The 515086-nt window shown below is 32.3% G+C and overlaps 47 protein-coding genes, 14 long non-coding RNA genes, 3 other non-coding genes and 1 pseudogene across 101 annotated transcripts; 26 read left to right on the top strand and 39 right to left on the bottom strand.

Annotated features, from left to right (window-relative positions):
- Positions 1-1674: 1674 nt before the first annotated feature.
- On the bottom strand, positions 1675-2312 carry LOC149093600 (uncharacterized). Its single transcript, XR_016199878.1, has 2 exons — positions 2130-2312; positions 1675-2073 (listed from the first exon to the last, which is right to left on the bottom strand). It is a non-coding gene; the product is annotated as an uncharacterized LOC149093600 (long non-coding RNA).
- Positions 2313-2481: 169 nt separating this feature from the next.
- LOC107364868 (uncharacterized) lies at positions 2482-13622 on the top strand. Of its 2 annotated transcripts, none has more exons than XM_015932314.3 (2): positions 2482-2854; positions 11951-13622. In XM_015932314.3, the coding sequence occupies exon 2, from the start codon at positions 11954-11956 to the stop codon at positions 12986-12988; it is 1035 nt and encodes a 344-aa protein (XP_015787800.1). In that variant the 5' UTR covers positions 2482-2854; positions 11951-11953; the 3' UTR covers positions 12989-13622. The 2 variants fall into 2 exon arrangements, with proteins under 2 accessions (XP_015787800.1, XP_015787799.1); XM_015932313.3 differs by lacking the exon at positions 2482-2854 and adding an exon at positions 11300-11700.
- Positions 5346-7711, bottom strand: LOC107364873 (uncharacterized). The gene is made up of 2 exons (XR_001569283.3): positions 6293-7711; positions 5346-6221 (listed from the first exon to the last, which is right to left on the bottom strand). It is a non-coding gene; the product is annotated as an uncharacterized LOC107364873 (long non-coding RNA).
- A 1840-nt stretch (positions 13623-15462) lies between the features above and the next one.
- On the bottom strand, positions 15463-17422 carry LOC107364871 (uncharacterized). The gene is made up of 2 exons (XR_003082803.2): positions 17190-17422; positions 15463-16911 (listed from the first exon to the last, which is right to left on the bottom strand). It is a non-coding gene; the product is annotated as an uncharacterized LOC107364871 (long non-coding RNA).
- Positions 17423-18716: 1294 nt separating this feature from the next.
- On the bottom strand, positions 18717-22240 carry LOC107364870 (uncharacterized). 2 transcript variants are annotated; one of them, XM_089269626.1, is made up of 3 exons: positions 21759-22238; positions 20957-21193; positions 18717-20006 (listed from the first exon to the last, which is right to left on the bottom strand). In XM_089269626.1, exon 3 carries the CDS (start codon positions 19731-19733, stop codon positions 18969-18971), a length of 765 nt encoding a protein of 254 aa, XP_089125752.1. In that variant the 5' UTR covers positions 19734-20006; positions 20957-21193; positions 21759-22238; the 3' UTR covers positions 18717-18968. The 2 variants fall into 2 exon arrangements, with proteins under 2 accessions (XP_089125752.1, XP_015787803.1); XM_015932317.3 differs by having other exon boundaries at positions 18717-21193; positions 21759-22240.
- Positions 22241-24363: 2123 nt separating this feature from the next.
- Positions 24364-28495, top strand: LOC149093599 (uncharacterized). Of its 3 annotated transcripts, XM_089269625.1 has the most exons (5): positions 24366-24573; positions 25295-25678; positions 25736-25845; positions 25925-26090; positions 26453-28495. In XM_089269625.1, exon 5 carries the CDS (start codon positions 27579-27581, stop codon positions 28350-28352), a length of 774 nt encoding a protein of 257 aa, XP_089125751.1. In that variant the 5' UTR covers positions 24366-24573; positions 25295-25678; positions 25736-25845; positions 25925-26090; positions 26453-27578; the 3' UTR covers positions 28353-28495. The 3 variants fall into 3 exon arrangements, with proteins under 3 accessions (XP_089125749.1, XP_089125751.1, XP_089125750.1); XM_089269623.1 differs by lacking the exon at positions 25925-26090 and having other exon boundaries at positions 24364-24983; XM_089269624.1 differs by lacking the exon at positions 25925-26090 and having other exon boundaries at positions 24368-24573.
- A 400-nt stretch (positions 28496-28895) lies between these two features.
- Positions 28896-34553, bottom strand: LOC149093598 (uncharacterized). 4 transcript variants are annotated; one of them, XR_016200144.1, is made up of 5 exons: positions 33359-34553; positions 32807-33192; positions 29516-31513; positions 29186-29436; positions 28896-29078 (listed from the first exon to the last, which is right to left on the bottom strand). It is a non-coding gene; the product is annotated as an uncharacterized LOC149093598 (long non-coding RNA). The 4 variants fall into 4 exon arrangements; XR_016200145.1 differs by having other exon boundaries at positions 28896-29436; positions 33359-33735; positions 33867-34316; XR_016200143.1 differs by having other exon boundaries at positions 28896-29436.
- Positions 34554-35181: 628 nt separating this feature from the next.
- LOC149093597 (uncharacterized) lies at positions 35182-36486 on the top strand. The gene is made up of 3 exons (XR_016200148.1): positions 35182-35477; positions 36077-36207; positions 36353-36486. It is a non-coding gene; the product is annotated as an uncharacterized LOC149093597 (long non-coding RNA).
- On the bottom strand, positions 35964-36741 carry LOC149093596 (uncharacterized). Its single transcript, XR_016200147.1, has 3 exons — positions 36598-36741; positions 36365-36454; positions 35964-36210 (listed from the first exon to the last, which is right to left on the bottom strand). It is a non-coding gene; the product is annotated as an uncharacterized LOC149093596 (long non-coding RNA).
- A 2097-nt stretch (positions 36742-38838) lies between these two features.
- On the bottom strand, positions 38839-39636 carry LOC112539157 (uncharacterized). Its single transcript, XR_003082804.2, has 2 exons — positions 39419-39636; positions 38839-39357 (listed from the first exon to the last, which is right to left on the bottom strand). It is a non-coding gene; the product is annotated as an uncharacterized LOC112539157 (long non-coding RNA).
- Positions 39637-44860: 5224 nt separating this feature from the next.
- Positions 44861-47847, bottom strand: LOC112539131 (uncharacterized). The gene is made up of 4 exons (XM_089269622.1): positions 46702-47847; positions 46525-46596; positions 45861-45950; positions 44861-45799 (listed from the first exon to the last, which is right to left on the bottom strand). Exons 1-4 carry the CDS (start codon positions 47845-47847, stop codon positions 45665-45667), a joined length of 1443 nt encoding a protein of 480 aa, XP_089125748.1. The 3' UTR covers positions 44861-45664.
- Positions 47848-52699: 4852 nt separating this feature from the next.
- On the top strand, positions 52700-54351 carry LOC112539148 (uncharacterized). Its single transcript, XR_003082791.2, has 2 exons — positions 52700-53051; positions 53130-54351. It is a non-coding gene; the product is annotated as an uncharacterized LOC112539148 (long non-coding RNA).
- A 990-nt stretch (positions 54352-55341) lies between these two features.
- On the bottom strand, positions 55342-57447 carry LOC107365028 (uncharacterized). Its single transcript, XM_015932493.3, has 5 exons — positions 57137-57447; positions 56883-56997; positions 56523-56794; positions 56079-56449; positions 55342-55885 (listed from the first exon to the last, which is right to left on the bottom strand). Exons 2-5 carry the CDS (start codon positions 56962-56964, stop codon positions 55654-55656), a joined length of 957 nt encoding a protein of 318 aa, XP_015787979.2. The 5' UTR covers positions 56965-56997; positions 57137-57447; the 3' UTR covers positions 55342-55653.
- Positions 57448-58383: 936 nt separating this feature from the next.
- On the top strand, positions 58384-62562 carry Msh6 (DNA mismatch repair protein Msh6). The gene is made up of 3 exons (XM_015932398.3): positions 58384-58528; positions 58683-61930; positions 62029-62562. The coding sequence occupies exons 2-3, from the start codon at positions 58703-58705 to the stop codon at positions 62314-62316; spliced, it is 3516 nt and encodes a 1171-aa protein (XP_015787884.2). The 5' UTR covers positions 58384-58528; positions 58683-58702; the 3' UTR covers positions 62317-62562.
- A 1611-nt stretch (positions 62563-64173) lies between these two features.
- Positions 64174-66837, bottom strand: LOC107364944 (uncharacterized). Of its 2 annotated transcripts, none has more exons than XR_001569305.3 (6): positions 66163-66837; positions 65739-66079; positions 65456-65566; positions 65043-65334; positions 64768-64814; positions 64174-64595 (listed from the first exon to the last, which is right to left on the bottom strand). It is a non-coding gene; the product is annotated as an uncharacterized LOC107364944 (long non-coding RNA). The 2 variants fall into 2 exon arrangements; XR_016199877.1 differs by having other exon boundaries at positions 65157-65334.
- A 505-nt stretch (positions 66838-67342) lies between these two features.
- LOC107365035 (uncharacterized) lies at positions 67343-69043 on the top strand. The gene is made up of 2 exons (XM_015932502.3): positions 67343-67616; positions 67684-69043. The coding sequence occupies exon 2, from the start codon at positions 67684-67686 to the stop codon at positions 68947-68949; it is 1266 nt and encodes a 421-aa protein (XP_015787988.2). The 5' UTR covers positions 67343-67616; the 3' UTR covers positions 68950-69043.
- Positions 69044-82035: 12992 nt separating this feature from the next.
- Positions 82036-85643, bottom strand: LOC107365031 (uncharacterized). Of its 5 annotated transcripts, none has more exons than XR_016199874.1 (7): positions 85506-85630; positions 85399-85443; positions 85111-85227; positions 84819-85015; positions 84625-84728; positions 82627-83325; positions 82036-82145 (listed from the first exon to the last, which is right to left on the bottom strand). It is a non-coding gene; the product is annotated as an uncharacterized LOC107365031 (long non-coding RNA). The 5 variants fall into 5 exon arrangements; XR_016199875.1 differs by having other exon boundaries at positions 85399-85438; positions 85506-85619; XR_016199876.1 differs by lacking the exon at positions 85399-85443 and having other exon boundaries at positions 85506-85643.
- Positions 85331-94506, top strand: LOC107364961 (uncharacterized). 5 transcript variants are annotated; one of them, XM_089269248.1, is made up of 5 exons: positions 85331-85369; positions 85497-85597; positions 86006-86286; positions 86389-87354; positions 92812-94506. In XM_089269248.1, the coding sequence occupies exons 3-5, from the start codon at positions 86010-86012 to the stop codon at positions 94167-94169; spliced, it is 2601 nt and encodes an 866-aa protein (XP_089125374.1). In that variant the 5' UTR covers positions 85331-85369; positions 85497-85597; positions 86006-86009; the 3' UTR covers positions 94170-94506. The 5 variants fall into 5 exon arrangements, with proteins under 5 accessions (XP_089125374.1, XP_089125373.1, XP_089125372.1 ...); XM_089269247.1 differs by having other exon boundaries at positions 86006-87354; XM_089269246.1 differs by lacking the exons at positions 85331-85369; positions 85497-85597 and adding an exon at positions 85793-85885 and having other exon boundaries at positions 86006-87354.
- Positions 94507-146039: 51533 nt separating this feature from the next.
- On the bottom strand, positions 146040-190605 carry Fife (regulating synaptic membrane exocytosis protein fife). The gene is made up of 13 exons (XM_015932448.3): positions 189572-190605; positions 187105-187315; positions 174736-174876; positions 166077-167154; positions 163835-163983; positions 153320-153461; positions 152290-152602; positions 149471-149764; positions 149024-149108; positions 148756-148933; positions 148120-148674; positions 146891-147007; positions 146040-146751 (listed from the first exon to the last, which is right to left on the bottom strand). Exons 1-13 carry the CDS (start codon positions 190153-190155, stop codon positions 146471-146473), a joined length of 4128 nt encoding a protein of 1375 aa, XP_015787934.2. The 5' UTR covers positions 190156-190605; the 3' UTR covers positions 146040-146470.
- Positions 190606-191070: 465 nt separating this feature from the next.
- On the top strand, positions 191071-234653 carry LOC107365030 (uncharacterized). Its single transcript, XM_015932499.3, has 6 exons — positions 191071-191845; positions 212375-212510; positions 221661-221820; positions 224906-225120; positions 226402-228134; positions 233262-234653. Exons 1-6 carry the CDS (start codon positions 191571-191573, stop codon positions 234340-234342), a joined length of 3600 nt encoding a protein of 1199 aa, XP_015787985.1. The 5' UTR covers positions 191071-191570; the 3' UTR covers positions 234343-234653.
- A 3448-nt stretch (positions 234654-238101) lies between these two features.
- On the bottom strand, positions 238102-292137 carry LOC107365040 (protein turtle-like). 2 transcript variants are annotated; one of them, XM_015932510.3, is made up of 14 exons: positions 291116-292137; positions 274172-274279; positions 265577-265789; positions 265370-265514; positions 264817-264974; positions 263654-263815; positions 263458-263586; positions 247285-247578; positions 245608-245907; positions 243030-243192; positions 242170-242234; positions 239823-240175; positions 239360-239464; positions 238102-238395 (listed from the first exon to the last, which is right to left on the bottom strand). In XM_015932510.3, the coding sequence occupies exons 1-14, from the start codon at positions 291651-291653 to the stop codon at positions 238336-238338; spliced, it is 2793 nt and encodes a 930-aa protein (XP_015787996.1). In that variant the 5' UTR covers positions 291654-292137; the 3' UTR covers positions 238102-238335. The 2 variants fall into 2 exon arrangements, with proteins under 2 accessions (XP_015787996.1, XP_015787995.1); XM_015932509.3 differs by lacking the exon at positions 238102-238395 and having other exon boundaries at positions 239173-239464.
- Positions 292138-293479: 1342 nt separating this feature from the next.
- LOC107364908 (uncharacterized) lies at positions 293480-296333 on the top strand. 2 transcript variants are annotated; one of them, XM_015932354.3, is made up of 5 exons: positions 293480-295162; positions 295574-295660; positions 295735-295803; positions 295871-295916; positions 295982-296333. In XM_015932354.3, the coding sequence occupies exons 1-5, from the start codon at positions 294251-294253 to the stop codon at positions 296050-296052; spliced, it is 1185 nt and encodes a 394-aa protein (XP_015787840.1). In that variant the 5' UTR covers positions 293480-294250; the 3' UTR covers positions 296053-296333. The 2 variants fall into 2 exon arrangements, with proteins under 2 accessions (XP_015787840.1, XP_089125535.1); XM_089269409.1 differs by having other exon boundaries at positions 293483-295162; positions 295871-296333.
- On the bottom strand, positions 295911-297695 carry LOC107364909 (U8 snoRNA-decapping enzyme). Its single transcript, XM_015932355.3, has 2 exons — positions 296968-297695; positions 295911-296885 (listed from the first exon to the last, which is right to left on the bottom strand). Exons 1-2 carry the CDS (start codon positions 297656-297658, stop codon positions 296785-296787), a joined length of 792 nt encoding a protein of 263 aa, XP_015787841.1. The 5' UTR covers positions 297659-297695; the 3' UTR covers positions 295911-296784.
- A 125-nt stretch (positions 297696-297820) lies between these two features.
- Positions 297821-302843, top strand: LOC107364905 (putative cytochrome P450 49a1). Its single transcript, XM_089269408.1, has 3 exons — positions 297821-298083; positions 298283-298645; positions 298735-302843. The coding sequence occupies exon 3, from the start codon at positions 298742-298744 to the stop codon at positions 300308-300310; it is 1569 nt and encodes a 522-aa protein (XP_089125534.1). The 5' UTR covers positions 297821-298083; positions 298283-298645; positions 298735-298741; the 3' UTR covers positions 300311-302843.
- LOC107364906 (putative cytochrome P450 49a1) lies at positions 301135-302843 on the top strand. The gene has a single exon (XM_015932351.3). It carries the CDS (start codon positions 301135-301137, stop codon positions 302701-302703), a length of 1569 nt encoding a protein of 522 aa, XP_015787837.1. The 3' UTR covers positions 302704-302843.
- Positions 302844-303026: 183 nt separating this feature from the next.
- Positions 303027-305250, top strand: LOC107364907 (cytosolic Fe-S cluster assembly factor narfl). The gene is made up of 3 exons (XM_015932353.3): positions 303027-303380; positions 303726-303899; positions 303973-305250. The coding sequence occupies exons 1-3, from the start codon at positions 303309-303311 to the stop codon at positions 305107-305109; spliced, it is 1383 nt and encodes a 460-aa protein (XP_015787839.1). The 5' UTR covers positions 303027-303308; the 3' UTR covers positions 305110-305250.
- Positions 305251-305724: 474 nt separating this feature from the next.
- Positions 305725-306513, top strand: LOC107365057 (U8 snoRNA-decapping enzyme-like). The gene is made up of 2 exons (XM_015932521.3): positions 305725-306346; positions 306422-306513. Exons 1-2 carry the CDS (start codon positions 305725-305727, stop codon positions 306511-306513), a joined length of 714 nt encoding a protein of 237 aa, XP_015788007.1.
- A 1506-nt stretch (positions 306514-308019) lies between these two features.
- On the top strand, positions 308020-309686 carry LOC107365012 (beta-1,3-galactosyltransferase 1). Its single transcript, XM_015932473.3, has one exon. It carries the CDS (start codon positions 308278-308280, stop codon positions 309247-309249), a length of 972 nt encoding a protein of 323 aa, XP_015787959.1. The 5' UTR covers positions 308020-308277; the 3' UTR covers positions 309250-309686.
- Positions 309687-311797: 2111 nt separating this feature from the next.
- LOC107364986 (ras-related and estrogen-regulated growth inhibitor-like protein A) lies at positions 311798-318321 on the bottom strand. The gene is made up of 5 exons (XM_015932446.3): positions 318187-318321; positions 316246-316302; positions 314024-314103; positions 313375-313620; positions 311798-312774 (listed from the first exon to the last, which is right to left on the bottom strand). Exons 1-5 carry the CDS (start codon positions 318245-318247, stop codon positions 312382-312384), a joined length of 837 nt encoding a protein of 278 aa, XP_015787932.1. The 5' UTR covers positions 318248-318321; the 3' UTR covers positions 311798-312381.
- On the top strand, positions 314277-322476 carry LOC107364988 (uncharacterized). 13 transcript variants are annotated; one of them, XR_016199961.1, is made up of 12 exons: positions 314286-314574; positions 315963-316651; positions 316822-316919; positions 317055-317543; positions 317724-318361; positions 318814-318937; positions 319036-319333; positions 319765-320227; positions 320297-320400; positions 320549-320971; positions 321024-321364; positions 321561-322476. It is a non-coding gene; the product is annotated as an uncharacterized LOC107364988 (long non-coding RNA). The 13 variants fall into 13 exon arrangements; XR_016199956.1 differs by lacking the exon at positions 316822-316919 and having other exon boundaries at positions 314291-314574; positions 317055-317278; positions 317355-317543; XR_016199964.1 differs by having other exon boundaries at positions 314294-314574; positions 317055-317113.
- Positions 322477-322706: 230 nt separating this feature from the next.
- Positions 322707-323750, bottom strand: ND-B22 (NADH dehydrogenase (ubiquinone) B22 subunit). Its single transcript, XM_015932447.3, has 3 exons — positions 323545-323750; positions 323331-323473; positions 322707-323189 (listed from the first exon to the last, which is right to left on the bottom strand). The coding sequence occupies exons 1-3, from the start codon at positions 323670-323672 to the stop codon at positions 322924-322926; spliced, it is 537 nt and encodes a 178-aa protein (XP_015787933.1). The 5' UTR covers positions 323673-323750; the 3' UTR covers positions 322707-322923.
- Positions 323751-325290: 1540 nt separating this feature from the next.
- Positions 325291-326717, top strand: LOC107364757 (activating signal cointegrator 1 complex subunit 1). The gene is made up of 2 exons (XM_015932189.3): positions 325291-325606; positions 325766-326717. Exons 1-2 carry the CDS (start codon positions 325351-325353, stop codon positions 326614-326616), a joined length of 1107 nt encoding a protein of 368 aa, XP_015787675.1. The 5' UTR covers positions 325291-325350; the 3' UTR covers positions 326617-326717.
- Positions 326718-329758: 3041 nt separating this feature from the next.
- Positions 329759-332333, bottom strand: LOC149093595 (uncharacterized). Its single transcript, XM_089268726.1, has one exon. It carries the CDS (start codon positions 331526-331528, stop codon positions 329987-329989), a length of 1542 nt encoding a protein of 513 aa, XP_089124852.1. The 5' UTR covers positions 331529-332333; the 3' UTR covers positions 329759-329986.
- Positions 332334-335115: 2782 nt separating this feature from the next.
- On the top strand, positions 335116-338525 carry LOC107364688 (uncharacterized). Its single transcript, XM_015932112.3, has 4 exons — positions 335116-335674; positions 336493-336905; positions 336978-337004; positions 337999-338525. Exons 1-4 carry the CDS (start codon positions 335293-335295, stop codon positions 338146-338148), a joined length of 972 nt encoding a protein of 323 aa, XP_015787598.1. The 5' UTR covers positions 335116-335292; the 3' UTR covers positions 338149-338525.
- Positions 338526-338982: 457 nt separating this feature from the next.
- Positions 338983-346392, bottom strand: LOC107364876 (uncharacterized; the record flags this gene model as incomplete). The annotated part of the gene is given in 4 exon segments (XM_089269376.1): positions 338983-340921; positions 342636-342748; positions 342929-342948; positions 346281-346392. Coding segments are annotated over 4 exon segments (939 nt in total), but the record flags the coding sequence as incomplete, so codon positions are not given.
- On the top strand, positions 342159-345693 carry Tlk (Tousled-like kinase). The gene is made up of 3 exons (XM_015932319.3): positions 342159-344163; positions 344697-344947; positions 345099-345693. The coding sequence occupies exons 1-3, from the start codon at positions 342264-342266 to the stop codon at positions 345339-345341; spliced, it is 2394 nt and encodes a 797-aa protein (XP_015787805.1). The 5' UTR covers positions 342159-342263; the 3' UTR covers positions 345342-345693.
- Positions 346393-347152: 760 nt separating the features above from the next.
- On the bottom strand, positions 347153-348169 carry LOC112539155 (uncharacterized). Its single transcript, XR_003082799.2, has 2 exons — positions 347845-348169; positions 347153-347673 (listed from the first exon to the last, which is right to left on the bottom strand). It is a non-coding gene; the product is annotated as an uncharacterized LOC112539155 (long non-coding RNA).
- Positions 348170-348586: 417 nt separating this feature from the next.
- On the bottom strand, positions 348587-377698 carry LOC107364875 (PI-PLC X domain-containing protein 1). Of its 2 annotated transcripts, XM_015932320.3 has the most exons (4): positions 377498-377698; positions 373270-373495; positions 356097-356408; positions 348587-349454 (listed from the first exon to the last, which is right to left on the bottom strand). In XM_015932320.3, exons 1-4 carry the CDS (start codon positions 377583-377585, stop codon positions 348779-348781), a joined length of 1302 nt encoding a protein of 433 aa, XP_015787806.1. In that variant the 5' UTR covers positions 377586-377698; the 3' UTR covers positions 348587-348778. The 2 variants fall into 2 exon arrangements, with proteins under 2 accessions (XP_015787806.1, XP_089125540.1); XM_089269414.1 differs by lacking the exon at positions 356097-356408.
- Positions 377699-381078: 3380 nt separating this feature from the next.
- Positions 381079-383867, bottom strand: LOC107364759 (adipokinetic hormone/corazonin-related peptide receptor variant I-like). Its single transcript, XM_015932191.3, has 3 exons — positions 382963-383867; positions 382290-382500; positions 381079-381602 (listed from the first exon to the last, which is right to left on the bottom strand). Exons 1-3 carry the CDS (start codon positions 383473-383475, stop codon positions 381100-381102), a joined length of 1227 nt encoding a protein of 408 aa, XP_015787677.1. The 5' UTR covers positions 383476-383867; the 3' UTR covers positions 381079-381099.
- A 1175-nt stretch (positions 383868-385042) lies between these two features.
- Positions 385043-426712, bottom strand: LOC107364777 (NT-3 growth factor receptor-like). The gene is made up of 9 exons (XM_015932210.3): positions 426380-426712; positions 415540-415668; positions 396493-396626; positions 395683-395924; positions 394075-394184; positions 393207-393541; positions 388757-388930; positions 387994-388152; positions 385043-385660 (listed from the first exon to the last, which is right to left on the bottom strand). The coding sequence occupies exons 1-9, from the start codon at positions 426474-426476 to the stop codon at positions 385382-385384; spliced, it is 1659 nt and encodes a 552-aa protein (XP_015787696.1). The 5' UTR covers positions 426477-426712; the 3' UTR covers positions 385043-385381.
- Positions 405496-405614, bottom strand: LOC112539160 (5S ribosomal RNA). Its single transcript, XR_003082807.1, has one exon. It is a non-coding gene; the product is annotated as a 5S ribosomal RNA (ribosomal RNA).
- TRNAV-AAC (transfer RNA valine (anticodon AAC)) lies at positions 412980-413052 on the top strand. Its single transcript has one exon. It is a non-coding gene; the product is annotated as a tRNA-Val (tRNA).
- A 2753-nt stretch (positions 426713-429465) lies between the features above and the next one.
- On the top strand, positions 429466-429866 carry mRpL52 (mitochondrial ribosomal protein L52). The gene has a single exon (XM_015932225.3). The coding sequence runs from the start codon at positions 429466-429468 to the stop codon at positions 429808-429810; it is 345 nt and encodes a 114-aa protein (XP_015787711.1). The 3' UTR covers positions 429811-429866.
- Positions 429862-434795, bottom strand: Rrp5 (Ribosomal RNA Processing 5). The gene is made up of 3 exons (XM_015932198.3): positions 433983-434795; positions 430470-433912; positions 429862-430391 (listed from the first exon to the last, which is right to left on the bottom strand). The coding sequence occupies exons 1-3, from the start codon at positions 434680-434682 to the stop codon at positions 429918-429920; spliced, it is 4617 nt and encodes a 1538-aa protein (XP_015787684.1). The 5' UTR covers positions 434683-434795; the 3' UTR covers positions 429862-429917.
- Positions 434796-434857: 62 nt separating this feature from the next.
- LOC107364781 (solute carrier family 60 member 2-like) lies at positions 434858-440198 on the bottom strand. The gene is made up of 4 exons (XM_015932214.3): positions 439948-440198; positions 439720-439878; positions 435654-436064; positions 434858-435582 (listed from the first exon to the last, which is right to left on the bottom strand). Exons 1-4 carry the CDS (start codon positions 440153-440155, stop codon positions 435032-435034), a joined length of 1329 nt encoding a protein of 442 aa, XP_015787700.1. The 5' UTR covers positions 440156-440198; the 3' UTR covers positions 434858-435031.
- A 1814-nt stretch (positions 440199-442012) lies between these two features.
- On the bottom strand, positions 442013-442131 carry LOC112539159 (5S ribosomal RNA). Its single transcript, XR_003082806.1, has one exon. It is a non-coding gene; the product is annotated as a 5S ribosomal RNA (ribosomal RNA).
- A 398-nt stretch (positions 442132-442529) lies between these two features.
- Positions 442530-444498, bottom strand: LOC107364782 (sodium-dependent glucose transporter 1B-like). The gene is made up of 4 exons (XM_015932216.3): positions 444244-444498; positions 444030-444188; positions 443405-443815; positions 442530-443320 (listed from the first exon to the last, which is right to left on the bottom strand). Exons 1-4 carry the CDS (start codon positions 444449-444451, stop codon positions 442770-442772), a joined length of 1329 nt encoding a protein of 442 aa, XP_015787702.1. The 5' UTR covers positions 444452-444498; the 3' UTR covers positions 442530-442769.
- Positions 444499-445754: 1256 nt separating this feature from the next.
- Positions 445755-447575, bottom strand: LOC107364780 (solute carrier family 60 member 2-like). Its single transcript, XM_015932213.3, has 4 exons — positions 447300-447575; positions 447068-447226; positions 446481-446891; positions 445755-446406 (listed from the first exon to the last, which is right to left on the bottom strand). Exons 1-4 carry the CDS (start codon positions 447505-447507, stop codon positions 445856-445858), a joined length of 1329 nt encoding a protein of 442 aa, XP_015787699.1. The 5' UTR covers positions 447508-447575; the 3' UTR covers positions 445755-445855.
- A 2363-nt stretch (positions 447576-449938) lies between these two features.
- On the top strand, positions 449939-451488 carry LOC107364786 (uncharacterized). The gene is made up of 5 exons (XM_015932221.3): positions 449939-450045; positions 450142-450280; positions 450387-450529; positions 450744-450991; positions 451075-451488. The coding sequence occupies exons 1-5, from the start codon at positions 450006-450008 to the stop codon at positions 451288-451290; spliced, it is 786 nt and encodes a 261-aa protein (XP_015787707.1). The 5' UTR covers positions 449939-450005; the 3' UTR covers positions 451291-451488.
- LOC107364790 (uncharacterized) lies at positions 451460-453660 on the top strand. Its single transcript, XM_015932224.3, has 3 exons — positions 451460-452344; positions 452415-452582; positions 452934-453660. Exons 1-3 carry the CDS (start codon positions 452278-452280, stop codon positions 453161-453163), a joined length of 465 nt encoding a protein of 154 aa, XP_015787710.1. The 5' UTR covers positions 451460-452277; the 3' UTR covers positions 453164-453660.
- A 2877-nt stretch (positions 453661-456537) lies between these two features.
- Positions 456538-460213, bottom strand: LOC107364775 (uncharacterized). The gene is made up of 4 exons (XM_015932207.3): positions 459878-460213; positions 457877-459615; positions 457549-457710; positions 456538-457416 (listed from the first exon to the last, which is right to left on the bottom strand). The coding sequence occupies exons 2-4, from the start codon at positions 459188-459190 to the stop codon at positions 457048-457050; spliced, it is 1845 nt and encodes a 614-aa protein (XP_015787693.1). The 5' UTR covers positions 459191-459615; positions 459878-460213; the 3' UTR covers positions 456538-457047.
- A 1728-nt stretch (positions 460214-461941) lies between these two features.
- On the bottom strand, positions 461942-471290 carry LOC107364773 (putative ATP-dependent RNA helicase DHX34). 3 transcript variants are annotated; one of them, XM_089269503.1, is made up of 8 exons: positions 470647-471149; positions 470481-470562; positions 467426-469236; positions 467058-467204; positions 464777-465021; positions 464438-464559; positions 463816-464188; positions 461942-463293 (listed from the first exon to the last, which is right to left on the bottom strand). In XM_089269503.1, exons 1-8 carry the CDS (start codon positions 470995-470997, stop codon positions 462981-462983), a joined length of 3444 nt encoding a protein of 1147 aa, XP_089125629.1. In that variant the 5' UTR covers positions 470998-471149; the 3' UTR covers positions 461942-462980. The 3 variants fall into 3 exon arrangements, 2 of the variants coding, with proteins under 2 accessions (XP_089125629.1, XP_015787689.3); XR_016200011.1 differs by having other exon boundaries at positions 462704-463293; positions 464438-464479; positions 464535-464559; positions 470481-471149; XM_015932203.3 differs by having other exon boundaries at positions 470481-471290.
- Positions 471291-471461: 171 nt separating this feature from the next.
- On the bottom strand, positions 471462-473356 carry LOC107364783 (dnaJ homolog l(2)tid, mitochondrial). Its single transcript, XM_015932217.3, has 3 exons — positions 472485-473356; positions 471846-472365; positions 471462-471728 (listed from the first exon to the last, which is right to left on the bottom strand). The coding sequence occupies exons 1-3, from the start codon at positions 473092-473094 to the stop codon at positions 471638-471640; spliced, it is 1221 nt and encodes a 406-aa protein (XP_015787703.1). The 5' UTR covers positions 473095-473356; the 3' UTR covers positions 471462-471637.
- Positions 473357-473508: 152 nt separating this feature from the next.
- Positions 473509-480552, bottom strand: LOC149093593 (uncharacterized). 3 transcript variants are annotated; one of them, XM_089269499.1, is made up of 3 exons: positions 480193-480552; positions 476042-479211; positions 473509-475969 (listed from the first exon to the last, which is right to left on the bottom strand). In XM_089269499.1, the coding sequence occupies exons 2-3, from the start codon at positions 479169-479171 to the stop codon at positions 474489-474491; spliced, it is 4611 nt and encodes a 1536-aa protein (XP_089125625.1). In that variant the 5' UTR covers positions 479172-479211; positions 480193-480552; the 3' UTR covers positions 473509-474488. The 3 variants fall into 3 exon arrangements, with proteins under 3 accessions (XP_089125625.1, XP_089125627.1, XP_089125626.1); XM_089269501.1 differs by lacking the exon at positions 480193-480552 and adding an exon at positions 479553-480060; XM_089269500.1 differs by lacking the exon at positions 480193-480552 and adding an exon at positions 479284-479424.
- Positions 479194-479670, bottom strand: LOC107364686 (U6 snRNA-associated Sm-like protein LSm2). Its single transcript, XM_015932111.1, has 2 exons — positions 479284-479670; positions 479194-479211 (listed from the first exon to the last, which is right to left on the bottom strand). The coding sequence occupies exons 1-2, from the start codon at positions 479668-479670 to the stop codon at positions 479194-479196; spliced, it is 405 nt and encodes a 134-aa protein (XP_015787597.1).
- A 390-nt stretch (positions 480553-480942) lies between the features above and the next one.
- Positions 480943-482432, bottom strand: LOC107364789 (uncharacterized). Its single transcript, XM_089269505.1, has 3 exons — positions 482297-482432; positions 482093-482221; positions 480943-482033 (listed from the first exon to the last, which is right to left on the bottom strand). Exons 2-3 carry the CDS (start codon positions 482201-482203, stop codon positions 481170-481172), a joined length of 975 nt encoding a protein of 324 aa, XP_089125631.1. The 5' UTR covers positions 482204-482221; positions 482297-482432; the 3' UTR covers positions 480943-481169.
- Positions 482433-482445: 13 nt separating this feature from the next.
- LOC107364776 (digestive cysteine proteinase 2 pseudogene) lies at positions 482446-484791 on the bottom strand (annotated as a pseudogene). Its single transcript, XR_016200012.1, has 2 exons — positions 484652-484791; positions 482446-484339 (listed from the first exon to the last, which is right to left on the bottom strand). The product of XR_016200012.1 is annotated as a digestive cysteine proteinase 2 pseudogene (transcript).
- Positions 484792-485883: 1092 nt separating this feature from the next.
- On the top strand, positions 485884-488157 carry cpb (F-actin-capping protein subunit beta). Of its 2 annotated transcripts, XM_015932220.3 has the most exons (7): positions 485884-485934; positions 486032-486298; positions 486707-486793; positions 486890-487011; positions 487166-487430; positions 487541-487723; positions 487828-488157. In XM_015932220.3, the coding sequence occupies exons 2-7, from the start codon at positions 486287-486289 to the stop codon at positions 488005-488007; spliced, it is 849 nt and encodes a 282-aa protein (XP_015787706.1). In that variant the 5' UTR covers positions 485884-485934; positions 486032-486286; the 3' UTR covers positions 488008-488157. The 2 variants fall into 2 exon arrangements, with proteins under 2 accessions (XP_015787706.1, XP_015787705.1); XM_015932219.3 differs by having other exon boundaries at positions 485884-486298.
- Positions 488158-489151: 994 nt separating this feature from the next.
- On the bottom strand, positions 489152-493918 carry LOC107364774 (gamma-aminobutyric acid type B receptor subunit 1-like). The gene is made up of 11 exons (XM_015932205.3): positions 493574-493918; positions 493200-493505; positions 492677-493106; positions 491978-492181; positions 491636-491906; positions 491433-491565; positions 491246-491359; positions 491013-491165; positions 490748-490921; positions 490357-490626; positions 489152-490278 (listed from the first exon to the last, which is right to left on the bottom strand). The coding sequence occupies exons 1-11, from the start codon at positions 493916-493918 to the stop codon at positions 490045-490047; spliced, it is 2634 nt and encodes an 877-aa protein (XP_015787691.1). The 3' UTR covers positions 489152-490044.
- On the top strand, positions 490238-494279 carry LOC112539139 (uncharacterized). The gene is made up of 5 exons (XR_003082765.2): positions 490238-490378; positions 490448-491579; positions 491663-492021; positions 492079-492197; positions 492461-494279. It is a non-coding gene; the product is annotated as an uncharacterized LOC112539139 (long non-coding RNA).
- A 500-nt stretch (positions 494280-494779) lies between these two features.
- On the bottom strand, positions 494780-497313 carry LOC107364779 (uncharacterized). The gene is made up of 6 exons (XM_015932212.3): positions 497068-497313; positions 496905-497006; positions 496455-496838; positions 496286-496381; positions 496073-496224; positions 494780-495972 (listed from the first exon to the last, which is right to left on the bottom strand). Exons 1-6 carry the CDS (start codon positions 497128-497130, stop codon positions 495261-495263), a joined length of 1509 nt encoding a protein of 502 aa, XP_015787698.1. The 5' UTR covers positions 497131-497313; the 3' UTR covers positions 494780-495260.
- Positions 497314-498239: 926 nt separating this feature from the next.
- Positions 498240-499765, bottom strand: EMC10 (ER membrane protein complex subunit 10). The gene is made up of 7 exons (XM_025161395.1): positions 499610-499765; positions 499473-499545; positions 499300-499409; positions 499133-499231; positions 498874-499064; positions 498691-498787; positions 498240-498622 (listed from the first exon to the last, which is right to left on the bottom strand). Exons 1-7 carry the CDS (start codon positions 499655-499657, stop codon positions 498536-498538), a joined length of 705 nt encoding a protein of 234 aa, XP_025017163.1. The 5' UTR covers positions 499658-499765; the 3' UTR covers positions 498240-498535.
- A 128-nt stretch (positions 499766-499893) lies between these two features.
- Positions 499894-500505, top strand: LOC149093592 (uncharacterized). Its single transcript, XR_016200013.1, has 2 exons — positions 499894-500054; positions 500126-500505. It is a non-coding gene; the product is annotated as an uncharacterized LOC149093592 (long non-coding RNA).
- A 21-nt stretch (positions 500506-500526) lies between these two features.
- Positions 500527-506478, top strand: LOC107364769 (uncharacterized). Its single transcript, XM_015932197.3, has 6 exons — positions 500527-500766; positions 501234-501377; positions 501442-501577; positions 501663-502068; positions 502132-505428; positions 505532-506478. The coding sequence occupies exons 2-6, from the start codon at positions 501345-501347 to the stop codon at positions 506334-506336; spliced, it is 4677 nt and encodes a 1558-aa protein (XP_015787683.1). The 5' UTR covers positions 500527-500766; positions 501234-501344; the 3' UTR covers positions 506337-506478.
- Positions 506479-507403: 925 nt separating this feature from the next.
- Positions 507404-508859, bottom strand: LOC107364784 (uncharacterized). The gene is made up of 3 exons (XM_015932218.3): positions 508766-508859; positions 508542-508664; positions 507404-508438 (listed from the first exon to the last, which is right to left on the bottom strand). The coding sequence occupies exons 2-3, from the start codon at positions 508590-508592 to the stop codon at positions 507554-507556; spliced, it is 936 nt and encodes a 311-aa protein (XP_015787704.1). The 5' UTR covers positions 508593-508664; positions 508766-508859; the 3' UTR covers positions 507404-507553.
- Positions 508860-515086: the final 6227 nt, after the last annotated feature.

Here is a 515086-nt window from a genome sequence, read left to right as displayed (position 1 = left end):
TAAAAACGGAAATATTCTTGCATATTCATCATATTATTTTTTCATATTTTGTGCCTTTCTCTGTTATTAATAATTAATAATAATTGAGTATAAACGATAAGATAAGATTAGAAGCTTTATAATGTTCACAATTGCTGTGACTCTAACAAATGAAAGTAAACCTGATAACCAGAATTAGAAACGAATGGTAATGTTGATTCTCTGATAAAATTTTCACAGTATTTCCGGTACAAAGTAATAAACCCTGATTGATGATGGCATTTGGTGATTATTAAATTGTCTTGAAATTGTTATAGTTGCCAATATATATTGGAGAGATTATTGAATACATTGTATCAAGGATTCTAATTAAACATTTTAACCGTTACTTATTCACAAATCCTTTAGATCCTCTGTTCCACTGATGGCATCTAAAAGAGGTTTCGTTAAAAAAGGTTATGGAAAAAGGTCACCGACACGAAACGCCAGTTGGGTTTTAAAGCGAATCGATTCTTGGCAGCGTTTTCATTCATCAATTCCAATAAAGTACAAAGTCCCGATTGTCTTGATTAGTGGTTATGTGTTAACATTGATTATTGCCCTAATCTTTATTGGAGTAATCCTCAACCTGTTTATAGACCAGTTTGAAGCAGAGCTTGAAAACAAAGGATTTGGTGGATTTGCTAAGCTTTATACAATCAACAAAACAACTTTCGAGATTCTCTTGACCAGGCTGGCCAAAATTGATTTGGATCCATTAGCAAGTGGCCAAAAGGAGGCCATTGAGCAATTACCATCAAAATTGGCGAATTTCTCAGAAGACATTAAACAATCAGACCAATTGTATCAAAATGTAATCTCCCAATTAAATACATTGTCAAGCCAAATAACGACAAAGTCAAATCCAACCAATTTCGCCGATTATAGTGATGCATTAAAGAAATTAGCTGAAACGATAAAGGCCACTGAATTGTCATTTAGTGCGATTGACCAGCTTCTTACAAATAAAACACGAATGGAGGAACTGATATTCAACTTGGTTCTACCGGTCAACTCTTATCAATTACAGTGTGGAGATCAAAATACCCAACAAACTAACTGGAACAAATTCAATTCCAAATGGCAACTGATGAAATCTGGACAAGCAAAATACCTTTATTTGGCACCGTTGACAAACACTACAAACGTTACAACCCCAACTGATATATACGACTATATAACCCAACTGAAGATTACACTCTCTGATAGTGGTCCGTCTCATTTTCAACTTTCACAGCAGTCCCTAACCCAATTCTCGGACGGTTATCAAGTCAAGTTGAAAGTAAAAGAAAAGTTGCCCTACGCTCCTCCGTCCATGGTTTGTGGCCTTTGGTTGCGAACTTCATGACTGTCCAATCAACCCTCAATCGGCTCATAATCTTATGCCTCATTTACTATGCATCTCAATAATTGTAAATCTCAATGAATTATCAAGCTTATATTTTTATCTTGAAAAAATAATTTCATTCTCAAATTTCTTACACCTAATCGGATCACCATCTAACCCTGTGTTTTAGTTTGTTTTTATTTTTGACCCTCTTTATCTGATTACAGATTTTACTTATTTAATTGCTAACAGTTGATTTACCCATAATTTGATAGAATCTCGGTAAATTCAAAGTCGATTATTCAATCGTTTGCAACTATTATGATGGATGAAAGGGGAAATCTAATTTATTGCGAAAATCTGGTTAATCGAAATGCTACCAAATTATGGTTATCACTGTCATTACAATTAAAGTTTAACTGTTTCTCATTTCAATGGAAACATCTTTCTATTTTTGTTTATTATCGTTGATATGTTTGTTATAACATTTTTCATCTTTCCTGTTGTAATCCTTGAAACCTGGCCTTATCCACCATAGGAATTGTTTATGTGATTGGAATCTACATTTTATGTATTTACTTTTCTTGAATAGTGTTGGTTTCCTGTGTTATCGGCTAATTGCGGATCTTTTCAATTATATTTGGTGTTAATTGCTTTTAACGTTGTTATTCAGGTTTCCTTTTCCACCTTTTATGTATAACAAAGAGAGAAACAAAGTAAAACAATGCCTGAGCAACCATATGATGTTCATCCGAAGTATAACAATAACATTAAACTTTCTTACCTCAACCGTTGGCAATTTTGACTCCAATTTTTATCGAAATTAACCCAATTTAGATGAAAATCTACTGATTTGATCAACCAAATTGTTTCTAGAAGATGAAATGAGGTTAAAAAATTAGGTTAATAAGGTCTTTGGCCAGGCAAATGTAGAGTACAACCAGCGAATGAATTTACTCTGACGGTTTAGCCAAACACTGAGGCATTGGAGGGAATAAACAAAGGTATAAAATAATGTCACACTTAACCACTTGAAGAAACTGTTATCAACTGATGATTACAGGTGTCGCTGGTTGGATCATGTGATTAAACTAATTGCGAATGATGTTGATCGTAATCTTTTGGCGAACTAATGTTTCAGGCAAAATAGAAGTCTCATTGAACAAAAGCAAAACAAAGAAGAAAACCTTTTAATCTCTTCTTTTTTTACATTATTCATCTCCTAATGTATCTTTTATGAAACCAAACAATTTATCTTTAAATTAGACAATTAAATTTTACTTACATTCCAAGTGCTATTAAAATATCACCATTTAACGTCTTTTCCCAGTGTCCATGGTAAATGTGTTTAACCAGTAAACCTAGACTGTGACAACTATTCAACATCAAGTCATATTTAATTATAAACTGTGATTCACGGCAATCAACCTTATGGTGGATAATTTTAATCCCAATCAACGTTCTGGTGTTGATAAAGACACGAACATCTTTTGGTAAACCAAATTTCAGGTAAGAGTTCAATAGTCATTGTAATTTGCTCAGCAAACATTTGTTTACATTTCAACTTCTGGTTCACTTTACTCTCTGGTAAAACTGTTATTTTGACTGATTTGTCATGATTAGTCAGATCTGATTAGTAATGAAACTGAAGACAGGTTAATCATGAAAAATACCATCATTAGTAAATTACAAAATGGCCTTTGATTTTTACTAATTACAACAGTGAATGTTGAAATGTTGCAAAATATTAACACTTGTTTTAATAACATTGGGTTTTATAACCAACTTTTCATCATCATTTAACAATAATTATCAATTAATTCATACATTAATAGACTCTTTTAATCAATCAATTTGTTGTTATTGTTGATCAGTTAGTTTGTATTGATTGAAATATGAGAAAGTTTGTTTCAGTGGTAATTTGAAATACAAATTATCCATTACCTGTTACCATCTTAATCGTTCACAATGCAAAGTAACTGCATTTCAAACAGATATAAAAAGGTTCATGATTACATATCAATGTTACTCAATAGATTATACAATAATGAATAAACCTGAAACAATGAAAGGGTTAGACAAATCTCTACAATTATCCGAAAGATTGGGTAAACCAGAAAATAAAAACCAAAGCCAACTGAATGGGTAAAAAACCTAAATCTCTAGGCTTGACTTTTCATTTACCCAAAAAGCTAATACAGTTAACATAGCTAATTATAATAAATTTAAAGCACTTTTCTTAGCCAATTATCGTCAATTTAACGCCCCTGACTAAATAACAACAATAATTGTTTAAAATTAACGATCAATCACCTCAAAAAATTGATTCGTTACTCTTTGATTACTAACCAACAAGGTAACTAAAAAAAGCAAACTTAACCAAATATTTCCACTGACAATTTAAATATGGTAACCCAAGAAAATTAAATTTCTAGTTGAAATTGACTCAATAATTGATTAAACTTGACGATTACAATTTAAATTGATTATAACCACCAAAGAGTTGAAAAAATTACAAACAAAATCAACTGTTAGCTAAAACAAGCTGTAGGCCTAACAAAAAAACTGGTTTACTAGACACGAAAAGATTGCACCAGAAAACCAGAAATACAATTGTTGGCTAATGTTTAATGATTGGAAATTGAAATCGATCCTTGAATTAAATTTGTTTATCACAATTAAGTAAATTAATGTTTAGCCTGTCCTGATCATCATCATCATTCCTAATAATATAAGGTGTGTTTGAATTTGATGTTTGGCTATTGAAAAATGGTAAAAAAAGTTTAGTATTATAGTGTATATTAAATTGTGTTGATATGCGCTTATGTTTTTTGTTTGTTAATAATAGTTATAATAATCTGTTTATAATTTAGTTGCTGCCTTCAAATTGTTGATGACATAATCAAGTTTCATGGTTAACCAGGAACAAATTGAAAACTAGTTTCTCCATGAAAATACATTTTCTCAATGAGATTTTTCTTGTGTTGCAATTTGTTTCTAACACATTAACTTGATTCACTTAATTTACTTTCTCATTAACAGTTGTTTATCTTCATCAGGATCGCCTATCATCTGAATCAACAACAATTCATGAATCATTCAACTGACCAAATTGATTGAAACACTTCCGATTGTAACATGGTCTCAACCTTCATTAGAGTACAATTGTAATTTATTAATTAACCAAAGGTTAAAGCTCAATCAATCAAGGCTGTTGAATGATCATTAGTTGCTAACCAGAAATATCAGTAAAATCATTATTAGCGGTAAATTTCAAACAATTGAACTTTGTAATTATTTTCAAAATTTAAGTTCATTAAAGGTTTGCAATTTAAATGATTCACTGTCGATTACATTCAATTATGGTTTAATAATCATAAAAATTTGGAGTTATTATCATGGGAAAATTTAATTATCAGGTGAAAATGAAAGGTTGAAATTGAGCTTTTAGCTAAATTGTGTGATTCAACATTGATCGGTATTTAACATTCAACTCTATATATGATTGTCAAATGGTTAAAATGATTAACATAGTTAAGGTCAAAGAATGAGCAAAAATCCTTTTAGGGTTAATTGTTGACCATTTAGTTATTCAATCTTTTGGGTTGATCCAGTTAAGCAAGAGCAAGAAACGTTTGAAGAAGAGCAAGTTAATTATTTCAATTGTTGGGTGTTGATTAAATGTTGACTTGATGGTGATTATGATGAAGATGATGGTAATGATGATAATATTGATTGTACGAAGAAGAGTTACAATTAATACAATTAAATAGGTTGAGTTAATACCTACGCTTACATTGGTTTTAACCCAAGTCTTGGATTTTTTTTGGGAGAAACAATTTCAATTTTTTTTTTCTTTTTCTTCTTCAATTTCCTATTTGTTTACAGCAATTAAACATTGATTATTATGAAACAAACATTGACAATGACAATTGATGATCTGATTTTCATGTAAATCACGATCAACAATTAACAATTATTTTTGATAGTAAACAGTTGATTCAGTTGGAAATCGGGTAAAAAAGACTTTTGTTTATCCCATATTTTACTTTCACTATTTGCTTATTGTACTTCAACTCACGGTTAAATCATCATCATCGTTCATTTGACCCATTTAAATCAACAATCCCAATCATCATCAATTTGGACCTTTAATCATTATTATGATTGACGTAAAGTACATTCACTATTGATCATTACAAATTAATATAATCAATGTTTTTCTTTCCTTACCATTTTGCATATTCGGTTAACTTTCACTTTCACCTTAAAAAACCTTTTAAACATTGAGATTATGATTAACTTTATCAACCATTTTGCTTTCAATCATCTTGCCTTATTATTTATACGATTGCTGTTGTTGTTATTATTATTATTTACTGTGAATATTAATTTCAACCACTTAATAGTTGAAATTTAATCAAGTTCAAGAACAAATTGATGATAAATAATAATAACCATCAACAATAGTATTAAGCCTCCTCCTTGCCATACAAATTGCTTGTTTAACCAAAATTACAATCATCCTTTAAACCATCCTTAATCCGTTTAGCTTTTAACCGTTATTGATTAATGACTGGAAAAGCAATCATAATTGAATTAATCCAATTGTCATTAGCAACCTTTGGGTCAAACATTTGTATCTTTATCCAAATCAAATGAAAATCACTTTTCTTTGTTACCAATTTTTATCAATCAACTTGACTTTCGAGGGATCCTTTGATTCTGATTGCTTTAAAATCTTCATCAGCTTCTCAGTAACTTGGTTACCTCCGGTGAATGGATGAATGATGACGCTCATGGTAAAATCCTTGATTCACATGCCAAAGAAATCTGTCAAACTGTTAAATTAGTTTCAATCAATCGTGAGATCAATCTGTAAGATGAAAAAAAAGGTTAACATTTTGGCTTCAGTTTTTCAAATTTTACTGCTTTAAGGTAACTTACTGATTGTTAGTAAATTGTGGTGATTATGTACCAATGGAACAGCCCTTTGGTTATAACCTTCGAGTTAAATTAGTTATAGTTAATTTAATCAACTCACAGAGAGGTTAACCTGTCAATGTGATACTTTTTTGTCTCAAAAAATAAAACACCAATCTGATGTTCCTCTGAAGATTGGTAAAATTTTTAGTTAAAAAAGTGGTAAAATTAACGATATTTTGTCTCCTTTTTTTACATCATCTTAATCACCATTTTCATCATCTTCATCTCCATTGATCAAAGTGTCTACAATTTTTGGCATCATTTGCTCCAGTTTCTTGGCTTAACCAGTTTTTTGTTTTAGTCTTTTGGTTCTGGTGTTAAATTGATATTAATCTTGAAGATTGTGACAAACCAGAAATCCTTAAACTTGAACAGTTTCAATGTTGATTTGAAAACAGTTGACAATCAGGAGTTGAGTTATTCCAAGTAAAATGAAGCAATTTTGGGTTTCTTTTCAAGTGATAACCAAGGACTGATGTTTTAGCTTAAATTAGCCTGTTGATGTTGTTATTAATAATACCTTTTGGGTTGCAGCAGATATCAGCTCATGAGTTACTTTGTTTTAATGCGTTCACTTAATAAGTAACAGTAAATAAACTTGATTATAATATCTTGAGTTTGATACTTTGTAATAAAATGGGCAACTTGTTTCCTTGTCATCCATTAATCAACCAAAAAATGAACAATAATACAAAAAATTTTGACGTTAAAATTGTTACAAGAATGGTGTTTCCCGGTTTTTTTTGTTGCATTTTGTTGAGATGAACTCATCTACTTTCATCAATGGATCAATGTTCATCTTCCTAAAGATGAACAGTTTAGTCTTTCTGGTTAATCACTTGTTCCCTGTGATTATTATTATATTTAATTGCGATCACTTTTGAAGCTGGTAGTTGATGTTTTGAAATCTTGGACGTTCATATTGTAATGATACGCCTAATATCCTTTACTGACCTACACTTTTACTTTTGCATTAATTGTTCACAGCATTAATTTTTGTTAATGATGATAATAATGATAATAATGGTGGTGATGATGATGATGATACTCCGACGCTTAAATATTCACAATTGTAATAATTGTTGAATAGGGAGAACATTAGTTGGACTGAATTTAAATTGTGAATTAAAATTGTACTCATGTAGGTGTTGACTAAATAACTCCTTAAGTTAGCCTACACAGAGTTGGTGTTTCAAGTTAAATGTTGGCCACCAAATTAGCCTCACAATAGATTAATATTTTAAATTTCATCGAAACATTACATGCACAATTTTCAACAATTTACAGAATGATAAACATTTACTTAAAATCACAATTAACATCAAAAAGTAAACAGTTGGTCATCTATGGAGACTTAATAAAATCACAGATTTAGGTAATGGATACCGATAGATACTTTTGCATAAGATTGGACTTAAAGAATTGATACAATCAATTAATCGATTATTGAATGATAAATTATGACAACAAAAAATTTTACTTGAAATGTATTTTTAGCTTTTGTAATAATCAAAAACAAGGTTAATGAATTGATTAATTGTGAAACTAGTACTTCAAAGATTTGTTAATTATAATTCAGTGCTGATGATGCTATTTCTGATTTCATGTCATTCTGTTCAATTGGTTGATCTTTACCTTTTCAAGATATCCCATAACAAGTTATCATCATGTTTGTTATTAATCACCATCGGTAGCATCATTACCAGGATGACGACAGTTCAACAGTAGTTATTACTAGATTAGTTGATTAGGTGATTACAGAGTTGAAAGTGTAAATTGAATACAAGTAAGCAACCAAAAATAAAAACTGACTTCACAGTATGTTGAACTGCAATTGCTTTGTGATATGTTTGCCTCATAATACAATAAACTGTATAAGAGGATCAACAACATTTGATCCATAAAATGACGAAATCAATATTTTTGAATGAAAAATAAAAACATCAGATGATTAATAATATTGAATTAGGCCAGAAACAGTCTTCATTACGTTGAACCTGTGAATATTATTCAATTATATTATGATAACCAGGTATGAGTACTGAATCTCTTAGAAAGGAAAGGAAATGTCGATTAAGGAAATGATAAGTATTAATAGTAGTAAAGGATTTTTCCAGCCTTTAAATTTTCTGAACAAATCTCATGATAACTGCAAAAATACTGACTTTATGCTTCACATCTGACTTTAGGTGTAAATTAGTGAAACCAGAATCTACCAGAACAGACTATCTATCCTTAAGACAATAACAGCTGTGCGAAAACAACCAACAATTGCGATTTGCGACAAAAAATAAACAATGTTGATTTAAACGGTATATTCCCAGTTCAGGATAACACTTATGGATGAAAGACGCTTAAGTCGATGTTTATAAAGATTTTTATTGGAGTCTATTGGATCAGGATATTTTCAGCTTCAGTTTGTTCATTTGATCAGCATTTATATTTAATTTACCACTTTGATAACGTTAATGTTAACATTTGATAGACCAGAATTAATTAATCCCTCATAATTCCTGTTGAGTTTGATGACAAATCATTGATTTAGTTGAAGATCGAGCCAAGTTATCACATCGTGTGGTTCGGATGATACAATTGCTGTTTACTTTCTATTTCTTTCGACTTTCACACATAGGAGTAACCGTGAAATGGTAATGAAACCAATTTAAACCTCTTTTCGTCCACGAGAAGAAAATTAGTATTTATCGAATAATTCAAAGTCCAAAATTGATTTAAAGATAAAAAGAGTTAATGTTTACAATTTGAATGAAATATGAATATGAGGCATGCACTAGACACCCATAGTTAGCCATATCAAGTCAGTCAGTCAGTCAAAGCAGGTTTGTTCTGGCTAAGCAGCTGAGTCGATTCGAGTCACTCATTCAGTCGTATGACTCTGACTTATTCAAATGAAATATTTTCAATTTTCAAGTTTAGTTATAACTTAAAATGAACCATAACAGAAGATTGTACGGCAAAAAGGCGATCAAACATGATGAGGAAATATGTCTATGAATTTCGTGGTTAGTCAGATTAATCAGTTAAACCTTATATTAGATAATACAAAAAACTATTGAATTTCAGAGCTAAAAAATAGTGAAATCACTTCATTTTTGTAGTAACATGAAAGGTGTTCATAAGTTTTAAACCAAATATGAGCATTAATTGTGTATTGTCAACTGTGTTAGTAAACTTTCTGCCATTGCTTACTCATTCTGGAAAAAGGCTTCAATTTTCCCCAGAAAAGCTCCAAAAGATGTTATTCAGACATTAAAATAATCCTTTTGCTATTGAATTTTGTTTATTTTCATTGTCTACGGTAATATTAACAATTAATTGCTGGCTAGCCATCTATGTTTAGTCTGGTTTAAAGTCCACTTCAAGCTGATTAATTTCAAATATAATTATGGATAATGTATGATGATTTCAATAAAAGATTTCCATAAACTGTGATTTATATGAATTCATTATTAGTTTAATAAAAAGCTCCTAAATCAAATCATTTTAAGACCATTTTTCAAAGTCCATTTCTATTTCCAGAGTTGATGCTTTGGAAATAGTTTCTATCCCATTCTAGACTTCTTACAATGTTAGTGCTGATTCATTTCAATTGTACTCACCATGGACTTGTTGAATGAAATTCAATAGTCACATGTTACATTAATTGGTGAAAAATCAGCTTTAAAGTTTATTAGACTCATCACTATCTGAAGTCACCAATGTAACTTTTATCACAATATTCAATCAAATATTTTAAATTTTAAATCATTTTTTTAAAAATGTTATTAACATTAAATTTAACATGTTAATAGACTTGATTGAACCTTTTCATGGTATTCTGATGATAAAACCTCAACAGTTCGACTCTAACCTTTCGCTTATCAAATTGTGAAAAAATGAAATCAATATTCTGGTTAATTTGCATAAATTAATGGTTAACCATCAATTGAACCAGAAACCAATATCTTATCAAATCAAACACCTTTTAATTACGAGATTATTGAGTAACTGTGATTAGTAAACACGTACTGTTGAAGGTAGAGCTGCACGGATTATATAAACTTACATAATTAAACTGAGAACAATGAAACCCAGGATTGGAAACGATAAGATATTTTTATAAACGCAAAGTATGCAAATCAAAGATCAATAAAATTGAAGGCCAATAAATGGTCTAAGGTCATATTGAGTGGTTAGCCATACATGTTAATCAGTTGGACAATTAGCAGAAGAGAAACTGAAACTGAAACAAATATAAATTTAGTTTAACGCCAATTTAAAATTAAGCCACAAGAGTTAATGGTAATAACGAGCATTATAATAATGAAAGAAATTGTTCCCTGTGAAGTGATTGAATAATCATGAAATTAAAATGAAAAGATAACCAAATTTCCTTTTTGACAAGTTAACCATGATTTTATCTTTCATTCCAACTGATTGATCCTACTTTTTTTCCACTATCTTTGAGTCAGATTCTTTGCCAGCCATGATAACCGCTCAGTAACCTTGATTAAATGTAAATTTTTTGCTTCTCTCCATACGAACAGGTAGAATAGCAGGAGAAGATTCAGCGATGAGAAGAAGAAAAAATGTTTACATTAAAGTACATGATGCACTTGATTAGTGGAAACAACAAATCTGAAAGAAAAATGAAAAAAGAATCAAAAATTAGTATTGGACAGAAAAGGAAAAGCAAATTTTGTATCAACTTGTTGGAAGGGTTTAGTAAGGCCTTTCAATGGTCAAAGTGAATCAATTGAAGCACAAACAAATTGTGATTTGGATAGTAAAAGTTGCCGCATAATTTGTTCATTGATTTAGTACAAAGAGAGGTTCAGAGGAGGTACGATTGGGCGTTAAAAAGGGTTTTCTTATCCTATTTTTAGTGAGACTGGCGCATAATCATTTTAGGCGTTGATGAAAACTCTCCAAAAAACCTCGTTGTATGCGTTTTTTTTGTTATTAGTTTGAAAGTAGTCAGTGAGTGTTGATTGTTTTTCACTGAAGTTTTATATTACACTTGTACTTGAGTTGTACAAGTTTAAAGGGAAAGTAAGAAATTTTGCATTTAGTGTCTCTTTGGAAACCAAAGTGAAATGATGAAACTATTGCTATTTATTAATTAGTGCCAATTGTTTATGGATCAATTGATGATAATTGTTTCTTCAGATGGCTGAAGTAAGTGGTGGTTAATTGTTATCTGTTAATCTGTTTAAAATACAATTCACAGATTGTGAACCAAAAAAGAGTTTCAATCAACACTTACAGAAAACTTTCCATCTTTAAACTTGTATTCAACTACTTAATTTGGGTTGTGTTTTGTGTTTTGTGCCTCGGATAAGTACAATTTGATAAAACTGGAATAATCCAAGGTTCGAACTTTGACTTTTCTCTTTTGTTTTGTAATTTGACTCAACTTGGAATCCAAATTTTTCAAGTTCATGGTTATACACTCTCCTCCCCTGTGTTATCTGCAATTGAAATAATAATGAAAATTGTTGCTTCATTGCAATGAAATTATCTGCTGTAAAGTGAATGAGAATCCTATTGATGTTTGTTTCTCTTGAGTAAATATTGACTAATTTCCATGTTTAATCTTATTTCTTTTTGTATTTCCAACAGAAAATGATTCAAAACGATATTTTGGATTCCTCGGAAATCAGCAAAATGAATACACCAGCTTTAGAAAGGTTGTTTATAGAAATGTCAAACGCATCCTCTATAGTCAACACCTATGGATACGACATGTCCAATGGAGGTGTTACGAATCTTGATTTAAATAGCACCAATCAAATGTCAAATGGCACTAGTAATGGTAATTCAAGAGTCAACTGTTCATATGGAAACTTGAATTCGTTAAGTTATCCTAATCATGAAACAACCAGTGATAATATTCAACAGCAAATCAATTCAACATCTCATACCAATGTTAATCAACACATGACCAATTCTGTGTTCCACAATGATTCCATGTTGGCTGAATCACTACCCGGAAATATTCACAGGTCATCACGAGTATCATCAGAATATACCAACAATAGTAATATCAATAATAGTCACAATAGCAACAATAGCAGCAACAATCAGTTAAATGGTAACACTGATTTATCAAATGGAGTTTACCAAGTGCCAGACCATTTAAACAGCCATTCATTAGCTCAACCAATTGCCAGTAATACGCCAATACCAATGACATCCTCACCGATAACCTTAACAACCCTATCCTCGGCGTCAGCACCGATAGTTTCCAATGTTGGTTTAATGCAGCAACAAGTAAATATCAAACATGAGCCAGACTCGATCAACAGTTCAAATTGCAGTTCAAATGGTAGTCTGAAAAATATGTCCCGATCACAGCCCCAACCACCGCCAAGTTTAATCATTTCACCGCCAGTTTCACCAATTGACATGGAGGAACAAGAGAAAGTTAAATTGGAACGAAAGAGACAGCGGAATCGAATAGCAGCATCCAAATGTCGTAAAAGGAAACTGGAAAAGATCCATTTATTAGAGAAAAGAGTTAATGAACTGAAAGATGAGAATGAACAATTAAGCACCAAAGTAAATAAATTACGTGATCATGTTTGTAGTCTCAAGCGAGAGGTAATCCAACACATCAACAGTGGCTGTCCCATTGCATCACCTGATCATCCAATATAATCTCTTCCATTTTTTAATGGACACCTGTTTTTAGCTAAAGGAACAGAAAAAGGCCATCAATGTACCGTAAATAATTTAGCTGCACCAAGCTAACGAGTTTGTTCAGTAAAACAGTTTATCATGAAACAAGCCAATATACAGTTTTAAGGGAACACTGTTAATCAATCTACTTATCACTGATGGGAAAAAAATCTCTAACCATAGTTAAATTCAAGTTAATTTTTTGTTATGTTGCGTTTTGATTTGATGATCTATAGCAATACGAATACATAAACACACAAAATCTCATGCTTTCTCTCTCAGCTGTTACCCAAATGTCTCAAACCCAAACCAACTCTAAATTGTATATTGGATTTATTCTTGGATTATATATACATACCTGAAGATATATAAATTCATAGAGAAAATCACTTTTATATAAAAACATCACAATTGATTAATTATAAAACAAAGTAATCAAATTTTGCAATCTCCATGTTATTATTACATCATGTTGTTATCGTTGTCTCTCACTCTTTTGTTGTCTCGCCTCTTGAAAATCTTGTACAATATAACTTTATCCGGGTCATCCTTTCTTTTTAATGTAATAACCTTTAACCTATTGAAAAAAGAAATGAAAGAACTAAAGATTAAATTTACTAATAACAATCAATTTATTAAATAACCTCTTGATCAAAAAAGAGATACAAACATTGTGATTCACTCAAAGAGCCTTAATCCATTGCTCGTGAAGGTTAAAACGATTGGATGAGCAATTCAAAGGAATTACGATTACTGATAGGAAAAACGAGATAAACTTACTTTTAACTGTTAAATTCATGAATTGATCAGAATGCAGATTTTATAACGCGTCTATCGAGATATAAAAAGCAATAATAATTATAATAACTGAACCAACAAGAATGAAGATCAAAAGGTGCCATTCATGGTGATGCCAATGGAGATTAGATTTCAATTTCACACATATTTTGATCACCCTTCAAGAAAATTTTAAAACGCTTTTATAAATTTTCATTAACCAAATTAAGCTGATAAATTGATTTAGATTTAAATTAGACAATAAAGATAACTAGAAATAAGCAGAGTTACGAGGTTGGTGTAAAATTATCAATTTTGAATTAAAATCGTTTTATTATCAGTAGCGAGAGATCTCTACAGATGGCGTTCGAGTATCACAATTAAATAAATTTTTTACTCAATTGAAAAAATTAATAAATGCGACTTTAATCCTTTCAGTATTAATATACTGTTTACAGTTGATTTGAAATCAAATCTAGTTCCACATTTTGATCATAATCCAAGGAAAGATAAGAGATGAAGTCAGAATAAGGACCAAATTAATTCATTGGATTACGTTATTGTAAAATATTTTCAAATTATTATCATAGGAATGATAATTTGAAGCTTTTGTTAGAAACCTGATTAAATCGGAAGCAAAATTGTAAGCTTTTGTCATTTCCAATGATAATCATTCTCGATAATTACTTGATTACCAAAAAGTAAGGCAAAACAGTCAATCTTTTCAACCTTCTAATATGTTCAAGATAATGATAACTCTGAATGAATTTGAATATTTAAACAATCAATAATATAGTGAAAGCTAATAAAGTGACTAATATTAGTCCATGAAACAGTTAACATTTGATGAGGAAACTCTCAGCCTTTTTAAAATTCATTACCAGATGATGTTTGTTTATTGGAATTTGTAACAATCACAATTGTTCTTAATTAGAAATAAAATGATTTCTTTAGCTCTTTGGTTGTATTATCATGACCAGATGATGGAGATTCGGTTGCATGTAGAGTCAAGAACAATAAGAAGTGAGATTTTTCAACGGCTACACCAACAAAATGCAGATAAATTCATTTTTCATCAAGTGTTTCAGGTAGGATGTTGATCTTTTGATACAAATTACTTATCAAATAATCGCGTTCTAACTGTGAGCAGGAGTAAGCTTGAATAAGAGATGATGAACCTTTTCACCAACCAGAAAATTCATATTGTAATACTGCACTACTTGAAGTGATGTATTCCTTGTTGGGATCAAATATTGAAATCTTAAACCAACCACGAAGAGAAGCACAATAAAGAAGCATTTATTTAATGACAATTAGATTACATGACAATGATATTATATGTCACAATGATAAACCCAATGAGTACTGAGAAGCAGACAGTTAGTAACAAACCGATTTGATGATTTAAGTAAAAAGTGTTAACAATCCATGAACATAAAACTTGTACTTGCAGTCGATTAACCATAAAAAATTCGCATAATCTGACTAATTAAAACTTAATATTAGAAGGTAATTGTTCTGCCATAAATTAAAGTTCAGTAATAATTTTATAATCACATAATTAAATTGAAAAAACGAGAAAATTCACTTTTCTTGAAACAAAAAACGCGTTGTTTTGTATATTACTTGTGCTCATTAATACAAGATGGCAGTACCTAATGAAACCTGAAATTGAATTTTGAAATTTAAAATTTACATTTATTAAGCTAATTTGTTGTCAATGATTAGTTTATCACTTAACTAATTTTATTAACGACAGAAAACAAATTGCCGTTTAAAAAAGAGTCGCTAGTTTACAATAGTATTTTCATTCATCATGAAATGATTCAAACAGTTTTACGATTAACTATATTTTACCTTTCAATTGCCATTGTTTCTTTTACTGTTTTGGTAGTTAAGTGGTAATTTAGATTAATTATTTGTTTCGCTTTCTCAATACTTAGCTTCAAGCTATTATTAAAAATGATATAACCTGTCACTTGAGGTCAAAGGTGTTGTTAGTTTTTTTATAGTTGGCCTTTTACTGCTACAAAACAGTTGAAACTTAAAAACAAGCAGCTTTAATCGAGAAAAAAAGGTTAACTGCGATTCCGGGTTTTGATCGTATTTGCTGATTAATTTTGACCTTTCCAATATTTTGATAATGATTAACAAATTATTATTATTATTATTATTATGGTTATCATTATTGGTGCTGTTGCTGTGATAGAATGAAGAAAGAGAATGAAGAAGATAAAATCGCTTCCAGGTTTTCACTTTTTTCTCCTTCTATTACTTTTCATGATCATGACTACTTTTTCAATGTTTACCTTCTCCATCTCGCTTATTTTAGAGGAGAGAAAGAGAAAGCGTATAATGATGAGGATTATAAGGATTATGATGATTATGATGGTTTAAATTTTTACCCTAAAGACATGCAAATATCACTTATTCATTGATTCCGCTTATTGAAAGTTGACCTAGACGCGATCCAGCTCCAACTAACATACACAAAGCAAAACACATTTCAACTAAAAATGAGATGAAGGCCACTTTCTTCGATTTAATCTAATTAATCACTGTTCAGCTAATTGAAATGTTTCGTCTTCACCATCTTTTAGTTTACAGACTGTTGAAGAAACAAGCATTCTTCACCAGTAATCGGGTGAAAATGTAGATGAAAGTAACCTAAGGTTAAGCCTTCCATTGCTAAGTTCACCCTTTGTAGTTGATGGTTTATCTGGTTTGCTGGTTTGTTGGTTTATTGGACACCAAAACTTCCTTTGAACAAGGTTGACTGTCTCCGAGCAGCATTGATTGAAGGGCAATCATTTAATAAAACTGGACAACTTATGATGCTGATGTCGACTGATAACTCAATAGGAGCCTCCAAGTTGCCTATTAACCATTTCCAACCAGTTCACCTTTTATCCCTTTGAGGCTTATCGGAAACCTTGCCATTCCTAGACTTCACTGGAAGAAGTGACAGTTAAACCCATATGTGACATTGAAATACAAGAATATCATTACTAGATCCATTTAAATGGTATTTCAAGTTGATGATTTCATATCTTGTAGTTCGAGAATCTTCGGCAATCAAGCATGTGGAATGGGATGAGACATTCATGAGATATTACCATTATTGGCTATGGAAAGGAAAATAACAGAAATTATTGGTTAGCTGAAAACAATTAGGCTCCTAGTTACGGTGAATGTGGCAACACACGTTACCACATTGAATGAAATCATAATAATCAATGTGAAATTGTCAATATTGCTAATTATACAACTTTGATGAGCAATGTGAAATGTTCAAACCTAAGTAATCGCTGTTTGTAACAAACCAAGCTTGTAAAATCTGAAACAAGGAATGGATAAAAATTTCACCGTCAACTCGTAAGATAAACAATATTGATTAAAGTACCATTAAATATTGAGTAACCAATCCACAATCACCGTTTCCACCAAAAAAAAGCAATTGAAACCACTCAACATAGAAGGTCTGGTGTGATTGTTCCAACTTTTTACCATTGACCTTACCATTGTTTGAATAAATAGGACCCAACTACAGTTTATTATAATAAGAGTAGGAAAACAATTAAAAATAAGACTTATTAAAAGTGGAAATGATTTCTTGTCCAACTGTGATTATGTTAAATTTTAAAGTTGACAAAAAAAGACAAAGGATATTTCTTTGTGGTAAAAATCAACCAATTGGATTGCTCTCTTTTTGCAAAAGTTAATTACGCGCGATTATCAAATTCTCTTGCATTTATTATACCATTCATTGATTAAGCAATGATAATGTTAATAATAATTGTATTAATAAAAGTAACATTAACGACAGTGATAGTAATAATAATAATAATAATAGCAATAATAGTATAATCGTTTGGTGTTGCTTTTTTTTCAAATCAAACAATCTTAACCAAGAGCATAAAAATGAAAAACACTCTGAACAGCACTTCTACTAACTACTACCACCACTAATCAAAAGTAATCATTTAATTTCAAAAAACCCACACAAAGTCAAGGAGTTTGTCAAGGTCGTAATTAATTAGACTTTAACTGTTCGAAGTAAAAGTATTATTAATTTAATCGAACACATTTCAATCAACTAAATACAGTTTGCTGGTTCACCGATAATCTGGAGAGGCAAAAGTGGGTTCTTGGTGAGGCTGGCATTTGATTGCTTCAAAGTTGAAGACAATTTAACAGTGTAAGACAACTAGATTTGTAGAGATTAATTATTCACATATTGTTGAAATCTGTATGTTAATCAATGAAAGTTAACCCAATTTTAATGGAAAGTCAATAATTAATGCAATTCCCGCACACGTTCCCAATCAATAAATGTATAATGTATGTTAGTTAGCCGAAAAAAAACGTTGCGCTGTAAAACTCAATCAACTCTTACGGTTTGTTAACTACTCAACCAACTAATCAACTTTGAACAGACACACAACAAAATAATTTAATAATTGTTGGTGAACAAAAACTAAAATTTAAAATACTAAAGTCAGGTTTAATTCAACCTGAAAATATAACCTGATCATGGATTGTAAAGAAGTGAAAAGGGAAGAGATGATGATGATGATGATTATGATGATTGTGATAGTGATGGTGGTGATAATGATTAGGAAGATAAATTGATTAAATTGATTCTTTCATTTTTAATAAGCTTTTGTTTGAGTGAAAAATGTAATGTTGAAGCAAAAAATTACGAGTAAATAAATGGAAGTGAAGCCAACAAAATGGTTAAAGCAAAAAGGGAAAAGAGTTGATTATATTGTGAATCAGAGCAAATAATTAGCCTACTTAGTATATCTTATTGGTGTCTTAATTCTTGTATTCAATTTGAAATATGATAAATTTTTGTTAATTTTGTTGAAATTTATTGAGTGTAAAATGAAGGCAAAAAAGGTGCTCACGAATAAAAAAAGACTTTCTGTTTTGAATTTTTGTGTCTCCTTTTTTTAATAAATTCAAACGAAACAAACAGTTGATACAATTCAAAGGTAAAAATAAGAAGCATTTGTTTAAATTTAAACATATAAATTGATTGTTTGTAGGTAAGAATAGTGAGGCAAACAAAAAATAGTTGAATTTGATGACAAAATGGATCGGCAAAATGTTTATGAATATCGTATTCAGGTTTGACCAATTTTGCCGCCATTGGGTTTGGATGTGAGTCTATGGACAGCTAATTGATTGAATTAATGTATGATTCTGATATTTGATCAGCACTTTTAGAGAAACGAGTTAAAATTGATTGAATTCCTTGTATGTGAAGTCGAAGTAGATTAACAATATATTCGGGTGAAGATTCGGCAATTGATGGCTCATTTTCACGGGATTGATTTGGAGTTGATGATGATGTTGAAGATGATGATGAACAGCATTCAGAGTCTGAATCAGAAGAGGGAGAAGAACCGGTCGATTCATCGTCAGAGTTTCTACTGTAGCTGTTTAATGAAGAGAAACCATCATCTGAATCTGAACATTTGCATGAAGAGGACAATTTCTTGCTCAATCCGCTAAGATCACCTTCAGCTATCCTTAATGGTGTTCCTCCTGTTGTTGATACATTTGAATTTACATTAATCTGGTTGTTGTTTCTATTGTTGTTGGTGTTGTTGTTAATATTATTATTACAGTTATTGATAGATAAAATATTATTGGCAGAGGTAAAGTTGCAAGATTTACTTTGATCATCTTCAAATCGAGCTATTGTTAATTCATCTTTTAGACGATTAAGTAATTGATGAAGTGTTTGTAGATCGAAACATTCAGGCAAATCGGTTGATGGTTGTGTAGATGAATTGTTATTTAAATCAGTCAATAGAGATGGAATCATGACAGTCTCATTCATTTCATCAACATCTCGGACAAATTTACAAATTGTATTGACGAAACTTGATCGACTTGAACCAAGAATCACTGAGGTTAAATCATTTGTTCTTGGCATTTTTGTTTTTGGATAAAGTGTTTGTTATTTGACTGGAGTTGAGTTGGTAATTGGTAAAGTTGATTGATTTAAATGAATAGATGACTTGGGAACAGTTGAATAAAATATTAGAAGCAATCAATGTTTAAAAGATGGTTTTGTCTTGTCTTAGTTGATGGCGAGAAACAAACTGGTAATCCAATAGAGATGGTGATCACTAGTAGTGTTGACTTGATGTTAATATCACAGAAGACTGAATCAAAGTTATTAATAAATTGAGTTTCTTGTTGAACGCTAATAATAAGGGGTGAATAAAGGATGAAATGAAACAAAACAACCAAACAAAAGACACAAACTAATGGTAAATGAAAAATATCAATCCCTTTTTGATTGTTCAAATTGCGTCTCTTTCAACATTTAAACAATCATCCAGCTTCCTTGATTCATCCAATACAGAGAAGAAGACAACTAAGAAGGTTAGATGAAGATAAAGATGATGAAGAAGATGAAGGAGTCAAATGAAGGAGCTGAATGAAGGTTTAAGATTTTTCATTAAAGTTAAACATTATCATTATTTATTGGGACTCACGTTTTTCATGTTCACTTTCTACTCACTAACTTATCTTGATTAATAAACACAAACCCTCTCACACTCACTATCTCACTCACTTTACTTGCTCCTTAGCTTTCCCTTCTTCATTCTACTCACTCAGCTGATGATAGTAATTTAAAATTAATAATCAAATCAAAATATATTAAAATTATTTAACTTTTCACTTCGCGATTCAGGTCATTTGACTTGGTATCTCCCCGTATTTGTGTTTTATATACATTTTGGTTTTTTGTACATAAAACGAACAGAAAAAACTGCTACAACAACAACAGCAAACTGTACGACTACTGTTGTTAACTTGATGTTAACTTAATTATTTACTTTACAGCAATTTCGCATCTTTAACAATCTGTTAGGTTTTCCGATCATCATTGTTGCTGCTTGAGCCATTATTAACCAATAATATTATTATCATCATCATTTAGCAGCTAAAGGCTAAATTATAATTTAATAATATAATAACGTTAATATTTAGTTGTTGTTTTTTTCAATGCCATTGTCTTTTGTGTGTTTTGTGTTTGGGTTGTTTCGTTCAAATCCTTTCGATAATTGCACTTTTTGAGCAACTATTTTAGAGGACTAGGCCATTTTTCGTCCAAGTTGACCTTTAACTCGACTGTGTTTTTCTCACTGATAAGGAAGAACAGTTGTTGATAAGCTTCATGTTAATGGCTATGAAGGTGGTTGTAAAATTATGCTCTTGATTGCCAGTCTTTCCAATTCTCCTCACTGGCCACTTTATTGTTCAACTTGATAATTTTTGCCATTTTAAATTAAGTTTTTTCAGGTATATTTTGCTGTTTTCTGGCTTTCCATGGTTTGCTGATTTGTTCACAGTTTAAAATCCAAAACGGATGGACTCAAGGACCTGTCAAACAAAAAAAAATACAAATCTTGATTAATAATAAACAAAAAAAAGTTGATCTATTGATCAGCGTTTCAAGATGGCAATTGTGTTGTTAACATGGCCAATCTGCATGTAAATATGATGAAATAAGATTTGATATATCTCAACAAAAAGTTAGAGCCCCTCAATTAGTTTCAAGCGGATTCAAGGATAAAAAATAACACACAAATTATCATGATAATTTCATGAAAATTTTATCAGTGTTTATTTTTATTGAAATGAGTGGTTCAGCCAAAGATTCTTGACTATACGATATGATCATGATTGGAGAAAAGTTTTAAAATTAAAAGTCACTTGGACGATGGTAAACAGTGATCAATAGTCAGCTTGTATGTTGAGGAAAGAATCCTTCAAAGATTTATGGACACAAATCGTAGCGAATAAGCATTCGCTCTTCTGTGCTTATGATTTTTTGTTTTCACTCAATCTTCACTGAACCATTTACTTTTGACAACATTTTTGGTATCAACCAACAATCATTAGTCTGCTTATGATTACAAGCTTTTCTTCCTCAACTGAAACTTACTTAAAATCTTAATTCCTTATCTAGAGTAGCTCAACAAAACCAGCTAACGGCCAATCTTAGTAAACCTTTTTTTTCTTTCACATTTTTTCCACTATCCGAATTGCTGAATATTGGACGTGATAGACTGCAAAGCCAAAGTCGAAGTGGAAAAGTAATTATCAATAGTCAATAATTTCCAGGCATTATCATAATCAACAATAAACAAAAACACAGCAGCTCTCTTTTCACGTGTTAAAAATTCACCAATGTACAGAGAGTCACTTTGAAAGATGATGATGGCATTTAATGCTCCAACACAATATTTGCAGAATCAAAGTCTGATGATTAGTACATATCAACAGTAGACGCCGAACATGATCATAATTAAAACACGAGAACAATGAACGAAAAAATTAAAGAGCAAAAAAAACCAGGAAAACTGAAATAAAAGCCAACAATAAATAAAGAAATAAAATCTGGCGGTAAAACAGTTAATAAAACATATGATAAGCTTAAAATATGGAAGCCATTGGTTAACCAGAAAGGCACAATTTTTGCCTGTAAAATAACTCAACAGTCTTATTTAACCAGCAATTACCCAAAAGAGATAATAAATTAATTTAAACAATTAATTAAAGTACTATTTATAAAGCAAGATACGAAAATAAATACAGAGCATTGTTACAAAAATTGAAATGGTAAGGACATAATTAGTTAATTATCTCTTCCGTCTTCCTACTCGACGTTCCTCATTTTTTTTTACCTAAAAAGCAAAACTTAAATTATGCTGTTTGCTATCAAAAAAGCACAAAAGCATAACCAGGCCAAGAACATTTTACTAACGTGACCTTAGAGGCGTCCTCATCAGGTAAAGGTACAATTTTCATTATCATTATTTACCTAAATGTTAACTTTCACTTTTTATCATCTTATAAACAAATTTATCTTCCAATCTGTCATCATCATTCTCCTATCGTTGTGTATCATTTTCAACAAAAATCACCATCACACCATTTTCCTGTTGGCACTTTTTTACTTTCTTTTTTGTAAACTCTCTCTTTTTTCTTTCTCTTTTTTTTCTTCATTCCCTCTTCTTCTTCTTCTTCGTCTTCTCCCTCATTCACATTTGACCTGAATCAAGAAACAGATGATCAAGAAGATAAGATTTAGTGCTCGGAAGGTTCCATCATCATTATAACCAACATTTATATTTTATCAATTGATAGATCTTATCAGGAATCGACCTTGAAATATTTACCTTTTTTACATTTTCAAATATCTACATCTATATTTTATTGGTCATATTACCTTTGCTACAATTAGATCAATGGTGAGTACCACATTTATAGTTGAACAAATTGCTACTGGTCAACCTAATTATTGATGTTATTTTCTTTCCTTGTCCACACATGTTGATTAGCTACACTTTTGGTAACACTATTTAGGGCTCATCTTGGCTTCTTTTAGTCTACACATTTTTCTGGTTCCCGGTATTTTTTTCTGGCTCATGATTCGTTAAAATCAAGCAAAGAATCCATCATTAAGATGGAATCAAGTCAAATATTATCATAAATTTATCTTTGACAAACTTAAACTCCTTAAACTTTTCCTGATAGTTTTCCGGTAAATATCTTTGTTCATGGACCTTCAGCTCAATTCCCACCTTCCAACTGTTTAATATTTCTGTTAAATGACCTGAAACGATAACATGAAAGATCACATCGTAAGTCCAATCTCACCACCAATAGCACTCGTTATTTGGTTGTTCATTCACTCAACTCTAAACCCTGTTGATGGCAGAAAAGTCCGCGCTGACATAGGAATTTGTCGATCTCATGATAATTTTGGTATAAAAACTAAAATATCTTGTATGAATTATCCCAAAGTATTTTGTTGTCCCATCCTGTCTGGACCTAAACCCATCAAAATCTGCTGTACATGGGACGATTTTTCAAAACATTACTCTTCTGTGATTTTTCAGGTCTCCTTCATGTTCATTTTGAATGTGATATTATTGGTGATCGTCATATGTTTAAGCATCTATGGTTACTATTTGTTTACTGTCCTTCCTGAAATAAAGGTTGAGTAAATTCAATTGCGATTTCTTTACCTGGTTTACACTGAAATTGGTTTTCCAACAAACCATAATTTTACCAACTTGTTCAACTGATCGATTGTCTGAAAACCAACAATAAATGTTTACAACCGTTCGGCTTGTGATCACTTGATTTAGCATTTTAAATTAATTGTATTAAATACTAAAATTTTGGTTCCACTATTTGTGGAAATATATGATAAGCTTAAAATATGGAAGCCATTGGTTAACCAGAAAGGCACAATTTTTGCCTGTAAAATAACTCAACAGTCTTATTTAACCAGCAATTACCCAAAAAGATAATAAATTAATTTAAACAATTAATTAAAGTACTATTTATAAAGCAAGATACGAAAATAAATACAGAGCATTGTTACAAAAATTGACGAAAATTGCTACTGGTCAACCTAATTATGTTATTTTCTTTCCTTGTCCACACATGTTGATTAGCTACACTTTTGGTAACACTATTTAGGGCTCATCTTGGCTTCTTTTAGTTTACATATTTTTCTGGTTCCCGGTATTTTTTTTCTGGTTCATGATTCGTTAAAATCAAGCAAAGAATCCATCATTAAGATGGAATCAAGTCAAATATTATCATATATACTTATCTCTTTATTTCTTATTTTTCTGATTGTGCTTTTTATTTTGCGTTATATTCAGCCTTTCGGCATTTCCGGGTGGTAATGATTATTCAATTGTTTCAAGTGTCTCACCCAGGAATCGAGATCAATGTCATCCGTTTGTGTTTCTTTCTATTTTTTTTAATAGACTTTATAAACTAATTGTTAGGGATTTTGTAGATTCTATTCATTTCAATATATATATATATTCACTAATTATTAGTGACTTATACTTCAGTATTTAGTTGAAGGCTGAGTTTTTGCTATTATCATTAGTAAGCATTGGAAAAATATAATGAACAATTAACAGGAAACAATAACATTAAATTAAATCTACCTAGATCGATGACAATTAAAACTAAATTGTCAGTTGAAAGACAATATATCTACAACAAAATGTTCAAAGCTCACAATCCAAGGTTTCATTTTTTCAGAATGAAATTTTCATTTTTGGCCAAAATTGAGCTCAATATTGTCCAATATTAAACAAACAAGATGAACCAGTGATTCCAACTGCCACCTTATAATGTAATTAATATTCCAGTTGATAATAATTACAGGTTAAATCAGGTTATACCTTTTTATCATCAATCACACTCCATCAGTCTGACTAACGTATGAAAATCTAAACTTATCACCATTTTTATATAATCAATGATCATTGATAATTTGGTAATCAAAGAGAGATTAAGTTGATTATATAAGATTTGTTGATAAAAAATTTAGAAAAGATCAAAGAAAAAAAACGGAAAAACCAAGATTAACTGACCTCTCATTATCCTTCAAATCTTTAGATTTATTTCGTTTAATCTATTTTATACCTTTTTTCATCCTTTTAGGTTGGTGATTCCAATATTACAATCGAGGCTATTTGCATGGTTCATGGTCAAGAAAGTGTAATCTATAAAGTAACGTGTCTAGCAACCAGTTGACCAATTTTCAAGCCAATGATTGAACAATCCACAGATTGAAGCATTTTAAAGTCAATATAATTTAACAATGGCAAAGACATGTACGTGCGAAAAGGCATCAATACATGAATCGTCCTTTAATTATCCTTTGGTTGTCCTTTGATTGACTATTGATTGCTGATAAATTGTCCAGTGTATCAATATTCGAGGTTTTCCACCGAGGTTACCCAACAAGGATTCAGAAGCCCAAACTAATCATGGCTACTCACAGCCCTTGTGAACCAAGGCTTTTGTAAAATATATAAAGCATTGGTAATATCCTTTTTTAAATGTTAATTTACGGTCACTATTAATCAATTGTCCTTACAGATTACAATCTGGTTACAAAGCATGCAGCAAAAAATTAGCTTGACCAAGAAGGTGAAGATGTAGCAGAAACACACACACACATTAGAGTAAGGACACAGCCCAAGAAAAAGGTAAATAACTGTTGAGCAAAACTCTCATGGAAAACTCAAGGAAATTTCATTGGAGAGTCTCCCTGTAAAATTGCAACAGATTTGGTGTTGACTGTGAAAATATTATATAAAGACATTTAACTAGCAATTAATTGCCCTGGATAAACAGCTTCATGGGCTTTTCAGGTTATCACTTAAGGACACAAAACGCGTGCTTAGAAGGCAAGAAAAATAACTCTAACGAAAAATATTAAGCATGAATAAAGGTAAAAAAATCTGAATACAAGATAAGAAATAATGAAATGTAAGGATTGAGAAAAGTATTAACCCTCCTTGAAGCGTTGAATAACCATGAAGTAACCTTCTGTTTGCTCAGGGCAATGATATTTTATGTCTCATCCGCCGTAAGCATTACATCGTGTTTAAGGTTAAATGCATCACAATCAAACCAATACCACCATAATGTTAACCACTAACCACCACCACCACCACCTCCACCATCAACCTCTGCCTCCTCCTCTCCTCAATGATACCAATGTATGAATGACAAGGTTCTCGGCAAACCAGGGTTTTCCTAATCATCACCTGTTAACATGTATTATATATCATTTCATTTTTTTTTATTTAGTGCTATTATTTATTATCATTGGTTGTCTGGGAATTAATTTGCTGACATTTACTATATTATCTGATTTTGGTAATGAAATGGTATCCCAATGAGGAAATATAAAGCTAATCAAACCCAGGAAAAAAAAGGGCAACATGTTTAACAAGGTCCAATCTGCACTTAATTTCAATCACATGTTAGGAAATGTTCAATGTTAACCAGAGTTAACACGATTAAATCCAAGCCAATCAACCTGCTAATTGACTTATCCGCTGATGAATGATGGCTTTAGTCATGATCGGCTTAAACAAACCTTGTGCTTTGCTGTCTCTAGGATTAACTTTAACTGCTAATTGAGTTTCCATGCTTAATGGGTTTCTTTGGAGACATTTTTTCCACTTCAAAATACTCTATGTTGGCCAATTTTGAATTTAGCTTTATTTGGTAAACTGATCGATTTCACATTGAACCAACTATTGGAAGAAAAATTGCATCAATCAAGTTGATAGTTGATTAAATGGTACTTTGCACCTTTCAATTACCCCTTTTGTTTGGTTGCGCAGATCAAGACCAAACCATCAAGACCATCAAGACCATCAAACCTGTTTAAATTCTGGAAAATCCAAAATCCAAGTTCCATACTATTCAGAAAAAAAACCCAAACAAACGAGCCTTCAGGTAATGAGCAGCAAGAGAGTCTTGAAAAAAAAGAGAGTCACTTTAAGAGCGTTAAAAAAGGTTGGTTAGTGAGTAAACTGACAAGTAAGAAGATTACAAAAGACGTTGATAGTTGATATTGCCAGTTTGAATCAGACAATCTGATTTCATTTGTCCTGATTGGTTAAGCTAATAACATTCAATTTTTACCATAGCTTGTGAAAACATATTTTTACAACTTCAACTCATTGCAAGTTTTACTCCTGTGATATTAACATCAAGTCAACACTACTAGTGATCACCATCTCTATTGGATTACCAGTTTGTTTCTCGCCATCAACTAAGACAAGACAAAACCATCTTTTAAACATTGATTGCTTCTAATATTTTATTCAACTGTTCCCAAGTCATCTATTCATTTAAATCAATCAACTTTACCAATTACCAACTCAACTCAAGTCAAATAACAAACACTTTATCCAAAAACAAAATGCCAAGAACAAATGATTTAACCTCAGTGATTCTTGGTTCAAGTCGATCAAGTTTCGTCAATACAATTTGTAAATTTGTCCGAGATGTTGATGAAATGAATGAGACTGTCATGATTCCATCTCTATTGACTGATTTAAATAACAATTCATCTACACAACCATCAACCGATTTGCCTGAATGTTTCGATCTACAAACACTTCATCAATTACTTAATCGTCTAAAAGATGAATTAACAATAGCTCGATTTGAAGATGATCAAAGTAAATCTTGCAACTTTACCTCTGCCAATAATATTTTATCTATCAATAACTGTAATAATAATATTAACAACAACTGCAACAACACCAACAACAATAGAAACAACAACCAGATTAATGTAAATTCAAATGTATCAACAACAGGAGGAACACCATTAAGGATAGCTGAAGGTGATCTTAGCGGATTGAGCAAGAAATTGTCCTCTTCATGCAAATGTTCAGATTCAGATGATGGTTTCTCTTCATTAAACAGCTACAGTAGAAACTCTGACGATGAATCGACCAGTTCTTCTCCCTCTTCTGATTCAGACTCTGAATGCTGTTCATCATCATCTTCAACATCATCATCAACTCCAAATCAATCCCGTGAAAATGAGCCTTCAATTGCTGAATCTTCACCCGAATATATTGTTAATCTACTTCGACTTCACATACAAGGAATTCAATCAATTTTAACTCGTTTCTCTAAAAGTGCTGATCAAATATCAGAATCTTACATTAATTCAATCAATTAACCAAATAGATGGACATTTATGCCAAAACCTAAATGATCAAAGATGATTATCAATATCAAAACCCTTACCAAGATTGTAAAACAACTAACAACTAATACCACAAACAACAAAAAATAAAGGGAGAAAGCTTTTTTAAAAATGAACCTAAATTGTCCCAATTTTTTTCCTTAATTTCACGGTTTTTCAAACAATCAATGTTAATAATATATTTAAAAAAAGAACAAATTAAAACAAAATTTAAAAACCAGAGACATTAAACTGAATATTGAATGTAAGCATGTAATGACCTTAGAGGAAAACAAAACGAAACAATGAGAAGACAATTATTCGCTTAAGTACCATTGAAAATCACAATCTAAGGTATTACAATGACAACCTACGTCATTAACAATGGTCAGCTTAATTTGATTAACTTTCTAATGACAATGATTAAGAGGAAAGACGAAGCTAAATAGACAATGAAAATGGGCAACAGGCAAAGTGCGTAAAGTAAGCACGCGAGACAATCCAAAGACATCAATCAAAATGATTAAAAATGGGAAAAAAATTGCAAGATTGGGGTTTATTTTTGTTTACACAGGTACAGAAGCATCAAATTGTAACTTGCCAATGTAAAGGGCTAATGGTATTATCATTATCATCTTGATTGTCGTCATCAACAGCAACATGAGGTTAAAATTTTAGGTGTTTGTACCCAAAACGGGAAAAGGATGCCGTAAAGATTTCCTAAATGATTACATTATGAGGAAAATTGAGATTTATTAATTTACAAAGGCTTTACTGTAATCATTATTGATTTGTTAAATTTAGATTCTTCTTTTTTTTTGCTTTGCCTCAACATTAGATTGAAACGTTGAATGATAAAAGCCTCCGGGTACATTTAGATATTTTTATACATCAAAGATACTGGAAATGGCAGATTCAATGTACACAACGGGATTTCCCAGCCATAGTTTTTAAATTGTTTTCTTCTTTTCATATTATAAAATGGAAAGCTATTGGCTTTTAATTACAGCATTTTTGATGGTTTCATCTTGAAATAGCAACAGCATCATCAACCAGTGTCCATTTAACTTATCGTCATCTGTTAAATAATCAAGAAATGTAAAAAAAAGGTAAATTAATGTTGTTGTTTATCCTTCCTTGTGTTTTGCCCAATTTACTTGAGATTGGAGTTTTCCGTTGATTATTCCCAGTTTTTTTTATAACTTGCACAGTCAACAATTTAATGGATTGGATTACCTTTGGTTGGAAAATTTTCATCTCTGATTTAACTTTACATCTTTTTCCCTCTTCTCCGTACGTAATAATGAAAATGGTTAAATAATGAATAATTAAAAATTTTCTTAAGGTCAAAGACGTTTGGCAACGTCAATTGAAATCTTATTTTGATTGTGAAAACACCTTTTCACATGCAATCAAGTCAATGTACAATACAACACTTTGCTTCCTCCTTTGGCCATTTTTGATTTTGATTGGAAATATTGAATTACCCAGTGATTGATAACCAACCATTGATTGACGTAAATGTAGATTAATCTTGTTTCAACGGCCATTTTTCAATGTGTCCAGGAAAAAATTGTTGTAATTTAGAGTCTCTTTTGTTTTGGTTATAATCAACAGATTGATGTCAATAGATGAAAGTTGTTTGAATGTGTGTTCAAATGGGTTGACAATTTAACTTGCTGCCAACTGACGGTTTGGTGTAGTTATTGTTAGATTTGTTTGATTGATCCTTTTCACAAGTTGGTAAGTGAAGGTAAAAATTTAATATGCATAAGTAATTGGAAACTGCCTCAACTGTTGGTGATCATCATCATTTGTTGATTATTGCCACACAATTAGCAGAAAAGCGTGTAAATAGAAAGCAAAAAATTGTACGTCTTCAATTACTGAGATTCTTGGTCTCTTCCAAAAAAAGACATTTTGCTTCTTTTCCAATTCAACGCCATGAATCTTTTTTCGCTCATCCTCACCAAATCACTGTTGCAATAAAAGATCTATCACAATTATCTATGCTGATTGTGATACATTAATATATATGAGCGTTGAAAAAAAGGTGTGAATAGTGAAATAAAAAGGTGCTATCGATGGATTGACAAAAGTACGGTTAAAGTGGGTAAGCAGAAAAAAAAACAGCAACACAAATCATTAACATTCAATTTTTAAGATGCAAGATTATTCAATTCAAAAAGGTCGATCCTTTTGATGATCACCGTCATCATCATCATCATCACCAACATTATCATGTTATAAAGCCTTTCATTTCACGGTTTAACCAGAAGAAATTGAAATGAAAGGTAAAAAATTAGCCTTTCAAACTGGTGATCATCAAGCTGTTGACGGTATTTAGTAAGAACAAGATCGGCGCTTGTCTTTCATACAATTGATGAAAATTCAGACTCATTTGTAATCATGGTTATCAGGTTCTTTTGGAAGCAACATATTTCGATAAACATTTGACTCGAATCCTTTGTTCCTAATTTGGTTGTTTCATCTGCCATTTAAAAGTCCGCTTTTTTTGCCTTCTTTCCAACATAATCGTTCCCTTCCAATTTGACTAACATTTTACACGAAAAGCTCGCAAGAGTGTTTTTTTGCTGTTGACTTTAAGGGATGTAAACCAGTTTACACATTCAACAACAGACAGCAGTTTAACTTGTAAACCCCAAACTTGAAAAAATCAGCTCAAAAAATCAACAATTTAATGTGCTACTGTCTTTTTAGCTCAATCGTTTTTTGTTGTTTTTTTCTTCTTCTTTTTCATCATTTCTTTACTCATTTTTTGCCTGCTCCATGATGGTGATGTTGTTTCATTTAGCACGTACTTTGCTTACACGGCCTCCTCCTTAATTAAATTGTCAGCAATAATCAAAATAATCGATAGAAGCCCCAATCAGACTAAGTGGTATTACGATTATTCACTGTCTTTCCTATGACCCATCATCAGGTTATATTTCTTGATGTCAATCCTTGATATTGTCCATTTACATGGTCACCATTTAATCCTGAATCCCTTAATCAGTGCCACCTTTCATGTTAATATCAATCATCCGACAATTTAAAAGGTTACTCAGTTAACTTCCGCACTTGATGGTAAGACTTGATTGATTTAATATCTTCATTTGTTTAGTTTGAAACCATTTTAGCTCAATTGTTACCTGTAAAGAGAATGGAAATAAAAATGAATAAATTAATAATTGTTCAGATACAAATAGGCCAATTTGGACAGGTTGGTTAATCAATTGAGGCTTCAATGAATTTAACGTGAAATTGGTTAATCTGTGAAAGCTACTTTAAACTCGTGAATAGATGATTTAATAATTGCCGTAGACTGACAAGGTTAGCTTTGAAAAGATGGTAAATTGAAAAATTTGATCAGGTTAAGGTTAATTGTTTGATGTACCAGTGATAACTGGTTAGTTATTTTTACCTGTAAAATACAAGATTGAAAATAGACGCTAAATTGGCTAAATAATTGTAAGATTAACATATTACGGTGTCCCGATCAAAGAGGGAGGGACTAAAAGTGGAATATTTTTCGATCTAGATCGGTACCAATTATGAATCTAAGTTCATTTTAGAGATGATTTTGTCCTCTACAGGATGATATAATTCATAACTCTTCAGGGTAGTTCTGGTCGGATAGAAAATTCATTATCCAATCAAAGGGAAAATCTTAATAGGGAAATTTAACATGGGAAAATTGAAAAAAATGAAAATTTTACAAGAAAACGAAGGGTAATTTTAACTTTTAATTCGCTTTACGGTTAATTTGATGAAAATTCTGAACTTTGAATATTAAAAAATTATTAATTAGGCTTTATTCAGATTAAATTATCTATCTTCTGACCTGAAATCGAAAGTATAAAAAGAATATTACAGAATCAATAGGCCACTTTTTCGACCCGGCCCTTTTGTTCTTTTTTACATTTTTCTGACGATTCGAATTCTATCTGAAAATAATAAACTGTGATTTCGATTTAAGAATCGATGACGCTTCTAATGAGCGGAAAATCATGACCATGTGACATGTAGGTCGAAAGCTATGTCACTTTTAGTATCTCCCGCTTTGATCGGGACAACCTAATAGAAAAATTGGCTATTATAATCACTTTTGAAATGAATATGGCAAGCTTTGAAATATTACTTCAACATTTACAACAAAATTGACCCAAATTACGAAGAAAGTAAAAACAATTTCAACGTCACAGGGTCAATTGTTACTGGGTCATTACTAATAGATTGAGAATTGTGTTCACTACTTTAAAGTAATTAAATATATTTTAAATTTGATCGTAATAATTTGATAATCAGAGTAATGTTTTCAGATACATAAGAAAGTAAAGCGAAACTGCCATTCACTCAAAAAGTAAACTAATCAAATGACAGTAGCTAGAAACAAAGCTCAATTGGATCGATATATCAATGAAAATTTATTGTGATCTCTATACCTGCAGGTTATGCCTATTCGGGCCGTTCTTTATGCCGTGAATGGTTAACAGGAGCATATTTCCGAAGTCCAAATAGATATGAACTTGACCTATCCTGATCTGGTACATTGTGAGTTACGCCAAATACTGTGGTACCAATCTATAGCCAATCATGTGAGATAATCCAGTTTAAAAGTTTAAACCACCTTCAATCATTTTGATTGATAAATAGCAATCCAGATCAATACCAATGTCACAGTTACGGTGATCCAAAGTGTATCCAAAGATAGAGTTGAGTGGTTTCGTTAATTTGAAAATGATTTAATTTTGGTTGTCTTTGATGCCAAATTCCAATTCGCCAAATAATTATTAATATCTGACACTCTTGAGACAAGCTTTTACACCTGCTGAAAATTGAAATTTTAAGGGTTACAATTTTATCCACTAAAGGTGAACGACTTGTCTGATTTGCAAGTGATGATCACTAAGAAATCAAATTACTACCAGAATTTTCCATGTTTTCCAGAGAAATTACCAGAGGTTAGTTGATTTCTTCAAAAATATCATCTTTACCTGTTATTTTCAACCTGATTTAGAGCTTATTATTCTGGACTTTACTGAAGTGGCGATGGCAATGGCTTTCCCCAAGTTTGCTTTGAAAATTTGAGGCAAATACCTCTAACAGGACTTCACATATGCTTATATATCATACAATTGATTGCAGTTTGATAGGGTTAATGAAACAACCGCGGAATCAATTGAAGCTTTAATAGTTCAACAACCTTGACTGGTTTCAAGCTGAGTAACGGTCCATATCATGAAACATCAGCATCAATCAAGTATCTACGAAATTTTCAGCCTCCATTCGAGTAAACAACTTTTGGTCATCACTTTATCGTCATAACTGGTTCGAAACATTTCTAAAATGAATTTTTCAGGCCAATCCAAGACTATAGACACATCAATTACAAGAGTTAATTCATAATAATAATTGTAACGTAATAACATCTTTGGGATTAAACGGTTTTTAGAGACTTCAATGCTTTTTATCTGAAGAAATCACTTCTTTAAAATTACATACGATTGTATACGATTACATAGAAGAAATACGGACCAAAGCGGTTCTTAGATAATCCAAGCTGGTGTCTAAGCCCAGGTGCGGCCCAGTCGAATATAATTTAAATTATTAAAATGAATACAATTAGTAAAGAAATAAATTTATAAATATTATTAAATTTGCTTCTGTACACAATTTTCCAATGTAAACAATTAACGGTCATCTTTTATTTTCACAGCAAGAAAAGCAAAGCTGTGAAAATAAGTGAATGGTTGTTTCAAGGGAAACAGCCTTTAAAATAAAAAAGTGTTAAAAAAAAGATTGCTTATCAAATTAATTTAAATTAACTAACCAAAATAGGATAAAAAATATTATAAATTCACAGTCATTATCAAATTTTCAATTCATATGAATAAATAGCTAAAGGCATGAAGTGCAAAAAAAAGAAATACTTGTGACTAGTACTTCTCGAAAGTTCTGAGCAAAGAAATGAGAAAAAAGAAAGTGAAGTTGATTGAAAGGGAAGAAAAATGAATGATGATAAAGAGAAAGGTAATGAAGGAAGAGAAAGAAGCTGAACTTCATGATAATGGAATGGTGGAATGAAGAAAAATAAAGGGGAAAAGAGAGTTTTGATGAAAATTAAGCGCAAATTAAATGAAATGTAATAGGTTTATAAAAGTGAATGTTTATATGGATGTTGTCATTGTTGACAATAAATAATGTAAGACAATTTATGGTTGATTTTTAAACAATTTAAACTTTCGAAATGGTAAATTAACAAATCACGCGGAAGTCAATTCCATACATTTCATTTGTTCTCCATCAAAACCATCAACCAACCATCATAATTATCATGTTCATCATGGTATTATTATCTTTTGTTGAGAGTTAAACAAAAAATGAAAAAAATGACACTTTTTCCCATTTTACTCATTTTCGTTTTACGCGCCATCCTTATGTAACGTCTTTTGTCTCTCCTTATCTGCTGATTCTTTCACAATAGACTTGGTTTCTTCTTGCGTTGCTGCCATAATTAACATTAATTTTTTTTTCCTGATAATGTCTGTTAAACTTGCAATAAATCGTTTCCCTGTTGCTTTGTGTTCCTTTTACCATCACCATCACCTCGTCTCCAGGAAAGTAAACTCGTCACAATTGCGTTAAAAATTTTGCTAAAAATTATATTTCTCTTTTATGTGATCAGCTTCTTTCTCGTCTTATTTGCTTGTTTATTTATTTATTTTCATCACCATCATGTTCTTCTTGTGATTGCTGTCTTTTAGATTAATTTTAAGTTACCGTCATCATCATCATCATCATCCTCTTCGTCGCCTACTTCATCATCATCTGAACCATCAATTGAATGGTCCTTTCTTTTCAACTGTCTTTTCTTCCTTCTCTAAATTTCGATTGTTATTATTGCTGCTGGTTTATACTCTTTCTATTGATAAAGCAATTGGTTGCTTTTGTGTTGAGTAAAATTCAAGAAAAGCAAAAATCAACCTGATAACTCAGACAAGGCGGATATAATAGCAAATAAAGCGATAGTTGGTGAAGGAGGAGAGAGAAAGAAAAGTAAAATTGTATCATGATTCATGAAACAAACAAAAAAAATTACTTTTTCTTTATCATGTAAGTTGACTTTGGTCCCGATTTTTCTTACCTTTCTTTCTTCTTCAAGGTAGTGAAACACCTTTACCCATTTATATATTTTTATGTTTTTGTGTTGCTGGATGTTGCAAATTTCGAACCTGATGAAACCTTTTAATCAAATTACTTTTACTTCAAACGATTTGAGCAATTAATCTCTCAACAATACAAACAGTTTTATTGTAAACAGAGATTTTTAACTGAATAATTGATGATAATGATTAGCATATAAACTCTACAATTTAGAGTTGTTCAACACCGGAAAATGGAAAGTTGTACACATCATCCTCATAATGATGCTAGGTCATCCAATCTAATCCTGGCCTTGACCTGGCTGTATATATAATAACAGGACTCGACATCCTTTACTTTTATCCTCAATATAAGATTTGTAAAGGGAAAAATAAAGAAAGTGAAACTAAAACGGCAAAAAAAAACAGTTTGAGTTAAGTGAAAAGAGCATTCTTAGATCAATTTCAAGTTTATTTTTTCCGCTTTCGTTTATTTTGATGGTCAAAATTAACTCGCTCTACATACAATGTATGGTGTTTGAACGATAAATTTGTAACATTTTTCAACAGAGACCCATAGCTTCTTGACTTGTCCCGTTTAGGCCACAATTTGGTATAGTGTTGTTGCTTGGTTGTTGATTAGAGCTTGATTTATTAAAATTTGTTATGAACATTAGCATTAAACTGGCATTTTCCATCAGGTACTGTATTCAAAGTAAAGTACAATAAAAAATCACATAATTCATCGATTAGACTCATCAATATTTTATGATGTTTAGTCAGTCTACCTACTTAAAGATTTATATTTGCTACAAAACTTTAACAAAAATTTACAATTTAAATTAGATAAAATCATACCAAAAGAAAGTGTTCGGAGTCCAAGGTGAAAATTCCTCCAAGGTTGAATCCAACTTCGGTTAAATTCAACCGTTCACAGGTCATCAATAACTTGAGAATTATGAAAGTAAAATTAACAATATTTGTTCATTATTTGTAAGTTGTATTTTATCATATTAACAGTCAACGTCTGAATACTGCTGAAACTGTACAATACCGATTCAGATTGAACAGTTTCATAAGCAAAATTTTACCTTGAGAGATAAGTGTCGGTTGAATTTGCATCGTCTTGCGATCTTATAGTTTAGCAATCTGTTCAATGAAATCTTGATAAAAAGGATTAGAAAAGTTATATTTAAAATTAATCTTTACTTTTTTCCATTTTGATTTATTATTTCTAGGTGATCACATTTCTTGCAATCGGAACTACTAACTTTACTGGCAGCGAAAGCAGCAAGTATATTCATTACGCCTATGGAATTGAAAGCCAATGCTCCAACGCCAACCAGAGCATAATCGAAAAGATCACTTCCCGTTCCAATGAAAATAGCAGAAAAGAGGATGAAATTGCCTGTACAAGACACGACCAGGCAACCGTAAAAAAACAGCATACCCAAGTCAACGGTATGTTGGTAGATAAAATTGTAAATGCGATTCTGTTGAGCCAAGAATTTGTAAATAGCTTTCTTTTTAATTTTACAGGTTTCATTTATAAGTGACTGGCCATAGTAATTACAAGATTTGAGGGAAAATATGGCAAAAGTGATGATCATTGCATTGTGGGCAAACATCCAGACTGTTGGATATGTAGCAGTGATATAAATGAAGTCGGCTAAAATAGTCCAGAAAGCTGTTGTTATTGAAGTCAACCAATTGGTGTGATTTAATGGATTGCTAAAGTAGGCATAGGCTAACCATCCAGTGATGGCACAGCTTAACGATGGATTGCTCGTTTTGTAAAAGAAGCCAAGTAGGTAAAAAACTTGCCTTAGGAGGGAACAATCAACTGGTGTTAACATGAATGTGCCGCAATCGAAGCGTTTTTCTCTCAACAGATGGAATTGTCTCAGTATGACAACATTACCAATGCGTTCGGACAGAAAACTGAAATATCTCAATCCTACCGTAAGCACCAAAAGCATGGTTAAAACCATATTTTGTATTCCATGAGAGGGTGAACCAATGAATATATCACCTAATAGTAAACGAGTGTATTCGTCTTGTAAAAAGACGACACAAGAGCACTTTATAAGCAGTATAATTCCTATGATGTCGGCAGCTGCTCCAATATAATAATATTTTCGTTGGATTTCTTTTTCCTGGCGATAGCCTCTTATAGTCGTTAACCAGGCATAACCAGAACGCTCTAGATAATTAAGCAAATCAACAGATTTTTGTACTGTTGAATGGCGGGCCAGTTGACGGAGCAAAATGGAATCATGAGGCTGGTTATCCAAGACGGATTCAGAATATCTGATATAATTCATGTCTTGACGATGGTAAAACTTGTGAATTAACAATCACCAACAAGCTTTTTATTGAAGTGTATTTTTCGAGCGACTGGGCTTTCATCGTTTTATTTCAATATTTTAATCATTATCAGGTACGTTGCGTGGCCCTATTCATTTACTTATCCAATAATTCAATCAAAATCTCACTTTCCTTGTAATCAAAGTACATCTAAGTACTTGTATCATCGCAGAAGTGATTTTGATGAGTTGGAATGAAAAAAGAACCAAATTTTCTCCATCAGAAGTTTAACTCAATAACAATATCAATGAATTAAGAGTAATGCTCACTTTTTGGTTTAATTATATTTTGAGCAAATTTCTTTGATCTCTCTCCTTCTATCTCATTGTTCATTACCTTTTTTTCATTTTATTTATCAAGAAATCGATCTCAATTGAATAAGTCATCATGCACGAGATGCATTAATGATTTGGGTTAATCATAGTTTATGTTTGAGTTGAAAAGGATCTGATTGATTATTATGGCTAGGAATATGCACTCAAATTACTCCCTAATAGTATTTTGAGTTAGCTTGATAATGAGCAATAATTATAAATAGGTTTTATGTTTATTGGAAAATTTGGTTAAAAAAATTAACACAATCGGAAACCCACGTCAAAACAATTCAATAGTAAATATCTTCCCATTGTCTAACTGTCCGAATCATTTGAAATACACAAATCTTATTTAAAAACAAATCAATAATAACTTCTCTTGATCTAATTTCAGGCATCTAAAGAAATTAAAAGTCAATCTTTGCTCGTGATTCAAAGTTGAATTGTAATATCATAGCATTGTAACATATGATATTAGTCCGAAAGACAAGATAAACTGATTTAACTTGAATTTAATAGTTGAAATTGAATCTAAATGTTCAACAAACGTTTCATTTCAAAAGTTTAGACGGCAGTTTGGTTCATTTCTAATAATAAATTGATACAATGTATTTAATGACAACAGCTGACATTTAATTAATAGTCGAGATAATACAATTAATAATTTTTATTGATCTATGACATATCAGTTATAAGTCATAATTATTCATATTAATTTTAAAAATAATGAGATATTTCATAATCATTTATCAAAAATTTAATTTGGTTTAATAAGCTTTACCCATTGTTTTAGCATGAATGCTAATAAGTTTATGAACTTTACCACGCAAAGATGTCTTTAAATTAACTACACTTTCATATCTCATCAGTTTGAACTTAGGCATTACAGTATAGTACCAGATAATGAGATTACGATGAAATGCTTACATGTTAGTAGCTCATTTACACTATTCGCTGGTCAGCGTATTTTTATAATTTTCAGTCTCGCTGAAACTGATTTCTTCAGTTTTTGGTTGATACTTTACGCAAGAAAAATGAATTAGCAATGAATTAATTTTCTTGATTTGTCACATTTTGTGTTTGAAGAGGGACACTTGGCTGTTGATTAGAGCTTGATTTATTAAAATTTGTTATGAACATCAACATCAATCCAGCGTTTTCCAGTAAATACTGTAATGAAATGTTTAATCAATCAGAAAAACATTACAATGTAAATTAATTAGTACCTTACCAAAAGATAGTGTTCAGAGTCCAAAGGGAAAATTCCAGCAAGATTGAAGCCAACCTCATTTAAATTTAATCGTTCACAGGTCATCAATAACTTGAAAATTATAAAAAACAAGATATCACAAGATTGTTTGTCTTTAAAATTTCATTTCACCAAAATATTTAATACAATAATAAAACTCGATTTTACGTTAAATACACGCATCTATAAAGCCATCTATCGGTTTTACTTGTTACTGTGCATATAATTTGTTTTCAAAAAGTTTGGAAAGTTACCTGTTGATTATTTTAAATACTGACTTGATAAATTTGAAAGACTGATTATTATTGTTGCAATTATTTTCAATTTAAATAAGATAAAATCATACCAAAAGAAAGTGTTCGAAGTCCAAGGTGAAAATTCCTCGTAGGTTGAAGCCAACTTCGGTTAAATTCAACCGTTCACAGGTCATCAATAACTTGAGAGATAAGTGTCGATTGAATTTGCATCATCTTGCGATATTATAGTTAAGCAATCTGATCAATGAAATCTTGTTGAAACGATTTGAAAAGTTATATTTAAAATTAATCTTTACTTTTTCTCATTTTTATTTTACTATTTCTAGATGATCACATTTCTTGCAATCGGAACTACTAACTTTATTGACAGCGAAAGCAGCTAGTATATTCATTACGCCTATGGAATTGAAAGCCAATGCTCCAACACCAACAAGAGCATAATCGAAAAGATCCCTTCTCGTTCCAATAAAAATAGCAGCAAAGAAGATGAAATTACCTGCACAAGACACGATCAGGAAACCGTAAGAAAACAGCATAGCCAAGTCAACGCTTTCTTTTCAATTTATCGGTTTCTTCTAGAAGTGACTGGCCATAGAAATTACAAGATTCGAGGCGAAATATGGCGAAAATGACGACCATTGCATTGTGGACAAACATCCAGACGGTTGGATATGCACCAGTGATATAAATGAAGTCGGCTAAAATAGTCCAGAAAGCTGTTGTTATTGATGTCAACCAATTGGTGTGATTTAATGGATTGCTAAAGTAGGCATAAGTTAACCATCCAGTGATAGCATAACTTAACGGTGGAAGGCTCGTTTTGTAAAAGAAGCCCAATAGGTAAAAAACTTGCCTCAGGAGGGAACAATCAACTGGTGTTAATAGTAAACAAATGTATTCATCTTGTAAAAAGACGATACAATGACACTTTTAAGCAATATAATTCCTGTGATGTCGAGAACTGCTCCAATATAATATTTTACTTTTCTCGCGATAGCCTCGGATAGTTGTTAACCAGGCATAATCAGAACGTTCTAGATAATTAAGCAAATCGACAGATTGTTGTACTGTAGATCGACGGCCCAGTTGACGGAGCAAAATGGAGTTATGAGGCTGGGCATCCAAGACGGATTCCAAATATTTGATATAATTCATATCTTGACGATGGTAAAACTTCTTTGGTTTAATTATGGTTTCAGCAAATGTCGTTGATCTCTCTCCCTCTATCTCATTGTGCATTATTTTTTCCATTTGATTTATCGAGAAATCGATTTCAATTGAATAAGTCATCATGCACGAGATGCATCAATGATTTGGAATAGTCATAGTAGTGTTTGTGTAGAAAAGGATCTGACTGGTTATTATAGTTAGCTTGATAATGAGAAATAATTATAAATAGCTGAAACTGATTTCTTCAGTTTTTTGCTTTATATTCTACGCAATAATCATAAATCAGAAATGAAATGAAGCTCGATGAAATCCAAATAAGCTAAAGTTGCTGAAATTAAATTTCATTATCTGGTACTTCACTGTAACACTAAAAACTGAATTTTGTGTGCTTAACAAACTATTGAAAGTCAAACAAGTCTCGTGAATTACACAGAAAAATTGATATTTAGATACAGATTTTTTAAGAACACATTTAAAATAATTTTTAATAACAAAAAATTCAGCACAATTGGAAACCCGCGTCAAAACACAGACATCTGAACGATTTGAAAGTCAATCTTTGCTCTTGTGAAAGACAAGACAACCTGAATTAACTAGAGCTGAATGGGTGAAATACATTTCTAATGATAACCTGTAACATTGATACATTGTATTTAATGGCAACTACTGATCTATTGGTTTAGACATTACAATTAATAATTTTTATTGATTTATGACTTATAATTGTATAAATCTTCTTTACATTGATAACATTATTCAAAGAAATATTTTATAATAAATGAAATCATTTATCGAATATTTGATTTGATAAGCTTTCACCATTGTTTTATGATGAGAGCTCATGAGTTTATGAACTTTACCACGCAAATTTAGCTAGAGTTTGATTGTTTTCTTATGCATAAATGCATAGCCTTTAAATTAAATCCACTTTCATATCTCATTAGTTTGAACTTATGTATCAATATCTACATCTATACAATATATAAAGTCAATGTATCAAATTTTTGCGTCAAGGTTGTGACCAATCTGAGCGGGTTCTAGGAAAAGCGTAAAGTGTCTTTCAACTAAAAGGAAAAAAATAGGAAACCTAACCTCAGGATTCAGATCTATAAGAAATTCGTGAAAATAGAGGCTGGGGAAAAAATGTAGAATCCGTATCCAATAACATTGAGAGAGTGGGGAAAACTTTTGTTATTCAGGTTGATGGTTGATTGTAAGACCAGGATTTTATGTAAAACTTTGTCATTTGACCGAGTAAAGGGTAAAGACTAAAGAGTAAAGAGGACACCGGTTTAGCACCACCAATTTCTTACCATCTTTTCACAGTCTTTTCACCGAATTGTCCACCAAATCAAACATCGTCACTTTTTAAAGATTGTCTCAACAGAATTGTCCACTAAATTGTCCATCACTTTTTTCCACCACTTTTTTCCGCCACATTTTCAAAGAAATTTTTATAAGATTATCCCCCATTTGGAATTCAGATTCTTGCGAAAATTATTTTCAGGGTGGAAGGAAAAATAATCCGTATTCAAAAGCATTTTAGAGTGAAGCAAATTGTTTTTTAGTTTAAAGACGATATGGTTTATAATAATTTATAAGCTGATTCCTGACGCTTTTTGATGCTTCAATAAATTGAAATATTTGGATCATGAAATGACATGAGATTCCAAGAACACTGCATATGTTCATAGTCCTTTCATCTCGTTCTCATTTTGATTCTTGTGCAATATTATTCCATTATTTTCTAGGTCTTGGAGTTTCATGTGAAACTTCATGACACCAAAGAAAATAAGCGTGATCACCATTTAAATAGCAGGATATCCATGATGAATAGCGACATTTAAAATTTTCACCAGGATGTCGAAGTATTTTCCTGATTTGTCACATGAGATTTAAGTATTTTGTACTTGAACACTTGACTGTTGATTAGAGCTTGATTTATTAAAATTTGTTATGAACATCAGCATTAAACTGGCATTTTCCGTCAGGTACTGAACTCAAAGTAAAGTGCACAAAAAAATCACATAATTCATCGATTAGACTCATCAATATTTTATGATGTTTAGTCAGTCTATTGTTAAAGATTTATATAATATTTGCTACAAAACTTTGACAAACAACAAATTTACAATTTAAATTAGATAAATTCATACCAAAAGAAAGTGTTCAAAGTCCAAGGTGAAAATTCCTCGTAGGTTGAATCCAACTTCGGTTAAATTCAACCGTTCACAGGTCATCAATAACTTGAGAGATAAGTTTCGATTGAATTTGCATCGTCTTGCGATCTTATAGTTAAGCAATCTGATCAATGAAATCTTGTTGAAAAGGATTTGAAGAAATATATTTAAAATTAATCTTTACTTTTTTCATTTTTATTTTACTATTTCTAGCAATCAAAACTACTAACTTTATTGGCAGCAAAAGCAGCAAGTATATTCATTACAGCTATGGAATTGAAAGCCAATGCTCCAACACCAACAAGAGCATAATCGAAAAGATCACTTCCCGTTCCAATGAAAATAGCAGCAAAGAGGATGAAATTACCTGCACAAGACACGATCAGGAAACCGTAAGAAAACAACATACCCAAATCAACATTATGTTGATAGATAAAATTGTAAATGCGATTTTGTTGAGCCAATAATTTGTAAATAGCTTTCTCTTCAATTTTACAAGTTTCATTTATAAGTGACTGGCCATAGAAATTACAAGATTCGAGGCGAAATATGGCGCAAGTGACGACCATTGCATTGTGGACAAACATCCAGACTGTTGGATATGCACCAGTGATATAAATGAAGTCAGCTAAAATAGTCCAGAAAGCTGTTGTTATTGATGTCAACCAATTGGTGTGATTTAATGGATTGCTAAAGTAGGCATAAGTTAACCATCCAGTGATAGCATAACTTAACGGTGGAAGGCTCGTTTTGTAAAAGAAGCCCAATAGATAAAAAACTTGCCTCAGGAGGGAACAATCAACTGGTGTTAACATGAATGTGCCGCAATCGAAGCGTTTTTTTCTCAGCAGATGAAATTGTCTCAGTATGATAACATTACCAAGGCGTTCGACCAGAAAACTGAAATATCTCAATCCTACCGTAAGCACCAAAAGTATGGCTAAAACCATATTTTGTATTCCATGAGATGGTGAACCAATGAATATATCACCCAATAGTAAACGAGTGTATTCATCTTGTAAAAAGACGATAAAAAAGCACTTTATAAGCAATATAATTCCTATGATGTCGAGAGCTGCTCCAATATAATAATATCTTCGTTGGATTTTTTTCTTCTGGCGATAGCCTCGGATAGTTGTTAACCAGGCATAACCAGAACGCTCTAGATAATTAAGCAAATCGACAGATTTTTGTACTGTTGACCGACGGGCCAGTTGACGGAGCAAAATGGAGTTATGAGGCTGGTTATCCAAGACGGATTCCGTATATTTGATATAATTCATATCTCGACGATGGTAAAACTTCTTTGGTTTAATTATATTTTGAATTTATACATTTATACATTTAAATATATATTGTTTTAAATTAAAGCCCTCTATCTCACTTTTCATTAACTATTCTCATTTGATTTATCAAGAAATCGATTTCAATTGAATAAGTCATCATGCACGAGATGCATCAATGATTTTAATGATTTAGTATCGTTTATGTTTGAAAAGGATCTGATTGATAATTATGGCTATGAATTTGCATTCTTATTACCTAATAGTATTTCAAGTTAAATATTTTTGAATAATTGTTTGAACCAAAGTTGAATTGTATCCATGTGAGTATATGACATTAGTCCGAAAGACAAGATAAACTGATTTAACATGAATTTAATATTTGAAATTGAATCTAAACCGCGCAAAAGTTTCATTTCAAATTTTGGTCCGTAATAATAAATTGATACATTGTATTTAATGACAACAACTGACATTTCATTAATAGTCGATGAGATACTACAAACTACTATTATGACAATACTCAATGAAATATTTCATAATCATTTATCAAAAATTCAACTTGCTTTAATAAGCTTTAACCATTATTTTAGCATGAATGCTAATAAGTTTATGAACTTTACCACGCAAAGATGTCTTTAAATTAACTACACTTTCATATCTCATCAGTTTGAACTTAGGCATCACAGTAAAGTACCAGATAATGAGAATATGATGAAATAGTGACATGTTAGTAGCTCATTTACACTATTCGCTGGTCAGCGTATTTTTATAATTTTCAATCTCGCTGAAACTGATTTCTTCAGTTTTTGGTTGATATTTTACGCAAGAAAAATGAATTAGCAAATGAATAATTAAAGAAATGAAATGAAGCTGACGTCCAGATGAGTCCAGAAGTTCAGAAATTAAATTTCATTATCTGGTACTTTACTGTAACCCTAAAAACTGAATTCTGTGTGCTTAACAAACTATTAAAAGTCAAACAAGTCTCGTGAATTACACAAAAAAATGATATTTGGATACAGATTTTTTAAAAACACATTTAGCTAGAATTATTGAGTGAATTTATAATTCATAATAATTCATAAGCTTATTCCTGACGCTTTTAATTGCTTCAATAAATTCATATATTTGGATCATGAAATGACATGAGATTCCAGGAACTCTGTATATGTTTATAGTCCTTTCATCTCGTTCTCCTTTTCATCATTGTGCAATATTATTCCATTATTTTCTAGGTCCTGGAATTTCTTGTGAAACTTCTTGGCACTAAAGAAAAAAGCGTGATAAACATGTAAATAGCAGGATATCCATAATGGATAGCGACATATAAAATTTTCACCAGGATGTCGAAGGATTTTCTTGATTTGTCACATTTTGTGTTTGAAGAGGGATACTTGGCTGTTGATTAGAGCTTGATTTATTAAAATTTGTTATGAACATCAACATCAACCCAGCGTTTTCCAGTAAATACTGTAATGAAATGTTTAATCAATCAGAAAAACATTACAATGTAAATTAAGTAAGACCTTACCAAAAGATAGTGTTCAGAGTCCAAAGGGAAAATTCCAGCAAGATTGAAGCCAACCTCATTTAAATTTAATCGTTCACAGGTCATCAATAACTTGAAAATTATAAAAAACAAGATATCACAAGATTGATTGTCTTTAAAATTTCATTTCATCAAAATATTTAATACAATAATAAAACTCGATTTTACGTTAAATACACGCATCTATAAAGCCATCTATCGGTTTTACTAGTTACTTTGGATATGTATTAATAATCTGTTTTCAAAAAGTTTTAAAAGTTACCTGTTGATTGATATATTAATAAAATACTGATTTGATCGATTCGAAAGACTCTTCAACCCAATTAATTTACGTATAAAATAGTACTGTACCGAATTCTAGATTGAACAAAAGAAAAAAACTGAACGGGAGGTTTTTATTGTTTATTTCTCGCTATTGACTGACAAATATCGAACCCATAAACTTTTCTCGGGTGATTATAAACTCATAGTGCTGTATGCAGATGATTACTATTTTTGAAGATGAAAGTGAACGAAATTTAATTAAAATTAAATCTTGGACCGAAGTCTCTTATGAATCGATAGAAGGGTTAATCAACGATAGATGGCTCAACAAATCGATAGGTTAGGCTTGTGTTTTAAATCTCAATGAATAAGCATATTTTACCTTAAGAGACAAGCGGAGATTGAATTTGCAGCGTCTAGCAATTTTATAATTGCACAGTCTGTTCAATGTAATCTTAAAAATAAAATAATTACTTAATTAATTAATCTTCGTTCTTTTCTATTCTATTATTTTCTAGGGAATCGCTATGGTATGGCAAAGGAAATTACAGCTACTCACTTTATTGGAGGCGATAGCAGCAAGCACATTTATTATACCAATGGAGTTGAATGTAACAGATCCATGGACCAGTAAAGCATAATCGAAAAGATCACTTCCAGTTCCAATGAAGATAGCAGCAAAGAGGATGAAATTGCCTGTAGCAGAGACAATGAGGATGCCATAAAAAAACAGCTTACCCCAATCCACGGTATGTTGATAAATATAATTGTAAATGCGATTTTGTTGAGTCAAAAACCTATAAATAGCTTTCTTTTTAACCCTACAGTTTGCCTTTACAATGGACTGTCCATAGTTATGACATGAATCCAGTGAGAAAAATGTAAATGTGATGATCATGGTATTGTGAACGTAAATCCAAACTGTTGGAAATGCACCGGCGGTGTAAGCGGCAGCGGTTAATATTGTCCAAAAACCAGTTGTTATAGAGATTAACAAACTTGTATGATTTATTGGATTGCTAAGATAAACATAAGTTAACCATGCAGTTACACAAGTGCAGACTAGTGCGTTAGTCATTTTGTAAAATATACCAAAGAGATAAAAAAATTGCCGCATGTAAGAATTGGCTCGAGGTGTTAACATGAATGTGGCGGAATCAAATCGTTTCTCTCGTAATTGATGGAATTGTCGGAGAATAATAACCTTACGAGTTCGTTCAGTCAAGAAACCAAAAAATCGCAATCCTATCGCCAACATCAAAAGCATGAACAAAACCATATTTTGTATACCATGAGAGGACGAACCAATGAAAATATCACCGAGTAGCAAACGCGTATAATCATCCGAGATGTTTGCGTTTAAAACAGTCTTTGCTATCAATATTGCTCCTACAGTATCGGCGAATCCCGCTATTATATAATATTTCCGCTCAATTTCTTTTTCCTGAGGATAACCTCTGACAGTTGTTAACCAATAATAACCAGAGTGTTCCAGATAATTGAGCAAATCAATTGACTTCTGTACAGTAGATCGACGGGCCAGCCAACGGAGCAAATAGGAATCATGGAGTTGGCCATCCAAGACGGGCTCTTCATATTTGGTGTAGCTCATATTTGGACGATGGCAAAACTTGTGAATTAATTTTATCACCAACAAGCTTTTTATTGAAGTTGATATTTTGCGAAAATATATCTGCGTCTTCATTGTTTTATTTCCATATTTTATTCATTATCAGGTTCTTTGCGTGGTCCTATTCATTTACTTTTCCATTAATTCAATCAAAATCTCACTTTCAATGTAATCAAAGTACTTGTGTAATCTAAAAAGTGATTTTGATGAGAGGAAATGGAAAAGGATCCAAATTTGATTGATCTTATTGATTGAAAAAGATCTGATTGTTTATTATGAACAGGGAAGTGCATCCAAATTACTCCCTAATAGTATTTCAACTTGATAATGAGTTATAAATATAAATAGTCCAATGTCGAATGGATAATTGGGACAAAGATTCAGCACAATTGGAAACCCGCGTCAAAACACAGACATCTGAACGATTTGAAAGTCAGTCTTTGCTCTTGTGAAAGACAAGACAACCTGAATTAACTAGAGCTGAATGGGTGAAATACATTTCTAATGATACCTGTAACATTGATACATTGTATTTAATGGCAACTACTGATCTATTGGTTTAGACATTACAATTAATAATTTTTATTGATTTATGACTTATAATTGTATAAATCTTCTTTACATTGAAAACATAACATTATTCAAAGAAATATTTTATAATAAATAAAATCATTTATCAAAAATTTGATTTGCTTTGATGAGCTTTAACCATTGTTTTAGGATGAGAGCTCATGAGTTTATGAACTTTACCACGCAAATTTAGCTAGAGTTTGATTGTTTTCTTGTGCATAAAATGCACAGTCGTTAAATTAAATCCACTTTCATATCTCATTAGTTTGAACTTATGTATTAAAACTAAAAATTGATTCCTGTGTGCTTAATAGATTATTGAACAAGTCTAGTGAAATAATCAACAAACTGGGAATCATTGAAATTAGGTTTATAATTTATAATAATTTATAAGCTGATTCCTGGCGCGTTTTGCTGCTTCGATAAATTGATATACATGTATTCTGATCATTAGATGACATGAGAAGTCGTTAACAATTCATATGTTTACAGTCCTTTCATCTCGTTCTTCTGTTGATCATGTGAAATATTTTCCATTATTTTCCAGGTCCTCGAGTTTCTTATGAAGCTTCCTTGGGACCAATGAAGATAAGCGTGATCAAAATGATACTTGGTGTAACAGTAAATAGTCAGTTTTGAAGCTTTAATAATTTTGTTTGATGCGATTCTGAACTTAATGAATATTACATTTGCTTTTCAAATCCAAAAAGTGATTAAGGATTCAAAATTATGACATGGTATAGCAGAGAGCGAGAGATGGATGGAAATTTTCACCAGGATATCGAAGTATCTTGATTTGTCACATTTAGGTCACTCCTCTGTATTTGATTAGGGACATTTAGCTGTTGATTAGAGCTTGCTTTATTAAAATTTGTTATGAACATCAACATCAACCCAGCATTTTCCATTAAATACTGCAATGAAATTTAAATAAATGTAATCAATGAAAAAAGTCCACAATGTGAATCAAGCGAAAGAAACATACCAAAAGAAAGTGTTCAGAATCCAAGGTGCAAATTCCTCCAAGATTGAAGCCAACCTTATTTAAATTCAATCGTTCACAGGTTGTCAATAACTTGAAAATTATAAGGGATAAGATATGAAATGATATTTTATTAGTTTCATAAAATATGAACCAAAGTAAAACAGATTTTTACAAGAAATAAACGCATCTATAAAGCCATCTATTCGGAAAGTTACCTGTTGCTTGACTTAAATATTGATTATACTGATGATTTACCTAAAATTTATTTCTCGACTGAATGATAATTTCAAAAATTATCAAATCAAATGGACAAGAGACGAGGGTAACAGAACAAATAAAAACCGGTAGAACAATAATTTGATTGTTACTAACAAGAACACCATTCTAAGAAGACACAATTAACACAGTTATCACATTAATGCAAAGGCTGACAAAGCAATTCAAACAAATGGGCAAAAACGGGTGAAAATTAGTTCATAACAAATTAGGACTCTTGTGGCGTAAAGGGAAATAAGAACTGGATCCATTCAGGTGATTTAATTGTCTCTCTGATCAATAGTTTTCGAGAAAATCGAGGGCAAAGTTGAAACTTCGATCGCTTTTTGTACAATTAGGGAAGCAGATTTTTACACGAAACTTCATTCTACTGATGTAAATTTTGATGATCAATCATATAGTGTAATAATTTCAAGGAATAGAACTTTTATTTTTCTGTAAAACGGATTAGTTCGATTTGAATTTAAACCGATCAAATTAGTTGACCATAAAAGTTAGGAAGCTGAAACATACTATTTGCTCATGAAAATGTTTGCTCTACATCATGCTTTAAATATTTTTAACAATTTAACAATAGTTCTCTTAATTTTGGCCATTGGTCTTAAAACTTTTAACCTCAATAGTTCGAGAATGGCATCACCTACAATTATAATTCTTTCACCAATTTAATTCTCAACTAATTAATAATTGAATTCAATTTGATAACTTTCCATTAGCCCGTTTGGACTATGATTTTTGAACTTTAAATGTATGAATAACAACTTATTTAACAAACTAAACTCATCTCAACCCATATCTTGGTTTTTAAACCAATTTTCTGGTTAAACTTGCAAATGAAATGCAAAAGTAACGCCAAAGGCCCGATCATTCTGGTTGAGAGTTGAGACTTGGTGGGTTTGTTGGGACAAAAAAACTGAATCGATTGGTGCTATTAAATTATTCTTCCGATGAACAGTTTTTGAGTAAATCGAGATCAAAGTATAAACTTCGATCGCCTTTTGTCCCACTATGGAACCAGATTTTTTGTATAGAATGCATTTACTCGGTGTATTTTTTGATGATTAATCATAAAATGTACTAAAATTGAGAAATATAACTTTTATTTTTCTGTAAAACAGGTTAGTTCGATTTGAAGTTAAACCGATCACCTTATGTGACCATAAGAGTTAGCGAGCTTAGACTTATTATTTGTTCATAAAAATTGTTTGTTCAAACCATGGATTAAATACTTTTTTCAATTTATTAACAGTTTGCTTGATTTTGGCCATTGGCCTTAAAACTTTGAGCCTCGATCTTTCGATAATGGCATCACTTACAATCATGATTCTTTCACGAAACATTAGATTTCATTATGGGCTATAACAGTATATGAATCAATACCGAATAAAATCTTCGCTGATTCATTTAATAATCAAGATCCTTCAAATGCATAAGATTTGTGTTTAGCTTTAAAATTCAAGTTTCAAATCTGACAACATAAGTAATACAATGCTATAGCTTTTTTTCGTAGAATCTTGAATGATTTAATATTTCAATATATTATAACCCATGATGTAATCTAATGTTTAGTGAAAGAATCATGGTTGTTGATGATACTATTCCTGATATATCGAGCTTCAAAGTTTTAAGACCAAAGGCCAAAATCAAGAGAAATTTTGATGGATTGAAAAAAGTGTTTAAACCATTATGAAAAACAACAATTTTTATGGACAACCAATGTGTTTCAGTTTGTTTACTATTACGGATACAAAAACAGATCGGTTTGACTGAAAATCGAACTTGATCTGTTTTACAGAAAAAGAAAATGTTATTTCTCAAAATAATTACATTTTCTGAATGGCTATCAAAAGTTGACTCAGCAAAATGAGTTTCATGAAGAAATCTACTTCCATAGTGGAACAAAAGGTGATCGAAGTTTATACTTTGATCTCGATTTACTCAAAAACTGTTCATCGGACGAATTATTTAATAGCACCAATCGATTCAGTTTTTTTGTCCCAACAAATCCACCAAGTCTCAACTCTCAACCAGAATGATCGAGCCTTTGGCGTTACTTTATGCATTTCATTTGCAAGTTTAACCAGAAAATTGGTTTAAAAACCAAGATATGGGTTGAGATGAGTTTAGTTTGTTAAATAAGTTGTTATTCATACATTTAAAGTCCAAAAATCATAGTACAAACGGGTTAATGGAAAGTTTTTAAAATGAATTGAATTATTGTTTAGTTAAGAATTAAATTGGCGAAAGAATTATGATTGTTAGTGATGCCATTCTCGAACTATTGAGGTTAAAAGTTTTAAGACCAATGGCCAAAATTAAGAGAACTATTATTAGATTGTTAAAAATATTTAAAGCATGATGTAGAGCAAACATTTTCATGAGCAAATAGTATGTTTCAGCTTCCTAACTTTTATGGTCAACTAATGTGATCGGTTTAAATTCGATTCGAACTAATCCGTTTTACAGAAAAATAAAAGTTCTATTGTTTGAAATTATTACACTATATGATTGATCATCAAAGTTTACAGCAGAAGAATGAAGTTTCACGCAAAAATCTGCTTCCCTAACAGTACAAAAAGCGATCGAAGTTTCAACTTTGCCCTCGATTTTCTCGAAAACTATTGATCAGAGAGACATTTAAATTACATGAATGGATTCAGTTCTTATATCCTTATATACCAACAGAGTCTAAACTTGAAAGAAATTCATTTTTACACGTTTTCGCCCATTTGTGTCAATTGCCTTGTCAGTTTGTGCATAAATGTGATAATTGTGTCTTTTTATTGTTAATAATAACAGCCTATTAGTAACAACCTAATAGTTTCAATACCTATTTATGCATTCTAAACCCACAAAGCTCGACGCCATGTACTTTTGTTATCCAGACGAAAATAAAATTTCTCATATCTAAATTATTACTATTGCTAAATATGAAAGCGTATGAGAACGAGATTATCAATTGGAATAAAGTATTGATTCGAAGTCTCTTATGAATGCATAGAAGGGTTAGTCAACGATAGATGGCTCAACAAATCGAGAGGTTAGGCTTGTGTTTTGAAACTCAATGTATAAGCATATTTTACCTTAAGAGACAAGCGGAGATTGAACTTGCAGCGTCTAGCAATTTTATAATTGCACAGTCTGTTCAATGTAATCTTAAAAACAAAAATAATTAATTAATTTTCGCTCTTTTCTTTTAATTCTATTAATTTCTAGAGAATCACTATGATTATGGCAAAGGAAATTACAACAACTAACTTTGTTGGCCGCGAAAGCAGCAAGTACATTCATTATGCTTATGGAGTTGAATGTTACAAATCCGAGAACCAGTAGAGCATAATCCAAAAGATCACTTCCAGTTCCAATGAAGATAGCAGCAAAGAGGATGAAATTGCCTGTACCGGAGACAACGAGGATACCATAAAAAAACAGCTTACCCCAGTCCACGGTATGTTGATAAATATAATTGTAAATGCGATTTTGTTGAGTCAAGAATTTGTAAATAGCTTTCTTTGTAACTTTACAGTTTACATTTGCCATGGCCTGACCATAGTTATGACATGAATCCAGTGAGAAGATGGCAAATGTAATGATCATGGTATTGTGAACGTAAAACCAAATTGTTGGAAATGCACCGGCGGCATAAACGAAAGCTGTTAATATTGACCATAAACCAGTTGTTATAGAGGTTAACCAACTGGTATGATTTATTGGATTGCTGAGGTAGTTATAGGATAACCATCCACTTACACAAGTGCATACAAATGCGTTGGTCATTTTGTAAAATATACCAAAGAGATAAAAATAAAGCCTCATGTAAGAATTGGCTCGAGGTGTTAACATGAACGTGGTGCAATCAAATCGTTTTTCCCGTAATTGATGGAGTTTTCTCAGTATAACAACCTTTTTAAGTCGCTCAGTTAGGAAACCAAAATATCGCAATCCTATCACCAAAGTCAAGACCATCATTAAAACCGTATTTTGTATTCCATGAGAAAATGAACCAATGAATATATCACCAAGTAGTAACCGAGTATAGTCATCCTTGAGACATATGGTTAAAGCAGTCTTCGCTATCAAAATGGCTCCTACAGTATTAGCAAATGCCGCAATCCTGTAATATTTCCGTTCAATTTCTTTTTCCTGAGGATAACCTCTGATAATAGTTAACCAATAATAACCAGAGTGTTCTAGATAGTTGAGCAAATCAATGGATTTTTGTACTGTGGATCGACGGGCAAGCCAACGGAATGCAAATGAATCGGGCAGCTGATTATCAAAGATGGACATTCGATATTTAATATAACGCATCTTGAAAACTGTCAGGTCATGAAGTGTGTAAACAAAATGTAGCAAAAACAGAATGTGAGTGAAGTTTATAATTGCTACGAGATTACTTTTCATTATAATACAATCTCAATATCTTCATTATCAGGCCTGTTGCGTGGTCCTGTTCATTTACTTTCTCAGACATCCAACCACAGTTTTAGTTTTTATGTAAAAATCAAAAGCAATCCTAAGTCTAGCAATTCTCAGGAGTTGAAATAAAAAATTTTCCAGCCAAAAACAATATTACAGAGTAAATAAAGCTCACCTTAATTTTAATTTTTTTAGCAAATTTAATTTCATTCTCTCTCTTTCTCACCTAGCTCATTAACTTTATATTCATTATTATCTGCTAAGAAATCAATGCTATGCATAATTAAAAGTTTCAGTTTCAATCGTAGAATCTGATTGATTATTAAAGATTTTGGTGAAATCCATTTTTTATATTGCATTTGATTAATAATGAAGTAAAGCTATAATAAACTCAATATACACTAAGGATTTATTAATTAAGTTCGTGATTGTCAACTCTGTTATACTTCGTGATTGGTAGCATTGCTTTATGGACCAACAAAGGTAACGTTCGTGAAATAAATTTGATCAAAATATTGCCCAATTTAGTACAATTAGAAAAGCTAATCCACAAATGAATAGAAAATCTGAAGATTCGAAAATCGCCTGATGAAATATTATCATGAAATAAATCTTTTTAAATGTAATTTTAAATGCTGATTCTGAATATCTAATTCATTTTTAATACAACCTCGTGTTCATGATTAAGTTAGACTTTTGTTGCTGAAGGTCAGCATATCAAGTCCGAATAATTAGATGGCGACTATGATTGTGAATTATGATTGACCGATTTGTTGCGTTAAGTGCAACTACCAGTGTAGGAACAAAGTGCAAACGTATAATAAACTCTTGCCAGTTCGATTATTCAGTTTTGATTCTTGAATCATTCAAATCTAATTTTATCTCATTAAGCCAAGTACATTAAAAAATAAAAACTAATTACATTTCTAATAATGGTACTATCACATTGAAACATAGTACTTACAGACACTATTAACTGACAACATTAACTGATGAAGAAATGAGATTGAACAATCGATAATTTACTCTTCTACTCATTAATGAATCTTTAACGAGTAATTGAATTGTGGAAAGCAAACTAACAACCAAAACCAAGGTTATATTTTGTATTGAAATGAAATTTCGGGTTAATTAGCTGATGAACTTTGCCACGCAAACATGAGTTAATGATCGGGTAAACATAATTTTAACAAGAAGTTGGTTTGGATAGTAAAATAAAAACTACAATCTTTAAAATAAATACATTTTCATATCGCACTTATAGCAAACTTCTTGATTATTGAAGAGTTGGGTAAACTCGTGAATGATGAATCAAGAAATGAGTAAATAGATTTTTTTATATAAATATTAAAGTCCGTTTTCAGCAATTACAATTGAATACTCTATTAAGCAGAATACAATACATGTCAATGTAAAAAGAGCGAACATTAACGAAAGTTATTTGAATGGCTTTATGAATATATGTCAGTTCTATTTAAGTAAAATTGATAGCTTAACATCTCAAAATTGAAAACATTGATAAAGGTGAATTATTTGGAAATGATAATAAAGTATGATAAAGGATGAAAATGGAAGAAATACAAATATAAGTGCATTAATGTGCATCACTGGGGATATTCGTAACAAATAAACTAATCCCAATCTATGTTCAACGGTTGGGTTGGTTGTTGGCTGAAGGGGACGGAATCTTTGTTACCACTATCGACATCACCGGAACCTCCCCAGTCTGCTTTTGGCGTTGCTGTAGATGTGGATGATTTACCGGCAACTATGTCGTCCCATGCTGGAAGAGCTGATTTTTCTCCATAGTCATCGCTTTTATCGTAAGGTTGGAAGCGACCACCGCCACCACCACCGCCACGACTGTATAAAAGAAAAGCAATTAATCATATGCAGCAATAAAAAGTTGAAAAGCAGAGTAATATTGCCCAGAGTAACTCAGATGGCCCCATGCGTTTCGTGTCATTGAGACGCAAGTCTCAGTCTAAAATTCAAAGTTAGCATGTGTTATCATCATGTTAAAAGTGCGGAAATTAAAATCAAAATTTGAACTAACCCTCTTCCACCTCCTCTTCCACCACGATCTCGCCCTCCTCGACCGCCGCCTCTACCTCTAGAGGATCGACGATCTTCGTTATCGAAACTAGAATCAAAACCTGAATTGTTATCAGTTGTAGAAGTAGAAGCACCCCAATCTGCAGATGCCCAATCACCAGAAGTAGCTGTAGTATCACTGGAAGTTGCTAAGCCACTGCTGCTAGTATCACCTCGAGATTCACCTCGATCTCCTTTTGGTCCACGTGAAATATTACCCCACGCATCTTTTTTAGGTCCTCGACTTCCTCCGAAGCCACCTTCACCAGAAGAACTTTTTTGAACAACTATCGTATTCCTTTCCATTTTACGGCCATTTTCACGAACCGCATTCTATACATATAATAATCGAACGAAGATTAAGCAGGAGTTTAAAAAAGATTATAGCTGCCAATTGTTGAATTACCTCGCAAGATTTTTCGTCTTCATAATCTAACCAAACATTTAAACGTTCTTCTGCAATTCTATAGTCACAAACAACCCGAGCAACTCGTCCATAGCGTCCAAAGATGTTTCTAATTGTTTCAATTGATGTTTCGAAAGGTAATCTTTCAATACTTAGCTGTGCTTTAACATTAAGACCGCGAGTGTATCCTCCACCAGAGCCACTTGCACCAGCGTAACCCCCAGAAGACGATGGAGTTGCAGTTTCACCACCGGTTGCTGCACTAGTAAAGCCTACCGAGTGGAAGATTTCGAATCAATGAAGAAACAGAAAAAATGAATGTAAATAAAGCACAAAAACTATACCAATGTAATATATTACCAAAACCAAGATCAGATCCAGCAGCAGCACCTCCAGACCAAGCATCAGGAGCAGCAGCACCGGTATCCCAACCAGCATCCATAATTTATTCTTTAAGATCTTTTAAACTTGATTACTGCAATAAAGAAAAGTGAACATTAAAACAATGCCAGCGAATAACAAGGAAAGGGAAAAATAACCGCGTAAAGGTAACCGGTAGGAAACTATCTGGAAGGTTCCCGGCAAAACGATGATACAAAGTGAAATTAACTTACCAGAAAAAAACGAAGAAACAAAGAGATGGAAGTATATCTTTACAAAATTAAAAGCACATCATGTCAAAGTAGGGTGCAAGTTAATGATGATTTATACGTAGAAAAGCGAAGACCAAAAAGGAAGATTACGAATAAAATTGACTTGTCGAGGTGAAGTTACAGACAACCTCAAGAGTAATTCCCCAAACGCCAATGACAATCAAAATAAACTAGACTAAACAGTTGCTTGTAAATGTGAATTGGTCTTGATTAAGATAATTAAGCTATTTTGTTAAGCATAACATTTTTGAGTCAATTTAATTTCTGACAAACAAAGAAAAATTTTTTTAAAGGCACAGCAAAACCGATTCCTAGGAAAAAAGATTTACTGCTCTACAAAAATCTGTCTCTTATATTTTAAAAAGAGAGACTTGAAATTCAACTCTTACAATAAAATCCATTGTAAGAACATACTTTTGTACAGAGTCCTCTATTGGTTTGAACACCCGTTTAAGGAAATTCAAGTAAAGATAATGTTACTTGATATTTGAGGGCTGATTGACTAATTTAAAATTGTACAAAAGCGCGTTAATTTAATATTCCGTTACAGTCACCATTGTGAAACTGCACTTAATTTTTTCAATGGTCCCTATTAAGGAGGAGTTTTATCTACTTTTGAATTTCGTCGATTTTTGATTCGATTTCTTTAATTATCAATTGACTTAATTCAATTTTCTTTCGTGAAATTTTAATCCAAAAACTCGCCAAATCAGATTAAAACAAAGTTTGAGACTAAATTCGATCTAATAAGGAAGATTGAAAATCTTGAATTTCGATGCCCGATAAATAGTGTAAATAAGCTATTTCTAGCGAGGTGCAGTTTCTCAATGGTGACTGTATCGCTTATTCAGAAGTTACTTATTAATTACAACCGAATAATTAATCGATTGAAATCTTGACAAGAAATGATGAATAAAACTGTGTAATAATGAATACAACGAGATTTAGAAATCATATTTAAACTTTAATTGCTAAATATCGTTTCTTAAGAACAACAATAAATGATCAACATTCAAATTGAGATCGAGTTTAATCAATACATTGATTGAACGATTAATTTTTCACATTTTATTTGTTTTATTAATGAATGCATTAATTATGCTGATCTTGACATACATTTTTAAATTGATTTAATTTATGATTAAGTTGATGCCACCAGATGGAGAAACTTTAAACCCGCCAAGACACAAAAATGTGTTTTTGTTTTCTTTAAAAAATGTATTGTTCATGATAAAATACTCTTTAAGGATTGAGCTGATTGATTTGTTTTTGTTTCTTGTTAATTTAGTAATTTTAATGTTTCGATTAACATCTTTAACTTAACTAGTTTGCATCTTTTGAAATAATTTAAAGGTAAGTGTTGAGAAAATTGTCCTTTTCATTTTTCTATGTGGGTATTTGGATCCTTCGATGTTGTTTTGGAAGTTCTTGTCAATTTTAATTGTAATAGGCTTTTTTATTTTTAAACTATAAATTGAATTTCTTTCTCTTCTGCTATGTATTTCAGCCTAGATTGTGCCTTGAGAGATGTCTCAAAAATCTCAACCAACACTTCTTCGTTGGTTCACTAAATCGCCAGCTACTAATAAAACTACAACTGAGCCTGATACCAAAAATCAAACCAAAGAAAATGTCAATAAAAATGTTACACCGGTTAAATGTAAAGAAAGTCCCAAAGCGAAGGAAGGAGACAATAATAACAGAATTGTTCCCAAAAGGCTTCTGGAAAGCCCTGGTCCGAGTTCAGCTAGCGAAGAGACAAGTCCTGAGCTTAAAACACCATCTAGAAAAAGACCAAATACTAGAAATCATACTCCAGCCAAGCGAAGACGGGTTCGCATAGAAGATGATAGCGAAGATGAATATAAACCTGATGTAATTGATGAATCAAGTGATGCGTCTGCTGATGCAGTTTCTGATGAATCTCCTATCGTCTCGGAGTCTGAGTATGATGAAGAGGATGATGATATTGTTGAAAGTAAACCAAAGAAAGCCAAAAAGGCAGCACCTTCAAAAGGAGCAGTAACACCTCGAACCAAAAATAAATCTAGTCTAAGTGATAAAACAGTTGCCCGTTTATCTGCATTTTCAGCAGCTAAAACAGATGAATCTGTCGGAGTATTGGAGAATGATGGTGCACGTGAATGGCCTCATTTGAAATTCGATTTTCTCCAACCTGATAAAATAATGGATAAACAACGTCGACGTCCTGATCATCCCGAATATGATCCAACCACTCTTTATATTCCAGAATCTTTCATCAAAAAACAAACTCCAGCTCATGCCCAATGGTGGGAATTTAAAGCTTCCCATTACGATACTGTTTTCTTCTTCAAGATGGGTAAATTTTATGAGCTTTTCCATATGGATGCCGTAATTGCAGTCTCAGAATTGAACTTACTCTTTATGAGAGGTGAATATGCTCACGCTGGTTTTCCCGAAAAGTCTTATCGTCGATTCAGTGATGTTTTGCTCCAGAAAGGTTACAAAATTGCTCGTGTTGAGCAAACTGAAACTCCCGAACAACGTGATGAACGCTGTAAAAACCAGAAAAAGAAAGATGCAGTTGTTTCTAGAGAACTTTGCAGAATAACAACTGTTGGAACTCGAACATCTTCCTTTTTAGATGCTGAACCATCGTCACCACATTCCACTTATCTATTAGCCATTTCAGAGCTTTCAGATGCAGAGAAATCACTCGAGGAGCCGAAATTTGGTGTTTGCTTCATCGAAACATCAATTGGAAAATTTTACCTGAGTCAATTTACAGATGATCGATATTGTTCTAAGCTGCGTACGTTATTTACATGTTTTCCACCGGCTGAATTGCTCCTTGAGCGAAACAAAGCATCACCAAAGTTGTTACAAATCATATCCAACTGTTTACCTTCAGTGAATAAAGTTATGCTCAAACCTAAAGAATTTTGGGATCCTGAAAAGACTTTGAAAACCCTTAACCAAGAGTATTACAATAATGATTTACCAGCTTTGTTGGTGAATATGACCGATCCTTCCGATGCATTGCGCCAAAAACCTCTAGATGAATTTAAATTGTGCCTTCGTTCACTCGGTGCTGTTATTTTCTACCTCAAATCTTGTCTTATTGACGAGGAACTATTATCATTAAAACTTTACGAAAAATATGTTCCACCTTGTGGAGATAAAAATAATATTGGTGCCAAAGGAAATATGGTTATTGACAGTGTTTCACTTAAGAATCTGGAGATATTTGAAAATAGTGCTGGTGGAACTGAAGGTACGTTATTTAATACCATGGACTATTGCGGCTCTAAATTTGGAAAAAGATTGCTCCGTTCTTGGTTATGTGCTCCACTGTGTGATGTCAATTTGATCAATGACCGACTAGATGCTATTGATGATCTCAAAAAGTCTGATTTACAGAGTACCGTACAAGAGCTATCTGATCTGATCTCAAAATTACCTGACTTAGAAAGGTTACTCAGTAAAATACATACTCAGGGCTGTGCACGGAGAAGCCGTGAACATCCAGATGCGCGTGCTGTTCTATTTGATAACGCCATTTATTCAAAAAGAAAAATTCTTGATTTTCTAGCTGCCTTGGAAGGATTTAAGATAACTCTACAAATCCGTCAATTACTTTACAATGTTCGAGATCAATTGAAATCCAAGTTGTTACTTAAATGTGCCTCTTACCCCTCGGAAGGTTATTTTCCTGATATTACAGGAATCTTAACACATTTTGATGAAGCATTTGACCATAATTTGGCCAAGAAAGAAGGTAAAATAATTCCCCGGTCCAAAGTTGATGAAGATTATGATCTTGCTGTTCGTGATGAAAAAGACGTACAAGATCTTTTGGAACAGGTTCGTCGTGATGTATCTTCCAAGTTGGGAGCTAAAGTCACTTTTGCTAATTCTGGTAAGACTCGATACATGTTAGAGGTTCCTGATGCCATTTCTAAAAAATTGAGCGATGATTACGAATGGAAAGGATCTCGAAAAGGATTTCGTCGGTTTCACACTGCAAAGATAACCACTCTGTTAACTGAGCTGGCTGGAGCTGAAGAAAGAAAAGAAAATATTCTTAAAGATATTATGAGACGAATCTTTGAATCTTTTTCCAAATATTATAATGATTGGATCGCTGTGGTCAAGTGTGTTGCTCTTGTCGATTGTTTGATTAGTTTAACTAAATGCTCTACAAATATGGTTAAGTGGGGAGCAACCATAAGTCGACCAATTATTGAGGTTGATCCAGAAAAGAAGCCTTTCATTTCCATTGAACAAGGTCGTCATCCTTCTCTTCTTAAATATAAAAGTAACTTTGTTCCCAATGATATTAGTCTAGGAGATCAACTTCTTCTTCTTACTGGACCCAATATGGGAGGTAAATCAACTCTCATGAGACAAACTGGATTGATTGCAATTATGGCTCAAATTGGTTGTTATGTTCCTGCATCAAAATGCCATTTAAGTTTACTTGATGCCATCTTTACTCGTCTTGGTGCTTACGATCGTATTACCGAGGGTCAATCAACATTTTACGTTGAACTGAGCGAAACCTCGTTGATTTTGAAAAATGCTTCCAAACATTCACTTGTTCTATTAGATGAGCTTGGCAGAGGAACCTCAACTTATGATGGAACCGCTATTGCTTCAGCTGTAATTAATGAGCTAATTAAGCACATTCAATGTCGCACACTTTTCTCCACTCATTATCATTCCTTGGTTGAACAATTCTGCAAAGATGATCGAGTTAAACTTGGTCATATGGTAAGTTGCCTTTTTAATTGTGTTACAATCATTATTATTTTTATTTACCAATGCTAATCTATTGAATTTCATCTGTTAAACTTTCACTATTTATTCAGGCTTGTATGGTTGAAAATGAGAATGAAGAAGATCCATCGGATGAATCCATCACTTTTCTCTATCAATTGACTGATGGGCCTTGTCCTAAAAGTTATGGTTTCAATGCTGCAAAGCTTGCCGGAATACCAATTGATATTATTCGTAAAGCTCATGAAACAGCCAAAGCTTTTGAAACATTTGGTAAAGCAAACAGATTAATGCGATCACTAATCAACGATGAAGACAAACCAATCAATGAGCTGCGTAACATAATCAAAACTTTACAGTCCATTCAAGTCAAGTTTTAAAGTTGATCTCATCAAAAAACTGTTTCACAATTAATGTTTGCAACAAAAAAGCAAGGAAAGGAAAAAATTCATATATTTTTCATATAAAAACTGGAAACGCAAAATTATTCTAAATTTAATCTCATGCCATTATTACCTGCCAATTATTACAGTTACTTATTTGTTCATTATTTTCAATAGATGTTGTTTGGTTAATTTTTACGAGTTATAATAAAGCAACTGCAACAATTAAAGTTACCATTGAAAGACTTGAGACATCAACCATTTAAAACTTTATGGATATCTGTCGGGACAATCTAATTGTGACAACAAAAAAGAGAAAGACTTCAATTTACAAATAAGTCAAGCAAATTAAAATGAACATCTTTTGAGGGTAAAAAAGATGAAAGTAAACTGGAAATTTGGTTTGCTTTGCTTTGCAACGATACGCAATAATTTATCCTCAAGGTCAATAAATATTAGGTGAATAGCCGATGGACAAGCTAAATATCATTACTAATTACACAGATTTAAAGAAGAGAAAACTTTCTCTTTTTTCATTCATTTTTACTCTCTTTATAAATACTTGTATTACAATTTATCTTTCTCCTTCAGAGAGGAAAGAAGAGGGAGAGAGAGAGAGAGAGAAAAAAGTATCAAGAAGCTCAGGAGAGGCCAAGCAAGTCCATCCAAGTTATGCATTCAGATGACCATCCCTTTCCAAATTTACCTTTGCTACTCTGTTACTCTTTAAATATCTTTACTTTAATCATCCGAAATGATTTTATCAACTCTAAACCACTCCCCACTCTCAGTGTGCCCCTGGCTTCATCCATGTTCTGGTTATGTGTTTCACTGGGCTACTTTCTTGTTTTCACCATCACCATCATTACTTTCTTATTACTGTCTTGGCCTCTTCTCTTTTTTTTTAATTGTTACTTGATCGATAAATTTACTGGCAACAAAAACAACAGCAAACCAGAGTCCAGTCCAGTTTAATAATTTATCGAGGTTAACTTGAATAACTATTAACCATCTTCCCTTATTAACTATCCACCGTGTTGATTCACACACACACACCAAATTATATTGCATCAAATGGCCATGGATGATGATGATGATGATGATGATGATGATGAGTAAAGAGAGATAGAAGACTGAATTTATGTACCAATCATTAGGTAAAGGGAGAAATTGATACACAGCAATTATCTTAATCCACAAAAAATGAACTAGTCACGTTTAACTTTTGCTTTCCCTTTGGTATTTTGATTGTTAATAGCCAATGATCATTTTGATTGACATTTTAAAATAAAGTGACCCTTTCCAAATTGTCTTGTTAATTAAGTCTCAAACGATGTTATTATACAGACAGTTGTTTAGCTAAGTGCCTTCAAAGTGACCCTCCAATTGAGCAATCCTTTTCCAGTTTATTTATAAGGTTTGATTAATCAAGAATGTATAAATATTTGGATAAAAAATTGTTATCTTGACGTTCGGCAACTAATTAAAGGTCACTTATTTCAATAGATTCCACCATTTTTTCACCATTTTTCGTGTAAATAATTGAATTCATCTTTTATATTTACAAATCCAACTAGTAAGCCACATTTGGTTATTTGAGTAACATTGATACGTTATCTAATCTTTTCCCCCAATTTATTCAGGTTGAGCTTCATGTTTACCGGAGAATCGTTTGAGCAGCCTTATGATGAACATGATGATGGCGATCATCTTCACAATTTAATGTTTTAACCCGTATTAAATGGTTATTATGATGTCCTTGTGAATAATGGTGAATGATAATAACCATAATAGTAATGCTAATGATAATTATTAACGTCGTTATTAACCTAAAATGATTCTTGAGCCAATATGTTTTCAAATGGCGTTCACCAATTTTCACCAATTGTTTTAATCAAATAACGCCTACAAAAGCCAAGCCAATTTATCTGACAAGTTAATTACTGATTATTGTGAATAATGTCCGAGATTATCAAGTAGTAAATGGTTAAATGAAACTTTGTTTGGCTATCAACTTTGCAAGATCTGTTTCCATCCTTTATGTATCATATGGCTTTAAGTTTATCAGAAGTGGTGGATTTTTTCCCTCACTAACAGCCAACATCATTAATATTAAACCACAGATTGCATCGTGTGTGTGTGTATGTATATATGGACTTTGATTTTTCCTGGATCAATTGATGTGGACTGCATAAACAAATTTACAAATTCAATTATAAATTTCCATCATAAAAGGTTAAATAATGGGAGTCATTCAAGACGAATGATGCTGAAATCTATTGATAAAAAAGGAGAAAGAAGAGAGCAAAGAAGAAAAGAGATGAGAAAACATTAAATTCGCAAAGTCTTGGGATGACCTTGTAAGTCCCGTTACATTTGACCAAAGGTCCTTTTGATATATTTTGATTTTAACAAATGCTGTTATGTAAAGTGAAAAAACGAGCTTACCTTTGAGATTTTTGATTACCTTCAATATCAACTAACCACTCAAAGGACTGGAAGAGAGGTGAAAGAGAGGAGAAAAATAAAAAACGGTAAAGCGAATATTATACTTGAGTTTTTTATTTTCTTGCAAGAAAATACTAAGACTTTGGGGAAGAAAGAAAAGAAAGAGAAGAGCGAGTGATAGAAAGAGAGACAGAGAGAAAGGAAAGAGAGGGAAGAGAGGGAAAGAGGAAGAAAGTCCTGAGAAAATAATCTTAGAAAGAAGAAAAGAGGAAAACCTTAAAATAGTGTTACAAAGAAATGGTCCTAAGCCAAAGGGCAGTTCAAGGTCTTTGGTCTTTACTTCAACAAATAATATTATATAAGATGTAAGAGTAAGATACTCAAGTTACTTAGACTTTTCCCTCCTCGCCATCATCATTTCTTCTTCTTCTTCTTCTTCTTCTTCTTCTTCTTCTCCTTCTTTTTGGTTCAAGTCTCAAGGCTATTTAAACTTAAATGATTGACCACAGAAACAAAGAATAATTTCTGGACTTTCCTTTGGTCGGCCTCATGGTAGCTAATGTTGATCTAAGAGGAAAGAGAAAGATAATGGGTGAAAAATGTGATTAGGACAATGATTAGGTTAAAAGGTGGACCATAAGGTTTAATGAATATGAATGGTCATCGATCTTATGTCAAATATGCTTACTTTTCTTAACGGACTTTGTAATGACCCATAGCTCTGAATATTTTAGGTTGGTTGACCTACTCTTGTCCATGTAACTTGACCTAATGATTACGAGTCAACCTAAAGGGACAGCTAAAAAAGAGAGAAGTGCAGAAAAATATGCTTAAAAAAAGAGACAAAAATGTATGTGTGTAAAAAAAGGAAGTTGCTTGAAGCATGGACATGATGGTAATGAAGATGATTATCTAAACAAAAGGAAAGGAAATGAAATCACAGAGACAATATGCGTTTCCATGTAACTGACCATGACAGGGTTTTCCACCAGTAGAGTAGACAAAAAAAAAGTTTTGTTAGCCAAGTCATTCCACAAGTTATTAGATAACATTACAACCAATTAGTAATAAACCAGCGCACCAAAGCATTAACCAAAAGATAAGGACACATTGAAATCCTCACATTGTCTGCCTGGCTTGACCAAAAGCAATCAATAAAAGTCCAACTAGCCAGCGCAACCAAAACAGAAACGTTAGACAGAAATGGTTAAAACCAAGCTTCATTTCCATTGTCTATCTATCACCTGATTAACCTCGCTAACCACCAATGTTTTATCCTTTCAACAGTCAATCATCATTAGTCCATTAATCACTATAATAATAAAGGCAAAAAAAATAGTAAATTAAATTAGCCCAATTGACCGTGAAACATACAATGAAAATAAAAAACATTACCTTTTTGTTTAACCGTTAATTAAACTAGTAAAAATATGTTTCAAATCTATTCACTAAATAATACATCAATAGATGGCACTTAAGTAATTCAGAACAGGAAAAAAAAGGTAAAAACAATGAGAATTACAATTTTAATTGTAAGTCAATGGCATTAATCTAAATTAATCAAGAGCAAAATGATATCAGAATAATGTCAGATAAACTGAATAAACCATCAAAAGTTGTAGCAGCAAAATAAATAACAACAATAAATCAATTGAAAGACAAAAGCAGCAACAAAAATAAAGGTAAAATTAATGTTGCCGTTGTTTTGTTAACACATAATCAAATTGATTGTTACTGGACAGTTAACAATTAAAAGGTGAAAGATGTTTTACATAGTTATGATGTAAAAGCAACGTCTGTTAAAGCACAAGGAAAAAGGCTAAATCGCTGATTCCAAATTCAAGTACTGATAACAATCATTGAATATGATTTACAATGAAACAAATCAGGTTAAAGATTAATAAAAAATACCAACAAGATGCTGTTAAAGGAAAAGGAAAATTAACAGTTTAATTAGGGCAATCTAATTGTCTTCCTAATCACTGAAAGGAGTGTAACCAAGAGCAACATAATTCACACAATTATTACAAAAAAACACACACAACAAGTGTTCAAATGATTGTCTAATTGTCGTGTAAACAATTGATATTGGCAACTGATTTCACTGAATGATTACAATGAATAATGTCCAATGTCAAAGCGATAACTAAATATATTTTTATAATATATTATCATGAAAATATAATATTATATAAAAGAAGATAAAATTGAATTTTTTGTGCTTCAATCGAATCGCATTCAACCCATGCAACCACCAAAGTGGTTAACTGATTAATACGATTGATTAGCTGAACAAACGTATTCATATTCATTGAGAATAGATTAGATTAGCGGTTTTAATTTGATACAATTACAGATGAACAAGGATTTTTTTTCCTCTGCTTTCCTCACTAAATCCATCCAATGTGTGTGTATTAATGAACACATTAGATTAATACAGCTTAAATTGTTGTTAATATCAAGATATTTTTATACATTCAACATGATAGATATCGCAATCAATTTGTACATATAATGATAATCTTTTGCCAGGTAAGATAAATTGGATAAACTGAAAGGTTTACTCAGTTACAACTGTGCCAGTTGATACCTTTGATTGTGAACTGAAATTCAATTAAGTTCACAATGTAAAGGCAAACAAAAGTCAAGCCAAAGTCTTGAAAAGGCTCAACCGAGAGATCCAATCAACTGCCGATAAAACAAAGTCAACCAACAGGCCTGTTACGAGTGCAACCAGTCAACCTCCTGTGTCAACCTTTTGACTCAACCTAACCAAGTCAACCTCCTAAGTCAAGCTTACAAGTCATCTTAGCCAAGTCAACCTACAAGTCGACCTACCAACTGGTCATGTAAGTAATTTGATTGATGAAAGTAAATTGATCTTTAATTGTTTCTAATGTCTTTCTTTCAATTTAGATGGATCAAGGTAATCTTCATGATATGGATAAACCAACTGAATCAACTGGTAAAAGAAATGAATTACCAGCTGAAACAGTTTGTAATTTTGATTCAATTGAATTAACATTTCCCTATTATGATATGTACAGTGTTACATGCAATTACATCAATTCACAATATACATCATCTTCACCATCCTTTGCACCTTCACCATCAATGAATCAACCTGAACAACAACAATCACAACAACAACACCAACCATTAACATCTCCACCCAATGAGACATCATTTAATGAAAGTGACTTGATTAATGGTAATTCAGATTTCATTGGAGAATCCAATTTTCCATTAAATCAAATTGAACCCATACTAATAAGACCAACAACGTCTAACTCTTACCCAAACCAAGTGTACAGCCAACAATTTACCCAGCAACACCACCATCAACAGATGAGTTTACCAACAACAAGTGATTACAGAGAAACAGGATCACATGAATTAACATATACAACTAATGGTAACCATGTTAATTACAATAATACAGTAAATGAAACATTATGGTCATTAAATACAGAAAATTGTTCCTCATCATCATCTTCACCACAAACAGAACAACTAAATGAACATCGTTCTAGATCATATTCATTTTCCCATTATGAATCATCATCATCATCTAACCTAAATAATCATCATAACCATCATAATCATTATCCCTACATTTGCCCATACTCATCAATGGAAACACCAACAACTGAACCAACAACAGGATCAACCTTACCAATCGGTTCATTCAATCAGATTCAACATTCAAATGTTTACTCAACACCAACTCTAACCTCAAACCCAAGTACAAACAATTGGAACTTTAACCGTCCATTTGCCAGCCTATCATCCAACTCGTCCTGTTCAACATCAATATCCTCATTAGCCTCATCAGCTTCATCCACAGCCGATCAAGACTATCTATTTACCATAGACGATGGTGACCTATCATCATGCTCATCCTCAGCCTCTTCCAATTATTCCTCTTCTTCCTCCTCAAACCTAACCCGAGCACACCGTAAACGAATCAACCTAGACGACCAGTCACGTTCCCATCGAGGTCACCATCGAGGTAAACTGACCAAAAAGGAAAAGCTGGACAAAATGATGTCGGAAGATAAACGCCTTGAATCGGAAAATAGCATTCTCAGGGAACAGATTCGAGTAATGGAACATCAGTTTAAAATTTTACAAACCAAAATAACCAACATTTTGATTGATGCAGCCAAAAAAGAGGGTTAACCCAAGTTGGCCCAATTGCAATGGGAGCCAAAAAAAGTGGCCAAAAAGCGCAGTTTACCTAAAAATGAAACAATAAAAATATGTCTTTAAATGATTCTTTATTTTCCTCTTCTTCTTCATTGAAAAGTTGCCAACTCATGGTCAAGAGTCTGAGCCATGATCAAACATTATTGAAGGCGAAAAATGATTCATTTGAAACAATCATTAAACTGATCCAATGATTAAAGTTGACTTCACCTTTTACCTTTGCAGACCTTTTCCAATCAAATAGTAATCATTATGTAAATATGGCAAATTAACCAGGAAAGACTTGTCGACTTGATGATGGCCATTAATTAACAATGAAGGTTAATTGATATTCAATTTAATTGCAGGTCATTTTGCGCATAAATAGTAAAAGTAAAAATTGTTTTTTTAGGTTAACAAGAGAATCGCAAGTTTTACTTTTTCTTGTGTCTCGCACTTTCATGTGCTATGGTTAATGGTGCTTATTGTAATGGTTAATCATTGGATTTTTTTCTTCTTGATTAAATGACTTAATTGTAGGCGTTAAATGTAAGGAGGAAAATTAATTCTAAATGATGATGTATTAATGGTTCAATTTGTTGTTTGTTTGTAAACGCCATTTGAAAACAATAAACGCAAAAATTGTTTAGCTTTTTTGGTTTGGTGCAAGATGATCACATTTTAGGTTAAATTGTTAATTTAATCTTGATTGGTGTCATTATGCATTCACAAGGACATTGACACTTAATACGGGTTTACATAAACTAACATGAAAAGGGCAACAAATGATCGACCATCATATTAATCACAATATTAATCAAATGTGCAATCACTTCAACAGCCAACATAATGAAAGTGTAACGCTTTGGTACTGTTAATCAATTAGATGAGTGTGTGGCTCATGTAAATTAAATGATTATGATGGTCAGAGTGAAAATGGTCAGAATGAAGATCAAGAGGAATCACAGTTTGAGAGTGAAACTCAACCACGTAAAATGGCTAAACAATATGCTACTTTTGATGGGTAAAGAGTCACTTTGTTGGGTTGAAATTGAGCTAATGTGATAAGGCCTAAACAACAAGCCTTATATGATGATAGATAAGATGATCAAAGATGAAGGTGATCAATATGATGACTAAAATGGAGATTGAAGTGAAGGTCAACATGAAGGTTGAAATGGAGGTATAAATGATGGCCAAAGCGATGGCCAAAATAATGACCAAAATGAAGATTAAAAGTTGTTGCCCACGTAAAATACCTTGACTTGATACCACATTTGATGCAGAAAGGAAGAGAAAGAAAGAGAGTGTCTTTTTAGGCTAAAAACAAAATCTTAAGGCCCAATCAACCAGAATCGTTTAATTATAATAAAGACGATGATAAAAATCAAGATGAAAATGAAATTAAAATTCAAATGAAAACTCAAATCCTGATCGCAATCCCTCTCCATGATTATACCTCAACATGAAGCAAAACTTAATGCAGAGAGAGTGACTTTCTTAGGTTGAAAATTTATCGACTTTAGGCTTAACCAGACTTGGTTAAAATGAGAGTTAAGATGCAAATAATGACGACGAGAAGATAAATAATGAAGATGAAAAATGAAAATGATCATGATAATTATGAATTATTACAAAAAAAAGTAGGCCAGGAAGATGATGATAAATGAAGATGAAATGAAAATGTAAACTCAAATCCAAATGATTATCCAACGATTATACCTCAAGATGAAGCAACATTTGATCCAGAGAGAGTGACTCTGTTAGGTTGAAAAGTTAATGTCTTTAGACCTAACCAGACTTGCTTTAAACGAGAAATAAGAAGATGAAAAAAAATGAAAATGATGATTATGGATTTATACAAAAAGTAGACCAAGAAGATGAAGATGATGCATATTAAATATTGATCAATATTTACACTTACGGCATTTTGTGATTGTTTAACTGTAAAGTTTGACCCTTGGATATGATTATTTGACATATTCAAAGTCATTGATTGGCCATTTTTGGTTAGTTGATTATAATTAGATATTACCTTGATAAAGTATATTACCGTAACAATATTGAGACGAGATCAGTAAATATTTACCTTGAAAAAAAGTAAGACTGGACTTGAAAAAATGGAGTGAAAATAGCCTCTCAAGATAGCTTATAATAATTAATCGGGAATCCATGTGTTTACAGTCTCTTCAAGTTTAATCAAGACATTTGCAATTCAAGACATCAAACAACATGATCAACAATAACGACAACCTGAACATTTTTTTTCTCAAAAAAAAATCTCAACGTCAACATTGGATTAATTAAAAGTAAACTGAAACTCTGACCAAACGTTGATTAACTCAATCACAGTCAATTAGCATTTCAATATTGTTCAATATTAAATTTCATCTTTTTCATGTTTAATACTCGGTTAACTTATGAAGCCAAACAAAAAGTCAACACACAAGACTGATTTGTTGATTGTAATAATAGCAAACAACATTTAAAGTGATTTGTAACTTACAAGATTACCATTTTAACGATAATAATTGAGTTTCTCTTATCAGTAACTTTTGCCTTGTAACACATTTGTTATCACCATAAACAAGAGACTGGCCAACAAGAGATGAGCAAAGATGAGAAGGAAGGAAAAGACTGAAACAAGGCAAAAGTGATACAATTTTTGCTTCTTATCCATCGGGCAATCTTGTCCACTGACCAACAGCGAGACATTTTTTTTTCTTTCCTTCAAATGAACAAAAACAATTGAGAAAGATTGACCTAAATAGATTCGCCTTCACAACTTGTTTCGACCATTTTCATTTTTTTCCACTTCTTTATTTTCCTTGACCATCATGACCATGCTTCAATTTAAACTGCAAACTTTTACCATTTCTCTTTTACTTTTTTTTACAAAAATTTTCTTCTTCTCTGGTTTTAAAGATTGAAACGTAATGATTAGGTTACATGGACAAGAGTAGGTCAAGCAACCTAAAATATTCCGAGGGTCAGCACAAAGTCCGTTGAGTAACCATGTTTGACACAAGATCGATGACCATTCATTAAACCTTATGGTTTCCGAGTTGATCCATCATCCAACCAAATGCTCATCAAATTTTCATCTTCCTCCATTTCATCAAATTAACTTTGAACAAAAAAAGGCAAAAGTCAAGGAAAAGTCCTTCTTGTTTCTATGTGGTCAAACATGGTTGAAAATAGCCTTGAGACTAAACCCGCAACCCAACTCTGAGTAACTTGAGTATCTTACATCTTCTTACATAATAAAGACCAAAGACCTTGAACTGCCCTTTGGCTTAGGACCATTTCTTTGTAACACTATTTTAAGGTTTTCCTCTTTTCTTCTCTTTCTTTTTTTCTATTTGCATCTTAAGATTATTTTCTCAGGACTTTCTTCCTCTTTCCTCTTCTCTCTTTCTCTCTCCATCATCATCCTTCTCATCCCAAAGTTATCATCATTTTTGCCAAAACACTAAAAAAACTCGCATAACATTTACTTTACCGTTTACTTTTCTTACCTTTTCATCTTCCCTTTCATCCTCATCTTCATTATCATCATCATCAGTTTGGTCCTTTTTTTCTTTCTCTTGAGTGGTCCTTTTTTCGCTCGCCCTAAGCTTTACCTTTACCTTGCTTTTTTTACCTAACATTTGTTCAACTTTTTTTTTCTCTTTCAATAACTTTTTCTCATCGAGCAAAATAACCTTTGGTCAAAATATAACGGGACTCAATGCGTAATCGCTATGATCCACTTTTTTCTCTCTCTCTTCACTCCTCTTCACCTTCATTTTATTTCACCTTTGTTTCTTACCCTGTTACTTACCTGGCTTTATTCAAATCTTTGTTCCCATTTCTCCCTCTGTTTTCATTTCACCTTATCAAGTCCAAGTCTGTGAGAAAAAAAAGTCCAAAAACTGTAAAAATACCGTTACAATGGACACGACTTGTCCTGTTGCTTTTTTTGGTCTCACATTTTTTCCCTTGACATTTTGTCCATTTGTGACATTTGCATCCAAGGCTACCAAATTTGGCCAACAACAAAAAAAACAACATCAAGCTGTTCAAGGTAATTTTCATTGTAAATTCATTGTATCATCATGTTTATCATGCTTCTCATGATGACACCATAAATGACGATGTAAAGGCGTGAGTAATGGTCACACTGAATGTCTTCAATTGAGTTTCAGGTGCAAAGGAAGAGCAAGTCTCTCAATGAGGAAGAAATGATCAATTTTTTAGCTTCTTTTTCTCATCTTTTTTGATTCGCTTGTTTTTTCGCCTTCTTCATTACCATGAAAAAAAATACAATTAGCCAATTAGTCGTGAAAAGAAAGATGATGAAGATAAGGTAAATTAATGAGAACGATGAGAAAGAAGTGAAAACGAAAAGTGAAAAGTGATAATTTGAGTGGAAAAAGCTAGTTAATTTGAAAAGTCATCATCGTCAATGATATTACATATCAATTGAAGCTTCTGGTGTAACCAACAGAAGTCAAACTTTTACAGCTGGTAACAGTTTAGCCAAGTAAATCATCAATCATCCCAAGGACATTTTCAATCATCATTAACAACAAAAAAAACGTGGATACATTGGTCAATGTGAGTGATCAAAACAAGCAACAATCATGATGATGATAAAAAATAGAGAAAAGACAATTAACGAACAAAATGAGGGCAAAACGAGCAACATTTCAATTTGATCTCAATTGTCTCAACCTTCAGATAGTCGCTCAAAAGCTTGGACAAGTTTACAATTTTGACCATTTTGCGCACTAAATGTCAGATTCCACTTCAAAGTTGATCAGCTCGTAAGGTGCAACAAGTTGGTTCAGACAAGGAAAGGCTTGAAATAAGTTGCAATAAAAATTTTCAGATCACAATCACATTCGGAGTCTGAAACATTTTGCAAAGCTTAAAATCTTTACACGAACTACATCGACTTTAAAAACTAAGAATATCTTTTTTCGTTTTTATTTCATTATCTTGTGTTTCGAAGCATAGTTTTTGACTCTAAAACTGAAAATTTTTAACTTGGAATTTTATTTTTTTCTAAAATTTTTGACATAGATTTTTCAATTCATCGAAATTTGTTTGAGAAACTTTCGATTTGCAAAATTGCCAAAATTTGAAAAGAAACGAAAATTGACCGAAAAAAATATTCGAATCGATGCCATTATGAATGATTCAACATGGACGTGGAAATGATTCAATATTGAAACGAAAACTTGTGTTGAAAATGTTCATAAAATCACTCAAATTCCTGAAAAAACGAAAATTCGAACCATTCGATGAAATAAAATCAAAGTTTCGCATTTAAATCAGCAAATATTGAATTTTGAAAATGAAAACTTTTTAAAGAGCGAACGAGAAAAAAGCCAAAAATAAATGAATCCTGAAAATTAAAAGGTTGAAAAAGTATCAGTTTATACCGCCGATAGACAGGTAACAAGACTTGAATTGATGCGAATCGTTAGTAACGTGCAAACACGAATTGAAAGATGATGAGACGGAAACAAATTTTGAGCAAGAAAACAAAGTACAAGATAAAGAAAGGTCAAAAAATGAGTAGCAATAAATACGGAATAAAGAAGAAGAAAAGGTGAAAAAGAGAAAAGAAAAAAAAATGTTTTTTAAGAGAAAAGTATTCAAGTATATTAACCTTACAAGATGTTCATGGTGATGATGATGATGATGATGATGAGACAGTGAATAGTGTTTGGAAAATGAATGATGTTTATCTGTCCGTCAATGAAGTTACCTGTTAATAAAGTTGAATAAATTGGCGTCACTTTTCACTACTGGTAAGTCGATAGTCGCTCATCCATACCGATCTGAAAGATCATCAAGCATCCAATGACTATTTAACCATCGCCATCAACCGTCACAATCACTGTAAACGCAATCAGTATTACCCTTTTTATGTGTGCCATACCTGGTTATAGCTATTAACTTTGCCCCTTACCTTTACCTTATGATTATTGTCATTATGATTATTATTTATTTTACTGACAATATAATGGCCAATAACGTTGAGAAGAAGAAGAAGAAAAATTTAGAAAAAAAAGTTCTATTTGGTCCATTGATTAGTTACTGATCCCTTTGGATGTTTCAACGTGCTATCACAGGGAGTTCGGGTTGAGCATTTTATGAGCCCTTTTGTGTTGGCAAAAGCGCTGCTAACTCAATTATAAAAGGTGATTATGGTTTCTTCATGTTGAGCAGTTGATCATGATAATGCTCTTGATCATAATGTTGATGATCTTTATTGTTAACTCAACCTTTACAAATTATGATTCAACTTTTCTTCATTTTTTTCGCTCTTTAAATGAAAACCAAAAGAGACGAAAAAAAATGTTCTGAAGGTCAAATATTCGATTAGCGATATTTTACAGGAAGAAAAAAAAAAATCTTTTTCTCTTCTTCTTTAGCCAATATTTGGTTCATTCAATAAATCATCTGAAAATTAATGTACATTTAGCAAGTGCGAAGAGTAAAAAAAAAGTCAACTCAACGGAAACGCTCATTGAGTTGGTTCCGAAATCAATTTTGCGCTTCACATTTTATTGCTTCTTGTTGCTGGAACTGTTGCCCGAACGATGTGAACATTGTCCAAGGTAGGTTCAAGGTAATGGAAAGACAAACGTATAATAACTTCCTAAGGTATTTAACTTTACCTTAGCGTCAATAGACATTAACGTGATCGCAAATGCGTATCACACAACAAATGAAAACAAAAACTAACGTGAAAAAAATGAACAGGTAAACGAGATATTAATGGTAATGATATAAATTGTTCTCACTCACCTTTTTTTGCTTCTTCTTCTTCTGTGAGGTTACAGGTAAGCTCATTTTTACACTAAAATATCATCGATTCTGTCAACCTTAAATGACTATCTGATGATTCGTCCACTTTTTTTGTCACCTTTTCCATCAATTTGCACACAATTTCATCAACTTTTAATATCCTTCATTCAAAGTGAGTCTCGCTTTTTTTGTTGTTCAGATGATTTGTGACGAGTTTTTTTCCTCAATAGACAGGTAAGTTGAAGATTGAAATCAAAGTTGCAAAATGATTATCCAATAAATGAGACATCATTGGATGATCATCATGATAGTCGAGATTAACTTGCACCTCGAGTTGAGCAAGTAAATGTTTGGATCGTGAAAAGTCCGTTTAATGGTTTGTGTTTGAAAACGGCTTTTTTGGAAGGAAAAAGGTTTCGAGAAATTTGAGAAATTTTTTCATATTTGTTCTAAAAATGTTCAGAATTTGTTTCAATTTTGTCAAACAGAAAATGAGAATTTAAAGATTTGATTCATGATAAAATTATGATGATTAAGAGCCAGGATCACCATGATTAAGAGCTTTATTCATGTCGAAAATTTTCGAGAAATATTGCACACTTTTCCAAGCGTAACTTGACTCGAAAAATCTAAGAACTATTTTCTCTATAAACTAACATCAAAATTGTCAAGTTATCGATATTGGTTTATAAAGAAAAGAATTTTTAGATTTTTCGAGATTCGATTTCCAATTACAGATTTATAAATTCTGATCTCGATGGAGCATCTTGCGTTCAATGAGTATACAAGAATTGAATTATCCATTTCTTTTAAACAGCTTTTTATTGAAATGACTTGAAATGTGTGATTATCTTGAAACAAAACCTAATTACATTTAGCAATAAATTGGCAAAGATAAATAACGATTTCAAATTTAGCTTTAATGAAGAAAAGCATAATGACCATTTCCCACAGCAAACCAATAGTCGACCTTTTGGTTTTTTGCCAAAACTTTGAATAAATGATTTCAAGTTTTGAAACGGATTACAATGGCTTTGCTTCTGAATTTGCAACAAAATTCCTTTGGATTTGAAACATTCATTTCGCAAGCAAAATTCACGAAAATGGATCTTTCTCAAACAAAGCGTCCATTAGTCTCAAAATACCCAAGTCGTTCAAAGCAAAGACCAACTTAAAACAAAATCTCCAAACTGTCGATTATTTTGAAATCTTCAAATTTGCTCAAAAGTCGAAAACTCACAATCGAAGTGCAACAAAAGGTAAAACTCACAAAGTCAATAAGTGACACACGTAATCATTGCACCGAAACCAGGCCGACAATATTACAGAAGGACATCGGAAGACTAGTTTCCTGATCTGATCTGGAGATGCATCTTAAAGACAAAAACCATTTAAAATGAACAGCTTTAACTTTCACTGATTATCAAGTGATCAAGATAAAGTGTAATCACTGTAATCAAGTGTTCATCAATGTTAATTGTTCAATGTTAAATGAGTATGTTAAATACATTAAAAATGGTACAATATTTATCATTACCTTTCGGACTAATTGTTGATTCATTTTACGCTTTCTTTCATCACTGATTTTACTAGTTGCTTCCAATGTTCAAGCTGTTGTTGAACACCAACCAAAAAATGATACAAACAAAGCGTCGAGTTATTATAATAAAAAATGCAATATAATAATATATTTATTTTTCATAACAATTTTCAGTTGTTCATCCTTCTTATGGTTCAAGTCATTTAACATCAATTAGTTGTGACTGGTGGTCACCATCCATAGCCTTAGCCTTTATCCTCCTCTCAACCCAACTCTCTTCCTCATCGCCCATCAAACCTCTCATCCTCTCTTGCCATGTCTCACCCAATATCCAATTGAACAGGTATTTAATATTAGAAGCAACAAAAAAGCTCCATTTTTAGCGCAAAAGCAAAATGGCCAAAAACAGTGTGAGGGACAACTTTATCATCCTCATCATCATCTCTTCTTTCACCTTCTTTCTCTCTCTCCCAGCACCTAACAGAGGTATTTGCTTGGGTCAGTTCCGGTCTTGCCAAAATCCGCTTTGAAACATTCAAATCATAGAACCATTAAAAGCCGCCGGATATCAAAATGTCTTTCTCTCTTCTCTCTTTTTTTCTCTGTCTATCACTGTCTTTCTCTTGTTTTCTCTCCTCATCATCATCATCATCGACTGTATTCCAATGATTCCTCTTTTTCTTCACTTTTCACTGTTTGACATTTGATTAGATTATCGGTAGATTGATGATACTTTTAATACATTTTCTTGTTGTATGTCAAATCGGATCGCTCTTTGAGTCTTTTTCACTTCACACAAAATAATCATTTATTTTAATTGACAACACAGACCAACAACCGATAGGTTGTTACCGAAAACCGGCCAGAAAAAAGGACGAAAAACTGGAGAAGAAGAAGCAAAAAAATTGATTTTCAACTTATCAGAGAAACAATTTGTTCATTGTTCAACATTGCCTCAAACACTGTTCAAAGAAACTCAAAAGTAAAATTTTAAAACTTGGTAAAAGTAGAAGTAAAAAAAGCAAGACTCTTCAACCATTTTCACCATTTTCATGTTTACACTTCAATCTTGACATTTCAATTTTCCAGTCAACTAAACTTGACCAACTGACCAACCAGAAAGGCGAAAATACTTTGGGCCCAGTCACTTTTCCGTGACAAACATTTTTTCTCTTCTTTTTTCTTCGAAAATTTGGACAAAAATATTGAGCAGAAAAAAAGACAATTTTTAATGAACTTTATCGGAAAACTTTATTGGAAAAGCATTTTCAACTTTTTCAATAATCGCTTCAAGTGATCAAATTGCTGTGACTAATAATTTTGTATTATTAATGATTATTGAAAATTGAAAGGCAATGAAAACAAATGTCAATCAATCAAGAATACAATTGACAAAAAGTCAACATTTGTTTAATCGAGTTTCCACCTTGCCTTTAATCTGTCGCTGAATAATCCAAGAGCATCAGGAGAACCAGAAGCACCATCAGAATCCTAATCAATAATGTTAAGTTGATTGAACCGGAAAACGGAAAACACTGCAAGGACGAAGTCGAACAAACCCGAGTCGGCAAACCTTGCAAATTGCGATTTTCCCTTTTACTCTTAACAGTAAACGAAACAAAATGTTGGCAGAAAATTTCATTTCCTTGAAAATAGTCGCCAATGGTGTGCATGATATTTTTGGGTTCATTTGGCGTAAAAGTAAACCAACAATTTTTTCAACGCATTCATAATTAATTTGCCCATTAAAAAGGCCAAAAATGCAAAGGAAAAGGCAAAGTTATTACAACTTTTTCTGTTTCACACAAAATCGCAAAATTTTATATCAAAAAAGGCAAACTTTTCATGTTTATTGTGTGTGTAAATGTTTACAAACAAACATTGTTAACCATCATTTAACGTTCAGGTTGCAAGATTAGCTAGACAAGGTACATTCAGAGGTTTAATATGCTGTAAAAAGGTTATCACTGGACGACAGGAAATGACCACAAAAGGGAAACTTTTCTTTTCGCCACTTTTCTCTCGCTTTTTTCCCGTTTCACTTTCACTGTTGCCAGTGAAATAATATACAAGGTAATAAAGGTAATAATGATGATGATATTGTATAACATAACTGTTCAGAGAAAATTTAATATTCATTAATTAGCATGAGAATGGAAATGTTAATTGTTAATGGTCAAATGTGCCGTAACCAAATAATAACCTTTCTTATTTGCCGTTTTTTTTTCTTTCCCTTTTTTTCACATGAAATTGAGACTTGAGTTCAGTTTCAAGTTGTTTCTGTTTTTACCTTTCAGATTGGCTCAATGGTTATGGTGAGCAAATGATGCCACATGACCATGAAGTATTAATTAATTTAGTCTACTTGTTAGTACTTTGTCGTTGCCCGACACACAATTGTTAACAATTAATGGGTCAATTGAGATGGAAATTTCAATTTACATTTAATATCTTTTTTCATTAATTTAATCAACTTTATTCTGAACAAAGATCTCGTTACTTTTAATCAAACCAAAGGTCAATTGCTTTTCAAATGTTTTAATTTAACCAAATGGTTAATTAATTATAGGATTTTCAAGCTTAAAATACACGGAAATTTTGGTCACAAAAACTGACAATTTTCTTGAAATTTTCAACAAAAATCAACCTTCGATTCAGTCGATTGCATTTCTTTATTCTTTCTTTATTTTGTTTCTTGAAAATAAACAACAAATAACGAGTTCAATCTTCAAGATCGAGAGTGCAAAGATAAAGAGAAAAGATTATTTTCTTCAAAAAAATATCGAAATATCGAAGCATTTCAGATGCATGATCAAAATTTGATCTCAGTCTCATTTAGTCAACCCTCAAAGTAAACGCAAAAAATTTTGCCGGTTATGACTTTTAACATTAGATTAGGCATACAAGAAAAAATGGCACCAACTTTAAACTCTTTTAATCAAAGTGTATCAGAATTATCGAAATTGATTTTTGAAATCAGCAGAAAATTTTATATCCAAAGACTTGCATCGAATCTAATTTTCAGTAAGATTTAGTGATTATCCTTTTCAATTTCGTAACAAATTCTGATCAAGATTCTCACAATTTTGTCAGTAATAAAGATTGTCAAATTTGTTTGAAAATTTCAATATTTATCGAGCAAATTTTTGAGTAAATTTTTGGCTCAAAAGTTGAGTAGTTTTGAATGAGCGACAATTTTAAGTTTGCACATGACAGGACATCCAAATGAGCCTAAATTGGGCAATGTATCGCCTCGGAACTGTTTGCATGAAGAAGAAGGTTGAAATCATTTGAGTAAAACTTTTCTGGTCAAAAGTGTGCATCAGAATTGTTGGATTGCCGATAATTACAGTAAATTGTTTTATGGGCAACTGATTATCGACAGATTGAAGACAGCCAATGTGTACCCAAAATGCTAAACTTGTTCAATGACTTGATCTTTGAAAGAAGAAATGAAACGAGTCTGAAAAATAAAAGGAGACAACAAAAGCAACGCACAACTTGGTAATGTGCAAAACGGACTGAAAAAAAAGAGAGAGAGGAGAGAGAGAATCACATTAATACTTCTTTGTAAGTTTAACCTGTTGCTACTTGTTTCTGGTTTCTTTCATTGATTTCATTATTATTATGACTATTATTATTATCAATGGCTTGACTATTCTGAATGTGTTCACCATCATCATGTGAACCATGAAATTGGTGACCAGAAAAATTGCCAACCCGATACAATCCAATAGTCACTAGTAAAGGCATACAACACACACACACAAATAACAAGCAACTCTCACTTGAGAGTCACTTATCATTCACTCTAATTACAGTGTTCAATGGCACTGTGCAATATGGTGAGTTGAACAATTTTTTACTCCTATCATGTTATCATAACCATTTTACCTTGAAGACGATCATCATCATCATCATGAGGAAAAAAAAGGTAAAATGTAAAACAAGAGGAATAATAATATCTATCAATACATAGTCCAACGAGCAATCTAATAACCTGTCAACAGGTAGAAAATATAATTTTTGTCTTGAAAAAGCAAGGTGAAGATGAACAAAGCAAACCATTTCCATTCACCTATTCTGTATTCACAATAAGGTTTGACCTTATTCAGCTGTAAATACCTCCTTCACTCCACCTTGTCTCCTCCCATTCATCATCAACTCTTTAACTTTTCCTTCACACCCACAATCTACATTATCATCTGACCCTGTCCAGTAAGCACAGTGAATTAAAAAGCAAAGCTTATTCAAAGGGAAGTAAGCTTTGAAAAAGCAAAGTTTCGTTTCACATTTTCATCTAACATTTGTTTATTTTTAATGTTTCCAGTTCACTTCAATCATCACTAGAAAAAATGAGTTTTAATTCAATTATTAATCAATCCTTAGGAATCAATAATTACCTAAAGATTCATTTTTACATTTAAACCTCTTTTTATCAAATTTAAAAAAAGTTTAGAGAATCTGAAAAACTCATTTTTTCTAGTTTTGATCATTTCATGATTACTTCATTTAAAGTAAACAAATTGATGAAATGTTGAACTTAATCAAGGAGTTGAAACATCGGTGAAATGGTCCATTTTTGCTTCTGAAATGATCATTGGACAGCAAACTGAACCAGTGGAAAAGAATCGATCTGCAAAATTAAATTCATTTTTTAAAGCACTTTCATGACCGAAGGTGGCTTTGAATGAAAAAACTGCGAATCCATGATAAATAATTGAAGGCGCTTTCAATTGCTGAGCATTATTCAAATGTAATTGATCCTATTCCGTCAATTCTGGTCCAAAAGAGTGTCACAGGAAAAGTTAATGGCGACAACTTTGTTGAATAATTCCAAGCTAATCTATTGAAAGAGAAAAAATTAAAGGTTAAATTGGATTTGTGATTAAATAAAAATTGTTGAGTTAAATCATGAGATTGACCGCAACAATATGATTAAACATTTTATCTGTTCACATAATCATGATAAGTTGATAATTATTTTCTCTCTCTTTTCTTTCATGATGGTTATGAAAATAAAAGTTGCGGGTGAAATGATAATTGAAGGTAAACATAGTGTTTGCTTAATGATAACTGATATTGATATAAATTACTGACATCAAACCAGAATAGAGGTTTGAAATTTATCACAACTATGCTAATTGATCTTTTAATCAGTGGTTTCCATCGAGTCAAGAGCTGGTTCAACATTGACCAATTATGGTCAGTATAACAATTAGAAGCATTTTCATCTTTTCAACTCGTTAACAGGTAAACACGACGCTTCAAGACCAAACAGAGGTAAGCAGTTTGTTTACTGTAATAGTGTAACAATCAACACTCACCTAATAGTTGACAAATGTTACATTTTAATTAATTTGCTGCAACTTTTTTTTTCTCCTGCCAAGTCTTGTCTCATCAAAAGGTCGTAAGGACATTTATATATATGTGTGTGTGTTTGTATGTGTGTTATTATATGCTGATGGTGATCAAATTGACTCTTTATTTGGTTGGTTTCCGTTTTAACTGCACTTTATTTACTTGATGTTAATTGCTAGAACAATCAATATGATTGTTAAGCTGTTGACTCTCTCCCTCTGTCTCTGTGTGTTTCTCTGTCTATTCAATTTCAGCCTCTCTTTAGATTGCTGCCAAGTCTATGGACCTGACTTTCAATGGAGATGATGATAGCAACAGCAAAATGATCATGTTGAAACAGATAAGTGTTATTGATGAAAATGTTGATACCATGGCAAAAAAAAAGGATGATGAGGTTGATGACGACATTTGAAAACAATCAACTCTTGCCCACCAAGTATTATAATATAAACACCAATGGAAAGTGAACTGTTGTTTTTATCTGTAAATTCATAGGAAACAGACTGTTGATCAACTGTTGTTATTGGGCTTGGTAAGTTTGTTTTATCTGGTGAAAACCAAAATAGGAATCAGCATCATTATCTCCTGGCTCTGGTTTGTTAGGATCAATTCAGGGTAATGTGAATAAATAACCAACAGGAAAGGGAAACGGAAGAAGAACAAGACTGAAAAAGAAGAAAAAAAATAGTCAGAGAGACGAAGATGAAGGAGAAGAGATACATGGAATAGACAGAAAAGGAATGAAGAGAAGAAAGAGAAGAAATAACAAGGGAAAGGACAGATTAGATGAAGTAAATAAGCTTCATGGGACTCTTGAGAGAGTGATAATCAAATGATGACGAATGAGAGATTGATGAATAATCATGGAGTTATCTAATTGTTATAATGGTTTGTCAATCTTTGGACGTTACCATAATTAAAATGGGAAGGAAATTAACAGAGGAAATCCTAAGCTTAACCAGAATCAACCTCAAAATGAACAAATGAAACAAGTTGCCATCAACAGAAAACTCATGAATCTGTTTCCATCAATGGACTTTTCTCGTTCTTCCTCTTTTTTCTTCTTCACCAACTCGAACCTCTTCTCTCTTTGACCTCTTTCTTTTCCCTCTTTCTTGTCATCTTCTTCTTCTCTCTTCTTGATCTTTCTTTTTGCTCTTTAATTGTCTTTATAACTCTCCCAATAAACTGCAACTTATCCTGTGCAAGATTTTGCTTTATTCATTTGACTTTGTCCATTGACATTGAGCTAAGTTAATCTCATCTAATCTTTACAATAACTTTATTATTAGGTTTGTTGTTGTAATGTTATATTAAATTGTTTTTGGACAGTAAAAATGACAAATGAGTGAACATGAAAAAAAACAACAAACTCTAGATGACCAGTACTTTGAATAAAGACAAAAAAACTTGTAAGTCTATGTTAATATATTTAAAACGGTTAGTTTGAAGCTTACTAGCATTTGAATATTGTATATTGTATAAATACAAAGTTGGCAACTTTAATTGACTTTTTTTTATCATCATATTATGGCTTCTATTAATAGTAAATGCTATCAACGACCTCTTAATGACAACAAACTTGGAGAAAAGAAGATGAAGAAGAGAAACTGTAAACATGAAGTGATGATGAAGTAAAATGAGGGAAAAAACAGTGCGAAGAGAGACTGGAAGATGATGAGAATGAAGAGTGGATGAAATTTACTCAGAAAATAGCCATTGGAATATGAGATGTTCAACTTATTTTCTGTCTCATTTGGTGTAATTTAACTTTTCAACTTGATCCAATTTCCGGATATTAAACTAGCTTAACAGTTAAACAAAACGTTTTTTCTTCTCTCATCTCACAATACACATCAAAACTCAATAAAAAAATAAAAATATGATGATTATGGATGTAAAGTAGCATTAAAAAAAACAAGAGAAGAAAAGAAAGAGAAAAGAGAAAGAGAAAGAAAGCTTACTATGGCTTTGAATTCACTTAAGTTAACTCCAGCTTCAAGGTTGAACTTGGTGTAAATGGTTAAATATGGTTAAAGATGTGGTTCACAATCAACACAGACGATCACTTTGATTAAAATATACATGAATCTAGTTTGTTTTTTTTTCAGAAAAAAAAGATCCTGAATATGGCTATCATGGATAGCTGAATACATACGATAAGTGGAAAAAAACCAAATGAAAATCAGCAGATCCAAAGATTGAAGAGAGAAAGAAGCGCAAGAGGGAAAACAACAAAATCCATCAAAACAATTGTAAAAAGGGGTAAAAGAGTATCCATACATCTTATCCAATAGTTAATCCTTAGTTAGCTGGATTATTAAACGGCTAAAAGCGGGTTGCATCTTGAATAAACTGGAAAAAGAAGAGAAATAAAAAAGTTAGATAATGAAAGGATTTTATAAAAATGAAAAGGCTTTGAAGTGGACAAGAGAAACGGTTAAACTTGCCTTTAATAAATAAAGAAGCTTCACATGTCTAGTCAATATGGCGACGAAAGGAAATCTCATTTTCACCTTTCAATCACCACCATTGCCATTTTTAACCGCTAACTTATTCCCCTCTCCCTAAAAAACCAAAAAAAACCAACAGTAAAATTTCCGGTGATCTTTAGGTTATCTCTTGAATTTACGTAATTCATGAATAGAAATGTTCAAATATGGTTTGATCTGTTAGTAATTAGACAAACAATTAGCAATCTAAAAAAAGGTAATGACCAAAGAAAGATATTTACTTACATTTAATACCATAACGTGATACTTTAACTGTCAGCTTTACCTGATCTTTCCAAAAAATTGAAGCAAACACTTTGTAAAAAACATTAATTTACTTACAGATTTTTTACCTTTGATCCTTTCCTTTTCCATGGTGGCCATGTCTTGACCTTTCAACTTTTACCAATTAAAACTATCCAGTGAAATTAACCAACAGTAAAAAGTAAGTCCACTTGAACACACATTTTTGTTCTTACTCAACTTGCGTTTAAACATTGCAACCAATAGATGGAGTTACATTAGGAAGCCGTGTTAACAAATGAAGAGTGAGTTTCAATGTGAGTGTGAGACTGAAAGAGAGAGACAGAGAGTGAGACTCTGGGTTAACAGTAACTTGTAAATGTTTAGCAGTTTGATCGCTGCTTTCAACCCGGGCGCGTGCATCATCATTATTATTCATTTATTAGTAAATATAAATATATATTATATTATATATAATTTAAATTGTGAAGTAAATATTATTCCATTGTATTATTGTATTATTAATTAATTAATCTTGATTTCTTTTTAAAATTTTTCTTCTTCTATCTAATCTCTATCTTTATTATTACCAACACCAAAACCATTTAAGTGGGATGCCTCGACAGAAACAATATCGACCTAAACGGACTAAATGTGAATTTTGTTCTTCAAGTTGTTTAAATCTTCACAAGACATGCAAAAATGGTGATGTTGACGATGATATCTACAATAGCGGTGTTGGTGAAGATATCGGTGATGATGAGGATATTGAGCTTCCAAGGAAAAGTGAACCCCTGACATCTAAATATTCACCAAATATAAATTCTCTGATGATGATGAGAAATACAGAGAGACCAGATGTTGATAGGAAAAGTGAACCCACCAATCTAAGTAATAATAATAATAATAATAATGTTATTAATAATAATAATAATAATAATAGTAGCAGCAAATATTTAACCAGCTCATCATCATCACCACCAACAAATACAGGAAACTCTTTGATGAATCTGATGAGAACATCAGAGAGACCAGAAAGTCCCATGATTACCTGTCCATCCACTGGTTACCTTCAGGATACATTAAAGTGTGGTTTATGTTCATTGGAATTATCTTTATCTGATATAATTAAATTTATTGACCATAAAGGAATTTGTAAATTAAAAGAACCTCGTTCCTGTCGTCGAGTCTCATCTTCTTCTGGTAACAATAATGGGACTGGAGGTGAAAGATCAACATTAACAAATACAAATCATAATCATCTTCATTCTTCTTCTTCTTCTTCTCATTTACACAATTCTACTCATCATCATCATTCTAATCAACATAATCTTGTTCAAAATCTTCACTCTTCATCTCGTTCTCTGGATGAAGACTTGGAAGATGATGATGTTGCCGAAGATGAACTGGACATGCCAAGAGCCTGGGATCTGGCATTAGTATCAGCAGAAGGTCAACCCAATTCACCAATCATATCAGGATCATCACCATTTTCATCTTCAAATGGAGAGTGTAAACCCTCGGTGAAACGGAATTTATCTTCCTCAGCAACAACAACAAATCTCTCATTAACCTCATCTTCACATAGGCATAAATTAAGACAACACCTTTTACCCAGTAAAAATCATCATCAACAACGTTCATCACCATCATCACTTTATCATTCTCCACTTTCTTCACCCCATTTCCATCATAATTCAAAATTCAGTAGTAATAATAATATTAATAATCTTAGTAATCTTAATGATAACAGTGGCCAAAGTGACATTTGTTCATCTAAAAAAAGCTGTTTTAACCTTGATCATCTTTCAACCAAAGATGCTAATGGCTCAATAACATACTCTTCATCTTCACCATCATCTTATTATCATCATCGTTCTCAACATCGTCTACGTAGTCCCTCCTTGACCGGTGAAAAAAAGCAACTTGTTGATGCTTATACCAATACATTAATACAAGGTTAGCAAAAAGTCATTTCTTTTTCTCTTTCGCCTTTTTTTTTCTCTCCAATTTTTTCTTCTCTTCTCTTTCTTTTCTGTCTTATTTCTATTACGTTTTACTTTTTTTTCTTCTTCCCATTCTCTTCTTCAATGGCATTTCTCTCGAATCTCCATCTCTCTTCTCTTTCCCTTTCACCATTCGCTTCTCTATTTGCTTAAAACAATTTAATGTCAACATTCTGTTTAAATAACACAGTTACTGTTCTATTTAAATCGTTCCTCATCTCTCATCATCATCTCATTTGCTCGTTCAACATTCGTAGTTGAAATAATAGATGACGCTGTGAGTTATCTAATGAGTCCATTGGAAACTATCCAGAGAGTGTAAAGCCGACAGTAACCACGGTTAGTAAAACGTAGTTACTGGTTACAATATACCATGAAAAATGAGCTTTATACCCATAAACATTTCTCTCTCTCTTTACTTTCTTTTTTCGCCTCATCATTCCTATCATCATCCTTCTCATCATCATCATCCGGTAACCTTATTAGGAGAAAGAATGAAAACCAAACATAACTTTAAATGGTCAATTTTTACTTTAAAAAAAGACTCTATTCGCCTTCAACATGACAATTATCATTAACATGATAACTTTTCCTCTCTCACTCTCATGGCTCTCTTTCAAGTTTTTTGGTATTTTGTTAAATTGAATGGACAATGCAATAACACAATAACTAATAAAGGTAAAAATGAGCAAGTTTATTATGATATGATGGCGATGAAAGTATCAAAAAAAACTAATCATTGCCATAAACAATCAACTGGCATCGTTTAGATCATCGTAAAAATGGGAAAAATGGTCCACCCAATTGAAAATGTTTGATGTGTGTTCCCCTGACGATGATGATGATGTTTAGGACAATGATTAAGAATGAAAATGATGGAAAGCAAAAAAAAAGTTTATGATTAAGTAATAAGAGTCATCTAATGGCCAAGTAGGAGTTTTTATTTTGACTTTCATTATTTACAATTTTTTTTGGTTTTGTTGTACTTTTTTGCCTGTTGCCGTTGTTGTGTGTTTATTTGTTTTACACACTCACACACATATAAAAATGAGAAACATGAACTTGTCTTTTCACTTGCACTTGTATTATTGTGTTTTGTGTGGGGCGATTTTTTTTTCACTCAAAAACTATCCAGTCTTTTGCATTCATCATCATCGCCACTCATCATCATGTTCATCTCGTTCACCTTAATAGGTGATGATGAGGGAGTTTTGTTGGCTCAACCAAACCGATTGCTCATTGAACATGAGGTGACGATGATGACGAAAAGAGAATAAGAAAGGAAAGGAAAAAGATGAAGATGGAAAAAAAGAACCAACAGAAAGAAAGGAAAAGACTGCCTGGCCTTGCTGTCCTGAATGGTGTTATCCAACATCTGAAAACAGCAGTTTCATTGTGCGAATGATAATTCTGATCTCATTTTTTGGCGAAGAGAAGAGAGAAGAGGAAGGAAGATGAAAAAGTGGAAAAAAACGTTCATATTTATCATCTAAAAAAAGTAAAAAAGCTTTGCCTAACAACCTACTTTACTGATTCACAGAGAGTCTTCGTTATCACAACCCGTTTCCTCATCATCAAGAATGGTTTAGTTTAAGCTATCCTCAAGGATATTTTTTACTCTCTCTCTTCTTGCCTCTCAATGTGCACTAATTCCTCTCTCTCACTTTCCCCACTTTCTCTTCTCTTTCTTTTCCATTCTCTCTCTCTTCATTTCTCTTCCCCATGAAACCATAAGGGAAAGCAAGAGGGACTTAAATACATATAAGGCCAGTATAATCTGTATACATATTTATGTTGAATGACGTATGATCATTTGAACTAGGGGACTCCCCCAAATAAATCTGGGAGAGAGTGAGAGGAAGATGTGCAAGATGATGATGAAGAAGAAAAAGTAAAGCATCTTCGCTATTGGTTTCTAAGTGCAAAAAAAGAAAGAAAAGATATCCGGTTCGAGGAATCGGGATGTTTCTTGGCTAAGGCCCATTTATGGTTAGGTTACCGCAAGCCTCTTTCTCATCCTCATCACCAGCATCACCATCTTCATCTTTACATCTTTTTTTACTCTCTTTCTCTTGGAAACCAATGGTGAAGCAAACTTTACTTCAAGCAAAAATGCTCTTCTCCAAATCTTGAAATCTTCCTCTTCTCCTTTCAGATTTCAAAAGTCCTGAGTCAATGTTTAGACGATTGGAGCATCTCCAATATCATCACAGGACTGAACATTTACAAGAACAATTTTTCCCTTCTTTATATCAATTATTTACCTTTTGTTGGTGCTTTTTCCTCTCTTTCATGTTTGAAATATTGGACAGAAAAAAAAAGTTTCGCTTGAAAGTTGCTGTGAAACAATATGAAAAAAAGTATCAATAAAAAAGGTGAAAAATTGAAATTGAAGATTACATTGAACTTTGGTTATTCACATTGTATTTTCAATTTTCAACTTTTTCCCTCATTTTGTTTCATTTTGTCCAATTTACTTTAACCTTCAATCGGCTAATTTATTCATTGCTTTGGTCACTTGAAAGTTACCAGATTACCTTGAGTTTAAAAGTTAATATTGTTGACAATTAATCAAGCTTAAATGCTTTACTGTTTACTTCCACCCTTGGTTTAGAGTCAAATTCAAAGTTTATTTTCAATCTTTTCCGCCCACCTTTGGTCAAGCTGACCTTTATTCTGTGTTTTATATTTATTATTTCAATTGACAAAATGTCAATCATTAAAAGACAAGACAATGTTTCAATCAATTTCATTGTTTCATTTTTACATTCCTCATCATTTTGATCACAATTGATTTTTAATTGCATTTAATAGTGAACGAGTAAAACAGTTTGAGTAAATAAAAAATTGTTACACTTACAGTTAACTTTGCCAAAATTTTTCATCTTAAAAAAGATGCCAAAGTTGACTTTTTTTGTAAGATGAAAAAGATACAAAAAAAAACGATGATAATTGGCAAAATGTCCAAGTCCGCTTGACCTGACCCAAAGATCCAAAGATTTTTGTCAATTGCCAAGTCTCTTTTGATCCCTTCCCTTGACTGGTTAAAAGTAGGCCAATGATGCCAATAACAAGAGAGAGTGAAAGAGTAAGTTGACCAATAAAGCAGGAAACAGAGTAACAGTAAACTGACCATCAATGGGCCTCTTTATTCCCTTCACCTTTCAACTCTTTGTATAACCTCTTTCATTGTGTGCCCTTTACTGGCAAAAGGAGGAGGTGAAGGGTTTAAACAAATGCAACAATACAAAGCTGGACGCGTGTGTGTGTGTGCCACAAGAGCAATAGTGCAAAGGTCAGTCCAGTACAAAACAAACACACACACAAAAAACTGACCCTTTCTTGTCCTCTTGTACTGTTATCACTGGCTTGTTAGGCATTAAAAAACACAAACCCTTCTCAACCCGGTCACTCAATCATCTGAATGACCTAATTTACTTTTCACGGGTTGCCGCTCTTTACGCCAACAAAAAGATGACAGTAAAAAAAAGCTTGAATTAGGAGAGAGGAAAGAGCGAGATGAAAATGGACCAATACTGAATCGATCAAGAACAGATTGAAATGTCGATTATCTTTTTTATCACATTTTCTACTTTCATTATAAATCAGTGTTCACCTATTTTTTCCTTTACCCTGATCATCATCATTATCATTTTTACTCTCCATTACAATAACCTTTTACCGATGTTTTACTCGAACTTGCTCGTGATGTTGTACTTTTTTTGCATAAAAAGGCCAATAATGATTTGTTTTTTACTCTTTTTATGCCCTTTGGTTAAAAACTATCAACCTTTTTTTTCTGTACATTTGTTGGTTAGGCAAACAATTTATTTTGCTACTCTTTGTCCTCTCTTTAGTTTCAATTTTTCATCTTTTTCCATTCACTTTCTTGCATTATGGTAATAGGTATTTTTGGCAACAAAACATGAACATGGAACACACAGAAACTCTGAGAAAATAAGAATTGCAAATTGAAAATGCTTTTGTCATCAATGATGATCATTTTAATGTTGATAAAGTCAAAGTAAACATTCAACTCGCTCTGAGCGTCCACTGTATTTTGCATGATTAAAGGTAATTTAGTAATGGAGTCAAACTCATTTTTTGTTTGTTTCATGTTCTTGATTCAGTCCCTGTTATAGATTCAGACTTTGTTCAACCTTTCTTGTCCAACTTGCTATTTGCATTATCAACTTAACAATATTTTCATGTTACACTTTGTCAACCTTTGCCTTTCATTATAAACTGATAATCTTGCCAATTTGCTTTGCGATATTTTTCAAGTTTCATGACTATCTATTGAATTACTTTTACCCATGATGTTCAGGTGTATTATATATTCAATCGTTTCCAATAAAACTTGTCATTTTAACTTTTTGTTTGTCAGTTTTTTTCAAAAAGAGTGCAAAGAAGAAAAATGATGAAAACAAGAAAAAAAGATAAAATGATCATTTCTATCAAACTTGTTCACTTAAAGTTACCTTTTTTTGTTCAACCTTTTGTTCCAACTGAATCTTTTAGTCAATTGAAAAAAAAGATGAATATGGACTGAAGGACGCAGAGGATTTAAACTCGAGATTTACACCTTACATCTTTTTTCCTCTGAATTATCATCAATCTTGCAGTTTTATTTCTTTTCACTATCACTCTCATCATTATCATCTTCATCCTTTTCCCGTTGAATGATGAAAATTTTTTCATTTTCACTTTCATCTTTTCGCCTCTTGTTTCCATTATATTACAGTAAATGTAATCGATTGATGTTTAAATTTTCTCGCTTTAAAATCTTCTTTCAAACATATTGAACTTTACTACTTCTTGCTTTATAAATGTCATCTTGTATGAAGATCATCATCACTCTCATCATGATTTGTTTAATGGACATGATGAGAATCCATTGACTCACCATTTTGCTTCTCCTTTCCTTTATTCATTTTTTGCTCTCGCTTCTTGTCAATAGTATTAACCAGTGACAAAACCTCAGTCACAATCATTTTGTATTATTACTTTTGAGGGATGAAAAATTGAAAAACATGATGTTTGGAAACAAATTTCAGGATATGCTCAAGAATCCATCATCTGATTGTAAAAAATTTACAACCAATGACTTTGGACACTTTTTTGTTACTTTTTTTCCTCACTTTATGGAGAAAAAAAAGTAAATCTTTTTGGTCAATCTTTTCTTGGAAACCCTTTTCCATGCTGATGAAACTTTCAACCCTTTTTTTGATTCCAGCAACTCTGAAAATTTTTTATGTTTCTTCTCTTTTTCATCAATTATGAACTTATCTCGCTTTTATTTGATGCCTTGAACAGTGAATTGCCATTGAATTTTCAATCAACTTTTTAATTTTTTTCCAAGTTGAATGTTATGTTAATGTTTCTCCTTTTTTTCATTGTTCATCTTCAGAACCAATATCAGTCACCTGTTATACCTGTAAACAAATATTCAACTCATCGTGGAGCTTGGTGCAACATGTTCAAAATCTTCATGGAATAAAGATTTATGTTGATAAAAATGAAAACTCACTTTCTTCCCTTTTCCCTTCTCTCGACGGACGAGCTATCACTTCTGTGGCCTCAGCTGGAACCACTGGACACAACAGTATCAACAGCAGTGGTCACCACCAGCAATCATCATCTTCCTCTTCCTCCGGATCTTCATCAACATCTCCCTCTGCTGCTGCCGTAGCCGCAGCAGTAGCCGCAGCCGCAGCAGCCAACGGAGATCGCAACAACGGCAGTGGCGGTGGCGGAGGCAATGGTGGCCACTTGCCAAGTCACTTTAATTCATTTTCCTCCTCATCGCCCTCTTCACTCAACCTGCTTCCCTCTTCCTCACCCTCACCTCTCAACCTTTTACCTCCCTCTTCACCGTCATCCCTCAACCTTTTACCCTCATCTCAACTGAATGCAGTGGTTGCTGCCGCTGGCTTTTCGTCACCCTTTCTCTCTGGGTCCTATGGTGGACCCACTCATCCTCTCCTACGAATGCCCTTGAATCACAGTTCCCTGCTTGCTGCCATTGCCCAAGCCTCGGTGAGAGCCTCAGCATCGGGAGGTTCACAGGTTAATCTTAACTCTACTAGTCAGTCAGATATTTTCAGTGCAAATGCAAATGAACGCTCCTCGACCGGTCCTGGTGGAGGAGGTTCCAGTGAGGGTAGAAACAGTGAGGGCAGACTGAGTGAGGGTCGAGTTAGTGATGGACGAAACAGTGAGGCCAGTGGCAATAATGCAAGTAGAAATAGTGATGTTAAAGCCATCACTGATGGTCGCAGCAGCGGTGGCGGCGGCGGTGGTGGCGGAGGAGGTGCTAGTAGTGGCCGGGGAAGCAAAGAGGGTCATACTCGAGCTCGCAATGATACCTGTGAATTTTGTGGTAAAGTTTTCAAAAACTGTTCCAACCTGACGGTCCATAGGAGATCGCATACAGGGGAGAAACCTTACAAATGTGAATTATGTTCTTATGCTTGTGCTCAATCTTCCAAGTTAACACGTCACATGAAAACCCATGGAAGGTTAGGTAAAGATGTTTATCGATGTCGTTTTTGTAACATGCCTTTCTCGGTGCCCTCAACACTGGAGAAGCACATGAGACGTTGTGGTGTCAGTCCAATCAATTCAAACAGTCAAACAGCTACAGCCAATGATTCTGCATTATCATTAATATCAACCTCAAATTCACCTTCAATGTCATCAAATTTACCATTATCATTAACTTATAATGATACAAGCAACAGTAATGATCCAAGTTCAGATGCATGATGACCACCATCACCATCTATACCAACACTACCATCATGATGGTAATCATTGAATGATTGCAACAACACCACAACACTTATCAAAACTCAAAAAAAACACATCAATAAATATGCATGCATCAATCACCAAAACGACAACATTAACAACAACAACAAACCAAAGCTGCATATTTAATGAAAAAAAAAACAAGACACAAAAGGACAACCAAAAAGCAACCAAGCAAACAAAAAACACGCAAAGATGAAAAACAACAACAAGAAAGACAAAAGTTAATATGATAAATAATATTAAATTAATACTAAAAATAAATGCGTTTTATCAATGATTATTGATTCAATCCATTTTTGCAAAATTCATTGTTGCGCGTTTTCAACCTTTTTTCCCATTTTTACCTTGAGATCAAGTCTCTTGTGTGGTTGCCCAAACTTGTGATTCTTATCGGTTGATACACAACGTTCAACTTTCTGTTGGCTATTTCATGATGAAAAAAGCCTGTTAACTCCACACCTACTTGAATTGCGTGGTCTACTTAGCCTATAACATCTTGCTCACTCACTCACCATGATCATCTTCATTATCATCATGACAACAAAGTTGCTTATCTTCTCCTGTTTTCCCTTTCTTTTACTCTTTCCTCACAACAGGTCCTATAACTATTTTATTGACCATCCAATAAACATAAACAAGAATAGCGTCAGCAAGAAGAAGAAGAAAGAAGAATGAAGATGAAGAAGAAGAAGGAAAAGAATAAGAAAAATGAAGGAGTTGAAAGAGAGTAGAAGCGGTAAGGAGGAGAATCCAAGAGGAAAAGAAGGAGGAGAAGAAGAAAAAGGAGGAGATTTGGGAGGATGAAAAGGAGGAGGAAGGAAGAGAAAGAAAGAGAAAAATATTTTTCCTCTTTTTCTTCTCTTGTGCATGTTTCCATTTCTCAATGATAATGGTAATAATAATAATATTATTATCAACTGCTGCAAGTTAAGATGATAGCCAATGAGACCGGAAACAAGGTAAAAAGCTTTGTAACAAATGTGCTAGTCCAAGTTGAACGCAAAAAGCCGCCAAGTGAATCCAAAATGTGAATCGCTGAGAAACGATAAAAGGTTAAGAGAATGTCAATTTTTCAAATTTTACCAATCAACGATTTTCTCATCATTATCATGGGACAATTTAGGGAATCAATAACCATTCATGATTCAGAGAAAAGAAAAGGATTTCATGACAAAAATCTTAACCTAACCTTACCTAACCTAACCAAACCTAACCTGACTCAATGAATCAATGGATAAGTTGAAAGTTGAGACAAAAGTTGACTTTCAAAAGCAACTGTTGAAAAGTCAAACCTAATGGGTCAACTTGACTAAAAGGTTTCTTCATCATCGGCTTTTATTGCAACAAGATTCAACCCATGACAATCATGAGTGTTGATTAAAAGTTGTTTATAACTTGACCTTTATCTTATCTGGAATCACCTCAATATCTGAAAGTCACATCGTCTTTTCGCCAATTCAAGGTAATGTAAACTAAAAGACCGTCAAATAATGCTGTTCAATTTTTGATTTGTTTAACAAAAGCTAGACCTTCACTCATAATTGGTATACATTTTCAATGTGAAGTAGTTGATAAAATTTTTATTGACCCAAACCAGGGCCAATTAAGACTCGACTCTGATTCAATTTTTACATCAATTGATTATCTGATTGGATAATGAATGTCAACAGTTAACCTTTTTTCTTGCAGGCTTTTTAATCATTATTCATTTTTGCAAAGTTTCACACTTTAACCATTCAAAGTGTAACCTGCAAACAAAAGTTGCCTCAATTTTGCACACTCGAAACGCATATTTTTTCCCATTGAATACAAAAGGTATTACCAATAATCAATCCTTACCTGGTCATCGACCTCTTTATCTCACCATCCATTACTCCAAGTTTTATACATTTTTATTAGTTCTATCATCATCATCATCATCATCATCATTAGTTTTATTACGTTTATGTTTGAATTCAGCCAAAAAGCACACCTTTTTTCACTCAATCATCGCCATCTTTCCTCCTCCTCCTTATCTCTCCACTATTAGCCTTTATCATCATTTTCAATATTGCTCATTATTTGTCCTTTTCTTCATCCTCATCATCATCTAACGTGATGAAGGAAGGAGAGAAAATTTTTGCTTGGGCAAAAATTTTCTCCATTTTCCCTCCCACTATCAGTCTCCAGTGTTGAGGTTCAAAATTGATTGTTTTTTATCTCAATCCAAACAACTTGTTTCTTCATCAACATCCAGCAACCCAAACTGTGTCGACTTAGTACCAGCACGGACACAGTTATTTAGTTAATCATCATCATTATCTGGTCATTATTGTTCAACTTTTACTCTCTCTTCATTAACCTCTTGTCAACAACCTAAACTTTCTCCCTTTCCTCAATTAAATCAACCTCAATCAATGAATGTCAATCAAGCCAATCAAACAAACAAACACAAACTCAAAACGATCCATTAAAAAAAGGCTAAAACAAAAAGCGCAACTCGAACGCAAAAAAGTTGGTCAAAAGAGTCTTTTCCCAAAACTAAACAAAGCAGAGCAAAAATGCAATGAAACAATCGATTAAAATTTAATCATTGATTCCATAGGCAAAAATTGACTAAACATAATCAATATAGATCATTAAATGTCTAATTTGTTTACTTTTGCGCTTCTTCGCATCTTTACCTTTCTGTTGACAATAATCATTGTCGTTCATTTGTATCCCTCTGTCAATCTTATCATTACCTTTTCATCATTATTTCTCAGTCTTTTTTTATATTCATCATTATTAACGTTCATTATCATTATTGAGTGATGGTCACGATTGTCAATTGTCTGGTGATTGTTGTTGAAGGAAAGCCAATCAATGAATGAGTTGATGCATGCAATGCTCATTAACACGGTCATAAATATTTTTTACCATTCAAAAGCCGAACCTCAAATTGACCCTCAACACGACTCTTTAATCACATCTTTCCACTTGTTGTTTTTTCCAACTATTCACTAATCAATTCACATGATCAACGATAATGGTTGATGCCCATGTTTACCTTGCAATTGTTATCGACCAATGAATGAACACACAAAAAAACCTCCTTTTTTGCATTACATTAAGTCTAATCTAATTTTCACTTTTCAACCTTTATGAACATCAACCAAAACTACCATGAAAACGTTATCATGTTATCAATGTATCACTTGAAGCCAATTGACTAATTTATAACCTTTTTCATCTTCAATTTCATTGTCTTGCCGTTAGTTAAATTAGCCTGGTAATGAAGCCTTCAACACCTTTGTTTCAATCGAGTTCAATTGTCTTTTTTTTTTGGTGAAAAAAAAACATGAATTGAATTGAATTGCCTTTTTTCACTTTTTTATGCTTTTTGTTTTTCGACACTTTTTTGTTCATTTTTAATTCATTACAAGTTGGACAATCAGTTGATATCATTTTCATGATAATTTTACATTTTTATGGTTAAGGTTTCAGGGCGTTTTACTTGTGCAATTTTAGCCTCTTTTTGATTCGTCCTTTTCTCGATTCCTTTTTGCTTCGTAATTGGTGAATAGCTTTTTTGTGATTAGTCGACTTTGAGTTGGGTTCGTTAAAAGGTCACTTGTTTCATGTGAGCTTTAAAGGCGTAATTTTCGCCTTTCATTGAATCATGAAATTCTTTTCCTTTTTTCTCTCTCTTTCTCTACCTTCTATCATGATTATCAATCTCATGATTACTGGACGAGGAGAGAGAGAGAGAGGAAAACAATTGAACTTTGAGTGGTTTCTTCTGGTGAAATGAAGTCTACTTATCAATCATGATTAGAATAGGATTAATCTGGATCAAATTGAAATGGCAAATGAGGAATGATTACGGATAACGGCTAATACCAACGTTTGATATCAACTTGTTGCAAGAGGTTTTTGTGTTTGGCATCATTAAGATGATGATGAAAGGTAAACAATGAGAAGATGGAAAATTCATTTTTTGCATGAGAAGAAGAAGAGAAGAGATTCTTTTTACTGTCCTTTTTGTCGGTGATTACGATTCTCTGTGAATTGTTGATTGGATGAGAGAAGGTAAGAGAAAGGAAGAAGAAGCAAAAAAAAGTTTCAATCATTTCTCTCGTTGCTCAGTGGCTTGGGTGAGAGACAGATGACGATAATGAATGACAAAAGGCCATTTTAAGATGAAGACAAGAAGAGATGAAAAATTACGATTAACTTGCAGAACCGTAACGATCGGTTCCAGTTCTGTCTTTTTTACCTTTTCAGTCTTGTTCTTCTGTTAATCTTGTTTTTCCTGAAAAGCTCATAACCATTGGCTATTGGTTACCATTGGCATGGTTAACTTTCATTGACTTTCATTGCCTCTCTCATCATTATCTTCATCATGAACACCATGAACAGCACATTGTCAAGATAATAGAGATGATTCAGTGAAATGAAAAACAAGAAGTAACAAAAAAAAACGACAATAACAATACAAAAGGTGCTTTTTTACTTCTTTTGATAAAATGAAACTTGAATTGTGAGCGAAGAGAAGAAAGAAGATTGAACAATGAAAATGAAGAAGAAAAGTGGCAAAAATGATGAGAAAAAAAGAGAGAGAGAAACGAAGAGGATGGACAGTCTTGTAAAACAAGGCAATGGATGAGAGAAAATGAATGAGCAAGATGATGGAAGATGGAAAAAGGTAAATTCAGTCTTTACCTAACGGAACAATCGTTTTGATGAGTTTATACACATCTTTCCATTCATGTCAATGCATTGTTATGTAACTTGACAAAGCATAGTTTGACCTTTAACTAGCCAGAGTGAAACTTTTTTTTTTCTTGCCAAAGCAAAAAGTGATTCTACTTTTAGCCTTGATTACATCCATAGTTGGGGCCAAGAGTCCGAGAAGTGAGTGTTCATTAAATGAGCATTCATTTGAATCAAACGTTGCTCGGATGTACCGACCATTATCATTTAATGCTGTCCAATCCACTTCCCTAGGTTGAGTTACACTTGGTTGACTGCCTTATGGTTGTACAAGTCAATACATGTTAATGGCAACAACTTGCAACCTTAAGGTTAAATGTGTTTCAATTAACCTTCAAGAGTTGGACACATTTTGTGAAACATTGAAAATTCAAGTTTCATACCAAAGGTGGTCAATGGAATGAGCGACAATTTTTGCCTCTTGCAAAATGTTCGTTTGTTTTGTTGTCACAAACCCTTGACAATTAATGATCATTTAACGACTCGATCTGATTTGATAGATTAAACAATTGTAATTACACTTTCATTGTGCCATGACCAAAGTCTAATTACGATAATATTGAGGCTTAAAACTGTCATCCAACTGATGGACATTATCATTTCTATTGCAACTTGTTTATCCTTTTTTCGTTGTTACCCAATCCAATTGAAAAGCTGTTCAGTATTTTGAAGTTTTGTTATCAAGAAAATGATTAAACAAGTGTTGGTACAAGTGGACTTGTAAAGATGCACAATGGCGATGCAAGAAGAGCATCAAATTAAAGGTTGAGTTGGTCAAGTTACGATGTAATTGTTACTCGACCAAATCAGGAAAGTTTATGGAAAAATTGTCTTTTTATTGCTTCACTTGAATAGTGTTTCAGTGTTTCAACAGTGAAACCCTGTAATTCTCATTGAATCAGTAATCTTATCAGAATTAATTACTTTCCATGGAACTGTTTGCCTCTATGAAAAACAGTTTCCCATTGACTTTTCTTTACCTTTTTGCTTTCCCTTCTTGGTCTTTCTGGACTTTTGTCAATATCATATGAGGCAAGTTATAATAAATGCTATTAACGTCTCTTGTTTTTTTGTGTTGCTTTGTTATCAACAGCTTATCTTGGTATTGCCTGTGTATCATATCAAAGAGGGTGAAGAAGAAGAAGAAAGGTGGAAGTAAAGTGGAAAAACTGAGATTATCTTTCAGGTAAACTTTGGTGTTATCAGTGATGAATGATTATTTTTTTGTATTTTCCTCTTTTTTATGTGTCGCTGATAACGAGCACATTTTTTGGCTCATATTGACCAGCAAGCTTACAAAGGGCACATAGACTCTTGCAATCTTACAAAAACACGAATATTGGACTGAACAGACTTGCAATAAACCATTGACATAACAAGATAAAACAGATGCGATTCAGCTTTACCATGTTGTCACTTCTAGAGACATTTCTATCAAGTAATTTCAAACTCGCTAAGTGAGTTTCATAGTCCCAGAGAACCCATGAGATATCATCATTCAATTGTTCAGTAAAATACATGAAAATTGACAAAACCTTTTCTGCAAAGTATCGTGACCAGTTCGAGTTTGGAATAATAGTCAATCTATAAAAATTCACTTTCGATGCTATAATTTTTTTGTCAATTCCGTTAGTTACTATTTGAGATGAATCTATATATCGAAAGAAGAAGGGAACTGAAAGCCACTCTAGACAAATTTAGGTCATTTTACGGCGTTTTCGAAGTTTTTTGCGATTTCCATGAAAACTCATAGCGATTGGGGTAATTTGTATCAATTGATAGAGCACTAAAAACTGCATCTAAAAAAGTCTAAGAATGTTTTCCGACAAGTCAGGCTAAGGTTGACGTTTGGTCGCTTTGGTCAAGGAAAAAGTATCGAAATGAAAATCAAATGCGTAGTTGAACCGCAAAATGAGTTTGAAGATTTTTATTGTCGTCGATATCTGCCGATCAAGATGTCTAATCAAGAAATTGAAATACCATTGAAAAGGACTTGACAAAGTCGCTAAAGTTTCCACAAAAATGGGAGATTCGACTAGCAAAAGGTGAAAGTGGTTGCAATGGACGTCACTTTGAGTGAAGTCTAACCTATTCTCACCTGGAATATTGAACAGTCCTTTAATGGAGACCATTTTGAATGGGAAAAGGTTAAGGTTTGTTTTCATTGTTAAGTGTATTTGATTAATGCAAAAATTCAATTATTGAGATTAATTTGAATTGGAAAAGGCACTCTGGTAATTGATAATGTTGCTCTGGTTCTTGTTTGAGGTGTTAACAATCTACTTTAATGAATCAACATGAGAAACAAAAATGAACATTAATGCTGTTAAGGCGACATCTAGCCGATTCAGTTTGAGTAAAAGTGAGATGAAAGTGATTAAGTGATGAGCAAATACAGAAGCAAGAAACATTATCATACTTGTACACAGAAAGGGTCAGTCAAGACCTGTAGAGATAAAGAGCTGCACATGACCATTGCAGTCAACTTGCCAAGTAAAACTGTCTCAACTGGTCAACTTGGCTGCTCCAAAGTTGACATGACAGGAAAAAGGATAAAATGTTAATCACAACGAAAACGGTTATTTCAAAACTCTTTGACAAAACGGGAAAAGGCAAGAAATGAGACTTGAAGCAACAACAAAACTTTACTATTCCTCTTGATTCTCGAATTTTTCAGATTACTTTTTATTCTTTTATCGATTACAAGAAAATATCAGGCTTATACAATGTAACGGACATTTAGTAATCTATTTCCATCGCTCTAAACTCGCGAATCAGTCATCGTTCTGGTCAACAGCGATTCAAAAACGTCAAGATTCTTAGGACAGTCTAACTTGGTTAAATCGAAGTTGATTTAAATTTAATTTCCTAAACATTTACACTGTAATCACGAATAAGAGGACAACTGACCTTGATATGAATTTACATTTTAGTCAACTATTTGACCTCTTTAGTTGAAATTGTATTTTTCATCTTTTCTTTCAGCCTTTCATTTCTCGACTGTTTTTTGATTCAAGACCTCCAAATGTTCAACTAACAGATTACCTCTAAAAAAATTTGGACGCTTTGTTTGATGTAAAAACACGTCACTATGGAAATCTATTTTTAATCAAACTTATCTTTTGAATCTTGTATGAAAACTCGAGTGATTGAAGGGTCATATGGTCTTGTTTATGTTAGCAATAGTTGAGCCAAATTGAGTTGAAAATTTTTACGGTCAGTTAACATGGAAAGGTCAAAGGCTTATGTGGTTACCCAATGGCTTTGAGTCTTTTTTACCCTCTTTACACAGTCAAATAAACCTTTAAAAAAAGTCGACTTTAAAAGATTCGTAAATTAAACGGAGCAAAATTTTCAACCAACGGAAAGTGTTCACTGGAAACTTGAAGAAGCAAAAAGTTAGCCAAGAAAAAAGTTTACGTTACGTCACTTGGCAGTCAGTTGGTGTTCAAAAATAAACTTGAGTTAATTTTAAATCAATTTTGCAAAAACGATTAAACTGAATCCTTTAGTCACAAGATTTGTCTCCTTTGATAAACTTGCAACTTTAAAAAACGGACAAAGTTCGACTAAACTGTTCGAGAAAATATTGATTGGCAAAAAAGTGTTTACTCATAAACGAAAGCATTTGCAAAGAACCAGGAAAAGACTGGAAATGCCTGTAAATTAGAGGCTGACTGAGATAAGTTACATGACCGTTGGACTGTTTATCTTTAGGTTGTGCTTTACAATCAAACCAATCAAACCATTATTCAATTTAGGTTAAACAAATGAATGATAATGATCATCAAGGGGTGCTTTACTTTCACCAGTATTATCACAACCAGCATCATCATCACCAGTGAAACCTGGTGAGGTAAAAGTAGTGAAGGAAAATGAGTGAAAATGAGAAAAAAAATTCTTCAAACAAGCTGGCCCAGGGTTATAAATGCTAAGTGTCAAGGCTAGTCGAGCCTTATCAATGAACTTGTAGATAGCGAACCCAAAACAGCAGCAACCGTCAACGGCAAACAAAGGTTATCACCTTGTGTAACACTGAATAACCTTTCAGAATCAGATAATAAAATCAATTAATAAACGCGTTATTTGTCAACTGATAATGTTCATGTTGTTCACACACACACATCCATTGTTGACCCAACTTTGTCCCTAACACAATGTTGTACCGAAAATTTGTATATCAATTTGCGGTCACAATCGCTTTATTGGTTTCACCCGAAAGAGAGAGAGAAAAAAGAAACTCAAAGTTGCTGAAAATAAAGTTTACCCAATGAGTTTGATTGTCTTTTAACCAATTCTTGTCAATTCAATTGTCCATTTTGGTCCACTTTTGTAGACTAAATTTGGCCGAATGTAAAGAAAAGGTCAAAAAACAATTACAACTTGAATTAGTTTCAGTGAAAAGTGTGCAATTTGTATTGCGCTATTCTATTGCAGTTTCTTTTTTTTCTCTTTTTTCTCTCTTCCAACATTCATTTGCAAGTCCAATTGGCTACCTTGACTCTTGTCCTTTCTTTAAATCAGCCGATAACCAACCTTAACTGATTAACTGACCCTTGAATGAACTGGAAATTCTTGGAAGAAAGGATAAAGTACAAAACTCTTTATTGTTTCCAGCAAGTACAATATACTTTCTGCATTCTTCTCCATTCCTCTTTACCTTTTTTTAGTAAATTAATTTTTTTCAATTTTCTTCTCTTTTCTCTTTCTGTTTACAGTTAAAGTGTCAAGAAAATGTCGAGTTATGAGCATAATCGGTTGGTATGAAAAAGTAGCGGTATAAAGACCAAGGTAAGGAAAGGTTTGCATTGGATTCGATTGAAAGTTTTGGTTGACTCGAAATTGAAACACTTTAAAAGTTGAAATTACGCTTCTTTAACCAGTGAAACAAAAGTACTTGAAATTGTGGTAAAACTTTGGTAAAACTTAACATTTTGTTACCTTGACCAATCGGTAAACGTCACCTTCATCATCAACACCATCAACAAACTGTTGGACTCGTCATGTTTCTCATTTGGACTCTCTTTTGTTGCAACTTGTTTACATTTATATCACCGCTTTCCCTTCTCCTCTATCCACATCATCCAACCCGTTATCCTCATCATCATCTTTTCTCTTTACCTTTTTCCTTTTTACCTTTTTTGTGGGTCAATTACTTTTCTTTTAAGCACAACATTTAGCTCTGTTAACCTTTTCCTCTTTACCTTATCACAAAAGATGATGTTAACAAGACCCATTAATCACTCCTTTGTAAACATTCAAGGGTCACTTCTAGGTAAAATGAGTCAACCTTGCTTGACCACTGGTCAACCACAGGTAGATGGGTTAGTAGGTATAAGTCAAGGAAAAGTGTGTAAAGGGCTTTTGGATGTTTAATTTAGCACAGATTTAGACGAGGCAACAGCTAGGTTACAGTGAAAACTTTTTTTTTCTTACCTTTTCTTGTGTTGCTGGTCTTGTGTTACATAATGTTGATGAGTTTTTCATGTTAGGTTATGCGATTCACCAAGCGAAACAAATAATAATATTAGAGTGTGTGCACAGTGAATAATCACTGGTGGGTCAACATTTATTATTGGACAGCAACATTTGGCTAGGTAGAAAAAAAGTTTAATCGAGAAAAACGGAAGTTAATAATGGCAACGTTTCAGCCCTAAAACTTATTCTAATCATGATTATTTTGATGATGCTTGGTGATGATATGGATGATACTAATGATCAAGTCAAGTCAACTTTGATTCTGCAATCAAATGTTCTGTGACAATTTATATTCAAAGTCCATGCTGACGCTAATTGACCGGACCATTTTTTGATTTCTCATTCTAATTGTCTTTTAATTGGAAACTTTTCACCCACTATTGGGACTTAGTTTAACCCTTGATTGACCTTTTTGTGTGCATCAATGTTGAGCCGCTTTGCGTCATTTTTGCACAGTTTCATTTTTTCAACCCTTTTCTTTCAAACAAGTGTCGAGTTGCTATTACAATCATTCTCGTTTGTTTAGAACCAACTTTCATATGAACACAACCAACATTCAAAAGAGTAAAACCGGCTGACTGTAAAGTCACAGAGTTTTCATAACAACAAAACCGCGTTCAAATGACCAAAACTCATTTTCATAAGACAAAAACTCTCGAGTTAAAGAAGCATCTTTATTCAGGGTGTAGACTGTTTCGTCAATTGTTAATTGCTTCTTTTCTGAGGCATCTTGGAATATAAGTTAACATTTTGATAAATTTTGACTTATTAATTGTGATTTACCATCTTCAATGGAAGTTCATTGGAAAAATCAGTGATAATCGTCTTTGCATACCCTGAATAAAGTAACTCTTTAACTCGAGAGTTTTTGTCTTATGAAAATGAGTTTTGGTCATTTGAAAGCTGGTTTTGTTGTTTTGAAAGCTCTGTGTCTTTACAGTCAGTCGGTTTTACTCTTTTGAATGTTGGTTGTGTTCATGTGAAAGTTGGTTCTAAACAAACGAGAATGATTGTATTGTTACAATTAACTTGATTTGGCTCATTTTGTTTTCATTTGCTGTTGGTGTTATTGTTTGAACTTTTAAATCTTAATCCATACTCTTTTGGTTCAAGTATTGTTGTTTGATAAGTAAAATGGGATTAAACTTGAGATTCAAATTGGGAATCAAAATTTGATTCAACAATCGTGTACAAAGAAAAGGGTTTTCAAAATGAATTTCAATATGAATAAAGATTTTTCTTGTTCTAGGTAAAAAGAGTCAACCTTGCTTGACCACTGGTCAACCACAGGTAAATGGGTTAGTAGGTATAAGTCAAAGAAAAGTGTGTACCTTGAAAATTGTTGGCCAATAGAGAAGACGAAAGAAGCAAAAATTTCCGATGAAAGAAGAAGAAAAAAAAAGTTTTATTTCTACCTTGAAAAGTATCCAAATCATGGAATCAGTTGAATGATGATGATGATGAGAAAGAAAAGATTCAAAGGAATTGTATTGATCCATGAAAAGAAGGAAAAAAAACTTTTCTCATCTCACTTTTCAGATTGATAGATAAATGGACATCCTTTTCTTTCCACCTTGCTCTTCTTCCGATTCATCATCATCATCTATCCCGATAGAATAGAAAAGAGAATTTTTTTCATCTTTTCTCTTTGCTTTTCTTCCAAAAATTTCAATGTTCCTCTTTTTTCACTTTGTTTTTTTCGCCTTCTTCATCAAATCAATATTCAACTTTTTTTTTCTTTGTCCTTTTTTTCCATCATGAAATTGAAATGGTAAGAAGGAAACTGAAACAAGACGAAAATTTCAAAGGAAAAGTCAAATGCCTTTGGGCTTTTACTGTCCATCTTTTTGCTTTCCCTTCACTTCTCTACCTAATGGTTTACCCATTCAATTGGTGTAATGAATATTTCAACTGTCACCCTGTTTACCATGTAAAGTTTACTCATTTCCTGTTGTGGCTTTTCAATTTTCAAAGAAAACTAAAAACATTTTCTGTAAACTTTACATTTTAACCAAACTTCCATTTAGCTGATCAACAAGAAGATAAAAAATTCATTCATGTAAATGTTTTGGCCAACATTTTCTGACAATCAATTGCATGATAGACTACGGATTTTTAAAAAGCTTTCTGGACCTATTCTTTTCGCTTGAAAAAAAGTGTTCTGTTTACAGGTAAACCTGTGACTGAGCGAAACTTTGCACATTTAAATTTAGATCACCGTCATCGGGTTATTTTGCATTATTATCGTCATAAAAGTCGTGAAAATCAGAATAAAATGCATTGATTCCCAAAGAGTTATGTTGCTTGCTTGCCCAAAACAATGTTACACATTAAATCAACTTAATCAATATTTTTGATCTCAGATTAGGTAAGGTCACCTTTCAATTTAAGCATATAATGCAACAGAGGAAAAGAAATCAAATGTGATTCCCTGAGTTACGACAAGTGCGAAGAGATGAGTCTTTGGGTCAAACCATTATCAAGATGTTTGTCGATTTGTGTTTTGACTCAACTCGCTTGAACATTTCAAAACAATGATTGAACAGTTTTCAACATTACGGTAATGCAAGGTTTAATTTTGTTGATCACTCAAGGTTCAACTGATTGTTTCGTCTGACTAAAAGGTTATTTTTGCATATTACTCTGTGCATGAAAAGGTAATGTGAGCCAATCAAAAGCTTAATCTGATGAAGCAAGTTTATTTGATTTCCAATAAACACCAATTTTGATTGAATAAAATGGACAATTTATCATTAAAATGTTACCAAGCTTAAGCCTCATCTTTGCCCATCAAAACTTGAAGCTTTTACTGAAGTGAATCACGGCAACAAGTGATATTTTTTTCAAATTAGATTGATTGATGAAGGTCAAAAGAAGAGTCAATCTTGAAAATCAATGGATGATGCAAAGGTTTGGTCAACCGATGTTGTCTTCCCATTGAGGTTATGCACACAGAGACAGACAACTGGAAAACTGGCTAACACCAAATTTCATCGACCATGAACACAGGGAAAACCAGAATCAGTTGAATGAAGCGGACACAAAACACAAGCACACACACACACACACAAAGTTTCAAAATGAATCACAACGGCAAGAATGTACAAATGGGCAGCAAGCATAAAAGAGCAAAAAAGAAAATAGAAACAAAAGAAGAAAAAGAAGAAAAAAAAATTATCCCAAAAACTGAGTTGCATCTTGAGCCAGAATGAAAATTTAACCAATAGCCAGTCATTAATACCCAAAAGCTAACACAACAGTCGTGCAATTAGCTTAATCAAATTACATATTCCCATGTTAATGGTAGACAAACGTTTCACCAACAACCAACTTCCTGAGGCCTTTATGTTGTAAACTTGACCGGAAGTGGTTTACATTGAATAATAATGATAATGATATTCAACCTTGTTAATTGTTAATTAGCCGATTTTCCCATTTAAAGATGTATATAAATAATAAAAAAAAAGAAGGTAAAAAGAGGAAGAAGGTAAAAGACGAAGATAAAAAAATATGACAACAAAGAAGTTAAGATAATAATATTATTATTGTAGATAAAACATGGAATCATATCAAGTATATTATTATTATATAATGAATATCGGATGCTTGTGGGTGTCAATAGTTATTGTTACAGATGACGGTCCAAATGAAGGAGGAGGTGGGAGGAGAAGGGGAAAATGGATCTTTCTTTTTTTTGTTGTGATTTCTTTTCTTCTTCTTCTTCTTCTTCTTAATTCATCCTCTTCTTAAGGTGGTATTGAGACAACCAATGAGACCGGAAACAAGGTAACTTGAAGCTTGGTTGGAATCTTATCAGTATTAGTATCAAAAGAAATGCTGCCAAGTGAATCGAATCTAGTTCTTTATGAGAACAAAAAAAAGGAGCACAGTGAAAAGGTCGCAATGAAGGTGAAAAATAAAGTGAAGAAGAAGATCAAAATTACTTTCTTTGATATTATTGTCATTGTTTAACGATGTTGATGATCATGATGATGATGTTCAGATGACATTGGTATTAATGCATTGTTTCGCCAATGGAAATGAGCAGCGAAAGAAGGAAAGAAGAGTAAAAAATTATTATTAATGAACATGTAGGAAGCGTGGTCTATGGAGTTGCAAAGTGAGCCTTAAAGGGCTTTTGGATGTTTAATTTAGCACAGATTTAGACGAGGCAACAGCTAGGTTACAGTGAAAACTTTTTTTTCTTACCTTTTCTTAGGTTGCTGGTCTTGTGTTACATAATGTTGATGAGTTTTTCATGTTAGGTGATGCGATTCACCAAGCGAAACAAATAATAATATTAGAGTGTGTGCACAGTGAATAATCACTGGTGGGTCAACATTTATTATTGGACAGCAACATTTGGCTAAGGTAGAAAAAAAGTTTAATCGAGAAAAACGGAAGTTAATAATGGCATCGTTTCAGGCCAAAACTTATTCTAATCATGATTATGTTGATGATGCTTGGTGATGATATGGATGATACTAATGATCAAGTCAAGTCAACTTTGATTCTGCAATCAAATGTTCTGTGACCATTTATATTCAAAGTCCATGCTGACGCTAATTGACCGGAATTTGTTTTTTTCGGATTTGTTGATTTCTGTTGATTTTAATTGTCTTTTAATTGGAAAAATTTTCACCCACTATTGGGACTTGGTTTAACCCTTGATTGACCTTTTTGTGTGCATCAATGTTGAGCCGCTTTGCGTCATTTTTGCAAAGTTTCATTTTTTCAACCCTTTTCTTTCAAACAAGTGTCGAGTTGCTATTATTGTTACAATTAACTTGATTTGGCTCATTTTGTTTTCATTTGCTGTTGGTGTTATTGTTTGAACTTTTAAATCTTAATCCATACTCTTTTGGTTCAAGTATTGTTGTTTGATAAGTAAAATGGGATTAAACTTGAGATTCAAATTGGGAATCAAAATTTGATTCAACAATCGTGTACAATGAAAAGGGTTTTCAAAATGAATTTCAATATGAATAAAGATTTTTCTTGTTCTTAAGTTTTTTATTGAATTCGTGTTCCAATAGTCCACTGGGATTGTTGCGATTACAATTATGTTTACAGTTAAAGTGTCAAGAAAATGTCGAGTTATGAGCATAATCGGTTGGTATGAAAAAGTAGCGGTATAAAGACCAAGGTAAGGAAAGGTTTGCATTGGATTCGACTGAAAGTTTTGGTTGACTCGAAACACTTTAAAAGTTGAAATTATTACGCTTCTTTAACCAGTGAAACAAAAGTACTTGAAATTGTTTTTAAAACTTTGGTAAAACTTAACATTTTGTTACCTTGACCAATCGGTAAACGTCACCTTCATCATCAACACCATCAACAAACTGTTGGACTCGTCATGTTTCTCATTTGGACTCTCTTTTGTTGCAACTTGTTGACATTTATATCACCCGCTTTCCCTTCTCCTCTATCCACATCATCCAACCCGTTATCCTCATCATCATCATCTTCAATCTCATCTCAACCCTCATCTTCTAAATCCAACTACCTGACCAATGGCCATTACTTGTCCAGCCGTTCCGATTCAAGTTTTGACGGACTAGCAGCAGCCTCACGGATTACACCTCGAGACCATGTAAGCCATTTCATAACCTACGGATGGGGACCAGGAGGCCGAGCAATGCCAATCTTTATTCAAAACTTTGAAAAATGTATAAAACAAAACAAAGATCCCAACAAGTGTTCCAAATACGTAATGTCCAATGTATCACAAAAACGATCCCGAATCACTGTTCCCTCAACCTCTTACCTAACCTCAGGTTTACCCTTTCCTTCAGCCCTTGCATCAACAGGTCCAATGGACTCGTCTGATTCCTACCTACAAGGATCACTCTCTGGCATCAACTTACCATCAACCTATGACCCCTTACCGTCACCATCAAAATCACTTGAAGACTTGACTAGTTATCTTGTGGCTCCCGAGTCTTACGATGTTGACCGCTATAACCGTTGAACCACTGAAGCGCATCAGCACGTTGGCACGTAACGGACATTAAAAATGAAAAATAAGCATAACCTGTCAATCAATCCCTTAGATTAACCATTAAATTAGATTTTAATGTCATGAGAGTCGAAACAAATAATGAATAAAATTGTTGAAATTTAAATGTACCTTTATTGAAAAGAGAGAGAGCAAGAGAGAGAGAGAAGGCCTAAAAAAGTGGAAGAAGAGGAAAGAAGATGAAGAGGAAGTAGACGAATGAACCAAAAATAAAACCATATTTTCTTGCTCTTCACTTGGCTTTTTTATGCAATAACAGTAATAATGATGATAATAATAACTGCAAATAAGGTAGCAATCCCAGAAAAGATCGATGAGGTAAGAATGGTAAAAAATAAGTTGAAAAGATATAAAAAGAAATGATAATAATAATATAATAAGAAACTTTCAACAATAGACTTGGCCCTAAAAAAAGGACCAACATGACCTTATGGACCGATCACTTCCTTTGTAAGTTAATGATAAAAAACGAGTGAAGCTAAAAAAAGCACAGACACAAAAAGCATACGAACAGGAATACGAGCATAAAAAACCGTTCGGACAATAGAGGGGCTTGAGAACTGGGAGTGGGAATGAAAGGTAGAAGAAGATGAAGAAGAAGAAGATGATGCTGATGACGAAGAAGAAGAGAAGAAACACTTCCTATACAGATGAAAATGCCGACAGCTTTTCATAACTCATCTTATTGAAATCGTTTTCAGGCCTCTCATTTACTTCCCTTGTCAGTCGATATTTACAGTTTGATCTGAAATGGCAAGACTCGAGTCCGTTATTTGAAAAAAAAGTGTGAACTTTTAAAAGATATTCAAATGATGAGAAAAAAGCAAAAATGGACTTGGCTCAACTTGGCTAAAACTGTCCAAATGTTCAATGGTTTTTTGCGTGTCCAAGTCAGTCTTCATGGGCAGGTTAACACACTGGTGATGGGAATACATTTTTTGTGTGTTCAAAGTCAAATTGCGCAGTCAACCTTTTGTTTCGCTGATATAATTGTACAATCAAAAGTACGTTATATCAAAAAAGGTAAAAACACAAATGTAAATAAACATTTAATAATTACCTTTTCATAGTAAACATATTTTTTTGCTTTTGATATTTCATTCTGTTACTTTTGCGCACTCTTTTATTTTCATCTGCACCTAATAAGAAACCTTTTCAAAACCGTTTTTTTTACTTTCAACCTCAAGATGTTCACACAGTTAGGTCATCTAAAATTATATCTTCTAGTATTCACTTCATGTTATTAGCGGTTCAATCATATAAAAACCATTGACTTGAACCAAAATTAAAACCTATCATTTTCAATCTTTTTTCAGCTATTTCTTATTCATCAGGTAAAGCTTAACAGTCGAGATGAAAATTAAATATTTTTCTCAATGAAACCTTGGAAAGAAGAAGAAACGAATTAAAATGTTCATTTTCATGCCAATTTGCACTTTCCTTTTGGTAACGGCACAAGACAAGATAATTTTGATACTTTGATCCAAAATTGAAGTAAACTAATCAACTAACAAAAAAGACGGTCAAACTGTATAAAAGCCAACAGATGCCTTGAAAACACTTACACGGGAAGTACTAGGAATGTTTCCATTTTAAGATCGATCTGATCGATTTTTCTGACACATAAGTTGATCCATTCTAATCCAGAGAAGATCGATCTCCGAAAAAAACATTTGCTTAGAAAATTGAAGATAGCATTTGCTTGATTAATTAATATCAAAAGTAGTTTTAATTTCGTGAATCAAACATGCGAGATACGGTTAAACGAGATGCAATCCAAAAAATTCATTTCACCCTCTGGGAAAAAAGTGCATTAATTAAAGCTAATTATTACTTTTTTACTGGAAAATAGCCTCGAATTTGTTAACAAAGACGAAAACTGTCCGAATTCGCGACAAGCTCGTTCTATTGAGAGGTCTTGAGTATGCTGAATAAGTCGAGGAAAAATCTAGTTTCGAATATCTCATATCCTAGAGAAAATTGAATGAAGTTATCGAAGAAAGTAGCTAGTCGTTCTGGACTTAATCTGATGAAAAGTATTCTATAGTAATTTTGAAAATTTATATCAATCTTATGCAATGTCTTATAAAGTTTGATAAAAATATTACTTCAGCTAAGCAATCAGTTTTTCTAGAAAAAATCATTTTATGTCCAGTTCCACTATTAGATGCCCTGTAATTGTGTTTAGCAAAAATCGCAAATCGATAGATTTCCTAAGAAAATCGATTGGAAAAATAAATCGATTCCAGTAAAATCGGAAATCGCCTATCTCTAGTAAGTATTCCAGGTTGTTTTGGCCTTTCTTGTTAAGACACAGCACAATCGATGGAGCAAGTTTATTTAATGTAAAGTATTTCATCTGCATGGTAATGGTTTCTGAGATTTTTGGGTTTAAAATTTGTCATTCCATTCAAAGATTGTTAAATTATCTAATAAAATGTGACCTAGTAGGTAAAGGAGTAGACGAAAGTATGGAGATTTTGGGTTCAAATGCTGGTGACATTTTATTGAGTTGAATGATTTAAATGCCGATGTGTTTGTATTATATTTTAAAGAATGACATTTTAAGCGAAAAAATTTCCAGCGAAACATGCACTTCTTTTCATTGGCATTTCAATAAAATCCAAATGTCACTAATCTGGAAATATTTTCATGAATTGCATCGAGTTCGATGAAAGTTTTTTTTTGTTTTTTCGTTTTACCTTTTACACTCAAGTATGCATATCAACATATTGTCAGTCTTAATTAAATATCATTTATCTTGTAATATCTTTTTCTGTCTAATGCTTTAGCTTACCATGCTTAAGCCTACCCTGAATTGAAGTTGAAAGCAAACAAGTAACAAAACAAGAAAAAAATGACAATCTAAATATTAACAAAGTAACTCTTCTTTCTGGATTCATTTTTAGACATGAAGTTCGACTTTGAGCTTGAAATGAGTGAATTTTACTCTCAAGAGCAATCCTCATTTGGAACATTCACTCATCATCTTGATAATCACTTTGCTAGTCATCTTCAGCCAAGCCAGAATCTTCATTGTTATTATCTTTTAAAGATGAATATTGAACTCTTTCCTTTCAACTTGAAAGTTTACTCTTTGGCTAATATTAAACATTAGCCTATTCAATTAACAGCATCAGTTGCAAAAGCAAACTTGATCAATAATACTTGAATTTTCTTCTTCTCAATCCATAAACATTCTGCATTTCATGCGAGTTCATTTCTACTTGAACATTTTTTCTCGCTGCTCGAGTTGGTTCAACTTGAGAGGGAAAAGTGTTTTAACCAACGAACAAGCAAAGAGACGGAAATTTAAATCAACAACTTTCATTTTCAATCGTCATGACCAACAATGAACAATATGAACAATAGAACAAGAAATTCTTCTTTTTGTCAAATGGAAAAGAAGCAAAAAAATTCTCATTGAAATTTTGAACTTTTACTTATTCTTTTTCAACGAATAAAACACATTTTCTTGCTTTACCATTATCTGTCTGTTGCCATTGACAGGAACCTCTATGGTATTATCATGTATGAATTCAATTGAATATAATTACATTTTAAAGATGAAAGAGAAGAGGAAAAAAAGTTGAGAGAAAATGTTGGAATGAGAGAAAAAATTGCAATCGAATTATCTGAAAGTTTCAAGTGAAGAGATACTGAGAAGGAAAATTGAAAAGCAAAAAGTTTATGAAAATGAGAAGAGAAGAAGAAGGAAGAAAAAAAATCGAAAAAATGGAATGGCAAAGATTCGTAAAAGGATGCGATTTTTAAGGTAAAGAAAGGGTCACCAGGGTGCTGCAGGGTGAGTTGGAATGATTTGTAGGCAAATGCAATTGGTAAAGAGGTGAAGATGGTGAAGATGAAGGGAAGAGGGAAAAGTAAGAAAAGAGATTGAGAATAATAATAATTGAGAAAAGAAGACTAAATGGAATTGAATATGCGTTTGTGTTCATCTCAAGGGAGCACTCAATATGAACAGGATAAAGGTGCATCGAATGTTGACTGAGCAAGAAAAAGATTCTGAACCCATTTGGGTTGGCGAAGGAAAAAGATGAAGAAGAAGAAGAAAAGATTAAGAGGACATTTTAAACTGTTATAGATGCATATGATGAGAGAGTGATGAAGAATGAGGAAGAAAGAACAGAAAAGATTGAATAAGCAAATCAACAACAACAAGACTAGAGTTGGAGGAAAATGTTGATCCATTGAAACTCTTTATCAGAATGGGAATGAAGTGAATGAAGAAGAAAAAAATTGACAGAAATTCAACATTTTTTTTTCTTTCTTCTTTTTGCTTCAGGTTTTCTGTGCTTTTAATGTGCAGTTTGTGTCATTCAAAATGTAAAAGGTAATGAACATTAAATAGTCACTTTATTTTGACTTTTCAATGCAACAAAATGTACACTTTAATATGTAGATTAGATTTGCGTTTTTCGAGCTTCCCCTCAACTCTTTGCTTGGTTCAACGTAAGTGCATGTTGGCCACAATAAAATTTAAAATTGAGTGAATTTCGTCACTATTGATTCCATCAATTTTCCATGAACTTGTTCAATATCTTTTTTTTCTCATGGTAAATGGCTTTCAAAGTTTTCGCACCTTTTCTTTTCTGCTCTTGCTTTTTTTCCTTCTTTCACAGTCTTTAATAATTCATTCGCAATTTTTATTTCAATATTATGTTACTCTTTGGATATTAGTACAACTCTATTTTGCTTTATCATGAAGAGAAATGCATTTTTGTTCTTCTAAGCGAAATATTTCAATGATTGGAAGATATCATTCCAGTTGTGTTTGCCTTTTCATTGTAATAAGAAATTGATGAAAATTTAAATAAACTGTTTCAATTGATGAAAAGAGAATGACTTCATTTTCATCTGATTTGATTGGTGCAAAAAGTGGATAAAAAGTTATAATGAAGGAAAAGTTGTTGCCGATAATGAACTTTTATTGAACTTTTAATTTTCTTAGCCTTTTGTCCTTACATGCCACATCTAGAGTTATCAAAATCGATTTTAATGAAGTATTGCCATTCGATGAGTATGTGCACATTATAGTGTATACAGGTGAAAACAATATTGACTTGATTCGAATGACTTTGTTGAAACATTTCAACTTCGTTTCTCGACAAAGTCCAACAGTCAGGTTCATAAGCGTTATAAGAGTTGGCAGAAAAAGATCATCGCATCTTTTAGAGCAAGCAGAGCTAAAATCGAGCTATTCAACTTTCGATCTGATTGCGATCGGTTTTTTGAAATTTTGAGTACTCTAGAAAGATCGGCCAGCCTGAAAAGTACGAAATAATTTATAAATTTATAGATTTTTGATTATCTTGGTCTTCGCTCAATCATTTGAGACAACAGTTGCACAGAAAATCTAAACATCGGAGGATCCATCTTAGCTCCAGTCGATATTGTGCTCAATCTTTTGATTTCCTTCGATCCAAAGATCGAGCTGGATGCCGATCCTGCCATCTCTAATTGTTAGACACATTAAACTTGTTGAAACATAAAGTAGAGTGAGTCAAAAGTGGCGTAGTTTTAAATTGCGAAAGTGGCGCTATCTTTCGGTTTTTTCGTCTCTTTCGTCCAAGGATAGAGCCATTTTAAGTCAATTTTTGCCCCAAAAACACTTTCAATACGAATCCTTGAGAGCGGGATTATCAGTTTTTTCTACCGCGCAAATGTGTGCAAAAGATTAACCATTGTACTGAATTTAGTCTTAATGTATTCCTACTTCACGATATATGGCCAAAAAACATTTCTACTTTCGGACAAGATTGTGGCCAAATGGAGACCTTTTCAGAGCCCATTTGTTAAGTTGAACCTCTTTTTTCGATATCCTCTTTCGAAGAAATAAAATTTGACGAAGGTGGCACATAACCCTTGACTTGGATTTCATTAAAATTTTTGGAATCAAAGTTGACCTGAAAAGATAGCTGTTGTTTAGGACCGATTCAAGGATCGGATCGTTAAGGCAAAACTTTGATTCAGGATCTAGCTTTGATCGATCCAAACCGCTCTTTTTGTTAATTTTGGTAGGTTGAAATTTTAATCAAAAATTTAAATTGATCAACTTCACACCAATTTTATTGGGACGAGCATAAATTATGATTAAAGATAATTTTTTGCGATTCAAGAAAATCAAATGCATGAGATAGCTGATAGTCTAGAGTACATGTGTATGCAATTTCAAGTTTTCAGATAAACTAATAAATTAATTCTGTTATCGTATATTCAAGCAGAAAAAATTGGCGCTAAAAATGACATAAAAATGATCGATTCATGCATTGATTAATCGTTTCGCAAAAAGATCGGATTGCTAGATGAAGGATCGATCCGGGTGCTTCACAGGTCTTGTAAGTCAAAGTTTTCATCAGCCTTCAAGAGTCAAACCAGCCAAAGCTGCAGCAATATTTTGCATCATGGGCGAACCAAGTTACTCTGAAACTGAACATGAAAAAATAAATGATCTTGATATGCTTGATTGTGATACTTTCAAAAATATTGAATGAACTTAAAGACACAAGCTTATCAACCAAACCTGAAACGAAAAAAAGTTTCCCAAAAATATGCCTGACTATCGAGATGTACTCGCATCAACTCCACTCCTAACATAAGCTTGGTCTCGTACTCGTCCCTTTGATCACATGATGAAACTGATGTCGATCCTCTCATCATAGCCTCATTAGTGCCTAACAACTAATCAAGTTAGAAAAGTCCATCTGAAAAGTCTTCTGAAACAAAAGTAAATTACTTTACATACGAAAATTGAAATTTGATGGCAAACATGTTCAAGTCCATATTGAATTCCAGCCATTACACAACATGATAGCTATTAGCACGATTAAAATGATGAAACATGAAACATGAGCCTTTTGAATAGCAAACCATTTTTTGCTTTAAACATAAAAACAAAAAGGTTTCCCTCTACAGATGCGTAAAGATTACCCATCACAGACTTCACCATATTTTCGTTGCTACTTTACAAACGAAAATTCAACCATGAAATCTCATGCAATTCTGTATTCTGTTGTGGACAAAAGTTTCACCCAAACTTTCCCATCCTATAAACTAAACCTGAAACTTTTCCTCTTTCTCCAGTAAAGAGCGATTCGTCTCAATCATTCCACATTCACTGTTTACCTTCAATCCAAATCAAAGAAATAATAGCAATAATAATAATATCATTGCACTGGAATTTACAAGTTGCACAGTTACTTTTCCTCAAGCCTTTTCTTGCATTCGTTTTTTCTCTCTTCCACCTTTTCCACTCATTTTTTTGCTCCTCATCTTACCAGTTTTGCCATCCTCTTCATCATCATTATCTTCCTCACAGGAGCATCATTCAAGTAATGATATTTATCATTCAAAGTTCTTTGTTCATCCCTTATGGCTCATTCCATCAGATTCAACAGATAAAACCAATATCCCTTTTCAACTCAAGAGTAAACTCTCTCTTCTCATTTCCTAACTCTATCATTCCCTGTGTATCCTTTTATCTCCTCCTCTTCTTCCTCTTTTTTCCCTTTTTTTCATCAAATAATTTCTCATCAGCTTACCCTTTCCTCTTCAAATAACAGTCCATTCCTTCAACTCTTTTTTATTTCCTCAGCGCATCTGAACTTTACATTCCCTTACAAACTCAGTCTCATTATAATCATCATCTCTCTGACCCTTTAATTCCTTTTCTCTCATCAGTCTTTTCTCTTCATCTTATTCCATTTCATCATGAGCTTACCTCATCATCATCTCATCATCCAAACGGAACCAAATTGTCAATTTCTATTCTTTTTCTTCGACATGGAGATTCTTTTCTTTCCTCTGTATAAATGATGAAAAAAGGCAAGAAAAAAGGATTGTCGAGAGAGAAGAGAGAAGATGAAAATTGGAAGATGAAATTCAAGTGGCAAAGCCAATTGTGATATAATTACAGTGACATCGACAAACGGGTTTTTGCTGATTCCAAGAAAAAATGCAAGCAAGAGAATAAAATTGATATGGAAAAATGCAAATCGTCTCTTGCCTTTGCCCTTCCAATCAAAATGCTCTTCACCTGAATATCTCAAGATTTTCTTCTTACCTCTAAATCTTCAATCATCAGGGACACGGAAAAGTAGAAAAAAAGGAACCAGGAAAAGAGAGAAACAAACAAAATCGAAAGATTTATTGTTTAAATAGGCTTTTATCCTTTTCCATCTTCACCCTATTTACTTCTCAATGGTTTTATCTCAATTTTATTACTATTATTATTATCATTTACTTTGCTTTTTATAGATATTTTATTGAACAAATCAAATTGTTATCAATTTTGTTTCCACTAAAAAAAAGGTTTAAACTATAAACTCGTGGAAAGGCGAACACAAAAAAATGAAAACAACAAAAATCGTAAAAACAAAGTTGATGAAAACACGACGAAAAGCGCATGAAAATGAATGAAACAAATGGCAATGAATAAAAGGCAATTCTGAGCAATTCAATTACAATGATAATTGATAATATTATTCACATTTATTAGGCAAGACCTGGACCAAGAAAAGAGAGAAGAAATTTTTTCTTTCTTCTGGTAATTTCCTTTCATGTTTACTTTTCTTCATCATTATTTTTTCTCCATTCTTCATCTTCTTCTTCTTCTTTTTTTCATCATCACTCTCATCCTTTCAAGCTTAACCAATAAGCAAATGAAGTCGATGCAAGAAAATGGATGATGAAGAGGCTAAAAAAATGCAAGACATGAAAATGGATAAAAGAGAGAAGAGAAAGAGAGCAAAAAAATTGCATTAAAATGGCGTTCTTTTAGTCCTTTGAACCCAACACTGTTTTTTGGTTACACCGAGCATACACCAATCCTTTCACTCGAGACTTTCTTCATCCTCATCTCCATCCTCATCATCTTCATCAACATTTTTAGTTTTTTTTCTTCTTCATTTTTTCTTCCTCTTCTCTTCCTTTCCTGCTTTACCTTCATCATCACCATAGTTACATGAAGCATCCATGTTACACGATGAAATGAGATGCAAGAAGAAGAAGAAAAAATGAAAGATAAAAGTTTCTTTTTTCATCTTCTTTCCTTTATCAGCCATATGCATAAAACTCCCAGTCCTTGATAATCACAATTATAATAAATGTTAACCAATGTTCAATTCTTTGCTCATTAATAATCTTTTTTTTGTGTTTCATTCTTTTTTCATGGAGAACACTTAATCACAACCTTGAACTCATCAATTGAATTTCAATATTATCTCATCAATTTACTGGGAATGGAAACTGGGAAGGTTGGAGTTGAAAGGTTTCCTTTGGAAAAGTTTATCGCTATCCTTTTGACTGGGAGTGTTTGAAGGGAATGAAAAATGTCGACTAATTAAGAATCTGGAAACTTTGTTTCATGTTGAACATGTTATGGATTCAAATTGAAACAAGGTAAACAAGGTGAAAGTTTATTAGCAAATAAAGTGGATAAATAATGGCAGATTTAATCTGCATAATGAACATTCAGGTGAAAGAGAAACTGGGAGGGAAAAAGAGAGAAAATCAAAATTTTGATGTTCCATCAAAATAACAGGTAAAAAAAAGCCATTATCATTGTTAGTTTTTTTGTTATTCTTGTTGCAATTTTTCTTTTCTTTTTTTCTTTGCATTCTCTTAACTGGTATAAATAATAACGCTAGTAAACAAGTTGATAACTTGGAATAAATGTTGTCTTGGAGTTTGCTAATTTTACAATAAGATGATAATGATGATAATGAATCAGAATAAAGATGAATAAGTGTTGGGATAATAAGGGAAAACAAAGTGGCATGAAAAGACGCAAGGAAAAGGCAAAGGAAAATGAACTCAATTTTTCATCTGTAAATCTTATTCTTGCCATTTTAAACATGTTTATTAGCTTAATCATTATCATTATTGTAGTCATTATCAACATGAGCAACTTGAATAATGTCAATAACAACATGCTCATAATTATCAGCTTCAACAGTAGAAGAAGAAAAAAAAGTGAGCAAAAAAAAACACTTTTGTCTTTGTATCCTTTCCTCAATGCTCTTTGCACTTTTCACTATATTAAGCAACTTTAACCCTTTTTTTGCACCATAAACATAATCAGTCATGGTTACAGCTGAAAGCATTGATTCAACAATAGAAAAGGAAAAAGCAAACATTTTCATTCAATTATCTTGGCAACATCTTAAAACACTAATCAAGATAAAATGAACAGAAACCTGAAAAACCTCCCAAGACTCACTCCAAGTAATGTTATCAATAATTTTATTATCATTGTTGTTGCTATTACTATCGCTTTCACTGTTATTATAGCCTTGACTGTTATCAGGTCTGCTATCACTATCATTATTGCTGTTCTGTTATTGTTATAGTTATCATTCCCTGTCAATTTTAAAATTTTTGTTCAATATCTACTAATGAATATCCCTTGACAGGGAGGAAGGAGAGGGTGAGGAGAGTGTCAAGTTGGATGATTAAGAAGATGAGGTTATGCAAAGGAAAATTCACCTCCAGGCTGCAGGGAGTTAAAACTCCCGTTTGTTTTTTATCTTATTTTGCTTTGTTCAATCCTTCCCTGGGAAGTGGGCAGAGATAAGGGAAGGGGAAGCGAAATTTTAAACCTTTTGTACAAACCATCGAAGCTGTTTCCATTGCGTTACTTTTTTTTCATTAATTTTATTTTGCATAGTAAAAAAATTAGCTGCAAGCCTCAAGGCCAGTTGATTGAAGCTTTCCTTTTTTATCCTGCTTTCAGTTTGCACATTTTAAACCATCACATTACTTGGGATTACTCATAGTTGGCCTCGTATTTTGTTTTCCCATTAAAATGTAATGAAATGGCGACTTTCAAAGGCAAGGGTTTCCTATTCAATTTTTTCTGTCTTGTTCTGTTCATTTAGTTTTTTCTTTGTTTTCAGAATATTTTGGCAGATTTAGATCAAATTAATAAATGCTCATTTCTGGTTTTTTTTTGGAGTCTAAATTTTGGATTGTTCACACTTGGTTAAGATTTTTTTTGTAATTTTTTTCTACTCTTGCCTTTTTTTGGTTTTGAAATGATAATAAATGAATAGTAGTGTTGACATGCTACAAGCTGTGATAATGGTGAGAGCCAAAATTCAATATCAGTTGATAATGGAAACTCTGTTAGTTGCAAATTCAAAGTTGCCTTAACATTATAGCAATTTAGACCTAATGACCAAATTCAAAGTTATTGGAAAAGTTGGTCCATTGAAAGTGGTAAGTCAAATTAATTGGTAAATCAATCGATAAATTTTCATGTCTTCGCTCACATTTCACCATTTCCCTTATTCCAAGCATACAAATAGTTGAATAAAATTTCACCATTGAATCGTTGAATAATAAAAATTGACTTGAATTTCAATAAAATCAAAGTAAAGAAAAGTCTAAAATTTTATAAAACCGAGTCTCAAATGCCCAAACTGCACCCAAATAAAATTGATATTACCTCGAAAAATAAAAAGTTAAACATCGTCATCAAAAAACTTATACAACTGTTCCAATCGAAATCGAACAAAACTATGACTGATTTCAACAAATTTTCAGATCTTAATCGTTGAGTTTCAAATTCGAACGGAAACTTTTCTTTAACCTTCAAAAACAATTTTGTTGAATTTCAAAGAAATCAAGACTCGAAGACTTGATAATTTTACTATACAAGAACAAAGAATGAATCATCAAAGGAAACGATAGAAAATTTTGTCGAAGATTCAAAAATTTTCGCTGAAATTTTCTTAAAATCTTTGCATAAAAAGTTCAATCGAACAAAATTTATACTTGAACAAAGCTAAACTTATTTCTGCTTAAAAGTTGCCAAAACCTCAAAAATCTCGTTTTATTATGAAAACACGAACTTGCTAAACATCAAGTTAAGTGCGCAAAAATACTCAAAGTAAATTATTGTTTCCACTCTTTTGCACAGTAATGATAAACACTCAATTGATTACAAAATTAACCACCAAAAATGTGTTTTATTTCACACTTGATTGATTTAGGCGCAACAAAAATGATGAACCCAAACCTAATAAAAACAACAATATTGAAAACAATAATAAAAACCGATAATAACAGTAAATAGCTGCAAGATGAACAAGTATTTGAAAGGGGAAAGAAAAAAGAGTTTTATTGAAAATTGCAATTTAAAAAAAGTAAACCCAAAACACAAGGAAAAAAAGCCAGCGATGGCAAAAAAGAGCAGAGAGAAAGTATAAAAAAACGAATCACTAAATAATGTGTATTAATACAATTTACGTAAATAGGAAGCTGATATTTGTTGCCCTGTTTCTTCGTTGCTGTTATCATATTATTTAAACTTATCAATTGACAACAGTATTCCTTTAACCTCCTCCTCCTCCGCCCAAACCTCCTCCTCTTACTGTGACCACATCAACAACCAAACAAATAAATAACATCAACATTATCCAACAGTGAAAAGTGTTGCTAGTATCAGAGCTAGCACAAAGTGTATAAAAATTGAGAGAAAACCAAAAAAAGGAAAAGAAAAAAAATGAGTAAAAATAATACGGAAAACCACTTTTTTTAAAGGCAAAAGCAAAGAAAAGAAGAGAAAAAAATGCTAAATTTATTTACAATTTTACCAATTTTATTACTTCTTTTCTTCCTTTGCACATTATTTGTTTTACATGTATAAACACTATCCGTTGAACAAGATTAGATTTAAAAGGTCACAGGTCGAGAGAGGATTAGATTGTGTATAGTAATGTGTCTCAATTGAGTTCAATTGAAAGGAAGACCAGAAAAGATAAAAGAATGAGGCAAAAAAATCGAAAAAAAGACAAAAATAATATTCACTCCCAGCATCATCATCATCATCATTATCAAGTGTGCAAAAGGCAAAACTAACCAATTTGTGAAACTGTCAAGTGAAATGTTGAAAGTTGAAAATAGTTTTGCAAGCTCATTTCCGGAGGCCGTTAGAACAAAATTCATGATGAAAATTCTGCAAAAGTTGAAGCAAAATGTCGAGAAAAGAATATCTTTTTTTTCGAGAAAAAACAACTTTTTTTATTCTCACTTTCACACTCCTCCACTTGATACCCGCCCTGGTAATCTAACACTCTCCATTATCTGTTCTTATCCTGTCAATGAGCCAATCCCAGTCATTATCAGCCTTCTTATGTTAACATTATTCACATTTCCTATCACAGATAACCTTTTCTTGCCCATTTATCCATTTGCTACTTTACCATCATTATGCCAGGGATTATCGTTTACACATCTAAGGTACTTTTGCTCATGTTTGGCTTCAGTTACATCCAATCGACACTTATGTTCATATTTTTTTATTACTTTTCTTTCTCTTCCTATTAGTGCTTTTTTTGATACCTTTTTTCATATTTATTTATGTATTTACAAGAGTTAACTTTTGACTTTTCATGGTATTTGGTTCATTGAACATTAACTTGCCTTTACTACCTTTTGAACCAGGCTTCAACCCTGTGTTACAACTGTTAATAATTCAACATTCAATTGGATTATCATTCTTATTGGAAAATAATTTTTGTTCAACTTTTCTCTCTTTTTGTGGCTTTGCCTCATGTTAAGTGAATAAAATTTCTTGTCCATTTTTGCTGTTCGATATTCATTTTAACATTTGTTTTTTTTGTTCAACCTTTTTTCTTCATTATCGAAGATTGCATGATGATTATCATTTGCTTTTTTTACTACTCTTTTATTTGGTCCAATATTTATCTACTTGATGTGATCAGTGAATTTCAATTTTGCCATCCTTTTTCAGCCTTGAATGAAGCTCAGGAGGAAACAAAAGAAGGAAGTACAAGAAGCAAGAAACAAATGGTTAAGGTTGATGAACAGGGAGGGGAAAAGAATGATGAGTTTGAATAAAAAAAAAGTGATGAGGAACAAAGAAGTTGATGAGAATGGAAGAGCAAAAAAGTGAACAAAAATGAGAACACCATTGGCTAATAAGAGACTAAAGAATAATGATGATGATGATGATGATGAAAAAAGAAGAGAAAAAAAGGGTGAGAAGAAAAAATGGCGAATTCAGTGAATCAGTAGAGCGGTACATTCACAGTGAGAGGGTATTCATTGAAGAATACCATTGGTTACTAGGAACATGAACAATTTGAAAAAGGAGTAAAAAAAGAAGAAGAAGAAGAAGAAGAAAGGTCGAATGAAAAGAAATGAGATTTGAAAGAAGATGAAGAGAAAGAGTTTAAAGCAATTGGATGTTTAACAAGAGTGAGCACAGGGATGGAGGAGAGTGGGAGAGATAAAGAGATGAGTTGAAGATGAGGATGAAAAAGGGTTTTCTTGCATAAAAAAAGTAGTTTAAATGAAGAAACGGATCGATTGCAGTTTGATCCAATAATTTAGAGTAAGTGATGTTAGACAGAAGATGGAGAGAGAGAGACGAAGGATGATGCTAAGGGGATTCTCCCTCCCAGCTTGAAGCATCCACAGTGGAAGAGGTAAACTAATGAAACCAGGGAATTAATAAGATGATCAGAGAATGTCGCCAACAAGAAAAGTAGAAAAGGCTAGTTGAAAGTAAAGAAGAAGAAAAAAAGAAACAAGAACTGATGATCATGTGGGAGTGGTGGTGTTTTGATGCAAAGGAGGAGTACATTCATGATTCTGATGATGATGATCAAAATGAAACGCAATGTCTTTGTTAGGAGGAAAAAAAAGAGAAGAAAAAAAAGTGAATAGAAAATGAAATTTAAATTTTATATTCTTTAATAGCATCAGGTCATCTGGTCCTAAAGATGATCCTCTAATTTAATCACGCTCGCTTTTTGTGTCCCCATCCACTCACCCACCCCTTGCATCTCCACCCCTTTACCCTCCCATTTCAAGTCCACCTTTGTCTTGGCTTCAAGTTTTGTTTTTTAAGAAATCATTTTTTTCTTTAGTCTTTTCTCTCTCAAAGATCATCATTACCATCATCATCATCATTTATGATCATCAAGAATAAACTTATCACACAAAATTCACTCCCAGTTCCCAATCCCCTTCCCTGTCCTGTACTTTTTCCACTATTCATTTTAATAGTAATAATACTTTTTTCTGCTTTCATTTCCCAGTTTGCGTTTTTCTTCAAATTTTTTTTTCTTCTTCTTCTTGCTTCGCCATATTTATTATTACCATCATATTGCTTCATTAGAAGTGATAGTTTACTGTTATTGTTTGTTGTTGTTATTGCTTTTCAAAATGTTGAAACTGTTTCCTGACCCATTCATTTAAATTTTACTCTGAAAAACTTTTCTCTCTCGCTCAGTTTTTATTCTTCTTTTCCCTTTAATCATTTTTGATAAGATAATCACGCAACAAGGAATGAAAGTAAAAAAGAAATTATTTTCTCTCTTTTATTATTCCTAATTTACCTAAACTCACCTTGAATATGTAAATGTCCATTGAACACAACCTAAACAATAGAGTTGATTAGTAGATTAGGCAAGCTAATGAGCTTTAAAAGGTAAAGTACCTTTAATGGAAAGATGAATTCTCGTGAGCAAATGTCTGCCCATTTTCACAGGCAAAGGCACAATCTCGCAAATCGAATGTCAAAAAGCAATAATTGAAAACATTGCAAGTTTCATTCTAAACAGAATCAAAGAAAATAAAAAAGATGAAATTCGATTCAATTCAATTTCATTATTGAAATTATTCGTCTTCAAAGCGGCAAGACTTATGAGTTTGTGGTTCTTTCCAAGCAACTAATTATTTAGATTAAGAATATGATGAAAAATTTCGAAAACCAGTTGCGAAACATCAATAAAATCAATTCAGTCTTGTGGTATAGCTTACGCTTTATCAGGGAAAAGCGTTCACCCTCAGCTATCCGTTAATACCAAAATGTCTTCATTTGTCCAGTAAATAAATTGTTTGATAGAATTGTCAAATAAATTAAGTTTATGCTAGGTCAAGTTGATAGTAATTCTTGACCAAAACAAGGACTATGGACAAAAACTTTGACTTTCAAGTTACGAGGTGAGACTTGATAACAGTACGAAACTGAGCCCATTAGTGTTACAGAAAATTTCTCAGATCAACAGTTTTCGAGAAAATCGAGTTTAAATTTGAAAATTCCATCGCCTTTTGTTCAATTATGGAAGTAAATTTTTCCATGAAACTCAGTTTACTGTTGTAAATTTTGAACATTAACCAGAAAATGCACTTATTTTGAGTAATAAAATTTTCTGTTTCTGCAAAACAATTCAGTTTGATTTTCAGTTAAAGGCACCACTTTCTGTGACCGAACTGACTGAGCTGAAACTTACTATTCGTTGGTACTTACCATTGATCGACCACATTTCTCTTGATTTTGGTCATTGACTCAAAAGCTTTGAGCCTCAATATTTCGAGAAATCACCTACACTCATCATTTTTGACCAATTATTTTACACGAGCTAAATTTGATAATTCTTGAGCAAAAAAGTAAAAGGTATTTGTTAGAAAAAATATCTAAAAACTTGATTGGTCCATTCAATGACTTTTTAAAATTGCTAAAACGAACGACAAAACAAAAACAAAAACTCATCAAAAAATGGACTGAAACTTTAAAAGCTGACAAAACAAGTGCGATTTACATTTAAAATGTAATTTCATTTTCAAAAATCGAAAACTCAAGTCGATGACCAAAATCTTGACCAAACAAGAGAAAGCGATTGATGAGAAGAAAAATATCGAAAGTTCATTTTTTTCAACCAGTGTGCAACTCTATAAATTCAGTAAAAACAGATACATGAACAAACACACGTTTCAATTTAGATTATTACAATTAAACCTGATTACTGATGAACGTTGAAAAGAGAGAAAAGGAGCAAAAAAAATGTTGAACCGAACAAAAAACCAACTTCTGTAATGTTCAATAATGAGATAATTATTTTGTAAGGTTTTCCAAATTATATGACTTGGAAGGATTCCAAAGGTTTGTTGCCTTTCCCTCCTCACTTTTACCTCCCTTCTTCAAACCTTTAGTCCCTTCCATAATCATTTCACCTCCCACTTGTACTTTTTCCTCTAATTTTTTCTTCCTCTTCATCCCTTTACTTTGCTCTCCAATGACAACTTTTTACCTCGCTTACTCTTCATCTTCCTTATCCTTTCGTTTTTTTCCATCTTGTTCATCTTCTCTTTCACTTGCCTGTGAGAATCTTTCTCTATTGATATTCAACCAGAGATGCTACAAACTAACTCATCACAATCATCTATTATTGTTATTATTATTACTATTATTTGCTCTCATCTTCATCCTTCTCTTTGATCCTCATCATTCCCTTTTGCTCCTCATCTTTTTTTTCTTGCTGTAGCAGTGTTGTGCTCATTATCCAAGCAAACTCTTTATAACTCTTTTTTTTGCATGCATAAGATTCCATTACTTTGCCTATCAAAATGTCTCCCTGTTCATCATCGTGCCACTAAACTACCCTTTACTCTCACTCTTGAAACTCTTTTTCTCCCCTTTTCTTCTTCTTCTTCTTCCTGGTAAACTTTTTGCTTGGAGAAATTTTTTTTTCTCTTTTTACTCTCATTGGGTTTTCACTTGTCTCACTATATTGATCGTCATGGTCGTCAAACCTTTTCTCACTCATTCCAGTGTAGCCATGTTATACGGATAAAACTTTCCTGAGCATCAAAAGCATCAGCAACAGTGAAAAAAAGCAGAGTAAAATAAAAAAACTTATCAAGCTCCAAATGAAGCAAAACCAGTGTAATCTAAATATCGATCCATGGTGAATATGTAAATGGCTAGAAAGGCTCTGGCAGAAAAGGAAGAGAGAGAAAAAAAGAAACTCTTTTTTCACCCTTTACATCAAACACTAATAAGCTTACAGAATCAAATTCAACCATTTCAAGGTTCCAATCAGTTGAGAAAGACTGTCACAATTTTACTCCAAATGAATGAAAACTTCAAAACTTGAATCTTTTGATCGTCAAGAGAAAAGGTATTTTTTCAGAAATCAATTTCGAAGATCGAAATGTTTTAGAGCACGACTGAGCAATCAAGATGAAGGGTCAATTTGGAGTCGAGTACTTTTCGGAATGAATGGAATCTTCTTCAAAATGTTTCCGACAGTTTTAGTGCTATTGGACTCAGGGTTTTATTGATCAAATTATCTGAAAAAAGTTCGAGTAAAAATAAAAAACGTTCTTACCAAGATACTTTTCTGTTGAAAAAGGATTTTATTGGATTCTTTATCATGACTGAAATAGAAAAATATTTGAAATTCGATGCGATTTGTTGAAAATTTAATGAGCGAACTCATTTTTGATTCGAAAAAATCTTTTTCAAAATCTCTGAAACATTTTGAAAACGGATTAGTGTAAGCCAACAAGATTAGGAACTGGCCAATTTATTCTGAAAACTGTTCTGATTTCATCGGCTTTCACTGTTAATAAACTTGTAAGCCTAAAGAAAGCAAAATATAAAATCGGCAAAAATGTCCGAAAAATTCACCGAAAAAGGTCAATATAAAAGAAAAGTTGGAAAAATTTTGGAAATTCCGATAATCAGGAGTTTCAGAAGATGACGAAAAATTTTGGAGTCAATTGCCACATTTTCTGAGAAAGTCGTTCCGTACTCTAGAAGCATTAGAACCTTGAAAATGGCAAACTTGGAAAAAGTTTCATCGAAATCTTGTCTTGAGGAGAAAAAAAAACTTTGGACTAATCTTTTTTATAGGAATAGATAGTCGAAATGTTCAACTGAAAAGATGCAAATAATCCTTTACTTGATCATTAGGTAACCATGGCAACCATGAACCAATTCTGTCCGTCAATCCTCGAAATGGAATAATAATAATCATATTGGAATGAATTTCTTCTTCACATTCTTCAACACTTTACTTTTTTAAACTTTTTTTTTCTTCAGTCAAACATTTCTCGTCATCTTTATCCATTCTTTGGCTTTTCATTTCCATTGAAAGAAAAGGGTAAAAAATTTTTTTCTTTTCTTTTTTTCTCTTCATTTCAATTTCTTTTTGATTTGATAGAATTTTACATTTCTATCTTTTCCATTCTTTCATCTTTTTTCCTGGCTCCCTCATCACCATCATCATTTCAAACATGAGCATCCCTTTATCAATTGCATGCACGAAATGGTTGACAGAGAGAAGAAAAAAAATGTTCAATTCCAAACCATTTTACCAAAGCCCAGTTCAGTCATTTTTTTATCTTCTTTTTTCACTTTGCGCTTGTAACTAAATTATAATATACATCAAGATATTTGCATTTGACTCAACATTATCTTTCAATTTTACCCCTTTTTTCATTCCTCTTTTTTTCCCTCTCTTCTTCCCTGTTTATCTTTTCACTCAAATTTCAATTTATTTTTTTTTTCTTTGGTCCTCTCACTCTTTTCCATCACTTCGTTATTCATCATGAATCGAGAAAAATTTTAAATTCATTTTCACCTTCAATATTCACTTCATGTTTTGCTTCCCTGTAAACTTGCCTTTCAATATTGATTCAAAAGTCACCTTTTTGAATATGAATCGAGTTATAACTAAATTATCATTTGAAATGTAAAACAATCAGACAATCCTTTCACAACCAATGTTATCCACAAAAAAAAGAAACTAAAGTTTTTCGAAAAAAACTTCAAATTAATTGCGAAAAAGCATTGAAACATTTCGAGTAAAAATACATGAGAATCGTAATTAGCTGAAATGATTTTTTTGCTGGTAAAAAAGTTGCTTTTACCTGAACCATTTTTGGAAAAATACGGAAAAATGAAGAAAAAAATTGATTAATAAGCTTGAGAATGAAAGTAGATAAACAAGATTAAAAGTGTACTTTGGCAAAAGTTCAGTGTGGAGATGCAGAGTGGGAGGAAGCAAGTGGGTGGTTAAAGAGGAATAGATGCAAAATTGGAAAAAAGATAAAAGAAGATGAAGAAGAGGAGAAAAAAAAAGAGTTTCGATGTTGAAGAATTAGAAGCTTATGAAGAGTTACACATGGGTAGATGAGCCTGGCGAGACCCAAAAGGATAAATTAAACAAAGACAGGGAGAGATGATGATGGTGGGAGAGGGTTGAAGAAGAGGGTTCAATATACACAAAAAAAAGGATGCTGCGTGATGAAGCAATGATTCGTTAAAAAATTGATCTTAATGATGGAAAGTTGATGCAAAGGAAAGAGAGTGAGAGAGAGCAAAATGAGGTAAAGGATGAAGAGCAAAATAATGAGTAGAGAAGAGTGAAAGGATTTTTGCGTATTTGAAGGGTCATGATGTAAAGGGTATCAAAAGTGATATTACAGTAATGAGGAGCATTTATTTGAAAATAATATGATGATGAGTTGGAAGAAGAAGCAGAAAAAAAAGTAAACCTGAATATCCTCAGTAGATCATGAGCAAGATGAGAAGGCGGAGAATGGATTGATGTTGGATGAAGGAAGACGAAAAAAAGAAGCAAAAAAAAAGGGATGAAAGAGTTTGACCTATACAAGCATCTTCTTCATGAGTAACATGGAAATGATAAATTTTGCGTCCAAACTGGAAGATGCAACACAAGAGAGAAATGTAACAGAAGATATGCAAAAATTATGTGACATGAATGCTGTTTGAAGAAGATGAAGCAAGATGAGAGAGAGAGAGAAAGAAAAGATGAAAAAAGGCTAATTAACATGAATGGATAGGGAAGACAAAAAGTGTCACCATATGAGGAAAAAAAGATGATGAACAGAAAAGGGATGGAAAAAAAGTAAATTGATAAAAATGATGTCGTTTTAATACATTTTTACACTTTTCATAAGTCACTTTTTGGGATGAAAAAAAAGTTGCTGTCCTTTGATACGTAGTTTCCTCTCGAAATCTTTACCTTAATCGATCTGATGCATCATCATTCAAATGATGAAAGAGACTCTCTTGCACCTTGTTCCACCATCTTTACCATCTTCATCACCTTCTCAGTGACAACCTGAGACGTCACATTATCACGGCTAAACACCGTATCAAGGGATCAGGAATGTTGTACTCTCAACCCAGGGATTGACTTGACTCGGATCAATTTCCCTTCCTACTTGCCTCTACATCTCGTGAGATTTGCAGAAGAAACAAAAAAGTTGAAAATTTTTTTTCCTTTTTTTCGATATTCTATTTTTTTCTTGCTCCTCTCTCTGTTGTAGTCATTGATGAATGAACTTGTGTCTTATTGTCGAATGTTAAGGTGAGAATGAGTGATCATCCTCTTCATCCTTCTCATCTTCCTCTTTCTCTTCTCTCCTTGTAAGGGTCCTTTAGAGAAGCGTCAAAATGAGCAGAGAAAAAAATGAAAACTTGAAAATGACTAGCATTTTAATCATTTTAAAATGTCTTCAAGTCTTTCAATTTTTTGACTCTCACCGCTCTTCCTTGTTGAATAATGTTGATACAAGATCATTCATGATCACAAGGTAACACAGTTTTATCATTATTATTATTTTATATCAGTCAAGAGAAGCGAAAAAAGGAAGAAAAATATTTTTCTCTCCAAATCATCAAATGTAATAATGATACAAGTTGATGGAGACAAATATTATTATTTATCAAATAAAACTAATGATTATCAACATGTTGATGTTAATGTTTTGATCATGTTGATGTGAACATTTCAGGATTGATGAACTTGCAATTGATGATTCTTTTCATCATCAGTTTTCACTTTTCAGTTTTTGATCAACATTATTTATTTACAAACTTTTACCTCTAAAAATTATTGACAATTTTACATTTACTTTTGCTTCATAATTCATCAACAATCGCTGAGCAACTTTCATGTCCAAAGCTGAACAAAATTACTCCAAGTAAAAGGAAAGCCAATTTTTCAATCGATCAAGACTCATCATTGTCATTATTTTACTCTTGAAACTCGACTTTTCTCCCCTCTTTTCCTACTCATTTGTGGCCACAAATAAAAGAGTTGAATTTGGGGCAAAAAAGATCAACAAAAAACTTCGTCAAATCAATATATTAATAGAGCAGTTTTTGATCGATATTTGTTTAACTCTATAGTTTATTCAACATGTCAACCCACAATCCATTTGCTTATTCCTAACATTTAATCCAATCAATGATCAATGACAAGAAATTGTTAAACTTTGTAATCCTTTTATTTCAACGGTTAAGAATGGTTTAAATATGAAAAGGTAAAATGATGAAAATTTAGTTTTGTCAATCTTCGTAATTGGTAAACACGGGAATCCGATTTTTGGGGAAAAATCAATTTCTTTTATTGATTGAGTTGATTGAAAAATTATTATGAAATGAAATGAAAAGGATTTCATTTTTTCGAGTTTAATCATCGTATCAATAATTTGAACAATCAACTTTGATTGCTTTTGCCTACCAGAAGAGATAATTAAAGATAAAATCTTACATCTCCACCTACCAGCCTTGCTACTTGTCTTGATTTATATGCTGATTGAATGCGCATTTTATCCACAAATATTCAGTTAATTTCAAAAGTACATTAGTACTTGGAAGTAGATTAACCTTGAAAACTCGAAAGCTGACTTATCAGGTTAAACCAAACAGTAAGTTGAATCTCTTTTTGTGTTTTTGTTTTCCAAGTAAAAGAGATCGGCCTGGAATTTCAGTTTATCGAACTGCGAATTTTCGACTTAAAATGTTGTTAGTGATGTTGAAATGTTGTAAAAGGTCAGAAGGACAATTTTTGCTCTCGATGTAATGCTGCTATTTTATTTCGGAATCGTCTCTTGAAATTTTCGAAATCAAAGTAATTTTTATCACAAATATCCATGAAACTCAGTTTTGATGTGAAACTCAGCCTTTCAATCGACCTTTGTTGAGTTCAGGGAAAATTTCCTCTTGTATAAAAACTTTGAGGCCGAATTTTCCATTTTAAGATTTTTCAAAACCTCGGTGTTAAGTTGAAAATTTATGGTTTTTGACGAAAGGCAAAATCAGATTTTGAAGCTTTCGTCTATCAATGGTCATAATTTTTCAATTTTTCATTCAAAATTTACTTATTTTTAGGCGAAATACTTTTGCAAAGTGAACCTTTATTTTAACGGTTAAATGATGCATGTAAGTCCAACTGTGGTAATTCAATTTTGAAAAATTAGTCCAAAACCTTAAACTTTGATTTTTTGTCGAAATTTCATTTAAATAGATAAAACGTTCACCTTCAGCGAGTTTTGAAAAACGCCGATTTCTCGTTTGTGCAGCTCTTTTTCCCTGTGTTTAGAATCTGTAACTTTTTTTTCTCAGAAAACACTGATTTTATGGAAATTCAATCGAATGGTTAAGCATAAAAGTTGATACGGAAAAAGTGATGAATATTTTGTGTTCAATTCTCTGGAGAAAGTTTGAAAATTCAAACATTTTCTGGCCAAAATTGGAAAGCATTTGCACACAGAAAGCGAGAGAATGAAAAATTTCACTCAACATGAAACCTTTGAATAAAGAAACAGATTTGAGCAAATTATTCTGATCCATTTGCACCATTTGACCAGTAACCATGAACCTGAATGGATAAATCTGTAAAGCTAAATGGAAGTGAATAATTTGTTGAAAACAAACGGTTTGAACACAAGAAGCAAATTGATTGATAAAGAAAAAGAAAAGTGAAAAAAGTAAAAAAAAAATTGCAAATTAAAGGCAAACCAAAACATTAATAACTGTCAATATTGGGAGAAGGAAAACAGAAGAAAGCGAATAAAGAAAAAGATAAATTATCTGAAATGACAGGGAAAAGCTGGAATCGAAAACAGAAATTAAATTTTTCTGGTCAAACTTGTCAATTCTCATTTCTCCATTGATTAATGTAAAAAATTGTAAAATATTTTCCAATATCAATACAAATAGAAAAAACGGAAAATTCTTAACAATGGATTTAGATGACAATTATCATGATAAGTAAACTTTTTAATTTGACCCAGATTTTGCCTCTTTTATATTCATTAATAGTTTGCCAAAAACCTAAATGGTTAAAGAGTGTAAAAGCAAAGGGAGAAAAAATTTTATCCAAAAAAACGGAAGCAAAAAGAAGTCCAAGAAGGAGTGCAAGATGAAGGGGTGGACATGAATAGAATGGCGAAAAAATTGGAAAATATCGAAATAATTTCTTCTCTTCTCTTTCCTTTTTTCTCTTTCCTATCGACTCGATCAAAATGTCTTTTCCCCCCACAAATTTAGGTCAAATTCAAATCAATCTTTACTCTTTATGTCTACTTATATATTTATATCTTTAAAACTGCCTCTCAAAGTGAGTCTCGAACCCGATGTTCACTGTTGCTGGAGTGAGTCTGCAACTGATGATAACTTGACTGTTTTTGACGATAAACCCACAAAACACGAGCAGAGGTTCAACAACAGGAAAAAAAACGTAAACTCATTCAAGGACATTTTACTTGAAATGGATCGTTTTTTATACTCATTTGTTTGCCAGGGAGTGAAAGAGTAAAGGGAGTTAAGTTTTCATTTTTTTCATCTTCTTCTTCCAATACAAGCTTCAAATGTTTATCAGATTATGAATTTGATTTGCTATTTTCAATTTTCTCTTTCTTTTCTCTCTTCTTTGGACAATTTTGTCTCTCTTGAAATACTTGTTGTTATCATAATTTACCCTTCAATAGTGTTTTTATGTTGACTAATGTTTTATTGATAACAAAATGTACATGGAATATGGTTCAATGAAGGTAACAAAATGAAAGTGAAAAAAGAAAGAGAGGAAAAAGAGAAAACTGTTTTTTTTCTTTTCATTCCATATTAAGGTCAAAATGTGCTGGAAGGGAAGGAAAAGGATAAAGAGTGGATAAGATGAGGTAATGATGAGGATGTGGGTTACATCAGCTGCTTGCCCTTGTCTTGTGACCAGTTTGGACCTTTTTGCTCGCGTAATTGACTTGAATGGTTGCAAGAAGTTTCAAGTCTAATGATCATTTGGCGATGCATTATTTTATCATGATTATTATTGATGGTTAAAATGTTTTCGGACAGAATTTGGTTCAAGAATTTTCTTCATCTTCTTGCGCCTTTTCTTTGTTTTCCTACTTTTTTTTGCTTTCCAATGTTTTTCCTTGGTTGAGGCGATGGGAATGATAAAAGATGAAGGATGAAGTTTATGAGTTTGACATAAAGAGGTTGGTAGATTGATGGGTAAAAATTGGATGATGAAAATGATGATATTGATGATGATGATGATGCTGATGATAAAAGTTGAATCAGTTTGGAAATTTTAAATCAGGAAAAAATTTTCTTCTCTTGACTCTTTTTTTGCTTCGATTTTACTCTTCTTTTTTTTTGATAAATGTTGTGGGTCAACTTGATGGTGATAAAGAGGCAATAGTTAATCTTGTTTGAGACTAAATCTCTCATCCAGCGCATCCATCAAACTCTTTTGATTTAATCAAAGGTGCAAATCTTTAACGCAGTTTAAAAACTTTTCAATCATCAAATGCTTAAACAGATTCATTTCTCACACTTGAACCAGGTATCACTGAGCTCTACAAGAGATGCATCATGACTTACATGATGTACAAAAAGTTTCGATTCTATTTACAGCTTAAGATTAGGCTACATTTATTGTAATGAGGGTAATTTGGTTGGGCAAGTAAACAAAAAAGTTTAAGAGGAAAAGCGATTCAAAAATGGCTTCTTGTACCATTGGCTTAGAGTTGTTGACTTAAAGTTGAAAGACATCATCGGGTTATTTTGCTGCGTAAATGTTGAGATAAGAAATTTATTTCAAGGCAACTGTATTGATCAACACGAATGACTAAAGTTTATTTAATCTTAAATTTCATAAATTTCGAGTTGAGTCAAAAGTTTATGCTTTTGTCGAGCTTAAAGATGAGCTAAAATTGCATATTTAACCAACAGACTAACAGTTTGAATAAAGAGTCATCAGATTACTTTGCGTTATTGGGACAAAAATTTGAGTAATCAAAACATGCAATGAAGTCGTGACTTGAAAGGTTACTTAACTGACTAATAGTTTAAACGGTCAACCCAGTTAAATGCCAAATGACATTGGAAACAAAACCTATTGAGTCAAAAGTTGATGTTTCATCTCAACTAGTGATTTGATGACTAAATGTTTCAATATTAATCATTGGGTTATTTTGCATTATTGTAAAATATAAATGATTAGGTCAGGTTTGGTTAGGTTAGGAATAATCGATTTGTTGATCGATTTGATGATTAAAGTTGATTTGTTTTCAATAAACATTTCAATTCAACCTTGGACAAGATTTACTGTATTGATCAATACAGTTCAGTCAATGCATGTTGGGTCAGACTGGAAATGTGATTGGACCTAGAGTCTCGAAAGTCTCTGAGCAGAGCAGAGGTTGTGTCCCTTTGAATCTGTAGGCCTATTGAAGTGGTCATCATTGGATACTCTAGTTGCAGCCTTTACGCATGAACTCGGAGAAAAGGAAAAGAGAGCAGGAAAAAAGGAAAAAGAAAGAGAGGAAAAAAGAGTCACTTTTCTATCTCATTTTACCCCAAAAGCGAGCATTTTCCATCTATTGTCCAAACAGCCTTTACCATTGGTCAATTTACAATGATTAACTCTATAGTCATTAATTTATCTTTTCATCAAGTACAAACTTTTTCCTTCTCCTCCAACTCGCCCTCACATTACTCTCAACCATTGGTTAGATGCATTTCCATTCACTCGACAACATTATTAACATCGTCAATTCATACTCTATTGATGATAATATTATTACAACATTTATTATTATTACAAGATTGGCTCAAGTATTTTTATGCGATAAAAATGATTCAATAAATGACCATATAACATGAGGTCTTTTATGAGTCTCTTTTTTGTTGCCAATACAGCCTCTTGCCAGTGCCTCATATTTGTGGGGTAATTTGATAACTTTGTCATTGTCCATTGTGCATGGTTGACTTATGCTTATCCGCCTCGAATGAACACGAAAAATGTGTCTTCATGTGTCAAAAAGTCATTGACATGGTTTTCACATTCATGGAAACCAAAATTTCTATTCATTTTTTTCTGTAAAAAATATGAACAAAAAAAGGGGCAACAAAAAATGATGGAAGAAAAAAAGTTCAAGTTCATGCAATTGAAATGGAAAATGAAAAAATGTTGAAATTTTCAAAATGACAAGTTGAACAGCGAATCGAAATGAAAAAACGTAAAATGCAAAGGTACACCTTTGGCCAAAAGTGACAATTTAAATGAATCACTAAATGGAAATCACTGAATTGAAAGTGTGCAAATGTGTAACTTTGAATTTATTAAAATGTCAATCATTTTCATTCACCAGTCGAACTGAAATTTGCTCAGAGAGCGCATCAATTAGAGATTTACCTTTAACTTTAAAGTCGACTGACCATTTTGGAGACTTTACGGACACTTCGAACTTTTCTCTCGATTCCTTCTCCATGCATTTTACAATTTTCCATGCTCAACTTGAAATGTTGCAAAAAAGCAAAACTCGAAATCAAATGGATAAGTTTCCATTTTTTTGACATTGACGCTCATCTTAATAGATCCAAATCCAATGTTGATTAAAGTGCAAAAAGTAAAGAAAACTTTTCTTTTCCTTCTTTCTTCTTCTTCTTTTTCATGAAACTCAAGGAAATATCAAGTAATAATGATAACAACATCACATCAGTCTCATCATATTTCTTGGCTTCCATGGTGCATTATGAAGATAAACTTTCTCATCTTCCTCATCATTTAGTTGCTTCAAGGCTCCAGTCAACTTTAAATACATTAAAAAAGGAAATTTTCTTTTTTCTATCAATTCATTGGTCCATCATCATCATCATCCTTTTTTTATCTTATATTTTTTTCGACTTTTCTTTTCTTTAAAATCTCTTTCTCTCTCTCGCTCTCTCTCTCTCTCTCTTGCTTTACCCCGTTGTCTTTCAATGACAACTAAACAGTAGCGAAAATGATGCATAAAAAAAGATGAAATTGAGGGAAGGGAAAGAGAAAGAGATATTGAGTGAGAGGATTTTGAATGATGATGATAAAAAGATGAGTGAAGGACGCTGAAGGAATGAAAGGATGTAACAGTGAGAAGACTTATTGGATAGAGAGGAAGAGGAAAAGATGACGGGATGAAAGAGTAAGCGAAGCTTGAATATTGTCACCAATATTATTTATCTGGAGAAGAAGAAATATACATTTTTAGTCACTTTTCGTTTTCACCACTTTTTTGTCTTCACTTGTTCATCTATCTCTAAGCTATACTTTCTTCATCTTCTTCTTTTTTTGGAAAACACTATTTAGCTCTTTTCCATTTTACTCTTTTCTTCTTCTCTCTCATCTTCATTTTCATGTCTCAATCTTTTATCATCTTTGGATTTTTCCCTTTTGCTTACTTTTTTCTTATTTTGGATCAGCTTTTCAATTTCAACTGAAAATTTAAATACTCGCAAGAAATTGGTTGAGATGTGAGAGTAAAGGAAAAGGGAAAAATCTGAAGAGAAAATGACAGTTGAGAAAATGATTTTTGGAATGAACAAGATGAAGAGTATGCACATTCATGGACTGATATTATCTGGGATTGAGGAATGACAGGCAATTGGATAAAACTGGGAGTGAAATGTGCAAAAGATCCAATGATCCAATGAAGGGTTTTTTTCCGAGAAAAGAAAATTTTCTTGAGCAAAAATTGTTGGCGAGTTGAAACTGTTAACATGAGTTATGAGTTGCGGACAAAGCTGGATAATTAGCAAGACAGGATGAACAAAGAAGAGTAAAAAATATCAACTTTGTGTTGAAAATGTCTAATTGTTAAGGCGCCTTGTTAATGAAAATGATGAGCATGAAGAGTTTGCAAAAAAGTGAAAAAAAGCAAAGAATAAAAATGATAAATTCTCGTTTGAATAGAAGGCAGTTTCATATGAACAAAACCAGCATTCAAGAGCAAAACCGGCTAACTGTAAAGACACAGTTTCCAAAACAATAGACTCAGCTTTCAACTGACCAAAACTTACTTTCACAAGACAAAAACTCTCGAGTTGAGTTGCTTTATTCAGTCCTTGGATTATTTAGTTAATTACTTCCTTTCTGGTGCATCGAGGAATATGAGTTAACATTTCATCAAAATGGGACTCACAATCTTCTGGACTTATAAAATGTGATGCACGACCACAATGTATTAAATGCTTCATTAACTGTTTTTGGTCCGAAACGTTTTACATGCAATTTCAATTGATCAAACATTTTCTCAATGTGATCATGGGCTTCTTTCAGGTCAAATGAAGTCTCCGATGTGAGTTGACAATCTTGATCAATCCAAGCTCTGAGTTGATCAATTTGATCCCGATTCGATTTCTTTGATTAATGTCCTCTCGACGATTGAAATGCACCGTTTATTGATGTTATAATGGATCGTTTTATAGCTGTTGATGTTTATTTTGAATGTAGTTGAAATTCCTGACGATTAGACGATTAACCTTTTGATGCAAACTTTAATATCTTTTTTACTTTCAGACATTATTAATTACCAATATTTCGAACACAATACTCGAAAATTATCATGGAAAAACTCGAACAAACTGGCTTGGATTTTAATAAAATTCAAGTTTTTATTTCAACCAAAATCATGTATTTCTCCAATTCTAGACCAAATCAGCTAATTGATTTAAATCAGTCCGATTTCTCGAGAAATTCAATTATAGCTCATTGAAATTTGATAATCCTTTTCGCATACTCTGCATAGAGTCACTCTTCAACTCGAGTTTTTATCTCATAAAAGTTTTGGTCATTTGATGGAAGCTCTGTGTCTTTAGTCAGCCGGTTTCGCTCTTTTGAATGTTGATTTTGTTCATTTGAAAGTTGGTTCTTTTCAAACGAGAATGATTTCAAGAAAAAAATGAAAGTAAAAAAATTGAGAATTAAGGGTTTTCTATCTTGCTCGATTCTACTCTTGCTGAATAATGGCAATGAGAGTTACTTTGGCAGCAGTCAGTATCAGTAGTGATATTAGTAGTAAAAGGTAGTGATTAAGTAGCAACAGCAGAAGAGCAGAAACAAAAAGCAAAAAAAGTCTTGATTGAAGGTGGCAATGAAAGAAGAGAGAGAAAAAAAATTAAATTTCGAGTGGCTAAAAGTAAAAGTTTAAAAGTGTAGAAGAGAAAAAAACAGAAGATATTGAAATCACCATCAAGATGATGATGATGCTAATGGTGATTAAGGATGAACAGCAACAGCAGTATCGCCATCACAAAGTAGTTAGTAATGTGCAAGTGAGTGACAGTTAATCAATAAGCACGGAGAAGCAAAAAAAGGAGTCTCAACTTTTTTTACGCTCAAAAACTCGAGACTCTTTGTTTTGTTGTGCAAGCTTTACCCTTGTTCATCTTCATCCCATCAACCAGTTAAAGAGTGAATCTGCAACATTAAAAAAAGGCCAATGCCTAACCCATGCCTCGCAGTGTTGGAAGGAGAGAAAAAAAAGTAAAAGAAAAAAACTTTTCTCTCTCTCTCCAAGATTCTCACTCAACTTTTTTCTTTGCATACTTTAAACTCCATCTCTCCCTCTATCCTTTCCTCCTCCTTTTCTTCCTCCCCATCATCAGCATCATCATCCTCTTCCATAGCGTTTAATTTTTTCCTGGTCACCCTCAATAAGCAAACCCTCGATAACATTGATTGCGTTTTCATCATTATCATCATCATCATCATCTTCTTCTTCTTCTTCTTTTTAAACATCAATCCAACTCTGTTTTTACCTCCTTCCTAGTTATTACATTATAGCCTGTTTTCAAACTCCCAGCATCTACATCTTAGCATTTATATCTTTGGCTCGCTTTAAAAAAAGGGGAAAAATTTTTTCCATTTTGTTCCATCTTCTCAATCATCAGTCAATTTTCTTTGCCTCCTCATCTTCTGTGGCTTCTTTCTTCTTCTCTCACTCTTTCTAAAGAAGATGAAGTAAAAAAAAGTTTAGGAAGAGTAAGGGTAAAAACTGATCCAAGGGGTGAGATGATTTTTTATTTTCATGTAACAGCAACAAGAGTGTGTAAAATGATGAATGCTTTCAGTGTGAATGGACGTTGAGAAGTGGGAGTTGAAAGGAGGAAAAGAGAGAAAAGCTTTTCTCCAATTGATAGTAAATTTTTTGTTGACATGGTTTTTGCATGTTATTTTTTCACAGCATTTCGCATCATCATCTTGCATTTCATTTTATACTCTTTACCATTTGTTTTCATTGAATAAAAAACACACAAGACTAAATATTGATGAGAAAAGATGAAAATGCTTTTTACTGTTTCTCTCCTTTTGGCTCCATCTTTATTTTCATGTTCATTTTCATTTCTTGATTTAAACATTTTTCTTATTTCTTTCTTTTTGCCCACAAACAAAACACTGAAACTCGCAATTTTTCATTATAATTGATGTTCAGTTTTTGCTCAGAACTGAAAAGTTGATGCAAAAAAGAAAGGAAAATAAACATTTCCATCAAGAATTCCCATGGAAATCATGTTCATCATTTTTACTCATTTTCTGGCCGATATTGTTTTCCAGTCTTCTTTGGACTCTTTGCTGACGGGCTTGAAATTTTATTCTTGCTGATCAAATTATATCATGAGGAGAAGATGAAAAGGATGAAATGAAATAATATCAATACCAGTGTCTATCAAATTGAATAGACTTTTTCATCTTTTTTTTCAATTCTTTCCTTTTTCATCATAAATATATTTATACTTTGTTTCTGTGCTTGTTGTTGTTCAACATCAAATGAAAATTGATGTTTCTGAATAAATCTAGACAAATACAATTTCGATTCTCGATTTATGCATTCTTTCCCTTCATCATGTCATGAATGAACAATGCTTTTTTCATTGTTTTATGCTTCATATTTCATTTCTTTAGATTTTTCGTGACAATTTCAGTGAATTTTCCACCAACCTATAGAAACTTCATGGACAAAAAAAAAGTTTTACTCAAAAAGCATTAATACAGTTTGGTAAAGTTTGTCAAGAAGATCTTGACCATTGTCTTTGATAAAGTATTTGGTCATTCATTTTAGTTATAATGATTGACTAGCAAATATGAATTTAATTTCGTTTTCATTTTTATTTTCAATTCAATTTTTTCGTTGAATTGGATCTGAATTTGAAAACAGTAAATCTAATGATGAATTTGAAAATAATATCTGAGTTTCAACCGTTATTTTACTGAGCAGCTAGGGACATCTATGAGACTTTTTTGTCTTTTGTTGAACCTTTTTATTGCAAGGTAGCTGCTGCCATCTGGTAAAACTAACTTGAAACTCTTTTCTATTCGGTTTTATGCTGATTCTTTTTTGGCGCAGATGTTCAGCAGGATAACTCGTTAATTGTTAGAACTTCATTTTAGTGTCATCTGTTGAATCAATTTAGTTGACTTCTTGATTGAATTTACCCCAAAAGCTAAAATAGTGTGATAAGTGAAAGAAGCTTATGATACTTTTAGAGTCTGCGAAAAAGTTGATTACTGAGTCAATAGCAACAGAGCGAACCCTTGTGTAGCACTCGTGAGGATGGCATTTTCATAAGCAAGTGATTCAATATACCATAAATTACAATTTCTCTTAATGTTAAAAGTTTGCACTATTTTCTGGAAATTAATAAGCTGTTTGCTAAAGGTGATGAAGATGAAGGAAAAATATTTCAACTAATTTATATCTACAGGGAGATTACTTAATCCATCACCTCTGTTTGCATTCATAATTGAAAAACGATTAGTTACTAACAAGTTGTAAGATATTTATGTACAATTGTTCTGCAGATAATGATCTTGTTTTTGAAAAAAATAATTTGGACATCATGCTCTTCTGATATCAGGAAACGGAAACAGTGGTAAGTTTCAGTCACTAAGTTAGTGCTACTAACACCCAGAATGACTAACCATTTTAGTACTAACATCAGTCTTGCATAGAAAGCATTAACTGAAACTAGTACTAATACCAGTTTACTTAACGTTATCATAACTGTCAAAGGACAGTGACAGATTATGATTATGAACTGAATCCTATTCATACTGATACTAGCATCAATCCCGGAATGATAGTAGTATAAAATGGCTGGCTCCAGCACACTTTTTCTTAAATTTTTAACTCTATTTTTCAGACTCATAACAGAATTTTTATTCTCCACCATTCATAAAAAATATAAGACAAAATATTTAGAGAATATTATGTGAATTGAGAATTTGTTTTGAAAATTGTGCCTGTCAACATTGTAGTGAAATTAATATTGGTGCTTCTTCATCATCTTCATCACAATCACCGTCATTATCGACATCAAATATCAATAAAAGTCATTACTAAGATGATTGTGAGTAGTATAAAATTGCTGGTTCCAGCACAAAGTGCTGGAACCAGCAATCAAATGTTTTGAAAATAGCGATTTAGATCTAATTAAAACAAGAAATCTTTATTGGTTTATCACAATACACTATTCGTGTTCCATCACATATTCAATTGCTGTGGTAACTATAAATTCAATTAAAATTTGAGGATTGGTATTCCGATGGAGGCGAACAGCGAGAAAACTAAGTAGATCAAAAACTTTTTGGAATGGGATATATCCTTTTATTTTGACTTCACTTCCATACAAAAACTGATCAATAGTTGATGTTAGTTCATCAAATGCTCTTTTATTTTTTTGATTTCCAGTACACTATTGTTTTGAATGTTCACTGTTTGCACTCGAATCACCATATAAATATATTTCTTCACCGATTTGATCACAATATTCAATTTTTACAGAACTTTTCGTTGATACCATATTGACCATGAATGTTTGTAACTGTAACTTTTTCACTTATTGAAATCGTTCGAATGATTGATAAAATTAAACTGAATTCATATTGATTTTAAATTTGAGTGAATTCAGCTAAACTAGATTAATTTTGATAAACTTATGAAATGTAGACAGGATGCAGGAACTTGACTGGATGAACTTCTTTTGTTTTTTTTGCGTTTCAAACTGATTTTATCTTGCAGATATTTCCTCATTTGCTTCTATTTTGTGAAACATGACTTTTTCAATTGTCAATCAGGGAAATGGACAATTTAGCTTCTAGCTATCCTGATTTTATCTATATTGTTCAAAATTCATAGTTAATTTGATGTCTTTTTTAATGAATTTCGAATTTTTATTCTTATGTTTTCAAATGTCTTTGAATATTAATATTTTGGAAGACTTATTTCATAATAGGTACGTGCGACATATCGTCCTTCCTCATTTTTTGTCCTGAATACGATTAATACAATCATCATATCGAATAGTAATTAACATAATTATATGGTTTTTTTCTCTGATTTTGTATAAATACTCAGTTTAGGATCGACTAAATCATCAGTTCATGTTCAACTTTCATTCATAATTGTGAATCAACGTTCTTTTATTGAAAGTTTCAAAGTCAACTTTAACCGTTAATTTGCTTTACTGCGTCCAGTCGTCTTTTGACTTAAAGTTAAGTTGCTGTACTGTAGAATCATCTTTTCAAAGAGATCATCCTCGTCAATAAAAAACACTACGATTGAAACCACGACTTTCTTACATTGATTTACTTAATTAAAATTCATCAGACTTGACCATTCTTCAATTAATTTGCGGATTTTCCCCCTCGCGCCGCCCCTTCATTTGCATATTAAAAAGTGGCTTGAAAGACGCCCTTTTTATACTTCTCTCAGGAAACAATTAAAAAGTTGCGTCATTAATGGAACCAAGGAAGTTTCCAATTACCAACCGTAAGCCGCTCTTTTTGTCATGATAATGCCGCCCTCATGTCGCACAAAAAACCAAGCAAATTATCAAGGAATTATGAAGACTCATCATGTATCCACCGTATTCACCAGACCTAGCCTCAAGTGACTATTTTCTGTTCAAAAATCTCAAAGAATATCTCATAGTACGACGTTTTAGCTCCAATTCTGCTCTTATAGCCGAAGCCGAAGCATGTTTTAAAAATCAGCCAGAATCTTGGTACAAGGCCGGAATCTCAGAATTACCGACCAAACAAAAATGAATATTCTCAAAGTGACAAAAGCTAAAGATTACAACTTTCGGAGTTCTTATTCTGAAGATAGTTTTTTCATTAAAAATTCAGGTCTATGTTGATTGATTATATCTTACTCATTTAAAATAAATGAAACTTGTAGCCAAAATTCGGCCGTAAACAAAGAGTAACTCTCAGTAACCTTAGCTTATGTGAAATATTGGCTATCTCCAGCCCACTTCATTGTCTTGCCTCTTGTCTCAACTCTATTTGTATGGCTCACAAATTTGACAAAGTGAAAGCAATTAAAATTAAGCTACTAAATTAGCATAAACATGCACATAAAAACAGTTACATTTTTGACTGTTGGCTGTTTCAAATCATGGATAAACCTATTCTTGATTTATCTGTTACCTGGTATCTTTCAATCCAAACAAAAGATGTCGCTACGTTCTCAAGTTTGCAGCATCCAATGCTGAGCATCGGGATCGAACTTTTCAACCAAAAGTATTGAAGTTCAATTTGTATCGAAAAGTTTAACTGCCTCTTAGTCGGAAGATCTTTCGGAATTAAAATTTTCTTTATTCTATCTTGGATGACCCATAAGAGCCCAAAGAGTGATCGTCTTTCCAAATACAGTAAATAAACAATTTTGATAATAAAATAGTAATAATAATATTTAATAATAGTTTGGTAATAATCTTATTTTGATCAAAAATCAGTGCCGTAATAAAGCCAATAGTAAGACGATAGTTAATATTATTTACGTGTACACTTGATTGTAAATTATCCTAGCACTATGCTAGGGCTAGAGCTCCGATGAAATAGATTAATCAAAATAAGTGTCAATTTGCTGTGCTACCAAGTGCCATTTAATGTCATCTAAATGCTGACCCATGTAAATTTGACCTGAATCACCGGTTGAGTTACTTTGCAAACGGAATGATTCAAAAATTTCCACGTTTTTTGTGGCTTTATAACTTATAACGAATAGCCAACGCTTTTATATTTTTATTTCTATACACTTTAAAAGTTTTATTTTTACACTTGATTCAATGTGGATCGAAACAATTTAATACAAAATATGCCACTTATGGAGAATGATTTAGTGCGTAAAGTTTAAACCAACTAATGGTCAGTTTATGCAGCTCGAGGGAATTCACTTTAACATCAACTGCCCCTAATGGAGTATTGTGTTCAAATCCTTTATGCTTTTGCCAGACCATCACAAGTAATGATCGACCGTAAATCAGGGCAGCATCATACTTTAAAGTCTGTCGATATTGAGGATCACAAGAACCATAGACAACTCGAGTTTTCTTTTTATTTGTGTGACGATTACTTTCCTTGAGATAAGTTTTAACATATGTATCTGAACAAACAGAAAATGAGAAAATAGATTAGATCAAATCATCACTCAGAATGCTCAAAATACTTTTTGACTTCTAAGTCAACAACTAAAAGAAAATGTTGAAAAATGCTTCTTGAAAATCGAGTCAAGTCGAGGTTACCTGGAGGTTGCTTTGAATGAGTTGTAGGAAGGCCACGAGCAGCGATAACTTCAATCTCTAGTAAACCTTTGGTCATGACAAAGCCAAGTTTAATTTCACCAACAATTAGATTGGAACCTGTGAAGAAGCCAAAAAGCAAAATTAAAACTCGAAAATTTTCATCACCTCAACTCAAAGTCAAAATAAATCTTAACACCATTCCCATTAATCAGTCAACAAAAGACTCGATATAAAAAGTAGTTGACAAACTGAGCAAAACTTCAACCATAAAAGGTCACAAACTCTTGGCTTAATCAACCATCAAGTTGATCAGTTGAAAAGTGATAAATTATCGTTAAAATGCACATTCATTTGATGGTGAAAAGAAGAGAAAGGGAAAAATGAAAATTCCATTTATCAGTTAATTGACTTTGCTGCAAAAAAGGGTTCATGATTAGCACAAGAATTGACTTGAAGGGAATGTTTTCATCATAATAATAATCCAAAAACAAGAAGAGCAACAAGAATAGAAGAGTGAACAGGAAAAATGTTCAACTAGTTTGAATTGCCTTTCATCCAACATTATCATAACTTGCTATAAATGTATGCAAATGGATGAACTTACAACAAAACAAAGTACAAAGTTAGTGGAAAGAGAAACGATGGGAAAAAAACAAAAACAAATTGCTATTAATAAATGGTACTTTGACTGTGCTAATATTATTATACAAAACCCATTATTATCAAATTTGATAGTCTTTAGTCTGGCTTAGCCTTTCATACCTTTACTTTTTTTCCTCCCTTTTCATCCTCATCTTGATTCCATTTTTTCTCGTGCTTCTTTGTTTACCCTCTTTTTATCCTCTGTATTGAGAAGTGAATTGATTATTGCATTATATTCCTGAAAACTTTGAAATTAGTTGCTCAGTTTTCAGAATATAATGAGAATCATTTTTCAGGGAAAAAAGAAGAAAATTATTTCTTCTCATTATCTTTTTCTTTCCCCATTTGTTGTTGTTTCAACATTATTGATGAGTCAAATTACTATCAACTGCAACATTTTTACCTCTTTTCCAGTTCATGTAAATTCATTAAAATACTCAGGAGTTGGATGGGAAAAGAAGGAAAACAAAAGGCTTTTTTATTGTGACTTTGGTTGACAATTGAAATATTGAGGTTCAAAGTAAAGGAAAAGTTAATGAATTTTGATTGTGTTTGGGATAATTTTTTTTCTTCGTTAGTTTCATTACCTAAATCACAGCCCATTTGGGAAATTGTTGATGTATTGACTGAATCACTTTCCGAGGTAATACCTTCTGAATCGGAATCTGAATTTGTAGTCACTGATTGATGGTAGTTGGATGAAGCCGAGGAATCTACGCGAATGTTTTCACCTCCGGTTGTATCTGGGTTTGACTTTAGGCTAAAGGAACGATTCATTTTACTCGATGCTATGCATGAAGCACTTTTACGTCTTGGACTCAACGGTGGAGGTTCAACTGTTAGGCTTGGTGGCGGTGTGCCCATACCACCTGATCCAGCAACTAATTGGTTGGCACTTGTTTGACCCGGGATTGGGCCGTGATGGACTAAGGTTTCACTTGAAGGTCGAGCTATTCGTAGGCTCATTGTTCGGCTTGGTGAGATATTTGATGCAGATGAATGAAGATGAGATGCTGATGTGTTTAAATTGTTGATAACTCGAAGGGGATCAATGATGTCTGATCGACCCGAATTACGGCGACTTGATGGCACTGACTTAGACTCGGAAAGGCAAGAGAAACCGTCTGTCAATGCTTTAACGGCTGGTAAAAGAAGTAAAGTTAAAGTGTTAAGAAAATGTAATTTTTAGTTTCAACTCTTGAAAAGTAAAAGACTTTTGTTACCTAAAGTGTCGAGAGAAGAGCTTCGAGCAAGGTTGCACAGATATTGAGGCAACAAGAGAGGCCACCAATCAGTATTATGAGCAATGGCACTTTCCATTGGTATCACAGTTTCGCCAAGAAGCTCAGGTTTATCTCCCATTGTTTCCCAAATCCCAATTTCAAGAGCCATTTCAGTAATCTAAATGCAAGTAAAGTAAAGTTGATCAAAGTTATAATACATTTCAATTCGTAATTTTTCTTGTAATAAAAGATCTAACGAAGTTGATACCTTTTCAATTGGAAATTTTTGAATAATAACAGTTTCGTTCCATTCAAGTCCATTACTCAGTTCAGTTTGACAGCTTTTGAAGCCCCTGTAATCACAAGAAAAGCATTTAGTTTCAATTTCCATCTAACTTGAAAAGAGAACACAAATTTCGATAATTTTTCATCCAAATTGTCGCATTCGAATAACTCAGAGACATTTCGAGCTTTGAAAAAAAACAATTGAAGCTATTCGCGACGAAATAGTTTTAATCTAAGAATTGAATCTTTTCCAAATGCAATTTTCGTTCAAAACTTTTTGACCAAAAATTTGATATCAAGTAAATAAATATATTGGATTTCAAGTTGAAAATCAAAATGTATCCAATGCAGTAGACTGGTTGGATAGAGGATAAAAAACTGACGATGGCAAGACAAAACTTGAGCAGAAAATAAATCGAAAATTACTTACATTTCAGGAATGATTCGAACCCGAGCAAAGCAAGGCCTCTTGTTGTTTAAACCTTTGGCACATATAATTGTTATCACCAACTCACTTCGCTCCAAATCGACCCAAGTTTGTATAAGTATCTCCCCTTGACCCACCGGTTGAACCGATTCAGGAGTTCTAGGTAACTTGCGACCTGATCGATTACCACCTTGATAGGAAGGTGATATTGGCGGACTTGAATAAATGTCACTTCCACTTTGGCTAAAAGCTTGGCTCAGTCGTCGACGTTGGTGAATCAGAGCGCCTCTTCGTTCACTGCAAAACCAATCAAAAAGAAAAAGAAAATTGAAAGCAAAAATGAATTTAAAAACTTGCAAAATTTGACTCAATTTGAGTTTCCTTTCAAAATCGTTATCAGTTGAAAACATGAAATGCCAGACAATTGATGAGTTCACCATAATGGAATGAAGAAAGAAAAGGTTATTATTCTCATTATCCTATTAATTTCATTTCATGTTTTCCATAATTTCATGGATTAATTAGCAAGTTTAGTCTTTAGTTACATGGAAAGAATGAAATTCTGAAAGTTTTTCAAATTTTCCTTCACTTTTCACTCATTTCCTCAACTGATTATAATGTAAAGGGAAAAGTTAAGAGCATTAGAGTTTAGTTGAAAAAAGTAAATTGAATCTGGTTGGAACTTTTTGGGTTAAAAAAGGTGAATCCAATATCGATATACTTTTCGTAAACATGAAGAAAGAGAGAAAAGTGATACTTTAGAATCTGGATAAAAGGTGGAATTGATGAAAATAGAAAATCATGAATAGCCTTGAGGGTTTATTGATTGATGAACAAAAAGGAGGTAAAATTAATCCATACTATTGAATGAATGGGAAACCTGGAGAACAATATTTACTTTGATTTGGTAAAGAAGAAGCAAAAGTTTTTATTCCGTTTTTTGTTTCTTCATGATATTCACATTCATATGGCAATAATGTGAAAAGCAAATATTAATATTTTTGCTTTCATGGTTGCAGCAAGAATAGAAGAAAAAAAGTTCATGATAAACTGAATTTAAAACCACCAGTTTTCCTAGGTAAATACATTTACTGAATAAACATTTACTGTTCATTTTTTAAGACTTTTTTTCGAGCAGAAAAAATGCAACGAATTTGCCAAATAGAACGGAAATTTATCCAAAATATGAATTTCCAATTTTTGGCTTTTTTCGTTTTCCAAAGCTCATTGCCTTTAGCATCGACTTTGAGAATGTTTTCATGTTATCGAACAAGATTTCACAAGAAAATGATCGATTTTTCATCGAACTATTGCTTCTGTATTTCAACTCGAAAAGAATTTATTTTTTAGAGATCGATCTTCTTTAAATATTTTTAGACATCGGATCGAAACACGACTGCAAAGGAAAGTGATGCTATAAGGTATTGGAAGCGAGAATCGAACCAAGTAAAAGGAAATTTTTCGAAACTCGACTTTGAATGGAACCTGAAAATGGATGGAAAAGGTTACAACAGATGGCACTACACTTTACTTGCATTCATTTTTGTCGATTCCAAACATCTGTTGACAAACGATAAAATAATGAAAGTTTGAAATCAATGAGTTGATGAAGTTTGTGAAATAAAAATAGCTTTGGATTTAATTATAACTCAAGATTTTGCAATGAGTTACTGTAAAACATGAAAACAATTGAATCAAAAATAAATCATAACATGACATTGGAAGGTTTCGTAGTTCTTTGTGAATCAACTTTAAAAAAATTACGAATTTTCTTGTGAAATTCCGTCTTGAAACATTATTAAATTTCTTGTGCAACTGCAAAAGATGATATTAACGATTAATTGGAATTTTTCCATTAAATGTAACTCGGAAAACACTGATCTTTAAATAAGCTACCGATTTTGTCTTTACTGAAAACTCCGAGCTTCCTGAATGCTAATTTTTTGTAAGAAAAGCTTCAATGAAGAGACAAGTAGAGAATGAAACTCAGGAAATCAATCAATCAGTTTGTCTGAGAATATTATCTCTGTCATGTACAACTTGTTATCACATTTCAATTTGAAACTAATGAATCTTTCAATGTTGATCCCTCTTGTTTCCTTGTAAAATAATATCAATATTTACTCAACATTTTTCTCATCAAAATCATCTCCAGTCTTGAATAACTCAAAAAGCACAGAATTAGTGAGCAGGAAAACTGTCAACTTACCAGTTGACCCATGCACATGATCGTCGAATAAAAGAGTCAAATATTGCACAAAAGTTACGTTCAATATGTTTTATGCGTGTTACACACTCAATTGAATTTCCAGTAACAAAAAGATTCCCTAAACTGCTGGATTCAGATATCATCCAAACCCGATTCAACATCCATTCTCAAATGGTTCAGTGATATTTAGCCATGAGTTCTGGGAGACGACTAAACATATCACAACACCATTTCAGTACCGATCTCAGTATTAATGAACAGCTCTAAGTCAATCCCTTCGTGCAATACCAAGCTAAGCTTAGCTTGGTCTACACCATCGAAGATATAGAGGTTCCAACCCGTGGCCTCTGAGAGAAAGCCAGACATCTGAGCCACAGAGCCTAGACTCGTTCCCTCGTCAGGCTAGATCTTTTCACTATTTTATCCAACACTTTAAACACTGAGCTTTCAATTAATCATAAAATAATTTGTATAGTTTACTCAAGACTATTAAGCAAACATAGATACTTTCACTTAAATGGGTTTGGGTTTACTGGGTTTTCAATATGTTCAAGATTTGACAAGTTTCTCCCCGTCGATATTAAAATAGTTGATTTGAAGAAAAGTTACTTACGTTCGGTTATAAGGTTCAATGAGCAGTTCGGCCGTGTTTTGTGAGGACTCAATAATCGAGCAAACTTGTTCAAATGTACAATTGACTAAACTCTTTCTATCCCATTCCAATATCTTGTCTCCTGCTTTGAGAGACATTTTATCGGCTGAACCTCCAGGTACAACGTAGGCAACGTAGGCATATAATTTACCATCAGTTTCACTTATTTTACCACCCATCACGACAAGACCAAACCCATGAGTTCTTGGGTTGACATCATTTTCATCTCGATGTAAAATGATTCGTTCAATTTGCGAGTTTGACTTTCGAACTCCTAAAAAACAAAAGAACGAGAGAACAAAAAAAAACATGAACGAAAAGGAAAATTAAATCCAAATCAACAATTAAATGTCTGGAAAAGACTAATTCTAGACTCGAAAAAAGTTGTAATTTAAAGATTGAGATAGAAATGTTTTCCACTAAACTTGATGTCATTATTTGTAGTTGATTTGATTGTGCTTTTTAGGTAATTGACTTTTCTTCTTCTTATTCAACTTGTTGATTCACTTGACTCATGGTGTTCAGTTGAAATAAAGATTTGTATAACATCTTATTGTTTGTCTTTGCCTATTCAATTAGTTGATTGGATTGGTTTCGAGTTTAACTCGATTTTGCTTCTCAATTTTCATCATTTTTCATCTCAAAGTTAATCAAAGTGATTAAATGAAATGTAAATACTAAATCAATAAACGAACGTAAATTGAATCGAAATCAAAGTTCGCAGTAAATATTTAAAGAATATGCTGACAGCTTTTCAACCCTTAAAAGTCACTCTAAGAGATGTTCAATTTTTCACGTAAACAATCATTTTAAATGAAAAACTTTCATCGAATCGTAATTTCTACTTGAATTATTTAGATTTAATGAAATGAATTCAATTTTGGAAATGATTACTTATTTAATGAACAGCAAATTAAAGTTTCTTTGATTGAATGACTTGAGAAAATTGTAAACATGAAAAAAACGAAAAAAGATAAAATTCAAAGCTTACCTGCCGAGTCAACATCGTCAATAACAATCGTTATATTTTCACCTTCGGGAGCTGAAGCTCTTCTAGGTTGATCAGGGTTGGGCAAGTCGAGTGAATGCGTGCTCTGAGTTCGACCCTGTGGTAGTTCCAGTAAACTTCGAGACTGAAAACGAAAAGAAAATGAATAAGTAAAACAGTTCAGTTGAACAATTGAACAAGTTGAGTGAAGAAAAAGTTTTCGAAAAAAAGTTTCTACAAAAAAAGCAATTTCATATCAAACATCAATTTCGCCGTCAGAAAAGTTTGTCTTTACTCAAAAGAAAATTTTCCCAGAAAAGTTGCAATTCCCTCTCAAGTCGATAAACACAAATCATTGATTCCAATTCACCAAAAACTGTTGATTTTCTTTGAACCAATTTCATCGACTAATTTAATCTTTCCTCTTCTTTATTCAAATTTATCCAGGGATCAAGTTAATGGTTGAATCACACCCAATGTGCCAGGAAAATTCGAACAATTATTGAACTTTTCATGTCATTTTCCAAGTTGAATTTTTCCATTTCCACCTTGATTCGATTTTGAATATTGCCTTTTCCAAATGTTGAATGTCGCTGGATAATGATCAACATTTTGATTAACAATGTGTGTTTCAGTTAATGGTTTAGAGGATAAGTTGAGGTAAAACAAGTATAATGATGATGACTGTGAATCATGTAACAAACTCATTTCAAAACATGATTTATTCGAGCAACATTATTCTCTGTTCACTTTTTCCCCTGTAAATTGAAACAAACTTTGTAACACTTTACTGTTTACAAATGTTGAGAGAATAAAAAATGTGTCAAACTCGAGACGTTCAATTATTAGTACAAGCTAATTGGGTAAAGAACAAGAAAAGTGATTCCAAAAGAAAAGAGCATCGAACAAAATTATCATATAAATTGAGCCTTTTCACTCTTTATTCATTGCCTTCACCTTTCGGTTGATAATGATGATGAATTAGTCAAGCAAACCATGTTAACCATTCTTGAATATTATCTGGTCTCCATCAATGTTTCGTGAGAAAATTCAATGAAACAATTTTTAGAAAAAGAAATTTATTGAAATTTCTTTTTTCGTTTCTCCAATTATCGCGATTGTCATTTTTAACGAGATTTACCTTGCAATCTGAAACGTTGAACATTCCATGTTTACATGGAGTAAACAACAACTGAAACAAGTTATCAATTTTAAATATCTTTATGCTTTTGATGGAATAAACTTGAAAATGTTTTTCTTTCCATTCCATTTTTGCATTCCATTTGTTATCATGTAAACAGTATAAAAGGTAAATATGATTTGGAATGAAAAGAAATGGATAAATAATATTGAGTAAAGACACAAAATGAATGATAAAAGATAATAAGTGAATACTCAGGATAAGAGGTGAAATTTGATGAAATTTTGTGCTTCGTTTTTGTTGACGTAAATAAGATGAGAAAAGGTTTCAAGTGGAAAGAATGTAAAGAGTCGCTGGAAACATACAATAGGATAAAGGATAAAGAGTGAGTAAATGAAGAGAATGAACTGAATAAAGAAAAGGCTTACATTTAAAAAGGGTTTACAAATTTGTTTAACCAATCATTTACAGAACAATAAGAGGTAAATCAGATTTAAATTTAGGTGAAAGGCAACAATAATGGAAAGGAAGAGAAGCAAAAAAAAAGACAACAAATGGCAACAAAACATTAGTTGACATTGCCAGTGGGAAGAGAGTTACGTTTGTTCACGTTGAAAGGTTGCAAGTTGAGAGGAGATCAGGGAAGAGTATAAGGTGAAAATTGAGCATTTATTGGGAGATGGAAAAGGGTGGAATCAAGTTGAAGGTAAAGTTTTAAATTAAAAACAATTGAATGGGTTTAAGGGAAAGCTGGATAAAGTTGAAAAGCAAGGAAAAAGAAAAAGTTGTTTAAACATTTGTCTAACCAAATGTGAACGCAGATGGAAAAGGATTCAAGTCAACAAAATACTCGATAAGCAACAGGCTATATTTAGAAAAGAATTTGGAAATTTTCAATTTGCTGAAAATTTCATCGAATATCAAAGGAAACTGAAAGAAAATCAGTACAGTTTTGTGGGGTTCTCCAGTGAAATTGACTTTTCGAGTTCCAGTGTTACGGACTCGTGTAAACATAAAAGTGTTTAATGTTTCAAGGTGCAAGTGAATTCATTAAAATGATAATCTCGATAATTGGGGAAACGAAAAAAGAGATTTTTCAATAGAAAATTTCTTTTGTAAAGTTGAACTCTTTCATGGAATTTTCTCACAAAAATTGAAATAGAAAATGACAATAACTTCAAGACTTTTGAGAAAGAGATTTTCGCACATTTCATTCGACTAATCGCGGTTGAATTCCGATAATATTTTTGGTTCAGAAAACTATTAGAACTTTGATTTTTAATGTTTGTTCAAAATTTACTGAAAGAATATTTGTCGATGAATAAATTGTAATTGTTCGCATTTCGATTGACAAGATATGCACTTGTTTGAACACTGGTTTTATGGTGTTGATAAGCAATTTATTTTTCCACGATTTGAACCACAAATGAAAAGATTGAAAAGCTCTTTTAATTGGTTTCTGTCAGTTTAATGAGAACTTGGAATGAACCGAAAAATTTCACCCTGTAATGATTCCATGTTACACATTTGGAGTAAACTCTTGTCTAGAATGGCCTGCAGGCTTGTGATTAGTGAAAAGTTAATACTTTCTGTTTGATTCTGTTTTTTTTCCTTTCTCTTCGCTTGATATCTGTCTGTTTCCATCTGGAACGATTGTAAATAAGGAATGTTATTTTCTAGAAAAAGAAATTTCTTCCAATGACACATGAAACAGGAAAAAATGTCATTGCATCGTTGCCCAAGTCTCGACAGGTGAACAACTCGACAAGGTGATGAAAATGATAATATAACTGTTGATGCCGGATCGATTGAAGGAAGAAAATGTTGACAAAAGAAAGGCATTTGAAAGGAAATTCCCTTCGGATGCTTTCAGAACTCTTCTCATTATTTTCCCTTGTTTTACCGAATGCTGTTCATCAGTTCCAATGTTATAATGTATCAACTTGTCAACATGCCCATGCGTCTCAACTTATTGGTAAAGGTAAGGATAAGTGCTTATCGATCCACTTAGAGTCACATTTGATTCTCATTCACATGCATTCGCCAGTTTTACCTCTTTACTTGTCCAAACTCTTTTCAGCTTGCTTCAAGTTCAAGTCATCTTCTTTAACCCTTTTCGCACTCAACCCATCAACCATTAAATGCAATATTTGCCATTATAAACACATCATTGCAATGTAAAAATCATGAGTCTCTTGAGAGAAATTTTCATTTTCTCTTTTCGTTTTCATCTTTTCATAATTTCCATTTTCCTCGTTTCACTTGCCTTTTCCTCATCATTCAATTATTGGTTCAACTCAGATTAATTGCGCTGTTTTCCCATTGTCAACCAATTAATTATCTTGTTAACATGAATATGATTCAACCTTTTCTTTCTTTTTTCTCCTTTCGACTTTATTTACTCTCACTGATGGACACAAACTTTTGTTCATTTAATCTGCTCCTAAAATTGTAATAGACAGTTGAATGATTTTCCCTGTTTTCCCTCTTGCAGTACACTTACTTTGATTAATTATTAGTCTAATTATTTGCTACAATTATGATGATGATGAAGTGACCAGAAAAATATGATTGATGAAATAATTACTCTAGTTTCATCTTGTTGGTGTCGTTCATTTGTACAGTCATTTAACTTGTTCACTAATGAATTTGGGGTAAATTTACTTCCGATCTTGGGCTGATCCACTATTGAACACATCATGATTAATGAACAATAATGGAGCTTACATGATGAAGCCATTGTTGCTCTAATTGAAGTATTGAAAGTTTAAAACTAATCAAGTCAAAACATGTCAAAATGTTGTCACAAGGTTGAACTGGTAAAACTCATTGACCAAAATAGACTTTGTTTTTGTGTGTAAATTGACTCGTTTAACTTCATTGAAAACAATGTCAAACTTGGACAAGTTGCTCGTAATGATGAGCCAGGAATAAAGCGATCTTTTGATGAGTTGAGGGTCAAGTAAATATTCGAGATAATTTCGAATGACACTGTTGAGCCAAAGTTGTTGCAGCAAATAACAGTTGTCCGATCAATTGAGCTTGATTGCTATAAATAATGGATCAATTTAATGTAACGAGTAGCTTTAGACATCAACAGTTTTCATGTTAGAACGGAATGAAAATAGCTTATTTAAGTATTAATAGAAATATTCACAATCCATTTCATGAAGTAAAGATGAGAAAAACTTTTTCCAAAGGATCGCGCTCTCATTGGGTGTCGTGTCGACTTTGAAACGATTGATTTCTGCGATTTTTCAGAAGTTTGTAAGATTCACAGAATTTTCTGTCTCAATCATTCACTGTTTCAATTATGAGCCAAAAATAATTAAATCACATCTCAACTAGTAAAGTCTCTTTGGAAGAAAATAAATTTTTCAATCAACCTTGTTCAACAAGCTAAACATGAGTTTGGAGTATTTTTTGTTGCTCTCTTCATTTACTCCTTCCAAGCGACTAACATTTTTCATCTGTAAACCTTGAATCTGATAAAGAAGCAAAATTACTCGACATGAATTTCGATAAGCATCATAATAATTGGAAACAGTCTAACAAGCTGTTACACTGAATATGTGACCAGAAAGTGTCATGTAAAATCTGTTGCAAAGTACCAGTTGTACATGAATAAAAGCCATTGAGCTGGGAGGGATAAAAAAAGAGTGTAATAATCGTTGTAACAACTAATCACACGAAACGAAAGGAGAAGCAGAAAAAAAAGTTTAACCAGAAATGCAATAAAATGCAAGTGAAAGGAAAGAAGAGAAGAGAAGAAAAAAAGTTTCAAAATTACATGAGAAACTTGAGATTCTGAAAGAAAGAAAAGATAAAAATGTTGATAAAGATGATAAAGGTGATGATGATGGATAAAGTCAACAATGGCGAATCACAACAATAATTGCAAGCTTGTTGACAGTTGATGATGAGAAGAACTGAATCAAATGAAACTGAATAAACTGTTGATTGTTCATTCTTCATTGTTCCCATGAGAAGGTGGAAAAAGCAGGTAAAAATAGTGAAACAAGGAATGAAGTTGAGGGAGTGAAAAACAAGGTGATAATGTTACAAGTAAATTGATTGCTGTTCATCATTGCAGCAAGAAGAGAAAAGTTTTACTTCCGATATTTTGTCATGACTATTATAATGATATTTTGTTTTTTTCCTTCTTCTTCTTCTTCCTTCTCTTGATTCACTTTATTCAATCAAATGGAAAGTAGCAAAAAAAAGATTGAAACGGAAAGTTCGAGTTTTACAAGTCAAGTTATTAATATATTGTTGCATGATAATGATATTAAAAGGGTTTGTTATTCATGCTCAAACTGAATTATGATTAAATTGCAAGGAATGGGATTTCATTCTGCCTTTTACCATGTAATACATTATCGATAAACTTTACAAATATATACTTTCATTTCCATGAATGACTTTCTCTACCTGAGATTTTAGTCTTTCTCTTGTTATCAAGTGCGTAACTTGGAGGGTAAAGTTATCACTCCCTGTACAGAGAATGCGTAATCGTAACGATTTATCGATTTTTTTGCATTTTCCAATTTAATATCAACATTCATTTTCCACATCAATTTATTAATTTTAAAAGAAACTCTTTTTTTTGGAGAAAATGGTTTTCTCTTGAAACCTGAAGATTCTTTCAATCATCTAATTGGGAACGAATTTTTTCTTCTTTTGCAAAATTTTCTTTTCTCACTCAAAAGTTGATAAACCTAATTAAAGGTTGATCATTAGCTCATCAAGACTTAACATGTTTTCCGCTTTTCCTGAGCTTGTAAAGGTTTGGAAAATGGTTGAATAATGTTTTTAGAAAAAAGTTGTTTTCGTTTCATGTTTACTTGGAATTGAGTGAAACTTGATTTTCTGTAAATTTTTCTTCTATTCCTATTCCCATCCTTTTCCATAATGAATCAAATCATCAATTATTTATTTTTACAAGTTTTGCTCGGAATGAATATGGAAATGTTGAAAAGTTGTTTTGATTAATATTTTATTAAAGTAAAGGAATCAAAGTTCAAGACTGGGAGTGAAGAGGCGAAATGAAGGGAATGATGGTAAACACGATGACCTAGTTTTTCTGATAATGTTGGTGGAGAAGATAAAGTTACATTTCAATGAATGTTTCGATTGGAATGAAGGTTAAAGCAACAGACTAAGAGTAACAGGTAACAAGAGATAAAAGCGACTCCAACTTTTCCAGGTTTGCCTTTTTACTTTTTGCTACTTGTGTTCATTTTTCATCTTGACACACAGCAAAACATTATCTCCATCATAACCAACCATCATCATGATCAGTAAAAGTAGAGACCAAGTCTCACGCATTTACCTAAAGAAAACTTCTTCCAAAGCATTCCATCATGATATTCAAGTTTACATTCTTCTCTGTTTAATCAACAGCTTCAAAGGTTTATCCAAACATATTAGTCTGAACCTGAAACTTCATTATGAAACATTTGCTATCGATATTATGATAACATTGATATTCACTATTTATTTATCTAATCATCATCTTGATCGGAAAATTGATTTTTTAGCTTTGCTCATTCGTTCCAACGAAAAATCAATGCAACAAAAATTTCAAATTTTGATTATTTCGATGTTTCATAATCTTTCTTGTAACTGTGAGTTTCGTAATTATATTTAACATTGAATAGAACATTGATTTTGGAGAGAAAAAAATTTTGAGAAAAACTTATTGGATCAGATTTTGCTTTGTGTTTTGACTCAATTTGTAGAGAATCTTGTTTTTCATTCACTGGGAGGAAAAGTTATCAAAAGATGAAAATATTCATTAGTAAAGGTAATCAAGAAAGGGAAATTTGATGCTCGAACTCGATTTTTTCGTGTTTTTTGGTGTATTCAACTTGAGGCTGTTGAAGTGGTTGAATAATGATAAGAATGTTGATTGAGGAAATGTTATAAGAAAAGTTGAACTTTTTAGAAACGAATGTTAATGACGAAAAAAACAACTTTGAATATCATGTGTTGAATTTGTGTTCAAGATCAACTGTTGAATATTATGTGATTTTTATTCTTGTGGTTTTGAAAGCTTTTACAAGGTTGGATAACAGGCAAAAGAAAATGTCTTTTCATTCAAACTTTACTGTAAATCAATTCTGTATCATGAAGGCTTTTCTCAACGTGTGATGGCATCAGGAAGGGAAGAGGAAAAAAAGTATAAATAAAGTGCAAAAAAGAGATGAAAAATTGTTAAGGAAAATGTTGTTGGATTATTGCGAGAAAATAATTCAACAATTGGATTACAAGACGAAAATAATAAGATAATGGGAGTAAAGAAGAAGGAGAGAAAAAGCAATGATCATGATTGGATGATGGCGAAGATGGTAAAGAGAAGGAGAAAATGTTTGAATCGAACAGAGAAAAATGGCTGAAATGATGGACAGAAAATGTATGGAAAAGGAAATGATAGATGGATGAGAAACATGAGAGTGCCAGAGATAGTTGATAGAATTGATGAAAAGAGAAGAAAAAAATCCAAGAATAGAATTTCGTTTCTGTTTTCTTTTCTCTTTTCATGAAACCAACAGCAACAGGTAAACATTGTCTTTCCATTCAATCTGTAGATGGCGTTTATCCAATGCTCACTCAAAGTCAAATTGAAAATTGTTGGAAATTCATTGAGCTTGGAAAGTAACCTTGAATCAATCTCAAAGAATCTTAATGAATTTAATTTCGAGTTTTGAGTTTCAATCGAACAAAAAGGAAAATAGAAAAAAATGAACTTTTCAAGCTCGTGGTTAAATGTTGAGATATGACTGCCTACGCAGCTAAAGAGCCACAGAAGTAAAGAGTAAGTTGTAATATGATAAAGGTTGGAGTAAAGTAGAGGAAAGAAAGGGATTAAAGTGAAGTGAATATCACAAAGAAGTAAAATTGGAAAGAAATTGCAATGTGACTTGCAATCTCGTTGGACTCGGTTTTTCCTTTTTTTTCCTTGCTGTTCTCCTGATGAAACTGATGAACAAGAAAATGGTGAAGCAGGAAGAATTCCCAAGATCGATAATATTAACTTTTCAACATCAAGTCAAGTCAACATTGGTTTGCAACTGAGAGCGAAGAGAGAAAGGCAACTTTTTCTCTAACAACTTTTATAACTTATTTTCTACCTTTTTCTGCTTATCTTTTACTCGATATTTTTCTCTCTATCTTGTTCTTCATTTTATCATCATTTTTTTTCCTTGGACATTACCTTTATGATATCCATAGACGAACAGAGCATTTTCTTATCCTTAACCTTTTACTCTGTTTTGTTCATCAATTTTTATTCCCTTTTCTTTTCTTGTGCCTTTTATTCCAATCAACCTTGCCATTTTCATTGATCCACTTGATATCCGATTCTCATATTGAATGAATCTTAATTAACCTTGTAAATCCTCTTCATGCACTTGCCAATCTGACCAACCTAGCTTTGGTTCACCTTTCAAATGGAAGAAGAGAAAAAGACTTTTCTCTCTCTCCTGGTTACCAAAGTAAATTAAACTCCCAGTCAAAAAACTCCCTGAATATGAATAATTGATAAACCTGAAAGTTCGATATTGAACACGAAGAAAAGATAAATTGAAAGAATGAAGACTTAAGCTTAGACATAATACTTTTCTCGATTAAAAGACTTTTTTTAATATAAAAGTTTGAAAAAGAATTTAAATTCTTAAGCTTTTCAAAATGCTTTTTCGCTCATAAAGACCAAAATCCAAGAGAACAAGTTTTTTTTCTAAATTTTCAAGTTTCATTGATTCGAAATCGATATTTACAATATTTATTTCTTTGCCAATCGAAACGAAAATGTGAGAAATGATGAGATGAACATTGATACAAATAGAGTTCAAACTCGAGCATATTGCCAGGCAATCGATCATTCGAGTGCTTCAACATTAAAACAGTATTCGAGTGGAGACTTTTTTTCCTTCCAAAATCGATTGCTATTATGGTTAACCTTTTGACGTAGTTCGAGCAAGTTCATTATCAGTTGACCAGAGTTGAGTTGATGATTTTTCTCTCTTCATTTGTTTCCTATTAATGCATTTTAATTAAACTATAATTTGACCTGTTTTCTGGGGTTGCAAGTGTCAAAGGAAATGAATCTTTTAATGGCTCTTCTTCTGTCTTCTCAGCTTGAACACAACGATAATTAAGGTAATGGTAACCATAATGATAATCATCATCATTAGGGTAAACATTTTCAATGGTTACCATCATGAAGGGTTAATTTGTCTAGAATTCATGGTTTTATTATTCGGAATGAAATGAACGAGAAAGAAAAGGAAAATCGAGAAAACTAGAGTTGGTCAAAGAATGTAAATTTTTGTTTGCAAAAGGAAAGGTAATGATGATTGGCAAGTCTAACGAAAAGGTCAAATAAATGGAATCAAATTTTTTCTCTTTTTTGCTCAATGGCTCAGAGTATGATTCATGTAAACAAGTAAACATTTGAAAGCAAGCAACGAAAAACGAAATTCATTGAAAGGTGAAAAATGAAAGGAAAGCAAAAGAACGAAAAATTTGGCGTAAAATTGTTTAAATGGCTTTTCTTGTACTTGAACGATTCCCTCAATGTGAACCAATTCAAGTTGACTAATCAATGGAAATGAATCATTTTGTGATTGAAGAAGAACAAAAATTGATGAGTTCGATGAAATTGGCATTACATTTTAATCAATTTAATGATAAATTTATTCCAACATGAAACATCTTTTTGTCTCATGTTTACTTTGAATCACAATGCATTTGTTTATTGTATTGCACAAAAAGCCAACAAAATGCTGACTCGAAAAGTTTGTTATTAATAATGTGTCAATATCATTGTTTGAACTTTTCTGATGAGAAACAAAGAAAGAGAAAATGTTTCAATGTTTTCTTTTTTTTCTCAACAGAATTTGAATCTTTTTTTCTTCTTTTCCAGTTCAGATGAACAAAGATGAATATTGATGATAATCACGTAAATGTAATGGATTGTTTATGTACAGAGAAGAAAATTGTCTTTTGATTTCATCATGAATTTCATTCGTGTTTCGAGTAAAGTTTATCTTTTCCGTATCAACATAGAGAAAAAGGGTTGAGAAAAAAGCAGTTGGAATTTTTCAATTTTTTTCTCATTCAATTTTATTGAACAAAAATTCCTTTATAATTTTGATGGAAAAAGTTTTTTCCCATTATTGGATAGCAACTTGCATAGTGATGATTATTATTTCAAGCTAATTCCAACCTTTACCTCCAAGCAAAATTGAATTCAATTAGAGGCAATATTTACATTCCTAAGCATCTGGTTAGCATAATTGAAAACTTTTTTTTCACTTCAAATTGTTGATCGCTTTCGATGAGAGAAAAAAGATTTGCATAAAAAATGATCTTACCTGTTCAGAAGGTATTCGAGGTAGAGCTCGACCTGTGCTGGAACGACGAGGGAAACAGTCTTTAAGGGTAAGATGATGAGTATCCACTGCATTGTCAACCAGTACCGAAGGGATGGATCGACGTTGCGTGGGCAAAGGTCCAATTGTTGCTGCAATTGTAAAACGATAAATGATATTCTTTTAGATAAACATGGCAATCATGAAATCAATTGAAACAATGTAAAGAAAAGTGAAATACAATAAAACGATGAAAGATAAAAGCTGCAAATATAATAATCCCATAATAATTGTTATCATATTTGCTGGGAGTAAATACTGGGAGGGAAGGCTGGGAGTGAATGCTGGGAGTGAATATTGATATGATATAAGAATGCCTCGAGAGTAATCTTATTGTGTTGATTATTGATCTGGAATGTTATTTGCAAACTGAAATTATCTGTTAAGTTTCATTTGCTTTGGGAAGGCAACTTGTGATGTGGAGTGATTATTTTTCAATAGAATGCTAACTGATTGGGAGTGATAAATATGTTTATTCAATGCAATATTATATCATGGAGTAGAAAAGTTTATATATGCGAATAAAATGTAATTTGTTTACTCTGGGCTTCTTTTTCTCTCTTCACCAAGCCAATATTATCACATCAATTATCAATAAGTGGTAAAACTGTTAACTGATTGCTGGCCTGTAATGGATAAAAGAAGAATCTGTAAATGAAATTCTGAACCAACAATACATGAAGGTTAAATAATATAAAAGGTTTGTGAGTTGCTGAAAGAGAGAAGAAGAAGAAAGGCAAGATGAAAATTGTTGGCCATCGTTGACTTGAAAGAATAAGAAATATTGGAAGTTGAACATTCTTGTTGATGAAAATAATTATTTAAGTGAACAGTTTGCTTTTGTTGAGTTTATTGTTGTTGCTGGTTGTGCCTGATGAAATGAAGTTATGTGAAAAGGTAAAAGGCAAAAATGCTGATGTTAAAAGATAATATTGATATTAATGAGTTATCATTTGGAAATGATAATGATGATAATACACTGGGAGTGAAACAGTGATAAATGTTACAAGTTGCCTTAAATTGAGAAGTGAAGAGGAGTAAAGAGGTTGCAATGAAGAGCAAGCATGATGAGATGGAGTAAGAAGAAGGCTGAAATAAACTCGTAACTTCTCAGGGAAAACATTAATACTACTACACCTTGTACTTATTATTATACTCAGGTTGACCTGAAAATGAATAAAAGTAAAGGTAAAAAGGCTGAAAAGTCTTTCTCTCGGGAGTGATTGATGTGTAATGGTAAAGCTTGGTAAACATTCGTGTTCTTTATTCTTTATTTTTTTCTCTTCTTCTTTCTTCTCTCATCTTCTTTTCTTCTTATTTTTACGTCTTTTCCCTTTCATCCTTTCTTTTTCTTGTGCTGATATTATTTTACTCTTCATCGTCATCTTGAATGCTCTGATGAAATGTGTTAAGAGGAGGGAAAAAAAGAAAAGAGGTAAAATGAAGAAAAAGATGGACGGATAAAGATTGTGAATGATGAGAGTGATAAAGAGATAGTAAAAAGATGAAGTAGGAAAGAAAAAGGTAAAGACTCGAATAAAAAGGAAATGGTTCAAGATAGTTTATGCTCTTGGAATGATGATGATGATGAGGGTGGGAAAGAAGAGGATGACAAGATGATGGGAAATGATGAGGTTACTAGTGAAAGCAAATTGCCTTTTCTTTTTTTCTTCTTCTCTTTGGTTACAATGATAAAGATGGAAAATAAATTGCTGTCCAATTGATCAAGTGGCTGTTAATAATTTTTCATGGAGTGTTTTCATTGCGTTAGAGTGATAATTGATGCTATCGATGGTAATAGTTGTGGGAGAATTGGAAAGTCATCATTTCGAGAATAACTCTTGTTCGAGTATTGTTTGTTGATACAGAGATTTCATTCACAAGTAGAGAGAAAATTTCTAATTTTGGAATCGTAATTCTTTTCATGACTAGAAAATTCTTGAAAATTACAGAAAATTCGAAAAGAAAAATTAATTTAAAGTAATCAAAAGTTTGATTTGAAAATTTCGAAATTCTCTGAGCAATACTTTCTGAGGTTGAAATTTGGGAAATTGCAATCTACCCTAGTTTCAATTTTCTGGAGAAAATTCTTCGTCTAAAAATGAATTTTTTGGAAACTCGAAAAGTCTAAGACTCTTGGATTTTTGATCGTTAGTCGTTTGTATAAAAAGTTTCAGAAACTCACGTAATCCAAGCATATCTGAATCGGCAGACTCTCTTGGTGACCTGGAGTAGTCGGGAGATGAGGGTGACATTGACTCTTGAGGTGGACTGGGAATGCGAATATCACTGTACTCTGATGACTGGGAATCACTTTTACGTCTATTATCATTTTGCGGTGAATAAAGGGCAACGTCTGAGGCAATATGTCGTAAATTGTTAGTCATGTTACTATTTATCATGTTATTCACATTGACATTATTTTCATTATAAACAATGGGCAAATTGAAAGCATTGGCACTCCCATTGGTGGCATTTTTGTTGATACGTTTAGCTCCTTTACAGGCTTCACTTGAATCCCAAAACTCGGGTCCATTGAGAGCTCCGTAAGAGGTCCTCAGTATGGGATTTGTTGTACCCAGAGTGGAAGCATTACCGGTCAACTTTTGGGTCTGTTGTGGGTGAGCGTGATGAGTGCTTAAATGGTTACTGCTGCTGCCATGTAAACTGGTACTTTGGATGGAATTATCATAGACATCATCAGAACCCATAAGACGATTACTTTGATGGACTGACCGCGATCTCTGAGATCGACGTCGTTTTAGCACACTAAGCTCACCCCCCTCTAGTGTCGACCCATGAGTTGACTTTGAAGTAGAATCCATTGGATAATCTTCCAATGAACTATCAGAGGCGGAAAATGATTTACCCAAAACTCGATGATTATCATGGGTTATCGAGACTCCGGGCGGAGTCGACCTTCCAATCATATTCGCTTCATTGGCACTCATTGATATAAGTTCATCTCTCGATCTATACATAATTGTCTCTTTATGCATCAAACTCTCACCCAATGTTGAGCTCTTCAACTCATCAGAAGTGCGCCTTTCATTCAACCCTTCATTCGATGAATACCGTTCTTTAGTTACAACAATAGACGAGTATCGACGACTCGGCAAATTTCCTGGAATGGCCAAATTTCGACCTTCATACCTGGCTCCCAAGTTTGGAGTTTGCAACCTAGCCAGAGCTTCACCTCTGTTCGGCAACTCGGAAGGCGTTGAACGTCCCACTGCATCAATACTGGACGGTCTTCGTTGTTGCTGTGCAAAAAGAAGAGAATTTTTTTCAGAAATTTCATTATTAATATTCGAGCCATTTGAAGAAGAAATGTTTTAAGATAATGATCGAAATACTCATGAATATTTTGGTAAGGAAAACTCTGAAAATCTTGATATTCTTTGAACAATGAGGGAAGATAGAAAAAACTATTTTCTCTATTTATCTCTTGTCAACAATATTATCCCTAACATTATCTCTATTATTAACAAAAAAATGATGTTTTTGCTCTTGTTTGAAAAGTAAACCCAAAACTATTCACATTATTGATTTTATTTTCTCGACAAAAATGACAAACAAAGTGTATTTTCACTCGTTTAATGACACTCAATGTTAACAATATCAATCTAATAAGTTGATTTCATCTTTTGCATTCTACCTTCATCAACATTTATCACAATAGTGAGATAAACATGAACTTCTTTAATGGACATTTTCAATGGTTTAACCAAGGACAAAAGCATCATCAACGACAATGAAAAAGCCATGTGAATATAAGAGTCAATTTTGTTTTACTTTGCCCAATATGAATAAGTTGATAAACTACTTTTCATAAGTACTGTATTTATGCACAAATATTGGCTCAATAATATTACTTTTTATTACAACATTTTCAGATAATTTTCTTGAAAAGAAAATGACATTTTTTTAAAATGTTCATAAAACTTTTCTACTTTCATTCAAAGTTCGACATCTAAAACAAACGAACATTTTGTAAACTAAAAGCTCTTCAACTCGGATCAGTATCGATTCAAGTTTATAGCGATTTTGCATAGAAAAAGAAATGGAAATTCTTTGAAAAAATCTTTTCGAAGTAATTAACGAATCGAATAATTTTCTTTTCAAATAGAATTTTCTTTTTCTCCAAACTCGACTTTTCCAATTTTTCGCAATTCTCAAGCTTCAATAGAATACTCGAAATTTCGAAAGAAAATTTTTTCTTTTCTCTTTGCAATTGGCTCGAAACTTTTCGGACATTTCTTTTCGAGCAATTCCAACGAAATGTTTGAAATGTTTAATTCTTTTTTTTGTTGATGAATCGAAATGACAGAATTGTTCTTTGTTTTTGATTACCGTTTTCATGGACAAAAGTATCATGAATGTTGAAAGACCAAAAACTGTTTATTCTATTATTACTCAGCAATGACTTGCTCGAAATGTTTTGATAAAGAAAAATATTTTCTTTTCTTTATTCCATTTTTTCGCTTTATTGTTACAACAATCTTGAATATAAAACATTTCATTATAACTCTTTTTTAAGCGAGAAAATTCGTTCAATCAAAGAATTTTCTTGCGAATCTTTTCTTTTGCTGAATGTTGATTTCTCGTCTTTTCACTTTTAGAGCATATTTATCATTTCCACTAATCAATTGTTCATTTTCATACTTTTTCTTTCCTTTCAGGTTCAACATTTTTTTCCTTTCCAATTCATTATTTCTTCATTTGAATTTTCAACTTTTGTTTCACTCTTTTTTTGCCTTTCCTTGACTCAAAATTGTACAAACACAAACTTTGATATTTATAGATATCATGTGAAACTAATTTCCTTTCGTCAACACATTTTCCATTTTTATTCAGCAAAGTTTATCAACTTTTCAAGATTCATTATTTTGTTCATTCCAATCAATGAGCAGTTCATCATTGTTCATTAATTTTCACCCTTTTGGGGTGAATCAAAAGTTATCAAACTCAACTTTCCAACACTTTTTTCAATCAACTTTTCCTCGACAAAATTGAAAACTTTATTCAAAGGTAAACAAGCTCAAAGTTTGACAATCTTTTCATACAGAAAGCATTTGACAAATTTGAATTTAAAACCAGAAGACAACCTTGAAAAGTCAAAAAACTTTAAAGTTGAGCTTGACTCTTTCATTGCACAATATTTTAATAAATTCAATTGTAAATTCAAAATCTAATCTGAAAAGACTTTTCTCAATATCACCATCGAATTGCGCAAAAAGCAAATCTAAATTAATCTTAGAGCACAATTGAATGTTTCAAGTTGAATCGTGAAAATCAATTGCTTGAGTTATCGAACATGAAAACCTGCAAAACTCATGAATCAAAGCTTTTGACAAATGAAACTTTGTGTGAATTATTTTCATGGCTCAATATCGCCAAATTATTTCCACTCAACCTCTAAAGCGCATAAATGAATTTTCCGAAAAACGACCTTGAACCACCTTGAGCTTAGTATCAAAAAAATTTTAAAATTTTCTAGATTAAGGGTTGCTGAGTCATTTTAGAAAGAAAACTGTTTTTCAGAGCCAACGTTTTGTGTATTTAAATGTTCTTTCAAATTAATTCTGTTGATGGAAATCTTAACCAGAGTCGAAATTTTGAGTTTTGAGGTTTCGAAGTTTCTTTCAAACCTTCTTTTAATTACATTATTGAAGCCACATGAACAATTTTTACTGTTGATTTACCTTCTTTGAATCATCTTTAAAGTCTGAATTTGCTTAATTGCTGCAAATCTATTCAAGTTTGACAAAGGAAAAGAACTGTAAAAAAGATAAATTTAGAAATTCTTTTTTTCCTGTTTACTTAATTTGATGCATAATGACAAAATTTGAAGCAAATTGATTAACCAGTTTTTTTTGTTTCTATTGAAACTTTGCCTTCAAGGAATGGCAAAAGTGCTTGCCAAGTAAAACCATAAATATCATGTAATGACGAAAGATGCTGTGAAAAATGAAAAAAAAGAGTAAAATTATCTTATGCTTTTGGACTATTGCTGTGAACTAACGAGATGAGAAAAAAAATGGAGTAATTTATTTAACTTGATGATTCCATAATGAGTTTATGAACTGTAATCAGAGAGAAGATGAAAGAGAAGATACAAAAGTTGGAAAGGTTCAATTAAATAGTTTTAAAATTCTTGCATCGAATCCCTTTTTTCACTCTTCTTCCCACTCACACAGTGAACAGAAAATTTGATAACATGATTAGTGCAATAAATTATCGAGTTTACAGCAATGTTCATTGATATTCTGAACATAATCTAGAAAACATTAAAAACTCGAAACTTTCTCTTGAAACTCAATTTCTCCAGCATTTCCATTCTTTAACGCGTGAACAGTTTACAAACATTTTTGCATTTCCCATTCCATTGGATATCAAATTTAACATCTTTTTCTAGACACAAAAATCTCTCAACAAATGCATCTCATGAACCAACCATTTGACGATATTAATCCATTATCGATACTCGAACAATGAAACCAATTTTATCGCTCCAAATTGGCTCAATTTATCAGTCAATTGAATTCCGTTAACATTGAGTCTCAAGCATTTGCTAATCTTGTTAGTTTTTCAAGACAAAAAGATAACTTTCTATCTGAGAGAAAGTTAAAATTAATAAAACTCTTTTTGTTTCGTGTTGAAAAGTAACAAGAAAAGATGGAAAAATACCCAATTTCGAACTGTCAACTTGGAGTGAAGAGAGAAAAAAAAGAAATTCTTGACATGAAGATATTGAATTACAAGAAAAGGAAAAAGAGTGAAAATTAATGTTCCATTTTTGACTTGGACTTAGCAATAAGTTTTTGACATTTGGATTTGCTTTTCACTGTTTTTTTCCTTTCGAGCTTCAACTTTGTATAGATATTCAAAGATTGATTATTTTGTGCACAAATCTTGACAATCTCAAGTTGATTGTTTTCCGTGCAACAGTGTTTACCTTTTACTTTTTACTTCTCTTTTACTTTTTCGTGTTACACTTTTACTGACGATTCGAGTTGTTTTATTGTCAAAACTAGAGCATAAAAGAAGAGTAAAAAGAAGGCGAGAAAAACTTCTTTTCATTAATATTTACAATCATAAAGATGAGCAACGAACGAACCTTGTTTGATTTTTTCTCGTTTCTTTCTTATTCTTTTTTCCTTCTTTTTCCTCTGTTTTTTTCATACCTCATGGTGAAGTTGAGCTTGCAGAAAACGTAATGAAACATCAAAAGACAAGATAAATAGAAAAGGTGAAATTTTTCCTTTTTTCTCATTCCTTCTTTTTTTGTCTCTTCTAAAATGTTGAGGGAAAAAAAGAGTTGAGAAATTATATTTCGAAAGTTTCGAAACTTGAACCTTTTCAGCTTTTTTGCCTCGTCTCTTCAATAGACTCGGATTGAGCAAGATTAATTTATCCTTTTGGATTAATGAATGGCAGGTTATTTGAACAGCAATAATTCAATGTCAAGGAATGAAACTAAAATTGAAAGATAAATTGTTTAATAAAGTTGTGCGCAAATTGATGTTCAATGTTGATTCATTTTTACTTGTTGAGCGCAACTGAGAAAAAATGTTTTTCGCTCTTCGATTGACCATGAATTTCTTTGGAAAAGGCACAGTTAATGAACATTCAATTTGGTCTACATGATGATATCTTTACCTGAAACAGTTTTGGATATTTGGTTGGAATAAAGAGAAGAAGCAAAAAATGAAGAAAAACTAAAGTGAATATTTTTTTTTCTCTCTGCTCTTTGATCTACTCTTGTAACCAGCAACCTTATAAAATTAATATTGATTGATTTGATCCAGTTTATTTATTATTGAATCAACCGTTTTTTCTCTCTCTCTCTCTTTCCTTTCTTCTCTTTTCCTTTCATGATATTCGTTGCAAATTGAATTTGGCTTGTGATCTGAGCAATAAATTGAATATGTAAATTGTGATATTTATATACATGCATATGAGTTGGGTAACAAGAGAATGGGAAAACAAAAAAAAACTCTGCATCTCATTTAGATTAAGATTTTGATCAGGTGAAAAGGTAAAGGTAATGAAGCATAATGTTCTCAATACAAGAGGAAAAATGTTCAATCGAGGGCAAAAATTGGAAACTCAACTATGATTAATTACATTTGATTAATTTAAACTGTTTCTTGCAATTTTAACATTCTATCGAAGGTAAACTTTTGTAAATTTGTTACTTTTTCTGGAAAATGTGAGGTAATCGATTAATCACCGATGGTTATAAAATTCCCTCTCCTCAATCAACTTTGTATTCGTGCTACGCCATCTGCCTCTAGGCTTAAACGAAACATCAGATTGAGATAGATATTAAAGGTACATTGGAATAGGAAAGAGTGGCTTTTTTATACTTGACGCTCGTCTGTGCTAATAAATTGAAAGTCAAAAATCATATCTTGATGATATTCGGTTAGTAGAATCCTCCAAATTGAGGAACCATAAATCCAAAATGGGAAAGATACGAGTTCAGTTAATTGATTTTTTTTGAAAATTCGTTCAACTTTCCTCTGGAATGAGTTATAAACACGTGACAGACATGATTCAATCGAAAAAAGTTGGAGCTCTCAGAATATGACCTTCTGAGGTCAAATAGCTGAGTGACCTTGGATGACCTTGAGTGTTCGAATTCATGTTTATGCGATTTGGGAAGCTCTGTTGACTGAATATCATCAAGATCTGGCTATTAGTTCTCAAGTCATTAGCACACACGAGCGTCAAGGATAAATGCGCCCAGTACATCAATTTTTAGAAATTTGGTTAAGAAAAGTGTTTACAGTTCAGATAAGGTTTGATCCAGACGGTCCTGATGGTTTCAAATCTTACCGATGAAATGCAAATCATGAGAAGTAAAATTTTAAAACCGATAATTTGGAGGTTGGGAGTCATAATTTGAGCAGAAATATAATAACTATGCAAACAAGGCGAATCTGCCCATTATCAAAGTCAAAAATGTTGTATTTAATCATGTGGTCATAATGCTATTGAACAATTTTTTATAAAAAAATTCAGAATCAAAATATTCGATTATTCTTAGGTGGTTTCTGCTATTTTTTCAAAATAAACTTTACATTATCAGATTAAAAAAAGACGACTTTAGACTACTTCAGTTTCTTTTTATCCAACTTATATCATATTTTAGTTTTTCACATTTTTTGCTAGTTACAAGAGTGACTCTAAAAGTATCTAAATTCAACATGAAAGGTCCTATTGGTATAAAAGTATAATTGAAGATGTAGCTGTAAACGATTAGAAATGTTTTTTCATGGAATAAGCTTTCAACAATTTAGAAATCCATGTTTCTCGCTTCGTTTATCATGGTTCAACTAACAGCCAATCACAATCATAAGTGTTTCCATGAGAATTTCCATGCCTAGGAGACTCAGCAAGTCAATAATTGAAATCTTTAGTTTTCATTTTGTCGCCATGATTTTCATTGCAAAGCATTCTTTACAAGAAAATACCTTTTTTCCCTCATTTAATAACACACAAAATAATACTCTTTCATTAAGGAATTGCCATTTGTATTTAATGCAGTCGTTTATTTATCACTATTGAAGCTTGGCACTAATAGTTTCTCATGAAACAAGCACTTCTCTTTACAATTACACTTTTCATTGGTTGCCTCCTTCGGGCAAAGGAAAAAACTAAATGTGATATATTGACTTGAAATATCATCTATAAAATTAGGGAAAGGTTAATTATATTTAGCGTTTTCTTTTCACCCAATTTTGTGATACACAGTTGAAGCCTTAATCTATGCTTGAAGCAAATTATGAAAAATGAAACTTCAAACACACCATTTATCCTTCATGTTTCACACAGGTTTTCACTTTTACATGATGTTCTTCATGATTCAAGTAAATATAATAAGCAACAATAATCAAACCTGGCAACCATTGACACTCTTCCAAAAATGTACAATTCAATTTAAAAGCTAACCACAATTGTGCCAAATTGATGAAACAATTTTTCGACTCAATTTTAATTTAAAAGCAATAACATGAAAGACATAAAGGGCACAAAACTGGAACAAAATTTTATTGTCAATTGGAAAATTTCAAGTGCAAAATTATTCCCAAAATTAGATGAAGCACAAGGACAACATCAGTTGATCCAAAAAGTAGAAAATTGTTTGAGCTTTCAACTATTCGAATCCTTTTTGTACTATCTTTAATCTTTTATCTGTTTTAAATGGTTATTTTCAAATGAGAAACATGATGATGAATGATACAATTTTCAATTCAAAGAATACATTTCAACATTGTTTCACTTTTCTTCCATTTCAACTTTTCCACCTTTACTGGGAGCAAAAGACATTATTAAAACAATCATTTGGAAAGGTTGAAGCAAAGATTCGACTAACAAGTTGCAAGAGTTGAATTTACATTCAACCAAGTGTTGCCACTGCACACACTAAAAATATAAATAATGGCTTTTCAGTATCAATCGATATACCAAACATGTAAAGTTACAACTTGAAGTTACGAAAACAGAAGGTAAAATGGAAAACCACAAAATGGCTTTTTTTTCTTTTCTCGTTTTTCATCTTTTTTCGTTTACTTTTTGACGGAAAAAAACTCTTCTTTACTCATTTCTCATTCTGATCAACTGATAACCACTGACTTCAAAAGTAAATGTAATGCTTTGATGGAGCAAATTACATAATATTTAGGTGAATATTGTAATGAAATGGTGAATCGAAAAAAACATTTTTTTCATTGTTCGAACTGAAAACTGTAAATATGTGCATAAATAAACAAAATAGAGTAGACTCAAGTTTTACTGTCGAAAATTCTGTCCACAAAAAGAGAAGCAATATTTACCTGAAACGAGTCTTTCATGTTGACAATGGTTGACCTTCTTCTTCCTGTAACCAACGACGAAGGAATCATTAGACCAAGTTCGGTAAGAGCAGCTACTGCAGGTTGAGTTCCCCGTCGACGACAAAATGAGCACATCCAAAGCTGTAAAAAAAGAAACGAAAAAAGTGATAAAAATTTACTTCTACATGAGCTCTGAATTTAGATTGTTGTAATTGTAAACTCATGAAAATACAATTTGTTTAAAGGTAAAGAGCAAATAAATGTAGAACAAAAAGTTGAAATTTTTTTGTTTCGCTTTCTTTTCTTTCCTTCTTTTCCCTTGATCCAAGTTTTCACTTTTATTCAGTTTATTCATTTTCCCCTGTAATTGCAAGTCTATTAGTTTTTATTGTGTAAAAAGAAGAACTGAGAGAGAGAAAAAGAAACGAATAAATTGAAGTGAAATTTTTGAAAAAGTTTACTCAACCGTTGAGTTGAATTGTAAAATTGTCAGTTAAATGTGCAAAATGTTCAATTCGAGGCTTTGTTGGAAGCATCAGAGTTGATTGTAAATGTGCATTAATCAAAAGCTATTTTGTACATTTTTGTTTCTCTTTTTTTCCTTTTACACTTTTATTCAATTTTCATTATTTAACCATTTTAATTGCAAATTCATTAGACTGTCGACTCTTGGAAATATGGAATAAATTTTTTCTTGCAAAAAAAGCGAAAAAGAACGGAAAAACTTTGAAAGCAAATGATTGTAGTTGACATGAAAAGCGTTCAATTGATTCTGGTCAGTTGAAGGTTGTTTCATTGGATAAGCATCAAACTGAGTAGTCAAGTTATTTACGGTTAACCGGTGGAAATTCAAATTGAAAACGATGTTCGAAACTAGAATGCAATAGACTTTATTTTACATTATTAAAGTTGAACAAAACCACAAAGTCAAAAGAAAAGAGTGAAGAGAGAAGAAGAAATTTCAATGGAAATGTTCAACAACAATGACACAATGATACAAATGGTTCAATTGGAAATTTGTGTTATCATTTAACTATTTTTTCTTCTTCTTCTCTCTTTCTCCGGTAAAAGTTTTCTTGTTGATTCGAATTATTGCTAAGAATGAACTTTTTCTTTCTTTTATCTCTCTTTTCTTGCCCATCATCTGCTACCTTTCAAAACATTATTGTACTCTTAACCTTGCTGTTTGAGTGCTTTTTTATCATCATGCTGAGAAAACTATTCAATGTCCATTGCTTTTTTGCATCTTTTTCCTTTCGTAAAATAATCCTTTTACTCTTACATTTTTATCATACTTTTTCGTCTGATAAAGTTCAACATTTCAAGTGGAAAAGAGAGGAAAAAGGAAAATGTTCGAGTTTAATGATTATGCTGAATGTTTTGATTTCAAAGGTTTTCTGCTTTCTAAGGGTTTATCTCGTTATTTTGGTTTTTTTATTTTTACTTTTTTGATGAATTTTCTGTTGATTGTGAGTTTTTTTCAATGCATTGGAGTTGAATCAAAGTGAATCATATTGATGAGCGATGGAAGCTGGTTTGGTTTCAAGCGTTTTTTACTGTTGATTGGTGACAGTTTTAGATGTGACTTTGTGAGTATTCTTATTGTTTTCAAGTGAATTGAGCGGAATTTAATGTTGCCATTTGAGGGAATAAAATTTCATTTGTGAATCATTTCATGAAAGATGTTTCAGTTTATCATCTTGAATTTAGCTTTGAGCTAAAAGAGGTTAATCTTTACCATTAAAGGTAACAATTTTCTCATTTGTTGAATTCTGTCCAAAACTCTTATTGCAATTGACTTTTTATCTTTAGATTAAAAAGACTCCAAAGTAGAATTTGGTTGATAAAAAGGCTCAGAGATCACAAAAATTTCATTTTCCAATTGAAGCTGATCACAAAAAATGGAAAACCGTTCTCCAAAACGCATTTCGTTCATATGAAAGGTTTCATCATTAATAGGTCGGAATCTTGATGGCTCACAACTAAGCAACTTTGTACAAGTGCATTGCCAGTCCCTTTCTGGCGTTCAAAAAAGACTAAAATGGTTTCAAATGGCTGTAAAGTTGTTCAGATCTCATTAAATGTCACTACTTTCAATAACTTTGCACTCGAATCCAGCTCGATTTGTTAGGAGTCATTGAGATTAAAAAATAAGAATATATGCAATATAAGAATTAAACCATCAATGAATTCGAAGGATTACATTATTTTAAAAAGTAATTTACGCCTGTTCACTTCTCTCAGAACTTCATCCTCAACCATTGTTAACATCATAGAATCGTTGTTATAAGATTATTAAATCTCCCCTTATGTTCGACCACTTCTTTCTATCCTTTCCTTTAAATACATCGACATTGCATTCAATCTAAAGTGTTCTGCAATAAACACGTTTCGATTGCTACCTATTTCGAATCATATTTACTGCGCAAAAACACGATAGCTTTCGCAACCTTTGACTGCGTTAATATCTGTGTTTTGATTTTATATTAATATTTTCGTATTTCTTTGTTAAATCTTTGATCAACAGTCTTTAGCCTTGGGATCAGTGAATTTAATACAACTTTTAAAAACATTTCTGTTTAGTTCCTAATCAAGCAGTAAAAGTCGTTATTATCATAAAATTGAGTGCACCAGTTAACACGTTTCGCAGTCTTCTGCAATGGGTGTTTCAACAAGTATGTTGCTGTTTTCAATGCTGACTGGGCCAATTGTCCGCAATGTCCAAAAATTTTTGATCGGTCCATGACTAATGAGAATGAATTTCCCGAATTTAAAAGACTCGCCAAGAAAAACTAAGCGTCCTAAACAATCTTTTAGTGCATCTACTCATGAGAATCTTCGAAAAGACCTTCAAAAGTCTTTCAGAGGTCTTTTCAATAAACCAATGACCTTGAACGACCTTCAAACTTTGACGAATGCCACCATATATGGCAAAATAAAAAATATTGATTACTCCTCATATGTGGAGTATGTCGTACCAGGAATGCATATGAGGAGTATGGGACATATGCGAAGGATGTACATTTTTCGCGTTTGTGCAGCATTGCACAATGCTCGCCATAAAAGTTTCGTTTCTAATTAAGGCCATCAACAAGAGATTATTGCTAGAATCCGTTCTTTCTTTGGCAACGAGAACAAACTGATTCATCTTTTAGAATAAGAAAAATTGAACTTAAAAACGCGTCAAAACATCGCAGAAGAAATTTTCTTATAATCTGATTGACTTGACTCAAAAGCCAGATAATTGAGCATTGTTGCAGTTGCAATTCAGGCTTGAGAACGCTTGGCACATGTTCCCACGTTTTCACTGCTGTTGGCTCGCAACAAATTGCAGTCAATCTAATTCAAAGATTCCAGCCGAAAGATTGTCTAGGTTCTTGATAAGAATTGGTGAGAACTAAGGCATTTATGATGCAGATGAGCCTGACAATATTTGATTGTAAATAAATGTAAATATTTGTATATTACCCATTTGTTCACTTTTTAATTAAATACGTTTCGAATCCGATTTACTTCGATATACAAAAATAAATTCAATTTTCGGGCCCTTTGCACTATATTATCATTCTAATAAATTCTTGCATACTATCAATAAGTGCTTTCATATCATTTGCAACGATTGTTGGGCACATGAAAAAAGCATTGGAATAACTTTATCAAAGTTTCTTGTTGAACAGAATAAACAAATTTAAATGATTAAATTGAATTGTGAGCAATCGAAGGACTAAAAAATATCATAAATTCACAATGAAAGACGAAACTAAGTTGAACAGAAAAGAGTAATGGAAGAGGGAAAAATCAAGATTTATTATACGCAAACTTTATTCATTCCCAGTTTTGTTGGAAAGGAAACGTTTTACCCTTTCAGTTGAATACACTTTCCAAGTTGACAGTTTCCCATGAAATGGCAAAACTTAAATAATTTGCTTCTCTTTCAATCTACTCATCTCAATGTACCAAATCAATTTTACTTGATTACATTTCATCTCATTTCTCGTCTTTTCTCGCCATCAACGTTCATCCAAATCAATCCAATTCTCTGTTCATGATATAAATTTTGTGTTTACATCTGAAAAGTAGATTCAGAATGAAATTAAATTTTGTCAATTTTTCGCTTCTTCATCTCACAAAAGTTGATTTCCAAGGAAAGGCAAGAAAAAGAAAATAAGAAACGAGAAAATAAAGTTTTTCTCTCTCACTTGAAATGATATTGATTTAAAATGATTCCCTGAAGCGAAAACGATAAAGATATATTTACGGTGGAAAGCATCGAATGTTCGGAAAGTAAGAAAGAAAAAAGTCGAGAAATGAATTTTCCTTCTGTTTAATATTGACGAAAAAGAATAGATTTAAAAGTTTGATTCACTTTAAATTGATGGATACATCATTTTGTTCGCTGTGGTTACCTTCAAGCTGTTCAACTTGTTGAGTTGAATGATGAAATTTCATGTCAACTTTGACTCTAGTTTAAACTTTTATGCCATTCCTGTTTGATACGCTTTGCTCTCGATGAGACTAAAAATATACTCGAATTTAACTTTTACCCATTTTGATTGATTCAACCTGTCAAGTTGAAGAAGAAAAGTGTGAAAAAATGAACATTTAATGACAAACTTTGCATTAAACTTTCACTTTTCTTCTCATTTCACAAGTCAACCTTTTCGTTCATTCATTAAACCATTTTTACTCGTTTACTCATCAAAAACCTTAACCTTGACAACCTGATTATGATTACGTTAATAAGCTCATATTTTTGTTTATATTCAAGTTGCTATTTGGATGAACATTTGAGAAATCTTGAAACTTTTTTTTTCTTCGTTCATTTTTATGATTTTTTAGTTTGCAAACTTTTTGCAAAGTGTTGCATAGACGGCGATAGACGCTGAAAAGGGTTGGCCAATGAAATATTGTTGTCATAAATTATCAAATGTAATTAGAAAGGATAAATTTTCTTTCCATGTTCATGACCATGTAATATGATGGATTTTCATGTAATGATAAAAATTATAATAGAACCAAACTTGAAATGCTTTTTCAATATTCAAATAATTCGACTGTTAATTAGATCAAAATTATTCTGTTTCGTGCAGTTTAGTTTTCAGTCAGTGAAGAGTTGCATTTGCTGAAAAGTTGCGATCTTTTGGAACGGAAAGTTTTGGACAAAGACCTTTAATTTTCACTTTTCGAAAATGGAGGTTTCTCGGAAATTTAGCTTTAATTATCGTTCAAGTTTAGATGTGATACAAGTTGATGAAACTCTTTACAGTGTAAACATGTCAAGTCCAAGGTTCACTGGAGCAAGTTTAACTCCGTCAAGTGCACAAGTCTGTAAATTGGGTGACTGTTAATATCTGTTTGAGTGATGACTTGAAGTGCGTATTAGAAGTAAATTAGGTTAGACTTGGTTAGATTAGGTTAAACCTTTTAGTGATTGATTTAGATGAACAAATGAGTAGCCAGTTGGATGAATAATGAGGTTACAATGAATCATAGGTTAACAGTATTTGAGTCAAGGTTTCTTAAACAAAGGATGGAAAGGCTATAATGATTGTTACAATAAGAGTTAAAGTTGAGGCAACCAAGCCTGGTGAATAGACAAACCCTTCAAATCGATAGCCAACATTTTCCCGTCCAATACGATCAAGAAACAAGTTTATCTATCAAAAGATGAAAAGTTTAACTTTTAAAGCTTTCACTTAACGACTGACTTTGAGCCTAATTTTTAAAACCGACAACTCTTACCTCACTAAGATAGTTGACATTTTTAGAGTAAAAAGTCTTCTCATAGACAATGTCATAAATTGAAGAAGCTTCAGTGTTGATTCCAATAATGTAATGATTCAAGTAAAATATCAATAAAAATATCGAACCAGCTATTTGAGCAAAAATAAAGTAACGGTAAATATTTATTGGTCCACTTATGATGTAGTACACAAATATGATTGCCATAAGGTTTATTGAAGGATAAAAAAATGCCAAATATTGAGACCAGATATTGTTGGCTTCATTGGCCAACTCAATGGCCAAAGCATATTGTTGCCGGTAATGAGACAGTTTAGCAGCAGACCAAGTCGACTTAGTGTGAGACTTGATTTGCTTACCGATCTGAGTAAAGAGTGACTTGACTGTGACTGTCGACGCAAACAGTAGGTAAAGTTGATGGGTAAATAGCAAGGGCATCAGGAAGTGGGAAGCCATATGAATGACTGCCAAAGTTACGTTAAAACCGTGTTCGTCTCGATTTGTTTGAGTTATGATTAGATAAATAACGTTAGCCACGGCCGAGCATGAAGAGAACATGATGAAAATTAATAACAGATTCAGTGACTTATTGAGACGGGACAATGTTTTGAGGGGTGAAAATTTTGGAGTAATTAAATGTGATTGCGACCATTTGAGAGAAAACTGGGTAAAATCAATTTTGTACCAAAATGCTAGACAAAAGCCAAATCCTAGACAAGCATCTCCAACCAAGAAAATGTAAATTGTTTGATTGGCTCCAACTACCAGGGGCGAAACGTCGGGAATAAACTGAACCGATTTAAACATTAAAAAATCATGAGCTCCATTGATGAAAAATGCACAAATCGCAAGAACCATCAGAATGCCACGTCTTTTACCATGTAAAAGGTTGAATCGATTGTTCTGAAAATGATCGACAATAGAAATAGTTTCGCCTCCATTTTTCACAGCAAATCCCGTGCACGAGTCGACATTTTGATCAAATATTACTTGACTAATTGTAGACATTTTAAACTCTTTTCAACATGAAAAAGATGAGTGAAAATGGTAAAGCGATTTGCATAAAGTGAACTAATTTTTAGTATCGATAGCTGAAGTTTCATTCATAGAGCAACTCATGATTATCAAATTGTCTTTTTTTGCGAAATTATTTACCTATAAAATTTTCAGTTCTCATGATTAAATTTGAAAAAGAAATTGAAAAGTTTCGTTTCAAGATACTTTTAATGGATCATTCATTTCAATTTTTCATCATCAAACAACTTTCCATGACTTTTACAGAACCAATTGGCATTGCGAAATGAAGACTGTTGATTCAAAGCATTCATGATCAATGAAATTTTCATTTCTTTTTGAGTGAAAACGAAAAGAAAAGAAAAAACAAAAAAATTGAATCGCAGTGTCAGTTGTTGTAGAGAAAAGGACAAATGTCTCGACGATTAGTTTATGGACTGTGATAATAAACCTTTCCAGTTTCTTTGGTTTTCCCTGGAAATGACAAATTTGTTGCTGTTAAACGAGGCAACAAAAGCAATATTATTTATTCAACAGAGCACAAGGTAAAAACAACAGAATGGGAAAAGGAAAAAATCATGAGCTCAAGGGAATCATTTTTGATTGGTTTCGTCTAGTAAAGTCCAACAGCTTTTGGTCAACTCTAATCAATCTTGCAAGTTTAAAGATGAACAGAAAAAATTGGTTTACTTTTTTTCCTTCTTTTTTTGCCTTTTCTCAAGACAAAGCATTCATGAGATATTGATGAGTGTCTATCTAGATGATTCGAGTTTCGAGAAGAAAAAAAGTTCTGCACCAAAAAGAATATGATATTTCAATATTGAAACAGAACCAAAGATTGCATCAAGAAACGAGAATATTTATTCTCTTTCATGCTCTACTTATTCAAATCTTGTAGCCAATACAAGCCAATAATATGTCATTGCAGGTTCACCTGAATATAATTACAACTAAATGGCGAAAATGTTTTCATGAAAAGAAAAGGAAAAAAATGCATTTTCCATAATTACATTCAATAATGGATTACAATGAACATCAACAATTGTTGCCACTTCAATAGATAAACATGATTTAAATCAATATCCATGAGTCACCATCGATTGGACTCTTTTGGTTGACTGTCCAGTTGAAAGGTCAACTTATTGTTTCTCATCATGTTTCGAGTGGAATTCAAAATAATCAATTTATCTGGTGAAATTGGGCAAAAATGATCAACATTTACTGATCTCTCTGTGAATTGCATTTACCAATGAAACTGTTGGACTTGAATTTCTCATGAATTTTTTTTTCTTCTTCTTTTTCCTTTTTCCTGTTGAACTTGCTTCAACAATTTAATGGTTCATCTTTTAACATGATTGCCAGCATTTTAAATTGCCTTGATTATACTGACAAGGTAAACATGAATGTTGAAAAGTACAATCCAATTGTTCACATTATGAGTTTAAACAAAAAGAAGAAGAAGAGGAAAAGAAGGCGAACAAAAGCAAAATTAATTCACTGATTAGCAACCAAATAATGTTGACATTTTAACACAAATGTAATACTAAAGGTTTGGTAATCAATGAGAAAAGATTAACTCTAAATCTCTTGATAATCTCACAGAGTTATCATTAGTATTTCTTTTATTCTCTCTTTTTATTTAGTTGCAGTTTTCTCATGTGTAAATTTGATAATCCAATTTTCATGTATTTCTTCTCAACATTATTCCATGATACAATGATGATGATGATGATGATGATAATGATGATCAGGATCAAGTGAATTCTGTCACAACAATGGCAGTCTCATTACCACACCTAGATTTCATTTCAATTCAATTCTGATTAGAGTTACCCATCTTGTTATCAATTGTTGCTCAATTGTTTGATCATTTTGCAACTGAGATGAATAAAAGTGTCGAGTTTTCTGACTCAAAGACGTAGTAATGAAATGCTGAAAAATGTTGATTGGTATGATAACAAATTTATCTGGGCGTTGACATGTTCTCCTTTACCAATAATGTTGATATTAGTCGATGCAAACACTTACTTGAATAAAAAACAATATAAATGTTGAACTAATAGGAATGTTCAATTTGGTGAAACAGCTAATTCGGTTAATCACTTCTTTTTCCTGTTGCTAATGGACGAGTTGATAATTCTGATAGCAAAGCGAAGCGAAGATTTTTACCCAGCTGCAATTTTGAAAATTCACTTTATTCTTGCTGAAAAATCGGAATCTGCTCAAGCTTGGTATAAAATGTTTTTAAAAGCAAAACTTGGCGCTTCAAATTTCAAAGGCGATCAGAGGTCGTTTTTCGAGAATTCGATTTTTGGCTTTGTAGCTCATCTGAAGATTATTCAAATTATTCCAGCTCTTTTTGTTACTCTTGATTGTAAACTCATCATTATACAGGGTTATTCAGCAACTCAGTATGATGTGGAACGCCAGCAACTTTGATACTAGACACGTTATTGGACTGGAAATCGAACAGTGAGTTTGCTAGACATTCTTTTTTTGTTTCAAGGACAAGGTCATTCAAGGTCATTTTTCGGAAAGCGTTTCTGTTTATGTTAGAGGTCAATCCGAGGTCATAACATAATTTAGTGAAGGCAGAAACTAGTCCAGTCAAATTAATCTTTGCAAAGGTTCAACTTTAAAGAGATTCAGTCACTTTTTTGGCTGACTTAAAATTTGTGTCGGATTATTTTGCATTATCATTGTGACAAGAAAGTTGAAACATTGAGTCAACAAGAACAGTTTTATCTTGCAATTACTGTTACGAGCAGAGATAAGGTTGAAAATGACACCATCAATCATGAAGTTTGTTTAATTGAATGAAAATTGAAGCAAACATTGCATTGTGTATACAATCACGAACAACCTTTGCCACAAATCAAAAGAGTGATAACAAAAAAAACTGATGAAACTTGCAACTTGCAATATCGATCCATCCTTTTGATTAATATTGCATATTGAATTTTGAAAAATGTAATCATTTGCATTTCAGTTTTTCTTTGCTCTTCTTTTGCATAAAAAATAAATGATTTGACTATGAAAGACTGCCACAACTCTGGAACAAGATTAATGTTCACTGAAAAGTTAAAGGTAAACGAATATAACTGGATAAAGATAACAATATTATAAACTGTTTTCCTTTCCAGTTGTACCTCAGTTGTCTCACAATTTTGATTATATTGACTCGAGTGAACAATACTGGTGCAAAATTTCATCTTGCAAGGTGGAATCTGTTCATTTCTCTGATTCTTCACCTTTTTTTTCATTTCAATCTTTTGCCTCTTCTTTTACATTATTTTTCCTCTTTTCTTTCCAACTGATTCCGCTTTATTTGCCTTTCTTTTCACAACCTTTGCATTATGATTTATTCAAATGTTGATTCAAGATGACATTTTTGGGCACAGCAAATAAACAAATTACGATTATTATATTTTCACCAAATGTAAGCAAAAGTAGAGGCAACAAAAAAAGGCAAAATCAATGAGAAAATTAAAAGTGCAAAAAGAGCAAAACTCGAAATGCACTTTTCCAACATTCACAATCAATCAATTACCAAAAGTAAAATTACCTTTCAAACTCGATTCCATTTTCACCTCGAAATTAACAAACGAAGTATTATCAACTCGAAAAAATGAATAAAGTAAATTAATGTTATTAATTTTTTGTGCTCACGAAAACTTGTAATGCAATGAATCTTGTTTAACAGTTATTTTACAAAACCTTTAATGTTGAATCTTATTAGCAAATTTTCATCAAACCAAATTCACTAAACGAAAATGGAAATTTTCTCATTTATCAATTTTATCAATTCGAAACTCTATTAATTCGATAGCGAGTTTGGCTTTGAAAATGTTAGTAAAATTTCGAATCGATTGCACTGGCAATAAGTAAATGATTAATTGGCTTCAGTGATATTACTTTCAATCTTTCAAGTCAACTTTTTCTTCTCTTTACCTTTTCACTTTTCTCACCTGCTTCCCACATTGTCTTAGTCAATAGTTAATCAACTGGCTAACTGGTTATATCACAATTCATCAACATCACTCCCTGTCAAGCAAATGTGGAACTTGGAGGAAAACAGAAACAAAGAAAACTTTTTTTTCTCGAAATCGTTTTTGAAACAATGAAATCTTTAATCTATCAGTCTGTAAGATCTAGGGTCTGAGATTTATCCAAGAATTTCAATTCTTTTTCAAAATGATGATTTCGTTTGTTGAACCAATCTGAATGTGACGGAGAATTGCATTGAATTTTGTTCCTTGTTTGCTTTGGGCTTGTAATTAGTTTTGTTTGCCGTTAATTACCAAATGAGTTTCGAGTCGAGTTTTGTGTTCACTTGTTGTTGGTGAAGACAATTGTTTAAATAAAAGATTCAATTTCGTTTCTCATTTTCAATTGAGTTGATTCTTTTTCTTTCCTTTTTTTCCACTTTACCTGAATCTTTTATTGTGATGAATAGAAAGGTACTTTTAGTCTGAAACTTGTTGGGGAGAAGAGGTAAAGAGTAAAGTGTAGGAAGAAGAAGAAGAGGAAGAAAAAAATATAATAACAGTAATATAATGAGTTCACTTATCTTAAGCCATTTTATCTCTAAAGGCTTTTAGTATTATTTTATTTCTTTTTGGATTCCTTTTGTTCGCTCTCTCTCCTTTACCGCTAGACATTAAGATTATCAATCAATTAAATGGCAATTGACTTGTACAATGTGAACATTTACCTTTTTTTCCGTCTCAAACTTTGACTAAACTGTTAACCTAAATAAGCGTAAACTTGAATTACAAGTTACATGTTAATCAATTGATTTACTTTTCGTGTTAATACAAAGAAAATTGCAGTTCAATGCAATCCAAATGTGCATCAAACTCGACAAAAATGTAACCAATGGAAGGTGAAATCGCACTAAAAGTAACAGTGGACAGCACTTCGAACTGACCTAAAAATTGTAGCCAATTGATGTCCATTAAATTTACGTTAAAAAAGTCTAGATGACAATATGTCTAGACTGCAAGTCAATCAGTAAAGACAAAGATTTAATTTCCATTCTTTAACCTTCATAACTTGAGCGACTTGTACTTTAACTGGACAAAAATGTAATGTTTTATCCATGTGAAGGGATAGAGTCAGACTCTTTAAGATTTACTTGATGATTATCATGACAGGACATTATTAATCTCAAATGCTATTGAACATAAAGCCGTTTCAATGAAAACCTTTTTGATTCTAAAAGCATTTATCGATTGAAAGATGACTAAAGATGAACAAAGTTAAAGTCGAGATTTACGAGTTTGATTAAAGGGAAAAGAGAAATATAAAGCTCTTTCATGATATTAATCAATAAAGAAACTTTAATAATTAATATTTTCCGTAAGATACGAAAAAAAAGTGTTTTGACTTGTTTAGCCTTTAATGCACAAGTAAATGATAATCGATAAAGAGACTCGAAATTTTGGTGATTTGGTAAACATTTTTGTCTTCATTGAAATTTACATACTTTTAAACAATTTGCTGAGCTGTTGGATGTAAAAAGGTGAAAATCGAAATGAAACAGAAACAAGCAAATAGTATTTCCATGAATTTGTTTTTGCACGAAAAGAAAATGTTTCATTCCAAACTCACCTTTTCCTTGGATTTATCTGAATATGATGAACAATCTTCACAAATGGGCTCGGAACAGGTATCGCAATAGTTGCACGGTTCATTGGTCAATATTTTCTTTCTACAAGTTCGACAATTGCCAACAAGTTTTGAACCAGATGAAGGCGATTGAGTCGGTGAACTACTCAGTGTGGGTCCATCTTTTTTATCAACAGTTGAAGTTTTAAATTGCCTTGAGTTTTGATGAAAGAATTGAGTAGAGAAAAGAAAATGGAAAAATGAATGAAGAAAAAAGGTCAATTCAGGTTACATGTTCATTATTCAGTTGAACAAAGTTTCGAAAGATAAACAACAATAATCAGTGGGAAAAGGAGAAGGAAAAGGAAAAGAAGAAGAAATGAATTAAATTGATTTCGGTTCATTTTCTTTTGGGCATTTTTCATGTTCACCCATCAAGAGTTGTACATTTATCCATTTTCATTGGTCAAATGTTTGACGTTTCATTGATCATGGAATGAACCAGAAGAAGTAAAAAAATGTGAAAATGAAATACAGAAAAGCAAAGCAAGCGAGAGAAGAGCAATTGTCACTTAAATTGTCGAGTTTCGAGTTTTTCAAAAAATTGGAAATTACAATTTTCTCATTGATCCGATGAGCTGACAAATTTGCATTCGAGAAGCAAAACTTTTCGACTTGGAAAAGTTTAGAAAAAAAATTCTATTTATTCTCTTCTCTTCAATTAAAAGTGTTTACTGTTGAACAACAAGTGAAATAAACTCAACTTAACCTTTAATTTGAAACAAATTAATTGCAAAGCATTCAAAGTTGAAATGAAAAGATTGACAGAAAAGTGGTTTAATCAAAGTATTGATTAATCGGTTAATTATAAAAACTCTTTTTTTTATTTCCATTTCAAGTTGAAATGAGTTTCCATCAATTTTACCTTTTTGTGCCTTTTTTGTCAAATGCAAATTTTTTGGGAAAATGAGAGAAGATTGAAAAAAGGAAAATTTCGATTTTCTCGAAACTCGCAACAAGTGAAATCGTAGTGATTGGTATTCATCGTTTCTTGTTAGTTTCGTCACATTTGTTTTCTTTTGGAAAAGAAAATGAATTTTTCTTCCGAGAAAATATTCTTTTTTCCAAAAAATTAGCTCAATTTTGTTTGCTGATCAAATGTGACCCTTGCTTTTGCTTATTCACTGTGTTCATTATTCTTGTTTCTCTGGTTTTTTCTTATGAAACAAGATGACAGAAAGAAAATGTTGCTCGACAATTATGAGAACTTGTTACCGCTAATGATGACAATCTGATAACTTGATGATAAAGATGATGTAAAAGAGAGAGAGAAAAGGATGAAAGAAAAGAAATGAAAATTTTCTTCCAAACAGGTGAACCAAGTTACCTTACCTCAATTATGTAACCAAGGCTCAACATTTTCTCATCTTTTTTCGAACATTTTTATCTCTTTTTCTCTCACCTCATCATCCATTTCCAACACTTGCCAATATCTTATGCAACATGTTTTATCCTTTTTATCCTCATCATTTACCCTTTGATTCGTTTTTTGTCTCGAAAATTTTTTTCTTTTCTCTTTCACATTTTCATATTTTAAAACTTTAATTGCTTTGATTGGGCTTTTAGCACTTGAAACCTTTCAGACATTCATCATTCCAGCTGAATTCAGTGGTTATCGATAAACAGCTAGAGATGAACTTTTTAATTTTCATTCTTTTCTTTGCTCTTTCGTTGATCCTTTCAACGGTTATTATCTTGGTATTTATAATGACATGACGATGACAATTTGAGAATAAAAAATGATCGAAATTTTGGGTCCAAAGGAAAATGCTCAATCGAGAAAAGAGACGATTCAATCTGATTAAACCGAATTTGCAAACTATTCTTCTGTTGAACTTTCAAAGGTATTAAAAAATCTCCTTTTTTCACTCTTCTTTTTACGCCTTTTGAAGCTCTCTTACATCAATGTAATCAACAAACTCGACGAACAGATTTGAACCTTTCCAATGACCTTTTGGTTTATTACCTTTTAATTTGACTCTTTTGGCTGCCATTGTAAAGCAAAGTTAGAAAAGTACAATCTTGTTACCTGAAAATGATAATCAAACTAAACTCAATTATAGACCAATAATCAACTGGTAAAGGAAAGAATGCAGAGACGAGAAGAGAAAAAAAAGTTTCCCTTTTTTTACTCTCGTTCATACTTTCGATTGCAACAAATCTGATTAGTATTTATTGTTACTGTTAATCTAATAAATTAATTGATACAATTCTACTGAGAATGGATTGAAACAAATGGAAAGAGAAGAGATGAAGAGTTGGCAGAGAGGGAAGAGGAAAAAAACAAAAGATGAGGAATGAGAGGAAAAAGGAAAAGGAAAGATGAAGAGAAGAGAAGAGAAGAGAAGAAAAAAATCAAACAAACTAATGGTAAAGGTAAAGGTAAAGATCCAAATTAAATTTGGGTTACCTTTTGGATAGAGCTTCTCGGTGAAACTCTTCTTCCTTTTGAAACACTTTTTGTAAAATTAGTCTTTCCTCTTCCGTAAGATGAGCAGTAAGCTGATCATTGGTTAATGAAGATTGAGACTTTAACTTGGGAAACATTGGGTCACCACCAGATGCATCACCAGTTGAACCACTGTTGATCTCACTTGAACCATGTAAACCAGTTCCATTGGTTATACCATTACCGTTGGAGTTGGTTAAGGAGCCAGGACCACTTGTAGAGTGACGATGGCCTGTGTTTGGGTGGCACGACATTGAATCATAATCACTTGGACCTTGGTTGGAAGCATTTTTAAATCCCATCATTCGAGAGGCAACTTTAGCACGAAGCTTGTTGATCAAGGGTGAAGCATCACCCGATCCGTGTAACTTGTTGAGGGTTGACAGAGGATAAGAGTCGTTGGAAAGGGACGATGAGGAACGACCCCGGTCAGACCTGTAACGTGAAGAGCTACGTAGGGAGGAAGCACTTGAAGGACGTTGTATCCGTGATGGACTAGAGTTGAATGAAGAGACACCCGATGTGGAAGCATTACGATTTCCCATTTTTCTTTTTTCTTTTTCTCTTCTTTTCTCCTCGCGTTTAACAAAATTTCGTGTCTCACTTGTCAATTGCGTGAAAATATGTCATGAATCACCATGAAATTAATCACACCAAAACAAATATTCACAGAAAAATCAACTCAATATTTTTCACTCCCAGTGTTTCTTTTTCTTTTTTTCGCACTTCACAAATATTTTACTTGAAATTTTCACAGAGTTTTCGATACAAAAAATGAACTTTCGAGTTTAAATTTTTCTTTTCAATACTTAACTTTGGTAATAAAAATTTAATTACAATAATCGAGACTAGGTGAAAGAGTAAAAGGTTTTGAAGGATATTTAATCACAGTTGAAACAAGAGTCAATAAGGATACAAAAAAATATTCAATTTCGAGTTCTTCAGGTAACAAACCATTTCGCTTCCATCTATACCTGTTTTGTTTAACTTATAACAATCTTTGTTCAATTTTGCCTCGTTCTTTTTTCTCCTCATCATTTGACTCTTTTCCCACTTCTCACCTTTGCTCACTCAACTTGGCTCTTTACCATTCTCTCTGCATCTTCTCCCACCAAACCGCTACCAAAATCATCACGAATCAAATCAAGGATCAGGCGCAATGAGGAACCATCATCATCAGCAAACAACAACAAATGACTTGAGAAAATTTTCTCCATCTGATCATATTCGATCAATAAAATGCTGACCAAAATGCACAACAGGTAACACTGTGCAACACTCGATTCTACAAAAGTCCCTCCCAGTTGAACGAGAATCCAAATAACTTTCACTCCCAGTTGAGTGGCGCCACCTATGATAACATTTCTCAACTTTTGTATCGATTTTTTTTCTCACCATTTTTTGGCGACTCTCGACGCTCACTCATTTTCATCATCGTAATCCTGCTCATCTGCTCACTGTCAACAGTTGCTTTTTGCTATAAATATTTTCATTCAATTAAATCACTTGAAACTCGCTAGTCTATAAAGAGTTGCCAATGTTGCAATGTTCATTCACATAGAAGCGAATGCAGTTCAAGATGAAATTCAAGTTTATTTACTAAAAAGTTTATCCACTTTTACCATGTTTACTTCCTGCTCTTTAACTTGTCGTGCTGTAAATAATTGTATCAATTTGTAAAACTTTCTGTTCACTCAAACAACAAACTTCAAAGAAAATTTTCTTTCTCTTCATCGGAATAATCATTCTATTTGCGCATCAATTTTATCACCAACTTTAACTCGTGTTTTTTTGTGTAATCATTTCTCTGAGTGTCAACGGTGTCTAAGTGTTTCTTCATTGCTTTTGTCTATTCTCACCTTTAATATTTGGTCCAATTTTGCATTCTGCAAACTTCCATGGTCAGCACTATCCATCCCTGCCAATCCAATCATAATAGCAACTTAGTCAATTACAAATCATGGTCGTCTTGTTTACCTCGGAATCACATTTTGCTTTCCTCTTTTGCCAACTTTTGGCTACTCTTGTGCACACAATTTATACTCTTGAAATTGACTGTAATCGCACTTATACCGGTACAGTCGGCATCAAGTACCCATTGTACCTAAAGGAACCTCTACAAAAGTTTGCCGCCTTCAACTGTCAAGTAACATTTTCAGCTCTTGGACAAAATCATGGAGATATAGTTGAGCTTACAATATTGTCTTTTCAAGTTGGATACTTTCCAATAACAAAGTAAGTCGAACAAAAATTTGAGTTTCGAAACTCGACGATTAAAACAAAATTCCCTGTAAATCAACTTTTAGCAAAAACTCTTCAAACCAAAACCGAGATTCTTCAATAAAACATTGTGAATATTACCGGTTCAGAAAAACTCGAAAACTCTCAATCCCAAAACACTATTCGACTCTTTACACAAAAAAATTTGTACAAAGAAAACCTTCAGCTTTTGTAATCGATAAAAATTTAATTGAAAAATGCGGCAAAAAAGAAACGAAATTTTTCGATCCGAAAACTTGGAAATTCGTGTTATTTTTCATTTTTTCAAATTTCTTGATTCTGACTTTGAATAATTCAGATCTTATTTAATTCCATTTTTGAAAGCTTCTTGAAACTCTGATGGCTGCTAATAAAGCTACCAGTTGATATTCATGAGTTTGAAAGGTAAAAGGCGATAAAAATGATTAATTGACCAAAAGACTAGAGTAAATCTGATTGCATGGTGGAATCGCGAATAATGAAATTCATGAATCTTGAAAAGAATGAAATGAGCGAATCACCTTTTTCTTCATGACATCATTATTATTCTCTTCTTTTCCTTTTCTCTCTCTTATTAATTATTCTAATAATTAAACCATGAACACTTTTTGTCTGCTCACCTAATGAATAGAGAATCAATCTCTATTCAGGGTTTAAAGCAAAGAAGCAAATTACACGATAATTCATGATAAACTCAATTGCATAGCTGATTAATGAATTAAACTCACTTTCAATTATCCAAACACAATCATGACTAGAATTTTGCAACAAATTCAAAAGCATTATTCGTAACAAAAAAGGCTGTGAAGCAACTGCGAAAAATGATGTAAAATGATAAAATTCTTGTCATGGTCAGAATGGATCAATAAATTAAGCCATCATCATGTCAACTGAAATGAGCGAAGAAAAAAAGTTTTTCTCTTTTCTTGCAACCTTTCTTTTCTCTAGCAAATATTTCATGAGCTTATGGAAACGTAACAGACGAAAAGTTTGTAGCAATATTAGCAGATGATGAAGTAAATGGTTCAACATTATCAGCTTCACTCCATGGTATATTAGAGTAACCATGGGAATAGAAATGATAAAATAGACGAATTTTTTCTTCTTCTCTTGGCTTCATTTTCTGTTAAGATTTTTGTTTCACGAATTTCAACTCATTTGTTCTTGTTCTCATTAATCTGCCTTTACAAATTCGCTATTAGCCAATTTCAACTTTTGGTTCTTCTGCATTTTCTCTGGTTAATGAAAGTTGAAAAGGATCAAGTTAATCATTGCAAGTGAAAATTAAATTTCAAAACCAGAATAGCCTTTAAAGCAAATAACAATTAATATTTGCTCAACATTTTTATTCATTTGTTAGTGAACCTTGTTTGCTGTTAAACATTTTCATCATTTTCCAAGTTGATGAGTAACTGTTAATGTAAAGGTAAATAACAGGGAAATTGAAATGTATAAGAGTGAAGAGAGAAGATATTGTCATCATTTTGTTTTCACTTTTTTTCTCTTCTCAGTGAATAGATTGCTGTATCATGAATGCAGTTGGAATTGCATTAAATTGGTAAAAAGATTGAAAGGAAAAACTTGACAGAATTAATAACAATTGAATGGAATGGCAAGGAAAAGAGGAAAAAAAGTTGAATGGTTGAAAACTGTCAATTCAATTGTATATTAAAGTAACTGAATAATGTCAAGCTTAATCACGTTTATAGCCTCAAGATTATTGCAATGTGATATCAGTGTGTTTTGATAATCATCATGAAAGGAAAATGCTGACAGATGAATATTGAACAATCATTGGGAATCATTATAATGGTCATTAAAGTGGCAAATCAAATGCAACAAATTGCACTTCAAAGTCGAATCAACATCAATCAGTATTTCTTGTTTTACATGCTTCATGTGAGCATCGGAAAACAAAGTTAAACTAATCTTCTGAAGTCAAAATTTCGATGGAATTTTCTTCTCCTCTAAATTAAATTTTTAACCAAAAGAGCATAAAATCTGTGGGAACATTAATTACAGGGAACATTCAACACGAACTGAGCTCTGCCAAAGATCATACTCGAGTTTTGATCGATTTTCATTTTGAATTTGATTCATCAAACGGAAATTTCTGATTAGAGATAAATTGATTTCAAGTTTTTGGAATTTCAAAATTTTTCATTTTCTGAGGATTTTTTTCTGAACAAAAATTCTTTGAAATGAAATTAGCTCTTGCTAACTGGCTTAATAACAATCGTCGTTCCTTCTTTTTTTACATGCGTCCTTAGCAGCAACGAAGAACGAAGGAAAAATTTATCTTGAAAATTCGAAATTATGCTGAAATTTTCTCAATTCTGAAATAAACTTTTTCGAATGGAACAAAAACTTTTTGTCGAGACTCGAAATAGCATTGCCACATTGTAATGTATCGAAATGATGGAGACCAGAGTTGAGTTTCGATGAATTTTTGTGTTGGTATTGATCGAGCAAAAATAGTTTCTCGATTAAAAGCCAATTGAAATCAAGATTCTGGCATTTCTGAGTTTTCCATTTTTGGTAGAAAAAAATTTTACAAAGTTTTCGCGAACCAACAATCTGGAATTGATAATGAAATTATTGCAGCAAAAGATTGAAAGATTATCATTTTTGAGTGAAAAAATTTTGATCACAAAAGCAAACAGTTTTTCGTCTTTAGCCATTTTATTCAATTTCAGAGTCATTTTACTTATTCTTACTTTTCACTTTGACATCAACAAATGATTGTAATTTAATGATGATTCCCACCATTTTATTGGATTATAAAGATGAAAAAGAAAGAAAGAAAAGAGCGAAAAAAGAACGGAACAATCAAAGTCTTGATATCTTTTTATCACAATTTTTAACTCCCAATTCTCACTCCCTTTACTTCCATATTTTTTCTCATCCCTTTACCAAAAAGGCTTTCTTTCAGTTTCCTCTTTCCATGGGCTTCTTTAATGATATTTTTACGCTCAGTGGGAAACAATTTTGGGAAATCTTGGTTTGCTTCTTGTTGTTTAAACTGGCAAGATATCATCTTTTATTATCATCATTTACATTTGATATTTATATGAGGCTGGATAACAGGGAGTGAGAAAAGTTGATAGCAAGAAGGAGAAGTAAAAAAACATGGCTTTTGTTGCATTTTTACTTCCATCAAAAGACAATTTCAACAGAACATAAAAAATCTGAAAATCCCAATGGGACATCTTTTGCTCGAACCATTCAAAGTTCGAGTCTACCAGTGAACCTTTGGAAAATTTTGACGAACTGATTTTTCGAGTGAAAAAAAGAGTTAAATTTTTTTCTCTCTTTTCCTTTCGCTAACAGAATAACCATATTTAACCTTTTCTTCTCGCCTTACTTTTCATTGTTATTATCATTATTATCATCGTAATCATCATTATTATCGTGATTATCATTTCGTATTTCATTTTTCACTGCTTCTATTTTTGTCTATCGAAACGTTGTTCCATGCTGAAAATGAAATGCTTTTGTAATGAACTTTTGTTTGAACAAAGAAAATCATTTCCACTTTTCTTTTTCTTTTTCTAAAAATGAACTCGAATCGTTGATGAAACTTTTTTCCCTCTTTTCTTGTTTAGTCTTTCATTTCAACATTTTCACATTTTCATTCCATGATAAATCTTGAAATTGAATTTGGCTAAATTTTCATTTCTTTTTCTTCCGTTTGCTCTTGATTTTCTCTTTATTTCCATTATCGTATTCATTTCGAGTATTTTTCACCTTTAATAAATTGTCCCTTGTTTTACTTTGCTCGAACTCATAAATCACTTAGAATGTGGAAAAAATGGAGAAAAAATTGATTAATGAATTGAGATTATTGCTTTTTCTTCACCAACCACTTTTCAATATTTCAAGATTAACAATTTTCACTTGAAACTGAGCAAAGTAAAAAAGTGTGTTCAATCATGATAACGTGAAAATTAAAGCTTAACCATGTCAACCTATCGAACAACATTCTAATAAATGTGGATTCTCTTCAACTTATTAACTTCAATATTGAAACATCCCAATTGATCGCTAATTTGACAGGTTTCAATGGATTTCCAGGTTAAGAATTAAATTTTGTATCTTATTGGTTTGACTTTTTCCCTTTCAACCTTGATAAAGGTTTAAAGGCAAAAAAAATAGAAACAAAAAAAGTTAAAAAAGTGACAACTTTTTGGTTTCCAGTAAAAAAGGTTCACAATTTTGGGTCATTTTTTCATGTGCCACTTAAAGTTATCAAAGTGAATGAAAAAAGATGAAACAAAAAAGCTGTACAAAAATTAAGATAAAGCGATTGGTAAAAGTATCTAGGAATCAGCTTGGCACAAGTTTTTTTAAAAATAGAAATGAAAAGGTAAAGATGATGAAAAGAAAAGATGAAATGAATGTGAGAAGGAAAAAGAGATGAGAATTTTTGATCCCTTCAAAAGTTTGAAATCGGATTAAGCATCACATCCTTCAACTTGATCCATCTTGTCTTACCCTGAGCAAAGCTTATCAACTTCACTTGCAGACTTGCTCGAGCCAGGTTTACTTGAGTGTAAAGCCTTGCTTCTCGCAACCAGCAATTTTAAATAATTTGTACTCTCTTCTCTTGCCTGCTTCTCTCAACCTTTTTTGTTGCTTCTCATCCCTTCATCTTCCCTCATCACATTATTGTTCAATGTTTCATGTTACTCTGAAGAGTAAATTGCAATAATTATTTTAAAAGTGTGTTTACTTTTCCTCTTCTCTGTTTCCCTTTTATCTTCTTTCATTAGCCATCGACATTAATCTTGAAACGAATAGCCTTGCTTTTCTTGATCAATGCTACCATCCATGACCAGGTAGTTTAATCTTGTTTAAATCGGATCATCTTTCATTTATCCTTTTCTTCCTTCTTCATCTTTTTCCTTCATTATTTTCTTTACCTCATTCCATGTGAAAAGATTTTCACTTAAACCTTTTTTTTGTCAAATTCATGCAATTGCATTCAACTCTGACAATCTTTCATTTACAAACTTGCAACATTTTAGACTTTTTTAAATCTCGTGTTTTTGAAAGCAAAGACAAAATTCATTAAAAGATTAATAACACATAACTGAACTAATTGAACTTTTCAACTTTTTTTTTCGTAAACTTGCATTCTGTGTAATCATTTGGTGCATCACGATGAATAAATAATGTTGCAATTTAATCATGATAATTGATTCAATTTACTAAACATTCACCTTATTAATAACATTTTTTTCTCTACCTTCTTTGGATTACATTTTGCCCAAATCAAATTTCATTCACAATTATTTAATCATCCTTCTATGAATACATTTAAGAAATGCCTTGAGGTTTTTACTCAAGTTTTATGTCAAAACCAGGCTTCTGGAAATGTTGCCTTCTCAATATTTTCAACATTCTATTCATATTCCAAAAATTGGAATCGAAATAATTTCCAAGTAAACATCAAGATTGGAAAATTGGTTAACTTCTGGATAGTTTGAACTCTGCTTCATAGAATGAAAAAAGTTGCAGTAAAACATAAAACATGCTTTAAGAAAACACTTTTCATTCATTTAATAAATTGAAAAGACGAGTAAAAGTTGAATCAAATTTACTGATAAATTGAACAACCTTCACCGTTCACTTTTCACAACTTAGCTCACATTAGATTGCGATTGTGAACCTTTCTATTTTTTGTGCTGTTCATGACAAAATAAAATCATTGTGTTCATTAACATGAGCAAATCAGATTTTGCATTGTCCACAACTTTCGATAGTTCCAAAGGATTCACGAAAAATCAATTGCAAATCTATAACTCGTTTTGCATGATTCTTGATCACTTTACTGCCTGATACTGTTGGGTTTGTTATTTACTTCAGCGCCCTTTTCTTCCCTCGAACCCATAACATGGTGCAATTTTACCACAAATGAGAAATTAGATGATTGCATCAAATGCAGAATTGATTGCCAATCAAATTGATAGTTAATCAACGGAATCAAATCTTGTTCTCCTCTTCCAATTCAAGTCACCAGATTTTCCCTCTTTCACAGCTTTGCAAACACCCAGACAATAACAAAAAGTGTTAATCACTGATGACAGAATTGCTTTTTTTCTATTTTCATTCCTTGAATTTATCATTGCCAACTTTCATCCTCTCAGGCAATGTTTCAACAAGAATAAAAGTCCAATGAATGGTAAATTATATGGCAACATTGGGTGACAATTAAGGTTCAACGTAATGATGGTTCTTGTTATTGTCGCTTATTTTTTTCTGTTCAACAAAATGAACAAGTAATTGAAAGAGCAAGGGAAAAAAGTAAAGGGAAGAAGAAGAAAAAAGTCATAAGATAAATGTTGAGAAGGTAACACAAATAAATAACAGTAAACAAACTTATTGTCAATCAAGGCACATAAAGAATCAAGATGAAGAAGAAGAGGAAAATCGAGGAAAAAAGTGATGAAAAAACAGAGGAAAGAGTTGAATGGGAATCGATTGTAGACTTGCTCTTCTGTATAAAGTGTAAAAAGGATGTTAAGAAATGTGATGAAAACGGAAGAAAAGTAAGACGATGAAGAATGTAAGAAAAGAGAGAATTGAGAACAAGAGAAACGATAATTTCTGAAATCACTTTTACCGTTTGTTGGCCGATTGTTTGCTCTTGATATTCAATTTTACTCGACACTCTTTCCTTACTGTTATGACCATTGAATGGGTAAACAAGCGAATTGGTTTAGTTTATCTTCAACTTGTTTTATTATCATTATTATCATTTATATTTGGACAACCTAAAACATTCAATAGACTATTTATTTCAATTTGTCCAATCTCATTTATCTTGACCATACAAGAGAAGAAGAGGAAAAAAACGTTAAACCAAAAATCGTGTTGCCTTTATCTTCATTTACTTTTCTTCTTTTTGTCATCTTCTTGCTCTTCTCCTTCCATCTTCTTACCTCTTCTTTTTTTGCCTTTTTTCCCTTCTTTTTTTATTCTCTTGTATTCGCGTAAGAAATGATAATGATAATAAGAATGTTTGTTTCAATTATCTTCAATCCAACACTTATTCAGTATCTGTTTATTTCATCCGCAAATACCTTTTACACCTTCATTAGTTTCACTTGCCAACTTGTCGTGATACAATAGTAATAAGATACAACTTTCTCATCTTGTAAGAGCACACAATCAATCACTTATTTAAACCCTAATCCTGAACCATTTGTATCATCACATTAATTTCATCAAAATTGTTCATTAATTCACATGGAATGAGAAAATTTTTTAATCAAAATCGAATCTAGTTTATTGATATTTTGGTCAAGATTACAGGTTTAGTTATTGATACAGTTGTGAAAAATTGTGAGTGTAAAAGATTGCCAGGTTTTCAAACTTGATCAAGTTTAAGAAATGGAATTTTTATCAGAAGCCAATCAAGTTTGAAGTACACTATTCAAGTAACCACTACTCTGTATCTTTGATTTTATGAACAGACAATTTGGAAATTGATCAAGTCAATTGAGCTTTGACTTTCAAACCAAAATGTGATTTCAGAATATTAACGTTGCATTCAAAACCACCGCCATTGTTATTTATTTATTGTATTTATTCACGCGAATCATGATATGCCCTTATGATGATAACTCCTTATGTACTCTTAATTTTGATCTAATCTAGTTCTGTGTAGATAATCAGAGAAGATCTAATCTTCATCTGATTGAATTAAAGCTCACATTTGACGAGTTTGACCTTGAAAATGACCTTTGTGGCCTTAAAAAATCAAAAGATCATTTCAAATTGCAAAGTTATAATATTATAAAAGAAGTATACAACTATCTTGCACCGGAAAATATGTGACTGAGATATATGAGAAAGAGGCACTAGGGACCTGAATAGTGCTAAAAAGCTTAACGCAACGAACAAATCTCAAAAATGCGTAAAACAGTTCGAATTTACGTGACGTATAAAAAGTTAACTCAGCTGTTCTCTTAAAATCAGTAATCTTTTAACTTTCAATATTGAAAATTCAGACTGACAGTTTTCACCAATACTGTACTCGTCATTGTGAGTTGCTTCACCAAACACTATTTTTCATTGGTATTGCTGGCCTTGTATCACAATATCCAATCAATGGAGATAAATTCTAGAAATGAACAAACGAAATTCTTTTCTAAATGTCGTAAGTCTGTCTCAATGGTTATTCAAAGGTTTACAATAAGTTTGGGTTATAATAAAGTCTATTGATTGTTTTTATTTTACCCAAGTTAATTTGAAATGGCTTTGGCCAAAGATCAATCAGTGTCTAACAATAATCATTAAGATAGCAAGGAAATGATAACAATGATTATGAGACACAAGTGAGAGGTAGACTTGAAGGCACAGGGAATCATTATCAACACTGAATTAGCTTTCTTACCTTTCCTTTTATACCTTACAATGTGCATGTAGACACATATAAATATAACTGTTCAATCTCCATCTTTATCCTGTTCATCCTTTAACATGAGCCAAAAAGTGCAAGAGACTAAACTCGACTCTTCTCTTTGTCATCCTTTTGTTTCATTTTTAGAGTAAAAATGGTTAAATCAATACTCAACAATCAACAAGAGCTCATCAATCACAACCTTGTTATCTAGATAATTGCATAGGAATCTAAAGAAATGAAAACGAAAAGGAGAAGAAGAAAAAAAGTGCAACAAAAAAGAGTAGATTGATCAAAGCGAAAATGATGACGATGATGAAGTGGAATAAAAAGTTTTTTCTATTCTAACCATTTTCTAAATGATACTTTTCGATGAATTTCAACCTTAATGATAACGATGGGAATGATGGAAAAACATTAGAATATGCTTTTGATAATCACACTTGTTTCAACTCTTTACAACTCTTGAGGAATCTTGAACATCTTTAAGTCTTTAACAATTATTTATCGACAAAAGTAAATTGCAAATTATGAATAAAAGAGCATTTCGCTCAATTGATTGCTCGAAAAACATTAGCAGTTTGGACTTTTTTTTCATTCGATTAGTGGAAACAAAGTGAATGTGACAGTTGCAACTGATGAGCTCGATCTGTGAAAAGAAGAGAAAAGAGTAAAATTGAAAATATTAGTTGAAAAAGAAATGAAAAAAGGGCAAAATGAGAAAAGAAGAAAATGATAAATTCATTTCAATATTGAAAATGAATTTCATTTCCTCATTATCTGTTTGCAGAATAACCTTTTAGAGTTTCATTCATAAACTCTTTTTGATGAGATAATTATTTGCAACTAGTAAAGAATCGAGTTCATCATTAGCTAAAATGTGATTAAAAGAAAAGTTGCGTTTTTTATATTCGTGGATAAAGATGATCACACTTTTATCTGCAACAATTTCAACTTCTTCTTCACCAATGAGGAAAAAAAGTTCAACGTTGAGCAAGTTGCGTATTGAGAGACAATGAAAGTGCAAATGGGTTGAAAGAAAATGGTAAAATTATTTTTCCATTATTTTGTTCAACAAGCCAAGTAAAATGAACAATCTGATTTACTCTCTCTATTCATAGTCTATTGGTAAACTTAGCAAGCTAATTTCTAATTAGCAGAGAATTTCTTTAGTTTCAGAATTCCCATGGAAATTGGTAAATCTCTTTTCTCTTTTCCCTAATTTCTATCCTCATTTTCCTTCTCTCATAATGAGCCTTATCAGAGTGAAAAAAAGATTCCCAGTTAAACATTGACTCTTCATCAGTGAAAAAGAGTTAACTTGCAACTTGAAAATTTGACGGAAGAAAAAGATTTTTCATTCTCGATGTAAAAGTTCAAGGTTTAAATGTTGAATTTTTTATTTTGCTGTTTACATTTCAAGGCGATTTATGCTCTCTCCATGTCCATTAATATTGTCTTCAACCAGTTCAACTGTTTGTCCTGTGCTTATTCAATTTTTTATCGACTTTTTATTCATTTACTGTTAGTCTGTAAACAAGCTTCTGTGAGAAGTAAAGGAAATGATTTGCATAGAAAACTGTTTTTCTTCACTTTACCCTTTAACCAGTCCAAGAATTATTAGCATAGTTTACATTATCAAACCATAATTTAATGAAAATGATGTCAATTTATAAATGATTTAATGGTACAATAATGTTTAAACAGGATAAAGTTTGAAAACCTCGACTATTATCAAAGTCAAACTTATTGTCGTTACGTTTTTCTTTGCCATTTTTTAATAACTTTTCATTTTGTATTCTTTCCATTGCACTTTCATTGATATTTAACTTAATCATTTTTTTGTTTCTCATTAAACGCTTATTTTACTCTTTGCCTTTATTTTGAATTTTTGTGTTTCTTTTAAAATAAATTAATGACTCAATTAAAATAATAATGAGAGCAGTAACGGTGAATCACATGTAAATTGGGCAAACAATCTAATCTAAACAATTAACCAAGTTAAATGGTTTTGTCTTCTTATTAAAATTGCAAATTGTTCATTATAAATATAATCTTTTGAGCAGCAATTTATGCTTGTTTTAATTGGAATATTTTCGTTTCATTATTTGCTATTTTAGTTTTTTGCATTTCGATTCTTTCCAATTTCAATTTCTAATCAAAAGTGAAATTAATATGCGAAATAAATCTTTAAATGTAAGTCGATACATCTGTAAAATGTGACTAAATAGCAACCTGGATCTGAAGAATAGGTTTCCCAACTGTGATCTAATTTATGTTGAGACAACTAGTGCAATTAGTTCCTTCTTGTTAAAGAGTAAGTATGCCCAGCTAAGTAACACTCGTGATTTCTTTCTTATATTTCTTAAAACAATGAGATTATTGCAAATACCTACCGCTGCAATTATAACGCACGAACGGTTGATTCTGCAGATTCGAAAAATGCACTATCGCAGATTGAAGCTGTAAGGTCATTCAAGGTCACTCAATTATTTGACCTCTAACTGACATTTTTAGGTCATTTTCAGAAATTTTTGAAATTTAGCATGCCAGTTAATTTTGGGGCATATTCATAACTCATGTTGTCCAAATGATAGAGATGTTTTCATGGCTTTCAGTTAATTCATTGGTTTTGATTAAAATCCGACGGCAATGTTTTCAATTGGTTGAGATTTGCACTCGCAACATTTTTTCAGTGCATGGCACTTAATTAGCTCCATGAATTAGCAACATGAAAAAAATTGAGTCATCGAAGACGATTTTTAAAGTTGAAAATTGAATAACTGAACACATTAATGAATTAGATGAATTCGTCCAAAAAAGACTTGAAAAAAATTATATGTTGCGTCTTTTGACCGGTAACAGGTATACTGATCTCGATTGAAAACTGAAGATGAAGGGGTTGAACTATTCGACGCGTTCGTTGTTTTGTTTGCGGCTAAATTGCGGGCACTGAACACATAAATGAATTAGATCAACTTGAGATTCTAAGCAATAACAAAACTAAAGTGAACTCGGTAATGACAATGGAAATGATTCAATGTGCTCGATGATTGATGTGTATACAGTCGTGTGGTATTCTACCAAAACGACCAGTTCTGACTACAAATGTATCAGAAAGATTTCGTTTAAAATAATTCACGAGATAAAAGTAATTTATTCTTCGGTTGTGCAATATAAAAACAGGAAAAACAACATCATTCCTAGGACAAACTTCACGTACTCTACTCAAAAACAAACACGTGGAAAAGGATGTTCAACGTTACGAGTTTCTCCAGTCTCAAGATTAGTAACTCTTATAAATACATTGGACATGATGGATCAAATTTGAATTAAACATTGAACAGCAACTGCAATTTGATTTTACCTAGCAGTTGGCCGTTAATAGCCACTATTTGAAAAGTGCCTCCAATTTTCGTTAATAAGTTTATGTTCTCTCAGATACCAAAGTCTAATATTTACGTGAAGTTGCAAGCTTTACCTTTTTAGAAATTCCTTCACCTGTTCAACTCTTCCAGCCCTTCACAGTGCTATTAACATTTCAGCCATAGGTGAGAACTCTATGATATACAGTCAGCAGAATATCCTAAATTGAATTATAAATCCAGATTCTCAAGTAAATTCAAGGTCTTTCAGTTATTTGACCTCTGATAAGTTATCAACCTATCGAACAACTCACTCGATGCGAAAAAGTTTGAATTTTCAGAAAAAGATATTCAAAAGTCAATACGAGGTCAAATAACTGAATGACCTTTCATTTCCTTGAGACGCTGGATTTATGGTTCTTCAATTTTGGGAACTCTGCTGACTAAATACTATACAGATCTGTTACAAATTTTATCAGCATAAATGACCAAAAAAGATAAAAAACAAACAGTACAATTCAAATATGAGTATGAGACATGGTTCATGAGATATTGAATCAAACATAACGCTCATATGACTGAACAGTGAAGATTATTATAAAGTGTAATAAAAACAGTGTACGCTGATAGTTTTACGTGAATTCATACTTTTAGTAAAGATTTAAGTGCCTTCATGACGAGTGTCTTCATTATTTCCTTTCCAAATCAGTGTTTATAATTCGCATCAAACTAAATTTCGGAAACTTCCAATAAATGAGTATAAAAGCTCGTCACTCGATTTTATCAATTAGAATGAATTGGAAAAAACATTTAGAATATACAAATAGCTTCTAAATCTGTTTCACTGGTTAACTCAATAACCTGGAAAAAGAGTTCAATTTCATGCAAATTGGTGAACAATGAGCATTACAAATGGAAAAATATTGATTTCTGTTTTTTTTCTTTCATCAAAACTCTTTTCTATTTTCTCATTGGCATGATATTCTTTCTATTCTCGTCTGCCAGAATAAATACAGAATACAATAAAGTAAAATGAAATATTATACAATAAACAGTTGAAATATAAACCATGAATGAGAATGCAAAATCGTTCAAGAGATGAAGCAAGCAAATTCAATTCAATTAATTAAAATCAATCAATTTGTTGAAAAATGTTGATTCAAAATGAATGTTTGAATCAAATTTCACCAATTTAATTGAAATGAATGCAGTTTCATCTTACAGGTCAACTTGAATTGAAAAGAACGAAGTCCCAGAAAAAAAAGGTGAAACTTTTCAACTTTCCAAATTCACTCTTTCATGTTCATTTTCTGGTGTCATATTTAATCAGTTCAATTGGCTAATCTATTTCTGTCCAGAACAGCCTTTATCAGTCCAATCTGATTGTTTCCATTTTGTTCCCTCAATATCACAATGTTATTATTTTTATCATAATGATAATAATTTATTTGTTATTGTATGGTAATGTTAATGTTATTACGTTCCAAAAGAATAATCTTTGTCTTGATGATAAAAGCTTGTTCCATGCCCATGGTTCACTTGGTTTGCTTGCTAAATGAATAATAATCATAATAATAGTGTCGTTCATTTTGTTGTTGTTGATGATGGTGATGAGAATGATGATGATTTGAGTGAGGATAAAGATGATATCCAAAGTATTACAAAGACTGTAACGAATACGTTGGAGTAAAAGTTTGTCTTTGGTTGATTCAAAGAACAGTTTGTGTGACCAGAAAAGAGTGAAATGTCAATCTTGATCAACAGTCTCGATGGACAGACAATCAGAAATGCAAGATTCTCTAGTTGTTTACCAATCTTCACCTAACTCTCTCTTTCTATTTTTACTCTTCCTACTCATCATCATCTTCATCTTTTTTCTTCATGCTTCGTTTTCTTTGGTCATCTTGTTATTTTTCTGTTTCTTTATTTTTTCTCTCTCTCTCTCTGTCTCTTCTCCTTTCAACTGACTTTGTTTTTGCTCACTTTCTTGTTCTGACTGTTATGCTCATTGATTAAGGATAATTGTCATAAGAATCCTTTAAATGCATTATTTTAACTTGGAAAAACTCATTTCCTTCAACAATGATTTGATGATATTGTCCAACAAAGTAATGAGATTTATCATAATCATCATCATCATTGACTCAAGTCCAGTTGTAATGGCTCATAAATGGCAATGGATTGTTGACATTTTCAGTCTTCTTTAATATTGTAACTCTAACCAACTTGGTTTATTAGTTCAATGTCCGTCACAAGTTGTCTGCTGCATTAAGTTGCTAAAGATGAGAGTTGTGATTAAAAATACTTATTTGGGTAACACAAGGCAACAATAAATGACCCTTCAGGTGTTGCAATCATAATCATTCTCTTTTCTGTCCAAGTATTTTCCAAGTTAAAATAATCCAATTAAATTGAACTCGAAACGAAACGAATTTGCAACGAAATTGAAAAATATTTTTATTCTCCAGTTCGATCGCTGTGTATTATCCTGAAAACTGTCACCTTTATCAACTCATTTAAAGCTTGTTAACTTGATTAGTTTATCTTGACCATTTCTAAACATTTCAATCATTTTTGTTTTTCCTCTTCAATTGCAATCACTTTACAAAACGGTAATCAAATTGATTTGCCAATATGTCAACTCGTTTTTATTCATTGTGTCCAGTTGGTTTGAATCAACAAAAGAAAATGAAATTCAGAAGCGCAACAGAAAATAAAAGGCAAAAACATACTGAGATTGAATGTTGAATTGATTTACCTTGAGGCTTTACCTTGTCTCTTTCAAATCTCTTCAGGTCCATCAGACTTGAAGACCAAAGACCTTGAAGCCTTTCCAGAGTTGATATAACTGAATCACAGTTTTTCCCTTCTTTTAACCTTCCAAGTTATTCTTTCACTTATTTTCTTGCCTCCCTTGAGCATCATCCTTTTACATTTAATATCATCCATCTGACCCTTAACAACACTAAAACTCATTCTTTACCCTTCCAAGGCAACCTTACTTGCAGCATTACTTTTTGTTTTACCATGCATTATTCACATAAAATCTGACATTATTTTCCATATTGAGAGACAAGAAAATGATCTTGCATTTTCCAGTCTTCTTTTACCTAAAAAACTCAACAAAGAGCTTCTTCTTTTCCTTTTGCAAATCAAATCAAAATTTCTTGAATTATGTTAATTGAGTTAGAAAGTTCTTGAAATCAAGTGAACATTTCGACTAAAGTTTCAAAGAGAAAAAAGTCAAACATGAAAAATGAATTGATAAAAGTTGATTGAACAACATGTTTTTTTAGAAATGAATTTTCTTGTTATTCAACCAAATTGAAGCATCAAATTTCATTTCCATCTTCTTGCAGTCTTCCGTTCAATTATTATCATTAAGAAGATTATCAAATGAGGTCAAAAAGTCAAGTGCAGTAAAGAGATCAAATTGGCTCCATTGATGAGCAAAGTTGAACACGTTTTGCACTCAGTCAAAGTAAACGAAATAAACAGCTCAAATATAAGTAAATAAAGGAAAAGGGTAAAAATGGCGAACAAGAATAAAAAGCAAAGTAGAAAAAAGCATATCGAGAAAGTAAAAGAGAAAGAGAATAGAGTCGAAAAAAGAGAAGAAAAAAGTCGAGAATGGTTTCAATTGGTGTCAAGAGACGATCAATCCAATTTACCTGATTCATTATAATGATGATAATGATGGAAGAGAAAGTGGAAGGTAAAAAAAACATGGACGAAGGAAGAGGTAAATGAATAAAAGAAAGTAAATCAAATGGATAGCATTTCATTGATATCATTATTGATGAAAGATTCATGAAGAACAGGAAAATATTTCAACATTGAGATGAGTTTCAATGTTGAAGAGTTTTGTAAATATCTTCCCTTTCAGTTCAACTCATTTCTCATTCATTTAAAACATTGAAAACTCAACATTCGCATGTTGCACTGAACACAATTTTTTTCGTTTTTCCACAAGCTTAACATTACCAGTAGTTGAACCTCTAAAGCCCAAGAAATTTATCAAGTGGCAGTAGCATAGTGCAGATGCAATCATCTCATCATTTTTAATCATCGTCGAGTTGACATCGAACAATATCAATTTTGGTTTCAAAGAAAAGCATCAGAAGCTTATTAATATTATTTAAAACGTTGTTCCAGAAATCTATTACAGAAGCAACAGATGATAAGTTGACAAACATTGGTTGATTTATTCGCAAAAATAGTCTTGAAAAGGAAAATACGTTTGTGATGGAATTTAAATTTTAGGACAATTTTTCGACTTTTATCTTTGCTTCTGTAAATTTTATCAAATCAAAAACTGATTCAATTTATTCTTGTCCACTGTCCAAAACTGGAACTGGTATAGTTTAAATTTCATTTGGCAATGCGCTTCGAACAATTATCACTTCTGAAACCATCGAAAAAACTTAGGCTCAAAATGCAAGAAATAAATTGATGGTAAAACTTTTGACCCTTAATGTACATCAAGATGCGAAAAGTGGAAAAAAGTAAACATGGAATACAGTCCATTAAGTAGTTTACCTTTTGTATTCAGATGATGATGATGGTGATGCTGATGAAGATGATGATGAAAAGTTGCTCCAATTTTCTCATTGGACTCTTGAGGAAATGATGCGTGTACTTTTTTTACCAAAGCAATTAATTTGCTCAACAAATTACATTCTCTACTCTTGGCTATATTCACATACTTGTTTCCATGCAACCTGCCAATGCCTTTAATCAACTTGCCATTGTAATGTGTTATACTTGATTGGCAAGATTCATGGGTTTCCATATGCAAATGATAATGGCTTTTATTAGTAAACTGAGAAACACACAGTTCAAGCAAAGCAAATGTTGGAGTGCATCGTGGGTGTGAAAATTCGAATTTTTTCTTTTCTCTGGTCAAATTTCGATCGTTACGATTCTCCATTTTTCTCATGGTTGTCTGGACGATCAAGTTCAATTTAGAATTGCCTTTTCCATCCTATGCTCCACGCTCTTTCCGATCAAGATAATGACGAGAAAACGGTTTAATAGACTATTAATAGTTTCATGTTTCATGTTTCATAATTGAATGATAATAATTACATTGACAGGTTCACTTATCCTACACAATTTACACATTATAAGGTTCACCAAGTTTAACTCTTCTCGAAGCTCTATGTTTACAACCTTTTCATAATCAATTGACTCATTTACTTTAATCTCAACAAGCAGCTGTGCAAATGTACAAATTTGCTCGAAAATAATGACTAAACGAAATCATTTGCAAGACTTTTGTTCAATGAATAATGTTCATCAAATCAACTTCATTGGAAGCGAAAAGAATTTCTTGAAAAATCATTTTTCCAACAGAAAGTTCGAACATAAGTTTAGTTTCTCCAAAATTTGAGCAAATTCTTGTTGTCTTTTGTACTAGAAATGTTTCAAAGTAAATCCATGAGAAAAGTGCATTGGAGCGAGTTCAATGTCGAATCTGTTGAAAGAGGAAAAATTACTGTCAACTTGTTCCATCAGTTTGCTCTAGATTGAGTCATCTTTGATGATGCATTATTGTACAAGTCAAAGTTTCAAGTGATAACAAAAACATTAACATTGTTTGCTAGAGCAATGATTTAACCTTTGGAAACTTGTCGAAGTGATGACAACAATAAAGGTGAAAATTGTTTTCATCCGCATTGTTGATTCAATTGTTAAAGTACTTATTTTGTGTCAAAGATTTGAATGAAATGCAAGAAGCAGGCAAGAGAGAGAAATAAGAACGTTAAAGGTTTAGCAAAATAGAAAATTCCCAAGTGAACTTTATTCTGCTCAGAAATGGAGAGAAAATGTTAAGGTTCAATTTCAATTCATACCTGGTTGATTAAACTCTTGTGTTTGTGTAAACTTGCATTGAAAATTCATCTTTTTTTTCTCTTCGCTTTAAACTTTTCTCTCTCTTCCTTCCTTTTGATTTATTTAGTTTATCCTGAGCGATGATATTACAACTCAAATTGATGTTTTGCATGTCAACCAACATGGATAATGCAATATTAAAGTACCTCGGAATTGAGAAAAAATTGTAAACTTGGAAAAGAAGAGAAGAAAAAAGGAAGAAAAAAAAAGTTCATTTTCTTTCAGTCAAACGAACTTGAATAAGTTTACAGATTTCAGAGTATCTTGTTTATTCAATAACGATATTTATGCGTTTACACAAATTCATATTTTGGTTCAACTTTGGAATGAAAAAAAGTTCTGTAATCTCAATTGATTAATTTCGTGACAATTTTTTTCTCAACTTGAAACTCTTTTTATACCTTGACCAGCCTACTTTCAGTCAATCATTTCGAGTTCAACAGTTTACATTCCAAGCGAGAAAAACATTAACCATTATTAACATGAAATTTGAAGCATTTAAATTGATATTTCTTTTTGCTCTTTTCATGTTTAGTGATGGAAAATGTTTGAAAGTTTATTCGCTAAATTCATTGTTCATCCACTTATTTCTTTTGTTTCTGTCCTTGACTGTCTTTTCATGTTCACTGAACCTTTATTCAACTGATTGATTCACATTATAAATTCTGTTCTGTTCAACTATTGAAGATGCCAAGTAAAAATGATGAACAAAAAAGGAAAGGTTGAAAGGTAAACACTTGAAAGAATCAAGGAAAACACTCATATATCGCTCCATTTATCTTTTCATGGATAAAGAAATAGACACAAAAATATCACCTTTTAAAGTTTTCATCTTGTTTCATCACATTCATTCTTATTACTCTGCCCATTATCTTGAAATGTAACATGTTATATAAGACTATCTCATGTTTATCCTCTTATTTTTGGTTAAATATTTTCATCTTCTTTTCCTTTTACCTTTTCTTTTTTTTCATTCAATGATGACATTTACAGCGAGTCCATAAGTCCATGATAGTCAATGAACTTTAGCTAAGCAACCAGAAGCTCCAAGAATTTAGGCTCGAAATGAAGAGGTTAAAAACAAGTAATAATGGAAAAGAAGAAAAAAAAGTTTAATGAAAAAAAAGACTTTTCTTTTTGATGATAAACAATTCCAACATCGTAAAAACGTCAAGCAGGCTCAGGTAGAGTAATGAGTTTGTATTTGTTTCAAAGGTGTAATTTCATTATTTCAATCCACATGAACTTTCAACAAACTAAATGCTTCAACGAAAAGTGCAAAGTTTAAACGAACAAATTCATTCCCATTATTATGCATATTTTTTGTGTCTAATTTAAAATTTTACTAAAGGTTAATTGTGTTCAAATTTTGTTCTGCTGATTACGATAAATTCAATCGAAATCGAAAAGAATCTTAATCTCAAGACTATCTTCAAGCAAAAAATTAAAAATATCAGCTTTCACTTTCATCGCTTTCATTTCTTGCCAAAACCATTTGCACTCCCTGGACCTCTTTCCCTGTTAATAAAGGGTGACAAATATTTTTCCGATATCAATATTGCGATATGGCAAAAATATCGATAGTTATCAAGATTCATCGCTACTTTACCGAAAAGTAAAATTTGTTTCGATGGACAAGCTAAATATCGATGAATATCTCTAGTCCCAGTCCTTCACTCCCTGTACCAACAAAGTGGGAAGTTGCAAGTCACATTAATCAAATACCTGTAAATATGGGAACAAGTTTAACACAAATATGATTCAAATAAACCAACCTGATAAATATCACAATCATGATACCTTGGTAGGAATCTGAGATTGAATCAAAGACAAACCCCGATTTTATCAGGGAGTTGCAGCTAGCAAAAGTGCTCGGAGTGTGATTTACGTGAATACTAAGTCGATGACTCTGATCGATTTAATAATAAAGAAAGAAAAGTGCTCTTTTTAATCCTCATCCTCTGAAGTTCAGTTGGTTTCTGATAAAATTTTCAGCAAAGCAAAAATTTGAACACAGAAGGTATTCATTTTGTCCGAATTCAATTGCTTGTCTACAAATAAAATTGTATGGGAGGTGAAGTCGTAACATGGGAAAATCCATTCAGCTGTGTTAAATGTTTCAATAGAATATGTGATGGATTCAATCCTTTTTATGATGTTTCTATTTTTTAGATTCTTTTATCTGTTTTATGATGCGAAATGTTTAACCAGTAAAGAGCAATGAATGTTCCAACTGAGAAACAGCTTTTCTGTCTGACTTCATCATGCATGTTTGATAGCAAGCCAAAATGTCTGCATGGAGTTGAGGTTATCACAATAACTGGGAGTGAAATGATATCCAAGATAAATTCAAGTTGAATGGGGCGCCATGAACTCTGGGAGTAAATTTTTTCTCTACACCAAAATATTGTTTCTCCATTCTAGCCTTTTACCTTTTAACCTTTCATGCTCAATTAAATGACCAACGACATTCCTAATGCACAGCAGTTTCAAAGTAAAATGTCATTTTGTGAAATAATTTCAAACTAAATTGAACTTTAGCTGCACATTATACTCGTTATGTGCTACAATTCCAGGTAAACAACTGAATACATTTTCCCAGTCAAAAAAGTTGTTTATGATCCATTTAGCATTCCCGCAGAGTTGAACCAATATTCACACTGTTTATCATGATTATTCTCATTACTTTCAACCTTTAACTTTCATTGTTATTACAATTGTCACATTGGCTTTTATTAATACATTTATCGCAAGAAGAAAAAAAGTTGATTTACTTATTGTTATAAAAAAATTCCAACAATTTTCTCACTTTATACTCATTCATTTTGTCACATCTAGAGAGCATCCAGCCTGTGAGTATGGTTATGTCAGAATCCATGAAAAACAAACCAGGAAACCTGCCAATGCATCAACTCTTCCTGTTGCAACAACACAAGATACTTCAAATTTTGGTAAATTTTGTGGACAACTTATGGTAAGAAGTCGCTGCAAAAAAAGGAAAAGAAAAAAATTTACTTTTTTCGAATCTTTTTTTCTCATAAAATCATCATTTTCCATTTCGAACCAAGTTTATTGGTTCAACAGGAAACTTTTGCTTTACCAGTTTCCTGTTCAACTTTTACTTGGAAATGTGAATTTCTGTCAATTGCCAATATAAGACGAGTTTGAATGTTGTTTTATCATTAACATAATAGTGCAACATTTTCATTACTTCAGGTGATGCAGAAAATTGAGTTTATATAAGAAGATTGAATAAATGAGAATAAGCATGATGTGATGATGATGATGATGGTTGGTATTATTAAAGTGATGGTAATCGAAATGGTCACTACATTGATTACAATTCTGTAACCTTAAAAGTGTATTATTTGATTATCATTTACTTTATCCTCTTCAATTGACCATATCAATCAAGGTGAATAAGGACAAGACTCTTTTCACACAATTTCACCTTTAATTTACCTTCTTCTCTTATACTCTCATCTCTTCAACTTGCTCATCTTTTCCCCTTCAATTGTCATTTATTCAATTTTATCGTTACTATTTTATCCTTAAACAACAACATTATCATGGAAAAGTTGAACAAAATCATCAAAATCATTGATACAAACACTTATCTAATTTTGTTTTTCCTTCACTTGTTTCACTCTTCTTGACCAATCAAAGCCATCGTAAAGAGCATAAAGTTTAAAAGTGATTTTCTTCATCTTCTATTTATACTCATTCCCTGCCAACAGAATTTTCAAAAGGCTCAAATTTTTCACAATTTATTATTCGAATTTGGATTTTGAAAAAATGTCAATTTTTATCATTCCCTGTCAAGTTGAGAAAAGTGATTTTGTGAAAAGAAAATTTCGAAATAGATTTCTAAAGAGATTCAAATTTTCCAAGTTTGATGCGGTAATAATTGACCGCAATCGTTTATTAATGAATTATGATTTTAATCAAAATAAATTGTTCCATCATTTATTTTCATCTTTCACTTTTGTGTGCATAATAAGAGCTCGAGTATCAGTTTTTAGCATTTAAACTTGTATCATCATTTAATCATTACTAACGCTTCTTTCCATCATTGCCTGATGCTTCTTGAAAATGCTTCATCCTTCATCATCATTATCATCATCATTTATCCATCCAAGTGGTTCATAGTTATGTCCTGTTGTAAGCAATGGAAGGCAGTGAAATATAAAAAAAGATTATTTGATAAATGATGATGCTGATAATGATGATTCGTGATGAAGATTATTTTGTGATACTTGAATGGATGAGTGTTGAGAAAAGAATGTTTCACCGAAATCAATGTTGTCTGGTGAAACAAGTCCAAGTAGCACATTTGTTTCTTTGCCTTTCCTCAGCAAGAAGTTCAACATTTTTCCTCTGTTGATGAACCTAAAGTGAGTAAAGTGAACAGTCGAGACACTGAAACATGAATGCGTAAGAAGCACACTTGAAGACAAAGCATCGAGAAAAAAGTCTTGAAACCTTTTTCCTTCTTCATTGGAATTTTGCATTCCCAGTTTACATGCTATCAATCAAGTTCAACCTCTAGCTGGACTAGAATGCCAGGATAACAGATGAATGCTCAAAAATGTAACAATATTTCCATTACATTGACAGGAAAATGTATCTGGTTAAAGAGAAGAAAACTTTTTTTTTCTTCTTTCAACAAAATTCCGCAATAAGTATTGAAGAGTAATGAAAGCATCGACCGAGAGAAATGTTGCTTTTGAGCGCAAAGGCCAAACAAAATGTAATCAAGTTGACAAGAAAACTGGATTGATTGTCGAACCAAGAATTTGACAAATTCCAAGAGAAAAGTCGATAAAACTCTAATCGCATTCTTGAAGGGAGTAAAAGTGTCCAGAAAATGTTCAACTCGAACAATGAAAGTTGCAAAAACTAACAGAAAAGGTTGCAACTTTCATTGTTCCAAAGCATAATTATCATCATTATTATCATACCTTACAGCATATTAGCCAGTTAATGTGATAAATATTACTCCCAGTCATTGATTTTCGAGTTTCTCTTTTCTCTCTTTTTTTTGCTTCCATTCAAAGTTGGCCAAATTTTTCCCTTTTTCCCCTTCATTCTGTTTTACCACAGTAAACACTTTACTCATCTCTTTTCAATAATTGATGAACTATTTTTTGTCTCATAGAATCAATTCAACAATTCATTTATCACTATTATTAAACAATTAGAGGTTTTTCATTCTTCACTTTTCAGTCAGTTGGCGGCTGAGTAGAAATGGGTTGAGAGAGGAGAGGAAAGAAAAAGAAAGAAGACTGAAAATGGAATGAAACTTTTCACCAGATAATAAATGAATATTATTCTCATTCATCATCAGCTTACTTTTGATGATGATTTTTGCATTTATCAAACCTTCTGTTTCATTTCAACCTTTTTTTTCCTTCACAAGATTTCAGTTTAATGTTGTTAAGCTTTTGCTTCATTAAAAGGAAAGAGTAAAATTGGTGAAAAAAAGTTATTGAAATTTATTGCGATTCCATTTGTTTTTCTGGTTTTCCATTTTTCTGTTTGTTCTCATTATCATTTACCATGAAAGATTGGTTTACTTTTTGCTCGGCCAAGCTGTAACCTTAAAGGTGGTAAAGTGAAACTGGTGGAAATTGGTTAATCCAATAATCTGTGACAGTCCCAATTGAGGAAACTCTGATGGAATTTTAATTTTCGATTTTTTTTCTCTTTGCTTTGTCAGTCAACTTGAAAGAGTTGAGAGTGAAATTAGTACATGGAACAAATGCTAGTGCAAAGGGAAGAGAAGAATAATTTAACTTTTTTTCTCTTCTGCAGATTCTTTCTATTGTTTCTTTATCGTCGCAATTGAATCTTCATTTCAATTGATCTATCATGTTTAACTGTTTAAATTCAATCCGAGTTTCTTCCTTTTCCACTGAAAACTATTTCTCACAAGTGTGTGTTGTCTGTGGTTAGACAATTGAATTGAATTATCTGATCGGGCAAAGTTGGATGAGAAACGAGTGATAAATAGATTTATGATAACATAATTATGATAAATGTCTTGAAGTTGCATCATGGTAAATTCAATGAAATAATTGAATTTTCATTTTGAAACAATGAAACTTGGACTGAGGAAAAGAAAACACTTTTCCATTAATCGTCATAGTTTGTATGTCAACGAAATCATTAATCAATCAACTGTTTAAAATGGATTTATATTTTATATTTTGATCATTCACAAGTTCCCATGATTTTACCAATAAACTGAATTTCGAAAGTTCAAAGTTTAAAATATTTCTCAAAAGCATCAATCGGAAATGTTCATTTTTAGCAATTTTTCTATTCAAAGAGAATCAATCGATTTCGGAATCAATTTCTTTAATAAAATCTCTTATTACGAGTTTAGTCAAATTTTCTCGAGATTGGTTTTCTCATAATTGCAAAGTGATACATTCATTGAGAAATTTTCAGGATCAAAGTATTGAAGTGGAATCGGAATAAAAGACAAACAAGGTGCTCATTTGCTTGCTAAATGAATTCTCATAGGTTTGTTCATGAACGAGTTCATTCGAAAGTAACAAGGCAAACCTTTAAATTCAATTTGATCTTATTTGTTACTAACAAAGCAAAATAACAAACTCAGTTTGATAATTGGATAACTAAGATTCAACTATGATTATGAATACAAAGTAAGAATAACTTTTTAATTTCACAGCTAATCTCATAAACAGAATAGGCTTATGAATGTCGTTAACAGATTGAATTTTCTCAGAAATTAGTATTCAAGTTGCTGTATTCTCTTTGAACCTTCATTCAACTTCACTATTTGCACGATTTCAAAAAGTCATAGACTTAGCACTTTGAAAGGTATTCTTTCACTAAAAAAAGAGTCCAAAAATGAGAAAAACTTAATTTTCTATTCTTTAATTAGAAAGTCGCGGAAAATGGAAAATGACTAAAATGAAGTCTTTCAATGGATCATCCATTTTCACTTTCGCATAAAACCAAGCTTCCAAAAGTATTTGATGATCAAAAATAAGAATAATTGAGTTTTGTCTGACCAAGCTGGCATCTAAGACTCGAAACTCGAAATATTGTTTATTCAAAGTTATTTCTAGACATTTCTAGTATGAGATTTGAGCATATGAACGATCCTTATCGTCATCAAGAGCGTATAAATGATAATGACAACAAAATAATTGAACTAAATAACTTGCAGCTCAAGATGTTGTTCAAGTATTAGTTCAAGAAGGAAAGTCTGATCGAAGTGAGAGTAAGAAAATAGATAGAAACTGTAGTGTCAAGAATATTTTGAGAGAAGAGAAAAAAGGAGAGAAAATGTGAAGAGAAGAAAAAAGTTGCAATAATATTGATGATTCAATGTTGTCCAGAGTTTCTATTACCTTGAACAATTTCTTTTCCACTCTTTACACGCTCTTCCAATTTTGTCTCAATTCATTTTCTCACTTTGATATATTAACCAACTTTTTCTTTCCTCCTCTTCTCAGCAACAATTTGTCCATCAACATTTTCCCTCATTTTTCTTGCTTCTTCTTTCATTCCTCAACACTTCACCTCATTTAGGAAAAGAAATGTTGAAGCATTGAAAAGGAGGGCGAACACTGTGTTGAAGTAAATCAACAACTTTTAACATGAGAAATTTGTTGAGAGAGAGAGAATGGAAAATATTGGATGAAAAGGAAAACTAAAAGGAAATGATCATGATCATGATAAAAGGTGTATGATACTATTGAATAATATTGACTTTGCAATAAAAGGCAAACAAAAAAAGGCAAAGCAAATGGTGATCTATTTTCACTGTAAACATGAATATACTCTGACTGTTGTTTCAACTTTTATCATGCAAATAGCTGGATATTTTAGCTGAATTACTACTTTGCAATGGATGTTTCCATTCATTCCATTCTTGCCATTCTTTTCATACTTTCCATTTTTACTTTATCATTCCGCTTTCCCTGCTTGTTCAATGTTTACTTATTCAGACTTTCGATTCTAATCTGCTCATTGGACTGAACAAAGTTGAAACATTAAAACTCGTGGATTTTCAACTTTCAAATTCTAAACAGATTCATCAATCTTGCAATTTCAATTTTTTATCCTTGTATGTCTATGAAATGAAAAGCAAAAATTGAAATGCTTGCTGCAGTATGAACAATTGCTTTCATATTTTCGTACAGTCACAGAATCAAACAATGAAATTACCAATGAGAAATTTTCGCAAGAAAAGTCACTAAAATCTTTACATTCGTTTCTGTTAGTTTAAGAGCTTAGTGAGTTTTTGATAATCGGTTAATTGAAACTAAATAAATATGGTTAACTTTTGTATTAAGGCCTCAACAAGTCTGCGACTTAAACAGATTCAGCTTACTGATCGATTTTCTTCATTGACGTTGAATCTCTGGGTCTGTATAGTCTTTTTAACGGTTTGATGAAGAGGTTGAACTGGCGGCATCAACTGAAAAAATTCACTGACAGTGGACTTTATGTGATTTGAGATTTTAGGTTTTAGTTTTTGCAAAAGATTCTGCACATAATGGCTTTGTTAGAGAAGCTGAACTGGAAATGTTTCCCTCAATACATAAAGTCCACAAGCCACAAGATAGTCCATCTTTGATGCTCTCTTTACATCGAAGTCGCCAGCTTGACATGAGTCAGACCAACATTGCCATTAAAATGTAGAAACCTAGATGTCAAATATCTATGAAAAAAATTTAATTTCGATCATTTGAAATAGATTTCGATCAATTGCCTTGTTTTTCTGATGCATTTTGAAATATTTTCCTCTGAATTTACTAGCAGACATTCGATAGACAATTTACCCCATCTCTTCACTAGAAACTTTCTTGCAGCATTGAATGAACATTGAAAAACACTGGGAATGAAAGGTTGTGAAGTTTCATCTTGAATAATTATTTTCATCGTGATTGATGTTTTGTACAGTTTATGTTTATTTATTCAGAAAAGATAACATTTTCTGGTTCACTTTTGAAACTTCTAATTGTAGAAAGAAAAAAATCGAAAATATCGATCAAAATTTCACTCTTTCCATTAGACGAATCCCTGAATCTGAAAGCAAGAATTTTTGACAAGTTGATTGTTGAGAAGTTTTCGGAAACACGAAAAGTTGATGCAAGACTGGAAAAATATTCTCGGCGAAAAAATAAAGAGCAAAAAAATGAAGAATAAAAATAAATTTGTAAAAATAACTTTTTTCCCTCCCAGTTGATAACTTGTCTTTTCATCATTTTTTGTGTTCTCTTCACATTTTGTTGTGATTTCTCTCGAGACAATCTTGACTCAACATTATGAGTGAGACACGAAAAAAGAACTTAAAAGAGAAAAAAATTCTCAACATTTTCCAGAAAGAAAAATGAAGAAGAAAACAAAAATGCTAAATTAAAGTACAACTTGATATTAATGAAGCAACTCAATAGCTATGAATTTGGTCACTTGGAGTTGAACAAGTTTCTGTTACAAGATGAAAATGCTTCGATTGTCATCATGTTTGCAGTAAAGAGAAAAAGTTGTTGAGAGAAGAAACTCAGAGAATCAAAACAAAGACAATAATGAGAATCAAATTGATGACAATTGAGTGGCGGAAAACGGAAGTTGCCCAAGTGTAGACAAGAGTGGAAAACTGAGAATTTTATTCTCACTGGTAAAAGTCAAAAGGTAAACTGTTGAGGAATGATGGCGAAGCTCAAGAGATGAACAAATAAAGAGATGAAAGAGCAAAAATGGAAAGTGAAATGATAAAAGGAATGAAGGATGAAAACAAGTATTACATTGAGAATGTCATGTTCATGAATTATTAGACAACAAAGAGTGGTAAATAACATGTTTATATACTTTTGCTACGATACAACAAGAAGTAGACAAAAGGAAGAAAAAAAAGCAAAGCAAAGAAAAAAAAGTAAAATATAAATGAGAAGAAGAAAAAATGTGAGAAAAATGAAAATAAAACTATTTTCTTTTTTCGTTTTGTTCGTTGATCTCTTTATGCCGCTCACCCAACTCACCTATTAATAATTCAATATTCAACTTATTGCTTTTGTTGTTGAACCTAAGCTTTACATTTTTTTCATCAACAATAGTTGCTTGTATCAATGTAATCTTTAATATTGCAATAAATTGTCAACTCAAGAGTTGCAACTGTTTTGATGGTTTCAAGTAAAATGATTGGAAACTCAATTTTTCACTTGAAATTGTTATTCATTTCATCTCGACTCATCATTTACTTGACTTCAACTTGCCAACAACTTCATGTTTCTTCCAGTTCAAGAATAAACTCTAACAAAAACACTTTTCTCAGTTGACCGAAGATGAACATTTATCAAACAATTGGATGACAATTTTTGCTCCTTTTGCGCTTCTCATTCTCTTCTCTTTCCCTTTTCAATTGCAAGTTTCACCATAAATAAATGGACATTTTTCTGGTCATTTTTATTCGCGACGCAAACTTGGCTCAGCAAGATGCTGGATAAAGTCAAAGAATCACAAGAAAATGTCTTTTTCTCTGTCAATATTTCAATCTGATTCTTTCAAATTCTTTATTCCATATTTCATCTTCTGTTGTTCAGCTGATTAATCACTAGTTATTAATGGTCAACTTTTTTCTACTTTCATAATGTTCGATATTCATCATGAAATTGCTGAATTCGACTTTTCGTTTTTTCTTTTTCGCATTGAAATTTCATGTCTAATGAATCGACTTATTAACAATCATTTTCCCTTTTTCCCTGTTCAACTGAGCAAATTGTTTTGATTAAACCTTTTTTTGTGCAAAAAATCTCATTATGAACAGTATACAGTTTAATGCCTTTTAATGGTCAGTTTGATGTTGGTAATTATCATAATCATTATCGCCAAATGAGAGAAAAAAGTTAACGAAATTTTCGTGTTTACAAATTTTCTGTTTAAATGACGTTAAACTTTAATGAACAATTAATGGGCAGCTCATTAGTCCAGAGTGAATCATATCAGATTGAATTTTCAAATCTTTCAACAGAATTGAACAGAAGAGAAATTCATTTACATAATTCAAAGATAATCTTTAAAATAATGAGTTCACTAAATGCTGACAATGGTTGGTTTGGAAAATAAATTTGATTGAAAAAAATTAATTTCATGAAAGAAAATGGAATCTCAGCAAAATCTGTTTTTTGATAATCATGTAAACGACAGGAAAAGGATAAAATTTGCATTTTAACATTTTGATAGAGTTTCACTTTGGATCGATCAACGAGTTTGGCCTTTACTTTACTATTGATCAATTACAGATTCCATTTTTGTTCTTTCAATTTCAGCATTCATGATGCAATTTTTGTTGACGTATCGAAAATGATTGCTATTGTAAAAAGTGTATTTACTTAAACTGATAACAAGAGAAAACAAATGTTATCTCAATTATTAGTTGATTATTACATCTTTTACTCTCTCTCATCTGATGAATGAGCTCAAGTTTGTTGGGAGGCAAAAGTAGGGACAAATAATGAACAAGAAAAGGGATGAAACAAGAAGAAAAACAAAAAAACAAGTTGGGATGAAAATGTTTTCCAATAGAATAATTTGTTATTAACAGCAAGAAATGTATTCTGTATAACCATTCCTATCATCATAACCATCACCATGTTTCTCAGTTGAAAAGATTTATACCTTTACGCTTTTATATTGGTAATTGACGTATACTTTTTTGTTCTCATTCTTAATATACTTCACCTTTTTGCCATCCAACATTACCAACCATTACTTAATTTATCTTTTTGTTTCTCTCTTTTCACTCCCTGTTCTCCTTCCCTGTTCTCCCTCCCTGTTCTCACTCCATGTCGCATTCACTGTTCTCCTTTCCTGTTCTCACTCCCTGTTCAAACTTCATGTTCACATCTTCTGTTCTTTCAACATCATAATTTATCACCTGTATTGGCCATTGGGAATGACCGCTGCTACCACCAACATCAACTTTGAAATAAATTTCAAATCTTGTCTGTCTGCCTGTATATCATTCCATCTCTCTATTGAATCAACTCGCAACTGTCAACGAATTTCCTTGCTCTCTTGTAACAAAACGCTGCATCACTGGAACTGACTTTTGAATCAAATTTTCTTGCATTATAATGGACAGAGCCGAAGAGCCATTTTGTACAGCCAAGGAAATATTTTAACATTATCAATTATACTTCAAGATGGTCGAGCTTTTTTCAGTCAATATTTACCACTTAATATTTATTTAACATACAGATTCCTATCAGCCTCAGCTTTACCTAAGCAACCAACACATTCAGGTGAGTACCGAATTCTTGGATTGAGTTGAAGAAACTTCATTTCAATATTCATTTTCATCGCTAAAGACAATTGAATGTAAAAAGTTTTTCACACAATATTTCAAAATTAGAGTCTTTATCAAGTCAGATTTTGTGTAGCATTTAAAAGATATTGAAAAACTGCTTTGATTATAGCTTTACTTGAAATGTTGGAATTAAATTTGCTCTTTTACTTTTCCATTTTTTCAGTTATTTTATATTTAAAGGTTTATATTAAAAATTTATTCTGATTCATGAGATAATAAGATAGTAGAAAATTGTTATTAGTTTCTTGGTTTTCTTGAGATTCTTCATTCTTTTCTACTTGAAACTCGGAAATCCAACAATTCATCTTGTTGATTTGTTGCAAGACAAAGGAAGAAATGGAAATATGAAAATAAATCTTCTTTAAATTATACAACATTTATTCATAATCTTTACTCCCAGCAGATTATTATTAAATAATTACTTTCCATTTCAATTTTACTTGACTGAATTAAGAATAACTCTTATCAGAGAAAATTTGATTATCAAAGAAAATCGCCTTTAATTTTTAAACATGGTTCATCACTTTTGTCACAATTTCCAATGCAATTTGATTAAATTGAGTGCGAGAAAAGTTTAAGCTCTAAATCTGACTTGAATTTTCGTTAATCAACAGATAATTCAGTTAAGACTTTAGCTCTTTTACTGATCAAGAGTTGAGTATAAAACAATTGAGTGACAAAAGGTTCCCTGCGACTAAATTAAAGAGTCTTTCAGAATGTTTTTTCGTTTTTTCTTTCAATATTCTGCTTTTTTGCTCAAACAAATTGCACACCAAAATAGCGCCTTAAAAATAGTTTCATAAAAAAGTCAATGAATGATGACTAGAAACGCCTCTCAGATTGTTGTCTCTTTTGATTCATGGTTTGTAAGACAATGAGAAATGAATTTATATCTTACGACTTCCCATTCTACTCCCAGTCTATTCTCGAGTGCATTCTTCTCTCATGAATTCTTTTCACCATTCTTCTGTTTTGCAACTCTTTTATTCGAAGTTCATTTTTTTCTACAAAAAATTCAACTGAACCAAACTTAAATGAAACTCTGGATCTTCACCATCTAGTTATTCAACAGTTCAACAATTGATAGCGATACAACTTTTCGTTCGTTTCCAAATTTAATTGCTATCAAAATAAACTCCAATTTTTTTCTCTTCTACAGAACAAAGTTAATTCAGAAAAAAAAGTTATTCAAAACAAAACATGAAGCTTGAGCTCATCTTGGAAATGTTGATATTGTCTTTCTTTTTTCCCATTCTCTCATCAGTTACAGTGAGTTTGTGTTGGCAGTTATAATGAGTTTAGATCGGCTGATCAAGTCTATTAGGTCAAGGGTAAAGATGCATGTTCAAGATCAATTAACTGTTAATGATTGAATGAGTAAAATTGATTAATAACCTTGACCAGCAGGGAAAGTAATAAACATGAGGTCATTCTCATGTCAAAATAATCTGCCTCAATCCAATTGGTGATCGATAAACATGTAATCATGAAGCTCATTATACTAGAAAAGAGAAAAGAGAGAAAAATGCATTTCCAACTTGTATTGATAAACTCTTAATCCATAATGTTGACAATAATCTGTTTTACCTGTTAATACCTTTAATCTTGAATGATTAATAAAGCAAGTTGTAGCATAAAGTATCACCAGCAAATGTAATAATGTAAAGATAATCACGATAATCTGATAAACTTTGTTTATTCATTACAATTTATTCATCCAAGTAAATTGAAAAGTTTGCAAAGTTTTTTTTCTCTCAACATGAAGAAAACAAAAAGAGTTGAAAATTGAATGAATAACATTAAATTGAAAATTATCATTGCAAATTCCTCCTTCAATTTGACGAAAAAAAAGATGAAAAAATCAATTGAATGATAATTTAATAAGCAAAAGCATAGGGACGCGAATTGGTTTAAAGACAAATATTGTTGGAAAATTTTACAATTTTTTCTTTACTTAAACTTTGGTTTGTCTTTTGCTTTACTGTTGGAGATTTGGTGAGTTTCAAGATTGATTTTCATTTCAAAAGCAAATGACATGAATGTGCATCTGTATGATTGTGAGCGTGTACATGTCAAGTTAAATTAACGAGTAGAGATACTGATCACATGGTTCAAGAAATTTTGTCCTTTTCCTCTCTTCTACTCTTGGCCTTGTAAACTTGCAATTGATTGCAATTTGAAATGAGCTTACAGTTGAGAAACATTAGTTTCTTTGTAAATGACAACGAGATGAGAGATAAAGATGAGATACAGATGTGATATTGCGTGAAGCCGCACATAAAGATGTCAACAATTTTTGCTTTCTTTTCGCCTTTTCCTTCTCTTACTTTTCATCTTTACCTTTGCTTTGTTATGGATGAATATCATTTTGCTGAGAGTAAATTTACAAAAGCAAACAAGAATAGTTTATTGCTATCGACTGAACATATTTATTTTTCCAGATTTAAAGGCAACACTTTTTATGAAAAATTTAATTCTGTAACCAATTGGACCAGTATTGGATATTTTCATTCCAAAACTCATTTTTTCGAGATTTTGGAAAATTTTCATTTCGATTCTAATATTTAATTCCAACTTGAAACTTTTCGGTTTTGTTTTGAAATTTATCGCAATCGATTTAATCGATTTTTGAATGGATAACGAAGTGAAATATATTTTTTAAAAATTTTTGTTCTCTAACTGGTTGACTTGTTATTCGATATTTCCGTTCCGTTTTTTTCGAAATCTTTCTGGTTAGTTCTGACAATTCGAACCTTTTTGGGGAATTTTTAGTTTTTTTCTACACTTGGAATTTGTTGCTTCTTTTTGATTGATTTTGTTGTTTACGAATTTTCTTTCGAGTTGGCGTCTGAATGGAAATTTTTTGCATTTTTTTTTTGATTCTCTGATTTTCGTGTTTCATCAGAATTACAATTTGCCATTTAAATTTTATTTTGCTATTGAATGAAATTCAATTCCAATAGAGTGTTGCAATGAAAAATGATTTTTATTGATTTATTCTTTTTCTTTTTCTTTTACAGAATCAATACACAACACTGAGATTGGAATGAAATTACCTGAAAATTTGTGTAACCAAATATTCGATGATTGCCTGGAACCCAATAAATGTCGCCTTTTATCTCCAAATTATCCTGGATTTTATCCTCGAAATAAAACTTGCCATTATCTGATTCGACAGAAAGTTGACTCATCTCAGATAGGAAGCGGACTTGGACCTAGAATAACTATTAATCAAGTAAGAAATAATGGTAAAAGAAGAAGAAATAATATCGATAATAATCTGTATTTTATTTATTTCTTTCTTCTTCATCTTTTCACTCTTCCTTTTCATCATCATGATCTATGCTGTTCATCATTTCTGTTCAACTTCTCAGTTTCCCACTTCTTTTCCTCTTGTTACAGATAAAATTTGATAGCTTTGTATTCATATTCAAATGTTGAACTCCAAATGAACCAAATAAGTGCAAACAAACGAGCAAAAGTAAAAAAAGCAAATAATAATGAAGATTCATTTTCTGGTGAAACTCAAGAATAGAATCTTTTCCTATTTGCCTTTCAATGAACAAAACAAATTTCATGTTTCATTAGCATTCTTCAATTCTCCATGATAACTTTTTCCGAACAAAAAAAACTCATGAATATTACTGACTTTGACCCTTCATTGTTTTCCATGAAAAAAAGAGTTAACAAGTTTTCCAGTTTAAATGAAGCAAAACTCATCCAAAAGAAAATTTTCTTAATCATTTTGCATGAAAAACTCATTTATCGAGTGAAAAAATTTCAAGGAAAAGTAAACATTTTTTGTTCTATTCCAACTCATGTTCAATGTTCAACTGTGAATCAATTAGAAGCGAAAATTTCGTTTTCTTTGTCATTCTTTTTTCGCCACTGAAAACTTGTTGACTTTCATGATAATCACCCATGAGAATGTCCATTAGCTTTTAGACTCTTTTTTCACTCTCATCAGCTTTCTAATCCCTCCTTCATCATCATCTTGAAAGAGTTACAACTTGTTCAATTAGAGGCTATTCAATTGATTCCTGGATTCACTTGCAATCTTAACTGAATTAAACATTTTTTTCTTTTAGCTTTTTCTTCTTCTTCCTTCACTTCTGCTTTTGCTTTGCTTTTCTCATTTTCATCTCTTTTCATTCAATAACTATTATCAATAATAATATCAATAAAGCTCCTTTCATAATGATCGTCATCAAATATATCATTTCACTTTTTGCTCAAATAAAAACTAGAGATGGAAGAAAAAAGTTTGTCAAAAGACATTTTATAACCAACTTGATGGTATTAATCGGTTCAAATGAAGAAAGATGAAATTGTAAACATGAAATTAATTTGTCAATAGGCTGGATAATGATATAAATTATAGCTTCAGTTTTCCTAGTGAAATGGATAAAAAATAGTCTTTTCATCTTGAACTAATAGAAATTTTGACATGTTTGATTTGATGACTTTATTGTCGAATTATTTCATTTTAAATTTTTTTTTCCTTTTTTCTCTCCAGTCGAATGAGTATAAAATTTCCATTTTTTCGGGATCATCGTCGACCAACAATGGTAAACAAACTCGAACTGGTCTCATATCTGATTGTCCATTGGATAGAGTAACAGTTTACGATGGGCCGAGCACTAGCTCACCCAGACTACTTCAGTTTTGTGGGACTGGAGCACTACCCACATTGACATCCAGCAAGGGTGAAATGTTGCTAGTGTTGACAAGTGTCCAAGATAATGCACTTTCCGATTCTCGGTTTGAGATCAACATTCAAGTCAACATGGTTAAGAAGGAGGTTAACCGTGAAGTGAGCAAGACAGGCCAAGGTGGAGGTCGAGTTGATGCTAGAGAAGGCATTGGTTTAGGTTCAACTAGACGTGTGGAGAGTGACTTGAATCCATTGGGTTATCCTAAGTGTGAATACATTTACGATGGCTCAGTGTCACGGTCTGGTCGGATTGAGGCTACGGTGGCACCTTCAACTGCTCACAATACAAGTTGTTTGTATCGTTTTACATCACCTTATAGTTTTGATAAAATTTGGTTACGCTTTATATCATATTTTACCGAAGACTCTCATCCCTGGTCAACAGAGGAAAAATGTGATTCAGGTGAAATGAAAATCAGTGAAATTGTTAGTGAAGATGAAATAACAGGGAAACCATTTCATTCATCAAAATCATCATCATCATATCCAATTTCACCAAAGAGACAACAGCAAAAACTGATTGGACATTTTTGTGAGAAAATTTCACCCAAAATTTGCGGTCGAGCTTTCACTGGATACAACTCAATGGTTCCTTGCTCATATCCAAAAGAGTCTTACCTCTCCAAAGGACCCAATCTATTGATTAGCCAATTTCAACGCCGTCTTCCTGGTTTAACCTATTTACCAACCAAATTTACTGCTCAATACGAGTTTATTGACACGGCCGAGTCGGGTGAACCAATCATTGGTACACTTTGTGATCGTCGCTTTACTTCAACCCAATCATTATCGGGTCACATATGGTCGAGTCGTAATGTCTTTTATTATGGTCGAGGAGGTAATTCAGATGTTTCCTGTTCATATTATTTCAATGGTAGAGTTGGTGAGAAACTGGTTTTACGGTTAACCTCATTGAAACTATCCACATCTACCTGCCAGCAAGCCACTAATGGGCCTGTTCAAACGTACTCTTGTTACCCGGGCTCATCCTCACCGAGTCAGTCTACAACAAGAGGTAAAGCAGCTTACAAAAGAGTAAAAGAGAGAAACAAATTTTCACCATTATTGCCTTCTTCACCGCCTCACCCAACATCATCCACATCCCCATCTTCATCAAGCTTACAATCAAACCTGATAACATCATCAACGTTACGGGTCTATGATAGTGTCACCAATGAGCTTCTCAGTGTCGCCTGTTTCTGTGATTCGGCCAACTTGACGGCCACCATTTCATCGCCAATCATTCTTAATCTAATTGGACCACATTCAGTACTCAATTTCACTATAACTGGAATGAGTTCATTACATGATTTCACTGATTTCCATTTTGAGGGAAAATATGAATTTGTTGCCAACAATTATTGTACAACCAATGCAATTGATTTAATTAAATCAGATGGAGAGGGTGAAATCAGCTATACAGTGCCTTCAGATCATAATTTTAGTAACAATAATCAATTTAAATGTCGATGGATTTTCGTTTGGTATCCAAATAAATTCGTTTCACTTCATATCAATGGATATCGACCCAGAAGGTAAGGCAACAAGTATACAAAAATACCGATCGGCAAATGTACAAAAATATCCATAGATTCAAATATTATAATAATTAATAGAATAATTAATACCACAATAGAAAACCAATCTGACGAACAATAAGTATTGCATACCATGAGAGACTAGAAGAGACCATAAGATTGCAGTGTCCATAGACATACTCTGCACTGAGTCGGATACAATTGAGTGTCCTCTCTGACAGCTAAGCTTCGTTGAGAAAGTCTCAAAATTTACTAGAACTATCATCTGCCAAAATATTCAAATAAATAAAAAAGGAAATGTTCCGAGGAGGGTTATTATAAAAAAGAAGTGCTTCTAGACAACTTGCACCTTTGAAAAAGTCTTCACTCTACTTTTCTCTTATTCGTCCTTCATTTCTTGTTTCATCAATTTTCTCACCTCTCAGTGATGATAGAAAAATCTGGTTTCAGCATTTAGCTTCTGAGAAAAAACGAGAAAAAATATGTTTTAAATTCATGAAAGGATAAGTTTTTTTTCTCTTTTATCTTAAAAACAATTTTTTCACACTGAATAGTCAATTAGAGTTGATAATTACTAGTTACAAACTTATATGGAGAAAAGTTTAACTTTAAGCTAAAAAATTGCCTAAACCTTTGTTTTTCTATTCATCACTTTACACGAGTAATTATCTGTTACAACAATTGTTGTTTAAAGTTAATCAAAATCAACTGAAGCATTCAGTATTCAGGTTCAATAAACGGTTAAGCAAAGCATTATTAAGTCGTGTTTTCTTCTATTCATCGATATCATCTTATCCAATCTACTCTCTACCTTCCAGTGTTTATCAATTTTCCTCTTTTATTCTCACAGCCATTTAGTTGCACTTAAGTTTGATCAGCTTTACAATTCGTGATAAACTCAATTTTGCAATGGATACTTGTACATGATCTGATACAGTAATATTTATAATAAGACTAACAATTTGTGAAATAAAATCTCATTGAAAAGTGAGTTTACTTTTAGTTTAGCAAACAAGCTCAACCTTGGATCGCTATTGAAAGAAGAGATGAAAAGAAAGTGAATGTTGAGCTTCCCTACAAATTACTTGAACACGTGCAATATGCGACTCTATGCTGATTAAGAATCGCAATTGATTTTCTCTCTTTCATGTGCTCTTCTCTTTACTGTTCTCAATCTATTAAATTGATACTAGTTTCATTCAAAAAGCTTTACATTTCAAGACTCTTAATGATTTCACTTCAAAACAATCTGCAAGATGAATTTATATGTCATCAGAATAGGTTCAAAAAATGAGTGGAAAATGAAGTGGAATTTAAAGAAAAGAATACACTGTAATAATAATTTTCATTTTTTCCATTTAAATATTGATGCATAAAGAAAATCTGTTGATCTGAAATTTTCCTCAGTTGCTCTCTTCGATGGAAACTTGATTCTCTAAACATTTGAATCTTACATGAGTCACAAGATCCAATTGTTGAGTGTGGAAAGAGTATAAAGAAGCAAATGGAAAAAAACTTGGTTATGATAAAAAAGATGAAGAGCGACGAGAAGAGGAATGAATATTACATGTGAATGAAGATGAAGTTTACCCTTGGGAGTTTTTTCCTATTTGGCTGCTATTGAAATATCAAGACTCTGATGCACCCAAAAAAGGCTGATAAAATTTTTTTCATTTCATTGGTTTATATTGAGCATGGTGAAAGCGTGCTGGCTAATCTGGTTTAGATGCAAAGTGAAAACATTCATGTAAGCTGCAACAGTCTGGCAAAAAGAAAGCATTTATCCAATCTTTTCATATTTATCATGAATAAGTAAAACCTTTGAACATCAGTTGAGTGAAAAAATCATCTTCCTTTACATACATTTATACACTGATCTTATTAACTTATCAAGGTAACTGTACAAAATCATCTCAAACTCATTTTTTTGGCTCTAAATATTTTTTTCTACATTATCATTCCAATTCTTATTTATTTCCCCCACAGCATTTCCATCTCGATACTCACTCCCAGTCCAACTCCAAGTTATTACTCCCAGTAAGATTTGATAATACTCACTCACAGTACTCATTCCCAGTTCGACTCCCAGAACTTACTCCCAGTTTCAACTCCCTGTAATCACTCCCAGTTGAACTCCCAGATTCAACTCCCAGCACTGTGCTCTTTGAGTTCAAAAGTGTTCTCAACTTCCACCTACTTGTTTATTTCCACAACCGAACTCTTATTTTTTCGTCTATTCATCCATAGAATGAAAAAGTTTTGCTTTTTGCTTTCTTTTTCTATTCAACTTGATTTTCAATGGAAATTTTGCAACAGTTGAATAAATTCATGTTCATTGGGTTCAAAGTTCTTTCTTAATTCTTTCCTTTTTTCCCTTTTTCTTTCTTCTTCCAACTTTCACATTTGTCAACACTTTTTCTGCCTCTTGCAACAAGTGATGATTTCAAATGTAACCTCCTTCTTCTGTTAACAACTCGTTTCAATTCATTCCCAATGTCAACTAGAAAGAGAGTCGAGAATAACAAGACTCAGCAACAGTCAACAACAATAAAAACTAAACGAGTCAAATTGATAATGAGCAACACAAGAGTCAACACACAATCAACTTGAAATTGCTCACTCCTCCGGAACTGTCTCAATGAATATGTGCATCCTGACTTCTTTTTTTCCAATGCAGTAAGAAAAAAAGCTCAGAAGGAAAAAAATATTTCTTTTTTTCTACTTCAACTTATTCGCCTCTTTTGTAGTAGAAATGCTCGAAAAATAATGCTTGGAAAAATTTTACTCATAAAAAGTTTCCATTGTTCACCTAAGTGCCTACTAAACTTATAGCACTACAAAATGAGCTCAAACAAAATGAGATGAAGAAAAGAATAGAAAAGTAACCTTTTTTCATGATACGATTCTCGAGGGAAATGAGTTTTACTTTTCATCTCTACATCAACCATCTTTACCATCATTGAAACATATCACATTCAAGTTCAATTTCTTCACCTTCAATTGCAAGCAAAAAGACTAGAAAAAATGTTGCAGAAAAATGATAAATTAAAATTTCAAAAGAAAACAAAAAATTCTTGAAATGAAAGTTCATGTTGACAAAGATGTGAATCGAAAAGTGAAATTTTGTTAATTTCGCAAATCAAATTCAAGTATCATTCATCATTTCATTATTACATCAAGAGTAATATCGAGCTTGTTTAAACAATATTTGTCAGTAACTGTTTGACGCTTGAAGGAAAAGGAAAATTTGACGACAGAAAAAAACGAAGAATCGCATTGAATTGAAAAAGCTAAACTTGTAACGAAAATGAAATTGAAAGTTCTTTTTTCCAAACAATTGGCCTTGAGGGTTATTCAACTGTTTACTTAATCACAGTTGTAATGATACTGATGCTGTTATTTTATCAGATTTTCGTTATTTACCTTCATCATCACCAGCATCAAGGTTGAAGCAAACTGTTGTTTTAACATGAAACCCATCAGCATGTCAATGGTGATACAATTTAATCTCACTTGACATTTACCTTATCAGCCCTTGTTTACCTTTCTATTAGTATCGATTGAAAACGAAAGTCGAAATTCTCACTCTTTTGTCTGCTCATTTATTCATGGCAACATCACACTGATTTGTTTGCTTCACTGTTCCAACAAAACTTTTTCATTTACTAAAAAGGTTTGAAATTCATTTGCAAATTGAACTTGACCAAAGGTCAACATAGGTAAAGTTGATAACAAATTCAATGTCACCTTTGCACAGATTTTCGCATATTCTAAATGTTCAATTATCTCTTCTTTTCCAGCCTCATTAATCATTAAAGATGCACAAGTATCAATGCTGCTCTTATTCAGTTTACTTTCGACTTCATCAATCACTGGTTTTATAAACATTTTTGTCTAATGATACAATTAAAAGAATGAGGGAAAAAAATGTTCGAGTTCAATATTGAAGCTGACATTGGTTATTGAGTTTAACGTTAATAATGATGGATCAACTCGAGTCGACTTTTTTGTCTCCATAAATTAATGTTGCCAGTTTAACCAAATTTAGTTTTTCCTTTTCACTCTTCATGATTTTACTCCCAGCCAAGCAGGCGAAAGTGCAATAAAAATTGTTGACTCTAAATGATGATATTAACCAACGATTACTTTGCAAATTGATTGCTCTTCGTTTCTCTTTTGAGTCTTTCTTTTATTCCAATCTTCTTTTTGCTCACTGCATTTGATTACAAGCAGTTTAGACGAGAGTAAAAAAAGGGTTGAATTCTGATGAAGGAACAACTTTACTCCAAGTCGATTCTTGCAGTTTTAATTTCATAATAAATCTCTTTTTTTCTCAAGACGAAATTTTGCAGCAACTTTTTTTTTCTTCATCATCTTTTTTTCCATCCTTGCTTTCCAGCTCAATTAACTCGCTATTCACATGGGAACTTTACAGGGTAAAGATGGGCAAAAAAGAGCAGATTTAATCTTGTATTAAAAAAGAAGAGGAAATAATCGATGGAAAAATATTTATAAGCAAACATGAATCTTGATGTGATCAAGACGACGAACTGTTCAACTTTTTTTGTTCACTTAAAATGTTAATCTTTTACTCTCCATCAAATGCATTATCAAATGAGTTTTAAATTATTAGCAAAATGTATAATGTGATCTTTAGTTCAATTTGGTGAGAATAGGGAAAAAAGATTACATTAAAAGTGTCTATAAATGGTGAACAGAAGAAAAAGATTTCAAAGATTATTCATTTTCGTCTGATGCATCAGGGATTATTTCAGGTGATAGGTGAGATTAAAGAATGGAGAGAACTTTTTTTCTCGATAATCTTCATGGAAATTTTCAGTAAAAAATGTTTTTATTTTTATCAAACTGTTGGATTTCACAATTTTGAAACTGATCTTTTCGAACGTAAAATTGTGAAAAAAAGAAAAGCTTTTCGAGAAAAAGTTCATTTTGTAAATAACTCAACAAGTAAAATCTATCGAGACAATGTTTCGTCATGTTGGGTTGAATAATACTTTTCGATTGTTGCTCAACATTAATGAGGAATTATTTTTTGTACAAATAAGCTTTGTTAGAATGGATTTGATATGAATGGAAAAACTAATTTTTTTATTCTTTTCGCAGAGGTCAAAAGTGCGAGTCGAAAAATCGATTCATCATTTATTGGGATTCACCTTGGAGGCCGATGGCAACCATTTGTGCTCGAAGCAACTCGACTGGACTTGATGGAGTCGGAAATGATCATGTAGAGACCATCAATCTATCTTTATCTTTGATGCAAGAAAGATCTTCTTCCTGGTCTTCAATGACTTCACCGGTATCACCTCGGTCTACTTTGGTTCCGCCAAATGAGCACAACAACTTTGCCTCTTCATCAACACCTAATCAAGATCAACACTATTACCAATCGAGACCTCAAGATTCAATGTATCCTTCTTCACCCATTTCATTCTTCAACTCTTCCTCTCTTAGGTTCATCATTGAGATAATTGCTGAAACTCCTTCGGCTACATTCAACTTTCGCTGGGTTACTCAAAAGACTCCTGTAAATGCTCGGAAAACGGAAACGAGTGAAACCCTGAGAAACACTGATTGCCTTTACAAGTGTCCGGAATTCAATTTTTGTCTCAGTCCTGATTTACTTTGTGATGGTGTTAAACACTGTCCTTCGGGTTACGATGAATCAAACGTTTTCTGTTCATCTTCCTTTCTTTTGGTATACTGTTTCCTGGCACTGGTTACCATGGTTGCCATAGTGGCTGGTATACTTTACAGTATTGTACGAACCTTGAAACGTCGATCAAACCAATTGTCATCCATCCATGATAACCACTCGTGTCAACCTCCAGCCACCATTTGCTCTCTATTTGATGGGCAAGGGTCAACCTCAACCGGTTCACTTTGCTCATCAACACTTCACAATCGCAACTCAACTTCATCACCTTCAGCTTATTTGACATCAAGCACCACTCAAGGGCCTGCAACTTTGTCCACTTTGAATGAATTCGAGTTTCATCCAACTCTTCAGTCTCACCATTACTATCATCATGCACATCACCATGACAATAAAAATAATCTTCATAATAACCATTCAAACCATCAGCAACATCAGCTTCAACCACTTATCAACCAATCAACCATGTGGACTTTCAAAAGGTCCGAGTTGATGGGAGTTTATTCCGACAATTGTGATAGAAACGTGTGACAATCTCATTTATATTGAAACATGAAAAAGTCCTTATCAATAAAAGTTTAATTAACAATTAAATTCTCACATAAATAATGAAAATTGACAAACTTTTACCCCCTTTGCTGTATATTGCTATAATTTTCCATAATCTATTGAAAATTCGAGTTTTAATTGTTGAACAAAATGATGCGTAAAAAGTCCAATTCATATTGCATTTTTGTACATTTCATGCTGACTCACGTGTTGACAAAATGACAACAATTGTAACAAACTTACAATCTTTTAAAAACTTGTCCGAAATGATTAAAACACAATTTGCATCTTAATTCAAGAGCATCAAGTTTCATAATACATAATCGATTTTTAATATCAGTTGCATCTCGTTTTGATCTGAAATTGTCTTTCGAGTTTTTCATTACAAGCGATTCTTTTAAACTATTCAAATGCAGTTCAGCTTTCATGTGCAGGACTAACTTTCAGCTGTGTTTTGCAGGTAGTGACATCTATCAATTACTAACGAGACTATTTGAAAACAAAAAAAGCTAACTTGGAGCAGAACTCTAATGATTTTACTAATACTTAATTATCTTAATCCTGGAAAACCAATGATGGGTTGATTCTCATAGCTCCAAAATAAAATCAGTACACTCGAACTGCATGTTTGATTCTCAATGACTCATCAAAAATGTCAAATATAAAAAGTTATGTCCAGATTTTCATATTCTACATACAGGTTATTGAACCTTATTCACTTCGCGTTGAGAAGTAATTCTAAGTCCTCTTCTTGATCAACTTTCAATGATTAATTAAGAAATAGATGAAAGTGAAAAAGAGTTTTTTTGCGTGGAAAAGCGTGAGAAACTTTTGTTAAACAAATTAAACCTTTATTTTTCAATTACAAAATGATTTTTGACTGCTTTTTGTACAATTTGTACCTATTTTTTTTAAGTAATGAAATAGAATAACATTACAAACCACTGCATCTTTCTGCAATAAATTCCTCCGCAACTTTATTTATCTTTCTAATTCTTTTATTGCATATTCTGCTTATGTTAAATCAGCATCATTTTTAATTTACAGCACAATTCACAATATTTCACTAAGGAACTACAAAGATTAAAGTTGAAGGTAACTCATAAACCGCAAAAAATGAAATTCAAAATCATAAAATTGACGCGAACTTCAGTTACAGAAAATTATTTTACTTATTTTAGTATGAAAAATGTCTGTTTCCTTGAAAAATATAAAATCTAGATCAGTTATTTACTTCTAACTTGTGTGGTTTTTGGAAAAGCCGATAGACTATCTTATCTGCCCCTATAAGTCTGTCAAGTCGTGAGAAATGATAGAGCCAAAGCGTTGAGTCAAAAAAAGAGGATTTCATTCATCGGTATTACTCCGCAAGACTGTGATCGTAAGTTTAAAATGATAAATGACACTGCACTTGCAATCAAAAATATCAATGCCAATTATTAAAGAATTTACTTTGGATTTATCCGAAAAACCTATACAAGTTGATGGCTTGTGCACAGGCAATCCAAAAGTTCATTATAAAGATAAATTTTCATACCCAACGCAGTCAAATGGAATACCTGGGTTTTTTTCGTTTTAAGCCTTCATGCACTCAAAACTCCCGAAAGGTTAGTGTTACAGACCTGAGACTTAAGTATGAGCTTATAAAGCTTGCGCAAATATAAGTGCGAATACTCAATATCATTCAAAGTCAATTCTTCATTTGACCTCTAATTGGCAGCGGAAGGTCATTTTCTGAAGTCGAATGCGATTTTAGAAAATGACCTTCCAATGTCAATTAGAGTCAAATGAAGAATTGACCTTGAATGAGCTTGAGTATTCGAAATTATGGTGGTGCAATCTGTAAAAGCTCATACTTCAAGTCTTGAGTCTGTAGCACTAAACGTTCATGAGTTATGCCTCATGAATGCGTAAAATGACAAAAAAACGCTCGGTATATGTGATTCAAAAATTGTCAAAGGATGTGAAGTCAAAGATCGTCGTTGGTTTATTGTTAATCTTTGAAAAACTAACCGAGGATGCTGTAAAACGTTTCATATCAAGTTTAATCTAGTTTAGCGAAGATAAAGAGGCTAGTATTGGACAACCGGAATACTAGAATGGCGGTCGTTTTGAGATTTAAAGTGTGGAATCTTGGAATCCATCCATCAAAAGCAGTATAACAAAGAGATTCGTCGTCCAAAATTGATACTGTTCATCATTACTCGTGTAAAGGATGATAGCAATTATCATGAAGTTATAAGATTTGGTGATATTGAATATGGTTTCATTCGCAATGTGTAGTTGACTATAAGACAAAAAGTGCCATAGACGAAAAAGGTTTGATCAAATTAGCAAAAATTTTCCCAAAAATGAATGCCAAACTGATAGGAATAAATAATGTGATCGGTGCCTTGAAAGAGATTCTTGGCAAACAAGCAACTATCATCATGGGAACTGATGTGAGAATTTCGGTTGTAACAATCCACGCGATGAAAAATCTTTAAATCGTTGTGCTATTCCAAAAAAAATGTTAATAAAAAAGTCGAGACCCATAAGTCAGATCTCGATATTGTCCATAAACTCAAACGCTCAAGGTCATTGAGGGTCTCCGCGTTATTTGACCTGTAAATGTCATTTACAGAAGTGACCTTTAAACACTAGGAACGTACGAACTTATTGCTTTTCAATCTGACGAAGCACATGATTTGATCATGAGTTCTGTAGTCTCAGCATTACAAGAGATATGCGGCTATTAGACGTGAAATGAAAAAAACGCGCGGTATCACCACAACCTAATTCGAATTACGAATGTCGAGTAAGAATCGATAGTAAAGATTCTGGATACAAGTTTTAGCTGGATTTACCTAGAACTTGAACAACTGAATTTGAATCAGCAAATGAACACCGCAATAATACTCTGAAATACGACTTACTAAACCTGCAACCTTTCTTTTTCTGAAAATTGGCTGATTAATAAAAGAATTGAATGTCCTCTGTCGATCGAATGGCTTATCGGTTTGAAACTTCAGTTTTAATGACTTTAATTATTAATGAGACCGGAGAACAGGATCAGCGAGAACTGGAGCTGATTTGGTGGGGTGGCACTCTGGGGTTCAGTCAGGTTGGACTGATTCCTCCAGAGGTAACTTAGTAAGCAAGAGAGCTTGTTAAAGGTGAAGAACTAAGTGATTTATTCTCTCAAAAGTTATGATTTATATACAAATGAATGAGGGAGCAAAGAGAATGCTATTGGACCCTTAGACGGTCAGAAAAACACTTGTTATCATGTTTTCCCCCTTTGGGGGTCAAGGTAAGCGCAAAATCGAGTTTTGGAGAAGGAGTGAAAATGGATGAGAATGAGTGTGTGCAAAGGCGAATCAGCTGGTTTTGACATTTCGTCACAATTAATATCAATGATTTCCAGTCATTGCTTGGATAACACCATTTTCCTAATGATGAATTTAACAATCTTTCGGTGTAGAACTAACTGAATTATTACTGTGCTTCTATTGCATCTGTGTTATATTTTTTAAATAACTGAATATAAATCTGTTGAAGGACTCTTTCTTTAATCAATTGTTCTTTCTTACTGAGAAATGGTGACTACAAGACCTACTTACAACGATCAATCTATTAACTGTTTATAAAGTACTTCTGAGGACGGAAACATGTTTGATGCACCCAAAGTGTCAATTCATCAAAGGCTGAATTGTTTGTGTTGCAGATGTGCACAAACTAGTTGAATGAAAGACAAGATTGTTTTGGTAAACAGTTTCAGTTTAATAGTTTCACTGTAAGATAACAGATGGAGCCGGATGACTCGTAAACATTTAATGTGAAAAGTAAAGTTGCGTAAAAAAATTGATAGAAAACAAGATTTTTTTATATTTAAATGAACAATCATTATAGTTGTCCAGTTTATTTAGAAAGTGTTTCATCAGTTTCCTTGTAAATTTGGCTAGACAGGGTAATCCATTGATCCAATGAAAAGTGTCAAACTGGAGTTGAATAAGTGTATTCACCGTCATTACCATCAAATAGATGTCCAATACTCTGTAAGTCAGTATGATAATGAAAAGTGAAATGAATAAATAATAAAAATTAGTCTGGATTGTTGCTCGATGAATAAAAGAGCAACGAATAAAACGGAAATTTATCATTGCAACTGCTCAAGTGGAAATGCACATCAATTGGTAATGTAAGATAATGGTTTTCTTTCAGAATCCAATGAATGCAATTTAAATTGAAATTTAAATGTTTTCCAAAACATAAAAAATCAGTCTTTTTCTTTCGAATTGATTTCGTTTTCTCAAAGAAACTTGTTTACGAAAAAAAAGTAAAAACATTCAATTTTCAAATCTCAAAGGACAACTCTTTCTCAATAATCAGAGTTTCTGCTCGAATCGACAGCAATTTTACATTTTTAGGCAATTAATAGTTGCACTGTTCAGACAGACTGACAAACTTGTCCAGAAAGTATGAAAACACTGAAAATGATTCAATGAGTTGACTCATGATAAAAGTCTAAATATATGCAAAGAATCTTGAAAATACTAGGAATAGTAAGAGTTGAGCTCCATGAAATAATGCCAATTATTCAAAGTAAGTTTTCGAAGCTGAAAGAGCTCTGTCCAAAAAGATTTCCAAAGAATGCAAAAAATATAGACGAAATGATTGATTCCTCATTGCATCTGAAAGTATTGCTCGATAACTCGATGACAGTTTGTTGACTCAAAGAAATTTTTTTTTCGTAAAACTTGTTATTCCAGATTAATGAAAGAATCAAGTTTCAATGTTAATCTGTAAATTCCTTTGCAAAGAATGATTTTCTCTTGTACAAAACGAGATCAATTGAATAGAAAAAAAAGACAAGAAAATAATGAGGAAAATCGTCATGAATCATTTTTTATTTGCTAATCAATTCAATCATTTCGGATTATTCTTGTCTAGACTCTATTTTTAGGCAGAAAAAAAGTAATTGATTAACTAGAATATAACGTTTCATCAAACAACAAACCGTTTGTTTAATTGAATTTGGATCCAAGTTGGGCTTGGTCAGTCGATCCATTGTTCCACTCAAGGTGCAGGCTTTATCATCAAAAGGCATATATTGAGCAATGCACTGTAAAAAAGAGCGAAAAGAATCAAAAATTGAAGTTACTCAGAATAGAGAGACAATAAGAAACTTTTTCCCATCAATTGTCTCAAAACCCAACACATGAAGCAATCGACAAAAAAATATCAATAACTGATTCAAACGAAAAGAATACAAATTTTCTCATTTCAACTCGAACAACTTGAACAAGTAAATTGAACAAATTGCTTTATCTTGCAATTCTCAAGTCAATTTGATTTATCGGATTTAAATTGATATCTTTTTGTTGTCTGTATTTGCGTCAAGTTTTGACGTTGAAAGATTTTAACTGAATCAATGTTTGACAAATGAAACTAAATATTGTCACTCATTTTGAATCCTTTACCTTGCCAAAGTCGTCAATGGATGTTATCTGAGTGAAGCCATAATCGCCATCAAACGATGATCCATCAGACATGTTTTTCTTAATGACGGTAAAATTGGTAAAGTTGATTCCATTTGATAAACTTGTATCACAATGTTGCTTTTTATTCAAACAATTGTTTAAATTGTTGACATTGTTGGTGTTGTTGTTGCTGTTAATGTTGTTGACGTTATTGTTGTTGTTGGTGTTGTCATTATTGCTGGTATCAATTGATGTATCGACATCATTATTGGTCACTTCAATGTTGAAATTGTTTCCATTCAAGTTTTCTTGGCCCAACTGAGAGTTATCTTGTAAAAACATATTGAACGTTGCTAAATGTTCATTTGTTTTTTGTACCATGAAATAGAGTTGAAGATGCAAAGAATGGGAAAAGTGAGAAAAATAGAAATGGAGAAAAAGTGAGAATTTTTTTTTCTGTACAAAAGGTAAGATGATGATGAGATGAGAAATGTGTTTTTTCATCTTTTCCCTGCTTTTACTTTTGTTCATTTCTTTTTTTTCTCTTCTTCTTCTTCTCTTTTTGGTTCATTTTCTTTAGCACCGAGAATTGATAATGTTAACTCATCCGAGTCTCTTGCTCCGAGTGGCAACAAAAAGAGATGAACATTAAAGTTGAACAGAGTCAATGGCAGTCAACATTAAGCAAGTCACAAGATAAAGTGTCTTCTCGTCTTTTAATGATGATCATCCGAGAAACAAAAAAAAGATCAAACTAAAGAATAACGAGAAAATGGAATCAACTTTTATTCCGTTTTATCAACAATTTGATTCTAACCAGAGAGTAAGCATCATTAATAGGATCAGGGAATTGGATGGATAACAGATTAACCATTTAATGGTACAATTTCAATTAGCTGATACTTGATGATGCTTATGGGCTGAGCCTTTCAACATTTATTTTACTGTCAAGATTGAAAATAAATTCAAGGTCAATCGAGGATCAAAAATATCAAAGCATTTCTTGTCTTTCAAATGTAATAGTCTTTGTCTCTTGCATGATCAAGTTGTAGTTAACAAGAGTCTTCCTAATAGGTTGAAGGCAATCCAACCCTTCGGAATGTAAGTACGTAAGTATTGTATGTCTCTCAACGGATAGGTAAAAAAGTCCACTCCATTTGGAATAATTTGAGGAAGATTTATTTTCTGATGGAAAACATGGGTTTGAAAATTTGTTTGAAAACTTCTAACTGCTTGAAAGTTACTAACTTTTTATTTTATTGCAGTGGCCCTATTTTAAGGTGAAATGCTCAAAATAGCCGAACCAAAATAAGACTCTAACTAGTTCTAGTTTTGGTAATCAATGATATGGCTATTTCATTTGCAAATATTAAGTTACAAGATTGATTTCGTTTGTATTCAATATAATAAAGATTATCTTTTGATTAGACAAAATAATTATTTGGTTCGCCAAAAAGTCAACATAGAAAATATCTTATATCTAATAGGCCATTTTGAGATAAATTGCAGAGCTCGTGGAAAGAGGGATAATGAAGTTTTTCGGTTCCTTTTTGGTGACACTTATCACTTTACATTGAGTAAATTGCTATCATCATTCATGGCCTACTCATGCTAAAGCGTAAGAATTTTTATCACTGATCTCGATTCAAACTGACGAATCAGAACTTTTCATCTCATTTTAACCATATCTGAATGTAAACAAGAAAAGTGCCTAGATTACTGCCTACACATTTCACAATTTCGGACATTGGTCAACATTTTCTGATTGCTAATGATAAAACGATATTCTTCTCAAGTCTTATTCAGTCTTTCCTTTTTTTGAACATTTTTTCAGGTAATATTTTTGTCGATGACTTATTCAAATCTGGCTCAATGCTCTCCAGTAAAGTCTGTACAATTCATGTTATGTTTGAAAATTTGAAGGTTCTAATCATCGATAGCGAAAATAAACCTATCAGTTTGAGATTAACTCTGAAAACTAATTTGAGTTGAATTATCAGACACGGAGTTTTTTTCAATGTAAACACTTGATTTTTAAAAGATTAAAGAAGATTCATGGAACAAGAATTTAGAATGGTTATTTTCGAAAAAGGTTCAATTTCACTCTGAAAGCGTCTTGACTGATTAACTTGCTTTTGGTTTTCTTTTCAACACTGCAAATTAATTGAGTTGCTTTTCACTCAACATGATTTATCGATTAAAAAGTTGTTTCTTTTCTCCTCGAAAATTAACAAGTTAGATTGTTGCAAATTGTTTCAACTCATCTCTTGCTTCTCCTATTACAAGGCAACTTTTATGATGCTCCTGATAATGCCAACAATTTATCATAAAGTCTTTTGATACTCACCAACATTGGATCTGGTTGATGAAGGAACAACATCAGGCCCTTGGCTTTCTGGTTCATCAACACTTCTAACAAACAAAATGAAAGTAAAACAGTGAATTAGACTTTTTTTTATCCAACCTTTTCCGACTATTTACATGCAAGTCAAAATTGAATGTTGAATGAGCAAAAGGCAAATGAAGAGTAAAATTTAATTAAACTTAATAAACTTGACACAAAGACTCGAAACTAATTTTGATGAAAAATGTTGTACAAATGGGTAAAAATTGAAACAGAAAAGCAAACTTTGAAAAAAAAGGAATTTTCATGTTCAATATTTTCATTTACACCAAACTTCACCTTCAACTGACAATCTCAAGTTCAATTAATCTTTAAATCAATAGTGAAACCAGAAAGATGGTAATTAACTTGAACAGAAGGTAAAGTGAGCTGAAATTTGTTTACTTTGATTCACTCGTAAGATTCATTGGGTTGATCAAACAAGGTTCAAGTCAAGGTAAACCAAGACAAGGTTTATCCAGACAAGTCAAAGGAAATGAATGCAACCACAAACACAGGGAGTGAAAAGTTATCACTCTTTGGGTAGAGAAAGTAAAAAGTGAAAAGTGTAAAGTTCGAGAATTGGTCAGCTTAATTGAGAGAGAAAAGTCGGTGAAATCGAAGTGGGAGGAAAAGTGAAGAAAAATGAAAAACAAAGTTATCCAATTTACTGGGAGTGATAACAGGATAATGAGATAATGTGAAATTGTATTGAACATGACTAAAGGCAAAATGTAATAAGGAAAAAGGAAATTTGGAAAAAAATGAAATTCGAAAGAAAACAAAATTCCATTTTCAAGGGCATTTTATTGCATTCAACTTACTCGATTGGTTTAACCGTTTTCCTGGAATCACATTTATCTTCACGATTACGAATGGTAATGATGAGGATGATTATAATGGCCACAAGGACAAGAGTAAAGATAAGTGCTGAAAGGACAGCAAGATATGGATCGAATTTTATTTCAGCCAAGTTTTCTCCTAAACCTGAAAAAAAGGAGATAAAGAAACAATCATGATATTGATGATGATAGTTCTGTCAATGATGATAATTTCGAACTTTTTTTTCTGTCGAGAGAATTGAAAGTTGAAAATGTATAAAATGATAAGTGAATAAAGTAAATTTTGTCTCTTTTTCTTCCTTTTTCTTTGGATTCGATCAAGTTGTAAGGTAAAAGTAATCAGAATAAGATGAGGATTATGTTCTGATTACCTGAACAAAATCTGTGTGTTTGTTCATCATGAAACATTTTTCTCCTTTTCTTTTCTTTACTTTGTCTCCATAAAAACCATTTTCTGGCTTTTCTTTTTTTTCACACTTTTTTACTTTACTATCTGCTTTTATCCAGATATCTTTTAGCGATTGGATTGCAGCAGCAAAAGTTCAATATCAAAATAAATTTTTAAACCATTTTTCATGATATACTCCATGACTTGTGATTATAATGTAAATGGTGTTGAATTTGCGCTTCTCTCTGTTCAACAAAGAAAATATTGTTTCTCCATCTTTTTGTTTACTCGCTTTGTTTTCATCTTTTCTCATCTTCTTCTTCTTTTCTCCAATATCAACAATAATATTAATGTCAACAATTTTTTTATATTAGAATGAATGAGTTTTTTCGCAACCTTTTCCACTCAATAATTTTACACTTTTTTAGATTATCCAAGTTGAACCATTTTTTAAGGTTATTAAGACCAAAATGGGCTCATTTTATTGACAATGACCAGTTTACACTCTTCAATTATTGCTTGTTTTATGGCTAATCTTGGAATTGAACAGAATAATAGATTTGTCTTGCTTAAGTTGTAATGCCATGTTCAACTAAACTTATTGTTCAACAAAAATCGAGAAAATTTTCACTCCAAAAAGGAAGCTTCATATCGAATCAAAAGAATTTTTAATCAGATTCTAGCGAAAAATTCTGATTTCGATATTCACAAGTGGCATCTAAAACACGTAATTTTCATACTTTTTCTTGGATTGAAAAAGTTTTTCCTCAAATTCGATTCCTTTCTTTTTCAGAAGAAGTTGAAATTTTTTGTGAAAATCGTTTATCGGACAATCGAAATTTTGGAAAATTTTTCATGGAGAAAGTCTCTTGAAAATAAACTGTTGAGTGTTCGTTGATCTCATTATGAAAATACAACAATAAAGAACATGAGACGAAATTTCTAAAAAAGGAACAAGTTTTCAGTGAAAGGTTATCAGCTTTTGTATAAATAGTTTTGTCTATTTTGTTCATTTTGAGATTGTTTGACTTCTTTAAAACTAACAAACTTACTTTTCTAGTCTTTCCTTTGCTCGTTACTTCAAACTTTTAATCGCTATTGAAATATTTTGTCTCAACTTTACATCTTTGTTACATTTTTTAACCTCTTCTCCAGTTGTTTCGCATATTCTCATTATTTCAACACAATATCATGACGAGCCTAATATTAATAGTAATAGATGGTTATAAAACTCATTATTTTTTACGAAAGAAAAGATTCTCCATCATGATGATTAAAATTTTTCCTCTCAGCATCATAGGTGAATCGAGTTATTCAAGACTTGTTAAAATGTATTATGTGCAAGATGAAAATGATTACAATGTTTCAGGGTTTAAAGACTTTACAATCGAAAGCTTTCTTTGAAAATAATTTACTCGTTGAGAAGGTTTAGAAGCGGAAATTGATCCAATTTTGATGCAAGCTGATTAACCTTGTTGCATCAAGTTGAACAGCCACTTGGGCTTGGTTTTCATTTAAACTGAAAATGTTGATTGAATGATGTGATTCTCAAGCTGAAATTGTTTCAAGATGAACTTGCATGTACATGGAAATGTGTATGTTATTCAAGAGAAAAGAGTAATTTACTTTACATGATCAATCAATTGACAAGACAATGTAAATGGTAATGATAATGAGTGAGTGAGAGAAGAGAGCATTTTCACTGAGAAGCAAAAACGTTGAAAAGTTGCAGAAGGAATGAATGATGGAACAAAAAAAGGTAAGAATGATATACGTTTCGTGTTTTTGCTGAGCTAAAAGAACACACAAGTCTTGGTAGAGATTAAGATAGTAATTTGATTAACTTGGTTGTTATTGTATCTGGTTGTATTGCCTGGTTCTGGGTTGACTTGGGTTGATGAGAAAAAAATGTTAATACATAATTGCACTCTACTTGAGCATCAGACGAAAAACTCCAACTCTTGAGAAAATTTTGTTTACTCTTTTTTTGCTTGGCCAATCCTGACAAGGTTACAAACATTGATTCCAATTGAAATCATCTATTTTTAACGTCAAAAGTTGTCTTTAAAGATTCTTGTTTTTTTGTCACCGAAAAAGAGTTTCGATTGAAAAGAAATCCAAGAGTTGAATTGGGATTTTGGGATTAAAGTTTGGTTCGTTTAAATGTCTTACCAAGTTTTTGCTTTTGCATTGAAAGTGTTTGAGCAATCAAAGTTGTTGTATTTGATGATCCTTTTGGATTTGACGAGTAGACGTCAAACACATAACTGGCTCCAGAAGTTAATCCATTGACCAGAAAGGTTGGATTCAAAGTTGAGGTTAAATTAAAGAGCAACTTTTCTCTTCGATAATCGTAAACTTGAAGGTAAAACGTTTGATTGAGGCCACCATCATGACCGGGTTGACATGAAATTACTAGAGATTCGCCCGTTTGATTGCTTACCAAACAGTTGACCATTCTTTCAGGTCGACCTGTAATGTAATTACAAAAGGACAAAATTCCATCATTAGAATTTTATTTTTTCGATTCGAATTTTTTCGAGTTTTAATTTTCTGTTTCAATGATAAAACAATTGGATGATGAATCAACTTCTTGGACTTGATTACAATGGACAAGTGTGTTTGTCAGAGTTCTGAGATGCGACTTTTTCCAATTCAATTGAATACTTTTGTTCAACTTTTGTTTGTCTTTGTGTTTTACTTTGATCGTTTCCATTGTTATCTATTATTGTTTCACTAATTGAACTCGATTAAAGTTTGAACATTATACTTTTAAATTATTTCTCTGGATGCAATAATATTTTCCTTTCCCTATTCAATGGATAAAGTTATGTCATAATAAATATGTGTGTTTTGTGCTCACTTTACTTGGGACTTTATCCAATACTAATAACCATTATTTAGTCAATAAAAGCTTAACTGCTATATTAAATGCCAACATCAACTATTACACCTTTAATCACACTGATTCTTTTCACTCTACTTTTATCAATTAAGATGAACGTAATAACATGGTTAAATGTATTATCTCATTAATGGCTTCATGAACAGTCTCGATTAAATTATTTAGATTAGTTGACTCCATGGGTTTGCTTTAATCATAATCATTATCAACCTCATCAGCTCTGCTCATTTTGCATGCTGGATATTTTCATTTGCTGCATTACAAAGTGAAAAACAATCATTAACTAAAACAGAAACATTTTTACTCTTTTCAATCCTACAACTTTCCAAGTTCAACTGATCTGCTTTAATTGAAACATTATCAAATTACAATTTGAAAGGTCAACTTTGCATCTGATGAACAAAAATTGTGCAACTCTATACAGTTCAATAAAAGAAAATTTGAGCACCATTGAATGAGGAACAGAACTCGTCTCCAAAAGAAGGTCTTCTCGAGGAGCCCTTAAGTTAGATTTGAATAAAGTCCCTCGAGCGCTGATCGTAAGAGCAAAGACCTCACAAGGATTTTGTCAAATGATTCATTTACTATGTGGATTAAGTTAATGTTTTAATCTTGTTATGCAATCCAAAGTAAATCTTGCCCTCGTCAAGTAATCCACTTGTAAACTGTTGTCGAGTTTGGTCAATCTCAACTCTTCCATTACAATTGGTTCAATTATCTTCAATTGCCTGATAATCCTTTTGCTTGAACAATAAAACCAGTAAATACAATTGAAACAGTTTATCCATAAAAGGAAAAACAAAAAGTTGAAAGACAGACTAAAGTGTGGACAAAACAAAACTCGACAGTTTCAGTTTTCATTCAAGTCGAAAGCAGAAAAGGTTACCAATGAAACTGAAAATTGACTCATGAATCTTTGAGGGGAAAGTAAAGTTTTGACTTACCTGCTGGCATGACAATGAATTGACAAGGTTCTTTGATGGTTCCAACTCTGTTTTTTGCAAGGCACATCAGGGTTCCATAATCATCAGACCGTCGAGGTTGGTAAAGTAAATTACTTGAAAGTTTAGCCGTTCCAGGTTGAAAGGGATAAACTCCTTCATCAAGAAGAGTATCATTTATTTTCCAAATGATTTCAACTTGACTTGGTTCAGCTTCAATTGAACAAGAGATACGAACAGTTTCACCCAAACCAGCGATGTAAATAGTTTTTTGATCTTTAACACAAACCGGTGAATCTAATCGGCAATGTTGAAGAAGAAGAAGAAGAAAAATCAAAAGAAAAAGAAAAATTGGTTAAATTCAGAATCATGAGAGTGAATAAAAGTTGAATTTCGTTAAAAGGTGACGACAAATCAAAAGGAAAAGCAAAAGAAAAGGAAAATTTCGAGAAAAAAGTTTAACCATTAACTAAGATTCAAATCCAAACCGAAAGTCAACCTGATCCAAAGTCATGAAATGGATCAAAGTTAAAGGTGTGAAAAAAGGTTGAATTTATTGAATGATGAAAATGGTCAAATGGTAAACTATTGGAATGATGAATCTGAAACAGTTGCAAGTGCTGAATTGTACCTTTGTTGACCTGGAAAATGATGTCAAAAGTCATCAATTGTATTGTCATTGCTACTTGGAAAGAAAAGGAAGGAAAAAATGCAAAATTCCAATAACTTTTTCCAACAAATTTCTTTTTTCCTCCCAACTCATACATTTTCACATTTTCATGGTAAAATTTTCACTTTGCCAAGTTTGCATTTTTAATACAACATTATTGCATTACTGTTAACAGTGTAATATTGACACCCTAAAGCTCTTTCAGTTTATGAGTTTAAATTCAAAGCAAGTTGATCAGCTAGTGAATGTCAAGGAAAAGTTGGTAGAAAAGGAAAAAACAAAAGCAAAAGATGAACACAAATATAACTGTAGATCAAACTTGACGTGACAAGATTTTCAAGATTATGTGAAATGAGCTTCATTACTGTTATGAACATTTTGCACAACATTTGATGTTCACCAATTTTGAAACATTAAACAGTGTAATATTTACAGGAAAATAAAACAAAATAATCAAATCTCTTTGCAAGTTGCAAGATGAAAATGGGTCAAAAAAAGGTTGAAAGAAAAGAGAAAAATTTTGGAAAAAAACTTTTCTTCTTTTCTACTTTGATCATTGCAATTATACAAGATTTATTGGTCGACATTGGATGAACTTTTCCTTTCTCTATTCAACTTGCTCTTTTCATGCAAATGCAATTTTTAATGTCGAGTTATTGTTGCAAATAATTATCTTATTGTATTGTTTTTCATTATTGTTATCATTATGATTCTGGTAACATTATCTTGTGCTTCATCAGCATATTTTTTGTGCTCAAAAGTTCAGCCTTTTATTCAATTGATTAGACGAGCTCAACTTGGAATTGAGCAATTTTTGTCGTTTTTTTGTTCGCCTTTTTGCTTGTTTCATTTTCCATTTTTGTGATCAACTATAAATCAAAGTTAATCCATTCAATTTGAATACAAGATTAAAAGCTCAGTTTTGTTTCTAATAACACATTATTAGTCGCATAAAAGTGAAATATAAACTGTTTAGTTATTTGTGCGTAAACAAAATTAAAATTACAATGTCATTAAAGGTTAAATCTATCAAGGCTTATGATTATAATGATAAACAATTAAACTCTTTTTTTACGTTCATCTTTTTGTTTCGCTTGTACTTGGTTCAGAGTTTGGATTATTAAGAGACTTTATTCATTAATTTGTTGTTGATTTTGTTTTTTTTTCTTGTTCACCCTTGAGCAATAATTAGCTCATATTTGTGACGCTCTAACAAGATTGTCATACCAATGAAAGGTGTAACAATATGAAATATTAAAATGGTGAAAAAGTGTCGAGTAAATATCTATTCAATGCCTTGAGCTGTAGACATAATGGGCTTGTTTTTGTTGGCAAAATTAGCATTTAACATGAATTTGTGGTGACTTTTATAACCCATGAATAAGTTGAAAGGTTGGTCAAATTGCCTTTGGAAAATTAAAGAAAGATTGAATTGATTACGAAATTTTCCAGCTATTATTCGAAGGCATTTGGTTCGTTATACAATTTACTAAATTGTTCGTAAATGTTGGGGTCGAGATGAAATTAATGCTTTCATTGTACTCCATAACTAAAGTTGAACAATAGCGCAGCTTTGCGTGACAGAAACGGACGTCTTTGTTATACTCAGTATCATGTACAGAAGTTTGTCGTAAACCATTTGGTATGCCTAAAAACGGCCAAAAATTTGCAATAAAATGAAAAAAAGTAATTTCAAAGTTAATTACTAAAATTTTTACAATGTTTATTAAGAAAAATCTAACTAACAAACTAAAATGTTTTATATATAATTTTAAAGCTATTCCGTAGCTCTATTTAACTATGTTTGAAGCAAACCTCTATAAGCAAATCGAGCTGTTGAAAAGTATTTCTAATCAAGAGCATAATTAAAAGTGACTTTTCTCAGCACCGCTCCCACGCGGCCTGGGTATTTCTCTCAAGTAACGAACTCTGAATGAAAAATTGGTAATTTCGAATGAAACAAAGCAAAGAGACGTCAAGTCAAATGAATTTATTGAAAATAGAAAGTGGAAAGATGCAAGTCAGAAAAATGAAAAGTAAAAGACAGCAAATAACAGAAAAAGGAATAATTGATATGAGAAAAAAGGCAAATAAGGAGAAAAATAATTTTCCATTGAAAGGTCAATAGGTTCGAATCTATTGCATCTGATAAAGAAAGTGAATCAGCTCGCAAACGTTTGAAATCTCTGTTTGCCAACACAAGAATCATTTAGCTTCGAAGTGGAAGAGGGTTGTTCACATTGTTGTCGATTGTGGAAACTTTAGTAGATTTTGAGGACTCGTGGAATGAATGCGCTCAATGATACAATGAATGGTTTTCAAGCGCTTCAAAACAATGTATAAAACGTTAATTGATTAGGCTTAGTTGTTAGGTTAATTAGAAAAACAATTAACATTGAGGTCTATGGATATGGCACATACCCTGAGACATAATTTTTCTACGTTAAGAACTAGTAAACAAAAAGTATGGCAAATAAACAAACAAAAAAACCTCTTTGAGCATATTTTCCCCTTATTTTCGGGTTGACCTTTACTACTTGTTGGTATTTCCTCTTGTTTTCGTGAATATCTTCCTGAAATAGTCCGGAATAAATTTTCAGGGACATCTGTTGGTTCTGTGGCTACTGCTATGGCCCTTGACTGTTCTTTAGGTAGTTATAGCTCTACTAGTTATAGTATACTAAAAATGTTTACCTGAAACAAATCTAATCTGTTTACTGTGTCAGTATTCTCTTGTGATAAAATGATTGTCTTAAAAATTACAAGGGTATGATTGTGATTCGCCAATAAGTTAATTAAAGTTGCCCTTTTCAGAACCATATAGAACCTTAGTGCATTACCCTCCATTTTATCTGACATTAATTCTTGAGGTGGCCTTCATTTTAAAGTGTTTCTGCAATATCTGAGAGTCCAAGATTTCGAAATAACTGAATTATCTTATCTATTAATATATTCTTTTCTTTTATCTTTACAGCTGCAAGTAACAGTGATGAATTAAAAGTGGCGATTAAAGCAAGCTTTTGTCACAAATTTTCGTGAAATGACCTTTAAATCCAGAAAGGACATCTACGCTATATTCAATGATCATGTATACTGTTTGTGCCAAGTCATCTATTCGGCCGCATGAACAAGTATCATTGAGAATTATTTTGGATAGAAAAGGGCAATATACGAAGCTTTTTTGCTAATAAAACTTGACAGTATCGAATAGTAACGATAATAAAATTTGATTTTCTTTGCTCATCCCAAAGTGTTATCTAAATCTGCTTCCCAGTCTCCTTCGTATGCAGACAGTTGAATATATTTACATTGTCTATCTGGCCTCGGGTCATGTTTTCACTCATTCTTATATTCGTAGCAATCTTTTTCAACATTTTTTCTGCGTCTTTTACACTCAATATCATGATACTGTTATTTCATTTTCTCTTCTTTTTGTTGTTTTCCCTTTTTTCCAAAGATACTATTGTACCCATACTTATCCGTCCCTTGAGGCTATCCAAGACTAACATTATCTCATCAGATGTCTTGCACCGTATCATGAACATAATAACCTTTTTTTTCTTTTCCTTACCAATCAAAGGTAAATAAAGAAGAATAAAAGGTTGACTGAAAAAGAAGAGAAAAAATGTTATTTCATTTTTCGCTTTTTTGCACCTCCAATACTCTATCGCATCAGTCAAATCTTTTTACTCCCAGACAAGCACAGTGTTCATCGAGTCTCAAAACTTGAACACGGAAGCAATTGCAGCCAAAAAAGTGAATTTTCCAACGAATACAACGTTTTGTTCAAACAAGGTTGACCTTTTTATCATGTATCCATTGAATCGTCAATCTGAATAAATATTGTCATTATAATGTAAACTAATATCATTCTAATAACCAGGAACAAACAGCTTCAAGGAAAAGTGAAAAGAAGAAGAAAAAAAGTGGAAAAAATTCTCGATTCAAAATTGTTCCAACAGAATGTTATTCATATGGTGAATCGATTTCACCTTCAACAGAATTCGCTCTTCAGGTTAAATTTTTTTTACTTCCATTGATTGCAAATTGTCTTTTGAATGGAAATTCAGGAAAACCGACAATTGGGTTTTAAAGAGTTTCATCTTTTCTCATTCATTTCGCAAACATTCATTGCAAATTCTTGGCTAATTCAATTCATTAGAGTTTAAAGCTTTTCCAAATTAATTGGTCATCTCAAAGGTAAAATTAATATAAATCATTTTCACAGTTTTTAATTGAGAGAAAAGTTTGCATGGAAAAAGTGGAAAAAACAAATTCCACCAAATTGTTGATCAACTAATTATACATGATAATTAATGATAATGATTAGTTGAAATATGAGGCGAAACAAAATTAGATTAAATTAAAGTTCCAACTCATCATTTTTCATGATTCACTTGAAAGAAAATTGAATTTTCTTCTAATTAGTTTTACTCGACGAGAAAAACAATCAGCTCATATTCATGAGTAAAGAAGGTAAAGAGAGATAAAAAAGCAAGAATGGAATGAAAATTTGGAGAAAATTATTGCAAAAAGAAGAGAGCAAAAATGAATTTCCATTTGAACCCTTTTTTTGCTCTTGTCCAAACAAGTTTTAATTGAACAATAAATGTTCTGATAATGAGCATTTTAGAACTTTTTTTTCGCTTCATGAAAATTGCATTCAATTTTTAATGTTCACTTTGATGTGAAACAGAAGGAAAAAAGTAAACTTTGAACGTTTAAAAGTGTTAAGTTTCGTTTTTAATTACCATTGAGTTGCCATTGGAAATGGAAATGAAGACTATTTAACAACTGATGAACATGATGCAAATGATTATCATGATAAATGGAATGAAATTTTTTCCCATTTTTTCAACTTTCAATATTGCACTTTTGCTATTCACATTCAAGGCGACCAAAGATATTCATTTAATTACGAACAGATGAAGAAGGAAAGAAAAAAAAAGTTTTTCTCTTCGTTTGTTCATTTGTTCATTTTTCGTCTGTGAAAAGAAGCGATAATCTGCAACAAATCATGATGCAAGTTTTAATTGCACTTGATAACTGACTAATGATGATAATAATAATGTTGATAATTGCAATTATAATGAACTTTTTCTTCTTTTTTTCGCTTCTCTTTTTTTATGAGCTATCAACTTGCACCTTCGAGTTCATCATTATTATTCACTTTATTTGTTTTAATGGATTCAAATGATTAATTTATATTGATTCCTGTTTATCAACTGTGATTTACTTGAGCAAATAAACTGAGTTGATGAAACGAAGATGATTATTTAGAGAAAACTGTTTTTTCTCCTTTTTCCTCGGCTCTTCAATTTTCGTTTCGAGTTTTTTTTATTTGACTTTTTTTACACCTTCCACTTTGATTGATTGTTGTTGAACATTTCATTCTCGTTTCGACGCTTTTTTATTGGTTAAATGAATAATTTTCTCAATTCGTTTTTCTCTCTTTCAACCCAAATGAAAATTCAGTTTCAAATGAAGTTGTAATTGACCCAATCAGAATAAATTGTTTGTCGTAATTTGCAAGAGTCGAAAAGTTGTGCTTCTTTAATGGGAATAAATGTGTGCAAAGGGGGAAAAACAAAGTGGTTCAAGTTCAAAGCAATTGTTCTGAAGAAAAAGCGGAGAAAGAAAATTCTTGACGTTCAAGATTCTTTTCTTGATTCCATTTTAATCGACTAATGAATAAAATTCAAGATTGAAATAAATTGATGATAGAAAGAGAATGCTAAGTTTATCATTTTCAGGGAAAGACGGTAGCTGATGAAAGAGCGCAATTATACACATCAATAATCATCATTAACTTTTAGTTTCTGGATGAAAGATTTGAACACTTTTTAAAAGGCAAACTTGAATTGGATAATCTTTTTCCTCTTGATTCTTTTCATGATGATGTTATTATTTTTTATAGTTATTTACTCCAAGATATTATCTTCATTTTACTGCAACTCCCTGTTATTTGTTGTCAGTAGGAAAATGCTATCAAGTAAAGAGTGTTAAAAAAAAGGAGAAAACTATTTTCTGGAATCTGAGCTGTGAATAGATTTTTTCTTTTTCCTTTACAAAAGCGTTTATTGAGAATTATCTAGTTTTATTAGATTACTGGGAGTGATAATGTTGCTATTAGCAGGGAGGGTTACAGGGAGTTCAACAGAATTATGATGGATAAGATAATGATGAGGAATAATGTTCAAGAAATGAAATGATGAATGGCTTTCTCAAGGAAAGTTTCGAGTTGAATTGATCTAATTTTCCATCAACTGGATAATCTTTTCTTACTCGGTCAACTTGTTGGACGAATTTTTGTGATGTTCGTTCGTTCACCTTTTCACTGAGCTCATGGCTGATTTTGATGGTTCTGTCAATATTTGCATTCGCATGCTTTACTATGATGATGTTTTTGACTCTTCAAGTTTGACGTTGTCCTTTGAAATTCGATATCAAACAGGTGAACCGAGCTTGATATTAATATTTATTTTGCATCTAAAGATAAGCACTTTTAAGCATTTTCAGTAATCTCTGGTTAAATCATGGGATCGTATAACTTCCCATGACAATTGTTGAAGTTGCTTAATCTACGGTTGACTCAGGATATCCTATGTTGCACTCGGTAATAAAGGTTAATAGTTTATAAACATTGAGCAACTTTACGTCGAGTAGAACTGATTGATGTCTGAATTTATTTACTGATGAGCAAAGAGTGGGAGTCTGTTTGGATGTAATGAATGGAACCCACGCTATGATGAAGTTCAAGAAAAATGAGAAGAATAATTATATCGTCGATTAAAAAAAGCACGTGAATGAAGAAAAATTTTACTGTCGATTAAATATTGAAAGGTAATACCTGAGATACACGATATTACATGAATCTATTTTTAATTTTCTGTAACAAAGTTCTGTAGAATATTTTGTCAAATTTTGTATGAGAAAACTTCAATTCATTAGTAACAGTTTGGAAAATTTTCATTCTGCAAATTGATGAATCTGAATAAGTTGTTGTTTAACCATACAAGTGACAACTTCATTGATTAGTCCGGATATTTTGGGTGCGCTTAATCATCATGAAAAATTGCGAAAAATTGCATTATTCTGTTTGTAAGCAAAGCAACAAAGAATGATTCATTGCAAGATGATTTCGATTTATTGATGGCTTGGCTTTTTGTCCCAACAAGAATCATTTTCCTCTTCAATTTTCGCTCATTGCCAATCAATAATTAGAAGCATATCGATAAAGGAACAAAAAAGTGTGGAAAAATCTGCTGAATCTGAATTATTCAGAAAAGCATGTTCATCATTTCTGTTTTTTCATCCTTGTCCTTCAATATTCCATTGCAACAAAAAGAAGTAAAATCACAAAAAGTTTTGATGACACCATTTGCTATTCATGCGACTCACAAAGCACACACTCTAAAGGGTCATTTGTCCTCACCAGTCCAACCTAGCTGATGTGACTTTGCTGGATCAAGTAGAGTCGTCACTCTGCCTCTTTATCAACCTCTCATTGCTACAATAAGAAAATGTAAACTTTTTAAAAAAGTGATTCGATGTCCAATTTTCTTGATTTAATCATTGACTATGTTTCGACTTTTTTCGATCGAAATTTGTTTGACATTAAATTGATCTTCAATCAATTTTTTTCGTCTCTAAAAATTATTCTGCCCATTCCAAGTCCACTGAAATAAAGTTTACTCATCATTTTTTGTCTTCCTACTTCTTTATACTTCATCACCAATATTGCACTTTTTTGCTTGCCATTTGTTATCATTTCATTATTCATCTTCTTTACCATCATCTCTTAACATCTTCTTTCTCGTTCTCAGTCTTTGTTCTGTTTTCATCAACAACATTCATCTTCTTTTGTTTCTTCCGTCTCATAAGGTTATCACCAATCAGAATCAGAGTTAAAACAAAGTCGAAGAGAAAAGTCAAAGAAAAGAAACAATTGGAACCAAAATTTTCGTCCCTAAACAAAGACTCACGCAAGTGAACCATTCAAAATTATGCCATTCAGATAAATATATTTATATCCATTTTTATTGCCACCATTATTTATACACATAAAGAGAGTAAACTGGATTGAAGATAGAATGCTGAAAGTAAGAAAACTGGAAAAGAAACGAATAAGAAGAAGAAGAAAAGGGGCAGAAAGAGAAGAGCGTAAGTGAAATATGAGTTATGGGCGTTCATCTCAATTCCCTGTCAATGATTATTTATCAACTTGCAATTGTTCAATATTCTGAATCAACAATAACATGAATAGGGAACAATAAATGAGTGCATCAAGAAAGAGCAAAACTTGAAATGTGAAGAGAAAATAAAAGTTATACAAAGTTGTATGACATTGACTCGTCCAAGTCAATAACATTTTGTTCAACTTTGAAAAAAAGAGAAGAAAAATTCTCATTTACTTTTTCCTTCTTTGCTTCATCCTTTGAAACAAAAATGATAATCTTAATAGTAATGATAAATCATAAACAACATTTCCATGATTGTCTATTTATCAGAGTTGATTATCAGCATTTCTTTTCCAATTGAAACATTTCCAGATTTGCCTTTTCCAATTCAACCCTTTTGCACGCTCCTTTTTATTGAACATGCAATTCCCGCTCATTGAATCAGATAATTTATCAGAGAAGAAGAAAAAAACAAAATTTTTCATCTTTTCTCGTTTCATCTTGATACACTTAAAAGTGGTTAATAAACATTATCATTGAGTTTTTGTTTCTTTTCATTTGTTTTCATTCCATTTTTGTATCCATTTTTGTTAACTTGATTACATTTGATTTAAAGTCAACTCTGCTTTTCACTTCATTTTTGTCTTCTTTATGCCAAAGTAAATTGATCATTAGTTGCACCAGTTACATGTGATGATTGTATGGAGACAAATGGGAAAATATTTAATCACAATCCAAGTTATCATTTGGAACATTCTGATTGTTGGAAAATGTTGAAAAATTATAGAGGGTAAAGTTGTTCCATTAGTTGACAGTTTCATTCGAAATATTCATATTACAATGGTGAAACCAATTATTATCATCTCTATGAATCTATTCATGTTTATCCTTTCCACGTGATGTGCACTTCTGTAGACTTTTTTTGCTCAAACATTTTGATATTTTTGTTTTGCTTCGTAAAAGATGAAATATAACAAATTGTTCAAAGTTCATTTTTTGTCTCTTAGCTGCAATTATTGAATGGAAATGGCCCAATATCATAAAGTTAAAATGTTGATATCATTCACTCGACCCATCAAATCATTTCTGTTGCAAAGTTTGAATCATAATGTTACGAATAACACGAATGTTACTTGTGACTAGAGAACAGGATAAATGCAACTGGAGCTGCTTTGGTGAGATGAGGTTTAGGGTGAGGTGGGATGATCTCTAGGGTGAACTGGTTCCGTCAGAGGTAGACTAAAAGAAGAGAGCGATTTGAAGTTGCAAAACTAAGCGATTGATTTAATGAAAACTTGTCTTATATAAAAATGAATGAGGGAGTCAAGAGAATGCTATTGGGCCTTTAGACGGTCAGAAAAAGTAGGTTATCTTATTTTTCCCTTTGGGGTCAAGATGCGGCAAAATATGGTTTTTGGAGACAGGTTTCTGGTTTTTCTACTTACTAATGGCATGACAATTTCAGTCATAATAAATGCTGATGGCAGCAACATTGAATCTAAAATCGATCAATTCTCTGTCCTGATGTATTATTCCAGTGGAATATTGTCGGAAACCTTGGGCTGAACTGTAAAAATTGATATGGTTTACATTCGCAATATAACTAAATTACTAGCTTATGAAGAACGTTTAATGTTGAATATGGTGGATCAATTCATTGAAGGAGGAAAGGCACACTTCCGAATCTTGGTTGAATAACGCTTTTTTGGAATTCAGTGGCAAAGACGATTTAATAGTCAAAGGGGGAATGAAATTTCACCCAAAGATCTAACTTTCAATAGATTTTGCCTTCTTGGTGAATACAATCAATCTTTGGGAGCTGAAAAAAGCGTTAGACCAAACCCCAGTCGTTATATACGACTATCAGAAAACGTTCCGAATAGTTCTTATCTATTTTTGCACCATGGCGTGTATTTTTCTTAGATCTTCAACACTGCTAATAAACAAGAAGAATACACAAATAAAAACATATTCATGGCCATAGCAATTTTAGATCAAAGTTTTATCAATCTTACACGTTTGAAAAATAACGAGCTGCCTTTTCCAAAATTTGCGGATCTGATTAGAACTTATCTAGATGAGCAAACATGGAAACGCGATTTCAAGCTGTATATTGAAGAGAAACGTTTTGTTGAATATGGAATGGAAAATAAAGATTTTATTCAAAAAATAATCGGAGTGATCTGCATCACCAGCGATTAACGCATTACCAAGAGCATCCAGTGTAGAACCTTTTTCATCAAACGTTCGTTCACATGAATGTGGTATGAATCATCAAAGTCCCCGTACAACCGCAGATTTTATCTTGATCAACTGATAAAGTTGCCCTGTCAGGTGAATTTACTCTATTATTTGTTGAGTCCTCTTCACAAACGTTTGATGGTTGAAACAATTTGAGGCAACTTTCGGCATTCTTTTATTAACTTCCACCGGTGCATATACTTCTTTTCATGCCTTAATCAATGAACCATCTTGCTCCAATTCGAGTCAAACTGACTAAACTCCGTTGTTTGCTTAGATGGAAAACGATAAACTGAAAAGTCTATCCGTGACAACGGCTCAAGCTAAAACTGATAACAGGTGATCACACGAAATCTGTCAAAAATTTACAAGCTTATTTATTAATAATTAATTACTGCTAAATTGCCTTAAGATCAAACAAGATTGATAAAACACTAGCATAAAGCACCAGTAATCTTATGAAATAAGATATTATAATTTTGTATAAGTTGAAACTTGTAACACGAACTCTTGCAACTTGAATTTATTAAATAAGTCTCAAACTCCAGTCTCTAACTTTTCCCCTATTTTGAAATATAAAAATAAAATTTGCAATGAGTAAAATGCCATGGAATAATGGATGAACTTTTGCGAATTACTTACAATGTAAAAGTCAATGAAACAATTGTTATCAGTAAAACTTTTTATGTTGGTAAAAAAAGTTTCATAACAATTGCGTGAAACATGAAACATGATTATTTTCTGACAAAGTGAATGTTCAATGTTTTAAATTTTATCTCTTTTACAAAACTCATGTATTGCTGTTGCAATAAAACATACTTTTTGTTTTGTACCAACTACAACAATTTGGCTTTTGCTTTTTCTTTTGCTTTTGCACAAACCAATGAAAGATGAAACAACAATACGACACTTTCAACCAGTTTTTGGTTCTTTTTTTTCTTTTTCGTTTTTTTTAATATAAACTCAATTAAATTAACATACCAGACTCTTTGCTAAAGCAAATGTTATTCTCGTTCAATGTTGAAATGCCTTTTTGACTCTTGCACTGTTTTTCTGCTTTTCCATCTTTTATCTTGCAATACTTTTTGCTTCTGTTTTTCACCCTCAAAATCATGTTGCTAGACCTAAACCTAATGGCTGTCAATTTTACCCTCATTAAGTTTCAACCTTTGATATTCAATTTCCAGATGCCACAAAATCAGCCCACTTTTTTAAGGTTACATCTCACCATGTTCATCATCATCATCATCTTTTCCTCATTCATTTTTCTCTCTCTTCTATCGTCATCTTCATCATCTAATTTTGACAACATGAATTGCAAATGTTGAGTTGAAAACATTTTTTTCACTTCTCTTGAGAATGATACTTTCCAATTCAACAAGAAGTCAATTTCAAGTTGCAGTAAGAAATGTTGATCAAGTTGAATATAATTGTAAATGATAATCTCGATAAACTTGATTTTGTAAAGTGACTTCATCTAGACGTTGAACTTTTTTCGGTTTGCGATTAAAGATTGAAATTTCGATTCGAACATGCCTTGAGGTGAGAGAAAGTATCCAAAGAGTTAGCATTGAGCTATTAAACTTTAATGCTTTCTGTTGATCACCAAATGGATTGATAAAAAAATGAGATGAAAAATGATTCAATAAATTGTTTCCATAAATTGAATGAATGTCAATGTTAAGCAATGTGGAAACATTAAATGAAATGATGAAAATTGCAAGTGAACAAAGCAGAAAGAGTGAGATTAAATGAAATAAAAAAAGTGCAAAATAAGATGAACAAGTTGCAGAATTATTTGGCAAAACTCGCAATAAGGGTCAATTGAAAAGTGAATTGAATTGAAAGGGCAAGAATCAAGTTGATAACTTTCTCCTTTTTTCAACTTTTACTCTGGTTGATCACATTAGCAAGCTAGGTTCATGAATGTCATGGACTACAGAAGAGAACAAGTTTGAATGGCATTAAAAGAATTGGTCAAAACAAGAGAATCAACAGAATTAATAAAGATCAGTTGAACTGAACAAGAAGGAAAGCAAGATAATGATAACCAGAATAGAAGGTAAAATATCAAAGTAAATTGAATTGATTTTGATTTTTCGAATCAAGTCAAGAAAAAAAAGTTGTTCAACTTCAATACTTGTCATTCCCAATACGCTCAATAATATGTTCAATAATTTTCTTGCTCGACTTGTCATAATCTGAGTTCATCTTTTGTTCAATACTTTTGTTGCACCAAGCGTTTGATTTTTACCTTCAAAGTTGAATATCACATCCACGAGGCCATTCAATGCTATTGGTTGCATTCGAGTTTTACATTTGTTGGAAAAAAGTTCAGCAACGAACATTGATTTTGTTAACGAACAAGCAAAGGTATTGAGGTCACACTTTATTTTCACAGCAATACTTTTATCTTTCCGTCCGTAATTTGTGAGCCTTTCTCATTGATCCACACTTACGATTGAATCATTTTCCAATTTACCAGTGTGTAAATGGTTTAATAATGATGTTTATAGTCGATAATGATGTTGATGGTAAAAGTTAGTTGTACAAAAAAAGTAGATTCAAAAAGATGAGAAAAAAAGGGTTTCCAGAAAAAGGTGTTGATGATGAGCTTGGTTGTTTATAATGAATGGTTCAAGACAATATGGTAATCAATCTTAACTAAAGATGAATCTAGAGTCAACCGGAAGGTTAACTATTCCCTGTTTGCTTCATTTCATCACAAACATCTCAATTTGCATTCTCTTGCAAATTTACATCCAACAGAGTTGATCATTTGTCAGGCAAAAAAGGAACACAAAGTAATGCAAAAAAAGCATTTCTTCTCCCGTCAACTTTTCCTTATTGAACACTGGTAAGCAGACAGACACTAGTTCACAGTAAGATGCAACTTGCATAAGCATTTTTTACACTCAAAATCGTTATTCTGTTAATGTTTCAACATGAATTTGCACATGAATCGTCTTTTTGTTTCATCTCTTGTAAAGGGCAAAAGTTGCGAAAAAATGTTACAATAATTGATAGAGTTTGGTAAAACATTTTCCTCATTTTGATCAACTTGATTTCACTCTATTACACCAAACAGTCTAATGAAATGAACATCTCAATAACTCGGAGAATCGAAGACTTTTCTCATTAAAAGATTTACTTCATTGTTTTTGCATTCTTCAAAGCATTTGATTTTTCCCTTTTGTTGCTTTACTTTGCCAACAATTTTACCTATCAGTGTGTGCAAAGGCCAACCTCGGTGAATGCAAAAAATGCAAACAATCCTTGGAAGCATAATTGAAGCTCTAATGAAAACCACAGTTTCAATCAATCGATAGAACTAAAGGTGAATGGAAAAATCCCAATTTTCTCGAAATAGTTTTACCATTAACTTGCTCTCCTGTAACTTGCATGATGAGCAATGGAATGAAATGCATGAAACTATTTTTACTCAAAGTAGAACAAGCAGAACTGAAAACAATATCAATTACTGTTGCTTTCCTGAGTTTGTTGTTGAAATTTGGTGGAAATCGATTCGACGAAAAAGCAAATATTTTTTCTTCTCAAAAGTTTCAGAACAAGAATTTTTTTTTAAAGTTTTTCATGATTTTTTCCTCTCTTCACAGAGGCCATAATTTATCTGAAAAGAATATGAAAATCAAATTGAATTCATTGAAGAGGTTTGAAATTACAATTTGGTTCAACATTTTTATATCTTGATATTGATATATTATACCGATGGGCTTGCAATGAAAGTTAAAAATCGACTCTTTTGTCAATAAAATGTTTTCTTGGCTTGTAAGCAAAGTGTTGTCGAAAGATAACAAGAAAAATATTAGCAATACTTTATTTTGCTGCTGGCACCTCACATTTCGTGTTTTTCTCAAAAAAAAATCTAATTCTATTTGGAATAAAGTTGTGAACATTTCAGGTTCGAGCATGAAACAGCTTAATATTGTTGATGCCATGCAACATGGAAAAGAAGTGAAAACTGTATTGGAAACAATCATTACTATCATCATCGAAAATGTATAAAACAAAAGACTACAGAGTCGAACATTTCCGAGAAAAAAAGTTGTCTCAGAGTAGGACTTTTGTGTGCTCCAATTGGGCTGAAAGTTATGGACTTTCCTAACAAGTCGCCCTTCACTAGTAAAATGATTGGCCAAGTAAACTGAGTTATCACTCAATTTCAAGCAAAATATCCATCAATATAATCTTTTTGTTTTATACATTTTCGATGATGATAGTAATGATTGTTTTCAATATTGTTTTCACTTCTTTTCCATGTTGCATGGCATCAAAAATACTAAGCTGTTTCATGCAGTCAAATCTGTTTGAAGCTCGAACCTAAAATGTTCATAACTTTATTGCAAATAGAATTAGAATTTTTTTGAGAAAAAATATTATATTTTACTATTTCTAGTCTTTCTTTTCTTTTCTTTTCATCTGAATATCTTTATTGTGAAGTTGCTCAAGAAATTTGGTTTAACAGGGAATGAAATTTTCACAAAATAATATCTCAAAAAAGAAGAGAAGAAATGATAAAAAAAGAATCGATGATAAGCCAGCATTCGATGAAAATTCGTGTCTGTTGATTCGACTTATATTTTCTCTAAGATTCAGTTTCTCAATCCATCTCTCTTTTGTTTTCAACTTGTTACTTATCAATCTAGTGTTGAACCATGTTTGTCCTTTAAGCTGAGTATTAATGGCCGTTAAACTGGAGCAGCAAAAAAATGTTTCTTTCCATTAGTACAACTTGCTCGACTCAAAGTACACTGTTAATCATGAGATTATTTTTGCATTATTATTGTGACAAGAAACTGGTTAAACTTGAAAATGTAATGACAGTTTGGGTCAATTTGTTGGACGACTAAACTTGATTTGATTGTAATAACAAAAATCGCTTATCCAGGAAAAGAGGAAAGAGTTTAATGCAACATTCGTTAACAAGTGATTCTAATGTCACTTTAATGAGCAAAGCAGAACTTGATTCTGGCAAAATTTAGCATCGAACTTGCAACTTTCTAGTTTCTAGTCAACCTTTTTTTCCTCATTTGTTTAAGTTGAGTTTGAAATGTTTAAACTTACGATTAACTTTGATGGTTGCTTTGTTGCTGAAACCTTTACCCTCAATGTTGACAGCAAAACATGAATAATCTCCAGAATGATTTTTTTGGGCAACTTTAATGACCAAAGTTGTATTATCAATAATTATACCTGTTGCAGGGGGAAATGGAACAAGAGATTAATTTCATTTTCATGTTGAGTTTGTTTCAATGCTTACCTCGTCTTTCATCAGGCAAAAGCGGTGATTCATTAAAAAGCCAACCAATCTCTTGGATAACAGGATTGGAATCGATGATACATTCAAATATAATCTCATCATTTTCGTTAATCTCACTTGGATGACTTGATAAGCGTAGGACAAGTTTAACATTGGGTTTATCTTGAAACGAGAATGGAAAAAAAGAAAAAGAAAATTAATCGAAATTCGAATGTACAGAATAACAAAATTTTGATCAACAAGAATCATTAAAATCTTTCTTTTTGTATGAATTTCTCATTTCGAAAAGTGAAATAATCAAAATGTTGACATGAAATTTTGCTCAGCATTTGAAATTGTTTACAGAATCATATTCATGGAAAGCATGATATATGAGAATGTTGCCATTTATTACTTGTCATTTCACATTTGGATAACTTTTTCGCTTCCATTTTACCTGAATTTTTCATGAGAAGTAGAAATTTTCTGTAGTCATTTCATGTTGCAAATGAAAATATTGTTTGCAATTGTAAAGAAGAAAAAGTTTTCACTAGTTTCTCGGTAAACAAATAAAGAATAGAATCAATCATTTCTAGTTTGACTAAATCTTTAGATGAGTCTATTTCTGGCTGTTTTCAAGGGAAAACAAAACAAAGTCTTGAAAATAAATCTTCAATCTAGACTAGAGACTATCAAAATATTGTTCAATTGATATTGAAATGTCAGTCTTCAAGTCAAGGTAAGTTGTAGTTATCATTTGGCTTTGGACAAGTTAAAGGATTACTGAAAGTTTCATTGTTAAAGATTACATTCAAGATGAAAATAAGTTCGAGTTTGGACCATTCATTGTTAGGCACTTTGTTGGAGTTAAAATAGAAACTTGGAAATTCTTGCAAAAACTATTACCATTAGAAGAAACTTGCATGAAACAACAAGCAATGTTTCTAAAAAAAGCTCAAATTCTTCTTCATTCCAATACCATTTAGAAATATCAAGAAAATTCTTCTTCACAAACATCGAATCCGATAACTTCCCAAAAATATCCATGAACAGTCACTTCAATAGAAAAGGCTAGAATCTCGATTTTTCGAAAATTCAAATGATTGACGTTTGATGCCCGAAATTGAGATTTTTGCGGTTCTTTGAGCCAAAAATTTGTAATCGTTTGAGGTTGTTTCACTTACAATAAATATTGAGAATCCAATCATCTTTGATTGAACTATTTAAAAGGCGCGAGTTTTCGGCTTTACAGGTTAACAAGGCTCCATTGTCTGCAGGTGAAGGCACGAATTTCAATATACTTGAGCTACTGGTTGATCCATTGATTACTGAGTTGGTTTCCCTGAAAGCAACAAAAGTGGCCAGAATTAATTACATTTTACACTTTTCGCATCAACATTGAAAAAGCAAATGAACAAGATTATCAATGAATAAAAGGGCGGAAATTTTGATGAAAACTCTTTTTCTGTTGAAATTCCATTGTTCGTCTGTAAACATTTTAACCTCAATTAACCTTGCCTAATGGCCAGTGTAAAATTGCATAAAAATGGATTATTAAAACACTTTGTTTTCTTGATTAGCATCATTAAAATTTTCCAACTTTACAGTAATTATGAACAAATAATAACTTTATGGAAATGATTAACTGTTGGAATAAACATTTGATCGTATTTTACGAAAAAAAAGTTAATTCTTTTCAAAGCCAAACAAAAGTTTTCCAACAAAAAGCCTTTTTACCTCCAAGATTTGAGCAACTGTTGGTTGAGATACCAAGTCATTTTGGCTCCTGGTCGGGATCCTTTTGAATCACATTGAAGTTCAATTGATTTGTCTGCTGAAAGAGGTCGACGTATTGATATGATTTTCACATAAAAAGGATACACTGAAAGGAAAAAGGAAAAGTCGATTAATGTTGATGCAAGAATCTCAAACTCTTTTGCTTACAATTAATGTCTAGAATGAGTGATTTGTTGATTGCCTGAGTTAAATTAGTGTTGAAGGTTTTACAGGATAAAAGTTTATTTAGATCATTTCGTCCCAATTTAGAGATGAACAAATCGTTGATTGTGACGAGTCCATCTTCAGTTACTTTAGAAATGTAAGAATCGTCAATTAAATCTTGATTGAGATACCAATAAACCAGGGGCGCAGGTTTACCTGGTTAAGGGAATGAAGAAGGAAAGAGGAACCATTAGTGACAAAGTGAAGAGCGATAATGAGGGTGAAACAGGAAATGAAAGGAAAGTGTTGAGAAAAGATGAAGACCAAGAAATTATGATCAACTAAATGATGGTTGAAAGAAAAGAATAAGTTTGACGAAAAAAAAAACCATTTATTATCTTGCAATCAAGTTTGGTGTGTTTTGCATCCTTCAATAATTGTGCTGGGAATTGTTGGGATTGAAAGTTTGTTTTGTTTGGTAAATGATTTGCAACAAGAAAAGGTAAGAAGAAGAAGAAAATTTTTGCAAATAAAAGTTGATGGATATTTACGCTATTATTATTGTATTTACAACTTTTGTTATTGCTCATTTCACACTTATTTGTTGGATAAATGTTGAATGTTGGAAGCTGAGGAAACTGTTATTATTAATATCGAGTCTAATCGAGTAAATTTTGACTGTTAAATGATGGTAATAATGATGATGAGCTATTTAGTTAGTATTCAGAATCAGTTCAAGTGATCGAAATGGTTGAACCATTGAGCAATCTTGTAATGATATTCATTGGGAAACATTTTTGTTCCAACAATGTTTGAACATTTTCCTTTTGTGGTTCCGTGTTTATTGGGAAATGTTTACACTTTTTTGTATGTATTCTGTGGTTTGAGGTGCAACTTGTATTTAAAATTGAATAAAGTTTGTTCTTTTGAAGAATGAAACTTTTCTTTTCACCATGAAATGTTTTGTCCTTATTGTTGCAACAATCAATCAATTTTGGTTTGCAAGACGAACCATTTCAACTTGTCCAGTTGATTGATAACAAAGATGTACTAAAATCGTTTGCTTTAGAGTTTTCTCGGACAAGAATACATTGGCAGTCAATGAAAAATGTTTCATTTCTTCCTCTTCTTTTGCACAATATTTTTATAAATGTCGAGTCAATGTATTATCAAAAGCCAGTCAACCCAATGTGATGATATTGATGTAATAAGTTTCTTCAGTCTCTTTACACAATCCTTCAACATTTTAGCACTTATTTCATAGTCTAAGAAACTTAGCGTTAAAGTTAACGAACAAGTCTCATTGATGCAAAGAAAAATGAAATCGCATTTAAACCGATTTGGTTTTGTCTTTTGATCACTGTGAATGTGCTTCTGAATTTCAAGGTTTACTGTGCGTTTCAAGTAGAGATTCAAGAAGCAATGAACATAATAAAATGAAGCAAATGGCTAAACATGGGAAATTTAAAACAAAATATTGGATGACAAATGAATGAGAAGACATGAACTGGACTGATAATGATATTAATATGTGAATGTTTTGATAATAAACGACAATTATTGTGAATGAATGTGTAAAGGAAGTGCACTGTTTGTTTTTTTCTTGTTGTCCTTTTTTTGGCCATTTGATTGATGATGACTAAAAGGCAAAATGTTGTTTAGGTCAGGACTTACCAAAGCATATAAATACTAAACTGGAGAAAGACTGAAATGAGTGAAACGAGAATGAAAGTCAAAGTAAAAATGTTGAATGATACAAGTTTGTGGGTTGAACAAGAAGTGAACCTGCAAGGAAAAAACGTGAATCCAACTGAATAGACTGTCCAAACTGATCAACTGTTTCAATCATTTTTCTGCTTCTTCTTTTCATATTTACTCTTCCATAAATGTATTAATGCATAATGTTTGAGAACGAAGCTGAAACTCTATTTAGTCTGGAGCCAAATGAAGTGACCAAAAACAGCAATAACTGGTAATGATTATCATTACATGTCTTTTCATGTAACAATATTATGTACAATCTTGATCCCTTTAATGGTCAACTCAATTAAAAGTGATTGATACATTCAACAGCATCAACTCAATGGACATTCAAAGACAACTCTTAATCAGTCAACCTTTTCCAAGTCAAAGGATGTGAATGGTGAAAAGGGTTGAGGTTGCATCGGTTCATCAATGGATTTTCACTTGATTTACCTTTTACCATTGTTTTGCCTTTAATCAATTCTCATTTACCTTGATCATGTTTTTACAAGATTCACTGACAACTTTCGATTCATTTTTTTCTTCCAATTGATTTTCATCCAATAATGTGGTCAATAATGAATTGATTCAAGTTTTTTCTTGTTCGATATTTTTTCTCTTCTTTTCATTTGCTTCAGTTCAATGTCATCATCATACCATTATCATCAATATAATCCAAGCTAATTCATGGTTGACAGTTATTTTGATTAATACGTTTCATTTGGAAAGGGCAACTGAACAGTGTTTCACTGTACAGCCAACAATTGATCAAAGCTGTTCAATTGTTTTCCTTCTTTTTCCAACATTCAGACTTATCACATTATCCTTTACTATTTATCATCATGCTGATGATAATTTTGATCAGATATTCATTTGCTATTAAAGGGTAAATGAGCAACGTTTACCCATACTTAGTGTCAGCCTTTTCTGTAAACACAAATATTCATGATGAATGTGCAAACCAAGCAAAAGTTTACATGTGAAACTGTTTGAGGCTTGGTTGTTGAGTAAAAGACAATTTACTAGTTAATCAGTTGGTGAAAGTACAAACTGAGAATAGCAAAGTCGAATAAGTAAAAGCTGTGATTAGTGAACAATCATCAATCAGAATCTGTCCTTAAGCGATGCGACTATTTATCGAATGCAAAAGGTAAAACCTTATTTCAAATGACGAACTATGCATTTGCAGATTTGTTTTGCAAATAAAATCGCATTATCAGTTATTTCCAAGCTATAACAGACTTGAACTTGAAGGGGTTTCTAAGGCTGAATGAGTTCGGACAACTTCACCTAATAGACTTTACCATTTGTTGGCTTTTTAGCATCAAGTTGCTATTCAACTTACAGAATCTTGCAATAATAATGAACTCTTTGGACTTTTCTTGAGATAGCTGATCTGAAATCGCTTGGATGTTACAGTTGAAGTTGATACAGAATGCAATTTGTGGCAAACTTTTGCTAAATGCAAAGTGTTATTCATTGCAATTGAACCGTAAACCAATACAAGCGAATGTTTTGAATATGAAATTTATATTCAATTTGCATATTTTGTGCTTCGAACCTGTTCAAGAAACAATTCACCAGAACAGAATAGAACAGAACTTGTTAAGATTAACTAATAAAACATGAAACTGTGCATCTTGCAAAAATAAAGGAAAATCAATCTTAATCAACTCTCAACTAAATCATAATAAATTGATCAACTAATTGACTATTGATTAGTAGGCGATTCATTGATTTCCACACTTTTCTAGTCTTACATGAACATGATCATTATTCATCGCTAATAAAATGTATCGGAATTTCAATTCTATGCAGCATCTACTTCGCTACAACAATAGTCTCACATCATAAGTTGAAGCTTAGCCGTAAGGAATAGAATCGAGAAGAAACTGTGATAAGGTTATTTGAGTGTAAAATTGATTTCACCTGATGAACTTAGCCCTGATTACTCGGTAAACAGAACAAAAGAAGATCAGAAAAATTTCTTTGAAATTCGTTCCAGTTCGCTCATCTGATTGAATCATAAAACCTTTCAAACGATAAATTATTCTTAAACTTTCTTGCGAAACAAAAGTCAAGTTGACCGACCAAGTGGACAATCACTGGAACTTGTTCATCAATTCATTTAAATGGCTTCATATTTTACCTTTCCTTCATTATAAGCGAACAAAATGAATCGAGAAAATGAATAATTCATAACTTTATTATTCACTGAATTTAATTAGATTTCAGTGATTCTTGCCATTTGTGGTTGAATACATTTCTATTGCTACTTGAACACTATTTGAATAGAAACTGTCATCAAAATAGAAATGACAAAGTCGCTGACGAAAATTAGAAAATTGGAAAACTCTGAAATTCGCAATTATCGAAACTCGAAAACTGGCAACTTCTCTTTTGCCAGAATTTGCTAAAGTAACATTTTCCATGGAACGATTTATTCCATTCAACTGTTTACCTCTTAATTGATCAGAGATAATGTTTCACGAATAAAAAGACTCATCAAATTTCGAAAATCATATATTAATATAATGACATTATCCTCGTCAAAACTCTAATGAAATCAATGTTTGAACTTATTTTGATTCTGATGAAGAGAATAGAGAAACAAAATTCTCTTTTTGTTTCATTCTGCAACAAAAGTTCAATAGAGAGTAACATGAGATTTATTTAGTCAATTATGATAAACTAATAACTAGTTTGCATCTAATTACGAGCAAAGACAGAAGCTAATGACGGCTCAAGTAAATGCTCAATTATAATCAATTGATACAAAATTTCATTATCAATGAGCATTCACCTCAAACGAGACAAACTTTTAATGGAAAACAATTTTTTCAACTTTTCCTTTTCTCTTTTACTTTTGCACCTTTCATCAAGTCGATTGTACCAACCAACTCAGCAAAAAGCAACTCTTGCCAGACTAACGGGTTCATGAGCATTCCAAGTGAAACTTGCATCGAACAAGTTTAACCATTTTATTCACATTCAATTACTTTTTACTCCAACCTCATTTCACAACTTTTGGTCTTTTTGTTGTTCAACTTTGTATCATTTATTGAAAATGTTATACAAAATGAAAGGTTTTGAGAAGAAACAGTTTTTTTTCCTTCTCGCCTTTGCACAAGCGACCAACAATTCATCACACTGGGAGTGCAATCACTCCCATTGTTGATTATAATAATGAAAATAACATGATTTGTAAGAATCAGGTACTTATCAGTGTCTACAGAAGAAAAAGGTTACAAAAATAATGTTCTATCAGTGATGGAAAAAAATGATTCCAAAATCGTTAGCTCGAACATCATTAAAGAGAAAGGCACAACAGAAGCAAAAAAGAATGAATGAAAAGAGAAAATCGTTTTTTTCTCGACTCTTCGTTTTCTGTTATTTAAAACATTTTCTTCTTTTTTGGATAAAATTTCTTAATGATGTTGGTAAAAGTAAACTTTGTCTAGTTTCAGTTGCTTTAATAGCGATTTGATTAAATTTAAAATCTGAAAAGTGACACAAAAACCTTTACTAATTGACAATTTGTATTGAATCAGATTGTTTCCTAACTATTGGAAAAATAGTTTTTTGGAATTCAACTTTTCTATTAACTTTTTGATTTCAACTTTTGACTTTACTCATTTTCATTCACAATGGATTAACAGAACTTTTTGGTAATTTCTTGAACTGTTTGCCTCTCGATAAACACTTGGAATGAAACAGTTTCTTCTTTTGTTTAAATCAATTGAACTGATTTGTTGCCTTCTTTTTACATCAATTAAGTCTACTTGTTTGGGCTCGTTAAAGATCAATAACTGATTGACTCTGATTGATAATAATTGTAATACAATCATGTCCAATGATTATGTTGAAGGAATGAAAAGAGTTGCGCTCTTTGTGATACCTTGAAAGGGTAAACATTTTTCTTTTTTTCTCATTTTCTTTTCTACTCCGTTCAAGTCATTTAGATGAGTTGCAACAAAGTTTATTGATTCAATGTAAAGGCATGAGAGAAACTGATTAAGCTCAGAGTTTATCAACAAGGATCAATACAAGGATTAGATGAACTGAGTTGCCTCTTGTAAACGGAATCTCAATTTTAGCCAGTCTTTGGTTCCTTCATCTCTTTACCTAATCTTCACAAAAATATTTTTCATTTTCTATTCGCAACGAACTCTTGCCACTTCATCTGTCGCAAACTTTTCGAACAAACATTTTCGATTCAAAGAGATTCATTCCAAAAGTCAGATTCAAAGTGCAACTCGAGAAAAACAACGAAAAGAACAAATAGAATTTGGAAAACTTCTAAAATTTCGATTGATAATTTTTCTCGGTCTTTTTAGAACCCATTTATGATGCATTTTATGAAATCTTTCAGATTTTGAGCCAACTTTTGGAACGAATCTCGTGAAAATCGAATTTCAATTTTTGAAATTTTCCTTTTCTTTGTTCTTTCAGGTACAAAATGAAGATCAGAAGGATGACAGTAATGATGAAAAACGATCAAGATGAAGATTTGATTTTGATGGTGAAGAGCATAAAATAAAGATTAGAGAAGTTTAAAGTTACGAAAAATGTTGATTAGCGTTTCTCACTTTTAACCTGACTTGGCAAGTTGACAAAAGCTATTAAAGATCAATACTGAACATCTTGATTACAATGTTGAAAAGTTGATCAACTCTTAACCATCATTATCTACAAATGACAAAAGCAACAAATGGGACAAAAAGCATTTCCATCATTTACTTTTTACCCTGAAAACCCTGAAAAACTTGGAAAACTTGATCAAAGCTCAAAGTTAAATATTAAAGGGAAAAACATCATTTATTTCCAAATCTTTGAAAACTTTTCCTTGCCAGTGATTCCCTGGTTCAATCACTTAAACTTATTGTTACTATTAGTTAGTGTTAATGTTCATTTTCATGTCAATTTGGTCAATTTCCTTTTCTCAATTCAATCCAATTGTCCATAAAAGTTGATCTCAAAATTGAAACACTTGCCAAGTGGCCAACAGGGTAACGCAAAGGAACACAGATTAACTCGAAAATGAAAGAGTAAAAAAAGTCGAAACGAAAATGGCGGATAAAATTAAATCCTTTTCTCGATTCCATTTTTTGCTTCATCTAACTTCATCATTCAACTTGGTATGTCCAAGAAACAGATCAAAGTTGCAACAAAACTAATAGATTTCAACAGTCGAACTGACAATTGAATGTCAATCCAAGTATTAGCAGACATCAGCTGATGTTGACTTGTAACCTTTCATTTGACATGAATGGCCATCTTTTATCTTTCGTCTAATCTCGAGTTTCATTACAGCTTTACTTGGAAAAACATCAAAAACTGATTCTTGTTCTGGTTCAACATTTTTCATTGGCTTTGACCAAAAGTTTGGACAAAAAAGTTTAGTTAAAATGATAAACCTTTCATTCGTTTTTATCCACTTTTGGCACAGTTATTATTCATTGCAAGTCCAAACTCAGTCAGTTTTTCCGATAAAACTTCATATTCTTTTGCTTCCTTTTCCATCATCACAGTCATCATTGACCATCTCTTATCTCTTCATCTCACTCAATTTTCATCTTCATTATCATCAATTCTTATTTTTCCTTTTATTCCAATCCAAACATTCTCATGTTGCACAGGATGGGTGAGAAGGAAAAAAATTTCTCCTCTTGTTCTCTTGCTTCTATTTCGATATACCTTTTCTTTCTTGTTCACCTTTCCCTTTTCCGGTTTTGGATATTCTGATTGATGACAGGAAATTTTACTCAAACTTTTGCCTCTTGTTTATCATGAAATAATCCTCAACAAGATCAACTCCAAAAATCGAGTTTCACACTTTTCACCAAACTTTGCACTTCAACTCATAAATGTTTAATTGAAATGCAAAGTTTCTGTTTACTTAAAAGATTTAAATTGTTGCAACAAAAGGTCAACCTCTATTGTCTAAGTCGATTCATCAAGCGTGATTAAGTTCATTGATAGCGAAGAATCCGATTCTTGTTTATCCGTTCAAGAGTAAAAACTTTTCAACTCAAGTCTTCAAGTCAAATATCATGATTTGAGGTGAAAAAGGAAAACCAGCAAATTGGAAAATGGGAAATGAATGAATGAAGAACTTGAAAAGAATGAAAAGAAAACTTGCCCTTTAGCTATTGCCTTTTCTGTTTACCTTTCTTCACCTTTCATATTCTGTTCAATTCTGAATACAGAATGGCAATAAGCCGTTGTTGTTATTACAAAAGTAAACACGGTTCAATGATGGAATATAAAAAAGAGGAAAAAAAGATGAAAAAATTATCTTTCCATGGATAAAGGTTAAACAAAAGGTAGGAAAAAAGGTAAATTTTGAAAAATGTTTCTTCGTTTTCTCATGTTCCTTTGAAACTTTTTTTTCTCCTCTTTATTGTTTCTACTCGATGCTTCCATGCTTTAAGATGAATTGAATAGAGAGCAAAAAAAGAGTCGAAAAAGGTTGAGATTGAAAAAACAAAAAGTGTTCATCTGTTGTTTACAAAGTTCAATCATGATTGAGTCAAATAAATTGCAATCCAATCGACACGGAATGGAGAAAATAATTTGACAGGGAAGGAATAATATGTTTTCTTTACTGAAAAATGATATGAAAAATTGTTGTGAGAAAGGTTTCAATCGAAAAGGGATTGAAGAAAAAAAAAGTTTTGAAGAAAAAATCATTTTCGTTTTTGTAAAATGATGAATGATTTTCATGTTGAAACTGTTTCTTATAACCTGCTATTATGGGCTGAAATGAAGGTAAATTCAGAGTAAATTTTAAAGATATTAATTGAAAGGTTGAAATCAAGTCAAACAGAAGGTGATAAAAATGTGAAAACTCACCTCCATAAGCAAGGCATTTTAATTTCAAGCTTGTTCCTTCACCGTAAGATCCAAGTGATTCAACAATTTGATTTGTTTCATCTGCAATAATCACCTTTTTGGCTGGAACTTTGGTGTTGGGTTGAGATAAAGAGAGTGAGAGAAAAAAAGAGAAGAGAAAAAATGATGACAAATGATGATGGTGTTGGTGAAATGCCTTTTTCATCTTATTTGGCTTTTTTTCTTGTGCTTCCATTGCCATTTGTTTAACCCAAGAAACAAAAGTTTTAATGTTAATCTAGATTAATAAAGCTAATCATGCTGGGAAACTTTTCCCATTCATTTACAGTTTATATTCATCATCATTCCAATTATAATAGACAGCAGGGAAAATGGATGCCTTCTTTCAGAGTCTATCATGCTACATGAAGAGTCTAACTGGGACAGTTTAAATGAGGTTGACTGGTTTAACCCGTGAAATTTTATACTCTACTCAAGGGATTAGACAGTGGGTTGACAATGATTTGATTTGGTAACAGAAGATCACAAGCCAATGGAGCTTTAATAATCAGGTTGAGTTTCAATAAATGCACATTTTCCCAGTTGCTTTGGGTTGAATGTTTATTGGGATAATCGATGGTCATCAAGAGATCAAGTTTTTCATACGTTTCAGTATTATTTAAAATCGATTTTCACGATTTTTTTCAATCGATTTATGTTTATTCGATCTTTGATTTAATCGATTAATGAAAATTTTGAGATAATTTGCAATTCAGTTTGAAATTATTGTACTTACGATGGAGCTGCATGAAATGCTCGAGCCAGATTTGAAAGAGGTCGAATTAACGACTGGAAAATCGATCGAATTGAAAATAATTTTAGGTTAATAGAAATGTTCAAATTTATTATTGTTTTTTTTTGCACGAAAATGAGATGAGCAATATCGATTTTTATGAAAATCGTCGATATCGATCAATATTCAAATTCGTTCAGAGAAACCAATGATAATTTAGCAACGAAATCATCGATATTTTGATTTGGTCTAAATATCACGAGCCAAAATACTCAAGGTATGAATACTCTCTGTGTAATAAATATCGAGATCGATTTTCAAGGAAAATCGATTCAATCGGAGATTTGCAGTTTCATCATTGAATCATCTAATTATAACTTTGATTTAAACCGTTGAGCCTGGGAAACGGGATCAGCTTTATATTCGAGCGCATGACTTGTTGCTGTAAAATGATTTTGAACATTCAACTTTGAACCTTTGCTTTCAGTCAGGTGAACTCTAAATCTAATGAAAACGTATAGATATTTAAGCAGTTCATCTAATCAACCGTCAAAGTAACTGATATTTCTATCTCTACATTCGATCCAACAAATTGGTTCTCAAATTAATAGAAAGACTCTGAATTTTTCATTTCAACTTTGAATCAAACCTATTGTTTTGAAAGAGACAAAAAATCTTGTTTTCCCTGAAACGAACAAAATGTAATGTACAATGAAATCAACAAATAATCATCAACAATGAGCCAATCGATAAGATGTTCAACACCACAGATTATATCCAGAAAAGTTTCACCAAAATGCCAAAAGTTTAAAATCGATTCAAGATCAGCCCAAAAAATCGAGCAATTTTCAATTCAAGTGGACATTGCGGTCAAAATATGGTAAAATTGAAACATTGAAATCGCTATTGTGCATGTTCACTTAATGGATCAGTAAATTTACTTTGAATAAAATCATTGAGTGATGAAAATGTTTAAACAGAAGCAGCAAAAATGTAAAATGACTTGCTACAGATTAAAGGCTCAACAAACTGGAATGAAAATATTGAATTGAAAAGTGTTAATGAAAATAACTTCAACTCTTGGGAGTGAAAAAAAACAAATGAAAAGTCAAAATAATCTGGAGACAACCTTGACAAGAAAAGGACAAGAAAAGTAATGCATTTCAAATGCAAATATTTGCTCAACGACAAACACGTTGACAAGCAGAAACGTTGATAAATATAATTGGCATCATTAGAACAATCGAGCAGAAAAAAAATGTTATCCAATTTTTCGAGTTACACAATTTCATTCATTAACATCAAATTATCGTCAACATGAAAGGTGCACAAAATGCCATAAGTGTCAGCATTAGCCCTCCATTATGATGCATCTTCATCTCATTTCCTCTCTTCCCAACCCTCTTTATCATGAATATTTTTTTCTTTCAACTTTTTTCTTCTCACAGCCGACCGTTTGTCCTTTTGCAATTGTTTGAATGATCAGTGTGAAAAGGGCTTGAAGCTACTTAAAATGATTTACTCAACTGGAAAAGATTTAATTTGCTTAATGAGCCTTTATTCGGTTGACTGATTGTAATGAAAAAAACGACGAAAATCCAGTTTCAAGATTCATTCCCTGTTTGGAGTTTTTTTTTCTCAATTCACTTTTCACTCACAAAAAGAGCAGACAAAAAAAGAGATTCACAAAAGTTTCATGATCATCATCTTTGGAATAGGAAGTGAAAAATTTTGTTAATTGATCAATTCAACTCTATTCCATTTGGAAGGAACCTTTTCATTCCCAGTTCACCATGAAAATTGAAAAGTTTGACAAGTCAAGAGTTTATTGAGAAAGAAAAGATTCATTTTTTTGCTTTTTTTCTCCTTTCCTTCAGAATCTTGATGCTCGTTACAAGTTTCATTGGCATCAAATTGACTCGCGACTGTCTGTTGCTTCAACTTTTTTATTGTTGACATTTGATTGTTGATGCTTCCAATTGTCTGTTGCTCTTTCAATTTATGATTATTGCTTGTACAATTTTGGAAATTGATGGTCAAAAGAAAAGTCTTTTTTTTGCTTTTCCTTCTGTCCATTCAATTCAATTCATTCTTTTAAACTCTTTTCCTTTCCATTTAATAAAGTGATACAAAAGTTTAACTTTAATTTGCTCTACATGGCAAGGCTAATCAATCATCAACCATCAACTCGCATCCAATCGATTAGATTTAAAGTTGAAAATTAGAGTAATTATCAGAATGTGCGCTGGGAGTGAACACTTTTTACTCCCAGTAAATATTCTTGAGAGTTTCCATATTATCCACTTTTGCAACATTAAACTTTGCCCATTCACTAATCATGAGCAGCCAATTATACTGATGGCTTACAATATCAATTTCAATCATTTCATGAAAAGTTTTCAGTTTTCATTTTTTACTCCGTTAAGCTTGAAAATGGATTTGTTTTTCGTTGATTAAGGTGCTTTCTCAGGTTAGTCTAATGATGATGAAGGTTAAGAAGTTAAGTAAACTCGTTGAAACTCTTGATTTGATGGAAAAGTGAAAGGACAGAAAAAGTTTTTTAGTTGTTCATTCATCATGAAATGGAAAACTTTCGTCATTTGCCCTTTCGTCTCAGGTAAACGCTTTCGACGTCAATTTTGGCTCATTTTTTTCGAGCAATTTTCTGACTTGCAATGATAATGACTTAAAAAGTTTCACTCATGAAATTAAAAGCTGAATGGGTTTAACTCATCATTTTTTTGCTGCAAAAGTAAACTTATAGTGCTTACTTTGCTTTTACAGTTTTCATCATTAGCTTTCCTTGTTTAACATGATTAAGTTTTACATTTCGTTACGTTTCTCTTTTCAAATGGTTATTAAACTCGGTAAATCTTATTAGATGAACATTATAATAAAGACCTTGAATTGAGGTGAACTTCATTTTTCAGTTATTAATAGAAGAAAAACAAAAAAATCCTTTTTTCTTTTTTCAGTGTTTTCACTTTTGGAATTATTTATCAGATTACTCTTGAACCTTACATGATAGAAACATGGAAACAATGTTATCAATCAATGTTTACAAGATTAAATGTCACTCTCAAACGTGATGGCTGCAAGAAAATGTTGCTGGTTGAATGAAATATTGCATTTTCACAGTAATTAAAATCTATTAGATTCATGATCACCAGCAAAAGAAAATGTTGAAATTAAAAAATTAGACAAAATTTTATTGTACAACATCGACTAAGTACAAATTCAGCCAGTTTCAAAAGGATGAGGTCAGATTCAATAGAGTTTGCCTTCTTTCCAATTTGCATGAAAATTCGTCTGATGATAGAACACATTTAGTTCGCCAAAATTGTCCGAAAGATTTTCGATGTATGTTTCTCATTAAAATCGATTTCATGCATATTCTAAAATCTGATTCAGAATATTTCGCTAGTTAACTTTACCACAAAAATGAGCTAAACGTATACGCTTGATAACAAAGCTACATGATGCAACAACTTTTCGTTGCAACATCTTTCTCTTGACATTTAATATTGAAAAATTTCCATCAGACTTTGTTTCTAAGAAACGAGTTGCTCTCTTAGTCTTGGCAATGAAACAGGACTGGAATGAGTCTGGGAATGAAAGAGTAAAAAAATTGGTTGGAAAAAGTTTCTTCACATTTACTTTAATGTACACTCTAATCCATCATGAGTAATCCTAATCAACTTCATCATCATCATTATCATCATCAATTCATGAGTGATTACATCTATTGAAAAAGTAGCACAAAGTAAATGAATAGAAGAACCAAGAGAAGAAGAAAAAAACGAAATGAGACGAAAAAAGAATGAAAGGTAAAAAAGATTTTCTCTTTTCATCACCTTGTTTTTCATGACAAATCAATGTTTAATAATCATCATTATCATTGATAAAAATTACAGACCAATGTTCAAAATCCTTTTCGTCTCCTTGTTTTGCCTCGAAGTTTACCAACAAAAAGCAAGTTCAACTTTTGATTCGAAACTTAAAAGTGAAATCCGACAATCAATCAACATCCATCAATACTGGAACTAATCATTTGAGAATGAAAATGAAAGCAAAGAAATTCCATCAAAGGAAAAAACACAAAAAATCAACCTTTACTGAACCTCGAAGAATTTGATTTTTCCTCAAAATTGTTGGTTTCATGATACCGTTCAAACCAAAGTAAACTTTTAAAAAGACATTATCTCCATGCAATTACACTGTAAATACTTGAACCTCTAATTATAATAAATGTTTGACAGAAATTGAATTAAAGAAGAAAGAAAAAATTCTCATCATTTTCTCATTTCATGATGAAATGTAAACAATTGGAAAAGATTCAGGAATAAAAGTTCAATTATAATTGGGTTAATGTTGACAATTTATGATTTTTTTCGCTTCTTTTCTTCTTTCATGTCAAGGCTTGAAATTTTCATTTTAAAAGTAAAATCGTTTAACACTTTTCCAATAATCATGCAAATGCTTTTGACAGTTTACCAGTTTCATGCAATTTCATGAAAATCACTTTTATCCATTCAATATTCCAATTGGATGATTATTTTTCAATGAAACTTTTCATTTTTTTCCTCGTTCAACACTAAAGGTTGATAATATTTTCACTTTTGTTTCGTTTGTCTTTCAACGATTTGTTGCCAATTCACAAAACTTAGCATTTGCTATTCAAATATTCAATAGCGATTCAATTCTGCAATTTTCTATTCTTCTAATCAATTTGCATTCCAAGATTCAATAAAGAATAAATTATTCGACTTTTGTCATTTCAATTTCTCATGATAATTCTCTTTTCTGTTTTCATTTTCATATGTTTTAACAAGTTTGTTTGAGACTTTGGTTGACTATAAACGATGAATCAGATTATTCAATTTGCTGAGTTGGCTCCTTGAGAGGGAAAAGAAAGTGAAAACTGTGAAGCCAACGTGCCAATCTGTTCATGTCAACAGCATCCAAGCGAATCCAATTAGTCATTTTGATTGTTAATTGGCTAAATTGTGACATGAAATTGTTTTGATGGTTAAATGGCTGGAAAATTGTTTGCTGAAAAAATTGTTGCCAGAAAAATGTCTTTGGACGAATCAATGTGAGGCAAGACTTTCCTTATTTAATAACCGATCAAGTGCGTGGCTCTAGGTTAAAGTGTCTCAAGAGGTTTGCTATTACTTTTTTGGTCAACTTGGTGAATTCAATTACTGAATCTAATCACGATTATGCTAATGAATAATAAATTTAGGCAAAAATGATTAACGTTTAACATAAGATTGATGGCATCATGTAATCATCATAACATATCGGGTGTCCGTCATTACAACAAAAAGCGAGAGATTTCGAGAGACAACTTCCAACAACGAACTTGAAATTTTTTTGCAGTTGTAAGTTTTTCGAGGTTGAAACATTTATTGATTCTCCCTTTTATATGAATGAAAATTGCTGGAAAATTTGAAACTGACTGACAAAAAAACTCAAGTTTTCGTGCAAAGAATTGCGATAAATTTGGTCAAGTTTTCAACATGAAAAGATGTTGGAACAAACTACGATAAATTTAATGTTGGTTTTTTTTCGAGGCAATGATGGATCGACAATTTCTTTTGTCCATTCACATTGTTGCGAAACTCTGATATGTTTAAGCATGGAAACATGGATTGACAAGGATTGTAGAACAATTAATCAAAGCTGGAATCATTGAGAGATGGAAATAGTGAAACTCTACTCCTGAAGTTACTCGTCTAGTGATACTTCAACAGTTGCTAAATTGACCCATAAAATGAGAGGAGCAAAAGAAAGAAATGAATTTTTACTTTTCATCGAATCGATCGTTGCAACGAAATTTTATTTCCATGCTGTTGGCTGTTCTCTTTGAGAATTAATTTATGTCAAGGGAGTCAAAGTAGTTTTACCTTCAAGTCACTTCCATTGAGATGATAATAAAATGATTCAAATTGTTAATCTTTACTTTTAATGGAAGACGAACAAAAAAGTTAACCTTTATGTTTAACCCAATCCAATTGCAGCAATCACCATTAAATTCAGATTTACAGGTTAATCTATTGGGTACAGTTACTGGAACGGGAAGGGAAAAATTATTAGATTCCAAGAGTCTTTAGCTTCATCATCATCAAGCCCATCTTTTTCATTCCTCTCTTCCTCTCTTCCAAATCATTCTTCCCTTTCCTTTTCTCAGGTGATTCAGGATTTTCAAGATAATTGCTCAGTTTCATTAAGCCACTCCATGAGTCGTTTATCAACAAAACAATTTTTCTTTCTTTCTTCTTCTTCTTCCTTTTTTCAAAGCTCATTATTTTACAAATCTTTATCTCATCGTCTTCAACACTTTTGTCTCTTCCTTTTTGCATGATAACATCATGATGAGTTGAAATGAAATAAATCAAAGTTAACATCAAGAGAAACAAGTGAAACGGAAAAGTTGCCACTTTCATCGAAACTCGAAAAAATGGAATTTTTATTTTCACGAAAAGTAATGCAAAGAATATTTCAAAACGAAAGCTCCATGCAAATACAGACATCGTGTATCGGTTGATCATGTAGACAAGTCTCATTGCAGAAAAAAATGCATTTATTCGAAAATTCCAAAAGTTTTTCGTTCTTTGGTGACTTTATCATTGTTCGTGATTAGAGGCAATAAATTAGACCAGAAAATTATCACTAAATGAGTTGAACTGGCAAATCATGCAAAACCCAAGAACCAGCTCTTTATCACTTGTTTATTGATTTTCATGCTTTTTTTACACTCACTTTTCTCTTTTTTCATGTTAATATTCATGATGATAATTTGCTCTTTTTTATCTTTTTTTCTCTGTTTTCATTTTGCAACAGTTTCCATTAACCAAAAGGAACCATTTTTTCATGCCTTTATGCACACTCTGATTAGAAATGCCAAGCACAGATCTACTCTTATCTGACAAGATTCAAAACTTGTCATAAATTCATTCAATCATCATCATCATTATCTTTCCAAGCTGAAACTTCTCCATGTTTATCTGTAGTTTCACTCTCAATGAGATACAAAAGTCTCTACTTATCCAAAAGTCGATTGTTTTTCCAAACGGCAAAAGCCGTTGATGGCCATTGCCATTGAGAAGATTGCAAATTTCCATCGATTTTGAAACTTTACTTTTGCTTTTTTTGGAATGAAACTTTTCTGGATAAAAAACGCTCCAATCTGATTCTAATCCATTTCATCGAAACTCAACTTTATTTTGATAAATAAATGAGACATTTAATTTTCTACAAATTTTATTCCTTTTCATTTCACCATGTAATTTGCTATTCAAAATTCATCGAACCTTTTATCAACAACTTTATATCTTTAACCCTGGGAGTTCAAAAATCCCTTGTCAATAAATAAAATGAGAAAATTAAATTTTAATTTTGCATTTTCTTTCCTTATCTCATGAACTATTTTATTAACCAAACTTTTTTGCTTCTTCTTTTCATAACATTTTTCTTTCTATCAACTTTATCTCTTGATTCTTTCATCATTTTTCCTGATCAGCATTTTATTCTCACTTTTTTTCGCTTTAATTCCGAGCATTAATTTCAATTTTTTGCCGTTACTTTTATCCTTTTCTTCCTTTTTTGCTTCTTTTTTCTTCTTTTTCCATTCGAATTGGATTTCATGAAATTTTAAAATACCTCAACATTTGCTTATGGGTTGGCCGTTTGATGCTGTGTGACTGCTATTGTAGTTGAATAATGAAAACCATAATGATAATGGTAATGAAAATGAATGAAAAGATAACAATAGAAATGTGATGTTTTCCATTCGGTGCAACTTTCAGGGAAAAGAGTAGAAAGAATGAAATGGTTGAAACAAAAATATGAGAAAATTCCGTGAGTGACTTTCGTTGCTTCGAAATACATTTTTTCATTCAATTTTACTTCTTTTTTTAATTTTTAAAGAAGATTCATTCCATGTTCTTCTTGTTTTATAAATCATGTTTCATGTTCCAACTTTTCATGAGCATCAGACAAGCTTGAAAAATAAGTCGATTCTAAATAATTTTCAAAACATTCGTCATTCGAATACTTTGGTTTCGATTTTTTCTCATTACTTTCCAAGTCTATGAGATGAAGGAATTTTCAAATTCATTTAGACTAATAGTGAAACGTTGAATAAGTAACAAAACAACACTTTTACATGCCTTCGAGTTGAACTTTAATAGAGAGAAATAGATTTTGATGAAAACGAGAAATCAAAAAGTGACCAATTTCACCTGAAAAATCATTAATCACCAAACTTGAAGCAAGTAAAGGCTGCAAAGGTTGAACCTTATTTGTTACGCTTGGCGTGTTTCAGTTTAAAAGTTGAATTAAATTGGTTTAAAGATTGCAATTTACATTCAAATCACAGAGTTAATTGTAACAGTTTAACCATACAATTATCGCAATTTCAATCGATCCCTTTGACCAGCAAACGTTTTCCTCATTAAATTGATCGTTTTGCAGATTGAATATTTTACTTTCAAGCGAGTAGACTAAAGATTACTTTTCATTGATCTAATGATAAACATGAATTTGGTTAAACTTGAATGAGACGCAAATTGTTTACAATTGTTCACTCTTTTCTTTCGAAATGATTGCAATTTCATTGTTAACAAACAACAATATTAACAGGGAATGATGATTATGATGATGGTGAAAGTGAATAGAGAACGGGAAATGTTCATTTTTTATTCGAACCAAGTTTAAAGTTCAACTGTGTTTACCATTTTACACACATAATTGAATAAAGTTTAATAACATGTAGGATGTTCAACTAAAGAATCAAGTGACACCAAAAAAAGTAGTTCAACTTTGTTCGCTTTTCTCGGTTGAAACTTTATTGCAACATTAATTTACTCTTCCTCAATTTTCACATTCTTTTACAATTTTAACCTTTTCTCAAACATTATTCATTACGATCTTTTCATTTCATCTCTTCTAAACATTTGTGTTTCAAAACATCGAATCGAACATTGAATTCGGCTTTAGATTCGCCAGTAAGAGTTCTAAGCTCGAAATTAAAAACCTTTCAATGCCAACTAAATCCAACAATCAGTTTCCTCATTTGAAAATGTTTAACTAAACTCTTCTATCCATGAATGATATAAACATGACAAGTATGAATTGAAAGGAAAATGAAAATTCAATTCTTCATCCATTAAAAAATTGCTTGTAAACAAAAGTTCCCAAACTCGAACCAAGCAAAATAGTGAATAATGAACAGCAAAATTTTGGCAAACCGACATTTCAATTTGTAAAAGTTGCTTTATCGCATTATTTGATTTTCACGCAATTTGCAATCCATTTGGTTGATAACTTTATGAGAAAATAGTGATAATAATGATTCATGCAATTTTTCCGGTATTTTCTCATATTCTCATGAACCTTGAATAGTGAAGATGAAAAGCGAGTCAAAATTTTAAATTGCATTTTTCATTGCAACCTTAACAGGAAAAAAGAGAGAAACCAAGAGTTAAATGTAAAATTAAACTGAACCGCAATGTAAAATATCATCAAATAAACACAATTTCCGTTGAAATACGCAACAATCCTGCGAATGTAATAAATCTCAAAATAATGTAATAAGTGAAACTCAATTAAAGTTAACCAAAAGCACATTTACCAAAACAAAAGGCAACCCAAAACATGTAAACTTTAACCAAATGTAACATTATAATTGATAACTTGCCTCAACTCGAATCAATAAAAGTGAAAGTTTAACCAAAAGCAACAATAAATAACAACAAATGATTATGAGTTTAATATTGCAAGGTTAACCAAATGACAGATCATTTGTTTACTTGTGATTGTTCACCATGAAAGATGACTGTAAATTAACATTGATAAACATGCAAATCCATGAGCAAAAACTTGGTTAATCGATAACGGAACTTGAAGGAAAACAGAATTTTGATTCAATTCTTTTGCAATGAAAATTGAAAAGAAGGTTAAAAACGAATCATTGATTTTACTCTTTTCAGGTAAATGTTTGATTCGTTTGCTTCTTCTTTCATCAGCACAAAAATTCATCCTTTGAGATGAAAGAGTTTTTCTAAGAGAAAATATTCTCCATCATTATAACCATGATATTTTGCCTGGAAAATTCACAGAATAAGAACGTTCTTTTCTCGTCTTTTTTGCACTCTTCCTTCATTCTTGTTCCATGAGATTCATGTTATCATTTCTATTCTGAAATGTTTTGTTCTTTTCGTTGAAAAAATCTTTTCTTTTTCTTCGCATCATGAAACTCTCAAGACACCTATTTTGTTGCTTGTTTATTGGTGAACATTGGATCAACTTTAAAGGTAACAAAAGTGTTGCGAGTCGAGACTGAATAGAATTTTTTTTCTTCTTTTTTTTCTTCTTTTTCTACTTCATTTTGTTCATTTCTCATCATCAACTCGATTCCAAAGGTTAACCTGTCGATGAGCTGGAAAGAGTCAAATTACTCGAAAGCCTTTCAAAGATGCAATCCAATTTCAAGTTGTGCTTTTAATGTCTTATTTGAATGTTTCAGCTTTGAAATATTCATTAAATATTGAATAAAGAAGTTAGGTTTTGATTGATTTTGATTTTTTGTTTTCTTCATGTTTTGTGTTGAACTTGTTTTCAACCTTTTTTTGCTGTTCAAGAAAAAAGTTCAACCTTTAATGATGATCTTAAAAATAAACAGAATTTTTGAAAATTTGAAGGAAAAAAGTAAACGAAATGATAAGAAGAGTTAAGCTATCATGTTACTTGATGGAATCAGTTGTAATAGTCATTAAACGAGTAAAATGGTTAAACAAAATTGAATTATTCTAGTTGTTGAACAAGATGAAATTCATTGAAACTTTTTTCTCTCTTCGCTCAAGTTAAATATTGTTTCAATCGTCTGGTTCATCAACAATGATCAATAATGATCAACATACGAAATTGCCTTAATAATGATAACATCATGTTTACTTGTTTAAAGAATTTCGTAAAATTATTTACAATGAAAATAAGAGAAGAAAAATTATCATAGAATATCACGAAATTCCGAAAAATTCGAATCTAAAAACATTCCAAATCGTTCAACATTCTAACAAAGAAATGTTCAACGAAACTGCAAAAACTTAAAAACTCGAACATCGATAACTTTATTTATCGCGATCGAAAACTTTGATTTCTCTAAAAATTTGAGTTGCTAAATGAGCTTCATCTAAATGCTTTTAAAGCTCAATAAGTTTTGAATTTACGTCTTTTGATGAAAACCATAATTTTCAAGGAAATGCTCCATTTGAAATGCTTTGAAATGTAACTTTTTTACTCTCAATGCTAGACTAGAGAGTAAACTAACATGATTGGAAAAAGATGCAGATTGAAGGTGAACATGAACATGAAATGGATTTAGAAGTTTGAAAATATTTTTCTTCTGTCAAAATTGTTTCCATCAAACTTGTGATCCTTAACACACTTTTATTCAACTTCATCTTTCCAATAAAAATGTACATTTGAATACAAGCGAATCCACTTAACAGGGAAAACCTTTGATTCCTGTTCATGGAGCATCAACAAACTCGAACAGCAAGAAGTGTAATGTTCAAGAAATGATGGGAAAAAAGAAGTAAAAGAAAGAAAATCAAGGGAAACAAATCAATTTGCACACTATTCAAAGTCAATATCAATGAGATAAATTGTTTAGAAACGAAACGAACAAAAGAATGAAAAACGAATCGAATTTAGTTTTGCAAAGTTTACATTTTTCATTCGAGTTTTAAGCTCGCTTTTGCACACTTGAAAACAAAGGCAACGAATTCGTATCAAGATTAAAGGAAAACATGAAATGAGTCGAGCAATAGTCGAAGTGAGAAAAGCCTCCGAGGAGTGATTAAAGTTGCAAGAAAAAAACGAAAAGAAAAAATTCGAAGAAAAGGACTGACATGGATATTTATTTTGCATCAACAATTCATGCCAATATGAGTTGCAATATTTATCATGAATTTGCATGTTTATGGATATTGAGTGTTGATAAACGATTCTCATGCTTTTCATGAAGATAAACAGTTGAATTGAAAAAATCTTTTTTCATGGAATCGAATTAAATTGAAAGTTTTTTTTTCTCTGATCAAGAAAAGCAATTAAATAGCAACTCATCATTTCAAGGATAATTTGACTGAAGAGTGTTACAATTGGCCGTCATCAATAGTTGCTGGAAATGAGATCAAATGAAAGCCAATAAAGTGTTGGAATTGAAATGAAATATGATTGAGATAATCTAATAATAGTGTTAAGAGAAATGATATTTAGTTTTGATATTTTCCTTTCTTCTTGTTTCTTCCTCTTTTTTTTCATCATTCAGTTTACTCAGCTTTCTTTTAATCTATTTATCAAAGTGTTGATATTTCCCCTGTATTTCATGTGACCCACTCACTTGACCATGTTGAACAAAAAAGCTGTCAAACATTCAACTTGGAAAAAATGTCAACCTTCCAAGTGCTGTTAACTTGATTTTTATAAAGATAAGTAAATAAAATGTGAAAAGGCAAAAGCATTTGCTCTTTTGGTGAAACTGTTTAAGTCGAGTTGCTTACCAATATCATTGGTTTAACTTTTGGTCAAACTCCTTTTGTCAACTTGCCAGTTCGTTCAACTTTTATGTCAATGAAATATCTTCTTGGAATCATTGTTTAAATTCAATACTTTGAGTTTCACGGGAAAAGCATTATGATTGGACAAATCTTGATTCATCGACATTCGTTTCTGTATTTATGCAGTTTTCAGTTGAAACTTGATTCACTCGGAGTTGTTTGGAGAAAATTTTACTTTTCCTTTTAAAATGATTACTTTGGGTTTTCTGGAAAAATTTACATTTCTTTATTATCCAATGTGTATTGTGATGTCATCAATTTCAATGTGAGTGAAAAGTCATAAAGAAATATTTCTTTCAAGAACTTCAACTCACTCCCAAGAAAAGTTATCCAGCAAATTTACTCCCTGTTATATTGTTACATTGGAAATGGTGGATTCTCTGCTATCTGAAGATCTTGATCAAGATTATCAAAGGTAAAATGATTTGAGTCCATCAAGAAATTCAATTGAAAAGTTCTATCATGATGACTAATGAAGTCAAAATTCATCAAAAGGCTATAACACCTACATGATGATTTAACTGCGAATCATGTTATCTAATCATAGTCTATAAATATTGAAAATACTCCCAGTACTATTCATCAATTCATCCAAAAAAGGTTTAAGTTGAATGAACGTTGGCGTAATCAGTTCGAGCTAAAACACTTTGAGCTTTACTTTGGGCTAAAAAATTTAAGCTAAACACTGAAGAAACACAAGACAAAACTACTTATCCACCCACGCAATCATTTAATCAGTTATTAATATTTGATTTCCATTATAATAATTTCTTTTTTCAGTCTAAAGTTTTTAATATTTCCATTCAAGCAAAAATGTTAATACTGGTTCAACAATAATGTAGACCAAATAGTAATTTATTTATATTAACAATCGTTAGCCGAGTAGTTAAAGGTTTGGTAAGTGAAGGCATGGAAAAGGATCGAGTCCTGTGGCTATGATGTCTGGCTTCCAACTAGATGTCATGGGTTCGAGTCCCTTAGCAGTGTAACCGATTCAGGAATTAACTCGGGCTTAGTCAAGCCTTGTGTCACTGCTGAGGGAGAGACCTAGAGCTGCTCGGTCAAACTGCAATTGCAAATATGGTATGTAACTCCCAGAGCTCATGTGAGCATTCGTAATGCAAAACTCATAAATGTCGTTACCATTGTGCTTATTGAAGACCATGATCTTAGTGAGTCAAGATGGTGTTTATGTCAGATTAATTTTTAACAATACAAAAATATCAAATTCTCTGAATTCACTCCCTGTATCTCTCATTTTCATCTTTAGATCAAAGAGTACTAATTCAATCCCCGTCAGTCGATAAAATATTTAATATTAAAGTAATTTTGCTCTATTAATCAAGGTTGTTTAAGTCGATCGATGTGATCTTATCTCTAAAGTGAATAAACTTGAATTCGACCCATTCAGCTGAGAGTGAAAATTTGATAAATGTAAATAAAAGTAGAGAATAAATTGTTTCCAAAGAGTTTCGATATTGAAATAAGATGGTAATGTCATTTCTTGGTCAATATTCTTGTTGAATTTAATTGCTGGTCGATTGTTGAGAATAATATTTATACAGTTTTCCCTGTGATTTGCTAATTTCCTGGATATTCTATTCTTTTTCCTTTCTTTCACTCCCAGTCTTTCTCTTTATCTTCAATATAAAACTTTTCTCTTTCTTCTCATCATGAATATAATTTCCTTCACACACAATTCTCATCTCAACTCAATCAAACAAATACCTTATCACACGGTACATTAACGTATCAACTTGTCATGAAGCTTCCCTTCCATCCCTCACATTCCCATTATTATCATTTCATCCAGCATCTTTTTTTTCAACAACATGATGATATTTATTTACCTATACATTTTTACCCTGCTTACTTCCAATTACACATTATTGTTATTGACCAAACATCTCACCACTCAAAGTCCATCAAAATCTCTTTTCCATTTTCACCCAGATTAATGGTGAACACTTTCAACATGTATGGACACCAGGCACCCATGAAGCCAGGAAAATTATTCAGTTGATCCTTCATTGAGTAGCATAAACTGAATTTGATTAAATCGAATAAAGTTGCACCTTTTTTTCAATTGTAATTGAAATGATGAAAATTAGGTCAAAATATTCATTCCAATTGAAATCAGCACTTGAATGTATTTTCAATTGTCATGATAAATGCAAAATTGTTTGATTAAAACTTGACCAACATTTCAAGAGTTTCAAGTTTGTTGTCATTAGATTCATTTTGCTTGTCAAGCCAAAAAGAGAATTTCATTTTCCTGAAATTCTCTGATAACCTGACTAGATTGATTTAACCAGATGATTTGGTGAACTTTGAAAGGCTAAAAGAATGAGGAAAAACAGTTGAAATTGAGTTTTACTCTTTACCTAGTTGCAGATAAAATATATATATATAGACATGATGTAACTCTGAAAAGATCATGAAACTTTTATTCCAATGTTTTTTCATGTGCTTTTCACTTGAATGCCACTCACAACATTACAAAGTGTTTTTTAACTTTTAATGAAAATCAAGAGCAAGAAATGCTATCGTAATATTGAGTTATACTGAGCACACGAGTAAAGGAAAAGAGTAACAAGCAAAGTCAAGGTTCAACTATGTTGCACTGTAATAAGCTTTGAATTGTACTGAATGTAAAGTTAATAGTAAATGAACCAAAATTTAATTGAATTACACATTGATATTGATAGATATGAGGTTGGATGCAACAAATGTAGCAATAGGTTTGATCTTTGTAAAGAAGTAATAAATAAATGAAATTCAATGAATTTGCTTTCTTTCAATTTGGATCAACATTTTGTTTGTTGTCGAGTTGAATTTAAATTTGGAGACATTTTAATTGAAATGCTCAAGACTATAAACTTTGAATGATTCAATGTGACAAGAAAAGATTTGATTGACTTATGACAAGTTTAGACCTTGGATCGATAAAAAAATGAAATCAACTTTAGTCATCAAAGTAACATCGTCAGTCTATCTGTTAATCAGTTTTCATAAAGACTAAGTTCCTTGAGTCAGACTTTTTACAAAGCTTTGTAAGAGTTTATTTTTAGGTTAGGTTTGGTTAGGTTAGGCATCAAATCACCTCTGATTAGTCTAGTCATGAGTCAAGTTTACTAATGCTTCTTGGTAAACTCTTAGTGTTTCAACATTTTCTTATCTCGTTTTAGTAAATGATGATTAACTGATGATTTGTTGCAAAATAAACTTTGCATCAGATTTTCCAGTATCATGATTGCACCTTATTTAGTTGGTATCATTTACCTAGTTTTCAAAGCATTTCAACTTTAAGAACAGAACATTTCGAAAAATACAGGGCGTTTCAGCTAATTTTACCGATGTTAAACGTCTATTACTCGGCCTCTGAGTGACTTAGAGACTTGAAAAATCTATGAAAATTTTGCGAATACTTATTTGCTATATTTCAAGGTCAAGGTCCTTTATTTCTTGACTTGTATTTGATGAATTCTGGGTGACATTTATTGTTACTCAACCTGATGAAATGGTGTTAGTCTGAGATGAACTCACCAATAACTTCGAGGTAGACGAGTGTGTTGACGGTTCGTGACCATCTAAAGTCGACACGACATCGATATGCCCCATTGTCTTCTTCTCGAACCGGTGAGATGATGAGGAATGCAAATTGGACGGAAATGTTGAAGGAAACTCGGCCTTTCAAGTATTCACTGGTAAACCTGTTGGCTGAGTCAAGGTTGGTGCTAGAGTTGCGGGCATCAACCGTGTAAATGGGTGAACCTTGGGTATCACCTTTATACCAAAAGATGGTAGTCACAGCATCGTTATTGGTCGATGTTGAAACGTTACAAGGTAATTCAATTTTACCTCCAATTAAGGCTTTATACTTGGACCCAGAGATGTCTGAGGATAAAGTTGAACTTGAAAGGGAAGAAGTGATTAATGATGATGTTGATGTTGATGTTGAAGAGGTTGATGATGATGAAGATGGTAATGAAGATGGTGATGATGATGATATTGATTTGCGGATAAGGACAAGGAAAATCAAGGCAGTTAAGCTGATAAACTGATCCATTGAAACATTAAACATTTTCACCTTAAATAGAGTGTTGAACAAACTCACCAAACACACTGATCAAGACAAACAATTAACAAGGGTTAATCTTGTACAACTTGATTAACAATCTGTACAACCGTTAAACTGCAATTACATTTTTAATCAAGTAAATGGTCAACTCTTAATGTTGCACAAAATTTGTTTCATCGAATTGTTTACGTTGAAACACTTTGGTCACTTGAAGGTAACAATAATTGCAATGAAACTCGTCCTCGATCAAATGGTTGATTTGCTGTCGATTAATCGGGTTATCATTAGGAGATTCATTTTGCACAATTAACGATGCTTTCGCTTGAAACTTGGAAAACACTTGTCCAGTTAATATTTCCACTTTGACCCTTGAATTATTCTTGCAATTTGTAAACTTATTTTTAAACTGTGAAACTTGAGATTGAAATGAAGATCATTATTGGGTGTAAAAAAAGGCAACTCAAAGTTTATCTCAACACTGAGCAAGTTTTGTATTTCATTTTGTTTACTCTTGCTGCTCATACACATGAGATGAATGAGCCATGCAAGGACAAAATTTGTTTCAATTCAAGAATGAAATGAATCTGCTGCCATCTGAGGCTTCTAGTAACAATCAGCTCTGCATCAACAAAAGTCAGTTTATCTGTTGAAACAGTGGCACTTGAGGTCAAAATTTTCAAACGTGCTTAGTTGATCACTCTCAATAAGCTTTCAATTCGTAAAGATAAGGGTGAAAATTCTCAACGAAATTAGATAAATTTCATTGAAATTCATCATACTTTTCGTCAAATAGATGTCACTACCTTTTCTGCTCATAACAGGAATGAATATTATTTTCTGGTTTCATTTCAAATTTCTTGTTGCAGACCTTTTCTCGATGAATCAGCAACTCTCCAAAAATTCATGAATCAGTTCGATAGAGATTTTTAACTTCATATAAAGCTTCGATTCGCTGACTATTGAACATTTCTTTAGACTAGCAAATAAAAGTCATTGAAAATCATACCAACAGTTCGCAGTCTGATCTCAACTAAACTCGAAGAGAATCAAGATTCTTTTGGCCTGTTAATTGTGTTTGTCCTAACGACTTGTGTCAAATAGCTGCGAACGATCAACCGTTCGTTCTAGTAGGAAACAAAAGATAATTTTCGGTCGAAAATTCTGAAGAGTAAATTGACAATCAAGACTTTTACAACCTTTCAATCTAAAGCTACGACATTTTTCTTCAGAACAATACTTCATAAATCGAGCTGAAAATTATCTAGAAAAGTTGAGCTTTCATAAAGTTTTGATGAAATGAAATTTGAAGTGGAAAGGTTTTAAACTGAAATCAGGAAAAAAAACAGAATTTTATTTTGTCGATTCATTGAGACTTCATTTTTTGCGAATGGAAATTTATTATATTGAAATGAACCATTGACAAGTTGAATTTTATTGTTGCAGAAAGTAAAATGACTAAAGGATTTGCTTTGCATTTCTAACCTTGTATCGAGCGATAACCATTGACACAATTCAATTGTTAAGGAAAACTATTGAAAGTGAATTAATTGATTGATGTCCAAACAAAGTGAACCATCAATTATATCATTCCCTTAACCTTATTTTTTACATTTCAAAATGTAATCCACAAATGATTAGTTTCAGTTTCTTTTCGTGATAAATTTATTTCTATGGAAACATCAATAACTTGTATTCTTTCACCATTTCTCTTTATATCCCTAATAACTCATAACTTTGGCCAACTCTCAATTCAACTATAAAGTAAAAAATGAACAAATAAAAATATCTATTGACAGTCAACCCTTTTTCACTTGTATTATAACTTGTCTTCCGATTTGTTGAGACCAGAGAAAAGCTTTACACGAAAGAAATAAAAATTAAATTTCATTGAAACATCAACAGCTATTTTAACCTCCCAGTTAGTGCATTATTAAGCATTTTATTGGAGGATATTGAAAACAAACGATTAACAATCCAAGTATCAGAGCAAAAAAACATTACTTTTACTGTGTGAGTCAACATTTTTAAAGCAACAAAAACATCAATCAATCAAGAAAAGGAATAAAAATGAAAATTTAATTATTCCAATTCCATGACAACTATGTTTTTCCATGGTTCAACTGAGTGATAAATTTCACTGTTCGGCTTCTCGACTCTGACCATTACTCCCACGATATTCACTCCCAGTCTTCAGAATTCTCACTCCCAGCTTGGATATTCACTCCCAGTTTTCCGGTTAAAATTGTAGAATTCGGAATTCGAAATTTTTTGGAATTGTTTCTCATCAATTTATCTTGCCCCCCAACGATTTTCACTCTCAGTTTTCGGAAAATTATGGAATTTGAAATTCGAAATTTTGTGAAATTTTTTTCGATTTTTTCTCATAAATTTTAATCTTGCATACATCATAATTTTGCCTCCCAACGATTTTCACTCCCAGTCATATTTTACTCCCAGCTTGGATATTCACTCCCAGTTGTTTGGAATAGAATTTTGAAAAGTGAAATTCGATTTGAATTTGTTGGAAATTTTTTCTTTTCGTTTCGTCGAAGTGTTTCAATTGTGTGTTGTGCTTATTGTCATCATGTTCAACTCTAAACATGGGACTTGGTTCGAGTAAAGATGAATTTAAATCAATTTCCGTGACTGAAAATGGTCCTCAACTGTTGTTTGGTTCAAATAAAAATTATTCAAGTGAATTATTGGTTGAACATTCACACGAACAAGCAAGCTCAACTTATCCTGAAACTAATAGATCAACATTTTCATCTTCCATGTCATCATCCCCTGCCTTTCAACATTTATTACCAAGTCAATTGTTGTCTTCACCTGACATGGTGAATGTCAATATTTTGAGCAACATTGAATCTAATAATAATAATCGAAACAACAGAGTCAATAGTGTGAATAGAGATCATTTAAATGGAAATGGAAATGATAAAGAGATGAACGAAATTTTACACTTTTTAAACAACTCTAGTTCTGTTCATGCAACCAACAAAAATTGTTCATTTACTGATTCAGTGATCAACTCGAGAATCGACTGTAATTCTAGTTCCATTTTATTAACAACAACACCAACAACACCTTTATCAACTCCTTCATCACCTTCATTATCACCTTCATCCCTGTCTTTATCATCTATTAATGGTTTAAATAATAGCTTTGCTCATCAAGACAGACAACAAGAACATTATCGCTCAAAAGGTGAAAGGAATCCATTAAAGTTACATCATCATCAACTGATTAATAGAATCTCATTGATGGATAAAGATTTCAAAGAAAATGAAAAATGTTCCAAGTTGATTAGTAGTGTTGATGCGAATCAAGTTAATGATGTTAAGCAGAGTGAAGATGAGGTTACACTTGATATTGATGGTAAAAAGGAAACTGATCAAGTAATCTTTGAGATTGACAAGTTGCTTTCGGAATCGGACGATTTGTTGACTCCATCGCCTTACAAATGGAGACGAGGACGAAGTCTTGGTAACATTGAGTCGACTGATGAAAGGGTGAGTTAACCATTTTTAAATGATTATCAAAATAGATTTTATTTAATCATTGAAACATCATTAATTTGTTTAAAATTAATGCTTTTTTAGGCTTAAAGGTTGAGTTCAACTTGCATCCATTGAGTTGGGTTAGGTTGGGTTACTTTGTATTGTGACTTTAGGTTTAGGTTTTGTTTTCAATGGAAAAATTGGCATTTTTTTTCTATTTCAATCTTTGAACTTTTCTGGTTCGTATTGATGTTGCTTTTAAATTGATACAGTCTTTATTGACGTATAATTGAATTATTAAACTTTCATTAATTTGTTGTCAGGTTAATCATCTTGTATTGATCCTTTTTAATGTTCATTTTTATTGATTTGTCATTACGATTCACTTTTTGTTTTCCTTTTCATTTGTATCTTGTTTACCAGTTTAATAGTGGAAGTAAATCTGATTATGGTAATAGATCAATGGACTCTTTAATCAAAACTGATGACTCTGCTAGTGATTCAGTGAAGGTAATTGTTAAATGATTGATTGTTTAGGCTTTACTCATTTTTTATGGTCAATAAGCAAATGTTTTATTTTCTAGGAAATTGATAATTTCAATCCAATATTGGACGAGAGTAGCAAAAACGCTGATCAGGAAGATAAATTTGAGGTAAATTAATTGCTGACAATTTAAACGATATTTATATTCATTAATTTTTCCTCTTCTCTATTTCTAGACTATTGAAGATATGATATGTAAAGAGATGGACAGGCCGATTAAAAGTAAATTCAATACATTGTTTCATTACAATTATATTCAGAAATTTTGTTTTTTTTCGACTTTTCAGCTAAAGTGGAATCGTATGATGAAGTGGAAAAAGAATTGATCCATTCGATTGAATCGGAATACATTGATTAATCATAAGACTTTCACTTCTAACGGAACATTCAATAGATTAGTTGGTATCATGATTTTCGGGTCATTGGATGGTTGACATTGGAAAAGGAAGACTTTCCTTTTTAAATGCGTTGTCTGGACACTTCGGAATCCAATCAGTTTCTTTTTCATTATGAAAATGAAATAACTTCTTTGCTTGTTGGTGAGATTTGTTGATCAATTTGTTGTCTAATCAGAATGCCCAAACTTGGAAAATGTCAATCAATCAAGATATCGTCTTGTACATTTAGTGAATGATTCATTTTCTCAGCAAAAATACACTTGGTTGAAAGATGTAGAACATCCTTTTTTACAATGTTACTACATCCGCAACTCAGAAGTGCCAATGTCTTTTTGTTATCAATCTAAAATTACAATTAAATTGGTTTTATTTGACAATGCCATTCAAAAAGACTTCGCTTTGTTTTTTGGTAATCTGTATTGCTTTGTTGTTATCAAGTAACTCAATAAATGGCCAAATGTTGAATCAATCTCCCAAATTTAAATAATTTCGATGATGTTTATGATTAAATTAATGGCAACGAGTTGATTAATAAAGGCTGAAAATAGTGTAACAGGAAAATAAGAGCGGACACTTGGACAATATGTAAGGACGATACTGTGATATTGGTAATGACAACGGTCAATGGAAATGGTAGGCTTCAGTTTTGATTGATTGATATGAATGGATAAAGACAATTAGTAAGCTCGTTCTTAGACACACTTTCGGATATATGGTTCCAGTTGTGCCAAATAATTTGGTGTTAAACAATCAAGATGAACCAGAGAATCATAAAGTTGATTTTTGCCGATTCCTAGATATATGGAAATGGAAACAAAAGAGATAAATTAATTAGATAAGTTGGATTTGTTAAATTGATAATTTAATACATTTACCTGCGAAGTAGTGTTTAAAAAAATTAACAAGAAAAGTTCCTCTTTTCTTGTAATATTTGAAAATTGTCGTTTCTTTGCAATTATCTGGGTCAATCATGGGTACACGAAAAATACCCAACGATTCGAGTGGGAAATGGGTTGATTGAACATGTTGGGCTTCACATTGCTTAAATTCTTGTTCACTGATTTGTTTAATGAAAAAATGATAAATGTTGACACGAAGGGGTGATTTGCTAGCTTGAATAGAATCATCAATGTAAGTCGAGACATGTTGGAATCCATTGGTACCATCTGGATCGGATTCACTTGATTGAACGAAAAAATTAATCTCTTCTTCAAGCTCTCTTTGTAATCCAGCGATCATACCACTAACAGAACTTAATTCTTCCGATTTAATAACCCCACCAGGAAAGCCTAGTTGACCATCAAATCGAACCTGGCACAAACCAAACATGCCTTCCACATCGCCATCAACTGTTTTACAGTAAAGTAGACAATGAGCTGCATGAATATTACCTGACGGGTCAGTTAACTGTAAGGCTTCATCTAATGTTAAAGATCGAAGTGACATTTCATTGAGTGATGTTGTGGAACCAGAAGAAGAAGACGATGAGGATAACGTCGCAGATAATGTACGGGGAATACAAGCACGAAAACCAATCAACTTGGGAACTAAAGTAGCCAGTAACATGAGAATTTATTCTGATTTAAACGTGGCAATGTGAATAATAGTTGAATTTCATTGAGATCAGATGGTTTGGTAGCCCTTGGTTACCAAAGTGTAGCAACAACTTCCAATTGTCATGGAGAGACAAGAGGTTTATTTTTCAAGACATAGGTGGCGTAAAGTTTAAATTGAATAAAAATGTAAACACGAAATAAAGTTCACTGGCTGTGTTGTTATTAACCCATTTATCAATATGCTGATTGACCAACGATGATACAAAATACGTGTTGATGAAGAAGAAGGTTGAGGTGGAATAAATCGAACAAAGACTGATTCAAAGATTGATGTTAGTTAGTGACCATTTCGATGCGCTGTTGAACGATGGTGGAACATGCAACAAAAAACTGGAAACGAAAATTGGAACGAGTTTTTTAATTATTATTTGAATGGTATTTTGACAAAGAAACAATGTATCAAGTCTGGTGCAGTTTCGATCTTTTTCCAGAGAAATTTAAAGCTAAACTGGATATCCTTGTGCCAGCATGAAACCACCTTTCCTAGAAGTGAAAGATTTTTACTTTGTAACTGTAACTATTTTGTTATTGGTTGAAATAATCTCGCTTTCCATGGTTTATTAATGTTTTTCAGATTTAATATGGCTTCAAAATCAGTGTCCTACTTGGGTCTTCAGCTAACTTCGTGTCCAGTACGAAGTTTCAATACAGTGAGGAAGTTAACCTTACTAAACAAAGATTTTCTCGAAGTAACTTTATCATCGTCTTTACAAACTAATTTGGTGACAATAGTGAAGAAAGTAACGAAAAATGCTGAAATCGTAGATCAAGTTGAATATTCATTCATAATACGAGTAGTTCCTTGAAAAATAAACATTTATCAAGCCTAATGCAGTTTGAATATTTACGTCTCCAGAAATCGCAGAGCAAAACTGGATATCCTTGTGAGAGCATAAGAGCTCCTTCCATAGAAGTGAAGGTTTCTTTACTTTGTTGCGTAAGTATTACTTTTTAGTTGCAATAACAAAGCTTTCTATGGTTTATTTATGTTATTCATTTACATTGTTTCTTGCGTTCATTTGATAGATTTAAAATGGCTTCGAAATCAGTGTCATACTTGGGTCGTCAGCTAACTTCGTATCAAGTCCAAAATGGAAGTTTCAATACAGCAGTAAGGAAATTAACTAATATTGCTGCAACTGATCTTAAGCCTTTTAGTGATGTGCCTTCTTTATCAAAAATACCATACGTTGGCTCAATGCATCATTATGTTCCAGCTCTTGGTGGTTATGATATTGCTAAAGTACATGAATTTGCCGAGAAAAATTATTATAAATTAGGCCCGATTTATAAAGAAGACTTAAGGGCTCTAAATGCTCCGGGGGACTTCGCCTTTTGGCTTAGTGATGCTGATGATATTGAAAAGGTTTACAGATCTGGAGGTAAATTTCCGATAAGAGGAGGCTTTGATTCTCTTGCTGTTTATCGTAAAACGCGACCTGATGTCTATAAAGCTCTAGGTCTTTTAATCTTAAATGGTAAAGATTGGCATACTTTTCGTTCAAAAATTCAACCAGTCTTATTACAACCAAGAGTTATTAGTAATTATAGTAACTCGATTTCTTCAATTGCTGATGAAATGATCAATGTAATACGCCAATCAAGAGATGAAAAGACATTGGAAATAGCTGACCTTGGTCCAGAGTTATATCGATATACTTTGGAGTCAATTGCTTTTATTGCACTTGATAAAAGATTAAATTGTTTGAGTGATTATGGTACTACACAACGGAATATAGTTGCCTCTGTTAAAGAGTTGTTTCATTTAGAAGCTACTCTCAATGAATCTTTCCTATGGCGTATTATTGGTAGACCTTATGGAAAAAATTGGAAACGATTCATGCAAATTAACGATGAATTTACATCAATGGTTTTTGAATTTGTTCAAGAAAAAATAAAGCAATTAGCATCTGAACCTGTTAAAAATCCTGAAGATGATGTCAGCGTTCTTGAACTTTTCTTAAGTCGACCTGATTGTACACCTGAAGATGCTGTTACGATGACAATGGATATGTTTTATGCTGGAATCGATACGACAGCTCATTTGATTTTGTTTACTTTACATCATTTGGCTAATCACTCTGATTTCCAGGAGAGAGTCTATCAAGAAATAATGGATTTATCCAATGGAACTGGTCACCTTGATTCAGAACAATTATCAAATTTAACTTTTCTAAAGGCTTGTATCAAAGAAACCTCTAGACTTACACCAGTTGTACCGATTTTAATGCGTATTAGTCAGGAACCAATCGCGTTATCTGGTTATGCAATCCCTGCACGCAGTTTTTTGATTTTAAATCATTATACTGTTCATCATCGGCCAGACTATTTTACTGATCCTTTAAGTTTTAAACCAGATCGATGGGCTAGGAAAAGCCGAGAAGAAATTAAAGCTCATCTGTTCGCTGTGTTACCATTTGGACATGGACCACGAATGTGTATCGGTCGACGAATTGCTGAATTAGAAACTCTATCCTTATTGAGTAAAATAATTTACAATTTCAAAGTAACGGCCAAACATACTGAATTGCCTCTATCATTGAAGATAATTTCATATCCAGACAATAAGATGACATTTACTTTTAATGAAAGACAGAGATAATGATTGTCAAAGAATATAATGTGAAATATTATATTAATTTCAAGTCAAGAGTTATTAATTCATAAAATTATCCTACTAAATTTTAATGCATTCTAATACATGTAGAATGATTCTATGAAGGAATGGCACTCTTGTAATCAATTGTTTATAATGTATCTGTATGGCATGAAGATTACTATAAAAAAGATATAAAAATCATCATCAACAAAACATGTGACAAATCATTCAAAATCCATGTGATTAAGTTTCAATAAAAGAGTGGAGACATAGTGGACTCAGTTTATCCAGGAAGATGGAACAGCTGATGTAGATTGTGTTCTTACTTCAATTGAACAGGAATCAAAAAGGCTAACTCGTCTTAATCTAGAAAATTAACTTTTCCCATAGTCAATGGATTTCGAAATATTCCAACATTAATTCAAAGAATCAAAAGGAAAACATTTAAAAATGATTTTGTCGACGTAACTTCAACAACATCTTTAGAAACTGATTCTGTGACCAGCGGCGTAACAAGCAACAAGAAGTACTGAAAACGAAAATTAAGACGAGTATTTAATTATCATTATTTAATTATATAATTTATCATTAGCTCTTGAACACGAGTCCATTGTACCAAGTCTGACTTAGTTTCGATATCTTTTCCAGAGAAATTATGAAGTAAAACTTGATAACCTTGCGAGTGTAAGCTGTTTTCCTAGAAGTGAAGGATTTTTGCTTCCTTGCGTAACTATTATCTATTAGCTATTAATACAATAACCAAGCTTTTGATAGTTTATTATGTTATTAAGTTTTGTTGCTTCTCACGTTCATATGATAGATTTAAAATGGTTTTGAAATCAGTGTCATACTTGGGTCGTCAGCTATATTCGTATCCATTACGAAATGGAGGTTTCAATATAGCAGTGAGGAAACTAGCCAGTATTGCTGTTTCTGATCTCAAATCTGTTAGTGATGTGCCTTCTTCATCAAAAATACCATACATTGGCGCACTTATTCAACATATTCCAGCACTTGGTGGTTTTGATCTAGCTAAAATGCATGAATCTGCCGAGAAAAATTATTATAAATTAGGACCGATTTATAAAGAAGACTTGAGGGCTCTAAATGATCCTGTTGACTTCGCCTTTTGGCTGAGTGATGCTGATGATATTGAAAAGGTTTACAGATCCGATGGTAGATTTCCAGTTCGAGGAGGCTTTGATTCCCTCGGAATTTATCGTAAAATAAGACCTGATGTCTACAAAGCTCTTGGCCTATTGATCTTAAATGGTAAAGATTGGCATACTTTTCGTTCCAAGATTCAACCAGTCTTATTACAACCAAGAGTTATTAGTAATTATAGCAACTCGATTTCTTCAATTGCTGATGAAATGATCAATGTAATTCGCCAATCCAGAGATGAAAAAACACTGGAAATAGCCGACCTTGGTCCAGAGTTATATCGATATACTTTGGAGTCAATTGCTTTTATTGCGCTTGATAAAAGATTAAATTGTTTAAGTGATTATGGTACTACACAACGGAATATAGTTGCCTCTGTTAGCGAGTTGTTTCATTTAGAAGCTACTCTCAATGAATCTTTCCTATGGCGCTTTATTAATAGACCTTTTGGAAAGAAATGGAAACGTTTCATACAAATAAACGACGAATTTACAACAATGGTTTTTGAATTTGTTCAAGATAAAATAAAGCAATTAGCATCTGAACCTGCGAAAAATGCTGAAGATGATGTCAGTGTACTTGAACTTTTCTTAAGCCGACCTGATTGTACACCTGAAGATGCTGTTACGATGACAATGGATATGTTTTATGCTGGAATCGATACGACAGCTCATTTGATTTTATATACTTTACATCATTTGGCTAACCATTCTAATTTCCAGGAGAGAGTCTATCGAGAAATAATGGATTTATCCAATGGAAATGGTAATCTTGATTCAGATCAATTATCAAACTTGACTTTCCTAAAGGCTTGCATCAAAGAAACCTCTAGACTTACACCAGTTGTACCAATTTCAAGTCGTATTAATCGGGAGCCCATCGCTCTATCTGGGTATTCAATCCCTGCTCATAATTATTTGATTTTAAATCATTATACTGTCGGCCATCGGCCAGACTACTTCAGTGATCCTTTAAGCTTCAAACCAGATCGATGGGCTAGAGAAAGTCGAGAAGAAATTAAAGCCCATCCTTTTGCTGTGTTGCCATTTGGACATGGACCACGAATGTGTATCGGTCGACGCATTGCTGAATTAGAAACTCTATCCTTATTGAGTAAAATAATTTACAATTTCAAAGTAACGGCCAAACACACTGAGTTGCCGTTATCATTTAAGATAATTTCATATCCAGACAATAAGATGACATTTACTTTTAATGAAAGACAAAAGTGAATCTCTCTCAATGTTATACATTATCAATAATAATTATTTGGAAAATTTCAAACACTGTTTTTGTATTTCTGTAAATGTTGTCAATGAATATATTTGGAAACATTACAATTCAAGATCATTAAACATCGGTAAATCCGTTATTGTGTTGTGTTATTATTTTTAAAATTACAGTAATCTGTCTCTTAAGTTGCTTCAAACGGCAGTAGTTACTAGGCAACGTAAGGCTAGAGAAAGATACCTTCTTCTCTGTCTCTTTCTATTTCTCTTTCTCGTTCAAATATGAGGGGCACAACTTAAGAGAGAGATCACTGTACCGTAAACATTTCAATGTATTCTCTCAAGAAATGGACGGTAATTGTATTGAGGAACCTCGTAATGTTGATGAATATGTAATTATACGGAATAGAGAGTACTTTGATGGTCAATAATTTTGGTGTAAAAAAGATATAAAAATTATTATCAACAAAACATGCTCAAAATCCATGTGACTAATAAATGTAAACAACCTACGTCTTTCACTTGTCTATAATATTAGTCAGTTTATTAATCTTTCAATAGTCTGTATTTCTTGACTTACCGAAATCTCAATATATTTATAATATTCCATGGCGGATGGACCGGGTTTCAGTTCCGTTCTTCAGTTAACTGATCTCAACGATTTCATTGCTCCATCTCAGGTAAGCCTGTAACTCATTTTTGAGTCTGTTCATCTCAACTCTTCCATAACAAAACATTCCAGATGATATTTTCTGTTGTCAGCTTTTATATGAAACTTTTTTGTTTGTATATTTTTTAATTGTTTACTGCCAATTTATTGGATTTTACGAGTTTTTATAAATTTACTCGTCTTTTTCTACCAGAATTTGAAAGAATTATTTCCCGATCAATTTTTATATTGAGTTGTTTAAATTTTGTTATTGTATCACTTTGCTGGCATCTATGCTTGTTCCCAGATTGAATCATTTAAAAATACTAATCATGATTTGGTTTTTGTTGATTTTCTCTTTATTCTCATTATCAAGGCATGTGTTAAACCAATTAAGCAAGATGATCAAGTCGGCATTCACGAGAAAAAGAAGGTTGAAATTACCTTAGGTGATTGCTTAGCCTGTAGTGGATGTATTACTTCAGCTGAGACTGTTCTTATTTCTAAACAGAGTTACATTGATTTGTATGAAACTTTAGACAAGAAAAAGGTATGTATTTTCAATTTATAAATTCATTTTCTTAATTTCTATTTCTAATGAGATGTTCTTTAAAAATCAACAGAGTGGTCAAAATATAACTGTTATTGTGTCCTTATCTCATCAAGCAATCGCTTCAATTGGTGCTCGGTATGGCCAAGGATTTCAAGATTCAGCTCGTCTTTTGTCATCTTTTTTTCATTCGATTGGTGTTGATTATGTATACGATTTAACATTTGCTCGTCACATATCTTTAATTGAAAGCCAGAAAGAATTTATTGAACGAAAAAAATCTGGCACAGCTACATTAACATCTATATGTCCTGGTTTCGTTTGTTATGTCGAAAAGACACACGGAGATCTACTTATTCCTTATTTAAGTACAGTTAAATCACCTCAACAAATAATGGGATCCTTGGTTAAAAGTTTATGGCCATTTGGTACTCAAAACAAGTCAGATAATTATATTTACCATTGTACAGTAATGCCTTGTTTTGATAAAAAATTGGAAGCATCCAGGACTGAGTTTACCCAGGAAGATGGAACAGCTGATGTAGATTGTGTTCTCACTCCAATTGAATTGGAAGCTTTATTTGACAAGGAAGAGATAAATTTCACTGATTTACCTCACCGCCCATTAGATGTACTTCATCCGTCATTGAAAATATCAGATTCTGACTCTGTCGCAACTCATCCTGGTAATGGCTCAGGTGGTTGGTCCGAGAATATTATTCGTTATGGTATAAGTTACTTTAACCAATCACCATTGAATCCTAGAATACCATTGAAAATTGAAAGCAAACGAAACAAAGATTTTCTCGAAGTAACTCTATCACCGTCTTTAGAAAATGATTTTACTCCTGAATCAAAAAAGTTAACTTTTGCCATTGTCAATGGATTTCGAAATATTCAAACATTAATTCAAAGAATCAAAAGGAAAACATTTAAATATGATTTTGTCGAAGTAATGGCTTGTCCTTCTGGTTGCCTTAACGGTGGAGGAATGATTCGTGGGGATTCAGTGGATAACAAACTGTTTGAAAAGGTTTCAGAACTGTATAGCTCATTAGAAACCTATCATTTATCATTAGACGATAATCATGATACAATTAAAGACTTGTACAATGAATGGTTTTCTGACGAGGTGTTAAGAGAGAAGCTGTTCCTTACAACATTCAAAACTATTCCTAAAACAGACAATTTATTAAATGTTAAGTGGTAAATTTACGTAGTTACGATTCAAAGAATATTCATCAAACTGTTATACTCATGTATTTTGATGTAAGCCTTTTTGTAAAGCGACTTTCTTTTGTCTGTTGAACTATTTCTTAAATAAATTATGTTTTAATTTTTCTTGAGAAAACTGGTGCATTGCAAATTTATCCGATCATTAAGATCTAACCCTAATTAATAAGGCACAAATGTCCCTTGAAAATAAATAAGGAAACCGGAATTTCAACGGATAATTTTATTATGTTCATCATTTGGAATTGCAGATAGAAAATTGAGTACTTCAGAGTCTGCAAAATATCAGGCACTGATGTATAGATTAATCTCTCATTTGATTACAGTCTTTTCAGTGATTCAATGTTAAAATGGCAATAATTGATTTTAAAAACCTATTAACAACTATTTGCTTTACTATTGCGGTAACAATTAAATTATAACAATGCAATAAGATTATTGTTTCGAATCAATACTTCTTTAATGCAAATTTTAACAACAATATATCTTTATTGTTAGTTTAAAGAGTTAAAATTTGCACAAAAATAAGTTGAGTTTTTTTCCTAAAATTATAGTGAAATATTGGACATTTAGAAATCAATTTTTCGAGAAAATGATTGATTCGATTGAAAAGGAACGTTTAAAGGAATCAATTAATCCATTATGCACCAAGATGGGATTCGAGCCAATATGCTTGGAAGAAACGCTTAAATTAACAGATAAAAGGCAATATTGTCACGCAGCTCATTGTTTACTGTATTGTAAAATATCGGATCACGGTGATTCAGGTTATTTTGGTCTTGGTCAGGTTCGCTATGATGGATTCCTTGGTTTTCCTGGTGGAGTTGTAGGAGAAGATGAACCAATATCAACTGTCGATGGTCTTTTGATAGGCCTAAGAAGAGAATTATTGGAGGAAATAAATTACATTAGTCCTGATGGTAATCATGGTTTCACTCATGTTTCAAGTTACATTAAAAGAAAAGTGGAACTGAATAATGAGGTTCAACATGCAGATTGTAATATTCACCATTTTTTCCTAAAACAAATAACCGAACAACAGTTTTCCCAATGTGAGCTTAATCACACAAAATCAACCGATTTTCCACTTGAATCACTTGGCATTTTCAGGATACCCTTGATTGATCCTGCTTCCATTGGTCATCAATCATTGTTCCGTTTCTATGCAGATAAAGGTACTTTTCTGGTTAACTTCTTTAAACACAATTTTGCTGGTAAGTTAAATCAATCCTTGGCACTAAATGTAGATTAACCATCAGCTGTTTCTTTTTGATAAATCTGTTGAATAGGAACTGCCAAAGGACAACTCTTTGACTCTCTGGTTCACCTTGATTGTATAAGCCATGATTATTTAACTAAATTGAGGAAATATCTGGAATGAAAATACAATGGATTAATTCAAATTATTCAACATTTAATTAATTCTTACCTGTTCATCCCTTTCATTGGTAATTTTTATAATGTTAACTCAACAGTCTGATATCAACAAGTCACATGTTTAACTGAGCATGTTGGATAGAGTCATTAGTTCCTCTGTTTTTACCAGAAAACCTAATTTACAATTTTGACAATTAAATAACACCAACAAAATGTATTAATATAAAGTTATTAAGCGTTGTTATTAAAGCCATTGAAATGTTTCAACGTTATAAAATGCAGCTCTTAAGGCACAACATTCACCCAAACTTATCAACCTAAAGCTAATCTTCATTCGGTTTTTAACATTCACCCACTCACTCATTAACTGTATTCATTACCTAATGAGGTTAAATGAAAACTGATAAAACAAATGAATTGGAACTACTTTATGAATAAAAAAGGTTGAAATTACTGTGAATATGAATACAAGATCATTGGATATAGAGGTTTACACAGGAAAAGCTGGCTATTGGGAAATTAACTTCAATTGTTAAACTAGCAGATCTAAATAAACTTTTTCATCAAATTTTACACCTTAAATCATCATAGTCTCATCTTCTCGAACCCTGTGCAATGTCTTCAAGCATTTCTATCGTTTATTCATCAAACCGTTTCTATTTGATGTTGTATCTTGAAATTCAAACGAGATTCCAGTTGAATAAATAGCAAATTGTCATTTTTCATTTTATTTTTTAAAAACTTTCAAATTTTCCTTGTTAAACATTACCTCCAGTGTTTACTTTGTGCAGCTGCCTGGATCTCAACCACCTTACTGTTGAGATCTCACGATAAGCTTATTTCATTTCATTGAATAGCTAATCATCCAATACTACGATAATTGATCTAAATCCCAATTATGGTAAAAAATACACATTTCATTGAAAACTGGTTTATGGGTAAGAACTCATTATGAGCTTTTCATCTCTTGTTTTTAAAGCATGCCAAATGATTTAGTCACAGAAACTTATTCCATGAAAAAGTCTACTTTAAAGATTCATATTTTTTGTTTGATATTTTAAAAATGAAAATCAAAGCTTCCATTGAGGTCAATAATTTTCTTTAGTGTCGTTTAGAGCAGTAGATTGATCCGATATTTGACTGACTCGTTTTCATAGTTTTGATCAATATTCTGACCAAATTATTCACAACACTTTTTTCAGTCAACTTGCTACTTTCCTTTAGTTTCTCTGATGGTCTTTCTTTTCATGTTTTCCTTGTCGTTCTGTTCATTGTTTTCAAGAATTCATTTGCAAATATTGCTAGGTAACATGGAAAGAAATGTGATTAGATGTAAGATTGGATTGAAGAGATACAAGTAGTACAGATTAATACCTGGAATAAACTAACTATAGCTCTCATTGGCGTGCTCTTGCCACTACTCTTTGATTTACTTTCCAATCTTCTGCTTTTTCTTTCCCCTTCCAATTTAAGTTAATTTCAAAGTCATTATAAATTGTAAACCCTTTTTAACAACAATTATTTCTTAACTAACGAGTTCCATTCTCCTTCTAGTCATCAACCCAAAGAGTAACAGAGTAAAGGACTTATTAATCTTGGTGTGTTCTTGTGCTCATCCCTTTTAATGTAACCAAGTGATCTCAACGTTATAGCATGACAAGGACTTCATACCATCATCTTTACCTCTAGACGGATAAATTGTGACCTACTGTGAACGTCTTGGGTGAAAACAAATAAACTGAATGAGCTGGTGAAGCTTTAGCCAATAATGTATATCTTTTCCTGTCGTCGTCGTTGTGTTTTAATTTACATTGCCACCTTTTTGTTTGTTGTTACCTTGATTGCCCATAAGATATATGTAAACACACGAGTCTGGACAGATGAACATTGGCACCAGTTGAGACCTGTTGAGGGTCTTATCAACTATAGACATAATTATATAATGCCAGGTGTGACAGGCTGCACTGGATCAACCAGACTTTTCATCATGGTCTTCAGTCGTCCCGAATCAATCTCAACTCGCGCTTTAATCAGGACAACTTGGCTCAACCCTGATTTCATTGGTAGTGAAGCAAATTCCGTTTCATATAGATTTTTACTTGGAGGCATACATGATGAAACAATTCTGGCTGCAGTGAAAAATGAAAGTAGCCAATTTGGTGACATTATTATTGATACAAGTTTCCCTGACTCCTATCAGCTGCTTGTACGCAAAACAATATCCATGGTTGATTGGGTGGACACTTATTGTTCCAGTGTTATGGCAGTATTGAAATCTGACGATGACACTTGGTTTAATGTTGAATATTTGTTGAAGATTCTTCCTTACCTTGAACCAGGTATCCATGGACATGTTTTCAGGTTTGCTGGTGTATCTAGGAACCCAAAAGATGCTTGGTTCATACCATCAGATCTTTATCCCTTTGGCCACTATCCTGACTTTACAAGTGGCTCTGGTTACCTGATTGTTGGTCGTGGCACAAATATATACTCAAGATTACTTGCAACCCTGTCAACCATTAGAACAGTTTGGATGGAAGACATTTTCCTTACTGGTCTGGTTGCTGAAAAGGCCAAGGTACCGCGTTTCCACCATGACGGATTCAATTCAATCAAATACCCAACTGATGATATCTGCCAATATCGTAAAATAATATCTTCACACCAGCTTGATGAAGATAGTTTATATTATATTTATTTGTCGTTGACTGACTCCAATTTAAAATGTGCCACAGATTAATCTAACCAGTCTACCAACTCATCCGAGCCAAAGATCAACTTTCCGTTTAAAAATTTTTGAAATCAACTCTGGTTTCTGTAATATTTCAATCAATTTACTTTATTGCCTTGCAGTGCCATTGAATATTTTATAAATCAAATTGTTAATATTGCCCATTTTACTGGCGCTTTACATTAACACCATTGTCTTTCATATCTCTAATTGTTATCCTTCTGTAAATCAAGATATTTTCTTGTTCACAAAATTACAATGATCGCATGTAAATACAACGATGTCCCTGTTGAAAGTAATTGATTGTTTTTTTATCATATGTTTTCAGCTATTTTCAATTGTAGATTATTGAGTTGCCATAATTCAGTGGTTTCAACTTAAATTTAAAAATATGTTCCATTATTTCAAAGATTTGCCTTTTACATAAAAACAGCCATTTAACAATAGCTTGTAAAATTTTTGCTTTCAAACACTCAATTATCTTGTTCATTCATGTAGTAGAAGCTAATTGTTGGACTTTGTACTTGACTTAACGCTACAATAAGATGAAACAATTGATGTTTACTGGGTGCATGCAAAAATCAAATATAATCAAACGCTTTCATAAAGGCTTGTTCCAAAATCGTACAATAATGGTTACAATCAGCTGAAAAATATAAGCAACCTTTTTTTAACCAATTTTATTGAAAATCAATGGACTTGTCTTGGGTTTATCTTTATGCATAAAAGCAGTGACAAAAGATATGCAAACTTCATGGAAAATTAAAAGCCCTGGTTATAACCTGGTTAAATACCTTTATCTAAAGTAATTAAGCCAACTGGAGGATAGATTAAATTGTGATAAGTGTTGTTATTTCAATACATGACAAAACATCGACATCACTTTATTAGAGAGAGAGAATCAAAACAAACCAAAATTGGTTTATAACCAGGGAAAGTGTTTTTGCCTCTGAACTTTCGCTCTGTAGTTCGTCTAGATTGTTTAATGATGGTTATCGCAATATTTAATAGATCGTTTGATTTATTTCTTTACATTGGCAACATTTGCATGTTTATACAAGCACAGATTTGGTTAAAGCTCATTTTCCCGGTTCACCTGCTTCACTGGTGTGAGATGGATTTACAACAGATTCTTTGGATGTTCTCTTTGAACTTGTTTCACCAATGTTATAGTTTTTATATCGTCCAGTGGTCCGTTTAATACTTCTTTTATGCCTTCTACTGCTACCTGTATTTAAAGGTTCAGTTTCAGCTTGCGATTTTTCCATTGCTTCATCTGTATCTTGGCTTTCAGCTTCACCTTTCTCATAATCAGTTGTCAGCAGAGGTTCCTTAAACCCTGGCAATTTGTGGATCAGTTTGCTGGCTGTATGATCTTTTAACCTACCGTAATGATAACTGATAATACTTATACCAATGACCAAGCAAATGTAAACAGAAATGGCTAAGGAAACTATCAATAGATCCATTGGTTTGGTCAGTTAAAGAGCAAGCATAACAGTGTTACAACACTTGACTTGTAAGGGGATACTTAAGTTTCAATGATTATCAGCTTTATCAAATCCTTTTGGTTAAACAGTTCAATCGTTGATGAAAACAAAAAATCTTAAAATTTTGCGTTGGAAGCAGTAAAAAGTGATGAAAATTGTCTAAAAAAGTTGAAGGAATTATAACAAAAAAAAATTAAAAGCAATCATTTTTTTCAAGCTTTAACATTTGAAACCGCTTGTCCAGCAAATCGATGTTAAATTTAGCGCATTTTTTAATGTTGTTGGGTAACTAACAAATCTAAAAATATAAGGGTTTAGCCCAAAGAGTAAAGATTAATCCATTATGTTTGGCTAATGCTTTTGCTGGGTAAGGTTCAAACTGGACGATTGATTCTCCCATTTCATTCAAATGAACATTTTGTTTTTGCTTTTCAATGAGTTGGAAGATTTGGTTACATGATTATCTTCATTGGTCTTGAAATGGGAAAATAACAAACTGGACTCCAAATGAAACAAATGTTGATATACTGGTTAATTTACTAAAGATAAGGAATCAACTGAAGTAAATTTGATCTCGAATCTGAATTTGGCCATCAATATTATACAATTGTCTTTTCAATGGTCACCCAAAGCCATTGTAAAGTTATTAGAATGGTCATTGACTTGGAATGTTTGAGGTTTACTGCTTTATCTATCTCTCATCATCATTATTATTTTCCTCTTCTGGTTCATGCTTCTTCTTTTCCCTTTCTTATTCAAGCAAACAGAAATGGTTGAAAATAATGACATTGATGGTGATAATAATAATGGTAATGGTAATGATGAGAGACAGAATGAGGAAGAAAATCCTGGGAATGGCGAAGGATTATCCATGTGTAAAGAACGAAAACATTTCCTTGCTTCTCTTCTGAATGTTGTCATTTTTCATCCCAGAATTATATTGGATTCTCAATTCAATTGTATTCAGCTGAAAGTCAGGTTTGAGTTCATTGAAAATGCCGATAAAATAAAATTCCTGGCTTTATTTGAGCCAATCATTGGAGCTAAATTAAGGCATACGGTTAAGATTGATTTGTATTTAGTTTATTCTTGATGTATTAACAGTTGGGTACAAAATGATGCAAAGTGAAAAAAGTGTCATCTTTAAATGTGACAAAAAAAGGTCTATGGATTAATTGAATGATTTGCTCAATGAGAGGTAGCAATAACAATGGATGTAACAATGTAGATACCAAAAGGTAACAAGGTAACACGTTTAATTGTTAGGTGTGGACAGTGATTTTAATTTAACTGTTACCACAGATGACGTTGAAAATTGGTTAATGATGAAAATTGAGGTTTATCAATAGTTGATGCTTATTATGGACTTGATTCAGTTTTCATGATAAATTACCAATCCCGGCTTGACTCTTATTTGTTTCACCTTAATTAATGATAGTTGTAGCAAAAATTGTTGCAAGTTGGTGTAAAAGATGAAAAAAGAAAACGAAAAATGAGAAAACCAAAATTGTGTAAAAAAATTAAAATAGCAAATTTTCAGGCCTCTGGTTTAAACAATTATGTATCTCGTCCTCAAATTTAATTGATCAACAGCAAGATGATGATTTAATTGACTGGTAGAGATAATTGTTTGTGTGTTTTGGGTTATGGATCACAGTGAAAGTATTGGTGGACTTGCTTTGCGTGTTACTTTAATCATTGTGGTGTGGGTTGACTTTTTGCTCTTACAAAAGGATCTTGAATTTAACAGGGGAACACACTTTTTGAACTTGTTTTCTCTATTGATTCCAGATTCAGGGGAATGAGCTGAACATTGGGTTGAATTGATTAGATCGATGTTGGAATAATAAACACTGTTATTATTTTTACCACCGAAAACGGCACCAAACACTTTGGAAACAGTAACAATGCTTAGCTTTTTATAGTTATTTGAGCTTGCAGAAGAAGGCGAACGGGAAGATCGACGTAATCGTTGGGAAACCAATTCTCGAATTAAGGCATCGAAAGAAACTGATACACCAACATAGGAATCAGCAGCAGAAACCTAAAAAATAAGAAAGAAGAAAATAAAACAAAAAAATAAGTAAAAATGAAATAATTTAATATACAAAAGATATTGATAAAAAAACTATTTTCCGGTTTTAAACTCCTTAGGCTAATTTTGGGAATATTTTCTAGATCGAAATTTCATTTGTTTTTATTTCAAGTGCACCTGAAAATATTCATAATATTGCATGAAATTTCAAGGTAAACAAAACAGTTTGACAAAGGAAGTTATTATCACTTTATTAATTGAAATAACTTTTCTTTTCTTTCTTTTTCAAACTTCCTTTTAACCCAAATTCAGCATAATTTTGCTATTACAAATGAAATTTTTCATTGAACCAGATAATTTCAAGAGCAAATTAAAGAGTAAATAATGTTATAATTAGTATAACTTTTATTAATATTAATGCAAAGTTTCGGAGAGAAATTCTGTATTCATTATGTTTTATTATTTTTCATAAGCTCAAGAGGATTTATCTAGGCTCAGAAGAATCTAACCATAAAACACAATTCTTTTGTTTATTTAATTAATTGTTATTTAATGATACTTTACTCATTGAGATTACTTGAAATTATTTTAAATAAAATGTTTAATTACCTCAAAAAATTGGGATTCATAACTCATGGCTTGGTTTCGACCTTCAGATAAGGACACTTCCCTTCCTTGTTCTAGATCCCGTTTATTTCCAAGTAAAAGCATTGGAAGATGGACTAGGCTTCGTAATGAGGAGATAAGTTCCATGTACTGTTGAGCTTCATGAAAGGTATTTTTGTCGCAAATATCATATACTATGACAAATCCATTGGCCCAAAGTATATGCTCACGCAATTCAGCGCTTGAAATCTAAATGAACAAGATGTAAAATTAAAATATTAGAATTGGTAAAAAAGATAATGCAATAAAAATTGTAATCATGTAATATGCTCATAAAGTTTGCTAATTATTCATTCACTTTACATAAGATGTTCAAACTACAATTAAATTATCTATCCAATTAAACTAAAAGGATAAAAAGGAAGTAACAAGTTAAATTAATCATATTAATCATGATAATAACAATAAAAAAACGGACAATAATAAACATAAAAGGGTGAAAGTAATGAAGGTCAGGTTAACGTTAATAAAAAAACAAGGTTTGTTAAAGTGAAGAAGCATTGACAAAACTATTGAGCATTTCAACGAATCAAATTACATGATACATTTGATACTGAACATACATGAAAATTGTACTGTTTGATTTACTTACCCCTTTGTTAGATGAGATATCCAATATTTCCAGGCTAACAGATAATTCATCACAATTGTACTCCTTTTTATACAAAATATCTAATTTCAGTAGAGAAGGGAAGAAACAAATCGGAAAATGTTAGATAAAACTGTGAGTCCAGAATAAATAATGACCAATTATTTGTTTATTGGTAAAATTAAGAATCAAAAAAATCAAAAACTACAATTGCTTTGTAACATTAATCACATGTTCAATAGCAATCCCGCTTAAGGATTTCAAATTAAAATTTGCAATTGTTTCTTCTTAAGTCGCCATCTTACGCAAGAAAGGGCCAATTAAATTTTTCTGTCAAAGTTCGCGCTAAAAATTGTCTTAATGACAAATCTTGTGAGACGCAATTGAAACTTTATTAAGCGAGTTGCGGGTTTATCTATTGATTGTAATTATAATTGTGTTTATTCGTATCATTAATGTCTGTTAAATGATCTAGAGCTAGAGCCTGGTAAATGCTGTGTTTGGTTTTGGTGCATTTTACTCGTGCTTTGGTCGTTGTTTCCACTCATCTTCTGGTAAGTATTCATTTTTTTAAAGGGTGTTGCTCTAAAACCCGTCAACAGCTAAAAGGTAAATGAGAAGATCTAAGATGAAACTGGTTTCGGTGGTTCGATAAGAAAATGTGATAAAGCACTTATCAACCTTTGTGATTAGCTTTTCGCTGGTATTGTCCATCCATGGATTAAGGGGAGTTATCACTTTAGTCACAAAGGTTAATTAGTGGTTGATCAAATTTTTCTTATCGAACCATCGAAACCAGTTTCGTCTTGGATCTTCTCATTTACCTTTTAGCTGTTGACGGGTTTTAGAGCAACACCCTTTATTTCTTGTCTCTATCTTATGAACAGGGAAATGCTTGATCATAACCTTCTTATTATTGCTCACAAATATTCAATATGAATTGCTGTTGAAGTCGGAAGCAATAAATTACTCCTACTTAACACTATTAAACGAGAATCTATTATTCACTGTTAAATACCTCAGAGTTGGTTTCTTTTGCTTTCTGTTGGCTTTGCTTTCTTTTATAGCTTTCTTTCCTAATCTCAGAATTGGATGATTGATGATTCAGTTTTCATTCATATTCAATAAAAATCATAATAATAATTTATCAATTTATTTCCATTTTGTTTGCTTTCAATATAGTTTTGCATTTCCATCTTATTTTACCATCAACTTGAACCATTACAGCACATTCAAGTTCATTCATTTATACCTGAATGTTATTGAAAATATACACTTCTCTGTTCAACAACAGCAACCCTTTTAGCTTGATAACATCATTACATCGACATTAACTATCGTTTAACTGTGAATCATCTTATGGGTTAATGTACGTTTATCTGTGAAACTATTTTTTCAATAACTTAACCAGCTTATTTGACCTTAATCAACTCGATGTTGAACCTGAAAATAATCTTAGCTGCATCACTGAATTTAAGCAATGATCAAAGAAATCCTAGTAAAAAAGTAAAACCCGAAAATTTCAATGTTAAACTCAAAATCAATTCTAATTATATGTTGTTTCCTTATCTTCTTTTCAATTCTCCTTAATATTATTCATCTGTTTAATATCTTATTCTGATTTAACACAATCCCAGTGAGTATTCTTGGGTGCAAAAATTTTGTATAAAAGGTCGATCTTCATGTAAATTTGAGATACATGAAAAGATTTTAGCTAAACAATAGAATTAAATTCCAACATCGCATTTGCCATTTTTACATTTCCATCCGAGTGAACAATTTAATGTGAGCAACAAAATTACGTTTCTCTAAGATTTAAATCTGATTCTTGTAATTCTATCTCCTATTCTCGATCAATCATGATATTTTGTTCATTATTTTCATTATTAGAAAGTATTAAAGTTTATTCATTTTTTTCTTTCTTTTTCATTCCTCCTAATAGATCCTGCAATGACCTGAAATAACCTTACCATAGCGGAATCATTATTTGGTATTAAAGTTAACCTCAAAAAGGGGAATTTACAGCATTTTTATACAAATAAAAGTGTTTTTTTTCACCCAAAGCCAAGGAACTCAATTCAAAGGGAAAATCTCAAATGGATAAAGCAAGCAGATTAACGATAAAAGATAATATCGATAACATGGGGAAAATTATCACAGTAATGCTAATCTCCAAATAAGATTAATGTATTCAACCTGATGATTGATAAGCTTGTTGAACTTACCAATATTTGACTGATATTCCCCAATATAACGACGAGTTAAAACACGTACTACGACAGCTGATGAATTTGCAAGTTGTGATGAAGTTGGATGACCGTGATTACCATAATGACCATGATTTTGATGGCAATGCAAGAGAAAAAGAGAAAATAAAAAAATAAGTCAAGATTGGATTCAAGAGTATCGACATTGGAATGACAAGTTTGACGATGACCGTTTGACGATAACGATGACGACTCTGATGAAGATGACAACTTGGTGACAAGTTTGGTTAGAGAAAAAAAAGTTCATCTAGTCTTTTACATCATGGAACGGATATGATTGGAAATATTTAGAAGCAAAAAAAGAGTCAGAAAGAAAAGGGCAGAGAATTTTCTTTCCCTTCTGATCAAATATTTTAACCTCTTGGTAAGATTAATTCATTGACATGAGAGGTTCAAGAATCAAGAATTATTTCCCTCATCTTCTCAATCAAACATCAACATTATCTTAAATAATTTTTTATACTTCTCTGCAATTGCCTGCAATTCAAGGCGAAAATGCAAAAAAAGTTCACTGATTTAACTTTTTTTTCTCAGTCGTTATTGGATAACCACAAAAAAAGTACACTCTGTCTAACAAGTATTGCCAATCTGTAGTCAGGATTAATTTAAAAAAGACTGAAAGAGAAGCTGAGGTGAGGGAAAAAATGTCTATTTTTGACAGAATTTTTTTCCACTCTTCTTATTCAGTCATCGTTTTATTCAAGAACCGCATAACAAAATATTGTCGATAACAAATTGAATATTAACATTTTTTCTTTCTTTGATAGGTTAGCGTTTGGATTGCATAAAAAGTAATGGTCCTGATGTAGCACTGAGTTGGCAGAAAGTCAGTTACGCAAACATTTAATTTACACTTTACTCTTTTTTGTCCATTTCATCGCCATAATCTTGATCGGATTAATAGATCAAAATGCTTTTAAACAACACTTCTTCATAATGTATTTATACATCATCTTAGGAATGAACTGAGTAAAAAGAAGAAGAAAAAAAAGTAATGTAACTTGTAATGTTTTTTTTCTTCATCTTTTCATTCATTTCTTTTAAACTTTCTTTTTTTTCAATGTTAGATTTCAAATGCACCAATATATCATTTAGCATTGACTTTGTTAATTTATTATACGATTTTGAGGGAGAGCATCTTAATTTCGTTAATCGTTAATCTTAATTCTTTGTTGCCAAGAGTCGGTAGAGTCTATGTGATAACTACGATAAGCTTGTGAAAATTGAGAGGAAGGTAAAGTTACAGATAATAAGAGGTAAAAAATAGCGTTAATAACAAGATAACTCGTTATAACATCTTAACAACAAGATTTTTGATATGTAACCTTTATTTTCCCTCAATCATACTCTTTTGCTTTTGATTGATTTCTTACGTCTATTTGTTTTTACTTGATTGTTAATTCGGATCAACTTTTTTTTGCATCTTATTTTCACAGGTCTGGTTCAACGGATTCTCATCGATTTTTACAATTCATTTGAACTTCATTTAATCTCCATGGACTTGGTTAAAGATTATTATAATACAAATTCCTCCAAACAAGAATCAAACAAAGCAGAGGCAAAAGCTAAATTTGGTGAATTAACATTCTGAAATTGCAATCATCTCAAGCCAATGTTCGGATCAATAATGGATTTTGTGTTAAAGTCGAAAGTCATGGCTTCTTATTGCTCAATCAAAAGTTGGAAATAGAAATTTGAGAATTCCAATGAATTCTGAATGAGATTTTTCTAAGACTTTGGTTATTGGAAAATATTTCCAGTTTAAATGTAAATTCATAAACATCTCCTAAGAATGAAGTTCAATCATCAAGTCACTATCATTATCGTGGTCAAATTGGTTTGCAATATGAGAAAATTTAAAGGACATGGAAAAAAATTGCGGAATCAATTGAATCTTACCTGATTTACCAACGCCTTTTGCTCCAAGGACAAGAATTTTTAATTTGGTAATTTGAGTCATCCTGGATGATTGGTGTGATTGAACGGCAGAAACAGTTATTAGCAATCAATTATCACAAAATTGAAAAATTGTTGAAAAGTTGTTGGCGAAGCAATTGAAAAAAGTAAGAACAAGGTGAATATTGAACAAAAAGTTTATTTCGTGATCAATGGTGTTAGGTGAAGTTGGGATTTACAGTAGTTTTTGAACAACAGTAAAAAGCAGAAGGGATTTTTATTATTTTAATATGTTTTCCTTCATACAGATGTTTTCCTTTGAAGTGAATCAATGTTTATGAGACTTTTATTTAACCAATACAAAGTATTAAAGCATTCATCTTATGAGTGTTCGCTTGATTCAACATTTTTTTTCACCAGCTCTTGTTATTATTTCTGTTCTTGCCTATTTCAAGGGTATTCATCATCATCATGTAACGATACAGTTACGAGTCGTCTCACAACATTCAATACCATGATCACAAATCTACAGAATTCAAATTGTTTTCTCACTTTTTTGCATCACCAATCATCATCTCCATCATCATTCTCATCCTTTTCATCCTTGCTTCTTTTTCTGTGTCTTTAAAGATTATTCTATAGGCTTCTCCATCCATGGATATGTTGGTCAAGAACCTATGAGAGAAAAAGTGTTAAAAATTCCTGTGAAAGGAAGGAAAAAAAGAAAAGAAAGACTCAAAGTTCAATGGCTTTCGTGAGTATTCTGTTTTTTTTTCTCAGTGAGACAATCACGAGACTCTTTTTCCCTTCATCTTCTTCTCATCTTCTCTTTTTCTCTTCTTCTTCTTACAGGCAATTCAGGGAGTGAGAATTCAGGGAATGAATACTATAACTCTTGCTGTTAGCTGTTTTCCTTTCGCTTTTCATCATCTTTCTTTTGGTATTTGGTTACATTTGTGAGATTAAAAGGGTTAACAATGATAAGGAAATGAAGGAACAAAAAAGAGGCAACAAAAGTAAACTAGGAATGGAGTAATAGGAATCATTTAATTAACCATCAACAGTTAATGAGGAAGAGATGATGGTCAGTTCCGTATTGAGCTAGGAAGTCACCAATTATGGCAACAATCACAAATACAATTAATTTCAAGTAAACACCAAACAAGGAAGCAAAGAGAATCGACAATTGTACCTTAGGCTAAATCAAAATTCTTATTACTTTTATTAGTTTACCTTAGATTTAAGCTTGTTTACATAAAAAGAAAATTCTTGTTGCTCTATCATTTAGTTTATTACAACCCTTTCAATACTCAGATTATTGAGCGATTAATCAATGAAATGGGTGGAAAATTCATTATAAATTTAAGGTCAAGTTGAACTCTATTTTATTCATACTTAACTAAGTAGCAATTTTAATTATTTTATTGTATCCTCGATGTAGATGAAAAATATTTACACATGTTTAGTTTATAATTTTGTTTCAAAAACAAAAGGTTAATGAACTGTTCATTAACAATTGTTTGTTCATTTCATGGTTTTTTATTTTTAGAAATTTAAACTTTCTTCTTTTTATTTTCACAGGTAACCTTTTTCTCTGGCTAATCCAATCATTTGTCCATCCATTCATGGAAATGGTTGAAAGGATTGAAAGTTGAATATTGGATAAAGGATAAATTGTTACTAATATTAGGTTTAGAGGTTTAGGTTTTGCCAGTTGAAGTTGATTAAAGATGATTGTAGGTGAATATTTGATTAAGGAAAGGATGGAAAGCAATAAGACAAAGAAATTAGATGATAAAGATGAATTAGCTTATGCAAAAGCTAAAATCAAATGAATATAAGAGAAAAGGTCATTCAGGGTTATCATATTGTTTATCATAAGATGATGAACTTTTCTCATTTCCTTATTTTCCTTCTGTCAAGGTATATTAAACTATTTGTTTGTGTTTATTAAGTTCACATGGAAATACATAAAATCCAGAAGATGCCATTTAATACCAAATGGCTCTGGTAATGATGAAGATGAAAAAGAAAGAAATTTGAGGTTGGAAAAAATATGATTCTTGAACTTTAACAGATTAATAATTTTATTTTTTTCTTTTATTTTTTACAGTTGATATTTAATTGGCTGCAATCCTGGTTCGAAGGGTTCATCATCACATATCGCTTTCCAAAGGCCATTGATGTTTATTTTGCTTCAACAATAACAATGAAAAGGTGATGATTTGAAAAGCTTGATGATAAATTCATGATGATATTAGCTAGGATTAAACTAGGATTAAGGTTTGACTTAACCGATTGAAACTGTTCAAAAACCTTTTCTAACCTTTCCGTTTTTTTTGCTTCCCTTTTGTTTTATTAATAGTTTTTTTCCCTTCAACTACAAACTGCTTATTGATGGAAATTAATCAAATCAAAAAGCAATTAGAGATCGATTGACGCACTTTTTAAATTTCTTGTTCATTTGGTGAATCGAATTGCTAACTTGGCGGAAGATCAATGTTTTTATGCAGATTTTTTGGTTCTGCTGGATTAATGGAAAGATTGGATTAGCATTTGGATTTTTGTTCATCAACCTTCGCCTTGAATTAATCTCAAGTTTAATGTAAAACCTAATGAATCATGGAAATAACAAATTATCATATTTTTATTACAATGGATGGTCAAATCTGGAAGAGCATATATTAATAAAGCAACTGACTGGATGCTTCACTTTTCCTGTTGACCAAAGATAACAACCGTAATGATGGAAATGATGGAAATGAAAAAAACAAAAATGGTTACAAAGGTTGGTTGACTTGTTAATTGAATCAGTTTCTTGGTACACTAAACCTGATTAGATTTTGTTACTTTTTTTTGGTTCATTGATGTATACATTTCAATCTCGTGGCTTTACTTTGGATGGATCAAGTGAAAACCAAATGGATCAATATACTTATTATTAAGCACAAAACTAGATTCTACAAACACTGATTATATTGGGAAAATGATTAGCGATTATTCGATAGACAGCAAATGATCAATTGATTCAATTCCATGGACAAGACGATCAATATTTGGTGGCTCTTCAATTGTAATCATATTTCATGGTTACATATTGCTGTGTAATTTACCAAAAAATTTAATTGTTTTGTGGAAACAAAAATTGCGAATCAATAACCCAAAACAAACGCCTTCTAAGGTGAGATTAACATTTTTCTCTTCCATGTTAATTAATTGAAACAAGGAAATGGTTTAAAAAAGATTGAAATTAATTAATTTACAAGTAATATCATTGAAATTGATTAAGCTTTTATCTAACCCTTTGTTCAATATTACATTATCCATTGTCTAATGAATATCTTTTTTTTGTGATTCATTTGTTTTGTGTCAATTAGAGTATCAATGGAGGAAACAATAAGGAGATTAAGGAATCAGGAAACATTACATGATAATGAACAAGCATGGTGGCTGGTGGAACAAAGTGTGAATTAAGATGTTCAATTCTTTTGTTTTCATGCTTGTTGCTGAACTCACTTAATTGTGCCTGTTGAATGGCAGTAAATTGACCAGAAGAATCTTTAAAGAAAACCTTCATTTGATCCAATTCCTTGGAGCTTTAATCATTTGCTGTTGATTACCGAAGCTAAATCCTTTCTTTTTACTGTAATTTAATGATTATCGTTAAAGCAGATGATGATGAAGATGATGAACAAGTGGAAATACTGTGCAGAAGAAAAAAGATCAAAAATAGTGTTGACAGATCTCTTTGGACAGTTTTTTTCATCAACAATGTTAATGAGTGTGAAGATGATGATGATAATAGGGATGACTGGAGATTTGCGAGTTTTATTAACATAATAATGGTGAAAATTTGTGAGAGAGAAGGAAGATGAAGATGAAATGGGAATCGATTTACTGATGTACTAATGAATGGAAACAGTTGGATGAAACTCGGTCGATGGCAATAACCTTAACAGAAAAACAAAACAATCTTGATCTCTGGCAATGGCCTTTCAATGAGGAATCAACGTAAATAACAACAGTTAGTGAAAGTAAACATGGGAAACATTTTTCTTTACATTTTCCCTTTTATTTACCTCTCTTTCAACTGCATTTATTGTCTTCATTTAAAGATTTACCTGAATCATCAAAAGATCAATAACAAAACAAACAAGGAAATAACTATAAGTGATCTCTGGGAATATATTTTTATTAATTGCAGAAGTAATCAAATCTCAGATTACCTGTTTCCTAGTATTGTACTGTTTCCTTAGCAGAATATCCAGATTAAACAAGAGTTTAATTTCAGTTTCAGCGGTGTATTAGAGTGTTGACATGTTTTAATGTATCAATATAATTTACGTTTGAATATTGAAATCAAATTATTTCACCTGAACAGTATCAAATACTTTCAAATGTGTCAAGAGTTTGAATGGTTAACATTTGCTAACAGTTGTTAGCAAATAACGGCTTGAATAATTGTCTGATATTTATGAAGCTAAATAAACTGCTGGATAAAATAAAAAAAATTGTTACAGCGATTGATATTAATAATTTTTTGACTATTTAGCTTTTGGAATTTATTCAATAAATGAAACAGCAAATCATTGAAAATATGATTGACATTAGTTCCATATTATTCAGTAACTCAAGTTTAAGATTTAATTTCAAATACACAGTTTTTAAGTTACTCATCCAGAACATTGATTATCTTTTCAATAACAATCTAAAGTGAAATAAACGAATTTAAACAATTTACTAATCTTTTTTAGCATTAATCTCTTTCATTTTTGCTTCAAGTTCATCAACTATCTCAGAATAATCGTATTTCTTCTCAATTCCAAGTAGCTTCTCAGCATTTCCATAATCAGACTCGAATAATTTTATGTACTCCTGTTTTCTTTGTTCACGTCGTGCGAAATAATATGGATACATTGCTTTTTCAAGGGGATGCCAGTAATCTAACAGTACATCATTTCGTGAAGGCTCTTGTTGGTAACCAGTTCCACCAACACTGAATGTATCTATTAGAGAAAACAGAAAGAAAAAGCATCATTAGATTAAAAATCAGAATATTCCGGTGGCAATGAGGATTGAAATTAATGAATTTAAATTTCTAAATATCAATAAATCTTCTAAAAAAAGAAGGAAAATTAAAATCTTACAATTGAAATCTTCAATTTCACGAGCCAGTCTCAATTCTTCTTGTCCTTTCTCCAACATTTGTTTGGCGACTCTATAATCTTTTACGTCTTTGGCTGCTTCAAACCGTTGCCGTAACTCGAGAGCTTTTTCTTTAGCTTCAAAGCTGCAAATTAAATCAATTAATTAACATTTTTAGCAAAATATTGAAAACAGAGTATCAAAAAGTCTACTTACAAGTCATCACAACTGAACCTGATTACATGTAAAGCTTGTTTGTAAAGAGAAAGAACCTTTTGTTTGTGGGTTAATGCAATCCTTCTCAGATGAGCAGCCTTATTAACATTATATGTAACTATACCCATGATGAAATTAAAATTGAACTGGACAAACAAATTAAACTAAATTAAATCACTGTAAGGTCAAAATGTAAACAATAAATTTCTCTTAGTTAAATAGGCAACCACCAGGTGTCGCTCTTTACTAAAACGGTGCAACATTTGAAAGTAAATTTTGATCAAATTTAATAAAATGATTAAATTATTACAATTACAAATATTATAATATTACAATTAAAATGCTTCGGTAAAAAATCAGTCAACAGTTCAACAGTCAATTCCTTGATATCTACCTTAAGATGATAATACCTTTACATGATAATATTGTCCATCATAATCGTAGAGATGAGATCAATAAATCAATTGGTGGAGCTTGATTAACCCTGATGAGAAACTAAAGGAGCGCTTTATAATTGTTGATTATTTACTAATACGAATGATTATTGAAATAATTTTTGGCAATAAATATGCTCAATAATAACCTAATTAATTCTTATAACTATCAACCAGGCCATGAATTTGTATGCTTCTGATGAATTTAAAGGAAAAACTAAAAACTGTTCAATTGTTATTAACTCTTGTTATTCATTTATCTTTTCAATACAACATTTATAACAATGTCTCATAGGAAGTGATAATATTTAGTGACTATTTTTAATTTGTGATCTGAGGGTGAAGCCAATTATCGAAGTGAAAAAAATTAAGATTTAGATGAAAAAGATTAGTTTAAAAGGCATTGTAATAGCAATTGCCTGACACTGTCGAGTTGAAAAGATGACAATTGACTCCCAGCTTGCGCCCTTTTATCACAACTGCTAACCCTTTTTTTGCCCCGTGTAATGAAATTATTGTTGATAAAAAACTATACAAAGGATGTTAGATGGATTGACAATGGATAAAACAGTTTACCCTTTTGAGTCTCAAGAAAAGGGCGATTATAATGATGTATTGCAACTCACTTGAGCTAATTGATGATATCTATCAGACTTATTTGAATGGAAAATGGTTGAATGATTTAGATATGTTTTGAATAGGAAAGTCAAAAAATTAATAACAAAGATTTTCTTGAATATTTCAATGTTTTAACTTTTAGACATTTTTGTTTAAAATGGTAAAATTGATTTTCAAATGATTTTATTAACTTTGAAAATGATTGAAATTATTACTTTCAATATTCATGAAAATATCAATTTTCAATCTTAAAATTGCTCTTTAAAATGATGATGTTTTGTATGCTTTTAGTGTTCAAGCAAAGATGAAAGGATGAAAATGAATCAATGTTTTCATTGAATACAAAATGTCATTACAAAATTGAACAAAAGTGTCAACATAAGATTTGCATTTTTTGTGGACATTAAAGTGAACATTTTGAGATCATTTTCAATACAATTTTACCCCAAAAACTGATCTATTATTACTGTAATCACCATCATCATCATCACTTTAACTTTAACATTTCTGGTTCAAAAGTGAGGCAAAGAATAGTTGATATATTCAATAATATTGACAAGAGATTTTTGTATTGTTAGTTTAAATTTCTGGTTTAGACTCTTTTTAGAAGGTTAAACGATTTTGATTTGTACGAAAAATATTTTTGATTAAACCGCGCTTAGTCACAATCTCAGCTGACAGATTGAGGCATATGGGATAAGTAAACAAATGTATTGATAATTTCATCTAAACTTTCTTAAATGTTTTGTCCATTATGGATCTAGTTAAACCTAATTGTATTGTTGTCAACGGAAGATGTTTCCGTGCCTTTTATTCTGGAGGGGAAGCCATTCATTCCGGGAGCGCCAATAGTTATGAAATTGATGAAGAATATGTTGATGATTGCTCTGAAGAAGTGCCTGTTAATGATGATCTTGAATGTATAGATATTGAAAAGGATGATCACGGAAATTTTATCCATTCAATGACAGTAGCCCCTGAATTTTACGGAATGATTATTGGATATAAAGGTAAGAATTTTCACCTCAATTGAAATCCTAATTATTTTCAAATGAGATAATTATTTCAATTTTGATAAGCTTATAGCGATATACTTCTGATATGGTAAGCGTAATTGTCTGATTTTCTTGTCAATTTTTTTCTCTGTCATCTGTCTTTACTTTGTTTAGGCCAGAATTTGAACAAATTAGAGCATTCCACAAAGTGTCGGGTTATTATTCCAAAGAAAGATGACTCCTCATCCAAGGGTAAAACCGTAATTTTACGATCATCAGCCAAGCGCAATGTTTTAGATGCAAGACGGAAAATCATGGCAATAGTTGAAAGATCACGATCTCGTTTGGAGCCGAACTATTTTATCTCGATACCCATTGAGGATGAAAAATTAACTGAACGATACATCGAATTTAAGAATCAAGTTTTAGCTGAAGTTAAAAAAGAACCACATCGATATCAAGGAATTTGTAATGAGATTTTTCAGGATCCCGGTCGTCTTCATTTAACTATTTGTATGCTTCTCGTGTTAGATGATGATGAGAAGAAGCAAATTATCCAGAAATTAGAAAAGATTCATAAAGAAAAGATCATGGATATTATCAACAAGAAAAAGATTATAATCAAAATATGTGGATTGGAGTATATGAATGACGATATAAACGCTGTTGATGTACTTTACGGTAAAATTGAGCACAATGAAGAGCTTCAGCAAATATGTGATCTTCTCGTTGATCAATTCAAGAATACTTTATTCATTGCAAGAGAAAGAGCGAAAGTAGTTCTTCATTTAACTTTGCTCAATAGCAAATTCAAATTGGATAAAGCCGAACGAGAAGGATGGTTAAAAGACAGGAAGAAAGATAAACGGGAAAAATACTCGGTGCAAGAACTGATGAATAAATTTGGCGATTACTATTTTGGTGAAGTTCAAGTTAAATCAATTGAGTTAGCCATAAGACATACTCGCACAGACAAAGGAGGATACAAATCAGCATTTACAATCGATCTGACTAAAAGTTTATAATTACCAGCTAATATCGTCTTACTTTGTCCATTGTTGTATTTATCACTTTACAGTAATCTAATATTATTATTAAAATTTACTCTGGTAAATATACTTTTTTATTTAGTGATGCAAATATTTACAGATCTGGTGATTTTCAAGACAATTTACAATCCTTTACTCTTTTGTTTGGTGAATGGTTATTGATGATGTGAAACGATAAGGTTAATAATTATGAGACAATTAACATTCAAATGAAATTTAAAAGGAACAAACTCAATTTACAATTTTTACTTCACCCACAAAAAAATTACAAAAAATACAAAATTGATTCAACGTTCAACTTGGAACAGTTTTAAAGCTAAACTTAAAAAGTAATCTTCTGACGGGAATCAAAGAAAAAATCAGAAAATTGAGAAGATAAGCATTCTATTTACAATGAAAATAATTAAAATACATCGCGGCTGAAGAAAAGCTGATATCATTGATAAATTGTAGGAGGGTAAAGAGTCTTGACTCTTGCAAGCTTTCATTTTGACTCCAACCTGAAGCATTTTAATTTTCCATTAATTTATATTACCAAGTTAGTCTTTGAAAATTGCGTGTTGACAGTCCATTAACATAAGATAACTGATGTCTTGTCCTTATTGTTTGCCTTTTTGGGTCCCTTGTTAACCAGCCTTTGTACAAAAACAAATGTGATGATTTGGGTTTCGTTTTAACATTTTGTTGCCAATTGAAAGCTCTATGAGTCCAGTAAAATAGTAAATTCAACACTTTAATTACGGGTAAAGTTATCCAAATGCCAATAACGGATGTTAAATGGATAATGAAGCTTTTAAAAGATTCAACTGGATAATATTCAATCAACTTTTCAGTTCCATAAGGATAAATGATGGAAATCTTAAAAGACTCGTTTCCAGCAAAAGGTGAATTGATTTGTGTCGCCAAATCGGGAATATAAAATAATTGATTGCAAGGCTGATGAGGATATTTCTGGTAACAATAAGTTGAAAACAGTGAGGATTCAGGATAATCAGAGAAGCGGGCATTGAAATGGTTTGGCTGTAATTTAATGTAACGAAGATAATTCCACTGCTTTTTAATTGCAAGTTGCGTATCACCAACACATTTATGGATGCACATTTTACGCTCTCTACAATCCAATTGACTGTAATCAATACAACCAGTTTCATATGGATAAGGTTTCGATATAATTTGTACCCTTCTAAAGGTAACCGATGCCAGGTTATTTCCAGTTGTTTCCAGTTGAATGAAACTTGGGTCACCCATTGCATTTTGAAGACCCGAAATGGGATTATTGAGAAACAGGCCAATTTTGGATGTTGTCAGGATCGATTTATTGATTTCTATTTTAATCAATTCACTGGCCCAGTCATGGTACATGTTGTATTTTATCTGGTTCAATGGTGAAGCGAAAAGGCGAAAACATTTTGAATACAAGTTCAAGTATTCACTCATATTTGTGTCAAGACGTGTACAAGACATATATGTCAATAATTCTGGTACAGCAACCTTACAAGAAGTCACAAATTGATCCCAAGTCGGTAGCAAATCATTGATCTGTTTCACTGTTAATCGAGTGATTTTATGATTGTCTGCCGTTTCTTGTAATATTGGTCCGTGTTGATGTTCAATATCATAAAAGAAACACACGCCAATGGACGGTAGACCAGTTTCTTTGTAGATTGATATGTCCACTTTGGTAAACACTCTGAATGCAAAGTAATGGCGGATAACTAGTATTGAAGAGACGATTAGTCCAAAATAAGTGAGAAACTGTGATGTACGAAATATTGTGCGTCTTGGACGGTCATTTGGGTATTTTGGTCGTTCTTCATTTCCAGACAAATTGTAAACAAGATTTGGGTTAAAGGTGGAAATTTTCATGATGTTGATTTGCCTGCAATGGACATACAAATGATTACCGATTTTAAAGTAAAAGACAAATGATGTTTACAATTTACCAATTGTTGAGAAATTGTTCAGTTTATTAGAAAAGTAAAGTGATTGATTTGTAGTACATTTTGAATCGATTTTTCTGTTTTTCAATTTACCTAGATATTTATTTTCCCAGCACCCATTGAGAGTTCATCTATCAGGAATTGGGTGATTGGAATGGATTAAATCTGGAAGGTGACTATATTGCTTGATTGATCAAAAGAAAATAAAATTAACTTCAATAATTAACCTGCTTTTAGCCGTCTTCATCTTCATAGAATCACAAGTGTTTGAATGGTTTAAGGTTTAGGCCTGGCCAAGCGCTTTGCTACATCTGTTATCCAGTTTAATTGTTGGCTATGGATGGTTAATAGATTAAATCAATCAGGCTACACCTTCAAAGCATTCAGTGTAAACACATTTGGCAAATTTCATCCTAGTAGTCGGATCAGGACTCAAGAATAGCTTTCGAGCTTGATTAAACACTTTTGGTACGTCAAGTTGAGCTAGAGTCAGTTCCATTGAAAGTAAACTAATGAAAATAAAGATGACCATAGCTGATGGTAGATTGATGTGATTTAACATGTTAAAAGTAGTGATGAATGAGTTACACAATTCAAATTGTTATGGTGTTCAATTGCTGTAACTCCAATAAATTGAGTAAAACTAACATGGACATTGACTGGCTTTTATAATTTTGTATGCCATTACGTAAAGAACTGGAATAATCAATATTAGCTTAAATGGAGTAATTAACAGATTTTATTTCGTTGGCAGTTAATAACTAACCGATTTAATTATATTAAGTAAACAAAAAAGTTTCAATCTTGATGCGATTGCAGTGATTTAGTATTTGCAATTTTCCTTGATTATCAATATTAAGGAAAAAATATTGTAAAATATCGATTGTTTGTATTAGAAAGATTGAAATGAAATTTCGCTGTTTAATCAACCTTTCATTCATTAAATGTGCTTTCTTCATAGCAATTGGAAATTAGTGATTTCCGTTTTTTTTAATGATGAAGTAATTAAGTGATTAGCTGCTAAAATATTTGATTTTGAACATCAAAGCAAACAGATTGGGTTAGATTTTCAATTCACTTACAATTTGTGACTCTTGCTGGACTTATGAGTATTGATTTTCCCTTAGTTTTTTTTTCAAATTGATTTCGCATTCATCAAGAAAAATAATTTAGGTTCGTTTAAGTTGCAAATTTTATTTGTTTTAATGTTAAATTGAATTAAATTGTGGGTAATTTTTTACTATTAATAATTAACTCAATAATAAATACAAAATATAATATTGTAATGTAGTTACGAGGTTAACGTTAATAGATGGCATTGTTTTATTAGGATAAACTTGTTGAGTCAACCAGGCTGCTTTCCAACGGTTAATTTGATTGTTTAGTATTTTTGTTTGCTGTATTTTTCACCGTGAATTTTTTTTATCTGAATTGTTTTCAGATTGGAAATAATTGTTGAATCGATGGCGAGAAGGTGACACCTCGTAGATACTGATGCTCGAAGGACTGGGATTTCCTCCAACCGAGATGCCACCATGATTACTGCTATTTATGTTTAGAAGGGATCGACTTGATAAAGTGATGGAATCAACTGATAATGTTCCAAACAGGTTTGTCTTTGATCCAGATTTAGGAGTAAGAGTTGTCTTTTTAATACTGTCATCAGGATAAATCCTTTTATCATTATTTAAATAACGGCAGATAAAGGTTATCATTGCTTTCGTGGAAAGCTGGACCAATCTAATGAGGGATATTTCTGTCCACAAACTGAGAACCGAAGCTGAAAAACAAATGTAATCAAGGAATGAACGTGAAGGTACGTATTGTATTCTTGTTTCAGTTCCAAGAGGATAATCAATCGAGACTCGATAATCACCGCGATTGATGAAAGGTGACTCAAATTCAGAGCCCATAATGGCTTGGTATAGATACTCATTACATGGAGCCTGTAAAAATTGTGCATTACAGAAGCCTGTATGATTATCTAAATGGTTTCGTATACCAAACCGTCCATCTTTCACTTCGTCACTTATCTTGGTGAACCGGCGATTGATAAATCCTTTGCTCTCATTGTAAGACATCTCTAAAGTACATTTTTTAATACAAGTTCTTCTTTCCTTACAGGGTAATTTGGAATAGTCATAACATCTCGACTCGTATGGCTCTGGTAGGGAATGAATAATGGTCTTATGATATGAAATTGTGGCTCGATTATTGTGCTTGGTGTCAAAATAAACGAATGATGGAGTCCCAAGAACGTCGTCAAGTTCAGATATTGGATGAGTTAAATAGACACCGACTTTGGTTATAACTGGATGGGATACATTTAAAGTAAAATCAACCATCCTGTTGGAACCAATCAGCTCTTTCGAGTAACTTATCGGTACGGTTGTATTAGTGAACAGGGTGAAACACTTTGAATACAGCGAGATGAATTCTGCCTTTTCCTGAGATATGTCTTCACATGGTCTAAAAACGTATTCACTATCCATAACATAACAATTTTTAACAAACTCACTCCATGAAAGCAAACGTGAATCAATTTCACCTAAAGTTAGTGAGGTTTGACTGATGTTGTTACCAAGGGGTATAAGTTTCAATCCTGAAATCTTGTAAAAAAAGCATATTGATATGGCTGGTAGGTCAGTTTGCTGTGGGCTCTTTATTTGAACAGAAGTTGACGTTTTGAATTCAAAGTAAATTTGTGTTAACACAGCGGTTTGGACCAAAGCACCAGTATAACAGACAAGAACGGCAAAGGCTCGATGAGATATTGCACGGCTAAGGAAATGACGCCAAGGTGAAGCTGAAAAGGGTTTAACTGGTTTCCAAGCTGAAGACGATGATCTAGCTCCAGGATAATATGGATAGGTGAATCGCTGGGAAACACGAGATCTAGTCTCACGATAACTATGATTTGGCAAACTGGACATTACACTATTAACCATAATCTTTTACCTTCAAGAGTCAGACGTAAATTGAACATGAAAGCAAGAAATCGAGTAAAACTCTGAACCAGTCAATGAAAAATATAAAGAACAATCAAACTAAGAATAAATGGATGGACAGTCATTTTGAAGAGCATTTCAAATATGGTCAACTATTCAATTGAAAATGAAAGAAACAGTGAAATAAAAGTAATATTACTGAATCTTCCACTTGTAATTACATTATAAATGTCAATCGATAATTCATTGAATTTATTTCTCAATACTATTTATAAATGGGATTTACATGGGAATACTCTAATTCAATGTCAGTAGCTTTGCCGAAGTCACCGTTGCTAACCGGTCAAGTTCAACAAGTCTAACAATTGTAAGATAATTACACTTTTCATTATTTCAATTGTATTCTTTTCCCTTTCAATGTTTCTTTTTTTCTCATTAAAATTGTCATCATTTTCATGAAAATGGAAAAGGTCAAGAAATAAGATTGAAAATCGATTTTTTCTTACCCACATTTTTCTCATGGACATCAAATTAACCAGTTTGATTAGATTGAAAAATTAATAAAATCTAGGCCAATAATCACCTGGTGAATAACTATCACAACCAATCCCATAAACCAGTTGAAATTGAACATTTTAATAACACTATTAGCTACAGCAGTTAAACCCTTAAAATTGTTAATCAACTCTTGATATTCATTTATCCTTAGATGGCTCATAAAATGCACAACAATGTCTCATAGGAAGTGATGATATTTAGCAACTGTTTAGACGGTTAGGCCTTAAGGGTGAAACCAATTATCGAAGCGAGAAAAAAATGAAATTAAATGAAAAAAAAAAGATTAGCTGAAAGCATTGTATTAATGATAGCAATTGACTGACATTGTATTGTATTGTTGAGTTAATAAAGAGTTGAAAAGGCGACAATTGACTCTCAGTTTGCGCCCTTTTAACACAACTGATAACCCTTTAGTGATAAAAAAACTGTAAGATGAAATAACAATGAATAAAACAGATTACCCTTTTGAGCCTCAAGAAAAGGATGCTTATAATGATCCATTGAAAACTCTTATCTCGGCTAATCGTTCAACTCCTTTTATTCACTTGAACTAATTAGTGATATTTATCAGAAGCATTTAGGAAATGTGATTGAATAAATCATTTAGAGTTTAGGTTAATTTGAAATGTAAAAATTAATTGCAATCAAAGATTATTTCAAGTTTTACATTTTATCCAATGTCTAAATGGTAAACATTGGTTTGTAAATGATTTTGTAAACATTGAAAATGATTGGAATTAATGATTCTTTTTCAATATTAAAAAAAAACTTGAATATATTCATGAAAATATCAATTTTCAATCTTAAAATTGCTCTTTAAAATGATGATGTTTTGTATGCTTTTAGTGTTAAGTAAAGATGAAAGGATGAAAATGAATCAATGTTTTCATTGAATACAAAATGTCATTACAAAATTGAACAAAAGTGTCAACATAAGATTTGCATTTTTTGTGGACATTAAAGTGAACATTTTGAGATCATTTTCAATACAATTTTACCCCAAAAACTGATCTATTATTACTGTAATCACCATCATCATCATCACTTTAACTTTAACATTTCTGGTTCAAAAAGTAAAGGATAGTTAATATATTCAATAATATTGACAAGAGATATAATTTATGTATTATAACCAGTTAACATCCCTTTGAATCATTGATAATTTCAAGTTGAATGGATGCATAAGTCCAATAATTGTGAATGGCTGTGATCAGGTTAAATGATAAGCTTGATAATGATGAGTCGATTAACATTCAATTGACAATTTAAAGAGGAGCAAAGTCAATTTACAATTTTCACTTCACAAAAAGGTTACAAAAAGTACGACATTCATTTTAACGCTCAACTTGGATAACTTGAAACTGTTAACTCCACACTGAGAGTAATCTTATAAAAGTGACTTAGACAATTCGACTTGAGCAAAGCAAGCCAAAAAGTAGTCCAAGAGTCGTCTTCAGACGGTCACCGACACAAAATACCCGAACTCTACAAATCTGTAAGACTTAATTTTCATAAGATGAAAATAAAATTCATTTCTATTGATGAAAATGCGTTTCATTGGCATGTCCTTCTAGTGGCGACTTTAAGTTTTGTAAGTTTTTTCAGACTTTTTTCATTTTATAAAGGATGAAATTCCCAGTCGCTTTAACAATCATTAGATTCGCATTGGGCTGAACTAATCAACTAACTTGTTGACACTAAAATTAGATAAAAAATTTTACAATTATTACTGAAAGTTTCAATCTTAGAGTTAAAAATTATTTCAGTTTATTAAAAATTGGAAAGATAATTTTGATTTGGTTATTTGAGTTTCGAGTCAATAAAATAATTTTGAGTTTGATTCTGATTTCTGACTGATTTTACTTAGTTGATGAAATATTAAGATTCTGAGTCTTTTAAGATGAAAATTGAGGGAAATGTCAATCTCAATGAATTTTACAGAAAAAATGGAAATTTGATGAGAAATGAGGAAAAACATTTTCCATTTCATCCAATTGACATTTTTATAGACGATTAGCTTCAAAGGAAAGCTCAATTGATTCTTAAATTTACCGGCAATTTCATGGTTTCATTTAATGTAAAATTTATTGTTAACAGTTTCCATTAATGATTATCACCACTAACCAATGGTCAATCCCTGATGAAATAACTCATCGATGGTCAAAATCAATTTATCCAATAAATTAGTCTCATTGAGTATGCAACCTTTACATACAAAAAAAAGTGCAGCTCAATTGACCAGATCAACATTCAACATTAAAGGACTGTAAAGTGTACCAATTGTAAGGCCAACAAGGAACCAAAGTGAAGTTCCTTACCTAAACATTTTTTATCCAAATGTTGATCACTTTCATAGTGAAACACTTTCCCTTTTGTTGTCCCTCATCATTAACACCCTCAACACCAACAAAGAAGCAAAAGATGATCACATTAATAGTCGCTATTGTTGATGATCCATATGCAAAAAAAGATCTTATATAATAGCAATTGATGTTGGATGAGGAAAAAAAAGTCAAACTTGAAATAAGAAAGGTTCAGAAAGGAAGCTCGAAAAAAAAGGTTAAATGACTTCAAAAGTGGTGACAACAAAAGTCAACAATAGTCTATCAATAGCGGATTGATTGAAAAGATGAACAGCAAAATGTTTGTTTATTTGCCTTTGTTGAACCTAATAGTGTAACTTAATGTAACATGATGAGAGAAGCTACAAAAAAATGATAACTTGGAAAATTGTTGATAAATAATGCGAAATGGTGAAAAAAAGATGAAAAAATGTGAATAAGGATAAATTTTTATCTTGAAATTGGTCTGGCAGAGAAAGGAGTTTAAAAGTTAAGTCTTTTTATTTCAACATTATCATTATTATTATGTGGTTGGACTGGGAGTGAAAGTACAATGGCAATTTATGAATATTGATTTGTTAAGTTGAAGATGATAATGTAAAGGGAAGAGATGAGTTGGGATGAGGATGATCAAAGGGTCTTGTTGAATCACACACACTCAATCAACCTCCAACAAGTCATTATTATTCACATGTTTTTAGGTGAATCTCGGTAAAGTTTTGGCCAATTAGAGTTTGAAATGATTTCTTTCGACTTTTTTATGGCTCATTTTGGCTTCTCAGACTTTTCAAGTTTCAATATTTTTACTTGTTGAGATTTTAGTTTCTTGTTTTTGGACTTTTGACAGACTTTTCATTGTGAGAAATGATGGTTCAACAGCAACGTAAATCGTTCATGATTCGTGATATCCTGTCAAATGATGTGGAAAGTGATTGTTCATCGCAAAGTTGCACTTGTGATTATAGTTCGTGTTTTCAGGTTTCAAGTGGTCACAGTTTGTATCATTCATCATCATCCAATCCAGTCTCGGCTTTTCATTGCAATACTTTGGGGGTTAACCAGGCAAGTGGAAAGGTTAAATGTTTAACTGGTAAAACGGGTCAAAGTGGGTTGAAAGGTTCAACCAAATGTGCAAAACTCTTTTCACATCAATCGAGTCAAATTATTTGGCCGTCTTTTCCTGTTCAGTCAACATCGAGTTGCATCTCGTGTGTTAAACCTTCATTACGAGCTGATTGGACAATTGGTAAGTTTATCGACATTTTTACAGGCTTTAAGTATGCAACTTCATCTCTAATAGTCGACTCTCATTGTAGTGTTCAAGTGAAAGTGATAAACTTGAAAATAGAGTTAGAGTTTAGTCAGAAATGCAGTTGACTAAATAGCTCAGTTTAATCAATCGAACAGTCCAAAGTTCTATGAAACTTTCAAAACTTTTTTCCTCATTTCACAAGAAAAGTGTTCCAAGTTATTCAAACAAAAATTAATCTTTTCATCATAAAACAATTAGGTTTTATAAGAGTTTAATTCCCTCGAAATCTTTCGATTCGCAAATTAAAGTTAAACTAGAAAAACAGAATATTTTTTTGCATGTTAGTATGGCAATGAGCACACAAAACAAAAGGTTCATCGTAATGTCATTTATGTATAACAATAGACAGTGAATGACGCTTTTCGAACCTTCTCATCATTCGGAAATTGAAATACGGTTACTCTATTGTAAGACGAACGAGACTCTAATCATTGAAAACAATTTGAGTGACTGGGACACTTTCCTTGTTAATCGATGGCGAAATTAGAGAAAACTTTTTGAATGATTTTGATTTGAGTTTGTTTCTTGTAATATTTATTGATTTATCGAAAGAATTTATTTGAAGAAAATCAAGTTGAACTATTGAAAAGTATTTTCGAGTTTTGGTCCAGAAATTGGGAAATTTTTGTGAACACTTTCAAAATGTTGTTTGGATTTTTTGGAAAATACTTTAAATATTAAAGTAATAATATGTTTGGTGACTTTTTAAGGGAAATTCACATTTTTTTACTTATGTTTTTTTGTTTTTGTAGGTTCATCTGATTCTTTTAGGGATTTTGAAATTTTAGATGAAGACAACAATGAAGATGAACAGGAGAATGATGACGATGAAGATGAGTGTGATGAGGATGCGAATGAAACAGATTCGGATCAACCTTTAGATATACGATGTCAATCGAGTGAAACAACGGATCCGTTGAGTTGCAATAGAGTGAATCATGGTGATTCAAGTGGCGACAGTAATAACAAAGATAATGATAATAATGTAAGCAATAACATTTCATCGAGTCGCAAGATTAGACGAAATCGAACCGTATTTACTGAGTTACAGTTAATGGGTCTGGAAAGGCGATTTGATAGTCAAAAATATCTGTCAACTCCAGATAGAGCTGAACTGGCTCGGATTCTTGGTTTAACTCAACTTCAGGTGAAAACATGGTACCAAGTAAGTTGACCTTAAATAAACTATTTCACTTGATCAACAAAGCAAGCTAACAAGTTAATTTGCATTTTTCAGAATCGTCGAATGAAATGGAAAAAACAGGTAAAAATTCATTTTTTCAATTCTCAATTTGCATCTTTTATCAGTTTATATTGAAGCAACTCTTACATTTTACTAATTGTTACTGAAAAGACACAATTATCACATTTATTCACAAATTGACAAGTAATTGACACAAATTTATAAATATTATAGCTCATGCTGAAATCTAATGATTGATTGAAAGAATGATGATATTAGGTGATACCTTTCTCGAAATATCGACGCTCATAGTTTTTAGTCCAATAGCCAAAATCAAGAGAACTATTGTTGAAAAAAGTATTCCATTCATGACTTGTACCAACAATATTTGTTCTTGCATAATAGGTTTAAGCATTCTAACTATTACGGTCACAAAATGCGATCGAAGTTTCAACTTTGGCCTCGATTTTCTCGAAAACTGTCCATTGGATGAATTGTTTGATAGCATCAATGGACTCAGTTTTCGATTTCCCTACAAACCCCTCTAAGTCTCACATTGTCAGCTCTTAACTTAATTGTTCGAGGCTTTGGCAGTACTTTTTACATTTCATTTGCAAACTTAACCAGAAAATAGTTATTTACCAAGAAATGGGTTAAGATGAGTTTAGTTTGTTGAATAAGTTGTTCGTGAAGTGTGTCTTTTTAGTAAGAATCTTTCTAAGCCTTCAAATTTTCTTGAAGTTTAAAGTTTAAATAAGCAAAAATATTGAATGATTGTTCATTTAAGGAGTTATTTCTGATCGATTTACTCTGAAAATCTGAATTGCTAGAGACTAATGTAGCATTGTGAATTAAATAAACTTGAATAAAATGCCTTTTCGTATTATCAATTGATTGAAGCTAGAAGTCACTCCATTTGTACTGAATTGCCGAAAAGTTTTAAAAACGCTTTTCTTCAGCAAAATTAATTCAGAGACAGAGTTGTTATTTTTCTTCTATGAACAACGAATGATTGGAAAAGTAAATAGTCCATTTTGTCGAGCAATTGAATTAAACAAAACTGTTGCTTTTACAGGTAATGCAAGGAGGATGCCCAATACCACCAACTAAACCCAAAGGAAGGCCTAAGAAAAATTCAATCCCATCACTTGGAATCAACTTTGAAGCAACCCTTTTATGTTCAACAAATCATGGAACCAGTTTATTCAGAAATTGTTTTCGTTGATCTTTCACGGCAATCATTGAAATACTCAGTTCACAATCACTAAAAATGCAATACAAAAATTGTGCCCAAAAAAGATGTCAAATCATTAACTCTAATCTTATGGATCGTCGTTTCTAACCAGCAATCCATTTTTCCAGTCAACAATCAAAGTTGTTTAACCAATTCCTGTTACCTTTGGTCAACATTTGATCATTAATTTTTACCAGAAAAAAGCAAAATTGAACACAAACTTCAATATTTAAAAACCATAATTGGGTTGTTTATTGATACAATGTAAGGTGCAATTTGATGAACCGATTCTCGATATTTGTAAAGGTTAATTGTTCACCTCGAACATTAAAGATGTAAAGTCAACATTAAATAACAATTCAACTCTATACACTTGATTATACTCTTAAATGTTCAAAAACCTTTGAACAGCGCAAATTGATCCTCATCATTAGCATATTATTTGGATGCTCTATAAGGTTGGCTGAATGCGCCTGTCTTGTTAGGTTATAGGATTTTATGTATTTTATTATTAACAATGAAAATAGGATAAACGATTATTTAAGATGATAATGATAATGTTAATAGCAATAGTGATTGTTAATGATAATTTCATGAACTAGCATTTCATTGTAATTCATTTGCTTTTTGTGAGGCTTTGCTTTTCACTTGAAAACCATTTCTTTCACTCCATTCACTTTACCGATTTGATTGACTTGATTGGAATCAAGTCTATTATTTTACTAATTTTTTTCTTCTTTGCTCAATGACTAGACAATTAATGTTCAAGATATTTATTATTGTTAATGGTGATGATGAAGGGTGAAATAATTAGATGATAAAGGCTTTCATTTGGTATGAACAGTTACTTTTATTCATTTGCTTTTCCATAAACTTTAAATATCTACTTTTTTGCTCCTTGTCGTCTTCTGAATTCAATAAAATAAAATATTATAGTTGATTTAATAACTTGACTAAATATTTATCAAAGGTTAACATCATTAGTAAAGTATATTAGTATATTATGGTTATTATTAATGGTAATGAGTGTTTTTTGGCAAACTGAATTGTTTAATTGACTTCAGTTTGATTTGTTGCTTTCTCGGTTTTTACAAATTTTTGTTGATCTTTTTTTTATGAGAACATCAATTTTGTGGTTTTGGCAGCAAATTTTTTATTAAGGTAACCCAAACGAGTAAAATCGTGTGTCCAATTTGATTTGATGGGATCTGTTCAATTGACTCCAGATTTGGTATAATCTAAATTACTTAAACTTTATTTCCAGATTGTGCCGCTTTCGTGCCATTTTCACCATTCAATTGAAATGCTAACTTAATTTAACATTCGGAATTAGGAATTAGGAATTTGATATGATAAGAGATTTAGCGAAGTTTCAGAGCTACGTGGAAAATACATGTAAATTTTCTTGTAATGATGGATTAAAATGTCAATCGATGACAATTTAGTTGGGCTTTTGGTGGTGAACAGGCATGGCGTTTAAAAGATGAGGACACTTGTTTTTAAAAGAAGTTCCATGAGTCATGAGAGTTTAATTCTGAGCATATGAGAAAACGAATATTCAGCTGCAGATTAAATTAACTTAATCGCTGGTTATTGATAATCATTTAACTGGTTAACATGGTGTGAGCTGGAATAACTTCAACGTTGAATGATCACTTTGTTTAAATCAGGTTAGGATAAGGCTTGGCTTGTGAGAAAAAATTTCGTTGAATGATGTCACTTGATATGTGGTTGAGTAACAATATTAAAAATGGCATCCTTTTGGTTGAGAAAAACTTTTACAGCAACAAAAGATACATTCAAAGGTGGGGTTCAAAGCTATGATCATATGGTTACATTTAAACGTGAAAATTTTTGTGCTGACAATGAGGCGCCATCTATTGTTGTAGAAAGTAACTTGATACTTTTAAATTGAATTTTTCCTGGCAGAAGTAAAACTCATTTATAATATCATCTGGAAATGAGAAAATAGAAATGGACTTTTCCAGGTACATGAGACCATTTGATAAGAAAAGGATTAAAAGTAGCTATGAAGGATATTTTCTTTGGTCCACTAATGTATATAATCCTTCAATTGATCATGTATATGGTTGTTAAAGTAATGCAGCTAATTAAACCAAAAAATGTCCAAATGGTAAGCCTTTTGTCGGCAAATATACGATCTACTCGAGGTGCACCCATCCAATTACAAAATGAATGTATTAAGAATAGAGAGAGAACAGATTTCGCTCGAATAAAAATACAACCGGCATAACAGGCAAAAACAAATGTCTGTAAAAGATGAACAGCAAGAACAAGCCAATCAACAGTATCACTGCCGGTTATTAATCTTTCGATATAATGATTGATATGGCTTATGCTAAAGAGTCCAGATGATATAAGTATCGATGAAGAAGTGGTAAAACATTGAATCAATACATTTATCATGAGAAAACGGTATAAATATTCTTCAGTGAAAGGTCCGACAAGATAGGCACGAAGGACCGTAAAAAATGGAGGCAATGCATCCGCATTCCATCCTTCATCAATTTCCAAAGCGAAAAGGGTGCCTTCTCGATATGCATCGATTATGGGTCCAATAAACAATATTAATGTTAAACCAACAGGTATAATGATAGATTCAAATAGATAACTGGGTGAAAGACTGAAGGTTGGCTTAATAGTATCATAGTCAATGTAGCCGCTGACTAGAAGAATGATTATTGATGTAACTATCGCACAAAATGTTCCAATGGATCGCAATATTATTCCTTCTCTGGTTTCTCTGAGAGGATAATTTACAGAGAAAAGGGAAAAAAGAGAAAAGAAAAACAATAAATATCAATTAAAATGATGAAAAAAGTAGATAAAATATGCATTTGAAACTGTTGAATAGCAAATATTTAATCTACTCACCTATGGTGACTCCATGCGAGAATATACATAAATACAACAAACAATGTAGAAATCAAACAAGCAAGAAGAAAAGCAATCAATTGGCAAGACATTTTTTTTACATTGGCTTGGCATTGAAATGCTCATTTGACATACGAGAAAAAGGCAAAAAAACTAAATGAGAAGAAGAGGAAGAGAAGGGAGAGAGAGACGATAGTTTAAGGAAAAAGGAAAAGGCGAAAGACAGAGATAGAGATAAAGAAGGATAGAGAAAAGGAGAGAAAGAGAGGTTAAAAGGGAGAATAGCATGATAATTTCTGATTCGCCATTGCCATTGATGCCCGAACTGGTTAATCAAGATGGTAAACAAAAGAAAGATTGTATTTGAATGGATGTTATCGTTGGACAGTTTGCTTTAGTAAATATCATCATGGTGGATAAATGGTTTGCGATTGGTCAAAAAGTAAGAAAAATAATGGAAGACAAAAACGGTTTTACAATCAGGCGAAGAGAAAATATTTAAACTGAATAGGTAACAAGTAGGGAATGTTATGGCGATGATGATGATGATGATGATGAAAATGATGACAGTAATGAAGATGTTGATGAAACAGATTTATTTGGTCCTCTAATTTTACTTCAACTACTACTTCTGATATTACTTGGGTTTCTCCTTTCTCTCATTTCTTCCTCTCTCTCTCTCTCAATTTTTCTTGTTCATTTTCTTCTTCATCTTCTGCACTGCTTTTTCTGTTTCTTTTTCATCGTCTTACTGTTTTTTTCTCTTCTTCACCATCTTCTTTTTCATCTTATAACCAACATTTTGATATCATTGTTGTTATACACCAATTTTATAAAGTTGCGCATTTTTCTTTCTTTTCTCTTTCTTATGGTCTTTCTATGCGCAAACTTTATAAAAGTTAGTGTCAAGCTTGTTAGCTGTACTTTATGTTTACTTTTTGTTCATTCAGTTTAATTATGATTTCATTCGCTATCCATAGGTGCCGCTGAGTTTACTGATAGGAATATAGTGACTCCATTTTCTTTCTCTTTCACTTTCTCTTTCATTTCTCTCTGTTTTTGATCTTCTCTTTCTCTTGGTCTCTCTCTTTTTTCTTCTCTCTCCTCTCTTCATCGTCCACCATGAAAATGAAGAGTAGAAGTCTTTTCAGGCTTTGTGTTTGTTATTATTGTTATGTGTAATTAATGGCTTAATTAAATTGTGGTGACTAATGGACTCCAATTTGAGTACAAGCAGTGCTGGTTCACACAATAGTGATAAAGACTCAATTATTATTTTATCTGGTGATATGACACCCGAGAAACGGGGTAGCGGCCAGGTTGGAGGTGATGGCCGCAAGAGAAAACGTAAGGTTGATGATGGAGTAATCGCTGCTGTTGCTGCTGGGGGAACTGGTAGTAGTAGTGGAGGAACCCAAGGAATGTCTAATACCCGTGGACAAACACCAAATAGTAGCTCTAAAAGTGCTCGTGGTGATTTAAAAAAAATGAATGAATTCTTCAACATAAAACAACACCAGAGTTATTCGCCTAGTCGCTACGGGGGATCTAGATCACCAACTTCACAAGGATATCAACATTACATGTATCCTCCACCTTCCTCACCAGGTACTGTGGGTAATATTCCTGTTTCACCTTCAGTCTCGGTAGCCGGTAATCCACTAAGCTCGCCACCAAATACACCAATAGCATCTGACTGGGTCGGAGGTAATTCCAACCCGGATTATTCAAATATTATGGGTCCACCGATGTCTGGTTTAATGTCTCGACAAGCTACAGTTGTTCCGGTGGGGTCAGTTGTTAATAACTCAGGAGGGCCTACCTCAGTACAACCACCACCACCGAACGCCAATTATCCAACCTATTACTCAAATACTTGTTCAAGAGCTGTACAGACTGACGTAACAATGAAACAATTACGTGAAATAGAAAATAAATCTGCGTCGGATTTGGAGGAACGTGATGGTAAAATAGACGATCTCCAGAGGACCGGGGACGAGTTAAAAAGACAATTACAAGCTCAGTCAAAGTTAATAGACAAACAAAAAGAACAATTAGCCAAGTCAACAGAAGTTACCAAAATGTTGTTAATAGAAAAATCACAAATGGAAAAGAAAGCCGCAAGGCAGAAGTGTATGCAAAATCGTTTAAGATTGGGACAATTTGTTACTCAAAGGCAAGGTGCATCTTTTGTTGAAAATTGGAATGATGGACATGCTTTCACAGAATTAATGAAAAAACAGGAGCAGATAGCTGCTGAAAGAGAAGAAATAGAACGTCAAAGAAAACTATTAGCTAAAAAGAAACCCAATAATGTACAAGTGAAAAAGGGTGATAGGTCATCCAATGTGACATCAAATCAAACATCCAATCAAGGTTCCAACGGAAACAACCAAGTGATATCAAGTAATCTGACACAGTTATCCAATGGCACACTCTCTGGTACTGGGGCAGCTTTCACAGATTTTGTTAAGCCCGAGCCAGTGGCAAGTTCATCTGGAGCTCAAAAAGACTATACCATGTATGAATATTATGAAATGGATGAGATATTAAAACTTAGACAACAAGCTTTAAAGAAGGAAGATGCCGATCTTCAGTTAGAATTAGAGAAATTGGAAAGAGAAAGAAATCTTCATATTCGAGAGCTTAAAAGGATACACAATGAAGACCAATCTCGATTTAACAACCATGCTGTGCTAAATGACAGGTATCTACTATTAACATTACTGGGTAAGGGTGGTTTCAGTGAAGTGCACAAAGCTTTTGACCTCAAAGAACAGAAATATGTTGCCTGTAAAATTCATCAGTTAAACAAAGATTGGAAAGATGATAAGAAGGCCAACTATATAAAACACGCTCTTAGGGAATACAACATTCATAAAAAATTGGATCATCCAAGGATTGTGAGGTTATTTGATGTTTTTGAAATAGATCCAAATTCATTTTGTACTGTATTGGAATACTGTGATGGACATGATTTAGATTTTTACCTTAAACAACACAAATGCATTCCTGAAAGGGAGGCAAGATCTATTATTATGCAAGTGGTTCATGCCTTGAAGTATCTCAATGAAATTAAACCACCAATAATCCATTATGATCTTAAGCCTGGTAAGTATCCATATGTTTTAATTTCTATCCTCTCCTTTTTTTCCTATCAATTTTATCCCTTTTTCCTTTTTTCTCTTATTCTTAATTCTGCTGCTCTCCATATTATCACCACATTATTACGATTTTTTTTTCTCTCCTTTTTAACCAACTATTTCCTAACCAACTTGAGTTGACTCTTTGTCATTTGCTTTTTACTCTCCCCTCCTTGAATATCTTCGTTTTTCCCTTTTTATCGCCATCATCATCATCATTCTTTTCTTCAACTGACAATATGTATCTTAGATTTTTCTTGTTTATTAGATAAGTATAAGTATAAGGTAAAAGAGAGATTACAAGAACTAGTTCGGGCAAAGTAACACAAGTGACGCCACCGACATTTTTATCTTTATATTTATATATGTTTAGACATTATGTGAATCTATCTCTCGCTCTTATTCCCTCTCCCTTGTTGTTGTGATGATGATGATGATGATGATGGTGAGTTCAAATGTCTGCCATTACTATCATCCATTTTTTTTTGCTTTCTCTCTCAGGTAATATTCTACTTGGTAGTGGAAGTATTAGTGGAGAAATTAAAATCACCGACTTCGGTTTAAGTAAAATAATGGACGATGAAAACTATAGTCCCGACCACGGCATGGATTTAACGTCTCAAGGAGCAGGAACATATTGGTATCTTCCTCCAGAATGTTTTGTTGTCGGCAAAAATCCACCAAAAATTTCATCTAAAGTTGATGTATGGAGTGTAGGTGTAATATTTTACCAATGCCTTTATGGGAAAAAGGTAAATCAGTTGAATTTTGTTCATTTTTTTCTTGTATATTATCTATTTCTTGATCTAGCTTCATTAGCTACTGGTTAATCAACATCCTTTTGACTCACTTATTCATCAATATTTTATTTATTCTTATTTTCTTTCATTCTTTTCTATTCAGCCTTTTGGACATAATCAATCCCAAGCCACTATTTTAGAAGAAAACACAATACTGAAAGCAACTGAAGTAGAATTCCCTGCAAAACCTGCTGTCAGTATTGATGCTAAGCACTTTATTCGAAGATGCCTTCAATATAAAAAAGAGGATAGAATAGATGTGCTATCCTTATCCTGTGAAGATTATCTTAAACCCAGCACGAAGCATGGTAGAGGAAGTAATTCTAATGATAAATCAAGCTCCTGAATTGGCTGACCAGAAAGACTTGAAACCAACTAACATTCAGATTTGAGAAGGACTATAAAATCACAGAAGAACACACGAAGAGACAAGCGGATCCGCTTAAGTTACAAGACACGACAATAATGCGAAATGTAAATCAATGTAAATCATGTCAAAAATTTTCCGCTTCATTAACATTTTTCATCCAACTGAATTGGTGAATGAAACAAAACAAAAAAGTATCTTCAAACAGACACTAAAATTACAACTAAAGAAACAAAAATGCTGTGCAAAATAATGCAAGATTATTTTGTTCACATTCACAACCACATTTCAACAACATGATAACAATCAATAAAATAATTCCCAGTTTGAAGAGTTTAATAGCTTGTTTCACTTTCCAATAATAATGCTATTGATATAGTTTCTCCTTATTTGCTACTCAATTGTTTGATGAAAATTATTGAGAAGCCAATTTGGCGAAGACTAAAGAATTATTTATCGAATTGAGAATTACATTTTTCATTTGTTAACTCTTTATTGACCCAATGAAACATCCCCTTAAAATTAATTTAAAAATCAAATCCGGAAAGGTTTCCATCATTTCCAGACGAAACTGATAATCTTCAAATGTTATAAATTTCAAGGGATAAAACAATTGAGTGCAAATTGATAAATGAAACTTATGTCTAAAATTTTGTCTCAACTGGGAATTAATGATGATTTTTGTTAATTATTCAAATTGTGTTATTACCTTCTGTTGTAATAGCCGTTATAAGTTGATGAAACGTTGTATGTCAATAGATTGGAAAAGGTACAATTTAGTTTTGCTATTTCATTTGCTATTTATACATAAATCGTTGCGAAAACGTTCGACATGATATTAAACGTTCAATTATCATTGATAATTGAACGATAATCTAAATTGTGAGTAAAAATCACTTTAGATTTTATAGGAATTACAAGTCTCTAAAGTAATCTGTTTTTTGTATCTAAACAATTGTGAAACCAAAAAAGATGACAAAATTGCAGTCAACACTTCTTAACAGATTTTGGTTGATTCAAGTGTTAAAATTGATCACTCTGAATTTGAATCTGGTTTCTCCATGAAAATTTTCAAATGCTACAAAACTAAACCATGAACCATCATTGAACATTTACATCAATCATTTGTTATCATTCACAGTGAAAGCAGTTTTTTTCAATAATTTTTTTACAGCGAAGAAAAGAGTTGAAATTAATTTCAATGTATTATTGAAAATTAATGATTATCCAACATAAAATTAATCAATCGTTGTAAGTTATATTTTTATTCCAGATAATCATTTGTTTTCAATGGATGAAAATTTTTCTTCTCTGTAAAAAAAAGTAATGAAATAAATGCTTGTATTTGGTATCAAACCCCTTAAAAAATCACTAAACTAACATAAGTGTAATCATCCGATTGAAGATGAATCCCATAATTTAATTGTTGTTCATTCAGTTCATTTCCAGGTTGGATTAATGAGCAATTATTTTAAAAATGGACTTCAATCGTCAAGATCATTTTTCGTTGTGATAAGAGCAAATTGATTCAATGAATCAATCGCTGAAATCACAAATTTGATAGTTTCCAAGTTTTTGGTAATCAATAAAAGTGCGCATTTCAACACACTAACCTAATTGTTTTTAAATTTTCTAATTGTAAAATTCATTTGTTTCACTGAAAAGAACATGTTATTGAAAGACAAAAAATTAGCTTCCAATTGAATATCGGAAAGGAATGGTGATTTAAAGACGCAAACCCACCTAGAATGAGAAAGCAACTTGTTGCAATGAAATTGAATGAGCAGAGGAAAAATGAGAAACTTGAAAGTCGCAACATTTCAAGGAAATTCAATTAAATTGAAGAGATCAATTGAAATATGGAAATAGCCATGATTTTACATTTGCTCTTCCCTGATAATACAGACGAGAAATTATTGAACAAATGCAGCATGAAATATTCCTTTTTTCCTCTCCTTCTTCTGGCTTATCATGTGTTTGGGTTACTTATGGTGCTCAGTGTAGTCATTTTGTTTGTTGTTACTCCTTTTCACTGCACAAGCCCATCCTTAGAGACTCTGAAGATTTAACAATCATTTAATATCGTATCCAGAGAAGGTTAAAGTTTGGATTAATGATTAAGGTTACAGTTTTTTGTTTTGTACAATTTAAAGATGACCAAAGGACTAAAGTTACTTGAAAACTCGGAAATATTTAAAGATTATTCAAGATCAAAATGGTCGATAGTGTCTGAGTAATGCTCCATTTGAGTGGTTTAGTCATTCAATCCATTGTCCAAAGAGTAAATGCATGATTCATTCCAACTTGTAGTCTGTAAAAGAGAAAAGATTTAATTAGTTTTTATTCGTCAATTATATTTTAAAGGTTTATCAAAGCTATATTCTTGGGATAATATTAACAAAAGTTGAAACAGTTTTGTCTTTGTTACAAAAAGTGTCCAAAAAGAGAGTGAAAATTATCTAAAAAAATGTTTTCAACTTACGATTCAATGGTTTTGATGTCCATTTTGCATCCAAAGAGTAACAGTTGGTCAGACGAGATTCTAGTTTAACTGGTAAAATGCTGCTTTTGCAAGATTAAGAGATTAAAAGGTTACTTTTGTCCGGATAAATGATAATCAAAGAGTTAAGAAAACAAAGCGGACTTTTCAAACATAAGCCTATCATAATATTCAAACTAATTAATCACAGTTGTGAATTGTATTCTGTACTTTAGCTAAGAAATTAAGTATAAATTTTATCATTAATTAGCTGTTTGACTTTTTATTTCTAAAATGAATCGCACAATCGAATTAATTAATGGAGAATGTTTACACCCTAAGTAAAAATAAAACTCGACAGAGGGCGCTTAAAAGAGTCAACCAAAACAAATTAAAAAACCTTTTCTGTTACATTCCTGCGATCGTAAGATACATTTAAAATGTTCAATTCTCGTAAATACAGTGAATTTTGTTAAGTTTAATTGCTTTTAAATTTTGTTTATCGAAAATATTGTTAATATTAGAGTGAAATCTTGAGCCGATGATCGGATGATTCAACAACTGAACAATTTTGGTAAGATTTATGAAGATTGTGTAATAAATTCAGCATCATATTGAACAACAAAAATCAGATAAATTATTTCCTTGATTTTTGTCGTTTAAATTTTTATGATGCGATGCAATATAAATCTTTATGATTGTTTTGCGATATCAAAGTTAAAAAGTGTTTTAAAATACAGAAGGATTGAGTTGGAACTGTAAAAACATTTTATTAAATCATTTATAAACATTATAGTAATTTCTGTTTTTTTCATATTTTTAGATCGATTAATAATTTACTTGGCTAAAATATATTCTGAATAAGCATTGATATTGCTTATTCAAATTGTGGACGGATTCAAACAATGGCTAATTATCACTGTGATTCTATTGACAATCAAGATGGACGTTTCGTATTGGAATTTATGGCAATCTCAATTATATTATTACCAAGGAAATAATCGGTGGCTACAATGTTGGCACATCTATTGTACCAGTCATCGCGGAACCATTTGGTAACTAGATAATTGACTGATTGAGCCAGTTTACGAAGTCCGCCATAGGTCAGGAATTTGACTGCATTCGGAGTCAGCTCGGCCATTGCTGCTGAAGGACCAGACGATGAACAAATGGTTCGATTTAAATAACTGGAAAGTTGTGTAATTGAATCTGTATTGGCCCATAGTTGTTTAACTGCTGGAAATAAATATGGTCTACTCATCCTCAAGTATTCTGCGTGTCCTAAAATGAGCCGACGTCCAGTTGACACAATAGAATCGAGGGTTTTCTGATAATTTGAAGCACCTGTGTTCTCCGTCAAATGGTCACCAACAATGGATTCAACCAGATTGAGTAAATCATTGTGACGAGTCATGTTTATCTGGCCTTTAGACTCAAAGCCAAGTGGGAATCGGTGAAAATCCAATATAACAACCTCTTCACTTGTTGAATCCATGAATTGTTTAATTTGGAGTAATACCTCACGAACCGTCTTATCTATTGGATAAAAATCATGAGCAATCCAAAAGTCTTCGCCATGCTTTGGATCATACATAATACGAATGTCCAAATATCTGATAGAAAACGATATCAAACGAAAAGAAAAATTAAAATGATCGAAAAATGTGCTTGGATTCATGTTTAATTAACTCGATAATTTTGACACGGCTTGTTTGATGTAAATCTTGCTTGGTTTTTATGCAAGAAAAACATTAGATGAGGAAAAGTAAACCAAATCAAATCTTTATTAATTGTGCTCAAAGGTCAAAGTGTTTCTATGGAAAATCCAAAACAATTTTTTCTGCGTTCAGTTAAATTCACTTGAATTGGTTAATTTCTACTTAATCTGTTACATTTTATCTGCCGACATTTAATTATCATCTCTAGTCTCAAGATTTCATTAATTATCGAGAAAAAACTCCCAATCAAATGTTGGTCTTCTTCCAGTTTTTATCTCTGGTTGTTGAACACGAGCTCATCTGCGACATCTATTATGATTAATTTTAATCTGTTGCAGTGACTTTGTGTATTTTTTTCTTGTGTTAACATTTTTCTGGTTGTAACCAGTAAAGAGGAACCATTTACATTGACTTTGTTTCCTGTTTTTTGCTACAAAGAAAGATGAAGCAAAACTTCCTTCCAAGATGAAAAGGAATACTGTAAACAGCTGATTGAGAGAGAGAAACTGAGACACAAAGAGGATTCAAAGTTAAATCCTGATAAAACGCATGTCTATCATCATTATCATCATCAACCTTATCATCATCATTGACAACTTGATTCTGCTGTTGGTACTTTTATATACACAATACTAATATACTTTTATACTTTGGACGTGGTTAAAAATGGTGGATCAAAGAAGAAAGAAAGTGAAAAAGAAACTCAATGATCATTTAACAAACCTGTACCTCAAAGGCGTCGATACAAGAGGAAAAAGTAGAAACAGAAAAAGCAAATCAATCGATATCTCAATGATGATAACCTATCATTTTACTAATTTCAATCGATTGTTGTAATGTACTTAGCCTATTATAGGGTATCTGTGTGTGATTAAGTCACCTTTTGCTAAGTAAATGGGACAATGGAAAGGTATCCGTAGCAAAAACCAGGTCAAGATGGTGATCTCCGGGTTAAGAACCATGAGGCTAAAGACAAGAATGGAGGGATCCCAATGTAAATGACCTCTAGTCTACTGAAACAATGACCTACAACTTTTATGGTGCACTGTTAAATGGCGAAAGTTGAAACAAGTATCTTCTATTGACAATATTAATAATTATATTGGATTCTCATTCTATCATAATTTAATATTCCACTTGCTACACCGTTAAAATTAGTTAATTGTGACCAGATTCTTCTTACATTGTAACCGTTTCAAAGCTAACTTGAACATTTGCATAGAAATAAAGCTTTGATAAGCTTGATGGATAATGATTATAAGGTTAAAAACAAAGTGTCACACTGAAACCATTAAATGTATCTCCAAGGTTCGTCAACCATACAAATTGCTCAGCAAGTGTTAATTAGATCTAATTGTAAATGGTTTAGAATCAATTCAATTATCTTATTAGCAAATACATTTTATCAGATGTACTCTTTAATAGTTTAATCTTGATTCATCAAACAGTTTCTTTTTTCCAAAAGATTTAAAGGTCGTTTTCTGATTAGCTAAAGACATACAATACATGCACATGTACCTAATGCCACTTTAATATTTAAAAATTTGAAACTAGGCTATCTTCCTATTTTTGCCATTCATTTTTAGAAAAATTTAAAGATAATTTAATCAATAATTTTTCAAGAGATTTAGTAAACTCTGCTTAAAACTTGAAATAATAATAGAGAATAATCTGGGTAGTTGATTTGAGCAAAGTATTCCAAGCAACTTATTCATAACTTTGATAAAATTTCGTGGGCGTAAAACCAATTGATTCACCATGTAGCAAGCAATAATCCAGATTCATTTAATGGTACCATTGAAAGAGCCATTTGACCTTTAAATCATTTTACATCGAAGCAGATGTAACGAGCAATTAGACAACGCTTGAAATACTGTGTTGAGCCAAGAAATCACACAAAATCATAGAATGTTGATTCCAGTATAATTTAAACCAGCAATAAACATAATTCGATATAATCATAGATCATTTAGTCACACCTAAAATTGACCTTTGAAAATGGAATCTTTTAAACGTGTGAAAAACAAAATTAGTTGATTCCTAACCAACATTGCAACCAACTTCAACAAGTTGCCAATAGCAACTAATCATCTCATCTTGTAAACACTTCAACACTCACTCTTTTCCACATTACTAGATGGCGTCGCATGTTTCATGCCAACATTTTATTGTTAATCTCAAGTTTTAGGTTCATTCAGTAACTATGATTAAAATGATTGAATTAACCCAATTAAGGTCAAGAAATGAGCAGAATTTGTTATTTCTAGCAACTACAGTCAAAGTGTTTAAAAAGCGAATCAGCAAGTGAAGTTATTAAGCGTTGAACCAATGAATAAAAACAAACAATCAAATGTCAAAAACTAGAAATTATTAATCAGATCATAAAAAGCCAGCAATTAAAGAGTCTTGTTTTTGTCCGATGTTTATTAAGACTCAAACAAATACATATATAAATATCTAATAGATCTGGTTGTCCTTTCCTGATTGAATAAAATTGAATTTCCTAATCTAATAACTCAGGATTCAAGGTAAAAATTGATTCTGTAGTCAATATTCAAATTCATTTCTTGTTTCCCTTATAACCAAATGAATTTGAAAATAGCTAAATATGTTTTAAATTGGTCAAGTTTACCATTGGATGAACTTTTCATCAAATGCTCAGTCCAGCAAACAAGTGAAAAGAGGTTGATCTTTTTTTTGCATTTCCATAAGACTTTTGATTTTCATTAATTTACTAATTGAACCAATTTTCTGGTTCAATAATGTTTAGCGAAAGTAAAATTTCTGATATTAGTTGCTTTTTATGCCTTTTTTGGTGCAAGATTCAATCCAAGAACCAGATGCTGAATGGAAACAAAGTTGAAGCCTTAACATTATTTCATTGTCTCAATACAATGCTACACATTTATTATTCATTTATTGTGCTTAATATACCTTTCGCTATTCATGATGAAGTAACAAAACAGTAAAGTGACAAACAATTAAGACCAAAGTCTCCAGTTATCGATTAAGTGTAAATTACCGAAGCAATATTAATATGAAGCAAAACAATGATGAAGTTGCCAGCCAAAATGCACAACAACCTGAACCAATTCAGGGAACAGAATTTTGTTCAATCAAAATATTCTCTTGATATTTACATAATATCAATATCCTTTGAATATTAATACAACCATTAATATCAAATCAATCATCAAAATTTCAATTTAACAAGCAATCTAAAACATTCAACAGTCAATTCCTAAACTCTAACTCTATTAAAATGGGTAAGCAAATGAAAAATCAAGCAAAATTGAAAATCCAAAAAATTCAATGAAAAAGAAGCAAAATGAACCAAATGTCTGCCTGAGTCAAGAATTGATAGAAGGTCAAAAATTTCTGATTCAGAATCTAGAAAAAAAAGAGAAATTTTGATTTCTGTTTTACCATTGAAATTTCAATGTTCACTTTGACCTTTGAATATCGACTGAATATGAAAACTAGGATTTAATGTTGAATCTAATGTTGAGCTAATTAGTGTTGGATAAAAGGATAAACTGAAAGGTTTGGGTTAAATTGTTGTCAAACCACGAAAGGATAAACATTTTGGTTTATCTTTTCTCATTAAATTGCTATTAATAGACTGAAAATTTGACACTGAAAGGCGAATTTGATTCCGATGAGATTCCCTTGTCTGATGAGTATTCATTTCTATTCAATTGAATCAATGTTTATCAATTAATAAGACACAAAATTGAATCAATATCTGGTTCAATCCAAACTGATCACTTGTTTGACATTCATTATGAGACATGAAAACATTCAATTTATACCGTCCATTAATCAAGTAATCTTATTCACTCAAATTGTTCATGTTATTCCCCTTTAAACTAATATTTGCTTCAACCAGACCTTCGTTTCATTTCATTTTTTGTTTGTTTCCATTTTCATTTCATGTAAACAGTTGAAACTGGGCGAAATGTTTCAATGTTTTTTTAGTCAAAGAGAAAAGATATTTTATGGAAAAAAAGTTAGTTAAATATTTGGTTAAATAAGAGCTATTAGATAATGGTAGACATCAAAAATGAATAAAGAAACTAAAAAATCTGGAAAATTGCTTGAAAAGCGATTCCCAAATTCAATTTTGATTCCAATCAGATGACTTTCGATATTGACTTTTGACATGTTTTGTCACGACTAGGACGTTGACTATAAACAAGAATTAGCTGTTCAACTGCTCAGCCATCTGAACATCCATTAGTTTTCAAAGTATTCAAAGTGTTTAACATTAAGAATTGCAAGATCGAGCTTTAAGTTTTTTGATTTTCTTTGCAACTGATAACTGAAATGATTGAGCGAAGACCAAAGAAATCAAAATTTCTTTCAATTTTGACTTTTGTATCTTGCAGGCTGATCTTTCTCAACAGCTCCAATCTTTAAAAGGTCGAGCTCAATTAGACTGAAAGAGCAGTAGATTGATTTCAGCTCGAATTCAAGCTTTCAAAGATTGACCTTTTTCTGTCCTACTCAATGAACTGCGATTTACTCATTGACTAATGAAAATCTTTGAAATTTGCATTCCTTTGTAATCCAACCTTTTATAAGCATTGAAATCAGATCCGCTTCATTTGAACAACTTGAACAATTTGACTTTTTTAATCATTGAATTTTGTTACTTTGAAAAGACTCGATTTAGATGCAGATTTGAAAACTTGAATCCTTCAGTTCATTGACAAGTCAACGCTTTTCAACACTTGAATTGCTTAACCAATTCAACTTTTGCCTGGCTGTTAGGGCTTCAGCACTCAACTCATTTTGATCATGATGATTATGAATAAATTGAATGACAAGTTTTAAAAATGTTGATTCAAAACTGAATTAATTAACTGACACTTTGCTTTTAATTGAAGGTCTCTGGTTTGATTGCAACTTGTTTTAATTGGTTCAATTTCACAATTTCGCCATTCATTTTTGCTCCATCATGAGTGTTCTCAATGGAATTGATTATCTCTTTTCAATCTGATTTGGACAGAAAATTGTGAATGGAAAAAGCTTCTTTGTCAAACATTCGTTTCTGGTTCTCGATTCTTGTGTTGAAATGCTGCTTTTGTGGTTGGCAACTTTTCCATCATGTAGTTCATCATGCATCATGAACAACCTTGTTTTCTCAATGATTTTAATGGAGTGAAAAGTTATTTTGTTTTCGGTTAGTTCGTCATCATTGATAACTCACTGTACTGGGAATGGTAAATGATGATAAATTGATTCAAGAATACTACTGATGACAGTTGTAGGGCTAAATAACAAGTGAAAACTTGAATTCAATTGCTTGCACCATTATTTCATGTGAGGCTTTAATGCCAACCAAAATGTGATATTTATCTATTAAATCAACTGAAATGCAAACATTTAGATAATTTTATTGTTGCCATTATTATTTCATTCTCATAAACACAATCTCTTGAGCTTTTATTAACTTTTATTGTAATTTTGATCCATTAAACCTTATTAAAGCACAATGATTATCTTGAGGAAAATGTTACTCCATTTTTGCTAATGTGTTTGTATAAATGGTCAAGATTAGAGCGAGTTGGTCATTACTGTAATATTAATAAATTGACGATCATGATAACTACATGAATTACATGCATTAGCTCATCAGTTTCAATTTCAAGGACTACAAGATTAGCATTCAATGGAAAAATCGATTTATAACATGAGATAACAATCGATTTATATTAGTTTCTTATGAATTGTCTAGATTTTAAATACGATTTGATTAACAAATATTACACCGATTGCATGTGTCTATTGGAAGCAAAATAATGCTATCGATTTTCGATCTAAAATCGGCTTAAATATGCGATCCTCTGAGAAATCGATTTTGAAGGGGTAAAAATCGATAGAATGGGCATACGTGATCGATAAAAAATCGACTCATCCAACAATCGATTTTTATCAACTATCCTTAGGTACTTTGGTTAATAAATCTGAAAAAAAACATATGGATATCAAAAGTCTTGACATTCAAGTGGGTTTGACAATCAATGACGAGGAAAGATAACATAAATTGACTAAAAGCTCATGAAATCTCACATGGAAATGACTGACCGTTCAAACTAAACTCCCAGTTGACAAGCCTTCTGGGAATGAATTCTAGGAGTGAATATTGGGAGTGAAATCTAAAAGCAAATTATTGATCAACCAAATCAATCAGAGTTTTTATTCAATTTATTAGTCCAACTTTGATATCTTTATACTTACCATTGATTAATTCAATATCTGATCAACCTGACAATGTCGACATGAATATATTATATCTAAAACTCGAGGTAATATGAAGTAAACAGAAAAACAGAACGCAGAAAAATTCAAATTTTGGACTTTTTCGAGAAAAATTATGGAATATTCAAGATTTTTCCATGAAATCCCATAATTAGATCATGAATTTTACATGAACCATTGTGTAATCTAATTTGGACAAAATTATCATCTTTGAGTAAATAATCTCACAAATCAGATTATTTTCTCAGAAATAACCTGAGCCACGAGTCTTACCTGTTGCCGTAGACAAGTTGATTAAAAACATCTTCATCTTGACAAAGCGAGTAAGCATTCAAAAGTCTGTTTAACAAACCCGTTTCATAACCAACCGAATAACTGCCAGAATTGTGGGTTCCGGGTAACATCAGGGAAGACAAGGGTTTACTCCCAATGGTTTGCTTGTGTTGAGCCATCCAAAAAGGTCGACTGGGAATGCAGTTGGTCTGCTTAACCTGACCATCTTCAATCCAAGCAACAAAATACTTTAAACAACCAGAAGTAAGTGGACCTTGATTGAACCTGAAAACTGGAAACTGAATGTTGGTTCTGTCGTGACAAAAGGCAAAGGTAGAACCAGGTTAGTTGGTGAATAGATGTAATCATTGGTGAAGCCATGTAAGGTATAAAAGGAATGGATAATGAAAAGGAAAAGATAATTGTTAGTATCAAAATAAATGGGTTGCAAGTTCATTTCATCATTAAATGAATATGTTCATTATTGTTCAACAAGACTCAGACAAGTCCAAGATAATAATGTCGAGAAAATAAGACAATCATGTTTGTCTCAACTTTCATATTCAATAAACCATTCAATAGTTTCCCTGTTTATTTGCGTGTTGATTAACCTGAAACTCACCAACTCTGTTTGCACCTTGATTCCTCTTCAGAAATGCTGTTTATCCTCTTAGAGAATAATCATGATGAGAATTCTGATAAAGAACAAATTTTCGACTTTCGTTTTCTTCTTTCAGACTTTTGCTTAAAATAGCCAAGAATATCGAGTTTTTCATGAAAATTTCATGTCAACATGTCGTTGCATTTACCTATACCTCATCACCCACTGAATTACATCTGATTCATCTTAAAAACTAAAGAGAAAAACAGAAATTCTACAGAATATCAGATTTTACTTCAATTTGATTTTTTCTCTTTTTCCAGCTTCTCTAATTTCGTTAACTCATCAACTCATTAATTTGCTGAACAATTTGCCTTTATCATGTTAACATGAAAACAATTTACCTTTAAGTATCAAATGTCGCCCTTGCCAGTCAAAGTAAGTGACGAAATTGAAATGGAATCAGAAAATGAGATTAACCCATTTTCAATGGAAATTCATTATCAACAGATAAATTCATTTCATGAATGAAATGTTGCAAGAAACATTATTCAATAAAAGCTCAATATTACTTATCATTTTTCATTTGCAAATTTCATCACACTTTTCTCATGTTAATCTCTTCATTTAGTAACATATTTTTAGTTCAATTTCATTTCTCCATCCCTATATCACGATTACTTTGGCTCATACAACATTTTGTTTCCATTTTTTCTTCAAATATTCATCTGAATCCATTTACATACATTTATCATGATTAATGGTTGAAACAAGTTGATTCATGTGAGTAACGAAAATAACGAGTTTATCCAACAAGTAAACTTGAACAATATGAATAAATTATTAGACAATTAGCATTGTATTAATTTACCAACCAAATGGCAAGAGTTTATTGTCCGATATTTTTCGCTAAATTAATTTTCCATATTCACTCCCAGCAAACTGGGATTGAATTTGATAAGTTTCTTGTTCGCTTTCTTTTGCTATTTTTTAGACTCTAAACGTATCGAGTAAGAAAGTCATTAACCATTGATCTACCTTTTGTCTTGATGAGCAAATATTGATAACGATTTTTACTGGCAATGAAACTTATTCTGTTATATAAGATAATATAAATATTTGATTATGGCAAATCAATTTGGTTCATGAAAGGTAAATGTAGATATTAATAAACAGATTGAGAAATGATTGGTTTGAGCAAAGACTGAAGTATTATTTTGCAAGATTTATTGATTGATCAATCTTTCATTATAACTCTTAATGAGGCCATGATGGGGTGAAATCTGAGTTTGATTTTACCTCATCTTTTGAGTAGTAGTGAGTAAGTGACACATTTTTATGTGGGCGATGCTTCCGTTAATTTTTGATTTAATTTGTTCATGCTTCTGTTGTTGTTATTAGTAACATGAGTAAAATCAGCAAATCGAATGAATGTTGACCAAACGTTTGAATGAAATGATTTTGTTTGGTTTGTGAATGAACTTCTAGCTACGAAAAGATATTTTATCTTTATATTTTATTTACATTTTCTTTAACATTATCGATCTTTTGTCAGAAAATTAAACCACTTAATAAATCGATCGATTTACTCGTTTGTTGTTTGTTTGTCATTGGAACAACTGTATTTAAAAAAAGACTTTTTCACAATTTTTAAATTCAATTGAGTAACCGCAAAAGTCTGACATTTTTCATGTCAACTGCCTCTTGAAATTTTCAACTTAAGTTGTTCAAATCTTGCCGACAAAAAGATAGTATAAAATTTCAATCGATCTAGTTATGTGAAATCTATCGATTTAAATTCGAAATTGCTTTTTGTAAGATCAAGTTTCAGCAGCATGAATCAAACGATACAGAAAATTACTTTCAAAAAGTTCAATAATTCAGTGAAAGAATCAGAGAAATCGAAATTGAATATTAAGGATTGACCGGTTGTATAAAAGTTTAGCATAATTTTTAATTGTTTACTAGCCATTACGCTAGCTATACAGGACATTTTAGCTAATTTTTAGGATGCCTTTTGCCTATTACTATTGATTTTAGATTATGAGCAGATATGATTAAGTTTTTCAGATACTCATTCGATATAAATGTATTTCAAGGCCAAGACCATTGAAGTTCATTTTTCGGAAAGCACCTATGATTATGCTAAAGGATGGATAAATCTTAATGATTGAGCAAAGATGCTTTCGTTTCATAAGAAATTGATATTGAAGTTTGCAAACATAGTTGAATGAATTTTCTCTTTCTAAAATTTTCACAAGGTCATTCAAGGCCCCCTTCCAAGGTTACCTAAACTAAGTTATCCTTGTTACCCCGTTTAAACTTGTCCGCTTCTGAGTCAATTCATGCCTCAAGGTCACTCAGGGGCCGAGTAATGAAGATTTAGCAACGGAAAAACTACCCTTTATAATCAGGATTCAAAATCGAGAATAAATTGTTCAACTAAAATGTTTACTCATTAATCAGTATAAAATTTTTCCAGACGTCAAGTTGCGAAAACTTACATGATGAGAAAATTTCAGACAAAAGCTACTTTTTAATAATTCATTTTAACAGTAACTAACGATCTCAATCTCAAATTTACCGAAAATTGAAAAAATTAAGATTAACTCTTATTTTATGCTCAATCAACATCATAATTAAAAAATTAATGCTCCTAGTCCTGAAAATGCATTAAAAATTTACCCATAACTCGCTTCACTTAATCCAGTAATAAAACGAAATTGAAATTTTTTTAAAAATAAGGAGCATCACAAATTTTTATTACAATCATTATTAATGCTTGAGCATCCTTTGCTATTTAATTTCTGTAGTTGATTTAACTTTTTTAGATTAAAATTCCAGGTTTAAGCTACGAATAAGAATGAGCCTATGTAAAATCACCAAGCTAGAAATTTAAAATTTCCAATCGAAATAAGATTTACAAGTGTTTCTGAATTGCAGCTCACAATGAAACTTCCTGTTATTATAAATACTTGCAATTTTATTCATATTTGTCAGATATTGCGTCGTAATGAACAAAAACATTGAATAAAAAAATTATACACACTAATGTTATTGTGAGAGTACACGTACGATACTAGAGTACTAGACGTGTACATGACGTAATCATTGCGTCCTCATGGCAACCCTTCTAGAAGCTTCTGTTGTAACCTTATCACATGTATATATAAGAGAGTGTGCTTTACACCTATGGATACACTTACTTACTGTACTTCCGTCTCATCATCTTACCCTTATTGTTAACCCCTTTGTATATATAATTATTACCCAATAAACCTAACCTTTGGCTAAACCATATCCACTCTCTCATGGTAGCAGAGCGTGGTTAGCCAGTCTCTACCTTAAAGTAATTTTGCCATTGTGTTTTTAAGTAGTTAAGTACTGTGTTACTATTAAGTGTTAAACATGGCAAACAGTTCCTTACTTCAAGTCGATAAGCTCAGCGATTCAAATTATGAAACGTGGAAGATCCAGATGCAAAGTGTACTGATCCATAACGACTTATGGGAAGTTGTCACTGGTACTAAGGATGCTGAGGACAAGCAATGGGACCGTAAGGACGCTAAGGCTAAGGCAGAGATTACTCTAAGTGTTAAACCATCGAATTATCGTCTATTCAAGAACGCGAAGACTGCTGCAGATGTATGGACCGCGTTAGGTGAAGCGTACGAGAAGAAAGGACCTTCACAGTTGGTAACAACGTTCAAGAAGTTAATCAAGATGAGTTACCAGACTGAACAAAGTATGTCCAGTTATCTGGAAGAGTTCTTCTCTACGGTAGATACGTTGACTAATTTGGGTCTTACGTTGGACGATAAATTTATCTCAGTGATGTTGTTGGTTAGTCTGGGTGATAGTTACGAGATGTTTGTAGTTGCCATCACAAGTCATAATGAAGTACCGTTGCCTTCAGTACTTAAGTCTAAGATTTTGGAAGAGGAGTTAAGAAGGACAAATGGCAATACTGTTATCACAAATACGGCGTTTGGTATTAAGTACTCGCAACAAGCGAAACGTAAAGGACTGAGAATCAAGTGTTACAACTGCAACAAGTTTGGTCATATTGCAGCTAAGTGTGGTAACGTACGTAGAGAGCGTACTGTTATTGACAGAGGTCAAAGCGTCTCAAACTCACAGACGATACTATCTCTTGGATCTAGTACTAAAGATCACCATCTTTGGGTGTTGGACAGTGGAGCAACGGCTCATGTATGCTGTGAGAGAAGCTATTTCAAGAATTTAAGTATTAACAGAAGTGTTATCTCAGTCGCAGACGGAAGATCAATTCCAACGATTGGAAGTGGTGACATTGAAATGATGATCGGTGGTCGATCAATGTTAATTAAGAACGTACTTTATGCTGAAGAAGTAGATTGTAATTACTTATCAGTAGGTCAACTCACATCGAGAGGAAGTAGAGTTGTATTTAAACCAAGAGTTGCGTACGTGTTAAGTAGTAAAGGACAAAAGGTCATCGAGTTTAAATTGGAGGATAAACTATACGTTTATAAACACGTGTATGTGAGTAAATTAGCAGCCATCAAGTCCAGTACGTCCAATGAAATGATGTTGATCCATAGGAGGTTTGGACACGTCAACTTTGATACTATTAAGGACATGATTATGAGAAAGTCAGTTTATGGACTTAGACCTGAGCGGGTACGTGACGCTCGTTGTGAATGTTGCTTAAGGAACAAGATAAGTCAGTTACCATACACGAGTTCAACCACCAAGACGCATCGAGTACTGGAATTAATACATTCGGATGTCTGTGGACCGATGCGAGTCGAGTCGTTTGGTGGAGCAAAGTACTTGATTACATTTATTGATGATTATTCACGTGCTGTTAAAGTTTACTTTATGAAGTGTAAAAGTGAAGCTCTGAATTGTTTTAAAGACTACCAACGTACTATGGAACGCTCAACGGATGAAAAGATTATGAAGTTCCGTACTGATAATGGAAAGGAGTACGTAAATGGAGCGTTTGATCAATACTTAAAGGATCAAGGTATCAAACATGAATTGTCAGTAGAGTATACGCCTCAACAAAACGGTGTTGCAGAAAGAGCAAACCGTACTTTAGTGGAAATGGCTAGATCAATGTTAAATGACACAGGTTTGGACGAGCGATTATGGGCTGAAGCGATATCTACAGCCGCGTACTTACGTAACAGAATCGCGTCTAAGGCTATTGATGGGATGACTCCGTTTGAGAAGTTCTATGGTGAGAAACCAAACGTACGTACCATTGAAGTTCATTTTTCGGAAAGCACCTATGATTATGCTAAAGGATGGATAAATCTTAATGATTGAGCAAAGATGCTTTCGTTTCATAAGAAATTGATATTGAAGTTTGCAAACATAGTTGAATGAATTTTCTCTTTCTAAAATTTTCACAAGGTCATTCAAGGCCCCCTTCCAAGGTTACCTAAACTAAGTTATCCTTGTTACCCCGTTTAAACTTGTCCGCTTCTGAGTCAATTCATGCCTCAAGGTCACTCAGGGGCCGAGTAATGAAGATTTAGCAACGGAAAAACTACCCTTTATAATCAGGATTCAAAATCGAGAATAAATTGTTCAACTAAAATGTTTACTCATTAATCAGTATAAAATTTTTCCAGACGTCAAGTTGCGAAAACTTACATGATGAGAAAATTTCAGACAAAAGCTACTTTTTAATAATTCATTTTAACAGTAACTAACGATCTCAATCTCAAATTTACCGAAAATTGAAAAAATTAAGATTAACTCTTATTTTATGCTCAATCAACATCATAATTAAAAAATTAATGCTCCTAGTCCTGAAAATGCATTAAAAATTTACCCATAACTCGCTTCACTTAATCCAGTAATAAAACGAAATTGAAATTTTTTTAAAAATAAGGAGCATCACAAATTTTTATTACAATCATTATTAATGCTTGAGCATCCTTTGCTATTTAATTTCTGTAGTTGATTTAACTTTTTTAGATTAAAATTCCAGGTTTAAGCTACGAATAAGAATGAGCCTATGTAAAATCACCAAGCTAGAAATTTAAAATTTCCAATCGAAATAAGATTTACAAGTGTTTCTGAATTGCAGCTCACAATGAAACTTCCTGTTATTATAAATACTTGCAATTTTATTCATATTTGTCAGATATTGCGTCGTAATGAACAAAAACATTGAATAAAAAAATTATACACACTAATGTTATTGTGAGAGTACACGTACGATACTAGAGTACTAGACGTGTACATGACGTAATCATTGCGTCCTCATGGCAACCCTTCTAGAAGCTTCTGTTGTAACCTTATCACATGTATATATAAGAGAGTGTGCTTTACACCTATGGATACACTTACTTACTGTACTTCCGTCTCATCATCTTACCCTTATTGTTAACCCCTTTGTATATATAATTATTACCCAATAAACCTAACCTTTGGCTAAACCATATCCACTCTCTCATGGTAGCAGAGCGTGGTTAGCCAGTCTCTACCTTAAAGTAATTTTGCCATTGTGTTTTTAAGTAGTTAAGTACTGTGTTACTATTAAGTGTTAAACATGGCAAACAGTTCCTTACTTCAAGTCGATAAGCTCAGCGATTCAAATTATGAAACGTGGAAGATCCAGATGCAAAGTGTACTGATCCATAACGACTTATGGGAAGTTGTCACTGGTACTAAGGATGCTGAGGACAAGCAATGGGACCGTAAGGACGCTAAGGCTAAGGCAGAGATTACTCTAAGTGTTAAACCATCGAATTATCGTCTATTCAAGAACGCGAAGACTGCTGCAGATGTATGGACCGCGTTAGGTGAAGCGTACGAGAAGAAAGGACCTTCACAGTTGGTAACAACGTTCAAGAAGTTAATCAAGATGAGTTACCAGACTGAACAAAGTATGTCCAGTTATCTGGAAGAGTTCTTCTCTACGGTAGATACGTTGACTAATTTGGGTCTTACGTTGGACGATAAATTTATCTCAGTGATGTTGTTGGTTAGTCTGGGTGATAGTTACGAGATGTTTGTAGTTGCCATCACAAGTCATAATGAAGTACCGTTGCCTTCAGTACTTAAGTCTAAGATTTTGGAAGAGGAGTTAAGAAGGACAAATGGCAATACTGTTATCACAAATACGGCGTTTGGTATTAAGTACTCGCAACAAGCGAAACGTAAAGGACTGAGAATCAAGTGTTACAACTGCAACAAGTTTGGTCATATTGCAGCTAAGTGTGGTAACGTACGTAGAGAGCGTACTGTTATTGACAGAGGTCAAAGCGTCTCAAACTCACAGACGATACTATCTCTTGGATCTAGTACTAAAGATCACCATCTTTGGGTGTTGGACAGTGGAGCAACGGCTCATGTATGCTGTGAGAGAAGCTATTTCAAGAATTTAAGTATTAACAGAAGTGTTATCTCAGTCGCAGACGGAAGATCAATTCCAACGATTGGAAGTGGTGACATTGAAATGATGATCGGTGGTCGATCAATGTTAATTAAGAACGTACTTTATGCTGAAGAAGTAGATTGTAATTACTTATCAGTAGGTCAACTCACATCGAGAGGAAGTAGAGTTGTATTTAAACCAAGAGTTGCGTACGTGTTAAGTAGTAAAGGACAAAAGGTCATCGAGTTTAAATTGGAGGATAAACTATACGTTTATAAACACGTGTATGTGAGTAAATTAGCAGCCATCAAGTCCAGTACGTCCAATGAAATGATGTTGATCCATAGGAGGTTTGGACACGTCAACTTTGATACTATTAAGGACATGATTATGAGAAAGTCAGTTTATGGACTTAGACCTGAGCGGGTACGTGACGCTCGTTGTGAATGTTGCTTAAGGAACAAGATAAGTCAGTTACCATACACGAGTTCAACCACCAAGACGCATCGAGTACTGGAATTAATACATTCGGATGTCTGTGGACCGATGCGAGTCGAGTCGTTTGGTGGAGCAAAGTACTTGATTACATTTATTGATGATTATTCACGTGCTGTTAAAGTTTACTTTATGAAGTGTAAAAGTGAAGCTCTGAATTGTTTTAAAGACTACCAACGTACTATGGAACGCTCAACGGATGAAAAGATTATGAAGTTCCGTACTGATAATGGAAAGGAGTACGTAAATGGAGCGTTTGATCAATACTTAAAGGATCAAGGTATCAAACATGAATTGTCAGTAGAGTATACGCCTCAACAAAACGGTGTTGCAGAAAGAGCAAACCGTACTTTAGTGGAAATGGCTAGATCAATGTTAAATGACACAGGTTTGGACGAGCGATTATGGGCTGAAGCGATATCTACAGCCGCGTACTTACGTAACAGAATCGCGTCTAAGGCTATTGATGGGATGACTCCGTTTGAGAAGTTCTATGGTGAGAAACCAAACGTACGCCATCTAAGAGTCTTTGGTTGTCCAGCAATTAAATTGATCAAGAAGCCAGGTTTAAGTAAATTTGATGAACGTGGTGTTAAGCTAATCATGGTTGGTTACTGTTCAGAATCAAAAGCGTACAGGCTGTTTGATCCAAGTACGAGCCGAGTAGTGAAAGCTCGAGACGTGAGATTTATGGAAAATCTTCAGTCACCAACATCAGCAGAGATGAAAATTGAATTTATAACCACGTCAGATACTCCGTACGTTGAAAGAGTGACTGAATCACAGATTGAGGAGGCGTCTTCAGAGGAAGAACAAGTTGATTCAGATAGAGAAAATAACGTCCAAGATGTAAGTACTCAAAGTGAAACTAGACGTAGTTACAAAAAGAGATACAGAGACCTTCCACCGAGAGAGACAAGAGATAGGTCTTGTAAACGTACTACTGAAAATCGTGTTGGCAAATTGAAGGTGAACAAATGTGAGGAAAGTGTTCCCTCTACATTTGAGGAGGCGATAAGCTCTCCTGATGCCGAACACTGGTGGCAAGCAATGAGAAACGAGTACGCAGCATTAATGAAGAACAAGACGTGGACGTTAGTATCAGACTCAAGTACGAAACGTGTTGTAGGATGTCGATGGGTTTATTCGATGAAGTACAAGCCAAATGGAGAAATAGACAGATACAAGGCTAGGCTAGTTGCTCAAGGTTTTAAGCAACGTTACGGAAGTGATTACACTGAGACTTTTGCTCCAGTAGTTAATCCAGTCAGCCTGAGAACCTTATTTGCTCTATGTGTTGAAAATGGCTACCTCCTACACCAAATGGATGTCAGTACAGCGTACTTGAATGGTGATTTAGAAGAGACAATTTTCATGCAACAACCAGAAGGATTTGAGAAGCCTGGTGATTACGTATGCCACTTAAACAAGTCAATTTACGGGCTCAAACAGAGCGGGCGACAGTGGTACGTGAAGTTAAACTCAACATTAATTGATGATGGCTTCGAGTGCATGAAAAGTGACCAATGTGTTTATAAGAAGAATGGAGTAATCATAGTTGTGTACGTAGATGATTTACTCATAGCTGCTGCAGACTTGGATGAATTGAACAAAGTCAAAAGAAGATTATCCGAGCATTTTGAAATGGTTGATAAAGGCAGCGTACGGAACATTCTTGGTTTAGAGGTTGAACGAACAAGTACGTGCATCAAAGTCAGTCAACGTACTGCAATCGAGAAGTTAATCGAGACACATGGATTGAAGGATTGTAAAACTGTCTCGACACCAATGGAAGTAAACCTGAAGTTCAACCCAGAATCAGCAAAAGTAGACCAAGAAACGTATAGAAGTTTGATTGGATCTTTACATCACATATCAACTTACACAAGATCTGATATTACGTACGCTACTAACAAGTTATCTCAGTACAATCAAGATCCAAGAACAGATCATTTAGTAGCAGCTAAAAGAATCTTAAGGTACTTAAAAGGAACAGTATCTAAGAAGTTGGTTTATACGAGAAGTAGAAAGCAAATGAACGTTTATGCTGACGCAGATTGGGCGTCCGATAATATTAATAGAAAGAGTACAAGTGGTTACGTACTGATGCTAGCAGGAGCTGCCATCGCCTGGAAGTCGTCACGTCAATCAGTAACGGCGCAAAGTTCAGCGGAAGCTGAATACATAGCATTAGCAGCGGCAACAAATGAAATGCTAGGCATCAAGCAATTACTAGAAGGATTAGGTCAGGAAGAGTACGTGAAGCAACCAGTACAAGTATTTAGCGACAGTACTAGCGCTATTGCTATTGGAAAGAATCCAGTAACAAACTCACGTACTAAACACATCGATATCAAATGGCATGTAGTAAGAGAACGGATCGATGAAGGCCTAATAAAGATTGATTACGTAAGATCAGAGGACAATGTTGCAGACGTTCTCACAAAGAGTCTTGCTCGAGTGAAGCATGAAGAATTCAGTGAAAAGTTAGGACTTCATGATTAAGCGGGCGTGTGAGAGTACACGTACGATACTAGAGTACTAGACGTGTACATGACGTAATCATTGCGTCCTCATGGCAACCCTTCTAGAAGCTTCTGTTGTAACCTTATCACATGTATATATAAGAGAGTGTGCTTTACACCTATGGATACACTTACTTACTGTACTTCCGTCTCATCATCTTACCCTTATTGTTAACCCCTTTGTATATATAATTATTACCCAATAAACCTAACCTTTGGCTAAACCATATCCACTCTCTCAGTTATTTTCATATTCACCTGAACTTTCATGATCAAGGTTGTCTTCCATCGCTTCAAATTTTGAAAAAATTGAAACCAAGCTAAAGAAGTCTTGGAATTTCACCAAAAGAATTTTTTCTTATTCCTATCAATTCATCCAACAATTTCTAAAATCAGAATGAGACATTTCAATATTTACGAAAAGCTGGAACCTTTAACTCGCTTGCAATTGCATTTGAAAAATTGCGAGTTTCGTCCTTGTTATTGAAGTCTCAAGTTTGCAATTTTCTGTACATTTTGAACACTTCTTGCAAAATCAAGTATCTTTATCGATTGGGCTGAAAATGTCCCGCTGGAAAGTAGACAGAATTTCTTTCCTTTCAATAAATTAACCCAAAGTCTTGATTACTTTTTTGAAAAACTAAACGACCGTCGATAAAATCGATTCATGGATTGATACCAGCACAGTTTGATCGTAAATAATATCGTAATTTGATAGGAAATGAGCCGTTAGGATGGACAAAATGTTTCATCTTCTTAATTTAGTTTGATTTACATGGAATACAATCAATATCCCAAGTGAACAATTAAATGAAATGAAACGAGTGGGAAATTGCAACAAATTGAAAGTTAATGTGCCTTGAAATGACAAAGAGCTTTATAAATTATACTCAATGATGAGCATTAATTGTTTAATAAATATCAAATCTCTTTAAGTGTCATTATCACATTGAATAAATAATCACTTGAAACTAAGTTGCTCCATTGGATTTGGGTTTGCTTGTTTAAAGAGCTTTAATATTTGTGAATCTCAAATGATCCATTATCAGATAATTGAATTTACAATTGCCAATCTATTCACATGAAGGGAAAGGTTAACGTTCAAGTCATTCTTAGTCTGCTTAGTCTGAGTAAGCCTTTGCAGTTGTTTTCAAACCCACTAACGGCAAGGTTACAAGTTAATTTGGAAACAATGAACAAATTAAATTAAAAAAGCAAGAAACACGAAAAAAAGTGAAAAATGCAAATCCATATAAATCATGGTAAAATTATCCGTTTCATTAACTTTTTTCTTCGCCCAACTGAGTGAATGAAAAAATCTGTAAACAGACTAAACAAATTGCGTTTGAAAACTCAACGATTTAAATAATCAATACAAGTTAGATTTATCACATTCACATTTCAACAAGATAACAATCAATAAAACAATTCCCAGTTCGAAGAGTCATCAACTTTGTTTCACTTTTAACTCATGTTATTGCGTTTTTTACATTCAATGTTCAATTGTTTAATCGATAATAGTAAAAAGTTAAAAATATCATTTTATTTGAAATGAAAATTGAATGATTTATTGTTGAAAAGATTTTCTTTTTCATTATTTTCCATTCAAAGAGAGCCTTTAATTTATTCAAATTCAATTGTAATGCTAAGCATTTACATAGTTTGTAAAACTGAAGAGTCATTTGATAATGAAAAATTTTCAGATTATTAACTGTAAATGAATTCAAGAATGAAAAATGATAATTTTTCTGTTTACAAAATTCATTCAATCCTTGAATATTAGACAATTGATTCATTTTAGTTAACGTTTAACATGAAAATTGAATTTTTGAATGCCTTTTTTAAACGCTGAAATTTTCGTACATGTCAATTTCAAAAATCTTCCTTGAACCGGACGATCTTTAGAAATAGACTAAGATAGCCTCTCGCCCGTATCTTAGCAGCAAAAAGATCGGAAGACAATGTTATAAGAGTTTTCAGCGATGCTCAATATATCGAGATCAACCACCCATAACACGATTTGCGACATCCTCAAGCTTTTTAAGTTGAATACGGGTTCCCACACTCTTAAAGATCAACAAAAAAGCAAAGATTGGAAACTTCCGAGCTCGCTTTGAAATGCTATAACAAAAGCCACAATATTTTTTTGAAAATTATTCCCTTACACTGGCTAGAAAACGCAGTAACTCATGAATTCCACCATAACTATCTCCTGGCATTCGATATCATAAAGGCCATTTCCTCGAAAGATAATGCGATATGTTGCAACATTCAATCAATTCAACCCGCTAGACTCTTTTGACAATAGAAACGAAGTGAAACTAATTAAACATTATAACTATTTTCATCCATATTCAGTAACTTTTTGCTTATTTCATGATTACTTCTTTTAATTAAGATAATATTATTTTTGTATGAATCTTACGATTTTTTTGAACATAATTAAATTATACATTGTTGTTGTACTGCATTGTTTTTTCCTTTTTTCATGATTTTTCATTCATCAGGAAGCTCGTGTAACAAAGACGGTAGTTTTTATCCTATTTTAAATTCAATCCAAGTTTTTTGACCGAAATAGAAAAATAATTTACCTGTCCTTAATGAATGTATTATCACGATTTCAATAACAATCTTTTCAGAGTATCAACACTCAGATTTTTCCATTTTGTGAGGACTACTCATGAAATCAATATCTATTTGAATTATCTTGATTCATTAATTAACATTAACTATGCAGCGTGTGTTTATAATTATTTTGATACAATTTACATCTTTGCACCCATCTTTGTTTACCTCTGCTTCGTTCATTTGGATATTCAATGAAAACCAAATGCAATCAACTGAGTCTATCAATGAGTCAACAAAGCTCAGCTCATCACTGGCTAAACCAGTATTGCTCCGATGCATAATAAAACAACAGATGAAAGCAGCTATTTGTGAAAGTTTTTACACTTGAATTGATAGCATTTGATTACATGGTGAACTAATAGCAAACAGTGTAATCATCCGATTGAAGGTGAATCCCATGTTGAACAATTTTTGTTCATCAAGTTCAATTAGAGTTTTGGATTAATGAGTAAACATTAGCAAGCAAGAGAGAGAAACTCAATCGGCAAGTTCATGTCTCGATGGCAGATGAAATTCCATGTTCCATTTCAACTCTCATCGAAATCATTAATCTTCAATCCCTTTCTTTTGTAATCAATATGCATTTCGAAATCGAAATTGAAAAAAAAGTTGCCAGACCGTTCTTGAGCAACATCATGGGATGGAAATTTCCCAAAAGAAATTGATAAATTATCTGTCGATTTACATGGAGGAAAAAAATGTTGAGTAAAGAACGAAGCAAAAAATGAGTTGAAATGTAAGGTTCCATGAAAATGTGAACAAGGAAGAGAAGAAAAAATGAGAAACTCGAGATCGAAACATCGACTGGGAATTGAGTATAAACTTTTTCTGGTTACTCATGAATGTACATTTGTATTACATTTAGAATGTACAATTCTCTAAGCATCTCATGTAGCGTGTATCATGATTCTGATAACATTTCCTCTTATTCTTAAATTCATCATCTTTAAGACTCCAGACTGTTACTCTTGAACTGAATAAGAAAAGAGGTTAAAAATCAATTAAAGAGCAAAATTGGCAACATTTCGAACAAAATTTTTCGTTTCTTTTCCAGACAATTTTTTTCTTGTCTGAAGAAAAGTTGGAATCGGAATTTTTTCAGAATGATTTGAGCATAAAAAGTGCCAATCAAAACTTGCAACCTGAACAAACTCATATCTATGTAAATTGAATGACAACCTTCGTCTAGCAACTGACCAATGACAACTGGTACAGTTTCAATAGCCTTTCTTTGCTTTTCTGGAATCCATTTCAAGTTTATGATTCAAGTTGACATTATTTGCCAGGAAAAATATGGAATTGTTAATAAGCTAAAGAAATTTTTCTTTCAATTCATTTCAATGAAATTGATTTATGATTCGAGTTGAGTCTAATATCCATCACAATTTGTTATTTAAATGGCTTCGGAATTTAGATTTTTCAAGGTTAATATCAAAGACATAAATCTAATTATGATGAATGATTGAATCTCAGTTGATTTCAAGCTTCTCTACAAAATGGTGATAAAATGCAATTCAATAAATTGGATTGAAATGCTCGATATAAGAGATAAATTGATTGATTTTTTAAAAGAATGAACACAGTAAAGTTGTTCATTTTATATCAATTGAAAGCTATTCAGCAATTTGAAATGGTGACTGAATTAAGCCAATTCAAGTTTGACTATCCAATTAAATGGCCAACAGATTTTACACCTTTCATTGAATCTCCAGTATTTTACATTAAACTCGAGCTATAAATAGCTCATGGATGAGCTTTGCTAAGTTACCTTGGCATTAAGCTTCTTTGTACATCATTTGTTCAAGTTTTCATTTTGCATCAATGAAACTGATTGATTACAAAATGGTTGAGAATCGTTTCATGTTTACAATGTAAGAACACTACTTTTTACTAAAGAAAAATCAGTTTCAGTTCAACTTGTTGCTTCACTTTAATCTGAGCGAAAAACGTTTCCCAGTTTCTGGATTATAATCATTACTGTATTCAACTACAAATTGCATTTTTATAAATTCGTTACTTTCAAGAGATCTAATGCCTCCGTTGCCTCTCGCCACTTACAGTTTGTAACTAAAGGTAAACCCCTTTAGCTCTCCGTAACCTATTTGCCCATTGAGTACAGTGTTACGACCGGGTGAAAAGGGTTTCATGTTTGCGTCAAAGTTCATGTTAAATTGTTCGATTATATTCACTTAGAAAATTCTTTGTGTTGCAAGCTCTATTTAAAGTATTGATAGCAATGTATGTTCAGATATTTTTTATTTCATCACCCAACATGGAGCATTTCAAGACGTGCAACAGTGCAACCTTTCTGGTCATCTCATTTCACTTGATCGGCTTTATCTGCTATTCTGTCTGAGTTTAGTCGTCTTTTGCTTTGCTGATTTTTGCTCAATGACCCATGTTATCACCTAGAGAATCAATCTTTTCATTGCTTAGAAACAAAGCTGTTGGCGTGGGCATCATTCATTAAGACTGTTGGATTGCAAGATAAAATTGTTTCGAAAAGTTTAATCTTTCAAAGCAGAAGAAATCTGATCAGATTTTTCTCATGTTCATACTTGATGGTTTTATAAATATTTATCAACAGTTGATTCACTGATTGAAGATGAAAAAATTAAAAACTATCAAAAGTATTGAAGTGTTATCAAAATACATCGAACTGGGAAAAGAAGGGAACATGAAAATGAATTTAATGCTGAATGGAAGATGAAATGATAATCTTGACCAGCAATTCTGCAATGGCAAACCATAATCCATAAAAAACCCAAAGAGGATGAAACAAGGCTTATCACATCAACTTGACGTGAAAATGTACAACAAACTTAACGATTGCTTGTACAAAAAGATTGTCCTTTATTGCCATAAAAATTAGCTTGTTAACAAGGAGCAAGTTTTGTCTCGATCAAGACAACTGATCAAGATTATCATCCAAACATGCCATTGAACTTGTCAATTGGACAACGGACGAAGAGAACGGTCAAGTTCAAGTTTCGTAATAAGGTAAAAGGTATTTGAAGAGGGAAAACCAAAAATGTCATTATTTTGTGTCCAAAGCAGAGAGTAAAATGAGTTGTTGCAAGAGGTTAACCAAGACTTGTCTAGTCTTTAACTTAATGGGTTTCAGTTAAAACATGTTTTTATCCTTTGAAAAGCACTTTTGGTCAACCATGATAACTGGCAAGTTTTACTCACATTTAGATGGGAAAAGTTTTGACAATTTGGAAAGCTTAATGGATGTAAAAAAGTTCACTTGAAAGGTTTTCTTTTGATTATTTGGTGAATCTTCTTGATTTGGGTAAACCTTTTCAAGATGCTTTTACAATGTTTTTCAACTTTTAAACCAACAATAACTTTCAATCTGATTAAGCTGTAGATGAAGCTTGAAGGTCTAACGAAATTTCATTAAAATCCTGAAGAGTGAATGTCTTTATGGTGCAAACTTGGAGTTGAACAACACTTGACTAACATTTATCTGAATGTCAACCAAAGTTTTCAAACTCGATTATGTTGTGAAAAAGATTTGAATGTTTGAGTGAAAGATCTTACTCATGTTTTCCTGAGCTTGTCTCGAGATTGGTAAATGAATAGATGGCTTTGGCTGGGTCAAGGGTTGAATTGGAGTCAGGTTGATGGTCGAATAATCCTATCCATGTTGTTGGTGTAATTGGAATTGAATTCCAATTGAGTTCCAATTCTCTTTGGATGTAAGTTGATGAGAAAATGTTTTTCTTGTGGACTCGAGATGAAACAGTTAACCAAACTTGAGATGAATCTGTGAAAGACACAATGAAAAAACAGTTAAGACTAAATGAAACCCTTAGCTTGTGTTAAAGATAAAAATGAAAATGGAATAAGAAAAGCAAGGAAAAGTAATTATGCTTTTCTTTTCCATTTTATCCCATGAATAAAATATGTAAATATTTTTCACATTTTACAACATTCCACTTGTAAAGATCAACTAATCCCTTCCTTAACACTTTTTATATTTAATTATATTCAACTAAAACAGTGAAATTACGAAGTAAAAGTTTAATTTATAATTTTAATGTAAATTTCATGGCGGAAAAATTTTCGCAATTATCGAGGTCAATCCAATATCATGCTAATCAATTTTTGTTCAACGTGTTAAGTCGATAAATTCAAGTTGAATTTAGCATCGAATATCGGGAAAACTCAAAAAATAGTTGACGTTTTCAAGAAAAGAGTTTTCATAAATTGAAGAACGTACATTTCGAACTTTATGTTTAGCCTTTAATCAAAATCAACATTTGAATTTTTCTTCGATTTTCGTTACTGAGCGACCTGATGAACCTGATCCTGTCCTAATGCTGATCTGATCCTGATGATGCTGAGTTAACTGAGTTACCGGTTGACGTTGATCCTGATGATGAATCTAAAGCTTATGCCGAGGCTGCTGCTGTTCCTGATCCATTAGTTGATGAAGCTGCTGCTACTGACGAACCTGTTCCTTGTCCTGATGCCACAAAAAAACATACAGCAAAGGATTCCTTTCAATGAAATTTGGATTAGCCTAAGTCTTAAAATTTGCAAGATTTAACTTAAGTTTCTACGAGATGAAGCTAATTTTCAAACTCGTTCACGATCTACAGAAAAACATTTTCCGACAATAATTTCGTTAGTTTCGTTAGATTATTTTTGGCTCTTTGGAGCACTAAAATTGCAATATTTTATCAACGAGACTTGCAACTCATAGTCCAAATCTAGACTCTGCAATTCTAACTGTTTTGACTGCAAATTGATAAAAAGTTAAGGCAACGAGAAAGGCTGTAAATTGAGATTCGATAAAATTGTTCATGAACCACGCAATAGTCGCATTTGACTTGAAATCCTTTAAAATGAATGTGCAATTTGGTTTCAGGTAATTGTACATTTCAAGTTTTATCAATTTGCTTTATTCAATCAGTTACAATAACTACTTTTTTTGCTGGCAATGCAAAACTGTTATCATTGGGTGATCACATAAATGCATCATTTCACCATGATTTTGTCATTGTTGTCTTTGCCCAACATGATGATTCAAACAACGGTAAACATTATCATGAGTTTCATTTCTTTTCACCCAATAATGCATCTTGAAAGTTAATCGATTGAAATAATCAATAACATGCTCTTTATCATTCTGTTGATCATCAGTAATTTATTCAAAACATTTCTTTTCCATGTTATTCATCTTATTGCTTCCAGATATAGTCTGTTTTAGTCGAGTTAACAATTGTTCAAGTTTCATGCTGACGGGCAAAAGTATTGAAAGTAAATCGAAATGTGAAAATGATTAAATTCATCGATAAAATGTGCAAATGTTGCAAGAAAAAAAATTTCATTTTCTTTCTGCCCATTCCATCATTGAACATTATCTCCATCAAATTGCGACAAATTTCAATCTATCTTTTCGTCTTAGAAAACAGACTCAAAGGAACGAAACATTTATGTTCCTTCACAATTATACTCAACCTACTCAATTGCCTCATTGAATCATGAATCTATCAACATAATGAGCACGAATTTAACTTATTATAACATTATTATCTTGTTTACAATTCATCATTAAAGCAAAATCTTGTTAATATTATTCCATGAAAATGATTTTTTCTTATGTTTCACAATTTTTTTTCATTTACATTCATTGTATCGAACATTTTTAAGAACTGAATCTATAAAATAAAGTCAAAGTTTATCTTATTAAATTTTTTTTTCTATTCTTTTGTGAACAAATTATTAATGCTTATCATAATACTTTTGATAACATGTTATAATAAAGTAATAAGATTTGTATAAATCTTTTTATTTCTGTTTACATTTTAAGCTGTATCATTTACTATTTAATAATATTGGATGAAAAAAGTGAAAACTTTGTGATTCTAGTTATTTAAAGGTTTGTGTGTGTTAGAAGAATGCTTTTTAATACATTTCAAGTTATTGACAAACTTCAGATGACATTAAAGTTTATCCAATTACTTGATTCCGTTTGATTCTTACTTTTGTCTTTGTTTCGTCACTTGCAAGTCGCACAGATTCATTGGCTTTATTCTGATAACGAATCAGTTTCTTTAACCGATTTTTCTCTCAATTTCAACATACTTTGGTTTAGCATCTGTTTGAGACAAATGAAAGGGTGAAGAGGAATACTATTGCTCTTGATATTCAGGGTCAGAGACAATTTCTTTTGTTCACTAAAGTCAGAACAAAGAACAGTCTAGGAACATCAATACGGCATTGTGTTTATTGGTCTGACAGGAACCCTCAGAGTATAAACTAAAACAACGAGATTACATAGCGACTAAAATCATGGAGCGCCGGTTCAAGTACTCGTCATTGAAATTGCATGATAAGTTGTTTGGCCAAGGATGACTGAGTTCAGAAAAGCGATTCAATGGAAAACAAACAAAACTTCACCTCTTCTTACCTCTTAACTCTTTCATTATCTATGCTCTTACATTGTCAGTAGTTACATGGTCATCTAGACAAATCTAAAAATCCATTTCTCTTCAAAGTTTTTTCGTTAAATATTAATGATTGACAAGTTTACTGCTAGTTTGATTGTAAATCCTGACTGACAGATTAAAATGAAAAAAGCTAATCAAAGTAAACTGTTGATCAAAAAGTTAAAGTTCAACTTAGAAACCAATCATTACTTCAGTCTGTTCAACTTTATTTGATTTATAAACGAATCGAAGCCATGACAGTCAATAATTGCAATAAAAAACTGGAATGTCTTAATAATTGATGAAAGAAAGAAAAAGCGATCTTTTTTTCTCAATAAACATTTTACTCTAACTTATCTCATTGGTCTTTAACTGTGAAAACAGTTGATTAGATGATATAACGAAGTCGCATCTCAAATCAACATTTCTTTCTTTCATAATTCTTGATTCTTCTGTTCATTAAAGATCAAAGAATAAAAAAAATTCGAAAATCAAATTTTTCCTCTCAGCTTTACTATTGAAAAGCCTAATAAAAGTGTTTAAACGTTTCCTTGCAATAAGGTAAACTAAACTCGAAGTAGATATTGACACCATTTGTACAACACTTGTTGTGAGCAAAAAAGGAACAAGAAATTGATGATAGAAAAAAGTTGACCCAAGAGAGGTTGAGATTGAAATTGAATAATGATAAAGTGAAGAGATGGTGAACAAGCAGAAACATTGATCAGATAAGTTTAAAACAATTATGAATAAAACATTATCAACATGATAACGAATCAATAGACAGAGAGCGAGAGACGAAGAAAAAAAATGTGACTCGTTATCGGATATATTTTTTTTGTCTCATTCACTAATCACTAATAAATAATGTAAATTGAATCTTGAGTGGAAACACATGGAAAAAAGACTGTTGAAATAAAGAAAAGATAAAGTCTCATGAAGTTGTGAGAAACAAAAACAAAACTTGGAACAGTAATGCAAGTTTAAAAGGAGAAGCGAAAAAAAGGTCAGTTTTTAAGCTGTTTTCATGTTAACAGCATGATGAAAGGATGACACTCGAGATGAGAAAAGAACCAACAATTGCAAAACTTTTTAATGCCTTTTCATCTTGTTCAGTCTTCTTCTTGGTTCACTATCTCATCGAGTCAAGACTTTGCAAGATTAGCTTTCAAGTATTTTGTAACCAACATGCAAAGGTAAAGTAAAAATTGATGTAAAATTGTTTACCTCAAAAGAGATTTCACTTTTTTTTTCTTTTGCAGTTTTGCTTGCAAAGACCAAAAGTAAAGAGCAAAACATTTTTAAAAATTGACAAATGATTGTTACATTACCTGAGTAGACTCCGGTTATTGGATCAATCAGTGCAATTGTCGACAGCAAGAGCATCAGTTTGACCAACAAATGATGAATCGCAATCATTATCAGTTTTGCCTGGTTCAACTTTTACCAACACTTGTTGCACTTGAAGGTTGAGGTTATTGGTTGTTGAAGAGCACAAGAGAAGTACGGTGAAATTATAACGTAAAAAGTTATGAGGATAATGATTATCAATCAGATTTGACTGTTTTTTTCTCGTTCAAACTGAAAGGTAAGATAAACAGAAAATGAGAGCAAAAGAAGCAACTGATAAAATGGCAGTAAAAAGGTTGCAAAATTGATTAGAGACTCGTTTATTATATTTACACTTAAACGTCGATTAATCATTCATTCATTTTTCTTCAAGTTTGATTGACTTTTTTGGTTAAAATTTTTTCCTCTCAAATTGATTTACCTTGAAAACTTTTATCCTTTAATTTTGACGTTCTTTGAAAATCACGAGTTTGTATTGTTTGTCTTTATTTTGGTTCAAGTACAATAGAGGTGGAATGCTGGGGTTTCCATTCAGTCTATTGGCACTGAAACTTCGATGTTTATCTTTTTATTATCGAACCTTTTGTTCATCTAAAAAGTGTTGAAACCATGTAAAAAGATTATTTATCAATCGGTTGAAATGAAACAAATGTATTTTTTGTTACGTTTCCATTCCCTTTAACGATAAGCAATCTTTGAAAAGATTTTTAGGTTGATAAAAAATAATCCAATTTTTGATCGTTTCTTCCATTTGGTTCATCAAAACTCAATTATAATACTAACTTTGGCCAATTATTTTGACCTTTTCAAGAGTTCGAGTCATTCGATCGCTTTTTTCATTCATTTTCTTTTCCATCATTGATGTTACCAAGTTTAAAAAAAGATCACTCGAACAAGTTTAAATGTTAAGATCATTAGTGACTTTGGGTTTCCACTGAAAATAATGTATCGATTTACGATTTAGTTTCTTTGTTTTCAGCATTTTGCGTCAGAATATCAACTGAAAAGTTCTTACCTGTTCACAAATGCTTCCAAGACTCAGTTTCCCACCAGTTTGATCTTTGACCGTTTTTGACAACCATTTTAAATCCATCAGAAACTTAATGATTATCGTCTCAAATTGAAACAAGAAATGTCCTCAGTTCTCGAGACTGATTGAACCGTCGAGAATTCAGATGGAAATATAAATGAGCATTCTTTGGGTAAAACGTGGTTGACTCAAGCAGCTGATTCATGGCTATCAGTTACTTTAAGATCTTTTGTCGAACTGATATTCTTTGATTTTTTGTTCTTAACTGATGATATGAAAATACTTTGTTTTGTTTTCTATTTTTGGTTGTTTTTGTTTTTGCCAATTCTTGGTTCTAGTGTTTCGTTACAAAACAAAAACCAATTGTTATAACAAGAAACACCACTAACATGATCCATAGTAATTAGGATTGATTAAATTTTGTAAGTTTCTGATGGAATTGAATTTCGTTGTTACCCAAAAAATCAAAATAAACATGAAGCAGTGTGAGAAGCCACAGGAAACTGGATTTGGTGAGGGAATCATAACAATGGAGTTTCATTGAAAACACTGACAATGGATGTTGATCTTTGAAAAAAAGACAATTAAATGTTGGCAATTTTATTGCTCAAATCTTGGATTAAAGGATTCGAGAAGGGATTAGATTGACTAAGAATTTGTTAAATAAAGCAAACACGTTTCATCATTTCAAAGTTGCTTTTGAAAAATGAGGTTCACATGGAATGACCTGGGATGACCTTGAATCACCTGAGACTAAATTTTTAATTGTATTGATCTTTTTGAAGAACATTGAAGATTAAATTTGAAAGCATCATTAAATCATTTCAAAAATGAAACTTGTTTCAACATTTGTTGTCAAACATTTTTCTTTATTCTTCCAACCTCATGTATTGATTTCCAGTTTCAGACGTCTTCTGAATCAGATGAAGAATCAAACATAAAGCAATTGTTAAGGTTAAAAAGGTAAAGAAAAGAACCTTTTCAACTCGGATTAATTGTGTTCGTTTTGTTAAAATTCATCTCCAAACTTTGAAATATCCTAAAGACAAATAATTTTCACTGAAAGGTTTGACCTTAAAAGAGTGAAAGATGAAAGATTGAAACTGATTGTTCATTTCTTGCATTCCCTGTTCACTAAAAGTAAATCATAAAAGCAATGAATTTTGTAAATTTACACTTCTTTTTGCTCTCTGCTAATGACTAGCATTTAGTTTTGCATCAACAAGAATGTTGATTACAATGTAACAAAGTCAATTGTACCGTTAATGTGAATGTGCTTTGCAGTTTGAAACATGAAAACAATGGGCAATTATCATTGACACTAGAAAAGTATTGTAATTGTTCAAATTAGAGTTGAACAGTTGTCTAAAAAGTGAAACAAATTAAGGCTCGAAACAAGTTTTCTTGTTTCATTAACTGAAAACAAAAGCACCTTTTGATTCCCTTGTAAATAGCCAAGACCTAAGCTTCTTGGTAAACTCATAATGTACTTCGAGTGAAAGTAAATGCTTTTTTAACGTTTATTAAACCATTAAAGGTATTCAATAATGCATGAAATTTAATGAGATTAACTGTTTCCAGTTGCTTAAGTTGATGAAAACTTGATTCAACTTTGAACTGTTATCCTTTAGTCACAACTTTCATTGTTCAACACTTTTCGTTCAATCTGCATTTCCATTACTTTTCTGGAAATCAAAGTTGAAATGCAAAAAGATACTCATTTGTTCAAAACTGAGGGAAAAGTATTTGTTGTCGCTTTTTCGTAGAGTTTTCTTTTTCTCGATCATTTTGCCAGTTTGTGGAGTTTTTCTCGAATTTGTAGTTTCTTTTGTTTTCGAATAAATTATTTCGTTTTTTCTTAATTTGCTCGAAAATTTCGAGTTTCCATGAGTTGGACAATCGCTTCGATAAGCAAGAAAAGGCTGAATTAGTCTTTGTTTATGCTTAGTTGAGTAAATGAATCAATTGACAGTTTAATGATTTAAGTGGCGATAAATTTTGCATGAAATGCATCAAATTTCAAGAGCATTTCATTAATATTTAATTCGCAATTGATGCTGATTCACGAAAGAAAAAAATTGATGCAAAAAATTACAAAACTCAAGCATTTCAAAAGAAATTAGTTGCCTGAATTAATCTATTTTTGATGTTAACTTATTCTAATTCAATTGAGTCTTGAAGTAAATATTGCATCAAAAAGTTCACTGAATAGATGAAATATTGAGATAGGATTTGATTTCCAACTGAGCATTTCTTGATCTGAGTTAGCAATTTACTATTTTATCGAAAAATATTATATTGTATAAATATTCAAATTTCAACTTTTCATGAAATCTTGTCGAGGTTAGATGGCAAAGCATTGATGCCAAAATTAGAGGAAATATTAATATTTAAGAAAGGTTTCTTTAAAAAGTTGTGTTTCCATTTCATGACTAACTCAGTGTAAATTGAACTGGAAATGGTTCAAAACTGCCTCAAAATAATTGCTATTAAATGCAAAGAGAGTAACAAAGAGAGTAAAGAGACATTTAGTTATTTTTAAGTTTTGCACTTTTATTGTTTGAGTAAGCAAGTTGGATCAAATATTTTACCGTAAATGTATGGATTTACACATGAATTTGAAATGGCAAACAAGAAAAGCACTCCTTGCAAACTCTTGTCCACTTGGAATGCCGATGACCAGTCAATTTGGTACCAAAGATGGATTGTGGCGTAAGGTGTCCAACAGACGATAAATGCAGCTATTATAATAACAGTATCTTTAACAATTTTACTTCCAATCTTTTGTCGCTGACGACTGGCCGATGAAACGGGCAACACTATGCATCTCAATGAACCTCTACTTGGAGTTGTTACAGGCGCTACTGGGGCTGATGATGATGATGGCCGAGTCAGTGTTGCACCCTCAGTGGTTAAGTCACAACCATTTGCATTACTGTGCGGATGAGGAGAGTGACAATTTTGAGCTGATTGCAGTTGGTTACTCGTAAAGCCAATCGTCTCTGAATGTTGAACTTCAGGATTAACAACTGTAGTCAAATCTCCATTCCGAAACACTATCATTGCATCAACGAAGATGGAATCCGGAAAATAGAGAAAAAAAATGAATCATGAATAATTGAGGCTGGCATTTTGCAACAAATTCAATTACGTTCGATTCTTATTGAATTATTTCAATGTAATTTTATTCTAATAAAAGTTATTCAATGATAAGTATTTCATAATGAAATATGAAGTTCGGATAAACAATTTCTTTATGAAAAATTTCGCCATTTCTCAAGTTGACTCAAAATGTTTCCATTTTTTTGGATAAATTTCAAGTTTTAGGTTCTAAACTTGAAGCTTGACTGAATTGAAGATTTTCATTTGAAAAGAAAATTTTGGTTCAGTCCAAGTTCAAACAGATTAGTTTTGAAGAGATTAATAAAAGAAATCAAAGGAAAAAGAAAATGAAATTTCATGCAAACATATCTCATGAAAGGCAACAATATTCACTGAATTTTCATGTTATCTTGATTTCTGGTAAAATGAATGTTTAATGTGTGTTTAGTGCGAGAAAAGATAACATTTGAACGAGAAGTCAAAGATTTGGAAACGAAATTTATCGTGACAACTTGAAAGGCGAATTGGTTCATCTTTCATGGAAGATGAAAGTTTCTGCAAATGTTGAACTTTATCAAGAATGCAAATGTTATTAACATTTATTTGAATGGTTAATCGAAAGACATAATTGTTCAACTTACCGGTTAAAAATCTTCGAACCATTTTCCGTCTTATCTTGACACAAATGAATGTATAACACAGTGAGATGCAGAGTAAAGGCACAAAGTAAATTATGGATAAACAAAAGATATTGTACATTCGAAGTTGCGTTTCAGTTTGAAAAGATTTAAAGCTAACACATTGAGTAAATCCAGGAAATTCTGATGGACTTTCAACATGAAATATGAAAATCTGTAAAAGAAAAACGAAGGAAAAGAAGGCTTAGAATTTGAATAAACTATAAACATGATTCATGTCAACCAAAATGAACATAAATATTGCAAAAACGCTTTTAATGTGATCATAAAATGAGACTTTTCCTCTTCAAGATGTTCTCTTCATGAATTTGTTCACCAACATTCTGCAACAAAATCATGAAGAAGAAGACAATTTCAAAGTTTATTCACTCGAATCACTCGAAGAGCAAAGAAGCAACGAAAATTTCAATCACTTCTGTCAAGAAATGAAACTGAAATTCACTATTTAAAGCAAACCCAAAGCTTTAAAATTTAAATTGAATATTAAAATGAAAATGAAATTGACTTTTTGCTTTCAACTTGAGTCAAGAAAATGCTAAAAAAGTCGTAAAAAGAAAAAGAAAACATGAAAAATGGAAAACACCAAAAACTTTATCTCATGTTGAGGTTACTTTACCTGAGGAAGAGCAAATATGAAACTCAATAGCCAAGCAACGATGAGCAGTTTTTTAACAAAAATATCGTAAGTTTGATACTTGAAGGGTGAATAAACGGCGAGCAGTCTATCAATCGATATACAAATGAGTACCATTGAGGAAAGGTAAATGCCAAAGAGGCGATAAAATTGGAACAATTTACACATCAAGTTACCCGCCTTCCAAGAAGCCGTGATTCTCCATGCAATCTCGGTGGGTGTCATTACAAGGGTCACAATGGCATCAGCTATGGCCAGGTTGAGCAACAGTTTTTCATGGCGAGTTGAGGTTAACCGTTTACCCCAAGCCAGGTTGTAGACTACATAGGCATTGGCTGAACCTCCAATGGTAAACAGGAAAACATAGAAAGACAATTCAAGTAAATTCACTGAAACCAAGTCTTGCCAGTCTTGGGTCATGTTCAATGTATTGATGCTGGCCAACAGGGTAGACCCATTGTCGGCAATCATGGCCTGTGGAGTTTCACCTCCCATGGCACTCAATTGTTCACTTTGTTTTTTCACAAAAGTTTTTCCACTACTTTTGAGGGTCACTTTCAGAACTCTTTTACTCCTTGGTTTTCAATAGTTTTCCGATGCTCGGTTCAATAAACAAATGTCGCAGTAAATGTAACTTTGAAAAGTCGAATCAATCTTTTCATTCATCTTTGTTTGCACTTTTTTGTTGCACATCATTATACTTGTTGCACTTTATTTCCTTTCGACTTCTCTTTTCAGCGTTTCTGTATCGAGATTCGAGTTGAGCTTTACTTGACAAAGGAAAGAAAAAGATTTTGTTTTTTTCTCTTTGGGCACTTTTCGATTCTCTTCACTCGATTCTTGCTTTTTAACGGTAACAATGTTTGACACTTTGCAAACAGTCGAAAGTTGCAAAGTGTCTGAAATAAGAAAATGTTGCTTTCATTACTGAGCATTTGCTGGTGTCAAAAGCCATGCTCAGCTTTCGAGTGTCGCACATTGTCCTACTTTTTCTGTTTAAGTTTCATGTGATATTCATGAGACTAGATGTCACTAGTAATTCTGAACTGAAAGGAAAATATTTTCATGATAAAATTGTGTTACTTTGTTGGGATTAAATATGCAGCCATGTTTAATCTTTTCACGAAGTTCATCTTACCATGCTATTAATAGTTTATGCTAAACTGCATTCATTTCATTGTTCAATGTTTCTCGACTTTTCATTTTAAACATTTCTAAGGTAATTAACATTTCATGCACAATTAGCGCAATTAGCTTTGCACGTTTACCGATGAAACCTTGCGAACTGGCTTATTAATCAATCTGTAAAATTCTGTGATCGAAAATTACTTCTCATAAATACTACAGTAGATGCCAGCACCTGAATCATGAAAACCATGTCTTATAGCAAAAAAAGATGTTCATGAATAAAAGAAGAAAAGATTTACAACTTTAGATTTGCTCATTACGTCCAGTTTTGCAAATAAAAACTTCAATTTCTCTGGTAAAACCCATTTTCTGGTTTACTTTACAATGTTAAATCAAAGAAATAACTTTTCAACTGGTCCTGCTGATGAGTTAAATCAATCAACAGAAGATTTGAGCCATTTTTAGATTCCTCTTCAAGATCAAGTTACAAATTCCTAACTCTTGCTTTTCATCGAATATCCATTTCATTTTGAAAAATCCTTCCTTAGACTTCAATTTCGTTGAGTATTAAACCCAAACAAACTGCACACTGGTTAACTCGGTCCTAATTGTAGCTTATCCATGAATAAATTGACTGAAACTCGAAAAAAGCCTCATTAAATAAAACAGCATTTCCAAAGCTCTACTAAAGTCAATATGCTTGTTCACAAAAGGTTGATTTACTTAGCCTCTGACCTATTTCACCTGACACAAGCTTCTTAAATCTCCATATTGGAGGAAATCAAAATGCGAAGCAAAAGAACCAAAAGTTATAAAGAATTGAGAAAAACTGTGCAAAGCTGCAAGTTCATCGTCTATAAATTACTAAGAATTTTCATAGTTTATCGACGAGATTTTCCGCCGATTCCATGGATATAAAATGTTGCAAAGGACGTTTTAGTTAAGATAAAAACTTTATTTGAGTTACAAGTATATGAAGAATCTTAGAGACTTTTCAACAAATGTTACAATTTATCATTTTATGAATACTTTGTTAGGTTTATTCTAAATTGATTTTAAAGTGATTTCTTTTCTTCTTTTGCATGCTAATCGATTGAAACTTAAAGGAAGAACAGACATTTGAATGAATGATGGAATGAATTCTATTGATTTTGGAAAATGAGAAATGGAAAATAATGAATCGTAAAAATGGAAAGAGATTCAGGGGAGAAAATCAGTTTATATCGAATCAGTTTTTCGTCCCAATGGACAGTTACAAGCTTGGGCTATCAGTTTACACGATTTCCACCAAATCTTCAGGCATCAAGTAATTCTCTATGTTGACGATTTCATCGGCCGTTTCACTTTCTTCTTCCGACTCTTGCTTCTCAATCTCGTCCATTATCCTCTGTCTATCAGGTGAACAGTTGGTAATTAATTCCTTGTAAATTGTATTAAAATTGAGTCGATCTTTTGGCTCAGTTTTCCAACAGCCAGCCATCAACTTGTATATAAATTCAGGACAGTCTTCTGGTGGAATCAACAGGATTCCTTGAAGAATCAACCTGATAACCTAATGGAAGTAAAAAGTAGAATCAAAAAGTAAAGGAACGAAATGAAAGCAAGAAAAAGTCAAACGCTTTATTAAATAACATTTTCTTTTCTTCGTTTCCCTTAAATCTTCAACTTTTTATTTCCAACAAAACAATATCATGTAAAGATAATTGATTCAATTCTTAGCCTTGAAAATTCCTAAACCTATTCATATAAAGTTTTCCCGATTTTTCTTCTCTTTTCCAGTCAATCCCTGATTCTAATATGATTCTCAAATCTAAACATTTTGCCTTTTTCTGCTTATTTTTCGTTTAAAGAAGAGCCAAAATATTTTACTAAAAATCAATAACCTTTTTAGCCTAATTTTAGACTTTATTGGACAGATTGAAACTCGAAAAACAACATTTTTCCACGAAAACATGAAACTCGAAACCAATGTATTTTTACTTTAATAAAGTTCAACAAGTCTATTAAAGAGTTGAACTTTTGCTTCGATTGTGCATCATAAGGTTTTAGGCTAGTCACTGACTATTTGGCCTTTTGCGAACTCGAGATAATATTCATTAGTAAGAAAGTTTTTGCAGAAAATTCATCAAATTTCTCAGAGTTCTTTGATCAAAAATTCTGAGCTTTAAATTACTTGAAGCGAAACTTGAACATACTTGAGATCAAAGTGTATCAAGTTTCAAATAATTACATCGAAAGTTTTCTTCTTCACATGATTCAATATACTCGAATTAGTTGGTGTAATTTGCATGAAAAAAGGTTATAAGAAAAGAATTGAAATTGTCTGAAAATAAGTCGAGTTTGATGGAAATTGTCATTTTATCATTTGTTTAATTTCGTTTGATATCAATTGGATGATTCCCTTTACTCGTGTGGTTGAGTTAATCAACTTACTAACCAGTTTAACATGTTCATGATGAAATTGGTGGAATCAATGTGACCCTTGGAATGGTGAATTGTGCGGTAATTTCATCAAATTATGTAAATACTTGTTCTTTCAATTGCATTATCAACCAACTGTTAGATATCAGTTGCTGATGAGAAATGATTTCACCATGAAATGATTAACTGTATGCAACGATTGTTTTGGTGAAGTTTGATTTAAATGAAGTAATGAAAAGAGGAAAATTATTCTTGCATTTCAATGATAATCTGAAATTGAATTTAAATCAAATTCAATTTAATATCTTAAGTTCATTTGGTAAAAACAAACATTTTCATGTTACTGCATTTCAATTATCAAACATGTAAAATTGAATTTCCACTGATAAAATGTTTAAACTAAAAATTGAATTCAACTTGAAAATCAACAAGAAAAGCAAACTTAGACAAAAATATTGAAACATTTTCTTTCAGTTTCCACTTTGATTCTGGATTCTCAGTCAACATTTCATTTACTTATTTTTTTTCATTAAATTCATTCGCAAATGAAAACAGTTTGTTTGCCAACACCGTTGGCACAATATCAACCTTTATCTTGTAATAACAGTGATTAAAGTAAAATGTTGCTTATTGTCAGGGTACGAATTAGGATGGAATAACCATTTACTTCAACTTAAGATGAACATTTCTCGTTTCTGCTTCATCTTCAGCTTCGTTATCATCATCATTTCTCGAGGTTGTACTATTAGAATCATCTTACTAACTGATCAAATCTTTCATCAAGTTGAAACGTAATTCAAGGTAAAAGAAGAAAAAAATTGGTCAATATTGAGTTTTAGGCTACAGAAGAATTGCGATTGCAAAATTAATGAGAATCTTTAATGAAAGGAAAAAGAGAAAAGTTATCTTCATGATCTTCATGATCATCATCGTCATCATCATCAGTACTTGGAAACTCCTTTTATATTAAACAAGGCTGCTCATTAGAGGAATGAGCTGATGTAAGATGATTTAAAATCATTGATCGATGAGTTAAACTCGAAAAGATTTTTCACGATTCAATGAACAGAAATGGGAATTTCGGTGTTACAGTGACGGCACAACCAAGTGATTAGTCGATAAAGAACTGTTTCAGCCTTCGTTTCCTTTAACTTCTCAGGAATCTGAATTTCTTGTTTTTTATCATGACTTTTATGTTGGAACAGTTTAGTCACAGTTTGGATGAATTTCGGTTCATTGTCTTTATATGCCAACAATATGTAGATTAGTGATACTAAAGATAATTTGACTATTTAACCATTCCCAGTTGGGAGTTTTGTGACTGGGAATGGAGTGAAATGAGCTGCTCATTTGGTGACAATAAACTAGTGCATTTGCTATCTTTATTTTGAATTGAACTTCTCGAGTTTGTGTTGGTTGTTGAGTTGGAAAAAAAGTTTTTTTTGGGTTAACATTTTTAATTACCTCGTCATTTGAATGTCCATAATAAGGTTGCTTACCAAAAGCAAAAATCTCCCAAAGGACAACACCGAATGACCAAACATCAGATTCTAAAGTGTATTTACCATAGATTATGCTCTCAGGTGACATCCAACGAATTGGAAGCATTTTCGTTCCATTTACCTGTTGAAAAAGTTAACACATTTGAATCAAAATTAATGGCACAGAAAAGAAAAAATTTACTCAAAAATTTCAATTCCAACTTGAATTCAATTATAATTCTCAAGTTTCTATTCACTCCCTGACAAAATGTACTAACATTCAACTTGTAACGTTCATTGTATGCATTAGGAAAACTTTGCTTAATTGGCTAAAAGTTCCAATTAAAAGTGATTTCAAACCAGAAAACTTCTAATATTTGCTGGATAAAAGCTGGGAGTGAAAAGAGTTTCAAACAAGAAACTTTACTCGATTGAAGAGGAAAAACATTTTACAACAAAATATCACCAGAAATAAGTGATAAAATTGAAGTCAAAAAAAAGGTTTAACAAGGTTACTTTAAGTGTTTTCATTTTTTGACTCAAACTTTACTGCCTTAGTCGAGTAAACTAGATAACAGTTTAAACTCCCAGGAAAATATTATTGTTATCAAAGTATTAAAGATAATATTTCCTTTTGGATTGCAGTTGGTAAAATAAGGTTAATTTGGTTCAAGGTGGGAGTGCGATTTTCGTTGGAAGCAAAAAATTCTCAAGTTTCATCAGAAAGTAATTTCTCCGTCAAATACCTTGTAATAGTCGCAAGTGTAAATGTCTCTAGAGAGGCCAAAGTCGGATATTTTGACCGTCAAATTGTGGGTAACAAGGCAGTTTCGTGTGGCCAAATCTCGATGGACAAAATGCTGAGAGGAAAGGTAAAGCATTCCAGCAGCTATTTGAGTGGCAATCCATATCAAATCACCCTGTAAGAAGATAAAGGTTGCGTAAAAATGATGAACAATATTATCCAGTAAATGAAACAATTGTACAAATGACAAGAATAAAGTCAATTGGTTTGATTGAAACTGGATACATGGTGATGTGAATTGTTGCACCTAAATTTATTCACCAAACTTGATTATCTTTTTTCTTCATGATAATGCTGACAAGACTTCCTTTGGCTATTTGTTCAACCTTGTTTCATTATTAATCGGTTGAATGTTTGATGAAAGTTCATTACCATAATGACCAGTGTTTGATTCGTTGTTGCACTTGTTCATATTTATGCTTCTTTACTCAATCTGTTTCACTTCTTTACATGAACATTTGAATGTTCATAATTGATGAAACTCTTTGCTTCATCTAATCGATTGTTTTTTTCTGTTGATTTTTTCATTTACTTGCAACATTGAAATGCATTTTCATGAGCACTAAATGAACAGCCATGGTCTTGAAAAGATTCAGTCAACAATGAAATGATTCTTGAAAAGATTTTACTGAATAATCGTTTTTTCTCAGCTTTTTTGGCGTTATTTATGAATCTTTCATCTATGAACTTCTATCATTTGCTTCCTTGTTTGGTTGAAAATGAGTTAATATAAGTGCTTGTAAAGGTTGAATGAGAAATGGAAAAGTGAAAAGAAGAAAAAAAAGAATGATTGTGATTTAATATTGTTCATCTCACCATAATATAATTATGTTCAAGTAATTTTATCATATCTTCTTACATCATTCATCTTTTACTCATTATTAGTATTAATATTAGTATCAGCATTATTATGTTTTGTCATGAGGAACCAAGTGGTTCCAAGGAAATAGCTTTGGTTCGTCAAAAAGTAAGGTTTGTCAGGTAATGTTTTTTGTTAGCCTTTTGTAGTTTCTTCCAAGTCGACAATGTACTTACAATTATCTGATGAGAAAATGAAATGTTGAAAAAGAAGGTTGAAAATACACTGGAAATCATTTAGTTCTGTTGCTCAACATGATTTATCATTTGTTTCATGGGCATTTCATTTAAGTGATTTATTGTACAGCTTTTCATCTTTTGCCAGTTGAACTATTTGTTAATAGTTGTTAAGTTGAAACTATTTTCAGTAAAATTGATGCAAGAAGTTGCACCAAATGGCATTAAACTAGTCAAGCTCAGTCACTGAGTCGATCGTGAGTTACTGTTTACTTGCAAGATATGACCGGGAAGAGTCGACTTGATACGCATTAGACTTTGCTAATGAACCTCAGGTTATCGATGCAATTATCAGTCTTTCTAACTTGAAATTTTTCATTTAAAATGAAAGATCAAGAGTAAAGATGAACTTGAAATGAACACTGATCTTCTGCATCTGAATTTCCCCCTGAAAGTGAGTTCAATTCCATTGCAAGATAACTGTCATTTTATGTTAGACTTAAGCTTTTAAACTTAACGGGCGAAGTCCTTTAAGTGAATCCAAGTTCAACCGAGCGGGTCTTACGTCTTGCATGAAATTTTACTGTTATGCGGGATAGTCTATGTGGCTTAATGAAGGCTGTGTTTAAATTTTTGTCTCAAACTTTTAATTCATCAACTCACTTTAGTAATTTGATCTGATTCATTGTTAAAATTATGGCATTTAATTGATGCATGCAATGCTGAAAATATTTTGACTAACTTTATCATTCCATGGATCAGTTTAAGGAAGAATCGATAAATCAATGGTTAAACAGAATGGAAATCAATGTTACTCAATGAATGTAAAATTAGTCAAATTAATAGATTCAATCAATTTTAATTACAGTTACAAGGACAAATAAAGTTTACTTGAAGGCATTTAAAGTAATCAATGAAAGCATGGTGATTGAGATGAGTAAAGACGAAAGTTGAATAATCAAGTTACAGATGAACGAAGTATGGAAACTCATTTCTCCTTTTAATAGAAACGAGAGAAGACAAAAATAACAAATTGATTCGACAATTTACAGAGTAAAATCTCAAGAGTCTAATCAGGTCAAACATGAAACTGTCCAATAAATTACGCTTTATTAGATTAAATCAAACTTCGCAACTATTTCAACAATTAGCGTGTAACGAAGAGGAAAAAAGAAAAGGCAAAAAAGCACTTTTCTTTTTAGTACTTTTTTCTTTTTTCCGGGTTCAACTCTTTCCTTTTTTACACACTCGAACACTTTTGCCTTTTCATCTTGTCCTTTTACTGTCACTTGATCATCATCATTCTCTATCATCACAATTCGAAGAAGAAAATCTTAAGATGATTACAAAATGCGGTTCAACGAAGATCATTTTCATCATTTTTTCTACTATTTTTTTCGTTCCTTTTCTCTTCACCATCATCATAATGCTGAAGTCGAGTGATACATCATGCCAGTGTTGAGTGAAACCCTTTAACAAGGAAAAGAGGAAAAGAAACACCAGGAAGAGAAAATTTTTCTCCATGATGTTGATCAGTAGACAGAATGAAAAATGAAAACATGTTAAGTGAAAATGGATGGTGAAACTTTTAGATGATGAAGATAAAAAGGATTGTTGATTAAACTGTTACAAGGAGAAAGCAAAGAGCAGAGAAACGAAGGAAAAACAACATTGTAATGATCACAATCGATTCCCATTTGACTGGTCAAAGTGTTCATGTTCATTGGATTTCATTTGTTTCATGAACCATCAGTGAGGTTAAATGATCAACAATAAATGCCATTGAATCATGAAAACTTCCAGTAAACAGAACAGAGGAAAAAGCAAAATTTTAAAGCACACTTTTCACTTTTCCTTTCAACTTCAACTTTCATAAACTCATTTTGTTCAGATCAACTTTTTCTGAATTGAATTTTTCTTTCAACTTTTGTTTACTTTTAAGTCTTCACAAGTTTCATCAATTTTTCACCGAAATTCAGTCAATTGAGAATATTTCATTCGTTCGTTTTTTTTCGAGAAACGAGACAATTTATTGAGCCAAATAATCCACTTTAAGAATCAATTTTGTCATTTGCTTTTCTTTAATCAGCTTAAATGACCATCCAATTAGCCTGAAATTGAGTTTTGGATTTCATGATGAATCACTTTTAAATTACTTTCAAAGTTAAATCAATCACAAAGTTTGATGATCCAAGATGATTACAATGATTTAAAGTTTGGAAAAAGATGAATCGAGAAAAGAAATTTTGTGTTTCTCTTGGAAAAAAGACATTCAATGAAATTCAATCATGATCATGATTCACTTTCAAATGTAATTATTGTAACAAACTTTCTATTCTGCAAGTCTATCCAATCAATTTTCAAGCTTCGTAATTGACTCTTTAACCTTTCAATATTCAACTGGCAAAAGTCAACCAAAAGATTCCAACTTAAAGAATCGAATTTCTTTCAAAAAGATTTCTTTTCTTCAAATCTAAGTTCCAATTGAAAAGAATTTTTCATACACAGAACAATATTCATGGGCTTACTTTTTGTTGTCTTGTTCGTATTTCAGTTCAAAATCATTAGTTATCAGTAAGATTCGAAATTCTTTCAGTTGGAAAGAGTTGAAATTAGTTTCCAGATTTTCCCAGAAACTAATTTCCAAGAAAATTCATTTGATCCAAAAATGGAAAATTAATTTTGTTCTGATAATCAAACTTTGAAAACTGTTATTCAAGTATTATATAAGTTGCATGAAAAAGTCTGGGCAGAAAAGAGATTGAAGAATAAAAATTTTTGGAATAATGTGTCAATCCATTTCAACTGAATTATTTAGGAATCGATGAATGACGAAAAATTTATTCGCAAACTCAGCAAGAGCCAAATCTGGTGCACCTGAAATGACCATTTATATTGAAATTAAAAGATTTCATAAGTTCGATGATTAGAGAGTTTCATTGAAAATGCTGCGAAAATTTAATTCTGTAAGAATTTCATCAAATTGAAATTTCAACCGAACTCATGTCATAAAACTCAACTTTAATTCAATTATCTAAATTGGTTTGCTTTTAATATTCAAAATATTGTAAACATTTTGACAAATTAAATGTCATTTGAAATTTAATTTGTCATTCAACTTTGTTTAACTTTTACTTCTCTATCATGTTCAATGAAAACTGCAATTATTTCAGTTGCTCATTAATTTTGTCCCATGAAAGTGAAACAGGGAAAACGTGTCCAATGAAAGAGAAGAGTTTTTCAAAGCAATCAATTAGCCGAATGAATAATGAATATTTTGCATCATTGCCTAATGATTATCTCGATTGTACATTTTGTTTCGTTTACACTGTTTAATGGTTCATAATGAAACTCACCTCGTATAAAGGTTTAATTTCACTTTCGTCTGTAGTTGATAGTATTGTTCCGGTTGTCGATGAACAAGGTGAGTCGACATTTTTATGCTTCAATTTTCTGGGATCACATTTTCGCAGGATTTCAGTTAAATCACCCAGTGCCATGTATTCAAAAACCATGGAAGGTGTAACCTCTTCATTGGTAACACCAATTAGTTTAACAATGTTGGGATGACGAAAGTTGGACAATATTTCAACTTCCCTTTCAAAATCGTTGCGAAGTTCATTTGAAACTCCTTCTTTTAATATTTTTATTGCCACTTGAATGACTTGATCTTCGGTAGGTTGGTATTCACCTAAAGATAGAAGATATAAAAATGAAGAAAATTTAAGTTCACAAAAGTTCTTTTGATTCCGCTAGTTGCATCAATGTCAATTGCAAATGCAAATTGATTCTTAGTCGGATAAGTTGGAAGGCTTTCCTTGTTAGAATCGTTGGTGAGACATTTTGAGGAGAAATGAAGTTTCGATTTTCTTTGCAAAGTGAGAGTCGATTCATGATATTTTTGATCTCTTTATTGCATTTGCATTTTCTGCTAATTCTTCAGTTTTTATACCATTCTTGTCTCATCAATAATTCTTATCCTATTCCTAGAAGACTGCAAAAACATGAGCCAATTATCAGGAAAAGCTAAGGGTTTTTTGAAATTTTGATGAAAATTTGCATTTCCAATAAATTTATTTACTTTTAATATTATTAAAATGATCTTGTTTGGCTCAGATAATTTCACTCTAATAGTCTTGTATCATTATCCAGCAAAATTATTTGCTTTACTTGCAACTTCTCATCCCATCGGTGGATCCACCAAACATGATGTCATTATCTTACCTTTATAAACACGACCAAAACAGCCTTCACCAATCTCTTCCAGGTAACGAATTTGATTCGATGGAATTTCAATGTTTCTAAGAATTTTTCTAAACGATGCATCAGGTGAACTAGGAACAAGGGATTTAAGAATAAGAATAAAAAAATTATCGATAAAATTGAGAAAAGATTATTATTCAATATTGAAACTCGAATACATTTGTGTAGAGAAAAAGTTAGTTTCAGAAAAGAAAAAAAAGTCAAATTCCATTAGAAATAAACTTTTCTGGTTAACATTTTGCTTTAAAATGTTGCTCATTGTTTCCATCAGAACTCTTATCATGTTGAAAAATCCAAGGCCAATGAATCTCATCTTTTCCCTCAACTTGGCCTGGATAAAGTTTCATCAAACATGATTACGTGATAAATCCTGTTCAACGTTTAGAATCAAAATTTTCGAGTTTCTCGAATCAAATTTCCTAATGTTTCCAGCGAAACTTTAGCTTATTAATTTAGAATGAAAAAAGTCTTTTTTTCTGGAAAAGTTGAATCTTGAAGAATCTTGAAATGGAAAGTGAAAGCAAATTTTGATTACTTTTAAAACAACAAGCATCAAACTTGATACACTTTATCTCATGATAATTCATGATGGAAATCATTTTCAACTGAAACTTTGTCAAAGAGCGAAAAGTTGCCTTGAAAAAAAAAGAATAAAGAAAATTGTTGGAAATGAATAAATTTCATATGCTTATCATTCAATTCCATTGAATATTACTCTTTTCACTCCCAGCCTAGTTTTACCCATTTACTGTTTTCAAAACTCTACTCAAACAATTGCCCATATTTTATGCCTTTTATTTCAACATTATTATTCAATATTATCGTTGCCACTTGAATAACAAATTTTATTAATATAATCGCTTCGTTTCCCTGGATTCATCATTTTCATTGCCTTTCCTTTGTTTACCCAAAAGTGTTAAGTTTGATGTTGAAACAAAAAACTAAGCTAATGTTTAACTATTGAAATTATTTTCTTTCTACTTCAACATTGAATAGTTTCATGGAGAAAAATAATCTTGCCATGTTTTACCATTTTTATTGGTATCATTATTTTTGCTGTATGACAAGATAACTATGAATAGCTAATGAGTTATGAAAATGTTTAGATGTTCATTAAGTTTGTTCACTGAATTTATTTCTCAGTTTCACAGTTTTATAAAGAATTTTTTTTCCATTTTTCTCTCAGAAAAGTTCCAAATGGGAATTTCGTAATGCAAAACGCCAGGACAATGAAAAGTTTCAAAAAACTGATATCTTGGATCGTCTTATCGACTTTAAACGAAAATATTATGCAATTCCCAGTTTGAAGTTTTGGATTCGAGAAAAGAAAATGAAAAAAATTGAAATTTCATCTCAATTTTGAGCTTTTCGACTTTTGGGAAAAAAATGTTCTTTGAAAGTTTTTGTTGAAAAAGATTTTTTTGAAAGTTCTAAAGGTTCGATTTTCTCGTTTCTAAGTTGATTCAGTTGGTTGGTCAACTTTGATCATTGCGATTGAATTTTGGTTTTGAGTTGAATGGGAATGTAATGGAATCGGGATTTTGATGAAATGTAAATGTTGAGATTTACCTTGAATAATAGTTTGGGTTAATTACATATTGTTGTATACAACGGGCCAGTGACCCTTTTGACGGATCTGGGCTGAGCTTACGTCTTGAACGCAACTTTGATATCACATTGTAACGTCGGAGAACCATAAACATTCCGATGAGCAAGGCAAACGACAAGAGACAAAATATTGTTGGAAACAAAAGGCTGTTGAATACTTTATTGTTACTCAACTGTTTCGAGTGAGTTAAATTGGCAGATTCCTGTTTGACCAGAGAGAAAGGGAAAAAAGACCGAAAAAAGAAAAGAATGAAAAGTTATCCAAAATCTCTGCAGGGAGTGAAAAGATAGTCTTGAACAGAAAAATGGTCGACTGTCAAAGAGGAAAGACGATATTAATGATCGTTAAGTGGTATCATATCGATGTAGGATTAAAGACTGTCGAGTCAAAAAAGGTTGACATTTAGAAGCTCATTAATATTAAACGAGTTTTAATGATGATAAATTTTTGCATTTAATTTCTTCTTTTTTTCTTCTTCTTTTTTCTTCAGCCTTTTCGTTGTCGCTCAAATGAAATGCAGTAAAATGATAATCTCATGATGGTGACAATATTAATGAGCAGATTGAGCTTGGAACATGGAACAGAAAAAAGAAGAAAAGAATCGCAAAAAGGAAATTAATTTTGTAATAAGCAAACTGTTTGTTTCCTGAAAAATAATGGTCAACATGGTTTTGTAAAGAATCGTAAAGTCGAGCAAAAACATGGAAAAAAAGGAAAAGACAAACAAACGAAAAGAAAACGAAATGATTATTTCAAGTTTGATGACTTGCCTGATCACTTTTCCAGAATGGCTCGGTTTGCTTGGTGTGGCCATCAATTGTTTCATGATTACGATTGATCGGTGAAATTGGAAGAGCAGGCAAGGAAGAATGGTCAACGTGATCAGTATCTATTACAGTTTTGGCTAGATCATTTCATCATGTTAATGATGAGATCGTTTAAAGAAAAAGAGATAAAACAAGAAATCGATAAATGAATAATCCATGAGACAATGAATCGAGATAAATTAATGAGCAGAACAAGACAAATGAAATGGACAATCTGTTAATGTTTGCCATTCCAATAAAACATTGTATTACTATTTTCATCAAATCATTTCAACTTCGAATTCGAATTTTTTTCTTTCAATTTAGTTTAGATCAAATCTTAGATCACTTCGAAGACAACTTTAGTCTATTTCATCGACTTTTTACGAATTGCACAAATCTTGTTTCAACATTTTCGCAACCTTTTGTAGTTGAAAATAAAACAATTTTTCTATCGATTTTTTCGAAGTTTTGGTTCAGTTTGTTTTCAGAGATTAGATGAGTTTTTTTTCTTTCATGAAACACTTTTTTCGTTGGCTGTTTGTCAAATTTGGTTAATTGACGTTTCTTTTGCTTGCTTCTTTGGTTCAGGTTGATCGCCTTGAGCAGTCAACTTTAAATGTTTAATTGGAATCGCTTGATAAAGTAATAATTTGGTAATCAGATTATAGTTGAAAAGATTGACGGTTAATGAATGCAACACTGTTTACATGGAGATGAACAAAGAGTTTAGTCTGTCAAAGTATGTTTTGCCTTTTCTGTCCGAATTTTGATGATGGAACTGAATAGGTTGAAATGATATTCAAATGTGATTATTGTGACGAAATGTCAAAACCAGCTGATTCGCCTTTGCACACACTCATTCTCATCCATTTTCACTCCTTCTCCAAAACTCGATTTTGCCCTTACCTTGACCCCCAAAGGGGGAAAACATGATAACAAGTGTTTTTCTGACCGTCTAAGGGTCCAATAGCATTCTCTTTGCTCCCTCATTCATTTGTATATAAATCATAACTTTTGAGAGAATAAATCACTTAGTTCTTCACCTTTAACAAGCTCTCTTGCTTGTCAATGAGACCGGAGAACAGGATCAGCGAGAACTGGAGCTGATTTGGTGGGGTGGCACTCTGGGGTTCAGTCAGGTTGGACTGATTCCTCCAGAGGTAACTTAGTAAGCAAGAGAGCTTGTTAAAGGTGAAGAACTAAGTGATTTATTCTCTCAAAAGTTATGATTTATATACAAATGAATGAGGGAGCAAAGAGAATGCTATTGGACCCTTAGACGGTCAGAAAAACACTTGTTATCATGTTTTCCCCCTTTGGGGGTCAAGGTAAGGGCAAAATCGAGTTTTGGAGAAGGAGTGAAAATGGATGAGAATGAGTGTGTGCAAAGGCGAATCAGCTGGTTTTGACATTTCGTCACATTCGCCCACACTTTTAAGACATTTGTTGTCTAGCGACAAATGGTCTCAGTTGTGAGGAATGAGCTCGAAAAGTTGGACCAGTTAAAGATTCTGAGAGATCAAAGGTAACGGGGGTGATTTTATTTACAATGAAATATGGACCAGTATATTTAGGGGATGTTTTGGTTGATGGTAAATTGTTTGGCGCAGTCGCTGCTGGTCTACCTGTCTTTTTGGCCCTTCTCTCTGGCTTTTTGGCTCCTCGTCCCGATTCACCTGTCTATTTGGCCTTCCTGACCTGTTTTTGCTGTCTCTGGTCCTTCTCCTTGGCTAGTCGATCTTCAACTGACCTTTCTCTGCCTTGGTTTGGTCCTGTAACCTGTCTTTTGGCCTGTTTTGCTCTTTCTGGTCTTTTCTGACTTGCTGCTTTTGGGTCTTTTGGTCACTCACACCTCCGTTGCTGCTTTTGGACTGACTTCTCTTGGCTCTGATCTTCTACCGATCCTGGGTTCATGTCTTCATCCTCGTCTTGCTCGTCCAAATCCTCGTCTGCTTCTGGCTCTGGTTCATCTACTCGACTTGACTCCTCATCTGCGTCTAATAGCTCTCCTGACTCAGCAACTCCTGTCTCTTCTCCCGCTGCTACTCCTGAACGCTGCTCTACACCTAATCAGCCGTACACTGAGTCTTTCGAGCTTGATCGAACTCCACTGCCATCACCGATCCACTTCTCCGATCCTGAATCAGACAATCCATCTTCTGCTCTTGACAAGCAATCTTCGTCTGCCTTGTCTTCTGCTCCTGTCACTCAAACTTCAGTCGATTCTTCTGCCTTGTCTTCTGCTCTTGCCACGAACTCCACGCTTGAATCGTCTGCTTTGTCTTCTGCTGAGCTTCCTGGTCCATCTGGTCTTGCATCAAACTCGGGGGGAACAACTCGCGCCCAGCGAAAACGTCTTGCTCTGAAACGCAAAAGACAGTTGGACGTCTTAGAAGCTGCTAAAGAAGGTCGTACTTCTACTTTACAAGCAAACCATCTCGCTCGTCAAGCTCGTAAGCTTACCAAGGTTGCTGTAAAAACCTACCAAGAAGGTTTACATAAAGCAAAGCAGGCTCACAAAGAGGAAGAAGAATTAAAGAAGCGAAAATTTACGTCCCGTTCAGAAGCACAATCAGCTTTTGAATCCATTGAAGCTCGGAAGGAATCACAACACCTTCTAACACGATCATCTCTATTAGCTGCTAGAGCTCTTCGCTTCACAGCCCACACTGATCTAAACGCTGATAATAATCCTTCTCCATCTAACGGTCTTGATCTTCTCCATAGGAAAACTTTTCAATAACTTGGTCTTCTCTTTTCTTTTGTCTTTTTGCGTCCTTAAATAAATAAAGTTTTTCCATGGCACCACCACTTGAAACTCCTGAACAGTCTGCGAATACTGACAGACTTGACAAATATGGCGGTGAAACCAATGAAATCAGAGTTGAATCTTGGTTTAAACTTTATGAACTACATATTCCTAAAGACGATGATCGAAAGCGAAAACTCATGTATTACCTTAAAGGTAAAGCACTTGAATTCTTCGCAGAAGAATGTACTGATGGTCGTTTTGCATATGCTACTGTCGTTAGTAAAATTACCCAACGATTCACACAAAATGTCCGCAATCCTCTAATCCAAGCACAGAAACTATATCTCCGCGATTCATCAATACGCGATTATTACTCTGCAAAAACCAAACTTCTTGCTTGCACCGAGTTAACAGAGTCTGACAAAATACAACAGCTAACCGAAGGTCTTCCATCCAGCTGGAAAATGTATTTTGACGCTGCCGATCCTACGACTTTAGAAAAATGGTTGAACATCGCCTTAAAAATGGAACAACGATCCTTAGATTTTAAAGAGTCACGATCGACAACCAATTCCTCGTCTAAACCTTCCGCAAAAACTTTCGCTACAGAGGCAAAACCTTTCGATAATAAGAAACCTCGTACACCTTGTAAATATTGCACCAACCTAGGAAAGACGGAATTTCACTGGCACCGGGAGTGTCCAAATCGTCCTTCCACATCCAGCGATACTCTAACCGCTACCTCCTCTTTTGCACAAGCTCTGTCAACTTCGTCTTTTCCTAGTCTAATAAATTTTCTTGGTCGCATCAATGGAAAGGAAGTTGTAATGACTCCCGACACAGGTTCTAATATTTCTATCTTAAGTTTGTCTGCAGCCAAGGTATTAGGCATTCAACCAATTGTTCATAATACTATCTCCGTTAAACAGCTCCACGGTTCTATCAAAACTTATGGAACTGCCCGAGTTAACCTCACAATTGGTCCGATAACACAACAAGTCACCTTACATATCTTCCCAATTAGTCACCCGGTCCTCATCGGTGTTGACATTGGAGAACTTTTTAATATTGATGTACATCAGAAACAAAAACAAATTTCTATAGCTTGCTCCAACTCCGCCAACCGAATCTTTATACCAAATTATTCAAACTTTCGAATTGTAAACCACCCAAATCAAACTTTAACAGCCCAATCTGAACAAATAACAGATATCAATAAACTCGTAGAAACGTATTCAGATGTTTTCTCTAATTCCGAAACTGATATTGGCAGGATTGACATTGAAACACATCAGATAAATACGATTTCACATCCACCAATTCAACTCCGATACTATCGTCGCCCTCAATCTGAATATGACGAAATAAACAGGCAAATTAAAGAGTTGAAAGAAAAGAAACTGATTCGAGAAAGCACTAGTCCGTGGGCTTTTCCGGTCACACTAGTTCCTAAGAAAGACGGCACTTCTCGAATGTGCATTGACTATCGACGTTTGAATAAAATCACGATAGATGATAAAATGCCACTCCCGATCATTTCCGAAATAATTGATCGACTCCAGGGTTGCAAATATTTCACTACTCTCGATGTGGCATGGGGCTACTGGCACATTCAAATGGACCCCAACTGTATTGAGAAAACTGCTTTCATAACGCACCAAGGTCACTTTGAATGGCTAGTTATGCCTTTTGGTTTAAAGAACGCTCCAGCTACATTCCAACGTATTCTGCAAAAGGTCTTGTCTCCGCTCCTGTACAAGGGTGTGATCAATTATTTAGATGATGTTATTATATACACCAAAACCAAGTCTGAACACTTTAAGATTCTCCAACAAGTTTTTGACGCATTTCGCAAGCATCACATCAAGCTTAAAATGGCTAAATGTAGTTTTTTGCAAACTGAAGTTGAATACCTTGGTCACTTGATTAAAGAAAACCTTGTTCAACCTTTCACCAAGAAAGATCAGAGCTATCTTGACAAGTTTTGAGCTCATTATGTTCAAGATGGAGAGTAATAGGAGCTCGAGATAAAGCATCCACATGTTGTTGAGATTTTCCAGGTCGATGGATCAAGTCATATTGAAAAGTTGACAGCTTGATGCACCAGCGATAGAGTTTTCCCCGTGGGTCTTTGAGTTCGAGAAGCCATTTCAATGCATGGTGATCTGTGTAAATGGTAAATGGAAGACCTAAGTAAATCTCAAAATGTTGGACTGCTTTGATAACTGCTAGGCATTCCAGTTCGAGAGCGCTATAGTTCGACTCGTGTTGGTTCAAAGTCTTCGAAAAGTAAGCGATAGGATGTTCGATCCCCTTATCATCTTGTTGAGTTAGCGTAGCCCCAATGCCAACAGAAGAAGCGTCAGTGTATAGACGGCAAGGTTTGTCTTTATTATACAAAGAAAGGAGCGGTTCTGTGGTGAGTTTAGTCCGGATGGAATCGAATGCTTGCTGTTGTACTTCGGACCAGATAAAACTTTCATTCTTACAAAGAAGTTTTGTGAGAGGACGACTTAAGCTAGCGAAGTCTGGAATGAACTTTCTGTAATAGTTCGCAAGCCCTAGAAAGCGTCTTACTTGCGTGATTGTGGTTGGAGTTGGAAATTCTTTTACGGAAGCAGTTTTCTTTGGTGAAGGTTGAACAAGGTTTTCTTTAATCAAGTGACCAAGGTATTCAACTTCAGTTTGCAAAAAACTACATTTAGCCATTTTAAGCTTGATGTGATGCTTGCGAAATGCGTCAAAAACTTGTTGGAGAATCTTAAAGTGTTCAGACTTGGTTTTGGTGTATATAATAACATCATCTAAATAATTGATCACACCCTTGTACAGGAGCGGAGACAAGACCTTTTGCAGAATACGTTGGAATGTAGCTGGAGCGTTCTTTAAACCAAAAGGCATAACTAGCCATTCAAAGTGACCTTGGTGCGTTATGAAAGCAGTTTTCTCAATACAGTTGGGGTCCATTTGAATGTGCCAGTAGCCCCATGCCACATCGAGAGTAGTGAAATATTTGCAACCCTGGAGTCGATCAATTATTTCGGAAATGATCGGGAGTGGCATTTTATCATCTATCGTGATTTTATTCAAACGTCGATAGTCAATGCACATTCGAGAAGTGCCGTCTTTCTTAGGAACTAGTGTGACCGGAAAAGCCCACGGACTAGTGCTTTCTCGAATCAGTTTCTTTTCTTTCAACTCTTTAATTTGCCTGTTTATTTCGTCATATTCAGATTGAGGGCGACGATAGTATCGGAGTTGAATTGGTGGATGTGAAATCGTATTTATCTGATGTGTTTCAATGTCAATCCTGCCAATATCAGTTTCGGAATTAGAGAAAACATCTGAATACGTTTCTACGAGTTTATTGATATCTGTTATTTGTTCAGATTGGGCTGTTAAAGTTTGATTTGGGTGGTTTACAATTCGAAAGTTTGAATAATTTGGTATAAAGATTCGGTTGGCGGAGTTGGAGCAAGCTATAGAAATTTGTTTTTGTTTCTGATGTACATCAATATTAAAAAGTTCTCCAATGTCAACACCGATGAGGACCGGGTGACTAATTGGGAAGATATGTAAGGTGACTTGTTGTGTTATCGGACCAATTGTGAGGTTAACTCGGGCAGTTCCATAAGTTTTGATAGAACCGTGGAGCTGTTTAACGGAGATAGTATTATGAACAATTGGTTGAATGCCTAATACCTTGGCTGCAGACAAACTTAAGATAGAAATATTAGAACCTGTGTCGGGAGTCATTACAACTTCCTTTCCATTGATGCGACCAAGAAAATTTATTAGACTAGGAAAAGACGAAGTTGACAGAGCTTGTGCAAAAGAGGAGGTAGCGGTTAGAGTATCGCTGGATGTGGAAGGACGATTTGGACACTCCCGGTGCCAGTGAAATTCCGTCTTTCCTAGGTTGGTGCAATATTTACAAGGTGTACGAGGTTTCTTATTATCGAAAGATTTTGCCTCTGTAGCGAAAGTTTTTGCGGAAGGTTTAGACGAGGAATTGGTTGTCGATCGTGACTCTTTAAAATCTAAGGATCGTTGTTCCATTTTTAAGGCGATGTTCAACCATTTTTCTAAAGTCGTAGGATCGGCAGCGTCAAAATACATTTTCCAGCTGGATGGAAGACCTTCGGTTAGCTGTTGTATTTTGTCAGACTCTGTTAACTCGGTGCAAGCAAGAAGTTTGGTTTTTGCAGAGTAATAATCGCGTATTGATGAATCGCGGAGATATAGTTTCTGTGCTTGGATTAGAGGATTGCGGACATTTTGTGTGAATCGTTGGGTAATTTTACTAACGACAGTAGCATATGCAAAACGACCATCAGTACATTCTTCTGCGAAGAATTCAAGTGCTTTACCTTTAAGGTAATACATGAGTTTTCGCTTTCGATCATCGTCTTTAGGAATATGTAGTTCATAAAGTTTAAACCAAGATTCAACTCTGATTTCATTGGTTTCACCGCCATATTTGTCAAGTCTGTCAGTATTCGCAGACTGTTCAGGAGTTTCAAGTGGTGGTGCCATGGAAAAACTTTATTTATTTAAGGACGCAAAAAGACAAAAGAAAAGAGAAGACCAAGTTATTGAAAAGTTTTCCTATGGAGAAGATCAAGACCGTTAGATGGAGAAGGATTATTATCAGCGTTTAGATCAGTGTGGGCTGTGAAGCGAAGAGCTCTAGCAGCTAATAGAGATGATCGTGTTAGAAGGTGTTGTGATTCCTTCCGAGCTTCAATGGATTCAAAAGCTGATTGTGCTTCTGAACGGGACGTAAATTTTCGCTTCTTTAATTCTTCTTCCTCTTTGTGAGCCTGCTTTGCTTTATGTAAACCTTCTTGGTAGGTTTTTACAGCAACCTTGGTAAGCTTACGAGCTTGACGAGCGAGATGGTTTGCTTGTAAAGTAGAAGTACGACCTTCTTTAGCAGCTTCTAAGACGTCCAACTGTCTTTTGCGTTTCAGAGCAAGACGTTTTCGCTGGGCGCGAGTTGTTCCCCCCGAGTTTGATGCAAGACCAGATGGACCAGGAAGCTCAGCAGAAGACAAAGCAGACGATTCAAGCGTGGAGTTCGTGGCAAGAGCAGAAGACAAGGCAGAAGAATCGACTGAAGTTTGAGTGACAGGAGCAGAAGACAAGGCAGACGAAGATTGCTTGTCAAGAGCAGAAGATGGATTGTCTGATTCAGTTCTCGCTGATCCTGTTCTCCGGTCTCAATTATAATAAACCCATTATAATAAACTTTGTTGCCTTTTCCTCGACTTTTGTTTGCCTCTAAATTGGGTGGAAAAAAAATTTAGTCAAGTGACATGAATTGTCAAATGAAGTGTTCATCTTGACATTTCAGTGATATCAAGAAAGAAACGCTAAGTTTTCATTTTATTTAAGAAGCTATTCATGAGTTTCAATAATGCTCTAGTAATGCTTGAAGCATTAAAATGCGCAAAATGAGAATAGATATGAAAAACAGTAAATTGAATTTGTCAATGAATCTTCAGTTTTTTTCACCTTTTGTATTTTTTTCAATCAAAATCTCATTAAAACTGTAACCTTCACCAATGTGTTTTTTATGCACCTTTGTTAGTCGTCATCTATCAACAAGATTAAACTGCTGCCCAAGGTAGCAGCATATCGATGGATCCTTTTGAATTCAATTGACATTTATTTTTAAGTAAAACTTTGAAGCTATCGCTATATCTTTGAAGTGGCTGAATTTTTCAAACTCAGACAACTTTGGCTAGTCCTAATGAATCTTGAAACTGTGTGAGGCATTGTTATCAATGTTATTCCCATTAATCTTGATAAAAACTTGAAACCAAAAATCAAGTCTTGATCTAGATTGTTATAAAATGTGTCAAAGTCAGTAATTTAAAGTTTCCTGCTCTTGAGATTCTTGACGAAAATGGAGATTTCCGTTAAATTTTAAGCTGGCGCGTGTATTAAAAAGTGTTGATGTTTTCTTGCTTTTAATGTTGAGCAGTAATTGTTGAGCAGTTAAATCAAAAATAAAGTGATTACTTGTACTTGCGTACAAAAACAGCGCCATCTATTATATTGCCAATAGTAAGACGAAAGTGCAATTTAAATTCTTGCATTTATTCTGGGGTTAGAGCTCCGATACCAATAGATGGCTCTGATTTTTGGTTGAAAATATGTGTGCTTTTACTGTAATTAAACCCGATCTGAATGTTCGAAAGCAAAAAAGTCTACAACACCGGGGGTTCCCAAGTGGTCTCCCTCCCAAGTACTAACCCGGCCCGAAACTGCTTAACTTCGGAGATCGGACGGGATCCGGTGTTTTCAGTCTGGTATGGTCGTAGACGATAGACATTGCTTAAACACTGTATTTGTTTTTCAAGTTAATGTTTATCATGTTTTCTGCTACCTGCAAGTTAAAACTTGTTTTTGTTTGCAAATAAAATCAAAATTTTCTTTTAAATAGTTGTATTGTATTGCTCTTTTGATAGTAAGTTGAACCAAAAAACATTGCATGTTGTACAACCGTATAAAATTTATCGCATATATTATTTTTTTGCAAAACTATAACTTGACTAAATTTATAGTTTAAAAGATTTTCCGAAAAAATGAGCAATTTCTCGCCTGAAATTATCATAGCTAGCTGAATTCTAGAGCTTTTTATTAACGTTTCTAGAAAAAAAATTGAGTTAGTTAATAACTAAAAAACTTGATGAAATTCGGTGAAATTCGGAACTTATTTAACTCTTTCCCGATAGGGACCATTTTCACTGTACCAAATGACTTTGAGAAAATGGAAAAATGACTTTAAATGATTTAGAGGTCAAATAAAAGAATAACCTCGAGCAACTTGGAGACTGTAGTTTTGACCATCAACGAAATGTAACTTTGCCCAGTAAAATATTTGTTTTATTAATTTAATTTCGTTTTATAATTATAAACTAAAACTAGCTCAATACAATCATTAGATAATTTTACAAAATGCTTACCAACCTCTTTAAGCATTGAATTTTCACGCTTCATCCATTCCTTTTTGATGAACAAAACTAATCAACTTTGTTTTATCAAGGTAAGTTACAAGATTTTTTTATCACTTTAAATTCGGACTACAAAGGAATGAATGAAACAATAGTGTTCACTACATCACCGTGACAACGTGACATTTCGAGAGTGTGATATTATTGGAGGTTAGACAGTAATAAAAGGCTGAAGCATTTAGTTTGATTAAAAATTTTGCGAAATATTAAATTCTGAATCTTATGAAATGATTTAAACCTTTTATCGTTATGTAAGAGTAAAAATGATGAAAGTCGATGCTGAAATAAAATTTGATGATTAGATAGAGTATTATATTGCGTGCTTAAATTGTCAAATATTTTGACTTTGATCAATTTTGACTGGGCCTCGGATCAAGACAGTGAAATTGATCCAATCATTCCATCTCTGGCTTTGATCAGCAAAACTTTTTAATTATTTTGATTGCATCTTTACTCAATTACTTTGAGATTGTTTTACAAGAAAAAAATATGAGACAAATATTCCTTCATGATGGCCTCATTTTTCCATCAAATTATTGGAAACTTGACATGAAACAGAATCTTAAAATTTTCAAAGGTCACAAAAGGTGAGGCAAAAAAGGTTGAATTTTTTGGTTAATCTAAAGCAACTCAATGCCTGTTATGCCGATGTTCATTTCAATGGCAAAGAATCTATTCAACCCAATCGACCATAAAAATTTAATCTTGAAACATTGGAAGAACAATATTTCCCAATGTTTATTGCATTTCATGGAAAGGGTTCACTTCAATTAGAGTACAAAATGCACTCAATTCTCCATGAAATTTACAAGTACTTTTATTCATTCCTATTTAGCCAATCCTTTACTCTCTCGCTACTCTTAACAGCATTCCCATGAAATATCATTCATTTCAATCAACAACCAATCAAACTTTAATGGTCCATTCCATTGGTTTGTAAGGTGAGTGATGGTGAAACGTTTTGAATGATTGATGAGCTTTATGATCAATCAATGATTGAATGAAACACGAAAAGATTTGAATGTCCAATAAACCAAACAATAATAAGAATACAAAAGTATAAAGTACAGGTAAAAATCTGATTATTTCTTCGGCAATGATTCTGTAGAGAAATGTTTCTTTTCTCAAAATAAATCATTAAAGAACCATAAAACTAGCCAATAATGACCAACAGGTTAGAGCAACATTTTTATTCCAATTTCGAGCAACAAAGTTTCGTTTAATGGTTTGAAACTAATTTCAACTTGAAACAATTCAACTTTTTATCGACTTTGCTTTCACCTTTTCTCATTTTTGATCAACTCGACTTGTGCCAATTTAGTGGCTTTAAATCCAATATTTGTTTCAACTTTTGCAAAGACTTTTTTGTTTCCAAACTTTTTTACACTTTAATCGAAATGTATTTGATTGTCACAGAACTATCAAAGTGAAAAGATGAACAAACTTGAAAAACATGGAAAATTTGTGGAACGAATTTTTCGATCGAAAGGTTGACTTCTTTTCGATTTCATCTTTAATTTTGTATTCTTGGAAAATTCAGTTTTGTTTTAAATTTTTTTTCATAAATTCTACTTCGATTTCGATTCAATGCTTGCTTGGCTTTCAAATGGTTTTCTGGTAGTTTTGCTGTTCTTATGTATAGCTTCGACTTGTACAATCTTGAATGCTTGAAAATATTTCATCTTTCGAAAAGTTTCACTTTCGTTTGTTCAAATTTCTTTTGTTAAAATAATTCATCGTTTCCAACGAAACAAAAGAAAATTGTTATTGTAAATGCTATCATAATTGATTCATTTCAGGTTCATGAAGAGAAACTTGTTATATGATAATTGATGCATTGAACAAGATGGAAATTGAATTCTCAACATTCTTTTCTATTACATTTTCAAGAGTAAACATTATTTCAACATTTGATTATCAGTTATTTCATGAAGTGTTTCCATAAAGTACATGGAAGCTACTTGAAATTGGAATGATTCACATTTTCGCTTGTTGAACCTATCAGTGAAGAGGCTGTAACATGGAAAACAATTAATTCAATTTTCATCTTCTGCCATTCAAAGTAATATTTTACACTGGCAATTCCATTTCATGATAACACTGGAATTAACCCTGTTTTGAGGGAACAATTTTTTCTCTCATTTTCTGTGTTTTTTTCAGGAAAACACTAAACAGATCATTTTTCATGATTGGATTGATTCTGTTCAAGTTGCATATTAAATCATTTGTTAAAAGTTGCAAAATTTTTTAACCTGTCAACTTGATGCTCAAGGTTTGTGAGGAAACAAAACATTTTTGACATGATAATCCAGTGAATTTCATGTTGGCTTAAATATGCTAAGTGTCAAATTGTATTCAACTCAAGGGAAATTGAACAAAAAAATGACAATCAAGTTGAACTCGAATCGAGTTCGAAAAGTGATAAAATTACTGAGTTCAAGTGAACTTGATAAACCTGTTAATTTCAACTTCGAACATTAGATCAATAGTTGGAACTTGAGTTGCTAATCTTGAGAAATTTAAATGTTTTCATTTCAATCATGCGATCATTTTGATGGTCACTTGATGTCAGCTATTCAACTTGGTTTCTCGATTTTATTGGAATTAGTTTTTCGCTTATTTTTGCTAAACGATTTCGTAGCAGTTCTTATTTTGGAAACAAATCGTTTGCTGATTAAGCTTAAATGCTGAAATAAATGCGTAGTTGGAAGCAAAACTGTATAATATGCTTGACTGGTTCAGATCAAACCAGGAACAAGGAAGCTTAAGGAACGAAAAAAGAAGCTGTTTTATTTTTCTGCTGATAATCTTGGATTTGAGCTTTCTGTTCCATACTAAAAGGAAGCTAAATCACAGACATTAATGAGTGGTGCAAAATTTTGTGACAACAACATACATGGAAGGAAAAAACAGAAAAAATCAGAAAAAAGATTAGCAATATTGACCAGGAAATTATTTTGATGAATAATTTCCGGCTATAACAGTCTCAATGTCATCTCAATATGCTTCTGATTTGGTTCAAACAATCTTTACGATAAACCTTGGCAGTCTCAAATATTTGAATGTCAACTCAAATTATCAATAATTATTAATTGTTGTAAATCTGAATGCACTCCAAACAGTCTGTCTGTCGCTTTAAATAGAGTGAATGTCAATAAGATTGCAACTTAAAGCTTCAACTTTCTCGGTTGGGCCAGATGATATTGGTCAAAATTGTGGCTAATTCAAATTCTGAGTCATTTACAAACTAAATTATTGTGGTTCCATCATAATCTTCAAATAAAAACTTGAAATGCGTTTTGAAAATGAAGCAAAGTTTAGTTGATAAAAACTTTACTTTTGTAAGTCAAGTCACGATTTTAAGAGGCTCACACACTGTGGCTCTCTAACCTAAAGCATCAACCATCTAGGTTGCCAATGAGCATGTTGCCTACCTTTATTTACAGTAAATTTTGTTTATTTTATTTTCGTGTTCAACTTTCCTTTTCAAAGTCGATGTGAACTTATATAAATTTTCATTGTATAAACTTGAACTTGATCAACTTTCCATTTCCATCAATATGTGAATTGATTGGAAAATACTGTAAAGTCACGTTCGTGATACGTTGAAAAGAGGCCGAGACTGTATAAAAGCTTAACCCACAGCTACAACCTTAGTAAGTGAGGCAAAAGGTTGACTTTGTTTGAAAATTTTATCGATCGCAACTTTTATGTTTACTTTATTTTTCGTCGTCCATTGAAAGGTTCAAGTATATTGACAAGGTTTACCAATGGTAAAAGTGATAAAATGTGGAGCAAAGTGTTTGATATTGATTAGCAATAAATGGAAACTTTAAGCACCTTATAACAGTTAATATTTATCCAAGAATTACTTTTCGCGAATAACATTTGAACCATTATCGGATATTTAAGTTGCCAGAAAAGGCAATATTCATAGATCAGAGAGTTTAGTCTTTTTTGTATCTTCTAATGATGATGCTATTGATGAATAACTCAAGAATCTGTTGAAATTAATTATTTAATAAGGAAATCTTTAGCTTTCATTTTCTTATGCTGATCATTGCCACACTTCATTGAATGGACATGGAAATTGAACATGAAAGATAACGATGGAAACTGAACAGTTTTTCTTCTTATCTTCGTACCAATTCTTCAATGGAAAGATGAGTTGAAAGTGTGATTACCTGGAAGTTCTGAGTATATCAATTTCGATTCATCATCGTACCTTTTCAACCAATTCAAGTGCATTTTGTAAAGAGCCTCAAGGTTGATCAGATGAAAGAAGAAAATTGTTTCTCTTTTGCAACGAAACGAAACTTTTTTCTCCTTCCATCAAGATTCTTTGGAAGTTAATGTTATTAGAGAGATACGATTTCAATTCATGGTTCATTTGATGAAGCTACTTATTCAATAGTCTTGTGATCAGCAGTCAAAGAGCATGAAAATTGAACAATAAAAGAGTAAAAAGTTTCAAGAAAAAGAAGAAGAAAAAGTTTTCTTGTGCAAGAAGCAACAACGAAACAAACATTGTAAATCATTTTTCAAATCGATAAACTCAGTGATACTTTGAAGATAAAAATGTGAAAATGAAGAGTTTAATAATGTTCAATAAAAGTTGATGTTGAAAAGAAAATGAAACTTTTATTGTTCCATGACTGACGAATGAATGCCAAGCGTATGTTTGTTTCATGGTTTTCAAGCTATTCAATCTCATTGAATCAAGTGATATTGATGATGACAAAGTGTCACTGAATTTCACTTGAAATACTTTCATCTCGAACATGATGACAAGAAATCTGTAGAACGGCAGAAAATGAAAACTTTAACCAGATTAACAGGCAACTATCAACTGAATACAAGTAACTGTTTTGATTAAAGTCAAGAGCGTTTCAAGAACACCTTTGACGGATCGTGTTGCTTCGAGTTTCATCACCTTTTCAGAGTTTCAAAATTTTCATTTTCTGTCCACTTTTGGAATCATTTTGCAAGATTATCATTTCAATCAAAGTTGAAAAACTTTTGTTGATCAGATTTCATTGACTTAACTGAAATATTTTGAAATGAAAACTGAAAATAGTTTCGAAATAATAAATTAATTTGGTGAAACTTTAGTCAATCAACGAAAAGGAAAAGTTGAAAAGCTTAATTTTTGTGTGTTGGTTGAACAAAAGAAATGTTTAGAACTTTTGCTCTTTCAATGATTCAAATTACCATGATTGAAATATTGCTATTCTTTGCCATAATCTATTTCTATGCCTATTTCAAGATTGAATTTTCAATCTGTTTTCAATTTCATTGAAATTTGAACTAGAAAAGGCTTGATGAACTCGAGCTCAAATTTGAATATAAAAAGAAAAGAAAAGTTCTGATTTTTTAACCAAAAATGAAACTTGGCAAGTTTTGAAATGTCAACCATTCTTGTTTCACATAACAAGCAATTATCAATTCACTCCCAGTTGACTTGGTTAATCTCCGTATCTGTTATCCATTACGTTAATGGGTTAAACAATGACCAGAGCAACATGAACATTTTGCTTTAATCTAACCTCGATTATCGAGCAACAATGAAGACAAATGTTTTTCCAGTTTTGTTTATCATGAAAAGGCTTTTGAATCTTGTTTTTGTTTGCTGTGTTCAATGTGTTACAGGTGCAAAAAGGTTTGAAGACAAAAGTGTTTCTCATTGTTGGAATGAATCATGTTTTTTTTGTTCGTTTCACCAAATCAATTGAAACATTGAGATTGGTTCAACTTGTACAAAGACTGATTGATTCACATTCACATTGGGTTCGATCAACTGTTTACCTCGATCAGCTAATGTATTTCAATTTGTTCATTCAAATTGTCTTCTCATTTGGTAAATTAATGGTAAACTATTTTGTTTAAGTTTTGTGGATTTGAAAACGTTTTTTCTTCGCCTTTTTTTTGTTTCCATCAGTTCATCCTCATTGGTTCATGATAATAATAGAGATTAGTGATTCCATAATTACATGATGAGAGTTTTATGTTAAATTATTAACCTTGCTTAATGTATAATGTAATCAATTAGACTGGAAAACAATTTAAAAGAATCAAGATGCAACATGAAAAGAAATACGAGGAAAAACTAGGCTTCATTTGAATAAACCTTAACAAGGTAATTAACATTGATGATGGGTTGACTCTTGAATTGATTATACTCAATTTACAACTAATTATTGTTCCCGACTAATAACGTCTCATTATTGTTATACTTTATTTACAATTAATGACTGTTGATGTTGCCAATTTGATGAGCCTAACAAATGGCCAAATAATTATTACTTCAAATCTTTGCCCGTATTAAGGCAACTTGGCATCTCACAATGTATCATGTTAATTTTGCAGTTTAATATGGATTTGAGTTTGCTGAATGAAAGAGCATTTTGATTAATTTGAAAAAGGTTAAAGTATTATCGGTTTATTTTGCATTAATTGAACAATATCGAGACCAGTAAATGAAGAAAAAAGTGCTTCATGATAAACGTTGCTTTGATTCAGTCATTCATCTTTTCTAAATGATCCAATTTTTTTTAAATCAGATTAATTCGTTTGAAATACTGACGCTCACGTTAAACCTGTTTAATCTCAAAACTTGTGATTCAAGACTCTTATCTCATGATTAATATCTTTAATGAAAATTAAGTAAACATCAAGTCCTCGTAGTGTAGTGGTTATCACATCTGCTTAACACGCAGAAGGTCCCAGGTTCGAGACCTGGCGAGGACAGTTAACTTTTGCATCACGAAGGTCAGTTTAAGGCGGCTGTTTGTGAACCTTCCGATCACCGCGAAACTGGATTTGGATTAAGCAGGCAACTTGAAAAATAAGCGCTCATTTTAAATTTTCCATTTTCTTGAAACTAGTTTTTCATACTTGTACTTTTCAAAGTTTGCAACACATTTTCACTGACGAAAAGCAAAATTAGATTTGAAGCTCTTGTCTACTTAAGGCCATAACTGGACAATTTTTCATTGAAACTGACTTATTTTTGCACAAAATATTCCCGAAAAGTGCATCTCTATTTCAACGATTGAGGCAAATCGGATTTTGACTCTGCTTATTCCGAGACTTTGATAGTTTTTGCCAAGGCTTAAGATCTTTTATTAATTAGTGTTTGTCTCGGTTTATTTTGATTACAATTCATGCCTTACTAAAGGGTGTAACGCGTAAGAAGTGAAAATTATCTTATTTGATAAGAATGAAGATGAAGATGACAATGATAAGAATGTGACAGAAAGAGAAGAAGACACAAACTGGACATTCTAATCATTGTCATCTTCATCTTCATTCTTATCAAACTAAGATAATTTTCACTTCTTACGCGTTACACCCTTTATTACATATTTTACCAATTAAAAGTTGACTTAAGGCAACATCATTAACCTTGTCGAGTTGACTGAGTTTATTGAAATACATTTCTATTAATGTCTAGACCGTTTACAAATTGCTTTCATAAGAAGGGCAAAAACTTTGAAACGCTTCAAAAAGTCAATTAGCAATTGACTGATTAACTAAAGGGTGTTCAATATAATTCGTTTCAAACTGGTGGAGCTTAAATTATGATAATCACAATCAAAATATGATAAGAAAGATAACTTGTGTAACATCACAATAACAGAGGTAAAGGATGAAAGGTAAAATATTACTCTGGTTATCATGTCTTGATTGTGATTATCTTCATTTAAGCTCCACCAGTTTGGAACAAATTATATTGAACACCCTTTATAATTGCTTAAATCAAAACAAGTTGATACAAAACCATTGCAATTCAACCTTCCATTATAACAATGAATATTTATTTTGACAGTTACACAATTAGGCCAATATTTCATCAACCTTCATCTCATTAAAAAACAATTCAACTTGAATTAGCATCAATCATGAACTTGTTACAAATGTTATTTACTATTGCTTCCTGGATGAAATTAAATTTCAATTTTGACAACAAATATTATTACAACAATTTATCAAACTCACACTGAATAAACAAAAAAAGTTCACTCCATTGACACTTGCATTAGTAATACATCAAAGTTTAGTCCAAAGCAACTAGAGAAGAAAAAGATTCAACTTTACTATTGAACTGAATGAAATCTGAAAATCAACAATTGAGAGAAATAATTTTGATCTGAAAAACAATTTCTTTGATAAAAGTCCCAAGTTGATTCCATAAGTTGAACTTCACGTAAAGTCAGCAAAATTAGCCTTTTTTACTGTTTATCAGTCAATACGAAGAATCCAGTTTCCTTGAATTTCTCTATTCAGCATTCAGAAGTTTCAAAATCTAAAGCATCTTTGTTAACATTTAGTTTGCTTCCATTGTTGGTTTCAATGAATCAGAGTCGATTGAGTAACGAAAAGAAGACAAGTTTTTAGTAACTTTTACTATACAATTGAATCGATAGATTGAACTTTATCCATTCATCTTGTTTTTTGTCGAGTCAATGTTTGAAAAATTTTCACTCAAAGTAATTAACTTGTTTTTTGCTTCATTAATCAAATTCAACGTTTTTTGTGCTCCAATCCTTGTTATGGCAAAAGCTCAAGTCGATAATTTTTCATGTTCAATATTCATCATTATTCAGGGTTGATTAGATTGACTATTGGATTAAATTTTCATTCTTTATTAACTAACAATTTAATCAACTTGATCCTTTCATAAGTTGATTCCGTTTTATCCTTAATCTCGACTGTTACTATGGTTTAGCTATTAGATTAGTTGAGAATTGCCGAGTAAGCAAATGAACAAATCTGTTGATATAAAGATTAATCATTTAACTCCATTTAATCTGTGCAACAATCAAAATTGCACATTCAACTGTTGATTGGAAAAAGTGATTAGTTGTAAACGATTTTTTCTCATGCAAAATAATCAAATGATTAGATGGCAACAATGATTATTCAGGCGATTAAAGCCATTTATTTCATTCCAAGTTTCCCTAGATTTATCTTTCTTTAAAGATTCACTCAACCAAAATCAATATCGACACTTTTTTCACTTGTTTAATCCACCAACCAAAAGCGCTTAAGAAGCTTAACCATGCTTAGATTGAGCCAAGAACAGAATTGGTTTCTCACAATTTTTCACTGAATACTTTCAAAAGACATTCACAATTTGCGAGTCAAAAACAATTCTCAAACAGTTTACAGATTGTCTCATTAAATAAACGATTTCAATTGTCTCTTAGATGATTTGAATGCAACTCGACTCACCTTGTTTGCCTCGGTCACATCCTAAGATAGGGTCTTCGGGACGCAAGTCGTGGGTACAAATGCATTGATGGCCCTGGTTTGTGTTTAAGCAGCCTGCCTCTGGTCCACACGGCCTGAGACTGCATTCATCTAGAGAAGGGAAAAGACAAAGTCATTTAATAGTCCAAGTTGATGAGTCGTTTGAATGTTGCTTGAGATGAAAATGGGTGAACCTTTGATGGATTCACTTGGCGTCTCATTTGCCCACTTAGTGGTAAGAAATGAGCTCATTCCATTGAATGGCATGATAAACCTTGATTCATTGATAACTGTAAATGATTTTGTTTGGTATTAAATGAGTTTCTTCCGGTTCATTACCGTACAATCTATGAATTATTGTTTCATCTTTTTATCTTCAATGGAAAAGGAAGAGCTTCATCCAAGCTTCACTTCCGTTTCACAATCAGAACATCAAAGTGGAAACATTGTTCAGGGAAATAAAGAGTTGCCAAGTGATTCATTATCAAGTGGTGATGATGATGGTGAATAGCAAAGTTGAAAATGAGTCGAGAGAAATTTTTTGCCAAAAAATTCGAAAAGGTCAATTTCTCAATGAAAAGGTAAAGTTTAATTGAATCTTAAAGTCAAAGAGCTAAACTTTAGTCTAAATAGAAGTCAAAGAAATGTTAGTAAATTGACTTCGACTAAACTTTTTTCATTTATTTTTCAAAAGACAAACTCGAAAGTTCTGTAAGTCGATACAAAAAAGTTCTCAATGTTTTCCATTCCTTATTGAGCTGAACAACAAAAGAAATGATTTACAACTTTGGCCAATGCATGTGATAGCAAAACAACTGTCAGAATTTATCCTTTTCTTGAAAAGTTACTTGATGTGAAATTTGATGGAAAATGTTCTGTAGAAATCCGGAATTTCCGACTTTCATACATTATTCAGAAAAGTTGTATCACTTTTCTTGGCGTTAAATTTAATGATGAAATATCGAAAAGTGTTCAACAGTAAATCAATGTTGAGTAATGTTCAGGAATAAGAGAAAATTTACAAGAAAATGAAACTCTGTATCATTTTGTAAAATGTGTTTCAACCAACATTTTCATTCTTCCATATCATCTTTTACTGACCAAATCATTGACCAAAGCATTGATATTGAAATAACACTTGTCACTCATCAATATCACTTTCCAACTTTGATTGAAAAAAACAAATAAAATTATGAATTTTAAATCCTCTTTCAGTCGACAATATTAACAAGCATATTTTTTGTTGCATCACACAGTGAATTGAAATGGGAAAAGTTACTAAAAATGGGTTTTCTGGTTTTGATTTTGATCTTTTTTAATAAGCTCAACTTTGGTTTACCTTTGATTGGAAAGAAATCAAATTTGAAGAAAAACATTTTATTTCTCCGCCAATTTCATGGTTATGAACACTGAAACTTTTTTTATCATCAATTTCAACCTGAAACTCAATTCTTTCCAATCAATAATGTTGGTATAAATGTAATGAAAACAAATGAGAAGAACTATTTCTCAATAATCGGAAGCAATTTCAAGATGAACATTTCATATTTCAAATGAAACTGGAATTTCGGTCAATTGTCTTTTCGCCTTTTAATAATAAAGAATGTTAATGTTCAATCTTGACTAAATTCACATGGAGATCAATATCACACTTGATCAGCTTTTCAATCGAAACTGACTTGTAATTTGACTTTCAACAAATGAAATCCAATATTGAATATTCCTGATACACTGAATTCCTGTATTTTCTCAAGTCTTTGAGTCTGAAGAGAGAAGCAAAGAAAATATTTGACCGAAAAATTGAAGCAACCCTTATGTTTGACAGACTTGATGTGAGATCAATTTTTAAGCACAAACAATGCAAAGTAAAGTAATCGAGTTGACAAACCTTTTTGCAAGGATAAAGGTCTTTCCTCGAAATTAGATTTTGTTGAAAATCATGAAAAGGTACAAAATTTGATTCTGATTTCAATGGTGTGCATTGCTCTTGAATTGATGACTAAAAGCTACGAAAGACAATATCATTCAGGTAAACAAATCCAGACAGAAAGTTATCCAAGACAATTGATGCTGAAAATGCAATGAAAATGGCTTATTACGCTTTTCCAAACAACAAAACTAGATCATTCTTCATTGAATTTTTGTCCTTGTTTCAGTATGTTACAGGTAAAGCCTAGATCAAAGGGAATGGAGTGAACAAGTTTGGTACAAAATATTGGTCAAACAATTGATATTAAGTGTTGAACTGGTGCGAACTGCTTACAGCTTATGTTTGCTTAGGTTGACTGGAATGGGTTGACTTAGAAGTGCAGAGGTTTCAATGGATAATGAATAGTGTTTATTTGAATGGAAACAATGTATTACAATTGACTGTTAACTTTGCAATTGAATGGAAAAAACATTTTCTCGAGGAAAACTGAAAAGGTTGAAATTGAATTGCTCATTGAATGGATCGGGATTGATAAGGAATCAAATGACAAATATTGATATTTAAATGTGATCAACTATTTATAGACTTTTATTCATTGATTCAAGTCGATAGAAGCATGAAAAGATTTTTTTTTGTTTCTCTTTTACTTTGTATTGTTCATTGACTTGTCTTTTGGTAAACACTGAAACTTGATAATTTAAATGGAAAAATTGTTAACTAAAGTTTCATGGTAAATTTAACTATTCATTTTGTACTACAGGGAATTTAATTTGAAAGCTTTTTTCACTCTTTCTTCTGTTATCCCTTCTCTTAACCACGTAATTTATAACATGAAAGGGGAAGAAATTTTACCGCAAATAAAATGGTTCAACTGGCTCAACATTTACTGTTATTTAAATTGCCATTGGAATCAACATCACATTAAAAACTTGTTCATTCCCTTGATAATGATGAGTTACTTTATGGAAACTTGGAGTGAAACAAGATTCAAGACTTTATGCGTTTTACTTGGAAAGGTAAAGGTTATCAATTATAATCCATTATTTGGTAAATATTTTTCATTTCAATTCTTTTTCATGGTTCCATGAGAAAATAAACTTTAAACAATTTATTCTATTTAATTTCGCCTTCTAAATATTCTAACATAATAATTGATATTAATTGGTCTGAACTAGAAAGACTTAAAAATTGTGATTGAAAATGATGCTAGAAAAGTTCAATGGTTAATTTCTCGAGAAGTGGCAGAGCTTAGGGGCATGGGATTTTCCGAGAAGGAAGATAAAAGGGTTATATTAGGCTCTCGATGAGATTACAGCAAATTTTTGGTTTAACTCATAAACAAAAGTAACTGAAGAAGAATACTGGGCTTTTTTCATTTCACGGCTTCTTGCAGGCATAACTCACGAACGGTTAGTGGCACGGACCTCAGACTTGAACCACGAGCTCAGTCAGATTGAACAACCATAATTTCGAACGCTCAAGGTTATTCAAGGTCAATTCTTTATTTGACCTCTAATTGACATTGAAAGGTCATTTTTTGAAACCGCAATTTTTCTGACCCGATAATGTTAGTCACGTTTTCATAATTCTTACCATTGGCAAGATCAATGCATTTTTTCTAAATACAGTTGATTAACTGGATGGTATGTAATAACACATATCCTTTAGCGAGTATACTCTATGAATATGTAACATTATCGGGTCAGAAAAATTTTCGGGTTCAAAAATGACATTCCAATGTCAATTAGAGGTCAAATGAAGAATTGACCTTGAATAACCTTGAGCGTTAGAATTTATGGTTGATTAATTTGACTGAGCTCATGGTTCATGTTTAAGGTCCGTAGCACTAACCGTTATGCCTGCAAGAAGGCTTAAATGAAAAAAAACGCCGGTATATTGAGTCTAAAACAATCTCAGTTCAGTTAATCTTGCTCATCCTGAACATTTTAACAACATTCATGATCCTATCCTGCCAAACCAAGCAAACGTGAATTGGGCAACAGAAGAAGAAAGCTTGCGGCAGAAACAACTCCTTTAAGCTGAAGCATCCGATTCCAATTCCAACAACCAACATTATGTCTTCATTCAAAACTGAAACACTTGACCAACTTACAATTGTGAATCGCTCAATGAAGCTTCACATTAGTAAAAAACTAATTCTTAGAATACCTTATTTTGAAAAATTGATAAGCCATGGTCCATTGCAGAAACGGAAGTTATACTGGGTTTTGATCAACAGGCTTTTGAAATATTTCTTACTTGGTTGGAACATGCTCAACATTTTCATGGATTATGTAGTAAATTTGTTCATCATTGCTGCCTTTTTGAATATCGACAACTATATTTTGATAGATGGTTGTACGCGTCATTTCGAGGACAAATTTTCAATTGGAAATATTCATATTATTATACCTCAAGTATCTCCAAAATCTTGTTTGATCAATTCTTGTCTTAGATGCCTTCATTTGCGGCTATTTCACAAAAATAGTCAATTCTTAGTCTTGGACTAGAAAATTAATACCAATGAATAAATTTCATTTAATTTTGATCATTTTGTTTCTTTTATTCAATGAAAAAAACTGTCAATTTTAAGTTTAGCTAAGCGTGAGAAAGCTTAACACGCGTTAAAATTAATCAATTTTTGTTCCAGAGGTGACAATTTGTTTGTCCCAGACCAAGACATTGTCCCAGAGTGGACAATAAGACCTGTCCCAGTATTTTCGTTTTGACTTGAAACGTACTCTTTTTTACTACTATTACTAATATCGTTTGCTAAAACTTCATCTGTTTTATTTTTTCCTTCTTAATGTAGAAAATAAAAATAAAAATAAAGAATCTCTTGGGACTGATTTCCACACTCCAGCTGAAATTTGTTGCAATTTGCGTATGACCCCCTAATATAAACGCAAATGCTATCTGTGTGTTATCCGATCTCTGCAGCCCGAAATTAGAAGTGTATTACATGCAATAAATGTAATATTATGAATTTTAACGATGAAAATGAAATTTACTGGAACTCAATATTGAATCTTGATTAATTTCTCAATGAAAATCTACCTTAATCAAAAAATTCCCTGCTACTGATACGTTTAAAATCCATCGGTCATTAAAGCTGTACAGTTTACAAGCCATTTAATCAGATCTCTCGTCAATGGGCAAGATTTGAGGATCAAGAGTAACAGGAGAAAGTTCATTCGCCCTTAAATTATCAATTCTAACATTAATCCCACGTTAGATAGCATAATTTTTGCACGATATTAAAGCTTTGTCATCATATTCTTTCGTTTTAATTCTTCAGATGAAACATGAAACTGAAAAATGAAAAAAGAATCGAAAATTGCGAAATTGCATTTTTTGTTTTCGTAAATTCGTTTAAAAGTTTTGTTTTCATGTTTTGATATTTACAAACGCCCAGCCTAACAAGTTTACATAAATATTTTCCTTGTTGAACAATCTTCCAAAGGCCATGAGAATGAAGATCCGCGAAAATGAAATTGAAATAAACTGAAAGATGCAAGATATTGACTCCAGGCAAAGACTGAAACTGTTATCATTGGACATTAATCAAGTTTACCAATGAGAATTGTTTTACCTCTTTCTGTTATCATTTTATTCTTGCTGATAATTCAAGTTTGTATGAAAAAAAGTTCGGAAAAAAGTTTTCACAGTACGATATGAAAAGGTAATTTTATGAAAGAAGAAGAAAACAATTGGAACGAAGAAAAATGTTGATGGAAAAAATTGCATTTAAACATCTTTTCTTTTCGTTACTCAACCAATGTTTACCTTCAACGATTATTTTCAATTGTTATTCGAAGTTGAATAAATCTCGAATGAAATATTGAACAAGTTGGAAAAAAAACTTGTTATCTGGTTTTAACGAGAAAAGTTCATTTTCATCCATTTCAGCTTATCTGTTGATTTTCAAGTCACATTGAATCCATTACATGGGTCAACACATGGGTTCAGGTGACAAAATCATGAAGGATAAAATTCAATTTTATCAGTTAATAGTGTTCAAGAAAAATGGATTTTTCCATTTTCATTTCTTTTCTTTTTCTTTTTCATGTTGAAATTTTTTTGTCCATCATTTTTTCCATCAACCAAACCAGGTTCAGTTTCATGAATCCAACCATGATGAGTTCTGCTTCATTTGAATCTCTAATCGTAAAACATTTTTCACTCCCAGCATTATCATTGGAATTTAATATCAATCAGAAACATTGAAAAGTCTCTCCCCATTCCAAGTAATTACCATGAAGTTAATTAATGTCATGAAGGTGAAAAATGATGAAAAGAGAAAACGAAGAATTCGATTTAATGAGCAAATTCTTGAAATTATTATTCTTTTCCCTCCCAGTTTTGATCTAAAAAGTTTATTAGTTTTTTCTTCTTCTTCTCCTTCATTTCCTTCCTTCAACTAATCTGATCAATTTGATTTCATTTCTAGTGAAGATTATGAACGATAATGAATCTCATTTAGCTTTGTTGATATTTCAAGTTAAACTTGAATAATGATAATGGTTATCATTTTTTTTCTGTTGGCAAAAAATGAAAACTTGTACAGAATTTTCGTTTTCTTGATAAAATCGTAATCATTCTGAAAAGTGAAAAAGTTAAAGATGAAATGCTAAGTGGAAAAGAGGCAAAAAATCAAATGTTCAACATTGGGTTATCAGTTTTCCTATTCTTTAAAATTTTGCTTCTTTCCATAGTAACTTGAGCATGAAATGCTGATCACTTAATCTTTTTGTTATTCATTTTCATTCTTCTTTGTTTTCTTTTTTTTTTTCCTACTTTTGAATCAGATATTATGAATACATTCGTTGAGTTAAAGAAATTTTGTTATTGTTTTGCACTACAAACCTAACATGAGGATACTTGAAGTAGCTTTGAGTTCAGTTTGCACCGAGATAAAGCTGAATGAAAAGAAATCATTAAAAATGAATTTTATTGTCTACTTTTGTGGTCTTTGTCTGCTTCTCAACCATTGCTCCATCAACTTTTCTTTCAATTTTCAGATCCATGTTCTGAGGGTCATAGAAGGTCAAATTTAAACTTGACCAAACCATACAATTATTGGTTCAAGTTGAATACTTGGGCTAACAGCATCAGTAAAACTCGCTGATAAAATGAGGCACATTCAGATCTTTTGGACTCTGACTGAGATTGACTGATACAACACGGTTACTTAAAGCGTTGGGAGAGTTTAAACTTGATTTCAGAGTAAAGTTTAATTGCTGAAAGATTCTAGTTTTTATAAAGTTATTGGTATTAAGAATTCGCTTAATCAATGATTGTTTTGAGGAGTTGAAGTCCTGGAGCATAAAGTTGAAGCTGAAGCAAGACGAAAATCCCGTTTCATCCGAAAATCTCATTTTGTTTTGGACAACCTAATAATATTTTAGTTTAATGATGTTATGGTTTATTGTTGGATGATTTATATCTTTATGCATATCTTTGAATATTTAATTTCTTTCAAGGTGATTTTTATCACCAAAGTTGAACATTATTATTAAAAGATCTGAAAACGATGTCTCCAAATTGAATCTAAAAGACTCTTTTCATTATAAGTCTTTGAGTGAAAGGCTAAAGACTTTGAGACTTTTTGACATTTTACTTTCATTAAGATGAACTGATCATGCAGTAAATTGTAAGGTTTGAAAAGAGCAATAAAAAGGTCTTGTTTACAGATTTTACAACCTTCATGAATTGAATCCCTAATTAGTTATGAATCTTTATGTTAAACGGGTCAAGTTTGGTTCTAAATTTAGGTTCAACTTTGTTTATCTTTTCATGAGTGTTCAGGGTTCTCTTTCAATATAAACAGTTAACCTTTAAAGCATCTTTTCTACTCTTTTCTTTCCTTTCATTTCCTCCCTGTAAACACGCTCTTTTATCACAATGAAATTACTGGGAGTGACAATTTTCCATCTTCAATCAATAAATTGTTTGATTGGAAAATTGCGCTTCTTTATCATTGAATTGATTAAATTTGGTTGAAATTGCCTCAAAGACAAGAGTTATTTCACAGAAAATGTTGAACAGGTTCGAATGACTATTCAAGATTGGAAATGAAATGGTCAAATTTATCATTCTCTAACCATTGACTAGATCAAGACGAAAACTATTTTTTTGATCAACATTCAGTTTCCAATTTCTTTCAAAAGTTGACATTTTTCATGGTGCAAAAGTCCAAGTGATGAGAAGATGAATAAAGATGTTTTATGCTTTCAATTTTCTCCTATCATTCATTCCATTTTCATTCATTTCAGGGCTCTTTTTTTCGATATTCATTGTTGAACATTGAATTATTTCCAGTCTTTTCGTAATGCAATAAATAATACGCTTTGGTTGCACATAAAAAAGGTAATGATGAGGACAGCAGAGAAACTGAACGATTGAATGGAAAAGATTCTTTTCAATTTTATCGTTAAATCGTGATAATTTGACTTGAATTCATCTCAGTTTCACTGATTTATTCAAAGTTGATTCAAAGTTTGATATCGAGTCAAGGATTGCAATTTTTCTTGATAAACCTTTGCTTTGCTGTAACCGATTGTTACAAATCTGTGATTGTTCATTGTTCAAGTTGGTTCCATCATTTGTAGGTGGAAATTTTCATGACACAATAATTTGATCAACTAATAGATTCTTGGAAACTGGAAATTAGTTTTTTTACTCTTTTTTTGTTATCTATGAATTTTTATAGCTTTCAAAGGTATTAATTCAATTTAATGGTTATGATGAACCGTCATGAACAATTTATCAATTTATTGCCATTTGGAATCAACGATAACTTTGAAACAAGCCTTGTTTAGTGCTTTAAAATGTAAACTTATGTTGGCGAAAACAAATTAAAGCTTTGATATTGAATTATTATTCAATGTTTTCCTTTCTTGTCGCCTGTTTATCCACAATTTTTTTCTCATTTTTCAATAACACCTACAAGAAATGCTTCCTACTTCATGGGAAAAGGTCTGGTCTAGACTAAAGGTTACCTCATATATCGATACATAAAACTGATTCTCTCGTGGCTTCAATCTCCGTCTTCGATCTCAGTTCAGTTAAGTTTCAACCACAATTAGCATAATGATCCAATCCTTTTGATCAAAACATAGACATTCACCTTTGGGTTCAGCTTTCAATTTGACTTGTTATTTACAGTTTTTAATTGTTTTTCCCACTAAACTCGAGGAATACGAATTGATTTCAAAGTCAACCAGAAACTTTAGTTGTACAGCAATTATCGATGAAAAATCCAGCTTATCAAACGATTGAAAGGTCAGGATCTAAAAAGTGTTTACGCTTTAAAAAGCTGCTGTAGACTCATGTTCATCTTTTGGCTCAGATTAACATTTATGGTCACAATTTGAGTTTCAGATTTTTGAACCATTTTCAACCTCAGTCCATGAAGTTTTCCAAATATTCAATTTCCATTGAACAATCTCAAGAGGAAGGAAATATTGGACTATGAAAGGTGTTAGATACAAAGATGTTACAAGTTTATGACTCTTGAACATTTACCTTTGTAATCTGTTTAAATATGTTTAACATTCAACCAACTGTAAACATTTACTTGGAAATCTCTTAATTATTTGAAAAGCAAATTCATTTAAACATGAAATTGAGTAATTCTTTTAATTAAATTTCCATTAGTTGAATGTTGATGGTTTGATTGAGCGACAAAAATGTATTCAAATTAAATGTAAATCTCAATGTAATTTTCAATATTTTACCACACAAACTGGAAACTCAACTTTCCCAGTTGATTAATCTAATGGACTATAAATAACTTTACCATTAATAATAAACTCCAAGTGTAACCTGAAGTGTGATGAAGAAAGGAAAACATTATTAACAATAATTAGATGAATAATTGAAGTGATTCAGTTAAAGATTGATTCTCTTCAAGCTCAAGCACAAACATAAATAATAATGAAAATTATTGATGAACTCAGCAGCGGTCAGATTAAGTTAATCAGGTGTTGCCATCTCTAAAAGTGGACTGAAGGTCTCATCAATACTTATTAATTGTTCATCGACTATGAAAAATCTTTCATTCTGTGTGCTCAACATTTTCATTGTCAACTTTTTTCTTTCCTTTTCACTCGTTTTTTCAACAAATGACAATATTGTTGACAAATGTAAATTTATTCATTGGTTCATTTGAATCAGATTTGTACAATTGTTAAATATTAATGAATAAACTGATAATCACATTAAAGGTGTTCATGTTGACTTTGATGACAATGATATCATTAATAAATGTCTTCCCTTCAATGTTAATCAACATTTTTCTCATTAGATTGGGAATGTTTATCCTCACATTTAACATCTGTTTATGACAAAAAAAGGAATCAAAGGTTCGATTTCTCAATGGACGATTATTTCCCTCAAATTTCACAGATTATTTGTAAAAGACTTTCATTTCACCAAGAGTTTCAACGAATAGAATTGTGATTTTTATGGGGAAAAAATTTGAATGAATGGTGCAGGGAGTGACAGGGAATGTCAGGAATAATTCAGCTAATAGTTACATGAGAAGCTGATTAAAACTGTCAATTAAATAACTCTTTTGATTGAGGGGAAAAATGAGGTTTGGATCATGAAATGCTCTTGATAAAAGTAAGATCTGACAATGACAGTTGATTTAAAAGCGCATGAAACCTTTCATCATATCTTTAAATGAGGTGAAAAAATAATGTTTGATTGATTACACTTTGAGCACAATTTTTGTTTGCTTTTCATTTCAATGAATCACATTTATCATGACTCGATTAAATGGACATTTCAAGTGATTATGATTAAATTGATTTGCTTTTTTTTCATCTTTGTAAGAAACCAGAAAAAGAAGTTTTTGGTTTAATGTTTCCATTGAACTCTTCTTACCTCTGTAGTGATTATAAGCTATTGGACTTTCCAGGTTGTTGAAGTTGAACCCGATTGAATCACTTCCATTGATTGCTTGTAATGAAGTTAAATCCATGGTTAATGGTGATGATTAGTCAATGATTTCAATTGTTAAACATGACAAGGTTTGCACTTTGATGACACTTTTTTCAGTTTCACTTTTCAACAAAAATTTTGTCTAATTTTGTTTCCATTCAAATTGTTTATTGTTGTGATTATGATGTTGGAACGATTTTCATCAGAGTTGGAATGATGCTTTTTGCAAGAAAAAAATCATCACTTGATACAATTGATTGGTTTAACCAAACTGGGAATGAACAAATCTCGAGATATTTTTCTTGTTCACTGGAAAAGTGAGTCTCAGGATTCATGCGTGATTCAGCATCTGAATTTATCTACTCTTCTTATTCATCATTATTTTACTGCCTTTTAACATCAATCACAATTGAATGATTATTGTCATTATGCTTTTTTTTATCAATCGTAAGTATTGCATCTTCTTGTCCTCCCATTTTGCCCTTGTTTATCAATACATCTGAATGTTCATTTCAAATCGAGTTTTCATTTTTCCTTTTTCTTCTTCTCCTTTCGTTCATGAATGTCTTTACCATTTACAGAGACTGCCTTTATCACATTCATAATTGTATTTATTATCATAATCTTAAACACTGCCAATGACAATTGGCTCTTCATATTAACCTTTCATCTCTATTTTTGGGTTTCAAAGGGAAAGCTTAACCGATTGTTTGGTTAGCTGAGTGGTTGATTTGGACATTTAAGGCAAGGTTCATTTAATTAACCTGTCAATCCTTGACTCTAGTCAATTGGTTCAATTGATTGATCAAGGATTTACACTGATTCTTCAAGTGACTCTTCATCAAAACGGTCATCACTTTAAATTGGCTCAAATTTCATTCATTTACTCAATAAATATCAATGTATAAATAGGATTGTTGATTGGTAACATTGATTGGTCAACTGTTATTATTAAGACTCTAAATACTTCTTGTTTTTAAATCATTTTGGTCATTAGCTAAATCATTAGGCCTTGAGTTTTGTTTTTATCCTTTTCTGGTTTAAAGCTGTTTTTTTTCCAGTAAACCTGATGTTTTTGGGTTGCTTTAACCCGATTTTGTTTGGGTTGTTGTTGTATCATGTTACACATTTACTTGACTTATCAGTTTTAGTCTTTTAGTAACATTAATCATTTGTATTTCAATGTATGATTAGTCTTAATTTATGGTATTGGCGCAATTAACTTGTATCAATAATATTTAATAATACCAGTATATCTTGTTAACCAGCTTTATGTAACTGTCTCATGTTATTGCTGATTTGTTTTGATATTTTGAAACAATGTTTAGTTTTCGCTGCCAGTGTTTAAGTTGGACTATAATTTTGATCTGTTTTCATTATAATCAAGTAATCTGTTGGTAATATGATTAAATTTTAAGCAAATTTATGTAATAATGTACTTGGAGTGTAAATTACATGAGCCACTTCAACCTTTTGTACCTTCTTGCAATTGTTTCAGTTCATCTACTCTTTAAACTAACAGCTTTACGTGATTTTTTGTAGCTAATTACAATTTATGCCCTTCAAAGTGAGGTTTATCAACAAATTTACTGTTTTAAGTGCTATTAAATTGGCTCCTATTTTGAAACAATCATAATTGTAAAATTGTGTTGATCTACTTTGTTGTTATTTTAGCCATTTAAGCATTTCCATTGGAGAGTACTTATACAAAGAGTCTGTACTGTCTATCAATTTCAGTCTGACAGTATTGATACAAAGCTGTTTGTTTTTCGAGAAATTAGATTAAATTTGTATTTAAATAACATTTAAACTTTTAATATTTAAATTTTAAATTGTCAGTATTTTTGGAAGCTTTGGGCGTTTCTTTTGGTTTTCATCTGGTTAAATGGTATCAGCTTACAGTAAATTTGGGTTAATCACAAGATTTGCCATCAGATCCAGGTAATTGAAATTGACAAATATAGCTTGAGGACATCAATTCAGATTATTCTCTTGGTGTTCTAATTTTCCTTCAATAGTTGCTTCAATTCTCAGTTTTATAATTAAAGGTTTCCATGCTTTTGCTATCCTAGGCTTTGCCATTTTGATTGATTACAATCCAATATAAATAACGGATAAATTTGTTTTGTTCCTTGTTGGTTGACTGGCTGGTTTGGTTTGGTTAAACATTTTCACTTGCAAACAAATCCCTTGATTCTCAGTTGATTTATATTCATCCATCGACTCCAATTGGTAACAATTGTTTGAAGCACAGTCAAAGGTTGACTGAAAAAGTCTCTGGACTGAGTATGTTTGATGATGTGATAATCTAGGAAAGTAGACAATAAATGCACGAAGTGATAATGCATATTTTGAAATGTTGATTATGTTTGATGACAGACTTGCAACAATCAGGACAATATTGCAATGTAAATATGACAAATCCTCAAAAGGATAACATTCAAGTCTCAGTTATTGATATTAGTTTCCAAAATGGCCTTTGGTCAATGTAAATCCAATGGTAAATTAAATACAATGTAACTGTACAATCGTCGTCAGCAATACACACAGGAATAATCCAAAAATCACAGTTTAGTAGTGATTGATACTCAGTTTTCCTTCCTGGTTATACACTTAACTGATTTTCTGACCTAGAATTAGAGAGAAGAAATAAATTGACTTGCTTTACAATCATAAATTGGGAAAATAAATGGAGGAATAAATATTTATTGCAAAAGTTGTCACTCACCAACTACTGCATTTCAACAGTTTTGAAAATTAATATTCCGATACTCCAACGTTTCTTTGATCTAATTAAAACGATGAGTTATTAAAAATAAAGTTAATAAGTATCATGAAGTTATTAAATGAGGAAAACTAAATTTAATTGACCAATCAACTTTGAAAACAAACAAAATTACCCTCCATTTCTTAAAAGATCCAAGTCCTGATACCGGATCCAATCTGAATCTAACACATGTTTTTCTGCTTGTTTTCTTGGTTTGAAAACAAATTATCACTCAATCATTTTAAATTGTTATAATTTAATCATGCTTTGTAACCAAGTAAATCGTTTGATATGTACTCCCCAAATTGTCACCAACTTTACAAGTGTGCGGTGTATCGGTTCCATCAACAAGAAGCGTATGTTTGAAGGTAGACCTCCTCGTCGTGGTGATTCTGTACTTTTCGATGGACCTGATTTTAGTTTTATGGATGGAAGAGGTCAACCACCGTTGACTTTGGGTCAAAGGCGACGTTATTTACAAGATAAACATTTTGCTGAACAAATTGTCAAGTATATGAAGGAATTTCAATTGGCTAAGCAGCTTAAACCAGATGAACCAGTGGAGAGAGAATCAATTAGACACCAAAAAGGACAAGTTATCCCATGATTGTTAATTTTGTACAGAAAATTCAAGTTTGAATAAAAAGTAGTCATTTAATTTAATTAGCAAAAAAAGGGATTTTATTTACAAAAAATGACAGATTTATAATTATTTCAATAGATAATATCATTAGCATCAACATATTCTGACATTTTCTTGTTAATGATAGCAATCTTTTCTTCGTCTCCATAACGCTTTTCAAAGTCGATATATTTTTGAAAAAGAAACCTAATCTTTTTCTCCTTAATTTTAATCGCAATAGCCCGATCAAAAAGTAATCTTATTGATTCGATTGAATCACGTCTAATAATTCCTTCTTCTTCTTTTAAGTTATATTTGATCATCAAATCAATATAAGTTGACCAAATGTCAGTTCTTTTAGGGAAATTGACCAAAGCAGCTTCAAACATTGTTTTAGCTCTTTCTAAATCACCATATTGACATTCCAATTGGGCGAATTTAACAATCAGGTCCAATTGTTCCTTTTTGTCCATATAGTTGATACAACGCAAGAATAAATCTCTGAAAGAAGTGACTCGACCATTTTTGAGGTAAAACTTTCCAAAAGCAACCCAAAGTGATTTATTCTAAGAAAATTAAGATAAATTGAAATAGTTAGTTTTGCTAATTGTAAACATGAAATTAATAGAAATCAAAATACTCACCAATGGGAATTTTTTGGTTGATTCTCTGTAAACTTGCTCAGCTAATTCTGTTTTACCATCTTCTTCGTAAATTTTGATCATATTCTGATAAATTTTTAGCTCATCATTAGCACATTTTGCTTGTTTGATTAACTCTTCCAAAGATTCGGAGGATCCATGTTTGTATTCAATCTTTAATTTGAGTGTCCAAATTTTCAATTTATTATCTTCTATTTTATGATCAATCGATTCCAATGCTCTTTCACAGAGCTCTTTAGCCTTGATTATCTCGTTTTGACCAATATAATAATTGATATAACGACACCAACGCTCGATGTCATTTGGACATTGCACAACTAATTTCTCGAACTCTTCCTTGGTCAATGGACCACCATTTTCTTCGTCTTCAGGTTGCTTACTGACAGGTACATTTGTATCTTCATCTTCCTCTAATTCATTGCTTAAATCAATATCTTTGGGAGCATCCCATGAGAATACTTCGTTCTCATCAGTCACTGCAGATTTAACTCGAGTGCTAACCAATGATTGAAGCTTCTTGAAATGCTTCTTCTTTTCTTCTTTCAATTTATCTTCGTGATTTTCCGACACTTTCCTTTTCCTTTTCTTTAAAATATTTGGTGTAATTACTTTAACACCATCTTCATCTGAATCATCAACTGAAGATACGTCATCATCTTCATCATCATCATTTGCGTTAGACTTTACGGTTTTCCTCGTCGAAATTCCTTCGGTGTCAACAAAAAATGAAGGGCTTTCCTGATCATCCTCTTCAAGATTTTTACTTTTTCTTATTTTCTTTTCATTATTTTGATTTTCGTCATCATCAGTTTCCATTTCTACCTCTTCCTCCTCATCTGAATCGAAGTTGATTTCATCGGGATCGGACTCATCATCATCGTCTTCATTTTCAACTAGACTTTTATCAGCATTTTTATCATCGCCTTTTTTAGTGACATTTTCCTTTCCAAGTTTAATTTTATTTTCAACCATATTCATCGCTTTTTTCAGAGTCTCTTTTCTAGCTTTAGCAAGCAAGGCTTCAGCTTCTTTGTTTTTGACACTCGTAGGTTTCTCAGATGTTTTGGACCCAATAATTAAACTGGATTCATCTATTGCAGTTAATTTTTCCTTAACAGCAAAATACAATTTCTGGCCATTTTTGTACAAATTAGAATCAGGCTTGAGAGCATTGAGATGAATGTAACGAGGAATATAAGCCAAAGCACCAATTGCGTGGCCTTTAAGAGAAACTATGTGAAATTTGTCTGTAGTCAATTCAACATTGGATATCAACACTTGTCCGACAGAAACTCGTGAATATGATGAGTTTTTAATCGCTGATGATGCCTTTTTTCGTAAATCTTGGTCAACTGAAAGATGGACAAGTTTCTTCTCTATGTCAATATAAAGAACAACTCCTTCACCTGTTTGACCAACTTTACCATCATTAGATTTTTTCTTGGAACGATTAATTATTCCAGGAATAGGTTTCTTACAACCTTCTACTGTACATGCACACAAAGCTTGCTCATCCACACTTTTGAGAACTTTAAATGGTAAAATATCTCCAGGTTTGATTGAAGATAAGGCACGAGTAACAGGTTTGTTGTTGATGGTCCATAGCCTCGATTTGATAAATGTATAGTCAACTAAATAATTTGACAAGATCATTTCTGGTGGGAAATCGGGTGAAACACACTGCGATATGATGGATGAACAGTTGAGTCTTTTTTCGTCGTCTTTCTCTTTTAAATGGTTAATATGAACAAGAACAGTTTGATTTGTCGCAAAGCCACTCTCGAGAGGATCAACTTTCGTCTTAGAAATATTTTCTGTTGGTATTAGACCAATCATTCCTCCTGGACACTCGACAATGATTCCATAAACTTTGAAGTTTTTGATAATTGCAGGGACAACTAAACCGGTGTTGAGTGTTTCTGGTTTAAAGACGGGATTTTCTTTCTCACTTGCTTGAATAAATATAGCTCGACGACTAACAATTGGGACATTTGATGTATTCTTGAAGACAACAACTTTTTCAATTGTATCATCAACCTGAATAACCTCATGAAGTTTATCAATAAGACCAGGATAATCAGAAAGCTGAGCCTTAGGAAGATAGAAACTATCACCGTCAGTGTTGGTCAAGGAAAATCCATCCGCATCTTTACTGACAACAGTTAAATCAGATAAAATAGTTCCAATTGGTGTGGATGAGATAATATCTGATTCCTCTTCAGGTTCACTGTAGATTAAACTTAAATGTATTTTTTCATTCTTTGCATCACTTTGGACAACATAAACAGGTAGGATTTGTCCAATTGAATAAGATGAAACAGAATATTGCAGGTTTTCTTTCTGGAAACGTTTAGCTGACAGAAAACCACGGAGCTCGTTGAAAAATTCAATTACAAGACCATTTTCTTGGATAAGAACAACTATTCCTCGAGTATACAGTCCAGCTACAGCTTTAGAAAAATCGTCGATAATATTTTTTTCACGAATCAACTCTTTTCGGCAAGTAACGGCGATCCGGGGAACCAGTGATTTGCTATCGAGACGAATTATACGACATTTCAATTTGCTTCCAGCTGCGTAATCTTTAGGTTTAACAGAGTCTTTGTGATGTATAGTTGGACAATATGCTTTAAGACCGAATCCTAGTGTGATGATCAACCCTTTTTTATTAAGTTTTTTAACACGACCTTCAAGAACTTGGCCTACTTTTAAGTCTTCAACTGAAAGATGTTCTGCTTCTAGGAGGGAATTTTTAAGGGTAACTTTGGCATAACCATCAAGGTAAGAGAATGATTTGATTCGACATTTTTGAAAAGATCCAATGGGTAGTTGAGTTTCAATAACTGCCAAATCTTCTTGACCAAGAAAATCATCGGACAATTCATGTTTGGGTGCTACACCTTTAAATCCATTTGGAAATTTGAAAATGAATGAGCCACCGGAATCTTTTCCAACAATTTGGGCTTTTTCAATTAGTTGGCCGATCCGCAATTCTGCCCAAGACTTTTTTAAAGATGACAATTCAGGATGAGAACGTAAACTTAAAGCAACAACTTTGTTAACTGGGTTAACAAATAAAATTATTCCTTTCAAATCTTCTCCAACTTGGTAATCATCACGAGGTAGATCCCATATAGTCTTTAGATGATCTTTGTGGACAAAACCTCTATGCTGACCAAATACAACTACCTCTAATCCTACTTCACAAGTTGCTAAAACTTTTGCTGTCACAGTAACTCCCGGTAGTAAACAAGAAGTTGGAAACGTTGAGTCTTCGGAATTACGAGGCTTGATTGCTTTGGTAGTTAATTTAACAACTCTTTGCGAGGCAGAAATAATATTGCATAGAATTACTTGGCCAACTGATAGATTCTTCAAGTTACGAGCTTCTATAAATGGTTTAGCATCATCAAAACTCATAAAACCTAGAAAAGGACAATAATAGTTGGTTAAATTCAGAAATGGTTCAATAGAAAAGATATAAAAAATTCTAACCTTTAATATTTTCTCGGCCAATATCCATCAAATAACCGTGGTCCTCGATTTCAACTACAGCAGCACATATACTTGTGTTGGCACAATTTTTTAAAAATGGTGCAGTATGAAGATCGCTGTAAACATCTCTTGGATTTACCGAGGCATCTATATCAGTTAGAGACATTGAAGTATCATCATAACTCATATGAGATTCTTTCTTGTCCAATATTTTAACAGGAAGTAAGTCACCCGGTTGAAACAAGGATTTAGGTTTAGGTGGTGATGGGTTATTAGCAGGATCTTGAGCATATGTCACCAGTGCTTTACTATACGGTTCGGATATATTTGTTATAGAAACTTTGACCAAAACTGCTCCTGGTAATTGAACACTCATTTCGTAGTCTTTAATTTCAGCAACACATCCCAATATGATGCTATTGATGGCAACATTGTTAGTTTTTAAACGATAAATAACAACCTTTTCATCAAAAGAAGGTACACCTGGCTCGCTAACCTCTTCAGAGGTAGATTTTTTGTTTTTTTGTCGTTTTGATTTCTTAGCTGATTTAGTTTTTTCATCATCCCCACCGGTATCATCATCTTTATTCAAGACACGAGTAGAGAATAACTCATCTTCCGCTGGTCTTTTAGGCACTTTCTTTGCCAAAGAATCTTTGTAACCAGGGTATTTACCACGAGGAAAATCAACTTCTGTCATGTTGGAATATTATTTAATAGATAAAATTAGGATAGAAAATAAAACTAAAAAGTTGAATCACAAGAATAATAAAACATTTGCAACGATAAACACTTTCAAAATTTAAACTCTACAAACATGTGGTTTTGAACCAAACATGAACTCGTGTTTTGTAAGGGACCATATACTTATTTCGTTTTGTATTCAAAGATTTCAGTAATTTTTTATTTTTTATGTACATCTTTCGATATTAATCTACATAAAGAATTACATATGTAATTAAATAGGTTAATTTTCAAATAAAAATAAGTTAAAATATACAATAAAATTTATAAAACTCTTTGGTATCTGGAAATGTGAGAAAATAAATCTATTTTTGACTTGATCTGACTGAAGCAATTCTATTCAATGTTGTCTTTGTTTTCAATTTGAAAAGCTTCTGGCATATTGGCGACAATAAAAGAACAGAAATTACTTGAATAAAAGATAAAACAGCAACATAATAGGCAAAAAGTTTTGGAAAAGACGCCATGAATTTTGAGACAATCCATGGATGAGCCGCTTCACCTGCACCACCAAATATGAATAAAAATGAGGCATATCTATTCGAGACTGTAATGTATTTTTGTAGCAGTCCAAGTGAGGAAGAAAATATTGGCGAAAATCCGATTCCCAGTAAAATGAATGAAACCCATGTAATCACTTGACTTTGTGTAGGATAGATACACATCAATATCAGTCCTATCATAGAAAGTATGCAATTGCAAATGATAATACGTCGTTCAGTCATAAACCTGGTAAAGGCGATGAAAATGATACGATAAAATGCGAAGCAGAACCAAAAAGCTGAAACTAGATTGGCTCCATTTTGTTTTGTCATCCTTAAATCCGACTTTACAACGAAAGCTGGTGCCAATGAGCCTGAAAATCATAAATAGAATCATTATCAGAGTTGTTTATCAAAATAAAGTTACTCTTATTTCATATCTTACCAATTACTTGCTCAACTGCAAATGTTGTGTGAGCTATGAATGAAACAATTAAAACGGCAAATATTTTCTTCCAAACAGGGTGATCATCATCAACAATCTCAACATCAGCAGATAAATTTTTGTTTTGAACCGATTTGTTCTTGAAGTGAAAGAAAAGAAAGCCAAGCGATGAAAAAACCAGAAGCGATCCAATGAATAAATATGGATACTGGACTTTCACGTCATCGGGAGTGTAATCGCCAAGAACAACTTCATCGCTTTGAGCTTCAGTTTCATTTTGAACCAAAGGTAACAAGAAAGGTTTAACAATAAGAGGTGACAATAAAGATCCTAAGCCAAAAAAACCATTCAATATCTGAACATAATTTGAAGCTTCCTCATTCCAAGTTGATAATAAACAGATGTTTGTATCTAGAAATAGCGAAAAGCACCAAAAGAAAGTAAATGATAATAAATATTTTCAATTAATGTATAGTCAGAAATTATTGCTGATATGACTTGTTCCGTAAAATTTAACGGTGTAAACATTGTATTGATTCAACCTACAAATATTACGGTATCAAGTAAAGTGTTATACATGTACTAGGAGAAGGTTCCGATTAAGGGACCCGGGCAGATTTTGATCTGGATCACAGCCAAGGTACTTCTAATGATGAACTTTTCGAAAATCGAAACCATTTTTTGCGCAAACTTTGCGTTTGCGCACAATCGCTTCGCAAAGTTGAAAATTAACATGGGCGTCTATGAGAAAATGAAATTTCATTTTTCATCGGCATTTTCATAACGATGTGCCCAGTAAGGAGTATATTGAGAGAAAAAAATTTACCTTCAGATATGCGAACTATGACGACTTGATTCCATGTTCGCTAACATGACGAAACGCAAAAAATGATTTTTTACTGATAACAAAGATATGACCTAACTCGATTTATGATCTAAACGGAATGCAAATATAAAAAACGCATGCTTGTCGAAGTCTAACCTAACCTAACCTAACCTAACCTAACCTAACCTAACCTAACCTAACCTAACCTAACCTAACCTAACCTAACCTAACCTAACCTAACCTGACTGACCAACCAACTTTACGTGCCCTAACCTAACCTAACCTAACCTAACCTAACCTAACCTAACCTAACCTAACCTAACCTAACCTAACCTAACCTAACCTAACCTAACCTAACCTAACCTAACCTAACCTAACCTAACCTAACCTAACCTAACCTAACCTAACCTAACCTAACCTAACCTAACCTAACCTAACCTAACCTAACCTAACCTAACCTAACCTAACCTAACCTAACCTAACCTGACTGACCAACCAACTTTACGTGCACTAACCTAACCTAACCTAACCTAACCTAACCTAACCTAACCTAACCTAACCTAACCTAACCTAACCTAACCTAACCTAACCTAACCTAACCTAACCTAACCTAACCTAACCTGACTGACCAACCAACTTTACGTGCACTAACCTAACCTAACCTAACCTAACCTAACCTAACCTAACCTAACCTAACCTAACCTAACCTAACCTAACCTAACCTAACCTAACCTAACCTAACCTAACCTAACCTTTCCTTTTTAAAAAAAAAAAAAAAAAACCTAACCTAACCTAAACTAACCTAACCTAACCTAACCTAACCTAACCTAACCTAACCTAACCTAAACTAACCTAACCTAACCTAACCTAACCTAACCTAACCTAACCTAACCTAACCTAACCTAACCTAACCTAACCTAACCTAACCTAACCTAACCTAACCTAACCTAACCTAACCTAACCTAACCTAACCTAACCTAACCTGACTGACCAACCAACTTTACTTAACTTAACTTAACTAACCAACTTAACTTGTGGAATGAACTGTAGACCATTCGCAACTTATCAGGTTGACCAGAGTTCGAGCTTCGTCTAGAGCTGAAAGCGTTTGAACCTTTCTCTAAGCAGACTAATTGAAGGCAGATGAGAGGTGGATGTATCCTAAGTAAGCGAGAACAAAAGTTACAACTAACTTATAAAATTTTGTGTCTCTGTTTAGCAAAACAGAATCACTGAAAAGCAAACTACAAAAAAAGCTAATTAAAAAAGCTTAAGAAAAAAAACAAACAAAAATTTTGAGCAAATTTTTTTATTAACTTTCAATGAAAATGTTAGTATCAATCTGAATCTTCAGAATCAGTTAAGGGTCTCTGTGGAGCTCCCGGGTAAATTTTTTTGATATTTTTTAGCAAATTCTCAAATTTGTCAGAATTTTTCTTTTTCATTTCTCTTTTCCAGAGAAATTCGCATAAATGAAGATCTAGATTCTGTTGCATTATGCCTCCTCGTCCAATTGATCTTTTAAGCGACCGCCAACTTGATTCTATATTTTGTGTGTAAGCTCCGGTATTCGGGTCCACAAAATTTTCGGAATGGTTCACAGTTTTATGAATATATCCGTGACTTTCCAGGCTCAAATAACCTCGCCAAAGATCTGTGTGGATTTCTGTGCCAATTTCCACATGCTTAAGAATCAGAGGCACCAAACTTTCTGCACTTCGCTCATTGTTAGGACAAATTTCCAAGCGATAGCCAGTATTACCTCTCTCAATCATTCCGATTATCCAATTACCTTCCACCATCCGTCCTCTATTATATTTTCTTTTTCCGATTTTCGTTTCGTCGATCTCGACGATAATACCAGGACCTCCAATCTTACCAGACGCTTCATATAATTCATCGAGAGCAGCCATGGTTACCTCTCGACAGTAACTAAATGTATCAGAAACAGTTTCGCGTGATACTCGCGAGCCTTGAAGAATCGAAGATTCATTGATTGTTTGCTCGAAACTAAAATTATTTGCAAAGCAATAAGTAATAATAATTCTTTGCCTGATGTCACAGCGCAACTGTTCGAACCATGTGTTCTTAGCAGCTGCACGTTTGTGGATGTGCTCACGACCCTTGACTTTGGTTTTGCAAATAAAATAACCAAACAAAGGTCCATCCACCCAACGTGTGTCCTTTTCGTGGTCAGTACAAAACGAGGTCATTTTGACCAAGCCTTTTTCAATGCAAAAAGCTTTAGCGGCTTCTTCACTTTGTATTTTGAGGCACAAACTAAAAAGATTGGTCATTTTAGCAAAAAAAAAGAAAAATGAAACTGAAAAATTTGAAGTTGAACTGATGAAAGTTGAATTGTAAGTGAAAACAAAGAACGCATCAGCATAAAGAAAAATGCAAAATTTTTATCAACCAATGATAGAGCTTGACTGTAAAAAAGCGTAATTTTATTGTATTTTTGACAAATCAGGAAACGAATGTTAACGTCCAATAATGTGCAAGCTTTAACATTTGCGCCATCGTTGATTGGTTAGGTTAGGTTAGGTTAGGTTAGGTTTGGTTAGGTAACGTTATGCTATAACAAGTTATGTTAGATATGGTTTGGTTAGGTTAAAATCTGACAAGCAATATGTTTCGTTTCTCAATTCTAGTTATATAATATCTTTGTTCAACTTAATAATTTCATTTCTTCAATTTACTATACATGCAATCATCTCATAATGGCACGCATATCTGTAGCAAATTTTTTTTATCATAATGCACTTTATTTTATGAGTATAGTAATGGAAATAATCATATAAATCGAGTTAGGTCATATCTTTGTTATCAGTAAAAAATCATTTTTTGCGTTTCGTCATGTTAGCGTACATGGAACCAAGTCGTCATAGGTCGCATATCTGAAGGCAAATTTTTTTCTCTCAATATACTCCTTACTGGGCATATAAATATGAAAATGCCGATGAAAAATGAAATTTCATTTTCCCATAGACGCCCATGTTAATTTTCAACTTTGCGAAGCGATTGTGCGCAAACGCAAAGTTTGCGCAAAAAATGGTTTCGATTTTCGAAAAGTTCATAGTCGAAAGTACCTACTGGATGAGTAATATCAAAATCTGCCAGGGTCCCTTAATCGGAACTTCAGCCCATGTACTATGAAGATCACTACATATTGTATTGAAAAAGAATGAAATCGACTAATCACAAGATAAACATTTATATTAAAATTCATATACTTACAGATTTCTAATATTCCTTGAGCTAATCCTGATAAAAGTAGACAAGCATAAGCTGCGTAAAATTGTTTAAACCATGGCGCCAATATAGTAAACACACCAGCAGTTAAAGTGGCAACAAATATTACCATATCAGTCCCCAAACACATGTCAAGGAATCCAGCTTAAATAACAAAAAATCATTTCTACATTAATTCATAATCTGTTTTCAATTAAATTTCAATCAACTTACATATTATTCCTCCAATAAAAAACCCAATTGATCGACTTGGAACTAAACTTGACAATTGTTTGAATGAAACACCCAATCTGATTTGTAAATCCAGTAAAGATGATCCCAACAGTGTACTACAACCGCCAAAGCAGAAAAAGGCCAGGTAACAGAATAGTGTTTTGATCAATTTCCATTTATTGGTTCGCACATAATTTGAAAGTCTCATCTTGGCTCAAATTCACAGTCAATCTTTGTGTGAAAATGATTGAATAATAAGTTCCTGTTGAGCTTTATTTGTTGTCTTAAATAAGACGGTGTGATTTTTTTATCACAAAATCAGAATAATCTGTTACATGATTAGAATAAGTGCTTTATAGCTTATAAACTTTAAGATGCATCATGATTAAAGAGATAGCTCAAGATTGAGTGGCCCCATATATTAATAAAATGTAAGGAATCATGATAAAGTTAACCAACTAGGAACGTATTTCATGATCAATGTAACATGTAAAACTCAAGTGTCGAAACATTGAGGTCGTGATATCATCTAAATCATGATGTTATCTTTATGTTTATATTATAATATAATGTATAATTATAATTGATATCCAATTTATGGACCTAATTAAGCATTTTATTTTCTCGCCTCAGACTCATCGCTTGAGATAAACTACTGTTGGTTCACAATCAAATGATTAGCTTTAAGCGACTTTCCTTACTCCTGGATTTTATGATAATCATCCGCTGTCTTTAAATTATAAAATCAACAGATGATTATCATTATCAACAATTGAGTAACACAATGAACGAACCTTGAAGAAATTGTTTCAATGATGAATGTCTAGTAAAGAGTAGTTGATAATAACTCATTACGCTTTGGTTTGAATTAAACCTGTTAGGTAAACCCAAAAGTCTTTGTGGGTTTTTTTAATGATTGATTTCAAATGATTAATTATCATACTATCATACCAATTTCATGATTGAAAAAATTGTAAATTAATATGTTTGATAGCTGATGAAATTGTGTTTTTTGGTGATTTCCAATAAGATTTTTATCAATTAGAATCTCCAGAAAAGCAAATTATCCTTTCAATGTTGAGCGAAATTTTGATTATCCTGAAATAATCAACGAATGGTAATGAATTCATCATTCCGCAGAGTATTTGTCGCTGAAAGATGGTCAATATAGTTTGAGACTGCATTTTAGTAAACAATTGATTGATAAATTCACACTGCTGTTCAAGACTTTTGTAAAGTTTATTACCGTATCGGCGCACATAATGTCACGGTGCCTCGGATCGAGCTCGCTCGTAATAAGTGAGAATTTTAGTCACTGAGCATGCGTCAACTCAGAAAAGGAAAAATTTGTAAAAATCGAAATTGATCGGTTAATAGAGAAATTTTGACTATTATTTTGAATTTTTCAATTAACTAATAGAAATGCATTCATAAGATCAAATTTTTTCTCTGCTAATCGGTCGAGAAAAAGCTCAAAGTGATCATTAATAATAGCCCATGAGCGTCTAAATGGGCAGCAAAAGTGCTGTTATTTGAGCGAGCCCATTTTGAAGCACCGTGACATTATGTGCGCCGATACGGTAATTGATTGCCGACCAACAGTTCTCTTGCTATTGGTCATTGGTCTAAAAACTTTGAGCTTCATTATTTCGAGGATGGTATCCACCACAATCATCAGTCTTTTACCAATCATCCTATCAACTAATACAGTTTTGGTATTTTTCTGTCAAAATTTCTCCGCACTCAATGGGTCTATAAAATTTCTGTTGATCGCAAAAGAAAGGTTTTGAACTGAATATCGCCGAAAAAAATATACAAATTTTTAGAAGCCGACCCTGAAACTCAGGAAAAGCAGTAATCATCTAAATCAACACAAATTTAAATTGCAGTTAGCGAAACAAATTGTGACTCGAAAGTGAAATTAAATCAATTTTTGAAAGGTAAACATAATGGGCTAACATTCAATAGGTTTGTAGGGGCATGAAAACTGAGTGCATTAAAAAGGGCTTTTCATATCCATTCAATTTGGATTAATTTTGTTATTTGATATCAAAATGAAACAAAAAGTCTACAACACCGGGGGTTCCCAAGTGGTCTCCCTCCCAAGTACTAACCCGGCCCGAAACTGCTTAACTTCGGAGATCGGACGGGATCCGGTGTTTTCAGTCTGGTATGGTCGTAGACACTAAAAATGTTCAATACTGCAATATAAACAAAGACTTATTCAAACAGCCAATTTCAATATTTTTTCTAGAAGCTCAAATTTCTGGCGAAAAAAATGTGCATAGAAGACATTTCAATCAAATGCCTAGAATGAACGAATTCTAGTTAGCTTTTATTCTGTACATTGTATAAATTGTTGTCAGATTTTATAAGATCTGAGGTGATTCATATTAAGGTAAATGGTTACTCAAACACAAATTGACTGCAATCCTACCAAGTCTCAACTGTTAACTCGAAAGTCAAAGTTTTTATCCATTGTCTTTAGTTTAAAACATTGTTTTTTACAATTAGCAAACTGAAAAGTTCAAAGGATTGGTGAAACAAGCAGAACCGAACCTTAGAATAACCAAGACTTTCAATTTTAATTGCAGCACTTGAATTAACGATTTTTCATTTTTTTTGTTCTGAAAAAGTTTTCATTTGTACTATTTTATTTATAATTTATTATTTCTGTACATATTTTAATAGAAACTGATATAAGAATTTAGTATAAATTTAAAATTGATGTTTATACAAATAAGTTTTCAGTAAGTTGTTTTTCAGTTTTAACTGTTTAACCATTTTATACACGCATCTTCAGTTGAACTGGCAGGGTAAAGCTATTTAGAACTTGATCTAACTGAAGCAAGTCTATTCAAAGTTGTATTTGTTTTACATCTGAAAAGCTTCTGGCATATTGATGGCAATGAAAGAACAGAAACCACCTGAATAATAGATAAAACGGCAACATAATAGGCAAAAAGTTTCGGTAAAGAGTCCATGAATTTTGAGATAACCCATGGATGCGCTGCTTCACCAGCAGCACCAAATACGAATAAAAATGAGGCATATCTGTCTGAGACTGTAATGTATTTTTGTAGCAGTCCAAGTGAGGAAGAAAATGTTGGCGAAATCCCGATGGCAAGTAACATGAATGAGATCCACGTAATCACTTGACTATGTGTAGGGTATATACACATCAGTATCAGTCCTATTATAGAGAGTGTGCAATTGAAAATGATTACGCGTCGTTCGTTGATGAATTTGATGAGCACGATGAAAAGGATACGATAACATGTTAAGCAGAACCAAAAAGCTGAAACTAAATTGGCTCCATTTTGTTTTGTCATCCTCAAATCCGACTTTACAACGAAAGCTGGTGCCAATGATCCTGAAAATCATAAATAGAATCATTATTAGAGTCATTATTAGAGTTTAAATCGAAATAAAAATAATCTTTTCAGTCATATCTTACCGGTAATTAGATCAACTGCAAATGTTGTGTGAGCTATGCAGGCAACAATGAAAACGGCAAACATTTTCTTTAAAACAGGGTGATCATCATCCACAATCTCAACATCAGTAGATTCATTTGCATTCTTAATCGACTTGTTCTTGAAGTGAAAGAAGAGAAAGCCAAACGACCCAAAAACCAGAATAGATCCAAGGATTAAATATGGATACTGGACTTTCACGTCATCGGGATTGTAATCGCCAAAAGTAACTTGATCGCTTTGAGTTTCAGTTTCATTTTGAACCAAAGGTAACAAGAAAGGTTTAACAAGAAGAGGCGCCAATAGAGATCCTAGACCAAAAGATCCATGCAATATTTGCACATAAACAGAAACTTCCTGATTCCAAGTTGATAAGATACATATGTTTGTATCTAACAATGTAAGAATGTAAAAATAAGCGTAAAATAAAAGAAAGATTTCAATGCAAAAGCTAAAGCACAATTAAAAATTTTATATCTAGTGGAAGAGAAAAATCACTCTCTTGAAAAGTTAGACAGTGTCTAATAGACACTTAACCGTTACGTCAATGTTATGACGCCGAGTACATTCATGTTGAGGTTTTTTCAAATTACAAAATATACTTACAGATTTCAAAAATTCCTTGAGCAAATCCTGATAAAAGTAGGCAAGCATAAGTTCCGTAAAATTGTTTAAACCATGGAGCCAATATCGTAGTTACACCAGCGAAAAAAATTGTACCAAATAATACCATATCAGGTCCAAAACACATGTTGAGGAATCCAGCTTGAATAATAAGCGAGCAATAAGCTGTTTATCAATTAAATTTTCACCAACTTACATATCAATCCTCCGATAAAAAAACCAATCGATCGACTTGGAGCTAAACTTGACAATTGTTTAAACGAAACACCCAATCTGATTTGTAAATCCAGTAAAGATGATCCCAATAATGTACCACAACCGCCAGAGGTGAAATAGGTCAAGCAACAGAAGAAAGTTTTGATTAACTTCCATTCATTGGTTTGCACATAATTTGAAAGTTTCATCTTGGTTCGTCGTTTCAATCAACCGCGGTCTATAAGAAGCAATATTTCCATCTGAACTATCAGTTGCTAAGTTTTGTTTTGCTTTAAATACTTAAGTGTAATTTTATCATAAAATCATAATAACCAGTTGCATATGAATACAATACATGATTAGATCAAGTGGTTGACAAGAAATATGATTAAATAAATATCCTAGATAACGATGTCCCCCTGATTCTGTGTCTTGCTGAATGTTATTAGCTAACCTCCACAGGAGTCATTAGATTTATCATTTCATTCATGCAATTTTATGAACCTGATTAAGCATTGTATTTTTCTTGATTCCGGATTCAACTAGCCGGAATCGGGTTTTCGTAAGTACTTTTGGGCTCTCAAGGGATTGTCTAGATTTCAAATGATTATCTAAAGGGTTTTTATTGTCTCGTTTCATTTTCATATCAATAGCAATGAAAAGATCGTCAAAATCTAATTTCTCCTTTTGCCAGTGAAAATAGGAACCCAACTTTGGATCGGGATTTCAAAAAATTTGGAGTAATAATTAAATATGTATAATGTATGTATAATATTTCAATATGTTGATCAACATGCAGCATTCAAAAATTGCCTTCCATGAAATTCACTTGATTTCAAATGATTACCTAAAATGTTTATTTATGTTGTTTATGTTTATTGTCTCGTTAGTAGTGCACTCAAACCATGGTTCCTATTACCTTAAGTCACTTGCGTTTGTCGTTTTGAGGAAACGCTTTAACGGAACTGGTTTCGATTAGGAAATCACGTTATCAAACCCGTTATCAATCAACGTTATATTCCCTGGTCAAACTTTATTACGTATTATAAGGGCACATTACATGTAAGCGAAATTAGAGGTTAGTTTTCAGAGCATTTCCATCCATTTACATTCACCTAACTTATTCAAATTCCACAGGATGACATGAAAAAATAAGACAATCAATGAGACGCTCTTTGGAATACCAGATTCTCGCAGTACACAACACACATGATTTACGTAAAAAAGAATGGCTCTAAAAATGTCTCAAAAATATAAGTTTGATCTTATGGATCGGTTATGGAATCAGCGCATCAAAATACATTAGAAAATTTGTTTAAAAAAATTGAAACTAATAATACAAAGCTAAGCAATTTTCCCTATTCTTTTGATCTTCATCCTTAAATGAGCTAGTTAAATTAATGCAACTTTGATACCAATTTTTCTTATCTTATTCAAATACTCTCCAACTCAGTAATAGATGCGAGGTGGATTTTGATGTGTTATTAATCAAAATAATTTACGCATTAAATATAAAGTATTTGTCTTTGGTTTTCACAGGTTTAATGAAAGGTTCAACAATTACATCTTTGATCTATTTAGAGTCATAATACAAGTAAGATAAATCGAAAGTACTATCTTTGACTTGATCTAACTGAAGCAAGTCTATTCAATGTTGTCTTTGTTTTGGATTTGAAAAGCTTCTGGCATATTGGCGACAATGAAAGAACAGAAATTACCTGAATAAAAGATAAAATAGCAACATAATAGGCAAAAAATGTTGGTAAAGAGTCCATAAATTTTGAGATAACCCATGGATGAGCCGCTTCGCCAGAGCTAGCAATAATGAATAAAAATGAAGCATATCTATTCGAGACTGTTATGTATTTTTGTAGCAGTCCAAGTGAGGAAGAAAATGCAGGTGAAAATCCGATTCCAAGTAATGTAAATGAAATCCATGTAATCACTTGACTTTGTTCAGGATAGACACACATCAATATCAGTCCTATCAGAGAGAGTGTACAATTGAAAATAATTATACGTCTTTCCCTGATAAACCTGGTGAATGTGATGTAAATAATACGATAAAATGTGAAGCAGAACCAAAAGGCTGAAACTATATTGGCTCCAGCTTGTTTTGTCATCCTCAAATCCGATTTAACAACGAAAGCTGGCGCCAATGTTCCTGAAAATCATAAATAAAATCATTATCAGTGTTATTCATCGCAATAAAGTTAATTTCATTATTTTATATCTCACCGATAACTGTCTCAGCTGCAAATGTTGTGTGAGCGATGAATGCAACGATTAAAACGGCAAATATTTTATTGACAACAGGCTTATCATCATCAACAATCTCATCATCAATAGTTTCATTTGCATTCTTAATCGACTTGTTTTTGAAGTGAAAGAAGAGAAAGCCAAAGGACCCAAAAACAAGAATGGATCCAAGAATTAAATATGGATACTGAACTTTCACGTCATCGGGGGTGTAATCTCCAAGAACAACTTCATCGCTTTGAGTTTCAGTTTCATTTTGAACCAAAGGTAACAAGAAAGGCTTAACAAGAAGAGGCGCCAATAAAGATCCTAGACCAAAAGATCCATGCAATAGTTGCACATAATTAGAAGCTTCATCATTCCATGTTGATAATACACATATGTTTGTATCTATGAACAAGAAAATTCAATATAAAAATTTTAAACAAATAGTTTGATAATAGAAGTAATTAACAAGAAAAAACTGATTCTCTCGAGTCAAAGACAAAAGCACAACACAATGCGTCTAAATTGATGAAGATAATGCGTACATTTGGAGGTTTTTTCAAATTACAAAATATACTTACAGATTTCAAAAATTCCTTGAGCTAATCCTGATAAAAGCAGGCAAACATAAGTTCCGTAAAATTGTTTAAACCATGGAGCCAATATTGTAAACACACCAGAAGAAAAAATGGTCACAAATAACACCATATCAGGTCCAAAACACATGTCAAGGAATCCAGCTTGAATAATAAACAATCATTTTCACATGAGTTTATAAGCTAATATTAATCAATTATATTCTGACCAACTTACATATCAATCCTCCAATAAAAAATCCAATTGATCGACTTGGGACTAAACTGGACAATTGTTTAAACGAAACACCCAATCTGATCTGTAAATCCAGTAAAGATGACCCCAACAGGGTGGCACAACCTCCATAACAGCAAAAAGTCAAGTAACATAAAAACGTTTTGATTAACTTCCATTTGTTGGTTCGCACGTAACTAGAAAGTTTCATCTTTGGCACTGAGTTTCAGTTAACCTCGGTGTAAAAATCTCATGAATAATAAGGTGTTTTCCAGCTCCAGTTTACTTAAAAAGAAGTTTTTTATCGTAAAATCATGATAATCTGTTGCATATTAGCGCCATAACATGATTAGATTAAATAATTTACAAGGTTAATTACGATTAATGAGATATCTTTGATTCGAGTGGATTTAAGTCAAAGCAAAGTTATATGCGAAGTCATGTCGTTAATTAACTTGACTTAATTTCAATCCATTGACTGCTATGAAATTGAAGATTCAAAACGTTGAACCTTTCACTCATTTAACCCATCCAATGTCATCTTGCTGAATATTATTAGATAACCTCCAGAAGAGTCATTTGATTTATCATTTCAGTAATTTATTTTTAGAAGCTAATCAAGCAATTTATTTTTCTTAATTCAGATCCCCACAAAGCAGAATCAGATTTAAAGCTTTAGATGTGCAACATATTGACTTTATAACAAATGAATATCTAAAATGGTCAAACTTTTTGTCTCGTCCTTTTAATTTTCATATCGATTGTCTGACCTTTAATTTGAATCTTTTTCATTATTGAAAATATTTTCAAATCGCTCTTCAATAATCATTATTAAGTCATTTAAAGTCAGTTTAAAATTAATGACAAACAATCAGAAATAAAAAAGTCTAATCTCAATTGGAAGCTTAAAATGTACTGAAAAAGATGGTGAAAACTTCATATGTGATTTAAAAAAATCGTTAAAATGTTTAAATTTTGATTGTCTTCAAATAATTAAATTTCTGATGTTTATTGCTTATTATCATGCTTATTATGTTCAGCAGTGAGCGATTCTACCAGGTGAAGGAATTAGGGTTTAATGTAAAGACTAGTTTTTACCAATAGTTGCAACTTAACCCATTCATTGCTCATTTATTTCTAGTCAGAATTGCTTTGAAACACTTCATGAAACCTGATTTTAAAGGAAATCAAATCCAATCTAAAATAAATGAGAAAATGTCATTTTGATTGTAACGGTTTCCAAATAGTATTTACACAAAAATACTTCAATGTCAGGCTTTCAGTTGTCAAAATTTTATCATTGTTTAGCTGGGACTATAAGCTGTCCGAGCAAAAAATGACTAAGGAAACGATCACTGGTTTAAAAAATTCAATAATTTAGCGAAATCTTGAAAAATATTGTGGCTTAAGGTCTAAAAATAGATGAAATAGATGAATCCAGAGTCCAGTTGACAGAGCTGTATCAAAACGTACCAATCATTATCCTGTGACGAATTAAGGACTCGAAATATGAACCAAACAAGGACGGTAATTAAGGATAACTAATTGAAGTATAAACAAGCAATTAGATAAATTACATGAAGAAAAAGCAACAAGAAAGGCTCGACATGAAGAGGTGACAATAAAGATTCTTACAATTGTTAGAGTCATGAGCGATGCAACATTTGATAATAAGAAGCTTCATCACTCCAAGTTGATAAAACACATATGGGGAAATAAAAACGATAAGATTAGTAATTGAATGGATGAATTGCAAGCTAACGCCAATGTCTTTTGATAGCGATATAACGAAATGCTATCAATTCTTCGAGGATTCCTTGTGATGTTATTGATATAAGCCAGCGATAGAGTATCATATCCATTTGTTCAATGGTAAAAACAAAGCCAGCACACAAGTAATTAAAACATTTGCTCTGGAACTCAATGAAAATGAGTTTGAGTTAAATTTTTAACCAAATTGATTGAGATTCAATCATGATTATACGATTGTCTTGTGGAACAATTAATTGTTATAAAATAGTGAATTTTCAAGTGTGTCAACAATCATTAACCAATGGATCGTAAAATTTTGTAACTTTTATCAGAGTCTTTTCATTTTTTTTTATTCATTGTAACAAACAAATGAAATGGATCAATAAACCTGAGATTTACTAATTGCTATCTACAAAATCAATTTTAATGATTGTAAATGTGTGTTACGGTTGAAGTTTGAAATCATTTTAATTGTAAGAGCAGCAATATTTAAGGTTTTAAAATTGAAAGCTTGAAAATTCCCAATTCACAGAGACTATCAAGGGCAACAAGGCATTGTTTAATAAAAAAATGTCTCTAATAATCAGGTGTAAAAGGTTCGTGGCAATGTTGAACCTGATTTTCATTGAAAATGATAATAATTACCTGATTTTCATGTAGTAACAAGAAAGCTTTAATTTAACCCTCAATGATGCATATTCTCAATTTTTATATCGAGGGAAAATGTCCCGCCTATCTCAATGTCTTATTGTTTTAAGGAAAACATGTTATCTAATTATTGTCATCGCAAGTTTACCAAATCAATTGTTGCCAGTTTTATCCAAAAAATTATCATTAACGATTTATATAAATTGGAATCTCTGGTTGTGATGGAATTCATTATTCATTTCTTTCCAATTGGGGATAAATCGCCGAATTCACCTGCAAAGACTCTACAACTCTACAATCTTTTCAATTATGTTCAAGCTTATCTCTATTTGTGTTATTCTTGTTACCGGTAAGAGTTGTTTTTGTCGCTTCTATTTCTTCTTTTAATTGACAATTTTATTAAATTTTGGATTACTTGAATCTATTTTTAATTTTATTCATCTAGGTTTTTTGGTGACTTCAGCTGATTTTGATTGTGGTAAAGCTGAGGAAATGCTTGAAGTATGTGGTCTTCATCTAGCTCTGCTTGAAGATAATGAGATACCTTTACCAACCAATGACGCTGAGATGGTTGAACATTGCGGGTGAGTTAATTATTTGTAATTGTTTGTTGATTGTAATAGTATCATAACCAACTGTAAAGAGTACGATTATAACGGATATTTTGATCTATTGTTTTTATTTGTGCAGAAAAATGTTCAGCAATCTTGACTGCATCCGAGATTTCAACAAAAAGTGTCTAAAGCCTTTCCCTAAAACACTATTCGGAATGTTCAATCATGATTTAAGGAAGGAAATGAAACATAGATGTGATAAACCAGAAGGAAGAGCAGGTAATAACAATTTTACAGTTTGGTTGGACTGAGTTTTTTTAACTGTCAACTAACACAGCTGTTGTCTTTTGGCCAAACATAAAATCAATATTTGATTGTTAAAATCTAGAGTAATTTGTTGCTCTCAATAAGGCTTGATTGAAATTGTTAATTTTTGGATCAATTAATTTGATTGATTGACTGAGAAAATTTTCTCTTTTCTAACATGAATTAGAATTCTTGAAACACGCTGAATGTCTAAGACACAAGGATAAACTTGGACCAATAATTGGGTGTAAAAATAACTTTATCGGTCAACTTGAATGGATAACTGGTAATGTGGCCAAATCTGAACAAACGGTTGCTGCTTGTTGCTCTTTCCACCAAGCCCATCAATGCTTTTCAGATAAAATTGAAGAAGTCTGTCACCCTATCACAGGGTCAGGAACAAAAGAGTATATTGATGAGGTTATTGAATCAACGGTAATTATCCAATATTATAAATCGATCCAATTATTTCTCCATTTTCTAATTTACTTTTTTTCTTCCTGCCATTACTTTAACAGGTTACCGAGGCCATTGATTATGCTTGTGGAAAGTACAAAACACTTGACCATTGTCATGAATTTTTGGATAAATCAATATGGGACAAGCTGTTTGCGATTGGTAAAGATGCTGCCGCTGCTGGTGTCTCTCTCCACCATCGAAGCTCAATAACTGCTGTAGTTGATTTGCTCAACCAATTTGACGGAGAATCACGGCGAAGAAGATCAATCCTTTGAAGCTTAATTATCACAAATCAGCCTTCATTTCAATCTAGAAACTTTGTTACAGACGATACAGAACTTTACAGATTATTCAGTGATATAAATAGCTTTAAAAGTGAAATGTAAAAAATATTAGAAAATCCAATCTAATTGTTTGTTTTCTTTCTCTTTTGTTAATTTCCAGAGGATCAATAAATTTAATTTTTGGCTAAATATTTTACATTACAATCATTGCCGGACAATCAAATTGAATATCAGTTTATTACAAGAATCATGTTGGAGGAAAGAGTCAGTTCGAGGTCAAAAAGAAACTGATTGAGTTGAAAGAAAAGGGAAATCAACTATAATAATAATGGGGAATCACGAAATCAAGAATTGACCTGATTACTATTCTGAGTGAAGATAGCTCAACATGCAAATATATTACTCATTATATTAGCTTACTCTAGTTATGAAATATGCATGGAAGATGTAAGTCTAAAGTGAAACAAAATCATTTACCTTCATCAACCATTCTCAACCTACAATCAACATCATCGATTGAAATTTATTGTATCGCAAGATTGTAAAAAAAAGACCATTTCCATCAGATTGACCAGAATTCAATGATTCATTTTTTTCTCACCTTTTTTCTCTCCTTTCTTCTCAACCTTGATCAATATCATTCATTATTTTTGTCATTGTTGTCAATAATTTGAATCACCCCTTGATCATCCCCTGAAGCTCCTCCTTGCCCACCTTTGAAGGACTACCAGCAATTTGTTACCTATGAAACAAGACGAACAAAATTAATCTCAAAATATTCCTTTTTACTTTTACACTTATTATGACTTGAATTTGACTGCATCTCATATCTTTAGTCAATTTATTTCCCCATTTGATTGTTAATTTTTCAAAGCAACACAATTGGCAAAACACTTCAAATAACTGAACATTAATCGGGAATATTGTTTATTATTGTGAGCTTTTATATTCAACCCACCAACAGATCAACGGACAAAAATGGTTAAAATCAAAGTATGGTTAACAGTTTTGTTTCAAGCGGTCATCATTTTATTCTCGTTGGAAGGTAAGTGTCTGATAATTTTTTACTTTTCAACTGAATCTAATTGTTGGTCAATTGGAAATATTTATCACAGGAATGTTGGCGATCTCATGTTATAAGTGTCAAAGCATTAATGGTATGGATTCAGCTTGTGAATCGGGTTCATCTGGAGCTGGTTATCAGGAAAATTGCAGATTCCAACCAATGGGTAGACAGTTGCAGTCTGCAGCTGAATACTGTATTAAAATTGTTGGCAGAACAGGTAAATTGTTCAATTTTTGAAATTTTCTTCTAAACATGTTGATTCATTAATGTTCATGTTAAACCTTCAAAGCTTTCAAGATTTCCATCCCTTCAATCCATTGAAGATCAAGTCACTTGCTGATAAACATTTGTAAACATTTGTAACAAAGTTTACTTGTTTCAGCTCTATATTCAACAATTTGATCCAGTAAATCAATGAATTTTTGTTGATTTATTGATTGATTTAAACCTTGACTTTGAATGAACACTTATTTTTCCCACAGTTACATGTCATGCATAGTCACTCACTAATTGCAATTTACAACATCTAATTATTTTATACTTTTTTCTCTGCTCACCTTTCATTCAGACAATCGTGAAACAATTTTGATTCGGGATTGTGATGAGAAACCATTAAGTCGTACTCAACCATCTTATTTCAACTACCAGAACCGTAGGATCAACGGCACTCAATACAGCTGTAAATCTGATTACTGTAACAAATCAAGCAACATAAAACCTGGTCTTGTTTTACCATTGATGGCTTCACTTTTGATCATCACTGGTCATTATTTCAAAGCAACCCATTTCTCCATTTAATCAACGTTTTACATATTGTCATTGACATCTTTGGACGCACTTTAATCACTATAATGGTTTATCAGAATACAGCAATAATCGTACAATTATGTTAAATCAGCGTGGATGGTTGATTTTTGTGTACATCTCTTGTGTCACAGCTTAATGGTTAAACTGCATTACAGTGTAAATCAAAGAGGATCATCAAATCAAATCATTTTGCTTTGTTTCTTTGCCAATTTTACATCCATTTACCTCTTAACTACCTCATAGCAGTTAACAAAATTAACTATCTATGTAAATAATTAGTTGACTTTGATTTTGTTTTTAACCACCAACAGAAATCACTGAAGGAAACTGGGAAAAATATGCTGTAACAGATAATTATTATTGTAAAATCACTTAACCCAAATATTACTTGTATTTGTCGATAAAATCATTCTATTGATTGAATTGTATTACTATTATTATGATCATCATAATATATTAGAGATAAATGTTTATTCAAATCGATTCAATCTAACGAGAGAAGACAAAAAATCAATACAAATTTTGACTGTAACAATTGTTAGGCCTACTTATCATACATTTTAACTTTTTATTTTTCAATGGAATACTTATTTGTTAAAATTTAATCACAATACTTTCAAAATTAAGTGTATAATTTGGATTTGAATAAATAACAAGTGATTAAGCGAATAGATGAGCAAGAAATGAAAAAAATGAAAATAAATTAAAGCTCGAGTTCATTTTGAATTTCCCTCTTTTTTACATGCAAGTAATAAGATGCTTCCAATGACTACTGACTCGTATTTATGGTTAAAAGTTTACGCGTTTATCATTTCTATTTACATATTTCTTGTCAATTTTTTTGTTCCGTTTTTTTTTATTTGTTTGTTTGACTCTCTCTTCTTACCCAATGTTAACCCAAAACAAGTGGAGAAGCTGGGTCAACAAGTCTTGGAGACAAAAAGTTATCCTAACCACTTGATCCTCAAATAATACATTATACACTCAAGAGACTCATCGCTATAAGTGACTTTATCCTCTTCATTTTATATTTACATGGAGTTAGTGGCATTCAGTCAATCTCAAAGGAATACATCACCATCATCATCATCCTTGTCATCTTTATTGGATGAAAATTTTGCCCAAAACTGTCTTCAAACGTCTCTAATCAACTGACAAGTCTTCTTCATCTATTTTTTCCGTAATTTTGCTTATTCAAACCTTAGGCTGAGTATAAAATGCTTCATAAATTTGCTTCATCATGTTGCAGTTGTTACATCGACATCGGATGAATTCAATTGTGTCTGCTAACAATATAATTTCATTGATTCGTGTGATTGTTATTGTTGCAATGTTAATTGATAATTAACTTTGACCCATTGGCAGGAGAAACCCTTTCTAAATGTCAGCTTTGCTTTCTGTTGACATGATCATTGTTTGTTGGCCTCTTTCAAGAAACAACTTTACAAGTGGAAAACAGAGCTTATCCTTTTTTAATCCTCACCCTCAATCCTATTTCAAATGAACAGAGTAAATTAAATGGCTGGACAAGATAACTGAATTTAATTACATTATTCATGTTATTGTTTTGCATTTCTAACTCGGTGTGATTCAATTAATTGGATGGACATAAAGCAGATGAAGACAGTGGCCAGAAGAGCGACTGGAAAGGAGGAAAAGTAATTGACAGATTAAATGGAATTGAATAGATCAAGTTGATGTGATTTACATTAATTGTAATAAACTTTTTATCATCATCCATCCTGATTCTCTTAGTTATAATGAAAAAAAGTCTTTTCCAAAGCAAACAATGAAGACAAATATAAATTTATCCGTATTAGTTGTCAAAATGTTTGTGCGATCAAATGAATATCATTTTGTGAAAAGCCGTAGACAAACAGTTATCGTGATAAATGTACAAGATTTTAATTCCAGTATAGATTTATCAATGAACGATAAAGATGATGAGGAGTGAAGCTCAACTAAAGCCTGGAAAATCCTGATTGAATGAAAATCAATCCACTTTTTTGTGTGTGTTGAGTTTTTTTTCTGTCAACACAAAATTGTCTATCATTATTATAGCAATTGAAGGAAAGTTACATTTTTGTCTTCTCACAATTTAATAACTGATGATAAACCATTTAAGATGATTACTATTAATATGATTATTGTTATTTATTATTATATTTATGGAGTGTTTGCCTTGTGGCCAGCAAAAAGAGGCGTTTCAAAATGATTGAAAAGACCAAATATTAACTTGATTGTTATACATAAAGATGGATCCCTTGAAGCCTCCCCGAAAAAGTGACCCTAATCTTAATCTTTTCAAAACACTTAACTTACCTATCAATCCTTGTCCCATTAACTGGTCAGTAAATTGTCTACAAAAAGCGGAGGACAATTCAATTCCTTTTATATCATGTAAAAGTGAGAAGTAGATAGCAACTGAATATGATCTTTTAACCAAACCAATTGATCATTTTAATCCTATCCATAACTGAACAATAATTTTGATAGCTTTTCATATGAATAGGAATGAATCAAATTTTCTGATAACATGAAGGGAAACTTGAATTGTCAATTAATTATCTGGTCTTCATTTTTGCTAATAATTATGTGATAATCTGTTCAGTTTAGATCAATGGTTATGGTTTGTAAAGTGATTTACTTGATTTTCATTTGATTTTCAGGGAAAAGTGGCTAAAATGATTATGATAATGATGATGTTAGGGGTCGTTTAAAGGCATAATAACATTGTGATGTGGTTTTTAAATTGTTAAATCAATAAAAATGATTTAAGTTAAACGCGTTTTCACTTTTTTATTCACACTTTTCTCTCTCCATTTTATCCTGGCTATCTGGAAGTTCATCTTTTTTTGCTATGGATTATAATAGGATCAATGGTTAACTAGTGTGAAAAAAGTCACAATTAATCGATCAAAGCATTAATCATGTGGAAATGTGTATCAGAAAAATGGGAGTGGAAATCGTTTTTTTTGCTCTTGTTGTAAGGAAAGTATGAGATGAGTGATGATGAGAATAATGGAGAGAAGGATGATGAAGATGGAAAGACCAGGTAAAATGAGTGTGAAAAAATGATTAAATTGTTATGGTGTGAAGAGGGAAACCAAATGGACATCACAAAGATATTAAGCTTAAAACCATTAAAATTGTTTAACTATTGACAAAAAAAGAAACAAGTTGGGAAGATGAAAGGAAGAAGATTGTTGAAAGATGATGAAAAGAGGATGAGAGATGTTGTATTTTTGGGCCTCAACACGCGTCTCTGTAACGTTTTGTGTGTGTGTATGTTGACACGTTTTTTACTTACTCGGATAACACAATTAACCTAATTAAAAGGCATAAAGTCGAGTGTAATAATATAATGAAAGTTGAACATAGGTTTATATTATAGTGGAAATAAAATCACAGTGTTAATGGTGAGAATCATGGTATTGATGAGGATTAAACTTTAAGTTTGATGTTCATTTAAAGATGCTTTAATGATGATGTTAATGGTGAGGAATTTGCGGGTTGATTGTAATTGATTAGCAGCTTATGCATAACGATCAAGCCTATTTGAACAGCTAAACATCAAATTGTAAGTTTGTTTAGATTTCATTTTCATTCCCAGATTAACAAGATTTAGATGAAAATTGAGAGTAAAAAGATTAAAATTGGATATCAAACTGATTTCAATATGATAAAGCTGATGACAGGCTAGATAAATCTCTAAGATTTGTTTGAAACTGAAAATTTCAAGTTGTTACATTATTTTATAGTAAATCAGATTGAGTTCAGTTATAATTGAATATAAAATGATTTTTTTTTCTATACTGTCAGATAATGAATAACATCTGAAATATCCTTTATCCTTGTAATGATCAACTATAAATTTATTTATCATTCCTTTGTGAGCAATTAATCGGGCCCACTGGAGCCAATTTATCCACCACTGAACGGTCAATTAACCCAGCAATTGGAGTCAATGGTGAACCACAATCGTTAATAGCATTAACATTGCTGGGTAAACTGGCAAGATCAGTAGAACTTTTATTCGATGGTATTGGTAAAGATCCGTTAAGTCCTATTGATGGACGAGCTTGATTTTGATTAAAATTTGCTGGAGGTTCACCATTAAATGGATTTGTTAATGAAGGTATCGATGCTGCAGCAGCACAAGCAGCAGCCATTCCTGGTGGTAAGGGAATTCCTGATTGATTCATGAAAGTTATTATCCTTCGAAGTTCTTCCAATGCGTTAGCCTACCAAATTAAAAACATGCAATAAATGAAACTGAACAATGAAGAGCTAAAAAAGTCACCAGTAATGATAAATGATTGCTGGCAAACAGTTTCTGACTTTATGTAATATTTTCAATGCTTTTAAATATTTACCTGCATAAGGATATAGTTTTTGGCCAAAAGAAGAGTTGCAATTTTCGATAATTTCCTAACAGAAGGTGAATGAGCATAAGGAATAACAGATCGCAGTTCATCCAATGCGTCGTTTAGATCATGCATTCGTCTTCTTTCCCTTGCATTGATACTCAATCTGACCTATAATTTGGCAACAGTGAAAGGGTTCAAGTGGTAAAGGAATAAGGTTGATGCAAGAGGAAAAGGAAGAGGGAAGAAAGAAGATGAAAAAAAGGTAGCAAAAAGGAAAGGAAAGAAAGAGAAAGAAAAAACAGATAAACAAATTGTTTACTGTTAACTTTTCTACCTTGGTTGATCCTCCTGATTCCATAGAAGCAAAAGTATTGCTTACTGTCTTTGCTTGACGCATCTTCTTGGAAGTAACGGGTAAACATCCAGTTTCATGTTTTATTGTTGTCTCATAATTGTTTTCACAGTCAACAACGGGCGAGGAACATCTTTTATTATTTATAAATGAATGATATGATGACGATTTGATACAAAATTCACTTTCATCTGCAAGGTTACCATTGGATTGACCGACCAACATTGCAGATACTCCATTTTGATTATTGGTAAGATGATTTACACTGTGGATAAGCTGATGATGATGAACACTATTTGATGGATTACCGTTTGCTACAGTATTGTTTAACTTAGGATAATTGGTTAGCGACGATAAAGGTCCATTATTACCATTATTATTATTATTAACATTAAATTCAATCAATTTACGATCCGAAGTATTGTCATCACTGTTAAGCGGTTCAATTAATGAATCACCATCAGTAGTAGAGGGCGGTGATGGGCAAGTTGGCGGTTCATTTAAACTTGTATTATTATTTAAAATTGAATGATGATGAGAATGAGGATGAATGTTGAGATGAGAATGATGACTTGGAATCACAAGTGAAGAAGTTGTTCCTGCTGTTGGTGTGATTAAATGATGGTGATGGTGATGATGACCATGACTATGAACAAGTCCCTCCATTATAAGATTATTAAGCGATGCTACAACAGACGATGAACTATTTGAAATAATTGAAGCAGGTGAAGAGGTAAAATTGGTTAGTGAATGATGATTTAAATGTAATAGTTGATGATTTTGCTGTTGATGTAGTTGATGTTGATGGGAATGATGTTTCATGGTAAGGGAAGCTCGAACCATAGTTTGTCGAAGTACATGTTGATGGTTTTTATGACGATTTAAACTGGTTGATGGTTGATTCTCATTATTTAATGTTACTCCTTGGACAACTTTTAAAGATGTAACATTCAATGGAGTTGATTCTAAACCATTACCACCGGAATTGTTGTTGGTTTTGTCGTTGGTGTTTTGATATTGTTGACAAGTCAGCAAACTGTTGCCACTTGTTTCACCATTATCATCTTTATCATTAATATTACCATCATTGTTGTTGTTATTGTTGTCTTTATTGTTACTATTGTGACTGTTGATAATATTTGAGTCAATGTTAATCACTGAATTTGGCCTTTCAAATGTACTAGATTCATCTCGCTGGGCTTCCAATGATTCTGTTGATCCTGATCCTGATGGCGATGAAGATGATGTTAGGACAGATGGTCTCATCGGACTATTGCAATTATACTCCATCCTCATCACTTTTCTCGCTTTCTCCTCTTCCTCCTCCAATCTATACTTTTATCAATCCTCCTCCTTCTCCTCCTACTTTGTCACTTCTGAAAGCTTCTTCTTCTTCTCTATCCTCGTTTAACTTTATTTAACTGCACATCCAAATCATCTTTACCATCATCCTCTTTTCATCAAACTCATCAATTGTATCAATTTAAATTAAGAGATAACAATTAGTGGTTACAACCCTGATTAAATATGTTTTTGTATTTTAGAATCACAATGTTTAAAAAACAATCCTTGAGTAGATATACAATGTTAAGATTGTGATTTGAAGATGAAGAAAGCAGAGGTGATAAAAATGAAGATGATGATGAAAAGAGGAGGTGAAGAAGGCGGAGGAAAAAACGTCCCAGGAGTTGGTATCCATCTTAAGATGCTGTTGGTATGATCTAAAGGCGTGAAAAGAGAAACATTCAAATTGTATTATGATTGTCATGAGCATCTCTGTGAAAACATTGAAGTGAACAGAATCAGACTCAACCCATTTCATCATTATTCAACAATAAAATTGTGAAATTCAATGCTAAGATAAACACACCAAAACATTGGAAACACTGATTTCTAATTATTCAAATGTTGCAGTTTCTAGGCTCCATTGCATTGAATCTTCAATATTACAATGGATGAGATTTCTTCTCTGTTTCTACTTACCCAAAATCATAATAATATAAACATCCTCGTATTCATCTTTTCGCCTTCATGATAGATTCTTCAAGATTTCGTCTGGATGCATCAAAACAGTTGAGTTGCTCATTTCTTGCCAAGACCAAGCAAACATCTCAACCAATCAGAAAGACTGTTTCACTTGAAGATCAATTTGGTTGCTTCCTCTTGGAAACTTCCATGTTCTCGGATAAAAAGTAAATTCACTTTAATCTACTGAATAATTATAATCAATCCGAGGTCAATGTAATGAATAAGCACTTCTTGGTAATGAATCAAAAATAGAGTAAAAAATAGCTTAAGACGCATTATAAGCAACAACAACAATTGAGCGCTCAGCTTGAATTGGACAAGTGTTTAATGTACATTATTTATTGTAAATTGTAAATTTATATCACCGAAGGTTAAGATATTTTATTCTGGTTATTTATCCACTTAATATTCGAAAAGATACAATTTAATTATTTGATAAATATTAAGTTGAGGAGGAAAGATGATAACCTAAAAGCTAATATTAATATAAACATGTTAATGCGGAACGTTTCTATAAAGGAAAGCTCTTCTTTTCAGTGGTGATCTTGATTATAACTGTGATTATGTTTATGATTATGATTGTGATTATGGTGATGGTTATGGTGATAAAAAAACATGAAATGGGAAAGTGTAAGAAATGTTCAGTGAACCATCAAACAAATGGATATCGAGCTAAGTCTCTGGATCATCCTGAGAGGATAAAAGTGATTGAAGCAAAGTGTAAGGCCAAAACAATTACATCCATGATCAAATTATCTTCTATCAAATCTTCTTTTATCATCATTTTATCTTCCATCTTTCCATCCCTTGCTTAAAGCAATGTAAATCAGTTTAAATAAGATTTGATCGTAAAGCTTAACCAATTTTGTTCACTTGATCCAATCATCTTAATCACATCACACTCCATATCATTCCCACTCTTTCCTCCTTTCCTTCACGTCTTGTTACATTTATAATGTTAAAGTTGCTGTTAAACTAGAAATTAGTTTCACCCTGTCGGTTATAACGATAATAATTCAGATTCTGATCATTTTTTTTGCCGATTTTTACTTTCCCTTTTTTCCCACGATTTAAGATTCCCGCTAATCTGTGCGGACATCGCCATCTTGTTATCTTATTTTGAAGCCTTTACTTTGATGATCAAATATTTTATGTCTAATGAGTTACTCTTTATCCAGTTTATTGTGTCTTTTGAACAAATTATTATCATAATCAAAATCATAATCAACATTTTTATACACAATAATATGATCGACATTTGTAACTGCATTTGGAATAAATTTCATGCTTCCAACAATTCAAACAATAATGTAAATCTTGTTATGCTTTTTTGTCTACTGTGGCTCATCATAAACATCATCATCATCATTTCTTCTTGTCTTTTCTTTAAGTTTATCCATCATTCATAACAGTTTTTACATTATTCTAGTTTTTATTCATAACTTCATCTTATTATTCATATAAATTCATCATCACCATTATTATTTTTATTATTATCCATCATTACATTTACTCTTAGTCTTTACACTTGATGTTAAAGCTAACATAATCATGTCATTTAGATACATTATTGGATATTACAATTTGTTCACCATTTTATTTGTTATAATACGAGTTTTTCATTCCGATTGGAATTAAATTTATATCAATAAATAGAATTAACGATCAAAATAATTTAACTAAGTTAGCTGAATAGATTGAATACAAAGAAACTATTGAATAAAACTGTAGTTTGAAATTTCAGGTTTAAGTTTCAAGGAGTAGTTTTTTATTGTGAATTTTACTTGTACATTGATATTGTTCAACTTGATTTACAGTGAAAAATGTTGATTAGTGTCTCTATTGTTATCATTAACTTATCAAATCATGCAACTTGATATAATAGTTAAAATATAGAGAGAAAAATGAAAAAAATATAACAGATGTAACCAAATGAATTTGGCTTGTAAGGTAAGAAACAGTTTGGGTTAAAATTGAGGCAAAAAATTGTACAGATTAAAAGACTGAATTGGAGACTAATTGTGAGTCAAGTGAATTTATTTGATTAAATATGATCATCATAATGGTAAACATTTTTATGATTAACTTGTTATGGTTGATTGATTAAAGGATAACAATTGATGAATGTAATAATGAAAATGGCGAAAGTGAAAAGAGAAATACAAAACCATGTTTATTGGCCGTGAAACTGGAATAAAGAGTCATCTTTTAAGTTTACCATTCATGTGTCTATTGGTGTAGTGTTATTGATGCTGATCTCCTGCTATTCCCTAGTCACTGGGAGGTATTACGAGAGCACAAAAAAAACCACCCTCAACCACTTCACTTTACACAGTTGAAAGGTAACAAAGGTGAAGGTGAAAACAGCAGCAACAGAAGTAGCAGTGGTTTTGGCCCGTAGAGAGGGAAGACAAGCATCTTTTGTCACTATTATTTTTACCAATACTTAAAATTGTAACCACAATAAAACAAGTAAAAATTGTGTGTAAAGGCAATAATCGACATATGGCTGTGTATACAAATTAATATTAATAAAAATGTTTCCGATATTATTATCATCAAATTCCTATTACAGACTCTTTTTTGGATGATAATTTTTTCCCCAGTATCAGCGAGATGAAGGTTGAAGATGAAGATGAGGATGATGAATATAAAGATGCAGAAGAGCTCAATAAAAGCTCTCGAGGGATCCTTGCTTTTGTCCTTTCTGGATTTTCATTATAATAAAAGTGATTTGTGTATTATCACTTATACTCTTGTTTCAAACTGACAACAATGGTATGGAAAGGCGAATCTTATATTACATACAAATTACAAGATTAATTTTGTTCTTGTTACAATGATTAACATTAACATTTAAAATGTAGTTTACAGTTAATCGTAATAACAAGGTTTTACAAATCAATATTACAATCAATTACATAGAAGCCATGGGTTATGAAAATAGTTGCTAAATGTTTGACTTAAAAGATGAGCAAAAAATACAACTTGATTACAATGTAAATCAGTTATGGGAATGATGGTGATAATGTAAATTAAACATTTTCCTTTGTTTTCCTTAATTGACTTTGTGGCTTCGAATGTGTTTAACTATATCAATGGATGATAAATATAATGTTTGCTGACACAATTCGCATGAATATTTCTTTGCCAGTGGATCTTTTGATGATTTAGTTGAGATTGAGGTTCCACTTGATGAGCAATCATCTTGCTGTTGAATCATTCCACTGCTTGAGGCGATATTGGAAGAAAAACATTTCTCTTTATGACGAATCTCATCTAATAGAGTTGTTACCATTTCTTTATTACAATTTAAACATTGCCAAGTCTTTTTAATGTAACAATCCTTGGAAATGTCATTATCGGATAGACTGAAAAGAGAGACAAAAAAAAGAGTTTGTAAAACATGGTTAGAAAAATGTTATTTACAGTTTTGCCAAAAGCAAATTCAATTATTTATAATGTGTAAAGATGAGGTTATAATGATTATTATCATGATGGAGTGTGAAAGGGTGAAGAGTGGATTAAAGAATGAGAAAAAGTGTAAATATTAAAAAAAACGTTTAACATTTAAAAGTCACTTTACATAAACTGTTATCTTAAGGGGTTATGTTTATAGCAAAGTTTTATAAAAGGATTGATTGTAAGAGTTGTTGGTGTTGATTATATTGACACAAGAGTCTTTAAAAGATTAACGGGTTAGAGATTACATGTGAATTACTTCTTTATCATGATTATCATGGAAATAATAGAGTAAAAATAATGTAAAAGTACACAAGAAAAGGTTATAAAATCATAAACTCTCAATCAATCTTTTTACATAATAAATAACTTTACTATTTATTGATTGATGATCATTTGTATGCTATTTGTTTGTGTGTTTACCAACTTACCAATTGTATGTTAAATAGTGATTTACTTTTATTCCTCCTTTATCTGAAATGATTGCATTGCTATCCAATAATTTATCAATTTTTTCCGACTTTATTTCAACCTTTGGTTCAATCTTTTTGGTCTCCTTTTTCACTTTGATTGTTTCGTCAACCTTTTCGCCTGATTTATCCTTTGATTCTTGTTCACATTTTTTGTATAAATTGGTTACATCGGCAGCTACAAGTCTTTTAATTGTAAACGGAATCTCAGTTGATAAAAATTGATCGATAATCTTGTTCAGTCTATGTTTCATTTGTAATATTTCCGGGCTAAACTCTTTACCAGCAAAAGTATCATTTGTATCTTCATCATTAGCTTCTTGATCTAATGATTCTGTGGATTATTTCAGCATTTTGTTTGATATCAGCATTAACCATAAAGAGGGAAGAAAATTAAAGAAATAACATTAAAAAAATAATATTAATGGTGAAAAGTGTAACAGGGAAGGAGAAAGTAAAAAAACTTGTACACAATTGAATAAGATTGAAAGTGTTGATAGGTTAGTTAAATGAAAAAAAAGTTAAAAAAAAGTAAAGCTACTGATGATGATTATGGTGGTTATAATGATAATGATAAACTTACCCTGAAATACTTTTGTTAAAAGATTTAGCCATAAATCACGAACTTGAATAGAAGTTGATAAAAAATTTTCAGGAAAACTGTTGGGCGATAAACGTACCTCAATCCATTTGTCGAAAACAAGTCTAATAAGATGATAATGTGAGTAATGAATGGATGAGAATGAAAGAGAAAAGGAAATGAGAGAAGGAAATATTATTTACAAATGATTTACTATTATAGTCAATGGCTAGTTAACGAATCAATCATTTCTTCTTTACGAGTGACGATGAAAAGTTGAAATGTTGACTTTATCAGCTTTAACCATCGACTATAATCTGAACAGGATCAGGTTTGAAATACCTTGTTAAATCTGAATTAGTATCAATTGAGTTGGCAAAAAGTAGCAATGTGTGTAAGGCTGGAACCTTTAGGCAGTTAACCAAGTAAGGTTTGGTTGTTTCCAGTAGCAAAAGGTAAGCCAAAAGACAATGTTTACAGCTTTCAATTCCCTTTTCCTTGGTTGATGCTGATCTATCATTCAGACGAAGCAAATCCGGATCCAAGGCGTAGACACTATTTGGATGGAGGACCACAAATGGTTTACCCTATTAACAAATGAAAAATGAATAAAAATTAGTTTATCAGTTAATGATATGATGGGTTTTGTATATTTGTGCGTATTTTATCAAGTATTTGAGTCACTTGTAAATCATTCAGGGACTATTGAAAGGGGACAGTGAATAAGGCAAGATAATAATAAAGGTCAATGATTATTCATGTTTTTGTCAAAAAGCATGAAGCAAATAAGATGGATTGATGATGATAATAACTATGCCTTTCATGATAACTTGAGAGTTACACTCTGAAGCCTTCCAGTCTTGGTAAGCTCTGAGTTGAATGTAAAATAAAATTAACTTGGGAATAATATTAACCATTATTATAATCAGGTTGATGATAAATTGGTAAGAAAAGGAAAAGAGTTTATCATATTTTTTTATGAAAATGTCTCTGTCAAGAGTTAACATTAAGTAACAATAACCAACAACAAAGCAAAAAAAGACGTGAAGATCTTCTGACCATTGGGTCATCTTGTAAGGCAAAAAAGAGGGAAAAGAAAAATGTTTGATATAAAAAGCAACGATTTCTTTGTTATTGGTGATGATGATGATTATGAAGAGGAGAAGGAAGAAGATCAAGTTGAAGTTGAAAGAGATGATTATGTGATTATTCCTATGCATAACCACCATCCGGATATTTCTTTAAAAAAAATGTATTTTCTTCCCCTTCACTGAATAAAACATTTCACTTTTCTTTACATCTTTTTTTGTTACAATCTCCAGTTACTGTTCATCTTGACCAATCTTAGGTTTTCCTGTTCAATCAACTGACCTTTTCAATTTTCCCAATGCAAACATAAAAAGAGGAACAAGTTAAACACACAATACCACAAATACATGAAATAATACCAACACAATCAAGTTTAAGTTTTGGTGTAAATAATAAAGCGTGAAGACACTTGAACGATGAGAAATACAGTTATTTTCACTAAATTTGCTCTACTTTTAGCTATTGAGTAAAGAAGAAAGTAAACAAATTGTAAAGTGTATTATCATTAGTGTAACAGTTGAAAGTTATCATTCATGTTTAACAATTAAATTGACAATTTTTCTGTGCAAAATAAAATTGTTGAGTTTCAATATTTCCTCTAATGTCTACTTACGGATTAACTACTCAAGTGTTCAGAAAAATTAGGCTCAATTAAAACGATTTCTTAAGAGATGATTAAAATTTTTCATTTTATTGATTGAAAACTCATTCCAAGTCAAACATTGCTTCATCTAGAGTTGTGTTTGATTAAATTGCTGCGAAACTATCATATTCTGGATCAGAATTTCTGTCCATTTTTACTCATTTAATTTTCGATCCAAACTCACATCATTTTCCTAAAATCTTAAGATATTTACACTGAACTCGGAATCAATTTAGATGACTTTTCTGAATTTCATTCAGTTTTTTAACGTTTTAATCTGATAGCTCAACTCTTGCCTAAGTGCAATCATCTACAATTGTTTTGATTTAGTGAATGATTTAATATTTTCACTAATGCAAATCAGTGCACATTTTTCAGTCGCTTCATTGAACAAATCGTTTGTTAAGCACATAAAATTGGAGCTTGGCATTTGGATTGTAAATTTGTTAACTAATAAAATGATGCCTTTAGGCCAAGTCATTTTGTCCACCAATTATATAACAATTTTAATTTGTATCTGAATTTTTTAGCTGTGCTGTCTTAATTGTGTCCAATTTGTAGTGTTAACATTGTTATCCCAGTTGTCTCGTTATCTTACCCATTGTCAATGGTTTGTCACTTTCAATTTGTATAACATTTTAGCCGTAACTGTGAGTCCTTATGCTTAATTTTATCCATGATGTGACTTGTGAAACACTCTGTATAAGTGATGTACATTGTATAGGTTTGCCTTTTTTGTTGCTCTTATTATACTCAAAGATGATCAAAATGGGCTTAGATATAGGATATACTTTCACTTTTCCTCATCATCTTGAAAAAACTGGATTGGATGAAGAGACTTGCTTTTTCCTGTATTTCAACTCTGTTCAACTGATCCATTATTTTACTCACCTTTGTATGGAAAAGCTGATCGGAATCTTTCTTGAATGAATTGTGCTCATCTGGAAGCGCTAATTGTGGATACAATCCACTGGAGAGTATAACTTTCATCAAAATCATGTCTTTTCCTTTGAAAGCTTTACTGGAACTTTTTAAAGCCTGAAAAGTAAATGAAAATAAAATTCAATATAGATCCATAGCTTGGTGAATTTGATTATTGAAGTTGTCGTTTCAATTTTGCCATTGAATAAATTTTTAAAAATATGAACGTGATTCAAATTGTTTATATTGAGCTCAATCTAAATCTATTGCTTTTTATCATTGACAAACATGCAAATGATTTCATTTCATTTATAAAGACATATTAATTGATAACTTACCTCAATTTGGCGATCATTATATGATAATCTGAAATCAATCTCTTTAAGATCATAATCTTCCATTGTTTCATCGTGATCATCTTCAAGCTCTCCATCAAAATTTATTTTCAACATTTTACGTTTCTTTGGTCCTGCAGATTCAAGTTGCCTTTTCAACGACCTTAACTGTCTTAATTCACCGTGTCGCTTGATTCTTTCCGCTGCTGTTCTCTGTCCTTTCATTGACAATTCATCGGCACATCCTGAACTATCAATGAAATAAAGACCTGACTCTTTGATAATATCTCGAAATTGTTTCCTCAATTTGGTAATCTCGTAAAATCGCTGCTCTTCAAAGCCTCTTCTCTTACACCATTTCCTTGAATCCTCTGATCCAGAGCTTTTAATTGTTAACCATTCATTGTAAGCTCTGAGTAGCAAAAAAGGATCACCTTGTGAACATTCAAGTCCTCTTCGTGCCTCAATACAGTCAATATGGGAATAACTTTTTTGAGTTAATGGTGATTGAACTGAAAGACAGGCTCCTAATGATATAATTGGTTCAACTAGATTAAACATGGAACCTAAAATAAGCATTTTACCAATAACAATCTCAACAGGAAGCTTGGCCAACATCCGACCCATTGAAGTAATGCTAACTCCTTCCTCGTCATTTGTATCTGTTAAAGCACCATTCTCCTTCAGACTGATTAAAGCTTGATCAATGGACGATTCACTTGGAGGTTCAAGGAAAGGAAATTTAGTTACATCTGGAAGGCCCATTTCAATCATTCGAAGCAATAAACAGTCGAGAGGAACTCGATGAATCTCGGGTGTTGAATATGAAGGCATTTCTTCAAAGGAAGCTGACGAGTAAAGTCGATAACAGACTCCTGGCCCAGTCCTTCCAGCTCGACCTTTGCGTTGTTCAGCTGAAGCCTTGCTAATCCAAAACTCTTGTAATCGAGCCATACGAATAGCAGGATCAAAGGACATCTCTTTTACTTTGCCTGAATCAATTACAAAGCGAACTCCATCAATGGTGACAGAAGTTTCGGCAATGTTAGTTGACAGTATTGCTTTACGAACACCTTCTGGGGGAATGTCAAAAACTCGATCTTGTTCCTCAATGGACAGAGATGAGTGAAGTGATAATATTATCCATCGACGTGATTCAGCCGCATACGGTTTACAGTGTTCAGCAACGGTATTTATCTCGGTCAAGCCACTCAGAAATATCAGGACGTCTCCACGTTCATTGGATGGATATTTGTCATCAATCATTTTCAATAGACGCAGATAAGGTTCGGGATTGATTCGAGTGCCGCGTTTGTATGATTGCTCAGAAACTGGTTGATAATACAATTGGATGGGATAAAGACGACCGGACACTTCAATTATTGGACAGAGACCAAAATATTGAGAAAAAAGCTGTACATTGATTGTTGCTGACATTAAGATTAATTTCAAATCATTGGGCCGTTGAAGGAGAAGACATTTCATTAGGCCAAGTAAAAAGTCAACAGTTAGGTGACGCTCATGGACTTCATCTAAAATGATTACATTGTAATTGGATAAAAGTGGATCTGAAGTTACTTGACGAAGCATTAAACCTTCAGTTATGAATAAAATTCGAGTCTCTTGAGTTCGATGTTTTTCAAATCGTATCTGATAACCAATTAATGATCCAAAAGTGTCGGCAGTTTCTTGAGAAACGCGTTTACACAAGGAAATACAAGCGATCCGGCGAGGTTGAGTACACACAATATTGGTATAACCAGCTTCTAGTAAATATTGAGGTACTTGAGTTGATTTACCACATCCAGTGTCACCTGAAAATTTTAAACATAATCATGAACAATTAACAGCAATTTATCAAATGATGAATTATGATTGAAATATTGAGCGATTTCAACTTGAGATGAATTTAGAAAAAATTGGTTCTTGAAGTTTCAATGTATCTTGACTTAAAAATTGAGGCCTTTTGTAATCTAATTATATTGATATCCTTCAAAATTAACAAAATATCTTGATTAATTGCTTATTAGCTAATCACTTCAATCTTGACTGATTATTAAATGGAAATTAATTAGCTTAAAATGTCAAACTCTACATTCTGTTGTTACATTGATAGACATTTGAAAGTCTGTCTCGCTTTTTTTGTTAATTTACTTTTTTCTCCTCATTTGATTAGTGTCAGGTTAACTAATTAGACATCATTATTAACAACGGAACAATATAAAATGTTGAATAATATGTATCATTAAAAACTATGCTTGGTTGATTGTATTGATTGAAAAATGTAAAGCAAAAACATTAGCCATTATTTTTGTCTCATTTTTTGCTTCAATCCTTTGAGTTTACTTTACGCGTTTTATTGTTGAACATTTATTTTGTAGACGATTACAGATGGAATACTATTTTGTGGTTTCTTAATTAGGAAAAGATGAAATGATGGGTGGACTGTCAATCTTCAACTGATATCGTCAAAGTCGATTAGGAACAGAAGAAAAGGGAAAAAAAGTTACGCACAAAAAGTATTATCATTGACTACTGAAAAGGATTCCTTGATGATGATAATCATGGATATAGAGTCAACTCTGAATTTTTGTTTTTTGCCTTTCCTCTTCGTGTATAGAGTTATTCATGGACCAAATTGTAATTTTGGCAACAAGTCGACCTCTGGTGCTATCATAATTAATTTGCATCATCATCGCTACTTAATCATAGTTAATGGCTAAGATAGAGATCAATGAACAAAAAGTGAAAAGCAAGGCTAATGTATGTAAAATATTGAATGAGATATGTTGAAAAAAATGATCACCTTTCTTTAGATAATTTGAACAATTTAACAAGATAAATTGTCATGAATTAGGAACATTGGTCTTTTGTTATATTTTTTCCCGTGCAAATTGCTCGAAATACAATCTTTAGGCCTCATTGAGATTGAAAAGATGATACATTTCATAGGAAACACAGAAAGTCGTTTTTTAAGCTTCTACAATTTGGGTGATTCTTTGCTTTTTTTATTTGATATAAAATGAAATTAACTTTGAAGTAAAAGAGATTAAATTACCTGCAATTAATATCACAGAGTGTGTTTTTAAGGCGTCCAGTATATTTTGTTTGTATTTGAAAATTGGGAGATTTTCTTTGTCCTGCTTTAATTTCTCAAGCAATTTGAGTCTTTTTTTCTCTAAAAAATTGAGATATAAAAGTAGAATATCTCTGAATTGACTCACCCTTTCCTTGGTTAATGAATTCTGACTGTAATATTCATCATCTTTAAAGAGAGCTCCTTTACATCTCATAACGTAATCAATGTCCATCCAGTCTGCTTCAACCGTTTCCTTCATCCTTTCAATGATGGCCGCATTGTTACCATGAGATTTTCCAGAGTTCAGTGTTTGTAAATATTTGGACAAAAATAACCAAAAGTCATTATACTCTTTAGTTCCGACCGAGATTTTTTCTCGAGGGCCGAAAAACATTCGGTTTAAAGATGGTTTGTGGTCTTCATATCTGAATGAACTTGACGATTGGTGATGCTTTTTACTGTAATTTTTTGAAGATGATGATCCATCTCGTGGCATGACTTTGAAATAATTCACTGATACAGACGATGAACAAAACAATTGCACAAATTACACTAATTAAGATGCATATCCAACATTTAATATGTAATGGCACAAATCTTTAAATTGAAAATTGTAAAATCACAGCTACATCTGTATGTAAAACAAATTATAACAAAACAAAGAATGGTCTTGTAAATGCAAAAAACTTTTTATTAGTAAGGTTGACCTTAAAACAGTATATTTATAAGTATAAGAAAATTAATTAATGATCAAATTGACAGTTCAATTCAATGTTCAACAAAAACAGTAACACATGTTGTTTACTGTGTAACTATGGTTACAATGATCTCTATCATCAGCGGATAATTTAATTGAATATATTTTTCAATATAAAGTACTGATTATCAATAGTAATGTAGAACCGTCAGTTTGGCAAAACTCGAAGGAAGTAATTAATGTGAAATAAAATAGAAACAATCTTTTTGCTTGTAAAGTGAAACTATTAACTTTAACTTAAATCTTTGTTTTTTAGTTACTAATTTAGACAATGATTTGTATAAATTGAAGACATGATACATATATATATATTTAGTTATTTAAATATACGAAGTCTCTCAATGAAGGTAATAATATGAACATATAACACTAGCAATTTTCAAGCTCCCAAGCCTTCGATAGAACCTGGTGTTTCCTCCTCTGTTTTGGCATAATCTATCATCAATGATTTTTGTTTTGAAGACAATTTACTGTGAAAAGCAGGAGCCACCAAGATTGTGCCGATGAAGAAAAAAAAGAAAGAAAATGATGATTAAATAGTTGAATAATTATGAGATTTAAAGAAAATAAAGACAAATGAAACTTACGATGGTATCTTAATTTTGAAATGTACATAATGATCACCATTACCATAACTATTGATCCTTTTTAAACCTTTATTTGCTAATCTTAATCTAGTATGTGATGATGTTCCAGAAGGTACTTTGATAGTTAAATCTTCATAGATACCTTCTATTCTAATTGTACCTCCTAAAACAGCCTGAGATAAACTAATAGTTGCATCAGTATGGACATCAGCACCTTCTCTTCTAAAATAATCACTTTTTGCCACTTTGAATGTGATAAACAATTCTTTATTTCCAACTTGCATTCGCAATGTTTGACCATCTTCAACACCCGCTGGAACTGGTATATCAACCGTTCGACGTTGAAGTGTGCTTCCTTTACCTTCACACTTAGTGCAGGGATTTTGAATGTATAACCTAGTACCATGACACATCCTACATGTTGATCTCATTACAAAAGGACCAGTGCTAATTGTTTCCATTCCAGTGCCATTACAATAAGGACATCGGATAGGTTTATGACCTTCAGCACAGCGGGATCCTAATTACGATAAATAAATAATAAAAAATAGTAAAAATCAGTCAAGTATTACTACTGATCGCATCGTGCGTTGATGATAGTTTTTAAGTTATATAATTTTGAGTTTAATAATGTCTTACCTGAACAAGTAGGACAAGTATCTAAAATATTAATTTTAACTTGTTTATCACAGCCTCTGGCTGCTTCTCTAAATGTTAAATTCAAAATAACCTCTTGAGCAGCTCCAAAACCAAAATCAGTTTCAGAAAATTCATAATCTTGACCAGTGCGTTGATTATATGCATTCCAATTATATTCTCCAAATATTTTTCTGAAAAGTTCCTCTGGGTCAATAGAGGAATTGAAACCTTGAAAACCAGACGTTCCTGCACCGCTACCGGCAAAATTATTTGCCCCTGCAGAGCCAAATTGATCATATTCACGTCTCTTTGTATCATCAGAAAGCACTTCATATGCCTCGGAAACTTCTTGGAATTTCTTAGCTGATTCTGGATCACCTTTGTTCGAATCTGGATGATACTTTTTGGCCAATTGATAGTAAGCTTTCTTTATATCCTTTTGACTAGCATTCCTAGAAACACCAAGGAGCTCATAATAATTTTTACGAGCACAATAAGATGTTGAGGTATGAAAATTGCATTTCACTTGACGCAAATTTGGACTATATCGATGTAAGTTTACTAATGGATCAAGTATACGTATAGATCTCCTCAGTCCTTCACGTAACATGTCAGTCCACTAATGAGATAAGTGACGATAACGAAAGAAAACAGCGATTTAAATGAACAAATTACCAATATTTTCCTTTTTGAAAAGAAGGAAAAAGAACAAGGCAAACTTCACTTGCAATTCTTAAATTGACAAGCCAAGCTGATTGAAGTTAATCAGGCCATTCGTTTTAAAAACATCGACAGAATTTGACGATAACCGAATGTAAAATTCACCTAAAAAATATGAAATTTGCTAGAAAAAAATCACTCAATTCAAACACGCTGTTGACTAGATTCTGCATTATCTCAATTGATAAATTTTCTGGCGGACAGAGTGCCATCTATTGTTCACCTAACCACTTAAATTTAATCAATTTACGCGAATGGAGAGAAACTCAATCCTTGAGCAATTAAAAAAATTGATTAATTTATATAATGAAACAAAGAAATTTAATGTTACTATAATGGATCAAAAGAAAAAAAGATTGTAAGCAAAAAAAAGAGAAAAGAGGAAAAGAGGAAAAGAAGTTAATCATTTTTGGAAAAGTAAAAGTAACTTGCACTTTCAAGCTGCTTTTAATTTTCAATGAGCTTTTAATTTTATATTTGATCTCTCAAAGTATCGATAGTAGCATTATTATCAGTTTATTAATTATTGTCAATATTAATGGGTAGGGAAGAAGCTTTTTCGCTGCTTAAGTTGCGAGGAGAAATAATCCATTTTTTGTACCATCCGCTGTAATTTTCAATTGTGGGCCAATTAGAAGAGTCATTGTATTAATTGCAATCAAAAATGCGACCAAATAGTTGGCATGCTTCGGGATCGCTCGGTTCACGATATTTGAGAGGTAAATATTTGAATAAAGTCACTAAAGTATTCTTTTTCCGTGTTTTCACTTGCTCATTACACAACTTTTTACCATTTCACTTGGTTTGTTTTAAGAGGTTTTTGTTTTTCTCATCCGGGAAGTTTCCAATGAAAATGAGATGAATTTATGATGATGAATTGTTTTTTGTTAATATTGAGAAATGTTTGAAGAGATTAAAGTTAGAGACAGAGGGTGATCTAAAGGCTGGGTATTGGTAGAGAAGGGCGAATCGTCAGAGTAAGGATCGCAAGAAGAATTATCGGGAAAGCAAAAGATCTTGTTGGATAAGGACTGGGTTCATAGGCTTGGTTGTCACTTGGCTTCATTCTTTCTTTTAAATAATTAGTTCATTGATCATCACTGAAGATTTGAAGAATGAGATGTGCAAAACTGAGGAAATAGAAATTTAGAGATGGATGAATTTTTCTTCAAATTGTAACTTTATACTCGTTGATGAAGGCAAGAGATTTAATGAGAGAAGAGATAAATGATAAACTTTTTTAATTTAGAAACTGGTTGCTTCGTCTATCAATGCTGACTTGCTTCAATTGCCTGATGTTACGATTATTGGGACTTCTCCGTTTCCTGTTAACATGGCCAAAGCTGCTGGATCAATGGCACAGGTTCCATCTTCGTTGACAGGTAAGTATATTACTTGCTGATCATCCATACCTTCAACTTCAACTGTTGCTTGGTCAGCGGAAGTTAATCCACTTTGATCAGTTACTTCTTGCATACTTTGCTCCAAAGGATCAGCAGCATTAATTGTCGATGAAGCTGAAGATAATAGTTCATTTGTGGCTTCAGGATTATCTGCGAACGTTATATTCAAGCTTCTTACAACCTCTTCAATGTCCACTCCTTCCGGGACACATATCTGAACATATTGACCGTCGGGTTGTTGAAGCATAATGTATTGATCTCCTGGATTGGGATTATCTCCTTCTATTACGGGTATCTCAATCATGCTGTTGTTATTTATGTTATTAGCAGCCTCATTGACTTCCGAAAGGATGAGTGAATTGTTATTGTTGCTTTTACTGCTTGTAACAATATCATCCTTTTTGAGAGACTTTTTAGTCTCGTCAATTTGATTTTCTGCTCCTGAATTTGAATTGGTCAATTGACTTGATTTTAAAGATGAATATGTTCGCCTGGCTCGAGATTGCATTGAACCCAGTGAAGGTGTTATAGATGATGTTATAGAGGTTGAAGATGCTGAAGCAATTGGTGTTGAAACAGTTGATGTGACTGATGGTTTAGTACCCAGACCCAAGGATTTCTTTGGTTCTGAATGATGTTGTTTTAGTTGAAAATGTGATGATAAAGATGACGAAGTTGATGATGTTATGGATGACGAAGTTGATGGGGATGATGATGATTGTTGCAACAATTGTTCTACTCTTTTAAGCTGTTTTTGCTTCAGTTTTTCAGCTTCTTCTTCTTGTACTGATTGAGCCACTTGCTCAGCGATATCCAAAACTAATTTTTGTGGATCCTCTTCTAAATTGTCACTTGTTGTTTCATCTTTAGTTGAAAGGGGAAGTTGAAATTTATCACTCTGGGTGATTAAAATGGGCGATGAAAGCATATCATTGACAGAAATTTGATCTAAATGTATTTCGTTTGCATCTGACTTGGTTCCGGTAATAGTAACCACAGGTACAACACATTTGTGCTTAGATAATTCATTATGAGAATTAAATGATTGATTACAGCTACAACACATGATTTTAAGACCAGTGGGAATGCCATTTGAGTTGCGGTTGGTAGAGAAAGTAGAAACTTTATTAACTGGTGCTTTAGGTGTCCTTCCCTTTATCGGTGATCTTTGTTTGATTGAAGTTAAGCTGGAAGGAGGGGTTGTTATACTGATGAGTGTCGTTCCTGGAGCAGAAGAACTGGATAATGAAGATTTCTTTTGTTGATTATTATTAGGTACAGCTTGAAGAATAGCTTTAGCATTAGATTCAGCTTTAGCATGTATTTCCATATGCGTTTGTAAAACTTGTCTAGAAGAAAATCCTGTTAAAAGAATAGAGAAAAATAGTTCAATTAGATTTTAAATCATGATATAAATAAAATGCTTTATATTACCTTTTCCACATATGTTACATTTCGATTCATTTTCAATTCTATGTTGTCTAATGTGAGTAGTCAAGTTGGAACGTGTTATTTTTCGCTCACATCCATCCCAAGGGCAATCGCGAGAATCTCCGTGAGTTTCCATATGGGCGTTAAGTTGTTCTCGTTGGTAAAACTTTCTCATGCATTTGTTGCACTCAAAGACAATATTATGTTCAACAAGATGAGCAAAAAGTCTTTCTTTGGATCCTTGTTTAACATTACAAATTTCACAAATGTCCGATTTTTCACTATGATGACTCTGAATGTGAGTTCGTCGGGAAGATGGTAAAGCAAAATGAAGACCACAATAAACACAGCCATGCTTGTGACTTTCTGTTTCCAAATGGTAGATATAAGAATCAGCAAGACCGAACCATGTATGACAAGTTTTACACTTATAATTTCTCGGCTCGGGCTTGTTACCCGATTTATCCATTAATGTATTAATCTTTTTATAATGATCTTCCGACAACAAGTGTTCTTGTAGCTCATCATCGCCAACGAAGTAAAGATTACAGAAATGACAAGCAATAGCTCCCAGTGGATCCTCGATAACTGATTTTTGTGGATGCTTAGTTTGTTTGATATGATCTTCAAGACCTTTAGCTTTCTTAAATGTTTGTTTGCAGGAAGATATTTTACACTCAAAAACTTTCTCCATTTTGTGAACGTTGGACATGTGAAGATAATATAATGGATAAATTTTGATGATACTTTCACACTTAAAACAATAATGTCCATAATTCTTTTTGCATCCAATTTCATCCAAAACTTTCATGGGCGGCAAATCAACTAATTTAAGGGAAGAAACTTCCTCTCCGCTCGAGGTAGATGGCATGAGGTCTGTTTTACCATTCGGATGACTAACCATAAGGAAAGTATCATGAATAACATTACGAACAGACCATTTGGTGTGAACATGATTGAGATGAAGATCACACATTTCAGCTGATTCAAAAACTTTGTCACAGAGGAAGCATTTAGTAGCATTTTTCACTCTTGGTTCAATTCGTACATTTGTCTCTTCAATTTCTTTTGGTGTTGATCCCATAGTTAAAACTGGACATCGATATGAGTGACTCAAAAGTTCATCAGCTTTGCCACAACGTTGAAGACAGGCAGTACACGAGAATTCATTAGCTCCTGTTTGTACACAATGAGTTACCATTATGTGCTTATTCATTCTTTCAATTCCATAGATTAGACCACTACAATAAGTGCATTGGAGATTTTGAACTCTATTGTTGCTGATCATGTGTTTAGCACGAAAATGAGTTTTCAATCGAGACGCATCTTGAGTGGTAAAGACACAGCACTTGCAAATAAAAGTATGCAATTTATGCTCTTTTTTCATATGGGCATGATGACTAACAAAATCATTTGATTTTTTGTCACATAAAGAACAGTAGAGTAACTTGTGCATGGCTAAAATTTCTTCCTGTTCAATGAGTTTGATTTCTTTTGCATGGACATCAGCATAATGTGTTCTCATATCGTCAATTGTCATTAATTTAACTTCTTCCCCACAATATTGACAAGGAGCATTCAAAATTACACTTTCGCTATCGTTTTCCTCAATTTGGGTGATGATTGACTTAGGTAGACAAACAAAAACGATGTCCTCAGAAAATTTGGCTGTTGTATGATCAATGGTCAACTCATGGTGCGAAGAGTAATGATGAGACAAATCTTTCTCTTCTTTGAAAGCAGATTTGGTACCATGACAAAGAAGACATGGATAATTATTCATAACAGGAGACATAACTTGTCGGAATAAGTAAAGTTTTTTCTCATCTTCTGTTGTCAAGCTATTCGAGAGTGGTAAATCTGAATTGATGAACAGAATTTTATCAGGTAACTTAGATAAACTGGTGTCAATTTCCTCAGATGTGCATTCACTTATCTCAGGTAGTTCATCAATAAATTTAGCTGCTGAGCCATAATTACGTTTCGGTGGCTGTTTAAACGAAGTATTGGTTGCAGTAAGAGTCACTGTTTTAGGCGTTGTAATGAAAGTAACTTTTGCTTTACCAGCTGGACTGGGCGCGGTAATCTTAGTTATTTTAGACCCATCAGTAGGATTGGTAACTTTTGGTTGGAATAGAATTTTCGGTGCCGGAGTTGAATCACCAGGAGCTCGCACTCTAGCAATTTGTTTAGAGCTAATACCAGAAGCTCGAGGTATTTTAGAAGCTAATAGAGCTGAGGATCGCCCAGGAATTTCGTTTTTATCAATTTTGACCATTGTCGCTGTCCTAGATGCCATTCGCTTACCACGAGGCATAAATGGAGGTCGAAAATCTTCATCAGTTTCGTCAACAATGGCTCCATCATCTTCATAATCTTCATCCATTTCCTCATCAGAAACCCGTCGATTTGCTTTGAGAGTCCTTTTAGAGCCATAAATTCCGGGGGTTGCGTCAACTTTATAAGTAGTACCATCAGGAAGCATAATGACCATTTTATTACTATCCTCGTCTTTTTTCACGTCAACAATGTAAGATTTAACCTCTCTTTTACTAGGCGAGATTTCAAATTTACGACGTTTCATGCTGCTACTGAGATCCAGGTCGTCATCGCTATCAAGTGAAATGTATCTAGTTGAGCTAGAAGCAGTACTTGGAAAAGAGCTACTGGGTCGACCTCTAGGTCTTCTTGTAGGTTCAACAAGCTCCGGTGAATAACGTGCAGTGGTTTTAATTTTATCTCTTCTCCTCAATCTAATCTCGCTGCCAGTTTTACTTGCGTTATCGTCATCATTTTTATCCTCATTTTTGCTACTCATGTCATCTTCGCCTTCTTCATCTTCTTCATCACTTGACTCTGTTTCCGATTTTTTAGAGGCTGATTTAGGTGGACGTCCTCTTCCTCTTTTAGGAGTTGCTAATGATTCAGAGTTTGAATCGATTGTTGGTGATCTAATAGTAGTAGGAGTAAACCTCGTGAAAGATTTTCTGCCTCGAAGTGGAGGCCTACCGGGTCCTGGTGTACTTCTGGGTTTGACAACGCTTGGACTTCCAAGGTTATTTGATCCACTGATTCTGCCTAACATTGGTGAACTGTTTCCTCTGCTGCTCCTCAATTTTCTAGTAAGTGGCATTTTAACACAAATATCCTAAAATTCAATTTGAGTTGGGTACCTGGAATGATAAAAGAGAAGATAAAGAGAGATCGTTAAAATAAGTAAAAACACACCCAAGTTAAACACCGACAGAATTGTCTTTGTTAACAGCTTTTGGAACCCTTCTGGTAGAGTTGACGCGTTGTGAATGATGACTTCTAATATTTTCAATCCCTTGGTTAATATTTTCAATAACATCTATCTCATCAGGCACAGAAACATATCTTATTCGGGTACCCTTTACAAACATATAATCAAGGTTAGACTGATTGTAATCACTGTTAACGAGGTTAACCGGCTTCTTCACTAAAACCTCACTGAGTTCAATATTCATGCAAGCATCAACCTGTTTAACAGTACCAACTAATATGAAATCATTTTTAAGCTCAATCCAAGTCTTCTGTCCAATGAGAGTTTGAAGAAAGCAAATTAATGTTTTAACCGAAATAGCACGATCCCTCGATGATAGACTTGTCATTGATTTAGAATGAGACGTGTAACCTTGATATTCATCTAGGTACCAAGAAATAAAAAACTAAAGGTAACGCAAGCAAAATAATGCCAAAGATGATCCAAGAGTAACTAAGAAGGGGGAGGAAATAATCAACAAAAATAATCAACAGAAACAAAACACAGAGAGAATAGATGGTGGAAAGATAGGAGAGGCGAGAAAGAAAGGAAAATACGAAGATCTGAAAGAAAAATAAAGCTAATAGGAGATAAAGAAGAAATACATCAAGAAGATCAAGCAATTAACATCTGAATAAGTATGTACATATCATATTATATCACACAACCACACAGAGGTAAAAGAGAGGCAAAAAAAGAGGAGAGAACCAAGGAAAGGCAAGAGAAAAAAAGAGGGGACAAAAACAAGCAAGAACTGAGAAATGAGAATTGCAAGAGACCGAAAAATTAGATTTCATAAATAGGTTAAACCAAAGCATGTAACACCAGTAAATTAAATGATTAGTACAAAATTAGAATAAAGTCAACTTACAATTAATTACCATTGATAAAACCAGTTAAATTCATTGGAAACCAATTGAATTAGGCTCTAGTTTAATAATCACCAAATCCAGATTGAGACAGTGTCACTAAATGCTTCAAGATGGCGATCTTGCTGTTGTTGGCTTCAGGCTCCCACTGTATTCCTTATCTTTCAATGTTGTCTTTACTTGTATTATTATAGAAACTAATAAATTAATTTCCAAATTCAAAAATCAATAGTAATGTTTAATTATAACCTCAACAGGGTCACAAGTGAAATATAAATTTAGATTAAATTAAAGACAAATTAATTGAATCTTAAAACACAGTAAAACAATCAACATTGAATTCACTTCACAATGTTAACTATAAATTCGTTAACCGCGCGGCGCACATATCGGTATCAATATCAAGATATCTTTTTCTAATTTATCTGGATACTTAAAAAGTCCAATTGTCAAGACCGGTTCAAATGGTTGAAATTGAGCTTTTTTTGTCCTCAAAAAACCAATCAAATGTACTTTAATTTAACATTTTTTATTTTAAATTATATGTTGAAGAATCAATGTGACCAATTGTCATTATTGTGCTAATAAGATGGTTGAAAATCTAAGGTTTTCAGTCTTTACACATGAATAGGACAAGACTCGACGGAGCAAGTTTATTCTGATTCACTTCTTATTCAGCTTTTAATCTATTGAATGAATGTCAAGCTTTGAAAATTAAATTTAAATTAATTTGATATTAAACGCAATAAGACTTAATAACAGTAAATGTTTAATGTATCAATTATTTTTTGGGTAATGGGATACCAAAAAATATTCATGATGTACAAATTTAATAATTTACAATCAAGCTTTTGAATTTAATCAAAAAAGAGAAGAGGATTACTAAGAAAAATTATATTCAATTCATTTTGAGATCGCTTATTTGTACAATATTTGTACATCTTTTAAGAGCATCCAAACTTGCATCAGAAATATTTCCTCAGTTCCCTTCCTCAGTTTCATCATCATCCGATAAATCTTCCGGTAATGGTGCTGGTCTAACAACGTATTTTGGTTTGATTAAATTTTCACCATCACTTTTGGTTCCCACAACAATCTTGGGTGGATCATTTGGCCGGAAATCTTGTTCAATAATTGAGCTGGCATCATCCGAGGTTGCCATTGAATTTTCCTTCTCTTCAATTTCATTATCAGTATCGTCGTCAAACATATATTGATCAGCTTTTTTGTACTTTGAGTCTTCAGATTCTTTTGTGGATTCTTTCATGATAACATCTGTACTGTTGGTGGCTTTCAGTCCAGATGGTGGTGGAGTTGATGTCGATGCTGGTGAATCTACAGTTGATCGAGATAATATAGGACTTGGAGTATTGGAAGGTCCATTCGAGGCAGAAGAGCTCATGCCATTAGAGGGTGATCCGGTTTTGAAGGGTAGTTTTTTATTTAATGATGACATTCCATTGTAATTTGAAGAATATCTGACCATTTCGGAATTCTTTTTGAGCCCTTTAAGACTCTTGAAAAGACGATCTCGAGCACTTTGGTGATGCTTTTTATTGGCCCGTGAGCCTTTTGAGGTAGATGATGATTCAGATAATGACTTTGATGATGTTTTCTTTTCAGATTCTGAGGCTTTCTTTTCTTGACTCTGTTTTTTGATGGCTTCTTGTAAAAGTGGGAAACGAGCACACGATCGTACATGAGAGTCATTTGTTTTCTTTGAAGTATTGGTCAATGAAGATGTAGATGATATTATTGATAATTTATCCTTTCCACTGATACTTCCATTATTTGAGGCACTATTACTGTTACACACCACTACCCTCTTAAGGAAACCTTTCTTCTAAAAAAGTAAGAGAGAAAGTAAGAGATAGTCGAGAAAGAAAGAGTAAAAAACGTTGCCTTAAGAGAATAGTTGAGTGTACTTGTAATTGTACTATCACTTTCCTCATCAGTCGTTTCCGAGTTTTTGACACTATTATTATTTTCTTCAAAGAGATGTCTCCGTTCCATTGCTTCATCAAAACGAGCCTGTGAATGACAATACAAATAATTAATCAATGATCATCAACTCATTGTTTATAAACCAGCGCCGTTTGAACTTACCCTTTTACATGAAGCTTCAGGTAAAACGTTAACGGTATGAAAATCATAAACATCTTGGCTTGGTAGAGCTTGAGTTTTCAAGGTTGATGAATTTTGTTTGTGAATGTGAATGCTAAATATGTTTTTTACTTTTAATTGAAAAACTGTTTAGATCTCTGACTTTGTTTAATCCGTATGGTCAGATTATTATCGGGTCCTACATCTTGAAATGGACAGTGCAACTTCCATGCAACTCAAACGAAAATAATGGTTACAATTAATGTAGATTATGGATTTTGTTAAATAATTTAAACGAGAAGTGGGTAGGTTGGGTTAGTTGTCACTCCACAGTTATTATTTTTCTGGGCCATCAAGATGTAACCATCATTACCCCAATAAGTTGACCATGAGTTCTTGATTAGCCAATAACGTTGACCATAGAGTAGGCCGTAACCAACGGCAAGAACTTGGTGATCTAAATCATCTGGAGTATTACCACAATTTTCATCATAATAAACACCATGAGAATAGAAGGAGAAAGTCTTTTGGGAGGCGTCGATTGCAACGGTAACAGGCCCCTGCTCAAATAGAGCCAGTTCAAGAGCTTCAGCACTACCAGAAGTAACATTGACAAATCCGGCGAGCTTAACGACTTTTGGTACTTTTGAGTCATGGCATTTTCCATCTTGTCCTAAATATGCACCATAGTCCTCGTCAAGAGAGATTCCTCCAGCTTTTTTAATATAAGCATAAGCTCTGAAGTCTTCTCCTCCATCACAACCATTGTCTCCTTGATCCCAGCTACAATCAACTAATTGTTGCTCTGACAAACGAACCAAATGACCAGTTTTGACAAAATGAACACCTTCAATGGTACCAATGGTTCCAAAAGACCAACAAGATCCACAAATAGCTTGATCTTTAACTGGAGTTACAGCACCAGCAATTCTCCAATCGAGTTCTGGAGGACGTTGCTTGCTTTCTGAAAGACCAAATGGACTTCCACCATTATATCCCTTGGATCGAAGTCTACCTCTCATGTATCTCAATTCAGAATCCATGAAATCAGCTAGATGATTAACCTTTAACTTGTAATGAATGTTACGACGATTGTGGCTTTCAATGAAACGATGATTGTGTCGGAATTGATTACGGCGTTTCTCTTCAGTCAAATTATTTTCATAGTTTTTGTTGTGAGCTGATTTGAATAGATTGAAAGCTCTGCTTACTTGAGCTTCACGAGTAGCTTCATCATTGACAAATTCAGACATTGGGTTGTGTAAATGACGCACTTTACCAGCTCCAGTTCCAGGGAAACTTCCACAGGTCATATTAAGAGTTACCTCAAATACTTCAGCTGATACTGATCTAGGACGATAGTTTTGGTAAAATACTTGATATCTGTCATAATGTGAGCCAAAAAGAGAATTATAACCTTCCATATCATAGAGCACCGGAATTGGCGATCCATCGGATTGGTTTCTTTTCATCCAGAAAGTATATTTGCTCTTTTTTTCCCCATTAATCACTATGTTGGTATATTTTTCACAGATACCACTTCCTTTGAACTCAGATCCATATTGAGGGCAGGCTTTGCTTCCTTGATAAATAAATGGAGTTAGATCTGGAAAAGCAGATTGTGGTGCAACTGGATCAATTGATGAACCATTAACTTGGAAACAGACTCGTCCAGGATTACCAGCAGCATCAACATTGTAGGCAATTTTGTAGCTTACTCCTTGAACATCATCGTCGTCAAAATTGATGTCACCTCGTTGCAGGGTTAAAACCAAATCTCCATAATAGTCGATTCGACTTCGGTTAGCTGCACCATCATAGTAGGCTGTAAAAGTTTCATGAATTTCAGCATAAGGAAGAATAATAACACCTTCTACATAATAATTGTCATCAAAGGTAATAGATCGTTGATTGTTGGTTGAAGATGAAACAAAAAATGGGAGGCTAACTAGAAGAAAACAGTGAATCACCAGGTTAAAGAAAGACATGGCTGGTTAATGTTGTCCAACGAAACAAACATGCTGCAATTCGATTTGAATTTAGTACCTGGAATGATGACCAAGAGAACGTTAAAATAAGTAAAAACAAATACCAACTACATATTACAGTTGTAATATGAAATCATTTTTAAGCTCAATCCAAGTCTTCTGTCCAACCACACAAAAGTAAAAGAGAGGCAAAAAAAGAGGAGAACCAAGGAAAGGCAAGAGAAAAAAAAGAGGGGACAAAAACAAGCAAGAACTGAGAAATGAGAATTGTAAGAGACCGAAAAATTAGATTTCATAAATAGGTTAAACCAAAGCATGTAACACCAGTAAATTAAATGATTAGTACAAAATTAGAATAAAGTCAACTTACAATTAATTACCATTGATAAAACCAGTTAAATTCATTGGAAACCAATTGAATTAGGCTCTAGTTTAATAATCACCAAATCCAGATTGAGACAGTGTCACTAAATGCTTCAAGATGGCGATCTTGCTGTTGTTGGCTTCAGGCTCCCACTGTATTCCTTATCTTTCAATGTTGTCTTTACTTGTATTATTATAGAAACTAATAAATTAATTTCCAAATTCAAAAATCAATAGTAATGTTTAATTATAACCTCAACAGGGTCACAAGTGAAATATAAATTTAGATTAAATTAAAGACAAATTAATTGAATCTTAAAACACAGTAAAACAATCAACATTGAATTCACTTCACAATGTTAACTATAAATTCGTTAACCGCGCGGCGCACATATCGGTATCAATATCAAGATATCTTTTTCTAATTTATCTGGATACTTAAAAAGTCCAATTGTCAAGACCGGTTCAAATGGTTGAAATTGAGCTTTTTTTGTCCTCAAAAAACCAATCAAATGTACTTTAATTTAACATTTTTTATTTTAAATTATATGTTGAAGAATCAATGTGACCAATTACTGGATTAGGTTCATACTTTTGATGAACTTTGTGTTACAATTGCGAGATTATATTCGCACTAGTTTGGCTTTTTGCCTCAATAAATCGAGATTTTCTCAGTCCCATCACTCATCGTTTTAATGCTAATTTAGTTGGCTAATTTTTCATTCTAATTATGCTAAATATGTTGCCAATTCATACATTCATTGCATAGAAATTAAAATTCGACATGAACTTAGTCAACTCTGTGAAGCTATTGAATAATTTGACGGCAAAAATTGTTTCTTCAATATCTCATTTTTTACTTGTAACGTTGAATCTCTTCATTTGAATTTGCATTTTTCAATATTGCATTGTATTATCAAAATTAATCAGTAGTAATCAAGGTATCAAACAGCTAACTTTTGTCATTGACAATCAGCTTGTAACAAAATTTTTACTCTATGGTTGTAATCAGAGGATGTAGAACTAATTAAATAAGATCTTATCGTCTATCTAATTGAGCCAATCGAGTAAAATTCTGAAAGGCGTAATAGCTACTAAGCTCACAATTGATGTGAATAAATCTACCGTCTGGCTGTTTTATTGCCTCTGTCTCTTTCCCTCTGTTTCTGTTTCTAATTTTCTTCCCCTCTTCCTCTCATTTCTTCTCTGTCTATCTTTAATTCATTCTCTCTCTCTCTCTCTCCTACACCTTAATGAATGTTCCGTTTCCCAGTGGAACCCTGATTCTGAGTGAGTAGCCAAAGAAAAATCATTGGAACAATTGCTTTCTATAGTTAACGTTTCAAGCCATTCATTTCGTTTTTGTTTATTTATTTTGTCTTCATAGCTCTGTTTTTTTAAGTTGATTAACTCTCATCTTTCATTGAATTATTAAACGCAATAATGGCTAATAACAAGTGAATCAAGGGCGGCGCTTTTGGACAGGAGAGGTGTCTTCCAATTTCGTTGTTGCTACACCTAACTTAAAACCCTATTTTGTTGTGTTTTCTTTACTTCTTGTCTTCACCATTTAACTAAGTTTTTTTTACACTACAATCAACTATTCTTATTAATTAAACCAACCACTGATTATCATCACCAAATGTCTAATATGGTAAGATTTACTGCTAGCTTATTATGACTTGTTTGATGCGCCCATTATTTCATTATGCCCATATTATTCATCAATGATATTTGCTAATTCATTATTTTTCTTTGCCTTCTTTGGTTTTTTTTCCTTCATGGTCTTTATATACTGTGAACATTTACATTCACTTCTCATTCTTACAAATATCTCTGTTTGTCTCTTTCCCTCTTCCTCTTTCTCACTCCCTTCCTCTCTCTCTCTCTTTCTCTTCTTTCTTTTCTTATGGCCCGGGAAACCTCCAATGTCCAATCTCCATGTTTTTGTTGACTTGACTTGACATCACTATCATCTTCCTACTTCTGTGTCTGCTGTTTCTTCATAACATCTTGTTTTTTTTGCTCTCCGTTTTTCTGAATACTCATGTATAAATCACAGAATGATCAACTTGACCATGCACTCGACCTTATGCGGCGTCTACCGCCTCAACAAATTGAGAAGAATCTTTGCGATTTAATTGATCTCGTAAGTTTAATTTTACCATGCCTTATTTCAGCCTTTTATTGGCATTCTGTTTTATTACTGTGCTTATTTGTTTCAATATTTATTCATATTCTCTAGGTTCCGAGCTTGTGTGAGGATCTACTATCATCAGTCGATCAACCTCTCAAAATTGCAAGGGACAAAATCACTGGAAAAGACTACCTTCTCTGTGATTACAATCGAGATGGCGATTCCTATAGGTTAGTAGTGTATTTCATGGTGCAATAATTGTGATATACAGTGTATTCTTCTATTTTACTGATAATATCTTCAATGATACCAGAATCAGCTACCATATCTTCGAAGTTGTAAATTGACCTTTATTGATTAATTCTTTTTTGCTCTATCTTATAGATCTCCTTGGAGTAATAGTTATGAGCCAGAAATCGAAGATGGAACTGTGCCTTCAGAAAGGTTAAGACAGATGGAAATTGATGCTAATGCGGCCTTTGCTCAATATCGAGAAATGTATTATGAAGGTGGTATATCATCTGTATATCTTTGGGATCTAGATCCAGGGTTTCAGGGGTTTGCTGGAGTAATTTTGATAAAAAAAAGTGGCAATGGATCCAACAAAATTAAAGGCTGCTGGGATTCAATACATGTTTTTGAAGTCCAGGTATAAACCGTTATCAAATCATTGATTTTAGACCATGTTAATTTCTTTCCAATTACATGCCAATCTGAAAAAGTGATTAACTATATTTTTAATTTATATCCTTTGATTAGGAAAAGTCTGGTGGAAGAAATGCCCATTATAAACTTACATCTACTGTAATGTTATGGCTACAAACTACTAAACAAGGATCAGGAACAATGAATCTTGGTGGTAGTCTAACTCGTCAGTCAACAAAGGATTTTACGGTCAACGATTCGAATCCACATATAGCCAATATAGGAAGCATGGTTGAGGTAAATTAATGAAAATGATGTCTATAAATTTACTGACGAAAATCGCATTCAATGGCTTCAATTTATTTTAATTTCATTTCATCATTTATTCATTCTACACACAGGATATGGAAAATAAAATACGTAACACTCTGAATGAGATCTACTTTGGTAAAACCAACAGCATCGTTAATGGCCTTAGATCAGTCAATTCTTTATCCGATCAGAAGCAACAGGAAGCTCTTAGAATCGATTTGGCTCAAGCATTGCAAAAAAGACAAGCCAAAAATGATTCCTCCACTTAATGCAGATAATCCCAACATAACGTTTTTTGTTTACATTTTTCTGCAACAAAAACAAAATGTCAAATTTATTGTAATAACTGCTTCTCATTTTTGGTAACAATTCAACAAGTAGCAGTAAATTACCCAAGTCTTTTTACCCTTTTCGCATAATATCGGGCTCCAATTCGTTAACTGAAAAGTTTAGTTTATTAAATCCAAACTCGTCCATTCATGTTTCATTTTAGATGAAATTTAAAACACGAAGAGTAAATTAGCAAACTCTATGGACATACATATATGTACATATTCATACTCATCCAAATTATACATTTTATTGTTTAAAATATACCGCCACAGTTAGATTTACTGATTGATACTCGACATTCCAAGGGGTCAATAGATTTAATCACTTAATAGCCGATAGAGTTGGCACTGATTGCTGGACTTCTATAACTAATTGAAAGATCAAGAGTGTCTAATTAGGCCTTTTGTATTACTAACTATTGAGCCACATAAACGGCTTCAATTGGCACAAGATATTGTTATTTGCAATTAACATGGGTAATTTTTTATTTTACTTTTATTGATTGTTGATAATTTTTTCACTTTAAATAGGCATAGCTATCATAATCTGATAGGCGAGAGCAAAATTGAATCGATTTTGTTGAAATGAAATTAATAGATGAAATAGTTTAGGATTCTAGCTTCATTCCTAAATTAAGTCATCAATCATGATTCATGAAAATAAAGATACCGAAAATGGAAAGATATGTTGGTAATGCAAAAAATAATGCCGCACTTAAAGCAGCAAAAAATCATTTGTTAAATTAAACTAAACAGAAACATCGACTTCAAAAAAGTGCCTTCAACTTTCTTTCAATCAACTGTCCTATTTTTGCCGTCAAGAAATTCGCATATATTTTATTTAATTCTTGTAATTTCATTTAAATGTAAAAATATTAATATTTAAAATTTATGGCTAATATTAGCTTCAGCTAAAGTCATAATATTATTCATAATTCAGGACTTTTCACTCATATTTTTCACTTTCACTCACCTGTTTTTTATTAGGCTTTGATTATTTCACCAGTGGCATTATCTGTTTTGACCCTTGTCCAAATTGGTCATCTGTTAAAAAATTGGGTTAAAATTAATGGCAATTGAATGAAGACTATCTATTTAATTTTATTTATCTGTAAACAATTTGTGAATACAACTTGTAAAGTTAACATCTGATTTACAATTGATTAAACATTTACTTTTAAAGTGTTTAAATGGACCACTTAAAGACTAATTCAATTTAGATTGTTAGTTAACTAACTCAATAAAAATAGAAATTAATAAAATTAAACATTCAGTTTGGCAGGTTAGGGTTTTGCTGAGAGTCAGTCAATTCAGCAATTGATTATTAAATCCTAATGTGGCTTAATAACTTAATTTCAAAAACTTAATTGTACAAATGATAAACCCAAAGTCACAGATTTGTCAAATGGATCATCAAACAATAATGGTTTATCTTGAATAGTTTTGGATAACTGGATTGCTGGAGATGAGATTATTATGAGTTTATAATTTTTTTATGAGCATGGCTTAGTCAGCTAATTGTCGACAAAAAATTAGCGAATTCGTGAATTTATTGTTCAACAGCTTTGAGATGAAGATGGATGAATTAATTAGAGTCAGATTAACAATGAATTATCACAGAGTTTCAAGATGCATTTGAATTGTTTTAGCTGCTTGTTGACAAACGTCCAGGTTTTTTCAATTACATTTTGCGTAGATTGATCCAGGATTGGGGAAGGATGAAATTTTAATTTGATTGAAGTTATTAATCTGATTTTGGATAAAGATTTTTTGATCTCTTCATTAGTTCGATAAAATTTACCAAACATACTCGCTCGATATAAAGCCTACAATAGACCAATCACATGTACATTGCAAGCTTCTTGTTATTAACAGTCAACATAACACAACCTTACGTTTAAATTAAGCACTTGAGTCTCCTTTTGTTTTTAAAGATGAGCAATCATTTTTTTGTTTTAAGTCTGATTGTTTTGTTCATAAATATGATTCTGAAATATCAAAATCTGATGGTCTGGAGCAACGAGCAGATTGATATCCTGAATCAGTTGCTGGGTCAACATGGATTGTACTAATAGTCCTTTTCACATCTGGCTCTTTGATTCGTACAGCTTTTTTTGTGTGTTTTGGTGCACTTTCCCTCTTTTTCATTATTTCTTCCATTTGTTTACGTACTTCATCGATTTGTGATTCTTTCTCGGCTATTTTGGCCTGTAAACATCATAAAGTAAATGTCAGTTAGATTACACATATTCACAGTTGACGTTTAAATCATTGCGATTACTTTACCTGAAGCTCTTCATTTTCTAAGGTAAGCTTTTTTAACCTTTCTTCTTGTTCTTGAATTGTTAATGTTTCATTGAAAGTACCATTCATGTAGGAGCTACCAAAGGAAAGGCTAGAACCACGCTTCCTTACCAGTTCCACTATTTTGGGTATAAATATCAGTGCCATGGAGATGAAACAGCAGAAGATTATAGTGAATGCAATGAAGGCGAAATGGGCATCAACATGGTTGACAATAACAAGTGACACCGGACCAGTAATCATACAAAGGATCTAAGTGTGATACAGATTATCAACAAAAGAAAGGACAACGAGTAAAATATTGGTTCATGGTTAATTTAAAGCTATTCACCCGTCTCTAGTTTAGTTACAAGTTGAATACAAATATACTTACAACAACATTGTATATGCTCATACCAGCCAGCCTAGAATCATTGAGTCGCTTCAATTTAACACTTCGAGTTTCGTAGGCTAAGAAAAGACCAAAAAGTAGAAGTAAACCTTTATAACTGAATAGAATGCAGTACCAAATTAGATTGGCGTCACATCGTTCTAATCGCCGGACAATCTATATGGATTGGAATAGCAAAAATACCCAGTCAGTATTCATGTTTATGAATGATGAAGGAAACACTATTTGGTTTTGAACAAAAATTCACCTTAATATTTTCATCATTGGGATCATCTGCATCTTCTTGTTCCAGCTTTTCAGTTATTCGGATCATTGGACTTTTGATGAACCAACTGGTCAAAATTGCGATATCAATCACACAGAATAATGATATCATCAAAATGACCTGTGCATTTTCAACCTGTTCAATTAATCAAAAACAAATACATCTTATGATGAGTGTCTTCAAACTGGAAATTTGATAGAGAAGCCTCTTTTTACCTTTGATTTACTGGATTCCTCCAATTGAGTCGACAATCTGTATGCAAACCAAACCTTTGTGAACATGGCTCCGAAAAAGAGAGAAAAGCTTATTGAAAGTAACACAGCTCTACACTAAAAATCCGGGAATAAAGAAATGAATTTAAAATTGTGTATTTCTGTGCATGTAAAATCAAAATCAACTTACATGACAGAGTTTAGTGAAATCCCTCTGACTGATCTTTTGACTGTCCAGGCCAAAAAGGACAACTGATGACAAACAGCCAATACATCCTATCAACATTATATAATTTGACAATGGTTGTGACATTTGGATGTACCTAAAATATTTAAGGTATTTACAGAGTATTACAAGAGTTTGCTTAACAAATCAAAATGTTTATCACTTACCTAAATCGTCTGAATTTAAAATTAAAGCAGATAAGTCCAATTGACCAAATAATTCCGATGGCGGCGATTGCGTTGAGAGTTACAAAAAAGGAAAGTGACACTGTTTTAAGCTGTTCAACAATTACAGTTCGATCTTTTGGCGGTGATCCTGTTTCAAGCCATTGAGGTGCACTGGCCCAAGACAGGTTATCATATTGAGTATCGTAATAACCCAGCAGATTGTAATTACCATCAACCATTTGTTCAATTTGAGTTAAAGCTATACGATCACCTGAAATTTGAGCGAGACAATTTAATTATTTATTTAGATGATTTTTTTTAAATCAATCAGTGAAATTTTACCTTCATCCGTAAATTTAACTTCACCCGATACTCCTAGGAAAAAGGTATCTCTCAATGAATTTTGAATCTCTTGGCTAATCATTTTATTTTCATAATTGAAGCTTTCGATGGCGATTCCACGTTTCTTGAGTTTGTGCATAGTCGCATTTAAAGCTAAGGCCACGGCCCAAATTGCATCGTAGGCTAATGGAGCTTCTTGGTAACCTGATCATCATTCAAAGTAAGTTGAAAATACAGTCAGTTGATATACGAAAGTTCAAAGTCAAAATGAAAGAATCCATCAAAACACAGTTGTGACAGCATATCTAGTTTCACTGAATAAGTATATCACCATGAAACAAAAAGTTGTTAATAAGCTGAAACTAAGATTTGATTATCAGGCTAAAAATAAAACAATTTTAGTTTTAACAATTGTATTCAATTCAAAATCTAATCGCACCAATTTACCTTCTTCAGTAACAATTACATTTCTAATTATCTCAGTGAAAGGTCGTCTAATGAGGAACCTGAAAGGATTTGCTAACATCATGATTCGTTGTTGAGTTTAAAATTTACAATTGATTGATAATCGATTCCATCTTCAACTATAGTGTGATTTTTCATTTTGATTTTGCCCGTTTGTAATGTAAATTTGCTGCCATCAAAAACACATAAACCTTAAAAAGGCAAAAATAGCTGATAAGAATAATGGAAATTCACCTTCAGGTCTTACAGAAGTTCCTAAACTTTGGTTCAAACGGTCATGATATCGATCCAGCCATTGTTGGGCAGTTATACCAGCAACTGTTTGCTTATTGTCTCGATTCAAGATTATTGCTTCTGTCGTAAAATGACCCTGGACCACTCTGAGCATCTCCTCTTTGGTACAATTGAGTCCTTTCACTGGTAAATACCAGTTATCTTCATACCAACCAATAAGAAACCAAACATACTGTTTGCCGTAAAGATTTTGTTTGTACGCTTCACACATTACCTTACGCGCTTCGCCACCGTAAAATATGCCAACAATTATTCGGGCGTCTTGACGAGCTAAGCTTTTCACAGCATCTGATGGATCAGATAGGAATGTTACTCGAGTTAAAACTTCAATTCCAGCCTTTTTACATTGATGCTCCAAGTCTTTGGCAGTCTAAATGGATTGGAAAATTTTGAAATACAAAAAATCACTTTCTGATTCAATAATGTTTCATGCAAATCCAGTAGAGAGATTGAAATAGCTTACGGTGACAAAAACTTCTTCAGCCTCGAGTATCATTGCAATCCTTTGCCACTTAAATTCCTTAAACAACTTGACTCGAGTTGGATTGTTTATTGTTGCAGATGGATGTGTACGGAAAAAGGTTGGGAAGCGACTTCGATTGGATAACGCTGGAGATGAGGATCCATAACCAAAGACTACAAGATTGTACATTTTAGCTGTTTCAGCAATTGTTGAGCATACAATTGAACAGCCACCCAGAATCATTATTTTAGTTGGTGGCTCATAGACCAGTTCATAAAGCAAAGCAGAGGCTAGACCAGAATCACACTGAATAAATTATAAGATACTTACAATTGACTGATTTAAATTTTTAATGTTTCTCTTATTCTACTTACTTTACTATCGTTTGGAGTTAGGGAAAGATAATAACCTGGAAGTAAATCAGGTCTACTATTGACATCTTCCAATGCCATTTCCACTGCTGGTTGACAACCTTGGCCTCCAAGCCAACCACCGGTACCAGTCATTGGGAACAAACCGCCAATGTGAAGTTTGGTTAATGGCATTTCTGTTGTAGTTGCTAGAGATGTCGAGGAAGACGAATCAAACCGGTTCGGATTATATCCAGATGGTTTGGGAAGCCCATGAGTTGGTATTCTGGATGGTATGAAGCAAAAGGTTTCATCGATTATTTCAACGATTACTAAACCTAAAATCTGGATTATCACAAATGGCAACATTATCAATTTAACAAAAACAAGCAACAATCAACAATAATCTACATCGAACCAATAATATAGTAGAGTTGGAATTGTATCGAACTCCCTGATGAAAATGATATCAAAACTACGCAAGACTTATGCATGTTTGAACTCTCTTCAGTTCTTATTATATTTTCTTTCTTTTCACTCTATTCTATTTAAAAGCTTCATCTTCCTTCAGAACTTGAATATTCCTTGAAATTTTGAACGAAACAATGTAACTTGTAGACTTGAAGTATCTAAAAAAGAGGATTCCTTCCTTTACTAATGGCTTGCTTTTCAGAATGAGTCTTATAATAAGACTTGTCGAGTAAAATGACCTCTGAAATTTAATTGAAGATTATTTAAGTTGATTGATTCACATCTACAAATTATTAAGGAAAGTCCAGACTGATTAATCTTTTTTCAGACAAAAATCTTTTACTTTTTATTGCTTTGATCAATTAGGTGAATGACAGATAATCAATAATAATTGTCACAAAAAATAGATTGTGTCAAAGCTCAATAAGTTTGTTTTTAATGAAATCATCTGAAGAAAAATCATTTGTATTGTAACTGGTCTGATGTTCCAATTTTGGTTCATTTTGATGGCAACCTAGAAGTAAATTCATGATATCAAAACGCGAGTTTATTTAATTGAAAAGGTTGATTGCGAATTAAATGTATCTTTTATTTCATGTTGTTAATAAAGGTGTTAGTAGCGATTCGGTTTCAACTCATTTTCTAGTGTTGATCCACAAAATTGAAAAAAGAGATGAACCAGGAAGTATTATGAATAATTGTTCGTACACAGATTCTTATGGCTTGATGAAATAAGCTCAATACACACACTGAAACATGTTTCAGAATCACTAGAAGTATCAGATTTATTTATTTGATTCAAACACAAGTAATTTGTGTCTAAAATAAAGTGACTAGTTTATTACAGTAAATTGTTGTTGACGGAGACAGCTTTGAGAAATGGAGAAGACAGTGAAAATTGGAGATGATATTCATGAAAAATTGAGGCATTATGATAATATTTAAAATATGATTGGAATATTAAGAAAATGAACATTATAGTTTGTCGAGCTTTCTGGATAAAGGCGAGCAATAAAACTGGAAATTACAATGAAAATAGTAAATCAAAATACATTTTTTGTATTTCGTATTTGATTTGTATAACTCATAGAGATAATGGAAGATATTGGTCTGAATTTTTTGATAGCAAATTATTGCTCTTTCAACATCAAAATAGATTTCATTTTGGAATGACTAATGGTAGTTAATCCATTGTTGCTTTGATTATTTTGATTTCAAAACATCAAAGAATAGTTGTAATCTAATCATCGATGGATCGACTAATTATTTTCACTGCAGCAAATTTAGCCCTTTGGTAAGCTGAGAGAATATTGAATCCAAGAAATCTCAAACAAATATACTCAATGAGAATCGCAAATCCAACAGACATTATTCTTGCACCTGCATGGTGAAAAAGTCTGACCATAATATAAGAACCAGCAATAGTTATAGCCATTAAAATGGCAATTACACCAGTTTGTAGCCAATGGTTAATTGTCAAACCTGATGGCAACCAGATTACTCCTCGCTCTATAAGATAAGGTTCTTTACAAACCTTACAATGTACATTTTCTGGACTAGAATGTGACTCCATGAGCCATCTTTTGAGACAATCATGATGAACAGCAGAGACATCACCTTTACACAAGCATGGTTGAATAAGCGGGCCGACATCTTTACATTCATCATCATAACAAATCCAACAATCAATAGACCTAGATGAGTTGCTGTGATTTTTACTCATCAAATTATTGTTTGTGCCATCAACCAATAAAGCTGCTCCAGTCTCGATGGATCTTAGGTCGTCCAAAGACAAGTCACTTGCATCGGTTTTGAGAATACGTCTCGGGTTGAGGATCCAAAGCCTTTCAGGTCTGACACAATTCCATAATACACATGGATACCAAAGAGCGATACCAACTTCGCAAAGTCTAAAGATTATTAAATATGCATTTCGACCGATTATTGGAACTCTAATGAAGACAAAAATGGAAACAAAGATGAAATTTCATAAAAATACAGAATTAAAGATACAAAATACAGGATGAAATTCAGATAAATGTGTTCGCTTACTTTTCTTTCCAAATTTCGCCAAGAACTTCAGAGAAGAGGAAAACAACAGTTACAAGTAACATCGTTGCATAAGAAATCAAACCGAAGCGAGATTGTTTAAGCTGCGATAAGTTTGCAGGGCAACTTTCTCCTTGAATGAATGCTCCTCTGACCTGTTTATGCAAAATTAATATGAAATTATGAAGCTTTAAGTATAAGAATAGAGTCACTTACTTTAAAATAAACTTCAACTCCGTAAATGAGGAAAAATATAACCACCAACAACATGAGAACTGCATAAATGCTATTAAATACCCGCATGAACATACTCTGTCAGATTAAGATAGAAATTAGATGAAAATTTACACAATTAGATCATATTTGAGGCTGAATCTAAGCTTACCTTATCGATATCATGATTGTCCGAAAACTGGAAAAGTAACAGTTCAGTAATGAGTAGAGAATAAGAAACAATGTTGAAAAAGACAAATCCAGAAAACGATTTGCTTAGAAAACTTGGTCTTAAAACATTAACGCCATACAAATGGAAAATCTCAGCCCAAAAACAGACAACTAAAGATGATCCACTGAGAACTACAGGATAGTAAGCATTCATTAAACCATTAGCCCAATGAAGAGAAGGATTTGTTGGTGATGAAAAATAAAATCCTCTGATTATGGTGGCAACACAAATGAAGAAGTATAGAGCTTTTTGTGTCGTTATTTTAAAGCTTCTGATAATCGATGGAGGCTTTATTCTCTTGAACTCTGAATTGATACAAAGGATCTGAAAGAATATAAGATTTAAATAATTTGTCTACTAATAAACAGAATACTGATTATATTTACTCACCAACTGAATAAATGAAGCTATGCAGATTAAGTAATAAATGGTTGACAAAGCAAGGTAGTAACTGTAATTTGGCCTTTCACATGTTTGACCAGAATATTCAATCTAAAAGACAGATTAAGACTGTTAATAGTTGATAAAACAAATAAAATTAAGAATTACTCACCTCACAAAAGCAAACACCATTGTCAAACCCCCCATGACCTGAACAATTAGATTGGTCAATCATGAAATATCATTCAAGTTTTTGATGTCTGTTTATTATGACTTTTGATTTCGTCCACAATTACAAAAGAGAGCATCAATAAGGAGTTGAGCCTCACAAATAATAAAACGTTTTCTCATAGCTTAACTTTTGAGATTCACTAATTGATCAGAAAATAATGGTCAGGATGAATTCATGTACACAATCATTTAATAATCTTGTATGATGAAATTACAGATGCGACTTTATTTATTTATCTTTCGTTTCTTCATCTGCTTACAGATGGAGCTGAGACTAAGCTTCTGAGTTTTGAAAGGATTGATTGTTCGTATCAGCGGAATTTTAGATACAATTTAATCGTAAACAACAACAACATCATCATCGACCAGTGGTGCTCTTGATTTAACCCCTCGCAATGGATCCTCGCAAGAGAAAAAGCGAGTTAAAAATGACAACATTTAATCTTCTCGTGTCTTTCCTTATGTAAATAGGTTTGGACTTGGGGAAAAAAGAGTTTCGCTTCGCAATTGGTAATTCAGTAAAGGTCAGAGTATTGCACATCGCTCTCACCACAAGTTGAGGGTCGTGAGTAACTTCCAAGACTACCAAGTCGCAGTTTCTGCTCGCCTATTTGAGAACCAAACCTGCATAATATGATCGTAGGCCTGTATAATCAGGTTAAGTGATTCTCAGCAATTTTTTATTTAAGTTACCATTTTCAGTGTTTTTGTTTTGGAAACATTTTCGAACTGATGCATGAATAAAACTGGAGTTTGAGGTTATCCAAATATCAAAATGAACAAAATGCACAAAAAGTTCAACGAAAAAAGGACATATTTATCATAAAATCTCTTTAATTTCTTAGTTTGTATTTATTGTTCTCAATTTTGTTCTTCCAGTTTGACCCTTGTTTTGTTTTGATCTCTGGTTACTCTTAATTGCACCGAGAACAATCTTCGCAAATATGAAACAAAGTGCAAGAATAATTGTACCGGGAATGCGTAAGATTAATCTGGGTGGATTAATAGATAAAATGAAAATACTGGTAGTGAGCAATAATTGAATCAAGTTGGCCTTGCATACCGATGAAAGCATGGAATACATGTGTAAAAATCACGATCTTAATATAGCAGTTTGGTTTAAAAATGGGGTAGCTTTACTGTTCTCTTTAGCCAAAAAATAAGGATAAAAAGCTTTCAAAGCAGGGGAATGAAAAAAAACATAAATTACGTTGAGTATCTGTAATGACACCATAAATTGAAGATATATTTTGGGTATGGACAATTGGTGGATTGGCAATCTTTCTTTATTTCGTGTTATGAAAAAGTCCATCCTGTTAATATAGTTAGTGCAATACTCTGTTTATATCTGATACCTTTTCGTAGCTTTTTAAGCCACTATGAAGTGCTATTTAAGATGGTCACTATTTCTATCTTGCTGCTGCTTGTTCCATTCCTTCAGGACTTGCCAAATTAGAGATGAGTACAAAAATAACCACAGGCACGATGTACATCCACTGTAAGGGATAGAATAAAATAGTTTTTATAAATAAACGAATTAATGATTGTTTGAATAGATATTTACATATTTTCCAAAGAAAGATCGATTATCAACTTTATCTCCTCTGAGTTTTTCATTTTTTTCTTGTTCCATTCTTTGAATGTAAGATAATGTGTCCGGACTGTAAAGAAAAATAGCAAGATTATTAATTTAGTCTTTAAATTTTTCATCATTCTAAAAATTTCCCGTTCGCATAGTTATACATACACAGGTCCAAGGGTTGTTGAAATTAATTTTACTGTTGTATTGAATGTATCGAGTTTATTGCTTGAATCAGTAGAAAAGTATGAAGATTCACAGGTTGGATTTGTTGATGTCAAGCTTATTCCAATTAGATTTCCATAGTAGTCTAATGAAATCATAATTATATCAGATAGACCAGATTGTACCAATGAACACTAAAAATAATACAAATGCAACAAAAATTAATAAAGAAATTAAAGATAGCATTAATGATAAAACTAACAGCTTCAATGAATGATGTTGCCATTTTTGTTTGATCTTCACTGGTACTTTTATAAGCCACAGCTTTCAAAAAATAAAACCCATTGTTACGAGCGGCTTTCTGAAAGAGTTAATAAAAAGTAATGCATTAATATTTAGTTTAAGAGCAGGAAAAATTGATCATCTTACATCAAGATCATTGATTTCTTCGTCGGTTAATGGTTTGTCTTGTTTAATCACCAAATCTTTTTCCTTGGAAGAAGGTATTATAATTGTCCCCCTCAATTTATAACTGTCAGCTAAAATTAAACATTATGCATAAATGAGTTGGTTTGATTATTCTCGATAAACAAAATACTTACGAGAATTTATTGAATGATAAAGCTTTATGGTCAACAGTTTATCCAAATTGGTCTGCTGGTAAACCTCTTGTGCCTGCGTTGAAAAAAAGTCAACATTACTATAGAATATCTAGTAGACTAATCCGATTTTCACATACCTTTGTAAGCGCAATCAGTAAATAAAAAATCACGATATTGAGGTACATTATGAAGTAGATTTCAGTTATAAATATTTTACAACAAAATTAGAAATATCAAATTAAAGACATCAATCAAAACAACAGATCACATGGAGAAACTACGGTTTAAATGTAATTTATTATTTAGAACTGGTTCTAAATTTGAGCTCTAGATGGCTGAGTGGCTCTACTCCACCCCCTAAGGCGCCATGTTTGAGCTGGCATTTGCTCATTTACAAAGTGTTATTGTAATGTTTACAATTAAAACAAATGTTTACATTAAATTATTGTATAAATTTAGTATTATAAAGATAAAGGGTAGAGTAGTGAGTTATCCTTCATAACGTGGAGTACCCAGTTCCTCATTGCATGTCTAGAACCTCTTTGGTAGTCATTAATTGATTCAAAACTTCAATATGATCAAGTAAGAGATTGAAGGCCTCAGACGTCATTTTATCAACGATTAAATCTTGTTCTGTTCTGTATGTTCCACAGGTCACCCATCCTTTAATCCATGGACAATACAAAAGAAGATGGTCATATCCTGATTTTGATTGGTCACAGCATTCCATTTGTAGGCTACAAAATGTAATAAACTGTAACTAACAGTTACTGATTAAAATGTGGAAATAGCTTATTCCCACTATTCTCCGAGCAGTTTAATGAATTTCAATTTTGTCAACAATTTAGATGCTCAGAACTCATTTAATATCTATACCCAAAAATACACTTTGATTCAGTCAGGTACATGATTAAAGTTATTGGGAATAACTTATTAGCAATTAGTAATCAGTGATTACTGACCACTCTTTGCATTACACTGACCGTTGTATTGATTTCTGGTGCCATCTGTGAAATAAACGTGTTTGTTTCTATGTCAACTGTTACCATGACTTATGTTTTGTTTGATTTTATTGGAGGGATTGTTTGTAGCTCTAGTTTCTTGTGTAATTTTATAAGGTCTTTAAAAAGTGATTATGATCTACTCGAATTAATAATTTGTTTAAATTTTGTTTCTGTCAATCAATTCAGCCATCTATTGTGTCTATTCAATCATTTAATAAAACTTAATATCCAAAAAAACATAATAAACTTTTATTGTACTGTTTGGCAAAGTCTATTACCTTAAAGTTCAGGTAAGATATTTTTAAAATTACTGTAACATTTTATTTGATTTGCTGCATTTTAACCCTACGCTTATTGTCTTAATTTATGGATTCGTTCAATATTTTGACTCGCAGAATTGCTATCAAAACTTAGTTGAAAAATTTGTAAAATGGTATAAAATTTGTCAGTCAGATCAACTTGACTAGCAAACTTAGCTTTCAGATAAACATGTACAGTAATCTAGGATTTGCGAAGAATCGCTCTCAAAATGCGACTCTCTGGTTGCTATTTAGTTCGTTTTTATGTGTTTTTTCGTGATTTTATAAATTTCTTAAGTATTAAATTGTCTCTAGACTTTTTTTACTTGAAAAGATTTTCATCTCTATGAATAGACAGTTTCCCTAGTAATGCCGCACTTTGCGAGAGATTAATGTAAACAAATGTATTAATCTGAACATTTAATTTAATATTATTTTCTTTTTCTCTCTGTTTTTAGATTAAGATGTGATAAGCTCATATAAAGTACAATGCACATCTCAACTCTCCTTGGTCATTGTGCGTGATTATATTATTTATACTTTGTACTAAATTGTCTAAAGGCCGAAAAATGAGTAAATCTGAAGGAATGGTACGAAAATTGGTAAGAAATTCAATTTCTTCTTAATTTTTTCATATCTGATTTTAAATCTTGTCTAAATTTTCAGAGAGCCCTTGAAAGGCGGCGCTATACAGAAGAGTTTGGGGATGAAGAGATCGAAGGAGCTCGAATGTTTGATGTGGAGGAAAAATTGGTGTCCGATAAATTTGACAAATTATTTGTCAAAGAGATGAAAGGTGAAGGTAAGTGTTGAAATATTTTAATTCATATTTAATGAAATTGTAAACTTTAGCGTATTTTATATTTTAATTCTCCTCGTTATTTCAGAGCTTAATTTAAAGTATATTCAAGAGCATGGATTTGATAGCCCAATTGTAATAAAAAATACAAAAGATCTGGGACTGAAAATGCCTGACTCAAATTTTACTGTGTCTGATGTGAAAAAATATGTTGGCAGTCGTCAAATCATTGATGTAATGGATGTAACTACTCAAAAGGATTTCGAAATGACCATGAAAGAATGGTGTCAATATTATGAAAATCCAGTTCGGGATAGACTTCTTACTGTGACTAGTCTAGAATTCAGTGACACAAAGCTTGATTCAATGGTTGAATCACCAACAATTGTGCGTCAGGTTGACTGGGTTGATTGGGTTTGGCCAAGACATCTTAAACACCAGCAAACTGTTTCCACCAATTCAATTGGTGATGTGAAATACCCTAAAGTACAAAAGTAATTATGATGCTATATTATATTGAATGTTTTGATTTATTAATATTTCCAATCCTTTTTTAGATACTGTCACATGAGTGTCAAAGGCTGCTATACAGATTTTCACATTGATTTTGGAGGTACTTCATCTTGGTACCACATACTGAAAGGTCAAAAAGTTTTTTGGCTCATTCCTCCCAGTGAAAGAAACATTCAACTTTTCGAGCAATGGGTCCTATCTGGTAAACAAAGTGATATATTTTTTGGAGATACTGTTGAACAATGTGCTCGTATCAGATTATATGAGGGTTATACATTTTTCATACCAACTGGATGGATTTATGCTGTTTATACACCCGAAGATTCGCTTGTTTTTGGTGGAAATTTTCTACACAGCTTTTCAATTGAAAAACAACTCCGGATAGCTCAAGTTGAGGATATAACTAAAGTTCCTGAAAAATTTCGATATCCATTTTACCACGAAATGCTTTGGTATGTTCTTCAAAGATATGTTTATTGTTTAACTGGTAAATCACATTTGACGGTTGATGTCGATGGTAATCCTCCAAGTGAAGGCTCATCAGCTAATACCAACAATTTATCACTATATAGTAATAGTTTAATTAAATCTAAAAATGGTCAACATGCTCATTTAACATCCTTTGAGTTGAATGGATTGAAAGCTATTATAATGTGGCTTGGTCGATTAACCGGAAATAAACGTGCAGTACCAGAACTCATTCAGAATCCCGAAGCTCTTTTAAATGATGCCAAATTATTGGTAGATGACCATGGAAATGATAATCATAAATTGGCTGTTACTGGTCATCCTTTGTTATTTTGGAACTATGGTAGAAATAAATTGAATGTTAATCCAATTGATAACTTAAGCAGTCATCTAAATTCAAGTCTATCTTTTCCCGCAATTTCACCAATTGAACCCGCTTTTCCATCATCTTTAATTTCAAATTCATCTTCATCCCTGTCATCATCGACATCTTCATCCTCATTGCTATCACCGTCCCATAACACAACAACCTCATCAACTTCACCAACTATACATCAAAATATAACCGATTTATCTGAAATCAAGCAAAAAGATGAAAGTCAAGGCTCTCATGGCAACTATACAAAAGATATTTTGGATTCAAGTATGCCAGAACCGCCAAATATATCTATAACTTCATTGGATATCGTGGCCTCACCTTCTCCACTAGCTGCTAATAAAAGTGAACGGGAAAAACAGATTGTTGAATATCAGCAGCAACTTGCAAATATAACTAGAGATTTGTTTGTACAATTAAATGAAAGAGTTAATATGCTGGAAAGAGATAAAATGGAACTCTCAATGGTGCATGAAGCTGAAAAAAATCGATGGATCAGTGAATTATCCAACCAGGACAGGTTATTAAAAGAAAAGGACGATTTGATCGAGGAACTACGAGAAGAAGAGAAAAGATTAGCAGATGAAGTGGATCAAGTTACCAGACAGCGTTCGAGATTGGAAATAGATTTAAGACGAGTAACTGATGACTGTTCTAGGAAAATTGAACTCTTCAAAGAAGAAGTCAATGACATAAAACTGAAAAAACAAGAAGTTGTTGATGAGAAAAATTTCCTGACTATTCAACTTCGCCAATTGGAAGAAGAAAAACTAACCTTGGCTAAAACTTTACAGTTAAACAATGACAAGATGGCCAATCTCAACAGAAAATGTGACGAATATAAACAAGAAAATAGCGAGTTACGACGACTGATTGCTCGATTAGAGCAAGATAAGGAATCCAAACGAGATGAAATAAATAGTTTGAAGAGCAAATTGGAAATCGTTGAAAGTGAACTGGATATTTGTCGAACAAATTTAACTGACTGTCAAGCAAATTTGGTTCAAGAGGAGCAAACCATTGAAAAGCTCATCAAAGATTTCAAAGAGGTCTCACAAAATTGCAAAGATGTTGAAAAATCCAGAAGTGATTTAAAAAAGGAAGTTAAAATTTTGAAAACGATTAAAATCCAATTAGAAAATGAACTTTCCGAGAAAAAATCTGAGATAGATGAACTTCACCAAACTATTGAAAAAAAGACAGAAAGAGAGCAAATGAGAATGGAAGAAGCCAACAAGGATAAAGCTATTTTAGTTGAAACTGAAGCAGAGAAGCAAATGGTCAAGAAAGAAAATGTCTCTTTAAAACACAGGATAAGTGAATTGGAACATTTACTCAAATTGGAAAAAAATACTTCAAATAAAAAAGAAGAAGAAATAAAACGATTGGACAGTGTCCGGACAAATTTGGAAACTAAATTATCGCAATCTGAAGAAGAAATCCTATCTTATCAAAAAAATGTCAATGAACTGGAAAAAAAATTGAAAACGATTGACTCACAAACAAATCATTTAATGAACGAAAAGAAAGAGATTGAAGAACATTTGGTTAAACTCAATTCGGTTTTACGAAGCTGTCTCAAACTGGGTAATGTGACCCTCAATGAAAGTGATATAACATTTGATGAGATTGTGCCAGTAAAAAATCGTAAATCCTATCTCCTGTCAAGTCTTATTGACACTGAGTTATTGGATGCCGAATTTGTTCGCTCAGCAATTATTGATCTCCTTAGCAAAGTGGAAGCTTTGTCCAAAGAAAGAGATGATCTGAAAACATGCCTCGAACAAGCTGAACAATTGGCCGATAATATGAAAGAAAACAATGGCAATCTTAAGCTGAAAGTTGAAAAATTGGAGACTGATTTAAGGCTTTCAGAGAAGGATAACAAGACAATGTCTCGAAAAATTGAAGAAGCAACTGCTAATATCCAAAAATTGGAAGAATCTCTAAATAAATTCGATCTGGAGAAGAAAAATCTATCATGTAAAGTTGATGCTCTTGCTAGTTTAAACGATAAATTAGAGAAAGAGAAGCGAAAACTTCAACATGAACTAAATTCTTCTAGAACAAATAAAATTACTGCAGATAAAGATTATTCTGATCTAAGAGAACGTTATGAATCTAAGATAAAAAAACTGGAAATGACCAAAGAATCACTGGATGCTCGAATCTCATCACTCATCAAAAACTGTAATCAACTAACAGAGGAGAAAGAATCACTTCTAACTGAACTCAAAATGGTCAACAACAAATTGATTGAACTTCAAAATCATAATTATAAATTACACTCTGCTCTCAACGAAACCAATATGGCATTAAAGAGATGCTCCGACGGTGAAAAAGATCTGAAAAAGAAAGTTAACAATTTAACTGATAGCGTTGAACAACAAGATGCAGCTTCGAAAGACGTTCACCAACAGATTCGCAAATTAAAAAATCAAATACACGATCTAAAAAGTGAGAAATCGTCTCTGCAAAACTCCATCGAATTAGAAAGGTATCTTATTGATTTATCGACTATTAATTTTTCTGTTCATACTATTAATGCTATTTCATTTTGTTATATGTTTTAATGTTTTTGTATCATTTTTTTAATTTAGACACAGTATTATTCAAACAAAGGAAAATGTTTCACAATTGCAGATGAAAATTAAACAATTGGAGGCTGAACTTAATTTAAGCAATATCAAACGGAAAGAAGCCGAGTTCCAGCAAACTATCTTAACTAATAGTAACATTGACAAGGAGGCTAAAATAAAAGAGCTTAAGGCTGAATTATCTGCTCTAGAGGATCGTCATAAACAACTAATGATCAATCAAAAATCCATGGAGAAAAGTTTTTCAGTTTCATCAATTAACCGTAAAAATGCGGCTAAAATAGCAGAGGAAGCTGCAGGTACTATTAGTGTTATTACGGAGAAAAGTACACTTGCTGATGATACTGATTTAACTACCAAAGGTCTGAAGGCTTTAGAGGAACAAAATATCAAGCTACAAAAAAAAGTAAAAAGTCTTCAAAATTTGATGAATGATGCTGCTAATGTTTCGCCAAGTGTTAATGATTTTTCTGCACTTAAGGAAGCTCAGAGAAAAGCTGAAAGTCTCCTATTAGAAGATTCAAATCAGAGCAACCTTTCGAGTGGAACAGCAATAAAACGCTGTTCCAGATCAGATCTGAATGATAGTGGACCATTGAAAATTGGACAAATTGATCCTGCAGATGAGAAAAGTCACGGAAAATCACTATCGCAAATAACTCCAGTTCGATTTAGAACCTCTTCTCGGACCGTCCAGGAATGTACGAGAACCGAAAGAACCCAGATAACTTCAACTCCTATCCATTCAGCAGCTATTTATCGTATTCAACATTCCTCTCCTAACAGAAACGGCAAAACAAACAAGTAACTTTCTAAGCATGAATTTGTGTGATTAGCTAAATTATAATTTCTGGTCACAAAAGTTTTAGTAATGATACAATGACTTTTATTTTATACGACTTGACTGAATATCAGGTTGCTAATCAAATTAAAGATTAGTTTATACTGAATATGTATATATCTTGCAGTTTATTTCAAAAAAAGCTTCACTTTAGATTTGTAAACATTATTCAATTGGTCCCAAATCTTTATCTGAAAGCTGTATTTTAGCTATTGATTTTCAGCTATGATCTTACCTATTTCAAACGAAAACTCACCTACACAATTATCTTGATTAAAGATTTTTCAAAAATAAAATTGACTAGATTATTCACTATTAAATTGTAATGAAATCAATTTGGTTTCATCGTATTGAAGCATCAAATCCGTTGTTTCCCATTAAACTTACTGCGGCTGCCGAGAAGACGGAAGATGAAGAGGATCCATTGCGAGGGGTTGTATCAAGAGCACCACTGGTCGATGAGGAGGTAGAGTTTCTTATTTCGATATCCTGGTACAATTGTTCTTGTTTTTTGCTCCATATTTGCGAAGATTGTTCTGGATACAATTAAGAGTAACCAGAGATCAAAACAAAACAAGGGTCAAACTGGAAGAACAAAATTGAGAACAAAAAGTTCAAACTAAGAAATTAAAGAGATTTTATGATAAATATGTGCTTTTTCGTTGAACTTTTTGTGCATTTTGTTCATTTTGATATTTGGATAACCTCAAACTCCAGTTTTATTCATGCATCACCAAAATAATTTAATGCAACATATGATCACTAATCCTCTAAACGCTCAACTGGCTACTAATATGACATCTTCACAAAACTTTCTTCTCCTTCTCCTCTTCGATCCTCTTTTCGACCTCCTCATTCTTAACCATTTCGAGGAGTTAAATCAAGTGCACCGCTTGTCGATGATGATCTATGGCTCGATGAAGCAGTCAGGGTGTTGATTAATCAAGAAAGAGAAATAAAAATGAGATTTTTAAAGAAATTTGTAACAAAAATTCCAGTCTCCACGACACGGGCTGAATAATTTCGAAAAATCGTTTTTGTAGTTTTTGGGAAGCACTGCTTTATTTGTCAATAAACAAAAATGAGGAATAATCATGATGCAAAAACATTTGAGAGGAATAAGAATACTGTAGATGATACAATTATAAATATCATTGATATCATATCAATTAATATCAAAATTTTCAAGCTAAGATTAAATCTTCAGCTCTTCGTCTTAAACGGTCTGCATTATATTCCTTACCTAGGTAAGCATAACCTCTTGCATTCGCTAGACACAGATCATTGAGTAGATATGATTCAGCAGCTGCCTTAATAAGCTTTACATCATACATATTTCCTAAAGCTAAAAAATGCTTGGCATATTTTTTCAATGATAGATTATTTTCGTCCATGGAATATAAAAACAATATGAATTGGTAGACACAATCATACTCGTAGTTGTCAATGGTTAAACTAGAGCATGTTAGATTGTCATCTTGTACATCCAAGAGTGTCGATATTGTCGATAGAACGCATTTATGACATTTTATGCTTTTACCATCAGCGTAAATAGTAAAATCAGTTTGTTCGCTATTTAAAAACATGTTAAGGTAATTATCATTATTTGATCTTTTTTCTTCAGCTCGAGCATCTGCTTCTGCCTTTTCTTTCTTCTCTTTTAATTTTTGTTCATCAGCGCTCAGTAAATGTACCATGGCCAACTTAATTGTCACTGAATCATCGATTAAAAATTCATGAAGATCCAACTTGCACTCGTTTTCCCATACATTGACCTTTCCTGGTACCACAGTCCATGGCAAACTATCGTTAAGCTCATATGCGAATCGTGTACATTGAATTATCATGCGAACCATAACATTTATTGGATAATTAACGCGAAGATCGATTGAAGGCGTGAGTAAAATCGTGTCATCTGTTAAAATTTTCCAGCACAATTTCATCTTGGCTTCACTTCTGAATGCAATAAAAGGTTCACTTATCAATCCTTGGAAGTTGCCTTCACTAACTTTAATGATTTGCCTTATATTGCTAATTACCCATGGACGTGTGAAAGCATCTACAAACTCCTGAAGAGGTAAGACATTGAAAGGTAATAATTGAGCATTAAAATTGAATTTTATAAACAGGTGGTTAAACTGATAACAAGTGACTAGTAGTTTAGATACACACCTTGGTTTCTAGTGGTTTTTCTTTATTTTTGTATTTGAACTGTTGAGACATCTTAATTAAACCAATAGCTAATGTTATAATGAAATCGATATGTTTACCAGCTCAAACCACCTCTTTTGATCACTATGAGAAGGGGAAAAGAATCCATGTCAAATTATAGATAAAATAGGATTAACACAAACATAAGAATTGTTCAGAATATCACATAACAAAAATTGACTCACCTTCCAAAAATGTAAATTAAAACAAAATCCCTTCATTCCGTTGCTGACCAAAACAATTCACTTTTCAACAAAAATCACTTGACACATCAAATCAGATGGTTTGTTTTGGTTGTTGACATTTTTACTCATATGGATTGTTCCAGAGTGAGCTACCAGCGCTACACACAATGCTTGAGGTATGCAATGAGAGTTCATTCACATGATGGTAAGATAGTGAAGGAGATAAAAATGATTTAAATGATTAGTGTAAGGACTCGATTAAGACTAGTGAGAGTTGATAAATATACTATTAAAATAAATAAAACGAGACTTTAAACTCTAATATTTAATTTAGAATGGGTTTCTTTTATCAAATTTAGTTTTAATTTTATTATTAATGATGCTTAATAAAAGTCAAGGTTAATTTAACGCACAAAATTTGACCTCAGTCCTATTTATTAAACGCTTGAAGTGAGCGGTGTAAATTTTCATGAATACGAGGTGTGAGTAATAAAAATGGCAATAAAATGGTAATAAATCGTTTTAAACCACTTTTTTGGAGGTAACCAGTGTTTAATCCAATGATTATATTGTATAAACTGAACTGTTTTAAAGAAGGACTCACTAAAAGCACAAGCTGACCAAACTTGGCCAAAATCGACTAAAATCGGCCAAAAAAACTAAAGAAACCACTAAATGGCCAAAATGTCAATTTTCAAATGCTCTATTACAAAAAATTATAAAATAACTGTTTTACTTCAGCCATAATTAAAAATAGCACAATGAACTAAGTCATGAATTTTCTCGGTTAATATCGATTTTTATAGTGAGAAATTTAATCAACATAATTAATATCAGATGTGCATAAATTAGTGTCTTAAAACTTACAGCCATTTGTGGCTGTTTTGGCCAAGTTTGGCCAATTTTGGTCTTTTAGTGAATCCTTTTTAAAGGAGCTCCCAAGCAGTCAGAATTAAGGCTTTCTTTGGATTTTCGCAGGTTTAATTCAAATAATTTAATTTCTTGCTGAAATTTCATGTCTAAACTGAGTGTTAATCAGTTTTAATTTAGATATATTGATTTGAAGAGAAAAAATTTTAGTTTTTCCTCGGATACTTCCATTTAAGTACAAAAATTCAAAGGATCACTCATTCAAATTGTCCATAGTCGATTCATTTTTAACACAAGACAAGACAATAAATGTTAACGTTAGCATGGATACTTTCCAGCCAGCTGACCATTAAGCACATATGTTTAGTGTTAAGTCTCATGTTACAAACAATGAGCGTTTTTATATTTAATGGTCTCAATCCTCGGCATTATTCGTTTTGATAAATAGGGAAAATGAATACAGTGAGTTTGAAGTTCTTAGCTGATAATAAGAAGCTTCAGGTGAAAAGTATCCCAAGTCACCAGTCCCAAGTCATTTTTACATTATTTAATAAGCTTTCATTAGATCGATTAATTCGACTATCAATTTCAATAAGATTTTCTTGAATAAAATCTTACAAGGGAAGTGTCTCAGGTGTCTCAATAATTTCCGGTCAAGACTATGTTCATTCAATAGAGCATAAAAAACTGGTAAAAGTTTTGTCGGTTTCAGATAGGAAACTTTCGGGTCACGAGAAAATTGAGGTCAAAGACCGTTTTCTTGCAAAAAATGCAAAGTTTTCCAATTTTTTTTCTAACTTTGATTCATTTTCCGTGGTTTTCAGACCTGAAAAAATACTTGGAAATATTTAAAACGCTATATTATGTCTGCTAATAATGAGGAAGTTCAAAATAAGAGTAAATTGATGATTATCCCAATTGAAATCGGAAAAATCAAATAAATTGCAAAAACAGACATTATTGTACTAAAGTTTTACTGAAAATTTACTCAATTTTTGACTGCTTGGGAGGATGTCAAATTGAATAGGGACGATTTCCTATTTTCAGATAACTTTAAAAACATTTTATCTTGCGTATTTTTTCATGCTGATTCTAAAAATTTAAATAAAAATAAAAATAAGATCTGGAAGGGTGCAAAACTAGTCATATTGGAAGGGGTTGACACGTAATTTCATTATTTCCTCTTAAATAATTTCTTAAATATCAATCTGCACCCGCATTATCATTCATTCAATCGGGGTCGGATTTTTCCCACCACATCCTCCACTTTTTTACCGTATTTTCACCGTATTTTCCACCATATTGTCTACCACCCGATCTAACACATCCACCAAATCAACCAAATCAAACATCATCACTTTTTAAAAAGACTTTTCTCAACAAATTGTCCAGCACTTTCATCCACCATCAGAGTGCCTTTTTCCACCACATTTTCAAACAATTTTTTATAAGATTATCCACCACCCAAATACACCAAATTTTTGATAACATTTACACCATCTAACACATCCACTATTAATCGCCATCATATCCCAAAAGTGGTCAAACTATAACCAGATATTTATCTAACTCAAACAAATGTATATAAGCTGTTTCCTTTTCCACATTCTATGTCAGTTTTTTCCTCAATCACTTTACAGTCACTTTCATAACTGTTGTTTCCTTAATCAGAAATCGCAAGAACTTCTGTTTCCAACCTAATTCTAATCAGCCATAATTGCTGACTTCCACTTTCTAAACCTTTAACAATTAAGGGGCGATCAATAAAAAATGCGACCAACTTTTAACAATGATATTTAGGTAATTATTAGGTTCATTTTATCAAATTTATTATTAATTACTATTATGCCAAACTAGCCCATGGATTTGATTTCAATCCTATTTATTCCTAAATATTAAACGCTTAGAGTGAGCGGTGTAAATTTTTATCAGTAAATTGCAAGGCATAAAATGTCAGCGCAATAAAAATGGCACTAACTTTAAATCCTTTTAATTAACTAATTAATTGGAATTAAACATTGTTTTTGGGTGCGAATGATGAAAGAAAATGATATTCGCAATAATTTGAGTGAGTTTCATTCCTTTTGATTGAATTTTTCACCTGGAAAAGTGATTCCAAAGATGAAAAACTCGAGAAATTAGATTTTAATTGGTACAAAAAGGCCACTTTTCAGATGTAATATTTAATCTAAATTAAACTCACTCACATTATTGCAAATATCATTCTCTTTTATTCGCACCCAAAAACACTGTTTAATTCAAATTAATTCGTTAATTATTAATAAAAGGATTTAAAGTTGGTGACATTTTCCCTTGTATGCCTAATCTAATGTTAAAAGTCTGAAACGACAAAATATTTTGCGCTTACTTTGAGCGTTGACTAAATGAGACTGAGATTGAGCATTTCTACCGAACTGCACTTGGGCCTTTGTCAATTCTCAAGTTACAACAAAACTAAATTTGATAAAATAAACCTAATAATTACCCAAATATCACTGTTTAAAGTTGGTCTCATTTTTTATTTGATCACTCCTTACTTTCAACGATTGACATTGATTCGGTGATATTAGTTGATTAAAACTTAAAATAAAGTGCTCTCTCTAGTTAGTAGTTATAAAAATACGGTTTAACTCCAAAACTGTTTTACTGGGCCAAAACTGGGTTAGACCCGGGCTTTCTAGTTCACTTCAATAAAAGTATTATTTGATATTCTTATTTTGGTGCCTTGCCTGCGACAACTTATTTATTGCTTACAAGTTACTTGTTAGTTCTTATGTGTACCCCAACAAGGCTTGTGTGCCTTGATCACACATTCAATAATTCATTGATTTTGGTCTTGTCACAGACCCTCACCCTAACAATGTCTGAAAAACTGTCTAAATCGTGTTTTGGTCTGAATCTTTCCATGGTCTAGCTCTTTGAACATAATGAAACTTTTAAGGTCGATTTTGACACTGCGTTAGACTCGCAGATAGACATTAGATATTACGATGTGGACATTATTTATACAGTTTTTTCAATGTTTGACTTATTTTCCGCCCTTTGAGTTTCAAGATTATTTCAAATATGAAATTAGCATTGCTTATTATGTACTGGGTTATCCAAAAGTCACGCAAGACTTTTTTCGCTTATAACAGCGCCGTCCGTGCGAATTTCGTCCCCATATTTTTTCAATGGCCTTTTGGCATCAGTACAATTTATTTCGAATGGTTTTTAAAATTTCGATTTTTCTATGATAATTTCGCGTTTTCATGGTAAGCTTAAACTAAAAAGAGTCTTGAACCTGAAATTATCATAGAAAAATCGAAATTTTAAAAACCATTCGAAACAAGTTGTACTGATGCCAAAAGGCCATTGAAAAAATATGGGGACGAAATTCGCACGGACGGCGCTGTTATAAGCGAAAAAAGTCTTGCGTGACTTTTGAATAACCCAGTATACCATAAAAGTTTCACCATGTGCAAAGACCTGAAGATGAACAAGTTCAGGCCAAAATACAATTATGACAGTTTAGATTAATTTTGCACCATTCCAGATGCAATATTATTACATTTCTGGAATCATTGATTATTATGTAAACCCTAAACGTTTCGTTAGGTACACCAACCTGGAACATGGACAAAAGTATGTCTAAATACCATCCAAAGAATTTTTCTTGCGATTTTTGACTCATTACGCACTTTTTTCAGCTATAACAATATCAAATATGAGTAAGGTCCTAATTATAAGGACACTGGCGTGGCTTCAATAGGCATTTAAATTTTTCTCCAATCTGATTGAATCTTGGTTTCCTGGTAAGTTGATATTTATAATTTAATAATTATGATGTTAATTTTAAACACTAAACACAATGAACACAATGAAAAGGTTAAATTTTTTAATCTTCACTATTTTTGAAGATGGAGAGTTGACTACGGTATTGCTTATTGAACAATTCAAGCATTAATTTAAATCTATTTCCAAATTTTGATCGAGCGTATTGATTAAATTAATACTATGATTCACTGCTGTGAAAATAGCCGATTTGTTTAAGGTTAGTATAATCTCTCCACTGGTCGGTCAAGATTGTCGTTCCTTTTTTTACATTCCTCTCTATCACTTCAGTTAATTTAATCATAGTTCGATTAAGAACAATTTCAATGAAACATATACCAGACTCTCTCCCTCAACACCTCCAACTACCCATACTTGCTTTTTTCACTGTCCAGTAAACGTCCTCGGTTATACTTTCAGAGCTCGTTCAATTCAAGCCAGCCCGTGTGTTTGATTCCTCTTAGCTCTCTTTTCAACTGAGGAAAACATCCGTAGTCCAAGGGGCTGATATCGGGGAATATGGTGGATGATTCCTTTTTCAGCCAATAACTCCTTGACATCTTTATGCTTATGTGGTCTAGCATTATCATAAAGAAGCCAGAGGTTTTGCGAGTTTCTGGTACCAAGCTTCAGGTACCAAAGTTTCAGGTAAATGTTTACCCAGAAACTTTCTGTAGACTTCACCAGTTAACAAGAAGCTAGAGCTCCAAACAATCCTTCCTCCTATTGGAGGATTTTGAGGCTGCGCTCAGCTATTTGTTTGCGTTTTTTCAAAAAATTTACCGCGTTTAAACTACTCTAGTTTAATTTTGTTAATTTTATATTAAATTTTCTATTAAAATTTCAATTTTGAGTATTTTTTTTGTGAAAAATGGATTCACCTACCACCTCCGCCACCTCCGCCACCGCCTCCGCCGTATTAACAGACCTAATTGAACAAGTGGAGATGGTAAGTTCAAAATTTCAATAACGGGATAATATACCCACAGCGTGTTTTGTGTTTTTCAATCTTCCTTAATAGATCAAAATTTTCATTTAGAGTTAAGAGTAGGGACTTTGTCAGTTTGTAGAGACATAAAAACTGAGTCCATTAGTGCTATTAAAAATTTCTCTGATCGACAGTTTTCGAGAAAATCGAAGTCAAAGTTGAAACTTCGATCGCCTTTTGTACAGTTGTGTGACCAGATTTTTTATGAAACTCATTTTACTAATGTAAATTTTGATGAACAACCAGAAAATGCACTTATTTTGTGAAATAAAATTTTGTTTTCTGTACAACAGATAAGTTCGATTTTAAGTTAAACCCATCGCATTCTGTGAACATAAGAGTTAGAAAGCTGAAACTTATTATTTGACCATAAAAATTGATGCTTCACATCATAGATTGAATACTTTTTTCAATTTATCAACAGCTCTTTTGATTTTGGCCATTGGTCTGAAAACTTTGAAATTCAATATCTCGAGAATGATAGCACCTAAAACCATCATTTTTTAACCAATCAACAAGTTTTTACAGTCATCATTGAGAAACTGCACCTCACTCGAAATAGCTTATTTATACTATTCGTCGGGCAGCGTATTTCATTATTTTCAATCTTCATTGATAGATCAAATTCAACTGCTATTTCATGTTTTGTT

The sequence above is a fragment of the Tetranychus urticae genome, chromosome 3 (genome assembly GCF_039701765.1).
Source record: "Tetranychus urticae isolate SD_2017Ah chromosome 3, NJAU_TeUrti_SD_1.0, whole genome shotgun sequence".
Classification (NCBI taxonomy): domain Eukaryota; kingdom Metazoa; phylum Arthropoda; class Arachnida; order Trombidiformes; family Tetranychidae; genus Tetranychus; species Tetranychus urticae.
Note: the sequence above shows the minus strand (reverse complement) of the source record. Positions and strands in the feature narration are given on the sequence as shown.

What these genes read in the sequence shown, in the direction of transcription:
- LOC107364868 (XM_015932314.3), top strand. Translation starts at nt 11,954, where the DNA reads ATGATTCAAAACGATATTTTGGATTCCTCGGAAATCAGCAAAATGAAT.
- LOC107364870 (XM_015932317.3), bottom strand. Translation starts at nt 19,733, where the DNA reads ATGCCAAGAACAAATGATTTAACCTCAGTGATTCTTGGTTCAAGTCGA.
- LOC149093599 (XM_089269623.1), top strand. Translation starts at nt 27,579, where the DNA reads ATGCCAAGAACAAATGATTTAACCTCAGTGATTCTTGGTTCAAGTCGA.
- LOC112539131 (XM_089269622.1), bottom strand. Translation starts at nt 47,847, where the DNA reads ATGAAGACGCAGATATATTTTCGCAAAATATCAACTTCAATAAAAAGC. An exon ending in CTGCTATCGCCTCCAATAAA is followed by an intron (nt 46,597 to 46,701) that starts GTGAGTAGCTGT and finishes TTTATTTTTAAG; the next exon opens with ATTACATTGAACAGACTGTG. An exon ending in ACTCTGAACACTATCTTTTG is followed by an intron (nt 45,800 to 45,860) that starts GTAAGGTCTTAC and finishes ATTTCATTACAG; the next exon opens with TATTTACTGGAAAACGCTGG.
- LOC107365028 (XM_015932493.3), bottom strand. Translation starts at nt 56,964, where the DNA reads ATGGATGCTGGTTGGGATACCGGTGCTGCTGCTCCTGATGCTTGGTCT. An exon ending in TGGATCTGATCTTGGTTTTG is followed by an intron (nt 56,795 to 56,882) that starts GTAATATATTAC and finishes TCCACTCGGTAG; the next exon opens with GCTTTACTAGTGCAGCAACC. An exon ending in AAGACGAAAAATCTTGCGAG is followed by an intron (nt 56,450 to 56,522) that starts GTAATTCAACAA and finishes TTATATGTATAG; the next exon opens with AATGCGGTTCGTGAAAATGG.
- Msh6 (XM_015932398.3), top strand. Translation starts at nt 58,703, where the DNA reads ATGTCTCAAAAATCTCAACCAACACTTCTTCGTTGGTTCACTAAATCG. An exon ending in GAGTTAAACTTGGTCATATG is followed by an intron (nt 61,931 to 62,028) that starts GTAAGTTGCCTT and finishes CTATTTATTCAG; the next exon opens with GCTTGTATGGTTGAAAATGA.
- LOC107365035 (XM_015932502.3), top strand. Translation starts at nt 67,684, where the DNA reads ATGGATCAAGGTAATCTTCATGATATGGATAAACCAACTGAATCAACT.
- LOC107364961 (XM_089269247.1), top strand. Translation starts at nt 86,010, where the DNA reads ATGCCTCGACAGAAACAATATCGACCTAAACGGACTAAATGTGAATTT. An exon ending in TACCAATACATTAATACAAG is followed by an intron (nt 87,355 to 92,811) that starts GTTAGCAAAAAG and finishes GTTCATCTTCAG; the next exon opens with AACCAATATCAGTCACCTGT.
- Fife (XM_015932448.3), bottom strand. Translation starts at nt 190,155, where the DNA reads ATGGGAAATCGTAATGCTTCCACATCGGGTGTCTCTTCATTCAACTCT. An exon ending in ACATGAAAGACTCGTTTCAG is followed by an intron (nt 167,155 to 174,735) that starts GTAAATATTGCT and finishes CTTTTTGCACAG; the next exon opens with CAACAACGAAGACCGTCCAG. An exon ending in CTCGAATACCTTCTGAACAG is followed by an intron (nt 153,462 to 163,834) that starts GTAAGATCATTT and finishes TTTCGTTTTCAG; the next exon opens with TCTCGAAGTTTACTGGAACT.
- LOC107365030 (XM_015932499.3), top strand. Translation starts at nt 191,571, where the DNA reads ATGGTCGTCTTGTTTACCTCGGAATCACATTTTGCTTTCCTCTTTTGC. An exon ending in CTAGAATAACTATTAATCAA is followed by an intron (nt 225,121 to 226,401) that starts GTAAGAAATAAT and finishes TTTTCTCTCCAG; the next exon opens with TCGAATGAGTATAAAATTTC. An exon ending in AATGGATATCGACCCAGAAG is followed by an intron (nt 228,135 to 233,261) that starts GTAAGGCAACAA and finishes TTCTTTTCGCAG; the next exon opens with AGGTCAAAAGTGCGAGTCGA.
- LOC107365040 (XM_015932509.3), bottom strand. Translation starts at nt 291,653, where the DNA reads ATGTTTAATGTTTCAATGGATCAGTTTATCAGCTTAACTGCCTTGATT. An exon ending in ATTCATTGTCATGCCAGCAG is followed by an intron (nt 245,908 to 247,284) that starts GTAAGTCAAAAC and finishes ATTACATTACAG; the next exon opens with GTCGACCTGAAAGAATGGTC. An exon ending in CCATTGACGACTTTGGCAAG is followed by an intron (nt 239,465 to 239,822) that starts GTAAAGGATTCA and finishes TCTTTTTTACAG; the next exon opens with TGCATTGCTCAATATATGCC.
- LOC107364908 (XM_089269409.1), top strand. Translation starts at nt 294,251, where the DNA reads ATGGGACTTGGTTCGAGTAAAGATGAATTTAAATCAATTTCCGTGACT. An exon ending in TTGAGTCGACTGATGAAAGG is followed by an intron (nt 295,163 to 295,573) that starts GTGAGTTAACCA and finishes CTTGTTTACCAG; the next exon opens with TTTAATAGTGGAAGTAAATC. An exon ending in CTGCTAGTGATTCAGTGAAG is followed by an intron (nt 295,661 to 295,734) that starts GTAATTGTTAAA and finishes TTTATTTTCTAG; the next exon opens with GAAATTGATAATTTCAATCC.
- LOC107364909 (XM_015932355.3), bottom strand. Translation starts at nt 297,658, where the DNA reads ATGTTACTGGCTACTTTAGTTCCCAAGTTGATTGGTTTTCGTGCTTGT. An exon ending in TTTTAAACACTACTTCGCAG is followed by an intron (nt 296,886 to 296,967) that starts GTAAATGTATTA and finishes CCATATATCTAG; the next exon opens with GAATCGGCAAAAATCAACTT.
- LOC107364905 (XM_089269408.1), top strand. Translation starts at nt 298,742, where the DNA reads ATGGCTTCGAAATCAGTGTCATACTTGGGTCGTCAGCTAACTTCGTAT.
- LOC107364906 (XM_015932351.3), top strand. Translation starts at nt 301,135, where the DNA reads ATGGTTTTGAAATCAGTGTCATACTTGGGTCGTCAGCTATATTCGTAT.
- LOC107364907 (XM_015932353.3), top strand. Translation starts at nt 303,309, where the DNA reads ATGGCGGATGGACCGGGTTTCAGTTCCGTTCTTCAGTTAACTGATCTC. An exon ending in ATTTCATTGCTCCATCTCAG is followed by an intron (nt 303,381 to 303,725) that starts GTAAGCCTGTAA and finishes CTCATTATCAAG; the next exon opens with GCATGTGTTAAACCAATTAA. An exon ending in AAACTTTAGACAAGAAAAAG is followed by an intron (nt 303,900 to 303,972) that starts GTATGTATTTTC and finishes AAAAATCAACAG; the next exon opens with AGTGGTCAAAATATAACTGT.
- LOC107365057 (XM_015932521.3), top strand. Translation starts at nt 305,725, where the DNA reads ATGATTGATTCGATTGAAAAGGAACGTTTAAAGGAATCAATTAATCCA. An exon ending in CTTTAAACACAATTTTGCTG is followed by an intron (nt 306,347 to 306,421) that starts GTAAGTTAAATC and finishes TCTGTTGAATAG; the next exon opens with GAACTGCCAAAGGACAACTC.
- LOC107365012 (XM_015932473.3), top strand. Translation starts at nt 308,278, where the DNA reads ATGTATATCTTTTCCTGTCGTCGTCGTTGTGTTTTAATTTACATTGCC.
- LOC107364986 (XM_015932446.3), bottom strand. Translation starts at nt 318,247, where the DNA reads ATGACTCAAATTACCAAATTAAAAATTCTTGTCCTTGGAGCAAAAGGC. An exon ending in ATATCTCATCTAACAAAGGG is followed by an intron (nt 313,621 to 314,023) that starts GTAAGTAAATCA and finishes TTGTTCATTTAG; the next exon opens with ATTTCAAGCGCTGAATTGCG. An exon ending in ATGAATCCCAATTTTTTGAG is followed by an intron (nt 312,775 to 313,374) that starts GTAATTAAACAT and finishes CTTATTTTTTAG; the next exon opens with GTTTCTGCTGCTGATTCCTA.
- ND-B22 (XM_015932447.3), bottom strand. Translation starts at nt 323,672, where the DNA reads ATGGGTATAGTTACATATAATGTTAATAAGGCTGCTCATCTGAGAAGG. An exon ending in AGGTTCAGTTGTGATGACTT is followed by an intron (nt 323,474 to 323,544) that starts GTAAGTAGACTT and finishes TTTAATTTGCAG; the next exon opens with CTTTGAAGCTAAAGAAAAAG. An exon ending in TGAAATTGAAGATTTCAATT is followed by an intron (nt 323,190 to 323,330) that starts GTAAGATTTTAA and finishes TTTCTCTAATAG; the next exon opens with ATACATTCAGTGTTGGTGGA.
- LOC107364757 (XM_015932189.3), top strand. Translation starts at nt 325,351, where the DNA reads ATGGATCTAGTTAAACCTAATTGTATTGTTGTCAACGGAAGATGTTTC. An exon ending in AATGATTATTGGATATAAAG is followed by an intron (nt 325,607 to 325,765) that starts GTAAGAATTTTC and finishes TACTTTGTTTAG; the next exon opens with GCCAGAATTTGAACAAATTA.
- LOC149093595 (XM_089268726.1), bottom strand. Translation starts at nt 331,528, where the DNA reads ATGGTTAATAGTGTAATGTCCAGTTTGCCAAATCATAGTTATCGTGAG.
- LOC107364688 (XM_015932112.3), top strand. Translation starts at nt 335,293, where the DNA reads ATGATGGTTCAACAGCAACGTAAATCGTTCATGATTCGTGATATCCTG. An exon ending in ACGAGCTGATTGGACAATTG is followed by an intron (nt 335,675 to 336,492) that starts GTAAGTTTATCG and finishes TTGTTTTTGTAG; the next exon opens with GTTCATCTGATTCTTTTAGG. An exon ending in AGGTGAAAACATGGTACCAA is followed by an intron (nt 336,906 to 336,977) that starts GTAAGTTGACCT and finishes TGCATTTTTCAG; the next exon opens with AATCGTCGAATGAAATGGAA.
- Tlk (XM_015932319.3), top strand. Translation starts at nt 342,264, where the DNA reads ATGGACTCCAATTTGAGTACAAGCAGTGCTGGTTCACACAATAGTGAT. An exon ending in CCATTATGATCTTAAGCCTG is followed by an intron (nt 344,164 to 344,696) that starts GTAAGTATCCAT and finishes TTTCTCTCTCAG; the next exon opens with GTAATATTCTACTTGGTAGT. An exon ending in AATGCCTTTATGGGAAAAAG is followed by an intron (nt 344,948 to 345,098) that starts GTAAATCAGTTG and finishes TTTTCTATTCAG; the next exon opens with CCTTTTGGACATAATCAATC.
- LOC107364875 (XM_015932320.3), bottom strand. Translation starts at nt 377,585, where the DNA reads ATGATTGCGATTCATCATTTGTTGGTCAAACTGATGCTCTTGCTGTCG. An exon ending in AATAACCGGAGTCTACTCAG is followed by an intron (nt 373,496 to 377,497) that starts GTAATGTAACAA and finishes TGTCTTTCACAG; the next exon opens with ATTCATCTCAAGTTTGGTTA. An exon ending in CAACTTGTCTACGGCAACAG is followed by an intron (nt 349,455 to 356,096) that starts GTAAGACTCGTG and finishes GTTTTCTATCAG; the next exon opens with ATATTTGGACATTCGTATTA.
- LOC107364759 (XM_015932191.3), bottom strand. Translation starts at nt 383,475, where the DNA reads ATGGGAGGTGAAACTCCACAGGCCATGATTGCCGACAATGGGTCTACC. An exon ending in TCATATTTGCTCTTCCTCAG is followed by an intron (nt 382,501 to 382,962) that starts GTAAAGTAACCT and finishes TTTCTTTTACAG; the next exon opens with ATTTTCATATTTCATGTTGA. An exon ending in GGTTCGAAGATTTTTAACCG is followed by an intron (nt 381,603 to 382,289) that starts GTAAGTTGAACA and finishes ATGCAATGATAG; the next exon opens with TGTTTCGGAATGGAGATTTG.
- LOC107364777 (XM_015932210.3), bottom strand. Translation starts at nt 426,476, where the DNA reads ATGGATTTAACTTCATTACAAGCAATCAATGGAAGTGATTCAATCGGG. An exon ending in TTTTGGTCGTGTTTATAAAG is followed by an intron (nt 393,542 to 394,074) that starts GTAAGATAATGA and finishes TTCTATCTTTAG; the next exon opens with GTGAATACCAACCTACCGAA. An exon ending in AAATTAAACCTTTATACGAG is followed by an intron (nt 388,931 to 393,206) that starts GTGAGTTTCATT and finishes ATCTTCTTACAG; the next exon opens with GGTGATTTGATATGGATTGC.
- mRpL52 (XM_015932225.3), top strand. Translation starts at nt 429,466, where the DNA reads ATGCTTTGTAACCAAGTAAATCGTTTGATATGTACTCCCCAAATTGTC.
- Rrp5 (XM_015932198.3), bottom strand. Translation starts at nt 434,682, where the DNA reads ATGACAGAAGTTGATTTTCCTCGTGGTAAATACCCTGGTTACAAAGAT. An exon ending in TGGCCGAGAAAATATTAAAG is followed by an intron (nt 433,913 to 433,982) that starts GTTAGAATTTTT and finishes GTCCTTTTCTAG; the next exon opens with GTTTTATGAGTTTTGATGAT. An exon ending in CAACCAAAAAATTCCCATTG is followed by an intron (nt 430,392 to 430,469) that starts GTGAGTATTTTG and finishes TAATTTTCTTAG; the next exon opens with AATAAATCACTTTGGGTTGC.
- LOC107364781 (XM_015932214.3), bottom strand. Translation starts at nt 440,155, where the DNA reads ATGAGACTTTCAAATTATGTGCGAACCAATAAATGGAAATTGATCAAA. An exon ending in TCAAGGAATATTAGAAATCT is followed by an intron (nt 436,065 to 439,719) that starts GTAAGTATATGA and finishes CGCTATTTCTAG; the next exon opens with ATACAAACATCTGTTTATTA. An exon ending in TGCAGTTGAGCAAGTAATTG is followed by an intron (nt 435,583 to 435,653) that starts GTAAGATATGAA and finishes TATGATTTTCAG; the next exon opens with GCTCATTGGCACCAGCTTTC.
- LOC107364782 (XM_015932216.3), bottom strand. Translation starts at nt 444,451, where the DNA reads ATGAAACTTTCAAATTATGTGCAAACCAATGAATGGAAGTTAATCAAA. An exon ending in TTTTATCGGAGGATTGATAT is followed by an intron (nt 444,189 to 444,243) that starts GTAAGTTGGTGA and finishes TTATTATTCAAG; the next exon opens with CTGGATTCCTCAACATGTGT. An exon ending in TCAAGGAATTTTTGAAATCT is followed by an intron (nt 443,816 to 444,029) that starts GTAAGTATATTT and finishes TTACATTGTTAG; the next exon opens with ATACAAACATATGTATCTTA.
- LOC107364780 (XM_015932213.3), bottom strand. Translation starts at nt 447,507, where the DNA reads ATGAAACTTTCTAGTTACGTGCGAACCAACAAATGGAAGTTAATCAAA. An exon ending in TTTTATTGGAGGATTGATAT is followed by an intron (nt 447,227 to 447,299) that starts GTAAGTTGGTCA and finishes TTATTATTCAAG; the next exon opens with CTGGATTCCTTGACATGTGT. An exon ending in TGCAGCTGAGACAGTTATCG is followed by an intron (nt 446,407 to 446,480) that starts GTGAGATATAAA and finishes TATGATTTTCAG; the next exon opens with GAACATTGGCGCCAGCTTTC.
- LOC107364786 (XM_015932221.3), top strand. Translation starts at nt 450,006, where the DNA reads ATGTTCAAGCTTATCTCTATTTGTGTTATTCTTGTTACCG. An exon ending in TTGTGTTATTCTTGTTACCG is followed by an intron (nt 450,046 to 450,141) that starts GTAAGAGTTGTT and finishes TTATTCATCTAG; the next exon opens with GTTTTTTGGTGACTTCAGCT. An exon ending in TAAACCAGAAGGAAGAGCAG is followed by an intron (nt 450,530 to 450,743) that starts GTAATAACAATT and finishes AACATGAATTAG; the next exon opens with AATTCTTGAAACACGCTGAA.
- LOC107364790 (XM_015932224.3), top strand. Translation starts at nt 452,278, where the DNA reads ATGGTTAAAATCAAAGTATGGTTAACAGTTTTGTTTCAAGCGGTCATC. An exon ending in CATTTTATTCTCGTTGGAAG is followed by an intron (nt 452,345 to 452,414) that starts GTAAGTGTCTGA and finishes TATTTATCACAG; the next exon opens with GAATGTTGGCGATCTCATGT. An exon ending in TAAAATTGTTGGCAGAACAG is followed by an intron (nt 452,583 to 452,933) that starts GTAAATTGTTCA and finishes CCTTTCATTCAG; the next exon opens with ACAATCGTGAAACAATTTTG.
- LOC107364775 (XM_015932207.3), bottom strand. Translation starts at nt 459,190, where the DNA reads ATGAGGATGGAGTATAATTGCAATAGTCCGATGAGACCATCTGTCCTA. An exon ending in AATCAGGAGGATCAACCAAG is followed by an intron (nt 457,711 to 457,876) that starts GTAGAAAAGTTA and finishes GCCAAATTATAG; the next exon opens with GTCAGATTGAGTATCAATGC. An exon ending in AAAACTATATCCTTATGCAG is followed by an intron (nt 457,417 to 457,548) that starts GTAAATATTTAA and finishes TTAATTTGGTAG; the next exon opens with GCTAACGCATTGGAAGAACT.
- LOC107364773 (XM_015932203.3), bottom strand. Translation starts at nt 470,997, where the DNA reads ATGCCACGAGATGGATCATCATCTTCAAAAAATTACAGTAAAAAGCAT. An exon ending in CTCTGTGATATTAATTGCAG is followed by an intron (nt 469,237 to 470,480) that starts GTAATTTAATCT and finishes TAAAATTTTCAG; the next exon opens with GTGACACTGGATGTGGTAAA. An exon ending in ATAATGATCGCCAAATTGAG is followed by an intron (nt 467,205 to 467,425) that starts GTAAGTTATCAA and finishes TTTACTTTTCAG; the next exon opens with GCTTTAAAAAGTTCCAGTAA.
- LOC107364783 (XM_015932217.3), bottom strand. Translation starts at nt 473,094, where the DNA reads ATGTTACGTGAAGGACTGAGGAGATCTATACGTATACTTGATCCATTA. An exon ending in TACTTGTCCTACTTGTTCAG is followed by an intron (nt 472,366 to 472,484) that starts GTAAGACATTAT and finishes TATCGTAATTAG; the next exon opens with GATCCCGCTGTGCTGAAGGT. An exon ending in TTCAAAATTAAGATACCATC is followed by an intron (nt 471,729 to 471,845) that starts GTAAGTTTCATT and finishes TGCTTTTCACAG; the next exon opens with TAAATTGTCTTCAAAACAAA.
- LOC149093593 (XM_089269499.1), bottom strand. Translation starts at nt 479,171, where the DNA reads ATGCCACTTACTAGAAAATTGAGGAGCAGCAGAGGAAACAGTTCACCA. An exon ending in ATGTAACATATGTGGAAAAG is followed by an intron (nt 475,970 to 476,041) that starts GTAATATAAAGC and finishes TTCTTTTAACAG; the next exon opens with GATTTTCTTCTAGACAAGTT.
- LOC107364686 (XM_015932111.1), bottom strand. Translation starts at nt 479,670, where the DNA reads ATGACAAGTCTATCATCGAGGGATCGTGCTATTTCGGTTAAAACATTA.
- LOC107364789 (XM_089269505.1), bottom strand. Translation starts at nt 482,203, where the DNA reads ATGGAACGGAGACATCTCTTTGAAGAAAATAATAATAGTGTCAAAAAC. An exon ending in CACTCAACTATTCTCTTAAG is followed by an intron (nt 482,034 to 482,092) that starts GCAACGTTTTTT and finishes TTACTTTTTTAG; the next exon opens with AAGAAAGGTTTCCTTAAGAG.
- cpb (XM_015932220.3), top strand. An exon ending in TTTGCGATTTAATTGATCTC is followed by an intron (nt 486,794 to 486,889) that starts GTAAGTTTAATT and finishes CATATTCTCTAG; the next exon opens with GTTCCGAGCTTGTGTGAGGA. An exon ending in ATATAGGAAGCATGGTTGAG is followed by an intron (nt 487,724 to 487,827) that starts GTAAATTAATGA and finishes TTCTACACACAG; the next exon opens with GATATGGAAAATAAAATACG.
- LOC107364774 (XM_015932205.3), bottom strand. Translation starts at nt 493,918, where the DNA reads ATGTTGCCATTTGTGATAATCCAGATTTTAGGTTTAGTAATCGTTGAA. An exon ending in ATTTCACTAAACTCTGTCAT is followed by an intron (nt 491,360 to 491,432) that starts GTAAGTTGATTT and finishes CCGGATTTTTAG; the next exon opens with TGTAGAGCTGTGTTACTTTC. An exon ending in AGGAATCCAGTAAATCAAAG is followed by an intron (nt 491,166 to 491,245) that starts GTAAAAAGAGGC and finishes TTAATTGAACAG; the next exon opens with GTTGAAAATGCACAGGTCAT.
- LOC107364779 (XM_015932212.3), bottom strand. Translation starts at nt 497,130, where the DNA reads ATGATTGACCAATCTAATTGTTCAGGTCATGGGGGGTTTGACAATGGT. An exon ending in ATGGTGTTTGCTTTTGTGAG is followed by an intron (nt 497,007 to 497,067) that starts GTGAGTAATTCT and finishes TCTGTCTTTTAG; the next exon opens with ATTGAATATTCTGGTCAAAC. An exon ending in GGCGAAATTTGGAAAGAAAA is followed by an intron (nt 495,973 to 496,072) that starts GTAAGCGAACAC and finishes TGTCTTCATTAG; the next exon opens with AGTTCCAATAATCGGTCGAA.
- EMC10 (XM_025161395.1), bottom strand. Translation starts at nt 499,657, where the DNA reads ATGTACCTCAATATCGTGATTTTTTATTTACTGATTGCGCTTACAAAG. An exon ending in AAGAAATCAATGATCTTGAT is followed by an intron (nt 499,232 to 499,299) that starts GTAAGATGATCA and finishes TAACTCTTTCAG; the next exon opens with AAAGCCGCTCGTAACAATGG. An exon ending in TCAACAACCCTTGGACCTGT is followed by an intron (nt 498,788 to 498,873) that starts GTATGTATAACT and finishes TTTTCTTTACAG; the next exon opens with TCCGGACACATTATCTTACA.
- LOC107364769 (XM_015932197.3), top strand. Translation starts at nt 501,345, where the DNA reads ATGAGTAAATCTGAAGGAATGGTACGAAAATTG. An exon ending in AAATACCCTAAAGTACAAAA is followed by an intron (nt 502,069 to 502,131) that starts GTAATTATGATG and finishes ATCCTTTTTTAG; the next exon opens with ATACTGTCACATGAGTGTCA. An exon ending in AACTCCATCGAATTAGAAAG is followed by an intron (nt 505,429 to 505,531) that starts GTATCTTATTGA and finishes TTTTTAATTTAG; the next exon opens with ACACAGTATTATTCAAACAA.
- LOC107364784 (XM_015932218.3), bottom strand. Translation starts at nt 508,592, where the DNA reads ATGTCTCAACAGTTCAAATACAAAAATAAAGAAAAACCACTAGAAACC. An exon ending in AAAAACCACTAGAAACCAAG is followed by an intron (nt 508,439 to 508,541) that starts GTGTGTATCTAA and finishes TTACCTCTTCAG; the next exon opens with GAGTTTGTAGATGCTTTCAC.